This window comes from Gymnodraco acuticeps, unplaced genomic scaffold, assembly GCF_902827175.1.
Source record: "Gymnodraco acuticeps unplaced genomic scaffold, fGymAcu1.1, whole genome shotgun sequence".
NCBI classification, from domain to species: Eukaryota; Metazoa; Chordata; class Actinopteri; order Perciformes; family Bathydraconidae; genus Gymnodraco; species Gymnodraco acuticeps.
In genome coordinates this window covers 1,231,825-1,808,540 of record NW_022989890.1, presented here as the reverse complement: position 1 = coordinate 1,808,540, position 576,716 = coordinate 1,231,825, and the positions used below count along the sequence as shown (strand labels likewise).

Sequence of the window (576,716 nt, the reverse complement as noted above, 5' to 3'; positions counted from 1 at the left end):
TTTGTCCTTCAGGGCCCAATTTTGTTTTTGAACTACAGAAGATCAGCAAGTAACACTAACAATTCCTATAAGACTCCAAGAAAGCTATGAATGCTTGACATTATAGAGTCTATATGTATTAATGCAGTTGGTGACTAATCATGACGATGTTGGAGAGACGTATTGTTGAAGTGAGTTCCTTGCTAAAACATCCGAGCTAGCCAGGATTTGAACCTAGAATCTTCTGATCCGTAGTCAGACGCGTTATCCGTTGCGCCACTAGCCCTGTGATTTCCCTTTGGTATCTGCGTCAACAGTATGGTCACATGCTTTTCTGAGTTCTGTGTTGTGATAGATTGGTGGAAGACTGCATATCATATTTACTCTCATTTAATCTACATTGTTTTCTTATGTGATATGATATCATAAGTTACACTGACAAATTGCAAATATAAGTGAAGATAAAGCAACCACATTAAAGCTGGCATCAAAATAGGGTTGTTGCGGCAACACAGACAGTACGGTTAACTATATGATAACGGCCCATTTGTTCATTGAGTGCTTTGTAATTTATTTGCACATCATTGCTTGTATACATATAACATTACACACGGGTAAAAACTATGTAGGGGGCACCCAGATTTGAACTAGGGACCTCTTGATCTGCAGTCAAATGCTCTACCACTGAGCTATACCCCCTGTATTAAACAGTTTTCAGTTGCACATTCAGTATCTGTGAAACTATTGTAGGACAACAAATGTTATTAACCACTATACTAAACAGCCACTTGGTTCACCGCGCACTTCATTGATCTTATAGCAGAGTTGGGATTTTGAATATTGTGACACAAATACTTACTTTGTCCTTCAGGGCCCAATTTTGTTTTTGAACTACAGAAGATCAGCAAGTAACACTAACAATTCCTATAAGACTCCAAGAAAGCTGTGAATGCTTGACATTATAGAGTCTATATGTATTAATGCAGTTGGTGACTAATCATGACGATGTTGGAGAGACGTATTGTTGAAGTGAGTTCCTTGCTAAAACATCCGAGCTAGCCAGGATTTGAACCTAGAATCTTCTGATCCGTAGTCAGACGCGTTATCCGTTGCGCCACTAGCCCTGTGATTTCCCTTTGGTATCTGCGTCAGCAGTATGGTCACATGCTTTTCTGAGTTCTGTGTTGTGATAGATTGGTGGAAGACTGCATATCATATTTCCGCTCATTTCATCTACATTGTTATCTACTCACACATTAAAAAAAGAAGTGAAGATAGAGCGATTTAAAGCAACAACATTAAAGCTGGCATCGAAATATAGTTGTTGCGGCAACACAGACAGTACGGTTAACTATATGATAACGGCCCATCTGTTAATTGAGTGCTTTGTAATTGATCAACACATCATTGCTTGTATACATATAACATTAAACACAGGTTCAAATTATGTAGGGGGCACCCAGATTTGAACTGGGGACCTCTTGATCTGCAGTCAAATGCTCTACCACTGAGCTATACCCCCTCTGGTAACCTGCTATCAGTTGATTATAGAGTCTCTGGGACATTACTGCAGGGGAAAAACATGTTTATCTGTGTGGCCACAACGCTGAGTACTAACCACTATACTGAAACGGCCACAAGCGCTTCATTCTTATAGCAGAGTTGGAACTTTGAAATTGTGTGACAACATATGTAGGAGCCATTTTATGGGTGTTGATGGCATGTCAGTTTATTTAATTTATATGTATAGTGCAATACTATTTTAAACACTTGGTGGCGGGGTTTAGCTGCACCGGGTGTATAAAAGGGGTCATAGGTGACAGGAAAGGACAAGACACAGGAGGAAGAGAGCATACCGATTTCACCAGCCCGGCAGATGCTCACCACAACTATTGACTGTAATTAAACCTTGGTATGTAAACTCTAAATAAAACATCATTATAAACTTGCTATAAAAATTGCTCCTGTGGGGATGTCCACAGTATTGAGTATGTAAGTCGCTTTGGATAAAAGCGTCTAACAAGTAACATGTAATGTAATAAACTTCACCAAAGGACCGGAAATTCATTTATTTGTGTCTGCGTCTGGATCACTCTCCAACCCTCCTGTGTAGTAATGGCAAAAGGATATAGGACATAATAGAGTCTAGAGTTATTAATGCAGTTGGTGACTAATCATGACGATGTTGGAGAGACGTATTGTTGAAGTGACTTCCTTGCTCAAACATCCGAGCTAGCCAGGATTTGAACCTAGAATCTTCTGATCCGTAGTCAGACGCGTTATCCGTTGCGCCACTAGCCCTGTGATTTCCCGCTAGTATCTGCGTCAACAGTATGGCAAGATGTTTTTCTGAGTTCTGTGTTGTGATATATCGGTGGAAGACTGGATATTATATTTCCTCTCATTTAATCTACATTATTTTCTTATCAGTTGATTATAGAGTCTCTGGGACATTACTGCAGGGGAAAAACATGTTTATCTGTGTGGCCACAACGCTGAGTACTACCCACTATACTGAAACGGCCACAAGCGCTTCATTCTTATAGCAGAGTTGGAACTTTGATATTGTGTGACAACATACTTTAAAGGATTTTGTCATTCAGGGCCGAATTTTGTTTTTGAAAAAACAGATGATTAGCAAGTCATTCTAAAAAGCCCTACGAACTTCCATGAATGCTGGGAATGCTTGACATTATAGGGTTCAGGGTTATTTATGCAGTTGGTGAAAGCCCATTAACCCATAGTACCAGATGTTCAATGACTATTCATATATATATTGGAGAGATGTACTGTTGAAGTGATTTCCTGTCTACAAGGATCCGAGCTAGCCAGGATTTGAACCTATAATCTTCTGATCTGTAGTCAGACGCGTTATCCGTTGCGCCACTAGCCCTGTGAATTCCCTGTGCCATCTGTGTCAATGGTATGGCAAGATGTTTTTCTGAGTTTTGTGTTGTGATAGATTGGTGGAAGACTGAATATTATATTTCCTCTCATTTAATCTACATTGTTTTCTTATGGTTTGTATACATATAACATTAAACACGGGTACAAACTATGTAGGGGGCACCCAGATTTGAACTGGGGACCTCTTGATCTGCAGTCAAATGATCTACCACTGAGCTATACCCCCTCTGGTAACCTGCTATCAGTTGATTATAGAGTCTCTGGGACATTACTGCAGGGGAAAAACATGTTTATCTGTGTGGCCACAACGCTGAGTACTACCCACTATACTGAAACGGCCACAAGCGCTTCATTCTTATAGCAGAGTTGGAACTTTGATATTGTGTGACAACATACTTTAAAGGATTTTGTCATTCAAGGCCGAATTTTGTTTTTGAAAAAACAGATGATTAGCAAGTCATTCTAAAAAGTCCTATGAATGCTGGGAATGCTTGACATTATAGGGTTCCAATTTCTGATTGGCTGGGCGAATTGCAAACCACCTCCCGTAAAACTCGGAAAAGTTTTTCGAAGCCGCCATTGTATTTGATGGCATTAGCATTATTAGCATTAGCCCGCGCACCAACGGAGAGAGAATAACTTGTGGCAACACAAAACAAAACATTGGAGCGGTGGAGTGATGAGGAGGTGTCGGCGTTCTGGCGACTACCCCAACTCCGGGGACTTCGGTTGGCAGTATACGCCGTGAAGTTGTTTGCTGCCTGCCAGTAAACCCAAAGCAGAAGAAGAAGAAGTGACATCAACGGCTTCATATGCGTAATCTTCCCTCAAGGAACTTTTTCCGGTGTGAACGCGATCGCCGCTTAGTTAACTTAATGACTATTCATGTTTACGTTGGAGAGATGTACTGTTGAAGTGATTTCCTGGCTAAAAGGATCCGAGCTAGCCAGGATTTTAACCTAGAATCTTCTGATCCGTAGTCAGACGCGTTATACGTTGCGCCACTAGCCCTGTGAACTCCGTGTGGTATCTGTGTCAACGGTATGGCAAGATGTTTTTCTGAGTTCTATGTTATGACAGATTAGTGGAAGACTGACTATAATTTACTCTCATTTAATCTACATTGTTTTCTTATGTGATATGATATCATAAGTTACACTGACAAATTGCAAAAATAAGTGAACGTAAAGCAACCACATTAAAGCTGGCATCAAAATAGGGTTGTTGCGGCAACACAGACAGTACGGTTAACTATATGATAAGGGCCCATTTGTTCATTGAGTGCTTTGTAATTGATTTGCACATCATTGCTTGTATACATATAACATTACACACGGGTAAAAACTATGTAGGGGGCACCCAGATTTGAACTAGGGACCTCTTGATCTGCAGTCAAATGCTCTACCACTGAGCTATACCCCCTGTATTAAACAGTTTTCAGTTGCACATTCAGTATCTGTGAAACTATTGTAGGACAAAAAATGTTATTAACCACTATACTAAACAGCCACTTGGTTCACCGCGCACTTCATTGATCTTATAGCAGAGTTGGGATTTTGAATATTGTGACACAAATACTTACTTTGTCCTTCAGGGCCCAATTTTGTTTTTGAACTACAGAAGATCAGCAAGTAACACTAACAATTCCTATAAGACTCCAAGAAAGCTAAGAATGCTTGACATTATAGAGTCTATATGTATTAATGCAGTTGGTGACTAATCATGACGATGTTGGAGAGACGTATTGTTGAAGTGAGTTCCTTGCTAAAACATCCGAGCTAGCCAGGATTTGAACCTAGAATCTTCTGATCCGTAGTCAGACGCGTTATCCGTTGCGCCACTAGCCCTGTGATTTCCCTTTGGTATCTGCGTCAACAGTATGGTCACATGCTTTTCTGAGTTCTGTGTTGTGATAGATTGGTGGAAGACTGCATATCATATTTACTCTCATTTAATCTACATTGTTTTCTTATGTGATATGATATCATAAGTTACACTGACAAATTGCAAATATAAGTGAAGATAAAGCAACCACATTAAAGCTGGCATCAAAATAGGGTTGTTGCGGCAACACAGACAGTACGGTTAACTATATGATAACGGCCCATTTGTTCATTGAGTGCTTTGTAATTTATTTGCACATCATTGCTTGTATACATATAACATTACACACGGGTAAAAACTATGTAGGGGGCACCCAGATTTGAACTAGGGACCTCTTGATCTGCAGTCAAATGCTCTACCACTGAGCTATACCCCCTGTATTAAACAGTTTTCAGTTGCACATTCAGTATCTGTGAAACTATTGTAGGACAACAAATGTTATTAACCACTATACTAAACAGCCACTTGGTTCACCGCGCACTTCATTGATCTTATAGCAGAGTTGGGATTTTGAATATTGTGACACAAATACTTACTTTGTCCTTCAGGGCCCAATTTTGTTTTTGAACTACAGAAGATCAGCAAGTAACACTAACAATTCCTATAAGACTCCAAGAAAGCTGTGAATGCTTGACATTATAGAGTCTATATGTATTAATGCAGTTGGTGACTAATCATGACGATGTTGGAGAGACGTATTGTTGAAGTGAGTTCCTTGCTAAAACATCCGAGCTAGCCAGGATTTGAACCTAGAATCTTCTGATCCGTAGTCAGACGCGTTATCCGTTGCGCCACTAGCCCTGTGATTTCCCTTTGGTATCTGCGTCAACAGTATGGTCACATGCTTTTCTGAGTTCTGTGTTGTGATAGATTGGTGGAAGACTGCATATCATATTTCCGCTCATTTCATCTACATTGTTATCTACTCACACATTAAAAAAAGAAGTGAAGATAGAGCGATTTAAAGCAACAACATTAAAGCTGGCATCGAAATATAGTTGTTGCGGCAACACAGACAGTACGGTTAACTATATGATAACGGCCCATCTGTTAATTGAGTGCTTTGTAATTGATCAACACATCATTGCTTGTATACATATAACATTAAACACAGGTTCAAATTATGTAGGGGGCACCCAGATTTGAACTGGGGACCTCTTGATCTGCAGTCAAATGCTCTACCACTGAGCTATACCCCCTCTGGTAACCTGCTATCAGTTGATTATAGAGTCTCTGGGACATTACTGCAGGGGAAAAACATGTTTATCTGTGTGGCCACAACGCTGAGTACTAACCACTATACTGAAACGGCCACAAGCGCTTCATTCTTATAGCAGAGTTGGAACTTTGAAATTGTGTGACAACATATGTAGGAGCCATTTTATGGGTGTTGATGGCATGTCAGTTTATTTAATTTATATGTATAGTGCAATACTATTTTAAACACTTGGTGGTGGGGTTTAGCTGCACCGGGTGTATAAAAGGGGTCATAGGTGACAGGAAAGGACAAGACACAGGAGGAAGAGAGCATACCGATTTCACCAGCCCGGCAGATGCTCACCACAACTATTGACTGTAATTAAACCTTGGTATGTAAACTCTAAATAAAACATCATTATAAACTTGCTATAAAAATTGCTCCTGTGGGGATGTCCACAGTATTGAGTATGTAAGTCGCTTTGGATAAAAGCGTCTAACAAGTAACATGTAATGTAATAAACTTCACCAAAGGACCGGAAATTCATTTATTTGTGTCTGCGTCTGGATCACTCTCCAACCCTCCTGTGTAGTAATGGCAAAAGGATATAGGACATAATAGAGTCTAGAGTTATTAATGCAGTTGGTGACTAATCATGACGATGTTGGAGAGACGTATTGTTGAAGTGACTTCCTTGCTCAAACATCCGAGCTAGCCAGGATTTGAACCTAGAATCTTCTGATCCGTAGTCAGACGCGTTATCCGTTGCGCCACTAGCCCTGTGATTTCCCGCTAGTATCTGCGTCAACAGTATGGCAAGATGTTTTTCTGAGTTCTGTGTTGTGATATATCGGTGGAAGACTGGATATTATATTTCCTCTCATTTAATCTACATTATTTTCTTATCAGTTGATTATAGAGTCTCTGGGACATTACTGCAGGGGAAAAACATGTTTATCTGTGTGGCCACAACGCTGAGTACTACCCACTATACTGAAACGGCCACAAGCGCTTCATTCTTATAGCAGAGTTGGAACTTTGATATTGTGTGACAACATACTTTAAAGGATTTTGTCATTCAGGGCGGAATTTTGTTTTTGAAAAAACAGATGATTAGCAAGTCATTCTAAAAAGTCCTATGAATGCTGGGAATGCTTGACATTATAGGGTTCCAATTTCTGATTGGCTGGGCGAATTGCAAACCACGCCCCGTAAAACTCGGAAAAGTTTTTCGAAGCCGCCATTGTATTTGATGGCATTAGCATTATTAGCATTAGCCCGCGCACCAACGGAGAGAGAATAACTTGTGGCAACACATAAAAAAACATTGGAGCGGTGGAGTGATGAGGAGGTGTCGGCGTTCTGGCGACTACCCCAACTCCGGGGACTTCGGTTGGCAGTATACGCCGTGAAGTTGTTTGCTGCCTGCCAGTAAACCCAAAGCAGAAGAAGAAGAAGTGATATCAACGGCTTCATATGCGTAATCTTCCCTCAAGGAACTTATTCCGGTGTGAACGCGATCACCGCTTAGTTCCATGGGGGTTCTCAGTGCTGGGAACTAAGTACGGCAAAGTATTTGGTGTGAAAGCGGCTAATGACTATTCATGTTTACGTTGGAGAGATGTACTGTTGAAGTGATTTCCTGGCTAAAGTTAACCAAGCTAGCAAGGATTTGAACCTAGAATATTCTGATCCGTAGTCAGACGCGTTATCCGTTGCGCCACTAGCCCTGTGATTTTCCTTTGGTATCTGCGTCAACAGTATGGTCACATGCTTTTCTGAGTTCTGTGTTGTGATAGATTGGTGGAAGACTGCATATCATATTTACTCTCATTTAATCTACATTGTTTTCTTATGTGATATGATATCATAAGTTACACTGACAAATTGCAAATATAAGTGAAGATAAAGCAACCACATTAAAGCTGGCATCGAAATAGGGTTGTTGCGGCAACACAGACAGTACGGTTAACTATATGATAACGGCCCATTTGTTCATTGAGTGCTTTGTAATTGATTTGCACATCATTGCTTGTATACATATAACATTACACACGGGTAAAAACTATGTAGGGGGCACCCAGATTTGAACTAGGGACCTCTTGATCTGCAGTCAAATGCTCTACCACTGAGCTATACCCCCTGTATTAAATAGTTTTCAGTTGCACATTCAATATCTGTGAAACTATTGTAGGACAAAAATTTTTATTAACCACTATACTAAACAGCCACTTGGTTCACCGCGCACTTCATTGATCTTATAGCAGAGTTGGGATTTTGAATATTGTGACAACAAATACTTACTTTGTCCTTCAGGGCCCAATTTTGTTTTTGAACTACAGAAGATCAGCAAGTAACACTAACAATTCCTATAAGACTCCAAGAAAGCTGTGAATGCTTGACATTATAGAGTCTATATGTATTAATGCAGTTGGTGACTAATCATGACGATGTTGGAGAGACGTATTGTTGAAGTGAGTTCCTTGCTAAAACATCCGAGCTAGCCAGGATTTGAACCTAGAATCTTCTGATCCGTAGTCAGACGCGTTATCCGTTGCGCCACTAGCCCTGTGATTTCCCTTTGGTATCTGCGTCAACAGTATGGTCACATGCTTTTCTGAGTTATGTGTTGTAATAGATTGGTGGAAGACTGCATATCATATTTCCGCTCATTTCATCTACATTGTTATCTACTCACACATTAAAAAAAGAAGTGAAGATAGAGCGATTTAAAGCAACAACATTAAAGCTGGCATCGAAATATAGTTGTTGCGGCAACACAGACAGTACGGTTAACTATATGATAACGGCCCATCTGTTAATTGAGTGCTTTGTAATTGATCAACACATCATTGCTTGTATACATATAACATTAAACACAGGTTCAAATTATGTAGGGGGCACCCAGATTTGAACTGGGGACCTCTTGATCTGCAGTCAAATGCTCTACCACTGAGCTATACCCCTTCTGGTAACCTGCTATCAGTTGATTATAGAGTCTCTGGGACATTACTGCAGGGGAAAAACATGTTTATCTGTGTGGCCACAACGCTCAGTACTACCCACTATACTGAAACGGCCACAAGCGCTTCATTCTTATAGCAGAGTTGGAACTTTGATATTGTGTGACAACATACTTTAAAGGATTTTGTCATTCAGGGCCGAATTTTGTTTTTGAAAAAACAGATGATTAGCAAGTCATTCTAAAAAGTCCTATGAATGCTGGGAATGCTTGACATTATAGGGTTCCAATTTCTGATTGGCTGGGCGAATTGCAAACCACGCCCCGTAAAACTCGGAAAAGTTTTTCGAAGCCGCCATTGTATTTGATGGCATTAGCATTATTAGCATTAGCCCGCGCACCAACGGAGAGAGCATAACTTGTGGCAACACATAAAAAAACATTGGAGCGGTGGAGTGATGAGGAGGTGTCGGCGTTCTGGCGACTACCCCAACTCCGGGGACTTCGGTTGGCAGTATACGCCGTGAAGTTGTTTGCTGCCTGCCAGTAAACCCAAAGCAGAAGAAGAAGAAGTGACATCAACGGCTTCATATGCGTAATCTTCCCTCAAGGAACTTATTCCGGTGTGAACGCGATCGCCGCTTATGGCGCGTTTCAACTGCAGCGGGGTAGCCCCGTTTAAGCGTTCCTAAGCGTCCTCGCTCTGGCCTCGGGCTGCCTCGCTGGCCGGCCCAGGCCGTGGCGCATTTCCATTACAGTTTAGGACCTGGGCTAGCAACGCAGTGTAGGCGGGGCGATCGGCTTTGTTTTTGTTCACATTTCGAGTTGTTCCGTCGAGCTCCCGCTGGATTTTATCATCCCCAATGAGATGAAGGAACGTCGTCACCTCCTCGGTCGACCACGGTGTGCTTTTCTTAGAAGTAGCCATTTTTGTAGCTCCTCCGTTTACAAAATGCTGTGTATAAAAATGCTGCAAGCTTGCTTCTAGATATATATGCGACGCTAGGGATGAACTCGCGCGCAATCTTGTGACGATTCTCTCTGACCAATCAGCAGTCGAGAGTGTTGACGTCATTAGTTCAGCCCTGGCCCTGGTCTGAGGGAACCACGATTTTATGAGGCCGGAAAAAGAGGGAAAAAGTACCCGCTAGCCGGTACTAGGCTATATGGAAACGCCACCAAAAACCGGCCTGGCCGCTTGAGGACGGTTAAGGACGCTTAAACGGGGCTACCCGCTGCAGTGGAAACGCGCCATTAGTTCCATGGGGGTTCTCAGTGCTGGGAACTAAGTACGGAAAAGTATTTGGTGTGAAAGCGGCTAATGACTATTCATGTTTACGTTGGAGAGATGTACTGTTGAAATGATTTCCTGAATAAAGTTGACCGAGCTAGCCAGGATTTGAACCTAGAATCTTCTGATCCGTAGTCAGACGCGTTATCCGTTGCGCCACTAGCCCTGTGATTTCCCTTTGGTATCTGCGTCAACAGTATGGTCACATGCTTTTCTGAGTTCTGTGTTGTGATAGATTGGTGGAAGACTGCATATCATATTTACTCTCATTTAATCTACATTGTTTTCTTATGTGATATGATATCATAAGTTACACTGACAAATTGCAAATATAAGTGAAGATAAAGCAACCACATTAAAGCTGGCATCGAAATAGGGTTGTTGCGGCAACACAGACAGTACGGTTAACTATATGATAACGGCCCATTTGTTCATTGAGTGCTTTGTAATTTATTTGCACATCATTGCTTGTATACATATAACATTACACACGGGTAAAAACTATGTAGGGGGCACCCAGATTTGAACTAGGGACCTCTTGATCTGCAGTCAAATGCTATACCACTGAGCTATACCCCCTGTATTAAACAGTTTTCAGTTGCACATTCAGTATCTGTGAAACTATTGTAGGACAAAAAATGTTATTAACCACTATACTAAACAGCCACTTGGTTCACCGCGCACTTCATTGATCTTATAGCAGAGTTGGGATTTTGAATATTGTGACACAAATACTTACTTTGTCCTTCAGGGCCCAATTTTGTTTTTGAACTACAGAAGATCAGCAAGTAACACTAACAATTCCTATAAGACTCGAAGAAAGCTGTGAATGCTTGACATTATAGAGTCTATATGTATTAATGCAGTTGGTGACTAATCATGACGATGTTGGAGAGATGTACTGTTGAAGTGATTTCCTGGCTAAAGTTAACCGAGCTAGCCAGGATTTGAACCTAGAATCTTCTGATCCGTAGTCAGACGCGTTATCCGTTGCGCCACTAGCCCTGTGATTTCCCTTTGGTATCTGCGTCAACAGTATGGTCACATGCTTTTCTGAGTTCTGTGTTGTGATAGATTGGTGGAAGACTGCATATCATATTTACTCTCATTTAATCTACATTGTTTTCTTATGTGATATGATATCATAAGTTACACTGACAAATTGCAAATATAAGTGAAGATAAAGCAACCACATTAAAGCTGGCATCAAAATAGGGTTGTTGCGGCAACACAGACAGTACGGTTAACTATATGATAACGGCCCATTTGTTCATTGAGTGCTTTGTAATTGATTTGCACATCATTGCTTGTATACATATAACATTACACACGGGTAAAAACTATGTAGGGGGCACCCAGATTTGAACTAGGGACCTCTTGATCTGCAGTCAAATGCTCTACCACTGAGCTATACCCCCTGTATTAAACAGTTTTCAGTTGCACATTCAGTATCTGTGAAACTATTGTAGGACAAAAAATGTTATTAACCACTATACTAAACAGCCACTTGGTTCACCGCGCACTTCATTGATCTTATAGCAGAGTTGGGATTTTGAATATTGTGACACAAATACTTACTTTGTCCTTCAGGGCCCAATTTTGTTTTTGAACTACAGAAGATCAGCAAGTAACACTAACAATTCCTGTAAGACTCCAAGAAAGCTGTGAATGCTTGACATTATAGAGTCTATATGTATTAATGCAGTTGGTGACTAATCATGACGATGTTGGAGAGACGTATTGTTGAAGTGAGTTCCTTGCTAAAACATCCGAGCTAGCCAGGATTTGAACCTAGAATCTTCTGATCCGTAGTCAGACGCGTTATCCGTTGCGCCACTAGCCCTGTGATTTCCCTTTGGTATCTGCGTCAACAGTATGGTCACATGCTTTTCTGAGTTCTGTGTTGTGATAGATTGGTGGAAGACTGCATATCATATTTCCGCTCATTTAATCTACATTGTTATCTACTCACACATTAAAAAAAGAAGTGAAGATAGAGCGATTTAAAGCAACAACATTAAAGCTGGCAACGAAATATAGTTGTTGCGGCAACACAGACAGTACGGTTATCATAAGTATATGATAACGGCCCATCTGTTAATTGAGTGCTTTGTAATTGATCAACACATCATTGCTTGTATACATATAACATTAAACATAGGTTCAAATTATGTAGGGGGCACCCAGATTTGAACTGGGGACCTCTTGATCTGCAGTCAAATGCTCTACCACTGAGCTATACCCCCTCTGGTAATCTGCTATCAGTTGATTATAGAGTCTCTGGGACATTACTGCAGGGGAAAAACATGTTTATCTGTGTGGTCACAACGCTGAGTACTAACCACTATACTGAAACGGCCACAAGCGCTTCATTCTTATAGCAGAGTTGGAACTTTGAAATTGTGTGACAACATATGTAGGAGCCATTTTATGGGTGTTGATGGCATGTCAGTTTATTTAATTTATATGTATAGTGCAATACTATTTTAAACACTTGGTGGCGGGGTTTAGCTGCACCGGGTGTATAAAAGGGGTCATAGGTGACAGGAAAGGACGAGACACAGGAGGAAGAGAGGATACCGATTTCACCAGCCCGGCATGCTCACCACAACTATTGACTGTAATTAAACCTTGGTATGTAAACGCTAAATAAAACATCATTATAAACTTGCTATAAAAATTGCTCCTGTGGGGATGTCCACAGTATTGAGTATGTAAGTCGCTTTGGATAAAAGCGTCTAACAAGTAACATGTAATGTAATAAACTTCACCAAAGGACCGGAAATTCATTTATTTGTGTCTGCGTCTGGATCACTCTCCAACCCTCCTGTGTAGTAATGGCAAAAGGATATAGGACATTATAGAGTCTAGAGTTATTAATGCAGTTGGTGACTAATCATGACGATGTTGGAGAGACGTACTGTTGAAGTGACTTCCTTGCTCAAACATCCGAGCTAGCCAGGATTTGAACCTAGAATCTTCTGATCCGTAGTCAGACGCGTTATCCGTTGCGCCACTAGCCCTGTGATTTCCCTTTGGTATCTGCGTCAACAGTATGGTCACATGCTTTTCTGAGTTCTGTGTTGTGATAGATTGGTGGAAGACTGCATATCATATTTACTCTCATTTAATCTACATTGTTTTCTTATGTGATATGATATCATAAGTTACACTGACAAATTGCAAATATAAGTGAAGATAAAGCAACCACATTAAAGCTGGCATCAAAATAGGGTTGTTGCGGCAACACAGACAGTACGGTTAACTATATGATAACGGCCCATTTGTTCATTGAGTGCTTTGTAATTGATTTGCACATCATTGCTTGTATACATATAACATTACACACGGGTAAAAACTATGTAGGGGGCACCCAGATTTGAACTACGGACCTCTTGATCTGCAGTCAAATGCTCTACCACTGAGCTATACCCCCTGTATTAAATAGTTTTCAGTTGCACATTCAATATCTGTGAAACTATTGTAGGACAAAAAATGTTATTAACCACTATACTAAACAGCCACTTGGTTCACCGCGCACTTCATTGATCTTATAGCAGAGTTGGGATTTTGAATATTGTGACAACAAATACTTACTTTGTCCTTCAGGGCCCAATTTTGTTTTTGAACTACAGAAGATCAGCAAGTAACACTAACAATTCCTATAAGACTCCAAGAAAGCTGTGAATGCTTGACATTATAGAGTCTATATGTATTAATGCAGTTGGTGACTAATCATGACGATGTTGGAGAGACGTATTGTTGAAGTGAGTTCCTTGCTAAAACATCCGAGCTAGCCAGGATTTGAACCTAGAATCTTCTGATCCGTAGTCAGACGCGTTATCCGTTGCGCCACTAGCCCTGTGATTTCCCTTTGGTATCTGCGTCAACAGTATGGTCACATGCTTTTCTGAGTTATGTGTTGTAATAGATTGGTGGAAGACTGCATATCATATTTCCGCTCATTTCATCTACATTGTTATCTACTCACACATTAAAAAAAGAAGTGAAGATAGAGCGATTTAAAGCAACAACATTAAAGCTGGCATCGAAATATAGTTGTTGCGGCAACACAGACAGTACGGTTAACTATATGATAACGGCCCATCTGTTAATTGAGTGCTTTGTAATTGATCAACACATCATTGCTTGTATACATATAACATTAAACACAGGTTCAAATTATGTAGGGGGCACCCAGATTTGAACTGGGGACCTCTTGATCTGCAGTCAAATGCTCTACCACTGAGCTATACCCCTTCTGGTAACCTGCTATCAGTTGATTATAGAGTCTCTGGGACATTACTGCAGGGGAAAAACATGTTTATCTGTGTGGCCACAACGCTCAGTACTACCCACTATACTGAAACGGCCACAAGCGCTTCATTCTTATAGCAGAGTTGGAACTTTGATATTGTGTGACAACATACTTTAAAGGATTTTGTCATTCAGGGCCGAATTTTGTTTTTGAAAAAACAGATGATTAGCAAGTCATTCTAAAAAGTCCTATGAATGCTGGGAATGCTTGACATTATAGGGTTCCAATTTCTGATTGGCTGGGCGAATTGCAAACCACGCCCCGTAAAACTCGGAAAAGTTTTTCGAAGCCGCCATTGTATTTGATGGCATTAGCATTATTAGCATTAGCCCGCGCACCAACGGAGAGAGCATAACTTGTGGCAACACATAAAAAAACATTGGAGCGGTGGAGTGATGAGGAGGTGTCGGCGTTCTGGCGACTACCCCAACTCCGGGGACTTCGGTTGGCAGTATACGCCGTGAAGTTGTTTGCTGCCTGCCAGTAAACCCAAAGCAGAAGAAGAAGAAGTGCCATCAACGGCTTCATATGCGTAATCTTCCCTCAAGGAACTTATTCCGGTGTGAACGCGATCGCCGCTTATGGCGCGTTTCAACTGCAGCGGGGTAGCCCCGTTTAAGCGTTCCTAAGCGTCCTCGCTCTGGCCTCGGGCTGCCTCGCTGGCCGGCCCAGGCCGTGGCGCATTTCCATTACAGTTTAGGACCTGGGCTAGCAACGCAGTGTAGGCGGGGCGATCGGCTTTGTTTTTGTTCACATTTCGAGTTGTTCCGTCGAGCTCCCGCTGGATTTTATCATCCCCAATGAGATGAAGGAACGTCGTCACCTCCTCGGTCGACCACGGTGTGCTTTTCTTAGAAGTAGCCATTTTTGTAGCTCCTCCGTTTACAAAATGCTGTGTATAAAAATGCTGCAAGCTTGCTTCTAGATATATATGCGACGCTAGGGATGAACTCGCGCGCAATCTTGTGACGATTCTCTCTGACCAATCAGCAGTCGAGAGTGTTGACGTCATTAGTTCAGCCCTGGCCCTGGTCTGAGGGAACCACGATTTTATGAGGCCGGAAAAAGAGGGAAAAAGTACCCGCTAGCCGGTACTAGGCTATATGGAAACGCCACCAAAAACCGGCCTGGCCGCTTGAGGACGGTTAAGGACGCTTAAACGGGGCTACCCGCTGCAGTGGAAACGCGCCATTAGTTCCATGGGTGTTCTCAGTGCTGGGAACTAAGTACGGAAAAGTATTTGGTGTGAAAGCGGCTAATGACTATTCATGTTTACGTTAGAGAGATGTACTGTTGAAATGATTTCCTGAATAAAGTTGACCGAGCTAGCCAGGATTTGAACCTAGAATCTTCTGATCCGTAGTCAGACGCGTTATCCGTTGCGCCACTAGCCCTGTGATTTCCCTTTGGTATCTGCGTCAACAGTATGGTCACATGCTTTTCTGAGTTCTGTGTTGTGATAGATTGGTGGAAGACTGCATATCATATTTACTCTCATTTAATCTACATTGTTTTCTTATGTGATATGATATCATAAGTTACACTGACAAATTGCAAATATAAGTGAAGATAAAGCAACCACATTAAAGCTGGCATCGAAATAGGGTTGTTGCGGCAACACAGACAGTACGGTTAACTATATGATAACGGCCCATTTGTTCATTGAGTGCTTTGTAATTTATTTGCACATCATTGCTTGTATACATATAACATTACACACGGGTAAAAACTATGTAGGGGGCACCCAGATTTGAACTAGGGACCTCTTGATCTGCAGTCAAATGCTATACCACTGAGCTATACCCCCTGTATTAAACAGTTTTCAGTTGCACATTCAGTATCTGTGAAACTATTGTAGGACAAAAAATGTTATTAACCACTATACTAAACAGCCACTTGGTTCACCGCGCACTTCATTGATCTTATAGCAGAGTTGGGATTTTGAATATTGTGACACAAATACTTACTTTGTCCTTCAGGGCCCAATTTTGTTTTTGAACTACAGAAGATCAGCAAGTAACACTAACAATTCCTATAAGACTCGAAGAAAGCTGTGAATGCTTGACATTATAGAGTCTATATGTATTAATGCAGTTGGTGACTAATCATGACGATGTTGGAGAGATGTACTGTTGAAGTGATTTCCTGGCTAAAGTTAACCGAGCTAGCCAGGATTTGAACCTAGAATCTTCTGATCCGTAGTCAGACGCGTTATCCGTTGCGCCACTAGCCCTGTGATTTCCCTTTGGTATCTGCGTCAACAGTATGGTCACATGCTTTTCTGAGTTCTGTGTTGTGATAGATTGGTGGAAGACTGCATATCATATTTACTCTCATTTAATCTACATTGTTTTCTTATGTGATATGATATCATAAGTTACACTGACAAATTGCAAATATAAGTGAAGATAAAGCAACCACATTAAAGCTGGCATCAAAATAGGGTTGTTGCGGCAACACAGACAGTACGGTTAACTATATGATAACGGCCCATTTGTTCATTGAGTGCTTTGTAATTGATTTGCACATCATTGCTTGTATACATATAACATTACACACGGGTAAAAACTATGTAGGGGGCACCCAGATTTGAACTAGGGACCTCTTGATCTGCAGTCAAATGCTCTACCACTGAGCTATACCCCCTGTATTAAACAGTTTTCAGTTGCACATTCAGTATCTGTGAAACTATTGTAGGACAAAAAATGTTATTAACCACTATACTAAACAGCCACTTGGTTCACCGCGCACTTCATTGATCTTATAGCAGAGTTGGGATTTTGAATATTGTGACACAAATACTTACTTTGTCCTTCAGGGCCCAATTTTGTTTTTGAACTACAGAAGATCAGCAAGTAACACTAACAATTCCTGTAAGACTCCAAGAAAGCTGTGAATGCTTGACATTATAGAGTCTATATGTATTAATGCAGTTGGTGACTAATCATGACGATGTTGGAGAGACGTATTGTTGAAGTGAGTTCCTTGCTAAAACATCCGAGCTAGCCAGGATTTGAACCTAGAATCTTCTGATCCGTAGTCAGACGCGTTATCCGTTGCGCCACTAGCCCTGTGATTTCCCTTTGGTATCTGCGTCAACAGTATGGTCACATGCTTTTCTGAGTTCTGTGTTGTGATAGATTGGTGGAAGACTGCATATCATATTTCCGCTCATTTAATCTACATTGTTATCTACTCACACATTAAAAAAAGAAGTGAAGATAGAGCGATTTAAAGCAACAACATTAAAGCTGGCAACGAAATATAGTTGTTGCGGCAACACAGACAGTACGGTTATCATAAGTATATGATAACGGCCCATCTGTTAATTGAGTGCTTTGTAATTGATCAACACATCATTGCTTGTATACATATAACATTAAACATAGGTTCAAATTATGTAGGGGGCACCCAGATTTGAACTGGGGACCTCTTGATCTGCAGTCAAATGCTCTACCACTGAGCTATACCCCCTCTGGTAATCTGCTATCAGTTGATTATAGAGTCTCTGGGACATTACTGCAGGGGAAAAACATGTTTATCTGTGTGGTCACAACGCTGAGTACTAACCACTATACTGAAACGGCCACAAGCGCTTCATTCTTATAGCAGAGTTGGAACTTTGAAATTGTGTGACAACATATGTAGGAGCCATTTTATGGGTGTTGATGGCATGTCAGTTTATTTAATTTATATGTATAGTGCAATACTATTTTAAACACTTGGTGGCGGGGTTTAGCTGCACCGGGTGTATACAAGGGGTCATAGGTGACAGGAAAGGACGAGACACAGGAGGAAGAGAGGATACCGATTTCACCAGCCCGGCATGCTCACCACAACTATTGACTGTAATTAAACCTTGGTATGTAAACGCTAAATAAAACATCATTATAAACTTGCTATAAAAATTGCTCCTGTGGGGATGTCCACAGTATTGAGTATGTAAGTCGCTTTGGATAAAAGCGTCTAACAAGTAACATGTAATGTAATAAACTTCACCAAAGGACCGGAAATTCATTTATTTGTGTCTGCGTCTGGATCACTCTCCAACCCTCCTGTGTAGTAATGGCAAAAGGATATAGGACATTATAGAGTCTAGAGTTATTAATGCAGTTGGTGACTAATCATGACGATGTTGGAGAGACGTACTGTTGAAGTGACTTCCTTGCTCAAACATCCGAGCTAGCCAGGATTTGAACCTAGAATCTTCTGATCCGTAGTCAGACGCGTTATCCGTTGCGCCACTAGCCCTGTGATTTCCCTTTGGTATCTGCGTCAACAGTATGGTCACATGCTTTTCTGAGTTCTGTGTTGTGATAGATTGGTGGAAGACTGCATATCATATTTACTCTCATTTAATCTACATTGTTTTCTTATGTGATATGATATCATAAGTTACACTGACAAATTGCAAATATAAGTGAAGATAAAGCAACCACATTAAAGCTGGCATCAAAATAGGGTTGTTGCGGCAACACAGACAGTACGGTTAACTATATGATAACGGCCCATTTGTTCATTGAGTGCTTTGTAATTGATTTGCACATCATTGCTTGTATACATATAACATTACACACGGGTAAAAACTATGTAGGGGGCACCCAGATTTGAACTACGGACCTCTTGATCTGCAGTCAAATGCTCTACCACTGAGCTATACCCCCTGTATTAAATAGTTTTCAGTTGCACATTCAATATCTGTGAAACTATTGTAGGACAAAAAATGTTATTAACCACTATACTAAACAGCCACTTGGTTCACCGCGCACTTCATTGATCTTATAGCAGAGTTGGGATTTTGAATATTGTGACAACAAATACTTACTTTGTCCTTCAGGGCCCAATTTTGTTTTTGAACTACAGAAGATCAGCAAGTAACACTAACAATTCCTATAAGACTCCAAGAAAGCTGTGAATGCTTGACATTATAGAGTCTATATGTATTAATGCAGTTGGTGACTAATCATGACGATGTTGGAGAGACGTATTGTTGAAGTGAGTTCCTTGCTAAAACATCCGAGCTAGCCAGGATTTGAACCTAGAATCTTCTGATCCGTAGTCAGACGCGTTATCCGTTGCGCCACTAGCCCTGTGATTTCCCTTTGGTATCTGCGTCAACAGTATGGTCACATGCTTTTCTGAGTTCTGTGTTGTGATAGATTGGTGGAAGACTGCATATCATATTTCCGCTCATTTAATCTACATTGTTATCTACTCACACATTAAAAAAAGAAGTGAAGATAGAGCGATTTAAAGCAACAACATTAAAGCTGGCAACGAAATATAGTTGTTGCGGCAACACAGACAGTACGGTTATCATAAGTATATGATAACGGCCCATCTGTTAATTGAGTGCTTTGTAATTGATCAACACATCATTGCTTGTATACATATAACATTAAACATAGGTTCAAATTATGTAGGGGGCACCCAGATTTGAACTGGGGACCTCTTGATCTGCAGTCAAATGCTCTACCACTGAGCTATACCCCCTCTGGTAATCTGCTATCAGTTGATTATAGAGTCTCTGGGACATTACTGCAGGGGAAAAACATGTTTATCTGTGTGGTCACAACGCTGAGTACTAACCACTATACTGAAACGGCCACAAGCGCTTCATTCTTATAGCAGAGTTGGAACTTTGAAATTGTGTGACAACATATGTAGGAGCCATTTTATGGGTGTTGATGGCATGTCAGTTTATTTAATTTATATGTATAGTGCAATACTATTTTAAACACTTGGTGGCGGGGTTTAGCTGCACCGGGTGTATAAAAGGGGTCATAGGTGACAGGAAAGGACGAGACACAGGAGGAAGAGAGGATACCGATTTCACCAGCCCGGCATGCTCACCACAACTATTGACTGTAATTAAACCTTGGTATGTAAACGCTAAATAAAACATCATTATAAACTTGCTATAAAAATTGCTCCTGTGGGGATGTCCACAGTATTGAGTATGTAAGTCGCTTTGGATAAAAGCGTCTAACAAGTAACATGTAATGTAATAAACTTCACCAAAGGACCGGAAATTCATTTATTTGTGTCTGCGTCTGGATCACTCTCCAACCCTCCTGTGTAGTAATGGCAAAAGGATATAGGACATTATAGAGTCTAGAGTTATTAATGCAGTTGGTGACTAATCATGACGATGTTGGAGAGACGTACTGTTGAAGTGACTTCCTTGCTCAAACATCCGAGCTAGCCAGGATTTGAACCTAGAATCTTCTGATCCGTAGTCAGACGCGTTATCCGTTGCGCCACTAGCCCTGTGATTTCCCTTTGGTATCTGCGTCAACAGTATGGTCACATGCTTTTCTGAGTTCTGTGTTGTGATAGATTGGTGGAAGACTGCATATCATATTTACTCTCATTTAATCTACATTGTTTTCTTATGTGATATGATATCATAAGTTACACTGACAAATTGCAAATATAAGTGAAGATAAAGCAACCACATTAAAGCTGGCATCAAAATAGGGTTGTTGCGGCAACACAGACAGTACGGTTAACTATATGATAACGGCCCATTTGTTCATTGAGTGCTTTGTAATTGATTTGCACATCATTGCTTGTATACATATAACATTACACACGGGTAAAAACTATGTAGGGGGCACCCAGATTTGAACTACGGACCTCTTGATCTGCAGTCAAATGCTCTACCACTGAGCTATACCCCCTGTATTAAATAGTTTTCAGTTGCACATTCAATATCTGTGAAACTATTGTAGGACAAAAAATGTTATTAACCACTATACTAAACAGCCACTTGGTTCACCGCGCACTTCATTGATCTTATAGCAGAGTTGGGATTTTGAATATTGTGACAACAAATACTTACTTTGTCCTTCAGGGCCCAATTTTGTTTTTGAACTACAGAAGATCAGCAAGTAACACTAACAATTCCTATAAGACTCCAAGAAAGCTGTGAATGCTTGACATTATAGAGTCTATATGTATTAATGCAGTTGGTGACTAATCATGACGATGTTGGAGAGACGTATTGTTGAAGTGAGTTCCTTGCTAAAACATCCGAGCTAGCCAGGATTTGAACCTAGAATCTTCTGATCCGTAGTCAGACGCGTTATCCGTTGCGCCACTAGCCCTGTGATTTCCCTTTGGTATCTGCGTCAACAGTATGGTCACATGCTTTTCTGAGTTATGTGTTGTAATAGATTGGTGGAAGACTGCATATCATATTTCCGCTCATTTCATCTACATTGTTATCTACTCACACATTAAAAAAAGAAGTGAAGATAGAGCGATTTAAAGCAACAACATTAAAGCTGGCATCGAAATATAGTTGTTGCGGCAACACAGACAGTACGGTTAACTATATGATAACGGCCCATCTGTTAATTGAGTGCTTTGTAATTGATCAACACATCATTGCTTGTATACATATAACATTAAACACAGGTTCAAATTATGTAGGGGGCACCCAGATTTGAACTGGGGACCTCTTGATCTGCAGTCAAATGCTCTACCACTGAGCTATACCCCTTCTGGTAACCTGCTATCAGTTGATTATAGAGTCTCTGGGACATTACTGCAGGGGAAAAACATGTTTATCTGTGTGGCCACAACGCTCAGTACTACCCCACTATACTGAAACGGCCACAAGCGCTTCATTCTTATAGCAGAGTTGGAACTTTGATATTGTGTGACAACATACTTTAAAGGATTTTGTCATTCAGGGCCGAATTTTGTTTTTGAAAAAACAGATGATTAGCAAGTCATTCTAAAAAGTCCTATGAATGCTGGGAATGCTTGACATTATAGGGTTCCAATTTCTGATTGGCTGGGCGAATTGCAAACCACGCCCCGTAAAACTCGGAAAAGTTTTTCGAAGCCGCCATTGTATTTGATGGCATTAGCATTATTAGCATTAGCCCGCGCACCAACGGAGAGAGCATAACTTGTGGCAACACATAAAAAAACATTGGAGCGGTGGAGTGATGAGGAGGTGTCGGCGTTCTGGCGACTACCCCAACTCCGGGGACTTCGGTTGGCAGTATACGCCGTGAAGTTGTTTGCTGCCTGCCAGTAAACCCAAAGCAGAAGAAGAAGAAGTGCCATCAACGGCTTCATATGCGTAATCTTCCCTCAAGGAACTTATTCCGGTGTGAACGCGATCGCCGCTTATGGCGCGTTTCAACTGCAGCGGGGTAGCCCCGTTTAAGCGTTCCTAAGCGTCCTCGCTCTGGCCTCGGGCTGCCTCGCTGGCCGGCCCAGGCCGTGGCGCATTTCCATTACAGTTTAGGACCTGGGCTAGCAACGCAGTGTAGGCGGGGCGATCGGCTTTGTTTTTGTTCACATTTCGAGTTGTTCCGTCGAGCTCCCGCTGGATTTTATCATCCCCAATGAGATGAAGGAACGTCGTCACCTCCTCGGTCGACCACGGTGTGCTTTTCTTAGAAGTAGCCATTTTTGTAGCTCCTCCGTTTACAAAATGCTGTGTATAAAAATGCTGCAAGCTTGCTTCTAGATATATATGCGACGCTAGGGATGAACTCGCGCGCAATCTTGTGACGATTCTCTCTGACCAATCAGCAGTCGAGAGTGTTGACGTCATTAGTTCAGCCCTGGCCCTGGTCTGAGGGAACCACGATTTTATGAGGCCGGAAAAAGAGGGAAAAAGTACCCGCTAGCCGGTACTAGGCTATATGGAAACGCCACCAAAAACCGGCCTGGCCGCTTGAGGACGGTTAAGGACGCTTAAACGGGGCTACCCGCTGCAGTGGAAACGCGCCATTAGTTCCATGGGTGTTCTCAGTGCTGGGAACTAAGTACGGAAAAGTATTTGGTGTGAAAGCGGCTAATGACTATTCATGTTTACGTTAGAGAGATGTACTGTTGAAATGATTTCCTGAATAAAGTTGACCGAGCTAGCCAGGATTTGAACCTAGAATCTTCTGATCCGTAGTCAGACGCGTTATCCGTTGCGCCACTAGCCCTGTGATTTCCCTTTGGTATCTGCGTCAACAGTATGGTCACATGCTTTTCTGAGTTCTGTGTTGTGATAGATTGGTGGAAGACTGCATATCATATTTACTCTCATTTAATCTACATTGTTTTTCTTATGTGATATGATATCATAAGTTACACTGACAAATTGCAAATATAAGTGAAGATAAAGCAACCACATTAAAGCTGGCATCGAAATAGGGTTGTTGCGGCAACACAGACAGTACGGTTAACTATATGATAACGGCCCATTTGTTCATTGAGTGCTTTGTAATTTATTTGCACATCATTGCTTGTATACATATAACATTACACACGGGTAAAAACTATGTAGGGGGCACCCAGATTTGAACTAGGGACCTCTTGATCTGCAGTCAAATGCTATACCACTGAGCTATACCCCCTGTATTAAACAGTTTTCAGTTGCACATTCAGTATCTGTGAAACTATTGTAGGACAAAAAATGTTATTAACCACTATACTAAACAGCCACTTGGTTCACCGCGCACTTCATTGATCTTATAGCAGAGTTGGGATTTTGAATATTGTGACACAAATACTTACTTTGTCCTTCAGGGCCCAATTTTGTTTTTGAACTACAGAAGATCAGCAAGTAACACTAACAATTCCTATAAGACTCGAAGAAAGCTGTGAATGCTTGACATTATAGAGTCTATATGTATTAATGCAGTTGGTGACTAATCATGACGATGTTGGAGAGATGTACTGTTGAAGTGATTTCCTGGCTAAAGTTAACCGAGCTAGCCAGGATTTGAACCTAGAATCTTCTGATCCGTAGTCAGACGCGTTATCCGTTGCGCCACTAGCCCTGTGATTTCCCTTTGGTATCTGCGTCAACAGTATGGTCACATGCTTTTCTGAGTTCTGTGTTGTGATAGATTGGTGGAAGACTGCATATCATATTTACTCTCATTTAATCTACATTGTTTTCTTATGTGATATGATATCATAAGTTACACTGACAAATTGCAAATATAAGTGAAGATAAAGCAACCACATTAAAGCTGGCATCAAAATAGGGTTGTTGCGGCAACACAGACAGTACGGTTAACTATATGATAACGGCCCATTTGTTCATTGAGTGCTTTGTAATTGATTTGCACATCATTGCTTGTATACATATAACATTACACACGGGTAAAAACTATGTAGGGGGCACCCAGATTTGAACTAGGGACCTCTTGATCTGCAGTCAAATGCTCTACCACTGAGCTATACCCCCTGTATTAAACAGTTTTCAGTTGCACATTCAGTATCTGTGAAACTATTGTAGGACAAAAAATGTTATTAACCACTATACTAAACAGCCACTTGGTTCACCGCGCACTTCATTGATCTTATAGCAGAGTTGGGATTTTGAATATTGTGACACAAATACTTACTTTGTCCTTCAGGGCCCAATTTTGTTTTTGAACTACAGAAGATCAGCAAGTAACACTAACAATTCCTGTAAGACTCCAAGAAAGCTGTGAATGCTTGACATTATAGAGTCTATATGTATTAATGCAGTTGGTGACTAATCATGACGATGTTGGAGAGACGTATTGTTGAAGTGAGTTCCTTGCTAAAACATCCGAGCTAGCCAGGATTTGAACCTAGAATCTTCTGATCCGTAGTCAGACGCGTTATCCGTTGCGCCACTAGCCCTGTGATTTCCCTTTGGTATCTGCGTCAACAGTATGGTCACATGCTTTTCTGAGTTCTGTGTTGTGATAGATTGGTGGAAGACTGCATATCATATTTCCGCTCATTTAATCTACATTGTTATCTACTCACACATTAAAAAAAGAAGTGAAGATAGAGCGATTTAAAGCAACAACATTAAAGCTGGCAACGAAATATAGTTGTTGCGGCAACACAGACAGTACGGTTATCATAAGTATATGATAACGGCCCATCTGTTAATTGAGTGCTTTGTAATTGATCAACACATCATTGCTTGTATACATATAACATTAAACATAGGTTCAAATTATGTAGGGGGCACCCAGATTTGAACTGGGGACCTCTTGATCTGCAGTCAAATGCTCTACCACTGAGCTATACCCCCTCTGGTAATCTGCTATCAGTTGATTATAGAGTCTCTGGGACATTACTGCAGGGGAAAAACATGTTTATCTGTGTGGTCACAACGCTGAGTACTAACCACTATACTGAAACGGCCACAAGCGCTTCATTCTTATAGCAGAGTTGGAACTTTGAAATTGTGTGACAACATATGTAGGAGCCATTTTATGGGTGTTGATGGCATGTCAGTTTATTTAATTTATATGTATAGTGCAATACTATTTTAAACACTTGGTGGCGGGGTTTAGCTGCACCGGGTGTATACAAGGGGTCATAGGTGACAGGAAAGGACGAGACACAGGAGGAAGAGAGGATACCGATTTCACCAGCCCGGCATGCTCACCACAACTATTGACTGTAATTAAACCTTGGTATGTAAACGCTAAATAAAACATCATTATAAACTTGCTATAAAAATTGCTCCTGTGGGGATGTCCACAGTATTGAGTATGTAAGTCGCTTTGGATAAAAGCGTCTAACAAGTAACATGTAATGTAATAAACTTCACCAAAGGACCGGAAATTCATTTATTTGTGTCTGCGTCTGGATCACTCTCCAACCCTCCTGTGTAGTAATGGCAAAAGGATATAGGACATTATAGAGTCTAGAGTTATTAATGCAGTTGGTGACTAATCATGACGATGTTGGAGAGACGTACTGTTGAAGTGACTTCCTTGCTCAAACATCCGAGCTAGCCAGGATTTGAACCTAGAATCTTCTGATCCGTAGTCAGACGCGTTATCCGTTGCGCCACTAGCCCTGTGATTTCCCTTTGGTATCTGCGTCAACAGTATGGTCACATGCTTTTCTGAGTTCTGTGTTGTGATAGATTGGTGGAAGACTGCATATCATATTTACTCTCATTTAATCTACATTGTTTTCTTATGTGATATGATATCATAAGTTACACTGACAAATTGCAAATATAAGTGAAGATAAAGCAACCACATTAAAGCTGGCATCAAAATAGGGTTGTTGCGGCAACACAGACAGTACGGTTAACTATATGATAACGGCCCATTTGTTCATTGAGTGCTTTGTAATTGATTTGCACATCATTGCTTGTATACATATAACATTACACACGGGTAAAAACTATGTAGGGGGCACCCAGATTTGAACTACGGACCTCTTGATCTGCAGTCAAATGCTCTACCACTGAGCTATACCCCCTGTATTAAATAGTTTTCAGTTGCACATTCAATATCTGTGAAACTATTGTAGGACAAAAAATGTTATTAACCACTATACTAAACAGCCACTTGGTTCACCGCGCACTTCATTGATCTTATAGCAGAGTTGGGATTTTGAATATTGTGACAACAAATACTTACTTTGTCCTTCAGGGCCCAATTTTGTTTTTGAACTACAGAAGATCAGCAAGTAACACTAACAATTCCTATAAGACTCCAAGAAAGCTGTGAATGCTTGACATTATAGAGTCTATATGTATTAATGCAGTTGGTGACTAATCATGACGATGTTGGAGAGACGTATTGTTGAAGTGAGTTCCTTGCTAAAACATCCGAGCTAGCCAGGATTTGAACCTAGAATCTTCTGATCCGTAGTCAGACGCGTTATCCGTTGCGCCACTAGCCCTGTGATTTCCCTTTGGTATCTGCGTCAACAGTATGGTCACATGCTTTTCTGAGTTCTGTGTTATAATAGATTGGTGGAAGACTGCATATCATATTTCCGCTCATTTCATCTACATTGTTATCTACTCACACATTAAAAAAGAAGTGAAGATAGAGCGATTTAAAGCAACAACATTAAAGCTGGCATCGAAATATAGTTGTTGCGGCAACACAGACAGTACGGTTAACTATATGATAATGGCCCATCTGTTAATTGAGTGCTTTGTAATTGATCAACACATCATTGCTTGTATACATATAACATTAAACACAGGTTCAAATTATGTAGGGGGCACCCAGATTTGAACTGGGGACCTCTTGATCTGCAGTCAAATGCTCTACCACTGAGCTATACCCCTTCTGGTAACCTGCTATCAGTTGATTATAGAGTCTCTGGGACATTACTGCAGGGGAAAAACATGTTTATCTGTGTGGCCACAACGCTCAGTACTACCCACTATACTGAAACGGCCACAAGCGCTTTATTCTTATAGCAGAGTTGGAACTTTGATATTGTGTGACAACATACTTTAAAGGATTTTGTCATTCAGGGCCGAATTTTGTTTTGAAAAAACAGATGATTAGCAAGTCATTCTAAAAAGTCCTATGAATGCTGGGAATGCTTGACATTATAGGGTTCCAATTTCTGATTGGCTGGGCGAATTGCAAACCACGCCCCGTAAAACTCGGAAAAGTTTTTCGAAGCCGCCATTGTATTTGATGGCATTAGCATTATTAGCATTAGCCCGCGCACCAACGGAGAGAGCATAACTTGTGGCAACACATAAAAAAACATTGGAGCGGTTGGAGTGATGAGGAGGTGTCGGCGTTCTGGCGACTACCCCAACTCCGGGGACTTCGGTTGGCAGTATACGCCGTGAAGTTGTTTGCTGCCTGCCAGTAAACCCAAAGCAGAAGAAGAAGAAGTGACATCAACGGCTTCATATGCGTAATCTTCCCTCAAGGAACTTATTCCGGTGTGAACGCGATCGCCGCTTATGGCGCGTTTCCACTGCAGCGGGGTAGCCCCGTTTAAGCGTTCCTAAGCGTCCTCGCTCTGGCCTCGGGCTGCCTCGCTGGCCGGCCCAGGCCGTGGCGCATTTCCATTACAGTTTAGGACCTGGGCTAGCAACGCAGTGTAGGCGGGGCGATCGGCTTTGTTTTTGTTCACATTTCGAGTTGTTCCGTCGAGCTCCCGCTGGATTTTATCATCCCCAATGAGATGAAGGAACGTCGTCACCTCCTCGGTCGACCACGGTGTGCTTTTCTTAGAAGTAGCCATTTTTGTAGCTCCTCCGTTTACAAAATGCTGTGTATAAAAATGCTGCAAGCTTGCTTCTAGATATATATGCGACGCTAGGGATGAACTCGCGCGCAATCTTGTGACGATTCTCTCTGACCAATCAGCAGTCGAGAGTGTTGACGTCATTAGTTCAGCCCTGGCCCTGGTCTGAGGGAACCACGATTTTATGAGGCCGGAAAAAGAGGGAAAAAGTACCCGCTAGCCGGTACTAGGCTATATGGAAACGCCACCAAAAACCGGCCTGGCCGCTTGAGGACGGTTAAGGACGCTTAAACGGGGCTACCCGCTGCAGTGGAAACGCGCCATTAGTTCCATGGGGGTTCTCAGTGCTGGGAACTAAGTACGGAAAAGTATTTGGTGTGAAAGCGGCTAATGACTATTCATGTTTACGTTGGAGAGATGTACTGTTGAAATGATTTCCTGAATAAAGTTGACCGAGCTAGCCAGGATTTGAACCTAGAATCTTCTGATCCGTAGTCAGACGCGTTATCCGTTGCGCCACTAGCCCTGTGATTTCCCTTTGGTATCTGCGTCAACAGTATGGTCACATGCTTTTCTGAGTTCTGTGTTGTGATAGATTGGTGGAAGACTGCATATCATATTTACTCTCATTTAATCTACATTGTTTTCTTATGTGATATGATATCATAAGTTACACTGACAAATTGCAAATATAAGTGAAGATAAAGCAACCACATTAAAGCTGGCATCGAAATAGGGTTGTTGCGGCAACACAGACAGTACGGTTAACTATATGATAACGGCCCATTTGTTCATTGAGTGCTTTGTAATTTATTTGCACATCATTGCTTGTATACATATAACATTACACATGGGTAAAAACTATGTAGGGGGCACCCAGATTTGAACTAGGGACCTCTTGATCTGCAGTCAAATGCTATACCACTGAGCTATACCCCCTGTATTAAACAGTTTTCAGTTGCACATTCAGTATCTGTGAAACTATTGTAGGACAAAAAATGTTATTAACCACTATACTAAACAGCCACTTGGTTCACCGCGCACTTCATTGATCTTATAGCAGAGTTGGGATTTTGAATATTGTGACACAAATACTTACTTTGTCCTTCAGGGCCCAATTTTGTTTTTGAACTACAGAAGATCAGCAAGTAACACTAACAATTCCTATAAGACTCCAAGAAAGCTGTGAATGCTTGACATTATAGAGTCTATATGTATTAATGCAGTTGGTGACTAATCATGACGATGTTGGAGAGACGTATTGTTGAAGTGAGTTCCTTGCTAAAACATCCGAGCTAGCCAGGATTTGAACCTAGAATCTTCTGATCCGTAGTCAGACGCGTTATCCGTTGCGCCACTAGCCCTGTGATTTCCCTTTGGTATCTGCGTCAACAGTATGGTCACATGCTTTTCTGAGTTCTTTGTTGTGATAGATTGGTGAAAGACTGCATATCATATTTCCGCTCATTTCATCTACATTGTTATCTACTCACACATTAAAAAAAGAAGTGAAGATAGAGCGATTTAAAGCAACAACATTAAAGCTGGCATCGAAATATAGTTGTTGCGGCAACACAGACAGTACGGTTATCATAAGTATATGATAACGGCCCATCTGTTAATTGAGTGCTTTGTAATTGATCAACACATCATTGCTTGTATACATATAACATTAAACATAGGTTCAAATTATGTAGGGGGCACCCAGATTTGAACTGGGGACCTCTTGATCTGCAGTCAAATGCTCTAACCACTGAGCTATACCCCCTCTGGTAATCTGCTATCAGTTGATTATAGAGTCTCTGGGACATTACTGCAGGGGAAAAACATGTTTATCTGTGTGGTCACAACGCTGAGTACTAACCACTATACTGAAACGGCCACAAGCGCTTCATTCTTATAGCAGAGTTGGAACTTTGAATTGTGTGACAACATATGTAGGAGCCATTTTATGGGTGTTGATGGCATGTCAGTTTATTTAATTTATATGTATAGTGCAATACTATTTTAAACACTTGGTTGGCGGGGTTTAGCTGCACCGGGTGTATAAAAGGGGGTCATAGGTGACAGGAAAGGACGAGACACAGGAGGAAGAGAGGATACCGATTTCACCAGCCCGGCATGCTCACCACAACTATTGACTGTAATTAAACCTTGGTATGTAAACGCTAAATAAAACATCATTATAAACTTGCTATAAAAATTGCTCCTGTGGGGATGTCCACAGTATTGAGTATGTAAGTCGCTTTGGATAAAAGCGTCTAACAAGTAACATGTAATGTAATAAACTTCACCAAAGGACCGGAAATTCATTTATTTGTGTCTGCGTCTGGATCACTCTCCAACCCTCCTGTGTAGTAATGGCAAAAGGATATAGGACATTATAGAGTCTAGAGTTATTAATGCAGTTGGTGACTAATCATGACGATGTTGGAGAGACGTATTGTTGAAGTGACTTCCTTGCTCAAACATCCGAGCTAGCCAGGATTTGAACCTAGAATCTTCTGATCCGTAGTCAGACGCGTTATCCGTTGCGCCACTAGCCCTGTGATTTCCCGCTAGTATCTGCGTCAACAGTATGGCAAGATGTTTTCTGAGTTCTGTGTTGTGATATATTGGTGGAAGACTGGATATTATATTTCCTCTCATTTAATCTACATTATTTTCTTATCAGTTGATTATAGAGTCCTCTGGGACATTACTGCAGGGGAAAAACATGTTTATCTGTGTGGCCACAACGCTGAGTACTACCCACTATACTGAAACGGCCACAAGCGCTTCATTCTTATAGCAGAGTTGGAACTTTGATATTGTGTGACAACATACTTTAAAGGATTTTGTCGTTCAGGGGCCGAATTTTGTTTTTGAAAAAACAGATGATTAACAAGTAATTCTAAAAAGCCCTACGAGCTTCCATGAATGCTGGAAATGCTTGACATTATAGGGTTCAGGGTTATTTATGCAGTTGGTGAAAAGCCCATTAACCCATAGTACCAGATGTTCAATGACTATTCATTTATATATTGGAGAGATGTACTGTTGAAGTGATTTCCTGTCTCAAAGGATCCGAGCTAGCCAGGATTTGAACTTAGAATCTTCTGATCTGTAGTCAGACGCTTTATCCGTTGCGCCACTAGCCCTGTGAATTCCCTGTGCCATCTGTGTCAACGGTATGGCAAGATGTTTTTCTGAGTTTTGTGTTGTGATAGATTGGTGGAAGACTGAATATTATATTTCCTTTCATTTAATCTACATTGTTTTCTTATTGCTTGTATACATATAACATTAAACACGGGTACAAACTATGTAGGGGGCACCCAGATTTGAACTGGGGACCTCTTGATCTGCAGTCAAATGCTCTACCACTGAGCTATACCCCCTCTGGTAACCTGCTATCAGTTGATTATAGAGTCTCTGGGACATTACTGCAGGGGAAAAACATGTTTATCTGTGTGGCCACAACGCTGAGTACTACCCACTATACTGAAACGGCCACAAGCGCTTCATTCTTATAGCAGAGTTGGAACTTTGATATTGTGTGACAACATACTTTAAAGGATTTTGTCATTCAGGGCGGAATTTTGTTTTTGAAAAAACAGATGATTAGCAAGTCATTCTAAAAAGTCCTATGAATGCTGGGAATGCTTGACATTATAGGGTTCCAATTTCTGATTGGCTGGGCGAATTGCAAACCACGCCCCGTAAAACTCGGAAAAGTTTTTCGAAGCCGCCATTGTATTGATGGCATTAGCATTATTAGCATTAGCCCGCGCACCAACGGAGAGAGAATAACTTGTGGCAACACATAAAAAAACATTGGAGCGGTGGAGTGATGAGGAGGTGTCGGCGTTCTGGCGGACTACCCCCAACTCCGGGGACTTCGGTTGGCAGTATACTACCGCGTGAAGTTGTTTGCTGCCTGCCAGTAAACCCAAAGCAGAAGAAGAAGAAGTGATATCAACGGCTTCCATATGCGTAATCTTCCCTCAAGGAACTTATTCCGGTGTGAACGCGATCACCGCTTAGTTCCATGGGGGTTCTCAGTGCTGGGAACTAAGTACGGCAAAGTATTTGGTGTGAAAGCGGCTAATGAACTATTCATGTTTACGTTGGAGAGATGTACTGTTGAAGTGATTTCCTGGCTAAGTTAACCGAGCTAGCCAGGATTTTGAACCTAGAATATTCTGATCCGTTAGTCAGGACGCGTTATCCCGTTGCGCCACTAGCCCTGTGATTTTCCTTTGGTATCTGCGTCAACAGTATGGTCACATGCTTTTCTGAGTTCTGTGTTGTGATAGATTGGTGGAAGACTGCATATCATATTTACTCTCATTTAATCTACATTGTTTTCTTATGTGATATGATATCATAAGTTACACTGACAAATTGCAAATATAAGTGAAGATAAAGCAACCACATTAAGCTGGCATCGAAATAGGGTTGTTGCGGCAACACAGACAGTACGGTTAACTATATGATAACGGCCCATTTGTTCATTGAGTGCTTTGTAATTGATTTGCACATCATTGCTTGTATACATATAACATTACACACGGGTAAAAAACTATGTAGGGGGCACCCCAGATTTGAACTAGGGACCTCTTGATCTGCAGTCAAATGCTCTACCCACTGAGCTATACCCCCTGTATTAAATAGTTTTTCAGTTGCACATTCAATATCTGTGAAACTATTGTAGGACAAAAAATGTTATTAACCACTATACTAAACAGCCACTTGGTTCACCGCGCACTTCATTGATCTTATAGCAGAGTTGGGATTTTGAATATTGTGGACAACAAATACTTACTTTGTCCTTCAGGGCCCAATTTTGTTTTTGAACTACAGAAGATCAGCAAGTAACACTAACAATTCCTATAAGACTCCAAGAAAGCTGTGAATGCTTGACATTATAGAGTCTATATGTATTAATGCAGTTGGTGACTAATCATGACGATGTTGGAGAGACGTATTGTTGAAGTGAGTTCCTTGCTAAAACATCCGAGCTAGCCAGGATTTGAACCTAGAATCTTCTGATCCGTAGTCAGACGCGTTATCCGTTGCGCCACTAGCCCTTGTGATTTCCCTTTGGTATCTGCGTCAACAGTATGGTCACATGCTTTTCTGAGTTCTGTGTTATAATAGATTGGTGGAAGACTGCATATCATATTTCCGCTCATTTCATCTACATTGTTATCTACTCACACATTAAAAAAAGAAGTGAAGATAGAGCGATTTAAAGCAACAACATTAAAGCTGGCATCGAAATATAGTTGTTGCGGCAACACAGACAGTACGGTTAACTATATGATAATGGCCCATCTGTTAATTGAGTGCTTTGTAATTGATCAACACATCATTGCTTGTATACATATAACATTAAACACAGGTTCAAATTATGTAGGGGGCACCCAGATTTGAACTGGGGACCTCTTGATCTGCAGTCAAATGCTCTACCACTGAGCTATACCCCTTCTGGTAACCTGCTATCAGTTGATTATAGAGTCTCTGGGACATTACTGCAGGGGAAAAAACATGTTTATCTGTGTGGCCACAACGCTCAGTACTACCCACTATACTGAACGGCCACAAGCGCTTTATTCTTATAGCAGAGTTGGAACTTTGATATTGTGTGACAACATACTTTAAAGGATTTTGTCATTCAGGGCCGAATTTTGTTTTTGAAAAAAACAGATGATTAGCAAGTCATTCTAAAAAGTCCTATGAATGCTGGGAATGCTTGACATTATAGGGTTCCAATTTCTGATTGGCTGGGCGAATTGCAAACCACGCCCCGGTAAAACTCGGAAAAGTTTTTTCGAAGCCGCCATTTGTATTTGATGGCATTAGCATTATTAGCATTAGCCGCTCACCAACGAGAGAGCATAACTTGTGGCAACAACATAAAAAACCATTGGAGCGGTGGAGTGATGAGGAGTGTCGGCGTTTCTGGCGACTACCCCAACTCCGGGGACTTCGGTTGGCAGTATACGCCGTGAAGTTGTTTGCTGCCTGCCAGTAAACCCAAAGCAGAAGAAGAAGAAGTGGACATCAACGGCTTCATATGCGTAATCTTCCCTCAAGGAACTTATTCCGGTGTGAACGCGATCGCCGCTTATGGCGCGTTTCCACTGCAGCGGGGTAGCCCCGTTTATAAGCGTTCCTAAGCGTCCTCGCTCTGGCCTCGGGCTGCTCGCTGCCGGCCCCAGGCCGTGGCGCATTCCATTACAGTTTAGGACCTGGGCTAAGCAACGCAGTGTAGGCGGGGCGATCGGCTTTGTTTTTGTTCACATTTCGAGTTGTTCCGTCGGCTCCCGCTGGATTTTATCATCCCCCAATGAGATGAAGGAACGTCGTCACCCTCCTCGGTCGACCACGGTGTGCTTTTCTTAGAAGTAGCCATTTTTGTAGCTCCTCCGTTTACAAAATGCTGTGTATAAAATGCTGCAAGCTTGCTTCTAGATATATATGCGACGCTAGGGATGAACTCGCGCGCAATCTTGTGACGATTCTCTCTGACCAATCAGCAGTCGAGAGTGTTGACGTCATTAGTTCAGCCCTGGCCCTGGTCTGAGGGAACCACGATTTTATGAGGCCGGAAAAAGAGGAAAAAGTACCCGCTAGCCGGTACTAGGCTATATGGAAACGCCACCAAAAACCGGCCTGGCCGCTTGAGGACGGTTTAAGGACGCTTAAACGGGGCTACCCGCTGCAGGTGGAAACGCGCCATTAGTTCCATGGGGGTTCTCAGGTGCTGGGAACTAAGTACGGAAAAGTATTTGGTGTGAAAGCGGCTAATGACTATTCATGTTTACGTTGGAGAGATGTACTGTTGAAATGATTCCTGAATAAAGTTGACCGAGCTAGCCAGGATTTGAACCTAGAATCTTCTGATCCGTATCAGACGCGTTTAATCCGTTGCGCCACTAGCCCTGTGATGTCCCTTTGTATCTGCGTCAACAGTATGGTCACATGCTTTTCTGAGTTCTGTGTTGTGATAGATTGGTGGAAGACTGCAATTATCTATTTACGCCTCATTGTAATCTACATTGGTTTTCTTATGTGATATGATTATCATAAGTTACACTTGACAAATTGCAATATAAGTTGAAGATAAAGCAAACGCACATTAAAGCTGGCAATCGAAATAGGGATTGTTGCGCATGGCAACACAGACAGTACGGTTAACTATATGATAACGGCCCATTTGTTCATTGAGTGCTTTGGTAATTATTGCACATCATTGCTTGGTATACATTAACATTACACATGGGTAAAAACTATGTAGGGGGCACCCAGATTTGAACTAGGGACCCTCTTGAGTTCTGCAGTCAAATGCTATACCACTGAGCTATACCCCTGTATTAAACAGTTTTCAGTTGCACATTCAGTATCTGTGAAACTATTGTAGGACAAAAAATGTTATTAACCACTATACTAAACAGCCACTTGGTTCACCGCGCACTTCATTGATCTTATAGCAGAGTTGGGATTTGAATATTGTGACAAATACTTACTTTGTCCTTCAGGGCCCAATTTTGTTTTTGAACTACAGAAGATCAGCAAGTAACACTAACAATTCCTATAAGACTCCGAAGAAAGCTGTGAATGCTTGACATTATAGAGTCTATATGTATTAATGCAGTTGGTGACTAATCATGACGATGTTGGAGAGATGTACTGTTGAAGTGATTTCCTGGCTAAAGTTAACCGAGCTAGCCAGGATTTGAACCTAGAATCTTCTGATCCGTAGTCAGACGCGTTATCCGTTGCGCCACTAGCCCTGTGATTTCCCTTTGGTATCTGCGTCAACAGTATGGTCACATGCTTTTTTCTGAGTTCTGTGTTGTGATAGATTGGTGGAAGACTGCATATCATATTTTACTCTCATTTAATCTACATTGTTTTCTTATGTGATATGATATCATAAGTTACACTGACAAATTGCAAATATAAGTGAAGATAAAGCAACCACATTAAAGCTGCATCAAAATAGGGTTGTTGCGGCAACACAGACAGTACGGTTAACTTATATGATAACGGCCCATTTGTTCATTGAGTGCTTTGTAATTATTTGCACATCATTGCTTGTATACATAAACATTACACATGGGTAAAACTATGTAGGGGGCACCCAGATTTGAACAGGGACCTCTTGATCTGCAGTCAATGCTATACCACTGAGCTATACCCCCTGTATTAAACAGTTTCAGTTGCAACATTCAGTATCTGTGAAACTATTGTAGGACCAAAAAATGTTATTAACCACTATACTAAACGCCACTTGGTTCACACGCGCACTTCATTGATCTTATAGCAGAGTTGGGATTTTGAATATGTGACACAAATACTTACTTTGTCCTTCAGGGCCCAATTTTTGTTTTTGAACTACAGAAGATCAGCAAGTAACACTAACAATTCCTGTAAGACTCCAAGAAAGCTGTGAATGCTTGACATTATAGAGTCTATATGTATTAATGCAGTTGGTGACTAATCATGACGATGTTGGAGAGACGTATTGTTGAAGTGAGTTCCTTGCTAAAACATCCGAGCTAGCCAGGATTTGAACCTAGAATCTTCTGATCCGTAGTCAGACGCGTTATCCGTTGCGCCACTAGCCCTGTGATTTCCCTTTGGTATCTGCGTCAACAGTATGGTCACATGCTTTCTGAGTTCTGTGTTGTGATAGATTGGTGGAAGACTGCATATCATATTTCCGCTCATTTAATCTACATTGTTATCTACTCACACATTAAAAAAAGAAGTGAAGATAGAGCGATTTAAAGCAACAACATTAAAGCTGGCAACGAAATATAGTTGTTGCGGCAACACAGACAGTACGGTTATCATAAGTATATGATAACGGCCCATCTGTTAATTGAGTGCTTTGTAATTGATCAACACATCATTGCTTGTATACATATAACATTAAACAGGTTCAAATTATGTAGGGGGCACCCAGATTTGAACTGGGGACCTCTTGATCTGCAGTCAAATGCTCTACCACTGAGCTATACCCCCTCTGGTAATCTGCTATCAGTTGATTATAGAGTCTCTGGGACATTACTGCAGGGGAAAAACATGTTTATCTGTGTGGCACAACGCTGAGTACTAACCACTATACTGAAACGGCCACAAGCGCTTCATCTTATAGCAGAGTTGGAACTTTGAAATTGTGTGACAACATATGTAGGAGCCATTTTATGGGTGTTGATGGCATGTCAGTTTATTTAATTTATATGATAGTGCAATACTATTTTAAACACTTGGTGGCGGGGTTTAGCTGCACCGGGTGTATAAAAGGGGTCATAGGTGACAGGAAAGGACGAGACACAGGAGGAAGAGAGGATACGATTTCACCAGCCCGGCATGCTCACCACAACTATTGACTGTAATTAAACCTATGTAAACGCTAAATAAAACATCATTATAAACTTGCTATAAAAATTGCTCCTGTGGGGATGTCCACAGTATTGAGTATGTAAGTCGCTTTGGATAAAAGCGTCTAACAAGTAACATGTAATGTAATAAACTTCACCAAAGGACCGGAAATTCATTTATTTGTGTCTGCGTCTGGATCACTCTCCAACCCTCCTGTGTAGTAATGGCAAAGGATATAGGACATTATAGAGTCTAGAGTTATTAATGCAGTTGGTGACTAATCATGACGATGTTGGAGAGACGTACTGTTGAAGTGACTTCCTTGCTCAAACATCCGAGCTAGCCAGGATTTGAACCTAGAATCTTCTGATCCGTAGTCAGACGCGTTATCCGTTGCGCCACTAGCCCTGTGATTTCCCTTTGGTATCTGCGTCAACAGTATGGTCACACATGCTTTTCTGAGTTCTGTGTTGTGATAGATTGGTGGAAGACTGCATATCATATTTACTCTCATTTAATCTACATTGTTTTCTTATGTGATATGATATCATAAGTTACACTGACAAATTGCAAATATAAGTGAAGATAAAGCAACCACATTAAAGCTGGCATCAAAATAGGGTTGTTGCGGCAACACAGACAGTACGGTTAACTATATGATAACGGCCCATTTGTTCATTGAGTGCTTTGTAATTGATTTGCACATCATTGCTTGTATACATATAACATTACACACGGGTAAAAACTATGTAGGGGGCACCCAGATTTGAACTAGGGACCTCTTGATCTGCAGTCAAATGCTCTACCACTGAGCTATACCCCCTGTATTAAATAGTTTTCAGTTGCACATTCAATATCTGTGAAACTATTGTAGGACAAAAAATGTTATTAACCACTATACTAAACAGCCACTTGGTTCACCGCGCACTTCATTGATCTTATAGCAGAGTTGGGATTTTGAATATTGTGACACAAATACTTACTTTGTCCTTCAGGGCCCAATTTTGTTTTTGAACTACAGAAGATCAGCAAGTAACACTAACAATTCCTATAAGACTCCAAGAAAGCTGTGAATGCTTGACATTATAGAGTCTATATGTATTAATGCAGTTGGTGACTAATCATGACGATGTTGGAGAGACGTATTGTTGAAGTGAGTTCCTTGCTAAAACATCCGAGCTAGCCAGGATTTGAACCTAGAATCTTCTGATCCGTAGTCAGACGCGTTATCCGTTGCGCCACTAGCCCTGTGATTTCCCTTTGGTATCTGCGTCAACAGTATGGTCACATGCTTTTCTGAGTTTGTGTTGTGATAGATTGGTGGAAGACTGCATATCATATTTCCGCTCATTTCATCTACATTGTTATCTACTCACACATTAAAAAAAGAAGTGAAGATAGAGCGATTTAAAGCAACAACATTAAAGCTGGCAATCGAAATATAGTTGTTGCGGCAACACAGACAGTACGGTTATTAACTATATGATAACGGCCCATCTGTTAATTGAGTGCTTTGTAATTGATCAACACATCATTGCTTGTATACATATAACATTAAACATAGGTTCAAATTATGTGGGGGCACCCAGATTTGAACTGGGGACCTCTTGATCTGCAGTCAAATGCTCTACCACTGAGCTATACCCCCTCTGGTAATCTGCTATCAGTTGATTATAGAGTCTCTGGGACATTACTGCAGGGGAAAAACATGTTTATCTGTGTGGCCACAACGCTGAGTACTAACCACTATACTGAAACGGCCACAAGCGCTTCATTCTTATAGCAGAGTTGGAACTTTGAAATTGTGTGACAACATATGTAGGAGCCATTTTATGGGTGTTGATGGCATGTCAGTTTATTTAATTTATATGTATAGTGCAATACTATTTTAAACACTTGGTGGCGGGGTTTAGCTGCACCGGGTGTATAAAAGGGGTCATAGGTGACAGGAAAGGACGAGACACAGGAGGAAGAGAGGATACCGATTTCACCAGCCCGGCATGCTCACCACAACTATTGACTGTAATTAAACCTTGGTATGTAAACGCTAAATAAAACATCATTATAAACTTGCTATAAAAATTGCTCCTGTGGGGATGTCCACAGTATTGAGTATGTAAGTCGCTTTGGATAAAAGCGTCTAACAAGTAACATGTAATGTAATAAACTTCACCAAAGGACCGGAAATTCATTTATTTGTGTCTGCGTCTGGATCACTCTCCAACCCTCCTGTGTAGTAATGGCAAAAGGATATAGGACATATAGAGTCTAGAGTTATTAATGCAGTTGGTGACTAATCATGACGATGTTGGAGAGACGTACTGTTGAAGTGACTTCCTTGCTCAAACATCCGAGCTAGCCAGGATTTGAACCTAGAATCTTCTGATCCGTAGTCAGACGCGTTATCCGTTGCGCCACTAGCCCTGTGATTTCCCTTTGGTATCTGCGTCAACAGTATGGTCACATGCTTTTCTGAGTTCTGTGTTGTGATAGATTGGTGGAAGACTGCATATCATATTTACTCTCATTTAATCTACATTGTTTTCTTATGTGATATGATATCATAAGTTACACTGACAAATTGCAAATATAAGTGAAGATAAAGCAACCACATTAAAGCTGGCATCAAAATAGGGTTGTTGCGGCAACACAGACAGTACGGTTAACTATATGATAACGGCCCATTTGTTCATTGAGTGCTTTGTAATTGATTGCACATCATTGCTTGTATACATATAACATTACACACGGGTAAAACTATGTAGGGGGCACCCAGATTTGAACTACGGACCTCTTGATCTGCAGTCAAATGCTCTACCACTGAGCTATACCCCCTGTATTAAATAGTTTTCAGTTGCACATTCAATATCTGTGAAACTATTGTAGGACAAAAATGTTATTAACCACTATACTAAACAGCCACTTGGTTCACCGCGCACTTCATTGATCTTATAGCAGAGTTGGGATTTTGAATATTGTGACAACAAATACTTACTTTGTCCTTCAGGGCCCAATTTTGTTTTTGAACTACAGAAGATCAGCAAGTAACACTAACAATTCCTATAAGACTCCAAGAAAGCTGTGAATGCTTGACATTATAGAGTCTATATGTATTAATGCAGTTGGTGACTAATCATGACGATGTTGGAGAGACGTATTGTTGAAGTGAGTTCCTTGCTAAAACATCCGAGCTAGCCAGGATTTGAACCTAGAATCTTCTGATCCGTAGTCAGACGCGTTATCCGTTGCGCCACTAGCCCTGTGATTTCCCTTTGGTATCTGCGTCAACAGTATGGTCACATGCTTTTCTGAGTTATGTGTTGTAATAGATTGGTGGAAGACTGCATATCATATTTCCGCTCATTTCATCTACATTGTTATCTACTCACACATTAAAAAAAGAAGTGAAGATAGAGCGATTTAAAGCAACAACATTAAAGCTGGCATCGAAATATAGTTGTTGCGGCAACACAGACAGTACGGTTAACTATATGATAACGGCCCATCTGTTAATTGAGTGCTTTGTAATTGATCAACACATCATTGCTTGTATACATATAACATTAAACACAGGTTCAAATAGTAGGGGGCACCCAGATTTGAACTGGGGACCTCTTGATCTGCAGTCAAATGCTCTACCACTGAGCTATACCCCTTCTGGTAACCTGCTATCAGTTGATTATAGAGTCTCTGGGACATTACTGCAGGGGAAAAACATGTTTATCTGTGTGGCCACAACGCTCAGTACTACCCACTATACTGAAACGGCCACAAGCGCTTCATTCTTATGAGGCAGAGTTGGAACTTTGATATGTGTGTGACAACATACTTTAAAAGGATTTTGTCATTCAGGGCCGAATTTTGTTTTTGAAAAAACAGATGATTAGCACGTCATTCTAAAAAGTCCTATGAATGCTGGGTAATGCTTGACATTATAGGGTTCCAATTTCTGATTGGCTGGGCGAATGCAACCACGCCCCGTAAACTCGGAAAAGTTTTTCGAAGCCGCCATTGTATTTGATGGCATTAGCATTATTAGCAATTAGCCCGCGCACCAACGGAGAGAGCTAACTTGTGGCAACACATAAAAAAAACATTGGAGCGGTGGAGTGATGAGGAGGTGTCGGCGTGTCCAACTCCGGGGATTTCGGTTGGCAGTATACGCCGTGAAGTTGTTTGCTGCCTGCCAGTAAACCCAAAGCAGAAGAAGGAAGAAGTGCCATCAACGGCTTCATATGCGTAATCTTCCCCTCAAGGAACTTATTCCGGTGTGTGAACGCGATCGCCGCTTATGGCGCGTTTCCACTGCAGCGGGGTAGCCCCGTTTAAGCGTTCCTAAGCGTCCTCGCTCTGGCCTCGGGCTGCCTCGCTGGCCGGCCCAGGCCGTGGCGCATTTCCATTACAGTTTAGGACCTGGGCTAGCAACGCAGTGTAGGCGGGGCGAGTCGGCTTTGTTTTTGTTCACATTTCGAGTTGTTCCGTCGAGCTCCCGCTGGATTTTATCATCCCCAATGAGATGAAGGAACGTCGTCACCTCCTCGGTCGACCACGGTGTGCTTTTCTTAGAAAGTAGCCATTTTTGTAGCTCCTCCGTTTACAAAATGCTGTGTATAAAAATGCTGCAAGCTTGCTTCTAGATATATATGCGACGCTAGGGATGAACTCGCGCGCAATCTTGTGACGGATTCTCCTCTGACCAATCAGCAGTCGAGAGTTGTTGACGTCATTAGTTCAGCCCTGGCCCTGTTCTGAGGGAACCACGATTTATGAGGCCGGAAAAAGAGGGAAAAAGTACCCGCTAGCCGGTACTAGGCTATATGGAAACGCCACCAAAAACCGGCCTGGCCGTTGAGGACGGTTTTAAGGACGCTTAAACGGGGCTACCCGCTGCCAGTGGAAACGCTGCCATTAGTTCCATGGGTGTTCTCAGTGCTGGGAACTAAGTACGGAAAAGTATTTGGTTGTGAAAGCGGGCTAAGGACTATTCATGTTTACGTTAGAGAGATGTACTGTTGAAATTGATTTCCTGAATAAAGTTGACCGAGCTAGCCAGGATTTGAAACCTAGAATCTTCTGATCCGTAGTCAGACGCGTTATCGTTGCGCCAACTAGCCCTGTTGATTTCCCTTTGGTATCTGCGTCACAAAGTATGGTCCACATGCTTTTCTGAGTTCTGTGTTGTGATAGATTGGTGGAAGACTGCATATCATATTTACTCTCATTTAATCTACATGTTTTCTTATGTGATATGATATCATAAGTTACACTGACAAATTGCAAAATATAAGTGAAGATAAAGCAACCACATTAAAGCTGGCATCGAAATAGGGTTGTTGCGGCAACACAGGACAGTACGGTTAACTATATGATAACGGCCCCATTTGTTCATTGAGTGCTTTGTAATTATTTGCACATCATTGCTTGTATACATATAACATTACACACGGGTAAAAAACTATGTAGGGGGCACCCAGATTTGAACTAGGGACCTCTTGATCTGCAGTCAAATGCTATACCACTGAGCTATACCCCCCTGTATTAAAACAGTTTTCAGTTGCACATTCAGTATCTGTGAAACTATTGTAGGACAAAAAATGTTATTAACCACTATACTAAACAGCCACTTGGTTCACCGCGCACTTCATTGATCTTATAGCAGAGTTGGGATTTTGAATATTGTGACACAAATACTTACTTTGTCCTTCAGGGCCCAATTTTGTTTTTGAACTACAGAAGATCAGCAAGTAACACTAACAATTCCTATAAGACTCGAAGAAAAGCTGTGAATGCTTGACATTATAGAGTCTATATGTATTAATGCAGTTGGTGACTAATCATGACGATGTTGGAGAGATGTACTTGTTGAAGTGATTTCCTGGCTAAAGTTAACCGAGCTAGCCAGGATTTGAACCTAGAATCTTCTGATCCGTAGTCAGACGCGTTATCCGTTGCGCCACTAGCCCTGTGATTTCCCTTTGGTATCTGCGTCAACAGTATGGTCACATGCTTTTCTGAGTTCTGTGTTGTGATAGATTGGTGGAAGACTGCATATCATATTTACTCTCATTTAATCTACATTGTTTTCTTATGTGAATATGATATCATAAGTTACACTGACAAATTGCAAATATAAGTGAAGATAAAGCAACCACATTAAAGCTGGCATCAAAATAGGGTTGTTGCGGCAACACAGACAGTACGGTTAACTATATGATAACGGCCCATTTGTTCATTGAGTGCTTTGTAATTGATTTGCACATCATTGCTTGTATACATATAACATTACACACGGGTAAAAACTATGTAGGGGGCACCCAGATTTGAACTAGGGACCCTCTTGATCTGCAGTCAAATGCTCTACCACTGAGCTATACCCCCTGTATTAAACAGTTTTCAGTTGCACATTCAGTATCTGTGAAACTATTGTAGGACAAAAAATGTTATTAACCACTATACTAAACAGCCACTTGGTTCACCGCGCACTTCATTGATCTTATAGCAGAGTTGGGATTTTTGAATATTGTGACACAAATACTTACTTTGTCCTTCAGGGCCCAATTTTGTTTTTGAACTACAGAAGATCAGCAAGTAACACTAACAATTCCTGTAAGACTCCAAGAAAGCTGTGAATGCTTGACATTATAGAGTCTATATGTATTAATGCAGTTGGTGACTAATCATGACGATGTTGGAGAGACGTATTGTTGAAGTGAGTTCCTTGCTAAAACATCCGAGCTAGCCAGGATTTGAACCTAGAATCTTCTGATCCGTAGTCAGACGCGTTATCCGTTGCGCCACTAGCCCTGTGATTTCCCTTTGGTATCTGCGTCAACAGTATGGTCACATGCTTTTCTGAGTTCTGTGTTGTGATAGATTGGTGGAAGACTGCATATCATATTTCCGCTCATTTAATCTACATTGTTATCTACTCACACATTAAAAAAAGAAGTGAAGATAGAGCGATTTAAAGCAACAACATTAAAGCTGGCATCGAAATATAGTTGTTGCGGCAACACAGACAGTACGGTTAACTATATGATAACGGCCCATCTGTTAATTGAGTGCTTTGTAATTGATCAACACATCATTGCTTGTATACATATAACATTAAACACAGGTTCAAATTATGTAGGGGGCACCCAGATTTGAACTGGGGGACCTCTTGATCTGCAGTCAAATGCTCTACCACTGAGGCTATACCCCCTCTGGTAACCTGCTATCAGTTGATTATAGAGTCTCTGGGACATTACTGCAGGGGAAAAACATGTTTATCTGTGTGGCCACAACGCTGAGTACTAACCACTATACTGAAACGGCCACAAGCGCTTCATTCTTATAGCAGAGTTGGAACTTTGAAATTGTGTGACAACATATGTAGGAGCCATTTTATGGGTGTTGATGGCATGTCAGTTTATTTAATTTATATGTATAGTGCAATACTATTTTAAACACTTGGTGGCGGGGTGGGTTAGCTGCACCGGGTGTATAAAAAGGGGTCATAGGTGACAGGAAAGGACGAAGACACAGGAGGAAGAGAGGCATACCGATTTCACCAGCCCGGCAGATGCTCACCACAACTATTGACTGTAATTAAACCTTGGTATGTAACTCTAAATAAAACATCATTATAAACTTGCTATAAAAATTGCTCCTGTGGGGATGTCCACAGTATTGCGTATGTAAGTCGCTTTGGATAAAAGCGTCTAACAAGTAACATGTAATGTAATAAACTTCACCAAAGGACCGGAAATTCATTTATTTGTGTCTCTGCGTCTGGATCACTCTCCAACCCTCCTGTGTAGTAATGGCAAAAGGATATAGGACATTAATAGAGTCTAGAGTTAGTATGCAGTTGGTGACTAATCATGACGATGTTGGAGAGACGTATTGGTTGAAGTGACTTCCTTGCTCAAACATCCGAGCTAGCCAGGATTTGAACCTAGAATCTTCTGATTCCGTAGTCAGACGCGTTATCCGTTGCGCCACTAGCCCTGTGATTTCCCTTTGGTATCTGCGTCAACAGTATGGTCACATGCTTTTCTGAGTTCTGTGTTGTGATAGATTGGTGGAAGACTGCATATCATATTTACTCTCATTTAATCTACATTGTTTTCTTATGTTGATATGATATCATAAGTTACACTGACAAATTGCCAATATAAGGAAGATAAAGCAACCACATTAAAGCTGGCATCAAAATAGGGTTGTTGCGGGCAACACAGACAGTACGGTTAACTATCTGATAACGGCCCATTTGTTCATTGAGTGCTTTGTAATTGATTTGCACATCATTGCTTGTATACATATAACATTACACACGGGTTAAAAAACTATGTAGGGGGCACCCAGATTTGAACTACGGACCTCTTGATCTGCAGTCAAATGCTCTACCACTGAGCTATACCCCCTGTATTAAATAGTTTTCAGTTGCACATTCAATATCTGTGAAACTATTGTAGGACACAAACATGTTATTAACCACTATACTAAACAAGCCACTTGGGTTCATCACCGCGCACTTCATTGATCTATAGCAGAGTTGGGATTTTGAATATTGTGACAACAAATACTTACTTTGTCCTGCAGGGCCCAATTTTGTTTTTTGAACTACAGAAGATCAGCAAGTAACACTAACAATTCCTATAAGACTCCAAGAAAGCTGTGAAATGCTTGACATTATAGAGTCTATATGTATAATGCCAGTTGGTGACTAATCATGACGATGTGGAGAGACGTATTGTTGAAGTGAGTTTCCTTGCAAAACATCCGAGCTAGCCAGGATTTGAACCTAGAATCTTCTGATCCGTAGTCAGACGCGTTATCACGTTGCGCCACTAGCCCTTGTGATTTCCCTTTGGTATCTGCGTCAACAGTATGGTCACATGCTTTTCTGAGTCTGTGTTGTAATAGATTGGTGGAAGACTGCATATCATATTTCCTCTCATTTTCAATCTACATTGTTATCTACTCACACATTAAAAAAAGAAGTGAAGATAGAGCGATTTTTAAAGCAACAACATTAAAGCTGGCATCGAAATATAGTTGTTGCGGCAACACAAGACAGTACGGTTAACTATATGATAATGGCCCATCTGTTAATTGAGTGCTTTGTAATTGATCAACACATCATTGCTTGTATACATATAACATTAAACACAGGTTCAAATTATGTAGGGGGCACCCAGATTTGAACTGGGGACCTCTTGATCTGCAGTCAAATGCTCTACCACTGAGCTATACCCCCTTCTGGTAACCTGCTATCAGTTGATTATAGAGTCTCTGGGACATTACTGCAGGGGAAAAAACATGTTTATCTGTGTGGCCACAACGCTCAGTACTACCCACTATACTGAAACGGCCACAAGCGCTTTATTCTTATAGCAGAGTTGGAAACTTTGATATTGTGTGACAACATACTTTAAAGGATTTTGTCATTCAGGGCCGAATTTTGTTTTGAAAAAACAGATGATTAGCAAGTCATTCTAAAAAGTCCTATGAATGCTGGGAATGCTTGACATTATAGGGTTCCAATTTTCTGATTGGCTGGGCGAATTGCAAACCACCTCCCGTAAAACTCGGAAAAAGTTTTTCGAAGCCGCCCATGTATTTGATGGCATAGCATTATTAGCATTAGCCCGCGCACCAACGGAGAGAGAATAACTTGTGGCAACACAAAACAAAACATTGGAGCGGTGGAGTGATGAGGAGGGGTGTCGGCCGTTCTGGCGACTACCCCAACTCCGGGGACTTCGGTTGGCAGTATACGCCGTGAAGTTGTTTGCTGCCTGCCAGTAACCCAAAGCAGAAGAAGAAGAGAGAAGTGACATCAACGGCTTCATATGCGTAATCTTCCCTCAAGGAACTTTTTTTGCCTCGGGCTGCTCGCTGGCCGGCCCAGGCCGTGGCGCATTTCCATTACAGTTTAGGACCTGGGCTAGCAACGCAGTGTAGGCGGGGCGATCGGCTTTGTTTTTGTTCACATTTCGAGTTGTTCCGTCGAGCTCCCGCTGGATTTTATCATCCCCAATGAGATGAAGGAACGTCGTCACCTCCTCGGTCGACCACGGTGTGCTTTTCTTAGAAGTAGCCATTTTTGTAGCTCCTCCGTTTACAAAATGCTGTGTATAAAAATGCTGCAAGCTTGCTTCTAGATATATATGCGACGCTAGGGATGAACTCGCGCGCAATCTTGTGACGATTCTCTCTGACCAATCAGCAGTCGAGAGTGTGACGTCATTAGTTCAGCCCTGGCCCTGGTCTGAGGGAACCACGATTTTATGAGGCCGGAAAAGAGGGAAAAAGTACCCGCTAGCCGGTACTAGGCTATATGGAAACGCCACCAAAATAACCGGCCTGGCCGCTTGAGGACGTGGAACGCGATCGCCGCTTAGTTAATTAATGACTATTCATGTTTACGTTGGAGAGATGTACTGTTGAAGTGATTTCTGGCTAAAAGGATCCGAGCTAGCCAGGATTTTAACCTAGAATCTTCTGATTCCGTAGTCAGACGCGTTATACGTTGCGCCACTAGCCCTGTGAACTCCGTGTGGTATCTGTGTCAACGGTATGGCAAGATGTTTTTCTGAGTTCTATGTATGACAGATTAGTGGAAGACGACTATAATTTACTCTCATTTAATCTACATTGTTTTCTTATGTGATATGATATCATAAGTTACACTGACAAATTGCAAAAATAAGTGAACGTAAAGCAAACCACATAAAGCTGGCATCAAAATAGGGTTGTTGCGGCAACACAGACAGTACGGTTAACTATATGATAACGGCCCATTTGTTCATTGAGTGCTTTGTAATTGATTTGCACATCATTGCTTGTATACATATAACATTACACACGGGTAAAAACTATGTAGGGGGCACCCAGATTTGAACTAGGGACCTCTTGATCTGCAGTCAAATGCTCTACCACTGAGCTATACCCCCTGTATTAAACAGTTTTCAGTTGCACATTCAGTATCTGTGAAACTATTGTAGGACAAAAAATGTTATTAACCACTATACTAAACAGCCACTTGGTTCACCGCGCACTTCATTGATCTTATAGCAGAGTTGGGATTTTGAATATTGTGACACAAATACTTACTTTGTCCTTCAGGGCCCAATTTTGTTTTTGAACTACAGAAGATCAGCAAGTAACACTAACAATTCCTATAAGACTCAAGAAAGCTGTGAATGCTTGACATTATAGAGTCTATATGTATTAATGCAGTTGGTGACTAATCATGGACGATGTTGGAGAGACGTATTGTTGAAGTGAGTTCCTTGCTAAAACATCCGAGCTAGCCAGGATTTGAACCTAGAATCTTCTGATCCGTAGTCAGACGCGTTATCCGTTGCGCCACTAGCCCTGTGATTTCCCTTTGGTATCTGCGTCAACAGTATGGTCACATGCTTTTCTGAGTTCTGTGTTGTGATAGATTGGTGGAAGACTGCATATCATATTTCCGCTCATTTCATCTACATTGTTATCTACTCACACATTAAAAAAAGAAGTGAAGATAGAGCGATTTAAAGCAACAACATTAAAGCTGGCATCGAAATATAGTTGTTGCGGCAACACAGACAGTACGGTTAACTATATGATAACGGCCCATCTGTTAATTGAGTGCTTTTGTAATTGATCAACACATCATTGCTTGTATACATATAACATTAAACACAGGTTCAAATTATGTAGGGGGGCACCCAGATTTGAACTGGGGACCTCTTGATCTGCAGTCAAATGCTCTACCACTGAGCTATACCCCCTCTGGTAACCTGCTATCAGTTGATTATAGAGTCTCTGGGACATTACTGCAGGGGAAAAACATGTTTATCTGTGTGGCCACAACGCTGAGTACTAACCACTATACTGAAACGGCCACAAGCGCTTCATTCTTATAGCAGAGTTGGAACTTTGAAATTGTGTGACAACATATGTAGGAGCCATTTTATGGGTGTTGATGGCATGTCAGTTTATTTAATTTATATGTATAGTGCAATACTATTTTAAACACTTGGTGGCGGGGTTTAGCTGCACCGGGTGTATAAAAGGGGTCATAGGTGACAGGAAAGGACAAGACACAGGAGGAAGAGAGCATACCGATTTCACCAGCCCGGCAGATGCTCACCACAACTATTGACTGTAATTAAACCTTGGTATGTAAACTCTAAATAAAACATCATTATAAACTTGCTATAAAAATTGCTCCTGTGGGGATGTCCACAGTATTGAGTATGTAAGTCGCTTTGGATAAAAGCGTCTAACAAGTAACATGTAATGTAATAAACTTCACCAAAGGACCGGAAATTCATTTATTTGTGTCTGCGTCTGGATCACTCTCCAACCCTCCTGTGTAGTAATGGCAAAAGGATATAGGACATAATAGAGTCTAGAGTTATTAATGCAGTTGGTGACTAATCATGACGATGTTGGAGAGACGTATTGTTGAAGTGATTTCCTTGCTCAAACATCCGAGCTAGCCAGGATTTGAACCTAGAATCTTCTGATCCGTAGTCAGACGCGTTATCCGTTGCGCCACTAGCCCTGTGATTTATCGCTAGTATCTACGTCAACAGTATGGCAAGATGTTTTTCTGAGTTCTGTGTTGTGATATATTGGTGGAAGACTGGATATTATATTTCCTCTCATTTAATCTACATTATTTTCTTATCAGTTGATTATAGAGTCTCTGGGACATTACTGCAGGGGAAAAACATGTTTATCTGTGTGGCCACAACGCTGAGTACTACCCACTATACTGAAACGGCCACAAGCGCTTCATTTTTATAGCAGAGTTGGAACTTTGATATTGTGTGACAACATACTTTAAAGGATTTTGTCATTCAGGGCCGAATTTTGTTTTTGAAAAAACAGATGATTAGCAAGTAATTCTAAAAAGCCCTACGAGCTTCCATGAATGCTGGGAATGCTTGACATTATAGGGTTCAGGGTTATTTATGCAGTTGGTGAAAGCCCATTAACCCATAGTACCAGATGTTCAATGACTATTCATTTATATATTGGAGAGATGTACTGTTGAAGTGATTTCCTGTCTCAAAGGATCCGAGCTAGCCAGGATTTGAACTTAGAATCTTCTGATCTGTAGTCAGACGCTTTATCCGTTGCGCCACTAGCCCTGTGAATTCCCTGTGCCATCTGTGTCAACGGTATGGCAAGATGTTTTTCTGAGTTTTGCGTTGTGATAGATTGGTGGAAGACTGAATATTATATTTCCTTTCATTTAATCTACATTGTTTTCTTATTGCTTGTATACATATAACATTAAACACGGGTACAAACTATGTAGGGGGCACCCAGATTTGAACTGGGGACCTCTTGATCTGCAGTCAAATGCTCTACCACTGAGCTATACCCCCTCTGGTAACCTGCTATCAGTTGATTATAGAGTCTCTGGGACATTACTGCAGGGGAAAAAACATGTTTATCTGTGTGGCCACAACGCTGAGTACTACCCACTATACTGAAACGGCCACAAGCGCTTCATTCTTATAGCAGAGTTGGAACTTTGATATTGTGTGACAACATACTTTAAAGGATTTTGTCATTCAGGGCGAATTTTGTTTTTGAAAAAACAGATGATTAGCAAGTCATTCTAAAAGTCCTATGAATGCTGGGAATGCTTGACATTATAGGGTTCCAATTTCTGATTGGCTGGGCGAATTGCAAACCACGCCCCGTAAAACTCGGAAAAGTTTTTCGAAGCCGCCATTGTATTTGATGGCATTAGCATTATTAGCATTAGCCCGCGCACCAACGGAGAGAGAATAACTTGTGGCAACACATAAAAAAACATTGGAGCGGTGGAGTGATGAGGAGGGTGTCGGCGTTCTGGCGACTACCCCAACTCCGGGGACTTCGGTTGGCAGTATACGCCGTGAAGTTGTTTGCTTGCCTGCCAGTAAACCCAAAGCAGAGAAGAAGAAGAAGTGATATCAACGGCTTTCATATGCGTAATCTCCCTCAAGGAACTTATTCCGGTGTGTGAACGCGATCACCGCTTAGTTCCATGGGGGTTCTCAGTGCTGGGAACTAAGTACGGCAAAGTATTTGGTGTGAAAGCGGCTAATGACTATTCATGTTTACGTTGGAGAGATGTACTGTTGAAGTGATTTCCTGGCTAAAGTTAACCGAGCTAGCCAGGATTTGAACCTAGAATATTCTGATCCGTAGTCAGACGCGTTATCCGTTGCGCCACTAGCCCTGTGATTTTCCTTTGGTATCTGCGTCAACAGTATGGTCACATGCTTTTCTGAGTTCTGTGTTGTGATAGATTGGTGGAAGACTGCATATCATATTTACTCTCATTTAATCTACATTGTTTTCTTATGTGATATGATATCATAAGTTACACTGACAAATTGCAAATATAAGTGAAGATAAAGCAACCACATTAAAGCTGGCATCGAAATAGGGTTGTTGCGGCAACACAGACAGTACGGTTTAACTATATGATAACGGCCCATTTGTTCATTGAGTGCTTTGTAATTGATTTGCACATCATTGCTTGTATACATATACATTACACACGGGTAAAAACTATGTAGGGGGCACCCAGATTTGAACTAGGGACCTCTTGATCTGCAGTCAAATGCTCTACCACTGAGCTATACCCCCTGTATTAAATAGTTTTCAGTTGCACATTCAATATCTGTGAAACTATTGTAGGACAAAAAATGTTATTAACCACTATACTAAACAGCCACTTGGTTCACCGCGCACTTCATTGATCTTATAGCAGAGTTGGGATTTTGAATATTGTGACAACAAATACTTACTTTGTCCTTCAGGGCCCAATTTTTGTTTTTGAACTACAGAAGATCAGCAAGTAACACTAACAATTCCTATAAGACTCCAATAAAGCTGTGAATGCTTGACATTATAGAGTCTATATGTATTAATGCAGTTGGTGACTAATCATGACGATGTTGGAGAGACGTATTGTTGAAGTGAGTTCCTTGCTAAAACATCCGAGCTAGCCAGGATTTGAACCTAGAATCTTCTGATCCGTAGTCAGACGCGTTATCCGTTGCGCCACTAGCCCTGTGATTTCCCTTTGGTATCTGCGTCAACAGTATGGTCACATGCTTTTCTGAGTTCTGTGTTGTAATAGATTGGTGGAAGACTGCATATCATATTTCCGCTCATTTCATCTACATTGTTATCTACTCACACATTAAAAAAAGAAGTGAAGATAGAGCGATTTAAAGCAACAACATTAAAGCTGGCATCGAAATATAGTTGTTGCGGCAACACAGACAGTACGGTTAACTATATGATAACGGCCCATCTGTTAATTGAGTGCTTTGTAATTGATCAACACATCATTGCTTGTATACATATAACATTAAACACAGGTTCAAATTATGTAGGGGGCACCCAGATTTGAACTGGGGACCTCTTGATCTGCAGTCAAATGCTCTACCACTGAGCTATACCCCTTCTGGTAACCTGCTATCAGTTGATTATAGAGTCTCTGGGACATTACTGCAGGGGAAAAAACATGTTTATCTGTGTGGCCACAACGCTCAGTACTACCCACTATACTGAAACGGCCACAAGCGCTTCATTCTTATAGCAGAGTTGGAACTTTGATATTGTGTGACAACATACTTTAAAGGATTTTGTCATTCAGGGCCGAATTTTGTTTTTGAAAAAACAGATGATTAGCAAGTCATTCTAAAAAGTCCTATGAATGCTGGGAATGCTTGACATTATAGGGTTCCAATTTCTGATTGGCTGGGCGAATTGCAAACCACGCCCCGTAAAACTCGGAAAAGTTTTTCGAAGCCGCCATTGTATTTGATGGCATTAGCATTATTAGCATTAGCCCGCGCACCAACGGAGAGAGCATAACTTGTGGCAACACATAAAAAAACATTGGAGCGGTGGAGTGATGAGGAGGTGTCGGCGTTCTGGCGACTACCCCAACTCCGGGGACTTCGGTTGGCAGTATACGCCGTGAAGTTGTTTGCTGCCTGCCAGTAAACCCAAAGCAGAAGAAGAAGAAGTGACATCAACGGCTTCATATGCGTAATCTTCCCTCAAGGAACTTATTCCGGTGTGAACGCGATCGCCGCTTATGGCGCGTTTCCACTGCAGCGGGGTAGCCCCGTTTAAGCGTTCCTAAGCGTCCTCGCTCTGGCCTCGGGCTGCCTCGCTGGCCGGCCCAGGCCGTGGCGCATTTCCATTACAGTTTAGGACCTGGGCTAGCAACGCAGTGTAGGGCGGGGCGATCGGCTTTGTTTTTGTTCACATTTCGAGTTGTTCCGTCGAGCTCCCGCTGGATTTTATCATCCCCAATGAGATGAAGGAACGTCGTCACCTCCTCGGTCGACCACGGTGTGCTTTTCTTAGAAGTAGCCATTTTTGTAGCTCCTCCGTTTACAAAATGCTGTGTATAAAAATGCTGCAAGCTTGCTTCTAGATATATATGCGACGCTAGGGATGAACTCGCGCGCAATCTTGTGACGATTCTCTCTGACCAATCAGCAGTCGAGAGTGTTGACGTCATTAGTTCAGCCCTGGCCCTGGTCTGAGGGAACCACGATTTTATGAGGCTGGAAAAAGAGGGAAAAAGTACCCGCTAGCCGGTACTAGGCTATATGGAAACGCCACCAAAAACCGGCCTGGCCGCTTGAGGACGGTTAAGGACGCTTAAACGGGGCTACCCGCTGCAGTGGAAACGCGCCATTAGTTCCATGGCGGTTCTCAGTGCTGGGAACTAAGTACGGAAAAGTATTTGGTGTGAAAGCGGCTAATGACTATTCATGTTTACGTTGGAGAGATGTACTGTTGAAATGATTTCCTGAATAAAGTTGACCGAGCTAGCCAGGATTTGAACCTAGAATCTTCTGATCCGTAGTCAGACGCGTTATCCGTTGCGCCACTAGCCCTGTGATTTCCCTTTGGTATCTGCGTCAACAGTATGGTCACATGCTTTTCTGAGTTCTGTGTTGTGATAGATTGGTGGAAGACTGCATATCATATTTACTCTCATTTAATCTACATTGTTTTCTTATGTGATATGATATCATAAGTTACACTGACAAATTGCAAATATAAGTGAAGATAAAGCAACCACATTAAAGCTGGCATCGAAATAGGGTTGTTGCGGCAACACAGACAGTACGGTTAACTATATGATAACGGCCCATTTGTTCATTGAGTGCTTTGTAATTTATTTGCACATCATTGCTTGTATACATATAACATTACACACGGGTAAAAACTATGTAGGGGGCACCCAGATTTGAACTAGGGACCTCTTGATCTGCAGTCAAATGCTATACCACTGAGCTATACCCCCTGTATTAAACAGTTTTCAGTTGCACATTCAGTATCTGTGAAACTATTGTAGGACAAAAAATGTTATTAACCACTATACTAAACAGCCACTTGGTTCACCGCGCACTTCATTGATCTTATAGCAGAGTTGGGATTTTGAATATTGTGACACAAATACTTACTTTGTCCTTCAGGGCCCAATTTTGTTTTTGAACTACAGAAGATCAGCAAGTAACACTAACAATTCCTGTAAGACTCCAAGAAAGCTGTGAATGCTTGACATTATAGAGTCTATATGTATTAATGCAGTTGGTGACTAATCATGACGATGTTGGAGAGACGTATTGTTGAAGTGAGTTCCTTGCTAAAACATCCGAGCTAGCCAGGATTTGAACCTAGAATCTTCTGATCCGTAGTCAGACGCGTTATCCGTTGCGCCACTAGCCCTGTGATTTCCCTTTGGTATCTGCGTCAACAGTATGGTCACATGCTTTTCTGAGTTCTGTGTTGTGATAGATTGGTGGAAGACTGCATATCATATTTCCGCTCATTTCATCTACATTGTTATCTACTCACACATTAAAAAAAGAAGTGAAGATAGAGCGATTTAAAGCAACAACATTAAAGCTGGCAACGAAATATAGTTGTTGCGGCAACACAGACAGTACGGTTAACTATATGATAACGGCCCATCTGTTAATTGAGTGCTTTGTAATTGATCAACACATCATTGCTTGTACAGTATACATATAACATTAAACACAGGTTCAAATTATGTAGGGGGCACCCAGATTTGAACTGGGGACCTCTTGATCTGCAGTCAAATGCTCTACCACTGAGCTATACCCCCTCTGGTAACCTGCTATCAGTTGATTATAGAGTCTCTGGGACATTACTGCAGGGGAAAAACATGTTTATCTGTGTGGCCACAACGCTGAGTACTAACCACTATACTGAAACGGCCACAAGCGCTTCATTCTTATAGCAGAGTTGGAACTTTGAAATTGTGTGACAACATATGTAGGAGCCATTTTATGGGTGTTGATGGCATGTCAGTTTATTTAATTTATATGTATAGTGCAATACTATTTTAAACACTTGGTGGCGGGGTTTAGCTGCACCGGGTGTATAAAAGGGGTCATAGGTGACAGGAAAGGACAAGACACAGGAGGAAGAGAGCATACCGATTTCACCAGCCCGGCAGATGCTCACCACAACTATTGACTGTAATTAAACCTTGGTATGTAAACTCTAAATAAAACATCATTATAAACTTGCTATAAAAATTGCTCCTGTGGGGATGTCCACAGTATTGAGTATGTAAGTCGCTTTGGATAAAAGCGTCTAACAAGTAACATGTAATGTAATAAACTTCACCAAAGGACCGGAAATTCATTTATTTGTGTCTGCGTCTGGATCACTCTCCAACCCTCCTGTGTAGTAATGGCAAAAGGATATAGGACATTATAGAGTCTAGAGTTATTAATGCAGTTGGTGACTAATCATGACGATGTTGGAGAGACGTACTGTTGAAGTGACTTCCTTGCTCAAACATCCGAGCTAGCCAGGATTTGAACCTAGAATCTTCTGATCCGTAGTCAGACGCGTTATCCGTTGCGCCACTAGCCCTGTGATTTCCCTTTGGTATCTGCGTCAACAGTATGGTCACATGCTTTTCTGAGTTCTGTGTTGTGATAGATTGGTGGAAGACTGCATATCATATTTACTCTCATTTAATCTACATTGTTTTCTTATGTGATATGATATCATAAGTTACACTGACAAATTGCAAATATAAGTGAAGATAAAGCAACCACATTAAAGCTGGCATCGAAATAGGGTTGTTGCGGCAACACAGACAGTACGGTTAACTATATGATAACGGCCCATTTGTTCATTGAGTGCTTTGTAATTTATTTGCACATCATTGCTTGTATACATATAACATTACACACGGGTAAAAACTATGTAGGGGGCACCCAGATTTGAACTAGGGACCTCTTGATCTGCAGTCAAATGCTATACCACTGAGCTATACCCCCTGTATTAAACAGTTTTCAGTTGCACATTCAGTATCTGTGAAACTATTGTAGGACAAAAAATGTTATTAACCACTATACTAAACAGCCACTTGGTTCACCGCGCACTTCATTGATCTTATAGCAGAGTTGGGATTTTGAATATTGTGACACAAATACTTACTTTGTCCTTCAGGGCCCAATTTTGTTTTTGAACTACAGAAGATCAGCAAGTAACACTAACAATTCCTATAAGACTCCAAGAAAGCTGTGAATGCTTGACATTATAGAGTCTATATGTATTAATGCAGTTGGTGACTAATCATGACGATGTTGGAGAGATGTACTGTTGAAGTGATTTCCTGGCTAAAGTTAACCGAGCTAGCCAGGATTTGAACCTAGAATCTTCTGATCCGTAGTCAGACGCGTTATCCGTTGCGCCACTAGCCCTGTGATTTCCCTTTGGTATCTGCGTCAACAGTATGGTCACATGCTTTTCTGAGTTCTGTGTTGTGATAGATTGGTGGAAGACTGCATATCATATTTACTCTCATTTAATCTACATTGTTTTCTTATGTGATATGATATCATAAGTTACACTGACAAATTGCAAATATAAGTGAAGATAAAGCAACCACATTAAAGCTGGCATCAAAATAGGGTTGTTGCGGCAACACAGACAGTACAGTTAACTATATGATAACGGCCCATTTGTTCATTGAGTGCTTTGTAATTGATTTGCACATCATTGCTTGTATACATATAACATTACACACGGGTAAAAACTATGTAGGGGGCACCCAGATTTGAACTAGGGACCTCTTGATCTGCAGTCAAATGCTCTACCACTGAGCTATACCCCCTGTATTAAACAGTTTTTCAGTTGCACATTCAGTATCTGTGAAACTATTGTAGGACAAAAAATGTTATTAACCACTATACTAAACAGCCACTTGGTTCACCGCGCACTTCATTGATCTTATAGCAGAGTTGGGATTTTGAATATTGTGACACAAATACTTACTTTGTCCTTCAGGGCCCAATTTTGTTTTTGAACTACAGAAGATCAGCAAGTAACACTAACAATTCCTGTAAGACTCCAAGAAAGCTGTGAATGCTTGACATTATAGAGTCTATATGTATTAATGCAGTTGGTGACTAATCATGACGATGTTGGAGAGACGTATTGTTGAAGTGAGTTCCTTGCTAAAACATCCGAGCTAGCCAGGATTTGAACCTAGAATCTTCTGATCCGTAGTCAGACGCGTTATCCGTTGCGCCACTAGCCCTGTGATTTCCCTTTGGTATCTGCGTCAACAGTATGGTCACATGCTTTTCTGAGTTCTGTGTTGTGATAGATTGGTGGAAGACTGCATATCATATTTCCGCTCATTTCATCTACATTGTTATCTACTCACACATTAAAAAAAGAAGTGAAGATAGAGCGATTTAAAGCAACAACATTAAAGCTGGCAACGAAATATAGTTGTTGCGGCAACACAGACAGTACGGTTAACTATATGATAACGGCCCATCTGTTAATTGAGTGCTTTGTAATTGATCAACACATCATTGCTTGTACAGTATACATATAACATTAAACACAGGTTCAAATTATGTAGGGGGGCACCCAGATTTGAACTGGGGACCTCTTGATCTGCAGTCAAATGCTCTACCACTGAGCTATACCCCCTCTGGTAACCTGCTATCAGTTGATTATAGAGTCTCTGGGACATTACTGCAGGGGAAAAACATGTTTATCTGTGTGGCCACAACGCTGAGTACTAACCACTATACTGAAACGGCCACAAGCGCTTCATTCTTATAGCAGAGTTGGAACTTTGAAATTGTGTGACAACATATGTAGGAGCCATTTTATGGGTGTTGATGGCATGTCAGTTTATTTAATTTATATGTATAGTGCAATACTATTTTAAACACTTGGTGGCGGGGTTTAGCTGCACCGGGTGTATAAAAGGGGTCATAGGTGACAGGAAAGGACAAGACACAGGAGGAAGAGAGCATACCGATTTCACCAGCCCGGCAGATGCTCACCACAACTATTGACTGTAATTAAACCTTGGTATGTAAACTCTAAATAAAACATCATTATAAACTTGCTATAAAAATTGCTCCTGTGGGGATGTCCACAGTATTGAGTATGTAAGTCGCTTTGGATAAAAGCGTCTAACAAGTAACATGTAATGTAATAAACTTCACCAAAGGACCGGAAATTCATTTATTTGTGTCTGCGTCTGGATCACTCTCCAACCCTCCTGTGTAGTAATGGCAAAAGGATATAGGACATTATAGAGTCTAGAGTTATTAATGCAGTTGGTGACTAATCATGACGATGTTGGAGAGACGTACTGTTGAAGTGACTTCCTTGCTCAAACATCCGAGCTAGCCAGGATTTGAACCTAGAATCTTCTGATCCGTAGTCAGACGCGTTATCCGTTGCGCCACTAGCCCTGTGATTTCCCTTTGGTATCTGCGTCAACAGTATGGTCACATGCTTTTCTGAGTTCTGTGTTGTGATAGATTGGTGGAAGACTGCATATCATATTTACTCTCATTTAATCTACATTGTTTTCTTATGTGATATGATATCATAAGTTACACTGACAAATTGCAAATATAAGTGAAGATAAAGCAACCACATTAAAGCTGGCATCAAAATAGGGTTGTTGCGGCAACACAGACAGTACGGTTAACTATATGATAACGGCCCATTTGTTCATTGAGTGCTTTGTAATTGATTTGCACATCATTGCTTGTATACATATAACATTACACACGGGTAAAAACTATGTAGGGGGCACCCAGATTTGAACTACGGACCTCTTGATCTGCAGTCAAATGCTCTACCACTGAGCTATACCCCCTGTATTAAATAGTTTTCAGTTGCACATTCAATATCTGTGAAACTATTGTAGGACAAAAAATGTTATTAACCACTATACTAAACAGCCACTTGGTTCACCGCGCACTTCATTGATCTTATAGCAGAGTTGGGATTTTGAATATTGTGACAACAAATACTTACTTTGTCCTTCAGGGCCCAATTTTGTTTTTGAACTACAGAAGATCAGCAAGTAACACTAACAATTCCTATAAGACTCCAAGAAAGCTGTGAATGCTTGACATTATAGAGTCTATATGTATTAATGCAGTTGGTGACTAATCATGACGATGTTGGAGAGACGTATTGTTGAAGTGAGTTCCTTGCTAAAACATCCGAGCTAGCCAGGATTTGAACCTAGAATCTTCTGATCCGTAGTCAGACGCGTTATCCGTTGCGCCACTAGCCCTGTGACTTTCCCATTGGTATCTGCGTCAACAGTATGGTCACATGCTTTTCTGAGTTCTTTGTTGTGATAGATTGGTGAAAGACTGCATATGATATTTCCGCTCATTTCATCTACATTGTTATCTACTCACACATTAAAAAAGAAGTGAAGATAGAGCGATTTAAAGCAACAACATTAAAGCTGGCATCGAAATATAGTTGTTGCGGCAACACAGACAGTACGGTTATCATAAGTATATGATAACGGCCCATCTGTTAATTGAGTGCTTTGTAATTGATCAACACATCATTGCTTGTATACATATAACATTAAACATAGGTTCAAATTATGTAGGGGGCACCCAGATTTGAACTGGGGACCTCTTGATCTGCAGTCAAATGCTCTACCACTGAGCTATACCCCCTCTGGTAATCTGCTATCAGTTGATTATAGAGTCTCTGGGACATTACTGCAGGGGAAAAACATGTTTATCTGTGTGGTCACAACGCTGAGTACTAACCACTATACTGAAACGGCCACAAGCGCTTCATTCTTATAGCAGAGTTGGAACTTTGAAATTGTGTGACAACATATGTAGGAGCCATTTTATGGGTGTTGATGGCATGTCAGTTTATTTAATTTATATGTATAGTGCAATACTATTTTAAACACTTGGTGGCGGGGTTTAGCTGCACCGGGTGTATAAAAGGGGTCATAGGTGACAGGAAAGGACGAGACACAGGAGGAAGAGAGGATACCGATTTCACCAGCCCGGCATGCTCACCACAACTATTGACTGTAATTAAACCTTGGTATGTAAACGCTAAATAAAACATCATTATAAACTTGCTATAAAAATTGCTCCTGTGGGGATGTCCACAGTATTGAGTATGTAAGTCGCTTTGGATAAAAGCGTCTAACAAGTAACATGTAATGTAATAAACTTCACCAAAGGACCGGAAATTCATTTATTTGTGTCTGCGTCTGGATCACTCTCCAACCCTCCTGTGTAGTAATGGCAAAAGGATATAGGACATTATAGAGTCTAGAGTTATTAATGCAGTTGGTGACTAATCATGACGATGTTGGAGAGACGTATTGTTGAAGTGACTTCCTTGCTCAAACATCCGAGCTAGCCAGGATTTGAACCTAGAATCTTCTGATCCGTAGTCAGACGCGTTATCCGTTGCGCCACTAGCCCTGTGATTTCCCGCTAGTATCTGCGTCAACAGTATGGCAAGATGTTTTTCTGAGTTCTGTGTTGTGATATATTGGTGGAAGACTGGATATTATATTTCCTCTCATTTAATCTACATTATTTTCTTATCAGTTGATTATAGAGTCTCTGGGACATTACTGCAGGGGAAAAACATGTTTATCTGTGTGGCCACAACGCTGAGTACTACCCACTATACTGAAACGGCCACAAGCGCTTCATTCTTATAGCAGAGTTGGAACTTTGATATTGTGTGACAACATACTTTAAAGGATTTTGTCGTTCAGGGCCGAATTTTGTTTTTGAAAAAACAGATGATTAACAAGTAATTCTAAAAAGCCCTACGAGCTTCCATGAATGCTGGAAATGCTTGACATTATAGGGTTCAGGGTTATTTATGCAGTTGGTGAAAGCCCATTAACCCATAGTACCAGATGTTCAATGACTATTCATTTATATATTGGAGAGATGTACTGTTGAAGTGATTTCCTGTCTCAAAGGATCCGAGCTAGCCAGGATTTGAACTTAGAATCTTCTGATCTGTAGTCAGACGCTTTATCCGTTGCGCCACTAGCCCTGTGAATTCCCTGTGCCATCTGTGTCAACGGTATGGCAAGATGTTTTTCTGAGTTTTGTGTTGTGATAGATTGGTGGAAGACTGAATATTATATTTCCTTTCATTTAATCTACATTGTTTTCTTATTGCTTGTATACATATAACATTAAACACGGGTACAAACTATGTAGGGGGCACCCAGATTTGAACTGGGGACCTCTTGATCTGCAGTCAAATGCTCTACCACTGAGCTATACCCCCTCTGGTAACCTGCTATCAGTTGATTATAGAGTCTCTGGGACATTACTGCAGGGGAAAAACATGTTTATCTGTGTGGCCACAACGCTGAGTACTACCCACTATACTGAAACGGCCACAAGCGCTTCATTCTTATAGCAGAGTTGGAACTTTGATATTGTGTGACAACATACTTTAAAGGATTTTGTCATTCAGGGCCGAATTTTGTTTTTGAAAAAACAGATGATTAGCAAGTCATTCTAAAAAGTCCTATGAATGCTGGGAATGCTTGACATTATAGGGTTCCAATTTCTGATTGGCTGGGCGAATTGCAAACCACGCCCCGTAAAACTCGGAAAAGTTTTTCGAAGCCGCCATTGTATTTGATGGCATTAGCATTATTAGCATTAGCCCGCGCACCAACGGAGAGAGAATAACTTGTGGCAACACATAAAAAAACATTGGAGCGGTGGAGTGATGAGGAGGTGTCGGCGTTCTGGCGACTACCCCAACTCCGGGGACTTCGGTTGGCAGTATACGCCGTGAAGTTGTTTGCTGCCTGCCAGTAAACCCAAAGCAGAAGAAGAAGAAGTGATATCAACGGCTTCATATGCGTAATCTTCCCTCAAGGAACTTATTCCGGTGTGAACGCGATCGCCGCTTATGGCGCGTTTCCACTGCAGCGGGGTAGCCCCGTTTAAGCGTTCCTAAGCGTCCTCGCTCTGGCCTCGGGCTGCCTCGCTGGCCGGCCCAGGCCGTGGCGCATTTCCATTACAGTTTAGGACCTGGGCTAGCAACGCAGTGTAGGCGGGGCGATCGGCTTTGTTTTTGTTCACATTTCGAGTTGTTCCGTCGAGCTCCCGCTGGATTTTATCATCCCCAATGAGATGAAGGAACGTCGTCACCTCCTCGGTCGACCACGGTGTGCTTTTCTTAGAAGTAGCCATTTTTGTAGCTCCTCCGTTTACAAAATGCTGTGTATAAAAATGCTGCAAGCTTGCTTCTAGATATATATGCGACGCTAGGGATGAACTCGCGCGCAATCTTGTGACGATTCTCTCTGACCAATCAGCAGTCGAGAGTGTTGACGTCATTAGTTCAGCCCTGGCCCTGGTCTGAGGGAACCACGATTTTATGAGGCCGGAAAAGAGGGAAAAAAGTACCCGCTAGCCGGTACTAGGCTATATGGAAACGCCACCAAAAACCGGCCTGGCCGCTTGAGGACGGTTAAGGACGCTTAAACGGGGCTACCCGCTGCAGTGGAAACGCGCCATTAGTTCCATGGGGGTTCTCAGTGCTGGGAACTAAGTACGGAAAAGTATTTGGTGTGAAAGCGGCTAATGACTATTCATGTTTACGTTGGAGAGATGTACTGTTGAAATGATTTCCTGAATAAAGTTGACCGAGCTAGCCAGGATTTGAACCTAGAATCTTTTGATCCGTTGTCAGACGCGTTATCCGTTGCGCCACTAGCCCTGTGATTTCCCTTTGGTATCTGCGTCAACAGTATGGTCACATGCTTTTCTGAGTTCTGTGTTGTGATAGATTGGTGGAAGACTGCATATCATATTTACTCTCATTTAATCTACATTGTTTTCTTATGTGATATGATATCATAAGTTACACTGACAAATTGCAAATATAAGTGAAGATAAAGCAACCACATTAAAGCTGGCATCGAAATAGGGTTGTTGCGGCAACACAGACAGTACGGTTAACTATATGATAACGGCCCATTTGTTCATTGAGTGCTTTGTAATTTATTTGCACATCATTGCTTGTATACATATAACATTACACACGGGTAAAAACTATGTAGGGGGCACCCAGATTTGAACTAGGGACCTCTTGATCTGCAGTCAAATGCTATACCACTGAGCTATACCCCCTGTATTAAACAGTTTTCAGTTGCACATTCAGTATCTGTGAAACTATTGTAGGACAAAAAATGTTATTAACCACTATACTAAACAGCCACTTGGTTCACCGCGCACTTCATTGATCTTATAGCAGAGTTGGGATTTTGAATATTGTGACACAAATACTTACTTTGTCCTTCAGGGCCCAATTTTGTTTTTGAACTACAGAAGATCAGCAAGTAACACTAACAATTCCTATAAGACTCCAAGAAAGCTGTGAATGCTTGACATTATAGAGTCTATATGTATTAATGCAGTTGGTGACTAATCATGACGATGTTGGAGAGATGTACTGTTGAAGTGATTTCCTGGCTAAAGTTAACCGAGCTAGCCAGGATTTGAACCTAGAATCTTCTGATCCGTAGTCAGACGCGTTTCCCGTTGCGCCACTAGCCCTGTGATTTCCCTTTGGTATCTGCGTCAACAGTATGGTCACATGCTTTTCTGAGTTCTGTGTTGTGATAGATTGGTGGAAGACTGCATATCATATTTACTCTCATTTAATCTACATTGTTTTCTTATGTGATATGATATCATAAGTTACACTGACAAATTGCAAATATAAGTGAAGATAAAGCAACCACATTAAAGCTGGCATCAAAATAGGGTTGTTGCGGCAACACAGACAGTACGGTTAACTATATGATAACGGCCCATTTGTTCATTGAGTGCTTTGTAATTGATTTGCACATCATTGCTTGTATACATATAACATTACACACGGGTAAAAACTATGTAGGGGGCACCCAGATTTGAACTACGGACCTCTTGATCTGCAGTCAAATGCTCTACCACTGAGCTATACCCCCTGTATTAAATAGTTTTCAGTTGCACATTCAATATCTGTGAAACTATTGTAGGACAAAAAATGTTATTAACCACTATACTAAACAGCCACTTGGTTCACCGCGCACTTCATTGATCTTATAGCAGAGTTGGGATTTTGAATATTGTGACAACAAATACTTACTTTGTCCTTCAGGGCCCAATTTTGTTTTTGAACTACAGAAGATCAGCAAGTAACACTAACAATTCCTATAAGACTCCAAGAAAGCTGTGAATGCTTGACATTATAGAGTCTATATGTATTAATGCAGTTGGTGACTAATCATGACGATGTTGGAGAGACGTATTGTTGAAGTGAGTTCCTTGCTAAAACATCCGAGCTAGCCAGGATTTGAACCTAAAATCTTCTGATCCGTAGTCAGACGCGTTATCCGTTGCGCCACTAGCCCTGTGATTTCCCTTTGGTATCTGCGTCAACAGTATGGTCACATGCTTTTCTGAGTTCTTTGTTGTGATAGATTGGTGAAAGACTGCATATCATATTTCCGCTCATTTCATCTACATTGTTATCTACTCACACATTAAAAAAAGAAGTGAAGATAGAGCGATTTAAAGCAACAACATTAAAGCTGGCATCGAAATATAGTTGTTGCGGCAACACAGACAGTACGGTTATCATAAGTATATGATAACGGCCCATCTGTTAATTGAGTGCTTTGTAATTGATCAACACATCATTGCTTGTATACATATAACATTAAACATAGGTTCAAATTATGTAGGGGGCACCCAGATTTGAACTGGGGACCTCTTGATCTGCAGTCAAATGCTCTACCACTGAGCTATACCCCCTCTGGTAACCTGCTATCAGTTGATTATAGAGTCTCTGGGACATTACTGCAGGGGAAAAACATGTTTATCTGTGTGGCCACAACGCTGAGTACTACCCACTATACTGAAACGGCCACAAGCGCTTCATTCTTATAGCAGAGTTGGAACTTTGATATTGTGTGACAACATATTTTAAAGGATTTTGTCATTCAGGGCCGAATTTTGTTTTTGAAAAAACAGATGATTAGCAAGTCATTCTAAAAAGTCCTATGAATGCTGGGAATGCTTGACATTATAGGGTTCCAATTTCTGATTGGCTGGGCGAATTGCAAACCACGCCCCTTAAAACTCGGAAAAGTTTTTCGAAGCCGCCATTGTATTTGATGGCATTAGCATTATTAGCATTAGCCCGCGCACCAACGGAGAGAGAATAACTTGTGGCAACACATAAAAAAACATTGGAGCGGTGGAGTGATGAGGAGGTGTCGGCGTTCTGACGACTACCCCAACTCCGGGGACTTCGGTTGGCAGTATACGCCGTGAAGTTGTTTGCTGCCTGCCAGTAAACCCAAAGCAGAAGAAGAAGAAGTGATATCAACGGCTTCATATGCGTAATCTTCCCTCAAGGAACTTATTCCGGTGTGAACGCGATCGCCGCTTAGTTCCATGGGGGTTCTCAGTGCTGGGAACTAAGTACGGCAAAGTATTTGGAAAGCGGCTAATGACTATTCATGTTTACGTTGGAGAGATGTACTGTTGAAGTGATTTCCTGGCTAAAGTTAACCGAGCTAGCCAGGATTTGAACCTAGAATCTTCTGATCCGTAGTCAGACGCGTTATCCGTTGCGCCACTAGCCCTGCGATTTCCCTTTGGTATCTGCGTCAACAGTATGGTCACATGCTTTTCTGAGTTCTGTGTTGTGATAGATTGGTGGAAGACTGCATATCATATTTACTCTCATTTAATCTACATTGTTTTCTTATGTGATATGATATCATAAGTTACACTGACAAATTGCAAATATAAGTGAAGATAAAGCAACCACATTAAAGCTGGCATCGAAATAGGGTTGTTGCGGCAACACAGACAGTACGGTTAACTATATGATAACGGCCCATTTGTTCATTGAGTGCTTTGTAATTGATTTGCACCTCATTGCTTGTATACATATAACATTACACACGGGTAAAAACTATGTAGGGGGCACCCAGATTTGAACTACGGACCTCTTGATCTGCAGTCAAATGCTCTACCACTGAGCTATACCCCCTGTATTAAATAGTTTTCAGTTGCACATTCAATATCTGTGAAACTATTGTAGGACAAAAAATGTTATTAACCACTATACTAAACAGCCACTTGGTTCACCGCGCACTTCATTGATCTTATAGCAGAGTTGGGATTTTGAATATTGTGACAACAAATACTTACTTTGTCCTTCAGGGCCCAATTTTGTTTTTGAACTACAGAAGATCAGCAAGTAACACTAACAATTCCTATAAGACTCCAAGAAAGCTGTGAATGCTTGACATTATAGAGTCTATATGTATTAATGCAGTTGGTGACTAATCATGACGATGTTGGAGAGACGTATTGTTGAAGTGAGTTCCTTGCTAAAACATCCGAGCTAGCCAGGATTTGAACCTAGAATCTTCTGATCCGTAGTCAGACGCGTTATCCGTTGCGCCACTAGCCCTGTGATTTCCCTTTGGTATCTGCGTCAACAGTATGGTCACATGCTTTTCTGAGTTCTGTGTTGTGATAGATTGGTGGAAGACTGCATATCATATTTCCGCTCATTTCATCTACATTGTTATCTACTCACACATTAAAAAAAGAAGTGAAGATAGAGCGATTTAAAGCAACAACATTAAAGCTGGCATCGAAATATAGTTGTTGCGGCAACACAGACAGTACGGTTAACTATATGATAACGGCCCATCTGTTAATTGAGTGCTTTGTAATTGATCAACACATTATTGCTTGTACATATAACATTAAACACAGGTTCAAATTATGTAGGGGGCACCCAGATTTGAACTGGGGACCTCTTGATCTGCAGTCAAATGCTCTACCACTGAGCTATACCCCCTCTGGTAATCTGCTATCAGTTGATTATAGAGTCTCTGGGACATTACTGCAGGGGAAAAACATGTTTATCTGTGTGGTCCACAACGCTGAGTACTAACCACTATACTGAAACGGCCACAAGCGCTTCATTCTTATAGCAGAGTTGGAACTTTGAAATTGTGTGACAACATATGTAGGAGCCATTTTATGGGTGTTGATGGCATGTCAGTTTATTTAATTTATATGTATAGTGCAATACTATTTTAAACACTTGGTGGCGGGGTTTAGCTGCACCGGGTGTATAAAAGGGGTCATAGGTGACAGGAAAGGACGAGACACAGGAGGAAGAGAGGATACCGATTTCACCAGCCCGGCAGATGCTCACCACAACTATTGACTGTAATTAAACCTTGGTATGTAAACGCTAAATAAAACATCATTATAAACTTGCTATAAAAATTGATCCTGTGGGGATGTCCACAGTATTGAGTATGTAAGTCGCTTTGGATAAAAGCGTCTAACAAGTAACATGTAATGTAATAAACTTCACCAAAGGACCGGAAATTCATTTATTTGTGTCTGCGTCTGGATCACTCTCCAACCCTCCTGTGTAGTAATGGCAAAAGGATATAGGACATTATAGAGTCTAGAGTTATTAATGCAGTTGGTGACTAATCATGACGATGTTGGAGAGACGTATTGTTGAAGTGACTTCCTTGCTCAAACATCCGAGCTAGCCAGGATTTGAACCTAGAATCTTCTGATCCGTAGTCAGACGCGTTATCCGTTGCGCCACTAGCCCTGTGATTTCCCGCTAGTATCTGCGTCAACAGTATGGCAAGATGTTTTTCTGAGTTCTGTGTTGTGATATATTGGTGGAAGACTGGATATTATATTTCCTCTCATTTAATCTACATTATTTTCTTATCAGTTGATTATAGAGTCTCTGGGACATTACTGCAGGGGAAAAACATGTTTATCTGTGTGGCCACAACGCTGAGTACTACCCACTATACTGAAACGGCCACAAGCGCTTCATTCTTATAGCAGAGTTGGAACTTTGATATTGTGTGACAACATACTTTAAAGGATTTTGTCGTTCAGGGCCGAATTTTGTTTTTGAAAAAACAGATGATTAACAAGTAATTCTAAAAAGCCCTACGAGCTTCCATGAATGCTGGAAATGCTTGACATTATAGGGTTCAGGGTTATTTATGCAGTTGGTGAAAGCCCATTAACCCATAGTACCAGATGTTCAATGACTATTCATTTATATATTGGAGAGATGTACTGTTGAAGTGATTTCCTGTCTCAAAGGATCCGAGCTAGCCAGGATTTGAACTTAGAATCTTCTGATCTGTAGTCAGACGCTTTATCCGTTGCGCCACTAGCCCTGTGAATTCCCTGTGCCATCTGTGTCAACGGTATGGCAAGATGTTTTTCTGAGTTTTGTGTTGTGATAGATTGGTGGAAGACTGAATATTATATTTCCTTTCATTTAATCTACATTGTTTTCTTATTGCTTGTATACATATAACATTAAACACGGGTACAAACTATGTAGGGGGGCACCCAGATTTGAACTGGGGACCTCTTGATCTGCAGTCAAATGCTCTACCACTGAGCTATACCCCCTCTGGTAACCTGCTATCAGTTGATTATAGAGTCTCTGGGACATTACTGCAGGGGAAAAACATGTTTATCTGTGTGGCCACAACGCTGAGTACTACCCACTATACTGAAACGGCCACAAGCGCTTCATTCTTATAGCAGAGTTGGAACTTTGATATTGTGTGACAACATACTTTAAAGGATTTTGTCATTCAGGGCCGAATTTTGTTTTTGAAAAAACAGATGATTAGCAAGTCATTCTAAAAAGTCCTATGAATGCTGGGAATGCTTGACATTATAGGGTTCCAATTTCTGATTGGCTGGGCGAATTGCAAACCACGCCCCGTAAAACTCGGAAAAGTTTTTCGAAGCCGCCATTGTATTTGATGGCATTAGCATTATTAGCATTAGCCCGCGCACCAACGGAGAGAGAATAACTTGTGGCAACACATAAAAAAACATTGGAGCGGTGGAGTGATGAGGAGGTGTCGGCGTTCTGGCGACTACCCCAACTCCGGGGACTTCGGTTGGCAGTATACGCCGTGAAGTTGTTTGCTGCCTGCCAGTAAACCCAAAGCAGAAGAAGAAGAAGTGATATCAACGGCTTCATATGCGTAATCTTCCCTCAAGGAACTTATTCCGGTGTGAACGCGATCACCGCTTAGTTCCATGGGGGTTCTCAGTGCTGGGAACTAAGTACGGCAAAGTATTTGGTGTGAAAGCGGCTAATGACTATTCATGTTTACGTTGGAGAGATGTACTGTTGAAGTGATTTCCTGGCTAAAGTTAACCGAGCTAGCCAGGATTTGAACCTAGAATATTCTGATCCGTAGTCAGACGCATTATCCGTTGCGCCACTAGCCCTGTGATTTTCCTTTGGTATCTGCGTCAACAGTATGGTCACATGCTTTTCTGAGTTCTGTGTTGTGATAGATTGGTGGAAGACTGCATATCATATTTACTCTCATTTAATCTACATTGTTTTCTTATGTGATATGATATCATAAGTTACACTGACAAATTGCAAATATAAGTGAAGATAAAGCAACCACACTAAAGCTGGCATCGAAATAGGGTTGTTGCGGCAACACAGACAGTACGGTTAACTATATGATAACGGCCCATTTGTTCATTGAGTGCTTTGTAATTGATTTGCACATCATTGCTTGTATACATATAACATTACACACGGGTAAAAACTATGTAGGGGGCACCCAGATTTGAACTAGGGACCTCTTGATCTGCAGTCAAATGCTCTACCACTGAGCTATACCCCCTGTATTAAATAGTTTTCAGTTGCACATTCAATATCTGTGAAACTATTGTAGGACAAAAAATGTTATTAACCACTATACTAAACAGCCACTTGGTTCACCGCGCACTTCATTGATCTTATAGCAGAGTTGGGATTTTGAATATTGTGACAACAAATACTTACTTTGTCCTTCAGGGCCCAATTTTGTTTTTGAACTACAGAAGATCAGCAAGTAACACTAACAATTCCTATAAGACTCCAAGAAAGCTGTGAATGCTTGACATTATAGAGTCTATATGTATTAATGCAGTTGGTGACTAATCATGACGATGTTGGAGAGACGTATTGTTGAAGTGAGTTCCTTGCTAAAACATCCGAGCTAGCCAGGATTTGAACCTAGAATCTTCTGATCCGTAGTCAGACGCGTTATCCGTTGCGCCACTAGCCCTGTGATTTCCCTTTGGTATCTGCGTCAACAGTATGGTCACATGCTTTTCTGAGTTCTGTGTTGTAATAGATTGGTGGAAGACTGCATATCATATTTCCGCTCATTTCATCTACATTGTTATCTACTCACACATTAAAAAAAGAAGTGAAGATAGAGCGATTTAAAGCAACAACATTAAAGCTGGCATCGAAATATAGTTGTTGCGGCAACACAGACAGTACGGTTAACTATATGATAATGGCCCATCTGTTAATTGAGTGCTTTGTAATTGATCAACACATCATTGCTTGTATACATATAACATTAAACACAGGTTCAAATTATGTAGGGGGCACCCAGATTTGAACTGGGGACCTCTTGATCTGCAGTCAAATGCTCTACCACTGAGCTATACCCCTTCTGGTAACCTGCTATCAGTTGATTATAGAGTCCTCTGGGACATTACTGCAGGGGAAAAACATGTTTATCTGTGTGGCCACAACGCTCAGTACTACCCACTATACTGAAACGGCCACAAGCGCTTCATTCTTATAGCAGAGTTGGAACTTTGATATTGTGTGACAACATACTTTAAAGGATTTTGTCATTCAGGGGCCGAATTTTGTTTTTGAAAAAAACAGATGATTAGCAAGTCATTCTAAAAAGTCCTATGAATGCTGGGAATGCTTGACATTATAGGGTTCCAATTTCTGATTGGCTGGGCGAATTGCAAAACCACGCCCCGTAAAACTCGGAAAAGTTTTTCGAAGCCGCCATTGTATTTGATGGCATTAGCATTATTAGCATTAGCCCGCGCACCAACGGAGAGAGCATAACTTGTGGCAAACACATAAAAAAACATTGGAGCGGTGGAGTGATTGAGGAGGTGTCGGGCGTTCTGGCGACTACCCCAACTCCGGGGACTTCGGTTGGCAGTATACGCCGTGAAGTTGTTTGCTGCCTGCCAGTAAACCCAAAGCAGAAGAAGAAGAAGTGACATCAACGGCTTCATATGCGTAATCTTCCCTCAAGGAACTTATTCCGGTGTGAACGCGATCGCCGCTTATGGCGCGTTTCCACTGCAGCGGGGTAGCCCCGTTTAAGCGTTCCTAAGCGTCCTCGCTCTGGCCTCGGGCTGCCTCGCTGGCCGGCCCAGGCCGTGGCGCATTTCCATTACAGTTTAGGACCTGGGCTAGCAACGCAGTGTAGGCGGGGCGATCGGCTTTGTTTTTGTTCACATTTCGAGTTGTTCCGTCGAGCTCCCGCTGGATTTTATCATCCCCAATGAGATGAAGGAACGTCGTCACCTCCTCGGTCGACCACGGTGTGCTTTTCTTAGAAGTAGCCATTTTTGTAGCTCCTCCGTTTACAAAATGCTGTGTATAAAAATGCTGCAAGCTTGCTTCTAGATATATATGCGACGCTAGGGATGAACTCGCGCGCAATCTTGTGACGATTCTCTCTGACCAATCAGCAGTCGAGAGTGTTGACGTCATTAGTTCAGCCCTGGCCCTGGTCTGAGGGAACCACGATTTTATGAGGCCGGAAAAAGAAGGGAAAAAGTACCCGCTAGCCGGTACTAGGCTATATGGAAACGCCACCAAAAACCGGCCTGGCCGCTTGAGGACGGTTAAGGACGCTTAAACGGGGCTACCCGCTGCAGTGGAAACGCGCCATTAGTTCCATGGGGGTTCTCAGTGCTGGGAACTAAGTACGGAAAAGTATTTGGTGTGAAAGCGGCTAATGACTATTCATGTTTACGTTGGAGAGATGTACTGTTGAAATGATTTCCTGAATAAAGTTGACCGAGCTAGCCAGGATTTGAACCTAGAATCTTCTGATCCGTAGTCAGACGCGTTATCCGTTGCGCCACTAGCCCTGTGATTTCACTTTGGTATCTGCGTCAACAGTATGGTCACATGCTTTTCTGAGTTCTGTGTTGTGATAGATTGGTGGAAGACTGCATATCATATTTACTCTCATTTAATCTACATTGTTTTCTTATGTGATATGATATCATAAGTTACACTGACAAATTGCAAATATAAGTGAAGATAAAGCAACCACATTAAAGCTGGCATCGAAATAGGGTTGTTGCGGCAACACAGACAGTACGGTTAACTATATGATAACGGCCCATTTGTTCATTGAGTGCTTTGTAATTTATTTGCACATCATTGCTTGTATACATATAACATTACACACGGGTAAAAACTATGTAGGGGGCACCCAGATTTGAACTAGGGACCTCTTGATCTGCAGTCAAATGCTATACCACTGAGCTATACCCCCTGTATTAAACAGTTTTCAGTTGCACATTCAGTATCTGTGAAACTATTGTAGGACAAAAATGTTATTAACCACTATACTAAACAGCCACTTGGTTCACCGCGCACTTCATTGATCTTATAGCAGAGTTGGGATTTTGAATATTGTGACACAAATACTTACTTTGTCCTTCAGGGCCCAATTTTGTTTTTGAACTACAGAAGATCAGCAAGTAACACTAACAATTCCTATAAGACTCCAAGAAAGCTGTGAATGCTTTACATTATAGAGTCTATATGTATTAATGCAGTTGGTGACTAATCATGACGATGTTGGAGAGATGTACTGTTGAAGTGATTTCCTGGCTAAAGTTAACCGAGCTAGCCAGGATTTGAACCTAGAATCTTCTGATCCGTAGTCAGACGCGTTATCCGTTGCGCCACTAGCCCTGTGATTTCCCTTTGGTATCTGCGTCAACAGTATGGTCACATGCTTTTCTGAGTTCTGTGTTGTGATAGATTGGTGGAAGACTGCATATCATATTTACTCTCATTTAATCTACATTGTTTTCTTATGTGATATGATATCATAAGTTACACTGACAAATTGCAAATATAAGTGAAGATAAAGCAACCACATTAAAGCTGGCATCAAAATAGGGTTGTTGCGGCAACACAGACAGTACGGTTAACTATATGATAACGGCCCATTTGTTCATTGAGTGCTTTGTAATTGATTTGCACATCATTGCTTGTATACATATAACATTACACACGGGTAAAAACTATGTAGGGGGCACCCAGATTTGAACTAGGGACCTCTTGATCTGCAGTCAAATGCTCTACCACTGAGCTATACCCCCTGTATTAAACAGTTTTCAGTTGCACATTCAGTATCTGTGAAACTATTGTAGGACAAAAAATGTTATTAACCACTATACTAAACAGCCACTTGGTTCACCGCGCACTTCATTGATCTTATAGCAGAGTTGGGATTTTGAATATTGTGACACAAATACTTACTTTGTCCTTCAGGGCCCAATTTTGTTTTTGAACTACAGAAGATCAGCAAGTAACACTAACAATTCCTGTAAGACTCCAAGAAAGCTGTGAATGCTTGACATTATAGAGTCTATATGTATTAATGCAGTTGGTGACTAATCATGACGATGTTGGAGAGACGTATTGTTGAAGTGAGTTCCTTGCTAAAACATCCGAGCTAGCCAGGATTTGAACCTAGAATCTTCTGATCCGTAGTCAGACGCGTTATCCGTTGCGCCACTAGCCCTGTGATTTCCCTTTGGTATCTGCGTCAACAGTATGGTCACATGCTTTTCTGAGTTCTGTGTTGTGATAAATTGGTGGAAGACTGCATATCATATTTACTCTCATTTAATCTACATTGTTTTCTTATGTGATATGATATCATAAGTTACACTGACAAATTGCAAATATAAGTGAAGATAAAGCAACCACATTAAAGCTGGCATCGAAATAGGGTTGTTGCGGCAACACAGACAGTACGGTTAACTATATGATAACGGCCCATTTGTTCATTGAGTGCTTTGTAATTTATTTGCACATCATTGCTTGTATACATATAACATTACACACGGGTAAAAAACTATGTAGGGGGCACCCAGATTTGAACTAGGGACCTCTTGATCTGCAGTCAAATGCTATACCACTGAGCTATACCCCCTGTATTAAACAGTTTTCAGTTGCACATTCAGTATCTGTGAAACTATTGTAGGACAAAAAATGTTATTAACCACTATACTAAACAGCCACTTGGTTCACCGCGCACTTCATTGATCTTATAGCAGAGTTGGGATTTTGAATATTGTGACACAAATACTTACTTTGTCCTTCAGGGCCCAATTTTGTTTTTGAACTACAGAAGATCAGCAAGTAACACTAACAATTCCTATAAGACTCCAAGAAAGCTGTGAATGCTTTACATTATAGAGTCTATATGTATTAATGCAGTTGGTGACTAATCATGACGATGTTGGAGAGATGTACTGTTGAAGTGATTTCCTGGCTAAAGTTAACCGAGCTAGCCAGGATTTGAACCTAGAATCTTCTGATCCGTAGTCAGACGCGTTATCCGTTGCGCCACTAGCCCTGTGATTTCCCTTTGGTATCTGCGTCAACAGTATGGTCACATGCTTTTCTGAGTTCTGTGTTGTGATAGATTGGTGGAAGACTGCATATCATATTTACTCTCATTTAATCTACATTGTTTTCTTATGTGATATGATATCATAAGTTACACTGACAAATTGCAAATATAAGTGAAGATAAAGCAACCACATTAAAGCTGGCATCAAAATAGGGTTGTTGCGGCAACACAGACAGTACGGTTAACTATATGATAACGGCCCATTTGTTCATTGAGTGCTTTGTAATTGATTTGCACATCATTGCTTGTATACATATAACATTACACACGGGTAAAAACTATGTAGGGGGCACCCAGATTTGAACTAGGGACCTCTTGATCTGCAGTCAAATGCTCTACCACTGAGCTATACCCCCTGTATTAAACAGTTTTCAGTTGCACATTCAGTATCTGTGAAACTATTGTAGGACAAAAAATGTTATTAACCACTATACTAAACAGCCACTTGGTTCACCGCGCACTTCATTGATCTTATAGCAGAGTTGGGATTTTGAATATTGTGACACAAATACTTACTTTGTCCTTCAGGGCCCAATTTTGTTTTTGAACTACAGAAGATCAGCAAGTAACACTAACAATTCCTGTAAGACTCCAAGAAAGCTGTGAATGCTTGACATTATAGAGTCTATATGTATTAATGCAGTTGGTGACTAATCATGACGATGTTGGAGAGACGTATTGTTGAAGTGAGTTCCTTGCTAAAACATCCGAGCTAGCCAGGATTTGAACCTAGAATCTTCTGATCCGTAGTCAGACGCGTTATCCGTTGCGCCACTAGCCCTGTGATTTCCCTTTGGTATCTGCGTCAACAGTATGGTCACATGCTTTTCTGAGTTCTGTGTTGTGATAGATTGGTGGAAGACTGCATATCATATTTCCGCTCATTTCATCTACATTGTTATCTACTCACACATTAAAAAAAGAAGTGAAGATAGAGCGATTTAAAGCAACAACATTAAAGCTGGCAACGAAATATAGTTGTTGCGGCAACACAGACAGTACGGTTAACTATATGATAACGGCCCATCTGTTAATTGAGTGCTTTGTAATTGATCAACACATCATTGCTTGTACAGTATACATATAACATTAAACACAGGTTCAAATGATGTAGGGGGCACCCAGATTTGAACTGGGGACCTCTTGATCTGCAGTCAAATGCTCTACCACTGAGCTATACCCCCTCTGGTAACCTGCTATCAGTTGATTATAGAGTCTCTGGGACATTACTGCAGGGGAAAAACATGTTTATCTGTGTGGCCACAACGCTGAGTACTAACCACTATACTGAAACGGCCACAAGCGCTTCATTCTTATAGCAGAGTTGGAACTTTGAAATTGTGTGACAACATATGTAGGAGCCATTTTATGGGTGTTGATGGCATGTCAGTTTATTTAATTTATATGTATAGTGCAATACTATTTTAAACACTTGGTGGCGGGGTTTAGCTGCACCGGGTGTATAAAAGGGGTCATAGGTGACAGGAAAGGACAAGACACAGGAGGAAGAGAGCATACCGATTTCACCAGCCCGGCAGATGCTCACCACAACTATTGACTGTAATTAAACCTTGGTATGTAAACTCTAAATAAAACATCATTATAAACTTGCTATAAAAATTGCTCCTGTGGGGATGTCCACAGTATTGAGTATGTAAGTCGCTTTGGATAAAAGCGTCTAACAAGTAACATGTAATGTAATAAACTTCACCAAAGGACCGGAAATTCATTTATTTGTGTCTGCGTCTGGATCACTCTCCAACCCTCCTGTGTAGTAATGGCAAAAGGATATAGGACATTATAGAGTCTAGAGTTATTAATGCAGTTGGTGACTAATCATGACGATGTTGGAGAGACGTACTGTTGAAGTGACTTCCTTGCTCAAACATCCGAGCTAGCCAGGATTTGAACCTAGAATCTTCTGATCCGTAGTCAGACGCGTTATCCGTTGCGCCACTAGCCCTGTGATTTCCCTTTGGTATCTGCGTCAACAGTATGGTCACATGCTTTTCTGAGTTCTGTGTTGTGATAGATTGGTGGAAGACTGCATATCATATTTACTCTCATTTAATCTACATTGTTTTCTTATGTGATATGATATCATAAGTTACACTGACAAATTGCAAATATAAGTGAAGATAAAGCAACCACATTAAAGCTGGCATCAAAATAGGGTTGTTGCGGCAACACAGACAGTACGGTTAACTATATGATAACGGCCCATTTGTTCATTGAGTGCTTTGTAATTGATTTGCACATCATTGCTTGTATACATATAACATTACACACGGGTAAAAACTATGTAGGGGGCACCCAGATTTGAACTACGGACCTCTTGATCTGCAGTCAAATGCTCTACCACTGAGCTATACCCCCTGTATTAAATAGTTTTCAGTTGCACATTCAATATCTGTGAAACTATTGTAGGACAAAAAATGTTATTAACCACTATACTAAACAGCCACTTGGTTCACCGCGCACTTCATTAATCTTATAGCAGAGTTGGGATTTTGAATATTGTGACAACAAATACTTACTTTGTCCTTCAGGGCCCAATTTTGTTTTTGAACTACAGAAGATCAGCAAGTAACACTAACAATTCCTATAAGACTCCAAGAAAGCTGTGAATGCTTGACATTATAGAGTCTATATGTATTAATGCAGTTGGTGACTAATCATGACGATGTTGGAGAGACGTATTGTTGAAGTGAGTTCCTTGCTAAAACATCCGAGCTAGCCAGGATTTGAACCTAGAATCTTCTGATCCGTAGTCAGACGCGTTATCCGTTGCGCCACTAGCCCTGTGATTTCCCTTTGGTATCTGCGTCAACAGTATGGTCACATGCTTTTCTGAGTTCTTTGTTGTGATAGATTGGTGAAAGACTGCATATCATATTTCCGCTCATTTCATCTACATTGTTATCTACTCACACATTAAAAAAAGAAGTGAAGATAGAGCGATTTAAAGCAACAACATTAAAGCTGGCATCGAAATATAGTTGTTGCGGCAACACAGACAGTACGGTTATCATAAGTATATGATAACGGCCCATCTGTTAATTGAGTGCTTTGTAATTGATCAACACATCATTGCTTGTATACATATAACATTAAACATAGGTTCAAATTATGTAGGGGGCACCCAGATTTGAACTGGGGACCTCTTGATCTGCAGTCAAATGCTCTACCACTGAGCTATACCCCCTCTGGTAATCTGCTATCAGTTGATTATAGAGTCTCTGGGACATTACTGCAGGGGAAAAACATGTTTATCTGTGTGGTCACAACGCTGAGTACTAACCACTATACTGAAACGGCCACAAGCGCTTCATTCTTATAGCAGAGTTGGAACTTTGAAATTGTGTGACAACATATGTAGGAGCCATTTTATGGGTGTTGATGGCATGTCAGTTTATTTAATTTATATGTATAGTGCAATACTATTTTAAACACTTGGTGGCGGGGTTTAGCTGCACCGGGTGTATAAAAGGGGTCATAGGTGACAGGAAAGGACGAGACACAGGAGGAAGAGAGGATACCGATTTCACCAGCCCGGCATGCTCACCACAACTATTGACTGTAATTAAACCTTGGTATGTAAACGCTAAATAAAACATCATTATAAACTTGCTATAAAAATTGCTCCTGTGGGGATGTCCACAGTATTGAGTATGTAAGTCGCTTTGGATAAAAGCGTCTAACAAGTAACATGTAATGTAATAAACTTCACCAAAGGACCGGAAATTCATTTATGTGTGTCTGCGTCTGGATCACTCTCCAACCCTCCTGTGTAGTAATGGCAAAAGGATATAGGACATTATAGAGTCTAGAGTTATTAATGCAGTTGGTGACTAATCATGACGATGTTGGAGAGACGTATTGTTGAAGTGACTTCCTTGCTCAAACATCCGAGCTAGCCAGGATTTGAACCTAGAATCTTCTGATCCGTAGTCAGACGCGTTATCCGTTGCGCCACTAGCCCTGTGATTTCCCGCTAGTATCTGCGTCAACAGTATGGCAAGATGTTTTTCTGAGTTCTGTGTTGTGATATATTGGTGGAAGACTGGATATTATATTTCCTCTCATTTAATCTACATTATTTTCTTATCAGTTGATTATAGAGTCTCTGGGACATTACTGCAGGGGAAAAACATGTTTATCTGTGTGGCCACAACGCTGAGTACTACCCACTATACTGAAACGGCCACAAGCGCTTCATTCTTATAGCAGAGTTGGAACTTTGATATTGTGTGACAACATACTTTAAAGGATTTTGTCGTTCAGGGCCGAATTTTGTTTTTGAAAAAACAGATGATTAACAAGTAATTCTAAAAAGCCCTACGAGCTTCCATGAATGCTGGAAATGCTTGACATTATAGGGTTCAGGGTTATTTATGCAGTTGGTGAAAGCCCATTAACCCATAGTACCAGATGTTCAATGACTATTCATATATATATTGGAGAGATGTACTGTTGAAGTGATTTCCTGTCTCAAAGGATCCGAGCTAGCCAGGATTTGAACTCAGAATCTTCTGATCCGTAGTCAGACGCGTTATCCGTTGCGCCACTAGCCCTGTGAATTCCCTGTGCCATCTGTGTCAACGGTATGGCAAGATGTTTTTCTGAGTTTTGTGTTGTGATAGATTGGTGGAAGACTGAATATTATATTTCCTCTCATTTAATCTACATTGTTTTCTTATTGCTTGTGTACATATAACATTAAACACGGGTACAGACTATGTAGGGGGCACCCAGATTTGAACTGGGGACCTCTTGATCTGCAGTCAAATGCTCTACCACTGAGCTATACCCCCTCTGGTAACCTGCTATCAGTTGATTATAGAGTCTCTGGGACATTACTGCAGGGGAAAAACATGTTTATCTGTGTGGCCACAACGCTGAGTACTACCCACCAGAGGTGGGACCAAGTCATTGTTTTTGCAAGTCCGAGTCAAGTCTCAAGTCTTTGCGCTCAAGTCCGAGTCAAGTCTCAAGTCATTGTTTTGCAAGTCCAAGTCAAGTCTCAAGTCAGGATGGGCCAGTTCAAGTCAAGTCAAGTCCTAAACTTTCACAAAACGAGTCATAAACAAGTCATTATGTGTTTTTCACCAAATGTAATGACATCGATCAACAGAATAATACTTAATAATCAAATTGCTCTTTATTAGTCACATTAATAATTTAATAATCCATTTTCTCTCTGCTGGTAAAGTAACGTGTGTTTTTCTAATTTAAGAGGGATCAGTAAGGTAAGGCTACCGTGACGGTTTGATTCAGAAGGAGTTTAATGTATGAGATCCCTGATGTTGAGGTAACCAGAATGTTTATTTCTACTGTGTACAACATGTTATAAGGGACCCACAATCTATCTTTATGCAAGGGATAATGTGCAGCCAGGCAGTCTCTATGGGGAAAAGAACACCTGCATCTAGATCCCTCTGCAGGTGGTACTTTAAGTATATTTTGATGCTAATACTTTTGTACTTTTACTTGTAACATTTTGAATGCAGGACTTTTTATTGTACAGGGTTCCTGCAGGTTTCGCCAACTCAAATTTAAGACTTTTTAACACCTTTTTAAGACCACTTTAAATATAATTTAAGACCTATTTCACGGCAATAAAGTATGAAGGAAAATGTATATAAAGAAGAAATACGTCCCATAATCACTTACAAAGTAAATGTATTCATGTTCAACATAAGAACAGTGACTGAACACAACAGCGTAACAGTACAGAACTGTGTTAGCGTGTTAGACAAAAAGTGTGTGTATGTGTGTGCGTCTGTGTGTGCTTGAGTGTGTGTGTGTGTGTGTGTGTGTGTGTGTGTGTGTGTGTGTGTGTGTGTTAGGGCTGTGCAATTAATCATATTTTAATCGCAATTACGATTTTGGCCTGCCACAATTACGAAAACAACATAATCGTAAAAAAACGATTATTTTGCTTTGCTAGGTTGTGACAGTGCACTACAACATATTTGATCTAATTAATTTTTTAGTAATGTATCATTTATTTAATTAATTGTTGTATTGGTTTTTCAGTTGAATTATACGTTCAGGGTAATCAACAGTTAAAAAGATACTGTTCAAATTATTATCTGTTTTAAAGTTCAATAAATGGATGTTTTCAAAGTCAATGAATAATCATATTTAATAATCGTGATATTAATTATTGACCAACATAATCTTGATTATTGCCATAATCGAGCAGCCCTAGTGTGTGTGTGTGTGTGTGTGTGTGTGTGTGTGTGTGTGTGTGTGTGTGTGTGTGTGTGTGTGTGTGTGTGTGTGTGTGTGTGTGTGTGTGTGTGTGTGTGTGTGTGTGTGGTGTGTGTGTGTGTGTGTGTGTGTGTGTGTGTGTCTGAGAGAGAGTGACAAGAGCTATATTCAGAGCTCTGCTGCCTTGGCTACACTATTTCATCGTTGCTGTTGAATGATTGGTGTTTAGCTGCGGTATTTAGCGTCTACAGCACCTCCGCTTTTAGGGTTGACGTAGACCCAAACTTAGCCCGGAGGTCCCCCGGTGTTGTTGCGGGAGCTGCTGCATTAGCTGCTGCTGCACTAGCTAACGCTGCATTAGCTGCTGCTGCACTAGCTAACGCTGCACTAGCTAACGCTCCACTAGCAAAACAAACGCTAATTTCTTTTGCAAAAGGTGCAGCGGGCTTCAAACACGTTCCCTCCACTGGTTTCAACCAAGCACTAAATTAGATGTTTTCCAACCAAATACGGTTGAACTTACACTTCCCCATATGTATTTGTAAGTAGATTCGAAGATAGGCTACATGAGCTGAAGCTTGGTTGCTAGGTTACTAGCTGGGTGTTCTCTAACAAGGGGCCGGGGGAAACAAAGTTAGTGATTACTGGTTCCATGTTGATTTAATTCAATACAAATTGTTGGGGGGAACTGAAAGGCTATTACCGTACTGGTTACTTTGCAGCCCGGACATTTTCCCCAAAACACATTTAGACCCTATCGCAACATAGAAGTACCTTTCAAATCCGATAATTTTTAAGACCTTCTGAATCATATTTAAGACCTTTTTAAGGCCTTCAATTCTGATTATCAAATGTAAGACTTGTTAAGACCCCGCGGGAACCCTGATTGTAACTTTTTTTAATTGTCTGAACTTCTCCCACCTCTGACAATAAATCCTGAGTGTTTGCCCTGCTCTGAAGGTTATTTTCATTTTACAAATCCTGCACTCAGCTTTGCTTTCTCCAATATCATTGAAAGCAGCCAGATGCTGCTTCTTTTTTCGGTTTTCGCTCATTTCTTGACTTTTTTCCGACGCGCTTGCATTTAAATCTGGCTCCCCGTCTCCCCGTCGCTCTGCACATGCTGTGCCCCCACCCTTCTTTCACATTATGGTATGATCCTAGTGTGTCCTCGCATATGATTGGCCGCATGGTGGCCCGCTAAATAAAGACCCGCCCCTGCCTGCAAGGATTCTCAGCAAGAGTAGGAGCGGCTGAAGATTCTACTTTCCCCGACGGGAGTCTGCTCTTCTAGCGGTAGCTCGCGATCGGCGTGTTGGAGAACTCTGAATTAAAGTAGCAAGTCACCTCAAGTCAGAAGGCTCAAGTCCAAGTCAAGTCCCGAGTCATTGGTGTTCAAGTCCAAGTCGAGTCGCAAGTCTTTTGTGATGTTGTCAAGTCGAGTCTCAAGTCATAAAATGTGTGACTCGAGTCTGACTCGAGTCCAAGTCATGTGACTCGAGTCCACACCTCTGCTACCCACTATACTGAAACGGCCACAAGCGCTTCATTCTTATAGCAGAGTTGGAACTTTGACATTGTGTGACAACATACTTTAAAGGATTTTGTCATTCAGGGCCGAATTTTGTTTTTGAAAAAACAGATGATTAGCAAGTCATTCTAAAAAGTCCTATGAATGCTGGGAATGCTTGACATTATAGGGTTCCAATTTCTGATTGGCTGGGCGAATTGCAAACCACGCCCCGTAAAACTCGGAAACGTTTTTCGAAGCCGCCATTGTATTTGATGGCATTAGCATTATTAGCATTAGCCCGCGCACCAACGGATAGAGAATAACTTGTGGCAACACATAAAAAAACATTGGAGCGGTGGAGTGATGAGGAGGTGTCGGCGTTCTGGCGACTACCCCAACTCCGGGGACTTCGGTTGGCAGTATACGCCGTGAAGTTGTTTGCTGCCTGCCAGTAAACCCAAAGCAGAAGAAGAAGAAGTGATATCAACGGCTTCATATGCGTAATCTTCCCTCAAGGAACTTATTCCGGTGTGAACGCGATCGCCGCTTAGTTCCATGGGGGTTCTCAGTGCTGGGAACTAAGTACGGCAAAGTATTTGGTGTGAAAGCGGCTAATGACTATTCATGTTTACTTTGGAGAGATGTACTGTTGAAGTGATTTCCTGGCTAAAGCTAACCGAGCTAGCCAGGATTTGAACCTAGAATCTTCTGATCCGTAGTCAGACGCGTTATCCGTTGCACCACTAGCCCTGTGATTTCCCTTTGGTATCTGCGTCAACAGTATGGTCACATGCTTTTCTGAGTTCTGTGTTGTGATAGATTGGTGGAAGACTGCATATCATATTTCCGCTCATTTCATCTACATTGTTATCTACTCACACATTAAAAAAAGAAGTGAAGATAGAGCGATTTAAAGCAACAACATTAAAGCTGGCATCGAAATATAGTTGTTGCGGCAACACAGACAGTACGGTTAACTATATGATAACGGCCCATCTGTTAATTGAGTGCTTTGTAATTGATCAACACATCATTGCTTGTACAGTATACATATAACATTAAACACAGGTTCAAATTATGTAGGGGGCACCCAGATTTGAACTGGGGAACTCTTGATCTGCAGTCAAAGGCTCTACCGCTGAGCTATACCCCCTCTGGTAACCTGCTATCAGTTGATTATAGCGTCTCTGGGACATTACTGCAGGAGAAAAACATGTTTATCTGTGTGGCCACAACGCTGAGTACTACCCACTATACTGAAACGGCCACAAGCGCTTAATTCTTATAGCAGAGTTGGAACTTTGATATTGTGTGACAACATACTTTAAAGGATTTTGTCATTCAGGGCCGAATGTTGTTTTTGAAAAAACAGATGATTAGCAAGTAATTCTAAAAAGCCCTACGAGCTTCCATGAATGCTGGGAATGCTTGACATTATAGGGTTCAGGGTTATTTATGCAGTTGGTGAAAGCCCATTAACCCATAGTACCAGATGTTCAATGACTATTCATATATATATTGGAGAGATGTACTGTTGAAGTGATTTCCTGTCTACAAGGATCCGAGCTAGCCAGGATTTGAACCTATAATCTTCTGATCTGTAGTCAGACGCGTTATCCGTTGCGCCACTAGCCCTGTGAATTCCCTGTGCCATCTGTGTCAACGGTATGGCAAGATGTTTTTCTGAGTTTTGTGTTGTCATAGATTGGTGGAAGACTGAATATTATATTTCCTCTCATTTAATCTACATTGTTTTCTTATTGCTTGTATACATATAACATTAAACACGGGTACAAACTATGTAGGGGGCACCCAGATTTGAACTGGGGACCTCTTGATCTGCAGTCAAATGCTCTACCACTGAGCTATACCCCCCTCTGGTAACCTGCTATCAGTTGATTATAGAGTCTCTGGGACATTACTGCAGGGGAAAAACATGTTTATCTGTGTGGCCACAACGCTGAGTACTACCCACTATACTGAAACGGCCACAAGCGCTTCATTCTTATAGCAGAGTTGGAACTTTGATATTGTGTGACAACATACTTTAAAGGATTTTGTCATTCAGGGCCGAATTTTGTTTTTGAAAAAACAGATGATTAGCAAGTCATTCTAAAAAGTCCTATGAATGCTGGGAATGCTTGACATTATAGGGTTCCAATTTCTGATTGGCTGGGCGAATTGCAAACCACGCCCCGTAAAACTCGGAAAAGTTTTTCGAAGCCGCCATTGTATTTGATGGCATTAGCATTATTAGCATTAGCCCGCGCACCAACGGAGAGAGAATAACTTGTGGCAACACATAAAAAACATTGGAGGCGGTGGAGTGATGAGGAGGTGTCGGCGTTCTGGCGACTACCCCAACTCCGGGGACTTCGGTTGGCAGTATACGCCGTGAAGTTGTTTGCTGCCTGCCAGTAAACCCAAAGCAGAAGAAGAAGAAGTGATATCAACGGCTTCATATGCGTAATCTTCCCTCAAGGAACTTATTCCGGTGTGAACGCGATCGCCGCTTAGTTCCATGGGGGTTCTCAGGCTGGGAACTAAGTACGGCAAAGTATTTGGTGTGAAAGCGGCTAATGACTATTCATGTTTACGTTGGAGAGATGTACTGTTGAAGTGATTTCCTGGCTAAAGTTAACCGAGCTAGCCAGGATTTGAACCTAGAATCTTCTGATCCGTAGTCAGACGCGTTATCCGTTGCGCCACTAGCCCTGTGATTTCCCTTTGGTATCTGCGTCAACAGTATGGTCACATGCTTTTCTGAGTTCTGTGTTGTGATAAATTGGTGGAAGACTGCATATCATATTTACTCTCATTTAATCTACATTGTTTTCTTATGTGATATGATATCATAAGTTACACTGACAAATTGCAAATATAAGTGAAGATAAAGCAACCACATTAAAGCTGGCATCGAAATAGGGTTGTTGCGGCAACACAGACAGTACGGTTAACTATATGATAACGGCCCATTTGTTCATTGAGTGCTTTGTAATTGATTTGCACATCATTGCTTGTATACATATAACATTACACACGGGTAAAAACTATGTAGGGGGCACCCAGATTTGAACTAGGGACCTCTTGATCTGCAGTCAAATGCTCTACCACTGAGCTATACCCCCTGTATTAAATAGTTTTCAGTTGCACATTCAATATCTGTGAAACTATTGTAGGACAAAAAATGTTATTAACCACTATACTAAACAGCCACTTGGTTCACCGCGCACTTCATTGATCTTATAGCAGAGTTGGGATTTTGAATATTGTGACACAAATACTTACTTTGTCCTTCAGGGCCCAATTTTGTTTTTGAACTACAGAAGATCAGCAAGTAACACTAACAATTCCTATAAGACTCCAAGAAAGCTGTGAATGCTTGACATTATAGAGTCTATATGTATTAATGCAGTTGGTGACTAATCATGACGATGTTGGAGAGACGTATTGTTGAAGTGAGTTCCTTGCTAAAACATCCGAGCTAGCCAGGATTTGAACCTAGAATCTTCTGATCCGTAGGTCAGACGCGTTATCCGTTGCGCCACTAGCCCTGTGATTTCCCTTTGGTATCTGCGTCAACAGTATGGTCACATGCTTTTTCTGAGTTCTGTGTTGTGATAGATTGGTGGAAGACTGTATATCATATTTCCGCTCATTTCATCTACATTGTTATCTACTCACACATTAAAAAAGAAGTGAAGATAGAGCGATTTAAAGCAACAACATTAAAGCTGGCATCGAAATATAGTTGTTGCGGCAACACAGACAGTACGGTTAACTATATGATAACGGCCCATCTGTTAATTGAGTGCTTTGTAATTGATCAACACATCATTGCTTGTATACATATAACATTAAACACAGGTTCAAATTATGTAGGGGGCACCCAGATTTGAACTGGGGACCTCTTGATCTGCAGTCAAATGCTCTACCCACTGAGCTATACCCCCTCTGGTAATCTGCTATCAGTTGATTATAGAGTCTCTGGGACATTACTGCAGGGGAAAAACATGTTTATCTGTGTGGCCACAACGCTGAGTACTAACCACTATACTGAAACGGCCACAAGCGCTTCATTCTTATAGCAGAGTTGGAACTTTGAAATTGTGTGACAACATATGTAGGAGCCATTTTATGGGTGTTGATGGCATGTCAGTTTATTTAATTTATATGTATAGTGCAATACTATTTTAAACACTTGGTGGCGGGGTTTAGCTGCACCGGGTGTATAAAAGGGGTCATAGGTGACAGGAAAGGACGAGACACAGGAGGAAGAGAGGATACCGATTTCACCAGCCCGGCAGATGCTCACCACAACTATTGACTGTAATTAAACCTTGGTATGTAAACGCTAAATAAAACATCATTATAAACTTGCTATAAAATTGCTCCTGTGGGATGTCCACAGTATTGAGTATGTAAGTCGCTTTGGATAAAAGCGTCTAACAAGTAACATGTAATGTAATAAACTTCACCAAAGGACCGGAAATTCATTTATTTGTGTCTGCGTCTGGATCACTCTTCAACCCTCCGTGTAGTAATGGCAAAAGGATATAGGACATTATAGAGTCTATCAATCAATCAATCAATCAATGTTTATTTATATAGCCCAATATCACAAATGTTACATTTGTCTCAGTGGACTTTACAGTTTGTACAAAATATCAGTATGACAATACGACACCCTCTGTCCTTAGACCCTCACATCGTACAAGGAAAAACTTCCGAAGAAAACCCACAGTTTAAAGGGAAAAATGGGAGAAACCTCAGGGAGAGCAACAGAGGAGGGATCCCTCTCCCAGGACGGACAGACGTGCAATAGATGCCGTGTGTAAATTGAAAAGATAATACATTTGCAACATAGGTAGTCTAAATGTTTGGAAATGCATGTGTGTATAATAGGAAGATGAATCCACGAGGATATCCATCCAGGATCTATGATCCAGGACCACAGCCACGACTCAAGATCCAGGACAGAGGAGCGCAGGATCATCCATGACTCCGGATCCCGGCGTATATAGCCACCAAAAAGAAAGACATTTGGGGAAGCTGGGTTAATCGGAACATGAGAGTACACAGGTATAGACAGAGAGAAGGAAGAAGTAAGATGTCCCCCGACAAACTAAGCCTATATCAGCAAAACTAGGGGCTGAATCTAATCAGCCCTAACTATAAGCTTTATCAAAAAGGAAGGTCTTAAGCGCACTCTTAAAAACGGATAGGGTGTCTGCCGCCCGAACACAAACTGGAAGCTGATTCCACAAATGTGGAGCTTGATAAGAAAAGGCTCTGGCTCCCATTGTACTTTTAGAGACTCTAGGAACAACCAACAACCCTGCATTCTTGGAACGCAATGCCCTAGTAGGACAGTAGGGTATAATGAGTTCTTTAAGGTAAGATGGCGCCTGCCCATTAAGGGCTTTGTAGGCGAGAAGAAGAATTTTAAATTCTATCCTGTGTTCTATAGGGAGCCAGTGTAAGGCAACCAGAACAGGAGTAATGTGGTCCCTTTTCCTAACTCTGGTTAGTACACGAGCTGCAGCATTTTGAGTCTAGAGTTATTAATGCAGTTGGTGACTAATCATGACGATGTTGGAGAGACGTATTGTTGAAGTGATTTCCTTGCTCAAACATCCGAGCTAGCCAGGATTTGAACCTAGAATCTTCTGATCCGTAGTCAGACGCGTTATCCGTTGCGCCACTAGCCCTGTGAATTCCCTGTGCCATCTGTGTCAACGGTATGGCAAGATGTTTTTCTGAGTTTTGTGTTGTGATAGATTGGTGGAAGACTGAATATTATATTTCCTCTCATTTAATCTACATTGTTTTCTTATTGCTTGTGTACATATAACATTAAACACGGGTAGAGACTATGTAGGGGCACCCAGATTTGAACTGGGGACCTCTTGATCTGCAGTCAAATGCTGTACCACTGAGCTATACCCCCTCTGGTAACCTGCTATCAGTTGATTATAGAGTCTCTGGGACATTACTGCAGGGGAAAAACATGTTTATCTGTGTGGCCACAACGCTGAGTACTACCCACTATACTGAAACGGCCACAAGCGCTTCATTCTTATAGCAGAGTTGGAACTTTGATATTGTTGTGACAACATACTTTAAAGGATTTTGTCATTCAGGGCCGAATTTTGTTTTTGAAAAAACAGATGATTAGCAAGTCATTCTAAAAAGTCCTATGAATGCTGGGAATGCTTGACATTATAGGGTTCCAATTTCTGATTGGCTGGGCGAATTGCAAACCACGCCCCGTAAAACTCGGAAAAGTTTTTCGAAGCCGCCATTGTATTTGATGGCATTAGCATTATTAGCATTAGCCCGCGCACCAACGGAGAGAGAATAACTTGTGGCAACACATAAAAAAACATTGGAGCGGTGGAGTGATGAGGAGGTGTCGGCGTTCTGGCGACTACCCCAACTCCGGGGACTTCGGTTGGCAGTATACGCCGTGAAGTTGTTTGCTGCCTGCCAGTAAACCCAAAGCAGAAGAAGAAGAAGTGATATCAACGGCTTCATATGCGTAATCTTCCCTCAAGGAACTTATTCCGGTGTGAACGCGATCGCCGCTTAGTTCCATGGGGGGTTCTCAGTGCTGGGAACTAAGTACGGCAAAGTATTTGGTGTGAAAGCGGCTAATGACTATTCATGTTTACGTTGGAGAGATGTACTGTTGAAGTGATTTCCTGGCTAAAGTTAACCGAGCTAGCCAGGATTTGAACCTAGAATCTTCTGATCCGTAGTCAGACGCGTTATCCGTTGCGCCACTAGCCCTGTGATTTCCCTTTGGTATCTGCGTCAACAGTATGGTCACATGCTTTTCTGAGTTCTGTGTTGTGATAGATTGGTGGAAGACTGCATATCATATTTACTCTCATTTAATCTACATTGTTTTCTTATGTGATATGATATCATAAGTTACACTGACAAATTGCAAATATAAGTGAAGATAAAGCAACCACATTAAAGCTGGCATCGAAATAGGGTTGTTGCGGCAACACAGACAGTACGGTTAACTATATGATAACGGCCCATTTGTTCATTGAGTGCTTTGTAATTGATTTGCACATCATTGCTTGTATACATATAACATTACACACGGGTAAAAACTATGTAGGGGGCACCCAGATTTGAACTAGGGACCTCTTGATCTGTAGTCAAATGCTCTACCACTGAGCTATACCCCCTGTATTAAACAGTTTTCAGTTGCACATTCAGTATCTGTGAAACTATTGTAGGACAAAAAATGTTATTAACCACTATACTAAACAGCCACTTGGTTCACCGCGCACTTCATTGATCTTATAGCAGAGTTGGGATTTTGAATGTTGTGACACAAATACTTACTTTGTCCTTCAGGGCCCAATTTTGTTTTTGAACTACAGAAGATCAGCAAGTAACACTAACAATTCCTATAAGACTCCAAGAAAGCTGTGAATGCTTGACATTATAGAGTCTATATGTATTAATGCAGTTGGTGACTAATCATGACGATGTTGGAGAGACGTATTGTTGAAGTGAGTTCCTTGCTAAAACATCCGAGCTAGCTAGGATTTGAACCTAGAGTCTTCTGATCCGTAGTCAGACGCTTTATCCGTTGCGCCACTAGCCCTGTGATTTCCCTTTGGTATCTGTGTCAACAGTATGGTCACATGCTTTTCTGAGTTCTGTGTTGTGATAGATTGGTGGAAGACTGCATATCATATTTACTCTCATTTAATCTACATTGTTTTCTTATGTGATATGATATCATAAGTTACACTGACAAATTGCAAATATAAGTGAAGATAAAGCAACCACATTAAAGCTGGCATCGAAATAGGGTTGTTGCGGCAACACAGACAGTACGGTTAACTATATGATAACGGCCCATTTGTTCATTGAGTGCTTTGTAATTGATTTGTACATCATTGCTTGTATACATATAACATTACACATGGGTGAAAACTATGTAGGGGGCACCCAGATTTGAACTACGGACCTCTTGATCTGCAGTCAAATGCTCTACCACTGAGCTATACCCCCTGTATTAAATAGTTTTCAGTTGCACATTCAATATCTGTGAAACTATTGTAGGACAAAAAATGTTATTAACCACTATACTAAACAGCCACTTGGTTCACCGCGCACTTCATTGATCTTATAGCAGAGTTGGGATTTTGAATATTGTGACACAAATACTTACTTTGTCCTTCAGGGCCCAATTTTGTGTTTGAACTACAGAAGATCAGCAAGTAACACTTAACAATTCCTATAAGACTCCAAGAAAGCTGTGAATGCTTGACATTATAGAGTCTATATGTATTAATGCAGTTGGTGACTAATCATGACGATGTTGGAGAGACGTATTGTTGAAGTGAGTTCCTTGCTAAAACATCCGAGCTAGCCAGGATTTGAACCTAGAATCTTCTGATCCGTAGTCAGACGCGTTATCCGTTGCGCCACTAGCCCTGTGATTTCCCTTTGGTATCTGCGTCAACAGTATGGTCACATGCTTTTCTGAGTTCTGTGTTGTAATAGATTGGTGGAAGACTGCACATCATATTTCCGCTCATTTCATCTACATTGTTATCTACTCACACATTAAAAAAAGAAGTGAAGATAGAGCGATTTAAAGCAACAACATTAAAGCTGGCATCGAAATATAGTTGTTGCGGCAACACAGACAGTACGGTTAACTATATGATAACGGCCCATCTGTTAATTGAGTGCTTTGTAATTGATCAAACACATCATTGCTTGTATACATATAACATTAAACACAGGTTCAAATTATGTAGGGGGCACCCAGATTTGAACTGGGGACCTCTTGATCTGCAGTCAAATGCTCTACCACTGAGCTATACCCCCTCTGGTAATCTGCTATCAGTTGATTATAGAGTCTCTGGGACATTACTGCAGGGGAAAAACATGTTTATCTGTGTGGCCACAACGCTGAGTACTACCCACTATACTGAAACGGCCACAAGCGCTTCATTCTTATAGCAGAGTTGGAACTTTGAAATTGTGTGACAACATATGTAGGAGCCATTTTATGGGTGTTGATGGCATGTCAGTTTATTTAATTTATATGTATAGTGCAATACTATTTTAAACACTTGGTGTCGGGGTTTAGCTGCACCGGGTGTATAAAAGGGGTCATAGGTGACAGGAAAGGACGAGACACAGGAGGAAGAGAGCATACCGATTTCACCAGCCCGGCAGATGCTCACCACAACTATTGACTGTAATTAAACCTTGGTATGTAAACGCTAAATAAAACATCATTATAAACTTGCTATAAAAATTGCTCCTGTGGGGATGTCCACAGTATTGAGTATGTAAGTTGCTTTGGATAAAAGCGTCTAACAAGTAACATGTAATGTAATAAACTTCACCAAAGGACCGGAAATTCATTTATTTGTGTCTGCGTCTGGATCACTCTTCAACCCTCCGTGTAGTAATGGCAAAAGGATATAAGACATTATAGAGTCTAGAGTTATTAATGCAGTTGGTGACTAATCATGACGATGTTGGAGAGACGTATTGTTGAAGTGATTTCCTTGCTCAAACATCCGAGCTAGCCAGGATTTGAACCTAGAATCTTCTGATCCGTAGTCAGACGCGTTATCCGTTGCGCCACTAGCCCTGTGATTTCCCTTTGGTATCTGCGTCAACAGTATGGTCACATGCTTTTCTGAGTTCTGTGTTTGTGATAGATTGGTGGAAGACTGCATATCATATTTCCGCTCATTTCATCTACATTGTTATCTACTCACACATTAAAAAAAGAAGTGAAGATAGAGCGATTTAAAGCAACAACATTAAAGCTGGCATCGAAATATAGTTGTTGCGGCAACACAGACAGTACGGTTAACTATATGATAACGGCCCATCTGTTAATTGAGTGCTTTGTAATTGATCAACAGATCATTGCTTGTACAGTATACATATAACATTAAACACAGGTTCAAATTATGTAGGGGGCACCCAGATTTGAACTGGGGACCTCTTGATCTGCAGTCAAATGCTCTACCACTGAGCTATACCCCCTCTGGTAACCTGCTATCAGTTGATTATAGAGTCTCTGGGACATTACTGCAGGGGAAAAACATGTTTATCTGTGTGGCCACAACGCTGAGTACTAACCACTATACTGAAACGGCCACAAGCGCTTCATTCATATAGCAGAGTTGGAACTTTGAAATTGTGTGACAACATATGTAGGAGCCATTTTATGGGTGTTGATGGCATGTCAGTTTATTTAATTTATATGTATAGTGCAATACTATTTTAAACACTTGGTGGCGGGGTTTAGCTGCACCGGGTGTATAAAAGGGGTCATAGGTGACAGGAAAGGACGAGACACAGGAGGAAGAGACCATACCGATTTCACCAGCCCGGCAGATGCTCACCACAACTATTGACTGTAATTAAACCTTGGTATGTAAATGCTAAATAAAACATCATTATAAACTTGCTATAAAAATTGCTCCTGTGGGGATGTCCACAGTATTGAGTATGTAAGTCGCTTTGGATAAAAGCGTCTAACAAGTAACATGTAATCTAATAAACTGCACCAGAGGACCGGAAATTCATTTATTTGTGTCTGCGTCTGGATCACTCTCCAACCCTCCTGTGTAGTAATGGCAAAAGGATATAGGACATTATAGAGTCTAGAGTTATTAATGCAGTTGGTGACTAATCATGACGATGTTGGAGAGACGTATTGTTGAAGTGATTTCCTTGCTCAAACATCCGAGCTAGCCAGGATTTGAACCTAGAATCTTCTGATCCGTAGTCAGACGCGTTATCCGTTGCGCCACTAGCCCTGTGTTTTCCCGCTAGTATCTACGTCAACAGTATGGCAAGATGTTTTTCTGAGTTCTGTGTTGTGATATATTGGTGGAAGACTGGATATTATATTTCCTCTCATTTAATCTACATTATTTCCTTATCAGTTGATTATAGAGTCTCTGGGACATTACTGCAGGGGAAAAACATGTTTATCTGTGTGGCCACAACGCTGAGTACTACCCACTATACTGAAACGGCCACAAGCGCTTCATTTTTATAGCAGAGTTGGAACTTTGATATTGTGTGACAACATACTTTAAAGGATTTTGTCATTCAGGGCCGAATTTTGTTTTTGAAAAAAACAGATGATTAACAAGTAATTCTAAAAAGCCCTACGAGCTTCCATGAATGCTGGGAATGCTTGACATTATAGGGTTCAGGGTTATTTATGCAGTTGGTGAAAGCCCATTAACCCATAGTACCAGATGTTCAATGACTATTCATTTATATATTGGAGAGATGTACTGTTGAAGTGATTTCCTGTCTCAAAGGATCCGAGCTAGCCAGGATTTGAACTTAGAATCTTCTGATCTGTAGTCAGACGCTTTATCCGTTGCGCCACTAGCCCTGTGAATTCCCTGTGCCATCTGTGTCAACGGTATGGCAAGATGTTTTTCTGAGTTTTGTGTTGTGATAGATTGGTGGAAGACTGAATATTATATTTCCTCTCATTTAATCTACATTGTTTTCTTATTGCTTGTGTACATATAACATTAAACACAGGTACAGACTATGTAGGGGGCACCCAGATTTGAACTGGGGACCTCTTGATCTGCAGTCAAATGCTCTACCACTGAGCTATACCCTCTCTGGTAACCTGCTATCAGTTGATTATAGAGTCTCTGGGACATTACTGCAGGGGAAAAAACATGTTTATCTGTGTGGCCACAACGCTGAGTACTACCCACTATACTGAAACGGCCACAAGCGCTTCATTCTTATAGCAGAGTTGGAAACTTTGATATTGTGTGACAACATACTTTAAAGGATTTTGTCATTCAGGGCGGAATTTTGTTTTTGAAAAAACAGATGATTAGCAAGTCATTCTAAAAAGTCCTATGAATGCTGGGAATGCTTGACATTATAGGGTTCCAATTTCTGATTGGCTGGGCGAATTGCAAACCACGCCCCGTAAAACTCGGAAAAGTTTTTCGAAGCTGCCATTGTATTTGATGGCATTAGCATTATTAGCATTAGCCCGCGCACCAACGGAGAGAGAATAACTTGTGGCAACACATAAAAAACATTGGAGCGGTGGAGTGATGAGGAGGTGTCGGCGTTCTGGCGACTACCCCAACTCCGGGGACTTCGGTTGGCAGTATACGCCGTGAAGTTGTTTGCTGCCTGCCAGTAAACCCAAAGCAGAAGAAGAAGAAGTGATATCAACGGCTTCATATGCGTAATCTTCCCTCAAGGAACTTATTCCGGTGTGAACGCGATCGCCGCTTAGTTCCATGGGGGTTCTCAGTGCTGGGAACTAAGTACGGCAAAGTATTTGGTGTGAAAGCGGCTAATGACTATTCATGTTTACGTTGGAGAGATGTACTGTTGAAGTGATTTCCTGGCTAAAGTTAACCGAGCTAGCCAGGATTTGAACCTAGAATCTTCTGATCCGTAGTCAGACGCGTTATCCGTTGCGCCACTAGCCCTGTGATTTCCCTTTGGTATCTGCGTCAACAGTATGGTCACATGCTTTTCTGAGTTCTGTGTTGTGATAGATTGGTGGAAGACTGCATATCATATTTACTCTCATTTAATCTACATTGTTTTCTTATGTGATATGATATCATAAGTTACACTGACAAATTGCAAATATAAGTGAAGATAAAGCAACCACATTAAAGCTGGCATCAAAATAGGGTTGTTGCGGCAACACAGACAGTACGGTTAACTATATGATAACGGCCCATTTGTTCATTGAGTGCTTTGTAATTGATTTGCACATCATTGCTTGTATACATATAACATTACACACGGGTAAAAACTATGTAGGGGGCACCCAGATTTGAACTAGGGACCTCTTGATCTGCAGTCAAATGCTCTACCACTGAGCTATACCCCCTGTATTAAACAGTTTTCAGTTGCACATTCAGTATCTGTGAAACTATTGTAGGACAAAAAATGTTATTAACCACTATACTAAACAGCCACTTGGTTCACCGCGCACTTCATTGATCTTATAGCAGAGTTGGGATTTTGAATATTGTGACACAAATACTTACTTTGTCCTTCAGGGCCCAATTTTGTTTTTGAACTACAGAAGATCAGCAAGTAACACTAACAATTCCTGTAAGACTCCAAGAAAGCTGTGAATGCTTGACATTATAGAGTCTATATGTATTAATGCAGTTGGTGACTAATCATGACGATGTTGGAGAGACGTATTGTTGAAGTGAGTTCCTTGCTAAAACATCCGAGCTAGCCAGGATTTGAACCTAGAATCTTCTGATCCGTAGTCAGACGCGTTATCCGTTGCGCCACTAGCCCTGTGATTTCCCTTTGGTATCTGCGTCAACAGTATGGTCACATGCTTTTCTGAGTTCTGTGTTGTGATAGATTGGTGGAAGACTGCATATCATATTTCCGCTCATTTAATCTACATTGTTATCTACTCACACATTAAAAAAAGAAGTGAAGATAGAGCGATTTAAAGCAACAACATTAAAGCTGGCAACGAAATATAGTTGTTGCGGCAACACAGACAGTACGGTTAACTATATGATAACGGCCCATCTGTTAATTGAGTGCTTTGTAATTGATCAACACATCATTGCTTGTACAGTATATATATAACATTAAACACAGGTTCAAATTATGTAGGGGGCACCCAGATTTGAACTGGGGACCTCTTGATCTGCAGTCAAATGCTCTACCACTGAGCTATACCCCCTCTGGTAACCTGCTATCAGTTGATTATAGAGTCTCTGGGACATTACTGCAGGGGAAAAACATGTTTATCTGTGTGGCCACAACGCTGAGTACTAACCACTATACTGAAACGGCCACAAGCGCTTCATTCTTATAGCAGAGTTGGAACTTTGAAATTGTGTGACAACATATGTAGGAGCCATTTTATGGGTGTTGATGGCATGTCAGTTTATTTAATTTATATGTATAGTGCAATACTATTTTAAACACTTGGTGGCGGGGTTTAGCTGCACCGGGTGTATAAAAGGGGTCATAGGTGACAGGAAAGGACAAGACACAGGAGGAAGAGAGCATACCGATTTCACCAGCCCGGCAGATGCTCACCACAACTATTGACTGTAATTAAACCTTGGTATGTAAACTCTAAATAAAACATCATTATAAACTTGCTATAAAAATTGCTCCTGTGGGGATGTCCACAGTATTGAGTATGTAAGTCGCTTTGGATAAAAGCGTCTAACAAGTAACATGTAATGTAATAAACTTCACCAAAGGACCGGAAATTCATTTATTTGTGTCTGCGTCTGGATCACTCTCCAACCCTCCTGTGTAGTAATGGCAAAAGGATATAGGACATTATAGAGTCTAGAGTTATTAATGCAGTTGGTGACTAATCATGACGATGTTGGAGAGACGTATTGTTGAAGTGACTTCCTTGCTCAAACATCCGAGCTAGCCAGGATTTGAACCTAGAATCTTCTGATCCGTAGTCAGACGCGTTATCCGTTGCGCCACTAGCCCTGTGATTTCCCGCTAGTATCTGCGTCAACAGTATGGCAAGATGTTTTTCTGAGTTCTGTGTTGTGATATATCGGTGGAAGACTGGATATTATATTTCCTCTCATTTAATCTACATTATTTTCTTATCAGTTGATTATAGAGTCTCTGGGACATTACTGCAGGGGAAAAACATGTTTATCTGTGTGGCCACAACGCTGAGTACTACCCACTATACTGAAACGGCCACAAGCGCTTCATTCTTATAGCAGAGTTGGAACTTTGATATTGTGTGACAACATACTTTAAAGGATTTTGTCATTCAGGGCCGAATTTTGTTTTTGAAAAAACAGATGATTAGCAAGTAATTCTAAAAAGCCCTACGAACTTCCATGAATGCTGGACATTATAGGGTTCAGGGTTATTTATGCAGTTGGTGAAAGCCCATTAACCCATAGTACCAGATGTTCAATGACTATTCATATATATATTGGAGAGATGTACTGTTGAAGTGATTTCCTGTCTACAAGGATCCGAGCTAGCCAGGATTTGAACTCAGAATCTTCTGATCTGTAGTCAGACGCGTTATCCGTTGCGCCACTAGCCCTGTGAATTCCCTGTGCCATCTGTGTCAACGGTATGGCAAGATGTTTTTCTGAGTTTTGTGTTGTGATAGATTGGTGGAAGACTGAATATTATATTTCCTCTCATTTAATCTACATTATTTTCTTATCAGTTGATTATAGAGTCTCTGGGACATTACTGCAGGGGAAAAACATGTTTATCTGTGTGGCCACAACGCTGAGTACTACCCCACTATACTGAAACGGCCACAAGCGCTTCATTCTTATAGCAGAGTTGGAACTTTGATATTGTGTGACAACATACTTTAAAGGATTTTGTCATTCAGGGCCGAATTTTGTTTTTGAAAAAACAGATGATTAGCAAGTAATTCTAAAAAGCCCTACGAACTTCCATGAATGCTGGGAATGCTTGACATTATAGGGTTCAGGGTTATTTATGCAGTTGGTGAAAGCCCATTAACCCATAGTACCAGATGTTCAATGACTATTCATATATATATTGGAGAGATGTACTGTTGAAGTGATTTCCTGTCTACAAGGATCCGAGCTAGCCAGGATTTGAACCTATAATCTTCTGATCTGTAGTCAGACGCGTTATCCGTTGCGCCACTAGCCCTGTGAATTCCCTGTGCCATCTGTGTCAACGGTATGGCAAGATGTTTTTCTGAGTTTTGTGTTGTGATAGATTGGTGGAAGACTGAATATTATATTTCCTCTCATTTAATCTACATTGTTTTCTTATTGCTTGTATACATATAACATTAAACACGGGTACAAACTATGTAGGAGGCACCCAGATTTGAACTGGGGACCTCTTGATCTGCAGTCAAATGCTCTACCACTGAGCTATACCCCCTCTGGTAACCTGCTATCAGTTGATTATAGAGTCTCTGGGACATTACTGCAGGGGAAAAACATGTTTATCTGTGTGGCCACAACGCTGAGTACTACCCACTATACTGAAACGGCCACAAGCGCTTCATTCTTATAGCAGAGTTGGAACTTTGATATTGTGTGACAACATACTTTAAAGGATTTTGTCATTCAAGGCCGAATTTTGTTTTTGAAAAAACAGATGATTAGCAAGTCATTCTAAAAAGTCCTATGAATGCTGGGAATGCTTGACATTATAGGGTTCCAATTTCTGATTGGCTGGGCGAATTGCAAACCACGCCCCGTAAAACTCGGAAAAGTTTTTCGAAGCCGCCATTGTATTTGATGGCATTAGCATTATTAGCATTAGCCCGCGCACCAACGGAGAGAGAATAACTTGTGGCAACACAAAACAAAACATTGGAGCGGTGGAGTGATGAGGAGGTGTCGGCGTTCTGGCGACTACCCCAACTCCGGGGACTTCGGTTGGCAGTATACGCCGTAAAGTTGTTTGCTGCCTGCCAGTAAACCCAAAGCAGAAGAAGAAGAAGTGACATCAACGGCTTCATATGTGTAATCTTCCCTCAAGGAACTTTTTCCGGTGTGAACGCGATCGCCGCTTAGTTAACTTAATGACTATTCATGTTTACGTTGGAGAGATGTACTGTTGAAGTGATTTCCTGGCTAAAAGGATCCGAGCTAGCCAGGATTTGAACCTAGAATCTTCTGATCCGTAGTCATACGCGTTATACGTTGCGCCACTAGCCCTGTGAACTCCGTGTGGTATCTGTGTCAACGGTATGGCAAGATGTTTTTCTGAGTTCTATGTTATGACAGATTAGTGGAAGACTGACTATAATTTACTCTCATTTAATCTACATTGTTTTCTTATGTGATATCATAAGTTACACTGACAAATTGCAAAAATAAGTGAACGTAAAGCAACCACATTAAAGCTGGCATCGAAATAGTGTTGTTGCGGCAAACAGACAGTACGGTTAACTATATGATAACAGCCCCTCTGTTCATTGAGTGCTTTGTAATTGATTTGCACATAATTGCTTGTATACATATAACATTACACACGGGTAAAAACTATGTAGGGGGCACCCAGATTTGAACTAGGGACCTCTTGATCTGCAGTCAAATGCTCTACCACTGAGCTATACCCCCTGTATTAAATAGTTTTCAATTGCGCATTCAGTATCTGTGAAACTATTGTAGGACAACATTTTTTATTAACCACTATACTAAACGGCCACTTGGTTCACCATGCACTTCATTGATCTTATAGCAGAGTTGGGATTTTGAATATTGTGACAACAAATACTTACTTTGTCCTTCAGGGCCCAACTTTGTTTTTGAACTACAGAAGATCAGCAAGTAACACTAACAATTCCTATAAGACTCCAAGAAAGCTGTGAATGCTTGACATTATAGAGTCTATAGTTATTAATGCAGTTGGTGACTAATCATGATGATGTTGGAGAGACGTATTGTTTAAGTGATTTCCTTGCCAAAACATACGAGCTAGCCAGGATTTGAACCTAGAATCTTCTGATCCGTAGTCAGACGCTTTATCCGTTGCGCCACTAGCCCTGTGAGCCACAACATCCATTTCAAAACATTAATAGAGACAAAGGGAGTTAAAGCCACAACAAAGGACCAGCTTACCCCTGCCGTGACCCACATTCCAAACGGGGGTTGCTGCGGCCACAACCTAGAGTACTACCCACTATACGATCACGACCACATGTTTAAGTACTTTGTTATTTTGATAGCATTCTTGGAACTCTGAATATCAAATGCCTCCTGTTTTATGTGATGTGCGACAACTGACACTTAGGATTCTATCAAGCACTGCTCAGTAAGCGGTCCATTATAAAACTTAAAGGAAAGCCTTTTTAATTGATTAATATATATTTAGAATTTCTTCTGAAGTTGCTGTCTTTTTCTGTCGCCTGCTGCTGTGTCTATGAAGTGTCACAAATGTATTGATATTAAGTATTTAAAGTACTCCTGTGTTGTTTCTCTGAATGCATATGAGTAGGAAGCAGTGGCCCTGCTGTCCGGACACACATCGATGCCTCCAGGATCCAGCCTGACTCTGGCTCGGGCCACTCTGCTGCTCAGCGACCTAAGAGGAGTACAGAGCATCACACTTCTCAAACTGACACAGAAACTACTTAAAAAGCAGGTAAACAAATACACAAACATGCATTTATATACTTCTACTAGTCAGAATTCAAAAAGCTTAAAATCACTTTTTCTCCATTTTCTTCAGCTAAGTGTTTTTGGTCAGAGAGTGGTGTTGGATGATGGAAAAATGTGCTTCCCTCCTCCTGGACCAAGCAACATCTACCTCCCTTACCTCTACATGCTGGATCAGACCACATTGCAAATTGGTAAATAAAGGACATGACACTGTTTTACACCTTTGTGGACTCAAGACAAAACAGTCACCACTTGTTCTCTCTAATGCTGCATTAGCAAGCTGTTTACCTTGTACACCACCAATGTTTAGCATGTTAATGGTCGCTAATCAGCATATACCACAAAAGACAACTTAACCCCAAAGTCATCAGGATCCTCTGGTGTACCTTGAGTATCTGTACAAGATGTGATGGTGATCATTTAGTCTGGATACAATTGTCCTAATGAATCTGCCCTCCATAGAGCCACAACACAATTGTCACAGTCTCAAAACTTCTTTAAAACTTAACTTGAGGAAGTCCATGATGTTTACAATTTTCATCATTGATTAAGTTGCTAATTTTTCTCGTGATTAAACGTTTGGCCTAACCATCTCAGGATTGATTGATTGATTGAAAAGTGTATTAACAGCTTGTATATTGGGTACAGTACAGTACAGCTCAAAACATACAATTGTTAAGGGGATGCAGACCAGAGAAAGACTTTCGTCTTGTTTACATCAGGGTCCCCCATTTCCAATTCATCATGTCATTTAAGACATATAAGACATACAGATGGCTTATTTACAATTTACATACAGGTGGTTTTTTACATACAGATTGCTTATTTACAATTTTCATTTTAGATTTCGTTCTAATACATCCTAACCGGACATTTAAGACATACCAAGTCTACAGATATACAGTTAGTAACAGAGTCTAAAATGCGAGTATATACATAGATGGGGGGGGGGGAAGCTGTCCATTGAACGACAGGTTGAGATTTGTACCATTACCGGGGCCAGTTTTGCAATGCTCTCCCCCGAAGGTGCTCTTTAAGAGAGGTTTTGAAGGTAAGTGTGTCAAATGCCTGTGACATTTTCCCCGATCTTTAAAAACTGGCAAACAGTCTTAACCAAAAGAACATTAGAGAATCTGAAACTAATGAATCTTTGCATTATCTGGTCAAAGGACTTCATCGGTTATCAGAAATCTTTCCAAATAATATTCTGTTAATAGACTATTCTATAAACTAACTAATTGTTTCAGCTCTACTCTTTTGTCAGAAGGTCAGCCCCGCAGTCAATTCTTGTTACATTACTCTGTTTTGCACTTTTTATGCAGGTCGTATTCTGGATCTTAATGCCATGCAAATACCAGACCCAGAGGCCCAGTCATCACAATCCACTTCCAGGCAGAGATCAAACCACTCCAGCCGGATAGAGAGAGACTCTCCTGCATCAGTTACATCTCCGTCTCTAAACAGCCTGAACACATCCAATCCTAAGAGCCCACCATGCTCAGCCAGATAGCCAGAGTATATTAACAGCCATAATGTCGTGGATATAGGGCGGCACGCTCGGTAATTAAAAGCAAATAATAAATTGAACTGGAATCTCTGATTACACTTAAAAATGCTGAACAATGTAAATGTAAGGAATGTTTATTTTGTTATGGATGATTTTACCTACAGTAATTTGTCATTGTCTGGAATAAAAAAATATGATGTTGATCCTGTGTATTTATATTTAGGTCTCCAATCTTATGGTATGTTCACTAGTAAATTGGCAGTACATGAAATTAGATAGATAGATAGGTAGAAGAGCTGTTAGAGTTGGGAATAAACCATTTTGAAGGCAAGTGTAACGTGTCCTTTTAACATTATGTCTGTAAACCATTGCCTCTTTAATATTTTTACCTCTGGGTCAAAAACAATTTTCCACAACAACAAAAAATGTACTTTGTCACAAACTGTGAAAGAGAACAACCCATAAGACAACATGAACATAGATCTTGAAAGAAGGAGCAAAAAGGTGAAAAAAACAAACTGTATTGGGTTTTAGCTGGGTAAGAGCTGCCATCTATAAAGATCTGGGAATTCAATTTCGGGTTTATTTTGATTTTAGGGCTACACTCTTTTAGAATGAATGATTATGGATTATAGTGGATTCGTCGTTAATGACAGATTATGAGATAGCTAAGGATAGCATAGTTTGATTTACACATCATTTGATTCACTCGTGGCAGTCGTGGGGCTGACCGACGAATAGGCGCTTGTAGTTTGAGAGAAAAAATATAAATGTCCAGATGCTATTGAAAAGTAAGATAGTTTATTCCAAAAAAGGCAAAAATAAATAAACGTTTTTAAACAAACTATTTGTCATATAAACTGATATTTCAATGTTAACCTGTTAAGCCCGAAGGTCCCCGACGGCTGATACTTTAGTTTTTTTTTTCACGACACTGTGTCTCAGGGGATCTTAATATTTAAGAATCTATTAATGTGTTATACCAGATTAACGGGAATAATCTCAGCTAACTGACGATAGAAACAATTTTTACCAAAACAAAACACAAGTCTCATAAGAAGCATCTAAATGACCCCTGAGCGAAAAATGCTAACCTATTACTGCACCGATAATCACTCCTAGCTCCCTTATTACTTATCCTAGGTGCACACCCAACACATCGTTTATGATCGCAAGGAGACACAGAATCTAACGGTGCCCACCTCAACACTGAAAGATACAAACTCGCGACGTTATCAACAAAAACGTACATCAAAACAAGTGGCACTAGGTAGCCCACAACGCTAACATGGCTTACCTTCATCTTTGTCTGGTCTAAACTGGTCTTCAATGGCATTAAAACGATTACAAACGATGGTGTAGTTAATCCATAGGTTAATCCAATGTGACTGCGTCCCCTTTGAAATGTTCTGATAATCCATAAGCAATAAAACAGCTTTTCCGTTGCTTGATATCAGAGCAGCGATATTTCTCCCCTCTCCTGCAAGCTAGCATGAGCAGAGAGGCCACCATTTTTTTTAAACATGAGTGTGTGCGGGACGATTTCCCTTGGATTCTATTGGCTCTAACGGTCAGAAAGAGATGTCACATGTCAAAATCGAACAAGGGGGGCCAGAGATATGGAAAATCCACCCAAATGGCCCCAGAAGAGGTTTTTTTTTGCTAAATCTGTCTAAAAAGGTCAAATATCACTTGTTTTGCATCAATCTTGATACAGGGTACTTATTATATGTTGTAACCTAGAATCTTCTGATCCGTAGTCAGATGCATTATCCGTTGCACCACTAGCCCTGTGATTTCCCTTTGGTATCTGCGTCAACAGTATGGCCACATGCTTTTCTGAGTTCTGTGTTGTGATAGATTGGTGGAAGACTGCATATCATATTTCCGCTCATTTCATCTACATTGTTATCTACTCACACATTAAAAAAAGAAGTGAAGATAGAGCGATTTAAAGCAACAACATTAAAGCTGGCATCGAAATAGAGTTGTTGCGGCAACACAGACAGTACGGTTAACTATATGATAACGGCCCCTCTGTTCATTGAGTGCTTTGTAGTTGATCAACACATCATTGCTTGTATACATATAACATTAAACACAGGTTCAAATTATGTAGGGGGCACCCAGATTTGAACTGGGGAACTCTTGATCTGCAGTCAAAGGCTCTACCGCTGAGCTATACCCCCTCTGGTAACCTGCTATCAGTTGATTATAGCGTCTCTGGGACATTACTGCAGGGGAAAAACATGTTTATCTGTGTGGCCACAACGCTGAGTACTAACCACTATACTGAAACGGCCACAAGCGCTTCATTCTTATAGCAGAGTAGGAACTTTGATATTGTGTGACAACATATGTAGGAGCTATTTTATGGGTGTTGATGGCATGTCAGTTTATTTAATTTATATGTATAGTGCAATACTATTTTAAACACTTGGTGGCGGGGTTTAGCTGCACCGGGTGTATAAAAGGGGTCATAGGTGACAGGAAAGGACGGGACACAGGAGGAAGAGAGCATACCGATTTCACCAGCCCGGCAGATGCTCACCACAACTATTGACTGTAATTAAACCTTGGTATGTAAACGCTAAATAAAACATCATTATAAACTTGCTATAAAAATTGCTCCAGTGGGGATGTCCACAGTATTGAGTATGTAAGTCGCTTTGGATAAAAGCGTCTAACAAGTAACATGTAATCTAATAAACTGCACCAGAGGACTGGAAATTCATTTATTTGTGTCTGCGTCTGGATCACTCTCCAACCCTCCTGTGTAGTAATGGTAAAAGGATATAGGACATTATAGAGTCTAGAGTTATTAATGCAGTTGGTGACTAATCATGACGATGTTGGAGAGACGTATTGTTGAAGTGATTTCCTTGCTCAAACATCCGAGCTAGCCAGGATTTGAACCTAGAATCTTCTGATCCGTAGTCAGATGCGTTATCCGTTGCGCCACTAGCCCTGTGTTTTCCCGCTAGTATCTGCGTCAACAGTATGGCAAGATGTTTTTCTGAGTTCTGTGTTGTGATATATTGGTGGAAGACTGGATATTATATTTCCTCTCATTTAATCTACATTGTTTTCTTATCAGTTGATTATAGAGTCTCTGGGACATTACTGCAGGGGAAAAACATGTTTATCTGTGTGGCCCCAACGCTGAGTACTACCCACTATACTAAAACGGCCACAAGCGCTTCATTCTTATAGCAGAGTTGGAACTTTGATATTGTGTGACAACATACTTTAAAGGATTTTGTCATTCAGGGCCGAATTTTGTTTTTGAAAAAACAGATGATTAGCAAGTAATTCTAAAAAGCCCTACGAGCTTCCATGAATGCTGGGAATGTTTGACATTATAGGGTTCGGGGTTATTTATGCAGTTGCTGAAAGCCCATTAACCCATAGTACCAGATGTTCAATGACTATTCATATATATATTGGAGAGATGTACTGTTAAAGTGATTTCCTGTCTAAAGGGATCTGAGCTAGCCAGGATTTGAATCTAAAATCTTCTGATCCGTAGTCAGACGCGTTATCCGTTGCGCCACTAGCCCTGTGATTTCCCTTTGGTATCTGCGTCAACATTATGGCAAGATGTTTTTCTGAGTTCTATGTTATGACAGATTAGTGGAAGACTGAATATCATATTTACTCTCATTTAATCTACATTGTTTTCTTATGTGATATGATATCATAAGTTACACTGACAAATTGCAAATATAAGTGAAGATAAAGCAACCACATTAAAGCTGGCATCGAAATAGGGTTGTTGCGGCAACACAGACAGTACGGTTAACTATATGATAACGGCCCATTTGTTAATTGAGTGCTTTGTAATTGATTTGCACATCATTGCTTGTATACATATAACATTACACACGGGTAAAAACTATGTAGGGGGCACCCAGATTTGAACTAGGGACCTCTTGATCTGCAGTCAAATGCTCTACCACTGAGCTATACCCCCTGTACTAAACAGTTTTCAGTTGCACATTCAGTATCTGTGAAACTATTGTAGAACAACATTTTTTATTAACCACTATACTAAACGGCCACTTGGTTCACCGCGCACTTCATTGATCTTATAGCAGAGTTGGGATTTTGAATATTGTGACAACAAATACTTACTTTGTCCTTCAGGGCCCAATTTTGATTTTGAACTACAGAAGATCAGCAAGTAACACTAACAATTCCTATAAGACTCCAAGAAAGCTGTGAATGCTTGACATTATAGAGTCTAGATGTATTAATGCAGTTGGTGACTAATCATGACGATGTTGGAGAGACGTATTGTTGAAGTGATTTCCTTGCTAAAACATCCGAGCTAGCCAGGATTTGAACCTAGAATCTTCTGATCCGTAGTCAGACGCGTTATCCGTTGCGCCACTAGCCCTGTCATTTCCCTTTGGTATCTGCGTCAACAGTATGGCCATGCTTTTCTGAGTTATGTGTTGTGATAGACTGGTGGAAGACTGCATATCATATTTCCGCTCATTTCATCTACATTGTTATCTACTCGCACATTAAAAAAAGAAGTGAAGATAGAGCGATTTAAAGCAACAACATTAAAGCTGGCATCGAAATAGGGTTGTTGCGGCAACACAGACAGTACGGTTAACTATATGATAACAGCCCATTTGTTCATTGAGTGCTTTGTAATTGATTTGCACATCATTGCTTGTATACATATAACATTACACACGGGTAAAAACGATGTAGGGGGCACCCAGATTTGAACTAGGGACCTCTTGATCTGCAGTCAAATGCTCTACCACTGAGCTATACCACCTGTATTAAATAGTTTTCAGTTGCACATTCATTGATATTATAGCAGAGTTGGGATTTTGAATATTGTGACAACAAATGCTTACTTTGTCCTTCAGGGCCCAACTTTGTTTTTGAACTAAAGAAGATCAGCAAGTAACACTAACAATTCCTATAAGACTCCAATAAAGCTGTGAATGCTTGACATTATAGAGTCTATAGTTATTAATGCAGTTGGTGACTAATCATGATGATGTTGGAGAGACGTATTGTTTAAGTGATTTCCTTGCCAAAACATACGAGCTAGCCAGGATTTGAACCTAGAATCTTCTGATCCGTAGTCAGACGCTTTATCCGTTGCGCCACTAGCCCTGTGAGCCACAACATCCATTTCAAAACATTAATAGAGACAAAGGGAGTTAAAGCCACAACAAAGGACCAGCTTACCCCTGCCATGACCCACATTCCAAACGGGGGTTGCTGCGGCCACAACCTAGAGTACTACCCACTATACGATCACGACCACATGTTTAAGTACTTTGTTATTTTGATAGCATTCTTGGAACTCTGAATATCAAATGCCTCCTGTTTTATGTGATGTGCGACAACTGACACTTAGGATTCTATCAAGCACTGCTCAGTAAGCCGTCCATTATAAAACTTAAAGGAAAGCCTTTTTAATTGATTAATATATATTTAGAATTTCTTCTGAAGTTGCTGTCTTTTTCTGTCGCCTGCTGCTGTGTCTATGAAGTGTCACAAATGTATTGATATTAAGTATTTAAAGTACTCCTGTGTTGTTTCTCTGAATGCATGTGAGTAGGAAGCAGTGGCCCTGCTGTCCGGACATACATCGATGCCTCCAGGATCCAGCCTGACTCTGGCTCGGTCCACTCTGCTGCTCAGCGACCGAAGAGGAGTACAGAGCATCACACTTCTCAAACTGACACAGAAACTACTTAAAAAGCAGGTAAACAAATACACAAACATGCATTTATATACTTCTAATAGTCAGAATTCAAAAAGCTTAAAATCACTTTTTCTCCATTTTCTTCAGCTAAGTGTTTTTGGTCAGAGAGTGGTGTTGGATGATGGAAAAATGTGCTTCCCTCCTCCTGGACCAAGCAACATCTACCTCCCTTACCTCTACATGCTGGATCAGACCACATTGCAAATTGGTAAATAAAGGACATGACACTGTTTTACACCTTTGTGGACTCAAGACAAAACAGTCACCACTTGTTCTCTCTAATGCTGCATTAGCAAGCTGTTTACCTTGTACACCACCAATGTTTAGCATGTTAATGGTCGCTAATCAGCATATACCACAAAAGACAACTTAACCCCAAAGTCATCAGGATCCTCTGGTGTACCTTGAGTATCTGTACAAGATGTGATAAGTGATAATTTAGTCTGGATACAAATGTCCTAATGAATCTGCCCTCCATAGAGCCACAACACAATTGTCACAGTCTCAAAACTTCTTTAAAACTTAACTTGAGGAAGTCCATGATGTTTACAATTTTCATCATTGATTAAGTTGCTAATTTTTCTCGTGATTAAACGTTTGGCCTAACCATCTCAGGAAAGTGTGTCAAATGCCTGTGACATTTTCCCCGATCTTTAAAAACTGGCAAACAGTCTTAACCAAAAGAACATTAGAGAATCTGAAACTAATGAATCTTTGCATTATCTGGTCAAAGGACTTCATCGGTTATCAGAAATCTTTCCAAATAATATTCTGTTAATAGACTATTCTATAAACTAACTAATTGTTTCAGCTCTACTCTTTTGTCAGAAGGTCAGCCCCGCAGTCAATTCTTGTTACATTACTCTGTTTTGCACTTTTTATGCAGGTCGTATTCTGGATCTTAATGCCATGCAAATACCAGACCCAGAGGCCCAGTCATCACAATCCACTTCCAGGCAGAGATCAAACCACTCCAGCCGGATAGAGAGAGACTCTCCTGCATCAGTTACATCTCCGTCTCTAAACAGCCTGAACACATCCAATCCTAAGAGCCCACCATGCTCAGCCAGATAGCCAGAGTATATTAACAGCCATAATGTCGTGGATATAGGGCGGCACGCTCGGTAATTAAAAGCAAATAATAAATTGAACTGGAATCTCTGATTACACTTAAAAATGCTGAACAATGTAAATGTAAGGAATGTTTATTCTGTTATGGATGATTTTACCTACAGTAATTTGTCATTGTCTGGAATAAAAAAATATGATGTTGATCCTGTGTATTTATATTTAGGTCTCCAATCTTATGGTATGTTCACTAGTAAATTGGCAGTACATGAAATTAGATAGATAGATAGGTAGAAGAGCTGTTAGAGTTGGGAATAAACCATTTTGAAGGCGAGTGTAACGTGTCCTTTTAACATTATGTCTGTAAACCATTGCCTCTTTAATATTTTTACCTCTGGGTCAAAAACAATTTTCCACAACAACAAAAAATGTACTTTGTCACAAACTGTGAAAGAGAACAACCCATAAGACAACATGAACATAGATCTTGAAAGAAGGAGCAAAAAGGTGAAAAAAACAAACTGTATTGGGTTTTAGCTGGGTAAGAGCTGCCATCTATAAAGATCTGGGAATTCAATTTCGGGTTTATTTTGATTTTAGGGCTACACTCTTTTAGAATGAATGATTATGGATTATAGTGGATTCGTCGTTAATGACAGATTATGAGATAGCTAAGGATAGCATAGTTTGATGTACACATCATTTGATTCACTCGTGGCAGTCGTGGGGCTGACCGACGAATAGACGCTTGTAGTTTGAGAGAAAAAATATAAATGTCCAGATGCTATTGAAAAGTAAGATAGTTTATTCCAAAAAAGGCAAAAATAAATAAACGTTTTTAAACAAACTATTTGTCATATAAACTGATATTTCAATGTTAACCTGTTAAGCCCGAAGGTCCCCGACGGTTTATACTTTAGTTTTTTTTTTCACGACACTGTGTCTCAGGGGATCTTAATATTTAAGAATCTATTAATGTGTTATACCAGATTAACGGGAATAATCTCAGCTAACTGACGATAGAAACCATTTTTACCAAAACAAAACACAAGTCTCATAAGAAGCATCTAAATGACCCCTGAGCGAAAAATGCTAACCTATTACTAACCGATAATCACTCCTATCTCCCTTATTACTTATCCTAGGTGCACATCGAACACATCGTTTATGATCGCAAGGAGACACAGAATCGAACGGTGCCCACCTCAACACTGAAAGATACAAACTCGTGACGTTATCAACAAAAACGTACATCAAAACAAGTGGCGCTAGGTAGCCCACAACGCTAACATGGCTTACTTTCATCTTTGTCTGGTCTAAACTGGTCTTCAATGGCATTAAAACGATTTAAAAAAACGATGGTGTAGTTAATCCATAGGTTAATCCAATGTGACTGCGTCCCCTTTGAAATCTTCTGATAATCCATAAGCAATAAAACAGCTTTTCCGTTGCTTGATATCAGAGCAGCGATATTTCTCCCCTCTCCTGCAAGCTAGTATGAGCAGAGAGGCCACCATGTCCCCCCCTTGGATTCTATTGGCTCTAACGGTCAGAAAGAGATGTCACATGTCAAAATCGAACAAGGGGGGCCAGAGATATGAAAAATCCACCCAAATGGCCCCAGAAGGTTTTTTTTTGCTAAATCTGTCTAAAAAGGTCAAATATCACTTGTTTTGCATCAATCTTGATACAGGGTACGTATTATATGTTGTACTTTGGATTCCTAAAGCTTTTAATCTACTAACCCATCATCCAAGGTTAGTTCACTATAAGTACAACATATTCTTTGGACGGACACTATAATTTACAGTTTTTTACCATGTTCAATCTGAATTTTCTTTAAAATAAGAAACATCTATATTGATTCTGACTTTTCTACATCCAACTCACAGGTTTATCATTACTTTGAGAAAAAAGATTCTTAATTTAACCCTTTTAGAAGGGAAGATATGGTAATTTGTGCTGGGAATGTCATTTTCTAGCCTGAAACCTGAAAAACAGGCTTGGGGCCTAGGCACAATAGAACCAAGCTGTGAAGCTCCCGACCAGCAAGGTCTAAAAATTGTTTGCTTCAGTCAGCCACACCAGTAGGCTGCAGCACCTCTCCTTTTATGCTGCAGCATTTCGACCTGCAGAGTAACGCACTCAAATTAAATAATTAATAATATACACCACAGAATCTCAGGTTATGTACTCTAAAAAGATAAGATACTATAATCTAAGGAAATGGCTCCTACACATATTGTACTTTTCACTCCACTGCACGTATTTGACTTTAAAAGTTTTGGAAGTTCTGAATATTAATACAAAATATAAATCAACTTATTATTATAGCTTTATTTTCTCAGCAGTTTACAAAAATAATGAAATATTTAACATTAGCTCTACCTCTACAAGCTGCAAAATGTAAAGGCTTTAAAGGCTGGGTAATTCCAGCGCCATATAGATAGAAACATTTCCCCAATTGGTATCAATAAAGTACTTCTTATTTTTATCTTAATCCTCAAATATTAGCAAATTTTAATAAAAAAAACAAAAAACATTGATGTAACTACTACATAGGCTACACATATCGATATGTTGTATAAATATTGCAAATCAAAACCTTTATTGACCACTAATTACCAAAAATTGCATTTCTATCCTGGTATTAATGCATTCAAATCGTGATTCAAATGGCCCGCCACGAACTTCTGGGAATTTTCTGAGTCTCTCTGAACCACGTGACGATCAAGCATTTCGGACCTCCGCTGTCGTAACTCTCTATATGCAGTGGCGCCAGCAGGGGGGGCCAGGGGGGGCCATGGCCACCCTGATACCCCCACTGGCCCCCCCACCACACACACCGCCTCGCCAGTCACGTATGCGTATTAGTTTATCTGATATTTAACAACAAATACACAGCCAGCGAGTCGCTTGATTTGAGCTTCCAATGCTCACACTGCAGCCCCTCCCTCTCCCTCTGCTACCATGGTAACACTCTGATACTCGGCGCACCACTCTGATACTCGCGCGCACCACTCTGAGATTCGCACAGACAGCAGCAGGTTGCAGCAAAACGTTTCTTTCTACTGACTGGACTGGAGTTGACAAAAATCCACCAGACTTCTAGAAGGTAAGTCATATTTGTTCGTTGCCTGTTAAGCCCCACAACACTTTAGGCTTTATTTAGTGTGTTAGCTTTAGGTAGCAAAAAACGGAGATATGCTTACCTTTAGCTGTTATTCTGATCAAAATGTGTGTTCAATGGCATTAAAACGGGAAAAACGCTGGAAGACCTGCAAAACAGGCTCGGGGCTCAGTAAAGGCTGGATTGGCTTCAGGTATAATTCGTCTGTAAACACACTTTGGTGGCTATCCTAATTAGCGTTAGTTTAGCTTGCTAAGCTAACGTTAGCTGATGTCGGTATGCTGGGCTGGTGTAATGCGTAGGCTACTATTAATCACTGCTGTGTGTAATGTCAATTTGCAGAAAATGAAGAGAAAGTCAACAGACATCTCTTCTTATTGTAAGAAGAAGATGAGTAAAGGAGAGACAGAGCTGGCAGGGGAGCAGCATAATAGGGCTAGTGAGGAGATGGCCATACATGCTAGAAAGTACATGTGCAACTCTGTTTTGTAAAAGTGAAACTAAAACCTAAGTACAGTTGTATTAATGTGATTGTGACCTTTTTAATCATTTAAGTCTTCTACACACTTTAGGTCTGCAGCTCCTTCAAAATGAAACGAGAATCTATGCAGTTTTTCCTCTTCTGTGTTCTGAGGTTATGAGCCGACCATTAGTCAAGTTTGTTTTCATAATGTTCTGTATGCTAATTCAAAAAAAGGGTAACCAGTTTGTTTATAAAGTATATACATTTTCAAAACAAATGGAATACAAGCTATATGTATTACTCTCTCATCACAGTGGACTAAACTAAAACAATTGAAATATGTCTCGTCACCTATTTTCTGTCTAATACTAAAAGGTGGTGTTTTGTATCATTTATAATGTTTTTAATTTGCTATAAAGGTCAATAATAGATGGTGTTTTTGTGTTCAATCACAGTATGTATTTACCATTTTATCCCTTGTGTTTTTGGGTCCTGTTGAAATAAAATAGTCATGTTTTAAAACTTGATTTAATAAAACAAGTTATAACCTAGAGACATAATATAACTGAAGAACATGTTGTGTTGCTGTTGTGTATTGTATGTGTTGAGAATGCTGAACATTTTGTGCCTTATAATAAAGGAACTTATTTAAATTAAGCTGTATTTGTCTTTTTAAAAGGAAAGAACAACTAGCATATATAAAAAACAAAACAAAAAATCACCAACACATGTATACATAACACAAAACAAGGTTCTTTTAAATGTTGTTTGAAGTAAAAATGTTAACTATCCGTATTATATTCACTTCAGATGAATAGTATCAGAAAATGTAAAATAAGAAAACAAAGTATATCAGTAGGTGATTCTCTTTGCCATTGTTTTCATCTAGTCTATACTTTTACAACAATTACATTCTTGGTTTTAGTGGGCCACCCCAAGATTTTCAGTGGCCCCATTTGGCCACCCCTATGAACAATCTCTGGAGGCGCCACTGAGCGCTGGGTAATTCACTTCAGAAACACTTTTTGTTATATTCTTAACATCCCGATAGCAATGAATATATGAAATGCTTTGACAATAAATACATACAAAAATGTCATCTGTGGAAGCCGTAGCGCTGTAAATCATTTTTGTTTAGCCGGCCCGGCTAAAATAACTGGATGGCCACCTGCCTGTCAGCCTTCCATCTCGTGCACAAACTTATCTCGTGCCCTCATTGGTCATGTGCGCGTTCGTGTGTGTTGGAGGAGGGGCTCTATGAGGAAGTCTGAAGGAAGCGAAGGAAGGGGCAGATTTTTTCCGGTTGTGTACTTTCAAATTCTAGCGCACTCGAGCTGGTTTCTCCATTCTTACCTTCTTATCTACCTTTAAAAAAGTAAAAAGTGATACACATTATGAGCACCAGTAATACCACATTTTTTGTTTTTCATTTGGCCCTAATCCTCTTCCGTAGATATAGACTTATTTGTTATTTCTTAAAGCTCAAATAATGTTTTAGGCAAAGATAACATGATCTCTTGCATTACCGGAAGTGTTCATCAAAGCACATTTATTTTTAAACCTGCAACCGGAAGTCGTGCATGTGGGTGTTGGTGACTTGATGCCGGTCTCCATCCAGGCCAGAGTAACGGCAGCCTCCGTCAGTCAATTGTCTGTTTGTTGACGTTTTCTGGAGTACAGCAGCAGCTAGTAACGGGGTCCGTTGTTTCAGTCAATGGAGCTAACAAGCTAGCTAACGTAGATGGGTTTCCGAGTGGAAAGATGATCGCTTCACTTTCTAGAGGAAGTTTGCTGGATGAGGTTCTTCATGGGGGCTTTAATGAGGTAACGTTTACGTTACTAATTTTGATGTTAATTATGTAAGGCTAGCCACAATTTAGCAAGCGGAAGCCAGTTGAATTTGCTAACCATCCTATAGCAAGACACCCTAACCTTAAAGTGCTACAACTTTATGTAGACATACGTTATTCCTGTTGTTTGTTCACCTCAGGTATTTAACGGTAATTTGTTTCTTATTTAGGAAAAAAAAAGCATTGTAGTTAACGGTAGTAAGGTAGTAATAATGGCACGTTTAACATTCATCAGGAAATAAGAGTAGGACACTTAGTAGTTTTCGTATAAGTCTTAAAGTTTCATAAACAAACGAAACATCCTATTTAGTTTACATTAAGTCCTTTTTTCTGTGTTGAAAATGTGGTGCGTTTTTTTGTATTGTATCCCGGACAACGGGCTGTCACGTGACTGCACACTGCACAGCACCGGTAAAGGTGGAGTCATCATGTGAAATAACGGGGTGTGAATGCTAAACCGTGTAACCATGGACGGAACACGAGACTTTATGATTGACCTTCACACAAAAGCACATTTTAATAGGCAGTGAGACAATAGACGGACCCTGCCCCCCCCCTCCTGTCCCAACATAATAAACAAAGGGACTCATTTGTCATGCCTGGGTCTCAGCCTCTTTTGGCCCCTACTCTAAGCTGTGTTTTGTGTTGTGTTCCGTTGCGGTTTATTGGATTTGTGTGTATCTGATCGATGTATTGCAGCAGCAGCTGACAGCCTATGTTTCCTGGGTGAACTGTCAGCTGAAGAGGAAACCCGGCCTGAAGCCCATCACAAACCTCAGACATGATCTGCAGGATGGGGTGGTGCTCACTCAACTCATTGAGATAGTTGGTAATTACACTCATGTCATGCACCATAACACCAAGAAAAAGTGAAACATGCTCTTGGAAGATGAAACTTCTCCAATGTAATCATTGCTGTTATCTATGAGTTAAAACATTTTTTATTTGTCACCAGTTCGCACTTTCACAACTGGCCGGTATGACTTTCCATATTTAAATATAATCACATACTAAGAATTTGCAGAAGCACAACACAGGATACCACAATTTGTGACTTGTCTGGTCACAGTTTGTCAGATTATTTGAAGATAACACTCGATGGTAACACACTGTAATGTTTCATTGTATTAACGGAAAGAGGAAACTAATTTTGTGAACGTAAAGAATGTCTCCTCTCTGCTTTTACAATCATTTCATTTAGATGTTATTAAGACAAAAAGCAACAACAATTTACAGCAGGATAAATATGTTTGGTTTATGCATTTCAACACTGTTCCTTTGAGTAAAGCCTAAACCCTTCATTGCTGCAGTGAACCCAATATTTTAAATTCATCTACCAATCATCCTCCATACCACCTTTTTTTTAAAGAGAAATACACATTTTTGTGTTGTTCCATCAGTCTTGGTTAAAAAGAAACAAGCACACATTTTCTAAATCTTCCACCACAAAAGCACATATAGCTTCCTAGGACTAAAACTGTGGCCACAAAAAGGATGGTGTGATTTCTGTGAACCAAACAACAGAGCAAGCTATAAAGCCACTGGTCGATGCTTAAAATCATTGAACTGATCAAGTGAAATCATTTTTCTTTTTTTGCTAAACTACTGTACTCTTGCTCATTTTGTGGTGATGATTTACTACTTTGTTTCTCTCTCTCAAATCTCATTCAAATTGGCAGCTGGGGAAGTGCTGGAAGAAGTGTATGTTGCTCCACAAAACAAAGAAGAGAGCAGGAAGAATGTGGAGCAAGTGTTGCAGTTCATTTCCTCCAGACACATACGCATGCCACACATATCCGCAAGAGGTAAATCACAATCTGTTATGTTTTCATTCTCCCCTCTTATCGAGAATAGGTGTTTCTATGCTTTCCTGCTTGCTGACCCTATATTATAAACATACGAATGTATATCATGTGTTTACATGTGACAGATATGCCTCAGGGAAGAGAGATAATGTGCATGTTTGTACAGCATATTCTTTGCAATATTTAAAGGCATTTTCCTAATGATATCATGTTATGAAGCTTCCCGGCACTCCAAGGTTACACCGTATATTGCAAATACTGTGCATGTGTAGGTCATTACTGATCATATGTTGCCTTTCTGTCTGCAGACATTGTCGATGGTAATCTCAAATCAGTAATGAGGATAATTCTGGCGCTGGCGGCCCACTTCAAACCCTCAGCCAATCACAGAGCTGCTTCTGGAGGCGGGAGGAGTTTGACTCGAAGCTCCAGCAGCCACAACCCTCTCTCCCCCGTAGCGCTGGCTCAAGGGGCCGCTGCGGCTCTGGCATCAGCTCGACATGACGCCTCGCAGCCCGCACGCGCCATACGTCTCCACAGGTATGCTGGCAGCAATAATAATTAACATAGACACAAAACCCTCAATGTCTTTCTCTAATATCCAATTATGTAATATCAAAATATTCTCTCGAACAGCAGCAATCATTTGTTAGACACTTCTGTAGTGTTTGCTGTCCTCTGGTGGACAAACAGATCACCAAAATACCATTCTCACAACTGCTCATTAAGTCTCTATATTTGGGATCAATTTGTATGCCAGTACTTTTTTATAGATAAATAACCTCTGCTCTGTTTGTCTTCTGTCAGTAGCTGGGGGTCGGATGCGGATAAGAGTATTTGTGTTCGTGCGCTGGTTAAGCAGTACGAAAGAGCTGCTCCGGATGATTCTGACAATCCTCAGTCTAGCAGGTAATGCGCTTACTGTACATTACCTGAACTTCACAAACATCATACATACCTGTCCTGTACATCCACACATAATCTATGATATACTCTGTTTTTTGTGTGTCTCCATTTTAAAGGCAGATGTGAGTAGATCGTATAAAAGTGCTTAATATAAAACTAGAATCTTGAGACAAGACCATATGAGGAGAGGAGGCACACTTCTGGCAGCATTATTAAAAATGGAAAAAATAAGATCAAAAAGTGGCGGAACCTTGGATATCATTAGCCAACCCTGACATAGAAATCACTATTATATATAATTGGTAAAATAATGGCAAAACGCATTTGCAAAGTCTCCTGAAATACACAGGTAGTTTCATCCTTCATACACCCATCATGTTTTCTTGTTAAGTCTTTTGAATAATGCAGTGATTTGATGATAGACTAAAGAAGTTCTAAAACTTTACTAAAATCATCTTGACATGTGTTGGCCTAAATGCATTAACGAGGTTACTGGAGGTTAGTGCTTTTATTGTGGAATAAAATGTGCTCTTTGTACTAAAACAATCGATTTATGATTTTGAGCCTCAGTGTTTGGTAGAAAACAAACTTCCCTGTGTTGCTAATTACACTGTGCAGTTCATCGTGTCAGTTTAGTTTAGTTAAAGTTCTCTGTTATCTTTATCTTTCATCACCTACTTTTCCACTCTTTGGAAACAGTTGCCTTATTCAGTGGTGTGTGTGTGTGTGTGTGTGGTGTGTGTGTGTGTGTGTGTGTGTGTGTGTGTGTGTGTGTGTGTGTGTGTGTGTGTGTGTGTGTGTGTGTGTGTGTGTGTGCCCATGAGCATGTGTGTTTCTCAGAGCATATGACTTTAGTAATCCAAACTTCACCCTGCCCCGTGTGTGTGTGTGTGTGTGTGTGTGTGTGTGTGTGTGTGTGTGTGCCCATGAGCGTGTGTGTTTCTCAGAGCATATGACTTTAGTAATCCAAACTTCACCCTGCCCCGTGTGTGTTTCTGTGTGTGTGTGTGTGTGTGTGTGTGTGTGTGTGTGTGTGTGTGTGTGTGTGTGTGTGTGTGTTTTCTGTGTTTCTCTGCTAGCTTATGAAGATTTGTGCAAACCACAGGCAGATGATAGCAAAAAAGAAACAACCAGTCTTTATCTTCTGTAGTCACATGTCCTGTTATGCTCCGCTGTGCTCTTTTTAAAACCATCATAGTGTGTTGTATTGTAGGCATGTGTGTGTTCTCCATGATGGAAAGAGAAATGCATTGATTGATTTGTTCGTAGAATGAAGATGCAGTTTGGAGAGACAGACAGAGCAATAACTACCTGATGCTGCCGTCACACATGTACATTACATTACATTACATTTAGCTGACGCTTTTATCCAAAGCGACTTACAATAAGTACATTCGACCAGGAAGACACAACCTTGAAGAAAACAGAATCATATAAGTACATCAGGTTTCATAGAGCCAAACATTTCAAGTGCTACTCAACTGGCTTTAGGTAAGCCAGTCCTTTATTAGTATATAAGTGAGCTGCAGAGGTCGGATGGCACATGCAGGTAGACCAGCCAGGAGGGAGTTGCAGTAGTCTAGGCGTGAGATGACGAGAGCCTGGACCAGAACCTGCGTCGCTTTCTGGGTCAGCTGGGGACGTATCTTCCTGATGTTGTAAAGCGTGTATCTGCAGCAGCGAGTTGTAGCAGCTATGTTTGCAGTGAAGGACAGATACATCAGTGAGAGATGCTCAGCAGTGACTGTTGCTTTGGTTGCCATGACAGCTAGCTGTAGGGCGAGGGGCGGGGTGTGTGAGGGTAACAAGAATTTAAAGTGTCATGAGTTTGTAGAGATGCTGATGTCGGGAGGAACCTAGGCTCCTCTGAAGTAGTATGGACAGTTGAGTCCACTCGTTGCCCATTATGGGGGGGAAGCCGTTTAAATGGTAAGACCACGTACTCTGAGGCTGTGTGTGTGTGTGTGTGTGTGTGTGTGTGTGTGTGTGTGTGTGTGTGTGTGTGTGTGTGTGTGTGTGTGTGTGTGTGTGGATGGCTTTGCAAGTGTGTGTGAGTTTATGCTTCTTTTACACTTATCTAACAATTATACAATGCAACAAGGCATTGTGGAAACAGAAGGTTAATTCATAGCAGCGTCTCTATACACTATGCAGTTTGTCAGTGGTTTGATTTCTAAAAAGTTTGCAATATTTGTAATATGCTAATTAACAGTTTTGAATAATGTCATTTTGATTTTGGCAAATGTTTTTGTTTCATTGAAAGCTTAGACATGGCTTCACCAGGAAATGCATTCAGAGAGTTTATTACTTACAGATATTTATACTGTATTACCACAGATATATTACAACAAATGTAAACGCAGCCATGTCAAAGTCGTATGTAGTAGCACATAGTGTAATATATGTACGTGTTGTGTAAGTAGGATGTAACAGGCACACACTTCTCTTGAATAGAAGTAACTAACTGGTATTTTGTCGTCCTCCAGCCTCAGTCCTCTGTCCTCTCCCAGAGCTCCGGCCAGCAGCCTCTCAGACAGTCAGCAGGACGACGGCCCGCAGCAGGAGAGCAGCGGTGAGGGTCACGCCGTTTGATGCGTAAACATCAATATCTATCATTGGACAACATTAAGTAAACACTGTGTTTTGTGTGTGCATGTAGATGATTCCTCTCATGTTGTAACGGAGACGGCGTTGGAGGATTCCCTCAGTGAAACTCTGGAGAAGGAGGTGCAGGAGACACGGAAAATGGTCTCTGCTCTACAGGTACGTGCATGCTGAGGTTTGATTATGGTCCATATAAATACATATTTTAGTTTTTTGATGTGAATATTTTTGTTTGACTTTCATGTTTCGTAACTTTAAAGGCATAGTTTAGATTTTCTCATCTCCTGTCTTTGAAGATTTGGGATTTAAAGCTGGCCAATAAATACAAATTCTGCAAAAATGAATGTCCACATCCCACATGGAAACAAGTCAAACTGTGTACTTTGCTTCAGGATCATTATGTTGTTTAAACTGAAAGAAAATACAGACATGTATTAGCTCCAGAAATATAGTTATACATTACTTGAAAGAATCTGATGCTTTGGCTCAGACAGTGCTGTAGCACATGTGACGAGAGCATGCACAGTTTGCACATTCAGAGGGTTTTCATTTTCCTGAACTCCTTGTTATTGGGATCTTACATATTTCTATACATGCATGTTCACTATTCAATGGGCATGCTTTTAACCAACATACGCCATAATACCTAGTATAGCTTTTACTCCTCCAAATAAGGTAACTATGAATGTACATTTTTACATTGAGATTGTGCAAAAAAACATAATTCCCAAGCTAAACCTACCTAGGAAATGTTCCCTAACCAATACTGACATTAGGAGTCAAGATGCCGTTGTGTCCTTGGTAAAGACACTTCACCCTAAATTGCTCCTGTGGGTATTGTCCACAGTATTGATGCATTACATGTCTGATATATGTAATATATAATGTAAAGCGCTTTGAGTGCTAAAATAAATGCAATTAATTATTATTATTATTATTATTATTATTATTATTATTATTATTATTATTATTATTATTATTATATACTGACAATCGAAATTGAGAAAATTGAGATCGGTCTTTAACAATAGACCTTACAATGTCGGTTCACAGGACATTTGATGATTATCTGGGTTCAAATAAGATATATTCTCTTATTTAATTCAAAAGGTTATACTTTTAAATGTATTTGCATCACACTTGTTTTGCTTTTGTTAATTCTGAAACCGTATGTCAGTGATTTATCTGTCAATCTGTCCATAGTTTAACTGTATATTCATATCTATAAATATGTTTTATACACAGGTTTCTTTTAAAAGACAGATCCAAATGTCAATAAGATGTGGATTTAATGAATAAATAAATGAAACAAATGAAATAACTTAATGGGAAAAAGCATAGTTCTGGCTTGACTGGATCATGTCTGTGCTGCTCCGCTTTTTAATCCTATTGGTTGGTTGCAGCACCTTGCATCTGGTGGGATACAACCACAATTCTTACAATACTTTCAGGCCATTTGAATTCTGTGCTTAATATGCGTCAGACAACTCAACTTAACTTGTCGGAGCTTTCAGAAGACAGCGGCCTCGCTCCAAAGTACAAACCGAGTCACATGTTGAACTCTCGTTGTTTTTAGGCCCTGCTGCTGCATGGCTCGCTGCCTGAGGACGAGCAGGATGTGTCCTTCAGTTTGGACCAAGGCAATGCTGAGCAGCAACTGGTAGTTATACACTAGTTTCTCCTTTTGTTTTTGTTTAATTCTCTCTGTGCTTTTCGGCTCTCTCACCAGCTCTTTGTGTTGAGCACAGATCATATTTCTTCTTCTTTATGCCGGGTTCGTGTGTGTGTGTGTGTGTGTGTGTGTGTGTGTGTGTGTGTGTGTGTGTGTGTGTGTGTGTGTGTGTGTGTGTCAGAGGGTGACACGGGTATCGGTGTCACTTCTTTCTCAGTCCATTGTGGTTCTCACACACATTACTTCTTCTCTCCCTCTTTCCAGGTAGTCATTCGCAGCCGTTTGGATCAGAGCATGGACGAGGCCCAGCAGCTGAAAGTAAACTATTTCATCATTTGTTGTCTTTTAAATAAAATATTTTCTTTTCTTGAAAGGACACTCATTTGAATACTGAGTGAGCACATTTCTGTAATGCACACCGGGATTAATATTAAATTCAGAGCGTGTTGTTTGCTGTTTGCTTCAGAGGGAAGTGTTGCGCTGTAAGCAGGAAATGAGAAACATGCAGGCAGTCAAGGTAAGACACATCCTGGTCTGCAGTTGATTATCTCATTGCTCAGTTAAATACAACTCTCTGGTTGCTAAGCTGTCGACTCTCTGTTGGTTTGTAACTGTTCAGGATGCCCAGCAGCAGAGACTCTGCACTCAGGAGGCATCGATCCTGCAGATGAAGCAAGAACTTCTCAGAGCCAGCATGACCAAGGATGAACTCAACAACCAGAATGTACACAATCTATTTCATTTTTAAAAGTCAAAATGTAAAACTTTTAACTACGATCACAAAAATGTTTTCACAAAATGGGACCAATAAAGTAAATCTTATCTTATATTTACTATCCCATTTGTCTAAATACACATAGCAACACAGCAACTTAACATACACAACTATGTATGTTACTGTGTATTCATACTGTGTACTCTCTGTTATAGGCTGAGCTACAGTGGAAGACGGAGGAATGCAACAGGCTGTGGGGTGAATGCAAGGTGGAGTGCCTCTTTTATTGTAACCTATATGAGTTCTCCTGACTTTCTGTTACATTTTGTTTGTATGACATGATGAACCTCTCTTCTCCTTCGTTGACTGGCTGCAGAAGGAGGTAGGACAGAAGGACAGACTACTGCAGCAACTCAAACACAAGCTTGAAGAAAGTCAAAAAAAGCAGGTATGTGAGCCAGTGCTGGGATCTCAAATGGGAAATATGGTGGGATAAACACCTTCTGTCCAGCTCAATGCCATGTGTGAGAACCAAAAGTTATTCATTTACTCTTTTTTTGAAAGTGCCCTTCACAGTCTTGCTTTGCAGTTGTTCTACTTCAGCAAATGAATACTAAAACATACTTAAATGCATGAGGAAAGTATAAAACATACTCACTTTAATCTATAAATCTGTCGTTTAGAATAGATATATTTAAACTTTATAGCAGGTTTGTTTAAGTGCGTTTTAAAGTCTGATTGTCCATTTATTGCAGCATGCAGGTACTTTTCTTAACTAACATTCTGCATCAAAATCTTTACAGCCCAGTTTTATGTTACATATTTGGTCTGCTTCAGGCAGTCACTCATTCAGATATACATTACACAACTGACACTTTGTCTTCTTTCTTCATAGACAGAAAACAATGGATATTCTTACTCTGGAAATCCTGCTCCCTCCGTGTCAGATGTAAGTATTGTTTCTTTTGAAAGTCTGGTAAGTTAGTCAGACTTCTTTTGAGGAACTCCAAAAAACAATTTCAAATGTCATGCATAAACAAGTACTGTAAGGCTTGAAACAATTACGCAGCGGCTGATGATAAAATGAGGGTTTGTGTTTTTGACATGGTTTTGCTAGCAGGCAGAGGAGGTTCAGCTGCTCAGAGATTCACTTCGGAGTTTGAGGAACAACTTCCGAGATCACGACCCGCAGCACCACACTCTGGACACCCTGGAGCAGGGCATAGTGTCACTCATTGACAGACTGCATGTTGTGCACACACACAGGGTACGAGCACACTGACTTCCTAAACTATACATAGATTGCCACTTTAACATCTGATTTGACTGCCTAATGGAGTAAGCATAAATGAAAGTGTAGCATCCGGACTAAAACCACCAGACTCAGGGACAGTTTCATCCCACAGGCAATAAGACTGTTAAACACCTGAACTTTTGAAACAACATCCACTATATTCATCTGGCTGCTACTTAAAAATTAATGATCTATTTACCTAATATATCATATTTCAATGACTTGCATATAGACTCTCATTGCACTATTTCACTATTTCACTTTTTTAAACTATTTACTATTTACTTGCACTATATTTTTCTGTTTATCTGTGTTATTGTGTTGCACTGTTGGAGAAGCCTGTGACACAAGATTTTCATCGATCGACATAACTACACTGTAGCTATGTTAGTTTGACAAATAAAGAACCTTGAACCTTGGATATGAAATTGTCTTACTACTGTGAATTCATATTTGTTCTAGTTTGTTTTGGCAAAATGTAGATATTTAAAATCATAGAGGGGACTCAACATTTTCTCAAACACAACAGGGAAGGGGGAAGTCTCCAAGACGCAAAGGCCAACTCACTGACTCTGAAACCTGGTCTTCCACAAGTAAGTTATTCCAAATCCTACCTCCCAAATTCAAATGCTCAAACATTAACAATCTTACTGACTATGTTTCTGTTATCACAGCTGTATGTCACACCAATAGTGGGTCTTCTGCCTCCACTAAAATTCTTTATTTTACTGGAAAATCCCCAACACCTTCCATGATCAATATACCGAAAAGGTGAGTTTTTGTGTGTATAAAGAAAAAAAATGTAAATATGTTGCAATGTTTTGGTTGACAGACAGAATCGATGCTGACAATCATAACACCTGACTTTAGACTTGTCAGCAATAGGAAGAAAACAAGTACAAAAATATAAAATAAAGCGGTCATGATGAGTGTGTTTTTGTGTTCACATTGTACAGGCTGGGTGAGGTGACTTTAAAGGACGTAAAGGCAGCTGTGGATCGAGAGGGAAACTACAGGTATCACTTCAAGGCCCTGGACCCTGAGTTTGGCACTGTGAAAGAAGAGGTGAGAGAAGGTGTAGAAACAAATAGATAACAGGACAGTCATTTGGTGAATAGAAAACTGAATAAACTCAAATTAAAACATTAAAGGTCACCTATCATGCTATTTTTAGGCAATAGCATAGGTCTCAGATATATACAAAAATATAAAAAATATGTCTATGATGTGTTTTGCTCAAAATACCAAACAGATCACCCATTCTAGCCATGCCTCATATCCCTATATTTCACTTCCTGTTTCAAAAGTGCTGATTTAGGGTATAAAGCTTTAAAAAAAATTATCCAAAATAAAAAAGGAGGGGGCTGAGCTCATGCGGGGCAGCTACTGTCTAAACTAAATACTGCCGTGATGAAACGCCATATCATGGATTATCAAGGATTATCTCTGAAACAGTATGGAGCTCAAAGGCTTTCTCTCTTGCCGGTTATACCACAAGGTGAGTTCCTTTTTATTTCCTGCTTCTTCACACACATGCTCTCCAGTACATGTTAGCTCTGAGTGTTAGCGATGCTAATGTAAACACCGACCATGTTACGTCCAAAACAGTCGGGCATTGTTTCTGATAGCAACTTTATGATAGTGCCGTGGGTCCACATTTCCGATATTGCGTCATATCGGACGCAAATATGGAACAGCTCCGTTGTGCCCCCGTTTTTAGAGATATGGGTACAGAGGAAAAGAGAGAGGGTTTTATTTTCTGACGCTGCATGAGTTCCCTGATACACCGGGGACACATCTTTATGTACAAAAGACATCAAAAAGTGCATTTTGCATGATAGGTCCCCTTTAAGTACTTCCATCTAGCCTGTTTTGTGCAACACTTTAAAGATCCTTTTACACTTGAACGTGTGCAGAAAAGCAGTGGAGTGGATGAGGGCTGAAGCAATCTTATGATAGACACTTAACATTTGTTTGAGTGTACGCTGTATTTATTTCTTTGTGCAGGTATTTTTGGATGGAGCAATTATTCCAGGCTGGGAAGGGAAAATAGTGGCTTGGGTAGAAGAGGACCATGGGGAAGAAAGGTACTGCATTATTTCTGTATCTCTGTCTCTGTTGACTCTCCGCAGTAAGCAGTATCTTTGTTTTTTAGGCCATTGTAGGTGCAAGCTAAGCTGCCATGACACTCTGTTTTTGCCCCTAGTCAGGATGATCCAAGAGGCCCATCCAGACAACTGTTCACCGGAGGCACCAGTGGACACTTCTAAGAGCCAACATTATTAGTGAAATACTGTATGAATTTTCAACAAGCTGGTACTAAATCACACTGATAGCCTTAAACAATCTTTAACTAGAATATCATCAAACTCAGTGCCTTAGAAAAGCTGTTTCCATAATTTGCTTATTATTGCCATGCTGTACTGTAGTATCAAAACTGGAAAGTAGATGGACAATTTATTTAAATGACCTTTTTCTAAACACACAGTTGTGTTGTTTCTTCTCTAGTTAAGAGGTTTTTACTGTTAAGAGGAAAAAACATGTTTATTCTCATGTTGAAGAGTTCAGTATCACTTTTTATTCTTGTGTATTACTAAGGTCTTTGGAACAAGCCAGACTACATACTAGAAATATGTATGACTACTTTTCAATCTTACTTGTGAATGTAAAGTGAAATTACAGTATTATCTACCATAGCATAAAAATAGACAAAACTTATTTTGGGTGAGGAAAAAATACCACTTTTATAATAGAAAGGTTACAAGCACCGAAAAAGTCATGCAAACTTTGTACAATTTCGTTTTGTTTTAGTAGTTCACAAGGTTTGGTGACATTCTGACCTAATGCGTACAAATAATCTGCCCAGAAACCAGCTTCTTCTACTATTAATACGTTTTGTATTAACATATATGTCTATATATGTAAATACAAAACCCTTTTAGGCAGGCCGCAGATAACACAAAGGGTGACAGTCATCTTGAGATGTCCAAACAGAGAATAAAATGTAGTTCAAAGGAAAAATCTCCTGAATTGATATCATCAGTTTCAGCAGAAAGGACCTTAGTTCTAATCTGGGTTGATGTAGACCGAAACGCTTAAACTGAACTGCATTTCGTGAAAAATAAATGATGCTGGAACTTTTGTGTTTATGTACAAATACAGACGAACAGCACTGTAGTTTTGTTACTTTATGAAATTGTTTTTGTACATTTGTGTAAACGTATTAAGTCTATGTCCTTACATTTTTTAAGTTTGTGAATATTCTTTGTTCAAAGAGAGATTCCTGTGAGATGTGAATTTTACGTCAGAGATTTAAAGGAGACTGCTAGAACAAAGGACCACCCAACTATTTATGGTGTGTGTGTGTGTGTGTGTGTGTGTGTGTGTGTGTGGTGTGTGTGTGTGTGTGGTGTGTGTGTGTGTGTGTGTGAGTGAGTGAGTGAGTGAGTGAGTGAGTGAGTGAGTGAGTGAGTGAGTGAGTGAGTGAGTGAGTGAGTGAGTGAGTGAGTGAGTGAGTGAGTGAGTGAGTGAGAAAAGCGATCAGGATGGACCTTTGTCAAATTTTCCTTCACTCTGCTTTATCTTCACGTTGGGATCAATGTGTTTACCTTTACTAACAAGCCAACTGAAATATGCATCAATTTACTTTTGACCTGTTTTAATGCCATAACTGCCTGAACTATAATATGTACAATTAGTTGGAGAGATGGTTATTCAGAATTTGTTTACTGAACTATGTGTGAAAACTGTCTGTTAAAAATAAAAAGGACCTTTGTTGAATGTTAGAAAAGACAGATATTTTGAAATAAACCAAGTTTTGTTTATATAAATATGTTCCGTTTCTTATTGATACTGGAGACGGTGGGGTTTTTACTGATAAAAGCTTCAGATTACCAGGTCTTGGCAATTTAGCTCTTAATGTTGTATGTTAAACAAAACATCATTTTATCTATGTTGTCATGGAATTATATGAGCTTAAAACCTTAATGATAAATAGAAAAAGAGAGGAGAGAACTAGAGAATAAGGTGAGAGTAAAACGGTGTTACATGTTGAATTGATATGCAGAATAAAAGTAACTGCATAGTTTGACAGCTGCTGCATTCACCGAACATTGTACTTTTCCAGTATACATTTAAAACAATTATTACTGCTTTTTGTTTATCTTGCATTGAAAAGTAAAGTTACATTGACATTTTATCCTCACTAACATATTCATTATAAGCATTATTTTTTAATCTTGTTATTTTATCATCTCTTTCATTAACTTACATCGTAATACATTTGGTTCATTGTTGATTTGTTAACACATTTCAAATGCAAATGTCAGGCTCCAAACCCATTGAATTATTTCACTGCCATCGTGTGGACATTGATATAATTGCAGCTACCTTGCGAATCCTTCTCTTAGTTTTTAATTTCAAGTTTTAGGCTTTTTGATTAAAAATGTTTTTCATTCAACTTTGATGTTGTGGTGGATTTAAAAAAAAATGAAATCTTATGTCTACATTTTAAACGGATATCGTTTACGACACTTATCTCCAAGCTACGGCAGGACAAGGAGTGGAGCCGTAAAGCGTTGTGTTTGGACTGGAGGAGGTCATTAGAAAGTGAGGAGTAGCTAAAAACCGGTCCGGTCCTCCAGTCAGAGCAACACTCCTCCATCTGATGTTGGTTTAAGAGAAATACATTATTCAACAGCTCTGTATAGTGTTTCAATCTCTGCGAAATGCTTCGTCTGATCTTGCGGCTCAGGCCGTCCTCCGGGCTCCGTTGTCCCCGTGCCCTCCCGGCCGGGCCTGCTGCGCTCAGCTCCCGCTCCGTGCCCGGGACCGGTGCCCTGAGGCGGCTGCACTGCGGGTCCCGGACCGTGTGCTGGAGCTCCGGCCTCAGCAACAGGGCGGCTCTGCTGCGGTGTCCCGGGCTGAGCTGTCAGAGTGTGCGGTTCTACTGCCTGCCGCCGCACCAGAAGGTAACGTTGACGACTGTCAGGTACTACAGCACCAACGGTTACAGCTAGCATGACCTCCCGAGCTAGCTTGAGATGACAGCGCTGTGGAGAGCTCACTCACTCTGTCACTGCTGTAAAGGTTACACCCAGCAGCTGCACGAGTTTTAAACTGCACTATCTGCAAAAACAGCGTTTCTTAGCTTTACCTAAACGCATTTAGCAGGCCAGTAGGTCGGTGACACCACTGGAGGTTGGAACATAGGCATCTGAGTCCTGACATGTTTTCATTAAATGACATTCAGACTTGAGTTACAAAGTGTCCCCATATGCTAAAATGGAGTTTAGATTATTATGAACAAACTGCTGATTGTTTTCCTCTCAGTTTGATTGATTCTGCTTGTTATTGTTTATATGCATCTGATCTAGTTTTGTAAAGCACTATGGGCTGTGTCTTTGCTTGGTGGTATAAGCATTTACAGTCATTGTTGTTGTTGTTTTTGTATTGTTGTTATTGTTATAAGTGCTTTATTGTGGGCCAGTGGAGATGTTAATGTTAATATTGCTGTGTGTGGCCACCATTGGGGGTCCCAGTCCATACACATTGGAAAAGATAGCCAACATAAATGTAAACAAACAAAAACATGCATGTATTCCAGACTCATCAGTTTTAGAAAATGTGACCTAATTACAGATTTGGCTTCAATTGTCATCCGGTTGCACACCAGCAAAAAAAAGAACAGAACATAAATTAAATTAAATGTATTTTTGATTACTCTGAGTCTTAAGTCATGATGTAGCTGCATTTCCATCAGTGGCTTGTCGTATGCTGACAAAGTACACACCTCAACACTTGTTTTCAGCAGGTGTTAAGTATGTAGTGTGGGCACTCTGGGAAAGTCAGTATTTTTTCATGAAAAATTCGAATGAACTTCCCACAGCTGGAAACAAATATCAATGTCATTCTCTTTAGGACCCCCCACTGCCACTTCTATCTGCTATCAGATCAGATCTCAGGTGACCTCTTTGAAAGGCAGCCGAATGTTACAACACCTAGGACCTGGCCGTCTGTGTTTTTGATGTCTCATGATTCCTTTATTCTTGATTTCTTATTGCTCAAATTCCTGATATTTTTATTGTTGGTTCCCTAGGTGGAGCTCCCTGCACTGTCCCCCACCATGCAGACAGGAACCATCGCTCGCTGGGAGAAGAAGGAAGGAGAAAAAATCGGCGAGGGCGAACTCATAGCTGAGGTATGGAGCTGTGTGTTTGTGATTATATTATTGAAAGAAATTAATATACCACTATACACTTTATCAAATGTGTCCTATCTTTGTAGGTGGAGACTGACAAGGCCACCGTAGGGTTTGAGATGATGGAGGAGTGCTACCTGGCAAAGATCCTGGTGCCCGAAGGGACCAGAGATGTCAGCATTGGAGCTGTAATCTGCATCACAGTCGACAGGTACGTTTATATCGTTGTAAAGTAAAGGCTGAAAATCAAGGTGACCTTAGTGTAAAAAAAGCTCTTATTCGAATTAGTCTGCAATTGTGCGGTCAATAATGTTTAGTTTATTTGTTTATAGTGTCGTGGACAGTCCCCATTGATCAACTGTCACAACAAACAGTAAATGGGGCAGCTTTAGCCAACATGGCTAATTTCCAGCTGTTATCCCTGGCCAGATGATAATAGACACTTTTTAAAATCACAATATATAATGTGAAACCATAGGATTCACAACTCTTTCTCAGTCGCTGGAAATCTTTTTTTTACTGTTTGTTGCTTTTACTTTAGACTCATAAGGCTGGACCAGTGCTGTGAAAATAATAATAATAATAATAATAAATGATATTTATATAGCGCCTTTCAAGGGACCCAAGGTCGCTGTACATGGTGGACAAACAAAACAAACGGACAATCAACGGGCGTGAAATAAATAAATAAAGGAAGCCGGGGGACCAGAAAAGGGCTCGGGCCCGAAGGCCAGGGTGAACAGGTGTGTTTTTAGTGATGATTTGAAGATGTCCAGGGAGGCAGCATTACGGATCTCGGCAGGAAGTGCATTCCAAAAAAAAAAATAGATCTGGCTCCACCTTTCCATTCTGCTTCAGAGGAAAACAAGCTCTGGCTTGTTAGTGTTTCTTTAAAGCAATCTCCACTGTCTTGGGCTGCAGCGATGATCAATCGGTAGCTCCAAAATAGGGATACATTCTAGTGATCATTTATATTGACCCGAAATGGTATAGCTGTATCATTGACCCTGGGCTTGATATATTCTATTAACTCTTGGTTTATTCACATTATAAACTGAAATGATATTGTTAGACACTGGAAGTTTTGACCAAGTTGTTGCTGCATTAAAAGGGTTACAGGAGGACCATTTCTTATTTGAATACTAATAGTCTGAAGGTATTTATCTATTTGTTACACGTTGTTTTACATCAGGGGTGGGGAACCTTTTTCCTCTCAAGGGCCATTTCAATTTTTTCAACATCCTCTGAGGGCCGTACACATTATTGACCGGTTGTGGCATGACCACCAAACAGAAAGATATGGACACAAGATGTGTGCAAATGTATTTAGTTTCCTATCCATGTGGACATGATTTAAGTGGGGGGGGGACCTAACCTCCTCTAGGGGGGTCCGGGGGCATGCTCCCCTGGGAAGATTTGTTTTTAAATATTGAAGTTGAAAGCATCAATCTGGTGCACTTTGAGAGCAACATGAAGAGATCTATGGATACATCTCTCAACACCCAGATGAAACAGAACTGGAAGCAGATTTTCTTTTTCTTTATGGACATTTTACAAATCACTCTCCTTTCAAACTGTATTCTTGTTTATTAATAACAACTTTCTTTTACTATCGTATAGTATTTTATACCTGTTTACTTTATTCTCTTATTTTTTTATAACTATAATGATCATATAAAGATGTGCCTTTACCTCACTGGTTGTAGAAAAAGCTTCTCATATGTGTTAGCATAGCTAGCTAACCAGATGCTAATAACAACAAAGTTATTGACTGTATGATCAGTATGACAGATGAGCAGATCGCCACTGGGCTTTCAACTAAAGACAGCCACGCAGAAACTGCAGCATGTGTACGGCTCCTTATGGATACTGCACTTTCTGAAGTGCCGGAGCGACGTTCTGGTGCTCTCCGTCAGAACTGCACCCCTGTCAGACGAGACATATACCACGTGGCTCGTGTTGTGTTCAAGGACCATGACCGTTGCCAGGAAAAACAGGCACTCGCTTGTTTAATTATTTTGCGATCTAGATTTTTTTTCTTTTTTGCGTGTGTTTATAAATTACCTCGAGGGCCAAACCAAATGGTCTCGCGGGCCGTATACGGCCCGGGGGCCGCAGGTTCCCCACCCCTGTTTTACATAGTTAGGAAAGCAATTTTTAGGTCAATAAAAAACAAAAAAAACCTAACAATGTATGGCCTTTAAGTTTAGATGTAGTAATGCTTTGGGTAAATATATGTCTAATGTTGGTGTGTATATTTCCCGCTGCAGCCCTGAACTCGTCGCAGCTTTTAAGGATGTTACCTTGGAGTCTCTTCAAGCAGCTGGAGCCAGCCCTTCACCGGTCGCCTCCTCCTCCTCTCCTCCTGCTGCTCCTGCCGCCCCGGGCAGCTCCTACCCCACACACATGAAGGTAGGTCTGCTCAACAGCTCAGTCAGGTGTGGAGGGTGTTTACAGTCACAGTGTGCTGTACGTTCATCAGGGTCATTCAGTGTGTCTGCTGCATGTTGGAGCAGCGCAGTAGGGTGGAGTTATTTGGGCTGAAATTGAATAACCACTATTTTTAGTGTCCTTAGATAAACAGGCTTTAAGCAAAACATAGACGGCCACCATTTTAACGTATTAAATTAGACGAAAAAGGATGCCATCAGAATAATATGAAATATGTTACAGTCAAATGCAAATGTACACATAGTAGCTTACCTTTGAAACCAGATGGACCTGCTTGCAGATTTTGTCAGTTTTAAGGAAAATAAAGAGACCACATGTTTTTCTTACTCAAGTAATGGTCTCGAGGTTTTTTCTTTTGATGCACAACATGACCTTCAAGCAGAGAATCCCAATACTTATATTATACTAAACTGTTTTATGCTGTTTTTTCTTGGTCAATGTGAGTAGCTATACAATGTGTGAGTCAGTGATGATAACAGCAGCAAGACATATTTACAATGAGAAAAAGTTAGAAATATTTACAGATATGTTGTGTTCAACCTTTTTTCCTGCTGCACTTGATGTGTCTACCCGTGGTCTCCCATGTTGTCATCATAGTGTCAAGGCTACCATTGTTTGTGAAAATAAAAACAACGTTGTGTCTCTTGAACACAATAGTATGTTTGGCTGAGAGTTACCAGGAACTTGAGAACAGCTTTAACTTATTTAGAGGCAGCTTTTAACAATTGACCAAATCCACACGTGACCTGGGGATGTTGCAGTTATATGTATTTCTCCTGTTGCTCACGCTCCTGTGTGTTACAGGTCACACTTCCTGCCCTCTCTCCCACCATGACGGTGGGAACAGTGCAGCGCTGGGAGAAGAAAGTGGGAGAGAAGCTGAGTGAAGGAGATCTGCTGGCTGAGATCGAGACTGACAAGGCCACCATCGGTAAAACCAAACTGTTATTTTTATTCTGCCATGCCATGTGTGATGTGGGTGTCCCATATCAGGAACTGTCATTGTTACACTATTATGTTATCCTGTAGTACAGCCTGACAGGCAGAGCTCAGCTTGCTCAACATGTCCCTGTCTGGTGTGTATGTGTGTGTGTGTGTGTGTGTGTGTGTGTGTGTGTGTGTGTGTGTGTGTGTGTGTGTGTAGGCTTCGAGGTGCAGGAGGAGGGATATTTGGCTAAAATCATGGTGCCAGAGGGAACCCGGGACGTTCCCCTGGGAGTGCCGCTCTGCATCATTGTGGAGAGAGAAAGTGATATCGCTGCCTTCAAGGATTATGTAGAGACCGGAGTGACAGATGTTGCCGCTCCACCTCCAGCTCCGGCACCGGTGAGACTCAGCTCTCACTTTCAAATATAAGCAAAACGTTTACACAACAACATCCTGAAATGTTCCTTTATTTAGATGAATAGAACTTGTACAGGTATGATTGTGATGTTTGAACGGTAATGTTTCTGTTCCAGGCTGCAGCTCCAGCAGCTCCCAGTCCTGCTCCAGTCGCCGCTGCCCCCCCCGCAGCCCCGAGGAAGGGTCGTGTGTTCGCCAGCCCGCTCGCCAAGAAGCTCGCCGCTGACAAAGGGATTGATCTGGCACAGGTCAGCGGTAAGTGAAAACATGCAGGTAGTTTCTCAGATCTGTATTGGTAGAGCGTTACGTATTGAAATACAAAGCTTGAGAGAGCAATGGTAAAATCTTGTATATACTGTTTCTGTTCAGGCTCCGGTCCTGACGGGCGCATCACCAGGAAAGATATCGACAGCTTTGTTCCACCAAAGGCAGCACCTGTGAGTAAAAGCAATGCACATTTAATCCTTTGTTATTATATGTAACTACTTCAATTTCCATAGTTGGATTTTTTAGGGATTTCAATTTAAGGATGTTAGCAACATTGTGCTGAATTTATTTGGTGTTAAGATTGTTTGAAATTAGGAATTCAACAATCGTGAGGAATTTATAAAAAGACATTTCCGCTTACTTCAGACGTATCAAAAGTTTTAATTTCATTTGGCATATGTATTTTTTTGTGTACAGATTGTTACATCATACTTAGCTTAGAAGTGTTCAAATTGCTGGCTAATTAATCATATTTATATATTTTTACTGTACTTTGAACCCTCTCAAAGTGTTGGTGCCGTATGTTTCTCAAGGTTTTGATGTAATTTAGTTTTAAATGCAAGTTAAATTCCCCCCGGTGGCAGGCTGTAGCTGCGGCCCCCGCTCCAGCTGCTGCTGCTCCTGCTGCTCCTGCTGCTCCTGCTGCGCCTCCTGCTGCTGCAGCTGGGACCTTCACAGACGTCCCCATCAGCAACATCCGCAAGGTGAGGGGCTCTTGGTGCTCCCCTGTGTTCCATGAGGACTTCCTCTTCTTCCCGAAGCCGTGTGAAGTCAACCAAAAGATTAATTTATCAACAGAAACAACAACGATTAATTCTATAAAATAAACTGCAGATTAACGGATATAATGTCAGTGAGCTAGTTACAGCTACAGACAGACACTTGTATGTTTATAAACACAGGTTCAACTGACTCACCTTATTCCTGTCCATGATGAGTTCAGGATCAAAGCTGAAGTTCATATGTCTGTCTCTCCTGCAGGTCATCGCTCAGAGGTTGATGCAGTCCAAACAAACCATCCCCCATTATTATCTGTCTGTAGACGTCAACATGGACCAAGTGATCGAGCTTCGGCAAGAACTCAATGCTGTGAGTTTGGATAGCTGTTTGACAAAAAGACTAAAATAAATATGACATGTTTCCTGTGTCGCTTAAACAACCTGGCCTTCTCTCTGCAGGAGGTGAAAGCGCAGAATATCAAGCTCAGTGTGAACGACTTCATCATCAAAGCCAGCGCTCTGGCCTGCCTCAAGGTTCCTGAGTGCAACTCCTCCTGGTTGGACACGGTCATCAGGCAGTGAGTAAACACAAACAACACAGGGAACAGACAATATGTTGTGTATGTATATGTCTCTTTGGCTTACAGCTAGAACATGGTCATAGTACACAAACTTGCCAACCATACTTGTTGCAATGTAACTTACTTTACAGATTACAGCTTTTCATACTCTTCCTGTTCAGTAAATGTGTCTGAGATATTGAAGGACTAATTGTATTTAGATGAAATTGTATTGAAAATCTACAAAAAGATAAAAACATGGCTCTTGGAGTATTTTGTGAAAAGTTGGGTTTTCACTTGTAGTGGAGTATTTTTCACAGTGTGTACTTCTACTAAAGTAAAGGATATGAATACCTTTTCTACCACTGACGTGTGATTCTAATGCTTTTGTGCTTTCATTTAAGTAACGTTTTGAAAAAGAGTAAAGGAATATTCTTACATTATACTCCTATTCCTACAGCTAAAGTCTTCAGATCTTGTCAACCTATCTTCTTCATATGTTCTCAGGAACATCAACATCTCAATTGTAATTCTTGCTCTAATATCCTTAAGCACTTATGGTTCAAGTGACTTTAAACTCGTTGTTGACATGGTTCACTAGGTCATATAAAGAAAGTGATAAACACACCACCAGTAAAAAGGAGACCATTAGCATTTTTTGATTATAATAAAACTCCTACCCTGTTATATATTAGTATCTTAAAGCGTAGTTGAACTATCGTACCAGCAGGGGGCGCTCAAAACTTTCCTTCAACTCCTCTCAGTTTAGACATAGACCACATTTCTCGGCTGTCAGCAGTATTGACTTATTTCAAATGTTTCCAGGAACCATGTGGTGGACGTGAGTGTAGCAGTGAGCACAGCCAACGGTCTCATCACGCCCATCGTGTTCAACGCTCACACCAAAGGGCTCGTTGGCATCAGCTCCGACGTGTCTGCGCTCGCTGCCAAAGCCAGGGATGGAAAACTGCAGCCACACGAGTTCCAGGTACAAAGATTAGACCCATTCTGTTAGCAGATCAGTTTTGGTGCAGATTTCAGTCTTCTTCATGTGTGTTTTGTTCCCCCAGGGAGGTACCTTCACGATCTCCAATTTAGGGATGTTTGGTGTCAAGAACTTCTCTGCCATCATCAACCCCCCTCAGTCCTGTATCCTGGCCGTCGGGGGCTCAGAGAAACGGCTGATGCCTGCTGATAATGAGAAAGGGTCAGTATCATGACTACCATACAACAAAAGCTTTTCACATACTGCATTTTTTTAGATTGAACCTGATGCAGCGTGCGTTTGTCTTCACAGGTTTGACGTGGCCAGCATGATGTCGGTAACGCTGAGCTGCGACCACCGGGTGGTGGACGGCGCCGTCGGAGCGCAGTGGCTCGCGGAGTTCCGCAAGTTCCTGGAGAAACCGGTCACCATGCTGTTGTGATTGGACTGTACTGCCGCTAAACTGCAACAACAGGCATAGCCTCTCACTAAAGTGATCTGATTGGTCTGAACCGGTCTGTTTCCTCCTGTGATTGGCCGGCCTGCCAACAGGTCACTCCCAGTTACCCTAAAGGGGAAGAAGCAGAACTCACTCCGTTTACCTGTCTGTCTCTCTGTCTGTCTTTCGGTCTTTTTCTCCCCTCGCTCTGTCTCACTCACATGTATTTATTGAGGCCCTGTCTCACGAGAGACCAGAATTAGGTATAATTGATCCTAGAATAGAGACTGGTCCAATGTCACTAAAACATTGTAAATGTTTTACAAAGGGAAGTGTTACAAGTCCAACCAGCGAGAATATTTATCCCCAAAAAATTACGATTGTGTGTGTTTGTGATTTGTGTGTGTGTGTGTGTGTGTGTTTCACGCTATTATTTTTATTTGGTTTGAATGTCATAAAGACAACAGGAAGTGCAGCAAGCTGTCGGTAACAGTCGTTTAAAAAAAAAAATGGGAATTTGGAAGATGGAGCTAAAAGGCGGTTAACTTTGAGACGCACTAAGTCCAGATCTACACACACACACACACACACACACAAATACCCACACGCACACAATTGAAACGTTTGGTGTGTTTTCTGTGGGTTGATGCTACAGTGTATATTCTTCACTGTGAAAAGAACACAGTGCTGTGTATATATAAACAAGCTCTAAGTGAATATCTGTACAGTCCTGAATGATGACCCTCTTCAAAGAAAACTTGACGGTTTTGCCAATTTGTATTCAGTGGGGATGTTTTATTTGTTAGTCTCAGAATAAAACACTTACCATTGATATATTCTGTATTTCACTGCTGGAACGCACAAAGCTGGTGCTGGATGTCATTTGAATAAATTCGGAGAAGTAAATCTTGTGATCTTCAGTTGTTTTTTATAAGACTCTATAAGAGCCCAAATGAATGCAGAAACAGTGTGAACAGTCACCAAACAAGATATTGGAATAAAATAAATACATACTTAAAATCCAAAACACACCTGACCTGCCACCCCTTTTTGATGGGGGCTGCAAATCAAATGGATTAGGGGTCCCACTTTTTCATTCCCTATATCGATACCTGGATTTTGGGTGTCGGGCAATACAGGGTATGATCCATTACCAAAAATAAAGAGCTGTGGTTCATCGCTATGTAAAAAGTAACTTTAGGTTTGACTTAAAAATTGCTTTAATTACTTTGTTAAACAAAACGTCTAAATAAATACATTGAGGTACATTTACTGAATTGCAATGAATGATTTAAATAAAAAAATCATACATTAGCAACTTTGTAAAAACAATCTTAAAACAGTATAAAGAGTGAATTCCAGAATATTATGTACATAGACTATTAACATAGAATATATTGGTCCATTTGTTGCAATACCCGTTCCTGCTGTTTTAGCGATCACTCTGCCATTTTAACATGCCAATTACTTTTATCAAAATAAATGTAAATGTACTGAATTGCAATGAATTATTAAAATAGAAAGAAACATACACTTGCAACTTAGTATAAAGAGTAAATTACAGAATATTACGTACTTAGAATAACAGTCATTTGAATATATCGTCCCGGTTGTCGCGATGTCCTTTCCTGCCGTTTGAGTCATCACCATTTTAACATGCCACAGATTATCATCATAATTGTATCAGAAAGGTAATGCCAGGCAAGCCGTTTATGTGGACCACGTACTGTACGTCCCCCTGCAGCATTATGGGCATTTTATTAATAGGTAATAATTTACTATGAAACAGCTGCTGTAATTAATGTACATTTACCAATTAGCTTACATGCTGACCCACTATATAGCTCCCACTGCAGTCAGTCTGGGAATGTGCAGTAGGACGTGATAAAAAGTCCCTATCCAATAAATTCAGTTAGATCAGATTTGATTCCTTTTATTGTCACAGAGAACAGCGAAATTCTGAGATAAAAATAGTTAGATAAACAGACACTGACGAGACAGAGGATGAAGTGGGTGGGGGTGGGGGGAACGGAGGAGGGTGGGGTTGTTGCAGCGCTCAATAGATTTATCATGCATGCCTAGTTCTTTGGCAGCCAGCTGGTACACACACACACACACACACACACACACACACACACACACACACACACACACACACACACACACACACACACACACACACACACGGGGATAGAGGGCTGGCTCGCTGCGCTGGTTCTCAGCTATGGGCTCTTCTGGAAGATGGATGCTCTGGACTCTGTGTGTGTGTTTCAGCGCTCTGGAGTACGGTGAGTGTCGACTTATTCATACTTTCTTTAGTGTTGACACTAATTCCGAAGGAAAAGACGAGATATATTGGTCCATTTTCTAAACACTGCTGCAGCTTCAAGTGTTTGAGGGTTGTGCAAAGTTACAGGAGTGAGTCTGTAACTCTTCACATGGATTTTGGAAGAAGTTTTTAAATTGTATACTTCTTATGTTGTGCATTTTAGTGTACAGTAGACCCTCAGTAGACTACTGGGGTTAAGGTGTTGAAAGTAGACCAGCATGTTTAAGCCTTTTAGCATTTAGACTTGTATGCCTAACTGTGAAGTTGCAGATTTTTTGGGATATACTAAAACTGATGCGCCCATCAACCTTATTATCTAATGGTTATGGTTGCATAATTGCACTCCTTTATTTTAAAACAAATAATGAGAAGCAGACAATTTTTAATATTGCCCTTAAGGGAAGTCACAATATTAGATTTTCCCAACTCGATTTGCACTATACCGAAAGAATACACAATAACTAAATGCTTGCAATGTCTATTAGAAAAACCTGAATAATTATAATGCTATCAGTCCAATTCTTACTTAACCTTGTTTGTTGTGCATTTTGTCTCTTTTCCGGTGAACGAAACATTACAAAATACAAATGAACAGAGGTGAAGAGAGTTTGTAACCATAACTGTGTAAAAGTGCACAAAAAGAGGTCATGAAAAAAGTCCTTATCTCTGCCATTAATACAATTTTAACTTAAAATCACCAGCAGGGAAATACCGTTAGACCATGAAACCCCTATTGCTCTATTTTTTTTAATAGATCCTGTGTTTGTCACATGGAGTGTTTTCATTTGAAAGGCTCACAGGCACTGTTTGTGTAAACTGGTGATCTAACAGACAATGTCCTGAACTGACGGTGCGTTCAGGAACCGACCTGCTGAAGTGGGCTGTTGTTCCACTCAGACTGGTTTGGCTCTCCATCAAATCTGTCAAGTGCAATTAACAACCTCATATGCGCGCTGAATTCCCACACACACAAACACACAAAAGGCCTGGGGATGACAGAGAGAAGGGGGTGGGGGTCATTTCAGTAATGATGGTGAGGGGGAGGAGCAGCTCAGTCTGCACGTCAACAGGGATAGGATAGTTCAATGCTGAACAAATTATAATGCAGTTTAAGCAATAACGCCTTACATGAAATGTCTACTGTACAATTTGAGTGAAATGCAGTACTTAGAATACATCATCACTGAAGTCAAAGTAGAAACCTATGGACTTAAAATATTCCATTACATGTAATAGTCCTGAATTCTTAAGTAAAAGTAAAAAAGTATTACCATCAAAATGTAACTGAAGTACCAAAAGTACTTGTTCAGCACAGTGAACTATTTCAGAAAACATAGAGTACTGATATGATCAGCTTATCAAGAGGGAAATAAATTGTTTTGGCTCTTTTATGGTATTACTATGGTTATTATATTTTCTTCTTTTTACCACTAACAAATACATGTAAGAGCATTTTAATGTTAAAGTCTATCATTTTAAGATACTTAATAAAATACACAGTTGATTATGAGTACAATACTGCATGTAAGCACATCATGTGTCAGTATTTAATAAATATTGGGGAGTAAAAGTAAGCGATCTTGTTCTGGTATGAAATGGAAATATTCAAGTAAAGTAGAATAAGAGTAAAAGTACTGAATACAGTGCACCAGAGTTTAATTGACTTGTATGTTGTTGTTTTTGTGTCCTCTTCACACCTGTGGATGCCCTCAGCTGCTCTCAGGGTGACGATGAGGGAGTCCAGCCTGGAGGCGGTGCAGGGTGACGAGGTGCTGCTGCCCTGCTCCTTCTTCACCTCCAGCCCGCTCTCCAGACTCAACGTCATCTGGACTATGGCCCCCTTCTCCAGTCCTGAGACCCCCAAACAGGTCTGTTTCTTAACATCAACACACACACACACACACACACACACACACACACACACACACACACACACACACACACACACACACACACACACACACACACACACACACAGGGACATTACATTGACTTACATGCATTTCCTAGAGACTTATCCTAACCTTAACCATAACCAACACATGCCTAACCCTAACCCTTACCCTTAACCTAACCCTAATCCTAAAACCAAGTCTTCACCCTAAAATGAATGATTCCCCTCATGGGGACCTCCAATTTGTCCCCATAAGGGAGGCGAGTCCCCACACGTCAACAGGGATAGGATAGTTCAATGCTGAACAAATTATAATGCAGTTTAAGTTTATAATGCGTGACTGTGTAAACAGATTTAGGTCCCCACAAGTATAGTAATGCTAGGCCACACACACACACACACACACCTTTGACAGGCACATATCAAGAGTTAGGAGGCTTACTTTAAAACTGTGTTCAGATCAAGTTACCTGTTCAAAAAAAGGTTATCTAATCTTAGTACAAAATAATTAAAGTAATGTAATTATTATTACTTTCCTGTTACTTTTGGATCACCTTAATATCAAATGCAATGCAAATAATTAAAGATAAAGAAAATACAGAATAATAAATATCAATACTCGTGTATTATGTAAGAAAACAGAACAATGTACCTTTAGGACATAAGAAACCAAGATATTTAGTATCAAAAATGTGTCGTCAGTGTTTTGCTTTTAGGGAAACCTGCCTTTCACTAAGCAAACTCAGGCAGTGGATCAACACTGAAACACCGGACCACATATTACCGTTTTTAATAATATTTAGGAAACAGAACATTTTCAGTTTTAGTTTAATGAAATACAGAACATACGGATTCACACTGAATGTGTCTGATCTCACTTGCAGGTGATTGTGTACGACCATGGTCAGGTGATCGAAGACCCCTCACTCATTGGCAGGGTGGGTTTTACAGGTAAGACCACTGAAACCCTCTCTTATCTGAATTGTGATGTTTGTGTTTTCACATGGATAATACTCAAAATAGTTATTTGGATTTTTACATGTTCATTTGAAATGTTTTAAGGATTTAAGACATAATCAAATAAAAAATAATTCACATCAACCGACTGCAGGTATACCTTGGAGTGCAGACATCTCCCTGAATGACACCCTGATATCAGATGCTGGTATTTACCGCTGCATGGTCAACAACCCTCCAGAGACGGCAGATCCCGGCATCGGAGAGCTGGAGCTCAGCGTGCTGGGTGAGTGAGTCACAAATCGTCCAGTTAAAAGGCACATATATTAGAAGAAAACACCACTTGTTGATGTACTGTACTCTGTACTAGGGATGCACATGTATTTCCTTTTTATTCTGATGTAATATTGAGTATTTTTTATATTTGCATATCTGCCATTACCATTGGGGCTAAACAGGTCAACAAGCAAGTCGTTTTTAGTCGTGCTAGCAGCGTGGATCATTTCTCCACCACTGCCATGGACTGAAATATAATGTATTATAAAAATATAATTCCTCTTCTAACATTATGATTGATTGCCATGACATTTCATACCCACATTCATGGTCTCCAGAGGATGAGTCCTAATAACTTTGGTGATTTGTTGACTCTAATCAAACCCATGGATTGTAGCCTATAGAGTATAAAAAAAGTTGATGCAATGGGTTGGATGTTTTTCTCCTCCTTATCACTTCTCTAGTGTGCTTGATCTACTTACATATTCCTTTAATCAAATGCTTTGATTTAAATACCTGCAAACCCTGAAATGTCTGTTAAGGTCATTCTCACAGCAAAGCATTGAAACACTGAACTCACATCTATCTGTGAGCGTTTCACTGCATCTCATACTTTGAAACTCATGTACTGATTTGTTTTGAAGCGCCCCCCTCGCTGCCTGTGTGCCAGTGGGACGGAGACATCGATGTGGGAGGAAGTGTCACGCTGTCCTGCTCCGTGGCCGAGGGCATCCCCACCCCAGAGATCCGCTGGGACAAACTGAATCCAGAGGAGATCGCACTACCCATCAACATGGACGGTCAGTGACACACACACACACACACACACACACACACACACACACACACACACACACACACACACACACCACACACACACACACACACACACACACACACACACACACACCACACACACACACACACACACACACACACACACACACACACACACACACACACACACACACACACACCATCATCACCTTGGAGACAGGGTATTCAAGATCCCAAAGATAGCTAAAAAGGTCAGGGAATTCAATATACAATTTAATATTGCACGTGGGAACTCACAAGAGACTTTATTAGAAGAAGAATGGTTCAACTTTCTTTTTTTTTAATATGGAAAATGCTTGATTCTACATTTTCTAATCCTCTGATCTCCTGCACAAACACTTACAGCTTGGTCTGATAGCATACAAGTTGTAAAAAAATATATAAATAGAAAATGTCAAAAGTAGATTACTGGCCCATAATATATTCTAATGCGTGTTACAAGTCTTCCAAAAAAGTGAACTCAAGACCCACATGGGACTCCAGTACTCCAGCCCTGTTACAGCATATTTTATTTGACCTCCCGTGTCTTAAAGGCCAACATCTTTCAGACCATACATCTACAATTTCTATCAAAACATTGTTTTCAAGTCTCAAGCCAAGATAACCCAACTATGACATTATCAGGGTTATGTTGTGAAACCTCAGACGAACACCTGTCAAAAATGGCTGAGAATAATCCAACTTTATGTTCAATTTCTGAACAGTTCCTTTGAGCTTGTGATTTGTAATCATGCACACCCTCTGCTGGATCACAACACTCCAGTTTTAAGGTTTTAATACTGTCTTCTTGTCTGTCAAATAATTGAGTTCAAAATGCTGCTGCTGGTTTATAAAGCACTGAATGGTTCAGAGCCAAAATACATTTCTGATCTCCTGCTACATCCAGAACTCTCGGGTCTTCTGGTCTGCTTTCTGACCCAGAGTCTGAACCAAACATGGAGAAGCAGCGTTCACTTATTATGCTCCAAACATCTGGAACTTTGAATCCTGATTTGTTACTGTCTTATTCTATTTTAGCTTGTTTTATATTATACTCTAGGCTTTTTGATGACTGTTTAAAATGTGTTCTGTGTTTCTGTTACACTGCATCTTAATGCTTTTAAGGTTTTTATTTTGTGTGATCTACCTATAGCACATCGTTGATTACACACATACCTTCTTTCCTCTTCTCTTGTAAGTTCAACACTATTAAAGTTAGTGTCTCTGTGTCCTCTCTCAGGAGATCTGTCCGGCTCCGTCCAGATCGTCAACGTATCCTCTCAGACGTCCGGCCTGTATCGCTGCTCTGCCGCTAACCACCTGGGGACAGAGAACTGCTACGTCAACCTGTCCATCTACACCCGTAAGAGCCTCTCTGTTCCCCCATGATGCTCTCTGCCTGTCTCTACTGAAGCCTTCCTGTTGTCATCTTGCAATATACTAATTTATATAAATAGTTATCACCGCAATAAACCGTATTTAATTTTGTCTTCATTTAGATTATTTAATTTCATATTCTGTTCTTGTACATATCCCATATTATATTGACGTGTACAGTGGGGAAAAAAAGTATTTCATCCTAGGTACACTTCAACTATGAGAGACAGAATGGGGGGAAAGAATCCAGGAAATCACATTGTAGGATTTTTAATGAATTAATTGGTAAATTCCTCGGTAAAATAAGTATTCGCTCACCTACAAACAAACAAGATTTCTGGCTCTCACAGACATGTAACTTCTTCTTTAAGAGCCTCCTCTGTCCTCCACTTGTTAACTGTATTAATGGCACCTGTTTGAACTCGTTATCAGTATAAAAGACACCTGTCCACAACCTCAAACAGTCACACTCCAAACTCCACTATGGCCAAGACCAAAGAGCTGTCAAAGGACACCAGAAACAAAATTGTAGACCTGCACCAGGCTGGGAAGACTGAATCTGCAATAGGTAAGCAGCTTGGTGTGAAGAAATCAACTGTGGGAGCAATTATTAGAAAATGGAAGACATACAAGACCACTGATAATCTCCCTCGATCTGGGGCTCCACGCAAGATCTCACCCGTGGGGTCAAAATGATCACAAGAACGGTGAGCAAAAATCCCAGAACCACACGGGGGGGACCTAGTCAATGACCTGCAGAGAGCTGGGACCAAAGTAACAAAGGCTACCATCAGTAACACACTACGCCGCCAGGGACTCAAATCCTGCAGTGCCAGACGTGTCCCCCTGCTTAAGCCAGTACATGTCCAGGCCCGTCTGAAGTTTGCTAGAGAGCATTTAGATGATCCAGAAGAGGATTGGGAGAATGTCATATGGTCAGATGAAACCAAAATAGAACTTTTTGGTAAAAACTCAACTAGACGTGTTTGGAGGAGAAAGAATGCTGAGTTGCATCCAAAGAACACCATACCTACTGTGAAACATGGGGGTGGAAACATCATGCTTTGGGGCTGTTTTTCTGCAAAGGGACCAGGACGACTGATCCGTGTAAAGGAAAGAATGAATGGGGCCATGTATCGTGAGATTTTGAGTGACAACCTCCTTCCATCAGCAAGGGCATTGAAGATTAAACGTGACTGGGTCTTTCAGCATGACAATGATCCCAAACACACCGCCCGGGCAACGAAGGAGTGGCTTCGTAAGAAGCATTTCAAGGTCCTGGAGTGGCCTAGCCAGTCTCCAGATCTCAACCCCATAGAAAATCTTTGGAGGGAGTTGAAAGTCCGTGTTGCCCAGCGACAGCCCCAAAACATCACTGCTCTAGAGGAGATCTGCATGGAGGAATGGGCCAAAATACCAGCAACAGTGTGTGAAAACCTTGTGAAGACTTACAGAAAACGTTTGACCTCTGTCATTGCCAACAAAGGGTATATAACAAAGTATTGAGATGAACTTTTGTTATTGACCAAGTACTTATTTTCCACCATAATTTGCAAATCAATTCTTTAAAAACCAGACAGTGATTTTCTGGATTATTTCTTTTCTCATTCTGTCTCTCATAGTTGAGGTATACCTAGGATGAAAATTACAGGCCTCTCTCCTCTTTTTAAGTGGGAGAAATTGCACAATTGGTGGCTGACTAAATACTTTTTTGCCCCACTATATATAGACTTTTTGCACTACTTTTTATTTTATTATATATATGTTGCATTGTTGGGGGGAAAAGATTGTCCCACTCTTGACCTAACAATCAACATCGGCACCTCAGTTGTTTCCCCGACTCAGACTGCAAGGAATCTGGGTGTGACCCTAGATAACAACCTGTCCTTCAATGCAAACATCGCTGCTACAACCCGTTGCTACAGAGACACGCTTTACAACATCAGGAAGATACGTCCCCAGCTGACCCAGAAAGCGACGCAGGTTCTGGTCCAGGCTCTCGTCATCTCACGCCTAGACTACTGCAACTCCCTCCTGGCTGGTCTACCTGCATGTGCCATCCGACCTCTGCAGCTCATCCAGAATGCAGCGGCTCGTCTGGTTTTCAACCTTCCTAAATTCTCCCACACCACTCTGCTCCTCCGCTCCCTTCACTGGCTTCCGGTAACTGCTAGAATCCACTTCAAGACACTGGTACTTGCGTACCATGCTGCGAATGGATCTGGCCCTTCCTACATCCAGGACATGGTTAAACCGTACACCCCAGCACGTGCACTCCGCTCTGCATCAACCAAACGGCTCACTGCACCCTCGCTGCGAGGGGGACCCAAGTTCCCATCAGCAAAAACACATGGGTTTGCTGTCCTGGCTCCAAGATGGTGGAATGAGCTCCCCATTGACATCAGGACAGCAGAAAGCTTGCACATCTTCCGGCGCAAACTGAAAACTCATCTCTTTCAACTCCACTTCGAGCAATAGAACTATTAACAAAGCACTTATATACTAATAAAGGACTGGCTTATCTAAAGCCAGTTGAGTAGCACTTGAAATGTTTGGATCTATGAAACCTGATGTACTTATATGATTCTGTTTTCTTCAAGGTTGTGTCTTCCTGGTCGAATGTACTTATTGTAAGTCGCTTTGGATAAAAGCGTCAGCTAAATGTAATGTAATGTAATGTTGGAGGAGCTCAGGTCAGAAGAATGTCATTGCCATTTCTACACTGTAGCTTTGTGCATATGACAATAAACCTTTGGATTTGAGTGATTTGATGAGGTTCTGTCCCTGTGTTCAGCCCCAGCCAGTCCCTCGGGCGTCCTGCAGGCGGTGCTGCTGACCCTGTCCATGAGCCTGGTGCTGCTGGCGCTGATGGTGCTGGTTCTGTGGCTCCATCGGACCGGACAGGACGGGAGGTGGAGGGAGAGGAAGGAGGAGGAGGAGGAGGAGGAGGAGTCTTACAATGAGATACGGTACACTCCGTCCCTGATGAAGCGCTCGTTTGTTTGATTTTTCAACAACCACAGAAATGAAAGAATGCTGCAACTTGAACAAAGGACTCTTGCTTCATCTGGATAATGGATTTTTTTTATGGCCAGTAATATTACTGTATCGACTGAAGAGCAGCACATATTTTTAAATAAACACTCCAAGTTTCGATGAAGTGTATTTTTTCAGTTATATTATAATTAATCAAGAAATGCACCTTAAGGCAAGCCTCCAATTAACTTATAGTATCTTACACTAACCATTATAAGCTCTTCCATCAAACATACATTTCCTTTTAATTTGTCAAACCAAGTAGGACAAACCGGTTTTTATTGGATTTTAGAACTTCTATTTTATATGAATAAATTGATGACATTTCATTAGTTTCCATGTCATGTGACCAAAGACCCCCGGTCCAATGCTGCATTATTTGCAGTGACTGGGTCCATAGACATGGAATCTATTGAAATAAATCAAGACTTCTCAATTTAAAAAAGCTGTTTTTTTTCATACAGATATTCTCGTAAAATACAGAAGGCACTCAAATGAAATATGTCCCATCACCCACATTTATTGCTGCAGTGATGTGTTATTTACACAATAGAAAAGTGATAATGCAGTTGATTCAAATTCAGAACACAAAGCGTGGTGTTATTGTAAGATTGGTCTTTATAACAACATATCGTTATTTTCTCAAAATGCTCAATGAGGAAGACAACATTTCAGCAGGTTATAGTGCCTAGTTTTTTTATTTCCTGAAGACAAATTTCGTACAATAAAACATTCTACCACAATCCAAATGAAAGTCCATCAAATAGAGAATTCACCTGCTATGTAAACCTGTGATCCTTGTTAAAACAATTCTCTTCCAAGACTTGAAACCATAATATTTAAAATATGATTTGTTTAGGGCTTTTCCTCCGAGTGCAGCCTAGAAGGTGGATACTAACGGCCCGTCCATACGGCGGCGTGCATTGAAGCTTCAACGCTTCTGCCCATTCACTTTGAATGGGGTGACGAACTGCATTGTGGTTCCGTCGCTTCGCTCGCTTCAAAAGTTGAGCAATGTTCAACTTTTGAAGCTTCGACGGAAGCGTCAGCCAATCAAATAATATGCCAGTACAAGCTCTAGCCAATCAAACCGCGTGCTTGTGTGTCCGGGGCGGGAGATTCATGTGATTAGTTGTTGGTCGAGTTTCAGACACGCCCACCGGCAAGCTTCAACGCACGCTGCCGGGTGGACGCTGCGTAACTGTGTCCATCATTTCTTAAAGGGCTCTATTATGCACATTTTCAGGTGCATATTTGTATTTTGTTCCTCTACTGTGACATGTTTACAAACTTTAATGTTCAAAAAGGTCACCGTCTGGAGGGATCAAAGTGATTTTAGCCTTTATAACTCAATGTGTCTCTTAAATCACATTACAGGTTTCGCTTCTTGTTTTGGAAGAGAGCTGAGGATCACAGGAATAACTAGAGAGCAAATTCCACTTTAGTCCCAACATATCCCCATCAGGTACTCAAATATGATCCATTAATACAAAAACAACCAGCCAAATATTCTAGTAGCCACTGTCTCTAAATAAGTAAAAATAAACCAAGATATATGCATGTAATGTTTTAAGTATTGTTAGTTGGCTATTGAAACAACATGATAGCGTGGTTAGTTTATATTACACTGCTCACCAACACCTTTGCAGAGCTAACGCTATGCAGCATATGAAGTGCAGACGATGCTGAGCATGCCCTTGTTTACCTGTAGAATACGCAGTTATAGAAGCAGACACATCCCTCTGCCTTTGACCCATCTCAACAGCATGTTTCCCCCCTTTAAATACTGTTTCTGTTTGAGGTAAAGTAAGCAGACCATTGCATCATAAAACTATGGAAGCAGTAACAAATAGAGCCAATTCTCCAAACTTCTATAGAAATTATAATCTATTTTTTTTTTACAATATAGAGCCTTCCATATTTGTAGCATTTGACTGAGAAAGAAGTATCACATAACCCGACTCTGCCATTCATCCCAGCATCCTACAGGAGCTTTATATTGCTTTAACATTTCCAGCCATCTACAAGTCTTCAATTACAATGAAATAATCCAGTGGCGTCACAGCATGAACAGATATGCTGCGTGGCGAGCAAACTGCTAAAACACAGCGACAAAGGCTTTTTCTAAACCCCTTTATCTGGCTGATAACGCAAGAAGGATTGTTGATTTGACCGGAGTAATAATTCAAATATCAGAGGACGAGAGGGAAAGCCTACAGTTTTGTCAAAAAGGCCCCAAAGCCTGAATAAAACATGCTAAATGTCCTCATGCATCCTCCAACGTCCCTGGAGACCCTCAGCCTTTGGAGACACTTTGACATGTCAGGGTTTGTGTTTATACTTCCTGATTTGTTTCCGTGTGGCGGGAGACGGAAAATCATTTACAGCCGATCGCTTTGACTCCTTCGAGAGAACCACCAAATATCAGCAGTGCCATAAAAAACGTGGATATTTCCATAATGATGAAATGGGCACTAATAAAAAGACCATTACATAACCATTCCTTTTTCCCAATTAGTACATACTTAACACTATTATATACCATAGAAATATATAAATATTATAAAATCTTCTGCGTTACGATGACCAAGCACTGGCATGCTACTTGATTCCAACAAGCTCTATATTTGCTGTTTTAGCAACTGTGTGTGGGTGAATGTGTACAAAAACAGATTGATGTGTTTTCTGTTGAGATTCAGTGCTGCTCAAATTGGCTATGTGGCAAAGAGGTGAAAATAAAAACCGTGGGGGGTTCGTCTGAGCTTGGAACTGTGTAACAGTCATATCTGAAGCTAAGGGAGGGCCGTTTGTTTGGGATACTTCCCCTTTCACAACGTATTGTCTGTTCTGAGCTCTCCCTCCGAGCTCCGAGGGGGGGGGGCATCACGCGTTCTGGTATATGGACGCCTTGTCTTTCAGAAGGTCCAGACACAGGTGACAGCTCCAGCTCCCTGAGGGACACACAGTTCAGAGAAAATCTGTGAGTGTCTCAGACGTACGTGCTTCAGAAACACAATCAGGTTTAATGCCAGGTAGGAAATAAGGTGAGGATAAAGAAATAGAACGATTATGTGGATTTACATACACATACAACTAAATACCGTTAAAGTAAGACATAAAACAGTATATTGTATTTTAAAAGAGGTAGTGTTATACCGAAATGACTACAAACTACATCCCTGTCACTAAGGACCCTTATAGGATCCTTTGTGCCTGTAGCCATCAGGCTGCACAACAAGGGGTCAACAATGTGACACAAATACTGGACATAAAATACACATTGTTTTCACACACATGTAAATAATATGTACACATGACCAAATATGTATATATATATATGTTAATTTATTTCTTATTTTATAGTTATTTACTATTTTTTTATCTTTGATTTGATCCTTCATTTAATTAATCTGTGCTGTCGCGTTTTTCAAATCTTACCCTGTTGCTGTTAAACTACTGAATTTCCCCACGGGGATTAATAAAGGAGCATCTTATCTAATCTTATTGATGCCCCTGGCTCAGTAATGACTTTGTGTTTTTGCCGTGTGGTGAACTTACCCTCTGGAGGCTCAGCCATGGGGGGGTTGATGCAGTACATGTGGTAACCTCTGTCACAGTCATCACAGAACAGAAGCTGATCCTGGGAACAAAACAAGAACATTACACACATCAGACCTCAGCACTGTGTAACACACACCATAACTGAATGCGAGTAAACCCACGTCGTTCTCCGAGGTGCCGCACACGTTGCAGCACTTGCACTCGATGCACTGCCAGCGGTACGTCTTCACAGCGGCCATCATGACGGGGGTGAACTGCAGGCAGGACGGGTGGCCTGAGGGAACACGAAGCTGCATATATTAAAGGTCCCCTATTATTCTGTTTTTCATCAATATATTATAGCTCTCAGATAAATACAAAACATGTCTCTGAAGTGTTTGGCTCTAAACACCAAACCAACAGCGGTAATTAAAGTTTCAAAGTCTCAAAATGCTACAGCTACTGTCACAAACTGGATGAATGATGTATTTTGTTAAAGGAGGATGAAAGCGTAATTAAGGAGCACTATTGGAGTGACTTTGATGGTTATTGGACTCTAATTCATTTGGATTCCCGCTGTATGAAGAAATTAAAGGACGGCGCGGAAGTGGAAACAATTCACAAAGGGATTAGACTGTTTAAAACGCATACTCAAAGTAAGCCGGATTTTGCCGATGTGTTTATGTGGATTCAAAAGTCGTAAATAATCTACAAAATGGAGGAGACCGATCTGATCGGAGCAACTGGGATAAATAATCCAACTGAAACCGGCATGGACAATGACTATGTTTTAAAAATGCGCTTATAAGCCCGGTTTGGACACTTTACGAGCAGAAGAAACATTTATATTAAAGAAAGAATTATACATTTATGTCTTTTTATGCCTTTAAAATATTAACTTGAATTATTATTCAAATTAATTAATCAATTATTTTTTATATTTTATTGTAATGTAGAGACAAGGCTTTTAGTGGCAATCATGTATTGCCTTACAATTATATGTAAAATAATATGTTTGTTTTTTTAAAGTCTAAATATGATATTTGGCCTCAAATCCTCTGAGGCCTGGCGCCCCCCCTGCGATCTTTGGCGCCAGGTTGGGAACCACTGCTCTAGGAGGAGATTCAGGTGATAAGGCCAAAAAAACATTATGACATCATAAAGTGGCCAAAATCTGATCAGCTCATTTCCAGACAGGTTTTTATAGAAATGGATCAGCACAAAAAGAGAGCAAATCTTTCAGAATCTCTTTCCACAGAGGGGACACGTGGTTATTTATAAAACGGACAAGTCAAATCAAGCAATCTGATGAGCATGAGCATATATCACGGGTAGAATTGTAGTTACTTTTCACAACAAGTCAGTATCCCTCCGCGTCTGAGAAAAGCTACAACCGTTACATTACGTCCGTTACGAAACTAACTAACTAACTAACTAACAAAGCTCAAGATGGAAACATGTAAGGGATAATGTGCAGCAAGGACTTATTGACTGTCGTTACGGACGCTCACATCTGCAGAAAGAAGTCCGGTCGATTTAACTGCATGCAGTTTGCTTTTCAAACTGGGACAAGAAAACAGCGGAGAAGTAACGGGGCAGAAACCCTCCGTGAGCTATTGCTCTAATGCATAGACTGCTACTCTTTCAGCTGCATATATTAAACGTTTTGTTCTCTAACGTACCTGAGCGTCCGCAGTCGGAGCAGGAAACCAGCTCCTCTGATTGGCCGGTCTTGTGGTTGGTTTTGGAGTCTCCCAGACAGAAATCACAGTATTTATTAGGCAATGCAATACCATCTGGGCCCTTCTTGGCAGCTGAGAAATAGGGTGAAAGAGTGCATCAGCGTTCAGCGCCTCAAAAGTCCAGCTTTACTTTGAACGAAATCTGAACTCTCTGAATGATCTCTTACTCTTGGGATCGTTGGGCAGCGGCAGATTGGGCTCGCTGATCTCCATCTCCTCCTCACCCTCCTCCTCGGCCAGGTGGGAGTGGGCGTAGTGGTAGCTCAGGCCGGGACGGTTCTTGTAGCGCTTCCCACAGACTGCCACCAAAACCAGAAAAAAACACATGTATGAAAACAGAGAATACACGAGTTAAGTCCACGAGTCTATGCTGTACGAAGACAGTAGTGAACAGGGGGGGACTCAGGGGGTATTACTTCTGATCAGAAGATATTAAAAGGACAGTTGAGAGTAACATAAATACTTTCCACTATTGTATAATTCTATTGTCCAGATTGTTGTATTTTAGTAGCTGTCCTTTACGATGATACCCTGATTTGAGCGGCCTTTTTAGATAATTTAGTAGATTAAATAGCAACTGTTCAGAAGTAGGATATCCATAACCGTCAAAAGGTTTCATTTTACAGTGTTTGGGACAGGAGGGAGGTCACTTAAAAACCCAGAGTTTCGGTTGTATCCTACTTTATGTTCAATAAATGGATCAATAAGCAACGACATTAGAGGGAAAGGTCAAGCGGTTGAATATGAAGAACATGATTTGATGCAATGACGGCATCAGACACCACCTCCTCTTGTCTGGGTGACATGTATTTAATAAAATCATTGAGATAACATCCGAGCCACTGAACGCAACACGCATCTGCAATCATTTTCTTACTTCTTCAATTTAAGAGCAGAACTCTGCAGCGTTTAACAAATGACTCCTTGTGAGAAACTCATTCAACTCTATGCCCTCTCAAAAGGACACTTGAGTGTATATGACATCTGTGAATTCACATTAATAAATCATAGCAACGTGGGGCTAATGTGAACATATGTGTAATGTTTCAGATCTGAATTTAGTCCGATATGAATCTGTGGGCTACGAGGTGCCGGTGTGATTGTTTAAGGATTAGTCTTTGACATCATGAGGGACAAAGATGCTACCGTGTCCCGCCATCATCCCAGGGAGTGTGTGTGAGGCTTGTCATAAGATGACGCCCAACGACAAAGCACTTCTGCTTTCACTTCCATACTTTCTCTAATGCTCACTTCCCTTAAAGGCTCATGTTCCTTTCTTTTTACAGAGCATTTGAGTGAAGTTGCTCAAGACGCACAGTTAGTCACATGCCAAGTTATTGTGTGCATACAGACTCGATTAAAAACAAAAGGCAGCACATGGAACGTGAATGAGACTGTGCCGGGTGCAAAGGTGGAGCAGAGGAATGAAGGAACAAGAAGATTGAGATTCAGTCACAAAGAGAGATGAAAACAAAAGCTTCTTATCTTAATCTGTGGGGCATTCAGGTCCAGATTTAAAAAAAGGGACAAATGACTTTTTGTGGGACGCAGCTTATCTTTTGTAAGGTGAAAGGGCCAGACTACAGTTGAGACAGATCCATAACAACATGATTTTGATCACATTCATTTAACTGTGCAACACAACACATCTAGCCGAGGAACTGAACCACACATCGACTTGGTCCCATGGACATCAAATAAGGACAGGCAGTGAGGACAAAAGACAAGGCAGACAGGAGTAAAAGGAACGAGAGAAGTATACCTCTTTCAGAAGGTTTTGAAATATGCTTTTGTTTGATAGTGTCTGAAAGAGAGAAGAGAAGGAGAAGAGACACAGACAGAGACTCAGAGGAATACGATCACAGACGCTCAGAGGGTCACAGTCAGCAGCTGGAAGAGGAAAACACATCAAGCTGTACATCTGACAACACCAAGCAACTGAGAGGAACATTTCCCCCCCAGAAAGTAGACATTTGAAAAGCCTGGCTAAGAAATCAAACTAGAAATGTTTGATATAATGACAAACAGAACGATACAGCCGAGCACTAGCTTTCCTAAACACAGTAACACCTACAGTGACTATATCTGTCAATCTGACCACTATTATTCCCTCTCGTCTCGTTCTACTAAGAACTCTGTTATCTGCCTGTTTCTTGTATCGCACTTTGGTATATACTTATTTGTTTTTAAATGTGCTCTAAAATAAACTTCAGTTACTAATCTACATCCAATTACTTGTTGATTATGAAGAGATTTTTCCCCTTTATTTCCCGTGCAGATTTTGACCTGATTGAAAGTGATGAAACGGTAAGTGCCATTATATAAATATATACTACATTATATAAAAGGCCTGACAATAAATGTTAGACTTTCAATGCCTTATAATAACAAATATAATTTAAAATATTTATATATACACATATTACTATATTTTTGTACGGTAAAGTTTCTGTCGCAGGATTTTAAGTAGTCGATCACTGTAACCATTATTAGCGGTTTCCAATGTACCAGATTTGGCTAACAGCTAGCAGGAATAAGATGTACAAGAAGACAGAGGACTAAAAGAAGAGCGATTAAGAACGAGAGAAAAGTTTTGATTGATCAAATTAAACATCTGCAGTCTCTACTCTCCCCGTCAGGACTCACTGTCACAGGCGAACGGTTTGTCCCGGTCCTCCAGCGCCGCCGTGTCCAGCTTCTTCCTGCCCACCCCCACTCCTCGACCCTGAGGACACCACGTCATTAGAGTCAGGAACACACACAGGCAAAAGACCCATCATCATCATCACCTTGGAGGTCATTATTTTAATTTGACAGGGTATTCAAGGTCCCAAAGATAGCAAAACATGTCAGGGAATAAATATACACACACCCCCACACACCCCCACACTTCTGTACCTTCCCCTTCCCTTTGCCTCTTCTTTTAGGCGTGTCTTCCTCATAGTCTTCATCCTCCAGGTCATCCAGGAAGTCATCTGGCTCCAGGACTTTCTATGTTGAAGCAATGGGAAAATGAGAAAATTAAACAACAGATTAAGTAGTTTATATACTGTTGAAACGACATTGTTATGCCTGATTACATTTGAAGATAACTACCCTGGCCAACATAATATTTGAATCCTAACTTTTTTGTGTAAACTACTGTGTGTTTGTTATCCCCTTTCCTGCCGGATCAACCAGCAAACAATAAGAAAGAAACACGATAACAGATTGATCCCTCTTGTCTGTGCTTCACCTTTCATTCTTAAACACAAATGGGGTGAAGCCTGCGAGCTAGTTCAGGCAGTCAACTCGAGCACCAATGATACATTCACACGTGACGCACCCCGTCCCTCTTACAACCAAACACATTCTCCTAAACATGCCGCTCTATTTAAGCTGCCAGTAGTGTTCATTTCGTTGACTAAAACTATGACGAAATATGTTCGTCAACGACCTTTTTTCCCCATGACTAAAACGAGACGATGACGAGACGGCACCGACGGCAGTAAACAATAACTGCAACGAAATCAACATGCAATATCGTTGACGAAAAGTGACGAGATGAAATATTATCAAAGATAACGTTACATCTCTGAGTCAGTTTTTCTCCTAGCAGTTCCACTTCCGGTGCTGCGCTGGGCAGCAGCTGTGTGTGTGTGTGTGTGTGTGTGTGCTGCGCGCGGCGGTAGATTTGAATGACACCGGGCAGCGGCACACTGAACTGTCAGGAAGACTCGGGTCAGACTCATGGTCTAACTAACCTTATTTAACAGAAAATAAAATGGAAACAACAGGGCTTGGGAGCAGTGGTCGCGTTAACCGAGTACCCCCCCCCCCCCCCTGTCAGCGCGAGTGAGTGACGAGTTGTGTACAGACTCGACGGGTAATAATGGATTATGATGGAAATGTTACGATCCGTCAAAATGACTGACAACGAAAAAGTCTAACGCCACCACTGCTTGGGAGAAAGAAACAATGTGATATTTGGGCCCATTTTCGCTACAATGAGGCGGAGAAAAAAAGCAAATGCATTGTTTTATCAGAAGGGAAGCAATGTGGCCATAACACAGCTGGTACAAACACCACAAACCTGACCAGATACTCTCTGCAAAGCTTCTTAATCATTCAACCTGTGTTTTTCATCAAATAAGGACAAGATATAATCTTATTGGGAAATAAGTTTGACTAAAATGACAAATTATTGGTTTTGGCTAGACTAGCTTGACTGAAATGTTCTATGTAATCTGATGACTAAAAAAGTGTCAACAGTTTTCATTGACAAAAAGTAAATAATTCGTTTTCTTTGACTAAAATAAGACTAAAATGCTCAGAGTTTTAGTCGACTAAAACTTGATAAAAACAGGATGAAGGTGACTAAATATGACTAAAACGGAAATTTAACACAGGACTAAAACTAAATAAAGAAAATAGCTGACGAAATTAACACTAGCTGCCAGGTCTTCCTGCCTCTGACTCGCTATGCTGCCACTGCTGTGTTCACTTGCTATTGCTGCGTTCATGTTCCTGCTGCTGTGTTTCATGTTGCTGCTGCTCGCCTGCCCCACCACCACCACCCCAGCTCCACCCCAGCTCCACCCCAGCTCCACTCCAGCTCCACCCCAGCTCCACTCCAGCTCCACCCGTAGGCTCGGGGGATAGTTATCTTATCATCACTCAATGTTCTTTGTAAATCTGTGGAGTGATGAGGCCCGAGCCTAGACGCCAAACTCAAACTATATGCTGCTTCTAATAAACATATTAAGAAACACGTGCGTTGTCTGACTGAACTACCCTTATCCAAGCTAAATGTTCTTCATGCTGAAAATAACAACCTTTCTGATGCGCGCCGAGGGGTTCAGGCCTCCGGTGTAGTCAGACTGGTTCGAGTCCTCCTCGGACCCTCGCAGCTCGGAGGTCGCTCGTTTCTCCACGGACTCGCCCTTCAGCAGCGCCTCCAGGCTGCTGCCGTCCGCTGACAGCAGAGCATCCTTCTTCAGTCCTACATCCACCTCTATGAATACAATACACAAGAGTTAAAACACTAGCACACAAGCAAAAAATAATCTAATCACCTGGAAGTGATTTCATATAGAAAAAGCTTTCAATAACGCAGTCACAATATTAGAGCTTTGGTGGAAGTCAAATAAATCTTAAAATGTGTTTATTATATATTTTTGGCAAATAGATTAGTCATTTGTGTCGGAAGGTGGTGTCCAGCCATAACTGTTAGAGGAGTTAGAAGTTATCCAAGAGGCGCTGGATTATTTACACAATAATATTATAAGTGTAACAATAACATGATATCAATAGTTTTTTTAATTGTCAATACCTGTATATCGCAGGATTAAACCTTTTTTAAAGAACAGTGTGAAAGCTTGCAGCTATTCCTAAATGCCTGGAAAACATAGCCGTTTATATATTCTTTTCTTAAGGTTTGACATGATTAAGTGAGGATGGGCCGAGCTGAGAGATGTGGTACCTGACTTGACGGATGGTAAGATAAGCCGGGGATCCTCTGGAGGATGAGATCGACGTTTCTTCCTCCACCTCCTGGACGGGTAGGTGTAGAGCTGCCCTGGAGCCACGCCTGAGGGACATCAGAGCACATTCATAACACTGAACCTATTCCAGTACAGAAGCTGGTCCTTTTCTGGGCAAACAGACAGTTGGTTTGGATAGTTAGCATTCTCATTTGAAGCCGGGTCGAACTGGAAGCTTGATTGAATTACACTCAATGTTTTATGTTCAATATTAAACGTTTTCTCCCATCAAAATGTGTTGACTTTCCTTTTATTCAGTATTCGTTTCTTCTTTTGGTTGGTCTGGGTTTTTTTTCTGTTGTTTTTAAGCTAGTTGTTAAAAGTATTTAAAACATATTAAAGAAAGAGGAGGAAGGTGAAATGAAAAAATGCTAAGAAGCCATTTTTATGCTCAGTTGAGATGAAACTGTCCATCTTGGCAATTTTTAACAACATACGTTTAAATCAGGCTGATTGTTTTCAAAGTGAAAACAATAGCAGCATTGCCCTTGTGGTTGGTAATGATTGGTTGTCGAGTAGCAGAAAAATAACTGGTATAAAAATCCAAATGATGCATCCCTACTTTCAGCCATTCAGTTCATCTCTAAAAAAATACTTTGATTGTTGATGTTCCTAAAAAGATCCTTCAGTCTCAACATTGGACTAAAAAAACCCAACTCAATGAACTAGATGTAAAACCTGCAGGGATGCGTAGGGTACATTTTGTGGCGCGCTACATGTTAGCCTCACCTGGTCCTCGGTGTCTCTTCTCCATCCAGATGTAGCAGTTGCTCTGCGCCACGCCGGTCTGAGAGTCGAGGAACGGCATCCGGACGCTCCTCTCAGCGCACAGCCTGGCGTTGTAGTTGTGACATTGCTCCATGGCGTCTCTGTAGTACTGCTCCCCCATCCTAACCCCACAAACCAGGGACAGATGCTTGATACTCATAGGTAAAACACAACAATCAGTGCAGTTTTACTTCAAACTTGTGGACCTCGCTGTGTGTTTAGTTAAGCCTGTTGTCTTGTTCTGCTGGGCTGCCTTCAACCGTAGAAAAGCTGCTCACTCACAGGACTGTGTCTTTGTACTTCAGGCTAAATCGTTAGTGAGAGCAACAGCAGGTGCTCTTTTGTTGGTACATCAACAACAGAGAGTCTGGTAGTCAGCAGTCACAAGGGTGCATTGTTCTCAACATACTGTAAATATACTCAGAGTGCCTGGAGCCTTTTCCCTTTGAGGAAAGCTAAGGGCGGCTTCTCTTCCAAGAAAAACAGGCTGATGTCAAATATAATAGCAGATATAAACATTTATTTATAATATAACAACTACAATATGAGAAAGATACAATCAAAAGTATTATAACTTATAATCAGAATCGGTTTTATTACAAAGTAGGTTTACACATACGAGGATCGATGATGAATCAGTGGCGTAAAGTAACTAAGTGCATTTACTCAAGTACTGTACTTAAGTACAATTTTGAGATACTTTACATTAGTTTTTCCATTTGTGCTGCTTTGAACTTTTACTCCACTACAATTATTTCTAGCTAGCTGCACCTTTACCAGCTTTGATAACACTTTAATGCAGGAAAAACTTATAATGAAAACATATATATATATACACTATTCTGAAATGGCTAATTTGCATAATGAGTATTTAGATTTTTGGTTTTGATGCTAACACTTTTCTACTTGTACTTGAGAAACATTTTGAATACGGTACTATTACTTGTAACATAATATTTATACACTCTTGTACTTCTACTTAAGTAAAATACCTGAGTACTTCTACTTAAGTACAATACCTGAGTACTTCTACTTAAGTACAAGACCTGAGTACTTCTCCCACCACTGTTTAAGGCCAGTCTTTAATTAATGTTGAAGTATTTACTCCTATAAACGCAGTTAGCGCGAGACCTACCGTTAGCTGGACTCAACTGACGACAGAGAAACACACAACAGTTAACTCTGATATCTCTAACTGTCAAATCAAATGAGTTTTAACTAGACAGACTCGTGTGTTTCAGAAACGTCATGTATGCTAACTAACAGGATATGAACACACACGACGCTCTGACGTTGGCTAACCTTACTAAATCAGTGGTAAATGTTGCTAAGCTAGCGACACAGTAACTATATGAACATACTTTCATGTCATAACGACAAATAACCAGGTGTAAAGGTGTGTAAATAAGTCCGACACTTACAGTTTGACAACATTCTCAACAACAGCTGCCATCTTGCTTTAATACACGGGGAAGTGACCGCGGGGAATGTGTGCCCTCCGTCAGGACTTGTAGGAGCAGGAACACACAGTGCCACCTACTGGTAGTTTAAAGAACCACATGTAGAAGAGATCAGTGCGGCCTTTTAAAAATATGACAGTTATATTCAGGATTGGGGAGTAAAGGTTTAACGAGATTACGTCTGGATAAATAAAAAAAAGGTAACTGTATTCGATTCAAAATACATTTTTAAAAAAGTAATCAGATTACTGTAACATCTAAAACGTACAGTGAATGTTAATGTTCTTTATGGTTATATTTAGGCTTCTTTACATCTTTTTACATTTATTTTTTAATGCAGTAGGTGGACATCTGATTTGTGTTGAGATCAAAATGATTGTGGGGGTGGACCACTTTACACCCCTTTGGAGTAAAAAGTACAATAGTTGCATCTGAATTGTAGTGGAGTAGAAGTATTAAGTAGGAAAACATAAATAAGGTACAATTAGGCCTACATCAGAATTGTACTTAAGTATCTACATGATGTACTTAATTGCGCTCCACCACTGGATTATGCTGTCTGATTTGACCTCCTCTCAATACTCTCACTGAATGTTTGCTCAGCTCTTTATGACGTCCTTCTTCCCAGCATCCACTGATTAATCATTAACTTACCAGTCATTACTCCATCGTCCTGGACCTCATGCTGCAGATGCATCAGAAATGTGTCCACATTCATACATAATTGTCTTTAATGTTTACGTTTTTTAACTATCATTTTTTATTTTCACATTTCATTTTGATATTTGATTCATTCTTTGTTTTCATGCCTTCAGATTCACATCTTTTTTCCCCCAGGCTATATATCGAAGCCAGCCATGGTGCCAGCAGGTTGTCCTGGTGGACCAATGCTATCACAAGCTCCAAATTAACACCACCTTAGAATACAAAAATATTGCTATAACTGAATCAAAATGATATTCAACCTGAAAAACTTTGCAAATACGTGTTTTTAGTTTGAAAATGACATTGTATTTTTCAAAGTTCAGGATCAAAACATGAGCTTTCAAATGCATTTTTTTTCTTCGAATAATCAAAACTTTTGGCCCAGATTTAGCTCACTTTCCTTATGAAAGCCCTATTCAAATTGCAATATCTCTCTTTAAATAATACCTTATACATACTGTAGATCACCTCACCTCACAGATGTGGCCGGTTGGCTTCCCTTTTGCTGCTTCATGGTATTACTTGGTAGCATATTTAATTCTGCAAGGTGCTGTTGGATCGTTGACTGTATAAAGTTCCTTAGTTAAATTACTTGGAACCATATTAAACTATTTTCCGAGAACAGACTAAATGAAAAACATGAATACTGTGATAATCTTCTTTGTGTGAAACAGGATGATGACAGTTATCCAGCTCTGTATATATTAGACTATGCTATGGACGGAAAATCGGCATTTAATGAGTTTGTCGACTGACCATAATCCAAATGTCCCACTCTCTTATGCTCATAATAGAATACAAGCTGGAATGTTTTTTATCATCAAAAAACCCACAAACAATATCATGATTTTCATTAAACCATGTTTTATTATTCCTAATATTAGATGTAGATACACAAGTCAACAAACATTATTTTTCGATTCATAATGAAAATGCTCCACAGCACACTGACATCGTGTGGAAGGGTCTGGTATCACAGACACGTACCTGAAAATGGACAGCAGTTATAACTTTTGCAATAATAAGTTGCATTAGTAACAGTAGTAGTAATAGTAACAACAGTAGCAATAGTGATAATAATAGCAATTAATAATAGTTGTGGTATTAACAACTCTGAATTACAGAGGAAGGAACAGACATTCGTCAAAAGTAATGAGAAATGAAGGTAGGAGGACAGGCTTATCAAATGCTGCAAGACAGACCACTGGATGCAAAAATACAAGCTCCCACTAGACAGCAAATACCCTGCCGCCTTCTAAAAAAGGAAGCTCAAATTGTCACCAGCATAATTTCACCAATATCTAATACCAAACAAGTAAAAGTGGTTGTTTTTCTTCATCAAGTAACCCATTGTTTCAAGTACTCTCTTAACCAAAGACCCCTCTCTTTGACAACGACACATCACTCCCAATGTTCTGGTCAAAGCTCACCAGTAGCACAACGCTCCTTTTTTGAGCGGATGCCGTATGCAATGTGAAATCACAGCCAGCTGAGGACGTTCCCTATAAACACTAGGTCGCCAGGGTCATTCTGCATTAAATATACAGTACAGGTTTAATGTGTGTGTCCAGTATGTCAAGTAGGAGAAATACTTCTGCTTCACATGACCAATTTGGCCAAACTAATTAGAATCATTCACATTCAAATGAGCTGATAAGAAAATGCACTGTGTGACCTTTAGTCCTTAACTGGATGCTTTATCTGATGTCCAGAACAAGGTAGCTATAGACACTGGAAACAGCTAATCCACTTGACTCCTGCGTTGGCTCACTTATGTATGCACCGACCTCAATGACTTAGCCCCAATAGAGCAGCTTAAGTTTAAGGCTGCTTACACTGGGAGCTGCGTCACACCCTAGATACAAAATCCCACTGACAGAGACAAGGTAGTCAAGTGCTGTCAAATAGTCTCAAAGTCCATCTTTAGGTAATTTTCTGGCTTGGAGGGTGTTAGATTTAAAATATAAAATCACTGGTTCCACATTCAATTGGGACTGTAGATAAATAAGGCCAACCTGTTCAAACAGCATCCAGTTTATTTTCAGCTCAACAGTTTGGTGAGACATTCCTGTGGCCTCCAAGGCATGGCGTGTACATCCATTACCAGCTTTGAAGAGTTGCTTTCAAGGTGTGCTAAGTTACAAATATGTTATAACTAGCAACCTATCTCAAATATTCCATTAAACTCCTGAATTCAGAATTGTTATCCTGTTACTTCCTGTTGCATTTTTGGCAGTTAGAAAAGGCAAATTAGAACTTGGATTGAAGTGACTTACAATAATAACACTTAACAACCAATTAATATAAAATGTTACTACCGCCTACAGTCTCACAATATACTGTAAATGCTCTTGTCATTTCAAACATGTACCCTATTTGAGGACACTATTAAACACATTTTACATTAACTATATTGCCATTATCATGGTCTGGATCAATGCAAATGCCAATTACATTTAATTAGTTTATCTCCAACCTTGGAAATGAAGTGATCTCACGTTTTTAAGAGTACATCAACACAGAAGAGATGGCAATGATGAGACACATACACGTATAAACCTACATGAAGTCATGCCACATATGCAATCTCATCTAAGAGACAATTTAGGATTTTCTTCCCCTCTTTGCTGTGAGTTTTGCTGTACCTTCATTGAAATCCACTGACATACACGAGGTCATTGCCACAGGGCACATTTTCAACATTCTTATCTCCGTATTACGTTATCTTCCTTTAAGACTGTTCGAATGGAGGATGGGTTTGTAAAAAGGGGGTCTGTGAATTTGTTGTGGGTTCAAGTAAGGCTCCTCTCTCTGTCAGGTAGCACATAAAGCATATTTCCAGTCCAAAATCACTTCCACATCCCTCTCTTCACTTAATGAGACCTGTCCATCTGTCTTGCTCAGCTGCGTCCGCCACAGAAAATGTGCTTCAGCTTTTTTTTTTTTTATCTACAAACTGCCCCCATGCCTTCACACCAGTAAATTAAGAACGGAAATAGATATTAGAAGACTTAAAAAAACAGAAATAATGAAACCGTCTGGTGGAACTTCATTGGTAATGTCAGCTTACATATAATTAAAAACCAGAAGCAAAGGAAAAGCCGATTTTTTGAAATAATTCCAGTAATTATTACGTTTGTCTGCGGTGCCGAAAAGCAGCATTCATCTGGCCACGTTTGAGCAGGAATAACATTAACGTGCAAAATCCACGGCACCACAACTCACACACACACACTCGCACACACACACTAGAAAACTAATCTTATCTGCTTTGTACAGAAATAAAGAAATGTGAAAATCAAGCAGAAAAAGATCACTCAAAGGAAATGAAATGCAGACAAAATTAGAGACAAAATAAAAAATAAAACCACTTATTAAATATATATATATCATTTTCCCAATGAAACTTGTGATCTGCACACTGCTAAAATTCAATGAGCTTTATTTTTTCTCAAAACACCTCATCAACTGTCATTCCTAAAGGAAATCAATAATAATAATAATACATACAAGGGCAAGCCCAACATTCTCCACTAGTTTAACCAAAAGTGTTTCTCTCCACAACATGAATCGAGATTATCTACTGGAAACTTAATTACTTTGTTTTCTCAAACCAGCAATAGCAAAAGATAAATAATAATAATAATAACAGCAAAAATATCAGTCAGGTTAATAACATCAATACAGAGAACAGAAAAAGCGATTGAAGTGATCCTTCCCAAAAAAACTGAGCGCTTAAGAGCGAGGAAATAAAACCGGTGTGTACCAGAGTGGAAAGCCGCCATCCATTGTTTTATTAGCGGCTCGTCATGGAAACGGCTCGCTAGTGAAGACTCACTGAAGAGAAACTATTCATGCTGAAGGAAGGCCGTTTTGGTGGATTGAAACTGAATCCCTGTTAATGCCAAACCCCCCGACACTGACTTAGATTTATAATCTCAGCGGGTCGGCTGAAATTGGATGAGGGCTTTCATAGTTGGGTGCAGCTTAATGTGAAATATGATTTTGGTGAACGAAAAACGAAATGACGGATACAAAAATTGGCGAGGGAGAGAATGAGAGAGAAGGAAAATTGAACAAAGTTCTTTGAAAGCCACGTTGAGAATCCCCCGGGGCTGATCTGAGAGCAGTTTACTCTCTGCCTGCTTCTGTTTGCTGAAATTTAGATGTAAATGTTGTTTCCATCGATTTTTAAAAGTGTTTCTATTTTTTCTTGCCGAAGAAGCTGAACCTCTTTTCACGATCCTTGTCTTTCCCGTCTTTGTTGCGCATGGTGACTCCTCCCCCTTCCCCTGAGCTGGGGGAGATGGGGGGCATCGTCATGGCGCGGCTGAGGGCCCGCGGACCCACCGGCGAGTCACCTGACCCCGTGGGCATGGAGCTGATGATGGAGCTGATCCAGGCGCTCATCTCCGCCTTTAAACAAAAACAAATCATCATTATAAGAGATAAGATAAGATAAGACAAGACAGTACTTTATTGATCCCAATTTGGATTTCCAGCCCTCCCCCCTCTGCTCCCCAACCACAGGCCCACCGCACACAGACCAGCATTACTGTGCAGCTCTGTGATTGGCAGAGAGACGGGGGATGCTTGAGTGACCCACACAGCACCCTATACCGGGTCGCTACAATATTATACTTCACTATCATCAAACAGAGCCACAACACGATTGTACTAAAATAATCATTTTTAGTAGAGAACTCCATTTATCTCACCTCATCCTTTGCTTGGAACAGGAACTCTTTTCCATCCCCGAGCCTGCTGACACAGCGTTGAAGATGTCAAGTATTAGTCAGATACATCTCAGCATTTCATTACCTTTCATTTGACTTATTTAAGCAACAGTGTTACTGTATCAGGGACCCTTGTTGGGACGTTTTTCTTTGCCAAGTCTATTCTCACCTGAGTTTGAATACAAATTTCCGCTTCTTATATCCGTTGGCTACCTCACACACGGCGTCCCCGAGGCTGATGGGAACCTCTCCGTGGTAAGGGATGCCGTTGCTAGCGCTCTTTCCGTCTTTATAGAAACCGAGGCTTCCTTTTCTTAAGACACAGTACACGTTCTGCCAGGACCTGTAGGAGCAAAGAAACAGGGATTAGGAAAGTCAGTAAAAAATGCCTTTGACTTCCTTAACCCTTAGATGCATAAGTGGGTATTTTTTGACCCGGTGAGGTGGTTTTCTTGAAGTATCTTTGTAAATTACATTTTTTTATCATTTCATATTCCAGCTATTCCTCAAAAAACATGTTTTGGATATCATGCCATTCACATTTTAAATTTTAAGAAATTGTAGTTTTTGTATTACCCAAGCTTCCATAAGTGGGTCAAAAATGACCCGCATGCATTTCCTATGGGATCCTATGGGAACCTTTGATTCTTATCACCTGTGGCTGTCAGGAATACATTCACTGTGGACCACACAGACTACATCACAAGTGACACCTCTCAGGAAGATTATTTTAGACAGCAAGATCTGATACCTGTCAGTATAATAATAATTATTATTTTCATGGACTCAAAATCGCTTTACAATATAAGGGAAGGTGAGGGTGGGGGGTATAGGACTATCAAACTTGATCAACCGGCATGGATTGATGGGGGGTGGGCTATGAGTAGACAAGAGGAGAAGAGATGAGTTTTGAAAAGGGACTGGAATACTGTGAGGGTCTCAGAATAGCGGAGAGCTTTGCATCAATATGTTCAAAACGTTTTTTTTTCTAAATGTAATTTTTTTTTCTAAAATTATAAATGGTGAAAAATTAAATATAAATTATTTCTAGTGCGAACCAAAATATAATACTAAATATTATACAAGTGATTTTTCTTAACCAAAATGACAAAAATGGCATAAAAACACATATTATTCTAATAGGGGTCCTTTTTGACCCACTTATGGAAGAGTGTAGGGTCCAGTCACTCTAAGGGAATCTAAGGGTTAAAAAGGTAGGAACTAGGCATACACAACTTTAAAAGATACAAATAATTATACAAAACCAGTTACAATAAGGTACAGACATGAGTTCTACGGTGCATCTTACAAACAGGCAATACATCATTTAGAATTTTGTTTGTTTTAATGCAAATACCTGGTAGCTGCCTTTTTGCTGTGGGACTCCATCTCGTGTTTTCGACAGAGCATGCCCTCCATGGTGTCTGGATCGGACTCGGCCCCCCCCCTGCTGGGTAACGTGGCCGAGGGCTCGAGGCGAGACGACGCCAGCCCGCTGTCTCTGCCGGGTCCGTTCGACTCTGACTCTGAGCCCTGTGGGTCAAACCAGAACATGAGGAGGTGGAGGAGGAACAACACACGACTGGATGGAAGCAGCGAGCAGCAAAACAGCCATTCACAGCCGTACATGAAGAAGCCATGACGACGCTCGCTGTGACGACGCTGTATGATTAGCTGAGATAACAGCATAGCGGGTCCACATAATCACACACTGCACTGATGCTAAACAGCACAATTACAGTACTTACATGTGGATAAGACGCCAAATTAAAATAACCACACATGCCTGCTACACTTAACAAGGATAGTTGGTAGGAAAAATATATCCAAAAATGTAAGGAAATTACTCACATTACTGAAATGTACATTTAACTATTCTTAAAATAAAATGTTTCTCTTAAGTCAAATTTAAATGATCCATTAAGCACCTGGAAATGAAACTCAGACACAAACTCGGACACAAATTACATGAACACTTTCAACCACAGTTCAACTCTCTAAAGCCTAAAGTCCTGCACAAAAAGCCACAGACATTAAAAGGCCATTTTAATTTTTTTTCTTTTTTTTCTACGCATTACTTCACCAAAAGGACTTTCACACTCACCACAGGAAGTGCACACAAATAGGGGGAGACTTAAACAAACTACATATAAATCAGCTACATTTATCACCACGTTTACAACTCCGGGCTTCACATCTAAAGCCACTCTTGTCCTGGTCAGAATGAGCACATGAACAGCAGCCGACTGATCCATGAGAACAACCTGCTCATGGATCAGCGTCATGCCGTTAGACTGCAATGAGACTCACTGATGAATACATAAACATGAATAAAAAAAGCAATGTTTTCTGCATCTGTGACAGAGAGCGATGACTTCTCAACAGAAGAGGCACTGCAGTTGACCAGGAGCTGAGCGGGGGGGGGGGGGGGGGGGGGGCTACACAGCTGACCACGGCTTGGTACTTACACGCTCCGGCTGCTTTGGCTTACACACACGTTTAGGCTGAGTTTTCTGTCCCACTGACAACGATTGCGATAATGACTGCTGATAAAAACGCAATGAGAACATTGTTAAGATGTCTAGTTATGGGTGGGTAACATCAGCATGTTGATTGGCTTCTAATATAGGTCGTCAACAACTGTGTGGACTAACCATACAATAGATGAAAGTCATAATACAGATATTGCTCCTTTATTAATCTTGTGACTTTACTTTCCACAAGGTGTTTATTTTCATCTGCCAGTGTAGACTTTAATAGGTTTGTGTAACATGCCCAGGTGTCTTCGTTATCCTACCCAGCTAACCCCCTCCTCAAAGGTGTCCTGTACATTGAATCAGGACTCCTGAAGTGGTGTGAGTTCCTTCATCTGAGTGGCACTGATTATTTTCAAAAAAATGCTTTTACACTAGAAACATCAACAAATACCTATTAGCAAAATGTAGCTGCTTGTCACAAAAATAAAATATTGGTTTATATATATTCTTTCTAGGTATTGTGCTTCAATGTACATGTATTCAACTGCATTCAAAGGCTACTGGAATAAAAGTTGTTCCTTTTAATTGGATAAAAGCAATTAAAATCATTACATGAGCAGGGAAACAGTATGGAAACAACATGTGGTTGATTAGAGTAGAACAGACAAAGACATACAGTTACACTATGTATTTATATTTATGAGATACTCACAGGACTCAAAATGTTGCAGTGTTTTTGTCATTAATGTAATGTGAATCAATGTAGACATAGACGAGAGTAACACCTACGTCACTTCCGGGCGAAAATTACAGCCCGCCCACTTTTGGGGGAAAACAACGCTGTCATTTGAATGGCGGTCAATACAAATTCTGAAGTTTTGGCCAATCCGATCAGAAATGTAAGAAAACCGTGGATTTTTGGATCTTCAAAGAGCCCGATTACGATGGCCAGTCAGGCAAACAATTACATTCAATAATTTGAAATCGACGATCGGTCTTGATATATGGTTAAATTAAAATCAGTAGGCGAGGCTGTCATTTCGCCAGCTGTTGCTCTCATGAGCGAGGCGAAAAATAATAGTTTTATCATGCCAAAAAGCTGCTGTGTCGTTTATTGCACCTCAAACATTAGAACAAATCCAGAGTTCAGTGTTTCTGTACTTCCTCTAAGAAGAAAGGACAGTAAAAGAAGAGCTCTGTGGCTTCAGGCTCGATCACCATTCAAATGACAGCGTTGGTTTCCCCCAAAGGTGGGCGGGGCCGTAGAGTGACCTAGATGTTACTCTCATCTATGGACATCGATCGCCAACTGCGATATTTAACCATAAATCGAGCTCGCTCGTCGATTTCCAATGATTTAATGTAATTGTTTGCCTGACTGGCCATTGTAATCGGGCTCTTTGAAGATCCAAAAATCCACGGTTTTCTTACATTTCTGATCGGATTGGCAAAAACTTCAGAATTTGTATTGACCGTCATTCAAATGACAGCTTTGTTTTCCCCCAAAAGTGGGCGGGGCCATCATTTTTGCCCAGAAATGACGTAGGTGTTACTCTCATCTATCTCATAGCATTTCACACAATGTTCCTAACACAGATTGAGTGAAGGAGTGAATATGATCCTTATACACGTGTAATAATGTAGAATATGAAGGAATGTAATTACATGGCGACCACTAACAGTTAGATTAGAAACCTGGTAAAGAAAATGTACGCCATTAGGTAACACCACAGAACAGTATCTGGACACCAACACTAACCTGCGAGGTGTCGTTGTCGCTGTGCACTCCATTCACCGACACCGTCTGATTGAGTGTGGTCTGGTCCAGACTGGTTCTGCGTTTGAGAGGAGGGAGAGCATGTTAATAATGACATTTCTGTTAAAAGAAGTACAAATAAACCCTGTTCTGCTCTACCGGAGCTGTCCTCTGGTTACCTGGCTGCAGAATCATGTGCTTGACTTTCTGCCTCAGATTGTGCCACTTCTGCAGGGGGGGGTGTAGGGGGTCGCCGCGCTCGCTCCTCTTCCTCTCGCCTCCTCTGAATCTCATGCTCCTCGAGCTGGAAAACAAAATGTATTTACAGTCAGTTTTATTCATTTTTTAAACCAGGCAATATTATATTACTTGTGTTTTTGTTATCGTTATTCATATTACTGTTTACTAATATACCTAATTATAAGCCTGGAAGTCAGGATTTGATCTAAACTTAACATTTAAGGAGTGAGGTAAGATCAATGCCTAGATTAATAGACAGTTTTTACCGTGGTGAGTTTCTCCAGCAGCACAAAGCGGTCTTCCCAGGCTGTAGCGAGTTTCTCGAAGGCCTCATGGCGCTTTATGAGGCTCTCGACCTCGTCCACGTTAGAGCCCAGCTCTGCTGCTCGCACCAGAGGTTCTTGCCCTGCCAGCCATGACTCTGCCACATAGGCATCGCGACCAAACTGCAACACCTCCAGCACTGAGATGGGATAAGGGGAGCGAAAGACAGAGTGAAAACAAAAACAAATAATGAGACGCTAAGAAATACAGTTTACCAGCATCTATTAGTAGTGAGTTGCGTACACAATAGGGACCTTTCAGACCAACAATAGCTTTAAGGGACAACACACATGCTTCATGTACTTCAGGAAGATCCCTGCATTGGTGCCAGGCACAAAATGTGATAATGAAAAACCTTTTCAAACGATAAAGTAGTGTTACACCATTTTCTAATATTAGAGGTATAGAGAAGCGAAGTACCGCCCTTCCACTTCCGACCCATGGGACCTTATTTCGGAAAAATTATGTATTAAAGTCAATGGGGAGAGAAAACCTATCTTTCGATCCCATTTTAATTGTGCCATGAATACCACATATGATGTTTGTCAATCTTAAAAAATATAAGACTATGAACAATACGCAACTAGAAAGACTACAAATCCCAGAGTCACGTAAAGGATGTCATAACCAGTGTGATCATTCTATAATACACCGTTTAAGCCCGGATGCCCCCGGGGGAGACATGCTAACGTTACATTAGCATCGGCGATCTTTTCTACTTCATGCTATCTGCTAGTGATGTTACGTATTGCGCCGAGGCTTCGGAGCGTGTGTCGAGTAATCCCCGAAGCTTTTTGTGAAGCTTGTATCGAGGCTTGTATCGTTTTGGGCCAGTGACGTCATTGATGACAAACGAAGCCTCGCTGCCTGTCGAAACCACGTGACTGCTTCACGAAGAGATTCAGATCGGTTGAACCACAACGCTCATATTACCCATGGATGTATAATGAGAACGATATTACCCCTCCTGTACCCGGGCCCGGTGACACGATAGAATTAAGAGAGCTCAGACCCTCACTCATATACAGTAGAGGTCGGAACATGTCATAAGTATAAATAAATAAAAGCATAAATAAATGTAGGAATAAAAACATGAATAAATACAGGAATAAATTGTATAAAGTGTTTTCAGATGAATTCAGTGTGTGTGCGCTGTGGCTCAGCTGGAAAGCAGATGTCTCTCGACCGCAGGGTCCCTGGTTCAACGCCTGTTCAGTACGTCTTTTTGTTTATAAAAGCTACAGCTAAAGGAGATAATGTAGTTAATAAATGTAGTCTTTGATATGGTTTAGCCTTTCTCAGGCTACAACATGGTTAAGTTTACGAATATTATTAAGGAATACAAATCCTTCTTTGCAATATTTACCAGCCTCCTTAGGCTTTTCAATCACAATCATTAAACTGGAATAAATACAATATTGTTAACATGAAAATATGATTTTATGTTTGTTGTTTAGAGTTATTCTAAGGCTTTACTCAATGGGAACTCTGTATGAGATGATGGAGCACACTGTTGAGATGTCCAATCTGCCTGTTTTACACACTTTGACCAACAGGGGGGTTTGTGTTCAAATGAAGCCCATGATGAAGCCTCATGAGATGAACCCTTGTGCGAACCAATTAGCTGGAAAGCTTCAACGCTTCATAAGGCTTCATCTCGCCATCACTACTATCTGCACATTAAAAAGATCAGGCAGTTCAGGGAGAATCGAAGGCAGGCAGGCAGGCAGCTTTGCATGACATTCTTCTGGACGTGTTTCATTGTGGTGATAGTGAGGGTAGTCAATCCCTTGTTTGGCAAGACAGTAGTGACGGCAATCTTGGTGACGTGTGTTGTTGTGGGAGACCAGAGATGTAGTTAATTGAGTGGTTTCACACAAAAAAAGTCTTACTTCACAGTTTTACGGCAATTTCTTTTTTTTAACTTGCAAAATTATCTTTTAAATTGACAAACATCATATGTGTAATTCGTGGCACAATTCAAACGGAATCGAAAGATAACGTTTCTCTTGCCATTGACATCAATACATAATTTTTCCGAAATAAGGTCCCATGGAGGTCCCCCGGAAAGGGAGGGACTTCACCACTCGATAGTAAAATACGCTGCTAGGAAAAAGGGACAATAATCCATCTTATTTGCATTGATCTGCAAGTCATAATTTCAGGGATAAACTACACAGAAAGAGTCCTGGCTCTACTTTGGCAATAGTGCAATTACCGGTAGTACCAATAAAAAAGGAGCTTGCACACATGACTTGTAGAATACCACGTAGTGTGTAACTCGAAGTCTTGACGGATGAAATTTCACATCTGCAGCAACAATCTATCTTGGTAATATTCGTAACATAACATAAAAAGACACATGTTTGTATTTTATCTGCTACCTTTACCTTGTAGCAATCTCAAGTGTCCCTCATGTTTTTTTTTGCAATGGCACTATTACATTGAATGTGCCCTTTTACAGACTATAAAACATGTTAAGGATGCATACCAATTTGTAAATGAACCATCTTGTCTTGCCAGTTTCTGTTGATCCTTTCTCTCTTTTCTTGCAGTTGAGCCAGTTTCTCCCGGATCTATAAATCAAAGAAATTACAGTAAGGAAAGGAATCATGAAAACATTAAGTAATCACCCCAAAATGAAACACTAAGTGTGTTCCCATTTCCCTAAGAGTGGTTTATTCTGAATATGCATTCAAATGACTGCAGATTAAATTGAGAATGTCCCGCTGCACAGTACCTCATCAGATGCATAGTGATTGTTGTTGATGAGAGATTTTCCCAAATCAACGCAGGCGGTGAAGCTGTCAGCCCTGGTCTCAATCTCTGACTTGATATCCTGATGATTGGCAATGACCAGCCCTGCAGAGGACACGTCCCTACGACAAAAGAAAGGAGAAGGAGATGACATCTAAACATATTTGTCATAATACAGCATTTAGATGCACTGATTGATCAACCCCATCATGAAGTGAGCAATAAAGGAACAACTTAAAGGAAAACTTTGATTATTTTCAACCTGCTTTGTATGGTTGCAATGTTGGTGGTATGATGATATGAACAATGTTTCTCTCCACTTTGTGTGCGAGCGTCATTAACCCCTACGTCAACCGTACAAAGCATTACAAAACATTTGGAACTACTGTGTTGTTAGACCGGTTGCACATGTTTCTTCGATGATAGTAAAACATGCCAGATGAAGTGCAATATATTGCAATTCATTTTCAGTTGGATTTTGTCCAGGTTTTTTTAATAGTCAATGTTTTATTATTAAAATACAGTTAAATGTTTATTTGTCATAAAATAATCAGCCAAGAAAATGGAGCTAGGAGCATCTCTTACAGCATTCATCACAGTATCTGTGAATGAAGCATGAAATAACATTCACCTGGGGCTGTCATGAGCGTCTATCTGCAGGTTGACGCCGTCCATCCAGAGCATGAGGTCTCGCACCATGTTGAAGAAGCGGAACTTCTCCACAGTGTCCAGCAGGAGGAGCCTGCGGGCCTGACCGGCCTTCAGCAGAGCCTCCCAGGCAATAGACACAGCACTCTCACTCCTGTTAATGTCATCAGCTTTCTCTCCAGCGTAAGCCTTCTGTAGGCGTGCAGCGTCATCTTGCACCTGGTTCACCTACAAGGTCAAAGAGGAACAGAGGACATTGAGCTTTCGATTAACGTGTCTCTCTTGGAGTCTCACATGAGATCTCTTTATAAACAGGCTTCTGACCTGTCCGCTGAGGGCCTGGATGTCATTTTCAAATGTGTTGTGCTGCCTGTGTAGATGCTGAACGGTGTTCAGATCCCGGCCGAGGTCTGAAGGCAGACCCTCCTTCTTCTCCTTCACGCGTCTGAGCACCTCCATGGCGTCCTGGTGGAAGCGGTGCAGCTCGTAGGAGGCTGCTAACATCTGTGTGCGTGTGTCGATCAGCTCCAGCAGGTCGGCCCAGGCCTCATTCAACCCGTCCTTCCACTCGGCCACGCTGGCGTTCTCAGGGTGACCCGACTCAATCAGGTCGTCTGCCAGCTCGTTGACTCCATCTACTCGCTCCTGGCCGATGGTGCTGGTGTCACGAGCAAACTCCCGGAACTTGTCCCTCAGCATCTGCCAGGAGAAAAATCAGGGCGCAATTAATTCCGCTAAATGTCCCTGAGCATCAGTGTCTCTAAAGTATGAGATGGAGATAAAACACTCACAGTGACATGTTCATAGTCCTGTCCTAGTTCGTGGGAGCCAGCTACCACCTCCCTCTCAGCAATCCACTGCTCCAGGTCATCCACCTCCCGCTTCAGCTGGGTCAGCCGCAGCCTCTCCTGAAGACGCCCGCGACGCTCCTCAGCGAGGTCTTTCAACCCTGCATACAGTTTGTCCACTTGTGCTTGCCGTAGGGTGATCCTCTCACTGCGTAAATGAAGAAAGACAGCAAGACAGATCAGTGTTTGTACATCTTTGTGACACGCTGTCATTCCAACATTCATATCTATTTGCGCTCTCTCACCTCTCTGGGTGTTCACTGGTGACCATAAGGCGGCTGCTGTTGGCCAGCTGGTGGATGGTTTGGGCGTAGTCCTCAAGGGCCTGTTCCAGGGTCTGGTGCTTCTTGACCATCACTAGCGCTATTTGCTCATCCTGGGAAACCAATAGGAAATTATCACATTTTCTCCAGACATAAGGTTGTGAAAGAGCGTTCACTTTTATTTCCCCCATCTTACCTTGGCTTTTTCCTCTGACATCATGTGCAGCTCCTGTTCTCCCATCCAGGCCTCTGCCTCCGCCGCATCAGCATAGAACTGCTGGGCGCGGTTGGCCTCTATTAGACGATCATGGCGCTTGTCTGTCTCGGCTTTCAGCTGATCCCAGAGTTCCCCCAGTTCAACCAGGCGCCCCTCAAGGGCCGACTGCCTCTCACCGTCCACCTGGCTCTGAGTCTGGCCTCGTCTCTGGATTTCATCAATACGCGGCTGGTGACCCTGGATCTCCTTCTGCAGTGTCTGATTCAGAAACAGAGAAGAAGGGTCATTTTTCTTAACCCTTAGATAAGTGGGTCTTTTTTGACCCGGTGAGGTGGTTTTCTTGAAGTATTTTTTATTTAAGTTTTTGTATTTCTACCCCAAGCTTACATAAGTGGGTCAAAAGTGACCCGCATGCATTTTCTATTTTCTTTTCAAGGACTAAAAATCGCTTTACAATATAAGGGAAGGTTAGGGTGGGGGGTATAGGACTATCAAACTTGATCAACCGGCATGGATTGATGGGGGGTGGGCTATGAGTAGACAAGAGAAGAGATGAGTTTTGAAAAGGGACTGGAATACTGTGAGGGTCTCAGAATAGCGGAGAGCTTTGCATCAATATGTTCAAAACGTTTTTTTTCAAAATGTAAAAAATAAATTATAAAATTATAAATAGTGAAAAATTAAATATAAAATATTTCTAGTGTGAACCAAAATATAATACTAAATATTATACAAGTGACTTTTCTTAACCAAAATGACATAAAAACACATATTATTCTAATAGGGGTCCTTTTTGACCCACTTATGGAACAGTGTAGAGTCCAGTCACTCGTGCATCTAAGGGTTAAGCCTTTACTTTTTTTTGGACAAAGTAATGCAAAAAAAAGCAAGTATCAGTGTACCTGGTTCTTCTTTATGAGCAGCTGCACAGTGGGCAGGTCTTTTCCATGGTCTGTGGAGTCTGCCAGGGGCATCCTCTCTTTCACCCATAGCTGAGAGAAAAACAGACAAATTAATATAGCAATCGGCCCAAACAGGATGCAATACAAACACTTATTTTCTCCAAACTTCTATATTTAATTGATGCATTCAGTCAGGTAATCAGACTCACAATTTCATCTTCCAGATCTCTGTTGAACTGATGTGCTTCTTTGGAGGCGAGCAGCCGCTGTCTCCTCAGTTTGAGAGGGTCCTGAAGGTTGGAGAAGTTGTCAGTGACATGCTTTTGCTGTCCGTCTACCTCAGTGAGGCCAGCGTCCTCCTGGGACAGAGCCAGAGCCTGAGACTGGATGGACTGAACCTCCTTCTCTCTGACCTCCATCTGGTTCTCCAGCATCTACACGGGGAAAGTAAAACAATGTTAGACAAGAAGATATGACATTTGGCAAACTCCATTTTAAGGGTTTGGCCAGGTTTCATTGCACATTGTTATAGATGGCATACATTGAGCTTTGCTATCAGTTCAGTCTACCTGGTGCTTCTGGAGCAGGATGTTGACACTAGTCAAATCTTTGCCGTAGTCGTCGCTATGCAGCTGACCCTCAAGGTTTTTCAGCCAGACGTCCAGAGAAGAGCAGCTCTGTGTGAACAGCTCTGCCCGGTTAGCATCGAACAGGCACTGGGCCTTGGTGCGGGTGGTGCCCTCAAGCTCCTCCCACTGCCGCTGGAGGTCCTCCAGGGTCTGCTGAACAACAGGCTTCAGCTCCGGCTTCTCTGCCACCAGCGCCTGACCTTCCTGTTGGAGGCACAAAACAAGAACAAGCTTGAATTAGCGTCAGTTTTGCTTTGAAATATAATATATTATTGATATGCTATCTAGCCTTGAGGATCAGCCTACTGATCAACGTGCAGATGAATAGATTTCCAAGTGCTTTTTAACACTAGAACCACCAACGGGTCAATTTGACCCGCAGCTGTTTTTTGATTGTATGTCACTTTTTTTCAATAAAATATTAAAGTCTCCCAGTCCGTGACTTTTCCTGAAAGTGTGTTATGTACAGTAGATAGATAGATAGATAGATAGATAGATCAATAGATAGTTATAAGATGGATAGAGAGAGATAGAGAGATTTGTACCTAAACAAAACACAAGTCTAACACCAAGCGTTTAAATCAGCACTGGTAGCAATATTTTATACTTCATGCTATCTACACAAACTATATCACATGAAGAGTCCACAGATTCTATTGGTATAAGTTTCATCCCTGTGCGATCAAAACTCACTGTTCTACATGATAAATAAAAGAACATTGTACCTTGAAAATCAATAGCGGGTAAATTTGACCCGTTGGCGGTTTTAGGTATACAGCGACCTCTGGCGGTTCTAGTGTTAAATGACATTGCACTTGATAATGAATATAAAAATGACCACACCTTATCAATTTTGTCCAGCCAGTCTTTGTTTGAGGCCAGCTCAGCCATGAAGGCCTGATGTTTCTGCCACTTGCTGTGAAGATTTCTGGCCTCATCATAAGACATATCCTGTGCCGTCAGCATCTTCTCATTGATCCACAATGTGAGCTACAAACAAGAGAATAGCATAACAATTGAAATAAAAACAAACAATAGAAACAAACTCTATAGTTAGTTTTCGGCAATACTAGCTAATTTTCACAATCATCACATCACATATCACATCCCATATTTATTCATAACAGTGTTTTTTTGTTTACCTCCTGTCCATCCTGAAGGAAGTGCTGCAGTTCACGGTTATCTTTAAGCTTTGTCAGCAATTCATTAGCATTCTCCTTATTCTTAAGATGCCTGGAGGAAATAAGGGGAAAGCTTAACAAACTACTCTTCAAACATGAAATAGAGTGCCGCAGTCCTAAAACCCGGAAGTAAACTCCTTCCGGTTCCCTCGACAAAAACCAATGCAGTTTCTCCATTGGATTTTGGAAAATAGGTGGAAATAAGGTCTGTGGTCGACACACATTTAAGAGACGGATCACGTTTTGTTCAACCGGATAATATCCACATTGTCTACCCTACTTTTATAATTTTCTAATCATAAATCTAGTCGCAAAATGCTAATGTTATGCTATAAACCAATGCATTAATTTAATTTAATTCTAAATGGTACAAGTTGAAGCGTTTGTTTTAACAGTTTGCAGGAGGCAGGTACTTGCTTTCAAGCAGAACACGGGGAAAAACAAACTTAGCGGGAGTGTTTACGTGTTCGGTGTAATGACGTACAACGGCCTCGACAACTTCTGTAGTCCTATTCAGCCACTTGTTAACAACCATCGTTTTTCAGACACGTAAACTCTTCAGAAATCACCAGTGGGGTCACTGCTGATGTATTTAATGTCATAGAACAAAACGTGATCCGTCTCTTAAATGTGTCTCAACCACAGACCTTATTTCCAGCTATTTTCCAAAGTCCTATGGAGAAATTGCGTTGCTTTTTGTCAAAGGAAGTGGTAAAAACGCTAACTTACTTCCAGGTTTTAGGATGCGTCACTGTGGTACTCTATCCAAAAGAAATACAAAAAGACTTGGTTTTGCTCTAACCTTTCCTGGATTGAATCCACTTTTTCCTGGATCTTATCAGAGTTTGCATTACTGTCATTAATGAGGCGCCGTCCAGCCTCCCCCACACCATGTATCTTCTCCTCACTGGCCTCTGTGGTGGTGAGGAAGTCCTCATGCTTCTTAATGGCTTCCTCTGCTCCCTGAAGACTGGTAGGCATCTCTGTGTGGGACAGCACATACTCCTACACACACAGAGGAGAACAATGTTGTTAAAAAAAAAATTGAAACATGATTTATTTCAATAAAGTTTTGTGGCACAGCATTTCATTGTATGTATTTTCTCACCTGGCTGTTGAGAAAAGCCTCCGCCTGCTTTGCGTCTCTCAAGAACGTCTGGAAGTCAAAGGCTTGGGCCAAAACGCTGTGACGGTTCTCCCACATACGACGCAGCTCATTCCATCCAGTGTCCAGAGCCTGGAGCCTCTGGGCCAGGAACATGTACTGGGCATCCGTCTGACCTCGGGTGACCTCCTCACCGACATCCCTCATCTTCTCGTAGTCTTCCTTATAGTTATCCACCTCGTTCTTGATATTCTCGTGCTGGGTTAGCAAACTCTCAGCCTCCGTCACAGAGGTGGGGATGTCCTCTGAGGCCACGGCTGTCTGGGTGCGGGACAGCCAGGACTGGAAGTCATCCAGATCCCTGAGGAAGCCCTGCAGCTTGCTGGCTTCGCCCAGCGACTCCTCGCGCCGCTTCATGGTGGCGTTCAGCTCCTCCCACACCTCTTGAATCCCTGCCAGGTGCCCTTGGATCTCTCCGGCCTGATCTGGATGTTCCTCGGCCAGCTTTTCAGCTTCAATTTTCATGTCATCTAATTTGCCCTGAAATAGATAGATAGAAAGATTGATAGATAGAGATAGATAGAGAGGCAGATAGATTGAGAGAGAGATAGATAGAGAGATAGATTGAGAGAGATAGATAGATTGATAGAGAGATAGATTGAGAGAGAGATAGATAGAGAGATAGATTGAGAGAGAGATAGATTGATATATAGATTGATAGAGAGATAGATTGATAGAGAGATAGATAGATTGATAGATAGGATATGAAAGAAATATTAAACATAGATTTGAAGATGATTTCCCCCCACCTAACGCCCAGATCTCATCCTCACTTCCATTTTTTCACACATTTAATCTGTCAAAATTCACCTTTTAAAGCACTATAATACCAATGAAATGTATTTTATTATGATGACAACATACCTCGTCATAAAGCTGTAATAATGTCTGTTATCTGATCATTTCTGTTCTGTTCCCTCACCAATAAGTCACAGCATGCAACCTCTCCATACCTGAATGGCCTCCAGGTCCCTCTCCATGCCGGTGAGTTTGCGTTGCAGTGCCATCACTCCAGCCAGGTCGTTGCCCAGGCTCTGGGTGGATTCAATCACTTTGGTCTTTTCCTTCATCCATGTCTGGATCTCGTTACACTCCAAGTGGTAGTTCTGGATGTTGAGAGCCGAATCCAGGGCAACTTTCTTCTGGCCAGCCAATTTTTCAAACTCGTTCCATCTACGGACGACACCAGATGTAGGATTTAGGATTCAAATGCTAACTAGAGCTTGTTCAGTACAATTATATTTAAGTGAAAGGAGTGGATTAATGAGGTCTAATATGTTGGTTCTGACCTGTCGTGCAGTTGGTCTCGTGTCTGGTTGATTTGGTCTTTTTTGCAGTTTTCGGAGCTCAGCAGCTGCTCGGCCACCTGGTTCACATCAGTGACACGAGTGCCTAGGTTGTTCATCTCAGGTTCCAGTGTCTCAAATCTGCAGCCATAAATATAAACCAAGCATCAATTCAATCATTCTGAAAACATAATCTAATTTAGAAGTTACATTTCAGTAGATATGAAAACTTCTTGTGAGAGGGAACAGGGACATTTTGTATACTTTTAGGAATAAATTAGAGCTACCAAATGTGTGTTTAAATGGTTATAGCATTTTTTCAATTAACATTTTCTTTGCAATGTCATAACACTAACTTATGTGTTTGATTTCACAAAGGAAATTATTATTATGTGTTCTGTGTTATTATTTCACACATTTCCTAGGGATAAGAACTCAGCCTGTTTCTTATAAATGTAATATTTTCTTTATAGAGTGACGCATCCTAAAAACCGGAAGTAAATTTCTTCCGGTTCCTTCAACAAAAAGGCAATGCAATTTCTCCATAGGATTTTGGAAAATAGCTGGAAATAAGGTTGTGGTTGACACACATTTAAGAGACGGATCACGTTTTGTTCAGCCGGATAATCTCCACATGTCTATCCTACTTTTATAATTTTCGAATCAGAAATGTAATCGCCAGAAGCAAAATGCTAACGTTATGCTATAAACGAACTACGGCAGGGTAGCTGCTTCAACGTCACGCCAACTTAAGATCCATATTAAAAAATACAGATTCTAAATTGTACAAGTTGAAGCGTTTGTTTTAACAGTTTGCAGGAGGCAGGTACTTGCTTTCAAGCAGAACACGGGGGAAAACAAACTTAGCGGGAGTGTTCACGTGTTCGGTGTAATGACGTACAACGGCCTCGACAACTTCTGTAGTCCTATTCAGCCACTTGTTAAAAACCATCGTTTTTCAGACACGTAAACTCTTCAGAAATCACCAGTGGGGTCACTGCTGATGTATTTAATGTCGTAGAACAAAACGTGATCCGTCTCTTAAATGTGTCTCAACCACAGACCTGATTTCCAGCTATTTTCCAAAATCCTATGGAGAAATTGCATTGCTTTTTTGTCGAATTGCCGATTTGACCATCGGAAGTGGCCAAATGCTAACTTACTTCCGGGTTTTAGGATGCGTCACTGTGGCACTCTATTAGCATTCTTCCCCTCCTTTACCCCATGACTGACCTCTGCTGCACCACCTCTAAGTCCTCTAGTTTGGTGGGGATCTCCATGCTGTGTAACCACTGCTCCTTCTCCTCCACCCACAGCTGGCAGGCACCAGCTTCACTGAACATGCGGTAGAGGGCCAGGGCGCCTTCCAGAGCCTGGCGGCGAGCTACTGACAGAGTCTCCAGTTCTTCAAAGCTCTGCTCAATAGCAGGAAGGCGACCCTCCACCTACAATCAGCCACAAACAATAATTTAGTACTACAAGCAGCATGTCATCACTGAAGAAGTATGAAAAACAAAGCACACATACCTGAGGGATTGTTAGATAGGCCTCTGGCATTGCTTGGACCTGCTCATGCATGGAGTCGATGCCGGGGCGGTGACTCTGGATCTCCTCCTCGATCTCCCTCTGCTTGCGGGCAATGGTTGTGGTGGAGAACTCATCGTGGCCCACCTCCTGACTGGACACCTGTCTAAGTGTCTCCATGATCCATACCTCCATGTCATTAGCATCTGTTTGAAACTGCTGCAGGGCCACAGCTTCCTTGAGGCTCTGCTCTCTAAGCTTGGTTGTCTAGGGAGTAGATAAAGTGAAAAGATTACAAATACAAAAAAAGAATATTTGGAATAGCTTTATTATGTATAGAGACTGTGTTATCCACGCACCTCCTCCAGATGTGCCCACTGTGCATGGATGTCTTGAATCCTCTCGGTGACCTCTGGGGCTCCAAAGTGTCCCTCCTCAACCAAAGCTTCTCCGGCAGCGATGCTGTTACTCAGGGGACCATAACGGGCTGCCATCTCATCCGTGAAGGCTTCATGTTTGCTGAGCAGGTGAAGGGCAGAGGTGAGGTCACGGCCACACTCCCCACTCGCCAGGATCTGCTCCTGCTCTCTGATCCAGGCTGCCTCCTCTCCAATATCCCACAGAAACTGCCACAGACGGCGCGACTCCTCCAGGCAAACTTTGCGGTTTGCAGCAAGCTGACCGAGTTCTTCATAGGCTTGACCCAGCTGGTCGACCTTCTCACTAACTAGCCCCGGCTCACACGGTTTGTAGGCTGGCATTTGAAAAAGGAGAGTAATGAAATTGCGCCCAAATAGGTAAGACTTAAGCTGCACGTTCTGCACAGGGAATATGTTAAAAACCTGTTAAAGGACTCACCCTGTTCATAGAAAGTGAAGCGCTGTGCAGATCCCTGGACCACCTTGATCCTCTCTGCCTGAGCGGATATGTCCGCTTCTACCAGAGTGTGTTTCTGCAGGAGATCTAAAACATCATGCAAATGTTTGCCGCTGTCCTGAGACTGCAGACGACCCTGAAAAAGAACACAGAAGAAAGGAATATTTAGTTATTTCATCTTTAAAAGCAAATCATTTAAAGGTCCCATGTCATGGCCATTTCTCCTGATCATAACTCCATTGTTGAGGTCTACTAAAATAGATTTATACTGTGCAATTTTCCAAACTCACATTGGTTTCTCATACAGCATCTCTGTATCAGAGGTTGCGCTAGACTTTTTCGCTGCCCGTCATTTTGACGGACAGGATCGTAAAACTTCCGTCAAAATCCAGAATGACCCGTCGGCCTTTACACAACTCTGACGGGGGGGGGGGGGGGGGGGGGGAAAGCATCACGGGGGGGGGGGGGGCAGTTCACATGCGCCGTGTTATGCATGGCTGCTGCATCTCGCGGGAGCGTGCACAGCGTAAAGCCAAAACTCACAGACATTTCAATGATTTGTACGGCACAGTTAGGTTTGGAAACGGTATAATTTCCTTTTTGGAGGGCATGCATAACACGGCATAACACCGGAGCCTCGCTGCGGGGAAACTTTGGCGCTGTTCCGAGTTTGTTCTAATATGTCAAAATGACGGACTGCTTTCAGATTTGTCCGTCATTGTTAAAAAAATTCGTCATAGACGGAAAATATTCGGTTAGCGTGACCTCTGCTCTGTATAGTATCTGTATTCACTCTCTGTCCTAAATGGCTTGTTGGAGCTCCTGCCCCCCCCCCCAGCCCAGTGGCCGTTTGCGAGACAGCGAGACACAGCCTGAAACACACACACACCCGCAGTCTGGCTGGGAGTTTGTGTGTGTGCTCAGGCTGAGTTCCGCGGTGTCTCGACGACCCCACACCAGTGAGCCAGCTCACACTGTCCCGCTCCTCGCAGCAGCGAGCCTCGCTACGTCCCGCCGAGTGTGTGTGTGTGTGTGAGGAAGTCGTTACGTTACGTCACTATACCCAAATATGTCACTATACCCAAGAAGTAAACAATGGAAAAAGAGAAATCTCCAACGAGGCGTTCTGGGGCAGCATAGACAGGTATTTTCTGTGTTAGAGTTTTACTCAGTACAGGGTGTACTTTGAGGGTTTGTGACTCTGCAGACCGTTTAGGTGCCCAGTACGTCGAGGGCAATTCTGGTAGATCACGAGTCATTCATAAAAAAAAAAATTCAGCTCCGTTAAAATAGACAAAACAGGTTTTGATCCCTCCTCCCTTGGCCTCCCTGCCACTTAATTCAGGAGTTTACTTGATTGACATAAAAAGCGACCTATCGCTTTCCAGTCTGTTAACCCGTGTTCACAAGGCATATGACAGCGACTTCCCTCCGAGTAGCGAGTTGAGAAAGAGAAAGGTCATGTATTATTGCTACAAAAACATTATCTCGCAGTCTTTGTGCCGCCAACTCGTTTCTAACATGCAAAAAGACAAACAAATGCGTCTATGGTCGGTGTATTTTTGATCTTTCCAATCGAGACGAGATCTCTCTCCCGTCTGTGTGCGAGGGGGCGGGGCAGTTTACACACTACATGCTACTACTGCTACATGCAGCAACACATGGCGGGGATGGCGGAGAGAAGCGCTCCAAGGTGTGGTTAAATGTTACCCGTCTTGAGGTGGACAATGCTCGTTGCCAAGAGTGTTTAGCATGTGAGGGCGGTAACACGAGCAATTTGTCTAAACATTTAGCAAAAGTGCTCCACATTCAGACGGAGGAATGCACCGGGCTCGACTGTCTTTCTAGTAGCTCTGTAGCCCCGTCCACGAGTAACGTTTCCACGTCAGGTGTTATTATGTATGCTAGCAGCAACACACAGAGTTAACTCAATGATACAAACATGGGTTAATGATTAGAGGTAACTGAGTTACTCTTTATTCTGTTAACAGTTCTGTCAGATTATTTAATACGATTTGTTAAAACATTGTTGTTTCTTTTGATGTGAAATATTATTTATTTAATTTAAATAAAAAGCAATGTTAATTTTGTTCACAATTTGTTTAAGTTAATATAATAATATATATATTTTTGAATCAGGTATTCATCTTTATTGTCTTCATTGTTAGTTTCCACATGCCTAAAACAACTAAACCTAAAAGTTGATAGCTAAATAAGAGCATTTGAGAAATTGTGCAAGGCATACAGTAATAGTCCGAATAGTTGATTAATCGTTTCATTAATCGATTATCAAATTAGTCGTTTGTTGCAGCCCTATTATCCCATGTATAAATAAAACGTGTTATTCAGCAACCCTTGCAATTTGGGATTTTATTTTTGGTTGGTAGACCTCGGTGAGCTGGTCATTTCAAAAGTAGCTCGCCAGCCAAAAAAGTGTGGGCACCCCTGGTTTACATGCATAAAAAGCTACATAACACACAAGGGGACGGGTAATAACCAGAAAAGCATGACATGGGACCTTTAATCCTCCAACAAAGCAGCACCAGGAATGTCGGTGTCTCCTCAAACATCATGACCATTCATTGAGATACGTCTTGTACTTGGTGATAATCTAAACGACCAAAAAAACTATTATAACAGCGGATAGAATTTCAGCAAGCTGCATCCTCAGACCATTAACCTGAACACACAGGGAGCCTGAGCCTTGGTTCTCAAACCACAGCTGAGAGAATGCCTCTATCTGAGCCATTAGAGCAGAAGACCATTATATCACGACATCACACTGTGCTAAAGCCACAGTTAAAAAATACATCATATTCTCTCTACAAGCATTCTCATTATATAGTAATGGCTGATTACAAACCAAGACATTAACAACATGATTCTAGTAACCACTGCAAATTACAGAAGCAATGAATCCATCCATCCAATTCTTCCTCATTAAATTAAAACAATTCTTTGTTAGTTAGTAATGATAAGAGTACCAAATAAGATATAAGCTATATTTGGTTAAAGGTGTTGAGAGGAAAGCATGTTAGTATTTTAAACAGATGCCTTATATATGGATGTTCACAATTTGAAAACAAGTAAGGGATAATGTGCAGCGACTTGGTCAATATTGGGAAAAGAAGAATTTCCCCATAATGACCAAGTCGCTACACATTATCCCGATTATTATATGGCCACATCATTCTCAACAAAGTAACGACATGACTCCCAATATGAATTGAAATGCTTTTATGGATTTAGAAAATGTTTTTATTGATTTACAAAATAGTTGTATGTATTGATTTAAATTGACATGCATCCGCTAAGAAAAATAGTCCGTTGTTACCGTTTGAAATACGTAGCAACGGCAGGAAGGCGGAGCTTTTTGATTACAGATTTGAAAACATCGTTGCTTGCTTTAAAAGTAGCACAATTCATTACGTCAAACCTTGGAAAGTATCTATATATCCCTGCCCTAATGCCAAAGTAACTGGCAACTGAATATGTTTTGCCGTTTGATGTCTATGTCTGGACCGCTGCGTAAAAAGGAGGGTTTCTGCCCGTTACTTCTCCCCTGTTTTCTCGTCGCTCTTGTCTTGTCAGTTCGAAAACGGCATACAGTTAAATCGACCGAACTTCTTTGTGCAGATGTGAGCGTCCTTAACAACGGTCAATACGTGCTTAACAGCGGTCTGTACTACTGGATTAACAACGTGTCACGTGTTCTGAATTGACCAATCAGAATCGAGTATTCAACTAAGCCATGTAATAATTATTGATAAAAACACACATTTTGACCAAGATTTAACCATGCAAGGAGAAAAAGAAACACTCCTAGTGGTTGAAGTCTAGCCAAATTCAGTAAAGCTAATTACTGCCGTTAATGATGCACTGATTAGCGCAGACACTAAAGCTGCCATATGTGAACAACGACTCACTTCATTGAGAGGATTAGAACATTCCTTTTTGTTGATTAAAAACAAAGCCAACAGAAAGAAGAAATGCACAGCAGGGGGTCAGTACCTTCATGTCTGCCATCCAGTCCATAATGTAGCGCATCTCTTCAAACAGTCTCTGGAGGTCACGATGGGCGTTCAGCCGCTCTCTTCGTGCGGCCAGAAGCTCTTTCAGGTATTCCCAGAGTCGGAGCACGTTATCCCTTCTCGCAGTCACACGCCGCACATCATGGTATCTCTCGGCTTCCAGCTCTTTGGCAACGGACTCCACAGCAGCCACGCGTTCCCAATAAGCCCCGATGTCTGTCTCGATGGCTTCGTGTTTACGGGTGGCAGCTTCCACGGCTCCCAAGTCAGTCCCAAAGTTATCCTAGTGAGAGAGATGAGTGAGCTTATCACATTAAAACTATTCAATGTATTCAGACAGAAATCAGAAAGTATCTGCAGCCATATATGTGTTTTTGTTGATTGAATCAAATCTAGTTTGACTACCTGAGACACCAGCCTCTGGTTCTCACTCAGCCACGTCTCCCGCATAGCTGCTTTGCGGTCAAAACGTGCAGCGAGCATCTCCAGCTTCTCCTGGCGAATCAACTCATTCCTCAGAGCCAGCTCTCGTTCGTGTTCTGCCTTTTCCAATCGCTCCCATGCCTGCCACATGTAAATAGAAACAGTTGGTTACATCCTGCAACTAGGAAACATATACTGCATACACGATGAGGCCGATTTGTAAAACCCAGTTTTTAGATGATAATCCTGCGGGCTAGGAAAACATTCAGTCGAACATTAAAGGTCCCATGTCATGGCCATTTCTACTGATCATAATTCCATTGTTGAGGTCTACTAGAATAGATTTATATTGTGCAATTTTCCAAACTCACATTGGTTTCTCATACAGCATCTCTGTATAGTATGTGTATTCACTCTCTGTCCTAAACGGCTTGTTGGAGCTCCTGCCCCCCCCCTCCCTTAGAGCCCAGTGGCCGTCTACGAGACAGCGAGACACAGCGAAACCCAGCCGAACACACACACACACCCGCAGCCTGGCTGGGAGTTTGTGTGTGTGCTCAGGCTGAGTTCCGCGGTGTCTCGCTGACCCCACACCAGTGAGCCAGCTCACACTGTCCCACTCCTCGCAGCAACGAGCCTCGCAACGTCCCGCCGTGCGTGTGTGTGTGAGGAAGTCCGCGGATTGGTCCAAACGTAAAGGCTTCACGGACGTTACGTTACATCACTAAATACATCACTATACCCAAGAAGTAAAAAATCTCCAACGAGGCGTTCTGGGTCAGCATAGACAGGTATTTTCTGTGTTAGAGTTTTACTCGCTACAGGGTGCACTTCGAGAGTTTGTGACTCTGCAGACCGTTTACATGCATAAACAACTTCATAACACACAAGGGGACGGGTAATAACCAGAAAAGCATGACATGGGACCTTTAACAATTTCCCCAGAATCATGCTTGTGTTGATTTGATGACATTATTAAACATGAGTTTCATATTTCTAGAGGAAAACCATTTGTAGCACGTTATACAGCAACCCATACCTTATTGATGTCAGAGATGAGTTTGCCCTCTCTTGGCATGTACACTTTCTGATTGTTGGCTCTCATCTTGCTCCGAATGGTAAAAAGGAGAACCTCCAAGTTCCCTTTCTCTGTAAATCTGGGGAGACAGACACCTTGGTTTAACATTTTGGAACAACACACTTTGAATTATATTGGATAACAAGCAGATTGTCATTCATTGTGTTTATGTTAACCTAGCCTTCTGTTACTCACTTGGGGGGTTTCTCCACAGTCCGGTATGAGTTGAACGCCTGGAGCTGGTTCTGCACAGCATTCAGTGAGTTAGCTAGCTGCCGATCGTTCAGCGTCCCTATGGTCTGCTCAATCCACTGCAGCAGCTCTGAGGCAAGGGACTCATACTTGTCTATCAGCTGGTCAGCCTCAATAGCATAGTCCAGTACCTGCAACAGAGAGGGATCTGTGAATCAAGGCAACTGGTGGGCATCTTCCCATGTACTGTACATGTACCCACTGTTTTTAAACATGCATACACTGTCTCACGGAGAGATACCGCAGGTCTTTCCTTCCTGTAGCGGTCAGACTATACAAACAGCACAGCCCCTAGTTGACCCCCCCCCCTCCCACACACAACACAGACTATATCACCCCTTGCTGCTAAATACTAACAAACTATGTGCAATATATAAATGCCGTTAATAACTGTGTAATATATACCTGGCAGCTAAATCCTTAGAACTGTTACAAGGTGTGTATTTTGTAAATTGTCTAACTTGCTGCTGTTAAATACCAACCACATATGTGCAATAAGTGCTAGATGTGCAATATATATAAATGCCGTTAATAACTGTGTAATATATACATGGCTGCTAAATCCTAAGAACTTTTACAGGATGTGTATTTTTTTTAAATTATGTAACATTTTATTATATCATAACTTAGTACTTTTTTTTTAATGCATGTCACATATTTAACATATGTACCATTAAGCTGTCTGTGGCTCTTTTTCCTGCTGTAACTACGCACATTTCCCCTCCGTGGGACTAATAAAGGTATTCTGATTCTGATACACACAGAACAAAGCAAACCTTTCCAACACGTTTGCCTTCCACTGCCAGGGCTTTCATCTTGGAGAAGTAATGGTAGTAGGTCGCCACATAGGTAATGATGGACTTTTCATCTGGCTGATCAACATTAACATCTGAAAATAAAAAAGATAGTATGATCTAGGGCCGTGCGATTATGGCAACAATCATAATCACGATTATTTTGGTCAATAATTGATATCACGATTATTAAAAACGATTATCCATTTACTTTGAAAACATCCTTTTATTGAAAACTTTTTTTTTAACAATATGTTTTTAACAGTTGATTACCCTGAACTTTAAGTTTAATTAAACTGAAAAACCAATAAAAAAAAAATCGTTTTATTTTGATTACGTTGTTTTCGTAATCGTTGCAAGCCAAAATCAAGATTAAAATACAATTAATTGCACAGCCCTAGTATGATCCATTTGCAAGTGAAAGAACCTAAACTAGGGTTGCATGATATTTTTTTTAAAATGTGAAATTAATGACAAATATCAGATTTTTTAAATTGTTCCTTTTTTTATCAGCGACACATACGGTGTATCATGATGTGGTACTTTACACAGCAGGCTCTGCTTTAAAACTAATCTGCAAATCAGTAATTGCTGAATGACATATGACTTCATCACTTCACCTTTTAAATGTCAAGTTTTAATAAGTTGATTAGGTGCTAAAATGGAAACACCATTTGTGATGTCAGTGTAGCTGACATGTGATGCTGTGTTGCCTAAACTAGAATTAATTCCAGTAATCCTGAACAACCATCAATCTGTTCAGGCAACAGGCCCCAGTTTAGTGCCTGTGTGGACAGTGTCGTCAGTGTGACTTGTGATAGAAATGCTTCATGTTTTTGTCGAGGTTTCACCCACTCACCTTCTGGGTCCAGCAGCTTAGTGAGTCCCAAATCCTTCTCAGCCACATTGAAAGCATTCTGGAGATTGTAGTGAGCATTGGACCTCTTCAGGTTGTCGAACTCAATCACGTCAGGTCTGCAATGACCAGGGAACATTTATGGTTTTAATATTAACGGATTGTAAAGTAAGGTGCAAGCCATTTGCAATATTTCTCAGGTTGACACACAGTCATTTTATTAATGAAGAGAAAACACCTTGTGCACTCAACTCCAATGCATGTGTTTGTTTAAAGACCAGGGTGCATTAGATAAAGCATTAGATGAAAGAATAGTCACATGCATGCAAACAGGCTTTTTATTTGTGGATTAGGCGAGATGCTTCTGCCAAGTATTGCTTATTGTTGCCTGAGCCATGTTTTCATTTTGGGCCTTCTTAGGAATTAGAGGGATGTAAAATTGGTTTGGGAGCTTATATATAATTCAACTTCATTGAATAAATATCAAGAACTGTTGTTCTCAAAATATGGGTTTTGTTATAAAGCTTTGTTGGGTAAACTCCCGTATTATATCTGCTCTCTGATAACACAGAGAGTTGCAAGCAGCTATTGTCTGAGAACGCATGATGTAGTATTGTTAGATGTGCCAAGAGCAAGGACTGTCTTAGGTAAGACAGCTTTTATGTGCGCAGCTCCACTTGCTTGGAACAATCTTCAGCAACAATTGAAACTGAGCAATCTCATTCCTCTGCATGTTTTTAAAGCTAGGCTAAATGAAATGCTCGTTGATACTATGGGCACTTGTAAATGTCTATAACTATGTAAATGTATCCTGTAAATATAATGTATAATGTCCTTTATTGTTTTATGTTTCATGTGGAACCTATATGCTGCAGGTCTCCCTTGAAAAAGAGATCTATGATCTCAATGGGACCAATCTCGTTAAATAAAGGTTTGAAATGAAAATGAAATGAAAAATGAAATGGGAATGAGCACAAAATCCAAAAGTTTGATTTGTACAATAATCATGGAACCTTTGGTTCTCCAGCATGTTCTTAATTCAATAAACTTAAAGTGTCATGCTATTTTTAGGCAATAGCATAGGTCTCAGATATATACAAATATATAAAAAACATGTCTATGAAGTGTTTTTGCTCAAAATACCAAACAGATCACCCATTGTAGCCATGCCTCATATCCCTATATTTCACTTCCTGTTTCAAAAGTGCTGATTTTGGGAATAAAGCTTTAAAAAAAAAAATGGATAAAAAAAAAAAGGAGGAGGCTGAGCTCATGCGGGACCCGGCAGCTACTGTCTAAACTAAATACTGCCGTGATGAAACGCCATATCATGGATTATCAAGGATTCTCTCTGAAACAGTATGGAGCTCAAAGGCTTTCTCTCTTGCTGGTTATACCACAAGGTGAGTTCCTTTTTATTTCCTGCTTCTTCACACACATGCTCTCCAGTACAGGTTAGCTCTGAGTGTTAGCAATGCTAATGTAAACACCGACCATGTTACGTCCAAAACAGTCGGGCATTGTTTCTGATAGTAACGTTTCCCATAGTGCCGTGGGTCCACATTTCCGATATTACGTCATATTGGACGCAAATCTGGAACAGCTCCGTTGTGCCCCCATTTTTAGAGATGTGGGTACGGAGGAAAAGAGAGAGGGTTTTATTTTCTGACGCTGCGTGAGTTCCCTGACACACCGGGGACACATCTTTATGTATGAAAGACATCAAAAAGTGCATTTTGCATGATGGGTCCCCTTTAAGGAATTTTCTTACAGTTACTTTAACAATGTAAGGGAAACAACTCTTTGCATACTGTAAATGTTTGCTTTGTTGCCTCTTCTGTAGTTTGCAAAGAAACCTGATCATGTAAATGGCAGCGTCAAGATTTACATGAAGAGCAGGGTGTGCAAGTGAGTAATCAAACATGGCTCCTTTTTGGAAATAAGTGGGTTATTATTTCTGTGATCTAGGTCATCTTACACCCTATTTTATCTTCAGCCTTTAAGCCATACTGCAGACGTATTGAAGGATGGGAGGAGTATGAGGAGACCTAAATGGAAAAGGGGATAAAAACACACCTGAGAGGTGTGATGCTTCTGCGACAGGTGCATTAGATTAGGGGAGATAAAAGATGGGGGGGGGAGATACCGGACACCTTTTTGATTTCCAGGATGAGTATCTGAAATCCACACTTTAAACAAAGGACCTGTTGTTATTAATTATATATAAGTGTGTGCCTAACAGGAGCCAGTTTTACTGTAGGAGCCGATAACATTGAGTACAGGAAGAAGTCAATGACCTGTGTTTGTGCACGATGGCACTGAACGCCAGACCGTCTCTCCAGCTGGTTGTGAAGTTGTGGATGTTGACATTGGGGTATCTGCAAAGGCCAGAGCAGAAGTCATCAATCATTAACTCAACACAGCACAAGTCAGTGGCCAATACAGTAGAACCAAGTAACGCATACATGGTAAAATATGGTAAAATATGTGTAATTGAGTCCTCTCTCTCTCTCCCTCTTCTCACCCAGCAGTTTTCATTTGGCACCAAAGCAGCAGGGCTTCTTTAGCTGACTTTCTCTCCTTGTTGTCCCCTGTCTCCACACTGATGTCCTGGATCTGTGAGAAGAGCAGAACTCGCAATATTATAACTGTAATTTATTTTCTGTTAGTATATTATAAAAACGTTCAGAAAAGGGGCCAGAAATTGACAGGCAATGACTGTGATTCATGAAAAGCATGAATACTGTTAACTTAACATTTTAAACATTTTGTGAGTTTGCCTAAGTACGGGCTTCATGCAGAGACCTGATGTCCCAAAGGCTAAAATCGCTCTTTGAAAGAGGTAAAGCAATCTGGCACGCGCTCCACTTAATATGCTTTATATGTTACCTGGAAGCGAAGGATGATTGTCCAGATGAGACCCAGCGTGAGACGGTGATTACCATCCACAATGTCATGTGAGCCCATGTTTTCTAGATGGACTTTTTGCTCCTTGAGAAACTGCAGGGCTTTATCAACATTCTCCAGGCAGTGGATACGCATGCGGCCCTTTGTGGGCTTTGGCTGTGGGGAGCAGAAGAAAAACAAAGAAGACAAAAGTTAGATATATAGACGAAAAGGGATCCAAACATACATTAGGACATCAGCAATTTCAAAAGAGAAGAACAAGAAACAGGGGGAGAAGTAAATCACACTCAAATAAAGAAGAACTGGAGCGCATGATTTGTCCTTCCTCGTGGTGCTGTCTGAGGGTCATGGCCCCTCAGGGCTTGGGTCAGGGTTAGGACAGAGGGGGGGGGGGGTTCTGTGTGTCTGTGAGATACTGACCAGCTGTTCTCCAGAGAGCACTTCCAGAAGGCGGATGAGCATGCGGCCATCGCGGAGGTCGGTGTACAAGTCCCCGATGCGACTGGTCACCCGGCCCAAGTGAGAATTTACCCATTTGGTGAAGGTCTTCTTCTGCACTGCTTCACGCTCATCTGCAAAGGAAACAACAGGGAGTGAGAAATGCTGAAGTTACATCACTGATAACTGAGACGCCACTGGCTTGAGTATCATTCTTGTTAGAAATAAATATTAACAAGGATTACATTTTGCTTTAAACAAACACCAACACAGTCAATAACCAAGATTAGTCCTGAGCGGGAAATCACAAGGACTTCAGCCTGTGTCGTGAGTAGTTCATTTTACAGATAAGCTGTACCATTAAGTCTCTGGGATCACTGCATTGACAGCTTAGTGAGAGGTTTTCACTCCTCAGACCAATGTTTACTGATGGCTCCGCTCATGTGTGCTATGCTAATTACCCTGATTATGTGCGTTTAGATGATAAAAGTGACAATGCTAAATTGTCCGAAAAGGCAATTATATGAGTGGTTTCTTTATTGGGGCCGGACTTAAAAAAAGAATCACAATATATTAAGCTGTAACAGCAGCTCAGACATATGGGCCAGGGGAGTAATAAACTAATCCTGCTCTGCTACCTAACAAGGTGACCTCCTTTCTAGGACACAAGGTCTGTCTGCCGTTTGAAAACACTATTCTAGCATTGTACTTAATGCAATGTCCACACAAGCCCATGCAGAAAAAAACAAAACGGAAGTAAATAGTAAATAGATCAGAGGAACGGCTCTGTAATAATTAGGTAAACCAAACAAAGCCTACAACAAAACAGGCAAAATAGCAAACCCTTCATATTTTCATTTATATTACTTCACAAACCAAACCTAAAATAGCCACGCGTTGAGTAAAGCTGTATTTTAAGTGTTCAATGTATATAGCTTTATGATAAGGATGTCTCCTTCTTTACACTTCAAAGCAGCTTAGTGTAACAACATAAACCTGACATCTCCATCTTATGTAATACCTATGGTGGTTAAGAACAACAGAAGGTACAAATGCAATTGATGTTGCAGAAAGAAGCATTGAGGGGTAAGGTATCTGGAAAAGATGTATTAATATAAATGTCATCATTATTCAACTATGTAGTAACTACCTTAGTGCTACAATAGTTACTGTGTAAAGGCCACACTATTCAAAGCTGAGATTTTCAACCCAGAGGCAAGGTGCAAGTATCTTGGCAGTTCATGTAACAGAAGGAGATTGTGAAGGTCAGCCATTTTAATATTGCGATCTTAAAAAGAGATTCATGAGATTAAATTACAAGGTTGCTGTATTATGACAGTTCTATTAGAAAAACTATAAAAATCATTAGGATGCCCACAAATCTCTTGTGGAAATTGAGTACAGTATCATACAAGAAGTAGCATAAGTGGCTTAAGAAGTATAACAAAGTTATCACGGTGTTCATATATTTAAGTCACTCCAAAAAAGTGCAAGCAATGTGAAAGACCTAAAGAAAGCATGTTGTGCAAATAACCACTCTGCCAACTGTCAGATTTTGAAATGTCATGCAAGCCTTCAAGGGTGAAATAACGATGAACCTGTTGCAAGCTAAAGGTACCCCCCCCTGTTTCTATACCGTACGAGAGTTTGAAATAAGTAATCCAGATAGCTCCTATAATGATTAAACAGCAAATGTGTCGGGACTGTCAGGTTTATATTATTCAAATACTTAATGCCATACAGCCATGACCTCTGTATTTGACCTTTGATTTAGGAACCAGAGTATAGCAACAACTTAAAATCTAAATAATGAAATAATACCTTGTTTTCATTATGCCCTTTCTTACACCAGACTGCAGAGGAAGCATGATAATTGTGTTCAAAAGGTAAAGTATCATTTTCGGATTATGCCTCGCTCTTTCCTCCCTCACCAATTTCCTGTATGAGAGCTTGGTAACAATTGAGGACACATGCAGATACTAGCACATGTTGAACACACAGCACATGAACTATCACAATGAGATGGAGAGAGATAACAGTTAACTGGTGCAATAACAGATTTGAGTTGCACATTTAAAAAATGCACTTCAGGAATGCACAACTGCTACTACTGCTTTTGTTCTGTTGTGTCTTGTCATGTTTTCCGTGTGGCATAAAGGACTGGGGTTACTGCATTTTGTTGTGTTGCATCACTCTTTATGAAAAAGCCCTCCACAAAGTGTTGTCTTGTGTTCCTAAATCTCCACACACGTTTTTATTATATAGTTATACCAATTGAAGGAGCTGTGTGAAGGATTTGGTTATGTCCTCTACATTATATTCCATTTCTGCCGATAGCCAATAGATCTTTCTAAATCTAACACAGTGTACCTTTAAGGAAAGTGTTGATTTATTAATGTCGAGCAGGTGTGCCTATGATCATGGCCTACAGGCATATCTGGAAGGTTACAACTGTGGCAGAGACATGTTTTTTTCTCTGCTATCAGCCCTTTAGTCTGGTGACAATTGAATTTGTGCTTTTTCATGGTTCACCTAAACTCAAGGATATCGGACAAACATGAAAGTGTTATGGCATCACACTCTAGTATTGCTCAAACAGCCCTGGTACAATAGGTCCTCTACGTACTGCGGGTGTCCTGGTTGTTTTTGGATCATTCAATTTTATCACATTTTTATTTAAACTTTCCAGATTATGCTCTCCAAAAGCACCACTATAACACATTATTTTATTCTATATTAAAAAAGGACCACTAAGTTATTTGAAGCTGGTTAATGAGCCAGCAGAGGTGGATTACCCTGGCAGTGGAGGAGCCTACATTCCTCCTGACACTTGGTCATGTTGTGACAGAGCCCTGCACTGAGGAGGAGGCAGTGGGGCAGGGGTCCTCAAGAAGAAATGCTGCAACACTGCTGGGGCTTCGCTGCTAATTATAAGGCAACTGAACGAGAACACTAGAGAGACAAACACTGCGTCTGTCTGTGAGCTGTTTGCTCATTATGGCTAGCAAACACAAACTTGTCATCGGTGCGACAACAGTGGAGAAGGTAAAAAAAAAAAACGGTGCAGCTGTCTTCTAGAACACTGTGACATTTGTGGATCATGTTTTTTGTAGATATGTCAACTGTAATGTTTTTACATGTGGCTCTTAATGGTTCATTATTTTTGTACTTACCTGTAAGAATGCTTAGCAACAGAAAGCGTGTTTATTGTTAACAGAGAGTACCCTCATGGCTGAAGGTGAGAAAAGAAACTGAGACTATGCTTCCTTTATGTCAGATGTCTAACGTCATGCAAAATACCTGCAGAGCCTGCCAACATTTCTACACAATTACACAATAGAGGACAAGAGAGAACAGTGGGAAAATATGAGCTTTGGAAAGCAAGCCTTGTAATTACCAGTAAGTCTTACTAAATCTGTCATAATCTTAGCTTTTTTGCCAAAAAACCCACAATGACTTTTCTACACCAGCTTTGAAACATGGACAATTCAACACAACAGTTTCCTTACACACATTTTTGCGAAATATGAGGACTACAAGGTGTGATACAATACAAATGTGGACAATCCTTTTATCCAGCTCAGAATATTTATTGGCTTCTCCGAATACTATACGAATTTTCTAAACTATGTTTAATGTGGATTCGAAACAGTAATAAAACGACCTCTTCTCTCTCAGCTCTACCTTCCCTCTGCCTATTTGAGTGTGAGGTGGAAAAACAAGTGTGTGTTTCTCTCCATTGTTTACTAATGGCAGATCTGAACTAGTGGTTAGAGGCATCATTATATGTTTCAAAAGCATATTTGGGCATGTCCAGTCACTTTGAACATGTTTGTCTGGCAGTAAGCTTTAAGTATATGCCAAGGTGGGAGGGGAGGGGAGAGGGAGGGGAGGGGGAGGGGGGGTTGAAGGTAGTGAGGTTTAGTTCGCTGCTACTCTCCTATTTAACCCTCAACTTTAGCACAGTTGATAAAGATGAATATCTGCAAGTAATCTGAGCAAAAATGCCACCAGGCTTAATCCTGTCTGGTGATAAAATGAAGACTCCAACAGTGAGTCGCTGAGCCAAGGAACACACATATCTATAAAGGAAAACAATATATCTATGCGTCAGAACAATATGTGTGTATGTATAAGGACAAAGAACAAGTCCACATTAATTTAGGTGTACGTTTGCATTCTGGTACATATTGAAAAAATGCAAACCCATTTGAACCCTGTCCTGTACATATTGTTTAAATCACTACACAGACTGATTTCTGACATGTCAGACAGTGTGCAACATCATTGAGACAGAATCTTGTTTGATAGGAAGGGGTTCTGCTAGCACAGTGTAATTTAGTTTAAGACGAGGGCAACTAGACGCCGTCGCCTACCCATATTTGTCAGCGTTTTTCTGGCTACCAGTATGCATAGCACTTATTTACTGATAGCCCCTATACTGCTCGAATGTACAAAATGGTAAAAAAATATTAGTAAGTGCCAGCGTTGGGTTGAGGGTAGGATTAAATACAAAGGCATTTAAATCACTTAATAAATTCATAACAACTCTAATGGTGGTTAATCAACATTAGTTAGGGATTGTTCCAGGTTACACTGTTAACCTGCAGTGTAACTGTTTGAATGAAGCTTAGGCACATCTCATTGAAAAGTGTGCCGTGTTGTTTTATGCACAGTAGACAATAGCCCACTACAAGATGTCCGCACTGCTCCTTAACCCACGACCGTGCCCTGACACCGTCTGTCTATAATAGAGGCAAACATATGCATGAGTGGGGGAGAAGTTCTGACAGAGGGTCAGAGTCTTCCTTGTGATTCACCCTATTAGAGGTCTCCTATGTTGCTCACTGAATCCTTCATCCCTTCGCAGGCTTGCATGACACTGCACTTCGGCTCCCAGTGGCGTTAATTCAGCACAGAGGACAAATAGCGACTCCGTCCATAAATAACTTACCAAGGTAAGCACTTCACAAAGTAGCAACAAATGCACACCGCATATTTTATACACTTTTCAATTCCCTGACCATTCATTCTCAAACACATGGGACTAATGTCTAATGATTATTTTAAGACCACCAAACATGTAAGAAGCTTTCAGAGAAGATATAGAAAATGTGAGCACATGCCGGTAATCATTAACTGCTTCTAATGTCATCTAATTTCAAGTCGTGCCCAGGTCATGCCTTCCTCCTTAGCCATTGCTGGTTCCCTTTCTAGCCTGGTCGAAATGCCCTTGACTTCATAAACTCTTGACATCCGGTCTCTCACCCAGCCTGAGCTTGTGTAATAAGGGCCTATGGTCACCCCGTCCTCAGAAAGAATGAGCAAACTGCTTCCATCAATCTGTCTGCTTTAATCTGTTTAAAAGACCTTATTTTGGAAATTCCCACAGACAAGATTATGGTTTTATGCCAAAGGGTACAGAGAAAACACTAATCAGTGGGAGTCTGACTTGTCTTGCTTTCAGCTCTGCTCTTGCTTGTATTATACATTTTACAATATATAAAACATGTTCAATATATTTAAATTGCAACAATAGCAAGGTAAAAAATGATTTACTTTTAAATGTTTGCTAAACTGAGTGCAAAACATGCTTTAAATTACAGTTAGCAAAGACTAATTAAAGGATGACTCAAGTGTTCATTATAATGTCAGTGATCAGATAACCACATTGTGGTAGATGTGTATGTATGAATATATATGTATGTGTACAGTAGAAAATACATATTTGGAAGATTCAAAAAGTTGCAGAGATATACATTTGATTTGATCAGGGTACTTACTAAGGCATATGTATTAGTTGTGTGTAATTCTGCAATCACTAAGTATCATGAGATTTCTAACGTTTTAGCTGAAACTAAAGCTCAAGAATCCATTCCCCAACCATCAGCCACCAAGTGTTTTGCTGTCTGAGATTACAGAGCAAAGCCAAGAAGGCACTCATTAGAGAACGACCTTTACATCTTGGATTTTAGTCTGTTATTTGTTTTAATGAACAATCGTACAGTCGGGAGAAAATACTTTGAAAAAAAGCTTTGTGGTAAGTGGTTACTATTCTGTATTGACACCATTAGGTGGTTTAGCTAAGAGTCAACTACGGTTGTTGAGCGTGACATAAAATGGATGTCTTATGCAAATCAAACAATGAAAAAGAGGTCTACGCTTGTTGTATGTGATTTCTTGTATTCGTAAGCTTGAGTATATTTGATTGATTGATGTACAAAGAACTTTAGCTATTTCAGAGAGTCCTAATGATCAACCCTCATGTTTATATTTGTGTATTATATAATTAAACTTTAAGGTTACAATATCTACTACTCCTTCAAAGTCAACAGCAGCCTTAGTTATATAAAAACGGTATAAAGTAAGAAGCAGTTTAGAAAAAACTATAGCCACAGGATATCATCTGACTGCATGTCAAATCATTGAGTACAAATATTATTTCACATATCTCTGCAGCAAATGGGAAATGTACCCTCAGTGTATTACATGTCTATAGAATTTAACCAGGCATGCCTGCATATCATTAGACAAAGTGTGCAAAACAAAGTGAGAACAATGGCACTTAGAGATGCACATGCTTTGACATTTCTCTCTAGAAAAGCGGAAGCGCCCTTCCTTTGCTTATGACTTTGAAAGTAGGCCTGTGGTAAAACCGACGCCTTGCCACATGTGGCATGAGTTATTTTTACACATTTAACAGTTTGCGGTCACTAGTATAGAAAGACACTGTGTGGCCTAACTTTGTTCTTAAAATGACAAAACAGACAGGAGGAATCTGATAGAGACCTCTCTTAAAGATATGTCATCTTTTTTTTCTATATTGGCAATGAAAGTACTGAACCTTTCAGGTCATCCTCCTCTGTGCCATCTGCAGCCGTGGCTGATAATGGAAGAGATAGGGGAGGAGGGGACGGGCCAAGGCCAATCCCATGAGAAACGAGACAGAAACAGACACCTCACAGCCATAACATCTGGACACAGAAAGTGTGTGAAATGTCAACAGGACAATAAATGTCCTAAAGCCCCCAAAACAGCACTATCCAGTTACCCTTCCAAGAAGGAAACTGTCAATGTTGGTAAAACTGTACAAACAAAAAAGGCATTTTGTGTGTGTGTGTGTGCGTGTGTGTGTCTTTGTATGTATAGTGAACCCTCACCAGGGTAATGTGACTCTGAGTTACAGCTGGAGGCCACCAGAGTCAGAGCTTTCACTAGGAGTGTTAGAAATATTAAGTTACAACATTCAATTCATAGTAGGCCACTGGACCTTGAAACCTTACCCAAATTCGACATTGATCCCTTTCAATGTCAATTCAAATTCTTTAATAAAGTATAAAAACAAAACATTCCTGATCTAGACAACAGAGCATTCAATGAGAAAGAATAAAAAGAGCTAGCATCACCTCTTAGTTGTGGCTTTAGAGACCAAGAATTCAGATGGACATGAAGGAAAGAAGGACTGTTGACTTTGACATTTCTGAATGTGTCAAAGTGCGCTCTATTTGCATAAAGCATACTGCTAATGCCTGCCGAGTGACGCAAACAAATTGAGTCCAAAGCAGTTGACTCAGAGGGTGCGGGTATCAGGGACGGTGACCCTGTAGTCTAACATAACTCACTATATTTATTTATTAACTAGGACATCAAACAAAACTGATAATTTATTTATCTTGGCACCAAGATCAACGGAATTATTAGGAAGTATTAGGCAATAGGAAGGCGGTTTTTTTAACTCACGAGGCACCATAAGATTACATAATAGTGTGGATAGTGTGATTTGGGAAACTAGAGCCAAGGTTTGAAAAATATGTTTCGTCTCTTTATATTATTCTAAGGGTTAAACTATAACGTTATTATGGGTTGAAAAAAACAGAGGCTATAAAAAAAAACTAAAAGCAAATGTCCCTCCATCTGTCAATAAAGACTGTTTGAATCTCCCAGAGATGAAGGTTTTTCCTCCTCTCAGTTCAATATAACCAGTGTTCCATTAAACCTGTCTCCCTTGGCCTTAGTTATTTAGTTACCTATCATTCACCACTGAGTCAGACAATGCTAGTGTGTTCAGTGCATTCATTAATGGTAGAAGTCTGTAAAATAAGTCTGTACCAAGTTCCAGGCACGAAACATAAATGAGATATGTTAGTTTTTTATATTTTCTCCTCAAGTCCCTCTAAGATGTTAGAATGGAAATCAATTGTATGTTTAAGAAGTTGGTAACCGCTGACCTTGTACTTACAGCTTGTAAGTGGAAAAATATTTAAACTGAAAGTAAGCAATGTATGGTTTGGTGTACAAAACTATTTTGTGAATGCTTTGCTGTGTGAATGGGACAGCAAACATGCATTTTCTGTAGCATCAGCATAAATCACGGTTTAACATAGTGAGGCAGAGCGGGAGTGACACAAAGAATGAGCCTCAAGTGTAGTCAAACTAGAAATACAAGTGGATGTTGCCAAAATGTGTTTGTGTCTGTCTGAGTATGTGCATGTGAGTATATTTACAGCAAACTCCATCCAGAACATAACCATGCACAGAGATGAAACACAAAGTATGTAATCACTCATTGAAAATTCCCCATCTTTAAGATAGTATTCATAAATAGTTTTGTTTTTGAATGAACCTCATTTCATCATATTCTTGTTTGAGGGAAGTGGGAATATCTCTTGTCAGCGTACATTTAGTGACTGATCTCTGACCCCCATAATTACACAATGAGTTAAAGGTTTTCTTGCCTGACAAGTTGGAAAAGACGTGGAGGTATGTACTCGCAGCTTCTTTGAGTGTGAGGTTGCCCAGCTGAGTGTGACAGTGTTGTGAATCTTGTATATTATTTGTAATACAAAATGATTATTATCTCCACTCAAGAGCTTGTCACTGCGGTGTAGACATATTTGTATCCATCACTTCACATTTACTCAGACATATGAATACATGTCCTTTAGCAGACTAATCCTCCGTGGCAATGAAGATATTACTAAAATTGGAGGTAAAATAAGAATGTCAAACACGCAGAAAGAATAGACGTGCCCCTCAAGTAAACCCTAAGATGAGCTCTCCTTTCCAGACAGCAACCAGGGAGGGACCGGAAACTAGCAAAACACTATGATCTTCATGCACACTAGCACCAACTGGTAGTTTAATAAACTATTGCCCTACACACTCAGCTACTGCTAATACCTTATCTCATGGGCAATGACCAATGGGTCTAAAGCTCACAGGAACAGGCCACATGGTAATAGAGTCTAACAGATACATGTGTTGATCAAACAAAAACCTTGACCAAGTAAAAAAGGTTTTCTCCATATTGTTTTTCAATTTGAACACCAGCATTTTAGCCAAGAAACAGAGGGGTGAGTTACAAGATTCCCTTACAATTAATCGCGGGGTTGCACTTTAGTTACCACATCATTTCCTAAGTCCTATGTTACAACCAGTGGTCGCTGTGATTCCCGTTTGCGGGACCTCACAGGCTTTAGCCAGAGACAGAGCGGTTCATTGTAATAAGATAAGGAAAGGACAGGTGGCCCAGTGATCAGGTGCCAGACTGCCTGCTTTAGAGCTGAGCTGAAGCCTAGTGTTTGTCTGCAACGGCTCTCTTAGATTCTCTCCACAGTAAACACTACAATAACGCAGAATTGAGAGAGGAGTCTGGTCAACCTCTCACAGGTAATGAATTATGCGAGAAAAATGTGGAGCTATTGCTGGAGACTCATTTACAACACACAGCACCTGCTATAGGACTACCACTAGCAAAATTGTCAAAATGTAATATATTTCCGATGTTAGCACACAGCAGGATATTTTTAAAGGGTTACACCTTTCAGTCTTGGACAGTCTTAACATTAGCAACTTTTCCATAAGAGAAACACCAAATATTGGATAAAAAGGTAAATACATTCCCTAATAGTACATTGAAATTGACAGATCAGCATGACTCTTACCTTGCAGTTGTTTAAACCTCCCTTCCAGGATGTTGGAATATTGCACCTGATTTACAAATGCTGCTGGGGACAAGCAGGGCTCTCTGTCCCTGCGTTCATACTCCATGGCTTTTTTTCAGGATCTCTCTCTCAAGTATTCCTCTCAGATACAGAGTGAATGGGAGTTATCCTGCATAGCACAGCAAAAGCGACCTTTCCCGCTCCACAAAACTCCTTAAGAGGGTTTTCCAGAAAATAAAATGTTGTATATCCAAAATGCCTTGGTTTGTCCTCCTGTTTTTGATTCCCTCAATGCTGTGCCTCAAGCACAACTCAAGCTTGAAAATGTTGCCGCCTGTTCTTCTCTTCTTCTACTGTAGGTCCCACCTTGTCCAATGAAAATACAGCAGTGTAACGGTGGAGGGTTTTTTCTAAAGAATCATTTAAAATAAAATGTTCTCTTGTTTCACCTCCTCCTGTGAAGAATTTCACCACACATGTGACCTCTAAGCAAAGTAAAAACGTCTGGTTACACTCCCTTGTGGTTCAAGGCTGGCTATCCCTTCCCTCCAAACTCTGAACATGCATTTGCTGGAGCAGAGCAGGCTAACCGGCCGCGGTCGGATAGCTGTGTAAACAAAGCCTGCTGTGCTGTCTGAAAACTGTGTCATTTGCACAAGGTGTGTTTGAGGGAGGAGCACAGAGGAGGAACACAGTGCTGAAGTGGAGAGGGAGGCGGTGTGGAGGTGGACTAAACCATTAGAAGTCTTTGCCCAGTGTAGCTTGAGGTGGATTATGTAACGCCACCTTAATTCCAGAGAGCAGCGGGGTGTGGCCTGCCAAGAAGGTACATCACGAAAGGATCCATCCTCTTATCCTGCTGTCTTGCTATGTGGTTCTCATTTCTATCACTCTCTGACACAAGATTACATTTGCCTTGTTCTGTTTGCGGGCTCTGCCTGTGATAAGGCGTTAAGACAGGAAGGAAGTTGTTCAGAGTATCTCAGCAACACGACAAGCTCCTTCCTGCCTGAACAAGATTTGAAATGATGAACTTGTGTGTCTGTTTGTCAACCAGATGGTTAGGCAGGAGTGGGGGTGGAAGTGAGTCATAAGTCCTGTCTAAAACAATTATAAAACTACACTTAATCAACACATTTTATGTCAAACTAGATTATGGATAACTATTCAAATTATTAATGGCTTAACTTGGAAGGAAACAATGTTTCTTATTTCATTTGATTTCCCACTGTCAACTTAAGTGTGTCTTGCATGCAAACACTGGAAGAAAATACACTTTTGTATATTTTTGTAGCTGTGCTCCACTCTGCAGCACCAATAATAAAGCAGCATTCATTTAAAATGTGTGCAATACACACCAAAAATGATGTTAGAAACTATGCATTAAAAGAGACTTCTAAATATATTTTGAAAGTTGAATAGCTGAAGGTTTACTCTTCGTTGCTGCTGCTAACGCCCTTAAAAGTGCCACAGTAAAAGTTACACATGCAATAATTGCCTGTGTGTGAAAAAATTACACAACACTGTAAACACTGTGAGGGCTAAGGTCACCACTTTTCTTGCAAAAGTTGGCTTTTGGTCTGGTCAGGGGTAAAAATGTGTGGTTCTTTTTATCTGAGCTTGTCCTGATGAGCCGGCAGCATCTGGATGGATCTCATTAAAGGACCAAATGCCCCCGGCCTTCTGCGCCTGGGTGTTTATGGAGGGGGGACTGGACTAATGAGATCCAAAGCGAACACACTTCCTTCTGGGGATCACAAGCAGTGGTCACATGCAGTGAGAAATGAGAAGCAGAGACATGGTAAACTGGAAATGGCCGTTTAGGATCCCATTGGGCATATTTCAAACACACAATCCCAATTACCACGAGACGCAGATGTGATGGCAGGTTTGCGTGTCTGGCAAAAGCATCTGAAAATATTATGTTCAGACCTATCTATACAACTCATCAGTCATGTGGATAAACTGTTAAATAAACACTAATATTAATAGTTATTTTCTTAATCTTGTAAAATATGACAACAAACATTGAGAACGTCTGCCAAATGGAGATGTGGGAGCAGCTCATGCATTGAGCAAACTGGATTTAATGATAATCAATGATGGTCTGGTGTGGTGAATGAACGCAGATGAGGATCAGGGAAAGATAGAAGCTGCAGGGGAGTAGGCAGAGATCTATTGCTGAGCATGTACACATTTTATCCATCCAACTGCTTAACCCCTGGAGGGACACAGGGGAGGGGGGAAGGTTGGACCACCATACTCAACTAAATATCTGATCTGAAGGGGGATCCCCCTGGAGCTAGAAGGCTTGATTTCTTAGGATGAAGTCCTACAAAATGTATACAAAATGTGGCCCAATGTGAGACAGTGAATAGAAACGTTCATCTATTATTCATGCTTCTGTGTGGTTTTGCTTCATTATGTATGCATCGTATATAAGCATAGTCTGTGTATTAGAACTGGTTGGATTCCAGATTTAACTGACTTGTCCTATCCATGATAATGATGTGGATATGTAATGAAGAGTAGTGTTACAAAAGGAACATGGATGCTTTCAAAGTACTCTTGCTCTGCTACTGTGTAAGCTCTTACAAGTAAGTACAAGCTAGGCGATGCTTAACAAAATGCAAATGTTCACCGCTTGCCCTGCTACCACACACAGTATAGGAGAGTAGATAGGTGGTTATTTATGCAAATTACAATTATCTTTAAACACAGGAGAAGCTTTCTACTGTGAAACGAGCTTCAGCCGCTGCTGTCACACCAGGAGTCAAATTAATCTAACAGACTGTCATTTCACCGAGGGAATATTTGTGAGCTACTGTGAGAGATTGAAGCACAAGTAGGCAGCAGCTTACAGACTGCTGAAGGGCTTGACATTTGGGAGAAGTTGTTTAAGGTAGGCAGAAGTTATGCCTGGGGACAAAGCTGCTACAGCATGTCAGAGAATGTGCACTTCAAGTCCACACTTGTCAAACGGAGATGGTATCACAGGTACACACACACACACACACAACTCTGGTCACACTGGTACAATCAGTATTAGAGCCGTCTGTTGCTTTCCATAATTATATGGTAGCAAGATACAGTACATCATTAAAATACAGTACAAAAAACAACCAGGCAACAAGTGTGTTACCTGTTGGCATGAGGGAATGAGTGAGGTCATATTTGACTAAAACTAACAGAGCATGTGGTTTCTCTGTGTGTGTGTGTGTGTGTGTGTGTGTGTGTGTGTGTGTGTGTGTGTGTGTGTGTGTGTGTGTGTGTGTGTGTGTGTCTGCCTGTTGCTCCCCTCTGCTGGGGTCTGTATGATACTGCAACTTGTTTTGACTATTAATAGAGATTGTATCTGTAACATGTGAAACTAGGAAGGTGCACTGTGGTTAGATACACACAAATGAACACTCATGGCGCCATCAGGAGTTTCACCTGGGTCAAACCAGTGGGAGCCTCCAATAGGATAGGCTGCATGAGATAACAGAGTAAAATATGGAACATTGTAGATCTTGCATTTATCTTTAATTGTGGATTTTAAAGAGACCTATTACAGCCCTAAAGTCTATTCTCATCACCTTATTCCCTCACAGCGTATTGCTCTGTGGTGAATTGACTATCCAGCTGCGTGGCTTTGTCCTCCTTTTGGAACTATTTCTGTCTTGCCCTACAAAGACATAATTGTGCCTTTTGGGACAGAGAATAATAGAGTTGGGTCCTCAGTCTACAATGCCTTATTAGATCTGTGCACATAACAGTTAGTTTGTAATTATTGCAAATGTTATATTTTTTCTCAAACCCTTGTTGCATATTTGAAAGTTTAACTTTAAAAAAGCATACTGGCTTGTACAATTTAAAAGATTTCTAAAAATAAGGGTCCATCCTTCAAGTCATCATCCTATAACGTAGAATTATGATGATTCATTTGTATGGTCTAATAGTAATATTCATTTGTTAAAAAATAATTTCTGAATTTTGTTTAAATGTTTCTTTGCATTTGATATTGTACCTTTTGGTGGTAGTATTTGAAATGTCATTACAACATTCACATCCTTCGGATTGGCTCATTAAGATTGAATAGAGCATGCAATGCAATTTGTCCTTCAGTCATAGTTCGATAATACATTTCATTTGCTACTTTCATTTTTCAGCTCATGGTAACTTTGCAGGAGAGACTGTTATTCATTACTCAAATGATGAAATAAAATCAATTTTCAAACATAATTTGATAAGGATAACTTCTGTCATTTATGTCGTACAATGTTCACAACTGTGACAAATGACAAATGCCCCAAAACAGAACTTGTCATCCTCACACACCTACACACAGAGGTGCATGTTGACACCTTGCAAACGTCTACGTTAGTCGGGCCTGAAGTGTAGCATACCTGCGAGAGCCTTGATGCGTGAGCGCTCGAAGAGTCGTGCTGAACTGTTCTCATTATCCCAGTCAGTCTCAGCTGCCAGGTCCCAGCGGTTGTTGATGTCATTGTACTGCTGCTGGATCTCCAAGCTGTCAAAATCCGTCGGCGAGATGGTGCTCATGGTGTCCAGGCTGGAGGAAAACACATTCAACCTACGATTCAGACACAGAGACACAAATGCATCCAAGGTCAGTGTATACAGAGATGAGTGGACATTGTGTGAGATGAGAAGTTTCTGAGAATCAATTTCTATTTCATCCAAAGCAAGATGATGCAATGAAACATATATCACCCACACTCTGCTCAAAGCCTCACAGCTGCACTCAAGTTGTATGTGCTCAAATGAGAGTCATATGCAAATAACAGCTTAGACACTGCAACTGCCAGTGTGTCTTTGAGATAAGTTCAGCAGCTGTTATGAAGTTTTTCAGTAAACCAACCAATAATTGAATATATCAGCTCCTATAAGCTAAGGTAAAATCCCCAGACAATGGCTTGCCATAATATCGATATTATGTAAAGGTATCATCCAGCTGTGCTTTGGTTCACATGATGTACTGCTTGTGGCATAGATGTTCATCAATGTGCACGGCACATGTTGGATAAATAGAGTAGACTAGAGTATAATACTCTCAGATTCTTGCACTTTCATTTTCAGTCCCTGTCCTTGCACTCACTGCTAGCCATGCACGACCCTCCTATCCTGCTGTTTGTACTTACTCAGCATCAGGATTTAATAACAGGACCCTCATATGGCAACAATCGATATTTCATAAACACGGAGGTCAGTCCCACCCCTTTTCTCTTACGGCTTGAGTCTCTGTATTTTGATGACGTATACAATGCATCCCGTCCTTATTTTGTCCTCATAAAATGTCCTCAAAAGACACCCAATGGGTGGTCTACATTAAGATTAAACCCCCCATTAGTGACATCCATTAAATGTACTGGAGCCATTTGTTTAAGAGCATTGAGAGAGATTAATAGACAATGTTGTATAGTCTGTTTGCTAATACCTGTTAGTTTATCTTTTGTTGTGTCTAGTAGCTTTAGCTGACTTTTATGAGATGATGAGTGAGCCAGAGGATGGTGGTAGAAACATCTGGTGTTGGATTATGTTGTACTACAGTCAGAGCCTGAAAGGAAGACAACAACAAACAAGGTACTCTAGAGAGGAGATTAAGGTGCCGTTTACACGAGAACGCAAACGGTTGTATCCGCTACTTTTCTCTTTCGTATAGCCCGTTCGTTCACACGAGGCCAACGATAACGGGTCCCAAGGTGGATAGATCTGCAAACGGAACGCTCTGGGGGGCCAAACGGCTCAGTGTGTACGCCCTATACGATAATTTTCCTGATAACTACAGCTCACTGCTGCTACAGATGTTAGTGCAAAATCTACAGCTCCTCTACCACAACCATCAGCAACAAGTGGACATGGAGAATTACATGAACTACATGTTGCTAAATCCACCGCGGGGCATAAACAGAAGGGCAACCATGCTCGGGGGTCTTCTTCGATGCTTTTGGTGTATTTTGTGGTGCCACTTACAGGCCCGGCATATGTACTACAGCGTCTCCAGCGCTTTCGAGCGGTCTAATGCGGAAGTACAGCGCCACTTACAGGCCCGGCATATGTACTACAGCGTTTCCAGCGTTTCCAGCGGTCTCGTGTGAACGGAAGACTTTTTTGATATCGTATTTGGTTCGTTTTGCGTTTCGTATGCGTTTGCGTGTAAATGGGGTCTAAGTAGGCCAGCTCTTCAACACATTGCGCATTAATTAGGCTCTGTATTCATTCTCTGTCCTCTTCCAGGAGGTGTGATTGAAAGACACGATAACAGCTAAGGACAGAGATTGATCTGGTTGAATGTAGGACTGTTACTAATGTGTCTACTTGGACCATTCTTGGAACAATCATGTTGTGAAAGTCAATGCAATCACTAAATCAGACCTGGAAATCTATAACGGACAACTGCCAGAACCGATAGGCATCAGTACTGTACACTGCCTGTGTTGGGCCCATATACGGTAGAATGCCTTTCATCATTAAATGTAAAAATGCATAATAGATAGACAGGCAATCACGTAATTGAGCATAGTGTCGAACATGGTCATTTAGATACATTGGGCCATTTGGTTTAGTGCTCAGTATTTATTAACCAGTGATGCTGACATTTTGTGGATAACAAACACCGCTGAATCTGCAATACAGCTATGTGAAAATGAATTCACAGCCTACTACCCTAGACTTACATTTACAAACCTTGGCATTATATTCCTCCAACATCACTGATGGCTTTAGTTTTTATAAACGTCAGACCATGTGTGCTACAGCCACATCCTAAAGTAGGATACACCTTGTTATTGTTAAGAGAAGTCAAACAAGTGACAAACATTCAAGCTATAAAAAATAAAACAAAAAGCTTGGCAAATCCTATTAGAGGCAGATTAAGAAGTGGCTGTGAATAGAAACTAAATGCAGGGATTAGAGGAGAAGGCAGAGCAACGCCTCCTCACTACCCCCCAACCAGTCTCCTCCCCATTTACAGGCACCCCCAGGACTCGGGTAATGTCTTGACCCCCCGGAGTTGGCCTGTGTGTGTGTGTGTGTGTGTGTGTGTGTGTGTGTGGTCTGTTTGTGTGTGTGTGCAGTCAGTATGCTCATTCGTTTGAACCTCATTTATAATGTTGAATATTCTCTGAAATAAAATGATCACACAGTACGTCGGCAGACATACATTTTGACAACTCTCAGCCTTTTTTATCTTCTTCAACATCACCGTGTCAAACCATGAAACAAAAATTGTAAAACCCACAGGCAGGCCTTCACCATGCGCTAATGTGGTGTGGTAGGATTTACGTGCAGCTTAACTAACCAAAACGTCACGGCATGCAAGCAAGAGTCACAAAGAGGACACACTATCCAGGACAGACCTGGCAGTAAAGAAGTCCGTGACAATCTGTCCGTGGGAGTTGAGCGGGGTGGGGGCTGGACGGAGGCGGGACCAGCGAGGGCACAAGAGTCTGGCAGTGGCAAATCGAGGGCAATCCTCCCCTTATTGTCTGTAGGAAAAAAGGTCTCGGCTCAGTGTCTTCACTAATCGCCCCTTAATGGATCAGACAAACAATCCTGTGACCTACTATGATACGACCTACTGTAGTCATTGTTCTCCACACACACACGCACACGACAGGCATAAAACTACACATGCACACTGAGCTGACATATCAAACCCCCAACCATCACCACCAAACCTCACCCACACACACATGCCCACAGTGCTTCTAAAACACACACACACACACACACACACACACACACACACACACACACACACACACACACACACACACACACACACACACACACACACACACAACACACACACACACACACACACACACACACACACACACACACACACACACACACACACACACACACACACACACACACACACACACACACACACACACACACACACACACACAGAACACAAAGTGGGTCGGTTCAACGCCTACAATCACACTAGCCTGAGATACGTTGAAATACCTCGTAGAGAAGAACCGAATCAGAGACAGAAAAGAGCCCCTCAACTGTAACCTCGCTCTACAAAGCTAAACAGACATTAATTTTCCTCCGTACATGAACCCCAGAGCAACCATTATACTGCTCATATCAGGAGAAAAGACAGACAGTCAGTCAGACAGATGTGGCACAAAAGAGGGCGGGCATTTTGATGAAAGAAAATCCCCTTGTGGTTTAATCCACTAATAACAAAGACACACATTAATGTAATGAAAGATTTGGATATGGGACATATCTTTCATATGTAGATATGCCTTTGAAACAATTATTCTGATTACTTGAAATTAAAACCATCAAAAACTAATACAAATAAAATGAGTGCTGCTTTTACAATCAGTCTATTATCGCAATAACTGGTCAACTTTGCAGAGATGTGTGAACACCTAGAAAACATTTAAGTAAACTAAAAGGCAACATCTGCAATATTGTAATGAAATATCCTCAAGATGGGTTACAAAGCATGGCCTATATGTAGTCTAACCTTTTCAAATATTACACCACTACGCTTTCTTTGAACTCACACAGGAAAGCGGGACATGTACAATAAGTGTGTCTGTTCGGAAGAAAAGTGCTTCTCAAAAAAAGAAGAGTAAATGGGACACAAGGGAATGCCTCAAGCCAAGTAAACCCAGCTTCTGACTGGGCAGACACACATCAGACAATCGCTCAGAGCAGAGCGACACCGGTGAAGAAAGCAGGGCAGCCAGCAGCATGATGGGTACAGCCGCCAACTCTTTCTGTCTCACCCCCCCTCCTCCCCTCACAGAGCTGCTTCTCTTCACCCAGCTGGTCTGTTTGTCAGTGCACCCGTTAATCAGGGAGAGAGGAAAAAAAGAATCAGAGCTCACCATCGCCCGCAGGGAATTAGGCCTGTGCACATTAGCCAGCCACACGGCCACCATGCACCAGGGGAATAGGGGAGACACAAACACACACAACCACACCCTGTATGGCCAAACAAAGAAGCCATCACCCAATATCAAGCCTTACCAAAAGCCACAGCACTGGTATTCAAAATAGTAAAGATACGGCAAACATCTTCTATGCTGATTGGTCAGTGCATCCATAGTGTTGAATATTCATAACAATCAACACATTTAACTAGTATCATTGTTATAGATTGTGTAGGCTTCTCCATAGATCAACTTATTTATATTTTAACCGTTGTATGTCATACAATAGAGATAATGTTTCAATTTAAGAAGCCACAAACCAATCAAAAAAGACATTGTGCCAGTTAATGGCAAAAGATAGCCTGCACTGGGGGCTGACGTGTGGCAAATGTAATGCTTTGCAGAAGATGGTACAAGGAACAAGCTGTTGTTGTTTTGACACACGTCATTAGGGCTGCACGGTTTTGGGAAAAAATCTAATTGCGATTTTTCTGCCAGATATTGCGATTCGATATGCATTATTTGTTTTTAAGCGACCCAACGGAAGTTTATTGTAAAATGCGGCCATATCTCCGGCTAGGAAGGTCGCATCAACGTGCTCCCGTCTCTAGCACCCCCGCAGCCCGAGCTACGAGTGAAAGAACTAAACTTACATGAAACTTCCGTTGGGTTGCTTTAAAGTCGAGCTTCAGTTTAAGATTCAGCCTGTAATAGATGTAAAACATGTGATGGAGCATCACTAACCTGACTCAGGTGGTTCACCAAAGCATCTAGGAAAGCTCCATTGGAAGCCATTTGGAAAGGGCAGGCACTTTCAAAAATACTTGGCAGGTGATTGGATCAATCTGTCTATCACCTTCTATCATGGGCCACTTCTGATTGGTTAGTTAATGGCTGGTACATGTGGAGCACAGCACTTCTGATTGGTGTGGATGACTGACACACAAGATCGCAGGCTTTGAGATTTGATAATCGCATCATTTAAAATCGCGATCAGCCCTAATTCACACATGCAATACTCCGAACATAACCAGTTGTCCAAATAACAATCCAATGCAAATTTGATATTGATGTTCAATGTAAATCCCAATATAAACAATATCCATTTCTATTAGCTTTATGTAAACAAATGTAATGAGTTCAAGCTGAGGTGGCACCTCTGTGATGCCTGCACGTGACACTCAGACGGGCCTGGACGCTGGGGGAGTCAGATCCCAAAATGCTTCGCACAAAGCTTGCTCCGCCAAACTGGCCCCATACAATGTCAGCAGAGAGAAGAGGCCAGCCGGCGAGCCTTTCCTGTTTGCAGAGAGGAGGCAGCCAGAGGCATATATGCATCAGAGGCCCCTACACACAGCCTGCTGATCCCGGCCTGAATGCCCTGCTGAATAGGACAGCAGAGGGCCTTTGTTGACCTGTAGCATCACATTCATCAAACACTCAAGCGGTCAGCACGCCTTCCACGCACGGACATAGACATGTTACTTCAGTTTGGGACAATGGTACAAATTGAACCTCAAATAACACCATATTTAAATCAATCACAAGAAAACAACATTGGTGGCAAATGTACTCTTTTGTCACAAAGACAATACCATTCTCCTCAATATATATATGGTATCATATCATCGAGGTATTCCTGTAGCTACTATTCTATTGATAATAAAGGAGCATCTGATTTGTAAACAATGTTGGTCTTGCACCTTACATTCACGCTACACTACTTATCTTTGTCAACGAAAGGTACGAATGAATAAACAACATGAACAAGTAACAATACTTTACAGGGGAATTTTAAATACACGAGTCATGACTCATCTTTATAACCGTATTCCCATTGTGGCCATTTTAGTAACTGCTACAGTATGGGTCATAGCAAGAGAAAAGTAAAGGTTGCTGCTAGTCTTGCTTATCCTTCTCAATGAGTACAGTTCTGAGCCTTTGCTTTGATGTACATTGGGCTGGATGCAACAGTGGCTGCATCAATCTCGAGGGCAGCCAGAAATCCAAATAAAAAAAACATCAGTGAATTAAATATTCATGCAAATCCTGGTGGCTAATCCACTGTGGATTGATCTTTCCATTTTAAAACACACAGGACAAGAAGTGCAAGAGTAAGTGCTGTCAGCATGCCTATGGGTCTGATCTGTTTGTGTAATGAGGCTGATGCATTGTTGATAGACCTAACAATCAGTTGATCCCAACAAATAATCATGACCCAACATTAAAAGTGTTTATGTGTGGGAGTTTTGTTTTACTTGATGTCAGAGGTGCTTTCGTTTTTGTTCTGCATTCCTTTTTTAGAAATAAAAAAAAATGCAATATGAAAGAGTTTTAATGGTCTTAAGTGTCATATTGCCGGTGTTGCTGGTGTGTGTTACAGTTTATCAAATCCACACAATGACTACTTTAACAATTTGAAAGAATATGTTAATGTGGCTGCCAGTTCACAGTAGAATAAAACAGCAAATATTGGTTGAGACTAAGAGTAAATTAGCACCTGCCGCCTGCCAAATAGAGAGCACATGTTGGCTGTGACAGGTACAACATAAGTTAGTCTTGCAGCATTGAGTAGTAGTAGTAGTAGTAGTAGTAATAATAGTAGTTTGTAATGCTGTCAATCCCAAAAAAGCTAGGATTTACAAGCCGAACAATGATTGATATTTATTCCGTTTGGAGATAGTTGATTCCTTTTTTTGGTATCAAAATATTGAAAAACTGCCTTATGAATAAATCAGAATGTCAGATTTGCCTAGCATCGCTCAATATTAAATTGGCAGTGATATATTCGACTTTTAGATATCTGAGGGGGTGTGCAACATTGTGTGACCCTGTAAAGCAGCAGTGCAGCAACTGCTCAGAATCTCTGCCTCTGCACGAAACTGTATCTGCCCACACAAGAGGCACTGAATGCAACAAAACAAATGCCTTACAATGACCTCATGTTTAAAAATAGAAGAGATTAAATCCTCAGGGGCATACAGTAAATAGATTAACTAATTCATCAAATTTGAAAACCAAGCATGTTTGCAAAGGTTGTTTATGATGTCCAGCTACAGGCCGCTGTGATGTTGCCCTGTAACGCTCTCATTTCTTCTCCTGCTTTATATTTCTCACATTCTTAATCATAGTGGAAATAAGTGGACTGCCCTCTCACACTGTTCTGTGGGATTCACACACAATTCACTACAGTTATGATTATTATGAAAGAGGATGCACAAATAATTTAAAGCCGGGACAGAAAACGACATGCCAGTTATCTTTTACTATAAAATGTAAAAACTCTCAAAGCACTAAAACAAATGTTGATCTACTTTTCTAATTGGCTGCTGTTTAATTATAGATGCAAGATAATTTGCCATTTATATTAATGACACAGCTATCCAAAAGAAACTACATGCATTTTTTATGCAAATGACACAGTTGGTGAGGACAATCTTTCTGTTTATTTGGCCTCAATTAGTTTTAGATAAAACAAATCTTATGTCACACGAAATAAGCTCCAATTGTATGGGGTTACTTTTGATGATTGCCTCCGTTTGTCATAAAGGTGCGGTAATATTTATGCTGATGACCTACTTTTCAAAATACTGGGAAAAAAAATCTGTATTGTCTAGTGAGGGAAAACCTCAAATGTATCTTGAGAATGAACACTTTATAAATCTCATCTTGACAAACCGATCTGAATAGATCCAACATATCAAAATATTTGATAAACCCCACAGATTGTAGGATTTTCTGGGCACCTTGAATAGCAAATACTCTTAACCAAAAGCAGACTTTTTCTATTCTTCTAAAGCTTTGTGGATATTTTCCTGTTAAACCATTAACGCCTTCACAGTTAAGAATGGCGTGCCAATGCAAAGTGCCTTTTGAATGTTTATTTGATCGCATTTAAAGTCATCATTGTCCATCCTTGGCTTCGCAACACAGGGTGCACATGCCAACAACATCGTTTTCAGGGAGTTTAGATTTGACACAACTGCATGTAAAAGACTGAATGAATAAATGTTATAATCCTGTACTATTTTTGCACATCAGAGAGAAACACTAGTTTCACAAGGCGTATGCTGGGTTAGTGATATGGTTCACTGCAGCACAAAGAAAGTGTGAATGGCAGGAACTGAAAAAAAAAGCTTGTTCAAGAGGGATTTTGAGAATCAGCACTATGGGGGGCCCACATTCACAGCCCCATTCCTTTGTTGAATGCTGCTCATGTAGCCAGGCTGCTAACAGCCATATCTCATCCATCTATCATCACAACCCATCTGTCTCTCTGTCAAAAAGGCTCTTCAGTTATTCCAACCACGAACACAACAACAAGGCAACAATTATCAACAAACACTCTATATAGCGTAATAAAAAGTAAGCGGGTGCATCCATTTTGTTTGTTTTGGTACATGCTTTTCTCTGGGATCACTATGCAGCGTTAACTATATCAATAAGCGTTTTCTCATTATGTACAATAACAGAGAGAATGGCTACCAAAACAACAGACATCCTGCAAATAAGTGCTCATCTTCTGACGCTGCAATGGACACATCATTCAATGCTATGAAAGACACCTTTTAAAATCAACACTAAATATTCTTACAAATAATGCGTTTGATTATTGTCCAGCATGTATAATTAACATCAAAAACAATACTCAGTTCCATGGATGGCATCATGAGCTGCTAAAATTCATATATTTGATAAATCGGCAACCGCAAGTCTATAAAATACTATGAAATGGTTTTCTCCTCAGTCACAGGCAGATTAAGTGTGTGTGTGTGTGTGTGTGTGTGTGTGTGTGTGTGTGTGTGTGTGTGTGTGTGTGTGTGTGTGTGGTAGATTGTCTATACAAATCTGAGGAAGGCTCCTTGTTGTCAGAGGAACATTGGGTAAGCCATGAAAAAGACAAAGAAACATGTGTCTGATCAATTATTCCAAGAACACAGTGTGTTTTGATGCACAATTACACTGAATTATTTCCTCTTGGTTCCCTATTTGGAGTCGATTCATATCCCAGCAGGCCTCGGCGGCTAGTTTTCAGTCACAGCTCCTAAGGGACATAAATTATTAAATATACTGTATGGGGCTCGCTTTGACCGTCCACCTAATGCTGCCTGCAGACAATGCTCCATGAGCATCTCTCAGCAAGGTGAAGAGGAAGTCATCATGTCGCCCTCTGGTGGCTCCATTCAAGCCCAATTAAACCAGGCCTGGCTTCTCTTTGGGGAGTTGTGTGTATATTTTAGCAATGTCTTTTTAAAAAAATCCTTTATCGTTTGTCTTAAGAGCATTTGACTATTTTGATTTGACTTTAAATACATGTGTATATCCGATTAAAAAAAAAAACGGTCCAATAGAAATTGGTATCTACTACTAAATGACCTACTCTCATAATGAGAATATATATAAATGAATAAAGGCAATAGGTAACTCTGGAAATAATATGTAGTTTTCTGTTTATATTAGTCATGTCTTCAGAGTAAATCCTTTTAATGTATTTTCAATATCAATCTCCCTTGGTTTGAAAGTCTACTCTTCCATATAAAGCCGTTTCCTGACCATGGAAGAAAAGGAGATGTTATTGGAAGAAGGAGGAGGTATTTTAAAACGTGACTGAATCCCTGGCTTTTATCCCACAATCTAAATGAAAGCAATGCATTGCATTCATCAATGTGTAAATCAGTCACTGAATATGAAGCGGGCTAAAAGCATGAGATGCTCGTATTGAACCACTGACATCTGATAGTAAGGGCCATTGGAGAGGAAATAGGTTTAGGTCCAAAAAACAGATAAAGCCTTTAAAATGTCCTCCTACTAAACACCTAAACGTTTCATGACCCACTATTAGGTGTTATGGTCAAAAAGAGTAGTCGAATACTAGGTTTACATTTTTCACTGATAAAAGTCAGTCAACCCTTGTAAAAAGGGGCTTTTCACATTATGCCACTGCTCCATAACACCTGTAAAATGTGGTCCTACAGAACTTTAACTGTCTTTTTCAGATTTCTCCTATGCATTTCAGAAAAGGACCAAAACAAGTTGAGCATCATAGAATATAACCAAACATCACCTACCATTAATCATGTGATATCTGCCATCTATTGTATGCAAAACCCTCACATGTCAAACAGCTCATCCAGAATGGCACTTAAAATGTAATGCCATTAGTATGCACGCCCATGTGGTTTTCTTCTCTGTCACAATGACATGTGTTTCAATGGGCTGGGGTCTCTGGGCAATGAAACATGGTTCTACACGTGGTAGCCGGCAAATGTCAGCTCTCAATACCCACAACATTAGGATGGGGTCTTAAAACGCTTGATGGGGATGTAGCAAAAGTACACTCCTCAAAACAACGTGTTCACTGGCCTTAGTTTCAACGATGTTTTCATTGAAAGCAAACCTTTTTAAAAACACACGTTTACCTGATGCATCGCTGCCATGACTCACAGTATAGGCCGGGCACGCAGTATAATTCTCAGTCCTATCATAACATAAACCAGCCCACAATGTCGAAAGCAAAAACTGCAGCTTTACAAAACGCCAGCTCTACACCACACCATGGTGAGAAAGCGATAACCTGGCTAGCAGGCAGGCAACAAGGCTTGGTTGTTTTACCAGCAGATGTTGAATCAGAGATCCACAGGCTGGCTCTACAGATAAAATGTGGCTGCGTTTGACATCGGTTTAGACAAAGGCAAGACACACATTCAGAGGGATGGCTCTCAATAACTAACGTAGCGTTGCATTCAGAAAGCATACACTTCTCAACCAGGCAGCGATAAAACCAGAATTATAAATGAGTTAAATTGAGCCATCATCTCTTTCAGAGTTTCAAAAAATGGCTTTAGCTGAGATACAATAGCGTTGTGTGTGCAGCTAGTAGCCGTGGGAAGCTAACAGCAGTCACCTGAATATCACAGTCTGTCATTAGCTTTGTTATTAGTCGGTAGCCCGGTGGTGGATAATAAATATACACAATTAAAAATAAAGCTTACCTCTTATTTTGTCTTCTGTTGTCGATGTTGTTACTACCGCGTCACTGTGTGAGATATCTCAGCAGACATGTACAATATCTCGATGCGTGCGACTAAGCTCATTCAGAATGTAACGGTTTTTAACGGTTACAAATCCCAGGTAACACACATAACGTCTTTCCGTTAAATCCGCATCCTCGGAAACATATATTTTCCTCCGCGCGCTGCTACCCGGTGCAGCTTGTTACGAAACCAAAACCAGCATCTTTTTTATATCGCTTTCACAAAAAACGGTCAGTGGGGGAAGAGGAAAATCAGCGACTAGAGGAGCCCGTTGTGAGGCAGGTATGAGACGGATATCCGCAGCAGCTTCTCTCCCCGTGACTGAGCATCAGAAGGGCCGTCCGTTTCTCACTCAGTCCTGTTAAACAGGCAGAAGGGAAAACAAGTGGACGTGCTGGTGGTGGTAGTTAGGGGTGTGCGTGGGGGGTGGGCGTGGGTGTGTGTGGGTGGATGGGTGGGTGGGTGCTGACCCTTCACAGTCACATGAAAAACCCTATGCACATTTGTTTGTATTCTCACAATCACTGTGAGAAGAGGATGCTCTGCCCCATGTTCTGTATCTGGTGCTGTCCCTGGTGCTAAAACTAACACATTCACATTCAGTTGTGCATCTCGAGAGAGCCTTTTGCTTGCAATTAGTTAATTCAATGGACATGAGGACATTTTAGAAATGCATGCAGGGAAAAATTCTAGCTTACATTGAATGCATCACTCTCAATCCACATGGGGCTGCAGCTAGAGCCTACTGGTTGCTGCCCATTTTAGCATCTAATTTCTCACAGCTTCAAATGCATCAACTATCTCCTTATTACAGTAACTGGTGAGGGTTATCACTGTAAGATTGTGTCATCTCCTTAGATTTCATTAAAAACAGTAATCATCCCTGGTAGTTTATTAAAATACATGGTGTAGGCAGCCTACAGTATATCCTGCTCTAACCATGCATCATAGGCATACTTCAGAATTACATTATAGTAATCTATTGATACATCACCCCCATTTAAGCACTTGTTTCTGATTCAATTACTTTCTATAAATCAAAAACCCACAATCTTGATGTTTTAAAAAAACAAACGGTTTTCCATTCTCCATTGGTTTTTAGCAGAACTGCCGTTGCACTAAATTATTCCTGAGACACTATATGTAGCACCTGGTTGGTGTGTGACATCAAGCAAGTCATAGAGATCTGGGTTATTCATAAAGCCTTGAAGATCCTTGTGCAAGAGACCCTCAAGACCAAGATAAGTGTTTTCCTCTGTGATTTTTTCAGTGGCATGGTATAGCAATGTGAGGGGTGATTTCCCAGTGCTTGCAGTTAAGTTAAAAAATATGCAAACACATACAGAGGGCCTCATTCATGCTGGTGGTCTGTAGACGGGCACTAAGGAAGGCACCCACATTCCAACACCTAAATGATATTTGTGTATTTTTGTTCTCTGTCTGTCTCTTGATAGGGTGTGTATCTTTGAGCATGGGTGGTGCTGAACCAACAAAGTGGTAGTGGCAAGGGCTTTACGAGATGATGGGTCTCATGGAGAGGGCTGAGCAGTTTGGGAAAGGAGCACGATACTCATATGAGCAGTTAGTGGTAATGAAAATGCTCTGCTGTGTTGTTAGTGTGGTTCCACACTGTTTTGCTCGGAGTGTATTATTGTAGTTGAAGGTTTCCGTGTGGGCAGGATCATTTCAAATGTTATATCATAAAAAGTTGCTTTTAATTTAAACTATCAACACATTTGATTACATGTAGCACTGCGGAAAAATAAGTGTTGCATTATAAACAGCTCACTTAAAATAATTATTTCAGTGGAAGCTTGATAACATAAACTTAATACAACTAGAGACCGTCTTGCAATGGCATCAGACCAGCTACAATGCCAAATATGTTCAGGGGAATAAAGTTAGGGTCAATTGCCCCTTCACCTTAACCTGCCACCCCTATCTTGTGCCCTTGCTTGGATCCGACTCATCTGCAAAGACAACATTCATCTTGAACTCAACTATTCATCTGGGAAGTTTTGTGACACCAAATCCTGCCAAGAGGGTAAAGTCTGAGCATGTTTAAATCAAACCTTCAATTCATCTGAAAAGAACAAAAACTGCAATAGTTGTAACAGTTTGCAGATGCCATTAGTATAACAAATAAAGTGTAGGGCCCATTACCCAACTGTATACACTCAGATGCATTACCGGTATTGATGACCCATTTATACTGCCATTACAGTACGTCTTTTCTTTTACGGTCAGTTAGTTGGTCATTTTGGGATCTATTGCAAATCTGTTCTGTTCTTGTAAATTATTCATTGAAACATCAAATACTGTTAGTGATGTTAAACATAATTTAATTGCCAGAATGATTGTTCAAAAAATCCCCTTATTGCTGTTTATCATGTGAGCAATACAAGTTCATATTTTTGAAATAACATTACATTACATCTGGTATGGTAACACCTCTCATTGTAATATTGAAAAAAAAAACTCATTAAAATGATTGAAGGATAAAGTGTGTAAAATACACATGGCTGACTGCAAAGCTGTACAGTGTTTAAGGCTAAAAAGAAAGCCTCCAGGCCTTTAAAAATCACTTTGCGCTGTGCAGCCACACACAACCTGTTTACGCCCCCGGCCCCAGACCCCACCCCTGCTCACAGACCTTCACCCAGCAGAGAGCTCATCCACAATCCACCGTGACAAAGGGAAAGAGCTGAGTGCAGGATATAAGGCTGCCACTGGCTGCCAGAGTGTGTCCAGCACAGTGCTTTCTGCAGATTGCAGCAGTTTCAGCTAAACCCCCTCTCTGTCTGCTCACTATAGACGGGACCTGGGTGGGTGGGGTCATTATTAGTGTGTTCAGTGACCACCAGGGTGGAGTTGGGGGGCTTGTGTTTGGTAAAGTTGGTGTGACTGTATAGCTTCACAGCCGGGTGGACATGAACTCTATTATTTTTCCCCTCCAGCACAATGTGACTGATATTCCCAGCCTTAAATCTGAATCACATGAGACCAATCTTGGGGCAATGGAGGGGGTCTCCATGCTGATCCCAATAACTGTCTGAGGCACGGACGGACACAAACTGAAACAAGCATAATACACCATGACAACATACCTCCTGTGGCTTAATGTTGCAGCCCTAAAAGGTTTACTATACTTTAAAGATGTACTTATCACCACTAAGTAGATTGATTTATATCTGACTCCTGTTTCAAAGAGTATTTCCACCTTTAAATGGTGCTTTATTTGAATAGATGTGCTTCCTCCCTATATGGCTGTCCCGCTGGGTTTGTTTCCTTATAAGCAACACCTCCGATGCTCTGATAGCAATTCCTTCTCCAAATTTGACCAGGCATGGAAATATTTCCTTGTTAACACAACACATGTTTGGCTCATTGTTCAAATGGTTTGTAACACTGTATCTGCTCATACATCTGAAAATGCATGTTAGAAATTCCCTGTTTTATCAATTCTAGCTGCCCCTTTGTTGCAGGAATTTGTATCCCACAAAAAAACTACGAAAAAAAGGCTTCCCAAGCTGAAAGACAAAAGGAGGGGACATTAGTGGAGAAAAGCAACAAAATTACATAATTTACTAAATTCAACAACCCGCCTCATTTATTTACACACTTTGAATAAATCGACCATTGCAATGACAGAGAAATTCATGTCTGAACTGGACCTAAATGAAGTGACTACAAGACTCAATTGAAATTGTTAGATGTGAATTATCCTCATCTTGCAATGTAAAGTGTTTGTCCCTCAACTTTGAGCCACCTAAAGCTGTATTTGAGCAACAAAGAAGAAAGTTTGGTAGCTGCAGTCTGCAGCCACCGGTACCTAGTGGGTTATAGTTCGGTCAATGTGACCTACTAAAATATATTTATATCCTCCCAACCACCTTTTCGAGTCATCTCCAAAGGACACATATGCTATTTCTGTCCAGGTTCTTGCTCATCCTCCCTCTCTCTCTGTCCCTTTTCATATCTCTCTTTCTCCCTAAACTAGTTGCTGGAGGTCACCCTGCTGTTCCAGTTTGAAATTTAAATTATATAATAATTTGACGGAATGAAACCAGGACAGTGAGGAGCTGTGGTGCCATGGTGCAACGTGACTCTCTGAGCTCACAGGATAATCTATAAAGGGGGACAAATAGCTTTGTGAGTTATTGCACCCATTTCTGGGCGTGCAAATCAGCAGACAAGATGTTTCACATGCATGGAACATGGATCACATGTTCACAACCTGGTTTCATCTACATGTGTGTGGTAGTCAATCCACAACCTGCAGTAGCTCCAAGGGAATGAAACATATGCTCTCCTTATAATTTAAAATAATATTAATTAATAACTTTTTGCTTCTTTAACTGTAATGTTTATAACATCAGCCTGAGAGCTTGTTTCGGGAAAGCATTCAGATTCAGACCCATTTTGATTATTATGCCCAGAAGTATAAAATACTTTAATTTCAAAGAGGTTTATATCTTCATATTGAAACTGTGTTTGTTGGTTGTTTTTATCTTCTTTTGCCCATTGCACAATGCAGTTATTTAACACAGCATGGGGATAATGCCTTGTGACTTCATGACCTGTGTATATACATTATCTAAATAGTATTCAGTTTTTTACTTTGACCATGAGTAGATCTGGCAACAAGTCACCGTAGCTTTTGCTAGATCTACAAAAAGGAACTGCAGCAGTGTATATGTAATCTGTTAAAGCTGGGGGCTTAATTGATTGATAAAACATAGTTTCCTTTAGGTTGAAATAAAGAACAATTAGTAGTAATGATGCATGTATTATAATACAGGAGCAGTAGCATTCTGTATATTGACCAATATATTATCAATGAGATTTATCTGTGCACAAACCTCTGATATATAACCCTCATCATTCACAACCTGAACTGACTACACCATGGCACAGACATAATGACGGTGAGGACCCAGTTAGAGTGATGGAAAGCATATTCAGTAATGTACACATGTACAAGCAGCTCCCTCTAGTGGAGGATCACTTGTTGCCCCGCTTTTTATACATGGTCATACCTGTGTTTATGACATGTCAAATATAATGTGTGGAAACAAATATGATACAATCTACAAGAGGAGTACAGTTTCGCTTACATGTTGGTCAGAAAAGTCGATATAAAGAAATCTAAACCAATAAAATATGAAGTTTTTACATTTTAGGACAGATTTTTTGACACAGTTTTGAGTAGAAGGAATTGTAATTGAGCGCATCAGGTTTGTTTGTACTAGATAAATGGTCTGAGTTCACACCTCCAATGTCTCCATAAGAACAAGCTTGCTGGAAGCAATGTGCATCCTCCTCATTGACGTTTTCCCTCTAATCTCATGTATGCTCCAACGGGCTGCAAAAAGAGGCAATTAAAAGCGTTTACGCTCTGTTGTTTTATGAATGATGCAGAAAATATTCTTCTTAATGAGTCTTCAGATTTGGTTTTTAATCTTTAAAAAAGATGAACATTAATTGCCTGCCTTTCATTGAAAACATTTAAGAAATAAAAGGGAAGTATAAGTGATAAGAGGGTGACACTGTGTAGTTGTGCAATGTCACAGTACTATTAAGGTTGAGCTGTACAACTTCTTCTGAGTTTGTTTTGGACTTCTGTAATACAATTTCACTCAGAAAGCAACCTATAGATAGTAAGAGATAGATAGTAAGAGCAATGCACACATATGTTGTGATGTTCACTCCAGACAACACATATCAAAATATGATATAATGTGTGAAGAACAATACCTTTTTAGTTTGACCCAAAATGAAATATTTGAATGAAAAAGTCACAGCTCAGGGAGAAACTGAAAAATGCCTCAGTGGTGTTGTGACTCATGGACTGTCTGAGTAGGAGTGTATAGCGCTGTTATTGCAGGTGTCTGCCTTTATATGGCTTAGTTTTAATTTGTTGACCTGAAACTAGTTTAAACTTTAACTATATCACCAGATAAAGTTGGAAACTGGAGAGTAAGAGGAAAGGTGGAAAAGGACACATTTTGATTTGTAGTTTGGTGTGCATAACACAAATTACAATTTGTGATAGACACCCAACGGTGAATTGAGTCATTGATTTGCATGGAAGTGATGGCTTTATAAATTGTTATGTCAATCAAGGACAATTTAAACAATCTAGGCAACATTCATAGGAAAAATAACCTAGATTATTGCCTATAGCTCCGACATCCAAATGCCCATAATGACATAACGTGTGGCATAGGGGAACCTATTGTGGAAAATCAATTCATTAAGAAATTGATTGGATATAATTATGTTTTAAATTATAAACATAACTGTAGAAGATGACATTAAAATGTAAATTCTTAATAAGTATTTCTTAAGATTGTTTTCTAACAGGCCCTCCTTGTGCAGGGGTTAGAAATATCTGCTAACTTTGGAGAGATGGGTTTTATAGTAGCTTCCACAAAGCTGAACACAGCAGCTTGTGTTTACTGAGGCTTCTGGTGGGAATTACAGTAACAAACACAGAGTTCACAAGATGGTGCTGTTCTTCAGGTAGCTGATGTCCTCTGTGGCCTTTCTACCCTCCCATATTCAGCATCAGTAATCTTTTATCATTTACTTTTAAGTTGACCAAACCAAACGTATTAATATTGTTACTGTTGACATAGGCTTGAACTTTTTTTGACTGATGAAGTCAAATTAAAAGCATATTTCGGGTTTGATTTAGGAAGTTAGATTGATCGAACACACTCCATGCTTCACGTCTCCACATGTGGATGTAGTCAAAAGCACACTGAGATTAGGTGAGATAAGTATTAATGAATAGTAAACTGGCATGGATATAGTACTTTGCTAAAAAGACATTAAGATCATTCAGACAATTTAACAATACATTCTTGTTAAAGCAAGGACATGTGAATCGAACTTGATCCAATGGACCAATAAGGACAATTTAACAAAGAAAACACCATTACTCATGATCTATCTATCTAAAGCAGGGGTGTCAAACTCAAGGACCGGGGGCCAAATCCGGCCCGTTACTTCATTTTATGTGGCCCACAACATCTCTGAAAGAATATAATATGTTTATTATACGGTTACATGCCGATTTACAGAAGCACGTTTTATTTTTTAAATATGCCTTTTATCTTAGAATTTGACTTTTTCTCAGAATTTGACTTTTTTATCAAAATGTCACTTTTTTTCTTCAGAATTTGGCTTTTCTTTTTAAAACATTTTGTGACATTCTCACTGAAGTGACTTGCAATTATTTGCCGAAGACTTCTGCTTTCAGACGTAGTTAATTATGAAGTTATTACCCTATCCGATAACAATCCAATGCAGAGGCAATAACATTATTTTATATATATTAAATATTGATATAGTCTTAAAGTTACAACCGGCCCTTTGAGTGCAACCATAATGCTAATGTGGCCCGTGATGAAATTGAGTTTGACACCCCTGATCTAAAGTATACTTTTAGACATGTGTGTCTGCCATGGGCTAAATCAGTTAGTAAGACTTGTTGATCCTAAATATCTTTAAAAAAGTACCAATATTTCGGAATCAAGAAAATCACAGTTTAGCCATGTGCTCTAGGCTAGAGTTAAAATCAACAATTTGTAGGCACTCATTAGTATGAATATATCCTACAAATAAGAATATGCAGCACTGAAGGAACAGCAAATGTTGTTCCCTTTGCATACTTGATAATTGAACCCTCCCCCTTTGTATGCTGCAAAATGTCTGATTTAAACACCACTACAATGCTGTGGTTCAGGATATATTTGAAGAAGCAAAATAACACTTATTGTCTTATGAAGACAAGACGGCATGCTTGCAACAACGTTTGTTAAATTAATTCAGTTTATAAAAAGTTACAGTACATTGAAGTAACAAGCAAAAGAGTAAACCTCCATGTGCCGGGTTTATTTACTTTCTAGGCGTGCTTAAAATGCAGCACTGAAAGATCCACAGTGCAGTCTCCCATACTCCTTAAGCTGTCCTTATATAAATGTCAGTTTGCTCAGGTTTTATATTTTTTGAAAACACAAAACATTCCATAATAAAAAACAAATGCATGACAGATTCTTCTTTTTTAATCAAATTCTACTCATCTCAAAAGCGTCTTTGGATTTCTAAATATTTCATACTCTGACAAAAGAAGTCAAACGTTCTTGTTTTTCTGGAATAAGCTACATTTAGCAAATATTCCCACCATGTTCATTGCTAAGTGCATGACATTTCTTTGCTAGCTCAAAGTCACTTAGGTGCGCACGTCAAGTTATACAAAAACTTCAGGTTTCTCATATTTTACATCAACAAATAAACAGGGCTAGGACAGGGACCATTCTTACAGAAGCTGTTGATCCATCAGACAAACTGTACAAAAACACAAAATCAACAATGTGTGGTTTAGAAAATACAATATCAGCTGACATAAATTTAGATTTTAACATAAAAAGAAAGCAGAATTAAAAGGGAATGTAAAGGGGAATACAGTCACATGTAAGTGTTCTCATGGCTTCTCTGTGGTTGTAAATATTAAATGGGCAAAGGTAGAGAACCAGAATACCAGATTTTTTAAAGAGGGCTTGAGATCTGATATTCAAATAAGGAATAACAAATGAATGTAACAAGGAGATCAATGAAAACAAAACAACAACAAAATCACAATTTAAACTTACCAAGTACAGTTCAAAAACAATAATTACAAAAAGTTTAACAAACAAACAAATAAAGATATTCCTTGTCTGTATTGATTGCTTCTTTAAATGTGAAAGGAGGGCAGAAAGAGGAGCTGACAATGTTTTGAACATTTCATATTGCTATGATTTGGCTCCTGATGAGAATTCATGTTTTCGGGTTAACTGCCTTTTCATGCTCCGCCATGTTCGTACGGTGAGACAGATGTGTTTGTGTGTGTGCGGCATGTGTTTTGTGTGCGTTGCATACTAGATATGGATGATCGGAGGGACACGCGGAGGTTACCGAGTTCTGCGTCGGACGCAGGTGTTCGGCCTGCGCGTGGCCACAAAGCCGTGTTTGCAGTAGCACTTGTATGAGCCGGCGGTGTTCACGCAGCGAGCGTTCTTGCATGGACTGGCACGAGCTCCCGGTTCTCCACACTCATCGATGTCTGAAAGGAAAACAGTTTTCAATGAGTGTAAGCTGAAGACAACGTTATTAAATACACACATTAGTCTTTCCATGTACCTTTATTGGCAAATGTATATACCTAAGAAGAAATGAATGAAAAAAAAAGCGTTTTGAAGCATTTTTTGTGCAAACCTGTGCAGCGGGTGCGGGAGTGGTCCAGCCTAAAGCCTGTGTTACATTCACACATGGTGCCGAGGTAGGAGCGCACACAGCGGCCATTTGCACAGCTGCATTCGTCCGAATCCTCCTCTGAACTGTCACCTTTTACATACAAACAGGCAGGGGAAAGGTAGGGAGAGAAAAAATGTTTAGTTGGGGGGAAAAACACAAGAGTGTCCGAAATATGATTGGATATGAACAAAGATGGTGTTACCTGGGTTATAGTTTGCGAAAGCTGCCAGGAAATCCTGCTCCCCATCAGACTCGGTCTCCAGATGCATCTCACACAGACGACTGAACATCTCTGAACACAAGGAGTAAATGTATTTTCAGGTAAAAAGAAAGGGAAAACAGAAGCTCAGGGACAGTTTCATTCCACAGGACATACGACTTTAACATAAACACCTGAACTTTTTAAAGAACATCCATCTGTTTGCATCTTGCAAATTATTTATCTAATATATCATATTCCATTTATTTGTATATAGACTCTTCTTGCCCTATTTCAATTGTATTTGTGTTTACTTGCACATCTCAAAACATTCTCTTGCACTATTTTATCTGTTTTATTTGTTCTATGTCCTATAAATATTCATGTTGTACTGTTGGAGGAGCCTGTGACCTGAGTTTTTCATTGCCATATCTACACTGTAACTAATGTGCATATGACAATAAAGCCTTGAAACTTCTAACTTGAAAGCTGAGCTGCCCATGGGGTTTGGTTCTGTTACCTGAGTTTCTGGGGGGACAGGTGTTGCACTCGGGCCCCCAGCCGCGCCCGTAGTGACAGCAGCACTCGGAGTAGGTCACCACCAGGCCGTTCCTGGGCTCGCTGCAGATCAGGCCCTCGTCCACCTGCAGGAAACACACGTCCTTGTGGGCTGCAGTGCGATCTGGGTAAGAAAGGAGGATGAAAAAAATAAAACTGTAGTTCAACAATTAAAAAGTGACATAAGAAGAATTCAGGCACTTTGAGATCTTCATAAAAGCTCTTTACACAGGGAGACATGTTCAGAGAACTCTGAAATCTAAGATTATTATCAGTAAAAAAAAAAGTAAAACAGCTGTATGCAAATCGGTGGAAGATGTCAACAGAGAAACATTTGTATGTAACTTTTAGAATTAGATTTTATTTCAGGTGTATTCTGTATTTGGAATGCCATAATAAATATTTAAAACGTACTTTTAAAAAACTATTTGGTTTATAATAACTATCAGTTTATATTTTTTGGACAGAAAAAAAAAATCAGTAAATCTGAGTTCATTTAAAAGTAAAGTAAGGGCATAAAGTCATAAATATACAATTTCTGTACACAGACTCAATATATTTGGGGTAATAGAGGTCAGGAGAAAATATAATACAGTGGTTTCCTGTATAGCCTCAAGCCAGTACTTTTAGCAAGCCATGGCATACAGCAGATGTCCTCGGTTAATAATAGATACAGGAAAATAAATGGCTTACTAAACCTATTTAATTTGGTTTGTACATTATGGAGTTCTTTCACACAATTAAACTATTCATTAATAAAATCTAGGGGGAAATGTTATAGTTACCTAAGTAAAATATAAAACTATGCAAATTACAATGAAAAATCACAGGCATGCATCAATGAGTTTCAGATAAATGGCTGTGTGGTTTAGTGGCAGCATGGATGATGAGGATAAGCTGACAGTTCACTCTCATTAGGCAAAGAGCTCTTTGTTTATAGTTCAGTATGCATTACTGTCCTCTGTAAATGTGGAGATACCGTATAATATTGTGTTTGAAATAGCTTGTTTAAAGTCATTTTTTGGTCTGCTGGTTACAAAGCGTCACTCAAACAGCCTTAAAGTACTGTGAATCATGATGCAAAATGATCACAATAGTCTATCTTTTCACTACCAGAAGAAATGGGTTTGTCATCGTTAACAGCACAGACACAAATAGCTTTTGGGAAACAAAGACATGCAGAAAAAAATGCCTAAAGCAATCACTTTTACTCAAACTAAACATGCTCAGATAATGCTTTGTGTGCAGGTAACATCGATATGTATATCTAATGACTACACAGTGTGCTATTTTTCCAAAGATTGGGAAACTGTCACAATAAAGTTGGTAAGAGGGAGAAAATAAAGCCATTAGAGGCCAGATGGGACACAAACTGGGAGGAATTACAAAGAGCAACATGAGTGGCAGATGTCAAGGTAAGCCAAAACTCATTTTGATTGGTCATGCTCAGGGGAGCCGATGCTGATTTTACCCACCGTCATAGACGCACTGTTTCAGCGCTGCACTGAAGGTGAGGGGAGGGTCGCAAAAACAGTGAAAGGAGCCGGGCGTGTTCTCACACCTCCCATTCTTACAGTACGAGGGGTCCTGGCACTCATTCACATCTGCAAAGGGCACCACAGACACTGGTTACAGTATGAACATCTGCTTGGGGCCAGCTCTTTGTCTGTAGGTGGTGGACACAATAATAATAAAAAGAAAAACTTGTGCTACATAATGACATTCACTTATCAGTACAATAAACACTCTTTTTAAAGTTGACTGTAATTCAATATGTTAATTAAACTTCAGACTTGAATAAACTCCGACACAACGTCAACAAAAGTGGAACATTTTAGGAAGCAGCATTCGTTGCAGTAATGCGTCATGAAGGATTTAAATCCTGAATAATGAGTGTCTACTACATATTCAGAAACCATTACTGGGTTTTCCAACTCTTTTATAACCGTTATAAATCCAGGCAATTACAGAATAAGCCATATTCACATTGGTTCCACCCCTGAAACATATCAATCTGAAACAATTGGTTGGACTGGGTTTGCAAATCTTTGACAAACATGAATCCATCTTCAGCATAAGGGTTTATGATGAGAGCGAAGTTCTCGTCATTTTTTGAGTTGACAAAGTGGTCCCTAAAATTAAGCATGTGTCCAATTAAGTTGGTTTAAAGCTCATAGGGTCTATCCACTCACACATTACTAGTCATTTGGGTCATGTCATGGGAGAACAGAGACATTCATACTATGTGTTTTCAGGAATTATCCTGGACTAACAGGTCATATTAAAGATGTTATTCAACCTCTTTTCTATGTTTGAATCTCCTCCATTTCAGTCATGTCTAAATATATAAGGATTTTCAACTCTAGCACTTCAAGCAGCTCCTTTCAATTTCAAGATGCAGCTGATTTATAAGAAGGTCCCTCTAAAGCCAAACAGTCTTATTTTCACACTTGAGTCACCACTTGCGATTATAGGTGAAGCTCCGAATGATTCATCAGCTCTTAACATTTTTCTTCTGCCTTTAACATCATAGCCAACTACAATGTCTGCTTTATAACAGCCAATAAATAAGATGAATAACATTCCAAGTTAGCTGAACTACACTTTACGCTGTCACTTGGAGTGAGTAATGCTTTCCTTTGTGGGAGGGAACCAAAGTAGATTTGTGTCCTAACTTTGCCACACTCAGCTGCAAACTTCTAAAGTAAACATCTGCAATTACAACAATGGCACTTCACTGTCACCAAACCAGAGCTTTCCAGTCCTTGGCTCAGGTGAAGTCCATAAATTAGACTAACCAAAGAGTTGACAGGGACACACAGAACCCACCTTGAACATTTCAAACACATCTACTGTTCTAAGTGTAAGAGGACAAAAGTTCACTATATTTGCAAACACTTCCCAAAAGACTGCCGACAAAAGGGCCATTTAAAATGTGTCTTTTCATAATATTTAATCCTTACTGCATTTGCTCCAGCAAGGATAGGGCCTGCAGCGTTCCTCCTCTTTAATCATGAGGAAATTAAACTGTCAGGTCCCAAACCTCTGGGCATTAATTTTCATAGGAAGGATTTCGTCACAAGAAGTTTTAAGCAAACCCTGCCTGAAATATTTGGTCAACCTGTCCTGTCTGGTATCCAATGCGACTCATCACCATCAGTCCAGATCATCTTCACTCACACAAAACAAGAGCATTGGCTTCAGGTTTCATGAAACAAGTACAGTACAACAACTACTCCTTTTTTTCACAACATGGTGTTTGACCAGCAAACCCAGATATGTCATTTGGAACAGAGTGGTAAAGTTTTATTTGCAGATGTTATATTAGAGGTACACAATCTGAATGCAACAATGTTTACCTTACATGGGTACGTAAATGTTTATTTGTTGTTTAGTTTGGTTCCACCTACAAAAAGGTTAGCAGATCTTCACCATCTGTGTTTCACTAAGCACTAACTCAGTTATGTCTCACATACACTGACTTTCATAAGCACATACAGCCAACACTGTCATTTTTATTTTGTCAGAATATGCTGTTGCCCACTTCTTTCTGACCCCCCCCTCCCACTGCACAGGGTCTACACTCACCAGCCTGCTCCTCAGGGGTCACACAGCTGTTTCGGTCGGTGGCCAGGGTCCACGGCACAGCGCAGAAGCAGTAGTACGACCCTGGAGTATCCACACAGTGGCCATTCTTACAGTTGGCTGGGTCCTCACACTCATTCACATCTGTGGTGAAAGAAAAGGTTTGCTCAAAGCTCAAGACAATTCCTCCAGTAGCTAGCCACATACAGGCTGACACTGTTTAACTCACCGGCTACTGTTGCTATCACACAGCTCTTCTTATTGGAGTCTGGGGTCCAGGGCCTGTTACAGTTGCAGTAGAAGGACCCTTCGGTGTTGACGCAGTGACCATTATTGCACAGAGACTCGTCGTGGCATTCATTTACATCTGAGGGAGAATGTGCAACCGTTCAGAACAACATTAACATGTTATAAAGCCTTGTTACAGTATTTCTTTACAGTTTTAGGGCCTTTATGCGTTTAAGCACTTACCAATGCACTCAAGTAGGTTGCCGTCATAGTAGAAGCCCTGCTGACAGTAACACTCGTAGCCAGGCTGCGTGTTCTCACAGCGACCCTTCTTGCAGATTTCATCAGCAAACAGAAAACACTCATCGATATCTGCGGACAACCAAGGAAAAGTCTCTTCAGAACAGAATGCCAACCTACCCAAAGTTTGTTTTATAATGTAACAAGGGCAATTTCCCAATCTCATAAGAAACTGATAACTTATTATATTTTAAATGTAAGCAAATCATTTGAGTGCAAATGCAGGAACATCTTGCAGGAATATCTTTGCAATCACTGAGTAGCCATGGTGCATGTTAATATAGTGACTCAAGTTGTATAATATTTACCATGGTAGACAGGCAGGCTGTACAGGAGTCCTTCATCGTAGTAGAGGCCCTGTCCGTTCGGACACAGGAAGTGGAACTCGGCTGGGTGAAGAGGACAAGGAAAAGGTTAGTAAAGATCAACATATACAGTAGATAAACAATATGACATAATGTTTACAATGTGGTGAACTTTCACTAAGATGCATGCGTTTATCACTGGTTAACGCAACAGAAAAACAATCTCTATATTGGTGTGAGCACATTTGCAAAAATAATCATACAGTTGTCATGGCCACATTCCTCACAGTATACAGTATTATATCAATGTGTTAATACAAAGAAAGGAACTAAGGTAATTATTGTCCAAAACCTTGTAAGTAAACATATTCAACCAGGGTTACTTAAGCTTAGGACAAGTTAGATTCAAGACATTTTTTAAGACTTTTTATTGCCACCTTATGGATCTGCTTTACATTAATGGGAGAGGCTTTAGATAAATTATAAAAATAGAAAAGGGATTATTTTGAAATGTTACAATGAACCATTAAAAAAAAACGATCTATAAAATGTTACTTCACATGACAGATGGATTTTCTTATTTTTTTGTAGGTTATTGAAATGACTTTTAAGACATTTGGATGATCCACGGGAACGCTGTCAACACACTGAGCTTCAAGCCCACCTATAACTTAGTTGAATGTGTTTTTACTTGCACAATGCACTCTGTACTGTAACTGTACCTGAATGGGAGACAGGACAGGGGTAGACCTCACAGTGGTCTCCCCATCCCACTCCAATGGAACAGCAGCACTCCTGCTTAGTGACGTTAGTGGCCAGGACGCTGTCGCAGAACACAGTGTCGTCGAGGTTCAAGTAGCATTCCTTCTTCTCATCCACCTGCACTCGAACTGCTGCGGAGCAAACATGATGAACGTTAGGAAACAGAGGATTGTTTGTCCACAACTAATGACTGAACTGGACTGCAAAGGGCTCACCAAGCTGGGCTTTCTTTGAATTATTGTTAAAATATATATATATAGCCATTTATTAAAAATAGTTTGAATATCAGACCTTCAGATTGGTTTGAACCAAAGTGTTTTGGGTTTGGGACAAGCAGGGATATAATGTTCAGGCCTGGTTTAAGCTCCGGGATAAATGTGGGTCCGCAGTAAGACGGGAGGATTCAGAGCAGGCTTACCCTCACAGCTGTGTTTGTCCTCTGAGAGCACAAAGCCGTGGTTGCAGGCGCACAAATACGAGCCCGGTCTGTTCTCACAAGAGCCGAAGGGCTGGCAGAGACTCCTGTCCTCGGCACATTCGTCTATGTCTGTAAGGGAAATCACACATGGCGCTCTGGGTATTTGTATAAATTCAAACACCATCTGAGTTGCAAACACATAGATTTTGTTCTTTTTGTTCTTAAAATATCCACAGCAATTTTTGGTGCTATGCCTCAACTTATGTGGCAATACAAAAATAACAAACTTTGCATAAATAAGTGTGACGATGCAAAACAATGATAATTCAAAAGATAAAGATTATAAAAAATATGATTTGTTAATAGCAAAACAATAGAATACATCCTATAATATAATAAAGAGGTAATAAATAAGATTTGTAGAGGCTGACCTTGGCATCTCCTTCCTCCCACCAGTGTGTAGCCCTTCTGGCACTCACAGTGGTACGAGCCCATGTTGTTGATGCAGCGGCCCCTCTGACAGTTCGATGGCCTCTCACACTCATTGATATCTGAAGGGAAGGAAACAAAAACAATGTGGGAATGTGAAGCATGCAGTGAGCAGGATATCACGAATGGATCCAAACTGATCTGGACTCACTCACACTGTGTTTAGATAGCCCTGTGCTGATTACTTATCAAGAGTAAAACCAGTTTCGTGCCTTAAGTATTGCATTTTTGTTCCATGTGAACAGTAGTGTAAGAAGTACTCAAATATTTTTCTTAAGTAAAAGTAGCAATATGAAATTGTAAAAATACTCGTTCACGGGCCTGGTTCTTTAAACTATTTTTCTTTTTGTATTTACTATTTACTTATATTTTTCTGTTTATCTGTGTTTTGTGTTGCACAGTTGGAGAAGCCTGTGACCTAAGAATTTCATCGGCATAACTACACTACCTTGAAGCTTGAATCTTGAAGGGCTCCATTCAAAAAGTACAAAAGTATTTGCGTCAAAATATACTTAAAGTTCCAAAAGTAAAAGTATTCATTATTCTTTAAGGCCCATTTCAGAATCATAAATATCATATGACTAGATTATGGCTATTGGTTCATTAATGTGTTTATCCTAGCTGGTAAAGACAGATCTCTTTTTTTATTACTGTATACCCTGCTGCTGGGTATTTTAACATATAATCTCTAATTTATATTGTATTAGATTATAATCTGAATCTCTATCTAATCCAAATCTAAAACTGTCAGATAAATGTAATGGAGTAAAAAGTACAAAATTGTCTTCTAGGGTGTAGTGGAGTAGAATTATAAGGCTATATACAATTCAAATATTCAGGTAAAGTATTAGCACCTCAAAATTATACTTAAGTACAGTGCTGTACTGTAATGTACTCTGTTTTCCACTAATGCATGTGAACACTATTAAAATAAATGGTTTGTTGAATATTTCATGCCTTCGCAATGGCTGCCCTCCTGTGTGCGCTGGTACCCCGGGTGGCACTGGCACTGGAAGGACCCCTCTGTGTTGATGCAGCGGCCGTTAGCACACAGCCTGGAGTCCTCACACTCATCAATGTCTGTTTGGGAGAAGGAAAAATGTGTGAACTTTGAACTAGTGTTAGAAAAATGTCACTCGTCACTGGCTTGAGTTTCCATAATCAGGATACATGTATTTATTAACCTTGCAAGAATGGAAGTAGTCATCACATACAGAGCATATGGGACAACTAGATGAACAGTGTCCTTCACATGCTTATATACAAGAGAGGTTGTTACACAGTCACAAGATGGAGGAATACCGGTTCAAAGGAGTATACAATGTTTAGTTCAGTTTCAGCTGGATTATCATGTTAACCGTTGTCACATAGCTATCATATTCCTAAAAGCAGTCCTGGTGCTCTTCTAGGTAATCATACATCCTGTCATGTACACAGCTACATAGGGCCTTTGTTATCATGTGCTACATTCAGTATTTTCCCAACAAGTAGTGATTCAAAATCCCTCATTACAACTTCAGCACCAAACAGCATGTAACGTCAGGTTAATGTGATGTAAAGGTTAGGTTTACTCACCACTGCAGTCTTTGTTGTCTGTATTGTAGAAGCCCTCGTTGCACAGGCAGCGGTACGAACGAGGGAGGTTCTCACAGCGGCCGTTAGGACAGATGCCAGGATTCTGACACTCATTAATGTCTGGTGGAACATGAAGCAGATTACAGCATACATCTTTTACAGTGTTTAGTTATGCTGCTCCATTTGCTTGGAACCAGCTGTAATATGAGCTGAAACTCAGGGGGCCGGTCTCTCTTAGCAGATGCAAGAACTACTATCAAAAAGCAGGCAACTCTGTCTGTAGAAGCTTTGTATGAGGATGTTTCTGATTGTGACTATGATATGTTCTCTGTTCTTTTAATTTGTTGTAACTATGCTGCTGCCCCTCTTAGCCAGGATTCCCTTTTAAAAGAGATTGTAATCTCAATTACATTTTTCCAGGTTAAATACAAAAAAACAGCTGACTTATTTATTTATTATTACAATAAGCAGTATTTTAATGCAATGTACAGTTACTGTTTTACTTATTCTTATTTACATGTTATTTCTGAATGTACTTGCATATTGGTTGCTTGCAACATTCTCTTGCACTATTTTATTTCTGAAAAAAGTGTATAAAGTTTTATGTCTTACGTATATTTATGTTGCATTGTTAAAAGAGCCTGGCACTTTAGATTTCATTGTCAAAACTATAGCCATCGTGCATATGATAATAATGCCTTGTAATCTTTGAATGAACGAGACATGAAAACCAGATTTTTGTCTGGATTATGGCCATATAAAGGCTTAACAAACCCTACATGATGTCAATATTCACAGCGCATTAAACCATTGAAGAAGTTCAAATGTGTAACCGTAAAATGCGCAATATTTACATAACATTTTAAGGTATAGCATTTTCTTTTAAAATAGACTAATATTTAGATGTTTCCCTGTTATATGCCTTACTTACACCATACTGATAAACTGACTGATTTATCCTGCTCTGTAACTAATGAGTATCTTTGGGTGGATAAATCAGTGATGTCCATTTCCCACAAAGCCCTTTTTTATGACTATTACCAGTCAGATAACAAAATAGGCTGATTTAAAAAGAAAACCATCCGCTGATGGAGCAAGTACATTTTTTGTTTAAATGTTAAGCATGATAGTAAAGCCCTAAGTGTGGCAGTGCCCCTCAAAAAACACACATGAAGAATAAAAAACAGCTAATAAGTGATGAATGTTGCTGAACGACAGGGATGCACTCACCATAGCAGATGCCCCCGCGGACCTCTTGTCCAGACAAGCAGGGAACACACTCATATGAGCCTGGTGTGTTCTCACATTGCTCATTGGGACACGTGTCAGGGCTCAAACACTCATTAATGTCTGAAATAAGTGGGAAGAAGTGTCACAAACCCATGATTTGAAGAAGTATTGACAAGCACACACGCAGAGAACAGACGCAAGCATGTTATAGTGACACACTGAATAATAGGTGTTTCAGGAAAGCCTGTGCACTGATATCACAGCTGTCCTAATAATTAGTGTCTTATACCTTCACATGCTGGCTGACGGTGGGACTTGCTTCTGAAGCCGCCGTGACATTCACATTTATAAGAGCCGGGCAGGTTCACACACTTTCCCCCGACACCACAGATGTCCTGCTTGGAGCACTCATTCAGGTCTGTAAAACAGAAAGTATAGAGCCAATGCAGGATCTAATTTGATAAAAACATTTTAACATGGAAATCAGCCAACCTAACTTACCGACACACTTGAGTCTCCCATGCTGCACCATGTGTTTATAGCCCTGACGACAGTGGCATTTGTAAGCTCCTTCTATGTTGACGCAAAGGCCTCTGCCGTGGCCGCACGGTTCTGAATCACATTCATTATCATCTGGACAACAGGAGAGAAGGGCGATGATGACACATGATGAAAAAAATGTTGAATACTTTAGACAGAAAACAGATGGATGGAGAGCTCAGGGGAAACAATGCCCCGATTCCAGGAAGTGTATTTAAGCACCGACTGTAGCATTGTTTCTTCAGTGATTAGATATGTGTCATGTATTAGATCAAGTACTTCTTACCTACTACCGGATCCATTCACATATGTTATAAAAAAACACACAGCTACGTTTAAATAGTAATATATTGCACTCTAAGAAGACATAAGAAGAAGCATTATCAGTCAAAACTGTAATTCTATTTGCTTAAGTCTGGTAGGGATTTTACATGCTGGGACATTTAACTAATCAAATTACAGCTGTCAAATAAATGAATTCACTGTTTAACTATAAATGTGATTTATGTCTTAAAGGTCCCATGTCATGCTTTTCTGGTTATTACCCGTCCCCTTGTGTGTTATGTAGCTTTTTAATGCATGTAAACAGTCTGCAGAGTCAAAAACCCTCAAAGTACACCCTGTAGCGAGTAAAACTCTAACACAGAAAAGACCTGTCTATGCTGCCCCAGAACGGCTCGTTGGGGATTTCTCTTTTTCCATTGTTTACTTCTTGGGTATAGTGACGTATTTTGGGTATAGTGACGGAACGTAACGGCTCCCCGGACCAATCCGCGGACTTCCTCACACACACACACACACACACTCGGCGGGACGTTGCGAGGCTCGCTGATGCAAGGAGCGGGACACTGTGAGCTGGCTCACTGGTGTGGGGTCGGCGAGACAGCGAGACACCGCGGAACTCAGCCTGAGCACACACACAAACTCCCAGCCAGACTGCGTGTGTGTGTGTGTTTCGGGCTGGGTTTCGCTGTGTCTCGCTGTCTCGCAGACGGCCACTGGGCTCACAGGGAGGGGGAGGGGGGGGGCAGGAGCTCCAACAAGCCGTTTAGGACAGAGAGTGAATACACATACTATACAGAGATGCTGTATGAGAAACCAATGTGAGTTTGGATTCTAGTAGACCTCAACAATGGAATTATGATCAGTAGAAATGGCCATGACATGGGACCTTTAATGACTTTCTTGTTTTAAAATAACATTTGTGTTTCTAAAAGGGGTCACACTTCTTAAATCCATCCAAATCAAAGCAGCAGATGACTTTCAGTCTCTAATACAGTTTAGAGACTCTGTCATCGCTGGGTCCTACATTTCCCATGATGCATCTCCAAGTCCTAGATGAGAGCTTGTTTTATACCTCAAAAACTCACTTCAAAACCACCAAATGCATTTACTGTTTTTCGTAAGATGAGGTATTCTCCATGGGCGCTTTTATTATTATTTATACTTTTAGTTTTGATTTCACAAGTGAATGGGCCTCCACAGCCGAAACACAGCATTTCTTATAATTTATCTATTTCTGATTCAGAAAACAACCATTACTGAGAGTGATTACACCCAAGAGCCAGAACAAGTATTTTAATGCTGATCTAAAAGCACTATCTATATATAACCCAGTAGACAGGATGAGAGCCACTGCTTACAATTCATAGACGGTTAAATTATCCCCTTCTCTATAAATTATATATCTAACTGAGTATGCTTGCCAGGGGACATCCATGCATTAGAAACCTCAGGAAATGTTTCTTTGCTATCCATCACCGTGTCTCTACCATTGTCTCTTACCCTCACAGATGTTCCTCTGCGGGTTGAGATGGTAGCCAGGGTGACAGTGACAGATGTGGCCGTTCAGGCTGTTCTCACACTCCCCGCGACCACAAATGTTCCTGCTTAGCCTGCATTCATCTGCCTCTGCTTCAAGGAGGAAGCACATGCATCTTATATAAACGTACATATATATAGATACATAGCAGATGTATGTGGGAATATATATTATCATTATTTAATATATATATATATATATAAAGCTGGTAACACTCAGCTGCTAACATGTTCACACTATTCAAGTTTTTAAAAGCATCTGGCTTCTTTGTATCAAAGCCAACGACAGGTGTCAGTCAGAAATACAAAGAGAGGCTGATGAAGACACCCACGAGTAGAAATCCAACACTCAATTAAGAATGTATTTTTCTTTTTCTGAAAATGAAGTGTCTCACATAACCTGCTTCTTAATGCCAGCACGAAAAAATTGTTATGTCAACACTTAAACATGAAGAGTGTGAACATCGCCTTAAGGCTGATTCATGCTTCATGGTTGAATGCACGAGGCATGCACAACCGTCTGTTAGGGATTTAAGAAGCATGCGTCACACTACACTTTGCTCACTGTTAAGCTAGACTTTCATTATTGATTTCTATCAGGAGACATTGCCTCAAGGTCCAAAAAACTCTTTTGCATGCTTTCATAAATGATGTTGTTACATGGAAAAAGTCAACATGTCATTTGTGAGTGAAGGACCACGATATCTTCTCTTACTGGGGAATATGAGAGCTGGGTTTTCCAGTTTCGAGGCGCATGAAACATGAACCAGCCTTTACAGAAATAACTCTCTATGACGTTAAAGCAGAATACATGTTTGAGTCTGTTTGCAGGAAACTCACGCAAGACTTTTGTCTGTGTTTCGAAGGGGTCATTGCCTGGGGTCATTCTCACGATTGTTGGCGGGGTGGGTTTAACAACTGTGGATTCAACAGAGGAGAGATGAAGTGGGCAGACTTTAGGAGGAAATATGACATGTTGATCTTTAGTCCCTGATGTTTTTCTCTTCACCACACATGGGGAACATTTATCTACACTAGTAGTTACAAAAACATTCCCCTTATTTTGACAGGTGGAGTACATTAAGCACCAGTAGTTAACATACATTATTTAGCGTTTTATTTTAATATTGTCCATATGGAGTGTGAAGACGGGAGTTTACCGGGCACACGGCGACTGGTAGTGCTGGTAGGAGGCTGTTCAGTCACTTTCTCTGGATGTGGATCTAAAATAAATGAGAGATAGCAACTGTTATACATAATCCGTCCTAAACAAACCAGAAGCAGAAATGTTTGAGAGGTGAGAAGAGTGGTGTGAGGCATATTTAGGACTCACCCTCCTTTTCGGGCTTAGGGGGGAAGATGATGGGAGGGAAGGCCATGGTCTCTATTGTAGTTTGGAGCAAGTATCCTTTCCCAGCAGGGCAGATCTTACTGAAGGCCACTGAGCATCACGTGGAGAGATGAGAGGGGGTAACAATAAATTAATTTCACTTTTATATAATCTCAATTCTTAGGGAAGCAAGTTTAAATATATTCCAGATTTTGGCTGAATTGCTCAACTTCCTTGTTTCTTACAATACATTAATTGTATAAATATTCCAATATGACATCAAAACATTTCCAATATGCCATTTAAATGATCAGTATGACAGAGGACAGTATTACGACATATTGAGTATTTTATTTTATTTATTTTATTTATTTTATTTTATTTATTTTATTTATTTATTTATTTTATTTATTTTAATTTATTTAATTTATTTAATTTATTTAATTTATTTAATTTATTTAATTTATTTAATTTTTTATTTATTTTATTTATTTTATTTATTTTATTTATTTTATTATTTTATTATTTTATTTATTTATTTATTTATTTATTTATTTATTTTATTTATTTTATTTCTTTTATTTATTTTATTTTATTTTATTTACTTATCTTATTTTTATTTATTTTATTTATTTTCTTTCTTTTCATTTATTTTATTTTATTTGTATCTATTTTATTTATTTTTATGTTTATTTTTATTTATTTTATTTATTTTATTTATTTCTATTTATTTCTTTTATTTAATTTTATTTATTTTTATTTTATTTTAAACCTCTCCTTAGCACAAATACAATTCCTAAAGTATGGAAGTCTGCTTATGTCTTTTGCCTTTACTGAAAGGATGGAGTCAACTACTTTAAATAACTATAGGCCAATCACGAAATTGTCAGTTCTGGCTAAAGTGCTTGAACGACTAGTGAGGTGAGCAAGGTAAATGACTTTTTCTGTATAAATGATATCCTGTCGAAACATCAGTCGGGCTTCAGGAAAAAACATAGCACCATCACTGCCACAATGAAAAGTTGTAAATGACATCACTAGTTTTTTAGATAATAAGCAGAGTTGTGCAGCTCTGTTTATTGATCTCTCTAAAGCGGTTTGACACCGTTGATCATCGCATTTTAAAACAGAGGCTACTCAGCATTGGCTTGTCCAGCCTTGCAGTGGGGTGGTTTGTGAACTACCTCTCTGAAAGGTCCCAATGTGTACACTTTGATGGGCTCACTTCTGAGTGGTTGAGCATTTCTAATGGTGTACCTCAGGGTTCTGTTCTAGGTCCACTTTTATTCTCCATTTATATTAATAGCTTGGGTGATAATGTGGAGGAAGCTACCTTACATTTTTATGCGGATGATACTGTGATGTATTGTGCAGGTACCTCAGTTAAGGAGGCTGTTGTTAAATTACAGACTGTTTTTTAACACTGTTCAGACTCAGCTCTCAGCGCTTAAGCTTCTTTTAAATGTGGATAAAACCAAGTTAATGCTCTTTTCAAAAGCTAAAAAGTCACCAGAGCCTGTTTTAGATATTGTAACCATGCAAGGAAAAAAACTTGAAGTGGTAACCTCTTACAAATACCTTGGTATCTGGCTTGATGACTGTCTTTCTTTTAAACTGCATGTAAATAACCTGCTTAAAAAACTGAGGGTTAGGCTAGGTTTTTTTTATAGAAACAAGTCCTGTTTCTCTCTTGAGGCCAGGAAAAGGCTAGTCACTGTGACCTTTTTACCTGTGCTGGACTATGGTGATCTATTTTATATGAATGCGCCGGCCAATTACCTCACCAAGATAGATGCCGCCTATCATAGTGCACTAAGGTTTGTGACAGACTGTAAGACTTTGACTCATCATTGTACCCTGTATACAAGGGCAGGGTTGCTTTCACTTACTGTACGGCGGCTAAATCACTGGTATCTTTTTATTTATAAAGCAATGTTAGGGAAACTTCCGTCTTACATCTGTTCCCTGATCTCACAGCGTATTGTAAATGGCTACTGCCTGAGATCTAAAGCTGTGGTTGTATTACATGTGCCAACTGCTAGGACTGTATTAGGAAATACAGCTTTTAGATGCGCAGCGCCGCTAGCATGGAACAGTCTACAAAAGGAATGGAAGCTAAGCAGTTTGATTCCATTTCATGTTTTTAAAGCTAGGATAGACAATCAGAAAATATTGGTGTCTGTAAATGCTACTAGTATACAAACTGTAGTATCATATAATGTCCTTTGTTTGTCATGTTTGTATTAATGTTTGGAACTAATTGAAGCAGGTCACCATTGTAAAAGAGGTCTATGATCTCAATGGGTTTTATCTGTATAAATAAAGGTTTTGAATTGAATTGAATTATTTATTTTATTTATTTTATTTATTTTATTTATTTTATTTATTTTATTTATTTTATTTATTTTATTTATTTTATTTATTTTATTTATTTTATTTATTTTATTTATTTTATTTATTTTATTTATTTTATATAAATAAGTAGGAAATGTTCTGAGCCAGTAGCTTCTCCTCTCCGTCCACTCACCTGTGCCCACCTGAGGACATCTTTCACAGTTGCGACCCCAGGCTTTTCCCACCGTGCAGCAGCACATCTCTTGGGTGAGGGGCGTGGCCAGCGCGTGCTCGCAGCCCCGGACAACAGACGCTATCAGGAAGCACTGAGCCTGCTCAGCTTGGGACTCTGACAGGAGAGACAAAATTGAATCATTTGGAAATCCCACTATGGAACTAAACTATAATGTTATTCAAGTGGATTTCCAGTGAAAGGCAGAGAGAGGCCTCTTTTCTCACCAACACATCGACTCCTGTCAAACACCCAACCCGCCTTGCAGGTACATTTGAAGCTGCCCAGTGTGTTCAGACAGTCTCCGTTCTGACAGACGCCCTGCATCGAGCACTCGTTGATATCTACCAGGTTGGTGAGAAAAAAATAAGAAAAAGGTTATTTTCATAGATATTTATTATTGCTACAAGATCTTTGTCACATAGGGACTTCAAAATGAAAGGGGCCCTATTAGGCTCTCTGGGGTGTGTAATATAAGCTTTGAGCATGCACTGCTAAAATCCAAAAGTACCCGCCTCCAGGGAGTTTCTCTCTCACACTCTCCCCCGACTGCCTGATGGCCTGACTTTAACTCCTTTGTTTTCTTCCGTAACAAGTGAGATCACTACGTAACACTCACGCTTTTATTGACTGGCGTTTCAACACATTGTACATGATAGGCTAAGAGGGGTGGGATATCTCTAACTTGTTGACCAATCAAAACAGCCAGACTGGGCTCTGGTTTCAGACAGAGGGTGAGAAGAGGTGCTGCAGCACAGGCAGTACGAGGAAAATAAAGAGCTTTTTGAACATTAAAGCATGTATACATGTCACAGTGTGCACAACAAACAATTATGAACCTGATCATTAGCAGAATAGGGCCTCTATAAAGCAGAAACAACTCTCAAACTCAGCCTGTACTTGCTACAGAGCGTTTAGCTTCATCCTTACCTTGACAGTGAGTGCTGTTGAATCTTTTATAGCCCTGTGGACAGGTGGAGCCGTACTCTTCCACAATGGTATGCTTGACTGATGCATCTGAGGATGTAGAAGACAAGGCAAAGCACAGGAGGGGAAGGAGAGAAAAACGCGAGTGAGTTTCTGTAATGGGGAGGCCTGAGGTTGGATCGTACAAACCAGCTCTACTCGATAATTCCCTTGAAAAATAGTTGTTGAACAAGCACAATAGATATTGAATTGCAGCTCTTGTTAGTATTCGGCTTTGACAATCTCAGAAAACTTTACAGGATGTTTAGCTTATCTTTAAGCACCACATGGTGTTTTCCTGAATAGACTCATTTTAGGTAAAACTAACAATTTTGGTAACTTTCTGAAACAGTAATGTACACAATCACTGGCTACATTACCAGAGGTGTTAAAGAAAAGAAGGCTTGAACCTCTCTCTCAAGCACCCATTCCTTTTTTCATTGAGTGTAGAAGCTTCACAAGATGTCAACTTTGACAAGCAATAGTTGACATATTGAGAAGACACTTGCTTGAGTTAGATGACAACATTATTCTCTTAAAAATCTCCTCCCAAAATGTGAATAAGCACTTCCGCTTCATTTTATGATTGGACAATTTCACCAAATGTTTTCTTTTCTTCTGTCTTTGCCTTTCTTTGTACTTAATAATGCCAGGCCTTTGTTGAAATGTACAGTAGCTTGTCAAAGATTAGGAAAGTCTTTCATGAGGTTTGAACTAACAATGCAATATTATGTTATTATTCTAACCCTAAATGAGCTTTGAACATCTAACACTGTTGTTCTTCGCTCCATGAGGGAGTCAAAACATGTAAGGCAGTTTTATTAGAGCGCTGTGGGAAGCCTGCACCCACACAAACATCGTGAAAGGCCAATGAAAAGAGGGTAGAGATCACATCAACCATTTTCATAAAAAGTTTATAAATGGATATGAATGTAACAAAACAGACATTACTCCGGGCAGGAATCCAGTTGTCTGAAGACTAACCAGACGTACAGTATATCAGGTTTTGTCAAAGGCTGCATTGTGTGAGTCAGAACTGAGAGACGGAATAATAGCGGAGTGGAAAAACGTGAGTAGCCAAGATTTTCTTGAAATCCAATCTCCAGCAATGTGATGACAGTCCTGCACTGGGCAGGCCCAAAGGAACACGCTTAAGTGGAGGGTTATTTTCCACATTCTCTTTTTCTGTCTCACCGTCTGTGTGTAATTCCCGTAATTTCTCGGTTTTTTTTTTATTCCCAACCTTTCACACACTCCCTACCCCGCCTCACCACTAACTTTCATAGGTATGACAATTGTTTTAATCAAGGGCCATCATTTTATAAGATGAAATGGATAAATTGCAGGGAATGTTTGAAATGTTTGGCTCAATAAACAATAATGTATTCCCAGGAACATACAAGATGTAGACCGGATAAAAAACAACAAAGGACTTCTTTCAATAAACAATTTGCTGTTCTTTGACATTGGAATGAAACAACTAGATAGTGTACACTTGGCATCCAAACAGCTGGAAAAAGTGAATCAGAGTAGCTTGAAATTTAAAAAGGTACACAAAAGATTAACTCCTCAAACCAAACTGTAACTCACTTGGCAGTTTGGGGCACTGGTAACACTTGTGTTGTCCCCATGAATTCCCGACACTGCCGCAGCAATCCTCCTGGTTGGTCAGAACAGGAAGTGGGGTGCTGTTGCACTAAAGCGAGACAAGACAGAGAAATGCTATTAGTGGAAATACAAATAATAAAAAGCCTTTTCACTTTGTCTCTGACTGCAGCGTGAACTCACAGCTTGTTTGGGTGTGGTCTCCTGGAAGCAGCGTCCCTTCGGTTTGTGTCTGGAGGGGATCGGACGAGGCCCAGTCTTGTGAGGAGGCTTGACATCTGATTGGTCGAGAGCTTGAATGACTACAGAGGTGTCTGGCGTGTGGTGAACACGTACATTTAACTGCACTGAAAACATAGGAAAAGAAGACATTGGGGGAACGAAATGCATCACAAACACATATTTAATCATTAACTAAATCAAATTGGAAGATGCAAAAGCTCTAACATTATCTGTATTGAATGATAGATACCTTCAGAAGAATGTGACATGGGTAGGGTGAAAACTGAGTGGGTTTGCATCAACTGTGTACGTGATATGCTTAAATGCTCCAGTTGCTTATGGATGTCTGGCTTCAAAGATAGGGGGTAGATGGGCTGCTTGTTGCCCCGCGCTGCCTGAGCTTGCTGCGTGTGATGGAGTGGAAACTGGCAGAGCCGCCCGGTGAAGCCAGGCAGGCAAAGGCAGTGCTTCCTCGAGCTGCAAACTCCTCCATTCATACACGTCAGGGGACACACAACTGCAGAGAGACAGGGTAAGATTTGTCATACCGAGGGGTGAGCAGTTCAGAGCTATGAATCACATCTGTTGAGAGGAAAAGGAAAGGCTTACACACACACTCGAACATCATAAGTAAATAAGAAGTTATGAAACACAAAAAAAGGAAGTTATTCATGAGTCTCGTCTGAGTGGAATTGCTAATTTTGTATCCATTCACCCCAGGGAGAGACTCAGGCTGATGATTTAGTGTTATATCACACAAATACGGTAGACAGACAAAATAAAAAGGTTTGTGGCATGATTCACTTTGAGCTGTACCACTGTAAAAGTCACATCAGCTTGACAGACTAACAGGTCCCTCCAGCCAGTCATGGATCTGTTCAACAGCTTTATTCTGACATATGCGAGAGATCTAGAAATGCATGGGAAAGCAGCTAGCTGGAGAGAGATTCATGGCAAGTACAGTATTCACAGCCATTTTATGGAGAGCTTTTGTTAAGTCCAGTTGTTTTTGAAATATCCACAATAGAACAATCAGAGGAAATTGAGAGCGAGCAATACTGTGGGTAAAACTGCAGGGAAGGAATCCAGAGAAAAAGAAAAAACTGAAACCAAACAATGCTACTATAGCACTACCATCATTAAAGATGTAATACTGAAAGTCCACGACATGTCGGCATTCATAGTATGTGTGATTACACATAGCCTACATTCAACATTTTGGGATACCTGAGCCATTATCGCTGAGAAAAATAGGTTTCCTTCTTAAAATGTAGGTTAAAAAGATCCCAAAGTTCCCTCCAGAGGGAGTTTCTCTCAAGTTTTAAACACAAATATTATGACATTAACAACAACTTGCTTTACTACCAGTCGACTGCTTTGACAATGGTCAGGTCATTATCTGCATTCCAATTAAGCACCATAAGACAACAAACACTTCTAAGCAGATGTACATTTAGCATCTTCACTTTTTTCAAGCTGGTACTTCTTGTTGCCATTTCGATCTGCTTATAGGTGAAGTTTGAGCTTTAACACACACAAAACCTCATCCTGACAGAGGAGGGGTGAGGGAGACGGCGAGAGGTGAGGAGAGGAGAGAAGAGGTGAGGAGAAATAGGATAGGAGGCCTCTTTTTGCTGCTGCGCCAAGTGTATGCACATGGAAGTTATTAGACATGGACTGCCAGGGAGTCTGGGCTGTGGCGTAATTGGGGGACAAGATCACTTTAAACACAGCAGGGACATCCTTGCATAGTGAAGGTCTGGCAGGAAAATTAAAAGGACATCAATGAAACACCCGACTGGTGGGTTAAAATGTTTAAATCTGAAGCTAAATGGATACTTCAGAAGCAGCCTTTCACTGCCTAACAGCATGTGACAGTGGTCTTTAACCGCCAGGACTGAGAACAGGCAGCAACATGCAGAATCAGACTGAAGTCTCAGGCATGGCGGGGAAAAGAAGGTGAGCAGCACAGACTGTGGAGGCGGAACATTTAAGAACTCGTTTCCAGGGTTCAGATTTCGTCTCAGTACTGGATTTAGAATGAGAGGAAACTGGGAAAGATGCGGGGGTTGAAAATAAGGATAGCAGACAGAAAGTCAGGAAAATAAAGTATTTTCCAAACGTGATTACACAATCTGAACCCACAGAGACTGGAGAGAGGACGCACTGTAAGGAAAGTCTGGTTTGAGGCCCCGTCTGGATGAAAAGGTGTCTGAATGAAGAACGGTCAGGGTCAATGCTAATGAACAAAAAGGAAAATAAGGGAATCATATTACAGATTTTATGGGTGGAGTCAGGGGCGCGGGCCGTGAGAAAGAGATCTGTTTGTGAAATGAAGTCACTGTGATGACATGAAACATAGTGCAAAGTACAATACACAGCTGCCAGCACACCTCCTTCTACAATCCTGATAAACACCAGCTTCTGCAGAAACAGAGCGTCAATCTCATACCCTTGTTTTCTCTTTCCCAAGATTAAAATCTGGAACCCACTTAATTATCTAAAGTAACATTCAAAAACGACATAAGAAGTGGACATAGTCACTGTGACAGCATGCCATTAGTTTGGGAACAATGCTTTTTAAGCCCTTGAGTTTGTCAATGACGTCCCAAGACAAGAGGGTGGAGTACAGCCAAAGTTAGTGTCATGCCACTAAAATGTTCTAATTAACTTTTAGGGTACAAGTTTAGGAAGATAAAGGGACAACACCCAGACCGGGACGACACTTCACAAGGTAGCCCCGCCATAAAGCATTTACAGGGTTATCCTTATTGTACTCTAAATTGGAACATCATTTAAAAAATAAACATTACACTTTATTGAAGAAAACTTGAAAATAGCAATCAAGACCAAAAGCTCATTAGGAAAATGTTTAATGAGGTAATAAATAAATAAAAAGTAGTCTAATTTTCTCATAGACTTCTATCAAATCAGACCAACTTCTGAAAGTGCTGTTTAAAAAACCATTGCATTGGCGTCTGCTCTCATTGGTTAGCTGGCCGGCTCCGGTGTGATTGGTCAATCGCTTAGATAGATCCCGCCCCTTAGCACACACAATGTGTTGGCATAGTAGCCAATAAAAGCGCCAGTGTTGCATAGTGATGTCAATGTGTTACAGAAATAAACAAAGGAGTCCAATGGAGGCGTTTGTGTGAGAGAGAAACTCCATCTGGAGGAAATACAGGGATTTTATTCTTTGCAGACCATTTACATGCACACAAACCTATGTTCCAACTTAGCTACCCATTGTATCTTTTTTAACATTATTGATAAAGTTCTAAATGCTGTTATTAACCCAGAATTAGACAATCAAATACAATCACTTCTCATATATCCAGCTAGTTTTCCTTTTTGTATTTTTCTTTTTTGTTACTGTTTTTCTTGTTGATCAAACTAAATCTCTCAACAACAGGAGTTAATACCACTGCCTTTTATTCCTTTATTCTCCAGATTATTGGATGCTATATAAAATATGTGTCTCATGTCAGTTTTTCTGCAGAGCTCCAAGACGAATAAATCATTTGGATGTCATAACACACGATGGCAGATCTCCCTTACATCTGCCTCCTTCATTTTAGCTTGAGAAATACTGGCAATGCAGCGGCTAATGTTTTCTGCAGCTCTCATATGTGAACGGGTGTGTTCTTCCACATGTGTGTGAGAGAGCTATTAAATGGAGTGTACTGTCTCCTGGAGCGCCGCTGTGGTTGGACGACTGCACCACATTACATACTGAAAAGAGCAAAACGCTTTAAAGTTGAGATCATAACAAGGACTTTACTTTCCAGTGGACTTTCCCTTTAAATCATCAAGTCAAAGTTCATTAGCAGGATTTATGATCAGAAACTGCTCATTGACTCTCGCCGTCAGTCAGCTTAGCGTCTCACTCTTTTCATACCACGCCTTTGTCTTTATGGATCTAACGCATTCCTGAGTCTAGAGGTGGTGTGTTATTAAAAATCAAACGCACATAAGAGTTATTTGGTGGTCTGAATGACTGTGGCAAGAAATGGATTGGAGAGGGAGTGAAGTAGTTTTGTTACTATGAGTATTATTTTCCATGAAAAAAAAATGGAGAAAGTTAAGAAAAAGCCAGCATCTCATTTGAAGATGATTCATCTTTCATTTGTGGTATTTAGAGCTCGACAAAGTGATTCAATAACGTGAACTAGCTAAGAAAATACTCAAAGTTGACACTATCCTTTCTGTCTGCCGAAACCTAATATAATATTGGCTCAAAGGTATTTTCAAGAGAGTCAGGAAGCGTATAATTTTCCCATGCAGCGCTCACTCCAAGAGAAAACTGAAGTGAAAAACGAGACAAAAAGACTGGGGGAAAAAAGTCTTTGTTTTCCATCTCTTCACGTCACAGTGTTTCATGTGACATACGAGTGAGAGCCCCGTCTTCATGAGGTCATTATTCACCGAGTGAGGAGAAAGACAGATCTCAGTGGGAACATGTCTGTTTCATAGACTGTATAATACATCTGGGAAAGTGGGTGAATGAAGCTAAACGAGGCAGAGATGTAAAAATCGGGGGAATAAAAAATAATGTGACGTTTCAGTGGGATTATTGTGATTCCCACACTTGTAATACAGACTTTTTTTTTCCTTAAAGGAAAAACATACTGTGCATTCCTCAACTGTTAAGTAAGCTAGGCTGGTGTAACACAAAATATACCATGCATGCCACAAGGAGACAAAGTAAGAGAACGATTTTTTAAGTATAATTACCAAATACAGGTAGTGGAGGAAATTAAACTGATCTGTGTTTTTTTTGCAAGCAGAACAGAAGAATGTCTTCAGCCATGAATATGAGTATACTTAGTAAGAAAGAAAGAAAGTAAGTAAGAAAGAAGGCAAAGGGAGGAAAGGTTGCCCTCTAAGTGCCCTGTGACCACCCACCCACTCCTGTCTGTCAGTCTGTCTGGAGATGACGCATCTTCAGCCCCCTCCCTCCACAGCGGCCTTTTTTTCGCCGCAGCCGCACCCTCCCAGCTCAGAAACAACAAATTACAGTCCTACAAACCACAGCTCAGAAGCTCCCCGGCACGCAGAGCTGAAAGCTGCAGACAATATATCTCCCAGATGTTACAATGGCCTGATCTGTCGCTTTCTTTCAACCCTGGGGCAACAATTGAAATGTACCCTATGATGCAGACCATGCAGTTGATCAGTTTCACTTTGATTCAGTCAGAACCACCCCATTCTGAAATTAAAAAATGGATGCCATAAGAGTTTTGGTCAACAGTAGTTAAAATTAAAACATATATTTTAATATGATACTTCCACAGATATTCACTTTTACATGTCGTCTCCAGGAAGTCACTGTTCCTGGCTGTGAAGCTGACCGTTGAGCGGCCCAGACCAAGCAAGGAGGCAGAACGTCCAAAAATATAACCCGACGTGGGCATTTATTAAAATAATGTGCACAAAGTTCACAGCCTCAATCCTGCTGTTCTCCTTGCACACATCCTGCCGCCACCAGGATCTCACACACACTACCAGTCTCTCAATCAGACAGGGAACAGAGCCTAAATACACACACTCAAATCAGCACAACAAGACACAGGTGAGGGGGGAGGAGACAACACAGGACACCAGGTGCACACAATCATCAGCCACAGACCTCAACTGTACTGTGCAATCACGCTAATAAAGTGCCATATTACCCGGCCTGAAGCCGTCAGTCCATAGTGACGAAAACCTTCGTCACATTTCCTTCCCCCTCTCCCCAGGAAGCACAGTGTTCCCACAGTCTCGGCTTCGGGACAACCAGTCAGCCACCCGGTCTCAACGCCGCCTCCTCCGCCACCTCCAGCGGGGCCAGCGAAGCCGCTGTCAACCATGTCGTGACGCCACCCATCCGGAAGCTGTCCTGTCCTGTTGCAATGCGTTGGTCTGCCTCCAGCACGACCCAGGCTCTGTCGACTCCTCGTGGGTCCGGGTCCGCCTCCTCCTGCTTGTCTCTCGTCTCCTGTTGCTTGTCTCTCGTCTCCTGCTGCCTCAACAGCCGTGGCCCCCTGGTCCGTTCCAGGCATAGCCACCCCCAGCCGCGGTTCCTCTCTTTGGTCCCTCTTCTTTCCTCTCGTAATTTTCACCTCCTTACTTGGTCAAATCCCACTTCTGACACCAATTGTGAAGCTGACCGTTGAGCGGCCCAGACCAAGCAAGGAGGCAGAGGCAGAACGTCCAAAAATATAACCCGACGTGGGCATTTATTAAAATAATGTGCACAAAGTTCACAGCCTCAATCCTGCTGTTCTCCTTGCACACATCCTGCCGCCACCAGGATCTCACACACACTACCAGCCTCTCAATCAGACAGGGAACAGAGCCTAAATACACACACTCAAATCAGCACAACAAGACACAGGTGAGGGGGGAGGAGACAACACAGGACACCAGGTGCACACAATCATCAGCCACAGACCTCAACTGTACTGTGCAATCACGCTAATAAAGTGCCATATTACCCGGCCTGAAGCCGTCAGTCCATAGTGACGAAAACCTTCGTCACACTGGCCAAGAAGAGGTTCGACAAATATAACCCAATAAAACGTCAACAACTCTTTTGACAAGTTAAAGTTTTATACATAAAACAAACAAGATATTATCTTATCTGTTTTAGAGAGTTGTTAGTCCTTCAGTCTAATGAAAAGCCATCTTTTGTAGGATTTTCAACAACGCTCAATATCTGCAATCTTCTCGCCCTCAGCTTTTGTTCTGGCACATGTACCATAAATGCAACCTTTCTCAGCTTGCTGGAATCGGCAACCTATGTTGTAATGGAAGAAGTGAAGCTTGAAAATACTGTATAAAAGAAAAAATGCTTCTTACTTGATTTATTACCTCAGTAATCATTTGAACCCAGTTTATTGCCTCAAGCTGTATTGCTCTGTAGCTGTATATCTTCTTCAATTCAGCATGGTGTTCATTTTGGGAATTTCCAGTAAAATAGATAATAAGTCTGCATATTCGTAGGGTGTGGCTATCTTGTGATTGACACTTCCCTACCACAGTGTTTTTTGGGAGCTCTCTGGGTTTTTGCCTTTGAACTTTAACCCTTTCACAGTGTTTTCACTTCATAAAGGTTCATTGTAACACTTTAGTCGCCTAATATCTGCAGTAGTACGTGCTGGATCCTCTCATAGCATTTCTTGTTTCAAAAACACAAAATGGAGACAGCCAAAATGCCACCGTAGTCCACAAACCAATGTGTGACGTCACAGTGAGTCTCTACTTTTGATAAACAGTCTTTCTATGCCATCCAACGCCATTTTAATGACCTTAGACTACCGTGACTAAGCCATGGCTGAGTCCCACAAATGTAAACACTTTGCTGCTAGAGTCTCTGTTTAGAAAGAGAATGGCTATCATCATATGACGTGCTTCCCTTTACCATCAGCTCCAAATGGGAAACCGCATCCCCAAATACGCCTACCATCAACTGGCACCGAAAGACCACATACCACACCGAGCGAGAGAGAGCGACGCATGAAGTGGGTCGGACTCTTGCAGCTGAGCCAGACGTTGGGAGTAAATGACATAATCACTGCCTTTTGAAACACAAACCTGCATACACACTCCTCCTCCCCTTGCAAACTCTCTACGTTCAGTCAACCCCCAGAAAGCTGAGCAGCCTTGGCCTCGGCTATCTAAACAATGGTGCTGCCCTTCGCCAGAGTCCACCACTGTCACCAAAGGCATCCATTACCTCTCCCAGTGCGCCTACAACAACAGTTTGTTAACACTAACACAAACGGGACGATGAGCAGAGAAAACTGAGAAACTGAAGCAGCCATCATGAGGAAGAAGGAATCTCAGGAAGGAGGTTTGCATTTGTACAAATCAAAATCAAACTTGCACAATTGGATTTTCACATGTCATGGAAATATGCGGTATGGCTTCCATAGCTCTTGGGTGGGCACAAGTCCAGCGTTACCCTGTCACTCCTCTCTGGCAGAGATGTTTGTGGAAAGAGAGCCAGAAAGTCAGACAGGATCTCGGCACAGATAGTGATGATGTCATATAATGAGTGTCTAAAAGCTTCAGTGAAAGGAACCAGAGGGCAGGCAGGTAGAGCAGTGCTGACGGTGCTCTGCTGAGATTATGTCAGGTACCTGCACTGCAGCGCGTGGCAGGTAATGTCTCTGGGCTGCTCACTCCCAGGCGCTGGCAGAGTTCATGTTTTTCTGTTTACCCTGGCTAATCGCAACAGCTACAAGGTCCTGCACGGTGTGGTTGCAGTCCATAGCGCTCGCATTCCTCTGCGCGGCTTTAAATAACTGCTCCGTTTCTCCCCCTCGCTAAGGAAATGGGAGGAGAGTGTTAAAGATGGCAAAGAAGGCTGTTTGTTTGAGCCGGGTTTAGTACACTGCTCCTGAGCACCAAACACACTCAGGCACACACACACACACACACACACACGCAAATATACACACTGTTCCCTTGTGACGTTACAAAAAAACCGACAAATTGTTGCTTTGTTTCCATAATGTTATGAATGTATTTGTGGGGCAGGATGTGATGACAGAGGAGAATGATATCTTAAGAAACCCCTGCTCAGATCAGGGGGATTTTCTCTCTAATCCTGATGGACGAGACTGTGGATTTAACCCTTTTAACAACATAATTCATGTATCACAATGTTGGGCTGCTTTAAAGTATGGAGTATTTATTCACATGAAAATTATTCTTTGAATAGTACCTGGAGTATTTCCAAGAAGATCATACTCAACTATTCATACATACAGTACAAGACTGTGTTCATATGCATACACCCATAGCATTTATAGTTTGTCTACTTAGTGATAGTGTCCACTTTCGACACAGTGATAGAAGGGTTAATGAGGTTGGTGGATCCCAAATACCCTTGTGTTATTTTCACAACATGCATAAATAGACAGGGATAGGTGACAGAATGTGCATCCATAAATATTAAAACTCCCTAACTCCCCTAACAAGAGGCAATGAGCAGCATGTAACTATGATAAATGCGCATATGATCAAAAGGTGGAAGCTCTCATAATTTCAAAGGCGCATATGAATGTGCACGAGCCTCTCGCACATGGGTTTGTGATTGAGGGGGTGTGAGTATGGGAGCTGGGCCCAGCTTCTCCTCTGAGCTCAGTCCAACCTGTGGCAGAAATACGGAGTGCTGCAGGTTTTTGGTTGCCTGTGTTAGACCGCCTTCTCCAAATTCTGCCATGAGAGAAAGAAGAATGTGTGGGGAAGAGCAGAGGGCTTTGAAGGGTAAAATAAACTCTAAACAGAGAGAAAGCTCTGTCTGTTGTATTTAAGGAACTTGTCTATATATTTAGGCTCCCATGGACCTCTGACCCATGCCAAGGGCAAACCAAAACAAACCACATGGCTACTACTGTCATTTTACTCTAAATAAAGAACCACATGGGAAATCCTGAAATAGCCATATCCACTTCTCATGATGTCCATTTTAGGGGAGACCAGACCAGACCGGGATATGATAAGACCACTTCCTGTGCAACGTGAGGCCCCATGCTTTAAGTTATTCCAGAAAAAAAAGGATAATCTAGAGTAGCCTGGATGTCTGGAGCCCCGATAGAAAAGAGATGGTGTTGAGATGCAGAAGAGAGAGCAGCTGCTGTCAGTGAGGCTGATGGATGGGATGCCTCTCTGCTGGCAACGGCAAGAAAAAAAGAGACTATTTGTAGTTTGAAAAAATGCTAAGGCATGTGCACGGATACAGAATATTTTTGAAAGGATGTCTTTGAACTACTTCTTTTACAAGTGGTCAAAGTGTGAGGCAGATGCTCGCACATAAACAAAAATACTCAGCAGAAAAACGTCTCTATAATTCACCCGATCCTGCAATTTACACCAAGCTTCCACGAGCTAAGGATTGAAAAAGTTGGCCGTTGGATATTTTGTCAGCCAAACACATGGACATAATTACAAAGACAGTCCTTATCTGTCGGTAAACAGGTTCAGGTTGCATAGAGACATGGAGGAAGACATGCGATAGGATTTCTACAATGTTTTACTAATGAGACTTGCAAGACCATTCATCCTATTCTCGACATAAATGCTGATACTACCCCCACAGATTCCGAAAATGACTTGATATGATGTAGAATCCAAGAAAAAGTCGAATCAGGCTGTAAACGCCAACTTTAATCTGCCTGCCAACATGGCTGGGAGGCTTTCAAGTTTTAAGAAGTGTGTTTTGATATATGGATATATCAATGAGAGGTCATGTGGATCCCTGGAAACATATGACCAGAGCATATCAGGCATATATCATCTTCACTGCAGAATGTAAATTAAATATCTTGTGTGAGTGTTCACTCAATGAGAAAGCAAGTAGTATGTTATTTGGAGTGTATGCTTGAGCTCAGAGAACATGTGTAAAATAATGATTATGCTATGATGTATGCTGTATACTATATATTAAATAGCCAAGTACTTAGTCTAACTGCTACCTACTTAACCAGAATAGATATTCTGTAATCCCTGACTGTGTGTGTGTAAGATCTCTCACACAAAGCGCAGAAGAGTTGCCGATTTGTCTTCATGTACCTGTAACGAGTGAATGTTTTTTACTTAATTTACTGTTTAGGGTCCCTCTAAAAAGCCTTAATTCATCCTGAGGGGGACAAGAATATCTGAATACTATGTTTCATAGCAACCCATCCAATTGTTATGAAGGTATTTTACACATAACCACAAATGTCACCCTCACTATTTAAAAATGTCAATGTGCCAACACCAATAAAGTCCTACACTAACAATGATAATGTGTTATGTATTTATGCAGGGTTACATATGTGACTAAGAGATGTTGCTTCCGGTTATAAGTTCTGTTGTTAAGTGACCTAAACTCATTTTTCATTCATGAGTTGTTGTTGAAGTGTGGTGCTTTGACAACCTGTGCACATTTTTCATTTAAAAATAAGTGCACGGCAGGCAGAGTGCAGAGTCTACTTAAGAAGAGAGACATAGCAGACAGTGAGTGTTAATTAAATAAATAAAAAGGGCAACAAAATGTAACGATATATCAGCATTATACATTGTCCGCCCTGCTTTCTAAATATCTGCATAGTCCATTTAAACACAAACCCTTCAAACACTAGTCTGTGCCAAATGTCATAGCAATCCATTCAATATAGTTGACATATTTGAGTTTGGATCCAAAAGGACTGACCTACAGACAAATATTTGCAATACAAAGGGCCACACGGCTAGCATGACAAAAAGATATGTAAACATTAAATCTTTGCTTTCTTGTCTCTGTTTCATAGCACAGTGAAGAGAATGTGTTGTGGATGAATACGTGAACAATGGCAAAACAATTCCTTAGATCATCTGCCAACACTGACATCTTGACTCCTCTACTTTGCACTACAGATGTTTAACCACCATCCAACTTAAATGTAAGGTTACATTTATTTATGATCCTGTAAACATGCCGTTAGGATTTAAAATGGTTCGGAGCAGATGTTTACCATGTAACAGCAATGTCCCCAGTTTCTTATTCCCAAGCTTTCGGTCACTTTTCCATATTAAACTGCCCAATGCAGTCTCTCTCTATGACTCAAAGTAATGGACCAAAAAATAGTTCATCTGCTGGCAGAAATCCCAGATATCTACTAAAAACTGACTGTTTCTTGATCCTTCGCCTGCCTGTCCACTTAAATTGTTGAACTTTACCGTCTGTGAAAAACCGTGAACAGATTGAAGCTCATGCACTGAAATGCATTCTGCACACACTGACAGGAAATACATTTCTGTGGAGGAAAGATTGACTTAGTTTGGGCCTCGCGGTGCTGACGTCACAACAGCACAAATATGGAAAAGTCTTCATATTGTTTCTGCTACAGGCATGGCCGTTTTAACACGAGAGAGAGACATTTCCACTTGTCCACACCACATTCCTGCCCTCAAACTGAACAACACACGTCTCCTCTCCAATCCAAGATGAACCCTCTATCCCCTTTGCCACAAAAAAACTAATCGACCCATTTAAAATCTTTTTCAGATGCTTTGCCTGTGAAACCCAGGAGACAGGTGACTGCAGAGCTTCACTGCACAGACCCAATGTAAAGCAGCATGAGGCATTCCAGGAATCTAAAATGTCTCTCCTAAATTATTTGACACAGAAGCTCCAAAACGTGATGCACCACAAAGAAGTCGGGGGAGAAGAGGGAGCAGAGCCAATGCTCTGACTCCACAGCACTGCATGGTGTCAAGGAGGAAGAATCCTGCCAAGGCAAAACAAGGAGGATTCACTTGACCTTGATTAAATGCAGCCTGCTTCTTTCCACTACAGCAAACCAATGAAAACATCTGGAGATCTGTATGACCAAGTATGACCGAAAAAGCAACACAACCCCGCAGCAATTATCAAATATTTGCTGATGATTTCCTCTCTTGGCTTTCCATAGCCTTGGATGGCCTATTTATATCTATATATTCCTCATTCAGTAGCATTGCATCTTAGCTTCCCCTTTATAATCCAAACCTGTGTAAGCATCCAGAGCGGCTTTAAACTCTGGACGCAATCACCGCCGACAGTTTAGGAGAAAAACAAGTTGTTTTTAAGTTAGACGGATATAACTTTTGGGAGTGTTTCAGTTGATTGTACTTTTTATCTTCCAGAAACAGAAGACGCCAGTGTGAGGACCACAGAAATAAAGCTGTTGCCTGATCACATTATGCTGCGATGGGTTAAATGTTATCTGAATATGGGGTTTATATCAAATGTGGTGAAAAAGAGACAACATCCACTCCTGTCCTCCACAAAAGAAGCTCCTGTTTACTCACAACAGACCAACTCAGGCACATCATTTTCTCATTTAGCTTCTTATTCTGTACACTGAGCGAGTAAGAGAGAAGTGGAGCAGTGAAATCCAGTCCTGGCCGGAGCCTGACGTAGACTGTGCGGCTCCAGGTCTCACCACAGCTGATCTGATATGGCAGAAAGGCTCCTCTCATGCCAACTAGACACTGGAGTCAGAGGGGAAGTATAGATCTTAGAAGTACATTTATATGCTATGTAATGAGCCATGCCTCAGTAATTAAAGTGTAATATGGAAACATTTTCCAGCAGTGGAGGGTAAACCCAGCTCACCTCATAGTAGTTACCTATTTATTTGCAGAGCAGAGTTTATTCCCACTCGGCATACATTTTAATGACATGTATTCAAGGTGGATTAATAGGCTGGTGTCAAATTGATGTACTGTAAGTTATAAAGAGGGATCATTGTCATTTTTATGTGGCCGTATTTGTACTCTATTTCAATGTTAAAGGACTTTGTTGATACAACTCTGCAGTTCATGGTCATATGCAGTAGGTAAGATTATTTGGTTTGATTTTTATTTATTTTTAAAAGTCAAAAATATCTTCTCAAATGTTCATATTCGTTGGTTTCTTTACTCTTCTGTGACTGTGACAGTATGTTTGACTTGTTCAGAACATTTGGGAAATACATATTGGGCTTTGGGAAACACATGCCAAAACACATTTTCTAACATTTTGCAAACCAAATAGCTCCTCAACTGTTAAAAAATGATCGACAATCTAACTCAAAACATTAAAAGGGGTCAATTTGTTGAAGCATAGCCTACTTTCGCTTTCATGTACTTTTTTTCTATCACTAATGTACTTTTTCTGAAGTAACAATCCACAAGCATTGAGCAAGACTTTTCCTTGCAATAAAGTCAAGTACTTATTTTTCACTTAATTAGGAAGTTGCTATAATACTTTTTCCACCATTGACTTGTTATAACAGGGCCCATTTTGAGCATTTTATGGAGAGTTTCATGGTTGGCACTTTTATTGTTTCCATTAACGATTCAAAGTATAGGCTAGTTATTGTCCAATAATAATGTCTGAAAGTGTTAAAAAGCTAGCTATAAAGTACATCTTAATAGGCTATGTCACGTTTTTTTAAATAAATGTAGCTACAGAAAAGCACCATTTATAAGCAAACCAAACAGGACTCCCTTTTCTCCCCACAGAGGATAAACTAACCCCAGAGGTCAGAGCAGCACTATTAGTTAATCTCGGCGGCCTCATTATATCCGCCTGTAAATAAACAGCATTGTTCCACTCACCGACCCTGAAGCCCTGTCCGATGAGCGTGTCTGCCACCTGGCCGTTCTCCGCGATCAGCGTGGTGTTGTTGCCCTGCTCGCAGGTATCCTGACACTGGCCCTTCACACAGATCCTCTTGCATATGAGAGGAGAGATGACCACCTTGAAGCGCTCCCGGGTGGAGGAGCGCTCCGTGCACCACACCAGCCTGTGGACGCTCAGCCAGATGACCAGCAGATGGGCGATCAGAGGGGGCATCCTGGCATCCTTCACTGCCCTGCACAGAGACCCGGGGACATTAAATCACTCCAGCTCAGAAGCGCCTGCTCTGTAAAAACCCAGGCAGATTTGTGACGTTTCATACGGTGGAAGAAGGGAAAAAAGCGCGTCCTCCCCTACTGATTTCTCCTTTAAAAAAAAAAAATCAATCCGTCAGCAAAACCGACACGTTGGACATCTTTAAGAAAACTTTCCCTCGTTGCAGTAGTTTTTTGAAAAGTTGCCCTCGCTTTTTGCGTCGCTCCTTCCTTCTTCTCGCCTTTTGCTTTGGAGAGAGTGCGTATGTGGGATTGGGAGAGAAATAAGGGAGGAGGAGAGGAGGAGAAGGGGTGAGCCAACCCTCTCTGGAGAAAGCTGGCATCGGGCCAGCCAGGCGGTGCAGCAGCGAAGCTGAAAGTGGTTTCCTTGTTGGTTATTTCTCCATACTAACTAACACCCCCTCCTCTCCTCTCCACACACACTCTTCAAATCAAATCTGTACAGCTGTGTGTGTCACTCTGAGAATTAAGAAATACTGATCTGTATTGTGTTTGATTAGTTTCTGATATAGGCAAGTATTAAAATGTGCATTTGTCTTAGCTATGGAAACTTCAGATACAGTAGGCCTATAGACCCTGCATTATCTCTATAACTTACTATTTGACTACAGTAACTATATTGCTATATCATGTCAATAAAAACGTTTTCCAAGTTTCAGGTATGTGTAGACATTTTATGGTAGGTCATGGGGTTCATGCTGAGGTCAGCATCAGGGGTTACTCCACCTGTAAGGATACAGCTATAGGTGGACATCTGGTTTCTGTTTGTGATAGTTCAAAATGTAGGTATAGGAAAAATATGTGACATCTGCACTACAGCTTTGCAGATGTGTGTTACATGATGTGATGAGTTCCACAGGTAAGTTTCTATCACACATCATGTCAGTTCATCTATCGAAAATGTTGCACTTTAAATGTACAAATTCACCATCAGATACCAAGGAAACTGCTTTCTTGTCCTTGTCAACACTTAAAAGAGGCCCTATTATGGTTTTGGGGGTTTTCCCTTTCCTGTGAAGTATTATAGGTTTTTATGCATGTAAATGGTCTGCAAAGCTTAAAATCCAAAAGTTCCCTCCCCTGCCTGAAACGCCTCCATTCTTCTGTAACATCATGACATCACTATGTAACACCTGCACTTTTACTGGCTATCGTTCCAACACATTTTAGGCTAAAGGAAATCTCTTAGTCGTCCACTCACAACAGAGCCGGCCAGCTAACCAATCAGAGCAGACTGGGCTGTGGTTTCAGATAGAGGGTGAAAAGTTCCAAAGACCTTTGAAAACTTAATTTCAGTCATATGTTAAACTTATGCCTGGGAAACGTCAATCACACGACGTTAACAATAAAAAATGTGAAAATGTTGGGGTCACAGGGACAAGGGGTGAGAGTGAGGAAGAGACTAAAGAAAGTGAGAGAAAGCAAAAGAGAGAGTTGAGTCACTTCCTCTCCAAAAAAAGTGAGTGTTTACCTTCAGTCGCTGAGGAAATGACTGCATGGGCCTGCAGAGAGTTCACAGGCCGCTCTCACATTTCTCTCCGCCTCCGCTACTAGCCATCACTGCATCATCAGCTGCCAAGGAATACACGCACGCACGCACCCCCCCCCCCCCACACACACACACCCCCCCCCCACACACACCCACACACACACCCACACACACACACACACACACACACACACACACACACACACACACACACACACACACACACACACACACACACACACACACACACACACACACACACACACACACACACACACACACACACACACACACACACACCAAATACATAGGTCGCACATAAACCCTCCCGGAGGAGTATTATTAGTGCAATTGAATTACTTCCCTTCTGAAAACTGAAACCTTTTAATGTCAGTCATTGCAGCAGAGATTGATGACAAACAGAAAAGAGAAATAAGCATCTGTATTTACACACCGTAGAAAATAATGTAATAACACTTCATTACGAGTCAAAATTAAAAGTGCAGAAGAAAGATCATCAAGATGTTTTCATGGCGTCAAAGTCAAAATAAAAGTACTTACCGTACATCTGATGACCCCTAAATAAACATTGTTATATATTGTTGAAGTTAACAACTGTATTCATATGCACCAATAGTTTTAAAAGAATGATATCCTTCTCAATTTTAGAAGAGAACTACTTCAGAATTGCAATGTAGCCTACTAGAAGTTTATTTAAAGATGGCGTGTTCAGCCACTCTCTATGAGCATAATAGCCATTAGATAGCCTACTGCAGTTGGAAATATTAAATATATGGAGTCTTAGCGTGAGACCTGTTTTGCAGCAGGGAAGATCATTTATTTTAGCAGCATTTTCTGTGAGATTTCAATTTCTCTATCACCAACGTGTTGTTTTTTCTCATGAATTGCAAGCTCTGCAAGGTGTGAACTTCCACTGATGCGTTTAGGGAAATATGTTTATGGGTTCTCTGCAGCACTTGCTTCAACTTGATGTCACAACTCCCATTTGTGATCAATTTTGTTAGGACAAGTTTGCATCCCTTAAGTAAATCTTCAGGTTTAATCCAGTTTTAGTGGGAAGAGTGTATAGGGTCCTATCCTATAGTTCTTTAGGGGGGGGGGGGGGGTTCTCTTTCCTGTAGTGTTTTAAATAGGTTTTTCGTCATTTAAAGGGGACCTATCATGCAAAATGCACTTGATACATAAAGATGTGTCCCCGGTGTGTCAGGGAACTCACGCAGCTCAGAAAATAAAACCCTCTCTCTTTTCCTCCGTACCCAAATCTTTAAAACGGGGCGAACGGAGCTGATCCAGATTTGCGTCCAATATGACGTAATATCGGAAATGTGGACCCACGGCCCTATCAGAAACGTTGCTATCAGAAACAATGCCCGACTGTTTTGGACGTAACATGGTCGGTGTTTACATTAGCATCGCTAACACTCAGAGCTAACCTGTACTGGAGAGCAGGAAATAAAAAGCAGGAAATAAAAAGGAACTCACCTTGTGGTATAACCAGCAAGAGAGAAAGCCCTTGAGCTCCATACTGTTTCAGAAATAATCCTTGATAATCCATGATATGGCGTTTCATCACGGCAGTTTTTAGTTTAGACAGTAGCTGCCGGGTCCCGCATGAGCTCAGCCCCCTCCTTTTTAATTTGTTATCAATTTTTCAGCACTTTTGAAACAGGAAGTGAAACAGAGGGATATGAGGCATGGCTAGAATGGGTGGTCTGGTTGGTATTTTGAGCAAAACACTTCACAGACATGTTTTTTATTTATATATATATATATATATGAGACCTATGCTATTGCCTAAAAATAGCATGATAGGTGCACTTTAAATGGTCTGCAAAGGACTGGGCTCTGGTTTCAGACAGAGGGTGAAAAGAGGAGCTGCAGCACAGGCAGTATGAGAAACATAAAGAGCTTTTTGAACATTAAAGCATGGAGACATGTAGAGGCAGAAAATACAAATATGAACCTGAAAATAAGCATAATGTTATATTTAAAGATAATCCACATGTAGGTAACAGCAACTCTGATGTATATATAAAATCAATCAGACTATCAACATGTAATACAGCAGCATTTCTCCCCCATACAAGACTCACTTTTAGAATAGTTTTGTCTCATAAATTACTTGATTACACAAGCATTATTACAATCACATGAGATTGTTTAAAACAACACTTGGAAGGGAGCATTAGCAAAAAACTACAGTTTCCTGTAATCATACCAAGAGCCACCTTAAATAGCATAATAGTATAAACACAGCTGCCATTACTCAGCATCTGGAGAAGGGAAGGGTATTATTTGAGACCGGCCTTTGGGCGTGTCGACAGCACCTACACAATCTGTTTGGCACAGCTTCAGAAAACTCTCCTTCGGGGTTAACGCGTTCTCCTGTCACGATATGAAGGGAGTGAGACTGAAGTCATAACGCTAGGATAAACTAAAATTAGGAAGCACTCTTGGCTTTATCAAGTTTCAGCAAGTTGCCGCATCGTCGAGGAAATTGATCACTTCATTTAGTTTTTTGAATAAACAGCCACAGAAAGACAAGAAGTAGAAACAAGGCCCTTTAATATAATAACATGTACAGCAGGTAACGGGATGAAGTGATGAGGGGGGATATATATATTCAACACAGATGCATTAAAAAATATGTTTTCACATTTAATACTGACTTTTTAAGGAAGAATGTAATTACAGTTCAAACCTACATGCAAAGGCCCCCTTTTGTTTGTAATACAAAAAACAATAAATATGATTATCTGGGGTCAAGTCTACCTTGGCAAATCTTTTTCTGGCTATACAGTAATATATTTAACATTTTGAGTGCCTTTAAAAATACCCTACACTTGTAAATGTACATAGAATCGTTACATGGAGATTGTTATAGTAGTATACAAGGTAAAAGACAGCAGAGACCTACGTTTAAAGGCTGAGAAGATTAATGCTCTGCTGTAAACCCTGATGTCGTGTGACAACAGGAAGAACATCAGGAAGAATGAGATTACAAGTTATTACACAGCATATTTTTAAAGCACAAACTCTTTCGTTTTTTTCCCCGCACATACACTTTTCAACAAATGTTAACCCTCATTAATCCAGATTAAATGGCTAAGACTACATTCTTATGTACAGAAACAGCTGGAAGGCATTAGACGCTAGCAGAAGAACAGATATGCACATGCAAGCACCTCAATATGTCCGCTAGTGATCGCTAGTGACTGGCCGGTTACAGTATACAAGTCCAGAAAAGGTTAAGGCTCTCCGGACAAACCGTAGCAGCATGAAAAAAAACAAGGGAATGCTAACATATAATATAAGAGAGAAAGTCTAAACTGTTGATCTCTGCTCTGGAAATGACTGAATACACGTCGGATGTCTTCAAACTCTTGACACTTCAGCTTCACTTACCACATTATGATTGTGTCACTGATAGGAGCTCTGCAGAGGTGAGAGGTAAAGATTAGGACTGGTTCAGGATTCATTAAGACACAAACACAAGAGAGCAAAGGTAGTTATATTTAAATAGCTTTAAAGCTAACGGATGGATTCATTTGGGTAGCGCGAGAGAGGACGCGCTACCTTTTTGAATGGAATTAATCCATTATTAATGCTATTTTTGTCATTCAATATTATTGTGTCTGCATAATTTATAGCAGCAAACGTATTTTTTACAACAATTCTAGCTATTTTAATCTCAACTTGGTGAATTTGTTGTATTTTTTAACGGCCATTATGCACTTCTGAAAAGACAGTGCTGAAATATCTACACACAGGATAAGCAGTGCAACAACGATAAAAACAGAGGTAGTAAAACATCGCTATCCTGATAGGAGACAGATATTCTCTAAGAGTTCAAATTGCCACCATTTAAAAAAGTTGTTTTCCTGCTCTTTAAAGACGCAATTATGTGAAACACATTGACATTGTTTTGTTCATACAACTCTTACATTATTTAAAAGCACAAGCAACCAAAATAAAATACTGTAAAGTTTGGTTTGATCAACGATGACAAACAACATAATGCAAACGGTCTGAACTCCGTTTGTCCACACATGAAACATGAACCAGTCGCATGGATCCATTTCAACCAGTGTGCCCAATCAGTAACCGAGGGACAATTCAACAGCTACCCAATCTCTAATGTGAGAAACTATAAAAAACTCATGACCAGAGTGGTAACTTAAAGGTCCCATGTCATGCTTTTCCGGTTATCACCCGTCCCCTTGTGTGTTATGAAGGTTTTTATGCATGTAAACGGTCTGCAGAGTCAAAACCCTCCCCAAAACGCCTCGTTGGTGAAACGTCATCATCCATTTGATTCTTCCCGGAACGAGATTACGTAAACACGTACCCGGAACGAAATGGACCAATCCGTGGAGCCCTTACGTTACGTCCGCGGAGCCGTTACGTTAAGCCCCCGCTGATTGGTCCAAATTGACCAATCCACGGACTTCCTCACACACACACAGTGCAGGCAGCTCTGCTGACTTCTCCTCCCTGGCTGCAGGCTGGAGATTCTCTCTGCAGACCCATTCTCACAGCGTTTATCAACCTTTTTCTTAATCAATATCAAGCCACACTTATTGTTTTTACTTCGGCTGTGACTTTGTGTGTGCTCAGGGTGAGTTTGGCTGTGTATCGCTAAACAAGGAAATAACACCTCCACGGAGCTCAGCGCGATTCACAACGTCCCGACCAATCAGAGCACACTGTGCTCACAGGGAGGGTGGGGGCTGGAGCTATTGGAGATACAACGAGCCGTTAAAGGCAGAGAGTGAAATTCAGTGAATACACGTAGTTTACAGAGATGCTGTGAGGAACCAATGTGAGTTTGGAAAATTGCACAATATAAATCTATTCTAGTAGACCTCAACAATGGAATTATGATCAGTGGAAATGGCCATGACATGGGACCTTTAACTCTTGTCCTGACTTAAATCTTGAACAGCTGTTGATGGTTGACTGAGTGTTCAAGGCACTTGTATTTTAAATGAGAAAACAGCTCTTGTACACTTCAGCTATCAATTTCCTAAATTATTGCAGGAGAAGTTAGCAAACCTGCATCTCCCTGTGCCGAGAACAACCTGTGCTGCTGCTTGATGAACGTCCAGACAAATATAGTTGTTGTTGTTGAAGAATGTACCGTGGGATATTTTAAAACGTTATATAATTACATCTAAGAGTATGAAAACACCAGATATAAACGAGGCTCCAAGGCTTGGGTTATATGTAGCCTCACACTTCGACAGCATGTAACAGAGATACCTTATCCATCGTGTACAAACCACACAAACACCTTGTTCCATGTTTTTCACCCGGAGAAGGTTTCATAGGTAAAATGCCAGCAGACAGTTATTCCTATATGTATAAGCTCCTACACACAATCCACCACCGAGCTGTCGTCCTCGTCAGCTCCCCAGTCTCCGAACCTCATCTGAGGGGACGGCGCTGCCGGGTGGAGGTTGTTAATGTCGTCCAGAACGTCTTGCTCTGCGTCGTCCACGGGAACAATCCCCAAGTGACCGCCCTCCTCCCGGTGCGTGCGGATGTGTTTGCGCAGCGCCGCGGGCTCCTTGAAGCTGCGGTTGCAGAAGGGGCAGCAGCAGGGCCGCTCCCCGGTGTGGATCAGCTGGTGGTGTTTCAGGTGCTGCAGGCGGCTCAGGCGCTTCCCACAGATGGCACAAACATACGGTTTTTCCCCGGTGTGCGTGCGCCTGTGTTTGCGCAAACCGTCCAAGTGGCGGAAGCAGTTCCCACACTCTGAGCAAGAGTATGGTTTCTCACCCGTGTGAATACGCAGGTGGGTTTTAAGCGCCCCTGACTCGCGGAAGCGGCGGCCGCACACAGCACACGGGTAAGGCTTCTCTCCAGTGTGGATGCGGATGTGCTTCTTCAGGCTGGAGATCAGACGGAAAGTCTTCCCACACTCCAGACAGTGGTGAGGCCGGTCTAAAGAGGGCTCCACTGGGGTGTCAGAGGCTGAAGGTCCAGCAGAGTCGTCTGCTCTGCCTGGTGAGACGCCGTCTACTCTCCCGGCTCCAGGAGTCCTAGCCAACTGTTTCTGTCCATCAAGTCCTCCCTGCTGCAAGTCACTGCCACATTCTCGCACAGGTCTTTGGTGACGCAGTGGATGAGTAAAGGAACGCTGGGAAACCTCGTCCCCAACTTGAACGTAGCCAAGATCGCTCTCCCCGACCCTGTTGTCCTTCCTGCCGGGCTGACCGGAGCCTGAACCGGGCAACTGCTCCTCTTTAATCTCAAAACTGGAAGCTCCACCTTGTCCCTGAGTCTGCCTCTCATCTGAAAGACAAATTCAAACATGCAGAGATGGTTAATGTGAAAGGAATACTATATTAAAACACAACTATGAATCCATGTCCATTTAAAATAACTCCTTGATTTACTTGCTCTCACAATCAAAGACAAAGGACACCATAAAAAATAAAACAGAATAGAGTTTAATGGATTATTAGATTAATCAATGAGTAAACCAGAAAAAAAGCATTTGCCTTCTTTGTTGATTATTGTCATTTGCAATGACCTGAGGTCTAAGTCTTTCAAATGTGGAGATGTACAGCTTTTCTCTGGTTTATTTAATATGAAACTTAATCTTTGGGACTGACAACACAAAGTAAACATCTGATTAAGCCATAATGGAAATAACAGCTAGTTTTAGCCCTAATACACACAGTTCAAATTGCATATTTACCTGGTCTATCGGAGCACATATGCGATGTGTTGGAGGTAAAGGTGTCCAGCGCGTGGTTGGTCACAGAGCCGTCGGGCTGGATAGAGAGCTGGCACATTTTGTAGTCATCTCTTGTATCAAACCCGTGAAGGGAGTCATCCACTGACCCACCGAGACCCAAGTCCACCCCGGCTCCGTTCACATTCCGGCCACCCTGGTGGTCCCGGTCCAAGCCTGAGGCCATTGAAGCCATGGAGGAGAGAGACGGGGCGAACACGGACTGCCCGATGGACGGAGAGCCGGTGTAGGAGATCTGCAGCTGGTCTATGTGCTTCTGAGCGCTGCACAGACACTCCTGTAAAGTCTTCAGCTCCCTCTCAGACACCTCCAGACGCACCTTGAGTCTCTCATTCTCCTGTTCCTTGTGCAGCAGCTCTAGCTGGGTCTCGTTGAGCACCAGCACCACTTCCCCCAGCAGAGTGTCCACTGCAGCGGACATGGCGGTCTGGATGGTCGGGGCGAGCCGGGTCTTCAGCGACGTGACGGTCACGCCGCCCTGCGAGGCTCCTTTCCGGTCATAACAGGACTCGACCCCGCTCCTGTCTATTAAGCTCTGTTTACGATTTCCATTTCCGCTATTAGAGGGAGTGGAGACCATGCCAGCAGCAGCATAGCCTGTCCTCCGGGCAGTCATGATTTTAAAGTTAGCTTTAATGCAGTTTGCTAGCGTTTACAGGCTATGCTAACGTCTGATGAGCTATTAAAACAGTCTAAAATTACGACCAACTGTAATAATCCTGCAAGTGTTGTATATTAAAACAACGAACCGCTATTACATCTGCCCAAGTTATGTTTATCTGGCGTGGCTGACAAAAACAATGAACTCTTCGCAGGGCCCCGGTACCGCTAGCTCACATTAGCCTGCTAGCTTTAAAGCTAAAAACGCGAGTCGGTAAAAACGTCCTCTTGCAAACACCGTGACTCTGCAGGAGGAAAGAGTCGACGGTCTTTACCGGCGTTATTCAAGTCCGTAGATTATTGTTCAGTGATAGCATGGTCCCAGCATCGACTCACCCATCTCCTGCCTCAGCCAGCTGAACTGCTCTGTGCTGAGGCCCGTCGCACAGGGATGGCATCAGAGTAGCCTGTGTTCACTGTACCCTGAGTGTTGACTTGAAGGGAGTTTCTTCCTCTCAGCAGAGCATTATAAATAAGCCATAGTGCTCCCTTCTAAATGTAATGCTTGCCAAGCATTTCGTATTTCTATTACATCTTGCATATTAGAAACACATTTTCTTTATATAATTGTTGCATTGAAAATGTATGTATAGACAATACAATTTGTAAACCCTACATTCAGACTCTTCTTTTCTACTTTTCATCTAAAAGGTCAAATATAATTTACATTATACAATAATACCATAGCTTAAGCTACCCTGCAGTATGTTAAGACATTTAAATATGCTCCACTTTCAACAGTTGCATAATTAAAGCCATGTACACAATGTTGCATCAATAATTAGTACACATTAACATAGATCATACATTTCCAAACTACGCGATTCGATCAGTCAAATTAGTACTTTTCTTTATTTATTCGTATTTAGTTCAATCAGTTTCACAAGTTTACCAAAGGGGTGGCAAAATGACATCAAGATAAAGAGCAATTGATTCGTTGAATTAACTCTCAGAATAATAAAATAATTGTTTCTGGATTCTCTTTTTTAATGTCAACATTGTTCACCTGTTACAAAAGACAATATGTGTCAACAGATGCTTTACATAATAGGCTATCCTGTTGAAAATGTATTTACTTAGTTTGCAGCTCATTGGCTTTTGCAAATTACACAGCTTCATATTGCACCATTACATAACTTGCTAATTAGCTACAAGTGGAAGAATTACTCAGATCTTGTACTAAAAGTAAAAGTACCAGAATGTAGGAATGCTCTGTTACAAGTCACATTATTAATCCAAGTGTGCAAAGTAACTCACGGTATTAAATAAATGTAGTGGAGTAAAAGTACACGATATACCTCTGAATTGTAGTTGAAGTAAAAAGAAGCAAACTTTTTTTAACATTTAATTACTCAAGTAAAGTCCCTCAAAAATGTTAAAGAAATATCTTGTCTAAACTGCCCTAATGTACAAGTGTATTTGGTCCTATTTACAAGCCTGCAAGTTTTAAATCAGGGCGAAATGCGGCCCAATCTTCGTGGCTGTGCAGCAGCCATTTGCGGAAAAAAGCTATAGTTTTCCTCTTTTCAATCTTAAATTAGATTTGCGGGTTCAAAATCCAAAGCACACTCAGGTCATTGACCTCTCAGATGGTTATATATACTCTAAAACCGGCGGAAGACATACCACTTCATCCTCAACAGCAGGATGCTGTGAAAGAGGCCAAACGTATCATGAACTTTGTGATGCTTCGCAGATGAACTGTTCAATGTCAAAATACAATCCATCATAACAAATAAAAAAAATTAATTACTGTCAACCACACCAAGTGAGGAAACACGGACATCGGCTCGCCTGGCTCCAAGTTAAATTCCTCCTTTTTTGCGTGTTTCCCTTGACTGGGCTGTAGGGGGCACTGTAGACGGCTTTAATAATACTGAAGTAAGAAACCTTACATTTATCATCTATGTAATTGAAATGACTTCCCAAACAGGAAGGAATTAACACTTAAACATTTGTTTATTTAAGTTATTCTTCATTATTATTATTTATATCACGTATTGTTGTTTTTTATGTAATAACTATCACATTATACTTTAAAAGGTGTGTTGCAGTTCCCAATTTGTTCCCCTGTTTACCAGCTCTTGGATCCTTTAAAGATGAAGTAAAGTATTGAGTGATTCTTAAGAAGAATCATGTCAGTTCTAGTTTTATGATATCATTATGCATTTTCCTTATAACAGGACCCTGTTGAATTGACTTGGGTCGCTTCTATTTCTTTATTATACAAAACTATATTCACATGCAACCGTTCGTAATGAGGAAAGCAGACTCATACCAGCCACAGTGGTTGGGGAAAAAGTGATGTGTTGCATGGCAAGAGGGGCAGTGCATTGTGGGTCATGTTACAACACTTCTTTATCTGCCTGATTATTTTGTCACAACAGAAATATTTATTGCTCATATTGACACACTATCTAATAAAAAGACTGTGACACTGTTTCTCCCATTGTGGATAAACCATTTACAGACCTACAACTGACTAATTTCACCCCTGGCCTTATGTCACTCCTGTGATTAGTTACATGTCCGTCATAAAACTACCTATACTCTGTGACTAAGCTGTACCATAACTTAGAATTCTATTTTTTTCCCTAGACAAGAACAGCTGGAAAACAACCGTATTTTCCCCCTGGGGTCAATAAAGTCTTCCGAATATGAACATGAATTATTAGGAAATAAAGCAAAAATAGATGCATGTTTTTCAGTGTAGAAATCAGATACAATACATACACAAAGCCTGTGTTACGCAATACATAAACCTACCCATAATCCTGCATACAAATATATGTACAAATATTCTCCTTCACACGTACACACCCACACTGTATCCAGTAAGACCCAAACACATTGACTCACCCACGGCTCATACACGATAGAAAGAAAATATACAATAAAAGTATAAGAAACATAATAAGGTAAGATAAGATATGGTGTTTCAGAAAATAAAGTGAAACATGTAGATAAGAATTCGAAAGGATACAAATATTGATAAAAGGTACAAATAAACAGTATAAATAGAAATTACAACAATAACATATAAACATGTCTTTATGCAGGTGTTAGATCTAGTATATTTGGGTAGTCATTCCTGTTGTTCAATGAGTAAGTGCATTTTGATATAATTGTTCTCTCAGTCAGAGCTGACTGAACACAGTCCTTCTGGTACACATTGAGTAACCCACGGCTCATACAAGATGGAAAATATACAATACAAGTATAAGAAACATAATAAGATAAGATGGTGTTAAAGAAGCAACAGAAAATAAAGGGAAACACGTAGATAATAATTCACACAAGGATAATAATAATAATGATAAAAGGTAAATAGAAATAACAACAATAATGCAGGTGTTAGATAGTGTATTGGGGTAAAATAGTCATTCATGTTGTTTAATGAGTAAGTATATTAGTATTTTGATGATATTGTTTTCTCAGTCAGAGCATACTGAACACAGTCCTTCTGGTACAGGGCAATGCGAACTAATAGTGCCCATATTTTCTGTGGTCTAAGCTCAAAGTCAGACCTGAGATGAGAGCGTGCAGCTGGATTTGTGGCCGGCTACATCTGGAAAAGTTGCTTTCCCACATGTCACATAAACATATTGTTCAGTTCTTCTCCTTCCTGAAAGCGCTGACTGCAGTTGTGATGTAAATTCTAAAAACAATCACCACAACTTGTACTTCTTATTCTGACTGTTTTAGTCTTCTTAAGAAAAATACCAGCATAGTTATTTAAGACTTGTTCTTTTCCAGAACAAGTACAGTCAGGTTGATTTCCGGCCTTTTTGGTGAACAACAGCACATCAGTAAAGTCATACATTTTTTTCAGGTGATAGGACATGTGGTTGAGATAATGGGATGGGCGGTCCCTGGCATATGTCAGGGATGATGAATTCTAATGAATAAAAGCCCTGACGTGGACAATACCCAATCCTGTTCAATTTCCCTCAGCCCTAAAAGGAAAACAAGAGATCATTAACAAGAAGTGCATGCTCTAAATAAATGTGCACACCGCTAAGGAATGCACATGATTCGCCTCACCAGTAAATGATGTAATTTTGTAGCTTATAGTAATCATGCCATTAACAGCAAGCCCATAGCATTCAGCAAAGAGGGAGGTGGAGCTGGTCAAACAGAGTCGGGAATAAGGGGGGGTTGTGGGAGGAGGGCAGAAAGAAGGAGGTGATTGAAGGGAAATAAATAAAGGAGGAGAGAGCAAAAGAGGGAACAAGTGGACGGAAAGACAAGGGGAACGGAGCTCATTCTCAATCAGATTTGAAAACCTTTGCATAACAGGTAGGTTTATAACTTTTTATTATATTTTCACTCTTAACACAAGAGATTGTAGCCTAGCTGTGGCTAAACAAATAGCACAGAGTAGTATTCAATAGTGGCTCCTGCTCTATTTTAATGAGGTCAAACAGACTTATCTCTCCAAGGACTTTTGTGAATGGGATCCATTGTCGATTCTCTATGCATGTCCAGCACAGCACATATTTCAGGTATGTTTGTGTGGATTCTTGTGGAAACGGCACTTGCAGCTGTCCTGTAACTGGACCCAGCTCAGAGGGCGTGTAGGCATTTGGACCTGTTGTGCAATACGCCTGGAATGCTGAATTAGTATGAGGTATATCTCCATATCTTAACAAGTGAGGATTAATGATAGCAGCTCTGTTAACAAGACTATAAATTCTTCACAAACATGCCACAGAATAAAACTTTTAACTAATGAAGTGTCCACAGTTGCAGTGTGCGTTGCTTTTTAGACAGTTAATGCTGTGAGTTCTTTTTCAATTTCCCAGCAAGCACTAGGCTCACATTTAAGCTATTTGTTACATTCCCTGTGCAATTATATACCCTGTAAAAGACACAGCATCAGTGAAGAAATGACTGCATGTCCTCATTCAGAAGAGACTCTAGTCTGGAAGCCCCGGGGCTGATGCTTTTCATTGATCTGAAAAACAGATTTTCCAACTAATTGATGGAATTTTTCTTTCTCTCATTTCCAGAAAGATGATGGCTGCCAGCAGGGACCTGCCTTTCCCCCTGGCGATTGTTTGCCTGGTTCTCATCAGAGGTTACCGTCCCCTCCCTACAACATCACAACTGCCAGGCACGCATCCCATGAGTACTCAAGCAACACGTGAGCTTTCAACCGAGTCCTTTGTGTTTCGGGAAGATGATTACCCCGACGATGAAGTCACAGTCACACCTATAACACAGAGTAAAGTGTCTCCACATGGACAGAAAACTGAGAAATGCAAATACAATCCCTGCCTGGAGAGTCAGACCCCTTGCACTGAGCTGGCTGCCTCCACCGGCTGCTTGTGTCCAGGCTTCACTTTACATAATGTGCACCCGCAGCCCCCCACCCTGACATCGGTCACCTGGAATGGGTCAGAGGTCATAGTTCAGTGGTGTGCACCTTATTCCCACGTCACAGCTTTTAATGTGACAGTCGGGGGGGAACAACGGCAGACGTTTGGGAAGAGTCGAAGGAAAGGTGGAGTGGGCGACATCGAGCACATCTCAGAGGTTTGTGTGATGGCGGTGAACGATGCTGGGCACAGTCAGGGGTCCTGTTCGATGTTCGAGCCACGGGACAGGAGTCTGCCTCTGACGGCGGGACTCATCGGGGGGGCGCTGGGCTTCCTGCTGCTCCTCTTGCTGGCCGTGCTGCTCTGGAGGCGCAGGAGGCAGAGGAAGCAGCAGGCCAGCATCTCACTGCACAACACTACTGAGACAGAGTTAAGATAAGACTCGGCCCCACAAGATTCCTCAGCGTCATTCCAGTTCATTAACTGTGTACTCTATAATATCTGCACAAAACAGGATATCTTACATTTGAAGAAAGGAACATCTTGTCACCTCACATGGATGAATGTGCCATTTAGAAAACCTATCATTCCTGTTTAAAAGGAAGTTCTGACGCCTGTGATTTGAAAACCAGCTTAAAAGAGTATTTATTTAATATAAGTTTTCTAAAAGATGAAACCCAGAAAAAAGCCCTTTTGGGGGACAGGTTTAAAACATCAGATTACGTTTTAGTTGACATTTTGGCTTTTAGGTTTGTGTTAATGTATGAGATGAATATTTGAGTTACGTTTATTGGCAGTTGCTGACATGTTTAAAAATACTGTATAATGTAAAGCAAACATGTGTATGGTTCTGTTACGCTTTCTTTTGTAACTCAGTGACTGAATGCTTTAAGTTTTAATAATGGAAAGTGAATGATGTGTTGTATTATGTGCTGTGTTTGATAGACCTTAAGTAGCCTATGTTAAGAGTTTGATTTGACAGATTTCCTAAAACAAGTTTTGAGAAACAAACTGAAGCACAAACTGAAACACTGAAACTACTGTATAAAGTTGTGTAAAGTCTGGCTATTAAGTTCAGTTAAACTGAATGTCCTGAGTTGGTGTTGTCCTCCATCTGTGTGTCATCGTCGGAAGTGGTGTTGGCGTGCTGGATGAGCTCAAGTGTTGCTGCTATTTTTCCAGCTGTCATACAATAGCCTTTTCAGCGGATATGGATTTGTGAGGTTCGTCTCACTGCAGCTAAGACATCCAGTCATCCAGCACTGAACTGGAGGGAAGCTTCAGGCTTTCGTTCTTTCTTTTTATTTTTTTGGGTGATGAAAAAGAGAAGAAAGTCCAATATTTAAACCCCCCCTCCAGTTTATCTCATGTTCAAGCCTCCATCTGCATGTCTCGCAGCCATGTTATAATTCCTTTCTTTCTCTGGCTGCTGCCATGGAGCGTTTCCACTGCTCCTGGTATTTTTCTTTTTCCAACTGCACTGCACAATTTACACTGCGCAGAGCTGCATGGAAGTCAGCTAACAGCTGCACTTTGGAGACACAATAGATTTTCAATTTCAGCTGCTGAAATGGACTCAAGATGCTGCTTTTATGACATGTATTCAGCCTGAGAGTGCAGTCGCTTTAATACTGGGAGGGACATCTGGACATAATATGAGAGGAAATGCAGACACAGGGGTGGACAATTTAATGTGGTAGCAGCCTGTACTGAACAAAATGTAGTATACTTAAACCTCAGCAGAATAGCTTTTCCTGATGGTACCAGAACAGAGCAACATGTACTTATGTATTTACTTTGGAAGTGAATGTGGTTTGCCTTTTTCTTTTTAAATACATTATTTTTTAAAGAAACGTAAGATGTGTTTGAATGTTTACAGAACAATAAAAGTCTACCTTAAACAGAAAAATCACGTTTTCAATAAGCACATGTGCTCATTTGCTGACCTTGGAGGTTACATCGCAATGATTGTAAGAATGTAAAGCTTAACCTAAAGACACAAGATATTAAACTTATATCACTAAAGAAATACATAAGACGACTTGGTAACGCCACCATCTTCTCTCCCAGAAAGTCTCATCATTGACTGGTATGGTTGTAATTATATTAATTAAATACTGATATTAACTATATGAATCCGACTATAGATGTGTAGTGTATGCTGTATAGAATTGAAAAATATAATATATATTCATTAAAACTTGAAAAATGACCAAGTTAAATTGAGCAACCGGAGTAGGTTTATTCTGTGAATAGAATAGAATAGAATATATCTTTATTGTCATCACACATCAGTGCAACGAAATTCAGTTGGCATCTCTCAATGCAATACATAACATAAATAAGAACACATCCATAAAAACAGTGATAAAGCAGAGATAGTAGCAATAATAATCAGGGTAATCATATGCACTTTACCAGAATGTTAAAATATATAAAGCTACAATGTTTAAATATAAATAGTTACTAAAAAAAATATCAGTTGATACTTAATAAATATACAAATAAATAACATGGTATTTTAGGCTGCAGTCTTTGATGGGAAGTAGTGTGTTTGTATGTGTGCATGTTATAGTGCGTTTAGTGGTTGGACAGGGATGGGAGTGATGGAGGCCACATTTTCCATTTCAATTCATGAAACTACAAAAAACAAACAAATCCATCAAGGTTTTGAGTTTGAACGACCTGAAGTAACCTTTTTCAAAGGCAATACATTCAGCAATGTGTGACTTTAAAGTGTTTAGAAGTGATCAAGTATCACACTCTGTCTTCCAACTTAATTATCATTTTAGAAAACGTATATGACATATCAATGAAATTAAATAAAAATATTGGATATATGGCACAGAATAAACCATATGACATGATCTGCCAGTCATTTGCTGAGGCCTTTTTGCATCGATGCAGCTCCCGGGCAGGCAGGGGCTTGTGCCGACAGAAGAAGCACGGAATATGCATAGGAGAAATGTCCTTCAGAGGAAATGTTCCTCTGAACTGCTGATCATTTCCAACACTTCCAGTGAAAGACGGAGCAGATCCACAGTAATGATGATTCTCAGATATGACACAGCTTTTTTTGTAACTGCAGGCCGATTTTGAAACAAGGTCAGCAGCAGTAGGGATGAGTGTTGTGTACCGGTCATGTTGAATCACTGCCATCTCATTCAGTAAACCCTGACTCATGGTGAGGTCACATTTTAAACAGTAATCAGCTGAATTGAGACTCCGGGGTTTCACAACATAATACTTTGTGCCTCTACCCGTCATTCTGTTACTGTGTGGTTAACAGTGACTATGGAGTTTGTTGAGTACAAATTAATATGTGTGTAGTCTACGAACTGCTGCTGCCTGACGTGTTTGTATGCGTATTTAGGAAGTTTTGGATTCTCCCTATAGGTAATGCATTATGTGTTCAGACTCATGATTAAACAGACAGTTGAGAAATGACTCACCTTATTCACTCTAAATATGAACATGTCACGTACGCAGACTATTTTAGGGTCATTTAGTAACCCTTTTATCAGTGTCTTTCCGCATTCAAGATTATTTTCACAACAGAGACAAAGCTACCTTTTAAAGGCCTCTGCTGTGCCTTCAGGCTGGGAGAGGAAATGTCACATTAATGCCCTCTGCTGGTCCTTTTCATCCTGAGAGAAGACCGCTCTGCGCTAAAGGCAGTAAAGGAAATCAACACAAATAATGACAACATTAAAGCTGCGAGCGATGAACATGTCCGTTGCATTTTAGGACACAGTGTAGATAGATAAAGTGGGAATCGAGGGACAGGAAAACAGACAGGAGCTGTTGGAGTTGATACTTAACTTCAGAAATATGATGGTTAGACTTAACAGTATAAGAGATTGAAAAATAATTAACAACCTTACCTCTTTGGTAGCAGCGTTTGCTCAAATGTGTTTGAATGTGCTAAGTGTTTGGAATGACATTGAATGAGGAGTCATTGTTTTACTTCTGATTAAAAACAATCCCCAAATGTGTTTTCATGGCATCGGCTTAAGAGGCTTTACAGCAATGACAGTAATTGTAGGTTGCAACATAATACTCATCTCATAACATTATAAGGACACCTATTCCAAACAGTCATTTAATTTCATGCAATTCATTATTCATGAAAATTGATTAGCATTTAGCTGCTGGGAAAATGAATACAAGTGCTTGTTATTAGTTATCCACCAGCAGGGGCACTAATGGCTGCTTTCTCTGCCCGCCGGGGTCAGCTGTTACAGGGCATAACATATTCACAGTGGGTCAGGCATCCATCAGCGGCCATTATTGGATCCAGGCATGCTTGTTTGTATTCAAATGTCGAGAGATTTCATCGTATTTCGCCTTGCCGATAACAGTATAATGAATAAAAAAGAAAAGGAAATGAAAGGATGTCAATTAAATAAGTATTTGCTCACAAGCTAAGTGTAATTTAGAGTTAAAAACAGGGGACTAGGGGACATCATGTGGCCTTCAACAGAGGAAACTGTGGGTCTAAGTGGGAGGTTGTTCAAACTGATCCCCCTGTAGGCGTCTCATCCTGTTTATGTCTTAAGTCAGTCTGTCTGTCTTGGCTCACACCGAGACTCTGTAAATAAAAAGATTAACTTCTGTCTCTAAGTGTCACACGAAGGATGATGGGGATTTATGCAACTGCAACAAGGCGTGTGCGAGATTACATTTCATGTTTTGGCACCGTCAACGACATCAACAGAAATGGAAAAAAAACAGAGTGTGCATCTTTCTTTCATCATTTAGACCTCGAGTCCCTTTCATTTGTTTCCACAGGAACCACTAGAGGTCATTATCACAAAGAGCAGTGCAGAAATCAAAGCCACCTCCGGCACGCACTCAGTGATAATGTAGTGGAAATGAGTTGCTTTAATAAGGATGAAAATGAGTTTGCAGCGGTAATCAGCTCAGCCACTTCTCCACATCGCAGAGGAGAGAGTAGCTGAGGATTCGGTGTGTTTGAAGGAGAGGCTGAATGTTTGCTCTGTGTCCCGAAAAAAAAATCATCCCGCGCTCTTCTCTCAACCCCCCAGGATGGCCTTTCATAAAGAGGAGGAAATATTTCCGGTTTTTCCCCTCCACATTTCCTTGTATGAAGAGCAAGGGTAACCATGGCAACCTGGCATTATACAGGACAGAGTTGAGTAGGTTGAAAACGAGCTCCGGCTCCGAGAGGAGGGTTATCAATCACTGCATCACACACACACACACACACACACACACACACACACACACACACACACACACACACACACACACACACACACACACACACACACACACACACACACACACACACACACACACACACACACACACACACACACACACACACACACACACACACTCTCTCTTTCAACCGTCACATGCCTTCACAGGCCAGGAATCATGATGACATTTTGTTTTTCATCAGCGAGCCACGGCCAGCGTCCATAAAACACTCATGTTGAAAGATAAAAACATTTTAAAGAGTTCACTGAGGCCAGAACGCATGTTTTTTCGTCAAACTAGAAATCTGATACATTTACAGGTTTTCTCTCACTTTTCTGTCATATTTATATCATTTTATTATTTGGTTTTAAGGAGGAGTATAAGGGTCAGACATAGGGAGAACACAAAGGAAAATAAGAATATGGGAGGTCAAAGGTCAAGGTCACTGCACAATTTCACACAAAGTGGTAACATTTAGACTGACAATCTTGCTCCCTCTAGGCCAGTGGTTCTCAAAGTGGGGGGCGCGAGAGACCAGGAGGAAAAATGGTTATAAACATTTTTTTAAAAAGATTTTAAAAAATCATAAATTGAAAAATTATTTATTCGAAAATAATATGATGCAGTACTATTACGTCTGGGTCTCTGTGTTTCCTTAAAGCTCGGCTCGGCGTGTGTGTGTGTGTGTGTGTGTGTGTGTGTGTGTGTGTGTGTGTGTGAAATGAGCCATTTTGTGTGCGCGAGAGAGAGATATATATAAGGAGTATACGGATATAAGGAGTTTTTTCAACAACAAAGTGGAGGAGAACTCTCTCCTGTCAGACTGAGAGACTCAGTGAGTTAAAGGACTCTTTCAGTGTTTAGATAGTTAACTTTAGTCTAAGTTATCTCAGTGGGTCTCAAACGTTTTGGTCACGATTAATGTAAACAATTATTTCCGAGGCACACGTTTATATGATCATTATAGTTATAAAAAAATAAGAGAATAAATGAAAAACAGGTATGAAATACTATATTACAGTAAAACAATAATTACGTTTAAAAGGGTGATTTGTAAAATATCCATAAAGAAAAAGTAAATCTGTTTACAGTTCTGTTTCATAGGTGTTGAGAGATGTATCCATAGATCTCTTCATTTTGCTCTCAAAGTGCACCAGATTGATGCTTTTAACTTCAATATTTAAAAATGTATCTTCCCGGGGGAGCTTGCCCCCGGACCCCCCTATGTGAGGTCCACACACCACCTATAAAAATAGCACTTGACCCCTGCTTACACCTATAAGCCGTGAGCTGATTATCGAGCCCTCATTGTAACAGTCACACTGTGTATATGCGTGGGGATTGTTGCAGTAGAAAATTCCATTGTAGCGACCGGTACATTAATGGGAAACCCTAAATGTTCGCGCACCCTCTATGAAACGTCAAGCTACCCCAAAACAAATCTCTGGCGCCGCCACTGAGCCTGACTATTTGTGTTGGGGGGGCCCAACTTTTTTTTTCTCCAAAGGGGGGGCCTGACAGAAAAAGTTTGAGAACCACTGCTCTAGGCCATGTGTTATTGCTCTTCCGTAATTTAGTAAAATATATCAACACGGTTAAATTAAAATAAAAAGTAGATTTTTACAACAAACAATTCAAACCAAGAACCTTTAAAGAAACATGCCAAGGGAGAACATCATATAGCTTGACATTTGGGGGGGGGGGGGGGTTACCTTGATTGGTGATTGGCTAATGGTTACACAAGCCCAAAAATCGTTATGACATCATAAAGTGGCCGAAATCTGATCAGCTCATTTTCAGACAGGTTTTTATATAAATGGATCAGGACAAAAAGAGAGCGAATATTTTTTTCCTGAATCTTTCAGAATCTCTTTACACAGAGGGGACACATGTTGATGTATAAAAGACATGAAAAAGTGGATTTCGCATAATAGGTGACCTTTAAATCGGCATGAATGCTTTGTATTCTTTAAACAGCTGAGTGTTGATTTGTTCTGGAAAAGTTCAATAAAAAGGCATTCAGTTCCTGCTCCGAAGCCTGAATCTTAGAGTGCTGGAAACCTGAGGGACACGGAGCCGGAGCTGTATTTAAACCTGTGAGGTCAAGTAGTTTCCCCAGAGAGGCCGCACTGTTCCGGCTGGAGGAACTTTCCGTGCACTTTATAAAATAACATGTTCTTTGTTGCCTCGGAGGACAATCTCACACTTAAAAGCTCTGTGTGCGAACCGCATCGTTCTGTCTGAACCTCGCCGTCCATTTATATTCCTTACCTGCTTTTCCCTTTTCATTGTCAAGAGGGCAACCGAGCATATCCCAGCATGCATCTGGGTGAAGGTAAGGAGAGACTTTGGACAGGCTGCCAGTCAATCACAGTCTCCAATATGCTTTGAACGACGGGAGAAAAGTGGGAAAACATGCACGATGAAACACAGTAAAGTGCAATAACTCAAATCCAGTGTTTCTTCTTTGACAATTGAGAGTTGGGATTTGAAAAAACAAAATGAAAATATGTATTTTTGTACAGCCTGTGTGGTGTATTTAGGCCATGTAACATACAGAATTGAACTTGTGGTGGAAAATTAGTTTTCCGTTAAATCGACTGAGACATAAACTAGAATCTGAGGCAGCCAGATGATGAACAAAACAAATCCCAATTACCCCTCCCATCTCTGCTATAAAAACAACACTGCAGCTGGGGCTGGAACAAGAGTAGATGAAGCAGGGACAGATTATTCAGGACACAGCCACGGGAGGATGCAGAGCTCCATAGGAGAGCAAGGACTTGACCTTTTCTGAATATTCATGAAGGGAGACAGAGAGAGAATAGAGATTTAAACTTGTCCTCAGACCTGAAACCTTTAAGGAGTCTAATAACGGAAGACAGCTTGTGATTCAGCGCAAAAATAAATATATCTAGTGAGAGTAGCCTAATATCAGTGTATTTTGGCTGTCTGCCAGCCAGAGGATCAATAGCCATTAACATCATCATGCATGCAGTCAAGAGGGCAGCAGGGATCTGTGGCTGCGCGGAGTATTTCATCCTGATAGGAGGCAGATAGGAGCTTTAGTTAATGTAAGAGCATCTCCTCACTGCCGCCTGACTGACAATCTCATCAATGTGCCGTGTATGTAACACACCCGGCAGCCTGCAGAATCTAGGTCATTTTCTGGCTAGGATTGGATGAGAGGAGGAGCAGTCTGGAAACATAAACGTGCCGTACTGCATTCATTGTCAGGAATCAGGTCGTAATCCACACAGACGCACGCACCTCTTTTATCTGCTTAATGAATCAAGGGATCGAGCCTCCTGCGGTGCTGAAATCCACTGAGAAATACAGGTAGTGAAGAAGAGGGGGAGGAGAAAGGGGGAGGGGGGAACGGGTGTAATTTATTGCTCCAGTTCCCTTTGCTTTAGCACCGAGGACACACTGTTCATTAAGAACCCAAGCCTTCAGTCTTCAGGACACACAAAGCTCTGCGTCATGTAATATTGACATTGGCTCACACACACCGAGCAGCAACGCAATGGTGAGGCAGGGATTACACACCGGCTCTGGAACATCATGTGAGAGATGGTGGATGTGCTGAGGTAGATTTGTGTCCTTAAAGTGCTTTCCACAGTCAACAACAAAAAAATCATTAAAAGCAATGCTTTCGCTCAAATCCATTTAAAAATCTATTCATGTTTGAAAACATGTCGAAGGACAGGTTAGTGCTTTTGTAAAATCACTCAAATCTGTCTGGTTTTACCTTTACCCCTGGAACAAAGCCTACACCGAGGCTGATGGTAGCATCAAAATCCTCCATCCTGGAATAATGAAAAAAAACATTTACTTTGTTTAGGGGTGTCAGTTGAGAGTGATCAAGGTGCTTTAACACATTGACGAGAGTTCACAGCAAGGCTCAACTAGCGTGTTGATGTTTGGCATTTTCCATGTTTACCATCTCTCAGTTCAGTAGCATGCTAACATGTGTTATCGCTAAGCACAAAGGAGAGTTGAGGCTGATGTGAATTATATAAATCAGCAGATATTTGGCCATATATCAAATTACAGACACATTTGATGGCACTTAATCGAAATACTCCGATATTTGCTATTCATCCTATGGGGACCATGAATGTATTTGACAGACAATCCAGCTGTCAATGAAAAACAGAAGCCAGTCTTACAGTGTTGCTTTAGAGGGGGAAATCAGGGGATCACCAAAGAGTCATCCTCTGGGGACGACGAATGTTTTGTACAAAATGTAAGAAGAATTCATCCAACAAAGGTTGCGATATTTCAGACTTCATTAAAGATGTGGCCCAATTCATGCCGAGATACTGGAAGCTATAGGCTACATGCAAAACTATAAACAGCATGGAGAAATCTCTGACAGCTGGCCTATTTACATAATCTCACACTTTACAGTATATCGTCATCTCTGAGTTTTAATGAGGCATTTCATTGAGTAATGCCTCAAACCTTTTCCATCACACACATTAATAATAACGCATTTTGGTAAAGCAGGCCATATGTAGCCATTTCTTTTTGTCAAATCCGCAAATTTTAATATATTATAATTGACAGCGTATTTGTAGTCCTTTGCTAACTTATGGAGCGGTTTATATTTCATCCTCATGTTCCAGGAAGTATTGCTGTGTTGTCGTTTTGACAGCATCACTCAATCTTCCCTTTTACTCTTACCAGTGCCTTCAGGTCCAGGTGATACAGAAGCTATGTGCGCTTGATTTGTTTTCAGTGAAATGTCCAGGGAAAGATGGCACTAAATTCAACCACTCAAATTTCACCACCTTTTTTCAATTTGAAGCTTTTGCCAGCAGCTGAGCCCGATCCATTTGTGCACTTCTGCTCAATCATTGACCTTCCATTAAAGGATTACAAATGGCCTATTTTTTTTATATGGTACAAAACAGTTTCATCAAAGAGATTTAACAATAATCTGCTGCACAAAATAGAGCTTTTGAAATCACACAAAAAGGTTTTAATAAAGTCCTTTTCAAAACAAAGTGGCAAAGCTTCACAAAAAAACCTAAAAGACCACATGCAAAGAACTGAAATCTAACATGAATTTCAAAAGCTAAAAGTGAATAATTACATAAGGCACCAAAGCAAGAAGCCCGCCATTTAAGACGTATAAAAATAACCTGTTATGAGTGGAGACTTTGTTGCTGGACAACACAGGAACAGCAGCTAAAATGTGAAATCAGAGGGCCCACTGCAGTGCCTCATTAATGGGATAATAGGCGCGTTCACACCGGAGAGTATAATGAGGAGGCTCCAGAGCAAACTCACCTGGTGATTACACAAATCTCTTGTCCCAGCGTGAAGCAGACGTCTCGGACACCATATGCTACCATTAAGGCTTTAATCGGGCAGGAGCAGGTGAGCAGATTGTGGGCGACATCAGCGTCTGTCTGCCTGCCAGGAGGAGAGGGGGTCCTGCCAGTTTCCAGGACCCCTTTCATACATCACTGGGAGGCAGCTCAGTGGTTATACAGCTTCCTATAGTTTACTAGTGCGTATGGACCAAGCTTCAGTTAGGGATGCTGATCATTCATTTTTTTCAACTGCTGAGGATATGTACGCACATTCAGAGAACATCATGACTCTGCTGTAGTGAAAGAAACATATCATTATGCCTTCTGTTATTGTGGGGGCCCACTGGTAGATGCAGGCGAAATAAAAATCACTACTTCAACTGAGGTTATATGTTAAAAATGACATTTATTGTTATGTAAGATAAAGTGATTATTCCTTACTTATGGAAGATGTTCCTTCACAAGTTTCAAAACAGTGTTTTTCTACACGGGGTTCTACCTCTCCTGTAGATAGTCTTTGAGCATGTAAATGGCCTGTAAAGGCTCAAATCCAAAAGTCCCCTCCAGGAGTTATTTCCCCACACACACACTCCTCCTCCTCCCTCCTCCCTCATGCCTGAACCGCCGCCATTGGACTCCTTTGCTTTCGGTAACATTCTGACATCACTATTTCACACAAGCGATTATATTGGCTACCACTCAAACACATTGTATTTGATAGGCAATGGGGCGGGACATCTCTATGCGGTTGACCAATCAGAACAGAGCCGGCCAGCTAGCCAATCAGAGCAGACTGGGCTCTGGTTTCAGACAGAGGGTGAAAAGAGGTGCTGCAGCACAGGCAGTATGAGAAAAATAAAGAGCTTTTTGAACAATAAAGCATGGAGACACGTCACAGTAGAGGAACAAAATACAAATATGAACCTGAAAATGAGCAGAATACAGCCCCTTCAAAAAAGACATTTGTTTTTATACCTGCTTCGTCAACATTTACAGTCATGTGTGCCAACAGTCAACATGTTAAAGCCAGACTGTATCAGGTTAGGGTTAAACAATGCAATGCTAAGCATGAGGTTATGTGCACGTTGGAGAAGTTTTTTCCCCACATACAAACAACTTGTCAGCCTGAGTCTGCTGCAGTCAGTAATGACAACATTTAAACTACTTTTAAAATCATGTTTATTACAATTTAGAAAACACCATTTTGTTAACCGTTTCATAGCAATAGCAGGAAAGAAGTGAAACTGTATTGGAGCATCGTAGATGGGGCCTGGGCCAACCCCTGAGTTAAAAACTGGCTGTGTTTCGGAGCTCGTGCGTCCCTACGCTGCTGGGAGCAGGAGTCACCTGCTGCATCTAACCTGGCATAGACTAGAAGAGAGAGTCAGTGCGGTAGTCAACATCTCAAGGTAGAACGCCTAAGGAAACGAGACCGAAAAACCGAAGACATCAGGTAGAAAAGTTGATTTGCAAAGTCACTTTTCAAGTCAAGGTACTTCCTGCCAAAAACATACCGAGTATGCAACATTAACATGTAATTAGGTTGCCAAACTGTCGGTACGTGGGTTGAATCACTTAGGGGCGGGGGGTTCTGCACAGCTTCAGGGGGGGTGGACTGGGGGATACTTAGGGATGCAGTACAGATGTAGTCCGAAGAGGAAGTGCAAACAATGTCTATAAGGAGTGTTTCTTGAGGGGGTTAGGTGGGCGAGGGGTTACGAGCTAAACACGGCTCCGCCCCCCTTTACTCATCAAGGTGCTGAGAGGGGCGACTCTCTGGAGGGCGAGCACGAGAGGTCCTCGGGGGGGAAAACTGTGAGTGTGCAGGCTCGGATCCCGCCCAGCGACTCGGGTAAGTCAAACACTTTGTGCCATTCGTCTTTCTCGGGGTCGTACTTCTGTACTATTTCCACCATGCAGCGATTGTTCCACGAGTATCCGCCCACCACATAGATTTTATTCTCAAACACGGCCACGCCCACATCGCTCTGGCCTCGCAACATGGCAGCGATAGGAGTCCACAGGTCGAGAGCCGGGGAGTAATATTCGCAGCTCAGCACGTCGTCGTAGTCGCTGGTTCCCCGGAAGTGATTGCCCCCGATCACGTAGAGCCGGTCGCCCACCGTGCACATGCAGTGGAGGCCGCGCACCGTCGTCATGGGAGCTTTCTGAGTCCATTTATCCGCATCTGGGTCAAAGCACATCAGCTCCTTCTGAAAAGTGTCATGAGTGATTCCCCCTGCAGCAAAAAAGAAAAAAAGAGTGACAATTAACCTCCATGCTGATCATTTGTAGGAGTACAAGCAGCTTTGTGGACCCGTCAATCAGGCCGACCTGTGACTCATCGCCACATGTCAGCCCACATTTATTCATGTAGGCCATGTGGAGCAGCAGACGTAACACGGGAACATTTGCTTCAGTAGAATTATGAATAACGAGAATCAGGACAAAGTGTTAATTTTTTTATTTCACCATTCCTCGAGCCCTAGTTCTCCAACAACAAATTAGTGAAAAAACAGAGTGACATCTTCTCTACAGTATGATATAATGCTGAGGATGAATACAAAGGGAAACGCAGTTACAAAACATTCACGCGCATCCGCACCAACAGACGGTAGACGACGGGACACAAAAAGCTGAGAGAAAGTGGGGAGGAAAGAAAAAAAACAGGACATGTCTACAGGGAAGGCTTAAAATAAAGAGGAACACAATCCCAGCATGCATTTGGGTGGAAGCCAGCCCAGCCCTCCCCCTTAGGCAGAGTGACTAGGACCAAATGCAGAGAAGATTTGCAGAGCATGCCGGATAGAGGCAGAATCTGCTGCGGCCCACTGATCGTGTGCACGCTTTATTGTTGAGGCCTAAGCTGTCTATTCAGCTGCCATGACTCAGATCTGTGACGCTGCACCTCTTCACTGATCAAACCCAAAGATAGCCCGACTATCCATTTTCTTTATCAAAGTACTCGACGGGGCAGGTCTGCTATAAAAGTCCTGACTAGTGGAACAGTGCTGGAGCAGACGTGAGGTCCGTATAACTCCTCTCAAGAGGCCCTGCTGCTATCCTCATTCAGGTAAAGGGCTTCGGCCTCTCCTTGATACAGTGCTGTGTGATCAGCATCTCGGTGTCCTAATGTCCAATCAGTGAGACACTAAGAGTGGACACGGTTTTATCTCAGAGAGACAGGCTAAAAGCTTTCACCAAAGACAGCACGGGACACATTGGGGTATTCTTTGTATCGTCTCCTACTTCGCTGGGATAAAAACATTTCACTGTTCAGCCACCCAAAACATGAATTAGCCTTTGGGACCTTTTGTAAAAGCAGTGACCTGATTGGTCGGTGGAATCAGCGTCGGCACACACAAAGTGTAGACAGAGGTGAGGCAGGAAACGAGGGCTCAGCGTTTTCCAAAAATACCCCGTGATGATAAAGAGCGTCTAGACTTTATAACTATCTGTGCCTGAAATAAAGTACAGTTGAATAAAGAGCTGCACTCATAAATCCACTAATCAAGAACAAAACATTTGATTAAAATCAGCAAATATTTTTATAAAGGATACATCTTTTTTTTTTATACAACAATGTCAGAAGATGTTTTTTTAGCTTCTGAAATATCCAGATTTCTCTGTTTTGTATCATGGCAATCTGAATATCTTAAGGTCTTAGACTCACAGAACATCTCCGTGGAATGTTGTCAATATGTTACAATACAATTAATCGAGCTAATAATCGTAATGACAATATATCCGGTTGTTTCAACCCTAGTCAGATCTCATTGCTTTAGAAAATCTACAGGAATCTTTTTAGTTCAAATCTAAAGACTAGTGTTTTTCAGTAATGATCCTCATTCTGTGAAGTTATTTTAAGTAACCTCAGAGTACCGTTACCACATTGTAAAAGTCAAACCGTCCCGTTTTTCTTCTGACATTTCAGCCGTGTTGTTAGTCCCTGTAGACATATGAGATTTCAGATTCCAGCAAAGTCTATAATCACTCTCTTTCACTCATTTACTCCCTTTATAACATCAGTATGCTCTCTACAGTGCGCTGCAAATTGAAATTTCAGACACTCATGAATCATTGTTATTTTTGAGACATCACTGACAGTTCAGTCTCATAACAATCATTTTCACCTTTCAAAAACACATTACATCGTATTGTGGGATGGTTGGGGTAAGAGTGTGAATGTCAGACAATTAAATAAACGACAGAGGGTAGAGACTACATATTAAATAAGGTGAGCTTTTAGACAGTCTTCTCGAATCCTTACATCATTTGCAGAAATGCCTTTGTGTCAGTACTGGCAATATTTCAAAAGAGAGCGAAAGGCATTTAGATATTACAGATCACCGCCCTATATGCAGAAATACATCTAATTAAGAAACACTTGCATTCTTAAAAATTCAGAGAACAGCCATAAATAAACCAGCTTTCGCACAAATACATTAAAATGACTAATGAGCTTTGTTTCCTTCCCAAGACACAGAGTCCTCATCGGAGACAGTCCTTACTCATGTTGTACACTACCCACAGCGCCAACTAAAATCCTCTTTAAAATGATTTGTAACTCTAAACTGAACAATCTCTTACTTGGTATCAAAAAACACAAACCATTTTATATGTGAATCTTACAAAGTGCCGGACATTAAGAAAACTAAATCCCACAAAGAAAAACACAAACCAGACACATTATTAACTCTACTTTCTACCGAAGAGCTACTCCCATACATGATGATTATAGTGGAAACTTAAAAATACAACAAAGGACGTATTACTAATTATTAGCAAGGGGGCTGGAATTATTTTCATTGTCGATGTGTCCGTTCGATTTGTTTCTCTATTACAGCTGTTTTTTCTATAAACTGTGAGAAAATGTTTTTTAAAAGCCACTCCCTCATAGCCCTACAGGACGTCCTCTTGTTGGGTCGGCACCGCAAGATATTCAGTTTCTCAAATAGGAGTGAAGAAACATATCTGTATTTAAGAAGCTGGAATTACAATTTTTTGTAACGTATTAATCGATTATCAAAACAGTTGGCGATTCATTTAATAGTTGACAACTAATGGATTATTATTTGCTGCTCTATTTACTCTATCAATAAATCAGCCAGGCCAATGTCTGGGGGACAGGCGAACAATAGATGGCAGCTAGGTTTGAGTTATCCAGAAACGGTGTCACTACTATATCTATATTGTCCAGGGAGAGCACTGAAACACTAAGAATACATATATCCAATAATAAAAAAGGAAACTCATATAAAAAATTTAAAAAAGGGACCGCAATCCTGTAGTCGGGTTATAATTACATATTGTAATTATTATATATCCAAACATCTCATCTTCACAGAGGTCTCTTCATTTCAGGTAAACCTACTTCTATCTTCTGCACCAAAAAGCTAGTCACCTACATGATGATGATTATAATGGAAACTTAGCAAGGAGGCTGGAATTATTTTCATTGTCGATGTGTCTGTGGATTTGTTTCTGTATTTTAGTAGTTTTTTCTCCAAACTGTCAGAAGATGTTTTAAAAAGCCACCCAGCGTTCCTCATAGCCCTACATGACGTTGTTTTGTCCGCACCGCAAGATATTTGGTTTATTGTCAAATAGGAGTGACGAAACATATCTGTATTTAAGAAGTTGGAACGAGACTCTTGGAAGATGACTCACTTAATGAACTTGAAGACCTTCACAGAGGTCTCTTCATAAGCCGTTGAACCAAAGGGAGAGAGGAGCTCAGCTTTGGTTCAGCCCTCGTGCCTGAACTGTGCCTCAGCTCTGGAGCGTGATGGAGCGTGCGCTGAGTGCATGTGTCAGCTCCATACCGCTGACAGGATGCCTTCAGACAGCGCAGCAGCCCGGCCGCAGGATGTGATCTGATCCGCTCCGACACACAGACACAGAACTGCACTTCAGCCGGGTCACCTTGCACAGCGAGACCGAGCCCTGGGACTACAGAGCAGCAGAATGCCTCTAATGGGTAATGCTCTGTACCTTTGTGCATTTAAGAACTACAGTGCATTACAGACAAGGTTTCCTACGAGCTGTTCTGCGTCTTTCTTGTGTTAAACCAGCAGAAATTCACAAAACTAAGCTTTATCCGCAATTATTCATTTTCTCCCACATGTAGAATTAAGTGCTGCAGGTGCAAAGGATGACATCGGTTCAATGTGAAATGTATCACGCTATTGACCACAACCAACACAAAAGGAATCCATTACAATATCAAAAAGAGAGCGCAATAAATACGATGTAGTGCTGAGTGCAGCCGGAGGCGGGAGATTGAAAAGCAGCTGGGTGCCAGCAGATTAGCTCAGTCCATGACTATTCTGTTATTCATTACTTTATTTATTTTGTTACAGTGTGCCTTTCATCCTCGCTCCTCTGTAATATTAGACTTGCCAAATTGCGCGGTCTGGGTGGTAACCAAATATGCCCCAGTTCTCCTGCATCCCATGTGAGACTCGATAATTAAAAAGGTATTAAAGTTTCTTTCTTTTTGTTCAAACATGAAATAATAATGGTAATCATGCCAGCAAGTCCGATTTAGTACATTTTAAATCAAATTAAAGAAGGGGCTGCATGCACTATTAACACAGTGACAATTATTCCAGAACTCCAATGTATTATACAAACAGCATTTCCAAAGAGAAACTGAAAACAAATAAAAGAGTAAAAAAACAACTGGTGCCAGTTCTGGGATTTACTTTGTGGAACTTAAAGTAAATAAAGAGATATCTGGAACGGTATGTGTTCCGTGTACAACTACAACATTATGAATACAATTTGCAGGAATAGGGCGAGCTGTGGATTATGAAATTGGCCGCCTGCAGTAATCAACATCAGGCAGTGTATCTAATAAAAGCACCTTACATGGTACATAAGCTGAAGAATACTGCTAACAGGTTTTAATTATTTATTTCATGTGCCAAAGCCTTCCAGCTTGCACAGCATGTGTGCAACCGAGTGCAAAGATGTTAGTGTTGTTCATGCTGATTCACCGAGGATGTACAGTTAGTCCAGAACACCAATACAACAGCTCTTATAAAGTACATTTTGTTTCTTTGGCGGGGTGTATTCACATACTTATTCGTTTTTTATTTGAACTATGATCTGGGGTTAACAGATAACGGTCATGTTATCAGTATGAGCGGGGAAAGAAATCATTACACCAAGCACTTAAATATAGTTATATAAGTGATATGCAGTTTTGTTCAGACGAGGTCAGAGGGATTGGCAGGAAGTTGGTCAGAATTCTTCTTTTTTTTAATCTTATTAGAAGAAACTGATGTTGACAAATTGCATATTTTGCAATGAAAAGCAATATATCTTATCCACATTTTTTTTAAGGTGCAATAATATCATTCTGTGACTCCAGATCTTGATAAGATGTATTGTTGGGCCTCTGGCGATGTCGCCCCTATTATCCCGATGTGAAACTCAGGGTGTCGATGACAAACATCCGAATGATGAAACTCCATGTTTCCCTTTTTTGTGTTTTTCTCTACCTCCAAAAAAACATTTGGAAAACAAGAGAGCTGTAAATCTGCAGTGATGTTTATGAACAGCGTTTGTGTTCAGGAGGAATTAACACGGCTCTTCTGTTCTACACCTCCTACACACGCTTCAGTCCTCCACTTTGCTCCATCTTTCCCAATTTCTCTTCCACCCCTCCCGTCCCTTCTTTGTGGCGCTGCTGTGGATTAGTCACACTCAGAAACCAGGGCTCATCTCCATAACGCAGGATTTATTTTCAATCCTACGAAGTAACCAAGTATTGAGGTGATACCTACAGAGCAGCCTCTGCATCCACCCTCTGCTCCGAGCATTTTTTTAAATAATGATCAAAATGCTTTTATTGAATAAATGGAAAACATCAAGAACTAGGTTGTATTTCATGTACTGTTTGACAATTGAAATACACATTTCCTAATATAATCTTAGACTTTAAAGGGGCCCTAATATGCCTTTCCGGGTTTTCCCTGTCCTGTAGTCTGTTATAAAAGGTTTTTCTGCATGCAAATGGTCTGCAAAGGCTAAAATCCCAAAGTTCCCTCCAGAGGGAGTTTCTCTCCACAAACACTCGCCCCCCCCTGCCTGAAACACATCAATTGGACTCCTTTGTTTACTTCTGTAACATAGTGACATCACTATGCAACACTGCACATTGCACTTCTATTGGCTAGCACTCCAACACATTGTAAGTGATAGGCTAAGGGGCAGGACATCGAAGCAGTTGACTCATCACAACAGAGCCAGCCAGCTAACGATGGCGCTATATCAGGGTCATAAGTTTTGATCATTCAAAAAAAATACAATTTATTTAAGTTTTTAATCCTGAACTTTGAAAAACACAATGACGTATTCAAAATAAAAAATAAGTATTTGAAATCATTTCTCAGGTTGAATATTATTTTTTATTCAGTTCAGCAATTTTTTTGAATAAAATATTTATTTTCAGATTTCACTTTTATACATATTTTGATATTTGAATCCTTATTTTTTTCAGTTGCAGATTTTTCGTTTTCAGATTCAAAACAATTATTTGTTCAGTTTCAAAAAACATTTTTTCAGGTTTCACATTGCTTTTCACTTTCAGATCGTTTTTCACTTTCAGATCTTTTTTTTCTCGCTTCTAGACAGAGGGTGAAAAGAGGTGCTGCAGCACAGGCAGTACGAGACAAATAAAAAACCTTGCTTAACATTAAAGTATGTAAACACGTCACGGTAGAGGCACTACATACAAATATGAACTTGAACATGCGCATGATATGGACCCTTTAACACACTTGTCACTACAGCTCTCTCTCTGACCCATGTCAAAGCATGAAGCACGCAATCAAGGCTGGAGGAAATGTATCACATGACGAAGCCACAGATTACATTTTCTGGCATTGCATGATATAAAATGTAATCAGTCGTTCCATCTTTGGAATAAAACAAATCTAATTTAAAATCGCATTGCACTGAAAATGCCTTTTAATTATGACGTCTATTTTTACACTGATTACACAACACCGTACAAGCCTATTTATTTGCCGATTGCCATTTAACGTACTCACCTGAAATATACATATAACCCCCGTACACCGTCCCAGCGTGGCCATAATGCGGTTCATTCATTTTGGCAACGTATGTCCATTCATTTGTCCTTGGGTTGTAGCACTCCACAGTAGCTTGAGGAAAAACACAAAATAAAAAAGAACGTATTAGTAGAAAGTAGGTCAAGTCACAAGTAAGGAGGACAAACCGCAGCAATAAGGCCTTGGAGGGTCTCAGCGTGGGGGATAAAACACAGATTTAAATACAGAGAACACATCGCTACAACGCCACCAGCTATAAATGCACTGACTGCACAGGAAATGGGGAGATTGTGAGATCCTTTATCCTTTAGGCCTCAGAGGATCGTTCAGTCAAATCTGTGAGAAACCGGAACAGGGACAGTGGGGTTTATGAGTGGCGCTCATAGGTGAGAGACCCCTTCACAAGCAGCCAGGGTCCAACTAAAACAGGTTGTGATTAAGTGAGCAAAGCTAGTTGGACAACCACCGGGAGGGATTTAAAATGACACATTAAGGGATCTTCACCTTGATGATGTAAGCTTCAATTAACTGCTGTCATTTTAGATGGCAACCAAGAGTACGTGCTTTGCCTCAAACATCGTCGTCTAATGTAGCACAAGTGTACGTTTTAGCACAGCCCCACCGGCCACAGATAAGTGATTTTCTTATCTTCCCAGCTCCGGGAACTCTCAGCTGCACAACAGGATCATTTTACAAAAAACCTTGCCAATAGAAAAAGTAGCTAGTGAACTTAATACCAGTGGTTAACAAAGACTAAACAAATAATAACAAGAAACATCGTTTGAAGACTGGTTCAATCCTACCAGTTAGTTTAACTTTAATACTGGTTTTAAAATCCATCAATAAGCTCAGGATGATCCACCTGGAGATACAAATGAGTGAATCCCTAACCCTGCTTGATCAACAACTATCCTCAGTGTGACCTTGAGCAGTGCACACAGTCATATCCGAGGAAGTGGAACAGATGAAATGCTTGTATTGAGTTAACCGACGTATAAACCTGGATATTGCTGATGTACCAACAGAGACCAGTGGTTCACTTTAATTAAAATTGGCTTATTTACTCATCAGATTTTCCTCTTAACAGCTGAAAAGGTCACGTGCCTCATTAGCATGATTTTCTATTAGTGCAGGCTGTTCACCGAACAAAACACTGCAAGCGCCAATTGTGTCAACGGGTAATAATCAGGATGTAGCAAACTTCTCTTCGAGCAGCTACTGGAAGAGATCTGTGATGCGGTGGAAATTATTTAAAAAACTCAAATGCAAATTTCCATTACCGGATTAATAGACAAGTACAATGGCGCACTAGTTTGTATCCTTACTTTTGTGTAGTTTATAATAACCTTATTAAAGATATATCTTTTTGGTTTTTCACTCTCTGCTCCATTACCATAATGAGTTTATTAACTTAATGTAAGGCAAGGTTATTCCAGTAGGCTTTTAGTTACATTTGAAAAGATATAAGCATAGTTTGATGATTAAAGGGGAGAAAGAGTCGTTCTAAATTATTCTGTGACGAATTATTGTGACACAAAAAAGTCATAATGTTCCATGCCTCCAATTATTATCCACAATTATTGAATAAGGTTTTTGTCAAATGACACTTGAAAAGAAGTGTGAACGAGGTAAATAATTTAAAGTAAAGTAAAACATGTAATATATATTATAAAAAGGCTAAAACGGACTGATTTTTGCACAAAAAATAAATATACAAAATGGACACCTACCTCACCACCAAATCAAAAATAAATCATAGTGAGGAACAACTTCTTAAAAAAATGAGACACTTGTAATTTACAATGAAATCAGGCTGTTCAAAAATATATATTGTGTAATTTGAAAAGACTAAGAAGAAGAAGACGAGAAGCACATACAGCCTAATGGGAATGGGGCGTGCTACTAAGGGAACCAGCCAAAATGAAAAGCTTCCTCCTGGAAATATCCATCTTTCTGATGTTGAGCTTCTCTGTTCTAATGCTGGCATTTCAGACGCTAGAATATAAAACCACATCCGTAAAACCTACGCAGAGTAAACACATGTAATGCAGGGGCTGGGCCCATCCAGGGAAACATCAAGGCTGCAATGAGAGGGCAGTAGAGCGGGGGGGGGGGGGGGGGCAGCTGTGCAGACGGGCAGTGAAGCGGGGCCGTGTTCTCTGCTCTAATTATAACCCGGAGAGAAGCTCACACCGCTCCCTCTGCAGTCACAGAGTTTAAGTGCTGGGTGGCACCTCTCTGTGGCTGCAGAGATTCCTGATTTATTACTCGGCAGCCAGACTACAATGAACAGATATATATACATCGCTTTATTGAAGTGCTTCTAGGGGGGAAATGTGAGTCCAAATGTCACAACATGATGTTTCATTATGAAACCTTCAGAACTGACTCCAGATGATCCGACAGAACCTCTCTATAGAGGTTATGAGTAACGTTCATTTGAGGTATTGAGACTGTATAAGTAAAGTGGGAACAACCTAAGGGGCTTTGTTGTGTTGAATGCATAAAGTTAAAAGATACAAAATACAATGAGTAGAAAATAATGAAATGAAAAGGAAATATAGAGCAGGGGAATAAACTCACCGAGCTCCCCGGCGGCGTTCCTTCCACCGACGGCGTAGAGGTGTCCCCTGAGTGCACTGAGGTGGAAGAAGGTTCTCTTCTCATTAAGGCAAGCCACCTGCATCCACTTGTTGTAGCGGGGGTCGTACCGGAACACCGTGTCCACTGCCGTCTTGCCTTTGGTGTCGTAGTTGCTTTGGCCGCCCACCACGTAGAGAAAGTTGCCGATGACTGCGATGCCGTGTTGGTAGCGGGGAGCGTCCATGGAGGCCAGCGCCTTCCACTCGTGAGCCTTCTCGTCAAAGAGCCGCAGCTCCTTACTCACGACCAGCTGCTGGCGGAGGACCCCCCCCAGCGTGACCAGGTGGGCGCTGTCCGAGCGGATGGCTGTCCGTTCTGACTGCATCACCGGCTGCATGTAGGGCATCATTTGGTAGTTGCTAGCCTCCAGGAGAAGGTTCACACATGTGTTGTCCGTGCGCATAAAGTCCACTGTCTGCACGTGATTGATGAGTTCTTGTGGGTTCATGAGAGGAAAGCGGATGTTCTTCATGAGCTTAGCGGCATAGTCCATACGAACGTCTTCGTAGCGCAGCCAGCGGCACGCGGCCTTGAACAAGTCCAACTCCGTGCAGTGTTTCAAGCTGTTGCTGGACAGCACAAAAGCCAACCGGTCGAATGGCAGCTTGACAAACTCTCCGGTGCTCAGCAGTGAGGGGAAGTTCTTCAGGATGAAGTTGTTGACATATTTGTCCACCTCTGTGAGGTTATACGTGTTGGCGATGCGCCCCACCTCTACACAGTTGTCAAGAGAAACCTGCAGGGAGGAATAAATACAAATCTTGGAGAGCTGGAACTAATGACTGCATCTTCTAGAGAAACTCACATCCTTAAGAAGATGATTTTTAATCACAAAATATCAGTGATTTAGCATTAAGGAATGCTGCAATCAGAGCCAAATTAAAATAACATTTACACTTAGAAAGATAGATTACATAAATAGCCCACAAGAGAATTTGCTGCTTCACTATGTTAATAGCTTTTAGGTTCTTTTCCCCCAACACATAACCAATATGAAGACGTCAATACGGGCTCCAGGAATTCAATCAATGCAATCATGAGTTGCATTCAAACAAATGAGGTTTCATGATCATTTTAACAAGCTCATTACTTCTGAAAGAAACCCATTTTATATTAGAACAGCTTTATAATTCTACCTGGTGACAGAATTATCAAGTTAGTTCAATAGCTGCACTGAAAAGACACTCTTGCAGCACTTATAATACAACACAAAAACAATAAATCAAACATGTTGGCAGACGGTAGAGGAAAGATGTGGCTGCGTGTCTGCCTCCTTACCCCAGATATAAGAAACACCTTGCAGAAGTCCAGCACAGGGAGGATTTGTAAGAAGCTCGCCGCCTCCAGCGTGTCTTGCAGATTCTCCATGTTGAGCGACAACTTGGCCGTGTAGATGAAGTCGATGATTTTCTTCAGGCCTATTCGGTTAACGCCGTGCAGCTTTATGCACATTAAATCCTGCTCTTTCATTCCACCTGCATCAGGAAAGAGATGACAATGAGCTTGAAGAATAAAAGCTTCTAAACACATTCAATTCAAATGTCCTAGTGTTCAGAGACTATTGACGGTCTCGGGGAGAAACCCATTGCTCAGCATCTGTGCTCACACAGCTCCATCATCACTAATGAGCTCTGAACTTACTTCCAATATGGACACAAAGAAACTCTGCTGACTTTACAATAATTAAAATTCCCTTTCGTTGCTCATTATATACACCATGTAATGCAAATGGCCACGGTGCTAAATTACTAATCAAAGTAAAAACCTTCATTGAAATAGGCGTGTGTGATAGGTCCAATTAAAGCAGTACGGTTACTTTCTGCTAACAACATCTGCCATTAGGTTTAGTCAGTTTGCCTTTAACAAAAACATTTGGTTGAATTGTCTTTGCCACACACACACACACACACACACACACACACACACACACACACACACACACACACACACACACACACACACACACACACACACACACACACACACACACACACACACACACACACACACACACACACACACACACACACACACACACACACACACACACACACACACACACCACACACACACACACACACACACACACACACACACACACACACACACACACCACACACACACACACACACACACACACCACACACACACACACACACACACACACACACACACACACACACACACACACACACACACACACACACACACACACACACACACACACACACACACACACACACACACACACACACACACACACACACACACACCTCAGGGGGGAAATGACAGGGACCGTGTTATAGCACGGATATGTTTATGCTTTATTGTATAATACAGAGAAGATATAAAGCAATCAAATGTATGCGCCATAGCAACAGAAAGCACATCCAATACAAATCAACGTTAAAGGGTATCAGTAAAGTGCCCCGTTTTTATTTACTTAGACATTTTTTTTTTTTTTGTATTAAGTCCATCTTACATATTTATATCAGTATATTGATGTCTTTTATTACATTTTTCTATTTCTATATTATTTCTCTGTTTATTTAGTCGTTATTAATTCATCTTTTTTAAACTAATATTTGTAATTACTATTACTAGATCTCCCTGTATAGAGGTATTCACAAATGGACAAAAATGGTCTTGAAATAGCAATTGAAACAGAAAAGCCTTTTTGTTGTTAGCCTGAAAATTACAGTAAAAAAGAACGATACATTTTTAATGCAATTTAAGAAATATCTTTGGACTGTTTATTTCTTGCGTCTCAATTTCTCTTATGTACATTGCCTTGTTTCTCTATGCTGCTGCAATGCAAACAAAGTACCTATCCTATCTATCTATCTAGAAAAAAGAGAGACAGGGAAAGCCGGAGTTGAGCAGACGTTCAGTGCAGCGGAGTTCTGCAGACCCACCTGTGAACATGGCTTTGAAATAGTCGGAGGAGGAGGCCATCATGGCGCGGTGTACGGGGAAAGCTTCATCGCCGTCCCCAGCCACCAGCGTGACGTCACATAGTAAATTCTCTATCCTCAGCTGGTCGAATCCCTGTGAGAAGAGGAGGAGGAAGAAGAAGGTGATGCATCAGAGTTACAGAGACAAGCGGAGGGACCTGAACTATGCAGAGGGCCACAGCAGGTCAGATGTGAGATCATGGAACTGAAATGGCTCGTGACGCCACTCTGGTCTACTTTTACCGTCTGACTGAATGTGGCCTGCTTGTTTTATTGACTGTCTTGCACGTCACTGGTTTAGAATGATATGTTGAAAGCTACAGTACATCATCCTTGTATCAGACTTAAGCTATTCACATAACTGCACTGCTTTATTCAGTCTCTTTAGGGTAATTGTTGTTGTTGAAGGGATTCCAGAATTCCAGTAATTGATATTGGCCGACAAAGGCATTCAATTAAAAATATTGGCATCGAACAGAATTAAATATTTCCTTCAACATGACATTAAAATAAATATCCCGTTCTACATGTCTCCAAAGGTACATTTGTGGGTTTTGTTTGGCCCAATTAATGTGTTCTTTCTGAAAAAGCATAGTATTTTATCTCAGTGAGAGCTCATGATAACACTTAACATATTAATAATATGCAAGTTCCACAACAGGAAAGACAGGACATTCGGAAAAAAACATGTTTGTATATCGCCATTCGGCCAAAACATGTTGGAAAATATCGGCATATCGGAAATCTATCGGCCAAAAATCCATTATTGTGCATTGCTCATTTAAAACAACAACCCCCATCCTGAAATCAATGAGCATATTATTGACCTGAATGGCTGCACTTTTAATTGACACGCTGCAGTCAACTGCAGTGGGTCTTTGGAGAATCACATTTTGCTGCTGGGTACCTGAGGCTGTCTACACATGAGGTTTCTTCTCAAAAACATAATCACTTACCACATCTTGTGCTTTTTTACTAAAATGCAAAACAAATATACAATTCCTGGCTTTTGCCTTATTATTTTTCACGGCTTACAATCGGCATTACTGGTTACACTAATAGCATGCCAGCAAGACAACTTAGAATGGATGCTATGGACTTTCAACAACAACTTAATAAATGCATGTAATAATCAATCATTGCTTACAGGATCTCTAAAGACAATGGGACAAATTGAAACATCCTGTGATGATATTTGAGTTAACCTTCAGGGCTCCATGAGACTTTGTCGCTACAGGTCTCTCACCTGAAGAACCACTGAGCTGTGTGTGTTGCTTGTGAAAAATCGCGTGTTTCCAGTCTTTGATGCCTGAAGGTGAGCAGAGACGCCCATGTCACCATAGCCCAGAGCAACTTTCATGTGAGCGTCGTCGTCCTCCACGAGGGATCTGTTAGGGGGGAAAAGCAAAACACGTGGTTACATCTAAATGTAGCTTATGGTAAGTAGGACATACAAGCTTTTGAAGTGACAAAGTGGTAGCCTAATTGTTTCTAAAAGATGCAGATCGGCAAGCCTGGACCGGCTACAAATATCACAGCAGGGGGAGAAAACATTCATCTCCGGCTCTACCAAGGCCACTTACTGGTCTTAAATATGCTTACAGATTTCATGAAAATAAGTTCTCTTCACAGCAGAATAAGAAATGTTCACAGCATCCAAGCAATTCCCTGTGGTTACGTAAAGTCTTGGAGCTCAGGATAAAATGGATAGCTGCGAATAATTTTTCTCCATATATATATATTCAGCAATGAATGTGACTCGTATCATCCATAACTCGCAAGTGTAGGTTGTGAAATGTGAAATACCCACGGCAGCCAATAAAACTACAGTAACTGCCAAATATCAGCAGTTAAGTAGCACCAATATGCATGTGAATAAATACATTCTAAGCCGATTAAGTAAAAAACAAACTAATTTATTCCTGTACAATAAAAATGTCTTTTCAAATCTTGGGTGTAATGTTTTATTTTGAGCTACTATAATCCAGCTGAGTCCCTAATTGTTTAAATTGGGAAGGGGATTTTCTGTCGGTCGGCCCATTTAAGATTTTACTCCAGAGAAAGATATTGCAACAACTGGCCAGATCATCTTGAAATGTAAGATGCCCTGGTCGAAGGTGATTGGCCAATATCTTGTGCAAGGGAAGTTCCTGTGACTTGGTGAAGTTGTAAAGAAAAATAATATTTGATAGTCAATGTTTTGTTATGAGCATAGTTACATTTACCATTATTACTTTAAATACAAAAATCAGAATAGGCTCAAATTCTAGCGCACACGAGCCGGTTTCTCCATTCCTACCTTTAAGGACCACCAGCAAGTCTTTGGGAGGCATGACACAAACGGGGCATCACAGGAGATTGTGATGACGCTGAAGTATTTGCAAACATATGTAAAATAGTTCGATTGAAACGTCTGCAAGATTAAGCTTTAGAATATTTTGGTAGTGCTTTAAAACTTGAATATTGTGGAGGCTTACTGATAGACCATAATATGTCTGTTTTGACTCTTATGGGTGTGGAAGCGTGCTCCTTCAATAAACCACAGCTAAGTGATGCATCTTCTCTCCGAGTTAAATGAGGACAATAAATCAAATTAAACTATTTTGAAATGGGCTGCACAGCATTGGAAGGATCATTAATTTTCAGAAAAGCTGTGACTAAAATAAAAAAACCACAAGACCTGATTCTCAGTTTTCATCAACGACTCAAGAGACAAAACTCCGCTAATGATGATCGAAGACAATGAAAGTTAGTTTGATTTTTAATGCAGGGACTCGACACTACTAATAAGGAAGCTGCTCAGTGAGAATTAGATTTATAATAATAATGGGTTTAATTAATAACGCACTTCATATCCGAGTTCAGATCCCGAAGTGCTCAGCATTTGAATCATCCGTATGGTCCGTTTCTTATGATATTACTTTAACTAAAATGCAATGTAAAGTCCTTAACTGCTCCACAGAGAAAATGTGGAAAGCCAGTGTGACTCACAGCTCCACGGGAAATTCTCCTGGGATATGAAAACATTTCGCGCTGACAAAACTGACATTAGAGAAGGAGCTAATTTGGGTACAAATAAATCATAAAAGTCTATACGCCATGACTGTCTGTTATAAGCAAACAGTGTTGATTGCTATGCTTTGATGCTCCCCTGTACCCTTCTTTTGAAAGGGAGATTGCTTCATCTATAAAAAAAAATGTTTATCAAACTGCTGTCCATGATATAACTAATGTTATTTGTTTAAAGAAATGACTATGACACCTCTTACAGCATCTGAGCAGTCGAGTCAAAGCAGGTTGGTATCTTTTTATGCCAGATGATAAAAAGGTAATGTAACAACAAAAGGAATTTGAGGAAAAAAGCCCCTTAATGTACTCGGCTTTTAGTAAGAGGTGACGCCTAGAAAGAAAGGCTTTGACCACACTGACTCATAAAATCTGTATTTCAATCACTTGAATGTCTCATCTTATCAGAATAAAATATATCAAGTGTTTTCAACTAAACATATAGATGACAGAGTAGTCACTGAATGTGGCACTTAAAAAAAGAGCTTGTTTTCAGATGTATTTAGGCCTGGTTTTGATCAAATATTCCTTTACAAAAATGTTTGGATCAGCATAACAGAAAGTCTTGTCTACAAACAGACCCATGAGCAGACAGTGCTTCTCAGATGTATAAGAGTAATGTTTTTCTGGAAGGACTATTTATATAATGAAGCCATTTCTGAAGTCCCTGAGTGGATGTACTTTGAGTTTTTTTGTAGTTAGCAGAGCGGTTTTATGATTTGTGAGTAATGTCCTCTGGGCTTTGAGGGGACTTTATTCAACATCTCTAAATAAAACATAGCTTTCAGATGCTAAAAGAATCCTGGGATTTTCCTGAAGTGAATTTGTTCCTTAATGTGGCAGATTTAGGCTGAAATGCAAAGCGTATTTAAAATCGACTGAAAACAATGATATAAAATGCATTGCAAAAGCACATCTTCAACTGTCACTGCGTCTTTCTGCATAAATACAGAGCAGTCTTTATGTAACTCCATGTTTAATGCAGGTCCATTATCACGAGTAATGTGGTATAATGGTTAGTACTTCTGTTACATAAATACAGCTCTGCCGGTCTTTTCTCGTATTGTTATCGCTCCACGTCACATCTGATTAGAAACAATGTAAATCATTTGTTGTTCATTTAAAAAAGGGTGACATGAATCATGCTATTAATACACCTGCTACTGAGAAAGAAGTCTGCAAGATACTTTTGCCTCCTCTTTGATATAGAGTGCCACAGTGACGCATCCTAAAACCCGGAAGTAAACTCATTCCGGTTCCTTCGACAAAAACGCAATGCAATTTCTCCACAGGATTTTGGAAAATAGCTGGAAATAAGGTCTGTGGTTTTCACACATTTAAGAAACGGGTCACGTTTTGTTCAGTCGGATAATCTCCACATGTCTACCCTACTTTTATCATTTTCTAATCATAAATCTAGTCGCCAGAAGCAAAAATGCTAACGTTATGCTATAAACGAACTACAGCAGGGTCGCTGCTTCAACGTCACGCCAACTTAAGATCCATATTCAAAAATACAGATTCTAAATTGTACAAGTTGAAGCGTTTGTTTTAACACTTTGAAGGAGGCAGGTACTTGCTTTCAAGCAGAACACGGGGGGGGAAAAAACGTAGGAGTGTTCATGTGTTCGGTGTAACTTCTGTAGTCCTATTCAGCCACTTGGTAAAAACCATCGTTTTTCAGACACCTAAACTCTTCAGAAATCACCAGCGGGGTCACTGCTGATGTATTTAATGTCGTAGAACAAAACGTGATCCGTCTCTTAAATGTGTCTCAACCACAGACCTGATTTCCAGCTATTTTCCAAAATCCTATGGAGAAATTGCGTTGCTTTTTGACGAGGGAACCGGAAGTGGTAAAATGCTAACTTACTTCCGGGTTTTAGGACGAGTCACTGTGGCACTATGTTGAATGTAGTAATTACATCTGGAAAGACAGAGCAAGACTTTCAGAAGGTGTGGCTGTGTAAAAGTTCTGTGTCGAGTTGATATTATTTCTACCTAAATGCTTCGCTTAAGGGCTCAGACTCTCCAAAGCCGACAGAGGCTGGCTGATCAAACGTTTTATGTCACCTCACATTTTGCACTTGAACACATCAGAACGACTTCAGTGGCGGAAAAGTCAACTTTAGTCTCTTTTGAAGACTTAACCGGTCAAGGCCAAAGACAGTTGGGGTATATGATGAACATTAAGAGAAAGACACTATTTGACTTTCCCTTCACATGCTGCACAACAACTGAGAAACAGGTAGGAAGACCACTGTGGATACATCAACAACAGAGGCAGCATAAGCACAACAACATGAAGCTAGCTCTATGAGAGGCAAGGAAACAACTATGATCTAGGCCACACATGCTTAATAAGGTCAACTACATTTTTAAAATGACGACGAGAGGATGGGATTGGTAATCGGCTACGTTTTACAAGGAGATGATCATGGACCATGTCAAGCAGGAATCTTTGAAAATCACTGGCTTACACAGTAGTCACAATCACACTGACACAACACAGGCAATGGCATGGCACAATTTACCCCGTCAGGTGGTAAGTCGGACAGGCACCGAGGAGAGAGTGAGATGTCCAAACCACAAAGGAGTGTTGGTGGCTGCCGGAACGAAACACAGAAGACAACAGCTACAGCATCCCACATAAAAGTTCTCCCCAAAGAACGGGGGTTTAGCTGCACTTGTAGGTTTTTTAAGATGATGGGACTTAAAGCAGCTCAGCACTAACCAATGCAGAAATCATTTATTAAACATCAAAGAATATTTCACTATTAGCCTGTCAAATACTTATTACTGATGACAATGAGTTTATTTCAGGTATTTTAACCTGAAAGTTATTTTAGAAAATCAAGATCGACCCTTCAACAGCGACATCAAAATTCATGATGACTGAAAACACAAGAGTTTGGTCTGTTGAGGTGACCTCGCAGTATACACTAGTACATTGTTCACTTTTACAAAATGAGGATTAAATGAGCGTAAAACCCCACATCAAAGATACATTATGCTTATCTCCAAGAGGCTGTATGTTACATCAGAACAAAGCTTTAAACAAGGGGGGATTAAAATGATGGAAGGTGAAGATAAAAGCCTTTGATCCTTGGGTTTAATAAAAATGAAACTTGATCTTATGCTTCTACACATCATATTTTAGATTAGTTGGCACATTCATAGTACCAATAAGAGAAGAATCATCACTTGTATGGTGACGATGAGTGCTATGGTTTAAAGAGGACATATTAGGCTCATATCTCTACTGTGACATGTCTCCATGCTTTAATGTTCCAAAAGGTCTTTATTTTCCTCATACTGTCTGTACTAACCAGTGCCCAGTCTGGTCTGACTGGTTAGCTGGCTGGCTCCGTTGTGATTTGTCAAATGCTTAGCGAGGTCCCGCCCCTTAGGCTGGCGTCACACTGTCCCGAAATTGACACAAGAATATGGAATTGTGAGTTTCGCACGAAGATGGCCCCGAACTTGGTCAACAGCCAAGCAACAGCCGAAGCAAGTACGATGCCTACAGAAGGCCACACGAACCACACACACTCCGTCAAGTTGTTTCCATAGCAACAACTTCCTGTCAACAGCGTAAATTAAAAATAAAAGCATCTAAATAAAACAGGAAGTTAACCTAAATTACATTTAAGACATACAACCGCAACGAAAGTAACAAACAATGTAATATAATTTTCAGTTTCACAGAACAAAAATGTTACTATAATACGATGGCTACACGACGGCATTGCGAGGGCTTCACGTAGTCGTGTTGTCTTCCTAAGACAATCGGGCAGTTTGTTTCCTTCGTATTGTCTTCGTGATGCAAAAAATGCCCGATGGCACCGATGATCACACGGATTAAAGACGACGATGACGTGATTTGACAAGATGCTCTCACGAAGGGCAAAATGGACACAAAAATGAACCTTCGCAAGGTCTTTCGGCAATTTTGACACCGCCCACAAAGTTGCTGCCGGAGCCTGAGGAACTCCACCGGCGGTCATACGATGGTTTAAGATGCCCTCACGAATGGCCCGATGTTACGATCAGAGCCGGATTTGAACATTTCCTTTATCGTGTGTCCATCTGGTGTCAATTTCGGGACAGTGTGACGCGGGCTTTAGTCTATCGCGTACAATGTCTCGGAGGGCTAGCCAATAGAACCACGATTGTTACTTTGTGATGTCACTATGTTACAGAAGTAAACAAAGAAGTTCAGGAGGCGTTTCAGGCAGGGGGGGGGGACTTTGCAGAACATTTATATGCACAAAAACCTATATAACACTACAGGAAAGAGAAAACTCCAAAAATAATAATAGGGCCTCTTTCAGGTTGTATCTTGCACATATCCTGGCAGATTCTTTAGATACATGAAAAAGCAAGACATGTGATTAATTTAAAGTGCAGTAATTTCTCATGTGTGCACCATAGACCAGTTCTTCTCAATGTTATTGATTTTTCTTTAAGCTCTGGAAAATACATTTGTAATTTCAACGGAAATGACAAATAACATGAATGCCATGGATCTTTTCTTTAGGTAAGTGACTCTGCATGAGCAGCACAGCTTCTTTATTTTGCACCTAAGATTTAGAGCAGAGCTGGGAGAAACAGAATCATTATTAATAAGCAGAGGACATTAATAGATTGAAAAATGAATTATGAAGAAACAAGGGCGGCACTCTAACCAATCCTTTCATGTCAGCAAAACGCTTAAAACACATCCTTCCAGCAGTGACAGTTCAGGAAGCTGAAGGCAACTTGGTTTTCCGCCCTTGGTGACAGAGTGGAAGAGTCTTAAAAGATTAACGTGTATATAGCTTTGCTGCCTCGTCGTGCTTAGCCATGCATTGACAGAAACGTTGTTCATCTAATCTTTTTCAGGTGCTTGACATCTAAAATACCCATGTCATGGTTCATGGAGCAACATATTTAAGAACTACATTGATCTTAAAATATGTTTGGATGTTTAAGGATAAGTTCACTCTTTCTTACACATGAGAATGAGAGCACGATGTATTTACAGTACTGCGATACCTGAGAAGGTGTATCCCTGGTCATTTTAAAGTAACAAGATGGGCAGGAATACTGAGTCATGTCTTCATTGTGTTAGTTCCTGGGCCCTGCTTCAAAATGACTCCTTACTCACAGGAGACGGGAAGAACAGTCCAGCACAAACACAGAAATCACATAATATGCACGTACTTCTAGTAAAAAATAGATGCAGCCCATTACTCTTGGAACATTTTTGTGTACAAACTGCAATACAAAGACTTTTATAAAACATTCACCACATTTTTGAAGTTGCTCTTAGCTACCGTGAACTCATATGACATTGTTTTAACAGGAACACAGGAAGAGCCTGAGAGCAAGAAAGACAATGAGGCAGCAGAAAAATTGGCAAGAAATATGTTTTTATACGCACACTTTATTTATAAAGGAAACCTCTTCCCCATTGACACAACACATCTCTAAACTCCTACAGCCATAGTAGAGCAGCTTAAGTAAAGCTTTTAGTAATGGCAAACATAAAAAAGGCCTTTATAATAATATAATGCAATATTATATAAAAAAACACAGCTTCAAAAGTGACAGTGCTAGGGCTCAATCTGAAGCCAACCTATTAGCTTATGTATATCAAACTAAAAAACATCCAGGTGACCAGCCTCATGATTATCCAATGTCAATGTGTTATTGGCTTCACTTCTAAGCATGGTGAAATTCAGCACCCCACTTCCTCTCTTCAACTAGACTAAAGAATTAAAAGTAAGGAAAAACATTTCTTAGAATTGGGCGAAGCTCTTCTTTCCTTTTCCCCAGCACCACACAGAGAAGCAGCTGGGCGGAAAAAACGCGTAAGCTGTATGGTCGAAGACTTCTATTCCATCTAACAGACTTTGATGCATCTATTACGCGACAATGGGTCAGGTGGATGGATTACAATATCAAAATGTGAATAATATTCATCATTCTAATGAATTAAATCAGTCATGACATATCGTATTTAGATTATTTGTATCCATTCATAGATTCTGTGCTCGGTGACATGTGGCTGCCAAATGTCTGCTCTGCCCATCATGATAAGTATTGGTCTTCCATAATTAACGCTCTGGGTTAACCCAAATGAAAGGGCAGCTGTGATGTGCCATTCACTCTTTTAAAATGCTGGTAATCGAACATGGTAGTCCGATTTAAAAATAGATTAGCATTGAAATGCAGATTTAAATAAAAGGGACCAATTACATTTCAATAGAGTTACAGTATTTATGAGAGAATGTCTTTATAAGCTTAATCAAAATGGCAATTAAAAACTGCTAAATACAACATGTAAAGACACATGTAACAAAGTATATGGTGCAGACAGATGCGGTGTGTGTGTGTGTGTGTGTGTGTGTGTGTGTGTGTGTGTGTGTGTGTGTAGAGATGTTCTTGGTGCGTTATGTTAAGCATTAGATCCACTGTTGTGCCAAAAGTTATTGGAGGTTCATTCTGTCCAGGACAAACAATCCATACACGATCCCCAGATAATTGCTCCAATCATGCTAATCATCTCAGCAGCCTGTGCGCTAGAATGACTTTGTAATTACACTTTATAATCAAAAACGCACTTTAAGGTCAAGGCTGGGGAATTTACGAGTACCTAAAATTAAGTTTCAAAAACAATTTCAAAGCCGCAGCACCATAAGAGGTTAAGCCAAACGAGCTTCACAACGTGTGGGTGGAGCAGACAATCTGTCAACATGTAGCAAATACTTAATCAGCCTGAACGATGCTGGATGGAGGAACACGACCCAGCTGAGCGTGTGGTAACGGAAAAGGACAACTACAGCCAGAAGAATATGAATTTTTGAAGAAAGTTTGCATTTCTTCATTTAGAATCATGAAGATCCACTGAAATGAAAAGTCACTTCAGATATGTGAAATGATTCAGCATAGGCAGACTCTGCAGGGCGATGTGAACCCAAGGACTGCAACCAGTGACTAAACAAAAAGGCCAGAGATGTGTCAACGCAACGGGAAATAAGACGCGTCAGCATATTTTTGCCTCGACTCAAATGAAAAAAGAGGCACCGCTTTGCATACAAACGGGCCTAATCTGTCACCATCTAAACGGGATGGACGATAAATTGCCATCCCTTTCACAATCATATATAGTAGGTCAGCAATAATGATATTTTTAAAACCTTCCTAACTGTCACGATGGTAACGAGCAGAAAAACAATATTTATATTAAAATTGAACTGGCAAAGAGTAAGGTAGTTTTTAACTGACCCGCTGATGGGGTTCAGTGTGGATTTAGTTATTTTTTATTATCTAATTATCCAAAGCTGCAGACTTTTACAATCTAGTCTTTAAACCTGCAAATAAGGTATTTTGGCCAAGGCAAAATATTATTAAATCAGCCTCTCCGAAGCATCTTTTTGAGTGAGCGGGTGTTTCTCAATGTCGAGGACGCTTGCTTGGTAGCACATGTCTTCCGAGTCACTTCCTTCAGAAGCTAGGCAAGAATCCTTCCTGGCATTCGGAAAACGAAGAGTGGAACAGACGAGCAAGTGTGCAGGACGTGTGCGTCATATGAGAGGCCCCGCCTTACATTTTCCGCCACAGATTTTGGTCCGTGCGCAAAGCATTGTGGGGATTTTAAGACCGTGGAGTCAACACATGGGCAGCCTCGAAATGTCTTGCTACGACGTACGCCAGGCTTGGTAGAATTCCAAGTATGCTGGACATTGGAACAGTCCTTCGGCAGCACTCGATGACGTAGTATGCTTGAAATAGAGTGAGTGAGATGAGCACAGACATGACAATCTACCCTGACTGAACTCCCTTGATGCTCTTCTACCTCCTGAGCCTCCCCTCTGGCCTTCCAATGAAAATAAATGATCCCTGTCCCTGTGTGGCTCTGGCTTTTTGTACAAAATGGCCTCAAGTCAGCAAGAACTTTATGTGCGTTTCAGATAAAAGGGCAGGGAAATTAAAAAGGTCCACCACAATGCTCAAATTTGGATCATTTTCCAGCAACTGAGGGCATGGGTGAAAGTGGATTGGGACACACAACCATGACTAAAAACACACTAGCCTGGCATTTAGAAAGCATATTTATAATGTTCTAATAACGTCTTCATTTCAGAGCAGACAGCGGCAGTGTAGCTGATGTGGCACACCACATGATTGTCTGCCTTACATCAAAGTAAACACATTTAAGGAATATTAAGGTGCACTCAGTAGAGCACAGGTCTGTCTGTATGAAAGGAATACTGTTGTAATGTTCGATTGAATGAATACAAGCCACAATTTGTCCTGTGTTGTGTAACCTGAGGTCAACGTTCAAGCAACACTGACGTCTTTACCAGTTCCATCTTGTCCACAATTTTTGCGTTAATGTTGACGTCAGGTTACACAACACTGACATCTTTACCAGTTCTATCTTGTAGTAGATCAGCAAAGGAGCAGCTAGATGTTCCGTGCCCAGAGCATTTTTCATTTGATATATTTGAGTGTATTCCTGGTCCATTTTAACAACAACGATGGATATGACTGTCATTCATAATTGTACACTAAATCTGACGGCGCAAAGAAAGACCAACGTCAGATAATAAGAAAATGAAGATATGTCTAATACATAAAATAATGATAAAAGCCAAAAGTTTGTGGCGAGACGAGATGAAATGTACTTTGTAATTTTTTTAAATACTGAATATGTATTATTTAGCATCAACATAGCATTTGCACACATTGTGAACAAATTAGTTAGTTATTGCACCTGTGACACAGCTTCATAATCTGTTGTGTGATGTGTACGTTTAAAACTAGTAACTAAAAAACAGTTTGATCATTTACGGCCAGTTATAACAAGCCAGCAGTCAATGAAGGTATTAACAGTCAATCAAATATGTTTTTCAAAAATGTTGAATCTTCGAAACTAAGAGATGTCCTTGAGAGCAGTCAGAAATGTGGACAAAAACTATAAAGGCTGATGAGTCCAGCAGTATTCAAGGTTAGCCGTGGATACATGCACGCACACACACACACACACACACACACTTACCACACAAGCCAACACATAATCCCCCCAGGATTATGCCTTCCGGAGATAACAAGACAAACGCAACCAACAAAACATTAATCGGATCTGGCAACAGCCCTTAAAGAAACACATCCTGTATATTCAGATACGTGTGCTTCTGTTTTAAGAATGCTCTCTACAAAATGTATGTGTGAAATTGTGAATTACTGCAGTACAATCATTCGTCTAAGAAGAGCATTGTAGTTTTAACATCTCTGCTGGCATATCATCCCAATTAACACATAAATCACATTGTGATATATCCGGTGACACCCATGAGTATAATTCCACTGTTTTATGTATTTTTAAACATAACAAGTGTCTTTCAAGTCAGATGAAGTCAGTGAGGTAAAGAAAAAAAACACCAGCGCAAAACTCAGCTCTTATTCAGTTTGATGTCAGCCGTCAAATCAACTACGCTCCAATTATTAGATGATCCTTTTAACTGATCAAATTAATGCAGGTTGGTAATGAAGTATGCTTCAAAGAATGTAAACTAATGGGCAATTTACCTTGGAGACTGCAAACGTGTAGCCGTAGTGAAGGGGTTTCAGCAGAAGGATTTAACAGCCACATGAGACATGTGAAGCATCTACATTCGCAAATGACCGTTAAACTGACTTTCAAAGCTTTCATTTATATTTCTGTACACTCTGTATTGAATTGAATTTGGTCACACTGGCTTTTACTAAAGTGTTAACACTAGAAATATTTCCAAAGACGGGGTGACTTTGACTTAGTTCATTTTGGGAGCAGCCACATGTTAGGAGAAGGCTGCATTTCTCTCAGCAGCTGAAAGGTGACTTTTAGGCTCTAGTGTGCTAAAGCAAAAAATATGAAGGTCAAGTGGATTTTTTTTTTTTTGATGCTTGGAATGATTGATGTTTATCCCATTTGTCCTTAATGGCATTGTTGACGGACTGACAAGGACCATGCGGGGAGGGAAAAGGAGAATATTACAAGCTGGACTGGACTCGAACAGGCTTTGCTGCAGTCGAGTTAGCTGGCTCACCATGACGTCTCTAAGAGGTGATTACTAAAGACAGCAGTCACACATGTTAAGTGCTTGGTACTGAACCGCTGGGTGATGAGGGATGGCATTCATTTCAAGGGCGTTTTGGGGGATAAAAGATAAACCCAATGATGCTTTACTGAGCGGAAGATTGTTCTATTGGCCGTGGAGGCAGTGAACCATTCCCTGTTGCTAGCCTGAAATCTGCACCAGGGGCAGTTTAACAGTCTATATATAGGATTAGGGTCGTTTTAAAACAGACAAGCACATTGTGAAAATAAATCCTTATTATTTTACACATCATGTAGGTCAGGTATTCCAAAAACTCTCTCTCATGTGTCCATCATCCTGCTGCTGCTCTGGATACATATAGAAAGATTTCCCCAGCAGCACAGCAAGTTAAAAATGTCTCTTAGGCCAAACTGACAGAGGCACCACTCAAAGGGCCTATAAAGAGCAACTTCTCCCTGACCACAGGGTAACCTATAATTGGGGGCGCGATATCCGCCCGTCTAAAAACACAGCTTACAATATACACATTTCAAAATAGTAAGTGGTGTGGTGGGGCAGTTCCACACTGGGCAGAGGGGGGTGGAGCTTCAAGGCTTGTGTATGCTTCACTAGCTAGCGGGCGCACACAATCTCCCGTGAAGACACGCAAGCACCATCCGCAGCCACTGAAGGACACTCGATGGCCTCTCGTTTGTGCTTTTTCCTTTGCAGAGTTAAACGAAAAAACTGTATTAAAAAAAGACGTACTGATGGAAAACATTCCTTTCTTGTTTTTGTACAATGTCAAGTGTTGAAAAATAAATACCAGACTCACTGATAACATAGCGGAGTCCCTTTTACACAGTTGCATTTTTTCAGAGGTATTTTTAAACGCACTGCCACTAACTCATATTATGAAGATTTTAATATCACAAATGTTTTTAACTGATATACCACACAGAGATGAGCAGCACAGGGCAGGTTTATGACTATTTATATTGAAATTAATAAAGCAAGTATGAACATTTGCCGTGTTATAAAGAGTGATAAAAACACTACAGGAGTAAAGAGAAAATTGTTTACCAGTAATACATATATATTTTTATGGTCCCAATTTGGTGTTACCTTGCGCCACTTTATTTTTAGCTAGCTCAATTACAGTCAACATATTTGCTAACCTGAATTCTTCATGGACACGATTGAGATTTTAATTAATTTAGATTTAATTTAAATCAGCTCAATTTATTCCACTAAATTATTGACTAAAATGTTTGGCAAATCACTTTAGATCATATTATACAGTGTAACCAGATCAGTTAAACAGGTGAAAGATCGACTGTGTGATCTACAAACTGCCTGGATACAGATGGGTGGGGACATTTGCCCCTGAACTGCCCTTAAGCAAGACACATAACCCCCAAACTGCTCCAGTGAAGATGCCGAGAGGCCAAAATATAATACTTTCTGTGTATGTGTGAGAAACTACCCTGGTTAAATAAAGATTAAAACGTAATTGCCAAGTCGTTAACGCCAATGGTGAAGCATCCATCATGTCATTTTGTTAATTACTTAATACAAAGTGACACAATTTAATGCTTCAAGTTTAGGGCCATGTATGGTAAATGTACATATTGTGCACTTTTAGAGTTAGCCCTTCTGCAGATGTCACCTGCTACACTGAGGTTAGAGGATGTATTTATCTTGCCGTCAATGCTGTGATGCAGCAATGTTTAAAATAAACATTTGTGTAAAACTGCCAAAATTAAGCTCTTAAGCTTTTAAGCAAAGCTGCGTGATAACTGCATGAATCCAATTGCGTACAAATCCATCCAAGTAAGCCTCGTTCGCCTATGGAATTGCCTTCAGGCTATCAGCTAGCCTAGCTTGCCATGAAAACTGTTTTCCTTTTTTTTTTTTCATTTCAAGATGTTGGTTGCTCCTCTCATTAGGCCCTATCCATGTCACATAAAGTCAAACAAGACACTTGTCCATTCCAGCAGAGCTCAGGAAAAAGGGGTAAAGAGCGATGATGGCGAGAGGCACTTCCATTCTACCCTTCCCCCCCTCCTGAACAGTAGCAGATGACAATAGCTTCAAAACCAGGGCACGCCAGACATCCTGACAAAGGCAGGCTCCTCCCAAGCTGCTGAGTCCCCGTTCCCAAATAAACATAGCCACAGGGAGAGAGCAAGAGCCGGGGATGTGGCGCTTGCCATGCCATGTCCAGACTAGCGGCAAAATGAGTCCTGCTGCCCAAGAGCAAAGCATTCTGCCAGCGAACCATAAAATGCATGCTGGACAAGGAAGAGCTCCTGACACACTACGAGGCTTAATCACCTTCTGCCTAATTACAACTGCAACAAATAATAAATTTTGTTATTTCCAAGTCAAATAAATCAAAAACAAAATCTATCCCTATATGAATGACATCAAAAAGGTACAATTAGTATACCATTTGTCTCTTACTCACATGTAGGCAGGCGAAAGGGGTGAGGACCTGGATGTCTTAAGAACTGGCACTGGGAATTTCCAGCTGACAGGAGAACCGCTTTTCCATTTTAACGGCATGTTGTTGTCACCAGAATGGAGCTAGAGCAATACCAACAGCAAAGACCATTTCCATGAAAAGGTTTCCAATGCAGTCTTCCATCCTACTCTGCCCACACCATTTAAGGGGGAGGGAGAGCAGCAGCAGCAGCAGCTACAGAAATACACTGGTACAGGCAGTGCAGGCTACAGTCAGGGTTGTGACTCTAGCAGCAGCACCGAGAAGCCAATAGATTGCATCCACCACGACTGCTTGCCCTGCTGCATTTACGGTTGTCTCATGGTAGGAGGGGGGAGAAGCCCAGCCTTCCCATCAGCCTTTCAGGGCTGTAAGCAGACCAGCGGCTGAGCAACAGTGCCACCTTGTTAAAGGAGATGTGATTACAGTTCTGGACGGGCTTTGAAAAGATGACGTGGAGTACAAGGAAGAAAACTATGTTTATACAATTTAATTACTTTGAACCAAATAAAGTTACCATCTTCTTAAATAAATATTCCCTCATTGAAATTAAATAAAAATCAAAATATGAAAAGTCTTAAACTATCCAATGATGCTTTTTATCCTTTGCGTTTAAAAAAAACAATGGGGGCACAGTAGAAAATAAAATGCCAAATATTTGTATTATTTTTCACCATATGTCATGACCATAACTGTATATATAAAGGTCATGACACTATAGCATTTTCAAGACCTGAAGTGACACAAATGCGAATTATCTGATATTTCTGAAAAGATACTCGCCGAAAAAAACCTAATGTGAGAACCAGAAAAGTAGAAAAAGTAATATCTCACTGAAAACAGAAGTTGTCATGCCTGACGTCAATTAGATCTGTTGGATTATTTTGCAAGAGATTGAGGAACAGCATCTGTTGAAGTTCATTTGAAGTCAAATGTAACAATATAAATGCCCCTTTGTAACCACCATCTAAGAGATACATACAATTGTACCTAAATCATCAAGGGAGCAAAGCAAATACACTCCTACTGGCAAGTACCAAATACAAAATACACGAGTCCACTGACTACAGAAGAAATGGCCCCTCAGAAACAGGGAACACTCACTATGAGGATTCTCAAGTATAAACAAAAACAGCATTGAATTGTAACTGCGGCCATCATTTGAAATGGGACAGTAAAACATTTTCTAAAAAACATTCACAATAAAGTATACATGTTGAATTTTAATTATCCAGATAATCATGAATATCCTCGCATGACCTTATTTAGAAAATGTGTCAAACAAGCCATCAAAGTAGAGTGGACAAGAGAGTCTGGAAAAATACAGGAATTATCATGCAAGAACAGAGCCAAACAATGTCCCTATATTTGTCTTCTGTGTGCTCCTTATTCATGCCGCCAAACCTTGTGATTAATGACCACCTCATTTAAGACTGTGATCATTTGTCACAAAGAAAGAAAAGGGAGGATGTGTCCTATTTGAGAAGCAATAAACTCATGTTTTTTAGCTAAATGTTAAGTAGAGAAATGACTATGTTTTAAACATATTTGATAATTGTCAGGATTACATTGTTAATCGCAATTAATTTGGGTCAGGATATTCATGACATGCAATAAGGATTTTCTTATGCCTAGTCCACGAAATTAAAATGATATTTTTCATGTTTTAGATCTATTTCAAAGTGTTGAAACTGCAAGTGGGGAAGATGGCACAGTCTAGTTATAAGGGAAAAGGCTTCATGGGAGGTTTTGAGGGGGAAGCATCCACCTGCAGCTCCATCCTCAGAACAATCTTACACCTTAAGGCTTTCCACTATTGTCCCTCCCAGCTAACACTATAAATGGCAGAATGACCTTGCCTCCACTGCAAGGGCAGCAGTCATTTGGTCTCTTCTGTCAAAGCCCGAGAGCTCCACCTGTCATCCTCAGTTATACTATTATTACTCTCCTCACAAAAACGCAACTCCCTTGGAAAGATAATATAATATCACTGCAATATTCCAAACAATCAGTGTTATGATGTTCATTTTTAAGATATGTACCCCTGTGTGTAGAAAACTTAAAATGTTTGATACAACAAAACACAGAGGGAGAACTGTTGCTTCTTTCAATCAACTCAACAGTTAATGATCATATCTGTTTTCCATAACTGCTCATCCAGTTGGTTTAGTTTCTCATCACCTCCACACGGTCACAATAATGTTAAAGGAACATCGTTTGCAAACAGATAGAAGCAAATACACAAAAAACTCTCACACAACCTACCCTTGTATAGCAACACTCGGGTCTTAATCCAAGAGGAATCAGTATATGGAATCATTTGATAGGACGTTATTAAAGAAATAAAAAGCAAGTTGATAATGTCATCTGCTCTGCTCTATTATTTACACTCAGTTTTCAAGCAGACTATGCTTCACCTGCCTGCTGTCATTGATGTCAAAAGAAACTGATCTTTTGTAACAATTACAACATAGTCGATTATTATCGCAAAGTAATTACCACAAAAACGGAGTAAAATGTGTGATTCTACAAATTAAAGAACAGAGGTTGCGCAACTGAACCGAGTTTCTGTATCTTCTCCATTTGTCTTAGTTTCTGCTGCAGCTGACTCACGGCTATACTGATATTCCTTTCCAGCAAACTCAAGAGAAGCCGGGCCAAATGTGTCGGCTGAGGACGTTTTTTAGAAGTCATAGCTTTAATCTTAACTTTGCATTATTTGATGATATCCTGTTTAAAGTTGAAGAACAAAGTGATATGTCGTTATATTCAATTTAAACTTCCACATCTGGTCAGTGACAAAACTGTTTGAGAGTACAACAGCTGGCAAATGGTGATAAATTAGCAACACCATGTCCAGGCCATTCAGGCATTGGCAAACTGCCAAAGGTGACTTAATGTACAGTAAACAAAGTAATGTCTTTTAAATCATGCGTGACACTTTAGTAAGACTCTTAGCAGTAGTTCTCAACCCTTGTCCCAGGTAATCGATGCTAGGCCTACTTCTTTTCTTTCTTACAATCTAATCACGGATTACCCGATTAACACGTCCAATTACAGGCAGAAGACATTTTCCAACCCGGACTGACAACAGCACTGATAACTCAGGTAATGTTTACAATTCAAGAACGGTCAACCATTTTAAAAATAATTTTGCCTAGTTCAAGTGAGTTAATACACATACTCAAAATTGTAAGAAAAAACCGGAATAAGAGACATTTGCACATTACCTGTCGTGTAGTCCAATGGGCATCGTCTCCCCTCTGTGCACAGGGTGCTCCATACCCTTGCCAAAACCACACCTAAAAAAATAACATGGTACCATCAACAAATATTACATTTTACACAAGAAAAACAAGCCAAATATGTTACTGGTAGTAATGGTTTGATTAGCAATAACAAGCCTTACAACTGCACTATATCAGAGTTTAATTTTGTCCGCACACATACAATGTTTTGCCTAATTAGACAAATATCAATTTCCGTAACCATGACACCTTTGTAATGCAGTAAGTCATGCATGCCAGTTTAATAAATTGTGTCTCACATCTCCAAAACAAACAGAGAACACATGTATTATTGTACTACAGATCAACAGTTAGACTTTCTTACGATTTCACACAGTTTTAAATATGTAATAACATCTACAAGCTACTTTGTCCCAACTGAGATGAACAAGTGAATAGAAAAGCCCAACATGACAGTTCAAAAGTGTCAGAAAAGGTTTAATAACAGCGTAGGACTTCAGTAAATATCAGAACTTTCCAGCATGTTAATCCTAAAAGCAAACATTTGTGTTTGACATACTTTAGCTCCCAACAGCCTGTGCTCATATTACTTCCTCAAGATAATATATTTGCAGTAATGTTCATTTTGGATGTAAAATGTCCTACATCCATTGATGAAAGGGGGCATGGGCGTTTCTTGATCCCCAACCCCAGCTGAAATGTGACAGTTGCATCATATTCCTAACGTGTTGCTTTACACAGAACTAGGCTAATTGAAGCTATAAATATCTGCCTTGTGTGTGTGTTACTTGGCAGAACAATGTCCCGGGTAATTCAGCTGACATGATGTACTAAATAAAGGGAGTACTTAGATGTTTTAAAAATAATTGCCACTGGTAAACTCTATTACTATTTGGTAAAAAGTTTCCGTAACCGCCTGGTTCCTGTTGATATGAACACGTTAAAGTGACATGTTTGTAGTGACACTGAACAGATGGAGTTGATAGTTTGCTTCTGCTAAGTGCTGTGCGCTGAGCTCAGGCATGAAGACGGTGAGGTTAGTCCTTTAAAAGCTAAGCTTGAAACATGTAGGCAGAAACTATGGAGGTAGCCGACTTCCTTGCTAGCAAATACTTTAGGCTGTTAAAAATGCTATTGTTTATTAAGCCACGCTAAACGTATACATTGTCACAAGAGACAAAGCTGTCAGACTGAAGCTGTGCTAGTTTCCTGGCCATGTTTCTTTAGCCAAGTCCTAACATCTCCAGTTGGAACAGGCTAATGCTAACTAGCCAAGCTAACCCTCAAACATGACCATTGGCTAGCTTGAAACAACGTTAGACCAAGACAAGCGACTACATAGCTGTTAAGTAAGTAGCTCTTCGTCCGATATATTTTATAGCTTCATTACTGACAGAAAACACGTAAAACACCGGGGTCTTTACATGAGTTAGTTTGGTTAGTTATTAGTTAGTGTGGTTGCTTGGTTTGCCATCATATGTCTGTGACTACCTGTCAAACTGATATTTGTTGAGCTTGATATACTACATTTGCTTTTTTAACCACCCTATGTATCTTGAATACACTCTGTAAACTTTTAAATAACATATTCCATACCTTCAACGCCGAGACAACGTTAACTAGCGTCCTTGTTTTCCTCCAAGCCCTCAAATCCACTTATACCCTGTCCTGTAGCCTCCTTCCTTGTTTTATCCAATGAAGTCATGGCTTACTAGGAGAGCCGGAGCATCCTAACTTCCCATTGGTGAAAGAGTATGGCAATCTTTTCTCATTGGCTCAAAACTTCCGTTACTAAATAAAGTGTTTCCATAGAGGAGTCGTCTTTCTGTGAGGCATTTGTACCCTGTAACAAATATTGTGTTGCTTTGTTCGACTAATTAGGGTACTATAGATAGTGTTTTCTTCGAAACACCCAGCAGTATATACAAGGATAGTGATAGGCACCCTGTTACAAGTATGAAGTGACAGCCTGAACTATCTTTATTTATTATTTTACAAATTACTGCAACAACACACACGGTGACTCCAATGAAGAGCCCCAAGTGCCCTGCTGTATGTGGTCATTTTCACAAAAGAAGTAGGACTTTTTTGAGGTTATTATCAAGGAGATAAGAGGGATTTAAATGCAGCCTGCAGTCCTTGATTAAATAAGAATTGCGGTATGTGTGTACAGTGTCTGCACCAGGCACGTGCACACATAGACATCAAAGTGGGCTTGAGCCCCTGCCCTTTTTCTTCCTCCAGAGAAAGTGCCATTTCCCCCCCCCCTTTTTAAAAATAAATAAATGAATATGTATCTACTGTTTGCGCACAGTTTTCCTTTCCAAAAATATATTGATTGAATACAAAATAAAAATGTCAGATTGGGAGATTAGACTAAAGTTCAGATGTTTTTTATTGTTGGATTGTTTTAATAACTGTTAATTGTACTAGTTTGTTATCTGCTTTTGTGCATAGTGAATAAAGAAGACCATGCATTGACTCTGTGTCAGCTGATTATTTTTGTAGAAATCGGTTGAGTATTAAACAATTGCGTGAGTGTGAGGGCATTCAAATAAATTGGTCAGTAAGTCAGAGATGTGCAACTATATTTAAGTTTTTGTTTTACATTTTTTTTTATAAATGATTATGGGAAGTGCCCTTTTTCTCACTTGAGCACCTGCCCCCCAAAATGTCTGTGCACGTCCCTGGTCTGCACTGTATACACAGATTATATTTATATATATATAGATAGATATATATATTATGGCTGTCAAACGATTACAATTTTTAATCAGATTAATCACAGCTTAAAAATTAATTAATCATGATTAATCACCATTCGAACTATGTCCAAAATATGCCATTTCTTTATGTATATTGTTGTGGGAATGGAAAGATAAATGAAAGAAGGCGGATAGATCCATTTAACATAGTATGTATGTATGTTTATTATAACATTGTTCTGTGTGTCAAAATGAAAGACAGCCCACACACCTATCAATCATCAAACCGTGGGGTCTTATTTCATTACGTGTTGATTTCTATCAACACGGGGGGTGACCGCTGTGATCAGGGGCCTCATTTATAAAGGGATATACGCTCAAAAAATAGCGTACGCCAGTTTCTACGCAATGTTTGCGATTTATAAAATACTAACTTGACGGGAAAACGTGCGGTCCTCCACGCAAACTCTAACCCATGCGTACGCACTAAGCACAAACACGGGAGAGACGAGAAACTGCGACACCGTTGGCAGAAGGAAGAATGGAGAGAAATATGTGGAAATAATACCATAAATAAAACGTTACCTCTCTATTATCATATGAATAATTCATTTTCAAACATTGATTAAAGCCAATCTTAAAATGATTAAACAAACGCCTGTTTGAGACTTCTCAGTGCACACAAAAACATAACTTGGAGAAATAAATAAATACGGATATGTTATTTAAAACCACCTCGAATATGTTGTGTTAATGTTATGAAATGTTTTCTCAAATGATGCGGTTTTGCATTTCTATAGGTTGTACGGGCATGGTTTTATATACTACCATGTTTAATCATGTTTTATGCCGTTTGCTAAGACTTGATAAGTCGCTCATAAAACACAGGAGGTATGGAAACTAAGAACACCATATGTGGTAAATTGTACAGCTAATATAACACAACACATTAGTTGTATTTCCTTTAACTGGTGGATATAGAGTTGCTGCGGGGAGGGGGGGGGGGGGTTGAGATGCACAGGCTGCAGTGGAGACGCTGCGCAAAGCTGATCGACAGCTGGGACACAAACCACCAAATACGAAAACATAATTCAGATCCAGTCGTCATGACTCCACTCCGGAGGGATTCCCCGATCATTTCTTACAGTCTCTCATCAAGGGGGGGTCTCCTGTCCCCGGTACAAACACACTGCCTGAGGAAGGCTATGTGTATTTTTTGGTCATTAACCTTTTTCAGACCACTTATTTATTTATTTTAGTGACGATCCGACCTCCATGCTGCTACTCTGGTTCAAACGGCATCCACCAAACAATATGATTTATCTCGACCTCCCCAAAATAACCAAAATCTGACACGGTGTGAGATGTATTTTTTAGCTGTTCTGTCGTCATTTCCTGCGATCTTCCTCATAAAGTCAGTCAAAATGAATGAATGAATGGGCGTTTCTTTGACTATTTATAGGCAAATATGGGCGTTACGTGAAGCCCGCAAAAGCTGCACCGCATTTCGAGTCGGTTGTGATTTATAAAGGGAAACCAGCGTAGGAAGTGCTGTACGCACTTTCCTCGCTGGTACGCAATGTTTGATGAATCGGAAAATGTCGGAACATTTCTGTACCTATTTTTTGTATTTCTACTACGTAAGCAACCTTCCCACGCAATGGCGGCGCCAGAGTATTTTTGTTGGGTAATCTATGGTAGGGCTAACACATACAGTGGTGGGGCTCAAGTCAGTATTTGTAATGTAATTACATACACGCTATATCGCACCCCTTGACAGTGAAACGCCAAGCGTGAGGCTTTTATTAGCTTTTATTAGTCTCCTTTTATCAGCTAAATTACATCGAGAGCAACAGGTGTGAGTTAAACAATACAATAGCCTATTCTGCTAATTCCACGTTGTTACAACATGCTACGCAGCGGCAGAAACAAGAAAAATTGGCATATATAATTGACACGGAGAGAGAGAGGGAGAGTGAGGGAGAGAGACAGAGACACAGGTAAACAGAGAGAGACAGACACAGCACACAACAGATAGCCAGTATCTCTATTGTCATACAAAACACTTTTTCAAATTACTATTACAAAATATATTCAAAACTCACTATTCACTCTTCAGGTGGGTCGTGTGACTCTGGCACCTGTTCGACTTGTACCTCAATGCGAGGGCGTTTAAGAACAAATCTATCCATCCGAAATATACAATTAATCCTAGAAGTTCTGCTGTCTGTCTGCAATTTACTCGGCGCGAGTTTGGGGACTTTTCACTGTGAACGTGACATATCAGTAATACATGACGCAGCAGACCCAACGTTTCGTTGCTCTGATTGGCTGTAGGTCTATTCAAATTGCATTCGGAGGCATTTTGATCTGACCGCAGCCGCGCTGATTTCCACACCTTTAGTGTATAAAACTCCCCCACTACTTAGACTATTCCTTACACCCCTCTAGCATAAGCCCGAATGGTCTCAACCATATTGCGTCAGTAACGTGCACTTGTTGTTACAGCAAGATCAGTTTGTGTGTTGTGGACACGACCGGTAGATTTTCGCAATCCGTGTTCTCAACATGCTGACTTTAACATAATTTTTCATGGTTGGGCTAAGGTAGGGCTAAGCCATTTATTGGTATGGCTGTAGCCTACCCCAGTCATACCCTGGCGCCGCCACTGTTCCCACGTGAATCCTACGCACCGCGTTATAAATGAGGCCCCAGCTGTTTTAGCGCAGTTCTCCAGTGAAGAGGGGGAGTATGGACTTCGTCGGGACTTCCTGCAACAACACCACGCCGTTATCTTGATTCTGATTGGCCAGAAGACATTATCAAAGATGTTCTATTGCGAAGACGATCACTACGTGACAAAAGTTTTCAAAACCGTTTCTGGTCTTCGGTATTTCCAGACAAGTGGCTACTGAAATCAATCTTACTAACTGCTGTCTGTGCAATTCTCGGCGCGAGTTGGCGGACTTTATTTTGCTTACTTTAACATCATTTTTCATGGTGGGGCTAAGCCATTTCTTGCGTTAAATATTTTTAACGCAATTAATTAAAATAATTAATTACCGCCGTTAACGCGATAATTTTGACAGCATTAATATATATATATTAGGGCTGTCAAGTTAACGCGTTAACGCAAAAAAAAATTAATGCCACTAATTATTTTAACGCGATTAACGCATGTGCATTTTTTTTCCTCGGCCGCCCCGTAGTTTCAGAGCGGATCGAGTTTAAAATACCATCTACAAGCTGATGCTGACAGCCCCGCTCCTGCCGCCCGCTTGTGGCAGATCACACTTCCACGCTCACCTATTGGGAGGACCAGGAGGGTGTGTGTATGTGTGGCCCGAGCGAGCGAGAGAGAGACCTTACGTGCATTGTTGTTGTTAGCATCTGGTGCTAGCTAGCTGCGCTAACGGATATGGAGCTGTTTAAATGAAAACAGAGGAGCGACATTTCGCCACAACTGCGCCGAGCACTTGACTTTATGCAGGTAGCCAGACAGTGGGACATTGTACGAACAGTCAGCACACTCAGCACGGATAGTGCGCAACATGATTGCAGCGTCCAGGCAGCTCCCGTTCGAGCATATAGCTCCAACGATCCATCACACACACACACACACACACACACACACACACACACACACACACACACACACACACACACACACACACACACACACACACACGCGCGCACACACACACACCATTTGTATTGTATTATTGTATGAGAGAGGTTCCAGGTTGAATTGAGGCGAATATTTGTAATGTTCAGAGGTTGTTGTGTTTAATATTCATGAGAATATTTGTCATTGTTCAAATGATAATAAACATTAGCATAAAGCATATTTGTCCACTCATATGTTGATAAGAGTATCAAAAACTTGAAAAATATTCCTCTAAGGTACATTTAGAACAGATAAAAAATGTGCGATTAATTTGCGATTAATCGCGATTAACTATGGACAATCATGCGATTAATCGCGATTAAATATTTTAATCGACTGACAGCCCTAATGTGACGATAAAAAATGCAATCTTATGATGCAAAACACATTCAGAGTTTGGGGTTTATTTCGTTTTTGGTTTTTGCCATGCATATTTATTCGCTTGATAATAAAAATGCACACAGTCTACAATATTACCAAAACAAATTAATGCAATTCATTAAAATGCAATGAGGCTTTTTCATTAATGACACCGCCACCTTTTTACCACTCCAATAATTAATTAGGAACAAATCAGTATTAATCAACATGGTTTGCAACAAAGAGCGCTTTGGAACAAACGTCAAGTACAATTGCAATTGTAATTTATCTGTACTGTTGGCTGCTCAGCAGTTCTTAGTGATTGCCGACTCAATAGGACCCACAGCTGCTAATTTATGTGCATGTTTTACCAAACAATTTACAGCTTATTAGTGGGCTGACTGTTAAAGAAGCTGATAAACAGTACCATGTAATAACATTTTCTAGTAATATCAACATTTATAAATATAAATACATTTCCCACACATATTGCAGAATCAATTTAATCTGTATCATTTTCAAATAAATGCAATGTTTTGATTCTCACTGTGATAGTGTACCAGGGGCTATATAATATTATAAGCAGTAAAGCTTTGCAGTGTTGGTGTTATACGTTTTTATTTGCATGGAGAGCGACAGTAGCTCAGTCCATAGGGACCAAGTCCCTAAGGGTTCAAGTACGAAAACAGACCATTTACAGAGGGACTGGTACCCAGCAATATTCTACTCTGCTTCCAGTCTATAGTAGCTGCCCGCATCCTTATACGAGGATGAGTTAAATGCAGACCCTCAATTTAACTGTGGTTTGTACATATGTGACGATAAAAAATGGATTCAATTTGAATCGTCTATTTCTATTTTTTCCAAGAAATGGATCATGTATAGTGAAGTAGGCTGTGTTTGAACTGTGAAATAAATATGTATGCATGACCACTGCAAGATCCAAGATGGGGAAGACACACAACAGCATTTCATCGGCAGGTTTCTGAGGTATAGAGCGGGATAAAAGTGGATTATGGAAGGTTTGATCATGAATACATATTAATGAATAGATAGATGGATAAATGAAGATGGATTAGATAGATAGATAGATAAATAGATATATAGATAAATAGATAGATAGATAGATAGATTAGAGATAGATAGATTTTTTTGCGTTTTTTATTTTCAAATATAGTGATTGGCTTATTTGCCAATAGGCTCGTGTTTCGTGTGCAATCTTATAATACAAATCTCCTTTCTTCATACCCAGCATCCCATGTCACATGATGACAGCCCATCCCTGTTTTTTTTCCCCATTTTCCTGCTTGCTTTTCCTCAAAGAATCCAGTAGTGGGCAGTGATATTACAGAATCATACAAACCATGTAATATCAGTGAGGGAGAAGAAGAGAGCCCCCCCAGCCCCGCCCTTTGACTCACCTCGCTCAGATGTTTTTTTTGTGTGTTTCTGGTTTGTTTATGACGCGGGTCACTGTCTCCGTTAGCTTGACAGCTGACCAAGTATATGCTGTTGTAAAAACGCGCTTTATTGGTGCTTTCATAGAAAATACTGTGCTGTGAAGGAGACAGATTTATAAGAGGGTAGAAAGCTAGCAGCAGTAGGCGTTGGTCCGCCGTGCGAGTAGATTACATTTGTTAGCCTAGCATTTTGACTAGCATACTGTAACGTTATGCCGTGACGTTGGACAGAAAAAGTGGTTGACGACCCCGGGGGAAAGTAGTTTAAATTATAATACATACACAGAGAGCACAAGTGCATGTGTGTGGCACTTTGATTCGCAGGTTAGGCTTTTAAACAGCTGCCTGGCGACTATATTTGAGTAGCTTGTAAGCTAAATTCATGTTAGCATGGCGTCAGATACAAGTGACACCGAGGAATTCTATGATGCTCCTGAGGACGTTCACTTTACTCCATCTCCAAAAGTGTAAGGAAACTTTACATTTTCATAACTTGACTTCACATACAAGTGTCCAATGCATACTCTTGTCTGCTTAATGTGTCATGCTAGGTTATACGAATCAAACAACTTATAAGCAACCGTTAGTAATGAAAGCTAAAGATAACTTTGCTAAATGATAATGTTATATACTGAACTGCATCAGAGCCTCTAGTCGCTGCTAAATACTGTCCTGTAAGTCCTGTATATAAACTATTAAAATGTGTTGGATACCTACATTCACTTGCTGTTTAATGTAAGTGCAGAGAGAGTCAACCCTAACTAGTCACATGATGTTATTCCAGAGATTAGATTGTGAATTTGTAACACCAACCATATTTTTCTAGATGTCATTGTGTTAGCTCGGTGTTTTGGCTGGCTGGTGGTTGTATCGACTGAAGTCAAAATAAACCAGGAAACATTGGCTGTTTTCCAAATAATGATAGGACTCCTACTTATTTATGATGATCCATTAAATCAGTTACAACAAGGTGAAACTGTGAAGCTTCCCCCTGGACTTTCTGTCATTTGTAAATTATAAGTGTTTGCTTTTTCAGAGTAATTGTACATTGTAAAGGCTACCATGCAATGAATGGTCAGTTGATAACACATGCATGACATGAATCATTTTGGTAAATCTAGCTGCTCTTTTTTTACTAGTACCTATTACTTATTATCAAGTTCAGAACAAAAACTATTCATTGACCTTTTAGCAGCATCTGCTTACTAAATAACGTCCCTAACACCAGTGAAGTGAATACCATTGTCTGTGAATTGCTTTCAGAATTTCCCGAATAATGACATAATAAGGATTATTTATTTTTTTCACTCTACCCTTGTGTTTTTCTAGGTCACCTGCAAAGTTTTTCATTCCTTCTCCCAAGGTATGTTTATCCAAGCCCAGTCACTGTTGAAACAAGGCACTGTTTGCGGAGTTGCGATTGGACTGATTATTCTAACTTTGTCAGTATTTTCAGTGTTACCAAGGCTTGGAAATGATGTGGAACATGTTAATACATCATAATACATACTAATACATTCATTTAAATTAGATTCATTTATAGTAAAACAATTTAGATCATATTCTTTTCAAATCCTTTGTTGAGTATTGAGGTAGATTGAAACTAGTTATTTTTTGCCAGATATATATCATATGATTGTTAGTTTAGGAGGTAGGTAGGACTTAGGGCTGCTCGATTATGGCAAGATTATTTGGGTCAATAATTGATATCACGATTATTATTATAAGTTGAACACAGTATGTTTTTAACAGTTGATTACCCTGAACTTTAAGTATAATTCAACTGAAAAACCAATAATAATAAAACGTTTTTTTAAAAATCGTTTTATTTCGATTATGTTGTTTTCATAATCGTTGCAAGCCAAAATCGTAATTGTGATTGAAATACGATTAATTGATCAGCCCTAGTAGGACTGTTGGAACTGAACCCTACAGTGGGTAATTATCTAGAGGTGAATGCAGTGTTTGTAGTTTTCGTTAATGCTGCGCCCACCTTAAGTTAATTCATGTTAAACTATTGATACCCTGTGTGAGAAACAGCCTTGTTTTATTAATGAGTCATTAACTGTGAACAGTCATCCATTGGCAACATATCAGCTTCTTACTGACAGTTATTATGTAAATATATAATCCGGCCTTGTTGCTCTGCACGTTGTTCCCACACAGGCAGTTACAACTGACATTCAAATTAGGCTTTGTTCCTTACGAGATATAGCGAAGATGTACTGCTTTATCTGCAGCACAATACTGAAGTGATATCAGAATGGAACCAGGAGTGAAACCTGCTCACGGACCAGCATTAGCCCTGTGTTTAAGAGAACTGAAAACATTGAGTTTGCAGCAAAGAGAAATTGTATAAAAGGAAAGTGTTTCATGCATAGATAAAATCAGCATGAAGAGCCGGGAATTTGATCAAAATCAGTCACTCAATGTCTGCATCAAATTAAATAATGAAAGTGAAAAGCTAGAGAACTTTTGGAATGTTTAAAGAAGAATATTTCTTTGTGAGAAAGCAAGTCTGTTTTTGTGGCTGCGCCTTGATGTTATTCAAAGCTAGCATGTGTTATTTCCTTTCTTGTATGTATTGTAGTGTCTTAAAATAGTTTTCTGAACAGCTTTCACAGAGACCAGTAAACGCTGCACAAGATGTGAGTTGCGGAGTGGCCGCATCCGAGAATCAGCAAGATGATCCCCTAATGGTATGGTTTTTAATTGAATGGCCCTTTTTCTGTGTGATCTATGATAACATGGAGATTTCATCATATTTTGTTACTTTTGCAATATAGTGTATGGCAGTGTGGATTTCATAGATACATATTATCTTTGACATATTTCTGTTGTAGTGGGAACTTGCATTATAGTATCTGTTTTGTTTTTCTCTTCCTCAAAGATCATTGATAGCATCATTGAGGAGAGTCAAAAGGGAAGTGCTGGTGAAGTGGCCGAGGTGGCTGAGCTGTTGGATCAGCTTCATGTTGATGTGAGAGCGGAACCGGAGGCGGAGGAAGAGGATAATGCTCAGGAAGTTCCTGCGGGGCTAGCAGCGCCGGCTGTCCAACCTCAACCTGTGGAGAGGCCAGAGGATCAACAGGAAAGTGCTGCAATAAACGGAGCATGCTCCATACCTGAACCCGCAGACCTCCCAGGGCCATCAGTCGGCTCTCAAGAAGGCGTTCAGCTCCCAGACATCACCAGCACCGTCAGACTGAGTCACCCTGGGGGTGCTGGGGTGGATGGTGAGGGGGAGTGGGGGCACAGACCTGCAGATATCTTAGACCAGGTCCCATTCGCAGATGGGTCGGCTGACTCGGACTCCTCTGGTCCTCTGAAACCCCCGCGGAAATTCACAGCGGAACCAGACATTGTAGCAAGCACCAAGAAGCCTCCTCCCTCTCGCCCCCCCCCTCCCAGCGGAGGACCTCCACCCAGGCCGCCCCCCCCAGCTTGGCAGACTCTACCTTCCAGGAAGTCTCAGGAGTGTCTCAGACCAAGTGGACTGGAAGGTACAGAGAACACTTCACAGTTCAAGTAGATACCATCGACCGAAGATATTATGTAAACGTTGAATTTAACACTGAGGCATCATTTTATTCGTTTTTGTTTTTTTTAAATTAAGAGTTTGCTGTTTCTGTTAAAGAAAACACTTTAGAGCAATGGGAGGTTTGGAAATGTTGAAAAACAACTATGATCTCTTACTTAAAAATCAAATGTTTTTAGGGTTATGCTGATGTCTCACAACCCATTCAGGATTCAAGGCTTGTATTGTCCTTTGTGCATAGCTACAGTGTAGATATGTCAATGAAAAACTTAGGTCACAGGCTCTTCCAACAGTGCAACACAATAAAACAGGGTTGGAGAGGAGCCAAAGACACGGCAGCCATCATCACCGGAAACACTTTATTTTATAGCTGTTCTAACCATGCAATACTATATTTAGAAACCTTTTATTTGACAAAAGGGGAACATTTGCTCACTGCTACACATGAGTTTTCCCAGCTATGTGTTTGAGATAATGAAAGAACAGCTCATAGAGTCCTCTCCTCTATGTTCGAGTACAAGCATCCCGGCAAATTGATTTCTCTGATTATTTTACTGTTTAATCCACTACCAAGTCATACCGCTGCTTTCATAAACACAAAGCAGACAGGTTGTCAAGTGTTGTTCTGTTGTCCAGTGTCTGCAGGCGGCTGTGAGGTCCTGGAGCCGTCCGGCCTAGTGTCTCCCAGCAGCACGGTGAGGAGCCTCACCAAAGAGCTGCAGCATTCCTTGGATCTGGCCAGCGCCATCAGTGGAGACAAAGTGGTCACAGCGCAGGTCAGTGAGGCTGCAAAACTGAGCGAATATTCCCTCCAGAAATGCTCAAAATGAAACTTTTTTTTTGTAATACTTCATTTTGAATTTTCCTTTTAGTTACAATAAAGCAAATACATACACAGTATACAGTAAGTAGGTGCCCGAACCTTTACATCAGGGCTATTCAATTAGTTTGGAATGGTTGATGAAAATGATCCAAAGCAAGGGGCTGGGAAAAAGATGGCTTGAAATATGAGCAATCATATTAAGAGCTTCAGATACAGTAAATACTACAACAGCATATATTGTCTTTAATTCAATCAAACAACATAGCCCCAAGGCCTTAATAGATCTAAATGGCAAGTTCAGAACTCAGTAGGCCTACATGTGAAGCTAATTTAACCATCAACATCATTTCATTTGATTTAGGTGAAATGATTTAATCATTCACGCAGAGATGCAATCAATGACAGTTTGTCACTACAGTAGCTAGTAGGTGGGTTCGAAACCCGAGCCCGCCGAAGTTTTTAGGCAATGTCTTCCCCTCTATCTGTCAATGTAACACCCTCTCTGGAATAAAGTCAACTGGACATCATTATCAATGCGCAGGTCACTGCATTGGTACAAACTCATCTATACCGCTATGCTTGGACTGCTGCCCCTCTACATATCCACTTACATATCACACAAACAGTACAGCTATAGACTAAGATCTCAACATTACATCACTCTGTCCGTCCCCTCAGTACGCACGGTGCTTGGGAAAAAAGCCATATCATACTCTGCCCCCTCGACCTGGAACACACTTCAGCAGGAACTTAAGCTGACCACTTTGATACCCATCACGGATTTTAAACTCATTTTAAAAAAGCTGGAGAAATCATCTGTGGGTGTTTGCACCTGCTATATCTGACTGCTGTATATGGATTTTAATGACTACTTTTTACGATGTTGTATTTTAGTGTTGCCTCTGTGTTTAGTGTCCTGTCTGTCTGTAACTTTGTGTGGTAGTGTTACCACTGACAGGTCTCTCTTGAAAATGAGACCTTGTGTCTCAATGAGATCTACACCTGTATAAATAAAGGCTAAATTAAAAAAATAAAGGCACTCTGGCCCAAACAAAATTATTTAAAAAAAGAATTCATACAAATAAAAAGTAGATTACTTTTTAACATTATACTCAAAGGGCCAGTAAATATCAGCCCGGGGCCGGATTTGGCCCGCGGGCCGCCAATGAATAGCCCTGCTTTACATGGTGTACAAGAAAAGAAAAAAAAGCTGAGTATTACATTGAAAATTCCTGAGAATAGTCTAAATCTGCCAGTCGACAGCATCGTAGACATAAACAAAAAGGCCAAGGGTAACCCACTAGTAACAAAACAAAACAAAATACCGAAAGGAGGCAAAGAGAAAACAAAAAAATAAAAAAACCTGGGGATGGATTACCAAACATCAGACACAATTAAGAATTACGCAGTCTTTACAGAGTAAGTCAAATACAAGCAGCAGCAGAGCTCTTTAATTAAATTATGAATTATCCTCCAGCAATGTCAAAAACGGCTTCCGCACCTTAATGAAGCAATCCTGTGAATTCAGTCTGTTCAAGTGAATTTGCTCCATCCTCAAAATGAAACTTTATTTGCACAATTTCACCATTGCTTTGTTTTTTCAGGAAAATGAGGATGGCCGGGCCTCGTTTGACGACGGAGGAGAAACTCCAGGCTCCCAGCGGCCACGTTCCCACTCTGGTAGAGAACTGACAGATGAAGTAAGACTCCCTCTCTGTTTGTTGTTACTGCCACATTTTTCAACTTGAATACGAGCCATAACCCAACCTCTGGCGCATTCCTTACACGTTATCTTCAAACAGGAAATCCTTGCCAGTGTGATGATCAAGAATTTGGACACTGGAGAAGAGATCCCTTTAATCCAGGCAGAGGAGAAACTTCCTGCAGCGATAAACCCCCTCACTCTGCACATCATGAGGAGGACCAAGGAGTACATTTCGTAAGCAGACAATAATATTTCAGTTGCAGTAATGTCATATTTGTATTAGCAAGAGACGCCAGAATCATATCTGTATCTTTCTCAGCACTGTTCCATGTAATGAGTAGTTATTTTGTGAGAACAATAATGTGTTTTAAAGAATAAACAGTGCTTTATCAAGTATAAAAACACATGTGTATTCAAAAACTGGAAAGATTATGCAATAGAAATTATTTCCTATTAATAAGAGTTTTTCCTAAAAAAGGGAATAGGCTTTTTGATATAAGACACATCCTCATTATAGCACTGCCTTTTTCTCGTAGCAATTTCCCACCACTCAAAGCCTTTTTTAAGCTAACGGTAATTTCTTTTTTTAAATGTTCCTCTCAGGAATGATGCAGCGCAGTCGGACGACGATGACAAGGCTCAGGCTCCTCTGGCGGACACAGATGGAGGAAAACTCAAACAGAAAACGTAAGCTACCCAATTAATTCTGTCCTTTCCCCGCTCAGAGACCCAGGTCGTCGCACGCATCTCTGCTTGTCTAGCTGACATCTCTCAGTGGATGTCTGCTCACCACCTCAAGCTCAACCTTGACAAGACTGAGCTGCTTTTCCTTCCGGGAAAAGATTGTCCCACTCTTGACCTAACAATCAACATCGGCACCTCAGTTGTTTCCCCGACTCAGACTGCAAGGAATCTGGGTGTGATCCTAGATAACAACCTGTCCTTCACTGCAAACATCGCTGCTACAACCCGTTGCTGCAGATACACGCTTTACAACATCAGGAAGATACGTCCCCAGCTGACCCAGAAAGCGACTCAGGTTCTGGTCCAGGCTCTCGTCATCTCACGCCTAGACTACTGCAACTCCCTCCTGGCTGGTCTACCTGCATGTGCCATCCGACCTCTGCAGCTCACCCAGAATGCAGCGGCTCGTCTGGTTTTCAACCTTCCTAAATTCTCCCACACCACTCCGCTCCTCCGCTCCCTTCACTGGCTTCCGGTAACTGCTAGAATCCACTTCAAGACACTGGTACTTGCTTACCATGCTGCGAATGGATCTGGCCCTTCCTACATCCAGGACATGGTTAAACCGTACACCCCAGCGCGTGCACTACGCTCTGCATCAGCCAAACGACTCGCTGCACCCTCGCTGCGAGGGGGACCCAAGTTCCCATCAGCAAAAACACGTGGGTTTGCTGTCCTGGCTCCAAGATGGTGGAATGAGCTCCCCATTGACATCAGGACGGCAGATAGCTTGTACATCTTCCGGCGCAAACTGAAAACTCATCTCTTTCGACTCCACTTCGAGCGTTAGAACTATTAACAAAGCACTTTTATACTAATAAAGGACTGGCTTATCTAAAGCCAGTTGAGTAGCACTTGAAATGTTTGGCTCTATGAAACCTGATGTACTTATATGATTCTGTTTTCTTCAAGGTTGTGTCTTCCTGGTCGAATGTACTTATTGTAAGTCGCTTTGGATAAAAGCGTCAGCTAAATGCAATGTAATGTAATGTAATGTAATGTAATGTAAGGACTTATCGTAGCCTGTTCCTTGAATTGATGTTCTTCCCCTTCTCACCACGTGATCAAATATAGATTGTAATTTTTTTATATCCCTTTTTATTTATAACCAGGACCCAGTTTAAAAAGTTCCTGGGCAAGTCTGTGAAGAAGGCCAAGCATCTGGCTGAGGAATACGGAGAGAAGGCAGTCAACAAAGTGAAAAGTGTGCGAGATGAAGGTAAAAGAACACAACTATCAGAAGTAATTGTGCTTATAGTTAGATTTCAGGAAAACACTTCTTGTTGTTTTTTTGTGGAAAAGTACCTATATTCTTACTGCTCCAAACTACAAGTTAAAGTATAGTGATTTTAAACTCTTATGTACATTTTTTATAATAGTGGTTATTTTTTTGTGTTAAATTACAAGTGTAAGGAGAACAGAATTCAGGGTAAAGAGAAGTGCAGGCAGGGGAAGAGACTTTATTGAGAAGGCCATTTATAAACGGATGTGGGCTTTGAGAATATTGAAGGACAAATAATTCACTTTGCCGCTGTCATTAACATTAATGGCAACATTAAAATATGTGCACTACTGAATCATCAAAAACCACATATAAATAACTCAACCAACTTTGCTTCACCAAGCAGATTGAGCAGGGCATTTATTTCCCTTTGCTTAGTGATCTCGCGTATCTACATTTTCCAATACGTTAGCACGATTTGACATGCATCCCTGAGAAATGTTTCACTGTTGAGTGTGAGGCTATTAAATCTGGAACAAGCTCTACTTAATCATGAAAATGGAAACAGTTAACACCGAACATTTGTTAAACATCTGAGGATAAATGTTGCTTCTAAAGAGAACATCCATTTGAAAGGATTTTCCAATGTCTGCACATGCGTTTGAGATATTAGCGCTCCTGCTGCTGCGAAAGGTTTGATAACCTGAGTTATGTTTTTTGTTTCGGCTCAGTGTTCCACACAGACCAGGACGATCCGTCATCGAGTGACGATGAGGGCATGCCTTACACCCGGCCCGCCAAGTTCAAGGCAGCACACAGCTTCAAGGGCCCCTTTGACTTTGATCAGATTAAGGTTGTGCAGGACCTCAGTGGAGAGCACACGGTAAGACCATCTTCATTTACAATGCTTAAAGAAGTTTGCCAGTTAAAGGTCACCTATTATGCAAAATCCACTTTTTCTTGTCTTTTATACATCAACATGTGTCCCCTCTGTGTAAAGAGACTCTGAAAGTTTCAGGAACAAAGATTCTCTCTCTTTTTGTCCTGATCCATTTATATAAAAACCTGTCTGAAAATGAGCTGATCAGATTTTGGCCACTTTATGATGTCATAACGATTTTTTTGGCTTGTGTAACCATTAGCCTATCACCAACCTAGGTAAACCCCCCCCCCCCACCTTATCACCTGAATCTCCTCCTAGAGCACCAATAGGCGCGTTCACACCGGAGTACTTTTACCCCGTACTTTTCCCGTTTAGTTCCGTTAGTACCCCTATTGTCGCGTTCAGACCAAAAAGAGTACTTAGTAGTGGTGCACGATAATTATCGGTCCGATATTAGGAATTATGACGTCATCCCGATAAACCCGATAACAGTATTAATAGCTCCGATAATATACAATATATTTTTTGGGTAAAAAGAAAAGAAAAAATACTGCGGTGTGGGTGGATTGGGATGAGGGGCGCTTGTTTTTTACTCGGCTCCTTCCGTTTTGCCAGTACTGTGGTATTAGTGGTTTAGGAAGAGGGGAGTTTTTCACAAACCCAGCGCTCCCTAACTCATGCCTGGCTGTGACGTAAATGGTGTGCGGCCGTGAAGCCAGGACAGTAAACAAACATGTCGTCGGTAGTATGGGACTATTTCAACGTTTCAGAGTTAGATAGTTCGCTTGCTATTTGTATTAACAAATGCAATGCAGAAGTTCCACGAGGAGGGAAAAAGGCAACGAGCTATAATACTTCCAACCTGATTAGTCACCTGAAACATCGCCATCGCTACCATGGTGTGTTAAAAGCGTACGAAGACGCCTGCGCTGCTAAACTAGCGGCGAATCCAAAGCCAGCTGCAAAGGCACCGGGGCTTTTACCTATCGACGAGGCTTTTGAAAAAGGCAAGAAGTTTGCCAGATTTGTTTGGGAAAATAAATATGGTCACTTTGAAGAGTCAAAACTGTTCTTGGCTTTGTTTTGTTCATAGTAGTAATGCTCATGTCATTTGCTCACTACTAGTCTTTTTTTTACCACCAGGTGTGCAAAAACTACAGGTACATTTAATATATATATATATTATATTATTATCGGGTATCGGTATCGGTCTTGAGAAGCAGGAAGTTATCGGTATCGGTTTCAAAAAACCAATATCGTGCATCCCTAGTACTTAGTGCTGGGAACTTTTACCCCCATTTTTAGTGCCTGCTAGAGAGGTGGTACCAAAAAAGTATCAATTTCTATTGGCTGGGGAATTGCAAACCACGCCCCGTAAAACTCTGAAAAGTTTTGTGAAGCCGCCATTGTATTTGTGGCATTAGCATTATTAGCATTAGCCCCGCGCACCAACGGAGAGAGAATAACTTATGGCAACACAAAAGAAAACATGGGAGCGGTGGAGATGAGGAGGTGTCTGCGTTCTGGTGATTTACTCGGAAGGCTTCAGTAGAAGCTGCTGGGAGTCCCAGCAGCTTCTACTGAAGCCAGTCCCCAACTCCGGGGACTTCCAGCCGGGGACTTCGGGTGGCAGTATACGCCGTGAAGTTGTTTGCGGCCTGCCAGTAAACCCAAAGCAGAAGAAGTGACGTCAGCGGCTCATTTGTGTAATCTTCCCTCAAGGAAAAGTACTCCAGTGTGAACACGATTGGTACTTAGTGCCCTGGGGTACTAAGTGCCGGCACTAAGTACGGCAAAGTACTTGGTGTGAACTATTGTGTTCTTTTTAACCAAATCTCTCTCAGAGGGGCGTGGGGAGTGGCTCCTTATTTTCATCTAAAGTAACAGACAGAGAATCAGCACTTTTGAAACAGGGCTGAAACAGAGGGGATTATGGGATGCTGCAATGATCTGTTTGGTATTTGGAGCCAAACACTTCAGAGACATGTTTTGTATATATCTGAGACCTGTAATATATTGATGAAAAGGAGTATATAGGGGACCTTTCAGGCTAGTATTACAGCTTCTGTGTCTTCCCCTCAGGGGGCCGTGTGGACGATGAAGTTCTCTCACTGCGGGAGGCTGCTGGCCACAGCCGGCCAGGACAATGTGGTTCGCATCTGGGTCTTGAAGACTGCTTTTGACTACTTCAATAATATGAGAATGAAGTACAACACTGAAGGTAAGGTTTTTCTTTGTTGTGGTATGATGATTGATACGTTTAGATGGCCAGCTTTGGCTGCAGTAAGATGCTTTCTGATTGGTTCCTGCAGGTCGAGTTTCACCGTCTCCTTCTCAGGAAAGTTTATGCTCCTCTAAATCTGACGACCACCTGGTGAGTGAAATGAATAATACCTTTTACTTACGGTTATCTAGTGTTAGAAGAAAATATAAAAATCAGTGATCAAATTCAGAATTGTATTTATTGGTTTATTGGTTTTAATAGGTTTCACAAACAAGGCACTTCCGTGTATAATAATGAATAAATAAACACAGTAACATAAATGAAAGAATATAAAAACATGAAATAAGTCAAGAAAAATGTGTCACAACTATTATACTTTTTTTTTTTTACAAGATATATAAATACAAAAAATAAAATACAACACGTTTATGATAAATTACAAAAAGCTGTGCAGTTCTATTTTAAGAAATGTATATTCTTTCCCTTTTTATAAATAGTGCAAGTATTGCAAGGTGTATTTTTTACAGTTATGTTTGTTGTTGTCTTAGGCAAGTTGTGCTCCAGAGGACCCAGACACAGAAGATAGAAACGCCCCTTTCCGTCAAATTCCCTTCTGCAAGTATAAAGGCCACACGGCGGATCTTTTGGACTTGTCCTGGTCAAAGGTAAATGAATAAGTAAAGACATGATAATATCAGGTGATGTCTTACTGCCCTCTTCATCCTTCTTTCATCCCTCGTCTTCATCTTTGTACGTGGGGAAAACACTGGAATTATCTCATCCTGTCTCTCAAATGCTTTGGACAAGGTTCAACACTGGCTGAACAACATTTGCTTACAGTTAAATGCAAAAAAAACAGTATGCATGATGTTCAGTAAACGACCAGTCAAAATCGAAGGATCCAATGTGTTTTTAAACGGAGCAGAAATAGAACTAGTCTCCCACTTCAAGTATCTTGGAGTCATATTGGACTCAAACTTGACTTTTAAGAAACATATTAAGAAAGTATCCAATACCGTTAAATTCAACTTGCAACATTTTAAACAAATTAGACCTTTCTTAACTGTCAATGCTGCAAAGTCATACCTCCACTGTATGATTCTATCCCACATTGAATACTGTTTGACAAACTGGTCGTTTGCTTGTGCCACAAACCTGAAACCTATAGAACAGCTGTACAAGAGAGTACAAGAAAAGTATATGCTGCTCATGCGCTTTCTGGATATCATGTATTTATTTTTGCTATGTATATAAATGTCATGTTCTTAAATGTTGTATGTGAGGGACTACGGATGGAAATGAGCTCAAAGCTAAAATCCGGCATATTTACGTTTTAAAGCATTATTTGTTTTAAATGTTCATCAATGTGCCTCTTCAAATAAACGATTAAATGAAAAATTCTAGTTTTATCTCGTCTTACACATTTTTTTTGTGTCAATCTAGAACTTCTTCCTGCTCTCCTCTTCCATGGATAAAACGGTGCGATTGTGGCACATATCGAGGAGAGAGTGTCTCTGCTGCTTTCAGCACATTGATTTCGTCACAGCCATTGCTTTCCACCCCAGAGTAAGTCGAGTCACCTTCCCTCATCATAAATCACATCTGTATTTATTATTTTATACAACGCTTTCCTCTTGTTTCCCAGGATGACAGATACTTTTTAAGTGGCTCTCTGGATGGGAAGCTACGACTCTGGAACATTCCTGACAAGAAGGTGGCGCTGTGGAACGAGGTGGACGGCACAACACGCCTCATCACGGCAGCTAACTTCTGCCAAAATGGGAAGTACGCCGTCATCGGCACGTACGATGGCCGATGCATCTTCTATGACACGGAGGTACCGAGCCAAGATACTCTTTCCTGCGAATGCTAACTGCTATATCATCAAAAAACGTTTTGTATTAATTCCCAGTTAAATGCATTTTCTGTTTTCCCCTTCCTTAGCGTCTGAAATACCACACTCAAATTCATGTGAGGTCCACTAGAGGCAGGAACAAAGTAGGACGCAAAATCACCGGCATTGAGCCCCTACCTGGAGAGAACAAGGTAACACGATCTGCACTATAGATACATGTTTCATACAGTATGTATGATGTCCCTATGATTAGGCATTTTAAACAGACCTCTGAAATGACCTCCCCCCTTTGACAGATTTTGGTGACCTCAAACGATTCCCGCATCCGCCTTTATGACCTGAGGGACTTGTCTTTATCCATGAAATACAAAGGTTATGTCAACAGCAGCAGCCAGATCAAGGCCAGCTTCAGGTGAGGATGGCTCTCTTTCCTAGTTTTTAATAAAGGTGTGTGAGAGAGAAACAACTTCTGGAGGGATTTTAGGCTTTGCAGACCATTTACATGCACAAAAACCGGTACCACTTTACAATAAGACTACCCTTATAAAGGATTCATAAAGGGTTTATAATTAGGTAGTAAACACTTTATTAATCATTAAGAACAATTTATAAACCAGTTCTAACATAGTTTGCATACATCAACACAGGCTCACTATTTGGCAAGATGACTAAGCCTTATATTGGCTACTTAGCGAGAATCAACTCAGTGAACAACAGATACCAAGGATGCTGGCTGATGAAGAAGACGAAGTAAGCTAGGCAGCCAATATAAGACTTAGCAGTACAGATAAATGTGGGCTCACTATTTGGCAAGCAACCGGTCACAGGTGCCCTGTTTATCTCATGTCTTATAAAAGCTTATTCATGATTTATAAAGTGTTCACAACCTAATTAATACATGAATTACAAACTATTCGTAAACCCGTTATAAGGATAGTCTTATTGTAAAGTGGTACCCAAAAACCTTTATAACCCCCAAAAGCATATTAGGGCCCCTTTCATTATTTTAAAGGGGACCTATCATGCAAAGTGCACTTTGTGATGTCTTTATACATACATATGTGTCCCCGGTGCGTCGGGGAACTCACGCAGCGTCAGAAAATAAAACCCTCTCTCTTTTCCTCCGTACCCAAATCTTTTAAAAACGGGTGTACAACGAGCGGATACAGATTATATCCGAACTGACGTCAAATCGGCAGCGGACCCACAGAAAATAGCTATCAGAAACAATGCCTGACGTGTTTTGGACGTAATCTCGTCTTTGTTTACATTAGCAAGCCTCGCTAACACTCAGAGCTAACCTGTACTGTAAAGCACATGTGTTTTAAAAAGCAGGAAATATAAAAATAACTCACCTTGTGATAAACCTGCAAGAGAAAAAGCATTTGAGCTCCATACTATTTCAGAAATAATCCTTGACGTGGTTTAAACAGGATGGCGTTTTTGTCACAGCAGAATTTAACTTTATCTCCGGTAGAATTCTAATCAGGCATTAGCTCCGCCTCCTCTTCTTTTCTTTTTTTCAAGCTAAGGACCCAAGATCCGCGTTTCTCTAACAGGGCTGCAAAAGAAGGGTTTGAGCAGTATGTGGGATGGCTACAATGGGTGAACTGTTTGGTATTTTGAAAAAAAAAACGTCACAGACATGTTTTGTATAGGTATGGCCCTACAATATATGTTTCAAATATAGCATGACAGGTCCACTTTAAACTAGCATTACTGAGCAACAGACTCCATGCAAGAGTTGCAGTTGAAAGTAGAGGTGTTGCCTAAATTCTCCTTTTCATGTTTTTTTACTGTCATCTCCAACTGTTAAACATGAACACTGACCTTTTACAGTAAAGCAAATCTGCCCTGCCACCATAAAGCACACTTTGTCTTTGTCATTTTGACTGTGCCTTAATTAACTGTAGGATTGTCTTCCTGCAGTCATGACTACTCCTTTATAGTCAGTGGTTCAGAGGATAAGTACGTGTACATCTGGAGCACTTACCACGACTTGAGCAAATTCACTTCTGTACGACGGGACCGCAATGACTTCTGGGAAGGAATTAAAGGTAACTATGTTGTATGTTAAGCTTGATTTTAATGCAACTACCTGTATAACTTATTGTTCCCTCTTGATTGAACTGACACTAAACCTTGACTTATCTTTCAGCACACAATGCAGTGGTCACCTCAGCAGTTTTTGCACCCCACCCAGGCCTTATTGTTCCGCCAGAACCTGGAGCAGACAAACCAGAAGCAGAGTGTAAGAGCCTGGACTCCACTGACTCTGAAACCATACCCTCAGGTACGTTTCCCTTTACGGGCAGATTTCACAACATCAAGACATTTCGGTACTTTAAATTGAGTGTTGTCCTTTGTAGGAGCCCTAAAGACGGATCACACAGAGGTTCTACTTTCTGCTGACTTCACTGGAGCCATCAAGGTTTTCATCAATGTAAAAAAGTACTGAGCATTGCAGAGGCTGTCAGCTCCTCACACTCAGGCAGACTGCAGGAAATCGCTCCTGAAGACGAAGGAGAGTCTGTCAGGGGCCTTCTGACGTCACCCACTACCTAACGGTTATCGCTCTGTGACAAAGAGCCGTCTGTAGCCTTCTTTCAGGAAAACATGGACCCTAACATAGAAGGGAATAGACTGTACAATACAGAGGAGGTGTGAATCCCGGTCACGTTTCTATTTTTTATCTTGAATACCAAGCAACTGTGAACAGTTCTGCGCTAAGGGAAAAAAGAGCCAGAAATGCCAAGCGTGTGTGTTGTCTGTTCAGAAACATACGTGTTCATTTACAGCTGTGTGGTCCGGATGGAGTATGGCAAGATTAGGTTATTTTGTAACAGTATGGGCACCTTACTAATTTCTTTTGCTCCCACGTTTTAGAAAAGCTAAGTCCTAATGTCAGTCACACATTTACGTGTCTTAAAGAGATGTAACCATTTGTCTGAAGCAAGGTGGTTTGAAATGATTTGTGCCTAAATCTAGATCACTTTTCTAAATTAAACTTCTAAATCTTATTTCTGTAATTTATCGAACATTTTAGCAGATGACAGCAAATCTACGGTACATGAAATCAGTATACGGCTATTATTGATTTGGGCTGGGTATCTTTAAAAATGGTCAAGAACAATATTGGCTCTTAAAGACGTTTTGATATATTTTTTTCCAATGAAAGCACATGTCATTATTAATGTTACTGTAAATTCAGTGTAACATTGCATACTTGCTGCTTTTGTAAACGGAACCAAATAATGCTCTATTCATTTACTCAAGTCCACACAAACTAGAGGAATGCGTGTTGACGACATATTTTACATAAAAAAATTACCAGTAAAAGTAGTTGATACCTGGCCCTACAAATCATCTCCTCCACACACACGTTGTATCAACATCCGTGATTTATTTAGTGTCAGAACTCTGCAGCAACATTTCAGCTTATCATTTTAAAAACAAACATTAAAACAAAAATATATAATTAGTTACAGTGTTCAAACTTCATCATACAAAAAAAAGAGTGCAGAGTCTTGCATGGAGAGTGAGTTGGGACCAAAAGAGCGGACATGTTCGTCTGTTTTAAAGAGCGCTGTGTAACCCATGGATACCAGCAGGGCAATGGATGAGAGTCAGTGTTTGCTCTTCTTTGCTTTCTTATGGGAGCGATGTGGCGACCGCGACCTGGACTTCCTGGTCTTCCGGTCTGGAGATGGTGATCGGGAACGCTTGGACCATTTGGGAGACCTTGTCCTGTTTAAAAAGGATTGAAAGTTAACAGACTGACAAGAAAGAAAGACGTTATGGATGAATGCATTGGCTCCACAAATAAATGTCTTGGCACTTGCTTTAAAGGAGAGATGCTCCTCGACTTTCGGGCGTGGTCGTCTGGATCTCGACTCCTTCCTCGTCTCCTGACGCCCTCTACACTTCGTTTGCTCCGATCTCTGTCCCTCCTGTCATCCTTCGACCTGTCTTTGGGCTTTGATGTCAGTCTCTCGTTTTTGTCTTCATCTTTTTCAAACTCCTATAGTAGACACGGTGAAACATCCCAATGAAGTCAGATAAAAGGCTTTTATTGTTTTTGTCTGTTGAGATGCAAAATACGACAACTGGCTTGTAATCAATTACTAATTCAACTAAAACATAGTGCAGGTTCTCCACAAGGGGGAGCTGTTTAGTTTGTGCGACCCATTTAACACATGCTCACCCACACCTACAGAAATGAAAGATATCAGCATTAACACTTACAGGCAGGGTAACAGTTTTTTCAAGCAGTGTAACTGAAATACTACAACCTCAAAAGTATTTGTATATCAAATACTCACCCTGGGTTAACTATAATTCATAACAAAAACTAATCACAAAAAATGTAGAAAATTATTTTTGAATTGAGGGAAATGGTGGCCTTATTTAAAAGAAAAGATATTTTGAAACATTTTCCAAGAGTTTTAACTGGAAATGCGTGAGCGGAAATGCATGTGTTTTGTAAGTAGTGAGCATTCTTCTGGGAGATGAAACTTTTTGAAGATGTTTGTTGATTAAGTTTTGCTGTTGATCAAAGCCCCAATTTACCCTTTTTCAAGAATAATTTTCTGTATTTTTGGGTACATGCAATGATATAAATGTGTTCTTCAAAATACCACAGGGTTAGTAATTGAAAATGGGTATTTTGTGGGTAAAATATTCAGAAACTACTCAAAAGAATCGGTTTATAGTAAAAAAACTTGGAAAACACATTAGGACACAAACAGCAGCTGAAGCTAGACGCTCCCTCTCAGTTGGTGCAGATCTAAAATGGCTTGCTACCTGGCTTTGCAGTTTCACTTTGGGCGTGTCTGTAACACTGTTTTTTTTACCGTGCCAACTGACTAATTTCACAGTCTAATTTTAATGTACTAATAGCAAGCACTTTTGTAAATGTTGCCCCATGCTGTTCCTGATTAAAGAAATGTTTCTATTACACATCAGTCATGGTTTTTATTTTTGCTTAAGAGACTATTAAATGAAGCTCAGCGCAAGTTCTTTCAAGAAGACTCGTTCCCACGCTCTCATTCACAATTATCCCTCACTCACTCGCCCCTTTTCTCAATAAAGCAAAGGCGCAACTTACCCCAGCTAAACCAATCGGCTGCATCTTATTCCTCACAGCACACCTGGCAAAACGTTTAAATCTGCTCTTTCTCTCCTCTGACAGCATCGTTCAGGAGAATTGATGCAACCCTCCTCCACCTCCAGTTTTTCAGATCCAAGGCAGGATAGCCCAGAAGAACCAGTCTAGACCCCGGGGGGTTTCTCTTTCTAGTCGGCTTCTCCTCCCCCTTAATCACAGTATGATGGGGTCTAATCTCCAAAACGCTATTGTGCATACGGCTATAAAAATGTTATCAACTACAAACTAAGTCTCTCCAGATTGAACTGAAGAATAGAGTTCACCTTCTGAAGCAGTTTGTTCCTGTAGTGCTCCACCTGCTGCTGTATGCTCATTCCCGACTTCCTCTGCCTCTTTCCACACTCGAGCTCATCTTGGATCTTCATTACCTTCACCTGTGGCAAGACACATCCAATCAGTTCTGTATATTTATTTACCACCATTTCACATATTGTCACACGGTTGAAGATGCTACTGTAGGGAGGCAAACAACTATGGAGTCAAATGCAGACTGTAAAGCTATTGCATATGACAATACAACTATGGTTCGACTTTTTATATTGAATAAGTAATGATAAATAATAATCATAAGAAAGATGACATGCTCATGTTCAGGTTGGTATTTGTATTGTGCGCCTCTATTGTGGCAAAAAGCATAATAGGGCCTCTTTAATAGCGTCTTCTATTCAAAATTAAACATTTCTGACAGGAGATGTTTGTAACATGGCATAAAGTGTGAGCTCGAGCAGTGGTTCCCAACCTTTATTCCCAAGCGCCCCCCCAAATGACTCCTGTTGGGGGGGCGCAACAGCGGTAATTAAAGTTTCAAAGTGCTACAACTACTGTCACAAACTGGATGAATGTGAAGTATTTTGTTAAAGGAGGATGAAAGCGTAATTAAGGAGCACTATTGGAGTGACTTTGATGGTTATTGGACTCAGGATTAATTCATTTGGATTCCCGCTGTATGAAGAAATTAAAGGACGGCGGAAGTGGATTCACAAAGGGATTAAACTGTTTAAAACGCATGCTCAAAGTAAGCCGGATTTTGCCGATGTGTTTATGTGGATTCAAAAGTCGTAAATAATCTACAAAATGGAGGAGACCGATCTGATCGGAGCAACTGTGACAAATAATCCAACTGAAACCGGCATGGACAATGACTGTTTTAAAAATGGGCTTATCCAGACAAGCCCGGTTTGGACACTTAACGCGCAGAAGAAACATTTATATTAAAGAAAGAATTATACATTTCTGTCTTTTTATGCCTATAATAGCTACTAACTTGAATTTGTATTCAAATTAATTAATCAATTATTTTTTATATTTTATTGTAATCTAGAGACAAGGCTTTTAGTGGCAATCATGTATTGCGTTACAATTATATGTAAAAAAATAGGTTGGGAACCACTGAGCTAGAGGAAGTGGGGGAAGAATGGGTCTAACCACAGGAAATGATTAAAGAGGGCAAATACATTTTTTTATACAAACGCTAATACTGTATTCCTCTCATGAATTAATTAATTCATGAATGTGGACTTACCTCCAGCTCTCTCAACCGTTTCCTTTTGCTCTCGGACATTTGAAAACTTTTGAGGGAGCTCTGGAAATATGCATTGTCATATTTGGACGAACCGCCGCCGTCATCACTGCTGTCGCTCTCAGAGTCGTCATCACCATCCTGCGAGTTGGCACTGTCACCAGGAGGGGAGGGAGAATTATTCATTTTTAAACCGGGTTTGTGTAATATGTGTAATATACGTAGATGTAGCCAGATGCAACGATGCGAACCACAGGAACCTTACCTTACTTTCACTTCATTCGCACTGGTTTTCTCCACCACCATGTCCCACTTGGACCCAAGCATGACTAAGAAAGAAAGGAGTAAAGTAAGCAGGAAAACAGAGGGCAGGATTGATATGATAAGCATATATTGACCTGTGTTACCTTGGGAAAATGTTCCGGAGTCAACCGTCTTCTCCCATTTCGACAAAGGCACGCCGGAGAGAGGAACACTGCCCTCCTCCACTGAGGAAAAAAAGAGACAGCTGGGTCAGGACAGCTATTTAATGAAGTTGATGACTTTATAATTCCCTGTTGGAAAATCCTGTGCTTGCATCCCACTGCAGCTACAGACAACAAGCCATGGATTGATCGTGTATTGATCTTAGACACTTGAGAGATCATTGATAACGGGAACAGGAGACGGTGGACTTCTGGTTAAGAGACGTGCTTTTGATTTGTGGTGGACTCACATGGCATGCCATCAATGTCGTCAATGGCAACTCCCAAGGGGACACCGTCAATGTCGTCAACAGGGACCCCGTCCAGAGGGTCCCAGCCTAAGGGGCAGCCGTCGAGGTCATCCACAGGCGCTCTGAGAGGCAACCCGTCTATGAGCGCGTTGTCCAATGGCGCGCCATCGAGATAAGAGGATACTTCCTGCGAGGAGACAGATAAGTGCACATCAGGGCTGCAACTAACGATTACTTTCAGTATAGATTTATCTGCCAATGATTGTGTTGATTAATCACTGAGTGTAGACAATGGGATCAATGAGTATATAAATATTCAGCTCACCTCCACCACTGGCTCCATCGTCTCCTCTACAGCTTTGGCGAAGCCCAGAAAGATGTTTTGAAGGTGGATTAGAAACGGCTCGGGGTATATGGTCCAGTCCTCCCATGCTCTAAAACAACACGAGACCTTTTGCTGCGGGGATAGGGAGGAAAAGGGTTTTTATGTTGTTCTGTTTTAAGTTTAAATGTGAGGCAAATGAAACACGTGATTACCTTAAACTGCTCTGCCTGCAGCCTGGCCTGTATGTTTTTATGCGCTGCATTAAGGTCTCCAAATATTTGTGTAAGCTTTGTTTCAAAACTGAAAAAAAAACAGAGGCAGAGACACGTTAGACTGTCACATGAAGAAGAAATACAAAATAAAACAAGTGTTAAGGCTGATTTAGGGTAAACATCTCTTACTATTTACGATAATATGATGCACCGGGCACTTTGGCACATGAGTTGTGCAAGATGTCTGACACGAGATAGATTCTGGCAATCTGTGGGAATGAGGATGAAGAAAACTGATGTGAGTAACACACTTTACTAACACATTCAGTGACATTTCGATTACACAAGGGAGGCAAACTAGCCTTCTTCTGAGGGGGCGTCTGAAGCAAGGAGAAAGACTGAGTGATGTGTCCCACGACTTCCTCTGCTGCGTCTGCCCTCTGAAGACAGAACTGCATGGTATTGGCGATATCTTCTCTGTTGGGAGTGAGCTCTTTTAGCAAAGTCTCCAACCTCTGCCTGTGCCTGAATCGTAAAGAATAACAAAGGATTACATTCAATTCAACTTAAGTCATGCACGTATGGAGATGTCATTATGCCTGCACTTACTCTGCTCTGAGCTGCCCTTTCTTCACCTCTTCCTCAGGGGGAGCTTCCTCCTCTGCCTCGGCACTATCTTCACCGGTCTGAGAGTAGTTGTTCAGGATAGGGGGTCTCCACATGGAGCCCCCCCGAAACATACGAAAATCTGCGGTCCTCCATTCTGTCGGGGTCTGTCCCTGTGGAGAAGATAAATGTCAGAAACCTAGAAACTCACATATAAAAACACCCGTAATTTCATTTTCATGGAGTAAAAGCTTGTGTTTCAAATCAGAATAGCTATTTCCCATAAAATGAGATTACCATTTAAATGATTGAACAGTTTGAAGTTCTCCCAGATAAATCTTTTAGAAACAAGGCTAAGGAATACAAAAACATACCTGGAGGATGGAGAATAGTTTCCAGCGATAGTACACATGATTCTGGCTTTTGTTTTCAAAAAGGAACCTGAGAAAATGAAAAAACAGCAAATTAAGATTTATACCCTTTAAAATAACATTTTAGACCAAGTGCAGCAAAACACTCACCTGTAGTCTGGATTGTTTTTCTCTTTGTTCATGATAACAGCTTCAAACACAGGGCCTTCACGCACCACAAACTCTATCATCCTGTGAATGAGGAATAATAGATTCCTGTGGGGGAAATAAGAGGGCATCAGACCGGGGTGTGCACTCAGTTAAAACATGAAATCTCCTCTCTACACTCAAACAGTGTCGTTCGATGTCATAGCATTCACTATTTTACAAGACGACAGCCTGTGGGACATTCAGCTGTAGAACATGGTTCATATTGTTCATAGTTATATTTCAAGGTGATAACGCAATCATTTTTACTAGACATCTAGAGGACTACAAAAAAATATGAGACATATGAGAGTCATAATCAACATTTTAATATTGGCCATTTTACCTTGATTGTTGAGAGGATTCCTACAAAATCACATTGCAATTTTGTGGCCATTTTCTATATTCAGTATGTAATAAAACTGTCTCAACTTCAAAATTCATACACGGTTGCCGTTTAGTTGGACGTAGGATATTTTCTTGAGATGCAAGGGTCTCAAAATGTATACTTGACAATTCAGAATCAGGGTGAAAACATTCTTGGCTGCAGTTATGAAAAAAAAGTTACTGTGTTGGTGCTTTAAGCCTGAGAGTATGTTCATGCAGTGTTACCTGATTATTTGTAACATTGCAATTAAGTCTTCTTCTTATTATTCAGTACTATACACAGTATCTTAAATCAGAACTTTGTTTGATTTATGGCACTAGCATGAATCTGCATTGTGAGTTAACATTACATCTATCTGCCTTCTAGCTGTATCCGTCTGCAGTGTCTCAGCCTACCAATGGGAAAGCCAGGGATCAAAGTTGTTCGTAAACTAAAAGACATCAACACTATGACTGGAACAACATGAATAATCTGAGGTAATTGAGCACTAGACTAAAAGAAAAAATGAAGTGGCTATAAAAACATACTAAGTGCATTTACTGTAGGTAAATCTGAGGCCTTTGGGACCTTTGGCTTCAACAACAAAAGCCCTCAAGTCTTTAGTTGCGGATTACAAAATGTCCACTGATGTTTTGCTATGCAACAAGACCTGGGGTTGTTAACCATGTTCTATCGTGAGATTTTTTTTACAGCTCTTCGGACTGGAACTTCCTTCCTGACACAATCTGTAAGGGTCCTGTAACACTGTTAGAACAGCTGATCGGTCGTAGAAAGAAGAGTGTCTGTACCTTTCTGTCGGGATAACCACTTTGACTACGGCTTCGGACAGAGTCTGTTTGTGAAGTCAAACGGTGAAAGTATTAAAAAGTGAGTACTCGCACAGATGAAACACTGCAGGATACATACAGCATAGAAAACGACGATAGCATTCATAGTCGGTGAAATGTCTGTGAAAATGTAAGCTGATTTATCTCACAGTCAAACAGATTAATTTGAATTAGGGCTTTTCTATACACCTGCATCGTGTGATATGGCACTTCTCGGACAGTGGGATTAACTAGATGAATAAACAAACATGCAACATAAAAATTGTTCCCAACTTTTAATAATTAATGATGAGAAATTACAGATTAGTTTCCAAGACATTGAGAAATGACACTGAATGATAAAGCAGGGCAGTTGTAAAAGCTTGTATTTTAATGTAGTATTAAAGATGGAGTCTGTGATTCTAATCAATTAGCTTAGTGGCATTTACAAGAAAAATGACTTAAATATGAGCGCCTGTACTGCTTAGTGAAACACACATTACTGAAATAAAACATGCAGACACCCGGGAGAACAAAGAGATGTTTACCTTGTCCATCTCTCCTTTGGACATGCCCAGCGGCTTGGTGAAGTCGTTGCGGAAGCGGTCCCTCGGCTGAGCGTTGAAAGGCAGACCAGATGGGGGGGGCGGCGTGGCCCTCACCCCCACCGGTGTGTAGAGAGGCTGAGGTGGAATACGAGCTGGTTTACCCCATCCCAGCTTCATTTCAAACCCCATAATGACTTTACCTACAAATCAAAACATAATCAGTCGGAGTGGAACAGGACGGCATGATAAAAGCTACGGGGGAAAGGTTATTATCTGCCAGTGCAGCCTGTAAATCAAACCTATTTTTACCATCGAGTGAAGCCAAGGCTCTCTCTGCATCTTTGCGGGTCATGTAAGCCACGAAGGCTCTGTTGGAGGTCCTGCAGCGCTCCTCGTCTGTTCGGGGCCACATTATCTTCACACTGGCCAGAGGACCATACTTACCGAACTCTTTGCAGAGAATTTCCTCGTTCATCTGAAAGAACAGAACAATGTAATGGTGAGAAAAGTAAATGTATCAATGCTGAGCCAATCAAAGTCAGTGCGCTACTTTACCTTTGGGCTAATGCAGCCGATGTAGAGGTTAGTGGTGGTTGGCACTGTTAGGTCATCATATAATACTGTAGGGAAAAAGCTGAGGTTAGCATGTTTTTAGATAATTTTTTTCCACTTATAAAACTCTTGTATTTTAAGAGGGCTCTTACCCGATCGTCCAGATAATGGTATATCCAGATTTCCTCCACATCCTCCTCCTCCCCCCCCATCAGGGTCATTGGTCTTCTTTTTATGTCTCTCCTCACGCTCTTCTTGGATTCTGCATTTTTTCAAATGTCACAATAAGTTTAGGTATGGCAAAAATGTATCAACTTATCGGAAAAAACGTTGAATAAGACTTACAGTTTAAGCTCTTCTTTGAAGAGTTCAAGATTACTCTTCTTCTTTTCGTCTGACTTTCTTTTTTGTGTCTGTTAATCAAAAAAGGGAGCCACTGTGATTATCATATCACAACTGGCTGCTTGTACAATTGCACTTAAAAGTTTGAGGTGTTGAAATAATGTAAAAAGTAAGTTTACATCCATACATAATCCAGTAAATGATTCTATAACATGAACATCAATGCAACAACTTACAGCCTTTTTGCTCTCAGCAGATGATACATGCTGGGGAAAGGGGACAAAATTCGAAGCAGGTCGATAAAGCTCACTTTTCTTGACCTCGGTTGCCTTCTCCTCTGCAAAAATAAAACAAAGCAATCTCTGAACATGGACTCTCCAACAAGTGTGCAAACTATAATTCATTCAATTTTGTTGGTCAGCAGGATATCCGAGAAGCTTCCTGTATAATTAGGACAGATTGGACTTGAACACTTGAAACTAGTGATTGAGACCATAAACTCGCAAGGTAATCAAGTTAGATGTCTGTCAGACAATCAGACATGTTTTAAAGGTCCCATGTCATGCTTTTCCGGTTATTACCCGTCCCCTTGTGTGTTATGAAGGTTTTTATGCATGTAAACGGTCTGCAGAGTCACAAACCCTCAAAGTACACCCTGTAGCGAGTAAAACTCTAACACAGAAAATACCTGTCTGCTGCCCCAGAACGCCTCGTTGGAGATTTTTCTTTTTCCATTGTTGTCTTTCTGGGTACAGTGACGTGCTGTGATGCCCCTGTGGGTTCATCAGTGGAGAGGGTGTGGCTGTCCTGTCTTGGCTGCATTGATTGCAGTGATTGCATTAACTCAGGGCACCTGGGTCTGGTGCTCTGCAGCTATTTTAAAGCCTCTCTGCTCCTGTCTGCTCTCGCTCTGTTTTCCTGCAGGCACCCGGCTCTGATGAGTATAACCAATGTGTTGAATTGACCAGTGTTGTGCAAATAAACACCTTTACCTACCCGTTGACATGTTGTGTCTCCTTTTTGTTGTGGCCTTTTGAGCCAGGTCGCAACAAATGGGGGCTCGTCCAACGGGTTATTTAGTTAAAAAGTTTGTGTAGTGCTCATTGAGCAGCTGATTCATTGTTGTGGTCCAGCTGTGTGCTGGCTCTGCGCTGCTATTTGGGGGACACATCATGTCTTTTGGGTTTCAGGATGCTTTAGTGTTTGACATGGCATCAGGTTTTGTGTGCCAATCAGAAGGTAAGATATTGCTGTTGGTTACGCTTTTGTAAAAGAGATTTTCCCCGCTAGGCTTAAGTGGCGTTTCCCCTTGGGTTCCGTCTGTTTGTTTTTTTTCATAGTGTTGTGGCGACGTGGTTGGTGTCAGCTGTTTTCGGACAGCTGTCTCGGGGGCACATCCGCGTGATTTCTTGGTGTTACCTGCGTGCAGGTCGCTCCATAAATCCGCCGGGTTCCAGTGCGTAATTACCCGCCGCAAGCCACATGAAGACTAGGTGAGATTAGGAAGATTTTGGTAAGGCAGTTAGGGGGGGAATTCTCTGTTGGGTTTTGTCTTTTCGCCCAGGCGTGTTGACAGTTGAGTACTTTGCTTTCTGATTGGGTATAGGCAATATATTATGGCTTCTTTGTCAGCGTTTGTGGATGCGCCCTCAGTATCTTTCTTGGATGGTTGCCAGAAGGCGCAGTTGATCGAAATAGCAGAGCATTATGAAATTGCTGTTGTAGGGAGCAAGCGGAAACATGACATTAAAGCTGTCATCGTGTCATCTTTGTTTGAGCGGGGAGTGTTACAGAAGAGTGAGTCTGGTGTGGCAGGGGTCGGGCCAGTAGTGGTTCAGACAGCTGGTTTGACATTCGAACAGCAAAAGGAGCTTTTGGCCATGCAGTTTAATCAGGAGAGATTGCAGTTGAAGTTGAAGTTGGCAGGAGAAGTTGCAGTTGGAGATGAGGGGTCAGCAGCAGGAGGTAGAGAAGCGTTTAGAGGTGGAGAAGGTGCTGGAGGTGGAAAAGATGAAATGTGAGGTGGAACATGCTAGATTACGGCTGATGGGAGAGGGCAAGTTTTCTCCAGGGGAGGATGGTGGTGCTAGGTTAGCATCAGGCAGTGGCGATATAATTTCTTACTTGCGATTAGTGCCAAAGTTCAATGAGCGTGACCCGGACATTTTTTTCACTCTATTTGAACACATAGCAGAGGCAAGAAACTGGTCAGATTTGGACAGAGTGCTGTTACTTCAGTGTGTACTCACTGGGCGAGCACAGGAAGCCTATTCAGCTATTTGTGGCGAAAATACTTTGGACTATGATAGAGTAAAATCAGCGGTGTTGAAATCTTACGAACTGGTTCCTGAAGCGTATCGTCAAAGGTTTCAGAAGTGGGGTCAAGGGAGATAAGCAGACACATGTGGAGTTTATCCGTGATTTAACTTCTCATTTTCAGCGGTAGTGCGCGGCAGCAAGGTTGCAAGTTTTGACGGTCTTTGTGAGCTCATTGTCTTGGAACAATTTAAAAACATTCTCCCTCAGCGTGTGGCCACGTATGTGAATGAACAGAAACCTCCCACCGCGTTTAGAGCTGCTGAATTAGCGGACGATTTTGTGTTGACACATAAGGGCAGTTTTGCGGAGAAATATTCTAGGGGTGATGGAAACGTGGAGAAGACAATGGAGATGCCCGTGCGAAAGTTTTCACCAGGCTCCTCCCGTAGATTTGCAGGTACAGGGCGACCCGAGGGGCCAAAGTGGACCAATGTCACTATTGCAAAGGTGGGAGTCATTGGAAGGAGCAGTGTCCATTGCTGGAAACGAAGGGGAAGCCTCGTTTGTCACCACATGCTCCAGCCATGTGTTGTTCTGCCGTGGTGGATAAAAAACCGTTGGGTGTAGGCTCGGGCATGGTGCCTGATAAGAAGCCGGTTTGTGCCGACCCGGATGCGGGTTCTGGTTTTTGAGCCGTTCATCACGGAAGCGGTAGTATCAGTGGTCGGTAGTGACAAATATGTGCCGATTAAGGTGTTGCGTGATACAGCGGCTAGATACTCATTCATTGTTGAGTCAGTGTTGCCTTTTTCGTCAGAGACAGAAACGGGGGATTTTGTGCTGATGAGGGGCATGGAGATGGGCTTGATCCCTGTGCCACGGCATACAATAGTGCTGGATTGCGAACTGGTGCGGGGAGTTGTGTCTATCGGGGTGCGTCCCGCGTTGCCACTCGATGGGATACATATGATTTTGGGCAACGATCTCGCTGGTAGTGCTGTGTGGGCTGGTGTGCCACCGCCTGTGGTGGTTTCCAGGCTGGTGGCATCTGGGGAGCCAGATGAGAGTGGTTTGCAGTTTCCAAGTGTGTTTCCAGTTTGTGCGGTGACACGTGCACAGAGCCATAAAATGTCTGCTGACCCACATGTTTCGGAGTGTAGCAAAAGTAATGTAGTACATGTGGTCTCACTGCCTGATCTCCCTTCGTCGGTGTCAAAGGAGGACTGGGTCAGGAGTCAGAGGGACGATTCATCTCTTTCTGCTCTGTGGACTGAAGTGTTGCCGGCAGAGAAGGTCAGAGACATAGCCCAGGGTTACTTTGTTCAGGGGGACTTGCTGGTGCGTAAGTGGGTGCCCTGTGTTGGTGATGCTGTGGGGGGAGGCAATTTTTCAGGTGGTGGTGCCGAGTAGCTTTCGTGATGTGATATTGCAAACTGCGCATGATAGTGGGGGACATTTGGGGATAAAAAAAACCTATGACCGTGTCCTACGCTATTTTTTTTTCTGGCCTCGGTTAAAGCGCGATGTTGCAAGTTATATTAAAGCATGCCACATATGTCAGTTCACTGGTAAACCAAGTCAGGTGGTGAAGCCTGCACCCCTCAGTCCCATTCCAGCCCTTGGTCAACCTTTTGAGCATTTGATCATAGATTGTGTGGGGCCGTTGCCTCCTTCTAAGTCCGGTTGTGCGTACATGCTTACTATAATGTGCCAGACTACAAGGTATCCTGCAGCGTTTCCCTTACGCTCCATTTCAGTGAAGCCAGTAGTTAGGGCTTTAACCCAGTTCATCTCCACATTTGGGATCCCACGTGTGATTCAAAGCGACCAGGGTACCAACTTTACTTCCCATATATTCAAACAGATTCTACAGCAGCTGGGGGTCAGGCATAACCGTGCGTCGGCTTACCATGCCCAAAGCCAGGGGGCGCTAGAGCGGTTTCATCAAACATTGAAGTCCATGCTGCGTGCTTATTGTATGGAAATGGGGAAGGATTGGGAGGAGGGACTTCCATGGCTCATGTTGGCGTCCAGGGAAGTCGTTCAGGAAAGTACAGGGTTCAGCCCTAATGATTTGGTCTTTGGGCATAAGGTGCGTGGGGTGTTATCTGTTCTCCAGGATGGTTTGGTTGAGGGTGAGCCACCTAAAAATTTAGTGGACTATATACAGGGCTTTCGTCATCACCTGTATGTAGCGGTGGAAATGGCAAGGAAAAATTTAGCTGGTGCTCAGGCTAATATGAAGAGACTCTATGACCGTAAAGCCGAGTATCGTGAATTCAGCCCAGGGGATCAGGTGTTGGCTTTGATGCCACTGCAGGTTTCACCATTCAAAGCCAAGTTTGCTGGCCCGTACACTGTTGAGAGTAAAGTGTCAGATCAAAATTACCTGATTGCTACTCCAAATCGGAGGAAGTTGTCTCAACTGTGTCACGTCAACCTCCTGAAACCGTACTATGTTCGTGATACCGTTGGGGATAGCTTCATGGTTAAAAGTTGGGTGTGGGCCCCATAATGATGGTTGATTCTGTGCTTTCAGATCGAGGGTTGGCTGAGGAGTGTGATGTTAAGGCACCAGATGAACCTGTTATGTCTGGTAGGCTGAGGAATTCGGAGTCGTTATGCCAATTGGATCGCTTGTTGAGTCACTTACCGGCAGCACAGAGAGATGAATTGGCGGCTTTAATCGGGAAGTTTGTGGTACTGTTCGGCGATACGCCATCGCGCACAACTCTCGTGGAGCATGATATCGACGTGGGGGACAGTCCTCCAATTAAGCAGCGATTTTACCGTTGTCCTGCAGTCCTATAGTTTGGACATTCGGCACATTAAGGGGAAGGACAACGTTGTGGCGGATGCTCTCTCTCGTGCCCCGGTGGGGTAGGGAGTCTCTCTGGCTCTGGATATTTGGTGTTGTTTCGGGGATCCCTTTGGGGCCTCGGTCTTAAGGGGGGGGCTGTGATGCCCCTGTGGGTTCATCAGTGGAGAGGGTGTGGCTGTCCTGTCTTGGCTGCATTGATTGCAGTGATTGCATTAACTCAGGGCACCTGGGTCTGGTGCTCTGCAGCTATTTTAAAGCCTCTCTGCTCCTGTCTGCTCTCGCTCTGTTTTCCTGCAGGCACCCGGCTCTGATGAGTATAACCAATGTGTTGAATTGACCAGTGTTGTGCAAATAAACACCTTTACCTACCCGTTGACATGTTGTGTCTCCTTTTTGTTGTGGCCTTTTGAGCCAGGTCGCAACACGTGCACATACCCAAATGGACCAATCCATGGAGCCATTACGTTAAGTCTGTGGATTGGTCAATTTGTGTGTGAGCACACACACTGACTCACAGCCAGGCTGCGAGTGTGTGTGCTCGGGCTGGTTTCGGGCTGGGTTTCGCTGTGTCTCGCAGACGGCCAATGGGCTCACAGGGAGGGGGGGGGTCAGGAGCTCCAACAAGCCGTTTAGGACAGAGAGTGAATACACATACTATACAGAGATGCTGTATGAGAAACCAATGTGAGTTTGGAAAATTGCACAGTATAAATCTATTTTAGTAGACCTCAACAATGGAATTATGATCAGTAGAAATGGCCATGACATGGGGCCTTTAAACTAAAAGTGATAGTGGACTACTGACTACAGGTCCCCAAAGTAGATACGTTTATTTAACCTTTCAAAAAAAGATATGGGCCCTGAAAAAGTCAGCATGATATTCTTTAATTGCTACTTTCAGGTATCTTAATGCTAGATCGAATAGTCAGGAACTCCTACTGTGTGCTAACCTTTAGTTGCATTCACGATTCCCCCATGGACAAACGTTTTCCCTCCACCTTTCTTGTTGCTTTCAAACGAAGCCAAGAATTCTTCAAAAACCTCTGCTGCTTTTTCTTCCTCCTGGAAACGTTACATACACAAAACATCATTTCCGTCCAATGGTTCACAGTTTATCAAGTTAAATATGAAATAATCGTTGAATACAATGCCTTTTCACAGGCAATATGTGTATCCTCAAAATACGAAATAGGGCTAATTAGTTAAACAATTTATCCAAATTTGATTACTATGCAACATAATGTGGACAAGTGCAATATTTCAGACACAGGAGGCGCATTATACGTTGTCCTGGCCGGCAATTTGTATTGTACGAATTACATTATACTTTGCTTGGTAAAATGTTCACAAATTGATTTTAATTGATTTATTTCCAATGAAAAAAGGATGATTCCCTCTTATTATATCGCAACTGCAATCCTATCACATTTGTAATATCAAAATAATCGCAATTTTTTAGAATTTTTTCCCAGATCGTTTAGCCCTGCTACGAAAAGCTCTATGCCTAAATCAGATCCAAAATCACAAGATCCCGATCGTCTTTACCTTTTTCTTGAGCTCCTTTTGTTCTTTCTTTGAGAGTGTTTTGATCGGAGTGACAGGTTTTCCCTTTCTATCAGCCATGCTTACCCTGGAAAAAATAACAATATGAAGAACAAATGAATACAATCATGAAGTAATTAATTGATAGGATTTCAAAATGACTAACACTGCTGACAAACTTACAAATCTCTATTAGATCTCTGACAAAATCCCCTTACCTATTTGTATTAACAGCCTGGCTTTTGGTAGTTAGAAGTAGGGCTTTAATTCATTGAAATGACTCTAATCCTGTTATCTTTATCCTTGTCTCAAAGATGAAGGACATCTTCTATGATTATGTGCACAAACTGTTCATCACTTTCAGGGTCAGTGGAGAGTCCGGCAGTGGCTCAGTCAGTAGGGGATTGGACTGTGAGCTGTAGGGTTGCTGGTTCAAGTCCCCGACCAGACCTAAAAATGAAGTGTGGACTGCTACTTGGAGAGGTCCCAGTTCACCTCCTGCCCTGCCGTGGTGCCCTTGAGCAAGGCACCGGACATCCCCCTTCCCCCCTCACTCCCAATGCTCCCCGGGCGCTGTGCAATAGCTGCTCCTAGTACTAGACTCCTGGTACTAGGATGGGTTAAAAGCTGAGAACACATGTCACAGTGTGTGCTCTGCACGTGTGACCCTTAAAGAGGGTCTCATCCCTCCCAATATTATTAAACGGCACAAAGTGTGTTTTGTTTACTTATGTGTATCATGATGTATTTATGGTCAGATAAAAGATACAAGTCATGTGTAATGAAAATAAGCAAGAGGAGTTACCAAAACTACAACTTCACACATTTGAACACAAAGCTATATCTAGCAGTATGCAGACCACATGCACACTGCAAGCTGTATAACATATCACAACACTTTCACAACAAGTGAGCTGCAAGCAAGCACATTGAATTCAGTATATACATACAGCTACCTGGTTCAACGTAATAACACCATTCAACAAATGCTCGAGATGTCCTCTCATGCAGAGGTAAAGCACACGTTATTTTTGGTCGGTTTTTAGCTCAAACGGTGTTTAAAAGGCCTGGACTGACTATGAGCTATCACTTTGCTAACGTTAGCTACACCACTGTTTAGCTTAGCTCACTGTCTCTGGACTCAAGTGACATGATAAGCTAACCCACCGTTAACGTTTGCATGCTGAATACAGGTTATGTATCTTCGTCGAGAATTATCCTGATAATATCACGACCCATACAGATGCAGAAATCTTTATCTTAACATCTGCTAACTGTGGATGTCGTGCAGCTTCTCTGAGCTAACGCTTGCTAACATAACACAGTCTAATATTGTCTTCTGTTACGCCACAAAGCACCGACTCTCCGTACACATTGCATGCACATAGCTTAATATAGCTTAGCTAAAACAGTAACTTACAATGTGTGTCATGCTATTGCTTCACCATTTTTGGCTTGCGACGACTATTTCTATCACAACATGAAGCAGTGGAGAGACATCCGGCTGGAGCTGAGTGAGGAGGAGTCGGACGCTGCTCGGTACTGCACGGTAATAATAAATTGAGTCTGTCTGCTACATATTCATGACCAGGACTTTCTCTCATTATCATACACTACTGTAGTCAAAACAGGTGGAAGAAGTATTCAGATATTGTACTTAAGTCAAAGTAGAAGTACCAGAGTGTATAAATACTCTGTTACAAGTAAGCGTCCTGCATTGCAAATTCTACTCAAGTAAAAGTTGAAAAGTATTAGCATCAAAATATACTTTTAGTACCAAAAGTAAAGAACTAATTATGCAAATTAGTCAATTTTAGAATTATATATTTTCATTATAATTATTAATGCATAATGCATCAAAGCTTAAGATGAAGGGGAGAGTGGGGTAAGTTGAGCCATTTTTTAGTTATGCTGTCCTCTAAGCAAGGAGAAATGACACAAATCAAATGAAAAGCACACACCTATAATTCAGGATGTCTCCTATCAATGGCAATGATAGGAATTCATATTTGATCAAGGCAGTGAAAAATATTACTTCTTAAAAAAAAGTGGTGGTCTTGTGGCTCAACTTGCCCCGGGTTAGGGGTAAGTTGATCCAGGTCATGGGGTAAATTGAACCACTGTTCAAACCTGGGAATACCTACAACAAATCTTAAAGGTAACTTTAAACAATAAATAACAAACCAAATACACGTTTAGTTTTTCAAATATTTTTAATATAAATTTCGATTGAATTGATTTTTTTTTTAACATGTTAAAAGGAAAAGTAATCATACAAATGGTGATACAATTTCATACATCTTACCAATCAAACACAGGGTAAATCCAACTTTAAATGTAGTCTACAATGAGCTCTTAATATCAACTTGGCCTACTTTCATTCATTTCTCCATTGAAAACTGGCTCAACTTACCCCATGGTTCACTTTACCCCAGAGCCACCATTTTAGAAGAAATAGCCTAGCATTAAAATTCAGAGTTATCTTTAGCTTAATGATATAGCTGACATCTAGAAAATGTACTTTGACAAGCAAAAAACGTTTTTTTGTAAAAATGTTTACTTACCAGACCACAATAAGCATCTCTCTTTCACAGGCAATGAGAAATGGGAGGAGCTTGCATCATTTCTGGGCACGTGATTACAACTATAAGGCGTAGCCTGGTTACAGGGGGTGGTAAAATGTACCCACTGGCTCAATTTACCCCTTCTCCCCTAAGTCTTATTTAACGGTTGGATACAATGCAAATCATTAATCAAACATTCAAATCATAATCAAAATTTGAAAAGTTAGAAAAAGGTATTGAATACATTTAGTGGAGTAGGAGTACACCATGTAGCTACCTCATTGTAGTGGGGCAGAAGTTACAAAGTAGCACAACATTTAAATACTCAAGTCACTCAAAATGTTACTTAAGTACAGTACTTCAATAAATGTACTTAATTACTTTACACCACTGTTCATGACAAATACTTTCTCTTATTATCATAGACATTTGTCTTTCTTAGGTGATGTATTGTAGTCGAATCATTCCTGTGCTCACTTTAACAAGTGATGCTTCTTTTTAAATTCCCATGATGTCAATAGCCTCTTTTCTTATGACATTAAGGAGCCAATCACATTTACTTGAGTGCAATTTTGATGTAATTGAGTATTTCCATGAATGGTTCTTTGTACTTCTATTTCACTTTTTATTCCACCTCTATTTATTTCATAACTTAAGTTACTTTCACATTTTTTATTATTGATACAAATCATACATAAACTAATAGACTGTGAGGTATTATTATGAAGGACATTCCCTGTTAGTAGGTTTCTCAAATAAGCTACTTTTTTATTAACTGCAACACTAAAGTGATGAACACATAATTGAAATCAACATTATAATCCATAACTTTATTTTGATGCTATGCTATTTTAACAAAAAGTAGATTTTGAATGGACTTGGCACTCTTGAATTGTATTATAGGAACAACAAATTATTATATGGCTGACCAGTCAACCGGAGAGTCACTTACAGGCAGGGGCGCCACCAGGGATTTTGTGAATTTGTTTTCTTAATGTTCTAAAATTGTTAGAATCGTCCTAACTTTTCAACCCCTTACGTGCCCCTGCTTATAGGACATTTGGTGGTGGCCATTGCTGTGGAGAAACCTCTGGAGTTGGGCCGGATTTCTTCCAGATCTTCACAACACTGGGTCAATATCACTATAAAGTAACTTTGGTGTCCCCATCAGAATCACTCAGTTATCATGAAAATGTAGCAGAATAATGAAACTCTGAGGTCTTATTATAAAAGGCCAAACATTTACACACATATCAGTTCAATGATAAGTCTCTTGAAATGGTGTTCCTTCATTTTTATACCTTATTTTTTCATTGGATGTACGTGATTTTGGCATGTCCCATAACTACAGTGTGTGTAATAAGTGGTTAAATGATACTACATTTAAAAAAAATGTATATGGTTTTATTGTCCACAACGAGTTATTTGATAAAACGAGTCATTTTGATCATGTATATTCTATTTTCATAATAATATTGAAAATGTTTCATGTGTCCCTGACATTTGCTGTCCACCCTGTCATTAAGGGGTAACTGCCCCATAAAAAACCCTCTGATGTTTTCAGTGACATTACTACCACCATGTCTTTCCTCAATGGAGGCTGAGACATTGGCTAGTTGCAAAGTACGTTTTTAAACTTATATTTCGAAATTGTAATCATATTATGTGTGTAGTTGGATGTTGTCAAGCTTAACATGTCCACTCTGTCATAGTGAAATGTCAATTAATATAAAAACCTTTCAGAAATTTGAAATATATTTATAAACAGTACACAGTCACCTTGCTAACTGAATCATGTTGCTAGCTGAAGGTCCACCATGTGCTCATTAAATGCTATATTAGCCAAAAATGTCCACCCTGTCATTGTCCACCCTGTCAGGTTTAAATTATGGCAAACTATTTGTACCATTGTCCACCCTGTCAGCAATACTTCCCATGACAGGGTGGACATGGTACAAATAGTTTGCCATAATTTCATTATTATCCAAATACTTTTCCTTTAACTGAAATATATTCGAGAAAGGGACTATAGCTTTCTGAAAATGTACATTTTATAATCACTATGTAATTACAATGTATTTACTCTTTGAATGTTGTCCATGACAGGGTGGATACATTTAGCTGTTTGCATGTACTTGCAGTTAATTTATAAAAAGTGTGGGAGCTTGACCAACATCCATTTCTAACAGCATAACGTGTACTTAATACAATGAATATGAAGTTTAATGGAAAATCTCAGATTTGTTTTGGAAATGGGGAAGTCTCAAATGCACCGTATGGTGATATTGACTCCACTATGTTAACACTTATTTAACTTTCAAAAAATCAACAGAGTCAAAAGAGTTCCAATAGAATAGAGTTTATTGAAGATTCAACAGAGTTCAGCCAACACGAGTCGGTCCATTGAGTGACTGCCTTTACAATGTTCAGGCTTCTTCTTATATTCATTTCTTAGCAGTTGTTATGCCTTTCTTATGAGGGTCTCAGGTACCAGACACCATGAGGGTCTCAGGGCAGGCCCTCCTTCTTCACCTTGACTTTCTCTACCATTGTTGCACCATCCTGAATTCCTTTAGTCAATCGTACTTTATTTTATATTTCGGCCTAGATAATTTTTAATGGTGTTTTTTGATATTCTGGCCTATCATTTTAATGGTGTTTTGACCATGCTATATCTTTACCTGCCAACTCCCTAAACAGGTGCAAGGAATCCCATAATGAGAACATTCCACAGATGAACAGTTAACGTATGCGTTTCTGAGCACGTATGCTTTCAATTAGGGTTGTTATGTAATATGTCCCATACACACAAACAAATATATCCCACACCCAGGGACCCGGAATCTTTTGAGCCAAACAGCATGGATTGACATAGTGTGTTTTGGCCAACCAGAGGACTGTTTGAAAAATTAAAACCGTTAGGCTTTACTGCTCCTAATCTCTCCTAAACCTTATTAGGATGCAGAAGTAACCTGTTTAAATAATAGGCTGCTGTGAAGTTATCAAAGTGACAATCTATGTAACAATTATTATTTCGCTCAAAGCTTCCTCTTTTCAGTTTCACAGCAGCTGTTCCCGAACCAGTAGTGGAAGCAGATGATGAATCATAATTGCACAAACAAACAAACAAACAAACAAACAAACAAACGGTAATGACCCTATGGTGCTGTACTTCGCTGTAAGTCTATAATATCATGACATATGATGCTTTACATCAGAGTATAAGGTTGCATTACATTAGCATTAGGTAAATGTGATTTTGATGCGGTCTCAAGAGAAAGGGTGTTGTATGCTTTGCAGATTTGAAACCCCTCTAAGGCAAACATGTGTTGTTTTTTTATAATATTGGGCTATATAAATAAAACTTGATTGATTGATAGTTCAATTGTAATTTGTCAAATGCCATCCACTGCCCTCCAGGCATTGGTAGCCTCATTTAAAGACATCTGAATGTTAGATTGCATGAGGGGCCCCTGTCCCCTCTGTGCTGCACTGGGTCCCCTGATGGGAGTTTGATATTAGCAGGTGGAGCAAGGGTAACAGCCTAAAATGGCCACCACTATACCATGCTCACCATCACCAGCTCCATCATCATCATCATCATCACCAGCAGCACCACCTCAGAAGCCCATCCCCTAGCGTCCGTCCAGGGAATGAAGCCCGTATGCGCATGGGCGGAGATACTGCCGCTGTGCGCTGTTATTATTGTAAGAGTAATTTCTTTTTTACGAAAATGGCGTCTAGTCAGGGAGGTGTGGGAGCTGTCACGGCTCTTCAAAGCCATCACTACTCCAGCGGACCTCCCTGGACCCCGGGCTTCAGCCAGTACCAGCACCAGCAGCAGCACCACACGGCCCGCAGCCTGGACCGGGCTCTGGAGGATGCCGTGTGCTCCGGGATACTCAACCTGAGCGGCAGGAAGCTGAGGGAGTACCCGGGGATGAGCCAGGATCTGACCGACACAACACAAGCAGGTGGGTTGCTGTGCAGGCATGGACTACAAGATCCCACGAGTCAATGTGCTTCATGATATAAAAATGTGCTCACTCACACATGTGATGTCTTTGTGTATGCAGCATGCCCGCATTGTCCATGGCTTTTCGTGATTTTCTGGATAGAGGCGCAGTAACGTGGAGGTGACAATATTTAAAGGGATACCGTCCGCTGGAAATAATACACTATACATCCTGGTTGTAATTACTGTCCATTTAGGGTCATGTCTGACCCCAGTTTATTGCACAAGGGGCTCGGCTGCTGCTGTGTGGTTGTTTTGGTCGACGCTTACGGCTTTTAGTACCCACCCCCCTCTTGGGACACATGAATGAGACGCACCCAGGCGCTGTGTGTGCAGTGGTTTGTACACCGAGCTGCATTGGATCTGGCACCGGGCTACTGGAGCAGAATATAAATGAACCTATAGGGCAGTTGTAAATTCGTGCGCACCGATTATCATTTGTAGTGAGCATGTGAGAAACGTAGGGGGCCCTCATGCTTCTTCATCTTTCGTTTTCATTTTTTTTTCATTTTCGGCACTACCAGACAAAAGATGCATGCAGTGTACTTGCAGCCTCACCCCCCTGCCTGCCTGAGTGTATATGCCCATATAACAAGATCTGCCAGGGAGGAAGCCCTTGTCTGCTTTTGGTTTCATTAAGTAGTATGCACATAGATATTATTTACTTGTTCTTTGGTTTAGTATTTGATGTCCACAAGAAGGAAGTATATTAATGTATCAGACTCTGGAACACCCTGCCACTACACATCCGACAGTCTGATTCCATAACAACATTCAAAACCCACCTGTTCAAACTAAACTGGCATTTTCTTTATAATCTGTACCCTGTGTCCTTTTGTGTCCTTTTGTAGTCCATTTCCTGTTGTTTGTCTTGTCTTACCCCGGCTGATACTTCACTAAATCCACTGTTTTAATTTGTAAGGTAAAATTGTAAATGTAAATTGTAAATCTGTAACCCTGTAAGGTGTCCTTGGGTGTTATGAAAGGCGCCCCCCAAAATAAGTGTATTATTATTATTATTATTATGTATCATATAGTCAGGTGGGTCAGTCAACAGGTCAGTATTAGTCTCATGTTTTCTGGTTGCTGTGCTATCACAGCATGTCTAATGCAGACTATATTAGACATGGTGATTTAATAAAAGGATGATCTAATTTACACATGAAGGATGACACAATAGACTATACTGATAAGATTGTGTTAGAAGAAACCCCTGTGAAGGAGATTATTTAATGTATTTCTATATGATATACATCATATAAAGGCTGATTAAATGAATGTTATTGACAATCAAATATAAATCATTCTAATTCATGATAATGGACATATACATTATGCTGCCTCCTCTCAGAGGTACCATATGGTGTCACTCCTTCATGTGCAGCTCATGGCAAGCTGCAGCTCATGGCAAGCTGCAGTTTGCTGGAGAGCCCCTTACCCCCCAGGGATTTACATTTTCTGCCATACGACTTTGATATCTCTTCATATACTGACAGCTTGTTGCTAACCGTTCGACTGACAGATTTAAACACATGCATGGGAGGCTGTGGCTCAGTGGTTAGTGTGATGGACTTTGAATCAGGGGATAGCAAGTTCGAGTCCCACTGTAGTCAGCATGTCGTTGTGTCCCTGGACAAGACACTTCACCCCAAATTGCTCCTGTGGGGATTGTCCACAGTACTCAATGTATGTTAGTCGCTTTGGATAAAAGCGTCTAACAAATGACATGTAATGTAATGCATGGAATCGAAGTTTAATTGAAAATTCAATTTATAGTCTATATTCCTTAAAAACACGATGGCTCCATTGAGACAAATCATGGATCCACTGGATGGGTGTTTTTTTAGGCAAGGCACCTTTAGAGCTTATTGCTTATTGCATTTTTATGAATCTCAAAATGCTTTACATTTAAAAGAAAGACAAAAACGAAGAAAGAGGCATGCAAAACATATCAGGCATATGCAGCACAGTGGTATCAATGAAGAACATGGAAATAAAGACTATTTAAATACACCCAATACCTGCACACACATTTAAACACAGTAAAATGTACATACTTACTTATAGACACAGGGTTTGCTCACACACTGACACCTTTCATAGGCCTGAGAAAACAGGGTGGTTTTGAGCTTAGCTCTAAATAAACATACCGTTTTTATAGACCGCAGCTTATCAGGCTTCCCCCTCATTAGGTTGAACAATTTGGACTTGAATGCCAGATTGATGTCAGTGATCTGTTATTTTAAATGACCTGTGCCTAAAAAGTGTGAAAATCCTGACGAGGTGCCATAGATATTATGCACAGGGAACCTTAAAGAGGAGACGGACACAACAGGAAGTTCAGTTAGTCAGCACTATTTCTGGACTCCTGGGCAGACTGTACACACAATATCCTTTAATAACGATCAGCTTGTCTAGATCTAAAGCAGGACTGTCCAAATGTATTGAGAGTTGCATATAGGATTTCCAAATAACTGCTGAGTGCATTTGCATACCACTGATAGCAGTCACAACAGATATATTGACACCTTTGTTGTCTTGCTTGCAACCCGTCACTGCTGCAGTCTTTTCACCTTTTTTTTCACGTCTTCATTTCGATGCCTTGACTGTAAGGTGTGCCAGAGAGAAGTCTCACTTTGAAATGTGCTAACAGAGATAAACACCTCACTGCAGTAACATCCTTTACACTATCTCCAATCTGTGCTGTGAATAGAACAGACGCTGCTTACAGCCTTTACACTTTACTCGATAGATCAGCTTTTAAATGGAATGAAAAACAAGCTCATTTGAGTACACTTTTGAGGAGTGAAATGTACTGTTTCCTCTGAGAATTATAATGATAGGATGTCTTTGGACCATGGCAATATAAAGGCAAATGCCCTTGGAATATTAAAGTCCAAACTATTCCTTGCATCCAAGCATTAATTCGGTATTATTATAATTTCAACCTCATCCCTTTGCTGTGTTAGGATTTCTTCGTTTTCTTCATAGAATAGGGTCTAACCGAGTGGCCTCCATCTGACTAACGAGCAGCAGAAGGCCCCAGTGTGTGTAGACAGAGGAAGAGAGAGGCTCACACAGGGGTGTCTGTTTGCAGTGAACTCCTGGCAGTTTGTCTCCACTCAGTTTCTTTTCCCATGGGAGAGAGCTCCGATCTGCTGCCCTGACCTTGGAGCAGGGCTGAGGAGCAGTGCACCAACCTGGGCAGATGCTCAGGTTCATTTCCCAGCATGCCTGTCATTAGCTGGCCCCCCAGGTTACACACACGTCAGACAGTGAGGGGCTTCGGTTGCGGTTGTTTTTTAGGTGCATTTAACAACTTTTTCTATTGTCGTTGCCTTTCTCGAAGGAATATTTGTTTGGTCTAAAATGGTTTAAAAATAAGTTAGACCAATATGATTGTCTTTTTTCCCAATTCAAATATATTACTTTTACTTTGACAAAGGAGTAAAGAAAATAGATACAAATCATATTGAAGTAGCAGAAATTAGAGAAGTTTTACCTTTGCTTCTTTAAAAATGACTTGGAGTAGACCACTAATAGATCATTCTTGCAGCGCTAGTGTGTTTACATGTGCACTATTCTCAGACATGCAACATATGGGTTTTTGTATGGTAGCTCAGGGGAATCCTTATAAACACATCGTTTTTTACCAACAACTTTGTTTGGTTTTGAGAGAACATAAGGAATTGAGTTTACTTAAGAATATGGGTCGTGTGGTTAGGTTTATATTCCCTTGTTTTATTCTGCCTCATAAATGAAGACAGCATCTGTCTCACTACAAATCTCTCGCCTTCTTGTATCCTCTGTGAAGGGTGTGTTGTTATATTTAACAGCCAAATAAATCTCAGAATGAAGAGTATGCAAGGTCAAAGAAAAGATAAAGTGGTGGGTTTTCTAGCCAACTGGGAGTGCATGCAAAGGTGATTTGACAGCCATGATCAAACCTAAAACTCGAAGGTTCATTGTATACCGTGTCCATCTTCTAAAAAAGGTGGGAAAATGAATATCACACATTTGTATTTGATCGTGACTTGAAGCAAACTCCAAGAATGCTTCTTTGTTTACATTCCTGAGCGGTTTAGTTGTGAAGGACAGTCTCCATGAGGACACAAAAGGATCGTGCTGTTATTCTTGGATTTAATAATCAACCAAAAAATACTGCTGAGCGTCACGGCTCGTTAAAGTAAAAGCACATGACAGACACTCAGTCAAAAATGCTATTAGACCCAAGGCAAATAAAAACACAGCAGAGCACTTCACTGTGCTACTCATTGTTTGTGCTCAGAAATATCTTAGGCGTCTTATTAAAGGCTTCCCTGTCCTTCCTCTTATCATGGCTGTTTATTTATTGAGGGTGGCTACTTTAAAGAGCTGTCTCCAAAGCGTGCTGCTTTTCTTTACTTACTAGTTTTTGCTTGATCATAGTAATATAAGAAAAAAAACACATTCCAAACTGGTCAGAGCTTCGTCTGGATGTGCCTTTGCATGTCTAGACAAGAAATGTGCATACCTGTCTGCAGGAACACAATGCCTTATCACCCAAATGTTAAATATTTCAATAGTAAAGCTAAATGACCAAAATTGAAATAACAATTGTGAATTTTTTATTATGCACGCACTGGCGTCTGTCCGTCTGTTTTCACCAATGAAATAGTTTCATTATCAGGAAATGCTAACTAGAGATTATTAAATATGAACTGGAGAAGTATGATTAGCCCACTCTACCTAACATAACTTTCGTAAATTAGGCCAATATGTAATGCTAAGTGCAGTTAAAATATGTTTGTTTTTGTGTTCTACTTAATTTTAGGGCTGCAGCATGTGATTATTTAAATTATTGATCCATCTATGAATTAACTACTATTTTAATTAATGAAACAATGTTTTAGTATTTATTTTGCCAAAAAATAAGCATAATTCATTACATATACATCTCAAAATGCAAAAAATCGAAGACAAAACGGTTTCACCCTGCAAATTAGAGAAGTAAAAACCAACAAACGCCCAATCATAATCTTTAAAAGAAGCCTGCAAATACATTAAGAAACTATTGTTTCATTAAATGCACACTGTGCTTTTGTTTATTTGAATAAGACCTTAGAGCATGCTTCGGTTTGATCCGACACCTCCTCCGTGAGAATCAGCCAGGGGTCAAGTGTACAGTCATGACTTCTGTTTCCTCATATATAATGCAAAATATGGGTCAATTTTTTGATTTCATTCCACTCAGTATATACTTTATTCATGACCGTTTGTGGTTTCACCAGAGAAGATATAAACACCAAGACTGTGACCCATAAATTATGGATTATGTGTGTATCACCTCCTTGGACCAAAGCATACAAAATAAATCAAGCATTATGTGAGCATTCATATTTTATATCTTAAGTGCTTATAATAATGTGTCTGGGTATGTTTATTGTGTATATACAATATGTTGTCGGTATGGGGTTGCTGAACATCAAGGGTTGAAGCGTAGAAGAGCTGGTAGGGGAAGTGTAGACTGTGTGACTGTAATGCAATGACCAAGTTGGTGCCTGCGTGTGTGTAGTAAAAGTGAAATGTCCCAAATGAAAGCACCAACAGACAACCCCCACCAATAAACCGTGCAAATACAGCTGCTTGCCCCCCGCCAAACATCACACACACACAACAGTTTAACCGCTCCATCACCTGTCAGTGATTCAGCAAAAGTCCTGAGCCATCCTGGACACCAGCTTCAGTTGTTAGCTCATCTTATCACTGTTGTCATGGCTCATTATCAACATTATAAGAAACCCCATTGGTGTATCTCCTAGGGCTGTACCTGTACCGGTTTGCAGATTGATAAGGTTAAAACTTTTCAATACCAGGCATCCTTTTTCCTTTTTTGGCATGAATATTCTTTCTATCCAAACCCAATATGTCGACACGGTTACAGATAAAGAATAGGCTACTACCCTAATAATTACAATTATTTGTAGAATTATATTCCTGTTGTGGATCGTATGTTTTTTGAATTGTGTGATAAAAAAATTACGTACAAATCTAAATGTATTTATTTAAAGAAAAAATGCAATGCAATCATTTCGAAAAGTCATAACATGTTTAAATTACTAACTATATTCTTTGCATTTTAACTTTCAAAAATAACATTTTTGCTGCTTTAACCAGAGTAACACATTTAGTCTGATGAATAATTGTATTCAAATTGTGGATTTAGTTCCTAGATTTGAATTATTTTAGGGTGATAATGTGGTAACAGGCTTACAAAGCTTAATAAAAATCCTCAGTAAAAGCTTCGGTTGTAAAAAAAAAAAAGAAAAGACAGTGGTACAGCCCCAGTATCTCCAGGAGCCGATTGATGAGCAGAAGCACATCAAATCCCTGACCAGCAGAAGGTTCCTGAAACTCAGCGAGGCTCCAGACCACTCCCTAACCGGCCAGCCAGACACGCTTTTCCCCCCCGAGTGCAAATAATGAACCCCAATTAATCATGTTTTTGACATGTTCATTAAATTGAGCGCTGTATAGAAGTCACTGAGGTGTTAAAATAAATGATTGGATGGTAGTATTTTTACGTGTACATTTATTTTCAGTTTTCTTCACTTGATGTATGGATTTCTGGTCGACCAAAAGTGATATTCTTGCACCGTTTTATTAAGATACAGGCCATTAGACTGCTAAACACCTGCACTTTTGAAAGAACATCCATAACATTCATCTGTTTGCAACTTATATATATACATCAATGTTCCAATTACTTGTATTTAGACTAGTCTGCACTATTTCTATTATATTCTATTTTATTTTATTTACTTGCACTATTTTATGTTTTATTGTATTGCACTGTTGGAGGAGCGTCTGACCTAAGATTTTCATCGTCATAACTACACTGTAGCTACTGTATGCACACATGACAATAAAAGCCTTGAATCTTGAGATGATCTCAGGTTGAAGATTAAAAATTGCAACCTGCTATTTTCCGTTCAGGAGCAGCAGTATAGTGAGAGAGAATGTAGTCTGTTATTTCCTCCAGCCCTCAGCAGGATGTCTGCTAGTATAAAGTTTGCTGGGTCATGGAAAAACATAGCCAGACATCATCTGCACTACTAACATAAATGAATAGATTAGTGATTTGGCATGAGGGTGCAGCGTGGTGGAGCCTGGATGGAGCAGTGGGCGACCAGCAGTAGGATAAAAGCCCGGCTGTGAGCTGCAGATGGTGCTCGGCCTGGGATGGAGGAGGGAAAAGGGGATGGAGACGGACAGGCTCACAAAGACTGCCTCCACCCACCCCCATCGCCCATCCACCCATATGATTCCTCCGCTACAGAAGAATCCCCAGTTGTTTGGCTGGAGGGAGAGAGGTCTGTGTACAGCTGCGTTACAGCATCAAGGTCCGAGCCTCAGGGAGAGGCAGAATTGACTCTTAATGGAAAACAAGTAGACCCTGTGACCCCAGCTTTGGTCTTTCCCTGTGTGGTAATGTCTGTCTCCCTCAACCTCACGGCTTAATTTCCCCTTCGTACTGACTGTCTCATGGTCTGTGTCTCACTTCTGCTTATTAGCTGCTGTCAGAGCTCAGACCACAGCTACAGAGAGAGGTCTGTCGGGTCTATTTCTGAACATTTAATACTTGTTAAAGAAAGTCTATCAAAAAAGCACCGACACAATAGTTTTGCTCGCCTTATGACAAGGATTAAAGGCTTTAATGTCTGTATACATTTATTAAAAATATCCTTGAATAAAAGCTACTGACATGACATAAGTAATCCATCCTCGGAAAACAGAAACCTCTAAAAAAGGACATTAAGCATGTTTTTAGGTTCACAATCATATTTTGTTCTTCTACGTTACATTTTAAAATACTTAAATGTATTTCTCATACTGCCCGTGCGGCAGCACCTCTTTTCACCCTCTGTCTGAAACCAGAGCCCAGTCTGCTCTGATTGGTTAGCTGGCAGGCACTGTTGTGTTTGGTCAACCTCTTAGATATGTCCCACCCCTTAGCCTATATCTTACAATGTGTTGGAGCACTAGCCAATAGAAGTGTGAGTGTTGAATAGTTACATTCATTTTAGCCTCTGCAGGCCATTTACATGCAAAAAACTCCTATAAAACACACTAGAAATAAAGAGAAAAACCCCCCAAAAGCTTATTATGTCCTCTTTAACAGTCAGACAGTGAGTGCAAAGTAGTGCCCATATCGCTTAATTGTTTAATAAAGGCTGGTAACTATATGTGATTGCATGCATTAAGGGGATGGAGTCGTTTTTGCGTTCAGCAGTATGGCTGTGGCACATCAGGGAGGTGGGACCATAGGGGTGGGACAGAATAATTGAAAGCCCTTTTTATCTGTGGCTGGCTGTGCAGGTCCTCACAGAGGCCCCTAATTATCATGTCACCCAGAGATAATTCAGGAGACAAGATCGTTCACGCACACACTCTAATTTGCAGCTGCTGAATCAATATGTGTCTGAAGGTGAAGGTGACTGAGCTGCTCTTCCTTCCGGGAAAAGATTGTCCCACTCTTGACCTAACAATCAACATCGGCACCTCAGTTGTTTCCCCGACTCAGACTGCAAGGAATCTGGGTGTGACCCTAGATAACAACCTGTCCTTCACTGCAAACATCGCTGCTACAACCCGCTGCTGCAGATACACGCTTTACAACATCAGGAGGATACGTCCCCAGCTGACCCAGAAAGCGACTCAGGTTCTGGTCCAGGCTCTCGTCATCTCACGCCTAGACTACTGCAACTCCCTCCTGTCTGGTCTACCTGCATGTGCCATCCGACCTCTGCAGCTCATCCAGAATGCAGCAGCTCGTCTGGTCTTCAACCTTCCTAAATTCTCCCACACCACTCCGCTCCTCCGCTCCCTTCACTGGCTTCCGGTAACTGCTAGAATCCACTTCAAGACACTGGTACTTGCTTACCGTGCTGCGAATGGATCTGGCCCTTCGTACTTCCAGGATATGGTTAAACCGTACACCCCAGCGCGTGCACTATGCTCTGCATCAGCCAAACGACTCGCTGCACCCTCGCTGCGAGGGGGACCCAAGTTCCCATCAGCAAAAACACGTGGGTTTGCTATCCTGGCTCCAAGATGGTGGAATGAGCTCCCCATTGACATCAGGACGGCAGATAGCTTGCACATCTTCCGGCGCAAACTGAAAACTCATCTCTTTCGACTCCACTTCGAGCGATAGAACTATTAACAAAGCACTTATATACTAATAAAGGACTGGCTTATCTAAAGCCAGTTGAGTAGCACTTGAAATGTTTGGCTCTATGAAACCTGATGTACTTATATGATTCTGTTTTCTTCAAGGTTGTGTCTTCCTGGTCGAATGTACTTATTGTAAGTCGCTTTGGATAAAAGCGTCAGCTAAATGTAATGTAATGTAATGTGAAGTCTTATCAATGATGTGGTCTTTAAATGTATTGTTCTCACCTTCCCCATGTAGCCTCACTTTTCCTTTTTAAATGGATGCTGTTTGTGTTATTTAATTGACGACGGAGAGAAATAGAAAGATAGTGTGGATTTGTGTGTGTGTGCAGGGAAACGTCTTAGTCTGTTTGAGTGATTCAAGCCACCTTGATGTGACTTGATCGAGGCTTTACGCGTTATACAAAAGGCATGTATGAAATGTAGGCCTCTACAAGTCTGCTTAATGATGATGACTATAATATAGTACATTATATATGTGTAATGTGTATGGGAAAGTGCTGAATGGGTATTCTTCTCTACCTCCATGTTCTTAGGCAAGAGAGCTAGTATCTAAATATTTTATCATAAGAGGAAGATGCAAATGAGACGCTACGCTAACATCGATTGACTGGAGCAACGATTATATTCAGACTGTTTTTTTTGTTACAGAATAGTAGCACCCTTGGCTGGTGAATGAAGGGCTGTGATTTTGCAGCTAATTGTCTTTAGTTGTAAAGCAGAGCACAGTCACAGTGTGGTCTATACTAACCAGGTGACACATTTCAATACTAATTGTACCTTCGTTATGGAACTAATATCAATATTTCCCTGTCTTTGTTAATCAATTGAATTACCTGCAAAACCAAATACATTATCATAAGCCTTTACTCAGCCAATGAGTAGTTAGACGCAAATTAAGAAAGTGAAGATGTCATACATTATCCCTACTTAACATTAGCATGTTGTCATTTTATTTCTGTTGCTGTGCTAGCATTTAGCTTAAAATACAACAGTGTCTAAATACAGCCTTAGCTGCAAACTGATGCTGCAATTTAAGATAAATCCGATTCCGTCACATCACATATCACTAAATCACATTTCATTAAATATATTTCACATTTCGCGTCGAAAGGAGCCAGTTGAGGTGGTTCGGGCACCTAGTTAGGATGCCACCTGGGCGCCTCCCTAGGGAGGTGTTCCAGGCATGTCCAGCTGGGAAGAGACCAAGGGGTAGACCTAGGACCAGGTGGAGGGATTATATCTCTTCGCTGGCCTGGGAGCGCCTTGGGATCCCCCAGTCAGAGCTGGTTGATGTCGCCAGGGAAAAGAAAGTTTGGGGCTCTCTGCTGGAACTGCTACCCCCGCGACCCGACCACGGATAAGCGGAAGAAGATGGATGGATGGATATTTCACATTTATGTGCTAAAACACACATTGCAGTCACATAACTCCAGAAATACTAAGGTGTCATACAAATAACTTTATTAATAAATGCTCAAATGAGAAATACATCGATATACATTTTTTGTTCTTGAATACATCTTGAGTCTTTATCTCCTTATCTCTCCGCTTGGAACTGATATTTGACATAAAGAGAAGATGTGGAGTGACTTCTAATTCATTGCAAACATTCATACAAATGAAATCCATTACTGTGCCACTCCCAGTGAGATCCATATTGGAAATACTGAGATATCACACTGCCAGAAGCACTCAAACCATTCGAGGCCTGAGACTCTGGTGAAATCTTAGACCAGTGTTCGATGAGGAGGCTCCGTCACACAGATGTATTGATTTCTCTTTGAAACATATAGCCTCATGCTTGATGCAAACATAATGGAGATCTTAAAGATAATATAATGTCCGATGTGTTTTCCAAGTGCACATATTTGACCAGCTCCTGTCCCTTTGCTTTGCAGATTTGTCCAAGAATCGACTGACAGAAATCCCCCCTGATTTGTGTCTATTCGCCCCCCTGGAGTCGCTCAACCTCTACCACAACTGCATCAAGTGCGTCCCAGAAGCCATTATCAACCTGCAGATGCTGACTTACCTGGACATCAGGTGAGTCATTGCTATCACTGTGTTTTGTCTCCTGTGTCTTATTAAATAAGTGAATGCCTGTGTGTCTGGTTTTATATCTCTTGAAGAAGTGCTTGTTCCCTTTTTAGGACACTGAAAGCCGGGCATGTTTCATGAAAGACAGACATTTCCTCTTTTGCTGACACTCTATTCCCCGTGTCTGCATACTCACTGCTACATGTATACTTCTTTTAAAATAGGTCAATGTTTTATCTCTCCCTACAGCCGAAATCTCCTGTCAGTTTTGCCAAAATATTTGTTCAGCCTCCCCCTCAAAGTTCTGCTTGTGAGCAACAACAAGCTGGTGTCCATCCCCGACGAGATCGGCAAGGCCAAAGAGTTGATGGAACTGGTGAGCTATGTGTGTGTGTGTGTGTGTGTGTGTGTGTGTGTGTGTGTGCGTGCGTGTGTGTGTGTGTGTGTGTGTGTGGCCTAGCATTACTATACTTGTGGGGACCTAAATCTGTTTACACAGTCACGTGTGGGGACTCGCCTCCCTTATGGGGACAAATTGGAGGTCCCCATGAGGGGAATCATTAATTTTAGGGTGAAGACTTGGTTAGGTTTAGGATTAGGGTTAGGGTAAGGGTAAGGGTAAGGTTAAGGGTAAGGGTAAGGGTTAGGGTTAGGCATGTGTTGGTTATGGTTAAGGTTAGGATAAGTCTCCAGGAAATGCATGTAAGTCAATGTAATGTCCCCTGAAGTGATGTATACATGGTATGTGTATGTGTGTTTTAATGGTACTGCCAGAACAATCTCATTCCTGACACTTTGTCTCCCCCTGCAGGACGTGAGCTGTAATGAGATCCAGGTGCTGCCGGCTCAGGTTGGGAGGCTTTACGCTTTGAGAGAACTGAACATCAGGAGGAATTGTCTTCACATGCTGCCTGAGGGTCAGTCCATCACACCGGATTCATCCATTCATTCATAAACTAACCACGGGTTCAGCTAATAATATGTATCAAGCAACATTGAATAATCCTGGAGTTCTGTCATGCTTAAACCATGTTTTAACATAAAGCAACAAAGCATGCAGCCTTTGATTTTGTTTATATTTTACAAAAGTAAAGCCTTAAGTGTAAGTGTTTGCCATGATTCAGGGCACTTTGTTTGGTAAAGTGTGTTCAGGTCACATGAGAGTTTGAACTCTGTGATGAAAGGCAGTTGTAGAAACCTTTCATTTCTCTGCTTGCATTTGAATTTGAGTGAATTTATTTAAAAATATGTATCACACCCTAAAGGTGGAGAGAGGAGCTGTGAGACTAGAATATTTTAAATGGAAAATCTGCATTTCAAAAAGACAATGTACTGTGAACGACCTAACAAGTGGAATTTTGGGAATTGTGGGATATCTAATTTTTGGAGCTTGACTCATACTAGAGAAAAGTAATGTGCTTCCACTTTAATTGAGTTCCCCATATATATAGAACAATAAAAACTAAATCGCTGGAGTACTCCTTTGAGATGCCATGGTACTATATTCAGTAGCTCAGCCTGGAAACCAGATCAATGTGGACATGACTCAGGGTTATGCTGCACTCCTACTATGTCTAACCCACCAGCATTAGCATATAATGTGTCCCCCATTGCATTTCGTTAACTGTACATCACATTTAACAAAAGCTTTTCTCTGGTCTGCTTACAGAGTTGTCTGACCTACCTCTCATCCGCCTTGACTTTTCCTGCAATAAGATTACAGAGATTCCTCCGGCTTACAGAAAACTCAGGCAGCTGCAGCACATCATCCTAGATAACAATCCTATGCAGTCTCCACCCGCACAGGTACGTGCATTTGTACAATTCTGTTGACGTCAAAATATGTTGTCAACATGGAGCACAAATTCTTTCTATGGTTTTTACTCTACAAACCAGGTACAGTTGCACCATCTAGTGGAGGACTGAGGATTTTTACAACTCAGACTACAGAAACACATCGTGTGCGTTTGTATGTTTCAGATTTGCCTGAAGGGCAAAGTGCACATATTGAAGTACCTGAACATCCAGGCGTGCAGGACGGACAAGAAGCCGGACACCCTGGACCTCCCCTCCCTCGGCAAGCGATGCATCCCTCAGCCACTCACAGATAGGTACTAACTCATTTACGGTAAATGTTTGACTATGACATAAAGAGCTGCATTAAAAAATATATATTTATCAATTCATGCAAATTATAGTTTTGAATTACATATGGTCTATAAAATGTCCTTAAATAGTGAAAAATACTATCCTAGTTTATCAAATATCTTGTTTTTGTGTCCGAAATATTAAGTTTAACATGATATTGAACATATACAGGCAGGACATATCTATATTTGAGATGCTAAAAAAAGTAATATTCTGCCATTTTTGCATGAAAAATTACCTTTCACCAAATAATTACCAAAATTCTTTAATTAAACTATGACTTGATTGTTTTTTCTGCTGATTGACTAATACATGAGTTGCCTTATAGTTGATACTCTAACAGAATGACTTACTTTTGTTAATTGTGTGCTTGCAAATTACATGTTATGGTTACGTTTACAAAAATACAGGCCTAATGAGCAGTTTGTTTTGTTTTCCAGCATGGAAGATTTTTATCCCAGTAAGAACCACGGGCCTGACTCTGGAATCGGTAGTGACAATGGCGACAAGAGGCTGTCTACGACTGAGGTCAGAGTTCAAACCCTAAAGATGCTAATGACATGGCCAATTCGTGATGATCATGTTATTGTATTTTACTACTTAACTCAATGAAAAATGTAAAGACACAAGAACGTCAAAGTATGGCCTTTGGACAATTATAATACATTGCTACTAGCTTTGTCACGGCTGGAGGGCAAGGTGCACAGGACCCAAATGCAGAATATCCAAATTCAAAATACTTTATTTGCAAAACTAGCAACAAAGTAAAATAAGGCAAGGCAAAAACACAAAAATCCCTCTGAACAAAAAAACCTTCCCAACAACATCAATAATCTCACAAAGACAGACAGAACAACCAGAACTTAAATGCACACAAACTAATCAACTGAACAGGACACAGGTGAGGGGGGAGGAGACAACACAGGGCACCAGGTGCACACAATCAGCAGTAACAAACAAGATGGGAGGGGGAACACAGAGACAGGAAACCAAAGACAGAACTAGGCATGACAAAAATACAACACAGACAGATTGTGATAAGCCTGCGATTTCTATTTCATATTCATGTTAATCTACAAATTCAAACCTTTTGGCTTCAGGCAGGACATAACACAGTATTTTTATGCCTCACAATCCACAATTCAAAAGTATGCTTGCAAAAATCTAATCAAAAGAGGCCAAAGTAGCCAAGCAGTGATTAAAAAAACTGGCTTATGAGGAACAAAAGGCAGACTTGAGAGACCGATAAGAATTGCAATCGGCAACAGACTATCTTTTGAGAGTTGGAAGCTAATTTGGCACTGGAAGGACTTGCTAATGGTGTTACGGCTTAGTTTAAAAGTTTCTTCGAGAGTAACTTGTGGACAGACAGGGGATTAAGTCATGACAGGAGAGGCTGTTGTGGAAAAATCAACATCTGGAAATGTGTGTGGGAGTCCCAGCCACAGTAACCTTCCTGCTGCTGCTGTTGCAAAACACTATCCGTGGGAGCAGAACAACATTAGAGACTTCATCCAGTCAACGATGCATTCAGTTAAATCCCTGAAATAGGAACAAGAGTTGACTTGTGGTTCTTCTTCCCCCCTGCAGCCTTCAGACGACGACACAGTCAGCCTCCACTCTCAGGTTTCAGAGACAGCCCGTGCTGATGCCCTCTCACTCCTCTCCAAAATGGACTCTTGCAAAGGTTACCCAAAATAAGTATCACATATTCCCTTTGAAAGCAATAAAACGGGAGTGCGCGGGGTGGTTGAATGAAGTGCCTACAATTTGAACGTTTATTTGATGACCGCGGATGCTTCCTCCCTCTATCAGATCAGGATCTCTATGACTTTATAGACCCCAACCCGGACGAGGATCCTGCTCTGTCAGAGTGTGACGGGCAGCAGAGCGGTCATGTGTCTTGTATAAAGGTATGAATCGATACATCAAAACACCAGAAGGAAGATTCAAGCATAAAGAAAAGTGAAGAAAGGACAGGAAGAGGTCAGATCCAGTTCTGTCGATGCATTTGTGATTTGTGTCTGTGTGTGTGTGTGTGTGTTTGTTTCAGGAACTGGAAAAGGTTCTTAACATGTCTCACCAAAGCAAAGATAACTGGAAAGAGGAATCAGGGTGAGTCCATTGTTCAGTACATTTGCACTCTGATGCTTGCACAAACACGTATCGTCTTATTATTATAATAGATGCAATTCATTTTTAGAAAAAGGCTTACCATGATTTCTGTAGAAGGAGTTTCCTGATCAGAGTTCACATCAATGAGTAAACATTTGGCTGGTTGCCATTAGCCCTTGCCCATGGAAAATTAAGAATGACATTTGATGTTCCTCAGAAACATTTATTTTGTTTATCCCAAGGTTGCTAATGTATAAATCCTGATCCTCGGTTACCTTAGTTCAAGACCGTTATAGGGCCAACAGAGGAATGTGTTAGCCACTGCTCAAGAAACAATGGTTTTACTTCATATTTTTATGACAAATTTCACAACAATCACAAAAAATATATAGATAAAGTGATTTAGCTACATGACAAGAAACTTCAAACTTGGAGGAACATTTTGAAGGTTGTATAACTGTCTTTTTCTGTGTAATATATTTAAGAAGAATGCAATCGACTAAACATTGCACCTGAAACATTAAACAAAAGTGAACCCAGCAGATTCCCTTTGTGAACTAAGTGTAAAGGGTCAGCTATCACCTATACGTATTGGTCTTAGAACTGTTCAAATTAAGTTCTGATCATTTATAAAAAAGGAGTTGGATGCCACGATAAAATAAAATATATATTTAAAGCTATATTGGTATTCTGGTCCACGTTGGTAGGCTGTCTAAAACTTCAGCACATTTTTGACAATCATTGGCTGAAGTGACTAACACTACATGATGTCAACAACTTCATCATTAAGTGGTCTAACATTTTTACACATCATTTAGTTTGTATATCAAAGAAGGCTTTCGTGTTTTGACAGCTATTTTTTGATGACCTTTTTATGAATTTGGGCAAGATAATGAGTTTTCCAAATGTTTAAACCTGTGAGTCAATATCCAGAGTTTTTCCGGTGTTAATAACTTTCATCCTGAACTTTTTCCCAGTTCCGATAAGGAGCAGCTAGTTGAGGAGGAGGATGACGAGCTGAAGGAAGTGCTGGATCTGAGGAAGATTGCCGTTCAGCTTCTTCAGCAGGAGCAGCAGAACAGGTGTGTGGGTCTCACTTTTCTTTAAGTAGAGTAACAGACTTACTTACTTTATCATCTAAAATAAAAATATTTTTGCTTTTACATTCTCCTTAAATTGCTATAATTAGATTACATGACATGTCACTTGTTACTTGTTAGACGCTTTTATCCAAAGCGACTTATATACTCAATACTGTGGGCAATCCCCACAGGAGCAATTTGGGGTGAAGTGTCTTTCCCAGGGACACAACGACATGCTGACTGCAGTGGGTTTTGAACCTGTGACCCCCTGATCCGAACACCAACGCACAAACCACTGCACCACACGCCTCCATAGATCTGTTCACATTTGAGTAAATCTCCTCTCATCACTGTGTGTTTTCATTCTCTGTTTCTCAATATCAACGCTGATGTTTTGTCTTACATCCCCAAATACATCTCCATTTCACGTGTGCCATTGGAGTCCTTATTAGCATGTCTCTCACTGCCTCTCTGCCCCATCCTGATCCTCTCGTGTTCGCTGCGTTCTTCCTCAACTCGACGTCTATTCTGTTCTAGACGACGATCCTTGATTTGCCGAGCGGAGAGTCTTATTCACCGACGGAGGGTGACCGGCCGGGCTCACAGGTGGGTGGAGAGACTTCCTTTATCGTCATTTACTGGTTGTTTTATGTTACAGTGGGTATTCAACCATGTGCATGAGTGAGTGGGAAGAGAAGTGGAATTAGCTGACTTTTTTCTGTGATCACCCTTTGTTGCTCAAGAGGCCACATTTCCATTGAATTCCACCCCCAAATGAATTGTTTCTTTTTGTTTTGTGTACAGGTTGTTGGGTAACATGAGTCAGTGCTGTAGTCACAGGGCTTGTTGATGTGCAGCGTTGTACCAACACACACTTTTGTTTGTGTCAGCAGATTTCTGAGTCACTCTGGAAGCTCGGGTAACAAGCCGCGCCCCCCCCCTCAGCCCCGGAGGTAAGTACTGTACCACAGGTCTTTACAGTTGTAACAATTAACAGAAACCTAGTAATAATTTTGCTTTAATTGGTATAATGTTTTTTCTCGGTTGTTAGAGATTAGATTAGATTAAGATTAAATCAATTTTTATTGATTCCAGACTGGTAAATTATTTCGTCACAGCAGCATGTAGACAACTCATTGCACATGAATACAACATTAAATAAAATACAAAATAAACATAGTATAAGTAAATATATAGATCAAAAGTAGAAAATAAACAAAACAGTGTATATATACGTATCACCAGTAAAAGATGTATACCTGTAGAGTGTCTATTTAATATACAATATTCTTATATAGATTGAAGTTAGTGTACATGTTATATGAAATTAAGCTGCATTACATTAATGTTATGGCCAAATACCAAACTAGCAACTACCAAATGGGCTACTTAGACTATAAAGGACATCATGCTCTTATAATAATCATACAACATCCATTAAGTTATGTTGTAAGCAGGTTATTTGAATAAAAACACTAAGGTACAGTATCGCTTTTCAAGGCACTTATAGTGTGAGTGCTAACGTCCATGAAATAAAAAAAAGGAAATGTCTCTAATAAACCTTATAAATCTAATCACACATTACATTACATTACATTACATTACATTGCATTTAGCTGACGCTTTTGTCCAAAGCGACTTACAATAAGTACATTCGACCAGGAAGACACAACCTTGAAGAAAACAGAATCATATAAGTATATCAGGTTTCATAGAGCCAAACATTTCAAGTGCTACTCAACTGGCTTTAGGTAAGCCAGTCCTTTATTAGTATATAAGTGCTTCGTTAATCGTTCTAACGCTCGAAGTGGAGTCGAAAGAGATGAGTTTTCAGTTTGCGCCGGAAGATGTGCAAGCTATCTGCCGTCCTGATGTCAATGGGGAGCTCATTCCACCATCTTGGAGCCAGGATAGCAAACCCACGTGTTTTCGCCGATGGGAACTTGGGTCCCCCTCGCAGCGAGGGCGCAACGAGTCATTTGGCTGATGCAGAGCGTAGTGCACGCGCTGGGGTGTACGGTTTAACCATGTCCTGGATGTAGGAAGGGCCAGATCCATTCGCAGCACGGTAAGCAAGTACCAGTGTCTTGAAGTGGATTCTAGCAGTTACCGGAAGCCAGTGAAGGGAGCGGAGGAGCGGAGTGGTGTGGGAGAATTTAGGAAGGTTGAAAACCAGACGAGCCGCTGCATTCTGGATGAGCTGCAGAGGTCGGATGGCATATGCAGGTAGACCAGCCAGGAGGGAGTTGCAGTAGTCTAGGCGTGAGATGACGAGAGCCTGGACCAGAACCTGAGTCGCTTTCTGAGTCAGCTGGGGACGTATCTTCCTGATGTTGTAAAGCGTGTATCTGCAGCAGCGGGTTGTAGCAGCGATGTTTGCAGTGAAGGACAGGTTGTTATCTAGGGTCACACCCAGATTCCTTGCAGTCTGAGTCGGGGAAACAACTGAGGTGCCGATGTTGATTGTCAGGTCAAGAGTTGGACAATCTTTTCCCGGGAGGAAGAGCAGCTCAGTCTTGTCAAGGTTGAGTTTGAGGTGGTGAGCAGACATCCACTGAGAGATGTCAGCTAGACAAGCAGAGATGCGTGCGACGACCTGGGTCTCTGAGCGGGGAAAGGACAGAATTAATTGGGTGTCGTCAGCGTAGCAGTGGTAAGAAAAACCATGCGGGCTAATGACTGATCCGAGCGAGTTTGTGTACAAGGAGAAGAGGAGGGGACCAAGAACAGAGCCCTGAGGGACCCCCGTAGTTAATTGACAAGGGTCGGACTCAGACCCTCTCCAAGTCACCCTGTAGGTACGGTCTTTCAGGTATGAGGTGAGGAGGGAAAGTGCAGAGCCAGAAACTCCAAGTTTTTGGAGAGTGCGAAGGAGGATCTGATGATTCACCGTGTCGAATGCAGCAGACAGGTCCAACAGGATGATGACAGAGGAGAGGGATGCAGTTTTGGCAGTGTGCAGTTCCTCCGTGACAGCAATGAGAGCAGTTTCTGTGGAGTGACCTGCCTTGAAACCAGACTGGTGCGGATCCAGAAGGTTGTTCTGATTGAGATAACAGGAGAGTTGTTTAAAGACAGCGCGTTCAAGTGATTTAGACAGGAACGGGAGGAGAGAGACAGGCCTGTAGTTTATAACATCAGACGGGTTGAGAGTGGGTTTCTTTAGGAGAGGGTTTACTCTTGCCTCCTTGAGACTGTTTGGAAAGTGACCAGAAGTTAGAGAAGTGTTGATGAAATGGGTGAGAAACGGTAGAATATCAGGAGCGATAGTCTGAAGGAGGTTTGAAGGGATAGGGTCCAGAGGACAGGTGGTAGGGCGGGCAGAGGTAATGAGGGTAAGAACCTCACTTGGAGAGAGAGGGGAAAAGGAGGTTAGTGTGTTGGTGGAAGGAAGGTCTGGTGACCCAGCGGTGAGTAAAGGTGAGTCACACATGATGGCAGGTAGTGAACAAGCACTTGTAAATCCAAATTTCAGACAGAGTAACCAGAAGGATTTATTTAGGCTCATATTGCCTTTTAATGTAATTCTAATGTAAAACACAGATAGTCATCCTATGCTCCACGTGTCTTTATTCCAGTGCCTCTCTGGATGAAGGGAGCAGTGGAGCCTCAGTGCTGAGTGGACAGGTACACACTCTTCTTACTTTAAAGCAAACATATCAAACAAAAAACAAGTTCTGTGCCTTTGTTTATTACGTCTCCCATTTCTCATGTGATGTGTTCTCTCTGGAGGATGCAGAGAAAATGATTTTAATTTAATCCGCCCCATTTTGCAGCCGTCTTCCTCCTGCTCCTTTGATGGCAGCCTGAAGACCGATTCGTCAGATTCAGATCCAAAGTGGCCCGACGTCCCACCGGTCCTCAATCAGAATGAGGAGCGCAGGAGGAACAAGTACCTGAGAAAAGATTATCTGAAGGTGTGAGAGTGAACACACGTCTCTAAGTGACAGCAGCTTTCTAATCGAAAAGCCAGGCCTCAGATGATTTGAGGCCAAATATCATATTTAGACTTTTTTTTTTTTTTTTACATACAATTGTAAAGCAATACATGATTGTCACTAAAAGCCTTGTCTCTACATTACAATAAAATATAAAAAATTGTTGATGAATTAATTTGAATAATAATTCAAGTTAATATATTAAAGGCATAAAAAGACAGAAATGTATAATTCTTTCTTTAATATAAATGTTTCTTCTGCCCGTAAAGTGTCCAAACCGGGCTTTTCTGGATAAGCGCATTTTTAAAACAAAGTCATTGTCCATGCCGGTTTCAGTTGGATTATTTGTCACAGTTGCTCCGATCAGATCGGTCTCCTCCATTTTGTAGATTATTTACGATTTTTGAATCCACATAAACACATCGGCAAAATCCGGCTTACTTTGAGCATGCGTTTTAAACAGTTTAATCCCTTTGTGAATTGTTTCCACTTACGCGCCGTCCTTTAATTTCTTCATACAGCGGGAATCCAAATGAATTAGAGTCCAATAACCATCAAAGTCACTCCAATAGTGCTCCTTAATTACGCTTTCATCCTCCTTTAACAAAATACGCATGTATGTCAGTAAGATCTTAAAATGATGTGTTTTCTTTCCTGACAGTACAAGTGTCAGACGGCTCGCAAAAACTCCAACGGCAACGATGAGTGTGAGGTACGTGTGAGAAACACCTTGAAGAAAACATGCGAAATGTTTTTTCATCAATGTTCAGTTCTAAGAAAATACCCTTTTCTGATTTTCATAAATGATTTGTTTCCAGGAGGGTTTGAGCAACGCAGATTTCAGCACCACTCTAACAGTGTTTGGACTGAAGCCAAGATCAGGTAAAACACAATGGCTTGTAGCATAACCGAGTTAACTCTTAGACGCAGTGTTTTCCCTTTCCACTGCAGGGATATGCATGGAACATGGGTTCACACTAGATAACCTCTTTTATATGTGCAGTGGACATTTTTCAATATCACCTCCGCTTGATTGTTAGAAAATGAACAGCCAACATTTGACGACCTCTTCTGAATAGTGGTCTGAAAATAAAATCCTACTAAGAATGATTTAACCCCTTATAACTTGATGAATCCAGATGCTCAAGTAAAAATGGTAAATCATATTAAAGAAATGGGAGAAAAGGATGATCGTCTACCCTGTGCATTTGCTATTTCAACAAGTAGAAACATGAGTTTTACATTGATTACCTGCAACTCAATGGGATAAGCAATGAGTGAATAATAAACTTCCAAAGGCTTCAAAGCTGAGGCGTTGCTTCATATAAGACAAAGGCTCCTTTCTGAAGCCAAGAGGGATTCTGTTTAGGTGGAGTCCCAGCGTCCTTTCTCTAGAAATGGGGAAGGATTCTGAGGAACTGTTGATCTGCTTTCTATCAGAGCTCTGTCAAAGACAAGGCGCAGCACGCTTGTCATCTGCCAATGTCAGCATGTTGTTTTATTTGGAAAGACTCATGGAAATCATTTGTCATCATAGCTATCTGTTGCTAGTGGTGGAGGACATTTCATTTAAAGTAGCACACTGTAGAAATACTCTGCTACAATTTTAAAAAGTCCTGTATGTTTATTAAAGTATGCAGAGGTGGAAGAAATACTCAGACCTGGTACTTAGTAGAACTACCAAAGTGTAGGAATACTCTGTTACAAGTTGCAATCAAAATGTCACTTGAGTAAAAGTATTAGCATCAAAATATACTTAAAGTACCAAAAGTAGTATTATGCAGATTGCCCCATTCCAGAATCATATATATATTATATGTTTTGATTGTAATTATTGATGTGTTATCAAAGCTGGTAGAAGTGCAGCTAATGATATGACTTTGTATTCTGCAAGATTAACTAAAGTCTCATTTAAGTGTGAAGTGTTTATATTTCACATCACTTATACAAATCTGCAAAGTAACTAAAGGTGTTTAACAAACATAGTGCAGTAAAAGTACACTATTCTCCTCTGGATTGTAGTGTAGTAGAAGTACAAAGTAGCAATATTGTATTTAACCATTACAAGGTATGCATTAAATCAGCATTTTATTTAAGTTGAGTTGGCTAAAGTGCAATACTTTTTTAAACTTTTATATAAGGTTGCAACTAGTACGATAGGATCAAATGTACACCTTATATAATTACTTCTGTCTCCACAGTCAAACATCTCATGTATTCAGTTATATTAAGGATAAAGAGGTCAACGACCCTCCCTTGGAGAAGCTTGAGCCGTGCAAATGTTTGTCATGTTTAAAATGTACGTTATTTCTCCCTAAATATTGCCTTGATAAAGCTATAATATAGTAAAGTAAAAGTCACTGCATTTGTACAGAAGGTTTGTTCTTCTCATTGGGACTGTAAGGAAGATGTAATTCTAACTAAACAAGAAACATAATCAAATGAAACCCTGTATCTAATTTTTTCTTAAACACAGATATACAGTAGATGTCAAATATTCAGGGAGATGACGGTTGTATGAAAGTCTGATTAAGTCAAATTAAAGTGTGAATTAGTTTTAAAATAAGAGCAGAAAACAACTCTTTGAATATTGTCACACATTAAAAAGAAGATTTTTGGAAAACAACCGTATTATATGTTGTAAGAAGCTTCATTTCCAGAAACAAGGGAACCATTGAAGTGAAAGGATTTGCGGGGGATTCAATTAAAACAAAACATTTTAGGGGAAGAAAATGTGTTTAGGAAATGTACTGGCCTGTACTTTGTTGTTGTATTATGAGGACAAAAGATAATAATCATATTCATTTCTAGAAAAACCATGGGCGGTAAGCTGCAGTGATTTAAATCTTCTACACTTGGTTACCGTGGCGTCTAAACACAGATAACATCAAGATTTACCGCTTGAATATCTTCACTAAAAAAATGTATTGGCAGAAGAGCGTTCATGTTCAAAGCCCCAACTGACTGGAATACTCGACCTGCTGCTATTAGATCTTTTGCATCATTGGGTATGTTTAAACATGCATTATCATCTCACTTTCAACTGGTCTGTACTTGTTATTAATGAAACTGATATTGATTTGCTTGACTGTCTCAAATTGTAATGATTGTATGCATTGCTTGAATTTTACTTAACAGACTGTATGTGGTTTGTCTTGTGTGTCATGTTTTGCATTTTGTCTTTTTGTTTATGTATGTCTGTAAGTTGTTGCTATTGTCGGGACCCCCTTGAAAACGAGATGGTGCATCTCAAGGGGTTTATCCCAATCAATAAAAATGTCTATATACTCAAAGGGCTTTGGCTTTTTGTCCAATGGAAGTCGAGAATTGAGGAGTGGAATTTGCCGCTTCAATGGTTGCTGTTCTACTATAAAAACGTCTTTTTTGTTTCGCTGTAAATGATCTGGAACTCAAAAGACTCCATTTATTATTTCAGCATTCGCCAAAGGAAGCCGCCAGGAGTACGCCTCCACAGACCCCAGCTTCACCATGAGGAGGAAGATGGAGCACTTGAGGGAGGAAATCGAGCAGATAGGAATCCTGCGACAGGTCAGGAGCTTCACAGCTTGTTTATATCTTTGCACAAAGCGTTGAGTCACTGTGGTGAAGTAGAAGCCTGCCAGATCCTGCTTTTTTTCCAGTGTTTATAACTTGTGTGTGCGTCCATTCAGTTTCTAAGAAAATGAGTCACACTGCATTGTGTATCAGTCCAATCAATGACTCATCTTATTTCCTCTAGACAACAGGGCAGTCGCAAAACTGCACGATTATCGTTGACAAAATAAATCCGAAGACGGGTTAATTCACTGTGAGCACATTCTTAAAGGCCTGTTAATGAGTAACACCCTCTTCATTGATGGTATCATCTTTTTCCCCTGGATTTAATAACTGTAAGGCCCAATTCCAAACCGATCCTTATCCACTCCAACTCCATCACGGATCTAACTCCTTTTGTTGTCAAACTCACAGCTAAACGAGGCTCCTTCTTTCAGGTGGAGGGTGTAAATACAGAACTCCACTCTCTGACAGAAATAGGAACTTTTGTACGTTATCGTAACAACAATTTCAAATCAGCAGCACTTGGACAATAAAACTCCAAAAAACTTTTAAATCTGCTGTTTAAACAGTCCCTCTAAATAACCAAAACTACAATCAAACGAACATACCGGTTTCTAGACTAGACACTGCTATATTATCCTTAGTAAACAAATACAAAACAATGTAACCTTCAAGTTAACATCTGTATGACAATATTAAATCTCTTAATTTGCGCAGTTTACCTCTAAATCTTTGCAAGGAACTATTTGTTAACTCAATGTTCCATCCATCTTCTCCCGCTTATCCGTGGTCGGGTCGCGGGGGTAGCAGTTCCAACAGAGAGCCCCAAACTTTCTTTTCCCTGGCGACATCAACCAGCTCTGACTGGGGGATCCCAAGGCGCTCCCAGGCCAGCGAAGAGATATAATCCCTCCACCTGGTCCTAGGTCTACCCCTTGGTCTCTTCCCAGCTGGACGTCCCTGGAACACCTCCCTAGGGAGGCGCCCAGGAGGCATCCTAACTAGGTGCCCGAACCACCTCAACTGGCCCCTTTCAACGCGAAGGAGGAGCGGTTCAACTCCGAGTCCCTCCCGGATGACTGAACTTCTCACCTTATCCCTAAGGGAGACACCAGCCACCCTGCGGAGAACACCCATCTCGACCGCTTGTATCCGCGATCTCGTTCTTTCGGTCATGACACATCCTTCAATCAATCAATCCATCAATGTTTAGTTATATAGCCCAATATCACAAATGTTACATTTGTCTCAGTGGACTTCACAGTTTGTACAAAATATCAGTATGACAATATGACACCCTCTGTCCTTAGACCCTCACATCGTACAAGGAAAAACTTCCAGAGAAAACCCACAGTTTAAAGGGAAAAATGGGAGAAACCTCAGGGAGAGCAACAGAGGAGGGATCCCTCTCCCAGGACGGACAGACGTGCAATAGATGCCGTGTGTAAATTGAAAAGATAATACATTTGCAACATAGGTAGTCCAAATGTTTGGAAATGCATGTGTGTATAATAGGAAGATGAATCCACGAGGATATCCATCCAGGACCTATGATCCAGGACCACAGCCACGACTCAAGATCCAGGGCTCGCGATCCAGGACACAGGACCGCAGGATCATCCATGACTCCGGATCCCGGCGTATATAGACACCAAAAAGAAAGACATTTGGGAAAGCTGAGTTAATCGGAACATGAGAGTACACAGGTATAGACAGAGAGAAGGAAGAAGTAAGATGTCCCCCGACAAACTAAGCCTATATCAGCAAAACTAAGGGCTGAATCTAATCAGCCCTAACTATAAGCTTTATCAAAAAGGAAGGTCTTAAGCGCACTCTTAAAAAACGGATAGGGTGTCTGCCGCCCGAACACAAACTGGAAGCTGATTCCACAAATGTGGAGCTTGATAAGAAAAGGCTCTGGCTCCCATTGTACTTTTAGAGACTCTAGGAACAACCAACAACCCTGCATTCTTGGAACGCAATGCCCTAGTAGGACAGTAGGGTATAATGAGTTCTTTAAGGTAAGATGGCGCCTGCCCATTAAGGGCTTTGTAGGCGAGAAGAAGAATTTTAAATTCTATCCTGTGTTCTATAGGGAGCCAGTGTAAGGCAGCCAGTAATGAGTAAGAACAGGAGTAATGTGGTCCCTTTTCCTAACTCTGGTTAGTACACGAGCTGCAGCATTTTCATGACTATAGGTGAGGGTAGGAACGAAAATAGCCCGGTAGACAGAGAGCTTTGCCTTCTGGCTCAGCTCCCTTTTCGTCACAACGGTGCGGTAAAGCGACTGCAGTACCGCTCCCGCTGCTCCGATTCTCCGGCCCATCTCACGCTCCATTGTTCCCTCACTCGAGAACAAGACCCCGAGATACTTGAACTCCTTCACTTGGGGTAAGGACTCATTCCCTACTTGGAGTGGACAGTCCATCGGTTTCCTGCTCACATCCTAACTCAATGTTAAATAACAGAATGGTCTACTGATCATGGACAAACAAACTCTGATAAGCAGTAGCTGAGGTTCCCTTAGGGCAGGGGTCTGCAACCTTTTTGACCAAAAGAGCCATTTTGCTCCTTTTTCCAAAAAAATTGTTTGTCTGGAGCCGCAAAACATATCATAGTTTTTGATTGTTATATCAGACAAAAACTACAGTTTTTTTGCATTTATTAGGCTATTTATTACATGATATAAAACTGTTAACCTCTAATAAGAAACAAATAACTCTTATAAGGAGAATTTAAAATAATACACAGGCCTACTTTAAAATAAATTAAACACAGCACTTGGGGAGTCCTCTGCACATTTGAAGGGAAAACAAATATTATTAAAATGGGCCCACTTTTAAATAAATAAAACATATAGCTGGTATGGAAGAATGGAGAAACCAGCTCGAGTGTGCTAGAATTTGAAAATACACAACCAGAAAAAATATGCCTCTTCCTTCAGACTTCCTTACAGAGCCCCTCCTCCAACACACACGAACGCGCACATGACCAATGAGGGCACGAGATCAGTTTGTGCACAGATGGAAGGCTGACAGGCAGGTAGGACATCCAGTTACTTTAGCCGGGCCGGCTCAGAGGATTGGTCGTGCTTTTTACAGCGCTACGGCTTCCACAGATTAATTTTTGTATGTATCTATTGTCAAAGCATTTCATATATTCATTGCTATCGGGACGTTAAGAGCATTCCATGGAATATAACAAAAAGTGTTTTCTGAAATAAATTACATACCCCATTGAATTATGACTGAAGATCGTCAGCTGTCTTCCTCTCCCTTGTTGTTCCTCAATACGTAAAGGCTGCACCACCGTTGACAACTTCTCTCTACATATCTGTAGTAACTCACAGGAGGCTTCTGGTGAGCATAGTGGAGTTTATTGGTTTCTGGTAGCGCCGAGCTGCGACTCCGGTTCATCACATACTTAGCATAACAACATCCTAGTCCCCCAGTTCCTCTTTTATGCTCATGGAACGGCAACAACTTCAATGTCACAGTGCCACCTAGTGGACTGGTGAACTAACATGCAATTATATGACCTTACAACATCCCCTTCCCCTCAAGCAGGTTATATACATCCAACAGGAACATTGTAACACTGTAACAATGTTGTATTAAACCTAACGGGTGACTCACAACAGTATTATCTATTCCCTTCTTAGCTCAGCTGGAAGTCTTTAAGGTAACTGGGTAACTTAGTCTCTCTTTTTGACTGTCTCTTCCCCGGACTTGTATTTTCCACAGTTCCATGGACCTTCTCTGCTGCTGCAGCTTCTGTAGCTGCTGGCTCTTCCAACTCGTCCCCACTGAGCACCACACTCTCAACGTCCTGCCATGTCTCTCCTTTTTCGGCTGCCTGACTTAGCTGAGTCGAGTCAGTCTGTTGTCTTTCATGGTCTTTTTCTGGTCTTCGGTGGTGAGCATGAATCTGGTCCACATGTCTCCTGACTACTCTCCCATCACCCAGCATCACTTTATATGACACTGGCCCTGTCACTGACTCTATGATTCCTGGAATCCACTTGGGTCCAAAACTGAAGTTTCTCGTCAGCACTGAGTCTCCTGTTTTGAACCAGCGCCCCTTTGCCTTTTTGTCATGATCTCTTATTTGTCTTTCCTGTTTTTCTTTCACCTTCATGCACAGATCTGGATGAATTGAATCCAAACAGCAACGTAGCTTCCTCCCGAGAAGCAGCTTTGCTGGTGACAGACCTGTTGTAGTCTGAGGAGTCACACGATAACTAAATAACACTCTGGCTACCTTGGCTGTCAGTGTGCCTTCTGGACATTTTTTCATCATCCTTTTAAATGTCTGTACCCCTCTCTCTGCTAACCCGTTACTGGAGGCGTGATAGGGTGCCGAGGTCACATGACGGATACCATTTATTTTCAGGAAATCTTCGAACTCTGTGCTGATGAAACAGGTGCCATTATCAGACACCAACAATTCAGGCAGTCCATGGTTACTGAAACTGGTACGCAGGCACTCAATTGTAGTGGCTGAAGTGGCAGAATTGACTGGAACCACATCCATCCATTTTGAGTGCATCGATGAGCACAAAAAACATCTTCTCCATGAATGGCCCAGCATAATCCACATGAATACGACTCCAGGGCTTATCAGGCCAATCCCAGGGGTGTAACGGAGCTGGTGCCGGAACATTTCGGTGCTCTTGACATGTTAAGGACTTGACAGTATCCTCTACATCCTTGTCGAGCTTTGGCCACCATACATAGCTCCTAGCCAGTGCTTTCATCCTGGACACTCCTGGATGGCATTGATGAAGCTGTCTCAAAACACTTTCTTGGCCTGGCTTTGGCACAATAACTCTTGCGCCCCACAACACACACCCATTTTGGATACTGAGTTCCTGTTTCCTCACTGCATAAGGGCCAAACTCAATCTCTTTTAATTCTGATGACCAGCCTCTGTTTACCAATTCCCGCACCCGTGAGAGTACTAGATCCTTGTCTGTCCATACTTTCACTTGGTCAGCAGTCACAAGTGTGATGTCAGAACTCTCCAGCATGAGAACCCTCTCTTCTGGCCTCCCCAGGTCAGGTTTCTCTGGTAGGGGCAGGCAGCTCAGTGCGTCTGCATTGTTGTGGTACTTCCCTTCTTTGTACACTATGGTGTATCCATAGGCTCTCAAGCTCACGGCCCAACGTTGGATCCTCGGTGATGCCGTTTGGGGTACTGCTCGCATCTCACTGAAAAGTGACAACAGGGGCTTGTGATCCGTCACTATAGTAAACTTCCGTCCATAGATGTACTTGTGGAAGCGTTTTATTCCAAAAATCACTGCCAGTCCTTCCTTGTCAAGTTGTGAGTAGTTTTTCTCTGCAGCATTTAATGTCCGTGATGTAAATCCAATGGGTCTTTCAGTTCCATCTGGCATGCGATGTGAGAGCACAACACCTAATCCATATGGTGATGCGTCACATGATAGCACAATGTCCTTCTCTGGGTCATAATGCACCAACACTTCAGCTGACTGCATCATGTCTTTTGACTTTTCAAACGCTGTCTGTTGTGCATCTTCCCACTGCCACTTTGTGTCTTTTTTTAGCAGTTTGTGCACTGGAGCAAGGATGGTTGACAGACTGGGAGGGAACTTGTTATAATAGTTTAACAGTCCTAGATATGCTTTGAGCTCTGTCACATTTGAAGGTGTGGGTGCATCCTTGATTGCTTCCACCTTCTCATGCACAGGGTGCAGTCCTGTAGCATCCACCTTATGACCCAGAAACATCACTTCTTCACTCATGAACGAACACTTGGTTCTTTTGAGCCTGAGACTGGCCTCCTGTAGCCGTTTTAACACAAGGACAAGAGTCTGCAGATGCTCTTTGTCGTCTTTCCCTGTCAGCAGGATGTCATCCAAGAATATTGCCACTCTAGGGATGCCCTGTAGCAGTCCCTCCATGGTCCGTTGAAAAATAGCTGGGCTAGATGATACTCCGAAAGGTAACACTTTATACGTGAACAAGCCCTTGTGTGTATTTATGGTCACATATGTTTTTGCTTCTTCATCCAAAGGGATTTGGTGATATGCATGACTGAGATCTAGCTTTGTGAACTTCTGTCCACCTGACAGGTTGGCAAACAAATCCTCAATTCTGGAAATTGGATACTGCTCCAGTTTTGATACTCGATTTACAGTCAGTTTGTAATCACCGCACAACCTTACTGAGTCATCTGGTCACCCTTTTGACCTACACACTTTCTGAATATGGCCTATCTTCCCACACTTGTGACAGGTTTCTTTAATAAACCTACAGTCCCCAGCTATCGGAATCCCATCCTCGTCGCCATTATGTAGTAACTCACAGGAGGCTTCTGGTGAGCATAGTGGAGTTTATTGGTTTCTGGTAGCGCCGAGCTGCGACTCCGGTTCATCACATACTTAGCATAACAACATAGCCCCCAGTTCCTCCTTCATGCTTATGGAACGGCAACAACTTCAATGTCACAGTGCCACCTAGTGGACTGGTGAACTAACATGCAATGATATGACCTTACAACAAACATACCGGTAAACCAGCATCGTTTGCTGTGAAAGCATATAACTCTGTCCACACAGAATTAAATCCTGTGTTCCTCCGGTACTTTTCTTTGATTTATCCATAGTTCGCTCATCGAGCCGGGGGTCAGGTTATTCGCCTCCAAGAAAAGGCGCCCGCGCGGGACCGTAGATGGATGTGACGCATATTTTAGTTGACCTAATTAAAACCGTTTTGTTTTGTATTTATGTGTCACAGTATCACCTCAAAATACAAGATACGAAACATTTTCAACCATGCAACAAAATATAAATAGTCCTACAAATACTTTTATTTTATTTCCTTCTTATTTTTGTCTAAGCTCAAGGGAGCCAGAGCAGAGGGTTTAAAGGGCCGCATGCGGCCCGTGGGCCGAAGGTTGCCTACCCCTGCCTTAGGGCATGTTTTTCAGATTATTTTTCATAGTGTCAGCTGCCTGTGCCACGGGCGGGTTACACCTTGAATGCTGTTCCTGAGAACCTCAGCCTTCTACAGTACTTGCCTGTCATGACAGAGTTTAAGATTTCATTTTCCAAGGAAGTAATGCAGGATGGATACCAAACAATGCAGGGCTCACAGTTCATTATGCCAAGTGTGAAGTTTGCACAAGTCTCATGTCACATCTTTTTCCTCTGCGGAATACTATCGATTATCAGTTAATAATACCCTGGTCCATTACATTGAATTGGGCCTAAATTCAGATTGAATAGATAGTAGTAGAAGTGAAATATCAGGTATGTCCACAGCATAACAAGAAAAGTGAAGGCAAACTGACATCGTAAACTGAATTGCACCAAGAGAAAAAACAGAGGTGAAAGCAGCAGCAAGTCAGAGACTGTCAGACACACCTAAGTATGTGAGAAGCCTGTAGCCTGGGCATGAAACCAAAGGATAGTAGCTTGAGGATAAGATCAAGGTAACCCAAATAGTGGGGAGTAACAAAAACAGAGATGTGATGTGATTTAGCAAAATATATCAGATAATGCTTTCAGGCGCTTTGTTATAGGCAGAAAGATCGAGTATGCCATGTATAAGATAACCAAGATGGGGAGGGTTACTTTTAAAAATGTAATCCTTGTCAATTACTAGTTGCCTGTAAAAAAAAAAAAAGTAATCTAATTTGAGTACCAAAATATAAAAGTAATTTAACCGGATTACTTTCCGTTACTTTTGTGTTGCCTTGTTATCAAATGCAATGCAAATAAAGACAAAAGGAAAGAAATATCAACAAGATGTTTTTTTACTAACACAACAGAACAATGTGACCTTAGAAGAAGAGAAAAACAAGATATTTAGTATCAAAAAAAGTGTCCTCTGTTCAGAGATTTTATTTATAGGAAAACCTGTCTTTCAGTAAGCATATTCAGGCAGTAGCCTGAATATGCAGTACAATTGCAGTAGCAATGAAACACATGAGCACATACTACAGTTTAAAAAAGCTGCTTCTGAGCTGACAGAAAATGCTCTGTTTAATATACAGTTAAACTCACATACATACACTATGGCAGTAAGTCGGACCCATTTCCGGTGAGGGTTGGCCTCCGCCAGGGCTGCGCTTTGTCACCAATCCTGTTTGTAATATACATGGATCGGATTTCGAGGCGTAGTCATGGGGGAGGGGGTCTGCAGTTCGGTGGACTAAGGATTGCACCACTGCTTTTTGCAGATGATGTGGTTCTAATGGCTTCATCGGTCTGCGACCTTCAGCACTCACTGGATCGGTTCGCAACCGAGTGTGAAGCGGCTGGGATGAGGATCAGCACCTCCAAATCTGAGGCCATGGTTCTCAGCAGGAAACCGATGGACTGTCCACTTCAAGTAGGGAATGAGTCCTTACCCCAAGTGAAGGAGTTCAAGTATCTCGGGGTCTTGTTCTCGAGTGAGGGAACAATGGAGCGTGAGATGGGCCGGAGAATCGGAGCAGCGGGAGCGGTACTGCAGTCGCTTTACCGCACCGTTGTGACGAAAAGGGAGCTGAGCCAGAAGGCAAAGCTCTCTGTCTACCGGGCCATTTTCGTTCCTACCCTCACCTATGGTCATGAAGGATGGGTCATGACCGAAAGAACGAGATCGCGGATACAAGCGGCCGAGATGGGTTTTCTCCGCAGGGTGGCTGGTGTCTCCCTTAGGGATAAGGTGAGAAGTTCGGTCATCAGGGAGGGACTCGGAGTTGAGCCGCTCCTCCTTCGCGCCGAAAGGAGCCAGTTGAGGTGGTTCGGGCACCTAGTTAGGATGCCACCTGGGCGCCTCCCTAGGGAGGTGTTCCAGGCACGTCCAGCTGGGAAGAGACCAAGGGGTAGACCTAGGACCAGGTGGAGGGATTATATCTCTTCGCTGGCCTGGGAGCGCCTTGGGATCCCCCAGTCAGAGCTGGTTGATGTCGCCAGGGAAAAGAAAGTTTGGGGCTCTCTGCTGGAACTGCTACCCCCGCGACCCGACCACGGATAAGCGGAAGAAGATGGATGGATGGATGGATACATACACTATTTTATGAACACATGGGTTCACCTACTGATCACCCTAATTACAAAAATAACAAATGAACCTAAGAAAGTGATAACCATAAAGCAAGCTCAAACAGTAGGCGTATAGATTCACACTTAAAGTATTAGCCTACCGAACAGAACAGCTTACAGATTAAAGGAGACATAAATCTGACTATTTTCGAGTTTTTTAGTAACATTGTAATTCTGCAAGTAATCCCCAGTAATTTTCCCATTATTTAAAAAAATCTCAAGGTCTTCTTGTCCATGTTGGCTTTCAAGTCTTGACCCTTGACATCGACCATACAGTCAAGTCTTGACTCTTACATGGATGAACTTTCTATCTCAATAAAATCATTGTTGTGGTGAGAGATTACACAGCTTTCTATTCCCAGGGAAAAGGTCAGAAGGGGAACTGCTTTCAGAAAAGAAGCAGCAGTCACAGACCAGATTTCACATTTGTAAAGAGCAGAACAACTCTTTGTCCGTCAAAAATCATTTACAACAAATTCTTCAACTGCTTTGAATTCATTGTGATAATCAGTAATATATTCATCACTATTGTCGATACAAAATGAGGCTAAACAGCATCATGTGTTCCCTGCTCCCCACTGACTCCATCATGGTGACAAACACTCATTGGACTCTGCCCACTATCTGTCGGACCTGTTCTACCCTCATACACAAACACAAAGAGGCTTTCTGCATGTTAACGGTTCAACGCCTTCTGTGATATGTGAAACCCTGTGGTATGTGACTTCTTCTACTTTGTGAAACTCAATCACCAAGAACCATTCGGGCACAAAAGGGGTTGAGACACAGCTGTTTACCAAAGGGCAGCAGCAAGGTTGGGGTAAAAGAAAATACTGTAAAACACAGCTTTATCTGGCACCATTCATTATGATGGCATTCTCATTTAGATGTTCAAAACATGGAAGGATGAAAGGGAAATATATATTAATATATATTATAAGTATATAGGGGTTGGACACAAACAGAGGGACAGAGACTATAGTTATGGTGAAGAGAAATAGAGGGGGACTTTTGTCAATCTTCAGTAATAGTTCAAACAATGAAAACACTGTAGTGGTAGAAGGTTACTTTATAACAGGGGTGTCAAACTAAAATATACAGTGGGCCAAAATAAAAAAATCGGTACTAGTCGAGGGCCGGACTGGTTCAATGTTTATTGTAAAACGTATTGAAATTAACTTGCACATATTAAACCTGGAACTAACAAAGCTTAAATTATTGCCTATAAAAACATAAAATAAATAAAGAACAGAGAGGTGTCTGAAAACATGTGAGTGAACATGTGTATATAAATAGTGATGTGATGAGGTCATTGTGGATGTGTTTGCAGAACATTGAGACCAGACTGAAGGTGTTGCTCCCAGAGGATGTTGGAGCCGCTCTGATGGACGGGGTGGTCCTCTGCCATCTAGCCAATCACATCTGTCCTCGGTCAGTCGCCAGCATCCATGTGCCGTCTCCCGCTGTGGTAAGCACACTGAAAGCACAAACAAGCTCTCTCACTTGACATAATTAAAGGGGCCTTATTATGCTTCTTGAGGTTTTCTCTTTCATGTAGAGTGTTATATATTTTCAAAGGCTAAAATCCCCCCCCGTGCCTGAAACACCTCCATTGGAATCCTTTGTTGACTTCAACAACATGGCATCGCTATAAAACACTCGCGCTTCGATTGGCTGGCAATCCAACACTGTACGTGATTAAGGGGACATGTCTTAGGCTGGAGCCACACAAAAACGGTAACGCAAAAAAACCAAAATCGTTATCAAAAAGGTCTTCCGTCCACACGTAATAGGCACCAGAAACGTGTCCTTCCACACGAGACCGCTCGACCCGCTGGAGACGCTGTAGTACATATGACGGGCCAGTAAGTGGCGCTGTACTTCCGCCACAAAATACACCAAAAGCAGGGTGCACTGTCCTGCGAGATACCGGGACCTGTATCGAAACACTCGGAAAACTGTTGTTGATGTTGTTGGCGAAACACATCAGCAATGACGCGGGTGACACGGGGGTGAGCAGGAGAGGTGAGGAGAGGCGGGGCTATTGCGTCATCGTTATCAGAAAATTATCGTATAGGGCGTAGACACAGAGCCGTTTTGCCCCCCAGAGCGTTTCGACCGCAGATTTACCCACCTTGGGACCCGTTATCGTTATCTGCGTTTCCCTGTCGAACCGTCTGTATGATAGAGAACTGTAGCAGATACGACCGTTACCATTCTCGTGTGGCTCCAGCTTTAGTGGTTGAACTATGACAACAGAGCCAGGCAGCTAACCAATCAGAGCAGACTGGGCTCTGGTTTCAGACAGAGGGTGAAAAGAGGCAGATGGGAAAAATAAAGACCTTTCTGAACATTAAAGCATGGAAACATGACACAGTAGAGGCACAAAATACAAATATTTCATTTCATTTGTATTTGTTCAGTTCATGGTATGCACAACTTAATGTATAACAATTACTTACAAAACATGTCTCTATAAACACACCATACCCGAAAAGGAGCAGGGAGAAGAAAGTAATCTTATATTACCTGCCCCTTTCTCAAAATAAATAAATACATATAAATAGATGGTCTGTCTTTCATATTTTGTTATTCACAGCCAATCATTACAGTATTATAGGAAAATAAGAGAAACACAAAAACAGAAAAGTGCAACATCCTCATCTGAGTCCTACTGGAGTAGAACTCAGATGAGGATGTTGCACTTTACCTTGTACATGTGATGTTTTGGTGGTGTTGTTTTTTTAATTTTTTCTTTCAGTTAAAGGTGGGGTAGGTAAGTTTGAGAAACCGGCTCGATGCTCTTAACATCCCGATAGCAATGAATATCTTAAGTGCTTTGACAAAAAATCCATAAAAAAATGTCATCTGTGGAAGCCGTAGTACTGTAAAAAGCACCACCTAATAGGGTCCCTTTAAGAGTTGGGAGTAATTATAAGCATTGTTGTTGACCTATAAATCCCCACAGCTTTATGAAAAGTGTTGTGTGTCCTGATTATATTTTCTAACATGATTGATATTCCGGCCTCCAGCCAAAGCTTAGCATGGCTAAATGCCGTAGGAATGTGGAGAACTTCTTGGATGCCTGTAAGAAGCTGGGTGTCACACAGGTAATACTATTTAAATATTTCATTACTACTTACTTAAAGAAATTGTGTATTTTGTTTGTTGTGAGTGAACTGATCCTTTACAAAGTTATTATACAGAATAGAATTCTCTTTATTTATATTTTATTTAAATACTGCGACATTTGCAAGGTTGCTTTTACAAACAAATTAAAGCAGTAAAAAAACGGTTATTTCAGCATAAAAAAGGCAATAGTTTAATTAAATGCACTCATTTACAAGTTTACAGAGGTACACATTTCCAGGGGTGAATGTTCTAAATATAATATGCAAATATCAGTTTTATAGAGAATTAGGCAATGTGCTGTTACTAACAATTCTCACACATGATTTAGTCAGCCACAAAGATTCCAAGGTTTGCCCAAGGAAAACAAGCAACAGTTTCGATTACAGGTTCATTTAATTAAACATTTCACAGTTAGAAAATCTCCCAACCTCAGCAAATTAAACTATAAATCATCTGCTAAGATAAAGTGTAACTGATGTGTCTCGACTCAGGACAAGCTGTGCCTTCCCCATCACATCCTGGAGGAGCGCGGCCTGGTGAAGGTTGGCATGACGATCCAGGCTCTGCTGGATCTGCCTCCATTAAGACCCACCCCCCCTGTCAGCTGTTTGACAAGAGCCCGAATGCTGTGTACAACCCACAGCCCTCCAGTCGACCCCCCACCACCACCAGGGAGCAGAGCGCCCCCCGGGGGGAGGACCCAGCAGGGGTCTGCTTCTGCCTGACTGAACCATGAGACAGGAGGGGAACTTCCTCTGTCTTTTTATATGATGTCAGCTGCCACCCTACTTCCTGTCCATCAGATTTCCACTTGTATACTGTTCCTAGTTGCTGGGGGTCAATGTGTGTTCCTGCGCTGCTTGGACTCCCCGAGGAGAGACAGAAAAGATCCAATGTTTTTGATGAAGACATGTATTTACCTCTCAACATGCTCCGTGCTTATTGAACCTGCAAGGGCCAGTACTGAGAACATGGCGGTGAGGAGATGACAGACATGTGACTCACTCTTTCACTAAAGTGATCCGACCTTTTGTAATTTGTTTGACATAATTTCACTTCTGTATCTGTTCCGAAATCCTGACTCTATTGCTTTCATGAGGGAGAGGCAGGGCGTGCTTCTAAACCTTTCTGTAGGTCATTAGTCATTTGGTTTTTCTGGGTGTTTCCTGTTAAAAATGATTTTAACTGACTACTTTAAAAAAAAAAAATACAAAGCTGCATGCTATGACATTTGACCACTGTGAGAACATGTGCTGGTTGTAGCCAAAAGCATAATGGTCCTGTTTTATAGCATTTCTTTTATTGTTCGTGCAAGGTTTCTGATAAATATTCTGTCATCCGACTTTTCTAAAGCTTTTATACTTTCTTTCCAGTCATTGCCAAATATCATTGCCAGTTTTGTGCCATAGTCGACACAAATCAGTCCACGCAAACCTTCCACACATGGCACGCTTGTATCTTCCTGCCAGGCCCCCCTGCTGTTTGTGCTTTCTTTTACAACTCATTATTTCAGGGAAATTCTATTATTTATGTATTTATTCTTTTGTTTTATATTTATATGTTGTTGCTTTTTGCATCCTACCCCTTGGTACCAGTGTGATGCAGCTGCACATTTAGATCTCAAATATTTTGTTTTTTTTGTGCTGAACTTGTTAACTTTGAGAAGGTTTCTCAACTTAGTCCAGGCAGTAGCAGGTCACCTTTTTAAATTAGGTCTCCAAAATGCTGAACAATAATAGTGGAAATTAAAGTAAAGATTTCTTAATCAATAAATATAAGTAAAGTTCAACTTTCACTTTTTTTTTTTCACTTTTCACTTTCATTATACTGTTCTGTCAATGATAACGGCCAAAAGGTTTTTATTTAGGTGCTTTAATGGTTTATTTTACATATAGAGTGACTATTTGAGAATTGAAAGACTCCATAACATGGACATTTATCAGTGAAACGTTGATGAGACATGTTCAATGACCTCTGGCTTTGATTAAAGACTTGCTAGTTAAGCTACTGAAGCCCATGTTAACAACACAAGAAGCAGAGCAGAGCTTTTATGTGTAGTGAAGACAAAGCTAATCATGATGCAAAAGGTGCCATAAAGTACTATGAGGTTATTGTCTGTCTTGCTGAAACATATGGGACAACATCTTGAAAGTCCACAAATGCCATCAAATTCAACAAAATGGTAACACCTAAAAACACGACATATTGTGCCTTAAAGGAGGGGCGTTTTTCGGCTTGCTGCACTCTAATTACACTATAAGTACCTGGATTACACCTTTCTCTCCCTGTATTTCTCTCCTCTCCTTTTTTCACAGGATGTTTTAGATGTTGTGCAACAGAAACAGATGTTCTACTTTTGAGTTCAATGTCAAATAACACAATAGTCTACTTTTCATAGACAAACAAACTCTGATAAGGAGTACCTGAGGTTATTTTCATAGTGTCAGCTGCCTGGCCCACGGGCGGGTTACACCTTGAATGCTGTTCCTGAGAACCTCAGCCTTCTACAGTACTTGACTGTTATGACAGATTTTATGATTTCATTTTCCAAGGAAGAAATGCAGGATGGATACCAAACAATGCAGGGCATTATGTGTGAAGTGTGCACGAGTCTCATGTCACGTCCTTTTCTTCTGCAGAATACTATCGACTATCAGTTAATAATACCCTGGTTCAGGCTGCAGCAGTGTACAGTGAAGGTCGTCTTTAATGCTCACTTTATATTTCTCATTACAATTTAAAAACATGGACACATGTTCATAAAGTGCGCAACAGCGTGCTGCATCTTCATAAGCGTCTACATAACGTATAGCCCATCTTTAGCACTTACAGTATAACGAAACACAAGCATAATCTGAAATGTAAACTAAGAAAGTGTAGCTAACAGCGCTTCGTTAGCGTCACAGAAGCTGGTTGGTAATTTCTCAACAAGTGAGGACAACAAAGGTATTATTACTGAAGGTAGCATACTCACAAACTCTATGTCTTGACTTCCAGGTTTAGAGGCAATGAAGGAACAACACGGATGTGTCAAATATACTTTAGCCAACAATATCTGCCATTTTTTACTGTAGGTTTGTATTGCTGTACTATATGTTACTATAAATATTCAAATGCTTTTTTTAAATGACTCACAGTTTCTTTGCATTTTGGAGTTAGGTGAAAAGAAATGACTTTGGGACTGAGTTTGCATTTTCAAGGTACTGGCACCGAATGAATCAAGGCACATAAGGGGCTCACAGAAAGGTGAGTTGTATTGGTTTGATCATGTGTGGTAAAGTGGTGTAGGATTAATAAATATACATACGTGTAAATTGCATGGAAAGGGAGAGCTGGGAAAATTACCTTGAAAGTCACTCGCCTGTGGAAAGAAACGTTTGTTTACTGTAGAAAACAAAAACAGCTTGATTCAACACTTTTTCCACAAGATGTGGCGACTTCACAACTTGGAAATAATAATGGGTTGCATTCAAACTTTGAGATTCCTTTATCTTTTTATTGATGGCAATTCAAAGCTAGGAGGACACTGGGGAAAGGGCTCCACATGACTCACCATCTGTATGGTTTTCCTTTGTTATATCCAGGGTATCATGCACTGCATGCGTGGGCCCGGTACATCTCCCTACATGTTTTCAAATGACTATGGTGCAAGTTTGTTTGCTTCTCTTCTAACAGTTTCCTTCAGGTCGTTGTTACCTTACAACCTGATGTATTTACCTGTCAGCCAAACAACTGTGACTTCTGTAATTCTGTTTTTAAACCTCCCAATGATGCCTTACTCTTGTTTTTTTAACTGCATACACTACCGCATGCTGATCTTTCATTGCTTTATCTAAGTGCCAAATCATGAAAGTATCATTTCCTCGCAGCCTTCAGTGTTTGAGCAAAAGCATAACCATGGCACTGTCAACACTGTAGACAGATATGTATGTAGTGATGCTCTAGTAGCAACGAGCAGGAGTTGTTGAGCTTAAGAAGGCTTTTGTTATGATTTTAAAACTGAAAACGGAAATTGTATGTTTAGCAGTGATAACCAAGATTTTTTTTCAAGGATATGTTTACATTGCTTAATCTTAAAACAGTTTAACTTTAGATTGTGTTTCTTTAAAAAAGAATCGTGAACATTGTCCCTGATCTTTTACACTGGAGATTCATCAAAAGGGGATTTCTTCAGGCCCAGTATGGACTTCAGGAATGATTTTAGTGATGAATATCTCCCTTTACGAACATATTAAGTCCAAATTGACACCTATTTTATTTAAATGTTGACCCTATTTGGAGGAACGATGCAGATGTGAAAACTGTACTGATGAAATGTATTATGATTGCCATCATCTGTCAACATAGAGTTTACTTTAAGAACGGTTCTATCGATTGGGCAAGTCTTTTTTATGATGTATCGAAGCAAGTTAGAAAATATGCTGTTTATTGGTTTTGGGAAAGCCAGTGATGGATCAAGCCCTTTTTTTTCGTTGCACTTCCTTTACAAACCTGTAACAAAAACATTATAGACATTCAGAAATGTGATTTTCGATGTTATGTGTTAACCTCAAGCGGTGTTCTGCCTCGTTACACTGTATCTGTCATCCTTTTTTTGTATCAGACCTGCCGTCAGATTTATTTATTTTAGGATTTAACAATAGTCATCTCATCCAAAGAAAACAGTGAAACAGTGAGTCATGTCTAAATACTACACTGCCAAGAAAATGTGAGTGTGTGTATATAAGCTTTTTGTATTTATTTGTAATGACTCAAATGCATGCAAGAATAACAAATGGCTGAAGCTGAACTTCTGTACATATCATCTGTAAAAAATCCAGGGATTTCTTAAAAAAACATGGTCAATATAAAATAAAGTCAAATTCTTTGCAGCCCAGTCTTTCTTTACTTTACATGCATTGACCTCAGGATCTGCCACATACAGTAACTTAAAGGGCCCTATTGTGCTCATTTTCAGGTTCATAGTTTCTTTGCTGTTTCCATGCTTTAATGTTCAAAAAGTGTTTGTTTTTTCTCATACTGCCTGTGCTGCAGCACCTCTTTTCGCCCTCTGTCTGAAACCAGAACCCAGTCTGCTCTGATTGGTTAATTGGCCGGCTCTGTTGTGATTGGTCAACCGCTTAGAGATGTCCCGACCCTTAGCCTATTGCGTACAATATGTGGAAAAAGTGTTACATAGTGATGTCGGTATGTTACTGAGGTTAACAAAGGAGTCCAATGGAGGCTTTACAGACAGGGGTGGAGTGTAGTTTAGGATTGTAGCCTTTGCAGACCATCTACAGAAAGGAGAAACCCCAAAAAAGCATAAAAGGGCCTCTTTAATGTGCCACCATCTGCTGATGCAGTTCTTTATTGTGGAAATATACCAGCTCGTTGTACATATAAGCAACGAGTCCCCTTGTGTGCATGGGATCATCTCCCTGTTGCAAGATGGAGCAAATAGTGGGAATGTCTAGTTATAATTATAAACCTTGGCGAAAGTTCTATCAGGATGACTGCACTTGTGATCCATCCTGTTTCGCTGCCTCTAATATACGTGGGCGTAACTCTTTTGGTCAAATAATGTTACCACAACCAGCCAGTCATCGTGCTGCATGCCTGTCAGACTTTAGATCTATTCTACTCTCTATTGACAAGAGCTGACCTTTCAGGCTTCATGGCTGCAGCCCTCCTTCACCTTATTCACCTCCAGTCATCATATCCAGCGCCCAGGTTGATCTCCTCACTAAATCCAGACCTTGTGCATCCTATCATTAAATACTTAAGATTGATATTGTGGCATTTGGATACTACTTAGGACCCTAAAGCAGAGACTGACACAAATAAAGTTTCAATGTGTTTAATAAAGAAAGCTAGTCCAAGGCAGGTACTGAAGACAGGGAGCTGGCTGGCTTCAGAAAGGTCCAAAAACAAAGCAGAGGGAAAACGTCCCAGGCAAAAACTCAAAAAGTTGCTCAAAAACTGCAAAATGAACAAAACTAGACTCAAGGCTGCAGAAAGGCACTCTGGATTGTCGAACAGCATTTAATTCTCTGGCAGAGAGGTGAGGTGAGGGCCAGGCTCTTAAAGAGAAGGTTGAATAGGTGAGTGGGAACAGGTGTACCTCATCTGCAGCCAAGAGAATATCAGCCACGCCCCCTTTCACACACCAGCCCTGCAGAGAAGGAGAGACAGAGTAGTGAGGGGTAAAAGGAGCAACAACAGGAAACAACACAACAACCCCATGCATAAACATAACAGATATCACAAGGGGTTCTAATCACCTTAAGTGTCACAACCTCGACACAAACTTGAGAACCCAAATGCACGACCCAGAGACAAAGTCTTGAATGTAACAAATGTATTTTAATTTCAAAGAACAGATAATCCCTCTTAACAGAGTAGGTACTGGATTTAACAAAAAGCGCTCACAAGGAGGAAAAAACAAAGCGTAACAAAAAGAGAATTTAAGAATAACTTAAGACAACAAAAATAACAACCTGACATGAGTGAAAACTATCCTTTCTTTGCTGAGGCTTGGCACGACCATTCGGGGAAACAAACAAGACAAACTGACACAGGACAGGGTGAGACAGGACTATTTAAACATGAGGTGAGTGGGAACAGGTGGAAACAATCAGACGCTGACGATGGTGGGAAAACACACAAGGGGAGGAAGTAACAGGGCCTGAAATGAAAGACAAGAGGTAAGTACAAAATAAAACAGGAAAATGGAAAACGAGACATGACATGAAACACGGGGACTGACTAGAGATGAATGACATAAATAGACAGATATGACTTGAAAACCTGACTTGACATAAATACCTGACTAAACATGAAATGACAGACATCATACATTAACAAAACTTACACATTTGACGAGACACAACATTAAGGCCTTTCCTGATTGAAATACAGTTATATAAACACTGTAAGTCAAAACAAGAACACCAATTATAATCTTAAATTAGGTATCCAGCTGCTCAGGGTGTATTTGTGTTTCTTCACCCTTGAGCCCTTTTCAGCCTATAGCCGTTAGCTCTACTGTATGTCAGCAATCAATCTGCAGGAATGTACAGTTATAAAAATCAGGCGAAAGCATTTTTCATGTTTAGGGCTTGGTTCAGTCAATGCTTCACTTTTTGCCACTTTTCACTCTGATTTTGAATGAATGTATAACCAACCTGTACTGTTCTCACTTAGAGATATCGCAATCCACTTCGTTTAGACTTAATTTGCCACACAGCTCAACTATAAGCTGTCCTTTTAGCACAAAAGCTCTTGGGAAAAATAAATCATTACAGCTGTCAAGTTGATCCAGTATGAACTTCTCACGTCATTTCAAGGAATGACCTGAGTGTTTAGATGTTACCAGTTCCATGGTGGTGTTATTGAGATTTGGATAGCGTGTCAGCACTTTAATTGACAGGTACACATGCTAACAATCATGCGTTCCTGGCTGTTCCTGGCTGTTCCTGGCTGTGGCAATATTTTTGTTCAAGTCTTTGCCCAAGTCCATAGTTGCCCTTCTGATTCACCCTTGATTCATCTTGTCTGCATCTGGTCCAGAGTAGATTAGAGGAGAGGCCAGAGTTAGAATAGGCAAGACAACAAGGGAGATGAGGAATGGCGTGACACACACACACACACACACACACACACACACACACACACACACACACACACACACACACACACACACACACACACCACACACACACACACACACACACACACACACACACACACACACACACACACACACACACACACACACACACACACACACACACACACACACACACACACACACACACACACACACACACACACACACACACACACACACACACACACACACCATGTCCAGGTCATGCCAACCACGAAATACCAAGACACTTTGTCATAAGTTCCAGTTTTTGTGAGCATCACGTTCACTAGTAAAATGCAGAACCCTACCATATTTGTACATTATTTGTAGTTTACAAGACTGCAAGGTAATTTCGGTCCTTGGGAGGCTTGGCAGTCAACATCCGGTGTGAACAAATGTACTTATGACAAGTATATAACATGAGTAAGTTTGAGCATCAAACTATCCTAAATAAAAAATTGCAAATAAGTATTGATGCATTGATGGGTAAGCCTTCTAATGTAGCTGCTAGTATACTGTATGCGAGGCTATTTATATACTGCTTGTTGTCTTAAACTATATAGTCATGGCATTATAATTTATTTGTGTATTGTATTTTACTAAAGCTATCAAATAATTGAAGTTGAGTGAAGATTTATATATTATTATTAATTGTACTTAATTACAGTACCTACAGTAAGGAAATGCACTGGCACTGATGTGGTGCATGGCAGAACAAAATCAAGTTCAACAACTCATCTTCAAAGGCAGTCATCCAAGTCTGTCTTAACATAAAACAACAGGATTTTGGGAAAGCCAGTGATGGATTATGCCCTTTTTTTCTGCTAGTGTCTCGTGGTGAAGACACCTCAGGGAGCGGTTGAGGTGTGAAGGTTACATGTTGGCTATAGTTATCATATTAAATATAGTCAACATGTATATTAGATTGATCTCACACTAACTAGCTTAGTTTCCTTGACCACTGCACATTTGCATAGTTTCAGCAGATGTTTTTTTCATATAGATTTAATTCAATAAGACTTTCGGCTATCTAATTTTGAGTTATTACAATATTTTATCATGATTTGAATATTGGTTGTGTATGTTTGTATGATTGCAGCAACTACAGAAAACATTATTGTGGCTGGGAATCCATCCTTCCATCTTCTCCCGCTTATCCGTGGTCGGGTCGGGGGGTAGCAGTTCCAGCAGAGAGCCCCAAACTTTCTTTTCCCTGGCGACATCAACCAGCTCTGACTGGGGGATCCCAAGGCGCTCCCAGGCCAGCGAAGAGATATAATCCCTCCACCTGGTCCTAGGTCTACCCCTTGGTCTCTTCCCAGCTGGACGTGCCTGGAACACCTCCCTAGGGAGGCGCCCAGGTGGCATCCTAACTAGGTGCCCGAACCACCTCAACTGGCTCCTTTCGACGCGAAGGAGGAGCGGCTCAACTCCGAGTCCCTCCCTGATGACCGAACTTCTCACCTGAGCCACCAGCCACCCTGCGGAGAAAACCCATCTCGGCCGCTTGTATCCGCGATCTCGTTCTTTCGGTCATGACCATAGACTGTGTATATATAAGATCATGACCCATCCTTCATGACCATACTGGCTGGGAATAATCATACAACATTTTTCGAATTGGATAAACTGCACTCCAACAGAGTAATTTAATCATTTCAGTGACTTATTGAGATTCAAGTTGGTTGCTTTGTCTGCAGGAGATTCAAGAGATCATTATTTAGTATGTATTTGTGGGCAGACTTCCCAGGTAAAGTATTTTTTCCATTCTCAAATTCTGGCAACATCGTAATGATTAGCATACACCCCCATGCCAGCCCCCTTCCTCCTCAGCACATCGTATTCTCGCCAAAACGAAGTTGCGGATAAGGGACCATGTCTCACCGACTTCCCTCAGCAGAGTGAGACACCACCGGAGAACAGACGCCCCTCCCTCTCGGAATATTCCCTCAGTGTTTGCCCACACAAGACTGATCCTGCTTTAAAGGAACACGCTCTCTATCGCAACGTAAGTAGGCTACATTGAGTTTGAATTAAAGTTATATTTATAGTTTTTATTATTTAATTATACTTGATTTAATATTAAATGGTTAATTTTGTACCAATTTTTGGGAAGGTTTTTAATTTTTTTTCTTAATCTGGTCAAACTAAATAAATCGTACAACTTCTTTATTGAGGTTTTTTATAGTCTTCTTGGTTATAAGAAGATGGCGAGTGTATCCTGGATGGCTGTGATGCTGCTCTTAATAACCTGCAGGGAGAGCATGCACTGCGATGGTCTTACAGGTGGGTCCAACTTTGTTTACATCATATTTAACTTATCAGTCGCATGCATGACGAGGAAACCAGTCAAAAATAAAAGCAGATGCATTCACTGGGGACGCAAATTAAGTGTGTAGTTCTGCAGGTGTTGCAAGTGTGGGAGCTAATTAGTTTGTGCAAATGTCTACAAGAAATGTGTCTGAACACAGATTCAATATTAACCGTTTAATTAAAAAAAAAATATTTTCAATAAAAAGACACTGTTCATTAAATAATTGTTAAATATATGTTTTCCCCTGCAGTGGATCCTCCTGACGATCTTGTGATATCAGACCTTGGGCATTTCGGACGTCTCCAGATTTCATGGAGCCCCCCAGCCAGTCAGATCAATGAGACAGAGTGCTCTCATCTCTATCAGCTGGAGTACTTCAACTCATACACTGACAGCTGGAGTGTAAGTGCTAACCACTTTATTAAAATCTTATATGGAACCATATACTGAATAAATAAACTATACAATGTACAGTGTTGAGTCACTGATTTAGTTTTGGGGACCAATTCTGTAAAAACCATCAAAAGGTTTTTTGTTGGTCTATTTGGAATTATTGAGATACCGTAAACATAATACAAGTATGAGAGTGGAAATCAGCAGCAAAGCCTCATTCTTAGAAACATCTGTCATTGTTTTTTATCCTGCCCACAGAGGGATGATTGACTATGAATGAACGGATGCTGGTGTTTAAGTCAGGTTAGAATGAAAAGTGAGAAGACTAATAATTTATGACTAAGATAATGATCTTATCTGTGTGTGGTGGATGAATATGAAAATGCATGAATGAAGCTCAGACGGACCAATTGCACGTGGATTTAAAAAGTCCAGCATGCTATTGCAGCTTGAGTTTGAATATCATTTTACCACAGCCAAGTCTCATAAAGTATAGTATTATTGCATTTGGTTTTAAACAAGAGTCAGGACTGACTGACAATAACAGACTATAAATAAAAGCTTAAAGGGAAGAAAAGCGTCAGGTTTCCAGGAACCTGACTCAGAAATATCAAAAGGGGGGGGCTGCGAGTGGAGTGGAGCCTCACAGTTTTTCAGGTTGATATGTGAAGCTCATTAGCTAGCCAACATGTATCTAGCAAATGTTTAGCAAATTATTAGAAGTGAGGCTACTAGACTAACGTTAGGTCTACTGTAATAGCCTCACTTTTAATAGTTTTCAAAACATTAGCTAGCACTAGTGTTTTGCAGTTGCTAGCAGCTTATTGGGATGTTATGCTAGATAGACAGATATAATAAATTAAGCATTATTGTTAGTTAAGCATGTCAGCCTGCAGCCCCACTTCTTGTCTCTCTCTCTAACTCATTGCAGATGACTGCACTAAAGAAAAGGGCACAGAGAGGAAACCAGTTGTAAGATGTTTAAAAGTTAATTAAACATAATATATGCTTAAATGCATTTCAAAGAAGTTGTGTTGAGTTGTGTTGGAGTTTGTGTTATTCTACATTTTGACACCAAGATTTTTTTTTTTACTGCAAATGTATATGGTTCCAAATATCGGTTATCGGTCTCCTTGATTACTAATAATCGGTATCGGTATCGGCCTTGAAAAAGCCATATCGGTCGATCCCTAGTAAATACCATGGTTGTGTTTCTGGATTTGCAGGCTATCAGGACGTTTAAGAGGACTTACACAGCCCAGTTTGATCTGATGAAAGATGTCAGAGTGAGAGTGTACACTTTGCTGAGAGGCCCGTGCACCAACGACACTTTGATCAAGAGCTCCAGTTACACTGAAGTGGTCCAGAAACCTCCCAGCACAGGTCAGTCCTGTCAGATGTTGAAGAACAACATAAGAACATATATGATTTGTTTATCACCTTTTCTTCCTCTAGGCGTTGGTACCCCTGTGCAGGATTTTGTCTGTGTTTACCATAACATGAAATACGTGGAGTGCAATTGGGGAAGAAGCCCAAAGCTGCCGGCCAACTCACAGCAACATCTTTATTTCTGGTATGTGATGTGACCACTATGAGACTTATAGCCGCTTGAGCGGGTCAGTCAATCCACCACTTTGGTTCAGAAAGAAGTATCTATTAGATAGAAATCTTTGAAAATGTTTAAAGGTAATCATGACTGTAAGTTAGAATCATAGACGTTGCTGATCCCTTGGCTTTGTCCACTTCTCTGATCAAACTGCCTCAGTTGTGCTGAGAATAGTTTATTATCCTAAAAAACAGTTTACTGAATTCTGAGAGTTTTTTAGTACCATGAAAAGAATGCCTTTGTACCATGTGAGATCATCTTAAACCTCTTCACATTTCACTCACTAGCAATACAACTGTTTGGATGAACAGATAGCTCCCATTAATCTGTTTGTTATCTGATCTGTAGGCACAAGGAGCTGGAGCAGGCAGAGGAATGTCCCACATATGTCAAAACAGGTGAAACCAGGAGCGGCTGCAACTTCACAGAGAGTTCCCTCCCTGAATTCACTGATGTTAACTTCTGTGTGAATGGCTCCTCCCAGGAAGGACCCCTGAAACCAGCATTTGTCTCCCTTCAAATCCAAAACCAAGGTGCATGCATGTTGGAGTAGTTAAACCACAACTCAGAGAGATTAGAGTGATTACCGCACTCATCGTTTGAGCAGGAGTTTGGGGGGTTTATCTGATCCTCTCAGCTTCCTGTCACAATCTGAAATCTGTTCCTAGTTGTTGTATTTTTTCTGCAGTAAAGCCGGGAACAACAGAGAAGCTTGATCTGCGAACAGATCCTGATGCGCAGCTGGATCTCCGCTGGAACGGTCCTGCTGGGAAGATCCCTGCTCACTGCCTGGAGTGGGAGGTGGAACACAATCAAGAGGGACCTGATGGGAAAATGACTTCGGTATGGTTAACTTATTATGAACATTTGTTTCTGTTGAGAGAAACTAACTGCACTCACTAGAATTTTTTCCACATAAATTGTGAAATGTACAACAGTTATAAAAATCCCTGCCAAGTCACTTGCATACAACAGGATAAGGCCAATTTCGAGTCTTATACTCATATAGTAAATATTCAGAAATTCCCTTTACCGCACTATCTATTTTTAAAATGTGCATTCCCATGTAATTCTTATATCAAAGACCTTTCCCAAAATGTCCATTTAGAGATTAGTTTGCTTGCTAAGCCTTCTTGGATCATCAATCGCTTTGTTCATTATTTGTTTGCTGATTCACTCATTTTACAGGACTAAGAGCAATTATCAGTAACGTTTTGTGTAGACTCAAAACCACCATCTGGGCGAGGTAGAATATTGAATTGCCAGTGAATCAGATTGTGACCTCACACTTCCAGTAAGGCAGACAGATTCAATGGGGCGTTAGAACAGGAGCACGGTTCACTTATTGCCTTCAATGACGTGAGAAACCAAAGAACATGCAACTCTCCACAACTCCATTTCACTCAGATTTCTTTTACTTGAGCTTCACACATTGACAGTCCACACACACCTGAAATTATGTAGAAGGCAGGAAATATTTTCAGCATGACAGAATTTAATTCAATATGTATTTTGACAAATATTGGGCATCTAGCTATTTGGAAATTGCAATAGACTGTATCTTGATTTGGATATAATTTAGATTAACTTTACTTTTAGAGCTTACTTTTTTATAGTTTTATTAAGTTTCTAAGACCTTCTCTCCTGAGACATTCATCCGGGTCTTTGCCTGCTATATGTCAGCATTTATTTCACCATGTGCCAACTCTTTGTGTGTGTCTAGTTGGTGCTGCAAGAAGCAAGTAGAAGATGTATCAAACCTTAGTGTGACACAACCCAATGAACCAAACAATAGGCTACATGAATGGTGAATAATGTTGCGTTTAGCCTGTAAAGCATTTGGCTATGTGCTTTAATTTGCTTACTCTAACTTATATTATATTCAAATAATGATATACTTTGTTTTTGTCATTCACAGCAACAGATTTTAACCAATCAGAAGAGTCTAAAACTGCCCTCCATCCACGACACTCAGAGAAACTGCTTCAGGGTTCGGTCCAAGTTGAGCAAGTATTGTGCAAACAAGGGCTTCTGGAGTGAGTGGAGTCCTCAGACATGCCAACCAGGTAAAGATGTTTCAAATGTAAAGATTACATTATGATGGGAAAACACAGTAAAACCAGTATTTTATTGTTCTCTATAACAAAACAACTTCTAGCATGAAATCAGGTTACCAGCTTGTGACAAACTAGCTTACTGTGGAAAACATACAATATTTTGAAAAGGCTCATCAATACTGTCCCAGTCTTTTTCTGGAATTTCCCATGAGTTATATGTAGTGATTGTTTGTGAAATAATTGCTGAGGGATTTATTTGTAATCTGGCATTCCAAATCAGTAATAATTATGTTAAGTGCTTTTTGTGTTTAAATAAACAATTCCTCGAGAGTCACACTTACCTGGAGGAACCCTGATGTCGGCATCAAATTGTGTTTAAAAGGTCTTTAAGTAATCACTGAGTGCCCCCTTGTGGAAATCTGTCTGTTTCATGAGGTTTCTTTTCTGCACGGCCATTCAATAATTGTAACCTGGCCAATTAGAGAAGGACACCCATAACTGTTGTATCCAGCTTCCTGCCTCATGTTCAATGTGTTGCTGATATTCACCTCATCAAGTTGTTGCCCTTGTTGGCAGGTTTTATTGAGTATAATTTAATCCTTTAGTCTTTATATTCTGTGACATTTGTGAAGAAATATTAGTCCACGCGTCTATGTTAATTCATAGATGTTCTATTTATTATTTGAGTAAACTGTAAATAAACCTGACCTTTGTCAATCTTTGTCAACCTTTGTCAATCTTTGTCAACCTTTGTCAACCAACCAACCAATCAATTGAATAAATCCTTTATTAATCGGGGGATAAGACAATAAAATGAATAAATATTTAAAGTGTATTTGTGTGTGTGTGTTTTAGAAAAAAGAGAGGTAGCATCTAACCCATGGGACATTGTACCTGTCTATGTTTACATCGCTTTTGCCATCCTTGCCATTCTGGTGCTGTCGCTGTGTGTGGGGGCAGTGCTGAAAGTGTGAGTACTCTTACACATCAAACACACACACACACACACACACACACACACACACACACACACACACACACACACACACACACACACACACACACACACACACACACACACACACACACACACACACACACACTGATGTTTAGGTTAATGAAATGAGACGCTCACTGCAAACTGTGTTTCCATTGCAGGAGGAGCTTGAGAGATGTGAAGAAGCCGGACGCTCTGCTCGCCAACCTGTTTGCCAGAAGTTCAGTTGTTACAGTGACGGATGCCTAAAACCTGCTCCACCATCTTCAAGCAGCTCCTGGTATATGCTTTCAGGGTCTCTGATAGAAATTCACACAATAACCAAACACAAGAAGCCCTCAAAGTTGCCACAAAGTCATTCCCTGTTGAAATTTTACTGAAGATATCTGGGTTCAGTTGGCTAATTTATGTTACACACAGTATTATATCGTACAGCTTATTGCACTGTGCTTGAACATTTTCATCAACATTTTTATGCAAACGCCTGAATCAACATGAACTACTTTCCAATCATTTTAACTGGAAATGTTTTGGTGGTTGGTATCGCTCTTTATGATTATTTTTTTAGTTTCTTGTTTACTTTTTTCCTGCAACAAATGCAGATGTTGTGTTCAGGAGCAAGTGCCAGTATTTGTTCTTTGAGATTTAGTTTTATGAAGTTTTATTATATGCCAGATGTCTTGCCACAGTTGATGTAGTCTTTTTTTGTTAAATGTATGACTTTTTGCCTCAACTTTAGTCCAAAACACATATATTTTATTATGTTTAATCTAATTTACAAGAATCCTTTTTAAAGTATTTGTTTTGTTTTGATGCAACAGATTTAGATTTTATTACTTGAAACAACGTAAAAGAGAATAAATGAGTTTCAGATGTTTTCAATGCCATTAATCCTTGCCATTTGTTGAAGTTTTTGAATTGTAAATCAACCTGACTGCCAAAATGTAACTCTTGCCAAAATCTGTCGATTTCATTGTGTGCTGTGTGTTTTTTTATTAAATAGTTGAATTGGTCAAAATGTATTGTTGTCATTACTTTTTATAAGCTGAATGGATCAGAAAAATTAGGTAATCAATTTTACGCTGGCATAGCTAAACGTGTGAATGTGTGAATCAATCCTAATGAGCAAGGCCCTTACATTTGCAAGTAGACAAAACACCTGATGTGAATAACTAAGTGAATAATCAGTACCCTTATGATAATATATTTAACATGTAAAATAAAATATTATGTTGTTTACCTGGTTTTAGATTTTTGAAGTATTGGAACCATTGGAACAAGGGACACTTTAGTTTTGTTAAAGCTTATGTTGCCCTCTGGTGTTCGGATAAGCTATAGCACCTAACATGACACAAAATGAGCGTTTTTTTCTCCTTCAGTTAACTACAGATTAAACAACTGTAAAATATATGAAATAAGTGGTTGTAATTTCACTGGTCATTTTGCCACACACATGATCTCTCCATATGCTGTGCTACAGGAAGGCCACATTTGGATTAAAACATTTAAAGCTAATTCAGCCTGAGATAGATCTGAATCACTGCAGGCACTTTCTATTGTCTGTTTCTTGTCTTTAGTTAACACAGACGTTACAATTGTAGATCTCATATTGACTACATATTTCTTAAACTTTTTATTTTAAATATACTTCACTCAACCTGGGTCAGTGGGCCTAAAATTGAACACTTGTGTTTATTAAAAAAAACTTGACTAATATAATTATTTGTCTTGTTTTAGTTTACATTACATTTTGTGAATGATTCCTTGTTTTCAGAAACAGATATTCTCTCTCTCTCTCTCTCTCACACACACACACACACACACACACACACACACACACACACACACACACACACACACACACACACACACACACACACACACACACACACACACACACACACACACACACACACACACACACACACACACACACACACACACACACACACACACACACACACACACACACACACACACACACACACACACCATGTATACATCACTTCAGGGGACATTACATTGACTTACATGCATTTCCTGGAGACTTATCCTAACCTTAACCCTAACCAACACATGCCTAACCCTTCCCCTAACCCTTACCCTAACCCTAACCAAGTATTCACCCTAAAATGAATGATTCCCCTTATGGGACCTCCATTTTGTCCCCATAAGGGAGGCGAGTCCCCACAAGTGACTGTGTAAACAGATTTAGGTCCCCACAAGTATAGTAATGCTAGGCCACACACACACACACACACACACACACACACACACACACACACACACACACACACACACACACACACACACACACACACACACACACACACACACACACACACACACACACACACACACACACACACACACACACACACACACACACACACACACACACCACACACACACACAGAGACTGGTACTTTTTGATTTTTATGAATTTCACCTTGGTCCTCTTCTTTTCTGAATAATATTACTTGTCGCTCTGATAATACTGTTTTAGTAACATTCATGCCAAAAAAGTGTATTGTAGTGATCTGAATTAAATACAACATTTAAACTTCATGATATTTTCTTTCATGTTGGGAAAGTAACCATCTGGCTGCAGTCTGATTCTGCCTCTCAGTGTTTGATCCAACACTCATTGACATCCACAAGGTCGGCCTGGCAGCTGACGGCTTCCCACAGCAGCAGGTCGCCATGTTCACACCCGACCATGTGTGTGTGTGTGTGTGTGTGTGTGTGTGTGTGTGTGTGTGTGTGTGTGTGTGTGTGTGTGTGTCGATGGGTAGTTGTGTCTCTCTTGTTTCATTCATTTAGCTTATTGATAACATTGTCCTGACATGATTGATCAATAGTGATTTAATAAAGCACACATACAAACTCTGAAAAGTCTTATTCATGTTTCAAAGAGGACTGGTCAGAACTGCTGCAACTAAAGCACTGTCTGTTACTGCATGACAAAACAGAAGATAATGGACGGTTTGAAGCTTAGTAAATCAGTTACAGTATGCAAGTTATTTGACTGTTGTATTCATGCCAGGTTTCTTCATGCACCGTGTTCAGAACAGAAACAGTGTGTGGAATTAACGGGAAACAGGGGGGAGTGCAAGTTATCACAAGAAAGATAGAGGAGAACACGTTTTTTTTTCAGGTTAATATGTAATTTTGGTGGAGCCAAGCTTGGTAGAGGATTGGTTGGAGGGTAATGTATAGCCCAGGTGTTATTTTTCAGTCCATTAATCTGCCTCACTAGTCAGCAGAGGACATCCACTGCTGAGGATCACAGGACTGCTTCAGGTCTGCATTTATAGTTTGATGTCTTTTTGTACCATCTCAGCTGATCATATAACTAAATGCTATCCTCCTCAGGCGTCAAGACATTAGGGTCCATGGCTGTCTCTGGCCCCCAGGCTCAGTAACTGGAATCTGTCCCTGCAGAGTGAAAGAGTGCAGGGCCTGGCTGGTTACTGCTCCCAGGGGCCAGGCTACTCTCCAAATGGGCCACATTTTCTTCCATACAAATACATTTTACTGCTTGAGAATTATAATCGAACGAGACTAAATGTGTTGTCGGACCAAACAGCTGCAGTGAGTGATTTTTTCCTGCTCTGGTTTTGTTTCCTCTGCTGGGAAAAGCTGTCATTCTGAGAATATTCAGAGATGAGAGCATGTAGCAGCTGCACAGGCAAAGAAGTATCCTCAGCTGCTGGAGGAAACAATTATTGTGCCTTAGCCATGTTAAATCAACTTGTGTTGATCATTTGCAATTTGGAGATGGGGTTTTAGGTCAGTTTTAATGTCTGATTTGTAATAAAACAATATCTGTTCCACCATTTGATTTGCATAGTGCAAAGAGAGAGAACCGAGGTAACAAACCAGACAAAACTGATTATGGATGAATATTATAGTTAATGATGCCACATTGCAAATATCACCCTTCATTTTAGGAGAAAATATCAACTTCAAGGATTTGTTTGGAGGGCTCTTGCAGCAAAACCAGGTTTTATCAAGTTCAACCAGTAGATGGAGGAAGTTATACCGTGTCCCCAGGCGCCGTTCAAAATGGCAGCACACTGCTCCTAACACTAGGATGGATCAAATGCAGAGAAACAATTTCCCCACGGGGATTAATAAAGTATATAAAAAAGAAAAGAAAAAAGCAAGTACACTAATTAGATCGCAGGGGAAATGGGCGACTCGTTTGACTGCTTTAAAACAAAGCCTTTGGTGAGTCAATTTGTTTAAGTGCATATTCCTTTTTACCCTGAAGTGGCAACGAAGGCAGAGCAGTAACCGTGTGGGTGGAGCGCTTACAAATCATCTACTGCATATTGACCTTTACAACCCCAAAACTACTAATCTAAAACACTATTCTGCCAAGTAAAAGAAAAGGAAACTTATTTGCAAACTATGTGGATCAGATGGTACATTGTGGGTGTTTGTGCATCCTTAAATGTTTTAATATTCTTCCACTGTAGAGAATACAACTTTTTTTTCCAACTGGCCTGAGTCAATGTTTTACTTTGCATTCTTCACCGATGTTTAATTAAACACAACATGCTTTACGTATGCGTGGTATAAAAAGTAACTTGATCACTTCTGTGTCAGGATTTAGAAACCCTACGCCTGCTTGTCATGTAACCACGTCACCTTTGACACTGTGAGTCACATCTAAAGGATTCCCGGGAGGTCACGGCTATTATAAGACACACACTGACCCGGCATCTCACACTCTTACACATTGCACCATTCACAAAAGACAAGTGTCAGGTTTAGGTATCAGGTACTTTCCCCTTATGGCTGCTCTTGTTTCGGGGTAAATATTGTCCACAGCTGGTGAGTTCTCACACTGCTGCAGCTGGGTAAATTGTTTATTTGTAGATGTTCCCTTTCCCAGAGATTATTTAACCAGCTGCTGCAGTTTGAACACCCGGGTGTAAAGAAAGGGAAACTTCACACCAGGCTGCTCAGGTGTGGCAGTGCCTTCTGTTACACAAAACAACCAGGGAGACTCTTTCACCAGCCTTGAATGGAAACATTAAGTACTTTTCCCTACAGCTACCCTATGAAACAAAAAATGCCAGCACAGCAGTCATTTCATTTTAGCACATTTATCCATGAGAGCACATGGGCTGTCAATGCTTCCCAGACAATGTTATGAAATATATATAACTCCTGAGCAGTTGTAAAGATTAACTGCAAAACTGTGTCTCGAGGTTTGCAGTAAAATGTTTAGCGTTGCTCATTACGCTACATATTTTGACATAGCTCTTTAAATATCCATGGGGTGGCTTCCTCCGAGGAATGTGAGTGCTGGATAATGAAAGTGTTTTGCATTTTTTCTCTCACTGCTATTTGGTCCCAAAAAAGGCAGCGCCCCTGATGCTCCCCCTGTGAAACTCTGTCAGAGGTCAGTTTGTAAACGGGGGGTGTCAGAGTGAGACAAGCTGCTGAATGCCATGTAGTAGCACTGAAAACAAACATACATTCACACTCCCAATACTCTCAAAACTACAATTGTTTATTCTGGATTCTTCTTTATGTAGAAATACTTTGTACACATTTACATTTTTTCCTTTGAGACAAACTAGTTTGCAAACAAACTATAAACACTCGAGGGTTGTAGCATGTTTCGAGGCGCTTTAAATTACCTTTCTAACATCGGAAGGCTTAGCATTACTACATATGTTTCAGCTAGGAAACACAGCGGGGGAATTTCATCACATTTTTTATAATTATAAAGTGGATGCCATAAATACATTAAGAAAAAGCTTGTCCTTGTGAAAGGCCACAAAAAGAATAAAAAAGGAAATGTGGAGATGAGGTTAAATGTTCAGTCACTGCACATTCAGGTGAGTGTCTACTGTCCCGCTTCTCTAACAATAGAGATCCAGGTCAACATGCGGTGGAAACGTCCAGCATCTGTGGCCGTTTGTCCAGAAAGTTCTCCGTGCTTCAGCTCCGCCATCGTCCCTGATACCGGCAGGGCTGAGGGACCCTCTGGCTGCGTGGGAGGAGGGGTGCTGGGGCTCCTATTCATACAGCCATGGCCTAAATTCGGCCTTTACAACCTGTCTAAAAATAACAGAGAGGGGGGGGGGGGACGGGGTCTGTGCACATGAGCTCTGTGTTGAGTGAAGAAAAAGTAGCACACCTCCTGTATGGGAATTCTGTGCGTGTGTGTTTAGGTGTGTATTTCCAGCAGTTTGAGGAAGGTCTCAGTACAGGCCATCCTCGTACACGTCCGTCCGAAGGCAGAAGAGGATCCCGCCGCCCAACATGAAGATGGTGGCCCCCCAGCCGAGGCCGTAGCCCCAGTTGAACTCGTGATAGGTCTGAAGAACCGTGCCGTCGATGAACTTGATCGGGTAGAGCACCAGAGCGCAGGCCTGCAGGACCACTGGAGCCAAAGAGAGTCAAATGTTAGATTTCACTGAAAAACAGACACTTTCCCTACACTAACACTAATAAAATAAAATACTAATACAGTATTTGTATAAGCCACCATGCTATAATATAAATCCACGTCAAATAAGGCATTTCATATCACATACTGCAGGATCTACTTTTAGATTTTAGACACAGTTATTGCAATTGTCTCTTCTTTGTACTTGATATTTTTTTACTCTTCATTCTGCTACTGTGTTTACTTGTGCTATTTATTTATTTATTTCTTTACATTGATATTAAACCCTTTATATGTCAATATGTCACAGTCTCATTTTCTTCTTTCCACATTCCTCACTGCTTTTTACCAACTCATTATTTTCCAGATAAATCCTTCTGATCTGACAGCGAACTCGCTGCTCGAAAGGCAGGCATGTCGCTGTGGCTGCTTTTTAAAAATAGAGAGAAGAATAAAGGACTGATGTAAGGTGTTTAAAGTGTGCAAAGAGAACCGAGAGTCACTTCAGTAACCAGACGATGGTTATTTGAAGTGATCATCTTTCTCAAGTCGGTGTATCTGCTGCTTAAGATGATTTCAACAAATTCACACTCAAATGTATCTCACTAACATTTTAATGTTTTTGGACGAAAACAGGAATACGTTATGTATAATATGGAATACGTTATATACGTATAATATGTTATATGAGCCTTGTACTATTTCATTCAGTGCATCTCCTCAGTACCACACATGGTACGAGCTAGTTCAGGCAGTAAACTCGAGCACTTATGCTGCATTCATACATAACGCCCCTTGCCACTCTACAACCAACAGTCTCCTTAATATGCCGCTCTATTTAACCTGCCAGATCTCTCTCTATGCATTGCTTGCTGCTGCTATTGATGAGGCCTATATGCTGCTTCTAATAAACATCTTAAAGAAACACGTGAGATGTCTGACTGAACTTCATTACTTTACACCTCTGATTACATTGCCTTGTGACAAACACAAATCTGAGCTATTCACTTACATAACAAACTGTAGATAAGAGTTGAAGAGGTATATTAATTGACTTATTAGTATTTTTCATGTGATGCCTCATCCAGTCTGATGTATAAACAAGACATTAGAAAGCATTTACATGAAACTCCTCCTTGTGGGTTTCCTGTTTTTGTAAGTGGCCTGTCTTTTCCCCTGGGACAGTGACTGACTCACATTTTGGCACCCCAAAGTAAAGTCTGTGCTTTGGCTTTATGTTTTGAAACATGGAACAATTCTTTAACAATTATCCTTTTTTCTTTTGACCTTGACTTAATTGAAGGAAATTACTTTAATGCCTCACTCATTGTGAATAATGTTCCCCTTTAAAATCCTTCAGGACCATGAACCGTCATGCGTCATCGTTTGGGGACATGCATGTGTCCGATCAAAGCCATGGCGTATACTCAGTTCCCTTCCACGCACGGTAGGTGACTCTTGAGGAAGGGACTTTGTGTGACTACGACTCCGCCTTTCCTTCCTGAAGGACTGAGCGGAGGGGTGTGCAGGAGGGAAGACGGCAGCTCAAGAATGCTGCGCTGTTGATGGAGCCCAGACTGAGCTCGCAGCCCGCTGAGGTCATATTTCTGGACAGAAAATAAATACCGCACGGCCACAGGCCTGCCAATGGGCATTTACCAGAGTCCAACCCCTCTGCTGCTGCTGCTCTGCACAGCGCCTGTATGGAGACATTATTCTCGCAAGGCTCTTAAAGCAATTACACACAGGAAAGGATAACACTGCCTTCCCACGATTTTCAGTAAATGGCTAACAGTTGTCGCAGCCATTTAGTTCCCTGCACACACTGGTCCTTTGTGGCTGATGCTTCCAGGGGCAGAACAAGACAGAAATCTCTTATTCTCCCCTTTAAAGTGAAATGAAACATGTTTCTGCACTGTTTAAACACATTACATATTATTATATTTGCTAATTCCAGCCTAATCCAAGTGAAATGGGCCACCATAATACTACATCAAATATAATATATTGTGCATCTTTTGCAGCTTTTTAAAGTACTAGTTGTTTTCCCATATTTGGAATCACAGAGAAAGAAAACCTTTGGATCTTATGTAGGTTTATAAAAAACGTAACCATATATTTCCACATACCATGGGTTTGAAAATGATGGGCACACATAGGGCTGAGGAGCATACTATTACTTATCAGACAAATGGTCAATTTGTTTGGGAAATACACTTTTTCTGAGAGTTAGAGAAGATTGATACCACTCACATGTCTGTCTGTTACTTGAATCTACAGGCACCAGCAGGTTAGCTTAGCTTAGCACATAGACTAGAACCAGGGGGAAACACTTCGCCAGGCTCCATCTTAACGTAAAATACCTCCTACTTTACAATCGGCTCTAAAGCTCACAAATAAAACAATTATAAATACAAAAAAAACTAGCTCTTGCCATGTGCTACTAGTCCTTACGCTAGGCTACAACAACCAACTGCTAGCATTAGCACTTACCGACAGATAGGAGAATAGTGTCAATCTTCTCTTCTACAGAAACTCTCAACAAGAAAATAAATACATCTATGGATTTCTTAACTCCACAGGCACGAACGATGTTAAACTTCAGAAGGGGGAGCGTTATTTGTGGTGCATGACAGGATGTCTGTTTCTTATATAACTGGGCATGAGATAAGTAGCGGTAAGTGGTTAGAATGTCATCACTGTCGTTAAAATAAAGCAAGCAGGAGCTCTATAACTAAGTTATTGCAGCGCTGCATAGTACAGGGAACAATGTGTCTTGACTGCTTTGGTTTTAATTATATGTTTCATACATAGATCCTCCCTCACCAGTGTCAAAAAGTGGCTTTACCCAGAGCACAAAGCCTGCAGGAGAGGTGCAGTCTAAATACTGATTGAGGAGTCTGTGGCAGCTTTTTCCCCTTCAGTGACTTCACTTTGTTGGTAAGTCCACACATTTTGTGGCTGCTTTTTCTTGGCTCGTGATACTGCAGCTCCCCAGACTCACACACCACAGAAAGAATGAGCTCAACCAACGAGCCTCATTCAACTGCTTCTTTCCTTCTGCACCCCACTATTTAATGTTAGCACTGGAAGAAAAAACAAAAACCTGTCTATGTTGAAATAGTTGTGGTCGCCATCAACGTATATGTGCTGTCTTTCAGTTTCTAAATGTGCATTAGTATTGGATAAACATTCATTCGGGGCAGAAAAGTGCAAATGATTTAAAAGGGAAATATTAAGCTCATTCTCAGGTTCATATTTGTATTTTGTGCTTTTCAAGTGACATGTTTACATGCTTTAATGTTCAAAAAGGCTGCAGCCCCTTATTTTCACCTTCTGTCTGAAACCAGAGCCCAGTCTGCTCTGATTGGTTAGCTGGCCAGCTCAGTTGTGATGGGTCAACCTCTTAGAGATGTCCCGCCCCTTCACGTACAATGTGTTAGAGTGCAAGCCATTAGAAAAGAGTGCTACGTAACATAATGATGTCACTATGTAACGGAAGTTAAAACAAGTCCAATGGATGCGTTTCAGGAAGGGAGAGAAACTCCATTTGGGATTTCTAGCCTTTCCAGACCATTTAAATGCATAAAACCTATATAAACCCCCCAAAAAGCCTATATGGGCCCCTTTAAGAACTTATAGTTGGAAAGTAATGATAAGGAGAAGAAGACATACCTGCAGTGAAGAGGAGCACAGCCACGGTGCGATAGTGCCGCCTCTGAGTCCCCCGGCAGAGGGAGATCAGGGCGATCAGAAAGGCCAGCAGAGTGGCCACGGCCCCGGTTACCAGCAACACCAGGGTGGCAATCTGCCAGTCTGCAGGAAGAGACAAACACAGGTTAGAGTTCAGCAACACAAACTCCACACACTCAGAGGAGAGGAATGTTGAATTGAAGCGCTAATCCCACAGAGAGGAGCGAAGGAGTGAAGAAGAACGGACTCAAGCCAGGAACTGGATTAATAACTTGCTATACAAAATAACATGTTAATACAAGCAATTGTAATCAGGGCATGTTTAAAGGATTTAAGTTTGTATTTCAAATTTGAAGTCATATGAGTTTAACCTCATCAACAGCTTATGTTTGTCGATGAAGGTATTGAAACCACAGCTGTATACTTTGAGATATTGTCAATATTTTCATAAATCATAAACTGGATTTTGAAGGCCAAGTAGACCAAAAGTAAATATGTGTTTCATGGCCTCTTATTTATTCTCTCACAGTTATTTGTAATGCATTGTCAACAGGGCCGTCCCTCCCTACAGGCCGATCATGCAGACTGCGTGGGGCCTCATCTTGCGGAGGGTGCCTCAACTGAGCCGAAAATGCGGCGCACCTATGCGCTGCAATTAGTGTGGCGCAGCACAATTTCGCCGCTGCGAGGCTCCACTAGCAACCCCCCCCGTCGACGCTCGCGAAACAGAGGGCCTCATCATATAACTTTGCGTGGGGCCTCATGTTGGCCCTGACTGTCAAATGCTCAACTATCTCCATCAATGTTTTTTATAATACAACAGAAAATAAAAATGTTAAATAGATGTTTTTTGGTCTATTTTGGTAAACTCCTGTGGTGCAAATGAAGCATTACTGTGGTGTCCATAACAGTTGAATACTGGGAAGTCTCCTTGGAGTTTCTGCTTGTGGCTGCCAGCCGTTTCCATGTTTTCCAGCCATGGCGCCCTTTTAACAGCACATTGATTCTGTTTATTCCAAACAAACTCCAGTCGCTTGTGGTGGAAAAGTTAAACTCATTGATTCCCTGGAAAGACCTACACAACTCCTGAACTGAGCCTCTTAATACAGGAACCAGAAACGTAGACGTTATTTTTAACATTCCTGTCTGCATTGTGTTTTGTCTCTTTGATGTCCCACTTGTCAGAGTAAGGCTCAACCTCAAAGGATTCAAAAGGAGAATTTGCATTTGAACAATCTTCCCTGGAAGTGTGTCTCGCACAGCTCCTTCAGGAAGGTAACAATGAACTGTTCCCCAATGACACCTCCATTCGATTCAGCCTTCAGGAAATATGATGTGGTTATAAATTATAAAAAAACACCCTCTCTTGAAAGAATATTAAACAGTGCACTCATATTAAAAGGGTATTTTTCATCCACAATGAGGCTGTAAGTCACAACAATGTCTTCATCTGCATTATTTGCATTGAACTGTGTCCGCCTTATGCTTATGCTTGTCGATGAAGGTATTGAAACCACAGCTGTATACTTTGAGATATTGTCAATATTTTCATAAATCATAAACTGGATTTTGAAGGCCAAGTAGAGTGAAATTCAAGAGTCTTGGGATAGGTATGAGAATGTGTGCATAACAAATCTGCTCTGCCTCTTGGTGAACTGCCCCCTTTAACCTCAACACGCCTCTCCACTGTTGCTTTAATGAGCTCTGCAAACTGTCAAAGAAAAAACCCACCTCCTATTCACCCCAACACATTCCTCAATATCAGAGGCGGTCAGTGACCCCAGAGAGGGCTGCATTTCCCTCTCTGTAGCTGAGCATGTTTGTGTCTGGATGGAGGCAAAACTGCCCCAAAATTAACCAAGGCTTAAAAAAGAACGGCTACAATCGTTAACATGCTTTTGGCACCATATATATAGTCATCTGTTTTGTATTTATACAGCTGGCTTTGAGTCATTTTTAGTACTACTCAAACAGTTACTACTATATGTTTAATAGAGGGAAGCTCCACCTAATAACAAGCCTACCTACTGTACCAGCCACATTTAAGGGTTTTCTCCTCTGGTGGGGAGAGGAAGGGGGATGGAGGCACAGAGGCTCTTGTCATGTGGGTTTTCTGTTTGACAAAAGGCAACCTGGTGGGTCCAGTGGTGAGATGGATGATGGGAAAGACGCTTAATGAGTCTCTAGAAACCCATTCAAAGCCTTCTGGTGGTTGGAGTGGGTTAACTCTTTGTGCGGCAAAGGGATTATGTTTGTTCCATTTTCTCTCATTTCTCATCCTTCATATGGATGTTGAATTGCAAAAAAAAATCACTTTTAACTAATTAAATGTGACTAACCAGTCCTTTGTTAACTGGTGTACCATTCAGAATATTACTGAAAACAGTGAGTAATCAAACAATCAGAATTGTTTTTAAACCTTACTCATGGATTAGTCAGACCTTGCCGAGCATCACAATGTGTTTTCAACACGTCACTGCTCTGGTATGTAGAGGAAATGTATCAGAAAGCCTGAATTCCTCAGCTGCTGCTGCTGCTGCTGCTGCACAGGGAGCAACAACTCTTCATGGGAGACTGTTTGCCAGACTGTTCGTACAATCCAACAAACATTCCTCTTTGTTTTGGTCAAACATAGGATGTGCAGCCTTTGTGTAGCCTTAAAAACAGACTCTGAAAAAAGGCCACTGAAAAATATGCTGGTTTAAAACCACCAAGAGCTTCTACACAGGGCACACATACGCAGAGGTGGAAGAGGTACTCATATTTTGTACTTAAGTAAAAATAACCATGAGTGTAGGAATACTCTGTTACAGGTAAAAGTCTTGCAATTAAAATGTTACTCAATTACTCAAAAAAGTAAAAGTATCAAAATAAAGCACCAAAAGTAAAAGTACTCGTTATGCTGATTGGTCCATTTCAGAATAATATTATATGTTTTGATTATAATTATTTGTGCATGAATGTGTTATCACAGCTCTTAAAGTTTGAGCTCATTTGAACGATTTTGTATACTGCAGGGTATTATGAATTGTACTCCAGGTGTTACTCAAGTCCTATTTAAGTGTTGTTTATATGTCACATCCAATCAAAAGTAACTAAAGGTAATAAATAAATGTAGTGGAGAAAAGGCCATGATTTACCTCTGAATTATTGGAGGTAGAAATACAAAGTAGCAAAAAAAAGTAAATGTATTGTGTACTTTCTACCACTTCAAATACCAGTACATAAAACTCAGTGGATTAAACCATGGTCAAATTAAAGTTTCCCCCAAAAAACTACAACGTTGACATCTCAGCTTTTTTTTCACAATGTCTGGATATTCTCTCATCAACACAATAACAGCATCCTATCTCGAAGGACACAGAGTTGTAAACAATACCAAAAAACCCACAAAAGAGTGTTTCCTACCAGATGTGAGCGTGGAGAAGCAGCTCCACTGATCCTCGGACAGTGAGCAGGACTCCCACAGAGACAGGGAGAAATGGTCCGCGGTGACCCAGGCGGGGCTCAGCAGGGCCACCAGGTCCAGACAGAGGGCCAGGAAGAGGCACAGCAGCGCGATGAGCTTGAAGGGCCGGAACACAAACACCTCGTCCACAGACATCTTCTCTCTCTCTCTCTCTCAGAAACACTCCGGTCAGTCACAGTGGGAAAGAGCTTACTGCAGGTCCGTCTGCACCCACCATAGCCCTCTCTGCTTTGTGTTTGGGCGCCGTGTGCAGCTGGAGGAGTTTAACATGGGACTTCCGGTTGGATTGGGTTTTCAAAGTAACTGAAGCAGCAGCTGAGGATTTCAGGCTTTCTGATACATTTCCTCTACATACCAGAGCAGTGACGTTGTAAAACACATTGTGATGCTCAGCAAGGTCTGACTAATCCATTATTCTGAATGGTACACCAATTAACAAAGGACTGGTTAGTCACAGTTAAAAGATTTTATATTAAAGTGATTTGTTTTGCAATTCAACATCCATGTTAAGGATGAGAAATGAGAGACCATGGAACAAACAGAATCCCTTTGCCACACAAAGAGTCCCACTCCAACCATCTATTTTTATTGTTCATCATATTCAAAGTTAGGTTGTTTATTTAAATTTGAGCTTGTTTGTCATCCCAGCAGTATTTCTTCCTGGGATCAACACATTCATACTAGCCAACATAATACACCAACAAAAAGCATTTGAACGCATGTAGGCCTACTCATGTTTCAAATTATTGTAAAACAATACACGAAAATTAACAGCATCAAAATAATGTGAAAAAACAATTAGCAAATTATACAATTATTATTATTATTATTATTATTATTATTATTATTATTATTATTATTATTATTCAATTATACAAATAAAGGATTCTTTACACACATTCTTAAATGTAAGTTGTATTGCTTGATCATGACTAGGGTTGCAAAGGGGCGGAAAGTTTCCGGTACATTTCCGGAAACTTTCCATGGGAAGTTAAGCTGTGGAATTTTGGAAATATTCGATGCAAAATTAAACAAAAAAAATGACATTTCAACAGATTTAAAAAAAAAATTTTTTAAGTAGAACAGAACAAGTTTTAATTATTTTATTGAACAATTAATTGTTTCATTGAAGAACGAAAACAGGAATGTTGAGTTAAATATTACTCATCCCCCCCAACCACTCATTAAAAAATTAACAAAAATGCACCTCCCATCCAAAAATCCCCACAAAGTCCCATTCAAAATGTTAAATGAAAAGAGCCCTTCTCTCTCCAAAAAGTCCCATTAAACATGCAAATCTTCCTTCAAGCGATCCTCTGCATTTTTGCTAAACCCTTTCAGCCAACGGGCTCTTCCTGGGCCTCATCATCAACACCCAACAACTCGTGGTTTGCCCGAATGCCAACCAGTTTTTCCACTCTCACATTTGTGAGCCTGTTGCGAACCTTTGTGTGGTCTCAATAGCCATGTGTTATGGCATGGATATTCAAGTGTACTTGAATGGCATCTGTTTGTTTTAGTCAAGATTATGCTAATATATATTTTCCCCAACTACATTTAAGTTCCCTATGAAGAGCCAACCTTCAATAGAGAAAATTCCCATTTTATTCCCGTTTATTCCCGTTTATTCCCGTTAATTCCCGTGTAAAGTTTCCATCTTTGAAAATTCCCGGAATTTTGCAACCCTAATCATGACTTCATAAGAGGGGATATAATTGGCAGGTCTTGTACTTGAGTAAAAGTAGAAGTACATGTACCAGAGTGTAGGAATACAGGTAAAAGTTCTGCATTCAAAATGTTACTCAAGTAAAAGTACAAAAGTATTAGCATAAAAACTTAAAGCACCACAATTAAAAGTGTAGTGGAGTAGAAGATCAATGGAGGATTACATTAAATACTAAAGTAGAGTAAAAGTCTCTAAAAATGGTAGCCTACGTAAGTAGTGTACAGTACTTGAGTAAATCTACTTAGTTCCTTTACACCACTGCTTAGAGGTCACACAAACATCTGGAGAAATGTAATACTATAAAGACTTTAATTGTATATTTGAATTGTTATTCGATCAAACAGCAAAGTGCTCAGCACATAATATAATTCCTACTCTGCTAATGCTATGCTTTTATTTTGAAAGGCAAAGGAGGAACCGAGACTTGTTTACTCTCATTGAAGACAGCAGCATGTTTTCAGAGGGTCGACAAGTTAGAGGCATGTCAAAAGAAAGTGCTTTCAAGAGGTCTAAATGCAACAAAGTTGTCCACACACACACACACACACACACACACACACACACACACACACACACACACACACACACACACACACACACACACACACACACACCACACACACACACACACACACACACACACACACACACACACACACACACACACACACACACACACACACACACACACACACACACACACACACACACACACACACACACACACACACACACACACACACCACACACACACACACATGTTCAAGAATATCAGCTTATTTAAATGCAGAGTATACATTATTCAACATTTACACAGCAGCGAGAAAAACAAGAATATTAAAAATCCTATAATCAACCAAACAATGAAATATGTGTTCCCCTTATATCAGACTCACAGTGTGTATTTTCAGACAGAACGAATGATGTTACCAAACTATTATATCATACAATTTATAAGAAATCAGACTTATTTTGAGACAATATTGAAGTCTATGATTAGAAATGTGGTACAAATGACTCACAGGTGGTGCTACTGTATACTATTAATAATACATAATGTAAAATAGATCTGTTTTTATAAAACCGTTTGATAAAAAAAAGAAAGAAGTTCTACCGTATTGTCTCCAAAGATCTGAACCATCCCTTCAGTGTCATTAAAATCTGAGTATGAATGTTGTACTGTGATAATGGTCCAGCAGATGGCAGCAGATTCAACATTTTGGATACGAAATCCCACAGCGTTTCTACTATTTCTACTTTTTACCACAGCTTGTACTCTTATTTATAACATATACCATGCTGAGAGCAGTGGCAGTAGGAGCAGCAGCATTTATATGCACATATTGACCACAAAAGACATAAATAATCCAGTGTTGCGTGAAAACTGTTGTGACACAATAAGAATGGAGCTCAGCTGTCTACTCTATTAGATAGCTGGTCTTTTATTTTAATCCTGTTTTGCTTGCTAACACAGCCAGTGTGTGGGCCGAGCTCGCTGATATTTTTTACCACTTTTGGGAAATAACCCCTGTATCGTTGCTCAAACACATGGCGGGTATATTATCTTTTACCGACAGCCACGGAATTAAAAAACACCTAATAAATGAAATGACAATGAATACATTTTTCAGCATGGAGACCACAACACGTCTTATTTACCAAATCCAGCAACATTCACCAACATTAAAGGTGCATTTATTAACAGTAAACATCATATTTATGAAGATCTGTTTATGTGTTGAGTGATTTATTGACTAATTGTCATGCATCTGTTTCATGACAAGAGGCAACCAGATGTATGTGATCCATTTTCCTCATTCCTCATTAATTATAGAAACTTAACTTGCATATGGGGATAACTTGCAAGATCCTCATTTATTAAGTTTAGGCATTATGTACGCACCAACGGGTTTCTATACTTAACTTGAGTGTGACTTTTTCTGTGAGACGTTTAAATAAATGTTCTGTCAAACAGCTTTATCCAGTGTATTTTAACAAAGAAAAACACATACTACAATAAATGTACAGTTACAATATTGCTGATAAAACACACAAACTCTATTTCTGTGCACAAGTAAACATGTCCTAGCTTTTGTATTTAGCGAACAGATGTGACCTGATTTAAATGAAACATAATGGGTTGAAAAGCTAGAAGTAAATATTCAGAGCACAGCTTTTGCTCTCCAAATAAAGTAGTCCAAAGTACAAACAACACTGATTCGAGCACTTTGAATTGCAAGTCTGCTGCCTTCTATCGCCAAGTTTGGTTTAATTCTACCCCTCTCATTTGGTTGCTAGATTAGAGGTTTTCAGTGTGTCTGACATAATGAGAGTTTCAGACTAATGCCACCCTTCTCAGTCCTAATAGTGCTGCCAGCAGGGTATCTGAGTAGGGGGAATCTAGTATTAGGCGTATCCGTGGACAGAGCCTTGCTCATTTCCTTTAAAGTCCCCTCCTCCTCCCCGGCAGAACGGCAGAGCGCTCTGTCATCCTCCTCCAAAAGCCCCTCATTAGAAAATCTGCCGAGCAGACAAAGCTACTTGAGACGGACAATGGTGACTCCCCACATGGTGATTTTAAAGAGCATAAATGGAATCCAGGTCATGTTTTTTACCTCTTTTTTTGGATCCCCTGTCCCTAATTCTGACTTAACCACTGTGCCACCCACCTACAAACCGTCTGTTAAGTCTCGTCCGCCATGTTTTAAATATCTAGGTGAAGTTATTGAGACTCCAACATGCCAATATAGGGACTCACAAGGATGGTGAACACATTTTCTGGATGATAAATAGCAAATAAAAGAACTAAAAGCAATGAGGTGAAAAGTATAAAAGGGTGGGGCATTTAAAAAAGGACACATACCGTATGTGATGACACACATCTGTGATTCAGCATACTTTATGATGATGATGATGATGATGGCGATGATGATGAAGGTTATAGTGTGTCTGAGAGGTGAAAAAGCTTCTTCACAAACTGCTCATCACATGACGTCATCCTTTGCTGCTCACCCTGGTCTTCCTGCAGTGCCTGCAGCTGATGAGGCCCAGAAAAAGCCTCCTGAGGTTTTCCAGCTATAAGTTGCCATGGTAACCAATGAGGCCTTGTTTAATGATGCTAACATTACTTCAGGCCGGTCCTACTTATCTCTATCTCTCTTTACCGTGACAAAAACATCACATCATCACCAGTCATGCTGTGAGTCAGACTGTGAAAGGATGTGTCTACATGTACTCGTTCATTCACTTCAGAGTGCTGTGGTCAATTTCTAAAATACTTAATTAGACTATTTTCTATCATTTTTATACCCCACAGTTGTTGGGTAAAGTAAAGTATGTTACATTTCATACAGTACATTTTGTTGAGTTGGGTTTGTTATCCCGAATGTTTCCAACCCTTTTCAGACCTACAGAAATATGTAATTTGAATAAAGGTAATTTACTGTTGAATGTGTCGCCAGTGATGATGATGTTTCCCCTTTGCACATGGCCAACATTATGGTTATTTTCCAGAAGTTGTCCTTATTTGATATCCCAGTTTTAATCCACATTTGAACAATAACGTTTTTAAAATCTTGGTCATTTTAAACTGTATATTCAAACCTGTTGAAGGATTGTGTTTAAGGATTTAGGTTTTCAGAGAAACAAACAGAGCAAACATTAGCGGTGAGCTCAATCTCAATCTTTATTTATTTATATAACACATTTAAAACAACCTCAGTTGACCAAAATGCTGTACAGGCAATACATACAATATAAAATAACACAATGGGAGTAAAATAATATAACAATAATTAAAAACATGATAAAAAGCACAATAATTAGAAACATATAAACACATACAAATGTAAAAATGTAAGGTTCAACTAGTATTAAAAGCTAGTGCAAAGAGGTGAGTTTTTGGCTGAGATTTAAAAAGTAGCTGGTACTGTAGCAGTCTCAGCAAAACTCTGCAAAACTGATTCATTCAGTGTTTTTAAATCCCCAGGTCTATTTCCTTCGGGGAGGACGAGACTTCTGTGACTAAAAGCTCTTGAAGGATGAACAGCATAGTCGTCAATAAGGCTGGGAACGCTGAAGACATGTCCCCACTGCTTTTTGGAATGAACAATTTTGTCCCCACCACATGTAAAATCTTGAGAACAGTTGGTCCGTTCACACTTGCATGTGGGTGTATTTCTGGGGACCCCAGTGGTGCAATTTGGATGCAACACACATTTAATAATACTGAATTTTAAAAAGAAAAGAAAAATATGGTATTTATAATAGTATACTACAATATGCAATATAGCATCAGGTTTTTTTAACTGGAAGATATGTCCCCATCACTTTTTAAAACAGTAAAGGAATCGCTTCTAGAAAAATCTGACTGCAATAAAGACAGGGGTTTGTTCAAAGTCATTTTGAAACCTGTTCACATCTTGTCTTGAGAGCTGCATTTTTTCCCCTTCAGTGAGTATTTCAAGTTACCCCAATATATAAGTGCTCCTCAGAACAGCTGAGTTTAAAGTGCCTTGCTCAAGGTCATGTTGACAGTTCGTGTTGAGCGGGGCGACAACATGTCGCCTGCATTTCCCTGTTCTGATTTAGCAGCTTGCCAGGGGATTTAACCCAGTTTCCAGTCTATTCCCAACACTAATGCTGCTGCGGTGACTCTGCAAAATGCTGAGGTGGGATATAAGAAGCGATGGATTAATTTTGAGTGCTGAGATGAAGGCTTTCTCACTGCATCTTCATCACTGTCTCTTCACTTCATGATCTCAACTTACAACTAACTGTAAGAGACAGCAATAAGGGTCATCAAAATGATTAAGCTGTTGAATTTGGCCCCTTACATTTTGGAGTCTTCATCAGTTGGTACACATTTCTTAAAGCGACTGGTGCAAATCGTCTCACTTGAATACCAATAAGGGTCTAATTTACAAAACAGATATTTGGACAAATATGAGTGCCATTTGGCAGAAAGACTTACAGAACGTGTGATTTGAGCAATGAGGAATGGTTAAAAATAGAGCTAACAATAAGTCGATAGACAGACAAAAAAAGGACCAGCTGGATGACATTTAATTAAAGGAACTGTAGAAAATGCCTATAGCGTTCAGTTTTTCACTGACAAACATGACATTTAAAATGAAGCATTTACATTTTCCATCTAATTTTGGCATATTATAGACCAAATGATTAGTTAGGAAAATAAATGGCAATCTAATCGATAATGACAGTTATTGTTTGCTGCGGTGCAATAAAATACTACAAACCACGAAACATAATTAGGATGCTCAGGGAAAACATACATTATAAGTTAATATATAGATGTCCATAGGATGGGTTTGCTTACTAATGTTTAAAATAGAATTGTCAGACATAAACAGGAACATTTGTACATCCATTACTATATTCGCTTAGTGATACTAATGTTTGAATGTGTGCATGTATCACAGGTCTATGGATATCTAAGATAATAATAATGATTAATTGAATAAATTAAAACTTTAATTGTAAAACGTTATAATAACAGGCCTCATTGGTGTTAAGTTCAACACTAAATGACACACTGAAAGATTTATTGATGACTCCAGTGTTTTTTCTTCCTCTCTGCAAAGCGCTGCTGCTCCACAGCCTCTCACTGTGTCCCTGGACGTCCACCTGTCTCTCAGTGGCTCGTCCACTCAGTGCCTGTCTGCCAGCTTGTGGACATCTGTTTACTTCCTCCTCCATCAGTCGTCATGGCTGCAACCGCCCCCGCTATCGCCACCAGACCCCCCCCCATCTCTCCCTCCCCTCCCCTCCCCTCCCCTCCCCTCGCCGGCCAGCCTTCCCCACCCTCTCTCATGTTTCCCCCAGACACCAGCTGTGAACCACTTATGCTTACTGCAGTCCACCTCGTTCAGCCTTGTCATGTCGACGGCCACGCAGCACTCTTTCTGTACCTCGTTGCTTGTAGTGACACACTTATTTCACTATGCAAACTGAAACTGGGTTTATGTCCATTCAATTTGATAAAAAACAAATTAGCTATGGAAAACTGTGCAAATGGTTACATTGGAAGAGGGTTAGATGAATACATCCATTGTTTTCTATATTGCAGGAAATCACCACCAGACTGTATATATACTACATCTTTGGTCTAGTTCCTTGAAAGTATACAAAATAATGCTATACTTAACAATATGTTAGGATACAATACAATACAATACAACGTGATACGTTAGGATATGATATGATTGTTGTAACAATGAAGGAGATCTTTGTTAGAAACAAACTGATTTTGGTTCAGTGAAAGGATAAACTGCTGCATTTAAACAGAAGTACTCCAAATCCTTTATTAGGGTGCAGCATTTTGTGTTGTTTAAACATGTGAGGAGCCAGAGAGGTTAATGTTGGCACTATTTATCATGTGCCTGTTGCTATGGAAATACTGGCTGACCTGACCATGACACAAGCTGCAGGCAACAAATCTGTTGTAGCCACCGTATAATTGGCATTAAAAGCTTTTACTAACAGGGAGAACAATTGTGACTTAGATGCTTTACCAAACTGTCCTAACATTTGAGAAGCAGAAATTCAATTACTTCAAATCATCTGTTATTATTTTTTGATTTGATTTATGAAAAGCATGTTTGAGGTCCTTTTGATTGAAACATTTCAGCACTTCACATTTTCATGTAACATCATAGTTTTTTATGCTTCATTCAAAGATGTCCAAAAGGTTTCAAATAATGTGTGAATACTCGATGTGTGCTGTGCTTTGAAAACCTTGGTTATACTATATATACAGGAGGATGTATTGTGTTGTAAGAATGTTTCCATTTCTCAAGGCAAAGCCTCAATGTGTATGAAAAGAATGTAAATGTGAAATAATTTCTCTCAAAGGGGTCCTATTGTGCTTCTTAGGGTTTTCCCTTTCCTGTAGTATATAGGTTTTTGTGCATGTAAATGGTCTGCAAAGGTTCAAATCCCAAAGTTCCCTCCTGAGAGTTTCTCACATAGTGACATCACTATGTAACACTCCGACTTATATTGGCCAACACATTGTACGTGATAGGCTAAGGGGCGGTACACCTCTTATTGATCGACCAATCACAACAGAGCCGGCCAGCTAAACAATCAGAGCAGACTGGGCACTATAGTTCAGACAGAGGGTGAGAATAGGTGCTGCTGCACAGGCATAATGAGAAAAATGAAGAGCTTTTTGAACATTAAAGCAAGTAAACATGTCACAGTAGAGGCACAAAATACAAATATGATCCTTACAATTTGCATAATAGGGCCCCTTTAACATTGCCTTAGAGGTTTCACGGTTACTCTTGTCGGTATTGGATATGCTGTCCAAGTCAGACAGTCATACTAATTTTATGATGATTTCACAGCACTACAGACCAGATTTGGAAAGTCACAGAGTAAATGTTCCTTTATGGCATGAAGCGCAGTGTGGCAGCATCCCTACTGAGGGCCAAATATCCAAATCTGCTCCTCCTTTTCCCCCCACCTGATAAAATACCTCCTACATAGACACTTTCCTCTCTCAGACAGCAGGCAGAGCAGAGCAGCACTGGAGCAGCTCACAGAGGGAGGTGCGGAGCAGCCACTGATCAGAGTGAATTAGAGTTATGCGTGACATGCAAAGGAGAGGCTGCAGAATGTGACAACAGCTGAGTTTGAAAGTTAAGCTTTTCCGCCTGAGGGGAGAGGAATAAACGACAAAGAAAGAGCGGCCTGCTGCGAAAAGAGTCAACCCCTTTTATTGGCCCTATAAAACCGAGACCAGTTTATCCACTACTGTTCTCAATTTAATGAACAGGGTTGTGACAGTATAAATCTCCATAGCTGTCCTCAATCACAGCAATATCACTTCCGACAGTTAATATTGGATGTGCCAGCATTTAAATGATTTACATTTCTTACATTTCTTTTCATCTTTTGTGTATTGTTGTAATGTGGCCCATCCAACAAGACAGACTGCAAGCATTAACTCTTGTCAATTTATGACACAGACATTTTTTAAATTAAATTCTGGAATCTGCAAGATGTGTAAAACAGCTGATTGAAATCTGCCAAATCAAATGGGATCTAAAATGGTCATAAAATGGTTACTGTCATTTTATTATAGCTCTGAATCCACAAAATGTAACCAGGAAAAACCAGTGCCTACTTAAACTATCCTTTTTTGGACTAAAACACTTGCTTGTTGCCATCATCTGTATTTAAAAAAAATGTGTATCTGTATATTGAAAGAGTTTTTCCTATCCCTATATGTATATTACTAACCTATCAGTGTGAAATGATGAATGGTTTTGCGGAAAAAATACACTTTCATCTTCAGTTTGCCATAAAGTCAGTCATGTTTATCACACCAAAAAAATGAATTTTAAAGAACCCTATACTTTCTATAAAACTGTGGCCCCAGTTTTGAGGTCCAGAAGTCATTACTGTTCACTGGACTATTACAACAATGGAGCTCATTTGTTTGGTTATGTTGGGGTTTATGTTTTTCTTGCCCTACTTTGGCCTTTCGGGAGTTTCATGTGACACCTCTGAAGCTCTGAATCTCACCTTTCCCGATGCCCTCGGAGTGTCCACTGTCCCTGCCAGAGCTTTCAGTGAAATCAACACCACACTACAATAACTAGCACAAAGCCTTTTTATCAAATCTGTTTCATAGCCTTGAGGGATGAGAAATATATTCATCCTTAAGCTTGTCATTTAGTACGAAATAATGACCATAAATAATGGCTTTATAGCGACAAGGTGTTTTGGTGACCTCAGTTAGACAGTCCGTACGGTTATACAGTATACCTCTTCATGAGTGCATATGAAATCAAGCAAAATCAACCTCAAACTTTTGGCAACAGTCATTTCAACACCTGATTTTTTATAATTACCGTCATAACTAAAGTGCACCTATCATGCTATTTTTAGGCAACAGCATAGGTCTCAGATATATAAGAACATATAAAAAACATGTCTATGAAGTGTTTGCCATTGTAGCCATGCCTCATATCCCTCTATTTCACTTCCTGTTTCAAAAGTGCTGATTTTGGGTATAAAGCTTTAAAAAAAAAAAAAGATAAAAAAAAAAAAGGAGGGGGCTGAGCTCATGCGGGACCCGGCAGCTACTGTCTAAACTAAATACTGCCGTGATGAAACGCTATATCATGGATTATCAAGGATTATTTCTGAAACAGTATGGAGCTCAAAGGCTTTCTCTCTTGCTGGTTATACCACAAGGTGAGTTCCTTTTTATTTCCTGCTTCTTCACACACATGCTCTCCAGTACAGGTTAGCTCTGAGTGTTAGCGATGCTAATGTAAACACCGACCATGTTACGTCCAAAACAGTCGGGCATTGTTTCTGATAGCAACGTTTCTGATAGTGCCGTGGGTCCGCATTTCCGATTTCAGCTCCGTTGTTCCCCCGTTTTTAGAGATTTGGGGACGGAGGAAAAGAGAGAGGGTTTTATTTTCTGACGCTGCATGAGTCATATTTATGTATAAAAGACATCAGAAAGTTACTTTTGCATGATAGGTCCCCTTTAAGTGAAACATGAACAGTACCTTTTTGAAAAGTAGGCTACAATGCAATCCTTGAGGCACTTTTCTTTTGAAGCTGTGAGACATATTTTTAGAATACAATGTATGTGTACTATCAAAACCAAGAAAAGTAAGAAAGTAGGCTGAACGTGTCACACATATGAACATGAGTGAAGAGTTAACACACTAAATATGTTGTTTTCTGAAAGGCCCTTTAAAGGCAACCAGAAAGGAAAGTTAAACACAAGCACAGTGGTATTGAAGCTTTTATCTTCCACCTACAAAGAGCTCACAGAGCTTTTTTTGTTAAATGGACTCAATTTATTGCACGGACGCACACAAAAAGCCTTATAGGAAGATAAGGATACAAATAAAGGAAGAGAAGGAGTTGGAGATGTACTTCCACCCCTTGACAGAAAGTGCCTCATGCCCACATATCATGAGCTCTCTAATGGGCTCTTTCATCTTTAACCCAATAACTGTAAATAATAGCTTCATTTTAATTCCCAGCTTGTCCATGCACCTTTGGAGAGGCTGATGTGAGCTCCACCCCAGCCCCTCTCTCTCTGGTACCCGCAGCAGGGCCACAGTGGGCGGGTCCACAGCTCGTTGGCTTTAGGACCCAGTGGCTCCTCCAGCAGGCAGGCAGCGGCTCGGCTCTCAGACTGAAGCAGACAAAGGCGAGGGAGAGACGGCGTGCCGCTATCCTGCTGCAGCATCGACGCACACATTCACAAACACACTCCCCCCACTCACACTCCCTTCTCTCCGCAAGCAGCGACGCAGGTGAGTCCGTTTACTGTGTGGGATTATCTTCAGACTTTTCCTGATTTAAGGAGAAATTGAAAAGGGCATTCAGGGTTTGCTTTTGAGTGGTCAAATTGAGATGACATTGCATGTATTTGGAAGAAATTATTGTAGGTTTTGAGATTGGAGCAGGTGGATTGTGAGTAGGTGTGAGCACACACCCAACCCCCTTTTTTTTTTCCTGAAGAAAAACTTGTATCTTGTGCGCTGCTCTGTGCCATGTGGCCACGCTCATCCATCATAAATGGCAAGTGTGGCATCAGGAAACTTTTTAATTCTTAAGCGACTGGGATTTAAAAGTATCTGTGCATGGCGTGGTGTTCCCAGATGGATGACTGTATGGATGAGGATGAGTGGTTGCTGGTTGGAGTGTGTAGTCACCGTGGTGTTGTGTGGGTGGCTCAACCGGGTGCACAGAAATAGCCACAAATATGAATGATCCCACACAATGATACTGCAGTGCTGCTGAAGCCTCTGAACATGCTTTTAATCTGTAAAAGAAGGCATTGATTTAGCTGGGGTGGTGAGTTTTATTCAGTTGCTGATAAAAACCTGTAGTGTGTCAATCAAGAGATTATCTTAATGTCATATAGTTTAACACTGAAAAGCTGTTTTAGTATATCATTATTGCTTCCATTGACAAGATGCACTTTCTGGAGCAGCCACATTTATGGTGATGTCACTCTGAAGGCAAGGCACCCTGTTTGAGACAATGGACTGTCCTAGTTGATGCTCCATTGGGGAAGGGTCACTGTTGGCTCTGCCCATTAGTGCGGCAGATGGGATTGAAACCTGGCCTTTGTCAGCTGAGGAGCACCCAGCAGTCCCACCCCTGTCAGCGGGCTGTCATAAAACCCCAGTCAGCAGCACAGCCAGGGGTTAGCAGGGGATTGGAGGCCCCGCCACATGGATGGGTGGCGGCAGCGTGTTCCCTTTTATTCCATATTAACAGGCCTCTGTTTGTCATTGTGGTCCCTTTTTTATACAGTATCTTTTTTATGCACAATACAGGGCATTAAATCATAGTGGACAATGATGGATTATTAAAATAGCATTTAATAGTCCTTGTTTCATTCATTGGTTTACATACACCGGATGAAAAGGTTGAAAGAGGCACAAGAGGCTTTTCTTAATATGTTAAATGCTCATTAGAAGAAGAACTGAGTGATATGTTTGAGATCAAAATGTAATAATTGGTGGGATATTTAATGCTAGGGCTCCATCTGAAGATTAGTTCAATTGGTCTATCAGAAAATCTCTTTGGTGACATTTTAAACGTCTTGTTTTGTCTTCTCAGCAGTCTGAATCAGTCCAGCTGCTAATGTCAGTTGTATTCAAAGAAATGACCATTGTTGTGCGTCACTCAGAACATACTCTTCAGGACATATAATGCATATTATGTTGATATAAATCCATTCAAATCCAATTAATCAGGAGAACCTCTCACTGAGGGTTTGGTTGAAAATGGCTACAAAATGGTGCAACATTGAACAGATTTTTTCGATGAGAAGAATCAAAACTGTGATGTCTGGTCTCAAACCTCATCATGAAAGAAAAGGTGACTTTAAGAATGCAAGGAAGACAAACAGAGTGTGTGTTGGTTATGAGCCACTCAGAAATTAGATGAGGTCAAAGACCAGTGACCTTTTAGTCAAGTCATGTAAACCAATTATGATCTGAAAGATGAACAAGCGACTGACATGCATGACAACTTGCCTTTTCTAGGCTTTTTTGTTAAGATTAAGGTTTCCAAAGGCTTTACCTGTCATCTGCACAGAGCAGCACTGGGTCAAACTGGGAAATACAAATCTTAAGGCAAGATGAACAGTGCAATCTTTAAAAGAAACAGTTGTGATCACTCTTGCGAATACGATTTGTTTAAGACGTTATGATGTAAAGGAGATTATTTCAATGGAGCTGGGCTTTAAACTCGGCACAGATGACTTCCTCTTTTATGTGGGTGTGTGTTTATGGGTGTGTATCAGTGTTCACTTCTGAAAGTGTACTGTATGGTTCAATGAGTTTTGTGGTTTTGAGTACTGAGTTGTATCCATCAGGTGGTCGATTAACAGACCAGCCTTAAAAAAAAAAAAAACAGCTGCTCTAGCCGTTTGCCAGTCCACCCTAGCATAAGTGGTTTATTGTTTATTGGCTGACCAGATGCATCTTTTGCATAATTCCTAGTAAACAGGAAGATCAATTGTACAATCCAGGCTATTATTGGGGCAAAAAACATTTAACATTTCCTTTCAAATAAGGGAAGGATTCAATGTAGTCTTATTGTGGTGATATATATATATATATATATACATGATATATTTAAACTCAGTTACTGTACCACTTTATCCACTTAAATGTTAAACACTGCTCTGGGAATCCATTACTTTTACGGAACAGTTTAGATGTGCTATATAAAACATCACAGGACATGTAATCTTGTATCTACCCGGTTAAAGTTTTATATATTTACAGTGGGATACCCAGATTGTATCTCTTGGGGATTGCTTTTGCTATGCTTTTGAAAGGAGTATATTACCTTTTTTTTTTTTTGCCTCATCACCCAGATTTGTATGGGTTGTCGTGTACTTTGGATTTTTCAACACCTTTTGTATAACATCATCATGCCACACATGCCTTACGTAATGTACTTACTATTAACTGCTTGACATTTTAATAAAAGAAAAAAGACACATTTCCCCCAAAGTAGTAAAAACTCATCCTGACATAAATGATCCGAGCAGATTAGCCTGTCAGTTTCTAATAGTTAGCTCGTTGATTTATCAAGACAAGTTTTAAGAGCTTTGCCCCCTGAAACATTAAGAATTGGTCATGAGCCAGAGACTTATTCATCTCGGCAAGTGAGACAGCGGCTCTCAGGTTTATGTAGGCGAGATACAGAAGTTGAGACATATCATACGTGCTTCTTGGCTCATGCAGCAGTTTAACAAAGGAAGATGTTGAATCTTTTCTAAGCAGAAATATAATCTTATTTATAATAATACATTTGCTCCACAGCAGTAGTGTTGATACAAGCCATTCACATATGTATTTTTCTTTGATAGTAGAGGTTTCATAAGCTAAATAATGAACCCATACATACAAAATGTTCTTTGAAGTGGTCAGGTTGTGTCTATGTTAGAAGCCGAATATCAATCACTCATCATCCTTTAGATCATAACCAGTCTTTAGTCTCGCTTAAAACGATTAGTGGTTTCATTCATTGTCCACCTATATGCAGATGAAACCATTTACATCATTGGAGATTGAAAGCATTCAGTCAGTGTCCAAAGTAAAAAAATTCATGTCTCGGTGTTGTACTTGAAACTCATTGTGATTCAGAACTGGAGACAAGTGTGAAGTCAGCCAGGGTGGGAAGAAGAGTTGTAGAAATTATCCCAAAGTACTAGAGGATATTAGATTGATATGTCTATTCTGACTTTTAAATGGTTGTTTATTTGTCGCTTTATTCCTGGTTTTGAAAATGGGTTGTGAATCACAATTACGTCTCAATTTCAGTGCAGTATTTTACTTTGTGACACATAACCTTACATACCGTTTTTATTTTCCAGACTCTCCGGAGCTGGTGACCACTGCCACACATCTATCTGTCACAACCATCAAAGCTTACAGTCACCATGGAGCTAGACTTTGGACATTTTGACGAGCGAGACAAGGCGACCCGTGCCCCACGAGGCGGGCGTCTGAACGGACTCCCCAGCCCCACCCACAGCGCCCACTGCAGCTTCTACCGCACGCGCACCCTGCAGGCCCTCACCAATGAGAAGAAAGCCAAAAAGGTGCGTTTCTACCGCAATGGAGACCGCTATTTCAAGGGCATCGTGTACGCCGTGGCCACCGACCGATTCCGCACCTTCGACGCGCTACTGGCCGACCTCACACGCTCGCTCTCTGACCACATCAACCTGCCTCAGGGGGTCCGCTTCATCTTCACTGTGGATGGCGATCGAAAGATCTGCTCTATGGATGAGCTAGAGGAAGGTAAGCATATGTAGTAGGATGCACCAAGCACTTAATATATCTGATTAAATTAGATTTCATTTAGCTGACGTCTCAATCCAAAACAATATGCAATAAGGACAGTAAGCAATTAAGATACAACCTCAGAACAATGAGAACATTGCAGATATATTCTCTTCATATTAAAAAAAACCCATTGTAAGTCCTGTTTTCTTTGTGAAACAGGTGGGTTTATAGTTTGTTCCCCAGTGGAGCCGCTGTAGTGAGTTAAAATTGAGATGCTATAGGCCGCCACATTAAAGATAACCTTCAGTTTTAGATCAGTTTCAGCACAGAAGATTTTCAAGTATAACATTGCCAATTCTGAAGATTAAAAGTCTTATCTTTGCTGTCTAGACTCCTGTAAGCTCTTCATACGATGCATCAACTTCTAATCTGATTGTTTACTTTAAAAGTATCCAGTTTCAAGGTCCACTTCTCTGTGGACAATTTTGTTGGGCTATGAAGAAGAAAAGATTTATAAAAATGTCTTAAACACAGAGAAATCCAGTTTGAATTCGACCTCAAATAGACTCGTCTCTGGCAGTGGTTCATACTCAGCTGAAGAGTCAGCTCTCTACTGCTCAGCATGGGATGAATGGTTCATTAACAGATGACATTAGCATCTAATTCATTAAAGAAACCTCCAGCCACAATTTGGGAGTGTTATTACTGTCGAGCGTCTCCATCAGCACCCATTCCAACAGTGGGTGGAAATTCCAATTAAAACTGCACCTTTTTTAATTTTCATCTCTAGTGAAAAGAAAGGATTGTAATGCTTTTACTCCAACACCAATCAATCGAATGTTTCTCAAGGCTAATTAATAAGACCCAGTTAAATGACCCAACATTAAGTCCTGGTCCACTTTTTAAGATCGTTCTAAATAAGTCTGACAGAGGGAATTGGGGGAAAAGCTTGACGATAAACTGCAGCTAAATTTGTTCGAATTGAGACGATCATGTCTGCTCCTTGAGCTGCTTAGGAAAGATGGAAGTGTGTGTGTGTGTGTGGCTCTTTTGCTTCCCTACGTGTGTGTGTGGGCAGTGCAGTAAGAAAGGGGCAGCACAGTAAGCACTGTGGGTGGTGGGGGGGGGATTGCATTGTGCTTCCTCTTGTGGGATATAATTAATTGCTCAATCTCTGCACTATGTAATCCTGTTCTCTGCCTTTGTGTTTGCTGTAATTTGTCCACATTTGGCCTAATTGTTGCCTTCTGGGTTCCCCTTTTGTCCAAATGTATCTCCTTCGATCTCCCCTGCTGCATTGTGTCTTTACTTTAATTCCACTCCCCGTATGAGCAAGAACTGCTCTAAAGATAGTGAATTGAAGAATGGCGACAAAATTGAAGATTATTTCGAGAATAATATGAAGTTGGGCCAAATTTTGAAATGTTTAGACAAAGACATGCATGTGCGAGCTGCAGCAAAGTTTGTAAATGTACAACACCATATTTTCCATTATTTCAGACGTCTTATTTAAATGCTCTCATTTTATATGATTTTATACCCAAAAATAGTCTATAATGCACTGACATGAAATCTGCTCAGCCCATCCCAAAAGGATTTAGTTTACTTAAGTTCACCAATCATTTTCAAATCACAAAGAGTTTCTCTCCTGCAGTGCCATTAAAGCAATAGGGATGCAAAGCATTAACTTGTGGTAATCCAAGGGTAAAAAACCTGGTAACTGAAAGCCTGACTGTGAAAGTGTTTCTTATTGACATCGTAAGCATTTCCCTAAACAAAGCCAAATTATTCTTAGTTGCGACATCATTAGATCAATGTCAGATGATATCCAAACTGTGAAAGCCCAAAGATTCTCCCAGTGGTCTTGATATCTCATCATTTGAGTTCCTGCAGTTTTAAATGGTTGAGTGGACACCTCTGGAAGTCTCAGGTGTCAACGTGTGTGTGTGTGTGTGTGTGTGTAGTGTGTGTGTGGTGTGTGTGTGTGTGTGTGTGTGATGTGTGTGTGTGTGTGTGTGTGTGTGGTGTGTGTGTGTGTGTGTGTGTGGGTGTGTGTGTGTGTGTGTGTAGTGTGTGTGTGTTGTGTGTGTGTGTGTGTGTGTGTGTGTGTGTGTGGTGTGTGTGTGTGTGTGTGTGTTGTGTGTGTGTGTGTGTGTGTGTGTGTGTGTGTGTGTGTGTGTGTGGTGTGTGTGTGATGTGTGTGTGTGTGTGTGTGTAGTGTGTTGTGTGTGTGTGTGTGTGTGTGTGTGTGGGTGTGTGTGTGTGTGTGTGTGTACAAACCCAAGCGTCCCTTTCTCTTTGCCGTCCCACGGGGCAAGCTACGTGTGTGCATCAGAGAACGTGTACACGAAGGTCGACTACACAAAGAACGTTAACCCCAACTGGTCCGTGCACGTAAAGGCCTCCGCGAAGAGCCTGCTAGCCTTTGGAGCCAGAGGTGGCAATGACGGAGAGGGCAAGGACTTTGTTCGACCCAAGCTAGTGACGGTGATGCGCAGCGGCGTGAAGCCTCGCAAGGCTGTGCGCGTCCTGCTCAACAAGAAAACCGCACACTCATTCGATCAGGTGCTCACCGACATCACAGAGGCCATTAAACTTGAGAGCGGCGGCGGTGAGACGGATCTACACACTGGATGGCAAGCAGGTATGTCTCACCTCACCTTTAGCCATTACCCAGCTTACATCATGCTCTAAGTTCAAAGACTGTTGCATGTGTCCTGCAGACCAGTTGCATATGAAAAGCTATATCCAAATATACCACACTGCTAATGTCTTGTTTGTCTGCATTTGTTTAATGTGGTTTATGGCCATCTTTTTGTAGCATTAACTGGAACAAAGGAGGTACTGTGTGTAAGCAAAGCTGCACAGTAGGAAGTAGGAAAATCTGTGGTCAAGATTAATGACAGTTCTTCATTCATACAGCTACCAGGATCAAAGTAAAGAAGGACACGAAATAATTTGCTTTGTAAAAAAAACTACCTCAAATAATCACAATGCATCTTTCAACATCAAAACGAACACAGTAGATAGAGGTAGAAATCCTCCCTTTGGTCAACAGAGACAGAGCAGGTCCATGAGAACAACCTGTGTGTACACTATGACCTTCATTGTCTGCAGTCTTTATTCTGTCGGGGGCAACATATTGTCCTGTCTTGTGGTTCAGGTCATCAGTATCTTGTCGACCTCCCTTTGTTGTAAAGTTGTTTTTTAGGCCATGAGACCATCAGCCATTCAAAAGACCTGGGAAGTTCTGTCTTCCATCCTCTGTAGTATTGAACAAACGACCAAACCCTGTTTTGTTGTGTTGATCATTTTGTACCCATTGTTACTCTATTAAGAGTGGTTCACGCATTACATTACATTTAGCTGACGCTTTTATCCAAAGCGACTTACAATAAGTGCATTCGACCAAGAAGATACAAACTTGAAGAAAACAGAATCATATAAGTACATCAGGTTTCATAGAGCTAAAACATTTCAAGTGCTACTCAATAGCTTTAGATAAGGCCAGTCCTTTATTAGTATGTAAGTGCTTTGTTAGTAATTTTATTGCTCGAAGTGGAGTCGAAAGAGATGACTTTTCAGTCTGCGCCGGAAGATGTGGGGAGAATATGGGTCCTTTTTATTTTAACATGTGAACCTAACTAGCACAGTGAAGCAAGGACATGTACAGTACTCAACCTTCAATCCTTAAAGCTACCTGAGAGTCCTTTATGTATATCCTTTTCTTGAGCTTATGAACATTTTCAGAATAAAGGATGTCATGCACATTGAATTTGAGTTGGGCATGGTGTGTCAGGTAGAATATAGCTCCTTTTTTTAAAAAGGAAAAAAAGTCTTTCTTGCCCAACAGATCCTACTGTCGATTTTTGAAGAAAATTGCCCAGTGTCCCTGTCCTCAGACTGCCCCAGCGACAGTCAATCTAAAAAAGGCAGTGTGTTCTCGGGTTGAATTTCCATTTTGAGAAGATGAGAATCAAACTACAGACATTTCATGTTCCACAGGATAAAGGGCAAAGTGTCTTGAGAAACCTTCAGGATTCTTTGGGGTTAGTTAACGGACCATTTGGTTTGTTGGCAAAAAGAAAACTGGGCACTAGAATCCACAGGAGAATACAAATCTGATTTCTACAGGCTGGCTGTGGATAGTAAACATTTGGATTAACATAGACGTCTATTAGAAACTGACCTTACTTCTCACCTGATTTTATTTATTTTTTACCATTTTCCTAAACAGTTTTGTGTCTTCTCCAATATATCTTCCTCATTTTGTAAATATTGGTCCCATTTAGAGTACAATGAACAATAAAGTATTGTATTGTCTATCCTGCCGTTATGATAAAGTACATTTTTATTTGATACAATTTATTATATAGTCTAGTACCTCCAACCACTGTGCACTGGGACGCAGCTTAAGTTTAGCTAAAACAAAAGCATAATAGTGGCAAAAGCCGATCTACTAATCCATAAGGCACACAATATGCTTTAACTTTGCCTGAAAGTCCCTCCCTGGGGGAGACTATTGTTTCCTCAACACACTGGCTAAGCTTAAGGGACATAATGTTTTATTCATTGTTAGCTTTATTGGAGCCATGCAGGGTCACCCACCTGGAAGACTGTGTAAAGTCTGTGAGATGGACCGTCTAATGTGTCCTTTATATCAACATGTGCTGCTTTATAAAGAAATAAATAACCTTGGAGGTAGCAGTGTTTGGCCATTCAATACATATCGTTTTCTATGACCTTTTTGACTACAACAATTCAACAATCCTGATAAAATGTAGGTAATGATCTATATTTCACACCTGTAACCAACTGCACAGATCAAATACCTGCTATCCAGACGATTGTGAAATCCCAGTTAATTAACGGAGGATGTGGGAGCAGGGCGTGGAATCATGTGTGGAAACCAACATGGACATCTGTTCCTCAGTCCTCTCTTTGATATGGCTAAATGTTCGCTAATTCTCCTGTGGGGACCTTTTTTGCTGTATTATTCATTACAGATGGACTGGGTATTGTGCCCTGCTGAGCTCCTTTAGGTGTTGTCCTTCAGTTTTTTTCCTCTGTATAATAAGGCTGGAATCACTTGTGTCTTGGAGGAGGGGAGGGGCGCTGAAATGAAAGATGAGGGAATTTTGATTGTAATGCTCTCTCCCTGAGAGCGTCTGTCTGCCTGAGGTTCTTATACCGGTATTCCTCTGGCACACTGGCTAAGATAACCTTTTCTTTCTTTTTGCACTCGCCTTTTGGCATACATTTTATTCTTATGTTTCATCGTTTTATCTTTATTTGATTGTGGTTGAGGCTGGTTCCTTAAATTTCCCCCCCATGCATTTTTAATGATATGATTCCACAAAATTAACAGCCACCACATGGCAGCTGCTTAATCTAGCATGTTGATTAATTTGTCAACAGTGTGGATTAGATGAATTATATCATGACGAGTGTCCCGATCGCTGTTGGCCTCGTGCCAGTTTCACTGCATTGCACAGAAATGTGAGAAATGCAGCACACGTTATTGTGGCAGCCTTTGTGTGAGGCTCACTGCAGCTGCTCTGTGGTGGAGGTGATATGGTGGAAAGCAATATTGATGCAGTGCCCGCCCCTCCCTGCCCCGATCCTCCTCTTCCCATTCCGTAGCGATAGCTGCTGGGACCGGTTGCTAGGAGACCACATCCCAGGCACAAAGAGAGCCCAGCTGGTGTGGACCGGTCTGTCAGATACCACATCCTGTAGCGGGTGTGAGGGGGGCACTATCAATGCAAGCCTCACATGTCATGTCTCTTTAACCTGTATATGCATTCCATCATTGGGTGTGGGGCCGCAGTGTGTGTGGATCAGGTTCAAAGGATCGCTTTGTTGGCGAGATAAAAGGTGATTTAGGTTTTATTAGAATTTTTTTAAATGCCTTCTTGGTCTTCCTCTTTTTCCCTCAGCGCTTTGCAGACTCTAAAGACAGCCAGCCTGCCCTCCTCTCTTTGTCAGAGTTGTGAACATAATCACTCCCATTTCCCCTCAAATGCTGCTGCTTTTCACTTCAAACAGGAAGGGTGGGGCCGCTGAATTCATTATCCACTCTGAAAGCAAATTAGGATAATTTACATTTCGATGATTAGTAATAGTAATTCCCGTGCCTAAAAAAGAAATAAGTACATTTCTTGATTTGCCCTCACTGCTTTAGAAGGCCACATTAAATCAGTGTATTCAATTCCTGGCAGCCATTTTGTATGAATGTCTATTTAACAGAGGTGTCCTGCATGGGAGAATAGTTCTGATTTGCATTTAGGATCAAGTGCGTGTTCATTTGAATTGCACTTTGGCATGTTTTTCGTCTAATAGATGCCAAATCCAAATGTCATTTGTGAAAGATGTTGAAGGAACATTGTGTTGCGTTGAGTCAGCAGCAACGGTCAAGGTCTTTGTAACGTGCCCATTATTCTGACCGGGGTTTAGAAATGGGGCTTGCATTTAATTCCTTTTAAGAAAAAAAAGAATTGTCAACAAAGAAAAAGAAACCTCGGGCACAAGGTCACACTGCCATTGTCAGAGAACAAAAGACTCCAATTTGCCTTTAAAAGTGAATAACGCACGGTAAGGAATGATTGGGTGAATAGGATATGGATAGAGGCATGGATTTAAGGCTCCTTAACTGACTAAAATACATCCAGTAATGGGGAAGAAGAAAGCCTGCCTTTCTCTGGTTATCAGTGCTCTCGCAGTCTGCCTGCTCTTGCCATGCTGCAGAAGCAGTTGTCATGGCAATAAGCTCCGCTCTGGATTCAGCTTTTGACAATGGCTGTAATACGCTGAGTGTGCTTTTTACATCGGGTCTTACCTGCTTGCTCTCTTTTCCTCAGCCGTCACCACAGATCACTGAAGCCACATTTCACTCACACACACCCCCCCCCCCCCACATACACACACTGTTGAACAGACGCAGACAATCAGGCTGACAGAGGGGCGTGGCACCCCTGATGAAGCATCTCGAGCAGACATGGAAGCCTGTATGCGTCCTCTGTGCCCCCCCTCTCCTGTACAAGGACCACATCAACAAGTGAGCATGACCCGGGGGGAGGGGGAGGGGGAGGAAGTACAATTTAATAATGCTAAGAAGACCACATCCGTCAGCCAATGGAAAGCCTGTTTCCTCGGGGGGTGGGGGAGGGGGGTGGGGGTTAAAACAACATCAGGCACCAGCTGCTCCCCATGACTGTGCAGTTATCGCTGGCTAACTGGCTCATCTGGGCTCCAAATGCATCCGGAGCACCTACAGTAGCACACAGACTCTGTCAGGTCACCAAGGTCACAGACGGGTCAGAGAGGAGAGAACAAGCCTCATCAGAGTGAGACGAATCATTGCTGCTGCTCAAATAATGGCTTCCTTTGTCTTTTGATATACTGCAACTGACTTTAGTCGCCTAATAAAAGCTGTTGCTACAAGAGTCCATTATTTTAGGCCATGATAGTCTGTGAAACCCTCAGTGAAATGGACAAAATGGAGACGCTGTGTGTATTTAGGAGGTGCTGGTATTGATCAGGTCTGTGTGCCTCCAGTGAAGGAAATGGTGTGGGAGTTTCCCCATGGGCCGGCAAAGCAAGGTCTTACTGGCTCTTTTTCAGCCTTTTATACTCCACTTCTCTCTCGCATAGCTCAGTAATGATGAGACTACACAATGTAACATTCAAAGAAAGCTAACTGTGAGATTTCTATTATGCATATTTTTTTCAGTTTTGAATTTATTCAAATGCGCGACCTCAACCTCATGCCATCCCTAGAGTCTTATCCTCTAACTAGGGCTGTCAAGTTAACGCGTTAATAACGCGTTAACGCAATTTTTTTTTAACGCCACTAATTATTTTAACGCGATTAACGCATGTGTATTTTTTGTCCTCGGCCGCCCCGTAGTTTCAGAGCGCATCGAGTTTAAAATACCATCTACAAGCTGATGCTGACAGCCCCGCTCCTGCCGCCCGCTTGTGGCAGACCACACTTCCACGCTCACCCGGCAGGCAACCGACTGGCTGTTGGGAGGACCGGGAGGGTGTGTGTATGTGTGGCCCGAGCGAGCGAGAGAGATACCTTACGTGCATTGTTGTTGTTAGCATCTGGTGCTAGCTAGCTGCGCTAACGGATATGGAGCTGTTGAAATGAAAACAGAGGAGCGACATTTCGCCACAACTGCGCCGAGCACTTGACTTTATGCAGGAAGCCAGACAGTGGGACATTGTACGAGAAGTCAGCACACTCAGCACGGATAGTGCGCAAACATGATTGCAGCGTCCAGGCAGCTCCCGTTCGAGCATATGCCTTGAGTTGCACATAGCTCCAACGATCCATCACACACACACTCGCAGCGCGCGCGCACACACGCACCACACACACACACACACACAAACACACACACACACACCATTTGTATTGTATTATTGTATGAGAGAGGTTCCAGGTTGAATTGAGGCGAATATTTGTAATGTTCAGAGGTTGTTGTGTTTAATATTCATGAGAATATTTGTCATTGTTCAAATGATAATAAACATTAGCATAAAGCATATTTGTCCACTCATATGTTGATAAGAGTATTAAAAACTTGAAAAATATTCCTCTAAGGTACATTTAGAACAGATCAAAAATGTGCGATTAATTTGCGATTAATCGCGATTAACTATGGACAATCATGCGATTAAATATTTGAATCGACTGACAGCCCTACCTCTAACATAAAGAAAACACAGTTACATAGAAAGTGCTGTAGTGTATAATACAAAACCCCTTTCATAAGTGAAATGCTTTTTTTGTTTCCGGTGATTTGGGTTGCGGCAGAATGAAACCCCTCAAATTTACCTGAGATTATTATAATTAGTATCATTCTATTGTCTCGCCATTGCTGACTCGTTAACACCGCTGGTGAGCCTTTACACTTGGTCAGATAAGCACTGATTATGAGTCACGACAGAATCGGCATTATGCAGCATTAAAATAACAACACTGCTGCATGCAGATCAATTAACACGCTGTGTGGAGTCAGAGATGAGACGGATAACAGGCCTGGATGATAATTTATGTCTGCTCTGACTGTGCTGCTGGAAATATCAAGTCAAGACAAGCAGGAGCCTTTTTTTAATATGTTTCCTGCAACTTCACACACAAGATATGGCAAGAAACTGCATGTATATTGTCCTGAGACATTTGTTTTTAAAGTAAGTTCATAAGTTGGCATTGATTTGTTTAAACAGTTTGAGTTACATCTGGAATGAGAGCCAAAGTTTATATACAAATATAATCAGACAATATTCAGACCGTCTGAGCAAGGGTAGTTTAATGATATTGGATACTATTGGTACCATACTCTATGGACCATTTATCATATTCACTCTCTTATAGGTGATACTGCATGTGGTTAACTTCACTGTGGCTTTTCCATGTTGGTTTAATAAATGATAAAAGATCAAACATCACACATCCAAGGTTATTCCCAGACCTTTTCTGCTTTGTAGAACATATAATGGAAATGAAAAACAGTTCTATAAGCACCATAGAGAGGACCTACATAACTTGGAAGTGAAGTATTACAAAGTGTTGAATTTCTATTTACCTCTCGACTACAATGCCCTAACGACCCGTCTGCGGCCTGTGGACAATCGTCCGCAGTCGGGCCAAAAGAACACTCTGAATAATTCAGTTGTTGTAGTTGGGGGATCCCTCCATAGCTGCTGGTGGTGTTGGTGGTTTTTGGGGGGTCATGTGGTCCGGACAGCTGGTGGGGCATAGATTAGGGATGGGCTTGGTGGGACAGAGGGTGGGGGGGCACCTGGAGTCTGGAAGGAGCCAGTTTTTCAGAAAACCCCACCAGCCTTCCAACAATAAACACACAAATCTATGCCTATATTTATATGTATATCAGTGAGGTGTCAGAAGCATGTGCAGTATGTTAATATGCCGTATGACGGGGCTTCTGATAATCTGATAGCATTATGTCTTCTTTTACTGCCCTTCTACAGTCTGCTGGCAGTATTATGACGCATTTGACTGACCTTTTCAAATTGAGAGCGGATGCTTCTCAACCTATATCCAAATGTTTCCAAGCGGACCTGCCCTTTCCTCACTGCAGCCATGTTTCAAAGGGACTCTGACATTTTACATTTGATCTGATCACATGCTAAACAGAGCGGTTTTCCACAACATTTCTATCAACTTTAGACAGATGTCAAAATACATTTGTGTTACTTTAAACATTAACTCATGATGGGCATCCCATGGGATAAGAAAAACAAATGTTGTTGTTACTTGGAGTTTTTTAAGGGACACATTTAGAATGATTTGTGGTCTTAATGACGCAAGAGCCCCAATCAAGGATCTGATCTGTAATTGTACAGATAATATGGATCTAACGGGACCCCTGTCGGGAATAGGATTAAAAGGATTGCTTAAATGCAATGTTTTTTGAGACGATTACCTAAGCAGGATAGATGCTTTCTGAACCATGGGGTTAAACTCATGTCGTGTCATCCGGTTTCTTTGAAAAAAAAAAAACCCTCCTTGTTTTCCAGTATTTATTTTGCATCTCATATAAGTTAAGTGGACAGATTTAATGTGATGAAATAAAGTAGCGCTGCCCGTCAGGAACCATCAGAGACGACGGAGTTTCTGGTAAAGAGATTAAGGTAGCAGTCGGTCGGATAAACACTTTATCCCTTTAATCAGCTCTGTTCTTAAAGCTATTAAAACATGGACAAGCCTCCACCCTCCCACCCTTTCCATCTCTTCTCCTCCACCCGCTGGCCCTGTGGGGGGGAAAAGAGCGATTTGTTAATGCTTCCATCTTCTGATTAACTGTCAGGTGCCCTCGTTGCCCCACAACAGTTTAACCTAATGAAAGTAACATGTATCTAATCTCTTGATAATGAACACAGAAGAAAGAAGAAACGCATTTCCGGGACTTTTAAAGTAGGCTGTAAAACCAATTAGATTTAGCTCCCTGGAGTCAAAGCCCGCTCTCTATGCCTCGGCGGGATCTCTCAGGCCTGTATCCGGGGAATCTTGTGGGACTCAGAGAGGGGTACAGCTGTTGGATGCCTCGCCTGCGAGTCACCAACACACACTTTTAGCATCTCTAGCAGGACGGAGAATCAACATGGCAGCTGCTGGGGTGGGGAGTTCCCAATTTATCTGCAGCTCATAGTTTGGATGCGTATCACAAAGGAAACCGTAATGCATCTTGACTATTCTGGCGGGCGGCCCAACATGGGGGTTATCTTTGTGCCTTGAACCCCCGCAGAGAGAAAAGCAACAGGGTCTTGAGTTTTAAAAAAATGAGCCCCAAAAGTAGACAAGTTAATAAAGACCGAGTGAATCCTTCAGTTCAATTAGTTCATCTGACAAAATCCAATAATTCAAGTGAGGAATAACAAAGTCACTTGGTGTTGAAAGGCAAACTGGAAATGATGCTTTGTAACAAATAAAAAAAATAAAAAAACCAAGGGGAAACGCAGCTTTTAGCCTGAATGGTTTTAATAGGCGTGCCTGAGCTGGTAATGGTGCCCGTATAATGGAGAGTGGAGGAGAAGGTGTGGCCCACAGACATCTGTCCACTGAAGCCATATTGTGCTAACAGCTGCTATAGAGTGAAGAAGACCCCGGGGAAGGAAGTTGAATCATTTAAACACTACAGAAAAGATGTAACATGATCCTCGTCTGTTTTTTCTCTGCCTTTGTGTGTGTTTTGTTAAATGCACCTAATATAGTATGTTAACATGGCAAGTAAAACACAAAGGTGGCGTACTGCTACCTGAAGCTGACTAAATCATCTTGGCTGCCATACAAGATACACAGTTAATTCATCCACATGAATGTGTGTTTATAGAGTTCAATTCATTACATGAAATGTACTAATCTTGTACCATTTACTTTGTCTGTTTCCTGTCTGAGTGAGCACATCATCCATGGTCCTCCTCTGCACTGGCAACACTTCTTCTCTTGGCTGTATTGATAACGCTTTGCACAAGTCCTGAATCAGCATTTAAAATGAACATTATTAAATGATGAGTAATAATAGGACCAGATGAATATGAACAGATTGTCCTTTCTTGGCACACACTTGTTCTGTATCCCTCACATTAAGTGCACTCAAGGCATTGGTTAGCAGATATGTTTAGCCATGCTAGCATCTCGACAACCATCACATAGATTGCCATGAAATGCATTACCAATTCATTTCCCACTCATATGCTCATAACTTTGGGGATTTCTTAACTATCATTTCTAGTGCCATCACCAGATGTACATTTCAATGTTCTTTGAAACTTCAAAGCTGATGACCTTTCCATCAGTGTCAGCTGTACTTTAAGTTATTTTGCAAATGTTTCAATCTTGCAAATGTTTGCAAAGATCTGGTAAACATTATACTTGCCTAATATTCATATTTTAGTCATTGTGAGCATTTAGTATGGCAGAAGCTAGCGTTGCTTCAAACTCTTGTTTGCTTTTCTATGAAAGAAGTGTAATGCCAGATTATTAAGGGTCTAACGTTTCTGTTAACTGGCTCCACAGGTGACTTGCCTTCAAGATTTCTTCGGTGAGGACGATGTCTTCATTGCATGTGGACCCGAGAAATTCCGTTACGCCCAGGACGACTTCTCTCTGGATGTAAACGGTGAGATTTTACATAATTGATATGGTCACACATAATGGTGATTATCAGCGTTGTGTATTGTAAAACCATGGTAAACATAGAGTATGAGCTTTATGATTATCTTGCAGCAATACTGTATCAATCAAAAACAATTCATTTGAAATCAAATGTGTAATGGCAAATGACAGCAACAACTTGCACATTAAAATACTTGACTGGGCTCATATACTGTTAATGTTGATTTTACACATCTACTTAATAAAGTCTTGATGATAAAATGTTTTAGAAATGGGATATAAAAAACCACCCTAACCTGTAACAATCACTTTTAAATCATTTTCAAATTCTGATGTTCTGTTAGTTTCCCACATTGCACTGGGGCACTTCAATGTATCAGTCATATTGAATGTGAAGACTAGAAATGTCCACATAGATCGACAGCAAAATAGTTCCAGGGGTGTAGGTTATTATATCAGCCACCCATCAGGGGCTGTTCAGACTTATCAATATTATATTCACGTACAAAGCTGTGCTGTGTTCGTAGCGAGGAGCAACATGATGTATGTGAGAGGAAGGCAGAGCAAGAGAGAAGTCTGTTATCTGCAGCTGGCAGCAGGGGTAGGAAAAAAGGTAGAGAAGAAGAAGAGTCATTAATCTGTCTGGTGGCAGGTTTAGGCCAGCTGATCTGCTGCTGCTGATACTGCTGAGAAGTAGAGGAGAGAAAACGTAAAGCCTCCTCTTGCTGAGTCTCTGCTCCCGGCAGACCTGGAAACCCTATTTTTAACAACCCACTTCCACCCACACCTAATGTCCCCTCTTCAAATCATTCAGTATCTTCTAATTTACTTTCAATCTTAACAGTGTCATTATTCTCCCTTCATCCTGTCTCTTTCCCTCAGTCTCTTATCAGGATGAAAGGGTGGAGCAGGCAGTACATTTATAATGATCTTTCAGTATACTCCCCCAGTGGTGCCAAAGCTAAATTGTTTCATTCAGTCTTCAATAACCTTGGGGCAATGCTACATAAAATGGACGACCGTCTGAAGCACCCAGACATTACTGAGGAGTAGTGGAGTAGAGAAAAAGAGGGGGTCGGTCTGCAATATAGAGCACATGAACAAGATGATTAAAGGGGCCCTATTATGCTTTTTGCCGTTGTCTCTTTCCTGTAGTGTGTTAAATAGGTTTTTGTGCATGTTCTGCCTCCATTGTGACTCGTTTGTTTAGTTCTGTAACATATAGTGACATCACTTAGTAACCCTTGCGCTGCTATTGGCTAGCGCTCCAACACATTGTGTGTGATAGGCTAAAGGGCAGGTCATCTCTAAGTGGTTGACCAATCATAACAGAGGTTCATCTAACCAATCAGAGAAGACTGGGCTCTGGTTTCAGACAGAGGGTGAACAATAAAGACCTTATTGAACATTAAAGCATGGAGACATGTCACAGTAGAGGCACAAAATATGAACCTGAAAATGAGCAATACTGTATATCTCCTTTTTCAAAAGTTGATGGGTAATGAGCATCCCAAATGTATACTTATAGGGCTGGACTTTAAATTGTTTTTTTTTCTGCTGACAAAATTACCAAAATAGATCTCTTGTGGTTATTTTTCACATTCCTCATGTTAAATAAAAGACTGTGATGGACATGCTGGCAGAGGGGAGGACAGGTGAACCTGCAGCTCTGTTTAAGCAGCGGTGACATCAGTTGGAGGGAGTCTGCGTGAATTGACTCGAGGCTAAAACAAAACCCTGAGTAGACAAGACAAGCTGCCACTCTGAAGCATTGTCAACACTGTGGTGGCACACCTTGCAAACAATGGCGCATGGATGTCGACTGTATCCAGTAGTGTGTGAAGGTTAAGAGAGAGAAAAGATCCCCGGAGACGGAGGGAGGACAGATAGTATAATTAGCATCAAAAGTGGAAGAGAGGAGGAGGGGGGGGGGGGAAGAGAGGGAGTCTGACAGCACAAACACAGGGGGAGATGCAGAGGGAGGAGTAGCAATGTCTGGAGTCTGTCTACCGTGATTAATACACTGACCCAGAATACTACATACTTTAAATGTATATAAATGCTCACTGCTCTACATCTGATGAGTGCACTAGCATCAGGTATCACTCTAATAGCCTGTAAACCCAGGGATATCGAGAAGGCAAAGCAACTATGTACAGTGTGGGCTTCTTATTGTTCATTTAACCATTTTTAGAAACGCATATTTTCCAACCTTTACAAAATACCCTACTTTAAGGATAATGAATAGCTTTCAACAATTGCATTTCTCAACAATTTATGGTGCCATTTTTTTCACTGCTTGTGCTAAAACATTTGGGTAACTTCACTGCCTACCAACTCACCACCTGTACTATTTTAACCTTTTCACTTCCTTTAGGGCTGTCATGTTTAAAATACACGAGTTCAACAAGCCATTCAGATTACACCAATCGTGCAAAAATAACATTCAGAAAGTGTCTCCAATAGCATATTTTTAGTAATTGTAAAAAACATTTTCTTCTTCCTAGGAAAATGTACACACTTACCTATTTATCAGTAAAGTATCAGGCCTGTTAATTTTGTATTACTAATTGTACTTAGCCCTGTGGTACCTTGCCTGTTTTGTTCTTTTATTTTTTCATTGTCTCTTTTGGTTAACTTAACTCATTTTCTTCTGATTCCAAATATGAACACATGCAGCTCCCACTTTCATTTTGGGAGAAGTGATGTTTTCTAACTTTCTTGTGTGCTTCTGTCCACAGAATGCAGGGTGATGAAAGCAACCAAAGCCCAGCGTGGCTCCGTTAAGAGTCCTGGTCCGATCAGGCGCATGAAGTCTCCGACTGAATCAAGTGAGCCCATTTATTATCTCACCCACACTGCAACACTTCCTGTTTGAAAATACAGAAACAAACTGACCTCGCCTTGTTCTAGAAATCAAAACAAAGAGAGCTGGTGGAAAATAAAACTAGGCCATTTCTGCTGCTGTACAAATAAATCAGACGTACAAAGAGCAGAGTGATGGAGAGAGCTGCTCCGTCTGTAGCTGACCTTGACCTTTGACCTTTGACCTTACTCTGTAGGGAGTTGTTAACATAAAGATAGACTTTTCCTCTCGGGTCAATACTATGATAAAAGATGGTTACAAATTACAATCGAGCATGCTTCCAATGAGCACATTTTAAAGATGCTAATGAGAGAATATTCTTTCCTTATATATTTATTTAATATAATTGTTTTACTCTGTTCGACTTTGGAAAAGATCAAAAGGCAGAAAAATAGTTAAAATCCTGGTTCCTCTCTCTGTTGTCTTGTTGTGCTTGGAGTGTTTTTTTTCTGGGGGGTCCAAACAACATCAGCTCCTTTATCTCACTAAACACCCCATAAAAGCCTCTAATACTTGAGAATGGGGACAGTCTTTGTATATCGAGGGTAATCTGATGAGATTTAGAATAATGTTGTTATTGCAAATTCTGTAAACACATGAATAAAACATGATAAGTTAACAAAGACTGTGCAAACAGCTTTTAGCTGTTTGCTCGACGATCATGCATTTTTAACATTTAATAGTATCCAGGAGCCACTAGAGCCTAAGAGACACTGGGGCCTGCTCGTGCTTGAATCTTTTATGTGAACAACAGCTTTTAAAAAAACATTGCTATGCCGCCTCAGATTGTAAAGCTGCACCATGAGCTGGCTGCACAGTTGCTGCTTTGAAATCTGATCGGTGCAGGCATGAAGAAGAAAAGCTGTTTTCTTTGACAACTTCGACCATGAACACTGGAGAGGAAAACATACTTGAAAGTTACTTGAAAGTTATTGCATTGCTTTTTATCTCCTTATAAGCAGTTCCATTTATATTTTGCTCAACTTTATTAATTATCCATATTATTTTATTGCTATTTACGATGGCCAACCAACCGAGAGATGTTGGATCTTAAAGCCTGTAAAAGTACGAGTAGTGTTTTCCCAACACTTGGAAGACAATTATTCAATCCCCTGGAGGATAAATTCACAGTTTCTGTTTCATGCCACTTAACGTGATAAGTGAGGGGGAGCTCTGGCGTCTCGAGCACTGCAGGGTCCCTCAGTCCTTCAGCGGTGCTGAATATTTTATTGATTACTGATGGGGCTGATGGCCTTTTTAAAACAGCAGATGGTTGGGCTTCACGCTGTGGAGGCAGTAAACTGTTGAGCATTACCCACCTCTGTAACACCTGAGGGGTCAGCATGGTGAGGAGGAAGGGGTCCAGTATGTGACCTGCATATGTAAACTGGGATTACTACTGATAAATCAACTTAATGGGATTCAATCAATCAAATCTTTCCTGGTGATAGTGATGCAGGGGTCAAGGCTTTTTTTATGACCAACCCCCACCAAACCTGTTATGAAAGCCAGTCTGCACCTCCTGACTCAGAAGTATATATATTTAATCAACCAAAATAACCCAACCCACATTTGTGAAAGGTGTTTTGCATTAACAGATTATTGATCTGTTCACACGGATAATACTGAGACAAATCGACCTCCATATGAGACCTAAAGGGAGACAGAGAGCTGACCCTAACCCGCACAACTCGAAAATCAAACTGCTCTATTTCCTGCTATGAATTTAAAACCTCACATAAACAGAGGCTGCACAAAAGTGACAAAAAATGATTATTTGGTATTAATGTTTGGATCAGTATTAAAAATACTGATTTATAGTCAGATTAGGGCTAAATACACTCACTGTTAGTTATATAGTTATATTCGAAGATGAAAAACTGTAAAGTACTGCAGATTTTAAATTGTCCTGTTATACGAGTCTAACTTTCTTCAGCTGTTGACAACAATAATTAATAGACTTAAGGTGCAAACGTTTTAATGAAGTGAATACATTGAAAGTGTGTTTGGCATGGATCTGGGATGAAAGCCCTCAATGAAACAAAGTAATCTCCAATCAGTCCTCGCCACAGTGGAATGAGTTTTCTTCAGAGATGAATACATCTCTCAAATGTAGGAATCTGAAGACAAAGTGGGCAACTTTGCAGTCTACAGAGAAAAGGTTACTCTGCCTACTCTGTCTGTTTCATCTCTGAATGAAATAGCTGCACTCTCTGTTCAGTGTGTGTGGGAGAGCTGCTCATGTTTAGATATACTGATTTTAAGATTCAAACATAATAGGACTTGTTATTTCAGGGTTTTAAACAGCTTGTAAAGTCTGCATTTGTAAATCTGGCTGAGTGGTTAAATGAAGCCTGTGGCATTAAGTTGGTTGACAAGGAAGCGTTGTGTTTTGGCTCAAATTTACACTGGCCATCTGGCTCATAGTGTTCACAATTCTTTTCATCTCTTCACAGACAAAACACTCTCTTTTTTTAAAGCACTTAACACACACAACTTAGATATAAACACAATGTTTCGCACAGAGAGAATCCTAGCAACGTGGCAGGACGCAGAGCGAGTGAATAAAATGTCATCCAACAAACGGAGAGCTTGTCAGCTACCTTGAGACCTGGAGCGACAGCGTCCCGCTACACTGAAGCCAAATGAGGCCGCAGTTCAGGAGTGACTTTTCTACAGAGCAAAATAAAGAGTTCCAGGCTTCTCTTTCCAATCCACACTACTGTTTACCTCTGTTTCTCCCTCCCTCTCATCCTCTTTCCCTCTCGTCTCCCTCAGCCAACGGGACGGGCTCCAGCAGCCAGATCTCCACCCCGGTGTCCCGCAAGCATTCCCCCACCTCCCCCCCCACCAGCCCGGGCCACAACAACAAGCAGAAGGTACCCAGACTTCTCTCCCTCTCCTCACCTGCCACCTCTTTGTCCTTTTTGATCCAAAGTATATTTTACACAATACCATTTTGTTTTACAATTTTTACTTCTAAGGTGAGACACTAAAAGCAAAATCATTGTCTTTTCATGCAATGGTCAAATTTGATTAAAGAGTCTCTAGTATACTTTTTGGGGTTTTCCTTTTCCTGTAGTGTGTTATAAAGATTATGTAAATGTTCTTCAAAGGCTAAAATCCCAAAGTTTATCTCTCCCCCCCCCCCCCCCCCCCCCTCTGCCTGAAACGCTTCCATTGGACTACGTTGATTAATTCCGTAACATATGACATCACTATGTAACAATTACACTTGTATTGGCTAGCACTCAAACACATTGTAAGTGATGGGCTAAGGGGTGGGACAGCTCTAGGCGGTTGACCAATCACAACAGAGCCGACCAGTTGAACCTTTTTGAACATTAAATCATGTAAACATCTCACAGTAGAGGCAAACAATTCAAATATGAACCTGAAAATGAGCATGTTAAGTTTATGCCCCATATGCATGTTTAACCAATTAATTTCAGAACATTTGTACTACAAAACATATTGTCTTAATGTAAGTGATAAACATGCTCCTCTGTGTGTTTGCAGGATCTCTACTTGCCCTTATCTCTGGATGATGATGACTCTCTGGGTGAATCGATGTAGAGCGTCCTCCTGCCTCCTCTTCGGCCTGAAACACAGAAGTTTTTATACCTCTGATGCGTTCCACCTTCACTCACAGTGCCACCTGTTGTCTATGAGAACCAGTCTCTGTCTCTTTTAAGGCCTTAGTCCCCAGGGCTATGACACCATTTGCTGCTTGAGAATATCACAACCCCCTTTTCAATATGTTTCGTCCACGTTGAAAGAATCAGCTCACTGATGTTCAGATGTTTGTTGCTATGTGTCACTATTTCTCAACGCGGGCACACAGTCCACTGACCAGCAGATTTCACGGGTGTAAAAATTTCACTTTGGTATCCATTTTTTTTTTTAAAGATTGCACTCTAACTTTTTTTTATTTTGGTCACATACTCTCAAGCAGCAAATGGGTTTTTTAAAGGGTGTTACTCAACTTTTTCACTTGTATTCGTAATGTTCCTCCATGTCCTCCGTCCTACAGTTAAAGGTGTGAAAGATCATTTTAAGAGGAAATCTGCCAAGCCAGATAAAGTCTTTCTAACCTGCTGTAAATACTGTGTATAGCTATCCATCATAACATCTCTGCCCAATTTCCATTGCTGTGCTTCCATAACGTCACTACAATGTCCGTCTAACATTAGCTCAATATGGTACAGGGTATGGTCAAAGTAAAAGAAAAACAGCCAACAAAACGAAGTCCCACCACAGAGGGGGAGTGGGATGCAGCTCGTGAAGAGCGTTATCTGAAGCCCCATCGACTCGTATTCCCAACTGAATATATAAACCAGAGATTATGAAACCTTTTTAAAAAATTAGACTTTTAAATGAATATAACAATGGAGGCCTCAAAATCCTATATTTGGCATTCATCTTGTCTAATTAGGACGAGGATAAAATAATAAAAAGCATCCCACATGGCCCTCAGTGAAGTCTTCGTGGGTGTTTCCTTTATTTTGACCTTCCTTATAGAGATTAGGAGAAAATACCCTCTGTGTTTTAGATTTTCACAAACTGCAGTGCATGATATTAATGAATGATGAAACCTAGACTTAAAGGACCTAATGGTGCATAAAAACAACCAAAGGAAAAATATTAGGCCTTTTTTTTTTTTTTTTTTTTTTTTTAAAGCCAATACACATACGTCTAAAAAAAGTCCCCTTGTTAGGCCCGGTCATCAATGGTGGTGAAGTTTTATCATAGAATATGTGAAATTCAAAGATTAATAAATGAAGGTCTCAAAGCCAAAGTATGATGTTCGCAGTACGATAATCTTTAGCCCAAGAGTTATAGAAAAGGAAAAATACGTAACTTCAATAGTTGTACAATTCTTTAAATATCCTTGAGGAAGCACACCTGGAGATGTATGCATGTTACTTTTAACAAATCAAAATAACGTTGAGATTAAATCATAAATTAGAGTTTTATTGGGTGCTCAAAGGTAGTGGGATCCTGTTTTGCATGGCTCAGCATAGTTCTCAGATACAGGAGGGATGAAAATGTAACGGTTGTCTAAATCTATGTGGGTTTTCAATTTTTATAAAGTTTTATTAATTTATATCAAGGGTACTTTTCTAAGATTTCTTTCTAGTGTAACACTAGTACTTTTTCCAAACCTCTGTGTGAAACTTTCTATGGCCATATTTCTTATTTCTATCGTCACGACGTGCATCGTGTGTCTTACAAATCTGTCGAAAGAAAATAACCTCAAATTTTTAGGGAATCAAGCCTGAAAATCGCTAAATTGGACGAAGCTGAAGCACAAAGCAGGGAGCTTCTATTTTATCACAGCAACAGACACTTTACCGTCTACTTGCCAGCATTTAATGCGTGACCACAATTCATTTATTAATGTATTGAAGATGAAATGCTGCACATGTAGCATACTTTAAATTAACATCTATGCATTTGGATTAAAGAATAGTTAACAATTGTCTGTAGGAAGGACCTTTTTATACCCAAAAGCATTAAGAGAAATGAACTAAAACTGAAATTTCCATTCAGGTAATCCATAGTGATAAAGGGACTGTCTGAAATGTGTATGTCTTTAGAAGTGATCAGGTGATCAGGTCCTCTGGAAAAACTCTGAACAGCTGTGAACTAAACATTTCTCCTGCAGGGAGTGCTTTCACGCCAGCACAATAAAACATCAGCTAATCACTCTGCCCTCCATTTTGTACAAATAACCCATTTGTTGTCAGTCAGTTCCATATAACCTCTCCATGCTAATAATGTTCTTGTTTCCTTGATTTTTCTAAGCTTCTTACAGCGCTACAGCATAAAACATAACAGAAAATGTCGTCTTGTTGTTAACCTGCCTCCACCATCTAAGGTGGACGGTGTGAACTCATCACCTACAGTGGTGCCTTTTTCTTTTTTAGATGACTGTCTTTTGATAAAAAAATAAATAGAACAGGACATTTGGGATCTTTGTTAACCGCTGTTTGTAAAACATTTTTAAACGTCTTGAATGAGGACGCCTCCCGACACACTTTGTTTTGTAGAGCTACAGGACACTTTATCATGGTGTAAATACGCTCCCTCCTGTTCTCTTTCATATGTATGCCTTTCTGGGGGAATGAATGACTTTTTTTTTTTATCTCTTGGAAATGTACAATGTCCTTTTTAGTGGTATTTTGCAATGTCACAGTGGCTTGTTTCAGTGCTTCATTCAATGTATTAACTGGTATCCTTTTGCAATTAAAAACAGTTGTATTTCACCTCTGGTCTTGAGTTTATTACAATCACAGCCACATGGCCATTGCTCTCAGATCTATTGAGAGGATGTTTAAATGGATAAAAATGGTTTTGTGTTTGTGTGGAGATCACTTAATAACTATTTTCATCACCATGGAAACAGGGAATCTGTCTCCCACATTTACAGCGGTGGGCTGGTGGCCCATCATGTCAAACACCGACTGAACTGTTTACACTGTCAATTTATTCATCATAATATTTGAAATGTATCACGCTTTGTATCAATATTATCAACATTTTTAACAATTGGCAAGCCAATTCAATCTTGACATTCAAACGTGTTAACTCCCTAAAGTACAAAATACCTATGTGGGATATCTGCAGGGTTATATTTCATTTAGATTGTTTTGATACAAATATCATCCATGGATCAGTGGAAGTATATAACCATTGCTCCATAATTCAATATAGATGTAAACTATTAGTACAAACATTTAGCTGAATTAAAATAGCTGCATTATCTTAACGATGGTACCTCATGCTTCTGTATTTACAGTCCAAATCACAAATACTGAGGACATTTTGACTAAATTGCTCACATAAGCACCCAATAATACATACATCCCCACAAGTATATAATGTGAAATATAGAAGTAGTGTTCATTTATAATCATCACATTCATAAACATGTGCCAAGTTGGAGTACAGAAGTTACATTTAAATAAAGTCTTACTATAGATTTCATTACAGCCCTTTAAGCAGTATAGCAGCATGTTTTCATTGTTGCATTGTGCTCTTCTATCTGCTATAACAAACACTGACCATAGTGAGTCTGGCGGCCTCTGGTGCAGGGCTTTAAGTTCGTTTTTAGTTGAAAGACACACATTACACTTAAAGAAGTTCTGCCATCTACTGGCAGGGAGTTAAAGCTTCACATACATAATTTAAATTCCATTAAAGGTCCCATGTCATGGCCATTTCTACTGATTATAATTCCATTGTTGAGGTATACTAAAATAGATTTATATTGTGCAATTTTCCAAACTCACATTGGTTTCTCATACAGCATCTCTGTAAAGTATGTGTATTCACCGGTATTCACTCTCTGTCCTAAACAGCTTGTTGGAGCTCCTGCCCCCCAACCCCCTCCCCCTCCCTGTGAGCCCAGTGTGCTCTGATTGGTCGGGATGTTGCGAGGCTCGCTGCTCAGTGAGCTGGCTTACTGGTGTGGTTTCCGGGTCAGCGATACAGCGAGAACAAACGAGACTCATCCTGAGCACACACAAACACTCACAGCCGAAGTAAAAACAATAAGTGTGGCTTGATATTGAGTAAGAAAAAGGTTTATAAACGCTGTGAGAATGGGTCTGCGGAGAGCATTGCTCCGCGATCCCAACTCGTCTATTATCGACCAGGGAGCTCTATGCAAGTCAATGGGACTCCCTGTTAGTTGAAAATGTACGCTAAAGGTCCCCCCACTGCGTTTGATAGTGACGCCAAGGGATCCTGGTGTGTGAGAAGCTCCGCGGATTGGTCCATTTTGGTTCCGAAACAAATGGAAAAAGAGAAATCTCCAACGAGGCGTTCTGGGGCAGCATAGACAGGTATTTTCTGTGTTAGAGTTTTACTTGCTACAGGGTGTACTTTGAGGGTGTTTGACTCTGCAGACCGTTTACATGCATAAAAACCTTCATAACACACAAGGGGACGGGTAATAACCGGAAAAGCATGACATGGGACCTTTAAAATTGAATTTTGACTCAGCGAAAATCCACTTTTAGATCAGCATCCTGCCAAACACAAAGAAGGGTAAACGGGAACTAAAATGTGGTTATCAGTCACTATATCTCCTACTGTAAATGTGCAATTAAAACACTGTAAATGTTTAACAGAGGTGATGTCGGTTTTCCTACAATCACCCATGCAAAATCACCCTTTGTTAAGAGCTTAAAAAACATCAGCAGTAAAACTTTTCTCTATAACTGCCTTTTAAAGTTTCCACTGAAGTGAGTCTGCATGATGTCACAGGTGTGGCTTTTGTCTGGGTTTTTATCAGCTCTAATTAAACACCATTCTTCATCTTAAGCAGCTCCTTCATCGCTCTTTCATCATCTTGTTTCAAATGTATTTTAGGTGTAATAAAATATGTAATATCACTCAAAACAAACAAGCATGCAATAAGACAGTGTGCCAAAAGGATCATTTATGAGACATGTTGTCATTTGATCTTCGAATGGTAAATATGGCGGGGACATCCGTTAAATTCATGCCAATAGTAGAAGAACAGCTAAGTAGAAAGAGGATTTGATTGGTAGAAGCATGGGTCTGGAAAGGTCTTATCAATATTTGTGAATATGATTTAATCTTGGATGAATATGATAGAACATCCTGAGCATATTTGTTTAAATTGTTTACTTTACTATCTATTTTATCCTAGATAATATCCCCCTTGTTCCAAATGCTTTACGGTCAATCCACTTCCTTCTTGTCTGCATCCCTTTCAGATCTCATATGACGACATTAATGGTTTAAGATCACTGACCTCTCGCTTCAAGAGAAATTGTTTAATGTTCCCAAATATTGGACGGACAGATATCTCTCTTTCACCTTTTCTTCCTGTTCTGATATAGGTCAAACACAGTATATCCATTATACATCACACCTGCATGTGTCTTGGCTGTGAGGGATTTTTTAAAAAGAGGACATGACTAGTGTTAATATGTGGGACAGATCTCAGCTGGAGCACAAGCAGAAATCTGTCATATTTTTTGTAACAGCGCAGTTAGAAGTGTTAATCTCTGCTAATAGCCCAAATATGCTGTAATCTCCCATATACAACATCTCAATAAGAGTGTGATTCCTGAAGCATTAGCAGTGGGTTGGAAGTGCACAGTTTGTCCTCAGGGTGGCACCAGAGGAAGACACATGAGGTTACATCATTATTAAATAAAAAAAGACATTTAAAAAGGTATTTTGAAATGAAAACTATAATCTGTAATACATCTGTATCTATACAATTAATCGAAACTGCCATTGAATGATAAAGCAGCAACAGCTGTTTCATTTGGCCACTTCCGGGCTAAATTAATGAGGCACATTGTGAAATTGGGCTGTTAGCATGAACCTGACTTGAGGCACGATTTATATAGATATTGATTTGACCATTTAATTATTGAAATATTTTTTTTAATATCTAGAAATACAGGGCCCAAAAGGTAGAAGAGATGTGATTGGCTGCCACTTCTTTTTTTGTTTGTTTGTGAGCAACATCAATCAGCAAGATGTCTCTCGGTTCTCAAACTTTTTTCAATCATGTACCCCCTTTGAAAAAAAAGTTCAGCCAAGTACCCCCTGATCAGCGCAAAAACAATTTGTTCCGGGAAAAATGCCTATAAAGAGGTACAGTACAGCGCTGCACCATCGGTGTCTGATTTATTAAAACAACAACATTGTAACTGAGAAACACTTAAATGCTACATTTAAAATGTTTACAATCCATCACTAAATGAATGGCAAACCAATTTTAACATCATGCAATAACACAGAGACGACATTAGTTGCATTGAACTGATCTTTTTAATAAGTTGTACTTACAATTTAGTGAGAAACATGGGCTTGTGCTTCACTGAGGATCTTTGTCATTCTCGGTGACAGGGAGGCAAACTGCAGTTATTACACTTCGCGTTTTGAAATATGTGTAACTCTGTCTGTCAATATAAAACCCACACTGCTCAAACTTCCTTACTTTTCCCAAAATTGGTATATTTATTTATTTATTTTGGGGCGTGGGGAATGAAGAGAAAAAAATATATGAGCATTTTATGAGCATGGGATTTTGACCCCTCATTCCTCATATAAACATATGCATAATGCTGCGCTATACTTTGCGGCCACACACCGTTGCCAAACAACGCTTATTGTTTAGTTGTCCTTTGATAAGCAGGCAGTCATATAATTAACTAGAACTATCTCGATCTGATAGATTTGAACATAAATGGGAGTGAAGTATAACCGGACGCGAGAGAGAGATCAGAGATCAGATCAGCTGCTGCTGACGGAGAACACGCAGCTCTGCATGATCACAGCTCCGCCGCTGTGACTGACCTTTGAGTGGAGCAAAATTAAATAAATACACACTTAGCTTGTTTATCTACTCTGGAACTAGCTAAACGAGTTATACATATATGTATTCTTTACTGTCGGGTCACTTATCACAGGTTCAGCGAGCTGCACGAGACTGACGGGCTGTCAGGAGAGGGAGAGGAAAAGAGAGCACCACGTTTATTTCCCCCATTTTATTATCCAGAATTACTGTAAACCTTTGAATGAAGAAGTTACTATTAGTAGTTTGTTTAAATGCATTACTTATGTTGTTTTTTTCATTAACATAAAATAAATCTCACGTACCCCCTGCAGTACTGCAACGTACCCCTAGGGGTCCGCGTACCCCCATTTAAGAACCACTAACTTGTGTAAAGTTTTCTGTGAACATATACACTATCACGAGGAGACGTTTTCCTCTCCCCTGGACCGTTTCCCTTTAGTGTCACCATGACACCATATTTTATTTTCCCTTTTAAACCTGTACTTTGCAATTAACTCAATGTTGACTGTAAACGAGACAACTGTACATTGTTAGCCTTTATTGATGGTCTTGTTTTTGAACAGGTATGTGTCCTACACTAGACATGTTTCTTCTCCTCCCAAACATGCCTTTTCTCACAAACTTGTGATCATATCTGAAACGTCGCAGTGGTCCTCTCAAATATGTATCATTGCTGATCCAGATGATTTTCTTCAATTTGCTCTTCTTCCTGTCTCTTTAGCTGTTACAAGGATTTGACATATTGCTGCTAAAAAAGAATTCAAGTATCAAAACTGGAGTTTTCCAGATACGATTTGTCTCTCAGAGGGAGACAAAGTGGCTTTTGTCCTCCTTGAAAATAAAACCCAGACCGCTGAGAGACAGTTTGTATTCATACAGTTCACTTGCAGCATGAGGGTAGCACATGGGTTATAAATTATGTTGGTTAAATTTGACTTGCTTCTGGCTGGAAACAACTGGAAGATTTTATCGTGGTGGAATGTAACAAAGTATACTTCACCCACTAGAGTTCAGAGGAAAGAGGGTACTTTTTACTCTACTATATTTATTTAACACATGATAAAACACGTCATATGCTTATATTATATGATTCAGTACTGTACAACAAATCTACCCAGAATGTTATACTATAATACTGTGCTAAGACCCATTGTGCATATTGAACTTTTGATACTAAAAGCACATGTTGATGGTAAAACTTCTCTAAAGTAACATTTTCAAAACAACACAAGTATTGTTGCATTTTAGGACCGTAGTGTTTCTACTTTAAGTAAAGGACCTGCATACTTCTTCCACCTCTGAATCATTGTTACCAGAGACAAATGAGACCAAACAATCCCACTCCCACCTTTAATGGGAGTTTTCCCATGTAAATGCTCAGCTAAATGCAATGTAATGTAATGTAATTGTGAAAGATCAGACACTAAACAGGGCAGGTTTCAGCTTGTTTCACCTATGAGTGGTTGGGTGGTGGGACTGAAGGTGTAACATTTCAGTATCCCCTTCCCTCCCATACAGTATCAGCATTAGCTTAGCACCTCCTGCTGCAGAGAGGAGCCTGTCAGACCAGTTTTCAGGCAGTGTTTGTGCAGATGAACGTGTCTGGAAAAGCCCTCGAAGCCAGGAGTACACACTGGATTTGGTTTGAGAAAGGAGAAACAGATCTTAGGACAGAATAGCGGGATTGATTTTAACACATCTAAAAGGAACCTAGTGAGCATTGAATAAGGTTGAGCCCATCACTACAAGGACAAGACTGCTACAGGTGAGTGTTACTTTTAACTTTTTAAGTACTACAAGTAAGATTTCTTGAGTCAAGTTTTAACATCCTCGTGTAGTTTGTTTCCCTGTGGTTTCATGGTATTTAATTTATTGTGCTTTTAACCATCATTTTAATACTTTCTTATTAGAGAACTTCCCTTCCTCTTGCCTCAAAGCATACATACTGGCACGTGACGAAACGTCTGGAATGTGAGCTGCTGTCACCTTTACCCATACAACACAGATTAAACATAGCATTACAATAAATATGTCGTCATGTAGAGTTAGAACGAAACTTCCCCAGCGCTTAGAGCAAATAGGGTACCAAAAATAACCTGCCAGATTAGCAAGGAACTCTCAAACAGATAACACACACTCACAGAGACCATGTGTAAACCCTTACCCAGAGCCACAATAACACTGGGTGGTGAAATAATCCATTACTGAAAAGACAAACACACTCAAGGTGTGGCGGTAACAATGCACCTGAATAATCCCTGCGTAGGAGGGCGGTGCAGCAGGCACAGCACCTGGACACTTCCTTTTTGTGGAGCAGGAAGGAATAAGTATCACACTGCTATCTTTAAGGTACATTTTGTTGTTACTTCTTCTCTTGTTTCTTTTCTTTTCAAGGTACTTTTTAAAATGTATTATCTAAATCTTATGATCTATAAATGGTTGCTGTTCCTCTTCCAAACATCAACTCTTTCTCTGCCTGTCATATTTGTTTCATTTGCTGCTCTTTCTCCTCACACAACATGTCTGTCCGAGATTGTTTTAAGTGATTCGACTTGTAAGAGGTAGATGTTTTTTTGGCGTCTTCTCGTGAACATCAAACTTCCACAAATTTTCTTTCTGCTTCCAGCTAAATAAATGCAGTACTCTATAGTATGTTATTCCTGGCAAATATATAATATAAAGATTTATTTAAAAATGATTTCATTGGCAGATGTCCAAATGCAGCCGGTCAGTGAGAAAGGAACAAAAAGATCAATAGTTCATAAATCATCTTCCTCCAGAGAATACAGCTGAGTTAGAGTTTCATTTTTTATGGGACAAGATCCAGCTTTAAACACAATTCATGTTTTTCTTTAGAACTTGACAGTTTGGGTCAAACTGATCCACACTGTGCCAATGACACAAAACTTTAGAGACATTTTGAGTTTGAATTCCACCTGAAGATTTCTGTAAATGACAAACATTAGTGTTGGTGAGTGTTACGCCCCACCCTTAAAATGGCCCTATGGGCTAACAAAATTCCACCACTGACCCAAATAGAACACAAAAGACACCTTTAAAATCATCAAATCTATAGGATTTATTATAATCAACATGTTCAACTACACAGGATTAGAGCAGAAACACAGCAGTCCCAACACCAGAGGACTGCCCCTCTTCTGCTGCTGCACTGGAGCTTTTAAGGACTTCCTTCTCCAGGTGCACCTCGTCTGAACCTCTTTACAGCAATGCAGCACACCTGGGTAGAGGAACCAAAGGGAAAAAGAAACAGGGAATACATACAGCCGTAACAGTGAAACACAGAGGAAAATAAATGTAGCTTTCCATTTGTGGACTCTTCTGTAATGTAATCACAGCTTTATTTTAAAGAACATAAATGTTTCAGGTTTTGCTATAAATGACATTGTCTCTTAAAAGCACCGTTTGCATTAGTTAATCAACATTGTGGGGTCCTGGTGTCTCATCCCTCTGCAGCTGTGAGGCGTCAGCGTCTGGACCATGTTCTCCTCTGCTGTCCCGTACAAAAACCAGCACTACGCTGAACTGAAGAGGAACTGCATCAATGACAAGACGCTGTTTGAGGACGCAGAGTTCCCTGTCATCAATTCATCGCTGTATTTTAGGAAACCACCCCCTGGATTGGTGGAGTGGAAACGACCAGCTGTGAGTAAAATATTATTTCTGCTAATGTTACTATAACAAGTGGCATGTATGAGTGATTGTTTTTTAAATTACTAGATTGAACACACATTATAGAGCAGAAGATTTCAATGATCATTACACAACAACACTCACATTCACCTTTCTGCTACAGGAGATCAGCAATGCGCCCAGCCTGTTTGTGGAGGGCATCAGCGCCCATGACCTGAACCAGGGAGTTGTGGGAAATTGTTGGTTTGTTGCTGCCTGCTCCTGCCTTGCTATGAAGCCTGAACTCTGGAAGAGGGTGAGTTCATAATGATGGTGCTTTTGTGTGAGTCAGGGGACTGGCATATTTAGAGTTTGAAAGCAGGTCAAATCAGGAACACAGGAATTCACCTGAGGGGGGGGAAGCAATGCACTGTTACATATTTTCACTATTATTAAGTCAATTCTGGTTAATAGGATCATGTATGCTGCCAAGTCAAGTAGACAGGCAGGAGCAGTGGCACACAAGAGTTATTTATTAACTAAAAGTTAACTGAAACAAAAATGAAACCCGAAGATAACAATACAACTAAATTAAACAAGAGACTACCAGATTTACATTAAACTGTGAGGTAAACTTCACCCCCTTTCTCCAGTGAAAAGCATTGTACAGTCTCAGCCTTACCTAACTGGAACCTACCATCTACCCCGTTGAGTATAGGGGGGCTTAACTGAGCAAGCATCCATATCATACAGAATATTGATCACACAGTCAATATAATATTGTTAAGGTCCTGATGACATGTCAATCTAACCATGGGCAACCGTCTACAACACTGAACTGCCAGAATAGGACAGCTTGTTAGTTGCTGCAAAACGATATCTTATAACGATAACCTATTTTCCTACAACTTCAGTGGCCCCAGACTCTCCCTGCTGAGAGAAATAATGAGGCACACCTTTTTGTACTTGACTTGGTTAAACTGCGAAGCTACCGCAAAAAAGTGAAGGCTACCATGTCGTTTACACTATCATGATATCTAAGCAAGGAACACATCAGTCCCAACGTTATTAAAGCCATTTAACAACCAGTTGCTTACTAGATAAACTTGTATATTTTGATTCTGAAAAGAGCTTCAGAAGTCATACGAGAATAGTCGTTAATGCATCACATTTAAATACATTCATCACAGCAGCGTTTAAATTCACACCCTTAGGTTTTGCTATTCTTTTTGCACGTGTGTCATTTGATTAGGGTGCATTGCAACATTCTCTGGTCCAACTGAAAATAACTCTTTAATCTCACCTGTATAATTTGCAACATTTGCTTTTCAGGTAATTCCTGATCACAAGGAGCAGGAGTGGGATCCCAAGCATCCGGAGAACTATGCAGGCATCTTCCACTTCCAGTTCTGGATCTTTGGAGAGTGGGTGGATGTGGTGGTGGATGACCGGCTGCCCACCATCAACAAGGAGCTGATCTACTGCCACTCCAACGAGAAGAACGAGTTCTGGAGCGCCCTGCTGGAGAAGGCCTACGCCAAGTCAGTACACTTTACACTATCCCCTCTGTAGAAATATAGTAATATTCTTTAATCCAGGTATTTGTATTTACATGTAGTTGATATGACTTATAATATTAAAGATGATCATCCAGTTATAATATAATAGAATGCAACTACATTCAAAATAAATCCTATTACTACTAAAAGTTACACATTTAGTAGTAATAGTTACATCATACCTATAATAAAAACATAGTTGACATGCATACCAATTGCTTCTTTCCATACATTATACAAAGAATATAAGTGTTGCATCATGTAAGAGTGTGTTTATATGTAGTTGTATTTGACATATTTCTGTTGTATTTGTCTTCTCTTCTTTATAATTTTTTTAATGCCTGATTTTATTCCATGTACTGTATGTGAAAACTACTTGGCAAAAAATACAAATCCAAAGGGTCCACATACTTTTTCTTGCAACTGTATATATTTTAATATTTCTGTAACTAAAGTTGTGAGTCCCCTGCTCCTCTGTGTCCAGGCTCTCTGGCTGCTATGAGTCTCTGGAGGGGGGAAACACCGGAGACGCTGTGGTGGACTTCAGTGGAGCTGTGGCTGAAGCCATCGACCTGGGAGCAGAAGAATACTACAAGGACCAGACAAAACAAGACCAGCTGTTTGAGGATCTGCTAAAGGTCTACGACCGTGGAGGAATCATAAGCTGCTCCATCATTGTGTGTGCTCCTCGTGAACATTTGCCTCTTTTTGTCCTTCTTTCACAGAATCTAACCTTTTTGTTTTTCATCACCAGGCGCAACCTCATGAGATTGAATTCAAGATGTCGAACGGGCTGGTGAAAGGACACGCATACTCAGTAACTGCAGTGAAGAAAGTGCGTTTGGGTCACGGACTGCTGGCCTACTTCAAGAATGAAACTATTTCTCTGATCCGCATGAGGAACCCCTGGGGTCAGACTGAGTGGAAAGGAGCCTGGAGTGACACGTAAGAAGTGATAGAAAGTTAATTGCTTACATTTGTTCTCCACTGTAAAACTACATGAAGAGCAGGAATGTCCAAGATGTTCAAACCAGCATACACTATGTTTACTATGGATATATATAGGGATCAGGACCAAGGCCGTACTGGGACAATAAGTCAGTCCAGGAATCATACACCCAGCCAGGCCACTACCAGGTTTTCTTTGTCCGATTTTGCTGGATTTATCTGTGAATATTTACAGCATTGCTACCCATAGTGAGCGCCCTATAATCTACTACCCAATAATAAATATATGGACAGGAGTTACTATTCTTAAAAATGTGCAATTTGGGAACCTATCCATGTGAACATATTTTAAGTGGGGGTGGACCTCAAAACCGCTAGGGGGGTCCGGGGCATGCCCCACCCCCCGGTAAGATTTTGTTTGTAATTTTGGAGTGAAATCTATTACTACATTGAGACTAGATCTATGGAAACACCCATATGAAACAGAACTGTATGCATTTAAATAATCATAACATCATAAGAACATGGCCATAACCAATAACATACCATATCCAATATTAAAAAAAAATTGAAACTTATTTATTTATTTTTGGTTCATTTATAGTTGTGAGTGTGTCTGCTCCTGAATCAGCCTCACCTGTCTTCCCCCTCTCCCCCTGCTCCTCTTTGAGGCAGCAGCAAAGGCTAGTTTTAGCTCTCAACACGTTTTAAAAAGTTTATCTTACCTTTTTTCACCTATTAAAAAAAAATTCTTTGTATTCATGCATATTTTACTAATAAATGGTGACCAAACCGTTTGAGACCCACTGAGATAACTTAGACTAAGTTAACTATCTAAACACCCAGAGTCCTTAACCTCACCTGCGCCTCTCAGACTGACAGGAGAGGACCCTCCTCTACCTTGTTGTTGAAACAGCTAACCGGTGTTCTCTCTCTCTCTCTCTCTCTCTCTCTCTCTCTCTCTCTCTCTCTCTCTCTCTCTCTCTCTCTCTCTCTCTCTCTCTCTCTCTCTCTCGTGCCACACATACGTGTGTCACCCTCCCAAGCTTGAATGACACACAGAGACCAATCAAGGGCTTTGATTTCTGATCGGTATGGCAGTGGCCATGTCGGCAGGCCACATCATGTAGACAGACAGTCACCCTGTGTGAGGCAGACCCACATTTGCGGAGCGTTGCGTTACAAAAAAAAAAAATCACCAGGCCAGCAGGCCACTTAACAACAGGCCAGGCCATCGGGAAACCTCCCGGTCCTCCGGACTGGCCATCGGGAGGACCGGGAGGTTTTGCCTGATCCGGACTGTTATTTGCCATATTTTTGGGGAAATAATGACTGTGTTGAACATACAGACTGTTTGAAGGGACATCAGAAGAGCCAATTAAATCATATTTCAAATCTATATCAGAATCAGAAACGGGTTTATTACCAGGTAGGTTCACACGCACGAGGAATTTGACTAGGTGTCGTGGTGCATACATACAAAAATAAAATATAAAACAGAACACAGAACACAGATAGCGAACTATATTAAGAACACTGTAATATAAATATAGGAAGATAGAAATAAAATAAAGCAGTAATTTACATTGAAATAGAATTAAAAAAATAATATATATGTGCAGTAAGCAATATTGTCAACATTGTGTGAATTAATGTAATGTATTACATTAGTCTGCGTTGTGGCTGGTTGTAACCCTATATCTGACCTGTGGTAATTCTTTTAAAATACAATCTTCTTATAGCCACATTTTACAAATCAAAATGTGGGTGTTGTCTGGAGTTTAACTCTAAAACTATTTATCTCTACTAGTAATTTATGAGTGCTTTCATTTGTTTTGTTCTTGTTTGTTTGTTAGCTCTGAGGAATGGTCGAAGGTTGGTGATATGGAAAGGGAAAACCTTGGCATCACCGTAGCGGACGATGGGGAGTTCTGGTGAGCGATTAAAGCTCTTCTGAATCTTAACAGTTGACCTCTTCTTTCAGATTGTATTAATGAATGTTGTGCTCTCGTTCACAGGATGTCATTTGCAGACTGGTGCAAGTTATTCACTAATGCAGATGTTTGCCGTGTTATCAATACTGCCCTGATCAGTGTCAACAAGACGTGGAATGAGGTTGTGCACTTTGGGAGTTGGACCAAAAACGCAGAGCCGCTTTTGAACCGCTGCGGGGGCTGTGCCAACAACAAGCCCACCTTCCTGCAGAACCCACAGGTACACTCTCCTCACATCACCTGTGTGCAGGCACATGTAAACTTATATAAGCACACATTTATGGATCTATTTTTTCACTCATTTTCTTTTTTTACAGTTCCTGTTTGATGTTACAAAGGAGTCCGATGAGGTCCTGATCTCCTTGCAACAAAAAGACATGAAGATCCACAGACGATTTGGTCAAGGAGAAAACATTACCGTTGGCTTTAGTGTCATCAAGGTAAAATATTGTGTTCACCAAATTGTATTGATCTAATGAACTGTTGATAACTGCACATTACATTATACAGCAGGGGTTTATAACAGTAAAGATTCAAAGGGTTCGTGAAATGTTGCACAAAGATCATGGCAAGACTCTCCAGACATGAGTCAATTACAGAGGAAACGGGGTTCATGTGGGATCAAACGTTAGTCAAGGGTCCGTTTATTTGTGGGAAAACAGGATCATTTCATCACATTTTGGCTTTCCTTTTGGTCTAAGAATCTTGGCTGCGTTCTGACTCTTGTACTCATTTGTTGAGCAAACATTGAACAGTTGTTTGGGTGATTTTAGTGACAGGCAGACATTACTCCATATCAGAACCAAGATAGACCATTTCAACAACAGGCTAAATCATACAGGATTAAAGATGACGAATGCACATACTTTACTTGATTGTTTCAAGCTGAACGGCAAAGTGGAAACTAACACATTAGTGACAATTTCTTCCCAACTCGTAAGCTGCAAAGAGTTCAGTCGGCTGTTCTCTTGTATAGGACATGATACAAGTCTCATGCATTATTAGAGGTATATAATAGATTTATTTCAAACTGGAAGGTTTTTTAAAGACAAATTAACCTCACTATTGTGATTCAATATAGGTCATAATTAACTGCAATGTCAAAGCAGTCCAGCAGCTTTAAACCTGACATCACATTTCCTGTAATGAGATATTAAAGGTGGGGTAGGTAAGTTTGAGAAACCGGCTCGAGATACACTTTTTGTTATATTCCATGGAATGCTCTTAACATCCCAATAGCAATGAATATCTTAAAGGTGGGGTAGGTAATTTTGGAGGAACCAGCTCGAGTGCGCTAGGATTTGAGAAATACACAACCGGAAAAGATCTGCCACTTCCTTACAGAGCCCCTCCTCCAACACACACGAACACGCGCACATGACCAATGAGGGCACAAGATAAGTTTGTGCACAGATGGAAGGCTGACAGGCAGGTAGGCCTTCCAGTTATTTTAGCCGGGCTGGCTAAAACGATTGGTCGTGCTTTTTGCAGTAGGCTTCCACAGATGACATTTTTATTTATGGATTTTTTTGTCAAAGCACTTAAAATATTTATTGCTATCGGGATGTTAAGAGCATTCCATGGAATATAACAAAAAGTGTATTTCGAGCCGGTTTCTCAAAGTTACCTACCCCACCTTTAAGTGCTTTGACAACAGATCCATAAAAAATGTCATCATGTGGCCAAGTACTTGAACAATGTGGCCAAGTACTTGAACATTTTTTTCACAAACATAGCCACAACTCTTGTAAATAAATTACCCTCCCACTCAGGGCTTTTTGGAGTAGATCACATCATGACCTACTACAAAAACCTAGGGGTACGCAAAGATGATTTCAGTCTAGCAAGGGTAACAACAGCAGAGGTACTCATTAAACTGAGCGCCCTCCAACCTAACAAGGCCACTGGCCACGACAATATCCCCTCCAAATTCCTCAGAGACACAGCAACCGCCATCTCACCAGTCATAGCTCACATAATTAACCTCTCCATAAAACAGGGGAAAGTACCCAAAGACTTCAAAATTGCAAGAGTAACCCCCCTGCACAAAAAGGGCAGCAAATTGGACCCAGGCAACTACCGCCCTGTTTCTATACTTACCTCCATCTCGAAAGTCATGGAAAAAATAGTATATGAACAGGTCGAAAAGTACCTCGCGGAAAATAAACTAATCTATGAATTTCAATCTGGCTTTAGAACATCCCACTCCACTGACACATGCCTTCTTTATTTGAGCGACCACATCAAACAAGAGGTGGACGAGGGCAAGTACTGCGGCATGGTGATGCTGGACCTACAAAAGGCTTTCGACACTGTCAATCACCCCATTCTGATTGACAAGCTAAAAGCAATTGGTTTTGATAAACTATCGGTGAGCTGGATGCAATCCTACCTGGAGGGGAGAGAACAGATGGTGGAGGTAAACGGTACTCTGTCCCCCCCCCTCCCAGTGAGCTGTGGTGTTCCACAAGGAAGCATATTAGGTCCATTACTGTTCCTAATTTATGTAAATGACATGTCATCAGCATGTGACTGCAACTTGTTCCTGTTCGCGGACGACTCAGCCCTGCTGGTCTCTGACAGGAACAGGTTGCAGGTTGAAAAAACCCTCAGCTCCGAGCTCGGCAGAATCTGCACCTGGCTCGCCGATAATAAATTATCATTACACCTGGGTAAAACAGAGTCCATTCTCTTCGGTTCGAAACATAATCTCAGCAAATCCGACGACTTCTCAGTTGCAGTGGGCGACATTATTGTCACAAGTAAGAAGGAAATGACATACCTAGGATCTATTCTTGAGGCAAACCTCTCCTGTGACAAAATGGCATCCAATGTAATAAAAAAAGTCAATCAAAGAACTAGATTCCTATACCGGATCTCCTCTCTGGTAAACAAAAACACCCTGAAAACTCTGGCAGGAGCACTCATTCAAGGGTACTATGACTATGCTTGCACATCATGGTACCATAGCACCTCCAAGGCGCTAAAAATAAAACTTCAAACATCGCAAAATAAACTGGTCAGACTACTGCTTGACCTTTCATCTAGAACCCACCTCACCTCTGCCCACTTTGACAACCTAGGATGGCTTAGAGTAGACGACAGAGTACAGCTACTTGCAATGGGCCTGGTCTACAAGATCCGCACCTCTATGGTACCCATGTACATGTCAAAATTCTTCCCAAAGGTCAAGGAATACCATGATCATAACACCAGAGGGAGCTCCACAAATCATGTGAAACCCAGATTTGGCACAAAAAAGGGGGAATACACGTTTCGCAATTATGCCACATCAAGGTGGAACGCTCTTCCCACAACTGTAAAGGAAAGTAAAACTATACTTACCTTCAAAACCTCTCTTAAAGAGCACCTTCGGGGGAGAGCATTGCAAAACTGGCCCCGGTAATGGTACAAATCTCAACCTGTCGTTCAATGGACAGCTTCCCCCCCCCCCATCTATGTATATACTCGCATTTTAGACTCTGTTACTAACTGTATATCTGTAGACTTGGTATGTCTTAAATGTCCGGTTAGGATGTATTAGAACGAAATCTAAAATGAAAATTGTAAATAAGCAATCTGTATGTAAAAAACCACCTGTATGTAAATTGTAAATAAGCCATCTGTATGTCAAATATGTCTTATATGTCTTATATGTCAAATATGTCTTATATGTCTTAAATGACATGATGAATTGGAAATGGGGGACCCTGATGTAAACAAGACGAAAGTCTTTCTCTGGTCTGCATCCCCTTAACAATTGTATGTTTTGAGCTGTACTGTACTGTACCCAATATACAAGCTGTTAATAAACTTTTCAATCAATCAATCAATCAATCAATCTGTGGAAGCCGTAGTACTGTAAAAAGCATGACCAATCATTTTAGCTGGTTTCTCCAAAATTTTAATTTTAATGTCAGAGATGCGGCTAAGTTTAAACACACTCTTATCATACTGTCAGAAGTGCTGCCAAAGGGAGAGGTTCTGGACAACAGTAAATGCTGAAGGGTGCCTTAGGAGCATGTGATTTAAAAAGAAATGAAAGCAGGCCTGTGAGTCTGGACCTGAATGTAACCCTTGTCAACTACTGTCATTAAGCCAGCAAGAGCTATCTTTATCTGACGGACTCCAGACACTGTCAACGTTCTGTGTTTTGTCACTGTTTTATGTATTTTTGTTCCTGTTTGACAAGTTAAAGTACTTTCACACATGCAGTTATTGGTACAAATTATGTTTGGTGTCACAACCTTTCAAGTGAGCCAGCATGCACAGTACCCTGTTCCATCTCAAAGGAACAGGGCCAATATTATTGTTATTATACATTATTGTCACATTATTGTATAAAACCTATGACCGGCTAAAGAATGAGTATTGATTATTGCTCTTTATCAACAGTGAAATACATTAGACATTTGTGTTAAATTCAAGTTTAGTTCATTATTCTACCACCAGGAGGCAGAAGAATCTATGAAAGCAGCAAAAAGTAAACTATAATTCTTAAAACAGTGAAAACCCTTTACATTTAATTGTACATCTGTATCAGAAAGAGTCTGTTTTTGGAATTCGCCAAAGTACAGCAAAGGTAGCCTAAATACAATGACAGACTAGTGAGTAAAGTTAGTCATTTGTTCAGTATTTGAAATAAACACTGAATCAGCCCAAATGATTTTCCTTCTCCAGGTGGAACTAAACAGGAAGTACAGGATGCACGACATCCTGACCCAGCAGTGTGTGCAGACGTCGACCTTCATCAACGCTCGGACGGTGTTCATGAGATGCACGCTGGAGCAGGGCCGCTACGTCCTCATCCCCACCACCTTCAAGCCTTACACTCTGGGGGATTACATGATCCGAGTTTTCACCGACGTGGACTCAGGCTGCAGGTACGACTGTGGTTGAGCTGTGACGTCTGACCGGGGACTGCTTTTAATTTTAAATCAGCAGCATGGCTGGGTTTTATGATGTCAATATTCACTTATCTTACAATAATCAGGTTTTAAGAGACTCTGCAGGGAAAACAAGAACACAGCTGTTCCTTGATTGTTCCATTCAGACACTAATGTCTGAGGGATTATATCCAACGAAAACACCCATAATTACTGTTTCAGATACTTTACAATTATGTTCACATTAAATCACTTGGAAAGTAATGTCTCATCTCATTCTGCTTATCTTGGGCGATGATTTTATGTTTTTTGTTTTGGCAAACCAGAACCAAATCATGTTGGCTCACACATTCAGGTCATCCAGGCTGGGTAATACAACTTGTTGTGTGTATTAGACATAATTACACTTACCATGTTTGATTATACAGTAGCTAGATCTAGAGCAGAGTATCAAGATATAAGTACTTTTCTCATGGTGTCTAACTTCTCATCTCTCACAGGGAGCTGACAGAAGACAAGCCGCAGGTTAAATGCTGGAGTTCATTCCTTGGATACCCGCAAGCTGTGACTCACGTCTACGTGCATGGAGCCGGGGAGCTGCAGAACCAGGACAGCACTGGAGGTCAGAGGACTTGAACAAATGACTCTTACCCCAAATGTACTTATCAGCCTGTATATGGTTTTCTGACTTGGAACTTTCCATGTGTTCCTGCAGGTGCAGACCCGTATGTGATCATTCACTGTGAGGGCCGGTCTGTACGATCCACCATCAAAAAGGACACCCTGAATCCAGAGTTTACAACAAGCGCAATTTTCTTCAGGAAGAAGCCCAGAAAGCCCTTAACAGTGGAGGTAAGATGGCATCCCTCTGCTCCTTGTGACTGTAATTAATCTGTCTCAGCATTCAAACAGTCATTTCTTTATGGTGCAACCCTCTCATTGTCAACCATTTGTGAAACTGAACAAGAATCCGATTGATTTGGAGTTGAATGTCTATCGATTATTTTACCTAAAGCTAACTTCACCATGGTTGCTAGTCATTTTTAATCTGCAAAGCAAACTATTATTAATAATAATAGGGCTTGGATTTTACTATATGAACAGGATTAGTTTCCAAAATGCCTTTTTTATTCCTACAACAAAACAACGTAATGTTGATTTATACAGACACTACATTTTTTTGTGCAGTCTTTTTATTTTTTTATTCAGTGCTCACAAAAACTAATGATTATAGTAAAATGAAAAGAATAGATCAATGAACTACAGAAACTCACATAATAAAAGGTCAACTGACAATGTGATAGCGGCTTGTAATTTGCTGTAATTGAGAGCACAGAACATCATCCTTGCCTGTTAACGCTCAACATAATGAAATCAGAGTAGCCGAGATGATCTGTGGTTATTTTGTAACACATGACGGGTGTTCCTCAGGTCTGGAACAGCAACGCGGTGAAGGACGAGTTCATGGGCCAGGTGGTTCTGTCGGGCTCGGTGAAGGACACCTTCAGCCCTCAGAGGCTCCAGCTGAGGAAGAGAGGACGACAGATGGCGGACGAGATGCCGGGGACCATCAGTGTGAGGGTCATCACTTCTACTCAGCTGACCGCCATGTGATCCAGTCAGTGACTTTAGTGAGGGCTTTTTCACGATGAACACCTCACTTGGCATGTGTCATCATCAAAGCCCCATAAACACTCTTTGTCATGCTGGATGTCCACGCTTTTATTTTACATTTGTATTTGCACGTTGAGGAATTGTTTGCAAAGTTGAGATGTGAGCAGGCAATTCCTATCTTAATGTTTAGTCTTGAGTTATCTTAATCACCTTTCAAATCATTTTTATGTAACTTATAAAATATTTGTATATTGACATTTTGAAAGTTGCTTGTAAAGATGTTCTCTTTTTATTACTATTACTACTGTGAGTTTTATGGCAGATATGTCATTCAAGTCTTAAAATACATTAGTTATACTTTTGTCCTTTTTAAATAGCACCTTTGTATGCAGAACAATGTACTGTGTGCACAACATGATTAAAGTATCATCTATTCTTTGATGAATTTTCTAATCCTTTTTTTCATTGACGATTACATGGCATAACTAATAAAAGGAATCACATGAGATAACCAGCATTAACACAGCTCTGGTTTTTCTTCCTCTTTTTATTTCAGTCCAGTTCCCAAACTGCAATATTTTTGTTACACTCAAGACACAGCCATGCACAATTAAAAGTTCAAAAAGTCTATTGCTTCAACCACGATTAAAAATAGTTTATCCAAAACCTCATTTCCCCGTCGCTTGTTTGTCCTTTTTCAAAGATGGGGAAAGGCCTGCTGAGGTATGCCAGATGGATCAGCAGTTTTTACAAAGCTAGACAATAATAAGAGTAATAATAATGATAATAATTTAAAAAGTAACATTTTTTGTCTTTGTTCCATTCTCTTGATACACATTAATAGAGGAATTTTCACACCACGTGTACAGGTTTACACATTCAGAAGATAGGAATGTACAGGAGCAACCACAGAAGAGGGGCACGTCGGCGGTGTCTCTTGTCCCAAAATTCACCTTTGTGCTCATAGTTCAGACCTGTACATGGGGGCGGGGGGCCAAACGGGGGCCGGCGGAGCCTCATGTCAGTCCAGCCACACACACACACACATGTACTAACACTCAGCAGTGGTACTGACAGACTGTGTGTCCCATAGAGCCGGATCCAGGATTGCAGAGTGTGTGTTCGTTTTTCTCTTTTGATTTTCAGGGTGCAAAACATTTATCGATACATACCATTGAGCAACCTGAATATTGTCATTTAAAGTTACGTAATTCTGAAAAAAGGGGGGTTTTCCCATCATATTTACATACATACATACATATCCTAACAATCTTAACCTATTTGAAGATGAGATACAGTGTATAGTTTGTTTTACATGCATGGATTCTGTTGCACCCTCCTGTCTAACATCACTCCACCTTCTGTTCACTTGTTGTAAAATGGAGGTACAATAAGACTAAGCAGCTACTCTGCACCTCAAAGTCAAGGTGGACAACACGAGTGAGGCATCTTCTAGTGCAGATTGAGGTAGCCCCTATAACACACACACACTCACACACAGAGGGATGCTACATGGGAAATGCCTGACGAAGCTACCAAATACCGACACAATGTAGATAACCTCTGTACAGGAATGAGATGAAACGCTAACCAAGAGTGGAAGGAATGATAGCAACAAAATGAACCTCTTCTTCGGTTTCTGTTTCCAACGCTCATTAGGATAAGGTACAATCATAAAATGGCATCCACTCTACTCCCAGCTTCACTCAGTGGATAACATTCCCCCTCTTTGATCAGCCACGCGTTCCAAAAGCCCACTACAAAACGTACGGATCATATGACAGAAACACACAAAAGGACACTGAATGAAAACCAACATGAGAAGACGGGGGGCAGGTGGGCCGGGAGGACAGTGGGTTCCTGTTTCCTCATTAGACATTAATGTTTAACCTTAACAGATAGGCCTTCAACCTCATCATGTATAGTCACAGTTGCGTATTGTATTCTGTAATGTTGGATAGTAAGACCACTAAACAGTAATCTTCCAAATGGGAGAATAATCTTATTGAATCTGCATTTTACATTTAAGTCACCATAAATAATGGATTAAATAATCAATGTTTTTCTACCTGTTGCAGTTGCTGATCCGACTAACAATGTTGGAATAAATATACCGTATATTCAGAGTATTATCTTTATGTTGTTGCCAAGCGTCATCCTTCCTGTTTAAGGTTTAAGGTCACAGGGATGCGTGGGGCACTGTGGGAAACTGTGAGAATGGGCGGCATTAGACCTTTAACTCACTGTAGGTCAATAATTACACAGCCTTCTGTTTGCCACTGTTGTAGAAAAACATGTAATTAGAAAGGCTGGTCCATTGTATGCAAGCACCTTTAATATAGATATTTTAAAATAAAAACATGTATCCTTTCTGTTGAGTCTTTGATCCAGTATTTGGATTTCTATTATATAGCTAATTGTCAAATGTAATACACAGAATGGCTCGATTAACATAGATGTTGAATTATCTCCCCCAAAGCCTGTCACAGTGACACAAACTGAATAGCTATATGGATAACCCTATTTGTCACACTATGAATGCTACAGTTCATGTACAGTATGCACGTACGCAACAAAAGGATTAGTAATGAAGTTGACATTATTTTATATTATTCTGATCATTTCTGCGTGTGTTTAGTACCAAATGTTGATTTAAACTGTGCGTTCAAGTGTCTCTATCTACATCATAACACTTGAAATTGATAAGAAAGCACAAGTGTATACATATTTGTACCTGTGCGACCTACAGTTGAGTCACAAATGTTTTAAATTCGATGTTACATGCAGGCAAACCATTATGTTGCCAGTTTTAGAGAGAAATGAACTGCAGGTAACCTGAACTCCAGTGACTCTTTAAGAGAGATTTTGACAGAATTTGGCTTAAATAAAATATGGGACCCGTATCACTTCACTGATATGAAAGGGATAAATGAAGGATGTTTAAAGCTGGCCTAGGTCATGTGAAATTATACCTGACTTATTCCCCTGTAGCTGCACCCCTACACACACTCACACTCACACAAACATACACATACATAGATGTTACAATCTGCAGAGGAGGAGCAGTGTTTCTCCACAGAGCCGTAGTCATGCAGGCAAAGGTTGGGTCCGGAGTCACTTTCTCACATCAGATGGTCACTAAAGGTGCAAGTGTGGCCTGATTGTGCTCCATGGAGGGAAGGAAAACCAAGCCTACAGCCGGGCAGCGAAGATAACACAGGCTCTTCAGTTGTGTCAGTTTCCCAGTCTCCGCTCCGGAAGTTACTTCTTGAAAACGAGCTTGTTCTTTTGGATTTGTTCACCGTATTATCTTGGTTTCGGGAGCAAGTGCTGCCAAACCAGACATATGACATAAACAGATGTGCACAATTGGTACCCACACACACACACACTCAGACACACACACTCAAGACACACACAAACACACACACACACACACACACACACACACACACACACACACACACACACACACACACCACACACACACACACAACACACACACACACACACACACACACACACACAACACACACACACACACACACACACACACACCACACACACACACACACACACACACACCACACACACACCACACACACACACACACACACCACACACTTGTGATGGACTGCCTCTACATGTACAGAGTGCTGGAGAAGTAAACAAGGAGGCAAGGTCTTTTCAGCAGCGTTGGGCCGAGAGCTTCAAGGCCAGATGTCCGTCCTACGTCTGAGGCCTGGGGGTCTTTTGTCCTCGTGCTGTCACGGTAAGTCACACAAAACCCTCCATCCTTGTGCCGTCACGTCACCCACCACCCATACACCCAAGCCCCTGCCCCCCATGAAACGCACACACCCCAGGCAGGGCTCCAGCCTCGGGTGGGGACAGAGGGCACGCACTAGCGACTGCTGTTCTTTATGGCTTCCTTCGCAGCTACAATCAGAGGTGTCAGGCTGGACAGAGGCTTCGCCAGCTTGAGGAAGGAATGCTGCAGAGGACAAAGAAGAACAAATTATTTATATATATGGAGCAAAAGAGAGATGTTTCGGAATTATAAATAGTTGATTTTTGGTGATGATTTGACATCTTCACAACATAAAAAGAGCAGCAAAACAGAGCTCTTAATCTTCATCTATCTTCATTAAAACCACCAGACTCAGGGACAGTTTCAATCCACAGGCCATAAGACAGCTAAACACCTGAACTTTTGAACGAACATCCATAACATCTATCTGTTTTCAATTATTTATCTAATATATCATATTCCATATATTTGTATATAGTCTTATTCCATTCTATTTCTATGTAAATACTGCTATATTTTTACTATATCTTTTATTATTTTTAACATTTTTTAATGTTATTATAGTTTTCTTAAAATAGTTCTCTATCTGTGTTTTTTTATTTTGTTTTACTTTTATGTATGCACCATGAAATCAAGTCAAATCCCTCGTACGTGTCAACCTACCTGGTAATACATCAGTTTCTGATTTCTGATTTCTGATTCTATTCAATTTTATTTGTATTTACTTGCACTATTTTATCTGTTTTATTGTGTTGCACTGTTGGAGGAGCCTGTGACCTACGTTTTTCAGTGACATATCTACACTTTAGCAATGTACAAAATGACAATAAAAGCCTTGAATCCTTGAATATTAAGTAGCATAGAGGCGACCTGTAGCTCCCATGAACTTCTTTACATTTCTTTAAAAAAAAAAATGTCCCTTCTGGATGTGACTGTGTTTACATCAACAATGCTTGGTTCTCAAAAGGTCAAAGTGTTACCTGGAGCAGCTCCTTGGCAGAGCCTCTGCGGTCCACATCCATCTCCAGACAGCGGTTGAGGAAGTCTCTGAACACCGAGGAGAGCCTTTCTGGGTTCTGCAGCTCGGGGGTCCCGTTGGTAGCTATCAGGTACAGCGCCTGGCAACAAGGAAGAGGTCAGGCAGACCATCAAATGAGGCCTCCATAAGAAGTAAAGAAATCTAAATATTTAATATCTATGCATTCTGTATGACCCCTGGGGAGCTAACATCCTGCGTCCCGTGTTGTGGCTGCACTTTGTGTCTTACCCTGAGTGGATTCTCATTCAGGTAGGGCGGCTCTCCCTCCACCATCTCTATGGCCATGATCCCCAGAGACCAGATATCCACTTTCGGGCCATAAGCCTTCCGAGTTACCACCTCCGGGGCCATCCAGTAGGGCGTTCCCACCATCGTGCTGCGCTTGTTCTGCTCCGGAGTGATCTGAGCGCAGAAGCCGAAGTCGGCTGCAGAGGAAGAGAGAGGTGCAGTGAAGTTTTATGTTCTTTGTCTGCTTTATCACATTAAATAACAACTGTTATATCACTTTGCACGTACCCTTATTTTAATATAAAGGGAATGCTGATTTTCAGGTTCATATTTTAATGTTGTGCCTCTACTGTGTTTACATGCTTTAATGTTCAAAAAGCTCTTTATTTGTCTCATTTTCACCCTCTGTCTGAAACCAGAGCCCAGTCTGCTTTGATTGGTTAGCTGGCCGGCTCTGTTGTGATTGGTCAACCGCTTAGATATGTGCTGACCCTAATCACGTACAATATGTTGGAGCGCTAACCAATAGAAGCGCTATACATAGTGATGTAATTGTGTTACGAAACTCTCTCTGGAGAGAACTTAGAGATTTTAACATTTGTAGACCATTTACATGCACAAAAACCTGTCTAACACACTACAGGAAAGGGAAATAACATAACAGGGCTTCTTTAAGTGGTCTTTAATTCAACAAACTCATCTAAAAAATGCTGCTTTTGACTTTACCACACTAAAAATAAATGTATATGTTAGAAAGAAAAATACTTACTGAGCTTGACGGATCCGTCCATTCCCAAGAGGATGTTGTCACTTTTTATATCTCTGTGGATCACCTGGTTGGAGTGTAGGAAATCCAGGGCTTGAAGACACTGAAGAGAGCGGAAAAAAGTGTTTGAATCAGATATTCCAATGCCAATGAAGCCTGTACTACACACAGTTTTTTATCTCCAGGCTGGTTTGAGTGTTTAAAAGTGCCTGTGTACATTAGATGTAAGGGTCAGCTGAGTGTAGCCACAGGAGAGTTGCTGATGTGTAAACTTGGCTTCTTACCTCTCTGCAGACCGCAGCTATCTGGCCCTCGTCCATGCAGGTCTCAGTCACTACATCTGTCAGCGAGCCACCGGCCAAATACTCCATCACCACCCATAGCTCATCTCCTACCAGGTAACTAATAAAAAGCCAAAGAGAAAAGTGTAGTTTTAGAGTGACACATGTTGGGGGTTTCAGTTCAGTTGTTGCTTTAATCATCTGTTGTTATAGTGACATTTGGCACACAAATGAGAAGAAAACCTCCTAAGAAGAAGAGCGTAGAGCAGCTGTTGCATATTTTGAATTAAAGGTGAGTGAGCTTCATGATGCAGAGTCGATTACAAGACACAGTAGGTGATCAAGCATGTTACTGCCAGCTGGGACCAGCAGAAAGACCAACATAATGAAATCAGAGCTGAGAAGAACAGATGCTTAAAACAATTATATCAACTTATTTAGTCAAATTGTTCTCTGTGTTTTAAAACAGCAGGTGGCAGTCATGTGCTAAATGATAAATGCTGACCACCATTAAAAGAAGGAGGAGACGGATGTGATGAGGAAGAAAACTGATCAGAAAAACTTAGATGATCCTTTAGTGTCATAAATGACCCCAAACCAGTTGCTTTGGCCAATGCAGTGACTCATGTCAGCACTCATATACTAACTAAACACTTATATACTAACAAAGCACTTATGTACTAACAAACGACTGACTTATCTAAAGCCAGTTGAGTAGCACTTGAAATGTTTTGGCTCTATGAAACCTGATGTACTTATATGGTTCTGTTTTCTTCAAGTTTGTATCTCCTTGGTCGAATGCACTTATTGTAAGTCGCTTTGGATAAAAGCGTCAGCTAAATGTAATGTAATGTAATGCATTAGATGAGATATCATAACCTTAGATTAATTTAGAATAACAATAAATGCTACATTTGATATATGCTGAAAAAGCAATAATAACCTGTTCATGTCATATTAAAGAAAAGTAATTGACAGCAACAATGAATGGTTAAAGGAATTGCCCTCTATAAAGCAAAAAACCCAAATATATGCTGCTTTCAGCTCCTCCAATGTGAGGACTTGCTGCTTTTCCATCTGTTATGTAACATTACAAAAGCTTCAGGTTTTTGACTGCAGTTTGAGGAAAGCACCTTAGCAAATGTGATGGCCTTAAGATTCTATATTTGAGGCAATAGACAAAAATAACTATAAAAGGGCCTTGAGTTCAGGCTTATAATCACATGTGAAAACTGACCTGTCCAGGTAGTTCACTATATTGGAGTTTTTGTTTTCCCTCATCACCAGGATCTCATTGATGATCAGCTCTTTCTTGGGCTGCTGCTGCAGATTCATCTGCTTGATGGCCACCTGAGAAAACAGACGAGGAATTTGTGGCTCAGAACAACGTAAATCCTGATGGATTAGTGGGGAAAAATGAATAATATACAGTGAGCGAGCGTTTATAAAACCAACATTAGAGCTGCCTTACCTCTTGGCCAGTTGCTATGTCGATAGCAGTGTACACAGTGCCGGACGCTCTGGGGATAAATAAGATCAAAATCACATTAAAGATATGTCATCAAAGTTTTAAAACTACTCTGAGAATAATAATCATAACATATCACTGTTCTAACTAAAACTAAATAGTGTTGTAACATATTTAACATTTTCTATATAGAATCTTATACCATATGTTGAATATGTTCACCATCATTTTGAGTTGCCACGACCATACACCCATAAACGTCTATACTAACCTGATCAAACCAATTTTAGGTTAACACATCAGATGTTATTTTAAAAGTCAGACCACAGACACATTGGTCTATAACTTAATTTAACTGTGTTATATTAAGGAGAAAGGTATCACGTTGGCGCAACTACAGCTTTGTGCCTTCACAATTAATATAATTTACAAACTTTAAGTTGCGATTATGTCATGAATTCGTAAAAGGCAGTTGGAGAGCACAGACCTTGCTAAGATGAAAAAGCACTTATGTATCCGCTTTGTGATACAGATCCTTTCCAAAATGAAATGGGTTCTTCTTTGGCTCATGCTATACCCTTGCACTGAGAAAATTAGGCCAAGTATTTAATAGGATTAAAAGTTATTTTGGCAGTAGAAGTTTTTTGGGCTCTTCATCTTCATGTGCTCATTTTACCATGACAACAGAACCACTCTTAGCAGGAATGAGCACACACAAGTAATGTACAGTTTCCAATAGCTGGTCAACTGAATGGTATGCAGCCGCTCTGTCCTTATTAGGAAGTGTATCTCATGATACTAAAAACTTTCAGCTGTGAATTCAGGCTTCTGGTTTTTCCTCTTTGTTTTGCTGCCAGATAAACCTGTGTGCTGTCAGAAGTTATTAATCATGGTCCACAGTTCCTGACCGCCTGCTAATAAATTAAAGATGACCCAGCAGAGAATAAATAGACAGTAATCTCTGTTTCAGACAGGAGCTTCCTGATCAAATATGGAAATAGTGAGGATGTCCGAGCAGATAACAACCACACAGTTCGTATCTGTCCCATGGCCATGTCAGGATACAGTTCACATTTCGTTCATTCAACCCTCCCTCTGCCTCACTGGAGCGCCCACTACGGCTGCATCTCTTCTGGAGAGACTGACTGCTCCTGAAATTGCTCTATTTCAATAACTGTGACGACCGATTTATGAACGAAGATAGACTTACCCCTGTCCTATTTTCTCGAAGCGTGTGTATTTCTTTTTGGGATCCCCCACGCTCACAATACTCCCTGAGTCAGAGAGAGAGCAGATATATGATGATTGAGCTTGTGTGTGGTGCACAAAGTCATGTGAGACGCTCACACAAACACACAAATACACAAATAACATAACCACAGAACCGTCTGCCTTTCTCTTTCAGAATTACCCTGCCTTGCAGTGCAGCTACTTTAAGTACATGGATCTGTACTTAGCGGTGCCTGTCGGTAACTAGGGCTGAAGTGTCAGTAAAGAGGGGGTAGTGCTTTAAGCCCCTGTCACACTGTCCCGAAATTGACACCCGATGGACACACGATAAAGGAAATGTTCAAATTCGGCTCTGATCGTAACAACATCGGGCCATTCGTGAGGGCATCTTAAGCCATCGTATGACCGCCGGTGGAGTTCCTCAGGCTCCGGCAGCAACTTCGTGAGCGGCAACTTCGTAAGGCACTCGTGAGGGCATCTTGTCAAATCGGGAGGGCATCTTGTTATCATCGGTGCCATCGGGCATTCGCCCTCACTCTGATCGGGGCTAATGCCCGATGGCACCGATGATAACAAGATGCCCTCACGATGGCCTTACGAAGGGCAACATTGACACACAAATTCAACACGAAAATGAACCTTCGCAAGGTCCTTCGGCAATTTTTTGGCATGCCAAAGATGTTGCCACCGCTCACGAAGTTGCTGCCGGAGCCTGAGAAACTCCACCGGCGGTCACACGATGGCTTAAGATGCCCTCACGAATGGCCCGATGTTGCTACGATCAGAGCCGAATTTGAACATTTCCTTTATCGTGTGTCTATCGGGTTGTTTTATTGCACAACAAAATCATGTAAACATATTATGTAAACAACCCAATTTGTGTTCTGTGAAACTAAAAAGGATATAATATATTATTTTGAAGGCGAGTTGACAGGAAGTTGTTGTTGCTATGGAAACAACATTACGGAGAAAACTTAATATCTTCTACATATAAAGACGCATAAAGTAAAGAACAAAGTCTGAAGATATCAGTACAGTATCATAGTACTTTAACATAATTGTTTTTGTTACTTTCGTTGCAGTTGTATGTCTTAAATATAATGTAAATGTTGCCTTCGTGTGTGGTTCGGGGCCATCTTCGTGCGAAATTCACAATTCCATATTCGTGTGTCTATCGGGTTTCAATTTCGGGACAGTGTGACGCCAGCCTTAAGGAAAGGCCATAATCAGTGCAATAAGATTTTGTTGTCAAATGGGGTGTTGACAGTTCTCTGGCAACGATTTTTCTAAATACAAAATATGAATGCACAAAATAATGCGTTGAAAACAGTTAGCCTACTGAGATTCAAAGAACATCAGATTCTTCAATTATGGAAGATAACTATATTTTTAAGACTCCATGATATCTTTAAGTGTTTTTTAAGGACTTCTGGGGCTGTTTGACAAGGAAAACATGTAATATCATTTGTAGTTTTTTTATCAAATGCTGCAGTTTCGTACCGAATACCCCAAATATTGTACGGTTGACTATTTGTGCTTATACAAATATATACACAATGACATTTCCGTGTAATCATCAGTGGAGAGGGTATAATGACTTAGTAGGAAAGGAAAATAAAAAAGTGACACTACTGTAATGCAGCCTTTAAAACTAGGAGAAGTCAACATAAAAAAACACGTACTGAGTCTCTCCAGAATCTCCTCATCTGTCATTTTGGACTTCTTCCTCTGGCGGTCAGTGTGGCGGTACATCGTGTTGGACATGTTGTCGGGCTGGACCAGCGACTCTGGGGGAGTCACCACTTCCTTCACGGGGGTCGGGGGCTTGGGCTCCAAGACGGAGCGCGTGTAGATCTGCGAGGAGAGGAGAGTCAAAGAAATTAAGAGGGGGGGTTTTTGGATTTGCAGCAGAGTGATTTCAACTCAGCACGCCGTACAAACTCACAGATTTGGTGTGTTCGGGCCGAGGTGCGACGACCGGGGGCAGTTCGTCGTCATCTTCCTCTTCTTCCTCTTCTTCCTCCTCTTCCTCTTCTTCCTCATCCTCTTCTTCTGACACAGGTGGAGCGATTGGAGGCTCTGACGATGATGTTTTGGCACCCTGGAGGGTAAGTAAGAGTCAGCAAACTCCACACCAGCAGTAAAAAAAGTTCCCGGCCATGTGAGTTTCAATATAAACTTTGTCTCACACACAAGCTGTAGTGAAGGTGACTAAACTATATAACAGTAAATCAAAGGTTTTGATGTTAATTAGCACATGGGAACAACATAAACAAAACACAATTAATCTGTTTTGATGTTGTGGAAAGAAGAAAACGAATGGGGCAAAATGGTCAGGATTAGTTGGGTTAATAATAAAGGTAGTATTAGGATTAAGCTGAGAGCTAAAGGGGTTAGCATTTAAAGTGTGAGGTGCCATCCAGTGCGTTTTTTACATTAAGTCAGGTGTGCCACCAACAATGAGAATGCATTTGAAAGAAACACAGGAGAAATATGCCACCACATTGCAGTACTGGTGCAATATGGTGATGAGCTGTGGACGTCCTCTTCATATGGTAGATACCTTTGAACAAATTAAAAAGCTTCAGGCATATTTATTATGCCTAATGCTCAGCTTTTATTCCCCCCCCATCCAAACCCTGCTAGCCCTGGATCATCATCCTCTTATGGAGTGGAAACATTTCATCCATTTCCAGCCTCGTCATGCATAAATGAAACAGTGCAGCTTAGTTCTGGTGATTAAAGGGAAAGGGTCTGTCTGAAGGAAAGTCTCAGTCCTCCATTCAGACACACTGGGCCTCTGAAGCGCTCCAAGGAAGGCCAAGACTGCAGTGCAGGAAAGAGTGTCTTTCTAAATGTAAGCAGAGCCTTTTTTTTTTTGCAGAGCCATGCGGTAATGTTTATAACGTTACATTATTGGAAACTGTAAAGAATATGAGCTCATACATGCAGTTTGAAAGTCATCACAACCCTCTGCGCCCCTGCCCTGCCATTTCAGAGATGGTCCGTTAGAAAAGAAAAGGATAAGAGGTGCTCTTGTGGAAGATAGTGAATACATCAGTAACATCGAAAACTAATAGATCCAAATACATCCCCCATAGAATTTCAATACATCAGATATTTATATGTGTTTTCTCAGTTGGAATAATCAGAATTAGGAGATCAAATTTAGCTTCGAGGCCAATGCAGAGATACATTATGTGGAAAGTAATATGGAGGAGTTACCTTGTCAAATAATGCGCTGCAGGTTCTAAGGCTGACAGGAGGCCCGGATGACAGCAGCCGGTTCTGAATGTGAGGGTTGAAAATGGGAGGATTTACTCAAAACAAACCCACACACTGTTTGAGAGTAAGGGGACTTCAGGGGAGGGTGGGGGAGGGCAGGGTCTCGCTACTGAGGGGTGGACTAAACGTCTAAATGTTCCTCCTGAAACCCAGCAGGACAAGAGGACATGATGGAGACACAATGTGCCGCCTGAGGACTATCTTTGCCCAACCTATCTTTGGCGATGTTTTTTAATGAATGATACTAGTTTCCATTTCTGTTCATGCACCTGTCTTGCTCTGTTACCTGAATTAAAAGTTCCTGTTGACATGTTAAAGAGGAAATGGATTAAAAAACCACAATTATAGTCTGGTACACATTATACACATTATCCCGGCATATACAACTAATTAAGGAACGGCTCTTGTTTCAACTTTGTCCATTTGCTTAGCTGGAAACCCATCACTTAGTTTGACTTGAACAACTCTCAGTTAACTGCCAGCTGGGATGCTTTGTTATTGAACACAATGTTGTGGTATTTATTTGGATAACATGTAATTTATCTATTTAACTTTTTAGGGCCAACAATGACAGAGCTTAGACCTGACTGAACTAACAAGAACTTGATCTGACAAATGGCAAACATCAATTGTGACTTGATAATTCCAACATAATTAAGTAATCAACACCAATTGTTCTCCAACCGCTCCTTTGTTTACTAAGGTTCATAACAGGCAGGATTGGCACACAGACTGAATTAAGTGTTTCTATTAAGATCCATCACAAAAATGTATAATCTTGAAAGAGTAACCATGCTGGATTTAAAGGTCTCAGACTCTCTGATAATCAAACTGTCACTGCTATGTGATCAGTGGTCAGGCTGTCTGTGTTGCTGACAGATAAGTGCTGTGGTGTGACTCTCAGGGCTTCCTGGTTGTTAGGGGGACTCGTATGAAATGAGAGATATGTCTTAACTGATGGCTAAACGGAGGACACTCCTCACATGTAAGACCAGGGCACAAACACCAAGACGAAAACCAATTTCTTCTTTATTTCTTTGTATAATCAAAGACAAATGTTTGTGTCCAGCTAAACGTCTAATTCATTATTGCTAGAGGTGGACACTGAAGACAATATTTAGCATGTTAGAATGGAAATGAGGCTCAGGATGTAGAGTCATAATGAGATCCTGGAATCTAAAATGTAATTACAACCTGACCGAGCGCTTGTATTAGGATGCAGCTCAGCGTTCCCAGCGCCATTATGCACAATTAAAGATTGTAGGTCGAGCTAAGGTCAAGGTGAGGTTTCTGATCGGCCTACAAAATGAACGACTGGCTTAAAATGATGTTCAAATAAGTTAAAAAAGAGATCTTAATATAGTGGATAGTACTCTCTTTTCAGTCTGACTAAATGTCTTGTATAATACTTAATAACAAGATGGGGAAAACTGCAGGGTGGATTGTAGCAGAGGATCAGAAGACACACATTAGCTCTCATTGCAGGTTGGTAGATGTTGGAGTTTAAATCTGACAGAGAGCATCAGGTAGCTCCTGCTGGATTATTGTTTCTCTCTGAAAAGTGACATTTTGCTTGAACAAATATTGGCACCTCTTCTGTTTTTTCTGCTTGCCTGAGACAGTGCGGAACAAAGTGAGGATGAAATCTGTGGCACTGAAGCCAAGAGCTGAGTCACCTCTGCAGGCTGAGGAGCGCAGTGACAGTCTGAGGCTGAGATGCTCTAAAATGCCCTCAGTGGGCTCACACAACCCTTCAGTATCACTGCCACACCCGCTCGGCCTTCACTGTCCAAGCTCTTTCCAGCAATGGGCCTGCATTAAGTGATCCCACTGCAGTTTGCCTGGGGCAGCGACTCACACTGAACAGACTTGGATCCACTTCTTCACCCGGCTGAGCGTGCACAGGCCGAGGCATTCAAAGCATAGATTACTCTGGTCAGAGCCAGGAACGAGGTCAGCACAGCAGGGGGGGCTTCTAGATGCAGCTGAGCATCCACTGGAGCTTTTCTATGGGTAGTTCAAAGTCTGGTTGAGTAGATTGGAAAAATCAACAATGGATAGCCGTGGCTGTCGCAGCAGTCACTGTTTTCTGCAGAATCAGAGGCTGGCACGAAAAAGATGGAGGGAATTATGACGCATAGTGAGGGCAGTAAGCCTCTAGAGAGGAGCGCACACATTTGGCCCATTAGAGGCAGCAATAAGCGTTCTGGAGAGTAACGCGGAATATCCCAGAAAATCCCAGAGCAAAGTAAAGAAAGGTTTACTGTAGTATATTTTGAGAGAGGCTGTGAGGTTCAAGGCGCTGAATTAAAGCCACATCATATTGCAACTTACCTGTTAAATTATCACGATGTTAGATGTATGAGAATCATAAAGAAGTATATCTTTGAGTTGAGAGATTCTCCAATAAAATGTGGCAGGGATTTGTGCACCGATTGGGATGATTTGTACTCTAAATGTTTTACTATAAAAACCAGACAGTCTAGGGAGGGAGAGATATGCAGCGGAGCAATACAACTCCTAATAAAACAGACATAGAAAGTAACCTCCCACAAAAAGGGAAATCTTCAATAAACAACATTTAGATTCCTTTAAAACTGAGCGTTAAATAGTGGTTTGATTCCTATTTACTGACAAATAAAGGGTCAGATACTCAATTAATGGTATTTTCCAGCTTCTTGACAGGAATCAAATGCATTATTTGGGGTTATAGCCAACACTAACCAAATAAGCTTGGATATGAAATAACTCACCAGAGTGTTTGCTGCGATGTACCCATGTGCCGACTTGTCTGAAAAAAGAGAAATTATTTTAATCTTTTGTATTAGACATCAAATACATTTAGAATTTAAACTGGTGATTGTTATTTTGTTTTACATGTATCAGTTTTTTTAAGCTGCTTACCTCCCGATGTGAAGCTCATGTACTTCTGGTTGTTGACGGTCTCTTTGGAGTCGTAGAACTTCAGGACGTCCAGCACGGCCTGCGGGTTCTTCTTCTGCTCCAGTTTGGTGATGTTCGAGGTCTGCAGGAGCCGGGCCCATTGCTCCGGGATACCCTGCACCATTAGAGGTCAAATGTTAAAAGTTATAATATCTTAACAACAATATGTACATTTCTTCTTGAGGAAAAGCTGTAGGAAGTTAAAAGGCCTTCGATCACAGCAAGAAACTGTTGACAGCAACTGAGTCCCCTTTTATAGGATCCAAAGATATACATTTTTTGAGTTTTCTTGAAGTTATTATCTGAGGAACAATCAATTAAAGGAATGATATGACATTTTGGGAAAATAAGCATATTCTTAAGCTCTTTTAGTTTAGCAAAAGACTTGAAGCAGTGGTAAACCATAACTTATCGTAGGCAGATGTTGTTTGAATAGAGGTTTTACTGTGCTTTTGAATGCTAAGCTAAGCTAATAGGCTATAGCTTCATATATAATTAAAATGTAGTGTCTAGCTTTTCATTTAACTCTCAATACAAAAGTGTATTCCCCATAATGTCGCAATTATCTTTGAAGGCTTTTCCACTCTCTTTGTATGGCCTGCCTGTTTTAATGCCCACTGGCTGAATGTAGCTGAACGATGGGTTTCATTCATGATAGCTTTGTAAATGTGGATATTTTTACACACATCTTATCAGCAGCTTATCACCAATAATATAGTGTATCCTCACAGAAAACCATGACAAAGGGAATCAAAGTGTTGTGGTTTGAACTGTCTTAAAGGGTGCTGTGCGTCATAAGCAAATAGCATATCAAATGAACAAGGAACTTTTTGTAACTGATGTCATGGACAAGTTGAAGTCAAATAGGGCAGAACACAGTATGCTGCTCTTGAGTGTAAAAGTGGTTTTAAGTCTTGTAATTTTCTTCAGTTCTTTTATTAAAATAATTATGCTGTCAGTTCTATAACAAACACAACTTTAGAGTTTTAGAATAGTCCTGGTGTTGTATTACAGTTGCTTTATTTAGCTATAAAGCATATTTCCATAACCAAAATATGTTACTTAACAGTAAATAAACATAGTTATCATTTACATTTATAAGTTTGCAAAAATGTATCATTAACAATTATACATTAAAATTAATGCAACACATTTATTAGAAGACAACGATTCAATGAAAGCTACAATACACATCTATTTGGAATCAAAAAGTAAACATTAAAAGCTTTATGAGATTTGTTTTAGCGCTGTTGCATTTTTTTGTGGTTTTTTAAAGAGATGACTGAGTGCAATAGTCCTTATATATAACTTTGAGTGCTTAATTGTTGGTGTTTATTATAAAGAAGAAAAATACTTTCTCTAAATAAAAGGGAAAAAACATTAACTAATGAAGTGTAAAGAATATTAAACCGGCAATAAAAGAAGAAGCTAACACTGTGTCATTGCATATCCAGGGCTTTATGATAATAACACATCTACTGCTAACAGAAACTGCAGCTAAATGTCATTTACCAATAAAATCAAAATTATTTCAGCACAGGTTTCACCTGATGCGGGAGATGGAGCAATTGTTATTCAAGTCACTAGTCTTACCAACTTTATGTGGAGGAAATAAAATCATTATCTGACTTTATCACTTTAGGGAATTGTGATTTTAGAAATGCTTGCCTGCGGCTCTCAGACAGGAAGATTTTAGAAGCACGTCTTATGTCAGGAGAAAGAGACACTCACTGTGAATTCTCCTGTTATAGCATCAAAGCCAACATGAATGGTGTGTTCAAAGTCTGAGGGGAGGGATATCTCAGGACGCTCCTTCTCCTTCTTCTTGTTTGCTACAGGAAGTAAGTAAAGATTGATTACAGGCTGATTTCTAGTGAGTTAATGTACATTTTGTGTATCACTGCGAGGCAGGGGTGAGGGTGACGTGCGGGGGAGGATACTCACTCTTGTCTCCCCCAGGGAAGATGGAGCGCAGGCGGACTTTCTTGTTTTTCTCTTCAGGAGCCATTGGAAGCGGTTTAGTGGCGTGATTCAGTGAAGAGTCTCGGGAACTACTGTTCATTCTCAAGGGGGGGGCTGGTGGTTTCTCTTCAATATCAACACTATCAGACATCTTTAGAAGCACTCACAATGTCCTGTCAAAGAAAAAAAAAGATGGAGGTTCAGTGTTAAAAATACAAATTTGACGAATGGGAAGGTTACAACATCTCTCTTGATTCAAATTCAAAACCTTTATTTATCCAGGTGAAATCCCATTGAGATCATTGATCTCTTTTTCAAGGGAGACCTGCAGCAGTAGGTTCCACATGAAGACATAAAAACATAAACAACAGAACAACAAAAGGACATCATACAGCAAAATGTACAGGGATTACAATTTACATATCTATCCACATGTACAGGTACCAACAGCATCTAATCGATGCACAAACATAACCTTGAATTTTGACTAAAACTTACCCAGTGTAAAAAACATATCAAGGGACTAACTGATTTTGTAAACATCAAGGTTGACTGAAGCAACCGGGGCATATTGGGTGATGTTAAGCAGTGGGGGCACACATTATAAAGTTGTTTTTATCTGGTGAAATCATATTCTATCAAAAGTGGCAGAAAAGCCTTGACCTTGTCCAAAACCTGGAGATATTAAATCTTCAATGGGCCATTCATTTCCCTTTTTTTAATATAGTTTTTGTTGTCTGATCAATGATTCTTTTTCAGCTTTAAACCAGTTTGTAAGCAACACTTTGGCTGGTGCTGTACAAAGACTGAATATATGTATATTTTTCTGCATTTTACAATGAGGAATCCTTTATGAGTGACCCTGGCTAATATGTCTTATACTTTGAACATATTTAGATTTAGTAAAAGACCAAACTCTGGAGTCTGATGTCCAGTAGGTCTGTTCAGATGTGAAAACAGTAACCATGAGTTGATTCTAAGAGCAACTGGCAAGAGTAAACGTCCCCATCACTCATCCTCTCTTCTTCCATCCATCCATCTTAAACTCCTTCACTGACTCGCCCCGAGGCCAAGCCCATCATGTGATGCGCAGCACAACTGTCCCAGAAAGTGGGCCATGCAGCCGCCCCCTCAGTGGAGACCTACATTCGCAAACAAAGACCCTCCTCGGCTCTTACACGGCACTCACTGCCTCCGACAAATTACACATGTGCATCTGCAACCGTGGCTTTTACAGTTTTATATAACTATCTTCCTGTGAGAGACAAAATCTGGGTTGTCTGCTTGTTAAATTCACAACATATCTGTTTCTGAATGACGGTAAAGATGAGCAAAAATAATGGTTTATTGATTATAAGAACTGTGATTAAATCAGCCTCCAGTAATAGTATTATTAAGTGAGATGATGTCTTCCTTTGAAACTTATTTGTCAGTAATGTGATCTTTCTAGCTTTGATAGGACAAACAGAAATGTATGACTTATTATTACCTTAATCGCTATCTCATTTGAGACCTCTGACTTGATACAAGTTTATAAACCAATAACATGTCACAATATTTCCTTAATTGCTTCTAGATAAAGCCAGGGTTATGTTCGAAGAACTTGATCTAATCAGCATATTTCAATATGTCAAAAACTATATTTAATAAAATCTTTGGACAACAATACAATGTTTTACTGTTTTGACAAAGACACCACGATACGATATCTAAATCATTAAATACAAAGACCAGTGTTTGATTGAGAAGTCATTCACCCAATTAACGTACAGACACGCTAAAACATTTTAAAAAAATAACCCTTGTGATTTTTGTGAGTCGGGAACTTCAAAATAAAGGCGTATCAGTTTCTCATCTCATCCAACAGTTATTATTCCCCTGGATGGCATTAACTATTAATGTGTGATTGCGTAATTATGCTAATGTTCTTTTCATTCAACAACACTACAAATAGCTGCCAATACTTATTATGTGAACAACATCTGACATTGGTCTGAGATAAAAGACATACAAGTTAACACAATCTTGATGTTTCATAATGAACTGGACACTGTTTTCTGTTCCCCTGACTGTCTGAGGAGAATAATAATGTTGCTTCACTGGGCAAGTGTGTTGCAGAAACTGCATTGTAATTATTTGAAATTGGAAAAAAGTTTATGATCAGTGCAGGAAATAATTTGATAGATAGCAGCCAGTACTTTTAATATCAGAGCTCGCTGTGGATAGTATTTACATTTTTAATTAAACAAATGGTGGACAGAAACTACAGACTGAAAAAGCGAGAGGGCGGCATCAAGTGTGAACTTGACAAAACAGATTAATGACAAGGTGACATACTGGAGGACTATTAAAAGTTGCACATTGATTCATCTTAGCTGGAGCGCACACACTAATTTGAAATAACAAAACAGCTACACATAGACACATGTTTTGTTCTGAATGTAGGAAATATGATTATTATCCTGTATTTACACTGGTGGTGGGTGGGGGTGCCTACTGGCAGTTTCTACCGTGTTGGCCCTGTTCCAGGTGAGAGTCCAGACAACAGCAGCAAACAGGTTTCTTAGACTGGAGGTTAGGCGTGTCACTAACAACAAAACCCTGTGAAACAGCTGTTTACAAAGCACTGTCACTATGATTGCAGGGACTTGGCGACATCATTGCTGTCATAAGAACTGAGCTGCAGGAAGTAAAGACAGTGAAGAAGACACAGTGCAGTATGTGCCACATGACATTTAAACATGGAGTCAAATGTCAGTATACTTCATAATAATACACATAATAATACATATAATAAACGTTATTTAAACAGTACATGTTGTACCATTTTGCATTAAAAGTTCAATTAAATAAAAAAAAGATGATCATAAAATAAAAAGTTTTGTGAGGATATACTGAATACAATGATCACATACAAGTATACACCATGTCTCCCGTTTGTTTTCCAATACACACATCACACACACACACACACACACACACACACACACACACACTACACACACACACACACACACACACACACACACACACACACACACACACACACACACACACACACACACACACACACACACACACACACACACACACACACACACACACACACACACACACACACACACACACACACACACACACACACACACACACACACACACACACACACACCACACACACACACACACACACACACACACACACACACACACACACACACACACACACACAGCCCTGTCCAGACTAATACAGCTGTGAATCATGTCTAAGCCTATAAATAATCTTTTGAACACATGTACGCTTTCATATAGTCACGTACTGAAGTGAACCCACTAGCATATGCACGTGGCAAAGACCTGACAACAGAAACTGGGATCTAATCAATCAGGCCAGCAAACACAGAGGAGGAAAATCAATGGCTGCTGCGGCACCAGATGATGACGAGGAAACAGGACGTTGTGAAGTGTTTCAAAATATAATGTTATTTTCTAGGGTGAATAATATGTTCTCCTTGCAAGTACAGACTTATCTAAAACAGTAAAGGTAAAGCTCATAAATATAATGATTCCAGTCTGCCTTTTGAGAGCAGCGTGGATTAATTATGTAGCTGAAAAACTAAATATTCAGTTTCTGAGTGGTCATTTCTATATCAGGAAGTGGCGAGAATTTGTGCCAGTTGAAGACATTATGGAACTATTTTAATACGTCACAAGCTGTGGTCGTCAGGCTGGATCACCTGCAGCAGCTCTGCAGAGCAGCAGGCAGTTCGAGATGGCAGATTCATGGAGGCCCAGACATTACTTGGTTCTTCACTCACATAAAACACTGACCTATGTACTGTGCAGACAGACAAGCATTCAGTGAGTGCCCCTGAAACAAGAAGCTCCTATTTCTGAAGCACACAGACAGTAGGCTAGTCCCTAAACATCATAAATCAACTCTAAAGCAAGCCGGAGTATTTCAGAAGCGAGGAATCACTAAGAGACCTATTTGGGTAAAAAATACGCTTTAGCACGGAATCACAACATGAGAAGTGGTCACAAATGATAACCCCAAACCTCATTTTGCTTCACTTGAGTTTTGACAGAGATACATGTACAAGCTTCTGAAACAACACACACAAAGCCACCACAGACACACCGGCTCACTCACGTATTACTGCTCATGTTTTCACATTTCTGTGCCTTAAAATATTAATCTATCCATGAAGAGCAGGCATTTTCCTTTTCTCTTTCAAACATTAATGCAGAATTTGAATGGCAAATGCAGGAAGAGGCTCTAATCTTGAGCCCATGGCTGCCCAGTAATGGGGGGGGGGGGCTCCGTAAGCCCGGCTCTTCATGGCCCTGATTACGACACACTCTCTGTTTGAGTTGGCTTTAGCTTTGGCTGTGCTCCTTTGAAGGATGCTGATTACTTGGATGGGATGGACAGCTAGAGGACGTTCAAAAGGATATAGGAGGAAGGAGGGGTGCTCCAGAGCTGCAGTAGACATTATTATTTCCTTTATTTTTGGTGCTGTCCACACACATTGGTCAGAGAGTTCGCTCCACTGTTAACAGGAGAAACCTGACACCCGTCTTATAGCAGACACTTCAACCAGACATTATAGCACTGGAAACTGACGACACACAGATGTCAACATTTTACTGCACAATCACTCCTCCCTCACATGGTTGGCCTCTCAAGGTCAGAACAAAACACAAACGGTGCAGATGACATCCCGCCCCTTCAATTTTAAATGAAGGTTGGGGGAGGAGGACTGGTGTTAAAGTTCAATTCTGTTTAAAAGGACGCCATTTCAAAGGGGTCAGAATGTATGGTCACAAGATCAAAACCTCATGAGGTCGAACATGCCCGAGCATCAGCAAGGAAATCAGATTATCTAATCCTAGTTTCATGTATTCATTTTTAGTTTAAAGTAAAACTCAACATAAGGCAGCATTGTCCTTTTGGCTGAGGAACACCATTTTATGTGACACCTCGTGTTTTTGATGTTATTAGATTGATATTTTCATGAGGGTTCATCACTTCTTCAGGGGTTTGACTCCAGTCTCTCTGGGGTTTACGTTATATTGGATGTGTATCAGAGGTTTTGTCCAGGAAGTCAGAATAGATGACCTGGAATAGATGAATGTAATCCAGGCTTTTGCAGAATTGCCCAATATTAAAGTTGTTGTCTGGGGACAGGGTTTGGACTTTAAGTCTAAAAGGAGAAGTCTGACATTTTGGGGAATTCGCTGTCTTGCAGAGTGATGGTTAATATCGTAAACTTTATATAAAAAGTGGAGGTAGACATTTTGACCTGTTGGTTTATGAACTACTGTCGAACCAGCAATGACACAAGAGTGTGGAAGTAAGTGCAACCGAACGCTGAACAAGACAACTACAATAGTCCATTTACTTTAATGAACTGAAAACAACAAAGCATACCCTGCTTTACTGTGTATTTGACTCTAAATCGGATCATTGTGTACAAAAGAATATAATGTTGTATTGAAGAAGACTTGAAAATAGTGATTGAGACCATAAACTCAAGTTGTCAATATTTACGGAGTCACACATTTGGGCAAGGTCAATACAAGTGTAAGAAAAACTGTATTATTTAATGACGTTGTTAGGGCACTGATAAATAACCAGATATCAAAGTGTAGTCAGTTCTTGTATCAGACTTGCAAAGTATTTGTGCTACATCGTCTTTCCTGCATCCAAACTATAGTCAGATGACTGACTTGCTCTTTTAGTCACACTTTAGTTCGCTCTTATCTTGTTACACTTTCCTGCATCTACCACGCAGAGTAGTACGGTAGCACTGATGCAATAAGACTCAGTGACATGCAGATTCTGACCAATCAGACAAGGCCCATTTGATTGGCCAGAGATAGGGTTAGGGTTAGCAGATCATACAACATACAGACAGAATGTCAATAATCGGTTACTATATTCAAAGCGCAATGTAAATATCTTTGAGATGTATTTATCGGGCAAGTTGAATCCAATAAACAAGTTATATCTTGTATGTTTGATTCCCAATATGTCTAGTCGACTTCTAGAATGAGTAAATTATCAAAACATCTGATGAACATTGATGTCTGTGACTTGGTTACTGTGAAATACAAATGTTTGACACATCAGTTTTTGTCTGATGGGCTCCACCTCCCCTGGTCCTCCTCTGAAACTTTGCATACAGCTGCCGACAGCTCATGAAAGGGAACGTCACAGCAATCGCATCAATTTGCTTCAACAAGTGGCAGGTGAGACACAGACCGTTAATGCTCAAGTCAGCGTCAATCTTGTATTGTTCACTTTAAGTGGAAAAGTTCCTTTCTCATATTTCATGGGGGGGTGGCTGATAGATCTGCAACAATCTTGAGCAGCAGCAAATATCTTTCAAGAAGAAATAAAAACTCAATAACATATTAATGATGTTTGAGCAAGAGCTCAAAAAGCGTCATTACATATTCATTAATACTGATTCACTTGTCAAGAGTTGTCATGTTACACAGAGTGTGAAATTGCTTTGTTCAATGTTTCTCAATTGCATCACAGCAGAGGAGTTATGTGTTTTATTTCTGGAAAAAAAAATCAAACTTGTCTACCAACTTCTATTTTTAGCTGATATACATCCCTTGGGGGAAAGCCATGGAAATGTTGAACATGAACATCTTTTAATCGTGTTGGTTTGAAACCCGTTCATAATATGTTAAATAGAGCATGATTACACAATATCAAAAGCAAACCTGAATGGATAGTTCCTCTTCGTCCATTCACACTGACCTCCCACTTTACATCCCTCAGAGATCTCAACAACTGTCAGTTCACTTTGAATACATATTACTGAATCAAGACTGTTTTTATGGAGACAGAACATGACAACAAACACTACACCCAGCACAGTGCATAAACATCTCTAATCAGTAAACAGAGATCTATTATTAGCCATTAGCCAGATGTCTGTGTCTGCTCTTGTTTCACTTCATTATGGCGTTTTTATAAATGGATTGTATGATGAACTCAGGGCCGCCCCTCCCTACACGCAGATCACGCAGACTGCGTGGGGCCTCACCTCGCGGAGGAGGCCTCACCTCGCGGAGGGGGCCTCACCTCGCGGAGGGGTCTCACCTCGCGAAGGGGTCTCACATCGCGGAGGGGTCTCACCTCGCGGAGGGGGCCTCACCTCGCAGAGGAGGCCTCACCTCGCGGAGGGGGCCTCACCTCGCGGAGGGGGCCTCACCTCGCGGAGGGGGCCTCACCTCGCGGAGGGAGCTTCACCTCGCGGAGGGAGCCTCACCTCGCGGAGGTGATCAACTGACCCGCAAATGCAGCACACCTATGCGCTTATGCCGCGGCGCAATTAGTGTAGGCGTGGCACAGTTTCGTCGCTGCGGGGCTCCATTAGCACACTCCCCTCCCCCCCGTCAACGCTTGCGACACAGCGGGCCTCAACATATAACTTTGCTTGGGGCCACAAGTTGGCCAGGGGCAGCGCTGGATAAACTCCAGATAATCCAGTCTTATTATAGCTTCAACCGAGATATATATATATATATATATATATATATATATATATATATAATACATTACTGTGCTGTTTCCATGCAAATGTCACTCATACTGAACAGCAATGAAACTGGCTCTGATATAACTAAACTTAATTAGTTTAATTTCAGAAATACAAATCTTATACTTTAGTACTAAATCCTCAACATATAAAAGTTGTTTGAGTTGAGATGTTGTTTGACCCGTAATCAAAGTGAAACATTATTAAATTACTGCAATGCAAATGTGTTTGGGTGCTAAAATGCAACACTTAGTTGACAATCAGCAACTATCATTCATATCATATTCATTTCAATTTGAGATGGTAAGCGTGGTGATATAACTCACATATATTACACAAACATATTACAATGTTCAGTGGTCCTACCACACCATATCTGACTTCCGTTGAACCATCTGCTCACAGGCTATGGGAAAACATGACATATATTCATCACCAAGCAGAAAGAAATATGGAAGTCTACACTCAAATCCCATTTATTCACAACAGCCGACAATCCATCATGACTCTTATTTTACTAGACATCTGCCTTTCCCTAACTTCCCTGCTGAGGATCATTTCATATTTAGTTTGGGTGAACCCGCCCCTTAACTGCTCTCTGATACACACATGCATTTTGTTTACACACACACACACACACGCGCGCGCGCACACACACGTCTTACACCTGTCATGCTAGTTTTTAAATGTCAACATTTCAATATAATCGTTTTTGCAGCTATTTTCTGAGGTAATTTAATTGACTATTTGCACACTTATTTTTTTAACTGAAATGTTGGCAGGGGTAAACAACATTACATTTAAATCATGAAAAACAGCTGAAGAGTCACAGCTGACAAAACTGCTGTGCATCATGCTCTGACAGTTTGAGCTGCTCTCTGGATGTGTTACATACAAAAATAAAGTGATGCAGTTTATTCTGTCAGATGGGAAACTATGAAAATGGACAACCAGTAACGTAAATATGTTTTAAAGAATATGGCCACTCATTCTGTCAAGGAGACAAAAAAGCTATTCAAAAAGTCAATCAAATGATGTTTCTTACTGGTTATATGTTTTGAGACATTATTCCTTCCTGACAGAAAGGCTTTATTTAATTCAATGCCTATTTCTATAACTCTTACTTTATTCTGAAAGGAACTTCCTGATGATAGCTTTTCTATTCTGTCTGTCAGAATGGCTTATTTAAATCCCATTTGAGAGTCCTTCTTTAAATATGAAGTATTAATTAGTAATATTCTACTTTAAATCTTGTATTCCAAATATTGTGCTGCTGTTAGCTCCTGGTGGTTAATGTCACCATTTTAAAAGCTTAAATACCTTTTAATGGCAATTTATCTTTATTAGAAAGTTGCCGTTGTGAAGATTTGCAGTAACACATCATGCATCTTGAACAACAAGGCCACAGAGATGCCCAAAACCTTGTCAGCAATTGAGACAGGCATTGAGGTTTTGGTTCCATTTTAACAAAAACTAAGACAGCCCTGGCTCCTTTGACCCTTATAGATGATTGAGTTACATTAACTGACAATAATGGAAGCATCTAGCACAGGTAAGTCTGCACAACTCCTATTGTTCGCTTTAAGAAACAACATATGTGTGTTCTTTCTTTGCATTAGTGTGGCATGGGTGGGCATGTTGGTGTGCCAGCTGGAGGCAGAGATGGGAGTGATGCCCTCCTGCAAGGCCAGCTGGTGCACCTGCTCTGAGTCACAGCACCCGTTGTAAGGGAACATGGGAAGAGAAAACTGTGGATATCTACATGCTGTCGCTACTGCGCTGATTGCTCAAATGTATGGTGTGTAGGTCAGTTAATATTAATTAAAGTTTAGACATATAAAGTGTAATGTTCTTCTGAGTGTTTCCAATGTGTCTCTATAGTATATCTAACGCCTAACGCACATGATATAGACGAGCTATTGTTTCATTACTAAACAGGCATTTCATTTTGATAACGTTTCCCCTGTCAAATAGCTAGGTTATGACTTTGCATAGACAAACACTGCCACAGGACTCATATTTGTGTGGACAAGTGAATACACCGAGGCATTGTGCTGCCACTCACAGTAGTTGCACCTCCATGCAGCTGGGAAATAAATGTATTTCCTCATTGAGAGGCATGGAAACAGTGTGACTGCTCTTCACTTCAGAGGTGTTATTTGTGACAAATGATTCCCTTCCTCCCAGAGTTACACATCCTGGTTTATGTTCATCATGATAACAACTTTGCCATATTGCATCACCAAAACTGTGCTTGGATTTTTTGTGAATAATATGAGCACAGTTTGTCATTGACAAATCTAAATCTAAATCCAAAACAAGGCTTGCTGTGATTAAACTCCAGTTGAATTAAGTCTCTCTAGATATTATAGCTGGAGCATGTGAAGCTCTCTGGCTGGTCCCATACAGTGTTTGTACTTATACTGACAATAAGTAATGCACTGTTATTTGTATATATATATGTCAGAGGGAGGAGGAAGTCAGGTGGCTGGGTGGATACAAGAACAACACACGTTCACCCAGGGGAATGCTGTTTGTGATCAGTGTGAAACCAGAGTATATTTATTTGTTCTGAGGCAAAGACACATCACAATATTTTCCTTTACCCAACCAAGTTGCTCCCCGTGAAGACAGAAGTTGGTTTGAATAACAGCATACATTTACATATTGCTGGACATTTAAACGATAGCGCCAAAATAAGAGCTTATATCAGTCGCAGTCCCAATTTGAAAACAGCCACCCTTTGAACCAAGTTTAAGGAATCTCCTCAAATCCTCTGTAAACTTCCCACAACATGTTGCATTATCTAGCCTGTTCATCTCCAAACAGTTACCCCTACGCAACTCCCTGCAAACTCTTGACCCAGTGAAACTAGTTAATCTCTTAAACCTCCTCAACCTGTTTCCTCCTCTGCAACCTTTCATCCTTTTCTGCTCCAAGTCTCTCTCCATCTGGAACATCTACACTCATTGCATCATTTTACTGTAAAGTCTTTAACACCACCACCTTCCTTTCCAGGATCTCCAATCCTCACGAGACATTTCTCTGACTTTCTTGATGCCATATGAGCTTGATACGTCAGGGAAAGTGTAAGTTACGAGAGGACTATCTTTGAACTGCACCGAGGGTCACAAACACACACACCAGGGCACACACACAGACTACTAACACACTATTCTAAGTAGCAACAGACATCAAGTAGGGAGATTACGAGGGAGCTGTGTCAATGTGTCAGTGTGTGAGTGTTTCCTCTGTCTCTTTCACTCACCCTCCATCTATCTCTCTAATTTACCCCCCTCCCATTCTTAGACAAAATGGCCAGATGGCTTCCAATCCTACATGCTAATCCACAACACACAGACTGTAGCTCTGACACACCTACCATAAGACTACTGCTCCGCTTTAGACAGCTCTGCCCTTAAACACACACAAACACCCCACATGAGGCCACCGCACATTTATAAACTGTCAACAAAAGTCCTCAACGGTAACTCAGTGCCTCGAACAATAGCAGCATAACTCATGCTGAGTAAGTCCTCAACAGATGGAGGTCTACGTGTACGGGCTGTGGGTCCGACACTATCATATTTCAGGCAGCCCTGTTAGCCGAAATGAGGTTCTGTGTCGACTGCTTTTGTTAGCGGAGGTGAGGTAAGAGAAGCTGTGTGTGTTGGGTTACACCGGCCAGTGGAAAACTAGGGGAAGCCCAGAACTGCACACTAATAGTCAAGGAGCTGGCCAGGCACATATGGAAAGTGATAGGTTTATATAGTTTTAATAAAGTTGTGATTGTACCATCGGATTTTAACGTTGAATAAAGTTGCAGGGCCGTTTTAATATGTGGTGGCAGATTATATGCATGATTAAAGGAATGTATGCAATAACGTTGTTGTATAACAGGATAACGATATTATTAAGTTTACTCAGCTATCTTTCTGCTATTCATTGCTAAAATACAATCAATTGCTTGTTGAATATAAATCGGGAATTAGGCCTATTCAGCCAACAATCTTTATTAAGTATTTTGTTTAAACTAACTTAAAACATCTCTGAATACAATAGTCTTTTGAAAGTTTTCATCACAAAACAAAACATTGTACACAATTCATATATTAACCAGTGTATTATTGGTCACACTGCGCAGACGGTCATATTAACAACACCATTCAAGTAATAATGAAACATCTAGTACATTTATCCAAGTGAGGAAGGCCCTGGTTGGAGGTATTGCACAAAACATCTGGCTTACAAACTAAGCTACAATAAATAATCGATTAAATTAAGTCAAATGTTTAAGCCAATGTTTCCAATCAACAGTACATCATTATTTACAGTGCATACTTTAATAGCAAGGTGGATTTTGGATCTGTTTTATGTGAAGTTTATAACATGACTCTTCACGTTAGTATATGTCATTTGTTAGACGCTTTTATCCAAAGCGACTTACAGACAGACATTCAGTACTGTGGACAATCCCCACAGGAGCAAAAGTGTCTTGCCCAGGGACACAACGACATGCTGACTGCAGTGGGACTCAAACTTGCTATCCCCTGATTCGAAGTCCAGCACACTATCCACTGAGCCATAAGCCTCCTTAAATTTGTAAAGATAATGATGACCAATAGGTGTTCACTATGAAAAAATGTATTAATAAAATAATACCATTAGTTCACTGTAAGTTGATCACCATGGTCAGCAGTGCAAGCGTTTGCAGAAAAACCAAGCTAAGTTTAATAAGCTTCCATTTTGCCTGCATGATTTCTGTTTACACTATATACAGTAAGCTTTAGGGTATTTTTACTTTTATTTGTATTACAACAGAGCGCACACGCACATCAGACCAGACCTGACACATCAGCACCTTCTCACTAGCAACAGCTTATGTCTGTGAGCTTTCTTTGCAAATATAAATTGTTCATGAGTTGCCAGTAACCTACACAGAGACAAAAGCCTGTGTGAATAATTTCACCTGATGGTAAGCAGCTCTACCCAGACCGCTGCCGACAAAAAATACAAAGCTATAAGCTGTCCATCTGCGTATAACAGACCTGTGTAGATGAAGGTGTGATGAATATATAATGCTTGTGGCAAGTGAAGCACAGCGTCTTAGACCTAAAGCGTGGCCAATTACCCAGCAGCGGTTTCACAGATGAGTTGACCAGCAGGACGTATAAACACCTAACACTCTCATATATCATAGCATGAGTGTATGATCGTCTCTGACACTGCGTTACATTACTACTGTAGGCCTGGTGTCTTCTGCAAAGCCCAGTGCATTGCACAAAACATCTTACGCACCGACACATTCCCCAAATATGTTCCCCTAGAAAGGACAGTGTAGATCTTTAAATAATGTAAGTGAACTTAAAAAAACCTAATAGTGATGGTGATAAGGGACACTTTAATATGTCCTTCTAAAAAGATAGCATTCATCAAACAATATATCCCTTTAGGTGGACACAGTGAATCGAGTGCAGTCATGGTGCCTGGACACATTAGAGACGAATGGAGAGGGGCAATACATCTATATCAATATACCAATGTTGAAAGGGAGTAGCACCTTCAGCATCCCATCCCCCAATTCCTCCTATACCTCCATCACTGACATGACTCCCTAACATCCCTCTTTCACACGACAGTCACACAACAGGTCTCCCATCAGGCCCTGCTTCTCCCAAACCGGAGGAGGGCTGCCTCCCTCGGAGCTGAATCTCCCTGAGCTGTGACAGTCTAAAGAGGAGAGGGGATGGGGGACACACACATTCACACCACTGTGTCCTCCATCCTCCTCCTCCACCAGCAGCAGCGATGGCTGTGGAAGAATCCGAGGTAGAATAGCTCAGCTTTCAGAGGACCGGACCCCGCCCCCAATCCGCTCCCCAATGAAGTCAGGTGACCAGATGTTGTATATCTCCCTGTCACTACAGCCGCCATGAAACTGCTACACATCCATGTTAAGGCCGAGAGACAGAGGCACGTCTCTGCTCTCTCTCATTTAAAGACATCAATGGAAATAAAAGCCGTCTCTGGATGAAACACTCCCTAGAAAGGCCATAAGTGAGGCAGTGCAGAGATAACAAAAGAGCATCCATCAGCATATTAAACACCCCCCCCCCCCCCCTCCCCTTTTTCCCGGCATATACAGCTGCGATCCATCCAGTCAGCCTCGGGTCTCCAGGACCCCCCAAAATAGCCCTTGCTGGCTTGGGTTTGTTCACAGTGGGGGGACTGCAGCGTGCGGCAGGGCGTCTCAGACACACAGCCCACTACACGTACACAACACACACACCACACACCACACACACACCACCCACACTGATCCAACACACAACACACACACTACACACACAACACACACACTAACACACACCAATACACACCTACACACACACACACCACACACACCACACCACACCACACACACAACACACACTAACACACCATCACACCAACGCAACACACACAACACCTCACACACACACACCACACACACACACACACACACACACACACACACACACACACACACACACACACAACACACACACACACACACACACACAACACACACACACCCACACACACACACGGCCTGCACAAACGCCACCATTGATTCTCACACCTCCCCATCAATAAGGATGCTATTTGTGAGGCACAAGGGAGTGCATACAGAGATGCTGTGATGCAGAGGGGGGTGTATGATCATACAAACACATCCTCAGCCCATCTGATGCAGGCATCCATTTCCATCTCGCCCTCACGGACAGACTGCTGATGAAACAGCTGCCTTCCTAGCAGGGCAGAATGCAGAGTGGAAGAAGGAGAGGTAGAGAAAAAGGCTACAAAGCACCCCTACATACACAGCTCTCCCCTCCTCTTCCTTTCTCTCCTCTCCTCCCTCCTCTGCCTCCCCCACACCTCATCCCCTATTGCCATACACAGAGAGGGAATTACCTGAAATATGTCTTCACATTCTCTTGCTCAGTGTTCAGCCTTTGAGCCCGGAGCTCTGGTAGGTTCATCGTCAGCCGTACAGTCCTAGTGACAGTTTAAAGGCAGGATTGCCATTCTCTTGTCAGACCAGTTCCTGACCCTAAAAGCAAGCTTGTTCGGCAGGCTGGATGCTTCACTGGCTGCTCACTGTTCCCTAGCCCATGATGTCATCCACCCTGTTTCCCTCATTGGCTGAGAGGCTGAATATTAATGTAGGAAGCGAGTCTGGGGGAGGAGGCAGCCAACGGACAGACAGCTTTGGTTTTCTGTTTAACAGATCAAACCTGCTGAGTGAAAGAGAGGAGGGAGGGAGGGAGCTCCAGAGCTGTTATTTTGCAAGGCATGGCTTTATGTTGGTAACCTTTCAATAATACAGTGTAAAAGCTTTTGCAAAAATGTGATAGTTTTACATTTTAGAGCCCACATGGAAGAATACAGCATAAATGTAAGTATGTTTGTATATAAGTAAGTATAAGTATTACTGTGGGTAATGTCCACAGTAATGACTCTTACATGTCTAATATGTGTAATGTGTAATTGTAAAGCACTTTGAGCACCTGTGAAAGCACTCTAATAAAAAATGTAATGCATTATTATTATTATTATTATGTATTTAACCACGGTAAAAAGAGGATTTTAATTTGTTGTTGAAGGGAAATCCTTTAATTTACAACTATCCTAGTCCTCAAAATAAATTAAAATATATTTATATAATTCGTTTTTTTGTACAGTAAGATTCCCTTAGTAAATATAAGAAACTCAGTGCTTATTATTTATTTCTTGAGATGTTAAAGGTGTAAAAGTATGCCTGTTTTCACCAGAGCACATTGCTATTTTTGATCAGAAGGGTGATATTATGTTTTTCATTTAGTGTAATGCTACATGTTCACCCCTATTTTTGAGACATTTTGATGTTGCCTACTGAATGTATTTCTGAATATTAAGATTTCACTGCCAAACATCAACAGTTTTCGTTTGTCAGAGTCTAAAAGTGACTCTGGGTTTATAAGCAGGCGGACACGACAACCAAAATACCTGCTGCGTTTGCCCTAATTTGCCTATGATGTCATCTTTTTCCTCTGTCTCACCTGTGATTGGCTAACAGGCACAGCATCTGCTCAGTCTCATGGCTAGTGCTTCAAGCCCAAGGTGGAGGTCGATCTGAGGCTCTGTGAATCATGGCTAGTTGTCCTGACAACCCCTCTAATGTCGATTGCATGTCGGAGAGAAATATGGCTGTTCAGTGACAGTGCTCACTCAAATGGAGAACATGACGATAACAAGAGCACAATGACCTTTAAAATAATTTTTTTCCAAATCAGAAGGTGGTTTTGGTGATTTTCTTTTACATAAATTGCAACCATATTTTCTGAAGACCCTAGACAAAATGGAGCTGTAAATAATTAAAATCATAGACTACCTGAATGCACTTACACAGGGTTTGAAACGTGTAGGGTCTTTGCTAATAAACAGATGAGACTTTCCTAGTTTTTAAAATAGGTTACAGAATTAAGAATTAGCCAATGCACAAAGTGACAAGAACCAGTCTTTTTTCCAGCTTTGCAGGCACACAAGTGTTGCAAAAGCGAGACCTGATTAAACCCTGTCAATGTAGCCACAAGAGAAATGCAAATGTATATTCAAAAGAGCAGTGTGGTGCAAACATTTTAAAGCTTGAGAAGGGGTTTTGCTCTGACTCCTGTCAGCAGACTCTAGAGATCAGTGTACACTAATGCAGAGGAAGTGAGGCGCAGTTTACACAGAAAAATGTCAAATTGCTCTTTAATCTGAGGAAACAAAACTAGCATGACCAACCCTTTACTGCAGGATTAATATTGCACTCTTTATATTATCCTTTCAGGAGTTTTTCTTACATTTTTCCCATCAAATTCTCCCACGAGTTAAAGCCAGCATCAGTGACAAATTAATAAATGTTCCATGCTGATGACTTCCTTACTGTGACTGTAATTATGAATAGTCGGACTCACGGGGTGGCTAAAACCAGCAAGATTTTGGCTGATAGGAAATACCCTGCAAAGGTCAGCTGCCCATCACAGCTCTGACACTGAATCACCCTCAACCATGTGATTGACTTATTCAACAGGCCTTGGATTTAAGAGAAACTCGTACAAACACAGAAACACCCAAAATCCAGCAAGAGGAACCCCCGTGAGCTGAAGGTGCTGACCCCCGAGCTCCACGCTGCCACAACAGATCAACTCATGTCTCTTGTTTTCTCAATATCCACATGTATTTGTTTCTTGAACCAAAGTAACCACATCTTTGTGTTTTGGGCCAAATGTGTTCATGCTATATCTACAGAGTGAATGTCATGGTATAATGAGTAATAAAAGGCTGTTATGGTACTGTAATCCTTCTTTTGCTGTGCGTCTCATGTCAGCCTCTTTCTGCTCATCAACAGGGTCAGCATAAACATCATCAACATAAACATGTGACCAAACATCAGTCAATGGTGTGGTATGACCTCTTGGACCCCCCACTTCGGGAGCCCTTCTGACCCAACCAACAACTCAAGCCTCAACTCCTGGGCCCTGGCCAGATTCTGGACTCACTACCCAACAGAGACATAACACACAAACACAGATATATACACACACATATCCACTTCCTTCAATGACTGCACTGATGTCGGCCACAAAGGATGCTTCTTTAAGCTTTCTTTCTACCTTTGTTTTGTAGATTCAAGTTGATTTAACAGGTGGAATTAACCAAGGATTACGCTTTTCACCTGGATTAACGTGTTCAGTTTGCTTCAAGAGATGAGCAAGTGTTTTGTACTCAGACTGGGCAACAAAGGATCAGAAAGGTCACATATTTTCTAGTACCAGCGTGTCCTCTCACAGCCATTTGTGATGGTGTCGTGTCCTTTAGAAGAATTGAACCCCATACCTGTTCCCTCATTGTAAGTCACCTAGTTAAGAATGCTTGAAATGTTTTAATTAAATCAGCACAACAGACATGGTAATATGAAGGTAAAATAAATCTCTCACACAAATGATCCCCCTCTGCTTCTGTCTGGTCTTGTGTCTCAACCCCTATCAGATCCAGCAGCTGCTTATTGACTGATTTTCTCTATTCCACATTCTGCTAAATATGTGACATTTAATCATAAACTTAGCCGAGTAACACTGAAGGCAGATGATTTCCAGGAGCAGTTAGGAGGAGCATGATTTACTAGTTGCTACCCATAGGCTGCTGTCACTGATCAGGTTTATGTAATGAATCCTATAAATATCCTCGGAGGCAAAGCACATCTCCGTGGTGACATTTTGTAATAAGCCTTGTCTGGAAATTACTGATGTTGTGGGGAGAGTGGAGAAAATCTCATTCAAAATGAAATATAACCTACATATATATCCCACATATATCCTGACTAATAATCTAATCAGTAGTCTAACATAATCAGGTTCCTCAAAACCTGTTTTGTAACCTCAGCATATAAGCTTTCTCTGCCTGTAATTATAAGCGTGTTTAAAGACTTGTTTTGTTAATGCAACCCAAAGTAAATTTAAGTCATCCCAAAGAAAGGAGTTTCTATCCAACACACTAACCCCTTTTGAACATTAAAGCATGTCAACATGTCACAGCAGAGGCATAAATACAAATATGAACCTGAAAAATACATTCTGTTTTTGTGAACATGGTAACCCTTTAACCTGCTGACATCAGCCTCTTAGAGTTGTCAATGTGATCAGGTTAGCATTTGGCACAAATGTGTGCACCTCCATTGGTTCCTTTAGTCTTATGAAATGTTCTTCCTTCTGGGGAAAGGAAATATATTGCATTGCTGCTGTGGGATCATTTCGTTTTTCTAATTGTACGATTGTGAAGCTTTGCACTCCGGTTCAATCTACTTTATATCTAATCAAACTTTGGTTTACCAAGGCTCGCCAAAAGTCCAAGAGAAATGTCCTCATTGCTGCCGTGTATGAAGCGGCGTTTCCTGATTATCCTTCCTTATCTTCCAAGAAGAATGTATCATTGTGCAAATTGGAAAACATAATAATGTGAGATGATCTGTTCTTTGGTCTGGAGTCACAGCACTGGTCAATCAGGACTGTATAAACCATATCAAATGATGGTTTAGATGATCATATTATGGCAGAGCTCAGTGTGCCTTGGGAGCAGAGGTAGAGAGAAGCTTCAGAGAGAAACACAAGCCCGCAGGAAACGATGATGTATGAGAGGAGATGAGTGCGTGGGTGAATCCCACTGAACTAAAGTTTGCTTTCAGCTATGGCAATCAATAGAATCTCTCACCTTTCACCTATGTCTGAAAATATATATTGTCGAAACAACTACTGTACAATTTCCTTTCAGTCAATGCCGACATCAGGTAGGACAGCACAGTTTGTTTCTGCTAGTTACAATCGTCCTATAAGCAAGTGTCTTTGTCTGAATTCAAGAATAGAAGACCCTTTTTATCACACTCAAACACTGGTTTACTATGATAAGGCAGGTCTATAGTGTGAATTGATAATGCTATAATACTAATAGATATTTGAAACAATAGTAGCAGTAATATTCTCAAAATTGCAGAACAATCTCTGGTTTATGCTTAACAAGAACTTGATTTAACTGCACACTTAAATCTACTGTTTCATTTTCGTCCACATTAGTTTTTACAATGTTGTGTTTAAGACAATATATTGCACTTATACTCCACTACTATAAAGCATATACACAATGTTATAACATATTGCTTTAAGTGTGCTGATGGTAGTGGATACAACGATAGATGGTTGCCTGCTGTGGGCAGTGTATTAAATGCTCTACATCAGATACCACATCAGATTAACTTCTAAGCCCTGCAGTGGTAACTTGGCATGTAAAAGATAATGGGTCACGCTCATGCACGCCACATACCCTCACAAACAGGAACACTACTTTTTGTGTGTGCGCCGGCACAGCAGAGATTACCCCCAAAGGAACATAATTTAGGTTAGTAGGCCTCTATTCTGATGATTATGGGTAACCTGTTGATAGGTTAGCTACTGTACAAGAGCTCATTAAGTCTATTCAACATTTTAAAGAGTGAGATACAGTCATGTCAGCAGCTGAGCACAGTGATTACGGATTACAGTGCGGTTTAATGTGGTGCACTTAACACCTTGGCTCTTTTGACTAGATTTAAATGTAGGGTGTGTTTCAACATGTTTACTCAAAGAGGATATGATGACAGAGCATTTAATTTAACTCATGCTCCAGTATGTGCTCTGCTAGTGAGGTTAATCAAACAACATGTATCTCTCACAATGTTTATCTACATTTGGAGTGATAATAAACTGATGATGCCAAATCTGTTTTATTTTGAAAACAACTATTTTAATGCTAAACCTAGAAATGAGTTAGCATTTTAGCATTTTCGGGCTCCTTTGGCTCAAAGTTTAAATCTGTTTTTGGTTAAATGCCTGAAACAAGGTCTGTGGTAAGACAAGCGCACTGTATACCCTTCTGGGTTGAAGCATTTAAGCGTTACACAACTAAACGTCATCACGACGAACCTTAGCCACATTTATCTTAGACGTAAAGTCATGCAACTGTCATGTAGTTTGTTTACAGCATTACATTAGCTATTAGCTTCTAGCAATTGGATTTATGCTTCAACTTCTGTAAAAGTGGTGTTAATATGTGGAAATGATCCTGCTGAACAGAACATTCAAGTATCATAAACATGTATTTTCTGCAAAATTGCAAAATCCTAAAGGAAAATCGTTTTTTGTTGAGTGGGCCATGCAATGCATCTTTTACAACGGCCAACAAAATTCCATCATGGCCGCACGATTCTCTTGCTATTGAAAGAAATGATTTAGTCTAAAGTGCAACATTGTAGAAGACACCTGGACAATCCTGCATGCACTACTACTACTCCTTTGTTTGATTTTAAGTCTCATCCAGCTGTTTATATGTTCCCATATAAACATACTATAACCTCTGGATTGTAACACGGTCTGGTAAATCCGTTCTTAAGAGGGATTAGGGGATTTTTAACATTTGTGTGACAGTGAAATCTACAATACACAAATCCATCTTATACTTTAAAGCGGGCAACTGTTTGATATTATAATGTGACACAAACATTAACAAACATGAAAAATGACCTGCATAAAAGCCAACATCTCAGCTTTTACAAATCGGTTTATATTTCTTTTGGACACTGTCAGACGAGTCAGAAAGCATTATTTATGCTTACTGAGTAATGAGTATCTGTCTTGAATGATATAACTTAACAACTCTGGTTCTATATTATTTCAGTGTTAATGCAACATGACAAAACAGGTATATAATTCAGTGCAGCGGCATACAATGACAGTTATTGTCTAATTTGACACAACTTGCAAGGACATTGGCTCTGATGCTGCTGAGAAGATGCTCAGAGATGCACCTGAATATAAAACAGGGGTGGGGGTGTTGAAGCAGCCTCAGGGGGCTAGAGAAAGGTCAGTTACCCTTCAGTTGTTACACAATAGCAACATGAGCACAGCCCAATCAAATGTAGCAGAATTCTCAACACTTTTGTTGTGTTTTTTAGCTCTACCCATTATTGCGTAATCTTAACGATAGAACATTGGGTCATATTAGTTGTTCCATATTATTTTGCCTAATCATTATGTCAATATCGGAGAGGGCTACTTGCACATTTTGCATACTGTTTCACCTCATGGATATTCAGATTATTCTCTTTACCTCTGTGGTAATTTCTCTGTGTAATAATCCCTGTTTATACTCTATCCTCCATCAAGCCTTGTGTCAATATTAATTAGAGCATGACAGGAGCACCTATCCCACAACACAACACAAAAAAGTCCTATCCATAACAACAGTGGTCTCTGTCGAAGCCCCTCCCTCTGACAGCTGCCTCATTGTGTGCTGTGCTTCTGAAGCGGCCTTGTTCCCCTTTGCTTCAACAGTTCAATAACTAATCTCAATGCAGCCAGCAGCATGTAGCTCTGTAAATGAGGAGGGTAGGCCCGATGGAAAGTCATAATCTGCTTGTGGTTGTTGTGTCGGGTAACTGGGAGGTTAGCCTGTCATGTCACATGAGGATTGTGACCAGCAGACCACCCATTAAGCCACACCTGTAGGCTACACTTGCCTGGATTAGTATTTCTCCTACTTTCCCTTTACAAATGTCTCAGGATTGTTATGTCAATAAATGTAATACCCACTTGTTTGTAATTTTATGCCCTGATTTATTTTTATTTTCACCAAAAACGTTCTAGTGGGCTTTCTTTTTAGTTAAAATCCAGACCACGTCTTAGCGAGCACATTATTAACCTATTTTGCTTAATCGAACTTTGAATCTATCCAACATTGATTGATTTTTTCTTTCTGCAGAGTAATTTGCATTGCAATCAAGTTAGTCATATCAAAGGTTATCGCAGCACGTTTGTAATTATTCTTCCCAAGATTGCAAATGACATTCTGATCATGTTACTCCCCCCACCCCACAGTAATGAAATTGAGAAAGGGCAGCCATAGTTAGGTTTCCATCCTTCAGTTCATTCATCCATCTGGCACATCGGAGACACCCAATTATGAGTGAGCTCAGTGGGGATGATGCACATCAACAATCTACTCCCTTTGGTTCAGTGTATGGAGGATATACTGAGGATCTGTGACCTTGACTCCCATGTTTTAGTGCTGAGGTACTTTTGTGATATAGTTTTTTGTGGTGCGCTATTTAATTAAAGTTTGTGTAAAAAGCAATAGTATGTCCTTTCATTATTTTAAGTGTGCATGATGATTTAATTGAATGTGTTTCTATAAAAAACATTTCACACGCCATTTTCCTTTTAGTCATTCCTTTAACTTAGTTATAGTTTGCTATAATAGTATTTAATGCCTAATAACGGTCCAATAGCATCACAATCTGGGTGAGTTTGACTCAAAAATCATAAAATAATACTTTCGACTTAAGCATTAACTTTAATGGTTGTTATACCTATTTTAAATTAAGATCAGATTTTTTATAATATTTAAAAAAAGTAATGTTAGCCTGTTTATTTTCAGGCATTTATGTGGTTGGAGTGTTATCACAGTCTACAGTCTGAAGAGCATGTTGACCTGTCGAGTCATCCCTCAGCGACGGTTACTTACGATGACATCACACATAAAATGTGAACAACACTCACAGCGGAACAAACGGCGGACCCCCCCGATGCTGCTGCACACAGGGCACGCGACGCCCCCCCCCCCCCTCCGTCAGATGTAGGCTAATGAACAGCAGGCTCGTGCTCTTGATGGAGGAGCCTTTGGGCCACAGGAACCATGTGTACTCACCACTTTCTGCTTGGACACACGCAAACAAAAGGACACGTCTGGAGTGCTTGGGGCCCAAACCCCGAGGAAGGGCAGATGGTGCCCGGGATCGAGGACCACACCGCCATTAACATGAGAAAAGAGAGGGGCAGAGGAGGGGGGGACAGGTACCCTCTCTCAAATGTACCCTTCCTCAGAGATTATAAAGGGGGAGAGTCTGTGGCGCTGATTTAGAACCCAATTAGGAGCAAGCTGTCAGCTCAACAGCAGAGAATATCAAATGTGAGGATCCTGTTCGGGGAAAAAAGAGTCCTGTCTACGGTTACATAAAAAAATGCAGTATTTCCTCCAGTTCATTTCTTATTTAGAAAGAAATCCTTTTGCATGTGAAATATTAGTTTCCAGGGGTAACTGACTACATTTTATATTTTATTACAAAATTACACATTTGACAGTTTTTAATCAAAGACATATTGCCATATTTTTCTGCTTCTGTTCTTTAGCAGGATTTATGATTTTTTTGGTGTATATGTCGTATGATGGCTCATTTTTTAATTAAGATTAAATGCCAGCAGGTGGTTAAATCAGTAAAAATGTAATCTGCATACATCTCAAATTTAAGTGGATATACATACTGGGTGTTTCAAAAAAATACATCTGAATCTGGCCATACCAACTTTAGTGAACACTAGAGTAAAAGCAGCAGTAGTGTATTTACACATTTTGGGAATATATGTGTTAGAAAACAAAATGTATTAAGCATCACAACTAATACAAAATATTATCATCAATATTTTTGGACCTGAACTATTTCTCAGTTCCCAGTCATCATGAACCCCTGATGATTTAGAGCAGGGGTGGGGAACCTCCGTCCGCATACGGCCCGCGAGACCATTTGGTACGGCCCTCGAGGTAATTTATGAACACACGCAAAAAAGAAAAAAATTAAAGAAATCTAGACCGCAAAAAAATTAAACAAGCTGGCCAAGGTCAGGGTCCTTGAACACAACACGAGCCTAACGTGTCATCACGTGGTAGGCTATATGTCTCGTCTGACAGGGGTGTAGTGCTGACGGAGAGCACCAGAACGCCGCTCCGCCACTTCCAAACATTGCAGTACCCATAAGGAGCTGTACACATGCCGCAGTTTTTGCGTGGCTGTGTCTTTAGTTGAAAGCCCATTGGCGATCTGTTCATCTGTCATACTGATTATACAGTCAATACCTTCTTTGTTATTAGCATCTGGTTAGCTAGCTATGCTAACGAATATAAGAAGCTTTTTCTATAACCAGTGAGGTAAAGGCACATCTTTATATGATCATTATAGTTATAACAAAATTAGAGAATAAAGTAAACAGGTATAAAATACTATATGACAGTATATGACAGTTCTGTTTCATATGGATGTTGAGAGATGTATCCATAGATATCTTAATGTTGCTCTCAAAGTGCACCAGATTGATGCTTTTAACTTCCCGGGGGAGCATGCCTCCGGACCCCCCGAGAGGAAAAAGGTTCCCCACCCCTGATTTAGAGAAAGCCAAAATTCCAGCCACTAGTATCAATAGAGAAACTGGCTGTTAGTGTTTTCATTTATTTCCACTGGAGGCAACATTTACCTAAAAACATAAACTCTCCTGTTGCTACAGCTGCAGATGGTAGAGCTGGAGTCTCTCTCTGGGAGGAATGAGGCCACTCGGTTGTTTTGACCCATCAGTCATACCAAACACCATGTGAGGACCTCTCATGATCACACAACAACCAAGAGAGAAATCTCATCTATTGCAAAATAAACCAACTTCTTGGGAAAGCTGAGTTGCTTCAGGTTAAACATTTGCAGCACTAAAGTAATGAAATCATAATTATTGCCACCACACAGTGAAAAGTAAAAAGAAACAAATAAAGAGAAAGAGATAAATAAATATACTGTTTAAGGGCAATTCTGTAGAATAATACAGCCTATGGTGTGCAGCATTTTTTTAAGCTCATATTTTGTCTCCCTCTAGTGGTTATTTGGTGGACAACTAGAATATCCAGGAAATTCAGGTGTCAGTACTGGCCGTCGACCACCTTCTGCACAATTTCTCTTTACAGTTGTGTCCCACATTAACGAAGAAGCTTAATTACAAGCTGTGACAGTATTGTCTAACATTGCTCTCAATGTAGCAGTACCTACCAATTAAGCCATATTGAGAAATGTGCCAGGTGTTCATATTTCTGTCTGTCTCTAAACAAAGATCAAAATGGAGGTTAAGTGTTGACTGACTTATGAGACGTGTACTTGTGGCAGTCCCTCAATCTTTGGTACTTGTTGTCACTTTAGCCAAATTATTTAAGATGAAAGTCACATTTCCCAATGAGTTGATAGGGGGGTTATTCAGATCACCTGATGGAGAGTGTGAGGACTGGTTCATCATTAAGAATCGAGAGAGAATATCCCCTGTTGGCCAATCAGAGGGAGATTGCATCTTTTCTTACTGCTCATTAGAAGAAAGGTAGACAACTGCACACCTCAGGCTCATTGGTCCTTTCTTGACTTAGTCCATCTGCCTCGGCCCGCAGCAGATAACTGGATGACCTACCTGCCTGTCAGCCTTCCACCTCGTGCACAAACGTATTATTAGATTGTTTTCGGTTGTGTACTTGCAAATTCTAGCTTACTCAAGCTGGTTTCTCCATTCTTACCTACCCTACCTTTAAGCTAATTATTTTTTTTCAAAAAAAAGTTGTATTCATGACATAACTGAACATGAACTATGAAACATGTCTCGTCTCCAACATATCATGCTTTTTTTCATATATTCATGGCCTCCCCCCTGATGTCCCACTTTACAATAGCCATACATGGGATGTTGGAGTTTTGCAATGTGTTTTATTCTAATAAACTGCCACTAAAGTTATACTGGTCTGGAAATTCGTTTATGTGTTTCCACAGAAAAGTATTCATACCCCTTAACTTTGTTCACATTTTGTTATGTTACAGCCTTATTTCTAAATGGATTAAATTCATTTTTGTTCTCAATATCCCACACACAATACCCCATGATAAAGCGAAAACGTTTTTCAAGAATGTTTTGCAAACGTGTTAAAAATGATTAAATTAGATATCATATGTACATAAGTATTCACACCCTTTGCTTTGACACTGAAAATTGAGCTCAAGTGCATCCCGTTTCCACTGATCATCAATGAAATGTTTCTATTACTTGATTGGAGTCCGCCTCTGGTAAATTAAATTGATTGGACATGACTTAGAAAAGAACACACCTGTCTATATGAGGTCCCACCGTTGACAGTGCATATCAGAGCACAAACCAAGTCATGAGGTCCAAGGAATTGACTGTAGGACAGGATTGTATCAAGGCACAGATCTGGGGAAGGGTAAAGAAAAATGTCTGCAGCATTGAAGGTCCCAACGAGCACAGCAGTCTCCATTATTTGCAAATGGAAGATGTTTGAAACCACCAGGGCTCTTCCTAGAGCTTGCTGCCCAAACCAAACTGAGCATCGGGAGAAGGGCCTTGGTCAGAGAGGTGACCAAGAACCTGATGATCACTCTGATAGAGCTCCAGTGTTCCTCTGTGGAGATGGGAGAACCTTCTAAAAAGGACAACCATCTGTGCAGCACTCCACCAATCAGGCCTTTGTGGTAGAGTGGCCAGAAGGAAGCCAAAGGCACATGAACCCCATGGAGCACCTAGAGTACTCTCAGATCATGAGGAACCAAATTGTCTGGTTTGATGAAACCAAAATGGATCTCTTTGGCCTGAATGCCAAGCATCATGTCTGGAGGAACCCAGGCACCACTCATCACCTGGCCAATACCATCCCTACAGTGAAGCATGGTGGTGGCAGCATCATGCTGTGGGGATGTTTTTCAACGGCAGGAACTGGGAGACTAGTCAGGATCAAGGGAAAGATGAATGCAGCAATGTACAGGGAGATCCTTGATGAAAACCTGCTCCAGAGCGCTCTGGACCTCAGACTGGGGCAAAGGTTCACCTTTCAACAGGACCCTAAGCACACAGCCACGATAACAAAGGAGCGGCTTCAGGACAAGTCTGTGAATGTCCTTGAGTGGCCCAGCCAGAGCCCAGACTTTACCCCGATTGAACGTCTCTGGAGAGATCTGAAAATGGCTGTGCACCGACGCTTCCCATCCAACCTGATGGAGCTTGAGACAATCTGCAAAGAAGAATGGGAGAAACTGCCCAAAGATAGGTGTGCCAAGCTTGTAGCATCATACTCAAGAAGACTTGAGGCTGTAATTGCTGCCAAAGGTGCATCAACAAAGTATTGAGTAAAGGGTGTGAATACTTATGTTTATGTGATATTTGAGTGTTTTATTTTTAAGTCATTTACAAAAATATTTTAAAACTTTTTCCACTTGGTCATTATGGGGTATTGTGTCTCGAATGTTGAGAAAAAAATGAATTGAATCCATTTTGAAATATGGCTGTAACATAACAAAATGTGGAAAAAGTGAAGGGGTATGAAAATACTTTCCGGATGCATTGTAAATGGACACAACATTCCTAGCAAGTGATCATTTGCAGACCTTCAGCAGTTCTCCTCGTACAAACTTAATAAGCCATACTTAGCAAAAAAGGATCAGTAAAGTACCCCATGAATATTTGCTATACATATACCAAAGAATATAGATCCTAGAGTTAAAATATACTGATATATTTTCTCAAAAGAAATGTGATTATTAGCACGGGATCATAGAAGTAGTTTGGACTCCATTGTTGTAAGTAGTAATTCTGCATAAAGCATGAAACATACATGTGTATACAATAGTATTTCTTTGAACCATTAATGATAAAACGCTCCACCAGGAGTTTAACATTCAGAGCACAAATCAGATTCAGACAACAGGCGGGTCAAATATAAGCTCTTAGTCATCTGGGCCCAGGAGTTCAAAACTTTTCATCTCAATCAGATCCGATCAGATTTTGAAATCCCATTTTTTGTGATCCAGGATCAGACAAGTCGGCCAAATGTTGTCCCTGGAGTTCAAAGCAATTCAGGATAGGATCACCCTGATCCAGATTACGATTTTTCAAGATGATAGATCCTGAATATCAGTGCTTTAATCCTACCGATCGCCATCTTGTGGATATGAAAAAGAATACAAGGAAGACAAGAGACCACATTGCAGAGACATCTATTGTCCGCAATTACTTTTGAAAGGTGATGACAGATGATGGGCTTTCTTTTTGTTGAAGATATTTTTAATTTAATCGAAATTACATTTGTGATTGACAATCTTTGTTGTGATACTTTTATGAGCATAAACATTTATGTCATCAACATTTGGTTGAAAACAAAATAGGCCACCACAAACGTGAGCAAAAAATGGAAAAATAAAATGTATTTTCCATGAAGGCTAAAAATTGTGTATTATTTCAGTTAACAAACTTTGCCATCTAATTTAAATTGAAACATATTTTAAAAATAAATTGTACAGTACATTTTGCTCTGGTAATCCACTGGAAATCCACCCCTCTGGTGGGATCAGGATAATCCAGTTTTTTGGGATCAAATTGATCCCAATCCTGTGTTGTCAATTCGAACTACCCGTTTTGAAGATTTGATCCAGATTAAAGCTTGGATTGGATTTCCTGATCTGATCGGATATCAAAGTGATCCTAATCCTGTTTTTTGGTTTTGAACTCCCCAAAATCCAAATCTGATCTGATCAGATAGGGATTAAAAGTTTTGAACTCCTGGGCCCTGGAGAATTGGTTTTGGCTTGAGAAACACTGGCCAATTTGCCTCTTCAAACAAGGACCAATCTGTGTCTTCAATATTGGCCTTTATCAAACACTTTCAACGGCTGCAATGTTGTGGTGATCGACCCCAATTATGTGAAGATGGACGTGTCAAGAGGCGGTCCTGGTACTTTATCAAAATAGCCCATTACTACACAACCAAAACTATTATTTCAGGCTTAGTCCAGACACTGGTCAGGGGAGTAATGATAGAATCGGGCCTACCTTGGAGGTTGGGCCTTGAAGTTGACTTTAAAGATGTCATCCGTCCAAAGAGCCAACAAACGGTTTGTGGATTGTAGCCATGGCTGTCATACTGTGGTAAACAGGGTAACCCATTAGTTTTTTTGCTTTAAATTGGCACATTGCAACACCCAAAATGTGTCAATACTACTGTGTGCAACCTTACCTTATGATCTTTGGGTTTAATCCACAGTCACTCCTCCATATGTGAAGAGAGAAGGCAAGAGTGTGAAAAATATGAAGATTTATTTTCAGATTTAGCCTCCCTTATCAGAGTTCCCGTTAGCCGGTAATTACCGGACTACGACCGGTAAAATATGCTGAAGACCGGCAAATCTAAATCTCTCCGGTCAAAGTGTCCGTTCAAAAATAATTTCCGTTTAGCGCAATACCGCATCAGTTGCGCAACTTGCGCCACTTATGTGACAGACAAAAGAGTATGTGACAGACAAGAATAGTCAATTATAATGTCTATCACTTAATGTGGAGAAAGAGATGTCCTGTATGGGTTGATTGTGCGTTGATCTGTTGGTAATGCCTCGGGGTTCCGGTGAGCATTTGAACAAATGCATAATGCTGCGCTATACTTTGTGGCCTCACCCAGTTGCATAGCGACGCTTATTGTTTAGGTGTCTTTTAATAAGCAGGTAGTCCTATCATTAGCTAGAACTAGCTAGATCTGATCGATATGGACATAAGAGAGATCAGCTGCTGCTGACGAGTCGACACCAGCTCTGCATAATCACCTGCAGCGGTGAGCGGAACAAAACACACACTTCAGGTTAGAATATCACACATAGCTATTTTAATGACCTCTCAAACTACCTAAACTAGTTATAGATACATTTAGTTTTACTGTCGGGTCACTCATTACTGATCCGCGAGCTGCATGATACTGACGGGCTGTCAGGAGAAGGAGAGAGCGCTCCGTTTATTATTCCCGTGTTATTATAAATTAGGCTACTGTACACTTTTGAATAGTTAATCTACTATGATTAGTTTGTTTAATATCGAATCATATCAATTTGTTTTAAAGCACAATAAATAACAAAGAAGACCTTTGACCGGCAGTTTTCTCATTTTGTCCGGAAGATTTAAACTTTAACGGATATGTTGACCGGCGAAAAAATATTCTAACGGGAACTCTGTCCCTTATATAACTGCAAGAGGTTGTGATATTTCTCTTTTTTTATGGTTGCTCTTAAAAAGCACACATCTAATTCTAGGCCTTAATAAATTCTGCACATTGAATCAAATAAAAAATTAAAGTGGACCTATCATGCTATATTTGAAACATATATTGTAGGGCCATACCTATATAAAACATGTCTGTGAAGTTTTTTTTTTCAAAATACCAAACAGATCATGCATTTTAGCCATGCCTCATTTCACTCTATTTGCTCTTTTCCAGCCATGTTTTTGCAAGGGATGATTCTGCTTTTGTGGAAGACTACAGCGCCACTTACAGGCCTGGCATAATTATGTACTACAGCGCCTCCAGCGCTTTCGAGGAGATGGGTCTGGATGCAGACCGCAGGCAGGGGGCGGTTCCTATAAGGGGAGGATCCTATAAGGAGAGGATCCTATAGGGGGCATTTCCTAAAGGTTTATGAGCCACGTGTTTACTTGAGAGTTCCTAGTCACGTCTGTTCTGTCTGTTAATAATAATAATTTATTTGTTGTCGAGAGGGTAATGGCGTAGCTCGTTTTAATCATACTTATGTTTAAGTCCTGCATCCTCCACAACTGCACAGTGCTGTATGTTTTCTTATAAACAGACCAATGCTTAAGTTATGGAACGCTGCGGGGAAAAGGAGTTATGCCTTCCTAACCAGCTCTCTCCTTCCGCTGTCATCGGACACAATGGGCTGATGTCTTTATACTTGAGTAATTTGTGCATACAAATATTGTATTTCTAGGCTTTACATGTTATACAAAATAAACTTTTATACTTCTCTCATATATTTGTCCTTTTTTCAACAGTGCTAACTGCTCTTTGTAGCCCAGGATGCTGATGAAAATCGTATGGTCTGATTCTATTACACTGTTGAAAATTAAATAACCTTGTATTTTAATGTTTCAGATAGCAATGATTTTTAATAGCAATCATTGATGTAAGATTCAGAAAACTGTCTTGCCTGCCACATTTTGAAGGGACACATCATCCGCCTAGAGACAAGTACACAAAAACAGATACAGGTCAAGCTGTTCACTTAAACATTTGTAGGCCTACCGGGCAGATATGTAACTGTGCTAAAGGACAGACTATTACTACTTTAACACAGAATAACAGACAACAGGAGTCAAAGAATAGGCAAACATTTTGCACTGTCATACACGGGAGCGTACCTACAGTCAGCCCTATGTTCCCTCAAAACTATCTTTACCCCTAGCCCCAAGCCTAACCCTAATTAACCCCATAAGGGACACTGATCTGTGTCTCTTGTTTTAACACATTGGAGGCCAGTCTAAGTGAGTGATTGTAATATGCATGTATGTGTTTTAGTCCTACACCATGGGTTCTGAAATCTTCCTTAAAACACTTCCTATTCAGAGCAAACTCTGGTCCTTCTGTATAACTGTATAGCCGATTCTAAAAACGCCTTCTAAATCCTACATAAGTTTTCAGAACAAGAGCATGGAGACACTTGAATCCTACTACTGCTGAATCCCACATCAACTGCTTCATTTATGAGCATCAATGAGTTCCTATAACAATCATTATAGTGTTATAAGCTGATTATAATACATTATAAGTATGATGCATAGCCAGTATTACCGCTTCATTTATTATGCTCTAATTATTCCTTTGAATAAGATGAAGGTTTAAGGGGAATTTGTGTTATGCAATTATCTTATGTGTGTTGATGGAACTTCCTTTCCATATATGCGTTGATGAAAAACACAGCTTTTCTCTCCTCATAAACAATATGTATTTATTAAAGCCATGTGGTGTACGGTACAGTATTTTCCCTTATTTATAGGCTCAACTTATCCAAAGCCAAGTTATTCATCTTACCTCTAGACTATTTGGTCTGGAAAGAGGCATACAATTGAAAAAGATCATTTATCACTGGAGATTATGAGACAGGGTTTAAAATGCTATATATTTTTATCTCACAGAGAAGCACTTCATTATGGTTGGTTGAAGCGTATTATGGATCAATCACCCAACATCAGGGGACTGGAAGCTATTGCCTAAACTATTTCTCAATTGATTCGGAAAAGACCTTGATTTTAACAGGGATTCCTTCTTTCTATCAATGTGTCATTCAAAGATGGGCTAGCTGGCAGAAAGCAGGGGGTGGAACACTAAAGGAGCCGTACAGGAGATGAGGTTGGAAACCAGACCGTTTGGGGATCTAAGTATATAACGGATCTTAGAGGAAATTCATTAATGTATCAACATTGGATTGACTCAGGTATAATTTGCATTAAAGATATGCCATAAGCTTCAGGATAAAAGGAATTGGGTAAGTGAATTATTCATTATTAGAAAGGCAATCCCTAAAAAATGGCTCCTGCTTCTAAATAATAGAAGCAAAACCCAAAGATTACATTGACAATGTACATATGGCTCTGACAGGATGTAATTGTAAAACAATATACAAGCAGACATCATACTGTACATACAGACATACTGGGAAGCTGAGCTTCATAGTCCTGTTCAGTAAAGCAAGCTCACACCCTACATAAGAGAATGGAGACACTTGAGTCCTATTGTTGAATCCCACATCAACTAGTTCATTTATGAGCATTAATGAGTTCTTATAACTATAATTATACAGTGTTATAAGCTGATTATAATACATTATAAGAATGTTCATAATGCATCAGACATTGGGTGCATAGCAAGTATTAGTGTATTCATTTATTATGCTCTGATTCTTCCTTTGAATAAGATTACATTGACAATGTACACATGGTTCTGACAGGATGTAATTGTAAAACAATATAAGCAGACATCATACATACAGACGTACTGGGAAGCTGTGGTTGACAAACAGCAAGTCAAATAATGTATGGCAGCTACAGACAATTTCTCCAGAGGGTCAATTGCCAGAATTCAATTTTAAAATATTACATGACATTCTTCCAAATGTGTAAAACCTGTACAAATGGAAGCTTGTCCCTACTCCTCTACGTATGTGCTGTTTGTTTGGTCACAGAGGAGACAGACCATTATGTTTGTTTCATGTCAATGCTTGGGCAACTCAAGTTGCTGCCCTTATCTTGTCTCTGTTCAAAGTGGAATTTACACAGAAATAGCCAAATATCATTCTGGGTCTTAACACACCCCATAGTGAAATATATAGCCTAGTGTAAACCTTATACTAATAATAGCAAAATTGTCCATCAACAAAACTTAGATGATATTCAAAGATGACCAACACAAGTTGTATAAGGCAGACAATGTGTTTTTCTTTCTGAGTTCATGTTAAATATCAAAATTGATCTTTTGGTTGATGAAGTCAGAGATAATGAAATCTGGGTACATATTTTGTGGTTGCTGAATTAGAACACCCAATAAAATGTTTATGTTTAATGAAGACTTTCCTCTTTGTATGTACTGTATATATTTTCCTTTGTACAATGTATTGGTATGTACTATACATTTGATGTTTAGTATTTGATGTAATGTTTCAAAAATAATAAATACGTTAATTAATTAATTAATCTTACCACCAGACACAACATGAACAAATGAATGATACACATCAGGACAGTAACTTCAACTTCAGTATTTTAGGTGTACAGAAACCTCTACTCATGTTATTAAATGATATACAGCAATATCTTCCATAAAACGTAGTTGATTGATTTGAATAATAATTACTACCACTGCACAAACAGTAAAAAATGATATGCCTACAATTTATGAGTTTAATGTGTCCTATGTTATGATAAACTATCAAATTGACTCTGTATTCATTATGATCTGTCAATAGGTCAATTAATTTGTCTTCTCTGTGGGTTGTATACTCTTCATTCTTTATGCAAATTAATTATAATTATTATTTTTCAAAGTTCGTTTATGATTCATTCAAAGCAGTCAAATAAATGAGAAACAGAGCGTCGTATACCTTTAAGAAATACGTGGGGGGCGGGGCTCATAACCCTTTAGGAAACGCCCCCCCCCCCCCCCCCCTATAGGATCCACCCCCTTCAGGATCCGCCTCCTTGCCGTGGTCTGCATACAGACTCTATTGCTTTCGAGCGGTCTCTCATTCCCCTGATAGGTGGAGAGTTGCACATATAGGCGGAGCACCCCTATTCTGACGTCAGAAAAATTCAAATAATAATCAGCTCTGTTGCAGCGATTTAGATATTTGGGTATGGAGGAAAATAGAGAGGGTTGTGTTTTCTGACACTTGGTGAGTTCCCTGACACACCGGGGACACATATTCATGTATAAAAGACGTACAGAAGTGCATTTTGCATGATAGGTCACCTTTAAACTATTCCCAAAATACCTTTAATACAGCAGGTGCATTTCAATATGGCGAAGAAGGACAATAATAACCAAAGAGGCAATATTATTGTATAATAATATATAACAAAAATAGGAGGCAATAAGAAGTGGCAAGAGATAAGACGAGATAAAAGAGTAACAGTTAGTTAAAGGCACTGCTAAATACATATGTTTTAACTTTGTTAATGAGCACTATCAACTGTTGTGGAACATCTAATTAAAATCATGTTCTTAAAAATAAATCAAATTAGTATTATGTAATGAAAAAACTGTATTGTGTAAAACTCTGAGAAGAACTTGGCATACATAAAGGTCTTGCCATATGGTTTTAAGAACATAGTGAAAAGATTATTTATTGTAAATCATTTTGTAACCTGAAATGTATAAACAAACGGTATGATTATACAGATATATATGCAGAGTAATAACTGTTTGTGATGCTAGGTCTGAACGATTAGTCGATAAATCGATCGACCTCCAATTAAGTGTCATCAATGTTAAGGTTCAACCTCCAAGAAAAGTGCTAAACACTCACAGTAACATCTCTGCTTTGCACAATGTATGATTTTAACAATAACTTACCTATTAATCGATAAGGGAGATAGTGACTAGTGGGAGCCCTGCTGTTCACCAACATGAGGATCAGGCTCATTGTAATATCCCAGAGAAGGAGCTCTACTCCCAGCCTCGGATCTCCGCCCCACTCTTTCTCAGTCATCTTGACTACAGCTCTGAGCCCGGATGCGCCGCCATGCCGACTCTATCAACGAGCGTAGTAATGTATTCACCAACCTGACCGACACTGGGCGAGTGGGAGTTCACCGAAGAAGTCGACAGGACACTTTGGAGGGCAGAGCAGGCTTATCCGCGGACAGACTTGCAGGAGGACCGCCTCGCTGTGTTTACTGGCGTGTTCGCGTCGCCTGCCACGGGTGTGTTGATGTAGGACTCTTGGAGCTAGCTGCTAACGTTAGCATCAGAGAGTGCGCGGCAGTGACAGTCCGGCCGGAGGCGGGGAGCACCGAGAGGTGAGACTGTTACTTTGATTCTCTCTACACTGTTGACTGCACGCCATCTGGTAGATAGTGTCACTTTGTGCTATTTTAACCACGATTTCAGGAGGGGTTTAGACGGCAGCATATCGAGGTGGGTGCTTGACTGTGTGTAGTAAGGGCTGTTTGTTCGGAGTAGAGCTGCACGTTTAGTCGACGTTTCAGTCTCCTGGCCCAAGCTAGGAGCTAGCCTGCTAACCAGATAACTGTTCAACACTGGGACTCCTCAACTTTTCAGGTCAGTAACCCCCTGCTTAGACACAGCTTCACATGTCAGATAGCTAATCTAATAATGGCGTAGTACCAGAAACCCTGCATCTTAATGTGGAGACATTTGTTATTATTGTGACATGATAGAAAATGACAGTGGAAAGTAGAGGGTCACCTGATCTGGTACATCCTCTTCTGTAAAACACATAATGATTGGCCAAGGCTTGCTCTTAAACTGACCCTCATGACTTTCAGGTCCTTGGACTTAAGTTTGAGAATGTCAGAAGTATAATGTTGTAGTTTTGTCGATATAAGTGACTTTATAATGCAGTTAAGTGTGTGCATCATAGACTGTATTTAAATGTCTGAATATAGCAATAAGGATGTACCTCATCGCTTTATTCTATGACTTAGTCAACCAACCTCTTTTTAATAACTTCATATCATTGTTTTCTGTATTTAATTACTTGTTTTTGTCTGATAACATCAGACATTATCTGTCTGAGATGCAGACCCATTGCATTGATTGATTGATTTAAAAATAAATCAATATTTTGATATGTATTGGGTTCCTCCAGCCTAAAGCACCCAATTACAGCTTATGCAATGTAGATAAATACCATAAAATAGATTGATGCATTGTTTGCCATGTGTGTTAATTCAAAGTATTACACACTCTCTGGGTCTAGAAGGATTCTGGAGCAGCCACACATTTGCTAATGTGCTCCATTTTTGTTTTGTCAACAGGCAAATCTAACCGTTACTTCACAAAAATAAAAGTATTATTTTTTTGTATCTTCATATGATATTAACTACATAACTATAAATGTTTTGGGGAAATCATTTTTCATATAGTTTTTTTCACAATATGTACTAGTTCAATGTTTGTTAAGCATGTGTCTGAATACCATATTTACTCATTCTTTAGGGTCTCTTCTAAAGACTTCAAAAATTATAAAATTATAAAAATCATAGTAATTTAAATATACTTTCAATAAAGGTACACCTTAATACATGATTATCCCCACAATATTGTGAATCATATTGCCATATATGTTAACATAATTATCGTTACATGTTATTTCAAACTTCTTCAGCTTAAATTAAAATTGTTATTTGTGTTTTCTGTGTCTTTCAGATCCAGAAGAAATTCCATGTCTGCACCAGCCCTGAAAACCAAAAGAGATGTCTGTTGATGAGGATACTGTAAAAACGGGCAGTCCACAGGCCAGCTCTACTTCAGCTCTGCAGCTCTCAGAATGTACTGGAGGTTACAGCAACATTTCTGTCATGGTGGAGGGTACCGCAGCCACTCCTGATTTTGCAGCTGCTTGTCCAGTCTCAGACACTGAAGCCTCAACAAAACACACCATCGTGACTGAAGCGCTCTCCCACTCTGACGATGCTGGACAGGGAGCGAGAGGAAACGAGAATAACATCAATCCCAGGAATAGCTTTCATCATTCCAAACAACCGCAACAAACAAAACTAACAAAGCGCCGCAACACAGCGACCTCTAGTTTCAAGCATCCGACATCTGGCAAGAGGAGACGGAGGGCCAACTCTGAGAGTGACTCCGTCCTGCCTACCAACTTCCTCCTGGGTGGGAACATTTTCGACCCACTGAATCTGAACAGCCTGCTTGATGAGGAGGTCAACAGGGCCCTGAATGCAGAGACGCCCAAATCTTCCCCGCTGCCTGCGAAGAGTAGAGATCCCGTGGAGATCCTCATCCCCAGAGACATCACAGATCCTCTGAACCTGAACAGCGGGCTAGCAGACAGCAGCTTTTTAGTGTCCCCCTTCAGGATTGGTGGCAGGAAGAGACACCGCAACAGACACCATGGAGGAGGAGGAGTAGGAGGTGTGGGAGCTGCTAGTGGGATTGCAACCACACAGGTTAACCTCTCAGAATCAGGAAAAAGCGAGGTTAAAACGGCCACCTCAGCCCCGCTGCCAGGTATGTTAGCCACATGTTCTGCACCAGATGTCTCCAAAGAGTCCAACAGTTTCTCTAGTGTCCCCGAGGATTCACATGAGCTGTCAGCTGACATCTCTGCCAGCAGCAAGGAGGAGATGACATCTGTATCTTTAGAGGATTGCACATCCGCCTTATCAGGGGCACCGAACCAGCACACGAGCAGACGCAAACGCAGGCGCACCTCTTGCAAAATGGAGGCCCCTGTGACTCATTCTACCCCCCTTGGAAAGTCAGGATCTGGAGACAGAAGTTGTGGAACGGGGGGGTCGAGAAATCCCCAATCCTTCCACACACCAAGGAGTGGGGCAAAACCAGGGCCAGGAGGACGCCAGCACCAGCAGCCTCACAACCAGGCGAAGGAGCAACAAAAGAAGAAGTTCCAGTATGGGAACTACAACAAGTATTATGGCTACCGCAACCCAGGCGCCAGCGAAGACATCCGGGTACGGGTGCTTCGTCCAGAGTGGTTTGAAGGTAAAGAGGTTCTGGATTTGGGTTGCAACTCGGGCCATCTTACACTCTATATTGCCAAAATGCTAAGACCTGCCCGAATATTGGGCGTGGACATTGACAATGGACTGGTACATGCAGCCCGGAAGAACATCAGACATTATCTGTCTGAGATGCAGACCCAAGAGGCCAGGCATGCAACGCAGGAGAAAAAGAGCACTAAGCAGCAGGAGAGGAATGGGAAAGAGAGTCTCACAGGCTCTGAGAAGAAGCACAATGAAGCTGAAGGCAGGGAGGAAAACGGGAAGCCAGCGAAAGGACAAAGTGGCCCTGCAGAGGCTGCAAGTGACAATGACTCCTGTCGCACAGATGAGGCAGGGACCCAGAGGCAGGACGGCAAAACAGAGGAAATGGACCAGGAAGATTGTGATCCGTCCCCCGCTGATCACTCGGTGAGCTGCTCTTTCCCTGTGTCCCTGCGGATCACCAGGGGGCCCATCGCTGCACCTCCTCTGACAGAATCCTCCACCACCCGGCCCGGGGAGTTCCCCTCAAATGTGTCCTTTGTCAAGGTGAGTCACATGGGAACCTTTTTGCATTTTGGGAGTTTAGATGAAGGTCAAATTAACATCTGGTATTTCAGGTTTAGGCACTGCTCGCGATATGTCTGCATCATGATAGCAGCATGATGTCAAAAAGCTTGCCCTAGTCCATTGTAAAATATCTTAAAACACACCCAAATAATTAATTAGGAGATGTTGAACCTGAGGATAATGGTCTTGCCTCTAGACAACGGTTAGCATTGCCACAGCACATTATAGCATGCAGATGTCACCTCATAGCTTTTCTGTACAAGATGCACATTAACATACCAGAAAAATGAATAGCCGTTTTGGATGTTAAATATGTAATTTTGTAAATGAGTATTAATATTCAAAGTGAGTGAACATTTTCTTTTTTTAAATTATTTTCGTAAGGCCTCAAGAGGTAAGTAAATAAAACACTTGCAGTGGATCTTTCTCCCCTCTTTTAAAAAACAGTTATGTTAGCCATAATCTTTTATAGTTGGATCGTTTTATAAGGAAGCATCTGCCTCACATAGTTTCTCTGAATCACTTCAGTAAGACGTAGTATTAAGGGAATTAATTACCACTGGTGTGCACTTGTGTTTTTGTTTGTGTTGCACAGCTTTGGGTGTGTTTCATACAAGAGGCTCACTATTCCCTGAAGCTGCCAGTGATTTTGAGAACTGAAAGCAGGAAAGAGGAATCAGACTGTCTTCTTACCTTTTTCAAATGGCATTGGCATATCAGTCCATCCCTTGTTGGAGAATGTGACAAATGTTACGATAGCTTTTCTCTTTTAAATATGTTATTGTTCTAATCAAGCTTTCTTCACGCCGGCGGCCTTGTGCCTGGGAGGTTTTTGCGTAGGCAGTAACATGAATAGGTTAGATGCAGAACCCGTTGTGTTTCTGAATGAAATCGATAAGTGCCTCCTCCCTGCTACGAGGCATTAGAGATAATGGCAGTGCAGCAGCACAGAGCTTATCCTGTAAGAATGAGTGGAAAGCCTCAAGACAAGCCCCTGAGTCCCCCCCTCAAGTCGGGAGCACTTTAAGGTAGCATATTTTAATTAAAAACAGCAGGTGTTTTTTTTACCTCTTAAAGCTAAATTCTCATTGAAGATTGTTATTTCAGTGACTTGGAGTTAAGAATATCTCTTCTCTAAACATGACTTCAATGTGTGATAAACCAAACCCCAGCTATTAGATGTGCCTGTGTCTTTTTCTGTTGTCTCCTGTGAAAAAGGAGTATCGTTTAAATGGTGATCCAGATCAAATAACACACTCCTCCTGTCAACTCTTTTCTTCTGTGCTGTTTTCCCATCCAGCTGAAGTCTGCTGTTTTTAGTTGACAAATGGCTTGAAGGGACAAAGCCATTATTAAAACAAATCCTTTTCTGGGCTTCTCCGCACACAAGCTTTCAGATTATTCTTCACTGAGTCAAACGTGTTGGTTATTCTCCCTCCAAGCTCCTGCCTTTGTTTATGCCTTTTATTAGAAGATCACTCTTAATAAGGCATTCAGTATCACAGCAACACTTTAAAATAACCATCATTAATAAAGTTAATTGTAATTTTACTGTTGACAGATTATGAAATGATAATGAGGTTTACTTATTATTATCAATGCTATAGTTAATGATATTTTTTCCAAAGTTAATTTATTATATAAAGAAATAATTACTTTATAAATCATAGGGCATCATAGCGTATAAGAGATAATAACAATTGCATTCAGATTACTTTGGTAAACCTTTATTAACAGTTAATCATTGCACATATAATCTTTTTTTATGCTATATTATTTGTTAATAATTACCAAATGACTAGTAAAACTTAAAATATTGGAAACAATCGTAGACTATAAACTAGTTTTTTTAACCATTGAGTTGACCTACATATTCTTAGCTGTGGAAATACCCCTAAGGTGTTTGTCTCAGAAGTTTTTTTATTACCACCACAAAACCGTTGTTTTTCTCACCGCATCTCTTCTCTCCTTCAGGCCAATTACGTACTGGAGAACGACAATCTTCTTTTGACTCAGCGGCCGGAGTACGACGTGATCATGTGCCTGAGCGTCACCAAATGGGTTCACCTGAACTGGGGGGACGGAGGCCTCAAGCGGCTGTTCAAGAGGGTCTACAGACATCTCCGTCCGGGGGGCATGTTCATCCTGGAGCCACAGCCCTGGGAGTCCTATGTGAGGAGGAAGAAGCTGACGGTAAGAAACCCCAGGTGCACGTTCTGATTTAAAGGTCACCTATTATGCAAAATCCATCTATTATACATAACCATGTGTACCCTCTGTGTCAAGAGATTCTGAAAGTTTCAGGAAGAAAGATTTGCTCTCTTTTTGTCCCGATCCATTTACATAAAAACCTGTCTGAAAATGAGCTGATCAGATTTTGGCCACTTTATGATGTCACAATGTTTTTTTGGCTTGTGTAACCATTAGCCAATCACCAACCAAGGTACCCCCCCCCCACCTTATCACCTGAATCTCCTCCTAGAGATAAGATAAAGCTTTATTGTCTCCCTTAGGAGAAATTTGTCTTGGGCATCGAGATAATACACATAGAACATTCAGGTCAATCAGTCATAGATACAGAACAGAGATCACATATCACATGGCAAAGAAACAAACAAGAATACAGGTGGAGCACCTTTGTGTTCTTTGTAACCAAATATCTCTCAGGGGGGCGTGGGGAGTGGCTCCTTATTTTCATCTAAAGTCAAAGACAGAGAATCAGCACTTTTGAAACAGGGCTGAAACAGAGGGGATTATGGGATGATCTGTTTGGTATTTCGAGCCAAACACTTCAGAGACATGATTTGCATATATCTGAGACCTATAATATATTGATGAACAGTACAATAGGGGACCTTTAAAACTTTGGCTGACATCTCTCTCATTTCTCTCTCACTTGACAGGATAACATCAACAAGAATTTCCAAAGCATCCGCCTCAGACCTGACCAGTTCCCATCATACCTTACAACAGAGGTGGGCTTCACCAGCTCTGAGTACCTTGGGGCCCCCAAGTGCTCAATAAGAGGTAATTCACTAATTTCATTGACTGCAGGGACCAGGGATCAAACCAATAAACCTCCCATTGGTAAACGATCATTTCCCCCCCTAAGGCCCCGGCCACACGAGGACGAAAACGGCTAAACGCATAGGATTAACGCAAACGCAATCGCAAAAAAGCTTCCGTCCACACGCAATATTCACCGGATAGTGTCTGCCCACACGAGACCGCTCCGTTTAGCTCCAACCGCTGGAGAAGCTGCAGTACATATGCAGCAGGGTTTCCGTTAGCCGGTAATTACCGGTTTTTAGCTGGTAAAATTTATTAAAAACCGGTAAATTCAAAACCTGCCGGTCAAAATGTCTGGTAATAATTAGGGAGGCTCCGATAGATCGGCCGCCGGTCATTATCGGCCGATATTCACTCTTAATAGTTTGATCGGTGCTCTCTATAAAGCCCGATCAGGAGAGCTGGATCTGATCGATATGGACATAAACGCGAGTGAAGTATAACCGGACACGCGAGAGAGATCAGATCAGCTGCTGAGTCAGACCGAGACAAGCAGCTCTGCATAATCACCTGAAGCCCCGCCCACTGTTTAGCGAGCTGCATGAGAAACTGACGGGCTGTCAGGAGAGAGGGAGGAAGAGGGGAAAAGAGAGGCTCCGTTTCTCCCGTGTTATTATTCAAAGTTAATGTAAACTTTTGAATAATGTACGTTATCTACTACAAGTAGGCCTAGTTTGTTTGAATGTAATAATTATGTTGTTTGTTTCTTGTGGAATAATTTATTGGAAAAAGAATCTGAATTTTTCGATCTGTTACGATTATAAACTGAAGCAATTTAAAAATGAGCCCCGTGAACTGAGTTTTAAACATCAGCATATCTGCTCATAGTCTGGTAATTACCTGCTAACGGAAACTCTGCTACACAACTCTTTTTATTATTATTGAAATATGACCGGTAAGTTTCAAATTTGTCCGATAAAATAAATTCTGCCCGGACATTTGACCGGCGAGAAAAAATCCTAGCGGATACCCTGATATGCAGGAGCCTGTACGTGGCGCTGTAACATCCTCCACAAAAGCAGCGAAGAAGCATGGTTGTCATGGTTGCCCTTCTGTTTATTCTCCGCGGTGGGGGCCGAGGGAACCGGGCAGAGTTTTTCGCCAGTCAACGTGTATTAAAGTTTAAACCTTCCGACAAAATTATAAAAGTGCCGGTCAAAGGTCTTCTTTGTTATTTATTGAGCTTTAAAACAAATGAATAACGACTCTATATAATATAATAATATAAATACACGGAGCCTCTCTTTTTCCTCCCTCTCTTCGGACAGCGTCAGTGTCTGTTTCATGCAGCAGCTGATCCAGTAATGAGTGACCCGGCCGACAGTAAAAATAAACATATTTATAACTAGTTTAGGTAGTTTGAGAGGTGTCTCCGTCCTGTCAGATTAGACTTCACTCGCGTTTATGTCCATATCGAGAGAAAGATAAATAATCTGAATTCAGTGTGCAGTTTACTTTAACGCGGGGGTGAGCAGCAGAGGTGGGGAGAGGCGGGGCTATTGCCACATCATCATCAGAAAATGATCGTATAGGGCGTACACACGGAGCCGTTGGACCCCCCAGAGCGTTGCGTATGCCGTTCTATCCACCTTGGGACCCGTTATCGTTTCCGCAGTCGTTTAGTGCCGTATTCGGTCGTCCTCGTGTGGCCGAACGGTCTATATGACACTAAACGGTAACGCAAACGACCGTTTTCGTCCTCGTGTGGCCGGGGCCTAAGCCAAAGCCGACCCTGCGTAAGACCCCGTTTACACGAGGACGAAACGGGTTGTATCTGCATAGTTTCTCTTGCGTATAGCCCTTTAGTTTACACAAGGCCGTAAAAAAACAATAGAAACGGACCCCGCAAACGATAACGGGTCCCAAGGTGGATAGATCTGCAAACGGAATGCTCTGCGGGGTCAAACGGCTCCGTGTAATCGCCTCTATACGATCATTTTCTGATAACGATGAAATAGCCCCGTCTCCCTCTCCCCACGTCTCCTGCTGCTGCTGGGCTGTCAGAAGAGGGGGAGGAAAAGAGAGGCAGGCACCGTTTATTATTCTTATATTATTATACAGAGAACAGAGTCGTTATCAATTTGTTTTAAAGGTCAATAAATAGCAAAGAAGACCTCCGACCGGCACTTTTCTAATTTTGTACGGAAGATTGACAGACTCTTTGGAAAACGCAAATGTTCCCGTGTAAATGGGGTCTTAGTCTGCAATGATATATATCATGTTCATAAAGATTGTAGCTTAATTACATTTTATCATTTTTTCACAACAGGTTTTCAGAGGCCGATGTACTTGTTTCACAAATGACCACTCCTGCCTTGAAGATCATTGAATGTGAGTAAACTAGGCCACCACCATGCATACCAGCCAGCTGCCCTGGACTGCAAGGAATCATCGGAATCCTTAACAGATACTCCAGCTTTTTAGATGATGAGGACATTTCAGAAAGGACCGAGAGTAAAAATAACATTCTTAAGGAGCCGTGGAGGCAAAGCACCCATCTGAACAGAATACTCCAGGACAATAAAAGCATGGAGTAAACTTAACTATGTTCAACCTGGAGACAAACATCATCACTTGTCCAGACTGTGGAAAGGTGCACGTATGATAATTTCCTCGCACTGATTGCTATTGATGCTCCAGTTTGATGCACGGCTATAATGTGTTTGAAAGTCTTTGGCCTTTAATTTTTTTTTTCATCATCTGTGCCACCACATCACCATGCATTATACAAATTAGGGTTGGGCGATAGAGTAGACATTTCCAATTGGCCACCGTTACAAATTGAACTGCCATTTGATGCTGTATTCAACATATTTGCTCCATGTGAACATATGTGGTTCAACAGCAGTACAGCACTGGATTAAGAAGCCATTACACTGACATGAAGTCTCCTTATAAAGCCACGCTTGAGTGCAGGTCATGTGTTTATGCCGTGCAGACTATCAGTGAATGAAGCACCAAATTGCTGGGTCTTTTGCAGCTACCGATGCCATAGAAATTGTGCTTTAAGTACATCATGTTTACATCCTTGAATCCCCTTTGGGTGGACATGCAAATATCTTTGGTGCATTAAAAACAGCCTGACAAATTCCCCCAGCGCTAGATTGAGTCTATAGTTGATATTTTTCTCATCTTCCAACCCTAATATCAAGTTCGTTTTGTCTTTTTTAGAAAATTAGGCCTAAGGGCTGAATACATTTATTTTGTAACAGAGCTGTGAAAAGTCCACATTTTCAAATGGACTATATGAAAAGCTCCTAAATTGCACAAACCTAAGTCACTATGAAGTGAAAAGGGGCTCGTCTTAGTGATAAAGACAACAATGCACAATGAGAGAGGTGCTTTTGAAACAGCCAAAACATCCAGAAAGACAGTGAATTCTTTCCCAGTGAACCGCCAAGATATTTTCTGTAGGGACAGTCATTTATTTTAAAAGTTTCATGATTTATTGTCGTCATCAATTAGATTCTGTCATTACAACATGGAGACAGTACATCGTTTTAGTATGTCTGCTAACACTGAAGAGTTTTGGCTGTTTTTTAATTTAAACTTTCTCCCCTCTGTCAGGTGTCATGTTCCTGAGAGTTTGTACTGTTTAGGAAGCAGCATCTGTTCATGCTCCATCCTAATGGTAGGGGGCACATTTGAGCTGTGATCGCTCAAGATAATTCAGCAGAGACCACAAGGTCTATTTTCATTGATCTGTTGCATGCAGTGATCTATTTTTGTTAATACTTTTTGCCCTACCTTTTCTCCATGTTGTTTACCATGTCTATAATGACCAAGAGCTTGACTAAGTGTAAAATATAAGGCAGAGGGTCTTCTAAATTGTTTCATCATTATTATCATCATCATCATCACTAATGGACAGGCGTTAATTCAAACAGCATCAGAATAAATGTCCAGCTCTTGAGTTGGACTCACCTTCTTGAACAAAAATTGACATTTGTAGAAAAAAGATTACTTCAAAGAATGAAATATATCCACAGGAATTTTTTTACCAAATTGAAATATTAATATGCTGTTTGTATTGAAGCACTGCCAATATTTTATGGGTCTTTTCTCTTGAATTTTACAAAATACGCCATCATCGTTTTGGTCTAATGAGGAGAGTTATTAGTTTCAGGTAGCCGGTCTTTGTGATTGTATCTACTGATGTGCACTGAGCACCTCTCATCTACAACCTTTCATTCACACTGGCTGGGACTGAAGAATCTTCTTGTTTTTTTAAACTGGATGAATTTCAGATGTTGGCGTATTAGAGTAGGAGAAGATGGATGATGTGTTTCTATTTTAGTAAGTGATCAATGTAAATACGTTCGCAATTTTTGTTTTATTGTTGTCAATATTAAGTTCATATCTGCTTTTGGCGATTTCCAGTACGTTTTTTTTTTTGTGTTTTCAAATGTTTGCTGCCAATTTATTGTGATTGAGTTTTTGTCCTGAAACAGACCGCTAATCCTGCTCTGTAACATCATATGAATATGTACATTGCTAAGTTCTGATGTGTTCGCTTTGTTCTGTCCTGGCAGGCACATGGATTGTTAGATTGGCTCTTTATTTTTTTATAAACGGTTTGAAAGCAGTGCTGTTGTCAATGCAATCTCATTTCACTTTAGTTTAGATTTATAGACATTTAGAAATTCTTCAAAAGTTGTGGAACAAGGATTCACTTCAGACACAACACCAAATCTCACTTGTTCACTAAGCTCGGAAAATTGGGATCTCTACTACTGTAAATGTAAGGGTATTTGGATTATAAACAAAACGTTTTTGAATTGATGTTAAAGATGCACCTTTCTGTCTCAGCACAGTAATGTCAAGATTAAGCGTACAGAAGTGTATGGTTTTTAATGGCACTAAAATTCACCTTCCCATGTAAATTGACACTAATAAGACTTTAAAGGTCCCCTATTATACTCTTTTTCATCAATATATAAAGGTGCTGATTCTGTGTCTGTTACTTTAGATGAAAATAAGGAGCCACGCCCCTCTGCAAGATATTTGGTTAAAAATAACACAATAGCCGCTTTCACACCAAGTACTTAGCCGGTAGTTGTCCCCGGTACTTGTTCAGATCGTGTCCCTGAGGGAGGATTAGGCAAATGAAGCCGCTGACGTCACTTCTTCTTCTTCTGCTTTGGGTTCATAACAACTTCGGGGTTTTACGGGGCGTGGTTTGCAATTCGCCCAGCCAATCAAAGATGTTTAGTGTGGCCGACACACCCACGAACCAGCGCCATATAGATAGATAGATATATTCTATTATATGGCTCTGCCACGAACCATTTCCTCCTCAGGAAAGTACTACCCCTCTAGCAGGGACTATCTGGGGGTGAAAAGGTTAGCGGACTAGGGACTAGTTCCAGATCCTTTTTGTTGTGAAACCAAATCTCCCCCCCCCCATCGGCCTAGTTCGGGGGGGGAAGTACTCCGGTGTGAAAGCGCCTAATGGTGCTCTAGGAGGAGATTCAGGTGATAAGGTGGGCGGGTGTTACCTCGGTTGGTTATTGGCTAATGGTTACACAAGCCAAAAAAAATGTATTGACATAAAGTGGCCAAAATCTGATCAGCTCATTTTCAGACAGGTTTTTATATGAATGGAACAGGACAAAAAGAGGGGTCTTTGTTCCTGAAACTTTCAGAATCTCTTCACATAGAGGGGACAAATATTTATGTATAAAAGACACGAAAAAGTGGGTTTTGCATAATAGGTGACCTCTAAACTAGTTTAGTACATTTTTGCAGTTGATGTTTTGAAGTTATTCTTCAAATACTTTTTCCCATTTGGCTCTCTTTCAGATGTTCTGCGGTAAAGCTGCGCTGTTAAATGGCACAAACGGGGAGCAATGGCCATAGGTGTTCTTATTGAGGTGACATCCATTTGTTTGAGATAACAAACAAATGGATGCATTTCTTATTGCAAAGTCAATCAAAAATACTACAAAGAGCCACAAAACCAGTAACAAAATTACCAAACGGACACAAAAGGACAAAAAGAAGCAAAAAAACAAGACCGAAATGAGCTGAAAAGGACCACAATGATTCTCTTTGAATGATTTGGTTTTGTTCCCATGAGCCAAAACCTTTGTCTGACAATCTGCCCTTGGAATATTTGACAAAGGAGAGATTATTTCGCCATAAATATGACAGATTACCATATATGTTCTGGCTGCTGCTGTATAAAAGGGAATTGTTATTTCATGCTGTTAATGTCTTGCATCCCATGATAATCATCAAAACACAAAGACCGACAGTTCAAAGTTTGTTTGGAACAGGGTGTGGACAAAAAAACCTATGCTTTATAATACAAGAACAACAGTATCCCAATGATAGCGTTTATTACGGGGCGGTTGTCGTGGATTGCACAATATTGCACGGGTGTTACTTCTGTTGGGTGATAAAAGAGCATTATAGTATACTGTTTATATACTTTTGTCCTTGTGGTTATTAGAAATACTTTAAAATGTATTTTAAATGTATTATTTTTAAGCTAAGAGTGTCTGTACACAATCCTTGTTAACAGATTTGCACATTACATCTTTCTCTAAAATAACTGAAGTTGAACAAATTCAATTCAGCTGTCAGAAAAAAATCAAACCACAAAGTTTAATTGCAGCGCTTCATTCGTGGTTGTAAAAGTAAAAGTCTATGACATCATGCGCAGAGCTTGTATAACTGCACTTAATGGAATGAAGAATAAACTCTGCTTTGATTACACAAAAGTTAAACTAGCCTAAATGTCAACCACTACTTCAAATGAAATCCAAGTATTGCTCGTCACATTGGTAATACCATCACTAGATAGATGATAGTGGTGGTGGCTGCAGCACAAGAGATGGCCCTCAATGTCAGGGTGAAGGAGACCGGTCAACACAGAGGGAGAGATCAATGGAGCCTAAAACATTCGAACAAATGTTACCTCCATTAGCTTGACAACAAGATTTGTAAAGCCAAAAACCACAGTAGTAGGAGTAGTAGGAGTAGTATCGGGGCTTGTCGTATTTCCGGAATGGTAGTTGTTTGTTTTTCGAGATGAGGAACTGGGTTTGTAAAACTTGTTTTGGGGTCAGACTGTAAACTTCTAATCGTAAGTCTTAGGAATGACTCTTATAACCAAAGCAAGAAGGCATTTAGATATGGCAGGGTTAGGGTAGGTGAAGAAATTAATGAAGTTTGGGCCTAAAGTATTAGATTATCATTAAGTTTGTCAAAAACATATTGACATTTGCCCAACAGTAAAAACATTATTGAAAGTTGCCATATTGAAGTGTCTGGGATTCTGTTCATTCAGATTCAGAATGAACAGAATCCTAGAACTCAGAAGAACAACAATCAGGCAGTGTTAGACTAGCAACCCTCATGTTTTTAGATTTAAAAAGTACAGTTTTTTTAAATAGAGTCTGGTAGTTTTGATAAGAGCTCAGAAAACGGCATTGGTTCCCTGTCGAAAACATATACTAAACAGCTGACCATAGGTAAAGCACCTATGACCTAATAAGGACTTACTAGGGCTGCATATATATATTTGATGTATCTTCAGCTTCAGAAAAAAAGCGCCTACAGCATCCCCTAACTCTCATTTCTCTTGAGTAACGCTAGTCTGTGCGGTTCATAAATACATCCATCCTGTAATAACTTTGTGTTTTAAGCTGTCAGCTTTGTGAAGACAGACAGCCTCATGTAAACAGGTTTGTGGGGGGTTATCCCTTTGTAGTTCGGTCACGCTGCGCTGTCTGAATAGCACAAAGATTCCACTCAGATGACAAAGCAGGGCACAATACAGCGGCCCATGTTTACAAATAGCATTCATGCCTTTAACACCTACGAGCCCGGACCGCTCACCAACCATCTTCAGATGTTAACGGGTGCATCATTCAGATGTGTAATTAAATGTTGCAATAATTTGAGTTGCTTCCTAGATGTCAGTTATTCATAATTTATCAGGACCAGGCTGAGTATATTTGATTTTTCAGCGAACAGTCATGTCTCTTCCTTATTAAATAAATTAACCAGAGATGACCAACAAAGATATTTGACCTTTGACCGTAGGTAGGCAGACAATTTAACAATGAATTTGCTTTGCAGTCGTGACGTAGTCCGTCTGTTGCAGACAATGTTGTCTAGTCAGACAGAATGGTGAGATAACATAAACACAGACAAGAGACATAACACTTCAATCACAAAAGCTCTGTTCCATCACAGCTATTTGGGTCAGTCACTTGACCATCATTGTGTCCAGTCAGTACAGCACTGTGCCAGACTCCACTGCTTTTCATGCTGTTATATCCCTAAAGTTAGGTCCAAGTGGGTAATGTTCTGCAGAGTTAGTGTTAGCACTATATTTAAGGTATTTTTCAGATGGAAAGTGAAGTTATTTTTGAAAATTATTATATTTGGGACAATATCATTCAAACAGAATGACAAAAATCAAAGAGAAACATCAGTCATTTTCTTTCATGCATTTATTGTCAACACTGCATTTCGGAGAGTAGATGTGACTGTTCACACAGGGTTGTTTAAGAAAGTGAGATTACAGGATGCTTCAGACACAGTTTCAAGCAACAACAGCAGCTTTATGATTGCACCTGCACACCTAATAGCTATAAGTGATCTAGGTCTAAATATAAAAAGTCCACTTCAAAAGCACTTGTTGTCAGATCCCACTGCATGTTAGCGGTCTGCGAGGGATTGAAATGTTGTTTGTCCAGAAGAAGGCTGTTGGTTATCAGATCCAGCTGGGTGCAGCTATCCATGTACTGGGGATGTCAGTCCTTATTTTGCTGCATGCAGGCGCTAAGCCCGCACAGCACAGCACCTGGAAATGAGTGCAGAGCAAATTAAGTTATTTTTACAATGGGCAATCATTTCAAAAGTCTTTGCAAAAAATAAGCTATAAGTGTTACAATAGTTCTGCACAGTTATTCCTTATGATCATAGCAGGTCTACCTGTATCTTCGGGGGCAACCGTGATGACCAACGATGTACTCCTGAGCATAACAGAACCGTCTGCAGAGTCCTCTATACCCACAAGTCCAGTACTGCATTTCTGGATCATTGCCTGCGGATAATCATAAAATAATCATAAATATGGTTCATTTCTGCATCATTTTCTGTTGTTATTGTCACAAATATGTTGCATTTCTAGATAATTGCCTGTATATAATCATTAAAGAATAGATAATTATGTTCTCGTAATCCTGATGAATATTGACTTGTTCATAAACTGTAATCACAGTAAACACATTATTCTTAAATTCTTAAATTGTTGAAAATAAATTCTGAAAAAAACTTGTTTACCAGTTTGAGCATTTGCCATATTATGAATTGGTTGATCTGATCTCACACTAAATGAAAACAGGTGTATTCATTGCTTACCCTCCCCGACTGCGAGCATCAGGAGAAGAACAAGGAGAACCAATCTCAATCCCTTCATGTTTGGGTACCAATAAGCTTTCAGACACTGTTGACAGTCTGATGCTGCATTTATACAGCATTTCAACCACGGGGGAGGAGTCCAACGTGCTCTGTGCAAATCACAATAACAAAGTGTCTCTGAATGATGGCAGTCTGAGGCCTGATCAGCTTACTCAGCTTAGTATAAACAGCTGAAGTGTCTTGAGAATGTAAGATCACTTTTGGACATTTTACAAAGAGCCATACTGTTATGGGACTGTGTAAGTGAGCAAAAATATCTTTATTATTCATCCTAATATAAAAAAGAACCAGTTTTTGATATTGGACTTACATACTATGGCTGTACCAAAAAGGACTCCTTCAGTTTTAGGTGTGACATACAAACGTATCTGCTAGCTTTAGACACAGTAAGCAGTACAATTCTGTCTGTCCTGCTGTGTTTTCAGGGCAGCCCTCTGTTCCACCACTGCTCTGCCTGCCCACATCTGAATATGGCAGTAGTTCATGTGTTATTGCTGATCCCGTGAAACTACAATCAAACAGCACAAAACACGCTGCTCCAGTGACACAGGGGAGGATTGTTAACACAACAATAACAAGGCATAGACCCTCTGACATGTACTTGTATAGCATGCCCCCTAGTGCTTGTGTAAAGACGTTTGCTTGTTTAGTCTCTGACACACTCTAGTACGGATTATCAACATTATTATTGTTTTCGACCCAATCCATTGGCATGGTAAAACCAGGATGAAGAGCAGCGGCTGTGCATCAGAATCAAGCACAGGGCTGTTAGCAACCACACCAAATTAATGTATTGATTTTAGGTTACTGTAGTAATCACATATGCTGCAAAAGTGCAGAAGAAAAATACCCTGTAACAAATAACAAGTCCTGCATTTAAAGTCTTATTTAGGTTATTATACACAAGTGTCCTATTAGCAGATATGTGTAGGCCTCCTGGAAGTATCAGAAGCACACATAATTAAATAGTCCTATTCAAAGTGTTGAATGTATCTGTCATTGTATTGAATTCCTGATTCGTAATCTTGAAGTTGCATCTGAATGTCAAAGAGGTAGAGCTGACTTTAACAACTTTAAGTTCTGCTAGGTAATTTCCGTGGGTAAAAAAAAGCATATTTTAAAAATGGTCATAGCCATATCATAACTGTGATATAAAAAGTGTCCTAACTAAAGATGTTTTCAGATAAATGTAGTGGAGTTACAATACCTCTTTCCTCTGAATTATTTTCCATCATATATTATAAAATTATGAATTCATGTTATTTCTGTTGGCCCATATTCATCTCTACAGTATTTTTGAGATTTTAAAAAAGATTTAAGAAAACTTTAAAGAAGGGTTTTTTTTCGGCCTCTTCTTGAACTCTAACAATTGGTATCTTTTTTAGATGTGTAAATTATGAACTATAAAGTATACCTCAGTAGTAGGCCTTTGTGTATTTATTTACATCCCACCTCTGTAGTAATACAACCCTCTGATCATGGCCGTCACTCTCCAGATGTAATATCAGCATACCGGGAGACAGAAGATGTCCCTCCTCTGGGTGTTGAATCTCCAGCACCCGCATGAATAACCAATGCATAGCCCTCTGGACCACCTATGTGTTTTTGTATACATTGAACGCCCAACTATAGGTCTTGCTGTGATGTAAATTTGGAGTGAATTTGTACATTTATGCACAAAACGAGCACACAGGTGGAGGACAGAACATTACATGAATACAAAATAAATAAATGCATAAATACAGGAATAAATACATTTGAAAAAAAACAGAAATAAATAAATGTGTAAATAAATAAATATGGGAATAAATAGAGGAATAAATAAACACAAGAAGAAATAAATAAATACAGGAATAAATAAAGAAATGTGGAAATAAATACAAGAACATGCCTGGGACATGCCTGTGATACACAGGGTGGCGATCGTGGCGACAGATGTTTCGCACGCCGGTTCTTCAACACAGCGAAGAAAAACTCCACACTGTCTGCGCATGCGCATACCGTACAGCTGCAGCCAACAACAACAGACTGAACGCTGTGCCCTATCATTCCAAGATGGCGGACCTCCTAGGCTCAATCTTAAACTCGATGGAGAAGCCTCCAACAGTCGGAAGCCAGGAAAGCCGACGAAAGGCTCGAGGTACCTCATGTTTTGCCTAAATAACGAAGTATTCTATTTGCTTCCGTTTGAATAGTTGATATGGATATAAAGGCACTCGGATGGATGTGTGTGGAAACTAGAGAGCATTTCTGGGGCTGCCATTGGCCAGTTGAGCCTTCAGTAAGCACCGTGGGCCCGGGTCTGCTTTAGCACCGCCTCAACGTGCAGCCCCGCGTGTCCCGCAGACCTCAGGTCACTATATGGATTAGTGATGTGGGAAATTAAGGTTTCTGAAACACTGAATCACTGTAAAGCTTTGAACTGAAAGCGGTTCATTGGTTCCAGGCATTTGTCTAATTCAAAATTATGTTAACGCAAATCAGAATCCAAACCCGTGTAAAGCATTGTAAACAAACCGCTCGTTTTACATGCTGCAGACTCTTGGGTTTGACTAAGAAACAGGTTACTTCTGATCACTAGTGCTTTACATTGAGTCCTATTATTTTCATCGATGATCCCTTTTAATCTACCTTTTATTTGCCATTAAATCCACAGCTTCCACTTGCTTCCAAATTGCTATGCTATTAGCTCAAGCTATGATCATTTTAAATGTTGAATCAAGTGCATAATATAAATGCAATGTGTTCATGATTCATATATTTGTTAATTGGTATGGATACTGCCTATAGACTTTTTACAGAACAACTGCTACTTTTCTCCATTTAAATCTATTTTGCTATCTTTCCTGTTTGCTGATATCAGATGAAATACTGCTTCAGAGCCAAATTGTAGCACTTTGGCAACGCTGAATACTGTGTTGCTACTAATGAACAAACCAATCTAATTTTCAGTTATCGTTAGGACACAAGACGATTGTGATAAAAAAAAAGACAATCTGTTCCACTAAATGTTATGAGCACGCGTGCCAAAAAATATAGAATCAGAATCCTTTTTATTACCAAGTAGGTTTCCACATACGAGGAATTTGCTTGTGCATACAAAGACACATACAAATGATGTAGCAAAACTAAGTAAAATAAAAATAGCACTGTAATGACAATGTTAAAAAGTATTTTAAGACTATTATAACAAATTAACAATATTTACACATGACAAATACTATATATAGGCCTACTGTATTTAAAGTGGAGAGCTGTGCTGATTTAAAAGAGGTAGTGTGGAGAAGACATTTGCAGGATTTACACATTTAAAAAAACAAACAAGATATTTTTCGTATGATATGATAACATAGGCTTGATAAGTCTTTTTGTAACTTAAGTCTTCAAAAGTATCAACAGACCTGTGATCTGTGTTTACACCGGTAACATTTATTGCTATATCTGCACAAACAAAACCCATGAAAACTGAAATGTATGTCCTTTTTTTTGAAGAGCAAGCAGCACGACTCAAGAAGATGGAGGAACTTGAGAAAAGAAAGAAAGCTGAGTTCCGGAAAAAGGTGAGTGTGACAACTGATATATATTGATTGCAAACTCAGAGGCCATACATACATTACACAAGACTAATTGGACACAGTGCAATAGAACTGTTCTGAAACATAATCTACCTCTACAGAGTTTATAATGTTCAGTTTTTGTTGACATGGTTTGAAATGTGTCAATTCAAGTATAGCTTTATAATTAGGTAATACTGAAAAGTGGTTTTATATTGGACTAAAGTATGTAACACTTTAACTGGTTTGGTTTATATGAACCTAATGTACTTGCAGGATCATTAGCTTACTGCTCTGAAATGTTGTTCAGCTAAATGAAATGTAATGTAAATGGAATTTTTAGTCAACTAACATCAATGCAGTTTTGTCAACTCATTGACAGATCTCAGATTCTCCACAAAGAAACATATGAAATCACTTTAGGCTAGAGCTTGTGTTTCCCAGAGATGTGCTTTTATTGGGAGAAAGTCATTTAGGATGAAAAAGACTCATCGACTACAATTTAAATCCTACATTAGACTGTATAAAGTGGCCATTGTGGGTAGATCTAGTACAAAGCTCCCATTCACCACTGTTGGTATTTACCACACGAAAATGACACAGACTGTTTCTCTATCTCTTGTTTAGATGGAGAAAGAAGTGTCGGAATTCATTCAAGACAGTGCACAACAGAAACGTAAATACAATCCTATGGGGAAGATTGAGAGGAGTATATTGTAAGTAGTGATTACTTCAGATAATTACAATACGTAATGCAAGACACATGACCAGTGTCCTCATGTGTTTGCCTGTCATTCCTTCCTGTCTCTTAGGCATGACGTTTCAGAGGTGGCCGGTCTGACTTCTTTTTCTTTCGGGGAGGAGGAGGAGAGCCGTTACGTCATGCTTTTCAAGAAGGTCTGAATACTTTACTTTCAAGTAGGGGTGTAACGGTTCACAAACATTTCGGTTCGGTACGTACCTCGGTTTTTTGGTCACGGTTCGGTTCGGTACGTTTTCGGTACAGCAGAATTTTTTTTCACAAAACAAAACATATATATATATTTTTATTATTATTATTAAACTGTGAATAATGTATTCACTCAAATAAATACAAAATATAATAAAATAAACATTAAGGTGCAGCATTTCGATGAACTGAAATAATCTGTATTTGAACTTTACTGTACTAGTACTCACAAAACATAAACTATTAGTTTTGGGTTTTTAATTATTATTAAACTGTGAATATTCACTCAAATAAATACAAAATATAATAAAATGAACATTAAGGTGCAGCATTTCGATGAACTGAAATAATCTGTATTTGAACTGTAGCCTACTGTACTAGCACCTAAGCAGCCAGCTTGACATTAGGACTTGCTTTTCATTGTATTTTCATGTTTTTTTAAAGAAAAATTAACTTGTCCACATTGCTGCTGAAAGGGCAGATCTGCTGGCACTAACAATGTCTCCTGCTGTGGAGAACACCCTCTCGCTAGGGACAGATGTAGCAGATACAGCCAGGTAGCGCTTTGCTAACATGGCAACATAAGGATATTTGGTGTTTGTAATAGCTTTGGCTCGGTCTGAACTCTCTGCGAGTGGTGGAGGCTTAAATGCTAGTGGGAGTTGGGTTTGCACTTCAGTCTTTTTTCTTTTGGTACCGGTGATATTCACGTTCGGGTGATGCCTTTTCAAGAGTGTGCAAGTTTGATGTATTGCCAGCCGCGTAACCAATTTTAGTTGAACAATGCCGACAAACAGCTTTGGTTCGGTCCACCTGTCTTTGTCCGTCATCCTTGTACGTAACTGCGAAACCAAAATGTTCCCAAACCGGAGACTTCAATGATGCTGGAGGATTTTCGAGCTCAACTTTATCTGCGTTCGCCATTAATTTTTGACAGTACCTCAAATTACTGACTACATTTGAACGCATCCCTCTGACCAGCTCTCATAGTATGCCTCTCATCCAATGAAATGACTTGCTCGCTCTATGACGCGTTGAACCCAATGTGAGCAAATTACTCTGAATGCTGCGACGCAGCACCTGAGATTACTTCCAAAAAGTTATTCACGTTCTCAATTTTTTACGTTTAACGTTATATTCGTTCGGTACACTTCGGTACACACCTGTACCGAACCGAAGGGCCCGTACCGAATAATTTCGGTACGGGTACGTGTACCGTTACACCCCTACTTTCAAGTCAGTGTTTGATTTTAAAACAATGTGGAGAAAGGTGACTCATTTCCATGTTTTGCCGTGGCAGGAGTTTGCTCCATCAGATGAGGAGCTGGAAGCCTATCGAAATGGAGAGGAGTGGGACCCCAAGCTGGCAGAGCAGCGGCGCAGACTCAAGGTGAGGCGGAGACCACTTTTCAAGATTCAAGGCTTTACTGTCTATACTGTAGATATGGCAATGAAAAACTTAAATCACAGGCTCCTCCAACAGTGCAACATGAATATATAGGACATGGAACAAATACAACAGATAACATAGGGCAAGAGAATAGAAATAGTGCAAGAAGAGTCTACAAGTAAATGGAATATGATATATTAGATCAATAATTAGCAAGATGCAAACAGATGAATGTTTATGGATGGTCTTTAAAAATGTCAGGTGTTTAATAGTCTTATTGTCTGTGGAATGAAACTGTCTCTGAGTCTGGTAGCAATGGTAACATGCAGGTCTCAAGTCCAATAAGCAACCTGATCTGTCTTACGTAAAACTACCAGCATCAAACTTACTAGTTACTTATCTTACGAGGGACCTTTCCAGATCCTTTTCAACACGGCACCATATAAATGTAACGGCTGCAGCGGCACAAGTGAAACGGGCAGAGAGGGAGCAGAAAACAAACAACCTGTGATTATCTTATCAGTCTTCATCCCATATGAATAACAACAACAATTAGAAAAAGCTTATTTTAGATGGTTTGCTGCCATTTTGAACAAATTCAACATGCATGTAGGGAGAGAAAGGATAATAAAAAAAACATTACGTTTTTTTACAGACCCCCCCCTTTCAATGGAGCTTAAAGAAATACAATTACATCCTTTACTCGTAATGCCTTAACTGGTCTGCTTTAGATTTAGTCATGTTGTGTTCCTTTTTTCCTGTAGTTTGTATACACAATTTGCGTTTGACTCTCATTACTCTCTCAGGATCTCTGTGGACAGTGTTTCCGCCAGACCAGGGCTGAGAGGGCGTCCACCCCGAGAGCGGGGGGGGGGTTGAATTTTGACTTGAGCCGTCTCTTATAGATACTGTCATTTTGTCCTTTTTCCTTTTCGTCATTTCAAACGATAAAAACTCTCGATCTTCTCTCGAATTATTAAAGGCGAACTGAATAAAGGCGTCAAATGACGGCAAGACGCCCCCCTGGCGGAAACGCTGTCTGTGGATAATATGTGTCAATGCATTTACTCAAGTAGAATCTCATAAGGCTGGTTGAGAGGCAGGAGGTTAAATAAATGTGCGTTTTATAGCCAAGCCAATTTCACATGGCGGCTGGATGATATCTAACCCTGTATCAGTGGTTGAATTATCCTAAAATGTTCCTAATAAGTCTCTTTCTATGTCCTTGTCACTGCAGGAACAGGCCGCGTTGGAAGAAACAGCATCCAGTAAGACAAAGAAAACTGAAATGTGTCCTAACACCAACTACAGGGACAAGTACGTCCACCTGATCGGCACCTCGGCTGCCAAAGATGCAGCACACACACTAGAGGCCAACAGGGCTTATGGCTGCGGTGAGTAAATACTGTCACACCGATTGATTGATTGGCTATACTTAAGTCCTTCTCCCCCCTCCTGAATTGATTTATCATGTAAATAATGTTCTCCTCCAGTGCCGGCAGCAAACAAGAGAGACACCCGCTCCGTAGAGGAAGCCATCGACCAAATCAGAGCGAAGAAACGGCAGAAGCAGGAGGAAGACTCGGGGGCACCCAGCAGCAGCTCCTGAGACTCCACCATGTTTATGTCTACCATTTCGTGTGTGTGTGTGTGGGTGGGTGTGTGGGGGCATTAGTGTGTCTGTGACCATTCTGATTCATTCTATAATGCAATACCTTGTAATTCAGACATTTAAAAGTATAACTTATATTACAGGCGGTATGTCCCTCTGAATGTGTTGAAATCATGAGATTGTGTTTAGTGGAGGATGCTCAGGTGAGTCTCAATTCAGGAGCTGGATTTTTTTTTAGGTCTTTAATGTTTGTTTGGGACTTTCTCGCAGTTGTCAAGCTGCTCTCACACAATAGGATCCGATACCTTTTGACAAAACAGGATTTCATTTTTAAACAATGTTTCTGGGATGTTTGATGCAGATTTGCATCTACATTCCCAAGTGACATTTTTATCAATAAAGTATTTACAATTTTAAGCTATGGCCAGGCCGGATGCAGTGTTTTAAATGCTACATTTTAGACAAAGCATGGCTGCAGTCAGTGTTCCCAAAATCCAGTGCAGCTTTTAAAAGGGAAACAGGAATGCCCTTTTATTTTTTCACCTGTTTCAGATCTTTGTACATTTGGACATTCGCATGCCGTTGCTTCCATTTCAAGAGGAATCTCCTTTTAAGAAAATCCAATATTTTGTGGATTTTAGACATTTGTGATTTCGCCCGAGATGTTCGATGCATCTGCGCTGACTGTGAATGAAGCTGTTACTCCAAACTAAATGTTTTCTTATGAAGCCAGGTGACGGCTTGCAATAGGCATCACAGCAGGGAGCAGAGGTACCAGACTCATCGTGGGAACATCTGTTTTGTTTGATATCTTAAAGTGTGTTCCTTGGCATCTTGTTGTCTATTTTAACATGGTTGCACTGTTTTATTCCCCTTGTGTGTAATTAAATGGAGAACGATATAAGAACTTTGTCTTTATGTTGCCCTCATTTCTGCCTAGCCTAATCTTTGCATCTAAGAGAGGTGTGCATTTATGAGCTTTATTTGGCACTGGTTCAATGGAACTCAATTAATTGACATTTAATAATCTGTGAACTGTACTCGAGGCCTTTCATCTACTACATTTCAGAATGAGTTTTATTTGAGAAATATACTGTAAATAGCTCCTAAATTAAAATACATTGGTAAGGATTAAACCAATAAAATGCAAAGTTAAAATAATATCAGGCCTTAACCAGCAAAAATAAAATGCATTTTTAATTTAAATATATATATTTGTTACCATGGATGTTGTAAGTAGATTAAGCAGCCAAAATGTGTATACTTTTACATTACTAAATTATATATTGAAGATTAATGTATTCTTATTGTAAAGTCTGAAATAGCTTCTCATGCTGGACTGAAAGATCGTAAAATCCTCCACATGTGTTATTTATGACTATCCAATCTGATCTATTTTAGGCTCATGTGGTCACTCTTCAGTTATCCCTGTGGCAGAGCTGGCGCTACCAGTTATCTCCTGCAGGAGGCGCCAGAGATCAACCAAGAGCCCAAGAAGTGAGTTGTTTTTTTTGTAACCTTCTCTCACACTGTCCTGCAGTTTCTGTCCTGCACAAACAGACTTATTGCGCGGTTAAGACCCAGACACGCACATGTAAAAGATGAAGTCCACGTTTTTCTTCTTTTTCATCATTTGGCTTGCAGATGCAGAGCTGAAAACCCGGAAAGGTAAGTCCCAGCTGATACTCTGTCCTGGTCAAACTTCAGAGGGGTTTAACATAAGGAAAAGCATGTTAATGTGACTCAGATAAGGAAAGTTTGGTCGGACTCAGCCAAAACTGAACTTGTATTTAGAATATGTTGCTCTATGGCCCTGAACATAACTTTGGTGTTCTGTGGTAAAACGTGTGCATATAATACTGTCACTGAAGCCACTAACATTTTAACTTGTGTTTACCTTAACCCATAAGAACCCGCACCCATTTCTACTTTGGTGAAAATTAAGGGGAACATAATGTAGACTAAATAGACCACATAGAACACATTTCTGACAAGTAACCCCCCCCCCCCCCCCCCCCCCCCCCCCCCCTAGTGTCATTGGGCGTTAATAGTAAAGTAACTCTTACTTATAACTTAATTAATGAGGATGATTGTTTTGTTTAAATTAGTTTGAACATTCTTTGAATTGAAGAATAAAGAATATATTAACTAAATATAATTGAACAAGCTAAATTAACTGAGCAAATCATAATCATATTTCTAATTGTGACATATGTGTCACTCCAGATTTACTGTAAACAGTTTAAGGTTAATGTCCCGATGTGAGTGTCACAGCGATATGTATCTAATTTGTTTCATATCAATTCGATCAAAACATGTTTCCACAACAGGTTAAATGTAATAAAGGACATGTTATGTAAGCATTTTAATTCTTAAATGGCTTGAATTTGACCTTTAGCAACAAAAAACAAGCTTTTAAAATATAGCTAGTTCTGTCACATGTATTAGTCTGGCACATGGACATCTTGGACATGTTGTTATGGGAACACAAAATCAAATGTCCGGGCCCATGACCCACCAGACTGTTCAGTGTGTGTCACTTGGGTACTTCATGAGATAAAAACAAGGCTACAGCTGTATAAGGAACTTTCCAGAACATTTAAATGTCATGTAACACCTGTGTCACTGTGGGTTCTTATTTAATGGGACAAATGGGATCATGGCCCACTTTGAGCTGATTGTGGGTTTCACTAAATGGCTTTGACAAATATTGTGATAGTTAACATCGAAGTGCTTTTGATTTTATGTTCACTTCTGCCACATGGAGCTCATCCTGCTCATTTTTGGCTCCCAGGTTCTCGGGTGGTATGCACTTTCAAAGACAAGACATACAGCCCAGGAGACAGCTGGCATCCTTATCTGGAGCCCTTTGGATTCATGTACTGCATGCGCTGTGTCTGCTCAGAGGTATCTTTGTACAGTTACATATCACTCCTATACAAACATCTACATATAATAATAATCTTTATTTGTATAGCACCTTTCATACAATAAGTGCAGTTCAAAGTGCTTCACATAGTCATTTCCCAGAATATTGATATCACACAGAATACAGTTACCAGTAAAAGACATAAAAACAAACTAAAAAATAGCATAGAGTAAACATAAAAAATACATTTAGATTAAAGGTATAACGATTAAATTGTGCATTAAAAGGAGGATAGTGCAAATGCAACACACAATCAGGTGACAGGTTAAAATCCAGTGAGAAAGTGCAGCAGAGAGTTTGCTTCCTAAAAGGCTAGATTGTACAAATGTGTTCCACCGCATATACTGCTCTAAAACTGTGAAGAACTCTGTGTATGTGATTTAAATGTGCTTTTGAACTCTTATATTGCTCTCTCTTAGACAGGCCATGTGAAATGCAAAACGATCAAGTGCCCTGCTCTGCCCTGTGAACACCCAGTAGCTGAGCCTCAGCAGTGCTGTCCCAGATGCACAGGTAGACGTCCTCTAATGATCCTATCAGATCTGAGCTTTAGAGTTCTGCTGGTGACTTTAAGGCCTGCTGTCCTGTGTGGTGTGTCCTCCTCAGATGAGCCCAGGACCCCTGCAGGGCTGAGAGCTTCAGTGAAGTCCTGCAGGTACAACGGGAGTGTTTATCAGCCGGGGGAGACCTTCACCAAGCTCGACCTCTTCCCCTCCAAGCAGAGCAACCAGTGTGTCGTGTGCACATGCTCTGTGAGTTGCATCTAATGTATTACTTGTTTTTATCTATTGATATAAATGCATGCAGTATTTTTTTTTACGAAATCCAAGTTTTAATCAAGCATGTAGCCTAATCTGTAAAACATTCACTATACTAATTTTCAGAGCAAAGTGATGGTGTGTTTTATGGACCAAAAAACAAACAAAGAAATTGACAGACATTTTTTTGAATATTTAGATATATTCCTATTTTAGCAATAAAATTAATTCCCAATTAATAGTTAATATGTCGTTTCCCAAATCCTCTTTTAATTAGCAATTGTTGTTTTCCCTCTTCAACAGCATATCCAATGTTTTCCACCACAGCCTTTAAGTTTGCTTTTATTAAATGGTTATTTAACTCATTCTAAAACTTCTCATATATAAAGCATTGCAATATTTTAGACTTTTAAAAACTTTTTGCATATATGCCTGGATAGCATCTCTGCCTAGGACTCATAACTGCTTTGCTATGCAGTGAAAGTATAAATGTATAATTAAATGTATATTGTAGTAAGTAATGGCATCTTGCTTTGGTTCATGTGTTGGCGAAGCTTGGTTGTGATTGGCAAAAGAAAATGCATGCCTATTTTAATTTAGAGAGCCAACATCAGAAAGAATAAGTAAATGAACTTCACTGTGGGGTTTCCCCCATTAAAAGCCCCATGATGAGAGGAGTTAATTTGAGTTGTTAAGTGGTGTTTGTTCACAGATGTTTCCAAGGAGACAAGTCTTAACACTATAATTAGCAAAAAGACTCCCCGCAAATCACCATTATCCTAATGTTTTCCTGCCATGGATCTATTAGTGTATATGTTATTGTTTTAATCTCTGCAGTTTGTCTTCAGGTTTGCTTGTAATGGAACATCCTCACAGCTTTTCGTATGACTGTGATATTCTCTGCATGTTTTTGATAGGACAGAACCTTGCTTGTGCGGAAAAATTACGTTTTAATCAATTTCCATGAAAAGCTAAATAAATATAATGTCTCATTATGTCTTTGCTAAGTTGTTTTAAAAAAAACATTGGATCTCTAAGACACTAGGTCAAGAGAGGCCTGCAGAAACCTTGCAGTACTTTAGACTTGGCCTCTGGACTTATATAATATAAAAAGTTCGACATTTTCTTTCTCAGAATGGAAATATCTTCTGCGGTCTGAAAACATGCCAACCAATCACCTGTTCCTCTGCTGTCTCAGTCCCAGACACTTGCTGTTTGGTGTGTAAAGGTACTCAAACTCATCCAAGCTCACACACTGGTTTACTCTTTATCCAACCTTTACAAACAAATGTTTTAGCCTATGCATATGACATAATTTTTTCAACAAATATAAAACATTGAAATTAAACCACTTATCGAAAACGATGTTCTAAGTAATGCAGTTTGTTCCACTGTAAATCACAACACAAAGAAACTCCTTGATGTGATCATATTGTTACGATGACAATTAGCAACTGAATTTAAATCTATTTAATGTTAATTATAATGTCCTCACACTTGTTTCTTTTCTCCTTGGTCTTTTAGATACTGGCACAAGTGGGTCCTCATCAACTGAGGAGGGAAACCAGCAACTGAACAGAGGCGTTGTATGTTCTAGCTGATTTATCATAAAACTAACATGTCTTTGCCAAGGCTGTCATATGAAACATGCCTATTTTTGGAAATATATTGAAATGTAGTGTCCTTGAACACAACACTGAGGTACCTGCATGCTCACACTGACCTATGACCTCTGTGGGAAAGTGTGGGGGGGGGGGGATACAATTAGTCAAATCCTTTCTGAATAATCAATTTTGCTGTGATTTTTGAAGAGAATGCTGTTAAAAAGATTTCCCCTTAAGATCCCCTTGGCCTGATAAAAAGGTTGAATTACATCGTGTTCTATTCAAAGTGCTGAAACAAATCTGAGATATGGGCCGTGTTTCAGAGATCTGGAGCCAGGATATAAACTTTTATGATTAATGAACTAAATGTGATGCTCCTTTAGCTATCACTCATGGAGAAAGCCAGGAAAGCCGAGGGCTGAGTAGATGAAGGATAACCGTGTTTTGTTCTATCTGTTTTAATAAAAGAGGCATTCAGTGGATCAGTGTTCTGGAGAGCCGGGCAGGGTGCGGTTCGACCGTGCCACTCCCCCCAGGGTCAGGGCTGCTCCCAGAGGCTTCGCTAGATTCAACCTCAAAGGGGCTTCAGAGACCACCGTGAAGATTTTGTTGCAGAGGAAACACCATAGAGGTGAGACTTGGTCCTAACAAAACGATCCAGTATAGGTATTTGATTTTATAGTCATGTTCCTTACAACTTTACGATCGCTTCCATATGCAGTGCAACCCTCAGCTGTTTCCCATTTCTCTCAGCGTGTTCCTACAATAGCAAGACGTACTCTCATGGAGACATGTGGCACCCAGTTTTGGGTAAGGTCCTGGAATGCATCCTGTGCACTTGTACTGATGGCCTCCAGGACTGCAAACGCATCACTTGTCCCAGCCAGTACCCATGCCAACATCCTATGAAATCAGCGGGAAAGTGCTGCAAGACTTGTCCAGGTAAACAAACACGACTCATAACATAATGAAGTGTTTACACTGACATGATGTTGATTAGAACACCATCAACATAACTTGTGTCTGTTTTTGTTGCTTTAGAACATAAAACTGAACGTAACCAGACCCAGTGTTATACTGGACATAAAAGCAATGTCTTCGTGTATAAAGTGGACTCATCGATGAAAGTGGACCCACCCGACACGGTCAGGATCATTGCTGTTGAAAAACAAAGTACTGCTGAGGTCGAAGTGCAAGTATGGAAGACTGTAGAAGGTACTGTAACTGTTAGTGAGAACCATATCAAAGGAATAGTTTTACGCTTTTGTTGGATGAGAGAGCATTGAAAGCACTCTGACCACTATGAAGCCAGCAGGCAGTCTTTCGAGCCTATGTGAAGATGCCTTGAACCTGCCTTTTTCCCCTGATAGCCAGCAGGGGGCGTTGCAATGTTTGCATATAAGAAGTCTGATTGTATAGAAGTCTATGAGAAAATGACCCAACTTCTCACTTTATTTATCATCTCCGTTAACCATTTCCTGATAATTCAAGTATTTTTCAATAGAGCATGGTGTTTGTTTAAAAAATGATGGTCCCATTTAGAGTAAAATAGACAATAAAGCAACCTTGGCTACCTTGTGAATATCGGTTACTCCCACGTTGTTGTCCATGTCTTTCTTCTAAGAAATGTAACACTTTTAAATGTTTCTCATCTGAATTCTTCCTTTATACAGGTGTTTTAGAGCTAATGGATATTGGTGACGTTGAAAGAAAAAATATTGTGGATAATCCAGAAAATTACACATTACTGACAACACTTAATGAAGGTTTGTTCTATGCCTTTTTTTATTTCGCAAAACGACCTATTTTGGTATGACAGATTAATGTGAATTCCGGTTTGTTTTTCAGAGACGTGGAAAAAGTTTAAAGAGGAGGGAGAACATTTGAGTACAGCTCCTCAGACGACAATCTGTGAAGACGGCATTCGGGAGATGGTGACTTTCTTAAATCCCAAGCAGACAGAAGACGTATGCTCACCCTGAAGGTTGTTTTACTCCCGTGACACTCCTTGTATCGACCAATAACTACATGGATATCATACAGTAAATACTTTATTCATACATGTTGAACTTGGATGTCCTGCGTCATTCCTGTATTACAAGTGGAATTTCAAAATTATAATACTGTTTTTCGTGTTTTTAACCATCACACATATTTTAAAGTTACAAAACACAACTGGCAGATAGTTCTGACACCTTTCTTGATTAAAATGTGGTTTTGTTTTGTGGAGTATAGAGATCAGAGTTTAGAGCAGGAGACGCCCTCAGTGTGAATCTTTTGGATGATTGAGGACCTTTGGGGATCAGCATTTTAGGCATCTGTTCAAAATGTAAAGGTTTTCTAAGGCTGTTATATGATTATCAACATATTTATTGTTAATACAAACAGAGCTTTGACAACTTATTTAAAATATATGTTTTGTTGAATGCTTTTTGTATATACATTTACATTTCTTTGCATCCAGAGTCATTTTATTAGGGTTTGATCTGTCAGCTAATACAGGGCTGTGCCGAAGCTGCTTGTTTTTTAGCGAGAAAACAGCCTTTTCCTAATCCTTCTGATGTGAAAATGAAGACATTGTGTAGCTATTTTTATGCAGCCACAGGATTTGGTTTGTTATTATACACTAATGACTTTCTATCAATCCACATACCAGAAATATTTCTTTTTTAAAGTGGTCATATTCGATATAGCTGAATGCACTCTGTACACCTGCTTACAATTTTAACCCATAAAGTTATTCAGTGTTTTACACAAGTCAAAATTGTTGTGTGATTGGTTTATGGTGTCTATATAGTGGAATAATTGAAGTCAAACACATTCATCATTTAAGACATGGCTTATAGAGCTCAGAGTTGTCTTTGCAGGCGTTGCTTCAAAGCTATTTGCTGATTCATTTATGGTCGGCAGCAGAGCGGTTCTAACTCCGGATGGCGGATAAACTGTTTTCCAGCTGGAGATGAAATGTTATCAGAGGCATGAAAATCAAAAGCAGCCGTTCAAACCTTCTTCGCCTCCCACACCCACCAAACTCAAACACAAACACACATAATATTTTCCCAATATCAACCCGAAACCTCTATCATTTCTAGTAGGGAATAGGTGCAGAAAGAGACTTGATTGCATAGAAGTCTATGAGAAAATAACATGACTTCTCACTTGATTTATTACCTCAATATATATTTATGAGTTTATTGAATCAATGGCTTCTGTTAAGTCCTCTTCAATACAATATATGATTAAAAATGTTGCAAATTATTGTCCCCTTTTAAGAAAATCTAAGTCAAAGTCAACTTTATTGTCAATATTTCAGTTTGTGTAAACAGACAGAGATCGAAATACCATTTCCCACAATCCCGAATACAAAAATAAAAATGTATAAAAAATATTTATATACCTATATATACACAATCAAAAGACACAAAATACACTAAAGATTAGTGTCTTACGGCATGGTACCTTGTGCTTGATATGTGGCTACCACTGTGTGCCTGATTTTGGTGTTGTTGTTTTTGTTTTGCATCTTTAACCCTTTTACACATTGTCATTTTAGCTATACGTTAAATAATACGAGACAATGTCATGGAGATAATGATGTAAGCATGATTATTATGAGTCCTTTTCCCGAGCAGCACAGTGTGCAGTCTGTCCGGAGGCCTGTTTGGTCAACAGGTGTCAAATTATCGCTGCGGTTCCCATGACTCAGCTAGAGTGCAACTGCAGAGACTGAGTGGGCTTCAGATTAATATTGCTTCCCTTCTCTGTGACCTCCCGACGTGCTCTCCCTGTCCCCTCCCCTTCACAATGACTCATTGTGTTTCTTTCACACTTAGCGCCAGACAGCTCTCGCTCTCTCACTAAAGGCATGAAACAATATTTTGAAACGGACGCACTCCCCTTGTACGCCTTCATTACTCTCACAAAAAGGCTGTCATATTTCTGTGTAAGCTGGTGGGCCTGGCAGTCTATTACAGCCTCTCTAGTTCAAAGCGGATAATCACGTCAAAAGGGGTGAGAAAGGTCTGTTCTACTGTATTGCTGCCAACTTAAATTAAAAATGTTCTCGTTACCCTTTTCCCATGCAGCTCATTTAATGATGTGTCCAGTGTGTCCAGATTTAAAACAAGGCTGCTTTTCAGCAAACATGCTGCATTCTGCGCTGCATATTTCCATGACTTTTTCTATTTTGATGGAAAATCAGTCCTCATTTTGTGGATGTTTGAATTTGTCTCATGGGCCAATTCAGCTATGCATGCTTAGTCTTGGCTCCAACAATTGTAACAGCTGGGGCAGTCGGTAGTTATAAATCATCATGCAGTCGGTCATCTCTCTCTGTGTGTGTGTGTGTGTGTGTGTGTGTGTGTGTGTGTGTGTGTGTGTGTGTGTGTGTGTGTGTGTGTGTGTGTGTGTGTGTGTGTGTGTGTGTGTGTGTGTGTGTGTGTGTGTGTGTGTGTGTGTGTGTGTGTGTGTACCCCCACCCTGTAACCCAGGTTCAGTGAGAAATAAAATACGAGACTCTGGGTCATGACTCTGCCCAGTATCTGAGGCGCGTCGGAGCCATTGTTGTGATATTAACGCATCGTGTTTTATACGTCGCAGAACATCATCCATGCATGTCACAGGAAAGGTTAAGTGTTAAAGAGGCCCATTGTGCTTTTTGGGGTTTTCCCTTTCCTGTAGTGTGTTATGTAGCTTGTTGTGGATGTAAGTGGTCTGCAAGGACTAAAATCCATGTGCCCCCCCCCCCCCCCCCCCCCCCCCCCCGCCTGAAACGCCTCCATTTGACTACTTAGTTTACTTAGTGACATCACTATGTAAAACAGACTGGTGCTACTATTGGCTAGCGCTCCAACACATGGGGGGCGGGACTTCTCTTAACGGTTTGACCAATCAGAACAGAGCCGGCCAGCTAACCAATCAGAGCAGACTGGACTCTGGTTTCAGACGGAGGGTGAAAAGAGGTGCTGCAGCACAGGCAGTATGAGACAAATAACGAGCTTTTGAACATTAAATTACATTACATGTCACTTGTTAGACGCTTTTATCCAAAGCGACTTACATACTCAATACTGTGGACAATCACCACAGGAGCAATTTGGGTTGAAGTGTCTTGCCCAGGGACACAACGACATGCTGACTGCAGTGGGGTTTGAACCTACCCCCTGATCCGAACACCAACGGCGCTCAACCCACTGCGCCACACACCCCCAAATCATGGAGATATGTCACAGAAGAGGCAGAACATACAAGTATGAACCTGAAAATTAGCCTAATGGGGCCCCTTTAAAGGATTTCCCAACAGCTTTACTTTCAACTTTGTGGTAACCACACTGTATTAGGAAGCGGCTGAGTTGAACTGATTCCAAAATATTGAATACATTAATGTTTAATGTGCTGCAACAGGTCTCTAATGCATTGCAAATCAACCAGGCGGTCTTTTGATTCAAAGGGAGCCACGCTGTGTTAAGTTAATTAAGTCTGATAGATGTTTTGCTTTCATAACTGATTAAGGCGCCCAGCATAACCCCTGAGTTTATAGTTCATGAAAATACTTCCGAAATCTATAAAGAAAACTCGTTTTTTACACCCTCACACTCTAATTAATTAAGTTGGCCTTGATCCTTTTAGACAAAGATTGGAGTCAGGCCAAAAGAACATGGACAACACAAGCATACATGTCATTAAAAGCTTGGTCACCTACTCTCAGTTTAGTGTTCACAACACATGCTCGTAGTGACTGTAAGCCATTAAAGACAGACCACAGTGAGATCTGTTGTTTCACGGGATGAAACAACAACAACGGTTATGATCTGTAACAAATAATGTCCTCGTTTTCAGATGCCATCCACATTATTCAAGCCCTTTCCAGGATTACATTTCAATTGTCCCATCACAAACAACTAATGAATAGGTCCGGTCCGCAGTGAACTCTTTGGCACTGATTAATGAGGAGTGTTGATTCAGGCCTATTTTTTCCTGAGCCAAATGTGATGCTTGAGCCTCCACAGGGTTGTTATCCAGGCTTAACAGTTGGCCCTCATTTTGAAAGTCTAACACATCTTACACAAACATTTCTAAAGGCTTTATTGTAGCGATGACTGCTCCAGATGTGAGAATGTGCTGCATTGAAATATACGTACACAAAGAAACCAACCTTATAAACAACAATCTGTCTTGCCTAACATAGCAGACCATCTATGCCTTCTCCTCGTCTCTTTCTCCTTTCCCCCCTCTTGGACAGGGTATCTCTCCTCTCCTGCCAGTTTGTATATCACTGAGAGCATGAAAATGTGTTTTCAGTTAATAACTCACCTCATCAGTTTTTTATTCCAAGAACAAAAGAGGTTACATGGGGAACACACAAAGGAGCCTTTGTGGCTGTTTATTCTGCTTTGATGTTATTGTGAGGAAGGGTCCAGTACAAATAATAGTAGATATTTATCTATTGGCTTCACTCTAGAATTAACCTTGTGATCATTTCAATGAAATCTCTGGAACATGAACATATTTGTAGGAAACGAATTGCAGTGGATTGTGAAATAATTGTCAGTCTTGAAGAGATTTGTCACATCAATAGATTGTTTTCATTTGTTAAGCATGCTTGAAATCTATAAGTTCAAACATATCAGTATGCCCGATTTCTGCTTGAATAGCAAGAACGTCACATTGTTACATTTTAAAAAGTTAATCAAAGTAACAGTGAAGGAGTATACCTCCGGTTTACTATTAGAGATCACATCACTTAATGGAAATGGTTGTACAACATCATGAAGTCAGAACTAATGAGGAAACAGTGATATCCTCAGGGATATTTTGGCTTGGATATAGAGACTTCCTAGTCATAACATCTAGGGCTGTGTTGCAGTCTTGACGTGTAAAGTCTGAATATGATACCAGACAGAAACATTCTCATGGAAGTTGCATTGTGGAAAGTGTAGGATCCAGTGTTTTGAACAAAAGAGAGTTAAAGTCAGGATATTTCTGTCTCTCCTGTAGTCTCTTTTGAGTCCCCCAACTTAATGAAAGTGCAATACACAAGCACTGGAGTCCAGCTTTAAAATGGGTGTTTATAATGGCAATTT

The 576,716-nt window shown here is 40.7% G+C and overlaps 21 protein-coding genes and 85 non-coding genes across 138 annotated transcripts in view; 13 read left to right on the top strand and 93 right to left on the bottom strand.

The window, feature by feature from the left end:
• The window catches only part of LOC117536251 (cilia- and flagella-associated protein 54-like), a 158,924-nt gene extending 55,471 nt beyond the window's left edge, over positions 1-103,453 (top strand). For both annotated transcript variants that reach the window (XM_034201053.1, XM_034201047.1), the window contains exons 55-57: positions 101,608-101,754; positions 101,842-101,962; positions 103,094-103,453. In XM_034201053.1, coding sequence (XP_034056944.1) covers positions 101,608-101,754; positions 101,842-101,962; positions 103,094-103,281 — 456 coding nt within the window. In that variant the 3' untranslated portion in view covers positions 103,282-103,453. The remainder of the gene's footprint in view (positions 1-101,607; positions 101,755-101,841; positions 101,963-103,093) is intronic.
• On the bottom strand, positions 193-265 carry trnar-acg. Its single transcript has one exon. It is a non-coding gene; the product is annotated as a tRNA-Arg (tRNA).
• On the bottom strand, positions 607-678 carry trnac-gca. The gene has a single exon. It is a non-coding gene; the product is annotated as a tRNA-Cys (tRNA).
• On the bottom strand, positions 1,031-1,103 carry trnar-acg. The gene has a single exon. It is a non-coding gene; the product is annotated as a tRNA-Arg (tRNA).
• Positions 1,430-1,501, bottom strand: trnac-gca. The gene has a single exon. It is a non-coding gene; the product is annotated as a tRNA-Cys (tRNA).
• On the bottom strand, positions 2,208-2,280 carry trnar-acg. Its single transcript has one exon. It is a non-coding gene; the product is annotated as a tRNA-Arg (tRNA).
• Positions 2,800-2,872, bottom strand: trnac-aca. The gene has a single exon. It is a non-coding gene; the product is annotated as a tRNA-Cys (tRNA).
• trnac-gca lies at positions 4,237-4,308 on the bottom strand. The gene has a single exon. It is a non-coding gene; the product is annotated as a tRNA-Cys (tRNA).
• On the bottom strand, positions 4,661-4,733 carry trnar-acg. The gene has a single exon. It is a non-coding gene; the product is annotated as a tRNA-Arg (tRNA).
• On the bottom strand, positions 5,075-5,146 carry trnac-gca. The gene has a single exon. It is a non-coding gene; the product is annotated as a tRNA-Cys (tRNA).
• Positions 5,499-5,571, bottom strand: trnar-acg. Its single transcript has one exon. It is a non-coding gene; the product is annotated as a tRNA-Arg (tRNA).
• trnac-gca lies at positions 5,898-5,969 on the bottom strand. The gene has a single exon. It is a non-coding gene; the product is annotated as a tRNA-Cys (tRNA).
• On the bottom strand, positions 6,676-6,748 carry trnar-acg. Its single transcript has one exon. It is a non-coding gene; the product is annotated as a tRNA-Arg (tRNA).
• Positions 8,040-8,111, bottom strand: trnac-gca. Its single transcript has one exon. It is a non-coding gene; the product is annotated as a tRNA-Cys (tRNA).
• trnar-acg lies at positions 8,465-8,537 on the bottom strand. Its single transcript has one exon. It is a non-coding gene; the product is annotated as a tRNA-Arg (tRNA).
• trnar-acg lies at positions 10,315-10,387 on the bottom strand. The gene has a single exon. It is a non-coding gene; the product is annotated as a tRNA-Arg (tRNA).
• Positions 11,154-11,226, bottom strand: trnar-acg. Its single transcript has one exon. It is a non-coding gene; the product is annotated as a tRNA-Arg (tRNA).
• trnac-gca lies at positions 11,568-11,639 on the bottom strand. The gene has a single exon. It is a non-coding gene; the product is annotated as a tRNA-Cys (tRNA).
• On the bottom strand, positions 11,992-12,064 carry trnar-acg. Its single transcript has one exon. It is a non-coding gene; the product is annotated as a tRNA-Arg (tRNA).
• On the bottom strand, positions 12,396-12,467 carry trnac-gca. Its single transcript has one exon. It is a non-coding gene; the product is annotated as a tRNA-Cys (tRNA).
• Positions 13,172-13,244, bottom strand: trnar-acg. The gene has a single exon. It is a non-coding gene; the product is annotated as a tRNA-Arg (tRNA).
• Positions 14,011-14,083, bottom strand: trnar-acg. Its single transcript has one exon. It is a non-coding gene; the product is annotated as a tRNA-Arg (tRNA).
• On the bottom strand, positions 15,861-15,933 carry trnar-acg. Its single transcript has one exon. It is a non-coding gene; the product is annotated as a tRNA-Arg (tRNA).
• On the bottom strand, positions 16,700-16,772 carry trnar-acg. Its single transcript has one exon. It is a non-coding gene; the product is annotated as a tRNA-Arg (tRNA).
• trnac-gca lies at positions 17,114-17,185 on the bottom strand. Its single transcript has one exon. It is a non-coding gene; the product is annotated as a tRNA-Cys (tRNA).
• trnar-acg lies at positions 17,538-17,610 on the bottom strand. The gene has a single exon. It is a non-coding gene; the product is annotated as a tRNA-Arg (tRNA).
• trnac-gca lies at positions 17,942-18,013 on the bottom strand. The gene has a single exon. It is a non-coding gene; the product is annotated as a tRNA-Cys (tRNA).
• On the bottom strand, positions 18,718-18,790 carry trnar-acg. Its single transcript has one exon. It is a non-coding gene; the product is annotated as a tRNA-Arg (tRNA).
• Positions 19,557-19,629, bottom strand: trnar-acg. The gene has a single exon. It is a non-coding gene; the product is annotated as a tRNA-Arg (tRNA).
• Positions 19,961-20,032, bottom strand: trnac-gca. The gene has a single exon. It is a non-coding gene; the product is annotated as a tRNA-Cys (tRNA).
• On the bottom strand, positions 20,737-20,809 carry trnar-acg. The gene has a single exon. It is a non-coding gene; the product is annotated as a tRNA-Arg (tRNA).
• On the bottom strand, positions 21,576-21,648 carry trnar-acg. Its single transcript has one exon. It is a non-coding gene; the product is annotated as a tRNA-Arg (tRNA).
• On the bottom strand, positions 23,427-23,499 carry trnar-acg. Its single transcript has one exon. It is a non-coding gene; the product is annotated as a tRNA-Arg (tRNA).
• On the bottom strand, positions 24,267-24,339 carry trnar-acg. The gene has a single exon. It is a non-coding gene; the product is annotated as a tRNA-Arg (tRNA).
• trnac-gca lies at positions 24,681-24,752 on the bottom strand. The gene has a single exon. It is a non-coding gene; the product is annotated as a tRNA-Cys (tRNA).
• On the bottom strand, positions 25,105-25,177 carry trnar-acg. Its single transcript has one exon. It is a non-coding gene; the product is annotated as a tRNA-Arg (tRNA).
• Positions 25,509-25,580, bottom strand: trnac-gca. Its single transcript has one exon. It is a non-coding gene; the product is annotated as a tRNA-Cys (tRNA).
• Positions 26,285-26,357, bottom strand: trnar-acg. Its single transcript has one exon. It is a non-coding gene; the product is annotated as a tRNA-Arg (tRNA).
• trnar-acg lies at positions 27,124-27,196 on the bottom strand. The gene has a single exon. It is a non-coding gene; the product is annotated as a tRNA-Arg (tRNA).
• On the bottom strand, positions 28,973-29,045 carry trnar-acg. The gene has a single exon. It is a non-coding gene; the product is annotated as a tRNA-Arg (tRNA).
• On the bottom strand, positions 29,811-29,883 carry trnar-acg. Its single transcript has one exon. It is a non-coding gene; the product is annotated as a tRNA-Arg (tRNA).
• Positions 30,215-30,287, bottom strand: trnac-gca. The gene has a single exon. It is a non-coding gene; the product is annotated as a tRNA-Cys (tRNA).
• trnar-acg lies at positions 30,993-31,065 on the bottom strand. Its single transcript has one exon. It is a non-coding gene; the product is annotated as a tRNA-Arg (tRNA).
• Positions 31,828-31,899, bottom strand: trnac-gca. Its single transcript has one exon. It is a non-coding gene; the product is annotated as a tRNA-Cys (tRNA).
• On the bottom strand, positions 33,519-33,591 carry trnar-acg. The gene has a single exon. It is a non-coding gene; the product is annotated as a tRNA-Arg (tRNA).
• On the bottom strand, positions 36,228-36,300 carry trnar-acg. Its single transcript has one exon. It is a non-coding gene; the product is annotated as a tRNA-Arg (tRNA).
• trnar-acg lies at positions 37,065-37,137 on the bottom strand. Its single transcript has one exon. It is a non-coding gene; the product is annotated as a tRNA-Arg (tRNA).
• Positions 37,466-37,537, bottom strand: trnac-gca. The gene has a single exon. It is a non-coding gene; the product is annotated as a tRNA-Cys (tRNA).
• trnar-acg lies at positions 38,233-38,305 on the bottom strand. The gene has a single exon. It is a non-coding gene; the product is annotated as a tRNA-Arg (tRNA).
• Positions 38,649-38,720, bottom strand: trnac-gca. Its single transcript has one exon. It is a non-coding gene; the product is annotated as a tRNA-Cys (tRNA).
• Positions 39,073-39,145, bottom strand: trnar-acg. The gene has a single exon. It is a non-coding gene; the product is annotated as a tRNA-Arg (tRNA).
• On the bottom strand, positions 39,474-39,545 carry trnac-gca. The gene has a single exon. It is a non-coding gene; the product is annotated as a tRNA-Cys (tRNA).
• Positions 40,249-40,321, bottom strand: trnar-acg. The gene has a single exon. It is a non-coding gene; the product is annotated as a tRNA-Arg (tRNA).
• trnar-acg lies at positions 41,085-41,157 on the bottom strand. Its single transcript has one exon. It is a non-coding gene; the product is annotated as a tRNA-Arg (tRNA).
• Positions 43,788-43,860, bottom strand: trnar-acg. Its single transcript has one exon. It is a non-coding gene; the product is annotated as a tRNA-Arg (tRNA).
• Positions 44,629-44,701, bottom strand: trnar-acg. The gene has a single exon. It is a non-coding gene; the product is annotated as a tRNA-Arg (tRNA).
• trnac-gca lies at positions 47,070-47,141 on the bottom strand. The gene has a single exon. It is a non-coding gene; the product is annotated as a tRNA-Cys (tRNA).
• On the bottom strand, positions 48,769-48,840 carry trnac-gca. Its single transcript has one exon. It is a non-coding gene; the product is annotated as a tRNA-Cys (tRNA).
• trnar-acg lies at positions 49,193-49,265 on the bottom strand. Its single transcript has one exon. It is a non-coding gene; the product is annotated as a tRNA-Arg (tRNA).
• Positions 49,594-49,665, bottom strand: trnac-gca. Its single transcript has one exon. It is a non-coding gene; the product is annotated as a tRNA-Cys (tRNA).
• Positions 50,372-50,444, bottom strand: trnar-acg. The gene has a single exon. It is a non-coding gene; the product is annotated as a tRNA-Arg (tRNA).
• Positions 51,205-51,276, bottom strand: trnac-gca. Its single transcript has one exon. It is a non-coding gene; the product is annotated as a tRNA-Cys (tRNA).
• Positions 52,463-52,534, bottom strand: trnac-gca. Its single transcript has one exon. It is a non-coding gene; the product is annotated as a tRNA-Cys (tRNA).
• Positions 52,889-52,961, bottom strand: trnar-acg. Its single transcript has one exon. It is a non-coding gene; the product is annotated as a tRNA-Arg (tRNA).
• trnar-acg lies at positions 54,741-54,813 on the bottom strand. Its single transcript has one exon. It is a non-coding gene; the product is annotated as a tRNA-Arg (tRNA).
• trnar-acg lies at positions 55,579-55,651 on the bottom strand. The gene has a single exon. It is a non-coding gene; the product is annotated as a tRNA-Arg (tRNA).
• Positions 55,983-56,054, bottom strand: trnac-gca. The gene has a single exon. It is a non-coding gene; the product is annotated as a tRNA-Cys (tRNA).
• On the bottom strand, positions 58,014-58,085 carry trnac-gca. The gene has a single exon. It is a non-coding gene; the product is annotated as a tRNA-Cys (tRNA).
• Positions 58,844-58,915, bottom strand: trnac-gca. Its single transcript has one exon. It is a non-coding gene; the product is annotated as a tRNA-Cys (tRNA).
• trnac-gca lies at positions 60,865-60,936 on the bottom strand. Its single transcript has one exon. It is a non-coding gene; the product is annotated as a tRNA-Cys (tRNA).
• Positions 62,474-62,545, bottom strand: trnac-gca. The gene has a single exon. It is a non-coding gene; the product is annotated as a tRNA-Cys (tRNA).
• Positions 66,007-66,078, bottom strand: trnac-gca. Its single transcript has one exon. It is a non-coding gene; the product is annotated as a tRNA-Cys (tRNA).
• On the bottom strand, positions 68,078-68,149 carry trnac-gca. Its single transcript has one exon. It is a non-coding gene; the product is annotated as a tRNA-Cys (tRNA).
• On the bottom strand, positions 69,691-69,762 carry trnac-gca. The gene has a single exon. It is a non-coding gene; the product is annotated as a tRNA-Cys (tRNA).
• Positions 70,944-71,015, bottom strand: trnac-gca. The gene has a single exon. It is a non-coding gene; the product is annotated as a tRNA-Cys (tRNA).
• Positions 74,479-74,550, bottom strand: trnac-gca. Its single transcript has one exon. It is a non-coding gene; the product is annotated as a tRNA-Cys (tRNA).
• Positions 76,985-77,056, bottom strand: trnac-gca. The gene has a single exon. It is a non-coding gene; the product is annotated as a tRNA-Cys (tRNA).
• trnac-gca lies at positions 79,006-79,077 on the bottom strand. Its single transcript has one exon. It is a non-coding gene; the product is annotated as a tRNA-Cys (tRNA).
• On the bottom strand, positions 80,615-80,686 carry trnac-gca. The gene has a single exon. It is a non-coding gene; the product is annotated as a tRNA-Cys (tRNA).
• Positions 85,164-85,236, bottom strand: trnac-aca. The gene has a single exon. It is a non-coding gene; the product is annotated as a tRNA-Cys (tRNA).
• On the bottom strand, positions 85,405-85,476 carry trnac-gca. Its single transcript has one exon. It is a non-coding gene; the product is annotated as a tRNA-Cys (tRNA).
• Positions 90,735-90,806, bottom strand: trnac-aca. The gene has a single exon. It is a non-coding gene; the product is annotated as a tRNA-Cys (tRNA).
• trnac-gca lies at positions 92,398-92,469 on the bottom strand. Its single transcript has one exon. It is a non-coding gene; the product is annotated as a tRNA-Cys (tRNA).
• On the bottom strand, positions 93,580-93,651 carry trnac-gca. Its single transcript has one exon. It is a non-coding gene; the product is annotated as a tRNA-Cys (tRNA).
• Positions 97,274-97,345, bottom strand: trnac-gca. The gene has a single exon. It is a non-coding gene; the product is annotated as a tRNA-Cys (tRNA).
• Positions 99,228-99,300, bottom strand: trnac-aca. Its single transcript has one exon. It is a non-coding gene; the product is annotated as a tRNA-Cys (tRNA).
• Positions 103,454-115,291: 11,838 nt separating the features above from the next.
• Positions 115,292-128,355, top strand: LOC117535117 (dixin-like). Of its 5 annotated transcripts, none has more exons than XM_034199461.1 (20): positions 115,292-115,503; positions 116,229-116,358; positions 117,209-117,334; positions 117,643-117,874; positions 118,145-118,243; positions 120,727-120,812; positions 120,900-121,003; positions 122,421-122,504; positions 122,781-122,834; positions 122,983-123,033; positions 123,136-123,240; positions 123,447-123,500; positions 123,608-123,679; positions 124,127-124,180; positions 124,349-124,498; positions 125,055-125,118; positions 125,200-125,296; positions 125,482-125,590; positions 126,533-126,612; positions 126,736-128,355. In XM_034199461.1, exons 1-20 carry the CDS (start codon positions 115,441-115,443, stop codon positions 126,809-126,811), a joined length of 1,890 nt encoding a protein of 629 aa, XP_034055352.1. In that variant the 5' UTR covers positions 115,292-115,440; the 3' UTR covers positions 126,812-128,355. The 5 variants fall into 5 exon arrangements, with proteins under 5 accessions (XP_034055352.1, XP_034055344.1, XP_034055340.1 ...); XM_034199453.1 differs by having other exon boundaries at positions 118,142-118,243; positions 124,352-124,498; XM_034199449.1 differs by having other exon boundaries at positions 118,142-118,243.
• Positions 128,356-129,252: 897 nt separating this feature from the next.
• Positions 129,253-138,395, top strand: dlat (dihydrolipoamide S-acetyltransferase (E2 component of pyruvate dehydrogenase complex)). The gene is made up of 14 exons (XM_034201904.1): positions 129,253-129,495; positions 130,623-130,724; positions 130,811-130,935; positions 132,995-133,136; positions 133,980-134,106; positions 134,320-134,501; positions 134,636-134,774; positions 134,889-134,956; positions 135,371-135,490; positions 135,768-135,875; positions 135,965-136,083; positions 136,891-137,053; positions 137,136-137,272; positions 137,363-138,395. The coding sequence occupies exons 1-14, from the start codon at positions 129,253-129,255 to the stop codon at positions 137,490-137,492; spliced, it is 1,905 nt and encodes a 634-aa protein (XP_034057795.1). The 3' UTR covers positions 137,493-138,395.
• A 1,291-nt stretch (positions 138,396-139,686) lies between these two features.
• On the top strand, positions 139,687-148,292 carry zgc:165604 (uncharacterized protein LOC792578 homolog). Its single transcript, XM_034199368.1, has 7 exons — positions 139,687-139,777; positions 141,532-141,686; positions 142,597-142,663; positions 142,824-142,955; positions 143,590-143,745; positions 145,002-145,124; positions 147,933-148,292. The coding sequence occupies exons 1-7, from the start codon at positions 139,714-139,716 to the stop codon at positions 148,142-148,144; spliced, it is 909 nt and encodes a 302-aa protein (XP_034055259.1). The 5' UTR covers positions 139,687-139,713; the 3' UTR covers positions 148,145-148,292.
• A 561-nt stretch (positions 148,293-148,853) lies between these two features.
• Positions 148,854-161,247, bottom strand: dpf2 (D4, zinc and double PHD fingers family 2). 2 transcript variants are annotated; one of them, XM_034201505.1, is made up of 12 exons: positions 161,168-161,247; positions 159,708-159,868; positions 158,918-159,025; positions 158,271-158,449; positions 156,355-156,447; positions 156,103-156,181; positions 155,219-155,260; positions 153,624-153,755; positions 153,397-153,528; positions 151,897-152,009; positions 151,733-151,814; positions 148,854-151,125 (listed from the first exon to the last, which is right to left on the bottom strand). In XM_034201505.1, exons 1-12 carry the CDS (start codon positions 161,197-161,199, stop codon positions 151,058-151,060), a joined length of 1,221 nt encoding a protein of 406 aa, XP_034057396.1. In that variant the 5' UTR covers positions 161,200-161,247; the 3' UTR covers positions 148,854-151,057. The 2 variants fall into 2 exon arrangements, with proteins under 2 accessions (XP_034057396.1, XP_034057404.1); XM_034201513.1 differs by lacking the exon at positions 155,219-155,260.
• A 1,511-nt stretch (positions 161,248-162,758) lies between these two features.
• On the bottom strand, positions 162,759-220,789 carry LOC117535623 (spectrin beta chain, non-erythrocytic 1). 8 transcript variants are annotated; one of them, XM_034200161.1, is made up of 41 exons: positions 220,365-220,789; positions 211,825-211,953; positions 208,852-209,039; positions 194,502-194,653; positions 194,064-194,237; positions 193,699-193,790; positions 193,472-193,552; positions 191,178-191,293; positions 190,301-190,413; positions 189,468-189,655; positions 189,234-189,351; positions 188,177-188,335; positions 187,752-188,054; positions 183,723-183,876; positions 183,224-183,618; positions 182,868-183,131; positions 182,574-182,785; positions 181,344-181,481; positions 181,008-181,227; positions 179,998-180,534; positions 179,692-179,894; positions 178,851-178,941; positions 178,552-178,698; positions 177,649-177,912; positions 177,289-177,513; positions 177,080-177,169; positions 176,157-176,435; positions 175,943-176,073; positions 175,641-175,845; positions 175,174-175,548; positions 174,833-175,077; positions 174,185-174,323; positions 173,936-174,020; positions 171,387-171,583; positions 171,060-171,184; positions 170,884-170,959; positions 169,116-169,193; positions 168,005-168,180; positions 166,817-166,990; positions 166,630-166,675; positions 162,759-166,327 (listed from the first exon to the last, which is right to left on the bottom strand). In XM_034200161.1, exons 3-41 carry the CDS (start codon positions 209,006-209,008, stop codon positions 166,115-166,117), a joined length of 7,137 nt encoding a protein of 2,378 aa, XP_034056052.1. In that variant the 5' UTR covers positions 209,009-209,039; positions 211,825-211,953; positions 220,365-220,789; the 3' UTR covers positions 162,759-166,114. The 8 variants fall into 8 exon arrangements, with proteins under 8 accessions (XP_034056052.1, XP_034056047.1, XP_034056062.1 ...); XM_034200156.1 differs by lacking the exon at positions 211,825-211,953; XM_034200171.1 differs by lacking the exon at positions 211,825-211,953 and having other exon boundaries at positions 166,630-166,672.
• Positions 220,790-228,458: 7,669 nt separating this feature from the next.
• On the bottom strand, positions 228,459-263,029 carry ltbp3 (latent transforming growth factor beta binding protein 3). Of its 4 annotated transcripts, none has more exons than XM_034200972.1 (28): positions 262,506-263,028; positions 248,659-248,925; positions 248,370-248,533; positions 248,172-248,277; positions 246,546-246,632; positions 245,843-245,959; positions 245,577-245,732; positions 243,053-243,160; positions 242,880-242,942; positions 242,560-242,637; positions 241,684-241,812; positions 239,860-239,991; positions 239,648-239,776; positions 239,359-239,478; positions 238,129-238,248; positions 237,511-237,633; positions 236,496-236,615; positions 236,065-236,193; positions 235,607-235,777; positions 234,888-234,968; positions 234,523-234,651; positions 234,281-234,418; positions 234,055-234,195; positions 231,942-232,070; positions 230,429-230,590; positions 229,912-230,001; positions 229,671-229,799; positions 228,459-229,518 (listed from the first exon to the last, which is right to left on the bottom strand). In XM_034200972.1, exons 1-28 carry the CDS (start codon positions 262,741-262,743, stop codon positions 229,367-229,369), a joined length of 3,708 nt encoding a protein of 1,235 aa, XP_034056863.1. In that variant the 5' UTR covers positions 262,744-263,028; the 3' UTR covers positions 228,459-229,366. The 4 variants fall into 4 exon arrangements, with proteins under 4 accessions (XP_034056863.1, XP_034056869.1, XP_034056880.1 ...); XM_034200978.1 differs by having other exon boundaries at positions 241,684-241,809; XM_034200989.1 differs by lacking the exon at positions 231,942-232,070 and having other exon boundaries at positions 262,506-263,029.
• Positions 263,030-269,124: 6,095 nt separating this feature from the next.
• Positions 269,125-271,691, bottom strand: si:ch1073-224n8.1 (zinc finger protein 16-like). Its single transcript, XM_034199747.1, has 2 exons — positions 271,019-271,691; positions 269,125-270,609 (listed from the first exon to the last, which is right to left on the bottom strand). The coding sequence occupies exons 1-2, from the start codon at positions 271,689-271,691 to the stop codon at positions 269,684-269,686; spliced, it is 1,599 nt and encodes a 532-aa protein (XP_034055638.1). The 3' UTR covers positions 269,125-269,683.
• A 4,229-nt stretch (positions 271,692-275,920) lies between these two features.
• On the top strand, positions 275,921-278,965 carry LOC117536438 (leucine-rich repeat neuronal protein 4). Its single transcript, XM_034201296.1, has 2 exons — positions 275,921-276,034; positions 276,748-278,965. Exon 2 carries the CDS (start codon positions 276,752-276,754, stop codon positions 277,493-277,495), a length of 744 nt encoding a protein of 247 aa, XP_034057187.1. The 5' UTR covers positions 275,921-276,034; positions 276,748-276,751; the 3' UTR covers positions 277,496-278,965.
• Positions 278,966-287,992: 9,027 nt separating this feature from the next.
• On the bottom strand, positions 287,993-322,855 carry klhl13 (kelch-like family member 13). 3 transcript variants are annotated; one of them, XM_034200739.1, is made up of 8 exons: positions 317,893-317,990; positions 307,887-307,958; positions 303,533-303,674; positions 302,248-302,380; positions 300,611-300,807; positions 299,273-300,068; positions 296,669-296,782; positions 287,993-289,845 (listed from the first exon to the last, which is right to left on the bottom strand). In XM_034200739.1, the coding sequence occupies exons 1-8, from the start codon at positions 317,988-317,990 to the stop codon at positions 289,358-289,360; spliced, it is 2,040 nt and encodes a 679-aa protein (XP_034056630.1). In that variant the 3' UTR covers positions 287,993-289,357. The 3 variants fall into 3 exon arrangements, with proteins under 3 accessions (XP_034056630.1, XP_034056645.1, XP_034056639.1); XM_034200754.1 differs by lacking the exons at positions 307,887-307,958; positions 317,893-317,990 and adding exons at positions 321,159-321,230; positions 322,773-322,855 and having other exon boundaries at positions 289,358-289,845; XM_034200748.1 differs by lacking the exon at positions 307,887-307,958 and having other exon boundaries at positions 289,358-289,845; positions 317,893-318,222.
• A 6,457-nt stretch (positions 322,856-329,312) lies between these two features.
• wdr44 (WD repeat domain 44) lies at positions 329,313-347,319 on the top strand. 2 transcript variants are annotated; one of them, XM_034200090.1, is made up of 20 exons: positions 329,313-329,835; positions 330,698-330,731; positions 331,984-332,067; positions 332,259-332,871; positions 333,543-333,682; positions 335,334-335,429; positions 335,532-335,668; positions 336,038-336,121; positions 337,291-337,397; positions 338,132-338,283; positions 340,366-340,504; positions 340,596-340,657; positions 341,056-341,172; positions 341,951-342,073; positions 342,153-342,344; positions 342,452-342,553; positions 342,659-342,774; positions 344,292-344,419; positions 344,521-344,655; positions 344,732-347,319. In XM_034200090.1, the coding sequence occupies exons 1-20, from the start codon at positions 329,759-329,761 to the stop codon at positions 344,818-344,820; spliced, it is 2,727 nt and encodes a 908-aa protein (XP_034055981.1). In that variant the 5' UTR covers positions 329,313-329,758; the 3' UTR covers positions 344,821-347,319. The 2 variants fall into 2 exon arrangements, with proteins under 2 accessions (XP_034055981.1, XP_034055972.1); XM_034200081.1 differs by having other exon boundaries at positions 344,521-347,319.
• Positions 345,746-362,265, bottom strand: zgc:163098 (uncharacterized protein LOC100037380 homolog). Of its 3 annotated transcripts, none has more exons than XM_034200098.1 (24): positions 362,142-362,265; positions 360,725-360,809; positions 360,130-360,241; positions 354,336-354,436; positions 354,103-354,170; positions 353,910-354,019; positions 353,761-353,825; positions 353,515-353,680; positions 353,206-353,405; positions 352,640-352,683; positions 351,428-351,532; positions 351,281-351,347; positions 350,910-351,079; positions 350,663-350,825; positions 350,490-350,569; positions 350,301-350,388; positions 350,089-350,220; positions 349,764-349,950; positions 349,456-349,536; positions 349,314-349,377; positions 349,052-349,202; positions 347,793-347,903; positions 346,205-346,383; positions 345,746-346,109 (listed from the first exon to the last, which is right to left on the bottom strand). In XM_034200098.1, exons 2-24 carry the CDS (start codon positions 360,800-360,802, stop codon positions 345,989-345,991), a joined length of 2,643 nt encoding a protein of 880 aa, XP_034055989.1. In that variant the 5' UTR covers positions 360,803-360,809; positions 362,142-362,265; the 3' UTR covers positions 345,746-345,988. The 3 variants fall into 3 exon arrangements, with proteins under 3 accessions (XP_034055989.1, XP_034056001.1, XP_034055992.1); XM_034200110.1 differs by having other exon boundaries at positions 362,167-362,185; XM_034200101.1 differs by lacking the exon at positions 362,142-362,265 and adding an exon at positions 361,889-362,072.
• A 4,599-nt stretch (positions 362,266-366,864) lies between these two features.
• lrch2 (leucine-rich repeats and calponin homology (CH) domain containing 2) lies at positions 366,865-408,458 on the top strand. Of its 2 annotated transcripts, XM_034200549.1 has the most exons (21): positions 366,866-367,259; positions 378,418-378,562; positions 378,806-378,932; positions 379,368-379,473; positions 380,226-380,362; positions 380,537-380,667; positions 381,145-381,232; positions 382,295-382,391; positions 382,520-382,617; positions 382,758-382,819; positions 383,797-383,901; positions 384,439-384,507; positions 384,795-384,854; positions 387,480-387,528; positions 387,678-387,818; positions 388,501-388,551; positions 388,658-388,721; positions 391,276-391,388; positions 401,786-401,923; positions 403,488-403,565; positions 404,079-408,458. In XM_034200549.1, exons 1-21 carry the CDS (start codon positions 366,950-366,952, stop codon positions 404,310-404,312), a joined length of 2,403 nt encoding a protein of 800 aa, XP_034056440.1. In that variant the 5' UTR covers positions 366,866-366,949; the 3' UTR covers positions 404,313-408,458. The 2 variants fall into 2 exon arrangements, with proteins under 2 accessions (XP_034056448.1, XP_034056440.1); XM_034200557.1 differs by lacking the exon at positions 384,439-384,507 and having other exon boundaries at positions 366,865-367,259.
• Positions 408,459-412,766: 4,308 nt separating this feature from the next.
• il13ra2 (interleukin 13 receptor, alpha 2) lies at positions 412,767-419,600 on the top strand. Of its 3 annotated transcripts, none has more exons than XM_034201268.1 (10): positions 412,767-413,228; positions 413,409-413,506; positions 413,785-413,936; positions 415,154-415,310; positions 415,383-415,500; positions 415,882-416,066; positions 416,222-416,376; positions 417,452-417,599; positions 418,551-418,560; positions 418,749-419,600. In XM_034201268.1, the coding sequence occupies exons 2-10, from the start codon at positions 413,428-413,430 to the stop codon at positions 418,834-418,836; spliced, it is 1,092 nt and encodes a 363-aa protein (XP_034057159.1). In that variant the 5' UTR covers positions 412,767-413,228; positions 413,409-413,427; the 3' UTR covers positions 418,837-419,600. The 3 variants fall into 3 exon arrangements, with proteins under 3 accessions (XP_034057159.1, XP_034057154.1, XP_034057167.1); XM_034201263.1 differs by having other exon boundaries at positions 418,446-418,560; XM_034201276.1 differs by lacking the exon at positions 418,551-418,560 and having other exon boundaries at positions 418,749-418,885.
• Positions 419,601-424,093: 4,493 nt separating this feature from the next.
• Positions 424,094-432,423, bottom strand: LOC117535200 (transmembrane protein 47-like). The gene is made up of 3 exons (XM_034199592.1): positions 432,101-432,423; positions 428,675-428,815; positions 424,094-424,993 (listed from the first exon to the last, which is right to left on the bottom strand). Exons 1-3 carry the CDS (start codon positions 432,294-432,296, stop codon positions 424,812-424,814), a joined length of 519 nt encoding a protein of 172 aa, XP_034055483.1. The 5' UTR covers positions 432,297-432,423; the 3' UTR covers positions 424,094-424,811.
• An 11,624-nt stretch (positions 432,424-444,047) lies between these two features.
• LOC117536369 (neuronal migration protein doublecortin-like) lies at positions 444,048-469,992 on the top strand. The gene is given in 8 exon segments (XM_034201213.1): positions 444,048-444,203; positions 447,794-448,222; positions 450,519-450,815; positions 450,817-450,852; positions 460,759-460,861; positions 463,599-463,688; positions 466,502-466,602; positions 467,243-469,992. Coding segments are annotated over 7 exon segments (1,047 nt in total). The 5' UTR covers positions 444,048-444,203; positions 447,794-447,859; the 3' UTR covers positions 467,300-469,992.
• A 5,559-nt stretch (positions 469,993-475,551) lies between these two features.
• On the top strand, positions 475,552-489,146 carry LOC117535467 (calpain-5-like). Of its 2 annotated transcripts, XM_034199939.1 has the most exons (14): positions 475,552-475,839; positions 476,341-476,423; positions 477,549-477,737; positions 477,889-478,020; positions 479,037-479,245; positions 479,748-479,940; positions 480,018-480,208; positions 482,068-482,145; positions 482,230-482,425; positions 482,523-482,645; positions 486,886-487,088; positions 487,592-487,713; positions 487,807-487,943; positions 488,523-489,146. In XM_034199939.1, the coding sequence occupies exons 3-14, from the start codon at positions 477,573-477,575 to the stop codon at positions 488,703-488,705; spliced, it is 1,932 nt and encodes a 643-aa protein (XP_034055830.1). In that variant the 5' UTR covers positions 475,552-475,839; positions 476,341-476,423; positions 477,549-477,572; the 3' UTR covers positions 488,706-489,146. The 2 variants fall into 2 exon arrangements, with proteins under 2 accessions (XP_034055830.1, XP_034055820.1); XM_034199929.1 differs by lacking the exon at positions 476,341-476,423 and having other exon boundaries at positions 475,554-475,839.
• An 88-nt stretch (positions 489,147-489,234) lies between these two features.
• Positions 489,235-540,884, bottom strand: LOC117535474 (serine/threonine-protein kinase PAK 3). Of its 5 annotated transcripts, XM_034199966.1 has the most exons (19): positions 540,628-540,884; positions 534,739-534,771; positions 534,555-534,645; positions 505,701-505,891; positions 505,488-505,588; positions 503,718-503,871; positions 503,567-503,604; positions 500,754-500,816; positions 499,474-499,629; positions 499,211-499,382; positions 497,509-497,572; positions 496,302-496,350; positions 496,068-496,180; positions 494,834-494,951; positions 494,553-494,652; positions 493,784-493,980; positions 493,497-493,634; positions 492,264-492,699; positions 489,235-492,096 (listed from the first exon to the last, which is right to left on the bottom strand). In XM_034199966.1, exons 4-18 carry the CDS (start codon positions 505,867-505,869, stop codon positions 492,610-492,612), a joined length of 1,722 nt encoding a protein of 573 aa, XP_034055857.1. In that variant the 5' UTR covers positions 505,870-505,891; positions 534,555-534,645; positions 534,739-534,771; positions 540,628-540,884; the 3' UTR covers positions 489,235-492,096; positions 492,264-492,609. The 5 variants fall into 5 exon arrangements, with proteins under 5 accessions (XP_034055857.1, XP_034055863.1, XP_034055843.1 ...); XM_034199972.1 differs by lacking the exons at positions 534,555-534,645; positions 534,739-534,771 and having other exon boundaries at positions 540,628-540,758; XM_034199952.1 differs by lacking the exons at positions 534,555-534,645; positions 534,739-534,771; positions 540,628-540,884 and adding an exon at positions 520,234-520,447.
• mepce (methylphosphate capping enzyme) lies at positions 540,799-551,985 on the top strand. 3 transcript variants are annotated; one of them, XM_034199918.1, is made up of 6 exons: positions 540,799-541,073; positions 542,446-544,310; positions 546,306-546,524; positions 547,235-547,358; positions 549,670-549,731; positions 550,968-551,985. In XM_034199918.1, the coding sequence occupies exons 2-5, from the start codon at positions 542,493-542,495 to the stop codon at positions 549,702-549,704; spliced, it is 2,196 nt and encodes a 731-aa protein (XP_034055809.1). In that variant the 5' UTR covers positions 540,799-541,073; positions 542,446-542,492; the 3' UTR covers positions 549,705-549,731; positions 550,968-551,985. The 3 variants fall into 3 exon arrangements, with proteins under 3 accessions (XP_034055809.1, XP_034055797.1, XP_034055804.1); XM_034199906.1 differs by having other exon boundaries at positions 549,670-551,985; XM_034199913.1 differs by lacking the exon at positions 540,799-541,073 and adding an exon at positions 541,088-541,335 and having other exon boundaries at positions 549,670-551,985.
• A 6,791-nt stretch (positions 551,986-558,776) lies between these two features.
• On the top strand, positions 558,777-565,250 carry spag7 (sperm associated antigen 7). Its single transcript, XM_034199572.1, has 7 exons — positions 558,777-558,978; positions 560,331-560,398; positions 561,020-561,108; positions 561,205-561,289; positions 562,642-562,731; positions 563,969-564,125; positions 564,225-565,250. Exons 1-7 carry the CDS (start codon positions 558,894-558,896, stop codon positions 564,338-564,340), a joined length of 690 nt encoding a protein of 229 aa, XP_034055463.1. The 5' UTR covers positions 558,777-558,893; the 3' UTR covers positions 564,341-565,250.
• Positions 565,251-565,882: 632 nt separating this feature from the next.
• Positions 565,883-572,398, top strand: chrdl2 (chordin-like 2). Of its 2 annotated transcripts, none has more exons than XR_004567550.1 (11): positions 565,883-566,011; positions 567,138-567,250; positions 567,692-567,785; positions 567,879-568,024; positions 569,165-569,258; positions 569,555-569,616; positions 570,103-570,265; positions 570,388-570,576; positions 570,676-571,129; positions 571,172-571,400; positions 571,483-572,398. XR_004567550.1 is itself a non-coding variant. In XM_034201229.1 (11 exons), the coding sequence occupies exons 1-11, from the start codon at positions 565,945-565,947 to the stop codon at positions 571,614-571,616; spliced, it is 1,329 nt and encodes a 442-aa protein (XP_034057120.1). In that variant the 5' UTR covers positions 565,883-565,944; the 3' UTR covers positions 571,617-572,398. The 2 variants fall into 2 exon arrangements, 1 of the variants encoding a protein (XP_034057120.1); XM_034201229.1 differs by having other exon boundaries at positions 570,676-570,849; positions 571,308-571,400.
• The last annotated feature ends 4,318 nt before the right edge of the window (positions 572,399-576,716 follow it).

Excerpts from the sequence above, each read along its gene's own strand:
- wdr44 (XM_034200081.1), top strand. The coding sequence starts at position 329,759 with ATGGCGTCAGATACAAGTGACACCGAGGAATTCTATGATGCTCCTGAG. Across the intron at positions 335,430-335,531 it reads GTAGAGAACTGACAGATGAA|GAAATCCTTGCCAGTGTGAT; the intron begins GTAAGACTCCCT and ends ATCTTCAAACAG. Across the intron at positions 342,775-344,291 it reads CAGATCAAGGCCAGCTTCAG|TCATGACTACTCCTTTATAG; the intron begins GTGAGGATGGCT and ends GTCTTCCTGCAG.
- zgc:165604 (XM_034199368.1), top strand. The coding sequence starts at position 139,714 with ATGGGCTCTTCTGGAAGATGGATGCTCTGGACTCTGTGTGTGTGTTTC. Across the intron at positions 141,687-142,596 it reads GTCCTGAGACCCCCAAACAG|GTGATTGTGTACGACCATGG; the intron begins GTCTGTTTCTTA and ends TCTCACTTGCAG. Across the intron at positions 142,956-143,589 it reads GCTGGAGCTCAGCGTGCTGG|CGCCCCCCTCGCTGCCTGTG; the intron begins GTGAGTGAGTCA and ends TTTGTTTTGAAG.
- chrdl2 (XM_034201229.1), top strand. The coding sequence starts at position 565,945 with ATGAAGTCCACGTTTTTCTTCTTTTTCATCATTTGGCTTGCAGATGCA. Across the intron at positions 570,577-570,675 it reads GTGCTGCAAGACTTGTCCAG|AACATAAAACTGAACGTAAC; the intron begins GTAAACAAACAC and ends TTGTTGCTTTAG. Across the intron at positions 570,850-571,307 it reads AGTATGGAAGACTGTAGAAG|GTGTTTTAGAGCTAATGGAT; the intron begins GTACTGTAACTG and ends TCCTTTATACAG.
- LOC117535474 (XM_034199966.1), bottom strand. The coding sequence starts at position 505,869 with ATGTCTGATAGTGTTGATATTGAAGAGAAACCACCAGCCCCCCCCTTG. Across the intron at positions 496,351-497,508 it reads TTCGAGAAAATAGGACAGGG|AGCGTCCGGCACTGTGTACA; the intron begins GTAAGTCTATCT and ends ATTTATCCCCAG. Across the intron at positions 493,635-493,783 it reads TGAATGAGAATCCACTCAGG|GCGCTGTACCTGATAGCTAC; the intron begins GTAAGACACAAA and ends CCTTGTTGCCAG.
- dlat (XM_034201904.1), top strand. The coding sequence starts at position 129,253 with ATGCTTCGTCTGATCTTGCGGCTCAGGCCGTCCTCCGGGCTCCGTTGT. Across the intron at positions 130,936-132,994 it reads ATCTGCATCACAGTCGACAG|CCCTGAACTCGTCGCAGCTT; the intron begins GTACGTTTATAT and ends TTCCCGCTGCAG. Across the intron at positions 134,775-134,888 it reads TGATCTGGCACAGGTCAGCG|GCTCCGGTCCTGACGGGCGC; the intron begins GTAAGTGAAAAC and ends GTTTCTGTTCAG.
- klhl13 (XM_034200739.1), bottom strand. The coding sequence starts at position 317,990 with ATGCCGTTAAAATGGAAAAGCGGTTCTCCTGTCAGCTGGAAATTCCCA. Across the intron at positions 307,959-317,892 it reads CCCCTTTCGCCTGCCTACAT|CCACCAACACTCCTTTGTGG; the intron begins GTGAGTAAGAGA and ends TCGTTCCGGCAG. Across the intron at positions 303,675-307,886 it reads CCGACTTACCACCTGACGGG|ATCCCTCGTGGAGGACGACG; the intron begins GTAAATTGTGCC and ends CCCCCCTAACAG.
- lrch2 (XM_034200549.1), top strand. The coding sequence starts at position 366,950 with ATGCGCATGGGCGGAGATACTGCCGCTGTGCGCTGTTATTATTGTAAG. Across the intron at positions 378,933-379,367 it reads CCAAAGAGTTGATGGAACTG|GACGTGAGCTGTAATGAGAT; the intron begins GTGAGCTATGTG and ends CTCCCCCTGCAG. Across the intron at positions 379,474-380,225 it reads TCTTCACATGCTGCCTGAGG|AGTTGTCTGACCTACCTCTC; the intron begins GTCAGTCCATCA and ends GTCTGCTTACAG.
- si:ch1073-224n8.1 (XM_034199747.1), bottom strand. The coding sequence starts at position 271,691 with ATGACTGCCCGGAGGACAGGCTATGCTGCTGCTGGCATGGTCTCCACT. Across the intron at positions 270,610-271,018 it reads TATGTGCTCCGATAGACCAG|ATGAGAGGCAGACTCAGGGA; the intron begins GTAAATATGCAA and ends TTTGTCTTTCAG.
- il13ra2 (XM_034201263.1), top strand. The coding sequence starts at position 413,428 with ATGGCGAGTGTATCCTGGATGGCTGTGATGCTGCTCTTAATAACCTGC. Across the intron at positions 415,311-415,382 it reads CCAGAAACCTCCCAGCACAG|GCGTTGGTACCCCTGTGCAG; the intron begins GTCAGTCCTGTC and ends TTCTTCCTCTAG. Across the intron at positions 415,501-415,881 it reads CAGCAACATCTTTATTTCTG|GCACAAGGAGCTGGAGCAGG; the intron begins GTATGTGATGTG and ends TCTGATCTGTAG.
- spag7 (XM_034199572.1), top strand. The coding sequence starts at position 558,894 with ATGGCGGACCTCCTAGGCTCAATCTTAAACTCGATGGAGAAGCCTCCA. Across the intron at positions 558,979-560,330 it reads AAGCCGACGAAAGGCTCGAG|AGCAAGCAGCACGACTCAAG; the intron begins GTACCTCATGTT and ends TTTTTTTTGAAG. Across the intron at positions 564,126-564,224 it reads CAACAGGGCTTATGGCTGCG|TGCCGGCAGCAAACAAGAGA; the intron begins GTGAGTAAATAC and ends GTTCTCCTCCAG.
- LOC117535623 (XM_034200161.1), bottom strand. The coding sequence starts at position 209,008 with ATGAGCACCATCTCGCCGACGGATTTTGACAGCTTGGAGATCCAGCAG. Across the intron at positions 189,352-189,467 it reads ACTGTGGAGAAACCCCCCAA|ATTTACAGAGAAAGGGAACT; the intron begins GTGAGTAACAGA and ends CTGTCTCCCCAG. Across the intron at positions 176,074-176,156 it reads TGTCAGAGGAAAAAGCCAAG|GATGAGCAAATAGCGCTAGT; the intron begins GTAAGATGGGGG and ends TTGGTTTCCCAG.
- LOC117535200 (XM_034199592.1), bottom strand. The coding sequence starts at position 432,296 with ATGTCTGTGGACGAGGTGTTTGTGTTCCGGCCCTTCAAGCTCATCGCG. Across the intron at positions 428,816-432,100 it reads CTTCTCCACGCTCACATCTG|ACTGGCAGATTGCCACCCTG; the intron begins GTAGGAAACACT and ends CTCTTCCTGCAG. Across the intron at positions 424,994-428,674 it reads TGTGCTCCTCTTCACTGCAG|TGGTCCTGCAGGCCTGCGCT; the intron begins GTATGTCTTCTT and ends CTTTGGCTCCAG.
- LOC117535467 (XM_034199939.1), top strand. The coding sequence starts at position 477,573 with ATGTTCTCCTCTGCTGTCCCGTACAAAAACCAGCACTACGCTGAACTG. Across the intron at positions 479,941-480,017 it reads TCATAAGCTGCTCCATCATT|GCGCAACCTCATGAGATTGA; the intron begins GTGTGTGCTCCT and ends TTTCATCACCAG. Across the intron at positions 482,646-486,885 it reads TTGGCTTTAGTGTCATCAAG|GTGGAACTAAACAGGAAGTA; the intron begins GTAAAATATTGT and ends TTCCTTCTCCAG.
- ltbp3 (XM_034200972.1), bottom strand. The coding sequence starts at position 262,743 with ATGCCCCCTCTGATCGCCCATCTGCTGGTCATCTGGCTGAGCGTCCAC. Across the intron at positions 239,992-241,683 it reads GCAGAGGAACATCTGTGAGG|ATGATAATGAATGTGATTCA; the intron begins GTAAGAGACAAT and ends CCTGTTGTCCAG. Across the intron at positions 236,616-237,510 it reads GGAGGGCAGCCATTGCGAAG|ATATCAATGAGTGTGAGAGG; the intron begins GCATGAAATATT and ends CCTTCCCTTCAG.
- dpf2 (XM_034201505.1), bottom strand. The coding sequence starts at position 161,199 with ATGGCAGCTGTTGTTGAGAATGTTGTCAAACT. Across the intron at positions 152,010-153,396 it reads CTCCGACTGCGGACGCTCAG|GCCACCCGTCCTGCCTGCAG; the intron begins GTACGTTAGAGA and ends GTGTTCCCTCAG. Across the intron at positions 151,126-151,732 it reads CATGGCTGAGCCTCCAGAGG|GGAGCTGGAGCTGTCACCTG; the intron begins GTAAGTTCACCA and ends TGTGTCCCTCAG.
- LOC117536438 (XM_034201296.1), top strand. The coding sequence starts at position 276,752 with ATGATGGCTGCCAGCAGGGACCTGCCTTTCCCCCTGGCGATTGTTTGC.
- mepce (XM_034199918.1), top strand. The coding sequence starts at position 542,493 with ATGTCTGTTGATGAGGATACTGTAAAAACGGGCAGTCCACAGGCCAGC. Across the intron at positions 546,525-547,234 it reads TGAGGAGGAAGAAGCTGACG|GATAACATCAACAAGAATTT; the intron begins GTAAGAAACCCC and ends CTCACTTGACAG. Across the intron at positions 547,359-549,669 it reads CCCCAAGTGCTCAATAAGAG|GTTTTCAGAGGCCGATGTAC; the intron begins GTAATTCACTAA and ends TTTTCACAACAG.
- LOC117535117 (XM_034199449.1), top strand. The coding sequence starts at position 115,441 with ATGATCGCTTCACTTTCTAGAGGAAGTTTGCTGGATGAGGTTCTTCAT. Across the intron at positions 121,004-122,420 it reads AAATGGTCTCTGCTCTACAG|GCCCTGCTGCTGCATGGCTC; the intron begins GTACGTGCATGC and ends CGTTGTTTTTAG. Across the intron at positions 123,680-124,126 it reads AAGAAAGTCAAAAAAAGCAG|ACAGAAAACAATGGATATTC; the intron begins GTATGTGAGCCA and ends CTTTCTTCATAG.
- zgc:163098 (XM_034200098.1), bottom strand. The coding sequence starts at position 360,802 with ATGGCTGATAGAAAGGGAAAACCTGTCACTCCGATCAAAACACTCTCA. Across the intron at positions 351,348-351,427 it reads AAAAACAATCCAGACTACAG|GTTCCTTTTTGAAAACAAAA; the intron begins GTGAGTGTTTTG and ends TCATTTTCTCAG. Across the intron at positions 349,951-350,088 it reads CGATGGAGCCAGTGGTGGAG|GAAGTATCCTCTTATCTCGA; the intron begins GTGAGCTGAATA and ends GTCTCCTCGCAG.